The 576716-nt window shown below is 41.7% G+C and overlaps 26 protein-coding genes and 1 long non-coding RNA gene across 78 annotated transcripts; 13 read left to right on the top strand and 14 right to left on the bottom strand.

Moving 5' to 3' along the window:
• Positions 1 to 5903: 5903 nt before the first annotated feature.
• LOC110990589 (uncharacterized) lies at positions 5904 to 16775 on the bottom strand. Of its 2 annotated transcripts, none has more exons than XM_022255663.2 (9): positions 16462 to 16775; positions 12600 to 12790; positions 11935 to 12038; positions 11472 to 11645; positions 10896 to 11039; positions 10336 to 10582; positions 9494 to 9638; positions 8372 to 8777; positions 5904 to 7721 (listed from the first exon to the last, which is right to left on the bottom strand). In XM_022255663.2, exons 1-9 carry the CDS (start codon positions 16523 to 16525, stop codon positions 7637 to 7639), a joined length of 1560 nt encoding a protein of 519 aa, XP_022111355.1. In that variant the 5' UTR covers positions 16526 to 16775; the 3' UTR covers positions 5904 to 7636. The 2 variants fall into 2 exon arrangements, with proteins under 2 accessions (XP_022111355.1, XP_022111356.1); XM_022255664.2 differs by having other exon boundaries at positions 10390 to 10582; positions 16462 to 16774.
• Positions 16776 to 18212: 1437 nt separating this feature from the next.
• Positions 18213 to 22176, top strand: LOC147797202 (uncharacterized). Its single transcript, XM_087144513.1, has 3 exons — positions 18213 to 18442; positions 19659 to 19786; positions 20716 to 22176. The coding sequence occupies exons 1-3, from the start codon at positions 18278 to 18280 to the stop codon at positions 21257 to 21259; spliced, it is 837 nt and encodes a 278-aa protein (XP_087000639.1). The 5' UTR covers positions 18213 to 18277; the 3' UTR covers positions 21260 to 22176.
• Positions 22177 to 23402: 1226 nt separating this feature from the next.
• Positions 23403 to 24044, bottom strand: LOC110990592 (ras-related protein Rap-2b-like). Its single transcript, XM_022255667.2, has one exon. It carries the CDS (start codon positions 24042 to 24044, stop codon positions 23403 to 23405), a length of 642 nt encoding a protein of 213 aa, XP_022111359.2.
• Positions 24045 to 27216: 3172 nt separating this feature from the next.
• LOC110990590 (uncharacterized) lies at positions 27217 to 38606 on the bottom strand. Its single transcript, XM_022255665.2, has 5 exons — positions 37999 to 38606; positions 34292 to 34642; positions 32132 to 33996; positions 31324 to 31653; positions 27217 to 31010 (listed from the first exon to the last, which is right to left on the bottom strand). Exons 1-5 carry the CDS (start codon positions 38318 to 38320, stop codon positions 30576 to 30578), a joined length of 3303 nt encoding a protein of 1100 aa, XP_022111357.2. The 5' UTR covers positions 38321 to 38606; the 3' UTR covers positions 27217 to 30575.
• A 2644-nt stretch (positions 38607 to 41250) lies between these two features.
• Positions 41251 to 64086, bottom strand: LOC110990591 (WD repeat-containing protein 36-like). The gene is made up of 22 exons (XM_022255666.2): positions 63839 to 64086; positions 61729 to 61756; positions 61268 to 61368; positions 60648 to 60765; positions 59671 to 59803; positions 59448 to 59502; positions 57860 to 57992; positions 56681 to 56856; positions 55886 to 56006; positions 55067 to 55216; positions 54146 to 54294; positions 51748 to 51862; positions 51053 to 51218; positions 49883 to 49991; positions 49559 to 49638; positions 48767 to 48874; positions 48183 to 48283; positions 47083 to 47246; positions 46471 to 46590; positions 46014 to 46101; positions 45426 to 45613; positions 41251 to 42162 (listed from the first exon to the last, which is right to left on the bottom strand). The coding sequence occupies exons 1-22, from the start codon at positions 63980 to 63982 to the stop codon at positions 42013 to 42015; spliced, it is 2697 nt and encodes an 898-aa protein (XP_022111358.2). The 5' UTR covers positions 63983 to 64086; the 3' UTR covers positions 41251 to 42012.
• A 21003-nt stretch (positions 64087 to 85089) lies between these two features.
• Positions 85090 to 104031, top strand: LOC110978498 (gamma-butyrobetaine dioxygenase-like). 9 transcript variants are annotated; one of them, XM_087143818.1, is made up of 7 exons: positions 85093 to 85228; positions 87206 to 87609; positions 98026 to 98853; positions 99513 to 99618; positions 100700 to 100902; positions 101304 to 101470; positions 101897 to 104031. In XM_087143818.1, exons 2-7 carry the CDS (start codon positions 87593 to 87595, stop codon positions 102061 to 102063), a joined length of 1488 nt encoding a protein of 495 aa, XP_086999944.1. In that variant the 5' UTR covers positions 85093 to 85228; positions 87206 to 87592; the 3' UTR covers positions 102064 to 104031. The 9 variants fall into 9 exon arrangements, with proteins under 9 accessions (XP_086999947.1, XP_086999941.1, XP_086999944.1 ...); XM_087143819.1 differs by having other exon boundaries at positions 85108 to 85223; XM_087143821.1 differs by lacking the exon at positions 87206 to 87609 and having other exon boundaries at positions 85090 to 85223.
• LOC147797201 (uncharacterized) lies at positions 87616 to 95596 on the top strand. Its single transcript, XM_087143823.1, has one exon. The coding sequence runs from the start codon at positions 87840 to 87842 to the stop codon at positions 88923 to 88925; it is 1086 nt and encodes a 361-aa protein (XP_086999949.1). The 5' UTR covers positions 87616 to 87839; the 3' UTR covers positions 88926 to 95596.
• Positions 104032 to 106968: 2937 nt separating the features above from the next.
• Positions 106969 to 111660, bottom strand: LOC110978525 (gamma-butyrobetaine dioxygenase-like). The gene is made up of 5 exons (XM_087144328.1): positions 111590 to 111660; positions 110185 to 110997; positions 109674 to 109779; positions 107777 to 107979; positions 106969 to 107128 (listed from the first exon to the last, which is right to left on the bottom strand). Exons 2-5 carry the CDS (start codon positions 110985 to 110987, stop codon positions 106969 to 106971), a joined length of 1272 nt encoding a protein of 423 aa, XP_087000454.1. The 5' UTR covers positions 110988 to 110997; positions 111590 to 111660.
• Positions 111661 to 113183: 1523 nt separating this feature from the next.
• Positions 113184 to 142734, bottom strand: LOC110978503 (gamma-butyrobetaine dioxygenase-like). The gene is made up of 6 exons (XM_022233558.2): positions 142580 to 142734; positions 139779 to 140599; positions 139507 to 139612; positions 131407 to 131609; positions 119409 to 119575; positions 113184 to 117403 (listed from the first exon to the last, which is right to left on the bottom strand). The coding sequence occupies exons 2-6, from the start codon at positions 140588 to 140590 to the stop codon at positions 117237 to 117239; spliced, it is 1455 nt and encodes a 484-aa protein (XP_022089250.2). The 5' UTR covers positions 140591 to 140599; positions 142580 to 142734; the 3' UTR covers positions 113184 to 117236.
• Positions 142735 to 148809: 6075 nt separating this feature from the next.
• Positions 148810 to 160749, bottom strand: LOC110978522 (gamma-butyrobetaine dioxygenase-like). Of its 5 annotated transcripts, none has more exons than XM_022233581.2 (7): positions 160175 to 160749; positions 159542 to 159607; positions 155063 to 155892; positions 154770 to 154875; positions 154027 to 154229; positions 152119 to 152285; positions 148810 to 150256 (listed from the first exon to the last, which is right to left on the bottom strand). In XM_022233581.2, the coding sequence occupies exons 3-7, from the start codon at positions 155881 to 155883 to the stop codon at positions 150090 to 150092; spliced, it is 1464 nt and encodes a 487-aa protein (XP_022089273.2). In that variant the 5' UTR covers positions 155884 to 155892; positions 159542 to 159607; positions 160175 to 160749; the 3' UTR covers positions 148810 to 150089. The 5 variants fall into 5 exon arrangements, with proteins under 5 accessions (XP_022089273.2, XP_087000615.1, XP_022089274.2 ...); XM_087144489.1 differs by lacking the exon at positions 159542 to 159607 and adding an exon at positions 159249 to 159498; XM_022233582.2 differs by having other exon boundaries at positions 160492 to 160749.
• A 7153-nt stretch (positions 160750 to 167902) lies between these two features.
• Positions 167903 to 174286, top strand: LOC110978481 (NXPE family member 3-like). Its single transcript, XM_022233507.2, has 4 exons — positions 167903 to 168002; positions 171141 to 171835; positions 172557 to 172624; positions 173499 to 174286. The coding sequence occupies exons 1-4, from the start codon at positions 167922 to 167924 to the stop codon at positions 174284 to 174286; spliced, it is 1632 nt and encodes a 543-aa protein (XP_022089199.2). The 5' UTR covers positions 167903 to 167921.
• A 6442-nt stretch (positions 174287 to 180728) lies between these two features.
• On the top strand, positions 180729 to 189444 carry LOC147797200 (NXPE family member 3-like). The gene is made up of 4 exons (XM_087144064.1): positions 180729 to 180844; positions 183425 to 184099; positions 185767 to 185834; positions 186970 to 189444. Exons 2-4 carry the CDS (start codon positions 183789 to 183791, stop codon positions 187755 to 187757), a joined length of 1167 nt encoding a protein of 388 aa, XP_087000190.1. The 5' UTR covers positions 180729 to 180844; positions 183425 to 183788; the 3' UTR covers positions 187758 to 189444.
• On the bottom strand, positions 184186 to 235545 carry LOC110978502 (uncharacterized). Of its 10 annotated transcripts, none has more exons than XR_015427349.1 (55): positions 235408 to 235545; positions 232479 to 232802; positions 230274 to 230525; positions 228726 to 228860; positions 226593 to 226745; positions 225466 to 225597; positions 225303 to 225359; positions 224165 to 224347; positions 223663 to 223797; positions 222692 to 222985; positions 222337 to 222472; positions 220956 to 221131; positions 220161 to 220454; positions 219805 to 219940; positions 218423 to 218598; positions 217633 to 217923; positions 216397 to 216750; positions 215769 to 216026; positions 215392 to 215526; positions 214523 to 214675; positions 213989 to 214120; positions 213822 to 213878; positions 213092 to 213274; positions 212082 to 212216; positions 211595 to 211885; positions 211257 to 211389; positions 209702 to 209877; positions 208834 to 209115; positions 208457 to 208563; positions 207740 to 207959; positions 206920 to 207022; positions 206291 to 206543; positions 205886 to 205928; positions 205073 to 205184; positions 204687 to 204766; positions 204135 to 204325; positions 203423 to 203510; positions 203254 to 203330; positions 202405 to 202441; positions 202155 to 202252; positions 201334 to 201450; positions 200091 to 200248; positions 199613 to 199748; positions 198658 to 198807; positions 198302 to 198401; positions 197768 to 197844; positions 196719 to 196850; positions 195718 to 195849; positions 195256 to 195410; positions 194822 to 194957; positions 190599 to 193547; positions 189108 to 189162; positions 188137 to 188255; positions 187006 to 187769; positions 184186 to 185963 (listed from the first exon to the last, which is right to left on the bottom strand). XR_015427349.1 is itself a non-coding variant. In XM_087144062.1 (51 exons), the coding sequence occupies exons 1-51, from the start codon at positions 235514 to 235516 to the stop codon at positions 193473 to 193475; spliced, it is 8049 nt and encodes a 2682-aa protein (XP_087000188.1). In that variant the 5' UTR covers positions 235517 to 235545; the 3' UTR covers positions 190374 to 193472. The 10 variants fall into 10 exon arrangements, 2 of the variants coding, with proteins under 2 accessions (XP_087000188.1, XP_087000189.1); XR_015427351.1 differs by having other exon boundaries at positions 188137 to 189162; positions 190599 to 190678; positions 191170 to 193547; XR_015427353.1 differs by lacking the exon at positions 189108 to 189162 and having other exon boundaries at positions 190599 to 190678; positions 191170 to 193547.
• A 2900-nt stretch (positions 235546 to 238445) lies between these two features.
• LOC110978485 (uncharacterized) lies at positions 238446 to 253381 on the bottom strand. Its single transcript, XM_022233519.2, has 6 exons — positions 253133 to 253381; positions 251080 to 251382; positions 246454 to 246507; positions 245534 to 245803; positions 243869 to 244082; positions 238446 to 243314 (listed from the first exon to the last, which is right to left on the bottom strand). The coding sequence occupies exons 1-6, from the start codon at positions 253206 to 253208 to the stop codon at positions 243242 to 243244; spliced, it is 990 nt and encodes a 329-aa protein (XP_022089211.2). The 5' UTR covers positions 253209 to 253381; the 3' UTR covers positions 238446 to 243241.
• Positions 253382 to 257334: 3953 nt separating this feature from the next.
• On the top strand, positions 257335 to 283250 carry LOC110978484 (ferric reductase 1-like). Of its 7 annotated transcripts, none has more exons than XM_087143844.1 (15): positions 257372 to 257488; positions 260990 to 261086; positions 262477 to 262647; positions 266346 to 266531; positions 267521 to 267625; positions 268470 to 268629; positions 269150 to 269263; positions 269887 to 270002; positions 271596 to 271688; positions 272275 to 272378; positions 273103 to 273161; positions 273815 to 273967; positions 274219 to 274301; positions 277370 to 277417; positions 279853 to 283250. In XM_087143844.1, exons 2-15 carry the CDS (start codon positions 261084 to 261086, stop codon positions 279943 to 279945), a joined length of 1488 nt encoding a protein of 495 aa, XP_086999970.1. In that variant the 5' UTR covers positions 257372 to 257488; positions 260990 to 261083; the 3' UTR covers positions 279946 to 283250. The 7 variants fall into 7 exon arrangements, with proteins under 7 accessions (XP_086999972.1, XP_086999969.1, XP_086999971.1 ...); XM_087143847.1 differs by having other exon boundaries at positions 257374 to 257488; positions 262477 to 262581; XM_087143846.1 differs by lacking the exon at positions 260990 to 261086 and having other exon boundaries at positions 257335 to 257488; positions 262477 to 262581.
• On the bottom strand, positions 282915 to 311555 carry osbpl9 (oxysterol binding protein like 9). Of its 6 annotated transcripts, XM_022233508.2 has the most exons (19): positions 311375 to 311555; positions 307650 to 307700; positions 304814 to 304892; positions 304477 to 304553; positions 294158 to 294340; positions 293216 to 293266; positions 292030 to 292062; positions 290230 to 290338; positions 289549 to 289762; positions 289039 to 289157; positions 288497 to 288659; positions 287845 to 288025; positions 287643 to 287727; positions 287154 to 287264; positions 285922 to 286126; positions 285579 to 285657; positions 285333 to 285424; positions 284759 to 284894; positions 282915 to 284133 (listed from the first exon to the last, which is right to left on the bottom strand). In XM_022233508.2, the coding sequence occupies exons 1-19, from the start codon at positions 311498 to 311500 to the stop codon at positions 283834 to 283836; spliced, it is 2394 nt and encodes a 797-aa protein (XP_022089200.2). In that variant the 5' UTR covers positions 311501 to 311555; the 3' UTR covers positions 282915 to 283833. The 6 variants fall into 6 exon arrangements, with proteins under 6 accessions (XP_022089200.2, XP_022089201.2, XP_022089203.2 ...); XM_022233509.2 differs by lacking the exon at positions 292030 to 292062; XM_022233511.2 differs by lacking the exons at positions 307650 to 307700; positions 311375 to 311555 and adding an exon at positions 305543 to 306025.
• Positions 311556 to 311656: 101 nt separating this feature from the next.
• LOC110978512 (DEP domain-containing protein 1A-like) lies at positions 311657 to 327484 on the top strand. Its single transcript, XM_022233569.2, has 10 exons — positions 311657 to 311847; positions 314100 to 314377; positions 315615 to 315896; positions 316489 to 316667; positions 317232 to 317372; positions 319328 to 320842; positions 321812 to 321981; positions 322747 to 322923; positions 323273 to 323458; positions 323741 to 327484. The coding sequence occupies exons 1-10, from the start codon at positions 311800 to 311802 to the stop codon at positions 323882 to 323884; spliced, it is 3120 nt and encodes a 1039-aa protein (XP_022089261.2). The 5' UTR covers positions 311657 to 311799; the 3' UTR covers positions 323885 to 327484.
• A 293-nt stretch (positions 327485 to 327777) lies between these two features.
• On the top strand, positions 327778 to 340807 carry LOC110978500 (uncharacterized). Its single transcript, XM_022233552.2, has 14 exons — positions 327778 to 329347; positions 333130 to 333251; positions 333795 to 333866; positions 334056 to 334307; positions 334652 to 334738; positions 335058 to 335156; positions 335539 to 335643; positions 335883 to 336017; positions 336178 to 336306; positions 336757 to 336962; positions 337340 to 337456; positions 337725 to 338029; positions 338810 to 338975; positions 339883 to 340807. Exons 1-14 carry the CDS (start codon positions 329329 to 329331, stop codon positions 340106 to 340108), a joined length of 2040 nt encoding a protein of 679 aa, XP_022089244.2. The 5' UTR covers positions 327778 to 329328; the 3' UTR covers positions 340109 to 340807.
• A 2064-nt stretch (positions 340808 to 342871) lies between these two features.
• Positions 342872 to 348921, bottom strand: LOC147797199 (uncharacterized). The gene is made up of 4 exons (XR_015427361.1): positions 348625 to 348921; positions 344792 to 344978; positions 344284 to 344332; positions 342872 to 343901 (listed from the first exon to the last, which is right to left on the bottom strand). It is a non-coding gene; the product is annotated as an uncharacterized LOC147797199 (long non-coding RNA).
• A 4724-nt stretch (positions 348922 to 353645) lies between these two features.
• Positions 353646 to 379798, top strand: LOC110978456 (uncharacterized). 5 transcript variants are annotated; one of them, XM_087143851.1, is made up of 16 exons: positions 353646 to 354036; positions 357082 to 357288; positions 358730 to 358840; positions 359583 to 359651; positions 361094 to 361204; positions 361947 to 361991; positions 363434 to 363544; positions 364287 to 364331; positions 365774 to 365884; positions 368248 to 368358; positions 369035 to 369208; positions 370147 to 370374; positions 371526 to 371666; positions 372192 to 372386; positions 372980 to 373270; positions 376037 to 379798. In XM_087143851.1, the coding sequence occupies exons 1-16, from the start codon at positions 354034 to 354036 to the stop codon at positions 376964 to 376966; spliced, it is 2883 nt and encodes a 960-aa protein (XP_086999977.1). In that variant the 5' UTR covers positions 353646 to 354033; the 3' UTR covers positions 376967 to 379798. The 5 variants fall into 5 exon arrangements, with proteins under 5 accessions (XP_086999977.1, XP_086999980.1, XP_086999979.1 ...); XM_087143854.1 differs by lacking the exon at positions 359583 to 359651 and having other exon boundaries at positions 353647 to 354036; XM_087143853.1 differs by lacking the exon at positions 361947 to 361991 and having other exon boundaries at positions 353647 to 354036.
• LOC110978457 (catechol O-methyltransferase-like) lies at positions 378971 to 388552 on the bottom strand. 3 transcript variants are annotated; one of them, XM_087143856.1, is made up of 4 exons: positions 388418 to 388552; positions 385424 to 385637; positions 384464 to 384654; positions 378971 to 381697 (listed from the first exon to the last, which is right to left on the bottom strand). In XM_087143856.1, the coding sequence occupies exons 2-4, from the start codon at positions 385614 to 385616 to the stop codon at positions 381368 to 381370; spliced, it is 714 nt and encodes a 237-aa protein (XP_086999982.1). In that variant the 5' UTR covers positions 385617 to 385637; positions 388418 to 388552; the 3' UTR covers positions 378971 to 381367. The 3 variants fall into 3 exon arrangements, with proteins under 3 accessions (XP_086999982.1, XP_022089168.2, XP_022089167.2); XM_022233476.2 differs by having other exon boundaries at positions 388313 to 388464; XM_022233475.2 differs by lacking the exon at positions 388418 to 388552 and adding an exon at positions 386391 to 386570.
• A 2775-nt stretch (positions 388553 to 391327) lies between these two features.
• On the top strand, positions 391328 to 417700 carry LOC110978501 (uncharacterized). Of its 10 annotated transcripts, none has more exons than XM_087144171.1 (21): positions 391328 to 391369; positions 399889 to 399985; positions 400592 to 400647; positions 400778 to 400860; positions 402634 to 402772; positions 405277 to 405373; positions 405740 to 405801; positions 406347 to 406421; positions 406559 to 406766; positions 407678 to 407763; positions 408135 to 408214; positions 408703 to 408777; positions 409274 to 409382; positions 411420 to 411586; positions 411884 to 412014; positions 412580 to 412636; positions 413068 to 413268; positions 413859 to 414087; positions 414782 to 415412; positions 415665 to 415745; positions 416231 to 417700. In XM_087144171.1, the coding sequence occupies exons 6-21, from the start codon at positions 405318 to 405320 to the stop codon at positions 416332 to 416334; spliced, it is 2352 nt and encodes a 783-aa protein (XP_087000297.1). In that variant the 5' UTR covers positions 391328 to 391369; positions 399889 to 399985; positions 400592 to 400647; positions 400778 to 400860; positions 402634 to 402772; positions 405277 to 405317; the 3' UTR covers positions 416335 to 417700. The 10 variants fall into 10 exon arrangements, with proteins under 10 accessions (XP_087000297.1, XP_087000298.1, XP_087000301.1 ...); XM_087144170.1 differs by lacking the exon at positions 391328 to 391369 and adding an exon at positions 403860 to 403958 and having other exon boundaries at positions 399895 to 400034; XM_087144169.1 differs by lacking the exon at positions 391328 to 391369 and adding an exon at positions 403360 to 403472 and having other exon boundaries at positions 399895 to 400034.
• LOC110978505 (catechol O-methyltransferase-like) lies at positions 394790 to 401299 on the bottom strand. Its single transcript, XM_022233559.2, has 4 exons — positions 400960 to 401299; positions 399832 to 400066; positions 396791 to 396984; positions 394790 to 396092 (listed from the first exon to the last, which is right to left on the bottom strand). The coding sequence occupies exons 2-4, from the start codon at positions 400046 to 400048 to the stop codon at positions 395778 to 395780; spliced, it is 726 nt and encodes a 241-aa protein (XP_022089251.2). The 5' UTR covers positions 400049 to 400066; positions 400960 to 401299; the 3' UTR covers positions 394790 to 395777.
• Positions 417701 to 418714: 1014 nt separating the features above from the next.
• LOC110978493 (endoplasmic reticulum metallopeptidase 1-like) lies at positions 418715 to 464886 on the top strand. Its single transcript, XM_022233538.2, has 13 exons — positions 418715 to 419457; positions 427805 to 428038; positions 439763 to 439909; positions 446498 to 446590; positions 449394 to 449597; positions 450518 to 450750; positions 453017 to 453206; positions 454311 to 454504; positions 455100 to 455252; positions 456026 to 456228; positions 456739 to 456851; positions 457156 to 457331; positions 458176 to 464886. The coding sequence occupies exons 1-13, from the start codon at positions 418866 to 418868 to the stop codon at positions 458341 to 458343; spliced, it is 2700 nt and encodes an 899-aa protein (XP_022089230.2). The 5' UTR covers positions 418715 to 418865; the 3' UTR covers positions 458344 to 464886.
• LOC110978464 (leucine-rich repeat-containing protein 42-like) lies at positions 463309 to 470484 on the bottom strand. 3 transcript variants are annotated; one of them, XM_022233489.2, is made up of 6 exons: positions 470407 to 470484; positions 468893 to 469517; positions 468089 to 468207; positions 467115 to 467206; positions 466453 to 466663; positions 463309 to 465791 (listed from the first exon to the last, which is right to left on the bottom strand). In XM_022233489.2, the coding sequence occupies exons 2-6, from the start codon at positions 469408 to 469410 to the stop codon at positions 465193 to 465195; spliced, it is 1539 nt and encodes a 512-aa protein (XP_022089181.2). In that variant the 5' UTR covers positions 469411 to 469517; positions 470407 to 470484; the 3' UTR covers positions 463309 to 465192. The 3 variants fall into 3 exon arrangements, with proteins under 3 accessions (XP_022089181.2, XP_022089179.2, XP_022089178.2); XM_022233487.2 differs by having other exon boundaries at positions 470197 to 470476; XM_022233486.2 differs by having other exon boundaries at positions 470304 to 470476.
• A 69-nt stretch (positions 470485 to 470553) lies between these two features.
• r3hdm4 (R3H domain containing 4) lies at positions 470554 to 478643 on the top strand. The gene is made up of 7 exons (XM_022233490.2): positions 470554 to 470720; positions 471539 to 471690; positions 472130 to 472248; positions 472832 to 473000; positions 474464 to 474549; positions 475692 to 475833; positions 476802 to 478643. Exons 1-7 carry the CDS (start codon positions 470671 to 470673, stop codon positions 476906 to 476908), a joined length of 825 nt encoding a protein of 274 aa, XP_022089182.2. The 5' UTR covers positions 470554 to 470670; the 3' UTR covers positions 476909 to 478643.
• A 277-nt stretch (positions 478644 to 478920) lies between these two features.
• On the top strand, positions 478921 to 491738 carry LOC110978494 (uncharacterized). 2 transcript variants are annotated; one of them, XM_022233540.2, is made up of 8 exons: positions 478921 to 479032; positions 480882 to 480986; positions 481770 to 481993; positions 483308 to 483508; positions 485106 to 485190; positions 486276 to 486521; positions 487954 to 488265; positions 490203 to 491738. In XM_022233540.2, exons 2-8 carry the CDS (start codon positions 480980 to 480982, stop codon positions 491000 to 491002), a joined length of 1875 nt encoding a protein of 624 aa, XP_022089232.2. In that variant the 5' UTR covers positions 478921 to 479032; positions 480882 to 480979; the 3' UTR covers positions 491003 to 491738. The 2 variants fall into 2 exon arrangements, with proteins under 2 accessions (XP_022089232.2, XP_087000676.1); XM_087144550.1 differs by lacking the exons at positions 478921 to 479032; positions 480882 to 480986 and having other exon boundaries at positions 481859 to 481993; positions 483282 to 483508.
• Positions 491739 to 576716: the final 84978 nt, after the last annotated feature.

Here is a 576716-nt window from a genome sequence, read left to right as displayed (position 1 = left end):
CCTAACCCCAACCCTATAAATAACCCCAACCCTATTCTCAAAACCCAACCCCTAACCGTACCCCTACCCCTAACCCTGTCTGTAACCCTAACCCTTTCCCTAACCCCAACCCTATTATCATAACCCTACCCCTATCCCTAACCCCAACCCTATCCTTAACCCCTTACCACTAACCCTACCCCTAACCCTATCTGCAACCCCAACCCTATTCTAATAACCCTAACCCTATCCCTAACCCCAACCCTTTTATCAGAACCCTAACCCTAACCCCATCCCTAACCCTACCCCTAACCGTATCTGTAACCCTAAGCGTATCCCTAACCCCAACCCTATTATCATAATACTACCCCTAACCCTAACCCTATCAATAACCCCAACCCTATTCTAATAACCCATCCCCAACCATATCCCTATACCTAACCCTAACCCCTAACCGAAACCCTACCCCTAACCCTATATGTAACCCTAACCTTATCCCTCACCCCAACCCTATTATCATAACCCTACCCTAACCCCAACCCTATCCTTAACACTAACCACTAACCCTACCCTTAACCCTAACACTTACTCTAACACTATCCTAGCCCCAACCACAAACCTATGTATCACTAACCCTAACCACAACCCCAATCCTAACCCTTATCCTACCCCTAACCCTATCTGTAACCCTAACCCTATCCATAACCCCAACTCTCTTATCATAAGCCTAACCCTAACTCTATCCCTAACCCTAGCCCTAACCGTATCTCTAACCCTAAGCGTACCCCTAACCCCAACCCTATTATCACAACTCACCCCTAACCCTATCATTAATCCCAACCCTATTCTCATAACCCAACCCCTAACCCTAACCCTAACCCCAACCCTATCCCAAACCTATCCCAAACCTCAACCCTAACTCCTAACCGTAACCCTACCCCTGAACCTATCTGTAACCCTAACCCTAACCCCAACCCTATTATCATAACCCTACCTTTAACCCTCACCCTAACCGTAATCCTACCCCTAACCCTATCTGTAACCCTATCCCTAACCCCAACCCTTTTATAATAAACCCTACCTCTATCCCTAACACAAACGCTATCCTTAACCCTAACCACTAACCCTACCCCTAACACTTACTCTAACACTACCCTAGCCCCTACCACAAACCTCTATATCCCTAACCCTAACTACAACCCCAATCCTAACCCTTACCCTATTCCTAACTCTACCCCTAACCCTATCTGTAACCCTAACCCTATCCCTTACCCCAACCCTCTTATCAGAACCCTAACCCTAACCCTGACCCTATCCCTAACCCTATCCCTAACCGTATCGGTAACCCTAAGCGTACCCCTAACCCCCACCCTATTATCCTAACCCTAGCCCTAACCACAACCCCAACCCTTACCCTCTCCCTCCCCCTAACCCTTAGTCTAAGACTACTCTAGCCCCAACCACAAACCTCTATATCACTAACCCTAACCACAACCCCAACCCTAACCCTTACCCTATCCCTAACCCACCCCTAACCCTATCTCTAACCCTAACCCTATCCCTAACCCCAACCCTATTATCCTAACCCTACCCCTAACCTTAACCACAAACCTATTTATCACTAAACCTTACCCTAACCACAATCCCAACCCTAACCCTTGCCCTATCCCTACCTGTAACCCCAACCCTGTCCCTTAAACCCAACCCTATTATCCTAACCCTAGCCCCAACCCTAACTGGGAAAGCATGGCTGTTGCGCTTGAATATGGGAATCTTCGTTACCGTGAAAACAAAACTGGCATCAATTAAAGCACCCTTTGAAAATAGTGAAACAAAAGTTGAAAGCAAGGTTAATTGAGACAGAAAGGTGCATTTTGAGGGTTTACTTGAAAACAATTTAATTGTAGCTGTCATTGAAATAAAAAGTTGGAAATTCAGATCACAAGATCACGCCATCGTTTATGCCATTTCACATACGTCAGTCTGTGTACAAGCTAGTGTTATGTCAAGGTTTTGATTCTCAAGGCCGGCGGTTGAATAAAAAGGTACATTTTAGACAAATTGTACACGAGTTAAAGAAAAAAAAGAAGATATACGCCAACTTTGTGTTGTGTGTGTACAATCACAACTGTTTTTGCAGGAGTTCATCGTAACTCCAAAGACGCTGTTTCATCATGCCGTTTTCATGCACAGCATCCAGTGCAATACGGAATGGTCAATACTTGCATTTGATATTTTCTTAAGTTTTGAGAAATGGCAGGTAAATTTGGGTGGTGTTCTATTTGAGTTCGAAAAGAGACATATTCTTGACCAAGTAACTTGGGTGACTTTTTTCCCTTGTCCCTTTTTGTAACTGGAATGCTGATATAAGATTTAAGGCCAGTGAGGCTCTAGATATAAATGACAACATGATGTTTCGGTCTTGCCAAAATGAAATGTAACGTGGGTTACGTGGAGATAAAAACAAAACTGAATGGAGTGCGCCGTGATACAGAGGCTGTATACAGTTTTTGGGACGTGATTAGGGTAAAACCAAATCTTTACTGATTCGACATCCAGTGGATTCTCTATCATTTTCTGTTGTTAAAAAATTCAAACGACTATAGGGATTGTTTGTTTGTTTGTTTTGCTTTTGTTTGACCAGTTTTGTGCTTGTATTTGGGGGAGCAGATCTGTTGGCGTGACGCAAGAAGATTAATCCAATACAAGTTGGACATGCATGTCTTTTGTGAGGATTTCTGTTTGAAAATATCACGTGATTCTGCGGTTGAAAGCAAGCGAAATTTTTACTAAATGTTTTTCCATCAATGAAATAAGGAGGCGAGTGTTGCCAGACTGTGCCGCCCCTTGATATGTTTCTCTTGCACCGTCAATACTAGAAATTCACTGTACAGATACGTTGCCGTTTTTTCGATTGAGATCACTAGGCAGAAATGGACCCAAACACACTTGAAATCGGTTTTACCGTCGAACATTTAAGAAATTAAGATTATGAATAAAAAAGTGATCCGTGTATTCAACCCAGAAAAATGCCTTGAGAGTTTTGCGCTCACGAAATAAAATAAAAATAAAAAAATGAATAGGTGAGGGAAAAATGTAAAAGTTATGTGGTGTTGACCAAGCATTCAGGCGCACGGACTCCTGAAATTCGCAAGGAATCGCAGTTACCGGCTTCCATATAGGACTCTTCTGGGATCTCGGGGTTCCCGGCCCACCACACTTCCTCCCTGCCCATCCATTTAACTCTAAAAAGAGTTTGAGCGACCATGCAAGGGAGGAAACGAGACAAGCCCCTAAGCCCTGGCCGCCGAGTCGGCCATACGTCTCGAACCTGTACTAAGGCGCTCACCTGGACTTCGCGGACAGTCCCAGCAGAAGAGCTTATCCCGTGGGCTAAGGTAGTGTTGGTATTTGGCGGGGGTGAATTCGAGTCTCTTATAGCTACCGACTGACAGCAAGCTTTGGGAAAATAAAAGTCACCGGTGGGATTCGAACCCACCGTCTGACGGTGTAATGGCCACGAGCTTAACCATTTGGCAATTTCAGAGAATTGCTGCGGGTCGTTTATATTTACGTAGATAACAAAACCATTAATAACCAAGTTGTACCGCACAGATTTTCGCTCTGCAAAGACTGAGCGATTAAAACGCTACAATAGTGCATCATGTAGCAAAAATTCACAATTGGCCTACATACAAATCTCACTGGCTGCTCTTCCTTGATCAATTTAAATTAATGCGCGCGCATTAATATGGTAACAAAACCATTAAGCACCTCCCTTTCAATAGGCACATCATTTTCTGGCATTTCGTGCAAGACAGATTTGATAGGGTTTCCTGAACGCCATAGTTGGTGGCATATAATTGAAAACTGAAGTCTTTCACTTCCGTTGGAAGGTGTAAGTCTTAGCTTGGGGAGCTGCGTATGAAATTGCAAGATTACGATGCACATATCAAGAGTTGAACTCTTGAAAAACCAGGACAGGCAGCGTCTACTCGGATCGGCAAATCGAGTAATTTTTTTGTAGAATCCTCTCATTTCGTTGTCTGCTCGCGTGCACGCTTCCTCAGTACATTTGATCTTTCATTATAAACAACTCATCAGTGCATTCGACCCAAAAAAACAAGAATGGAAAACAAAATTCTTGACGGGACACATGACATAATTTTATACCGTGTCAGGCCTGTGGTTGGAGCATTTATGATGAACGATTCAAACTCCAAAGCATCAAATCAAACATAGATTAGTAATAGCTATCTAGAGAATTGAATACGAATTCCGAAGAAGTTACAAATTCTAACAACACAGACGTGAGTTGAAGCTCAGTGATAGTATTATAATCGAGCAAGTGCATGAATGTTGAAAATTCGGAACAAAACTTTCTGCAAATATTTGTCCATCGTTGATATTTCCTCTTTATTCAAAAGCCCATCCATTTATGTCACTCAGTGCGCGCAGTGCGCTTCTCAGAAGTTAGCGTGGATGTGTCTTTGAGGACATTTTGCGAAAATGTTGTGAAAATGTCCGCTTTGTATTAATACGTTAGATAACATTCCAGTTTTTCCAGTGCAACGTTTATGGGCGGCCAAAAAGGTCAAAATTAATTTTAACAAAAATAAACAATTACTAGCAAACAGCATTTTCTCATAAAAACTTAAATAGTAAAACGGAAAACAAACACCAAAAACCATTTACGAAACAAATTATTACAAAAAAATTATAACAAAACCAAAAGTGATATGATATTAGAATTAATTTCACCAAAAATAAACAATTTATGGGCAAACAATATTTAAAACATGTAAAAACACAAAACAAACACACAAAAACTCACAAAGGAAATTATTTAAAAATAAGTAGCCAACACTTTGAAAAAAGCCCCAAATTAGTTCCTCAAATGACAACAGTAAATCAAAATAGGAAATAATTGATAAAAAAGAAAACAAATTGTCGAAACCCAAGTTCGCCAACAGATCACTTCAATTCTAACAAGGAAGCTAAACGCAAATCATTAGAAAATTCCTAAACAAATTTGATTGCATCGTGTAATGCTTTATTTTTTGTAAAATTAATTTTGACCCTTTGGGCCGATTTTGACCCTTTTGGCCGCCTGATCTATGGGCAGCCAAAAGGGTTGCAAGTCTTATCAACGCAAGTCAATAGACAAGTTCTCAAACAAACTAACTTGGTTCCATCGTTGGGGGCGTCCTATGCCATGCGCAACGATGTGTTGGTTGCGATTAGGCGATGTCCACGATCGCACGATCTTGAAGCGGTCTGTCGATCTTGTTGGTCAATATTATTTGGCAATAATTTTGACATCAGCTAATTGCCCTTTGTTTTTAGTTAACATATACGGACGATTGTTTCCAAAAGGAGAAGTAAAGTTGGAGAATTAAACCAAATTTGTTTAAGAGTTTTTCTAATGACGACCTTTGGTTTCGACAATTTGTTATTTTTTTTTTTTTTATATATATCAATTTTTCGTATTTGTTTTACTGTTGTCATTTTAGGAATTTTTGGAGGCATATTGTTTTCAAATGTTGGTTATTTATTCTTAAATAATTTCTTTTGGGAATGTTTTGTGTTTTACTATTTACATTTTGATAGGAAGATGTTATTCGCCCGTAATTGTTTATTTTTGGTAAAATAAATTTTAGTGACATATTACTTTTCATGTTTGTTATCAATTTTTTATGATTTGTTTCGTAAATGGCTTTGGGTGCTTGTTTTGTCTTTTATTATTTCATTTTTTAATAAGAAAATGCTGTTTGTTCGTAATTGTTTATTTTTGTTAAAATTAATTTTGGCCTTTTTGGCCGCCCATAAACTTTCACTTCTTGTTTAGCAGAACCATACCCACAAATTTTCTCGAGCTGTGACGAATACCCGAATAAACAAATACTCAACCAAATGATACAGTATCAGGTTCAACATTTCCACCGATTGTATTACACGCACTCAAAAGCCTGTTTGCAAAATTACAGAACAGCCTACGTGAAAACACAGTGCAGTCCTTCATAACTGAGTTAAATAAAACGTTTTGTTCCGCATGCCTCCAAAGAATGCATACGGCAGAGCAACTTTATAGTGTACTGTATTTCACATGAGCCGGCCATACGGAAGATGCGCACACCTTGGCAGCTTGCCAAGGGGTGGGCTTTGAAGGAGGAATCGCCGAGGGCGGAAATGTCTTGCGCATCTGGCTGGCTTCTGCGATAAGAATTTGTGGACCATGGCAGTAAACTAAATTGCCATGGACAAAAAATTGGGTGGGGGGCGCTTGAGACACAAATCAAATTAAAACTTATGTTCTCGTCTAATTGTTACGTTTAACTTTTCATGGGTTAACCGATTACGACAACGACCTCGATACATATCGGGGCCGGGCGGCGTTACCTGTTTCTTGTGTCAACTTATTACTATGAGTCCAGAAATTCCAACTTGACGAATCTGCCAACCGTGTACGGTGTACACAACAATTGGGCTCATCTACCAAAAGTACTAGCAGCCAATCAAATTGCTGGACTTCTTTTTACATCAGATATTCTTTATTATGAACGAGTCGACAAATCTCACTACTTTGATTGGCGGAAATTCCAAGTCTGACTATTTTAATTGGTGGAAATTCCGTATACATGCAAGATCATGTCGTTCATATGCAATTATGAATAACTACATATCACCGATGGAGAACGGTTGGCTCATCTGTCAAGTCTGACCTTCTGACTGGTGACGAATGACATACGTTGACGCAGGATATCGCTGAAAAGCTATCAAATGAGGGCGCCTTAAAAAAAGTTATGCGAGCAACGACCGTGTACTGTGTATGTGAAGGGATGGCTGACATTTATCATTGAGCAACATTTAAGTCTGACTTGATTCAAGTTTACTTTTTTTGTCCAAACTTCTCAGGAGTATAATTCTACGGTGGCCCCACCCTACTGTTTTATAAACCACCGAAAGCCACAATTGGATTCGAGAATTTAAGAGTGTAATTAAAGCGTAATTTGGTCCGCTGAATCTAGGGCCTAAAATAACGGTTACCTCGTATATTTAAGGAATCCATCAAGGCGTCAAATTAAGGTTCTTCATCTCAAGACCATTTTTCATAGGGTTACTATAATATTTAGTGACTATTGTTTAATGGTTTCTAAAAAACACTGTTAAAAGACTTTCTTGTAACTTTGTATAAAACGAAAATCCAGTACTTGAGGTGCCACAGAAAGAGAAGACGTGCTCCTCATGTATGGCTCTACATGTACCAAGGGTCAATGGATTGGGACCTTAGAAATGAAACACCTGAAATTCATTACTACACATGTGGGCCGGCCCTCAAGTAAAGAAATCAACTAAACTATACTTTCCAAGTAAATGAGTCATCATCTAGTGCGGCAGTCGAATACTGTCCCAAGTACTTCGATTACGAACAGTGAGTGGTTGAACACACAGGAATGTCTATGTCACATCAATGTCATGTATTTATCGCTTGTGGCTTACACTGAGGGACAAAGACTCTGTTATTCTCATGTTAAACAACGGTGACGTCATTCAGCCACAATATCGGAACTCTCTAGTGGGATGAAACAATGGGATTTCAAATTTGTATTATTGGGGGAAGAGGACATCATCAGGGCAATCTAAACTATGCACAAATTCACAGCTCTGTCATTGGTTCACCTTCTTCGTTCACAGTGGTCTCAAAACCACGGTTGTCAAGTCCCTGGTCCTCTGCTATCTCCCTGTGTGTCATGAAAAGTGGATCAAATGAAATTGTCAGCAGGAAAGGGATTTTGGGACAACAGTTCAGTTTGTCAGCTTTCGTGCTTTTCACAAATTGAAGAGGAAGTTTGTTTCTATTTCACATGACATGTGGCAGGACATACCACTGCAAGTTCCGAAAATCCAGACATTTTTTCATTTTTCGATTCCCCCATCCCCCCAAACAAATTTAATAATGAATGAAAGAGGTTTCAACGTGCGTGCTGTCAATGCCTACCAACTAATAATATTAAGCGTTTTGCTATTTACCCGTTTACTAAACTATAAATACTGGTACCCTTGGCCTAATGTCTGCCATCTGTCACCTGTGTTTTGTTTTGTTTTGTTTTGCTCTGTTTTTTATTTAAAATGTTGACATCTATACGTTTATGTTTATGATGCGGGGAAATGAACTTAACTGCAGTATCCTATGTTAGCAGTTCGCGAAAGGGTTGATGACTAGTTGTTACGTAAGGAACGTTAGTTATTCTTTCTCCTTGTTTGTGGTTTTTTCGAGGTGACCATCGCATTTCACGCCAGTGATAGGTGATGTACAACCACCCAATACAGAAATGTCATCAGGTGTGATACTGCCTGACTCTTAGGTTTAAAAGAGGAATGATGGACTCACTTTGACTGATCGGCGATGAGGTTTTCCAACTCCCCTACTACCTCGGCTTCTTCTTTTCCTGCCGAGGAGGAGCCCTTGGCAGATGAGTGGGTCGAGGAGGCAATGGAATCTTTCCTCGGAGGAGTTGTGGCAGCATCGGAATCTTTCCTCGGTGGACCGGCGTCTTCCTCCGACTGGTTCGAGGAGGAAGAAGACTCTCTCCTGGATGAGGCTCCTGATGACGCCGCTGGCTCCTCCTGTGGTGGCGGGGGAGGCGGGAGGTCCTCCGAGGCACTGGATGCCGACTCGGACGCTTCGGCTGTAGGAGGAGGGGGAGGGGGCAGGTCCTCCACAGCGTCCGGGGAAACCTCAACCGAAGTGCCAGCAGCCTCGGCACCAGGACCCTCTATCACTTTGGCATCTTCTTCTGTTTCAAGGGAAACAAGGTGGATGCAAGGGAAATAACGGCACTCTATGCAAAGATGAGTGTTACAGTCGTACCATAAACTTAAGCAGCTCCACGCATTAATCTAAGGTGTGGAAACTTATATGTACATTCTGTAGATTTAATTAGATTTATTTGAATAGTTTTCCTCCTCTGTGACAAATGTTGTATCTTGTGTGGGTTGGGGATGGGGGTCACATCCCTGTTCTGTGCAATTTAATTTGTTCATTTTACTTTTTATCTCTCAAGGTTGCAAGCCCCCCTAAAACGCATTAGCCCTGTAGGGGTCCTGTTTGCGTGCTCGGTGACGGACAAAACAAAGAGATTAAATGGCTTCAACACTGGCAACAAATACAGTATCCCACTAAGCGAAATAATTCCACCCCCAGCAAAAAATCCCGACTCTGCCCCTATGTATTTAACCATCGATAAATGGGGTTGAATCTTTTAGAGTAAGAGAAAGGCCTATGGGTAAAACGAAAGTGCTTTGAATTTTTCCTGAATCGACTGGAGGTTTCTTGCCTTCACGTCTTGTATTATGGCCATTGTGCAATAACTTGCGAGCTTCGGAACAGTTCAATGACAGTGCAGAAACATAAGACTAGCTTTCACTGAGAGGCAGTCCGTCTCTGAGCATGACATTTGAAGAGATAAAAAGATCCTCTTTCTTGTCAAGGACAGGGACTGAATTATCTTACTGGTAGCCTGTTCGTAGTCCGGCGGTGCTAAGTCACTGGAATGGGAGCTGCCTTCGTTAGATGAAGACACGTCAGCAGTCACAACAATGGCGTTCAGGGAGCCACACGGTTCCGCATCATTTGGTGAGCTATCTTCTTGCTTCTCCTGTTGACAATAATACAATGCACTTCTTCAGGAATTTCGGAAATTTGTGTAATGCCTGAGCAGTTCCGAGTAAGTCTCAAGGTCTTTTAAATGAGCAGTGGTTCCAATTGTTCAGATGACAAATGCGAGCAATGTCGCCAGATGTTTCAAATTTAGAGAGGCTGGGACATCGGTTTCTCCGCTATGAATTCTGCAAGTGGAAGCCGTGGATGGTCACGAGAATAAAGCCTGAATGAAGGGACCACTGGGATTTTGTAGAGAATTATCCCAATATCGAGCCGTTTTGAAACTATCAATTTGAGGCAGGGGAATGCATGATTGAAAATAAAACGAGAATAGAAGATCGTGAAATGATTGAACGTTGAACTGAGTTGAGTAGACGTGTTATAACTGCTGCAGAAGTTAGTGAAGCCCAAAGAACAATTTTTTTCACATGCACTTATCACATCGACATTAATAGTGACCTTAATACCAGGAAGGTATTAAGGTACTTGCAAATTGTTGTTCAATATTTTGCTGAGTAACACAATTGCCAATTTAAGTACGTACATGTATTTGCAGTATGAAAAGCAAAATCACACCATGATATGGAGGTCAGGAGGTACGTGAAGTGCACTATGATAGCTGTCGCGATATCAGCAAAATGAATTCAGCCTCCGTTGATGAACGAATTACCAACAAGAGCTATTGGCTATACCTCCTTGTGGACCACGGCATAAAGTTCGTGGTCAGTGTCTGCGAGCTTTTTTACCATGGAGGGATTCACGAAGACAGTCTTGGTCTCGGACAGGATATCGGCCTGGTAGACGTTGGTGCTGACGTCCACTTTGGGCTTCTTCAAGGAACTGGCGGGAACAGCTGGTCCAGGCGGCAAAACTTTGTTCTTCTCCTCCGTATTCTCCATATTATTCATCTCCAAATCTTCAAAGGTCATCTTTGTGTCTCTGAAAGGAAAGTGAAACAACAAAGGGGCACCTTTTTACCTAGGATGTCTATATGTCCAGTATTTCCCAATACATTTTGATCTGTTATCGATGATTAGCGAAAAGTTGATCGGCACAACTCAGAGTGCGGGTCACTGTAGGGAAGCACCGTAAAACTGAATAGAAAATTTCTGAATTTTATACTTCTGTTTCTGTTGGTTTGTTTTTGTTTGCTGAGTGTTTAATCTGTTTGTTTTGTAAGATGATTGCTTCTACCTGAACCCTTAAGAAGAATATGGAGAATTCAAAATGCTAGGGAGGGAAAAAAACTTACGTTTTCTTGTTCCGGTAGTGTACACAGCCAACAAACGTGAAGACTATTATGAACAAACCAACTACACATATCAATGCAATTATCCAGGAATCCAGGAGAAGGCCATTCGAGAATGGTTCGAACTCGAGATCGCCCAAATCAAGCCTGCAATTAGAAACGATCAACAGGAAGGTAACCAGAAATTGACACTCCGTCATGTTCCATCTTTTACCTTCTCACAGTTTCGTTTGAGTAACCCGAACCTTGTCGAATGGGGGGGGGGGTAGCCCGGTTGCGCTGCACACTTGCACTTAGGCATAACCATTTGTGTACGAAATAGTAACAGAGATGTAGGCCAATTTGCCTTTATTCATAACAGCCAGTGTGATTTCAGAATTTCCGAAGGATTCATCTCTCTTCAAAAACCCTAAGGCGTCACATTAAGCAGCTCTGAGGACGTCTCCATATATGCAAGCACAATGTAAAAATGCTCAGTGTGCGCAAGTGGTAGTTGCGCACATTCACAGACACGTGACAGTTAACATGTAAAAAAAATGGTGTCTGTAATATTGCCCGAGTAATTCAGATTTTGTTTACCTGTATCCGAGGGAACTTTCAATGGCCTTCCTCTCGGCAGTAAACATGTTTTGCAGCTGGGCGCTAGTCATTGTCAGTTGGGTCGTGGAATACGGACTTTTAATGTAGAAAGACACAAGTGTTCTCCTCGGCTTAGTAGCTGCCTTTTTGCCGTAGACCATGACGTCGCTTGGCCTGTGGATTAACATGCGAAGCAACAGGGGTCAAATTACAACTTGGGTGTTGTATTGCAACATCAGACGTTGTATACGGCAACATCAGGGGTACAACATTAGAAATGCATATTTATCACAGGCAAATTCTCCAAAGGAATTTAACTCTGCCATAGAAACAGTACCACTGTCCCGAAAATTCATTTTAACTCCAACCGCCAACTGCCTTTCTAAATCTTAAAAAGGGCAAATTGCCTTTTACCGAAACACCATAGAAAGAGAGAGACGAGGGAATTTGTGTGTAAACTTACCTTGTGTCCTTGTAGCTTCCGTCGCAATTACCTTTGGTTTTGCAGTATCTGTTGCTGGCTTCGCTCATTGTTGTTTTAAACATTGCCTCGCTATCCGCTCCAAACTGTTGGCCCACCGCAAGAAAATAAGACAGCAGAAATGTATATTTAAAAAACCAAAGTCAAAGAAATTAAAGCATGAAAACCAGCAAGTGAAATTTGAAGAGACATCTGGGACTGATGACCTCATAGTGGTTATACTTCCAAAGTTATTAGAGTCATTCAAGGCATTGCAAATCCCTTTCGTATTTTTTTTTTTTGGGGGAGGCACAATGCCGTTAATTTCTTTGTTGAGAAATATATTTTACAAGCCTGTTGAGAGGCTCGAAGTTCGTCTACTGTTCACACCTTGTCTTATGGAGTTGCTTCTATGTTCCAAAATACTTTCCAGAAAAAAACAAAAATTGACAGACAAACAAAATAACAAGACCCCCTCGGGCAAACACAGGCCTGGATATGTTCCTTAGAGAAACAAGGGTTGCTAAGTATAGAAAAACACCTGGAAAGGTAACAAATGATATTTTTAAAAATTAAACTTGCAAAATAAATACCGGTACTTCAAACCCAATAACAATACTGGTAAGAGAAGTTGTTAATAAATAAAACATTACTTGAAAACCTCATACCGACGAAAATTCAATATCGATTATCAGTTCAACTCCCCCTTCGTCAATGAGCTCTTGGATTGGATCGCCCAGGTCTACAGTTGGAGCAATGGTCGTATCGCCGTCCTTACTATCCCGGAAGCTGGGCGGGTTATTTGGCGGAGGTGGTGGAGGCGGTGGGAGAAATGACTTCTTTGGTGCGGCTGTTGCAGCTGTGAAAAGAGAACACATGATCAAGGGGTGTGGTACTACTCAGCCCAATACCCCGTATTCCTACGGCCACGCCCACATTGCCAGTGGCCACCCAACCACCAACACCTATTTCTCATCCTTTTTTGTCCGCCACCATACATGACAACCCGGGAACTGTAGACCAGATCGAATTTTAAAATTCATACACAATTACAGTACAATTAAAGAGCACCTTTTGGGAAAAATATTTTCTCTGATTTCGTCTGTTGAAATAAATATGGAAGCATCCAAATCGAATGAAGTGTCAGTTGTCAGAGCTCAACTATAACAAGCTTAAAAAAGATTGTTTTTTCTGTTTATATGCCATGATGTGAATTCTGAATGTAGATTGCGTCATTGTTTGGCATGCACAAGGGTTTATCCACTATGAACACATAACAAGGTGAGTTCCCCTCGTTTTCTCTGTTTTCTCAGAATGGCACAATCTACTGTATTAACCAACCGAATTTTGCGGACTGCAAGTTCATATGATTATATACGTGTAAGTCAAATTTACTCGAGAGCGTTCGTTTAGCTATCACGTGATCCTCGTGCCTGCCCTGGTGTCAGATACCACTACCCCGGCTGGCGAGCAGGTCTCTGGAGGCTACCGAATGTAATGACGTCACGGATGGACTGTTCGAGTATGGACATGATGGAACGTGGCGAGGACTTGACCTTTTTCCTAGGAAGCCTTGGCGAATACACTGCAGCATTCGATTAGCCTCATTTCGAGGCTTCCCTTGCGTGTAACACTGGTGTGTTCAGAGAAGCTAATCGAATACACCCTATGTGAATTCGCAGTGCAAACGTTTGATCTGTCGTTACAAAAACACGCTCATCTTCGCTTTTTCACGCCGAGTATGAACTAGCCTTAAAGCTGATTTTTATATTAAAAGTCTACTTTTCGGTCATTTTAAAGAACAGATTTGTCCTTAAAACCGACGAATAAGAACATACCGAGGGCAAAAGTGTCAACTCACATGCCCGTTACGCCCATGTCAAAGTGTTATGCATAGATAATTTGTTCTATCCTTGGGCACTGTTTGAACACCCATCGTCTACGGAGCAGGGGACGGGCTCTGGTTGGAATGGTCGTAAATAATGAAAATTGACCTTTGCTCAAACAGACGTTGCACGCTAATGACGATGCGCAAATGTAGTTATCAAATTCGCACTGAATTTTTTATCAGAATGCAAACATGGACGACGAAGCCTTTAGTACAAAGCCGGATTATGAATTGGCGAACCTATTTTATGTAACTGACATTAATTAAGGGCCACGAGCCAGTAGAGCACGGTATTCCAACAGCGCATGCCCACACTGAAGCACGTCAGAGGTCGTTTGGAAACAGCAGCGCGCGCAATAAGGCGCCTTTCCACATGCACGTCAACACTTGCGCCAAGCGTTGCGTATCCGGCAAATTTGCTCCCGGAGCAATTTTGACGGCCGAACGCAACGCTCACGTAAAGCATGGCTTCCGTATGGTCGTTTGTAACACAGACGGTCCGCAAGACGTCAAGACGCAGACAGTCGCGGAAGAGACGCTGTGCGACATCATTCGCAACGCGCCCAAAACGTACATTATGTCTGTTCTATCACTGTCTCCATAGGGCGGCTCACGGGCATGTTTTGTTCCCGACAAAAGGTACCTTTACGAAAAACCGACCTGGCCCATTGGAAACAATCCTGAATTCCTTGCAGCGGCGAAAGCTGAAATTGATGCATAGGCTTCAGAAATCACTTATCTGATGCAGTGAAGAATAATAAACCAAGCAAGCGTTTATGCAGTTCTACAAAACTGTCCTGACCGCTCAATAAAACACACATCACAATGTGCGTCATTCGCATCATGGAGTTTTAAAGTTACTGTAACATTACGATATATTCAAATTTGAGTGACGGGTTTTGCTCTTACATATTCACAACATGACATTCTTCATTCGACTTGTTTGCGCGGTGGTTTATTTTTTACGGATTAATTAAGAACGCGTTCCCTGATATTCGGCGATGCTTGTCAAAGCCCCGTCCTGTTTGAAAAACAACAACATACTCGTACCAAATTTATGTTTTTTTAAAGAAGGAGAAAGGGGAAGTAGAGGCTACTGAGTACTGGAATTTTAACGAGCGAAAACACAAAAGAGCGACACTCTTACATAAGTTTAGTTTGCAGAGGCACTGGGTGACGGTTCTACTCTTCGAGAATTGTCTGCTGTGGCAGGCGATTTCATCGATGCTGATTTGAGTAGGAATTTTTGCGCGGCATGAATCCGGGGAGGATTCCCCCTGTTTTTAGACAGGAGGATGGGCCGTGTTGCAATCACCTGCCTAGTTGTTTCTTTTGGCAAGCAAAAATGAAACTGATCATAATCACCCCTATACAGTCAATTACGGGACAGAAGCAGTAAAATGGAAACTCATCAGCGTTAGATTACGTGTTTGTTTTTAAGAAGATAGTCGGACGGATTACAGGACAAGATTACCGTGCTGATAACTATCATTAAGATACTTTGCGTAATTTGGATGACTTTTCATCAAGCCAAATTACTGTCAGCCATTTATATTTGGAACGATTTCAGCAGGTAATTATACATTCAGTTCATACGTCCTGCATTTGGCTCATATTATTAGGTTTCATGTACAAAATGGGGAAAAAACAATAACAGGTCCTACAGGGAACAAAACTAACATGAAAAAATGCATGGCTCCTACAAAACCCCAATTTTATTGGGGGTGGTGTTTGAGGGACATCGATGACAACGTCAAATGGTTTTAGTCCCCCCCCCCACCGGTCATGCCCCAATATCCAGCCCCCTAACCCACCTCTCTCGCCGACAGAAGTTTGCGTAAAAAGGTGCGGATAGTGAGCTTCCTTGAGGAGTGGGCACTGGTGAGGGAACTAAATTATTCTTGATGCATGAGCCCCCAAGCCCCCACTCCCTCCCCCGTAAATTGTATTGAAATACCCTCGATGGCCTTCGCAAGCAGTTTCAATCATGCTGTGTAGATTAATGTGCTGACTAATTTCAAACGAATGCAGTAGTGGTTACGGGGGATTACTGGTTTCCAGTGAAGTAGTAGACAAAGCTTTACATAATTATTTCTTGCTTGGATGGTATACGCCGCATCCTGTTTTGGTATCTACATTTCCAGTCCTAGTTATCTGGTGACCTGTAACTTGAACATTGCCGTAGTCTCTGAATGAAATGTTTGATTCAAGTGAAGATTAGTGTATATAGTTTAGAATGAAACACAACCTACTGCATATTCGGGGGTAATTTGGACTCGGAACAGAAATTGATATTGGCCCCTTTGAGACTAGACGTGTTGTCTGCAGTAAAGCCTGCTTCGCGGTTTCAACCTTTGGAGTGTATTTATCGGAGATGGCCTTCGATCTGTGCACTGCCCATTAAGGCTATTGCGCTAGTATAGTGGCGTATAATTCATAATACTAATTACATGCACTCTGTTCTAGCAGAACTGTGTTAGGAGCACCGCGATCAACTCGAACGATATTTCTACCAGTAAATGTTTACCAGTAAAATGTTATTATCAGTGAAGTCAACGATACCTATTTAACCCTAAAATAAATGTAAGGGGAGAACACCTGTGGAAAAATGATTATAATGAAGATGTTGGTTGTAAACTCACCCTGTCCACATGCTCTCTGGCATGAAAAAACCGTTACCATTAAAACCAGCACGAAGGACTTCATCCTGTCAATTTTCGCATTTAGACCTGACCTCGATATCGGCCTAACCACCTTTGTTTGAATCCTCTAACAGGCAAATATTCTGCTCATGCGAACAAAAAGTCCATTCCTTGATATTCCAAAACGGAATGAAGTTGGCGCACGCAGTTCAACGCTGCGCGAAGCGACTCAGCGAAACGTAGCCTACTGGTTTTAAAATAAGGTCGCTGTGAATCTAGTCGATTACGGTTTTGTTACTCTGTTCGATTGCTGGGCCCGAAGTCCGTTTTGTGCGCACCGACCGAGTGCCGTTGGGAGTGGCTTGATGTACTTTGTACTACCGTCGATGATAAGGCTCGGTATACGGATTAACCTGTGTCAGGGTATCTGTTGGCTATTTCGTGGTTGTTACCTCGAAAGGGGGATATTATTCAACCAAAACAAAATATTCGTCGTATCTAAATTTGGCTGGCTACAGAATGTAGCAAATGAGCAAGCAAACAAAAAAATGAATACTGTGCAAACAATATTTTGATTATTTTACTAGGACTTACCCTCACACCAACGCAACGTAGGCCAATATAGTTTACACAGTATTCTTAGTATGGTACAAAAGTTGCAAAAATAACCGCGAGCTTGCTCGTGTACCCTGTCTATGCACTGTTATTAACGCAATACGCGAGTGCACCATATTCGCAAGTGCGTGTTTTTTGTAGTACAACTCATTACAAGGCCGCAGTAAAATTCATCCTTAGCTCACATCGGTGATTTTTTTTTCTGTATTTAATAACTTTTTGAACTATTGCTTTATTGGCCTTTAGTATTTCAGAAATTTTTTATTTTCTTAATTAAGTACACCCGTTTCATGTAATTTAAAACTGAACAACGTTGTATTTATTAATTGGTGTAATTTTACAACTTTATTATCTTAGTATTTCTAGTTTTTAATGTCCTACATGTAAATGTTGCAAAGCACGACGGAGCATCATGATGGAATAAATAAATGTTCAGTGTGCGTGCTTACGGAGCAAAACGATACGCCCATTTTACTGGTGGCGTGTTTAGCTTTTTGTCGTATCGGCTTCGTTGACGCATAGTTTGAGAAAGACGCAGATACGTCACAAACACCTGTACAACTAAGTTTTCCATAGTTTTGTGCACCCGGCAGGCCTTCCTTTTGCACAGTGAGTCGGCGCTTTTATCATGTAACACACAGGCTTTGTAGGGTAAAACCACTCTCCAGTAGAGACCACTCTGTAAAGATGGCAGAAGTATAACGCATTTCTACATGAATTTCAATTTAAATACCTAAACAGATTGTGGGTTAAACGAATATTCAGAGCTGAGCGCATAGTTTTACTACTGTTTGGGGGTATCTTCGGGGAAAGGCGAATTAAAGAAGTTTTTGTGGCTAACCCCCATAGAATTAAAACGAAAAGTAATCTTTTGGCCATGATCTTGCATTTCCAATGAAAAAACATAGGCTAACCTCTTCCCGACATTCAACAGGCGGCGCTATTTCGGTCTGATTTTGCACTGTGTTTTTTATGGGCGCGTATTTGGTGTAGTGCAACCATAATTAATTTATGGAACGGCGCCTTTATGCATCGCTTCCACACGACGCACACGCGCGGTAATTACAAGATGTCATCAGTGACGTCACAGAGATTGCACCTTGACGTCAACTTACGACCCATGGAAAAACATCAGAATCTGGGAAAGCCTGGTTTTAGTCGGTGGCTGCCATTTCTCTTTGACACCAACAGCAAGACTGTCATGTCAGTCAAAAAGAAATCAGAGCGGGGTGGAAATCTTTTGAACCACCCTGATATATGGAGGAGATTGGCCGTGGGCCTGATCCATGAGATATTTGGTGAGAGGCCATCTTACACACCGGTTCTAGTGCTGAGAGAGAAAGGAGAGGAATGCCTCCCTTTGCAGGTAATACTCACATGGAGAAAAAGTCTTGTCTTTTGCTCGAGTCTTCTCAAGGAACTAATACAAAAATATTGCAACATTCTTAAAAATTTCTTATACACTTGAAAATAAAGCATTTGACGCAGGCGCCAGCATATTTACGTGTAGGCTGTTTGTTGGGTACTGCAATACACAAGTTTTCCCCCGAATCAGCACTTCCCGGAAAAGAAGAACTCTTAATTAACCATCATAAGCATGACGACCCAGAATCCTGCATGGCCCGTGAGAGTTTGAACAGTAGTTGGAAAAACGACCAGCGTTCGCTCGTCATCCAACAGGGCGCTGGGAATTAGGGGCTGATGGCTTTGCATTTAGATTGGCTATATATTGTGCAAGACCTACGACCGCGAGGTTATCACTTCCTGTTAGCGAAGGTTATTTAAATTTTTTGGTGCAATGCATTTGGCAGGGGCAAATTGTCGGCTATATTATAGCAACACGGCCTATATAATAACAATCACAGTGTGGCAATTTATCTTCTGACTTAGTAGGCCTATCACCGATCACGTGTCTGTTGGCAACAGGCCCGTTATTTCAAATCATTGGTTATCTTGATCAATTTTGGATGAACGAATAAAGTGTAGTGAGAATATTTTCAGCAGTGAGGAAGAAAAAGAAAAGTATCGAATTGATAACCAATTAATTCAACGTTTTAAGGCCTTCTGTCGATATCCTCATGAAGTTACTCATACCTATGGTAGCCGCAGCCCTTAGTTTATTTCCTAAGTGACCCAATTTTTCTTCGTTTTTTACCACTTGTGTAACGCACACATTGAGCGAGCTGGTGCGCCTGGCAAAATTTACCCACAATGCTCTGCCCCTCGTTAACTGTGACGTATACCCCTTGTGACGTATTTACTTCACTAAAAGCTGTGCAAGGCCGTTAGCCCTTCCCAGCGCCCTCTTTGGGCGCTGGGCAACGAGTGAGCCCAACACAATGCTTTTTGCCATGCCCTTGGGAATGAACACTTCGCTGGATTAGTGTACAGGTGGTGTGGGATGATCAAATTGTGAAATGAGACAACTGTGTAAAGCATAGCTGCGTGGGTTCTTTTCAACGGGAAGTAAAATAGATTTTGAAAACAAATGAATAAATAAGATCATTTTTTGTTGGGAAAAACGGCACTTGCAAAACAAACACCCTGGAATAACAATATGTACTTTTTCTTAACTTTTCCAGGTCTTCACTGAAGAAAAATCGCTAAACTCGGGTACTCTTGTTCAATTAGACCCTACACAAAAACGACTAGTCTCCAAAGCGCATGCCAGAAAATCCGGACCAGTAAGAAATGCCCTACGAGCTATAAGGTCAGCATTTTTACTGAACGCTTAATTCCTTTTCCGTCTAAACATAACGAGCTGTTGCTTAGTGACTTGCTTGTTGGTGGGTACTCTCTAAATCTTAAAGAGTGAAATAAGGGACAAGACGTTTTAGAGTGAAAATCACTCTGAATTTAGACTGAAAAAGGATGAAATTAGCCCCTTTCAGTGGAAAATAGAGTGAAATTTCAATCTTTTGGAATGAAGAAATTTCCCTCCAATTCATCTGGTCTTTAATTTCAACCGGAAGGATTGAATGTTCACTCAAATAGAGTGAATTTTCACTCTTTGGAATTTAGAGAGTATATGCAGTTTGTTTGGTAGTTACTTTTGTATTATTGCTTTTTCGTTTGTACTTGTATGAGTTGCATCATTTTGTGTCATATAATTAGTGTTTTTGAAATCAGAAATGTTAATGCCTTAGAAATAGAAAAGAGGGCTTATGCTATTGTAAAGAATGGATATCGGAAACCGTTTTTAAGGGGTTTTTGATGGCCAAATTTTATAATTTCTGTATGGGAATTTTTCACGGCTTTTCTGAGAGTCTTTTGCGTTTTGCGTTTTTTGCGTTTCATACACACTTGAAAAAAAAAAGAAAATTGAAAAAAATTTAAAAATCACCTTTCTCTAAAATAATTGCTGGGGGGAATAACCCCTGCTTCACCCTTACCTGCCCTTGGTGGCTAGTTCCCCGAACTGGTTCGGTTTGGTTTATGTCCACCATTCGTAATAAGAATACTACGAAGCACAGTTATTTATAGAATGAAGAAGGGTTATGAATGATGGATACCAGGCAGAAAGCAAACTCTTGTACTTGGCCTGGTTCCTGATAAGTCACAATAATATCCATGTGCAACTATGATTACATGGTAGAAAGGAGTTAAAGTGGAAGTTTACTCCTTTCAAACAACGGACAGACAAGCTTTCAGGTGGCAGGACAGAGACCAAGTTTGCACAGAGGATGTCACATTGCGAGAGGAAACATTGCCCCTAAGTGGCCCTAATAGCTTTGAATTCGAGCAAACTTTGCGATGCTGCAAGTCGCCCATTGGTGATGAGAATTCGTCTCAGGGTGTTGGACGACAGACTGTGTTGAAGTTAGGCATCTACGACATCACCACGAGGAGGGTAGATCCACGAAAACTTTTGGGCTGCCGCATGGACCCTACCTGCCCTGTTCCCAAGCTGAGAAAGAAGGGCAGGTTCTTCTTGATTTACGAGACCCACATTGCTGGGCAGATCCAGCTGAGCGTTCGGGTTGTCGCAAAGGCCGGTGCCTGCACGGAGGACGCCGCCGTTTCGACCCGGAGGAACTGCCCCGTGTGTTTCCGCTTCACGGAGGTGCAGTTGGACCGTCAAGGTGTCGTGAGGGACCTTCGATTCGAGGTGAGCCATCAGGAGATTCTGAAGATCGGAAATCAGGCCATTCTTCCAACTATGAAAATATTGATAAATCATTAGGTCAACAATCAATTTTGATTCGTAAGGGGTGTGGCAGGGTTTCCTAGAGAGGGAGTTGATCAGATGGAATAGATGATAAACACCCTCTTCATGTGTGAATTCAGACCGGCTTTTTTATCCATTGAATAACTGCTATCATTTGAAAAAGAACTACGATGCAACTTCAACAAACTGATCATTTTGGTGCATTAGAATATTTAAGACCAAGTACACTTCTACTGAGGGTTTGGTATTTTGAATTTTGTTCCGTATCCATGGAGAAACCACTGTGTTACCATTCTATGTAATTTGTTATAAGGGAGGGTGTCAGACGTTTTTGGTTCCAAGCTTCGCTTTCAGTTTTTAAAACGTGGCTTTAAAAACATTTAAATAAAATTTGTTACAAATTTTTAGTTATTCTTGACTGGCATTTACTTGTTACACACTTTTATTTTGTTTTACAGTCAGGTTCTGAAAATGAAAAATTAAACTCAATTTAAATCAGATTGCCGCCACATGATGGCCACCAGCTTATTTTGTTTCGTTATATTTTCATATAAAGCTTGATTCTTATGTCGTATATAGTCAAATTGAAACGAACGACTGGGGGAGTGCTGTGTCAACTATAGGGAAACCAACATTAAAAAGTCTTAACACGAAGAACGTCATGAGCTATCGCGGGTATCGTGTTATAAATACGAATTAGGCATTATGTCGATAGATCTTCAACGATCAAAGCTCAAACTTGCATAAGCTTTTGTAGAAACAACTAAGAAACCTCTCAATTGGTAAGGAGGCCGTTGCCATGCAAAAGTTTCCCTCATTCATTATTTATTTTTATTTCGTATTTACCTTGGTAAGGTCTCTCAGTGAAGCAGTGTTTTCCAGAGGTGTCCGGCAATTACAATAAAGAGCATTATCATAGGTCAGTTGAATAATGAGAGTTATGTCAGTATAAACAAAAAGGACCGTCCCTTAGCGATGACAAAATAAAAACGTGTCATTAGTTGGGGAGCTGTTGAAAAGACCTGTCATCTGAAGTTGTTGAACAAGTCGAACAGCTCACTTTGACTTGTGATAAAGATTACGAAGAAAACAAAAAAGTTACTTTTGATACGATAATGGTGGCATACTGAGAAAAGGCTTCATAATTTATCTTTCGATACTTATCATGAGCTTGACATTTCAGGTGTTTTCAGCCATGCCTGTGATGGCACCACACTCACACGCGGGTTCTTCCACTTCGGTTGCGTGCGTGTCTTTAAGAGTAAGTTCACCCCAGGCGAACAACCTACGCACAAGCGCAGTCTCATCCCAACGCGGTAACGGCTTCCAAGTTTGAAATTTGACACCACTTGCACATCATTCCTTTTTTGGATGACTGGGCACATCGTTTCTTGTTTCGTTTGGGATCTCCGTGTTTACTTTTGAGTTAAACCGAACTCAAAGGGACGATTTAGACGGTATTATTTCCGGAATAACGTGTCAAGTTGTACCAACCCAGGGCAAACAACTTGGTCAAAGTAGGGCTCAAGTATGCCAGATTCTCTAGGGTCAAGTCGATCGATGCAAACAATGGTGGGTTCCGCAACAGTTCGTGCCAAACAAAATCAAATCATGTTGAAGTGGGCAAGCATTTCATTAACTTACGATTATTTTATTACATGCTAAATACTGTATATGTAAAATTTAGGGTTTTTGTTTTACAATGAACGTAACTCAGCAATTGTACAATTGGGAAAAATATCTATGATTATGAACAAAGGTGAAGACAACATCATCTTGTGCGTTTTAAATAACATATTTATATTTCCTTTCACGAAATTACTACAATTTTTCTGTCAAATACAACATAATTTTTCACAAATGTGACAGTTATTCACTGGCCTGAAAAAGTCAATTAAGTGTATCAACCATACAAAACTACTTTGTATAAGCAAAACAATGGATTTCCTACATAACCACGCTCTAACCCCAATGGAAGGTGAAAAAACCGGACCTCACAATTGGAAGAATTTAGTAGAAACACTGGTGCACCAGGAAGATAAAGGGTAGATATTTTCCAAATTACATATAACAAGAAAAAACTTACAATTGCGCCCAAAAGAATGTTTAGTCTCATGACAAGTTCAAGCTTTTCTGTTTCAGGCTGTCCAATGGTTTGTTACTTTGTTTCTCTCCCACGGCGAAAGCTCTTCCACTTCCTGAGAAACCCTTTATCATCTTTCTTGTTGGAGTTGCCAAGGAGGTCCTCCCGTAAGCTGTTGACCCGGCGGAGGGAGCCCAAGACGACATCGGTGACCAGGGCGAAGACGCTATCGACGCTGTACTTGTTAAGGGAGCAGCACTCACTGTACCTCACCACGTCCATGTAGTCAATGAGGAGTAGCTCGGCCTCAGCGATGCTCATGCCGCTGGGCCGCCTCCGGTCGGCCTTGTTGCCTACGACGAAGATGGGGATTTGCTCGTCGGGCCGCTCCTGGCTGATCTCCTCCAAGATGCGCAGCATCTCGTCGAAGGACTTGGGGTCCTCCAGCGAGTGCACCAGGATGAAGATCTGGCCGGTGGAGATGTAGAGCTTGTGCATGGCTGGGAAGTCGCCGCTGCCGGAGGTGTCGATGATTTCCAGTTGGCACTCACTGCCTCCCTTGGACATCTTCCAGGCGAAGCAGTTCTCCACGGTCGGGTAGTAGATGGGGCTGACCCGCCCCCGGAGGAACATGGAGATGAGTGCTGTTTTTCCGACCCCTGAGGAGCCCATGATCACTAGGCGGCGGGGGGCTGAATCTTTGGCCTGGCCCTTCATCCTGATTGCAGTTTTGGAGGTGCCAACTGCTATCATATCTAACTCTTCTGATACCTCTAACTCTTCCGTTGCCGACGTTTGCGTGTAGCAGGGGACCGGTGCTCAAACAAAGCTGACGGGGGTGAATATCTTGGAGTGAAGCTATTTACAGGAGAATCGTTCGTCGTTGTCCAAAGCGATCTCTTCTGTCAAGCTTTTCAAACTGTCACGATTCTTGTTCAGAACAGCTATAAATAAGAAAATGACTCGGACCTGGGAGGTACCCAGAGATCATTACTGACAACAATAATGAGTGAAGAGCTGTGGCCTGTGCTGTCGCAGTACTTTGCTTTTGAAGTTGTGGAGTTTCGAGAAGCCAAAAGTCGAATCTGATCCGTTTTAATGATGGCCTGTGAATTCCAAATTCCAAGGGCAGCATCAGGAAAAGGTTTCTGTAAAGTCCAACATTATTAATGTTGGAATACAGCATGCACCGTGCAGACGCGGAGGGCGTAAAAGAGGCATGGTCTAAAACGATGATTATTCGTTTCGATTCTGCCTCAGGCTTGTACGTGTATCGGTACCAACAACCGGCACCTCACCCTTAACGACGCTGGAGATTTTAACACAGAGATGGTTGTGGTGGCAGAATATGATATCTCTCAACGTTCTGACTGGGGGACGGACTATTGAATCACACCCCGCACCACTTTTCGTGGTGAGAAAAAAATAAATTTAGAGTAACAGTACACAATTTTTAGGATTTCCCAAAACCAAAATGTATTCAATCGCACTCAAAAAACGGAAAATAATAAGATCCGCAAATACTCACAAAAGAGCTACGTCCATGGTGCTACCGCAAACCTACTTTCTATTAAACAATAAGAAGTCATGAATATGCCATTATGAAGAAAGATTCCGTATAGGAATGTAATACATATTACAGATGTACATCTGTATTATGATGAAAATCCCCACCCCCCGTACTGTGTCATATGGTGATTGCACCCCCACCCCGGTTTTCAGATTTCCATGGCCAGGCAAGCCATCCTCCCCAAATTCCCTATCCCCCCAATTTCCTTCAAAAAGTTACGCCACTGCCAATAGTCAACTACTTCTCGTTAGGTTTTTAAGCCGACTCCAGGCTGCTCGAACCTGGCAACAACGAAGAGAAGTCTAGAGACCTATCAGTACTCTTTACCTGCAGACGCTTCCTTTACGGCGTAAGACAATCATAACTATCCGTTTCTCGATGCATTACTGAGCCATAAACCGCCCCGAGAAGAAGCAGCCATGTTGGTCAGGAGTGTTCAGTTTGTTGGTAGCGATGCGACGCTTGCGTTTCATGGTCGTTCATGAACCAGCAGTTACTACCAAAGAAGCCTCCGTGGCTGGGGGACACGTACCCCCCCCAATTCCCAGTGCCCCCAGGTGCCCTCCCACTAATAAACGGATGAATGGATATTCAACAAGGCTAACAAAAGCTTGCCCCAATCAAACCACACCACTGAAAGCTGATGCCCCCATAAGATGCTGGTGCCCCCCTTATGCCCTTCACTAGTAAATTTCTAACTACACCACTGACTAGGAAAATTGCTCCCTCTCTTGCTTCAGCTCGGAGCTCACAGGAAAGACCATCTTTGCACATTATGAACATCCCTATAAAATGTGAATCCTCATTATCTTGTGTTTGTGATTCCTTTTTGAAAGAGAGGCGGATATTGATTCTTTTTTTAACAGAAATGGTCACAGTGTTCCCAGGGAAGTGACAGAATTGCATTCTCATGAGGAATTCTGTCATTTTCATGGTATGAGAACTATAATTATGAAGGCACGAAGTTACCACATTCAAACTTAGTAGTGTTTCCAGCGAGAGGCAAGGAGTTAACCCCCCCCCCCGGCATATTGTGTACTTTTTTTGAGAAATGAAAAGCGCCAGCACGTTAGAAACATTACTGTCAGCTGTTTTGGGGAGAGGTTTCCTTAATACGTGCACGAAAACATTTGGATGGTCGTTTTTAGAAACAAAGAAATCCCTTCAGCCCCCACCCCCACTTCAAGACCTGCACAGGCCACTGCTTTTAGTGGCTTGCTGGCGTATACGGCTTTTCAATCTAATGACCTATCGCTCACAAAGTGGCTGGTTACTGAGTTATGCACGGATCTGGCAAAAGTGAATCCTTGGTTGAATTTCTTTTAGCAGAGATTCAGTAGGCTTACTTTCGGCAAACATGTGAGGCCTTTGTGCCAAGTGTTAACATTATCTCGAGTTTCGATCACGCGGTGGAGCCACGGTGGATCTTGAACCAAATTTCTGGAAAAGCGATTTTTTTCGGCGGAGGGGTGGGTGGAGACTTTAGTTTAGGGGGGTTTGAACACGTTTTGAAGGAAGGGAGATAGAAAAGTGGAAAGACGCCTTTCGTCATTTTGACACAAAGAACAAAACATGGCTCCTTTTTGCTGGTTGGCCGCCTTAACCCCTAATTCCCCAGTGCGTGGTACTGACTACCAAAACTGAATGAAAAGTAGAACCAACTGCAGGATCTCTCTGGAAACATCGGCTCACACCGTTTTATGAAATAAAGTTAAAATAAAATTGTGGGTGTGTAGTGATGTCACGGAGAAGCACCAGGTGTGTGAACTTCCACACACGCTCGAAACTGAACAATGGTGTACATTCTTGCCAACATTATTTTGTATGCTGAGTTTGTTATGGTTGTACTGTTGCAAGAAGATTGTACACATGTAGGTAATGTGTACAACACATGTAGGGTACCAGTGGAATCCGGGATTTTCACTCCACGTGCAGAAAAATTGTGAGTTTTGCCAAAGAGATAGTCTTTTGCTTCGACATGGCGCCGACATACATGACTCGTTTCTGAAGTTCGTGTCCCTCCCAAGGCCGCTACCATACGGACTTCCTCCAAAGAATCAAAAGGCTGTGCAATACCAAGCTAAGTACCAAGTCTATGATGACGCTAGTTAAAGTACTAAAAATAGATCTCTGCATGAGGAAAAGTAAGCACTGCACGTGCGTTCCACACGCGCATATGGTCTGGCAAATCGTCAAAAGGGTCATTATCTTACCTCAAAGCCAAATTCTTATTTTAAGCCGTTACCAGGTGACGCACCCCAACAGTGCGCATGTCACGTGTACAAGACCTCAAAATTAAGATAAACTCCGCTCCATCTATACAGTTATTTATATGACTGACACACAGATTCTTGTCCTTTAATTGGAGAAACTCACATTAATCATTATCGTTGCCATTCACACCAGGGCTCAAAAAAGCCCATTCGCCAATGGTGAATAGGACTGTATGGGGTCATCCTTCCATCCCGCGCCAATAACTTATGCCAGGTTCACCATTGCCAAATGTAAAGGGCATTATTTAAAAGAGTGACAATTTGCTAAAATTGAAAACAAACAAAACTGGTTCTCAACCCCTATTTGTGTCATTTGGAATCATTTTAAATTCCTTTTTCAAGACGAGGAGGATCTTTATGTCAGCTGTACAAAACAAATATTGAGTTGCTTTGAGTTGTGAAAATGATTAATTTATATATGATTATTGTGAAAATGAGAAAGGATATCGCTCGGTAAAGTCTGTACTTTTCCATTTCACTCAACTTTGCCTCGTGAAATGGAAAAATCCAGATTTTAACTTTGATATTCCTTCCATTCCACTCTGAGCCATTCGATACAGCACAACATCTATTCCATAAATCAGTCAAGAAAATAAGATATCTCGATTACAGGACACGCATTTGGATATATAAATATGACAATAAAAAACAGCAAACACCAGGAGTTCTTACTATTTCAGAATGCAAACTCAACATCCTAAAGTCACGTTTTCTTTCTTGTGCCCACAAAAATATACCTCAGTCTCGAAATAAATCTTTTTTATTTTTAAAATGCTCTGCTCAAAAACGAATATCACATGTCAGGACACGTGCACGCTTTCAGCCAATCACATAACTTCAGTTTTAAATCAAAGCTTTCTGAGGTAAAGGTGAAGAATGAAAACATATTGTTTACCACTGTTTTAAGGGCGTAAAAGCTAACAGATTCACGTTTGAACACAATTAGGTTTGATTTCTGTCATTTCATTCTTCTGAAAGCGAAAGTTGTCGATAAATCATTCTGAATTTTTTCTTCGTCGTAGACACAATAGATAACAGTGTAGAAAACTTAAGTGAGAAGTCAGCCTGTCATTCTCTCAATCCAAATGATAAGTCAACTGAGGCCTTCCTGTCGACAGGATTTGTTAAGTATTTAAAACCGACAGGCGTCCAACATGGATGGGATATTCAACATTATTTTATGTACCGTTAAAATGGGGTGTTTTGGGCATTACTTCAAGGTTTTTGGTGTAAATAATTAACAATATGACAAAACAATATGACATAACAATATGATTAAAATTGAAGAACATTACTAAACTGGATATTTTACTTAAAAAGCCAAATATACAGGGTGACTTTAAAAGGAAACCGATATAATTTTGTTTGTTTCTTGAATGCGATTATTTTTTTGTAAATGGTAACCATCCTAGCTCTGTTATGTCATGACGTCCTCATTTACATGACACCAAGAAATCCAACTTTCAGTCACAGATGACTGCACGAAGTTGTTTAATGGACCAAGTCAAAATGGCTTTGCACCAAATTGCTGTTTTGGTGTTAAATTCATACCGTCCAGAGATGGCTTTTGTCAGAATTACGTACTGTTAGCTGGGATGTCCAAAGTGTATTATACCAATTTAAAAGCGATGAAAACAAGGGAAGAAGTTTTCGTTGAAAGAAATGCGGGGGGGGGGGGCATATTGAAGGTCACTGGGGGTTAAGCTGCAGCAGGAATAAGCCCCTAACTGCGGTTGTCTTTGAATTAATGATTTTGGCAGTGTACGGTAATTACTGCTTTTTTTTTTTTAGAAACGCTTCCCGCTTTGCAAACTGGTGATGCATCCGGTGCAAAGCCATTACTGACACGGTCCATTAAGCCAGTTTGGGCTTAGTCATGTGTGACGGACAAGTTGTTTTCTTGATGTCATAAGAAAGAGGACATCATACTGAAACAGATATTTATCATTTACAAAACTAATCAGTTAAATTCAAGAAACGGATTAATTAATCAGTCGGTTTCCTGTATAGAAACAGGGAACATTTTTCACCTGTTTTCATGCTATAGTTTAAAAGTATTTGAGAAAAAAATTGCCAATTGCCAGTTCATAATTATATTTGGGGCGATGTGTTCTCTATACATGAATACAACTTCAACAAACTAGAGCAGCCGCTATTACGGAAGTTTTAAAAAGGCATATTATGAAGGACCGTCAATTTTCCCTTTTTGTGTTTAAGTTTCGCGCAAGCCTATAGCCACTCTATTTTCGTAGTTTGAACTGCGCATGCGTGTTCTCATAGCACTCTCAGACTTGTAACTTTGTTTTCGACGGCTACCCTGTACAGAGAACTCTCCGATATCCAAAAAATATTGTAAACAATGTAAAAAGTTCAGAGAAATTCAGATACTGATTAGCCTAATTTTCAAATGTACAATAACATAATAATTATTTTAATACATTATTAAAATTGTTTAATTGCACTTTTTAAAATACTCTCTCTTTTTACCCTTTTGTTCGATTTATGCATCTACATTTATTCTGTACACATATAATTATGTAGTATGCAAGTTCCAAGTAATGGACTTGAAACCTGGCAGAAACGCACAATCCAAATCCAGTTACATTTTGTCATAGCTCAAGAGGATTTGTCAAGAACCTCGTTGATTCCAGCGACATATCTGAGATGCCTGCATTGAAAAAGCTTGACGAAGATCAGGGCTGTTTCACAATCAAAAAGGTTTGTACTAACAAAACAGCTGAAATTTTAACTGTTATTATCGGGAGATGTGATGCAACCGTTACACTACCGTATAAACAGTCTGCATTGAGGCTAAATCACGCACTTAACATAACATTTATTTCCAACGTACGCATGGAAATTGCACCGCTGGTGTTATTTTGGAGCCCCTATATTTTATCGTCGTCTTGATTTACACTGAGTTTAATCAAGTTGGCGATGGTTATTCCGAGCATGCCATGTTCTGACCGCTTCAACCCCGAATCCAAACGTTTTGTGGTTTAACTGAAAAACTGAAGGGTACTTTGCACGCAAGAGTGAATGTTTGCCGTCTATCCGGTTCGTACGTGACTTCGTCATACAAGCAGATGCACTGCTGATTGCAGGCTCCCGTTAGACAAACACGGTTGAACAAGTTGTGGGTTAACTGTCGGTTCCATGTCGCCTAACTGTATGTGCAGTGGGCGTGGTTTAAATGAAATGACGTCATACATAATATGAACCGGATAGAGGCTTTGCGTGGTAGCCATCTTGCAGAGCAGTTCTTTGGTCCACAGGGAAGCATCCTTTGTGCAAACCCTGTGGAACAAAAAGCACTGGCCTATAAGATGGCAGCCATGCAAACGCCAAGTATGGGGAGGGGAGGTTCGGGAATGTCTGGTGAAACGTCGCTGGATTCGTCTCAACTTAGCGCGCAGTCTGAGCAAAATTCAGCGATCCCGACACGCTCAGATCCAGGGATCGGTCTGTCTGGTCCCCGCCTTGCTGCGCCTCCGTGTCGCTGTGCACGATCTGCCCGGACGAGGACATGACCAGTACGTTGCCCACGTGCATGCCAAGCTCCTTCCCGTTGCGCACCACCTCGGTTACGTCCTGGTCGTCGTTGAGGATCTGGTCTCCGCAGACGATGTACATGCGGTCGGCACTGAGATTCTTGCGGCGCGCCAGGAGCTGCTTGAGCTGCTGCACAGTGGCCCCTGGCTCCACGTCCAGGCCGATGTCGGTGTTGGTGGCGTGCATCTTGATGACGAGGGAGCAACTGACGAGTAGAACAGTGCCCTCTTCGATGTTGTAATGAGCGAGAGTGCGGTGATCCTCCAGCTGCTTGCCTCTATATGATATCTGGGAACAAAAACCAATAAGAAAAACATTTTCATCAGACTTTGGCTCGGTTAATTTAAGCGATGCAAGGCCCATACTTCTGGTTATCTTTTGATACTTTAGAGCTTTTCCTTACCCTCCATTTTCATTGCCGTGCAAGAAAACTTTACTGTCAAAGGTTATTACTTTGCCTGTATAGAATTTTCATTGAATACGCGCCGATATGCAAGAGACGTTTTCAGCTATGCTTAATGTCTTGGTGTTTCAGCGGATCTCTGGCCAGACACAAACACCCTTCTAGAGACAGGTTTAAAAGCACATTCTGGAGACGCACCTTCATGTTGTCGAGTGGCAGCTTGGTCTTCTCGAAGATGTTAGCTTTGATGTTGGCTATGGTGTTGACTTCGTCGGCTGTGATGGCCAGCTGCTGGTTGCTGGACAGCTGCGCAATCACCGTGAAGCGCAACCTCAGATCCAAGGTGGCGTTCTTGCGGATGGAGTAGAGCTGCAGAGGGGCGTGGTTCTCCAGGAGCACTTCCTTGTAGGCTAGCAGCTGCTGGTGGGGCGGGGTGCCGGTGTACTTGTAGATGCGCGTCTTGGCCAGGGCCACGGTGTCCTCCTGCGAGAACTCGATGGTGTGGGTAGGGCCGTTGCAGCTCCGTACCTAAGTTGAACCCGACAAGTGGCGAAAAACTTGTCAACGTCCGTATTACATCCTGTTTCTTTAAATTCCACTTTTTTTAGGGTAAGTTATCTGGGAAAACTCAAAATTATTTTACATGGACAGTAGTCTATTTATCGGAAAATGTGCGTGTTTCTAGCTAGCTTTCAACAAACGAATTATGTAAAAAACGATTTTTGAACGAGAGGGATTCTTGAAAACTTCATTTCATGTTTTGAAGTACATTCCATTGTATAGCTTCTCGTTTTTGTGTCCTTCCTGACCCAAGTTCTTTGCTCCATCTTTATAAAAAGCTCGAAATTTATCTATTCCTAAAATGGCAACTTGACTCAAGTTCCACATTCAAAAAAGGAAACATAGAATTTAAACCTTTTTACGGGCACCCCAACACTTTTCTGGAAGGGGTTGCGAATTGTTTCAAACTTTTTTCGACTAAAAGAAAGTTGCAGTGAAATTTTACCCTGAGTTTGAGAACGTCTCTTTCCTTTACTTGAGGTGCAGACAGTCTCAGTTCGATCTTTTGTAACCCTCCCGGGCTACTGCTGCTCGGTAGTGTCATGCTATCATCCAGTTGCTGTCCGTTCAGGAAGAGACTCTGCCAGCTGGCAGGTATCCCTTCCTCCGTCTCCAAGATGTTTTTGAAGGCCCCCACCGTCTGCAGCCCCGCAACCTTCATCTCGAAGGACGCCTTGCTGCCGCGTTTGGCGTAGCGGGCTCCCTTGAGCACCACTTCGTAGCCAAAAATCTCCGGCTCTGGGTCGGCGTCCAGCTGGAGGCTAACCTCGCTCGGGGGCACTGATTCGGCCTCGATGCGCTGACCGTCGTTATCATCGCCGGCCTCATCGCCGGCAACCTCCGCCTCCCGGCGCGCTCGCTCGGCCAACAGCATCTGTTTCTTCAGCTCCACCTCGCGGCGCTGCTGTTCCACTTCGATCCAGCTGAGGAGCTCCTCGCGTTTCTTCAGCTCTCCGTCTTTCTTGTCCAGCTCCTCCAACCGATCCGCAATCTCTTCTATTTTTTTCTGAGAGGGATAACTCAGGTGGAAGTACTCAGCCTCCCGGTTGAGTATTTCTTTATCTCGGCGAATCTGCTCCACCTCGATCATCCGCAAGGCGCGCTCCATCCTCTCCTGCGCCTGCAGACGATGGTCCAGGACATCTTGCAGGCTATCCAGCTCTTTCTTCTTGATCATTATTTCCTCTTCTCTTTGGTTGAGCTCCTCTTCTTTGATGTCCGCTTCGGATTTCATGTTACTCATTTCCTGGGATTTGTTCTCTAGCTCCGTCCCCCATTCTCGCAGCTCGGTTTCTGCATCCTGCACCTGTTTCTCTTTCTTGTCAATGCTTCTCTTCTGCTGGTGCAAGTCCTCCTCCTGCTCCTTGACTTGCAGCATCTTCACGTTGAGCCGTTTCTCTTTCTCTCTCAGTTTTTCCTCGCGTTGATTTAGGTTTTCGCCAATGATTTTGACGTCTTCTTCTGCCTGGGCGACGGACTGTTCTTTCTGCTTGAGTTGGGCTGCCGTCTTACGCTGAGATGCCTGCATCAGTTTTATCTGCTCCTCCAGACGAATGGTTTCCATTTCTCTGCGGCGCAAATCGATCTCCTTCTTTTTCAGGGCGCCCTCCTTTCGAGCAACTTCCTCTTCTCTCTCCGAGATCTGCGATTCGTTCATCTCCAGGTTGTTTTCTCTCTCCTTCATCCTCTCTTGGCGGACGTGGTACTCAGCGCTTCGCATGTCTTGTCTTTCTCCTCGACGAGCCGCATCGAAGCCCCTCTTCTCCAGTGAATCTTGCTGACGCCGCTGAAGTTGGTTGCGCTGCTTCTGCTCCTCCTCGCGTCGCCTCAGCTCTGCCTCCTTGGAGGCAAGGTACGTCTCCTTCTGCTCCAGAATGGACATGCGTCTTCGTATTTGGCCTTCCCACTTGCGTTGCTGGTCTTCGAGTTTCTTGCGCTCTGCTTCTGCCTCGGCGAGTCCGGTCTCCAGTAGCTGGCGTGCCTCGGCGGCCTGTTGCCGGGCTGCCTCGGCCTGCGAGACAGCAGCGTCCCGCTCCTCCTCAGACAGACGCAATTGAATTTTTAGCTTCTTGATGGCATTGTTGGCCTCGGCTGTCGCCTGAATGCATCTCTCCAACTGCAGGGACTGCTTCAGGCTGTCGCTTTGCGACTCGGTCAGATCCGACTGGAGATTTGTCAGGGACTTCATGACGTCGTTTGAGGGCCCCACACCAGCTGATTGGGGTGAGCCCCGCAGACTTCCGGGTGAGCCTGGCAGTGACGAGTGTTGGCTTCCAGCGCTGTGCTTACTACGACCTACGCTGGTACTACCTATGAAGAGACAGAAAGGCTACGAATTAAGTAAAAGGTCTCCATTGCTCTAGGGTGTCTAGAGGATTCTGTTGCGGATGTTGATTTTTGTTAGTAAGACAGGCCTATATCGAATTTACTTAATATACCTTCTTCATAGTATTGATACAAATTCAAAGGGGATTAGTGAAACGCGTGGATGCGTAAAATGCCCTTAAAAAGGGGTCCCCTGCTTTGCCTCTGAGGATAAAAAATAAATAGCACAAAAATAATAATTTTACTTTCATACATAAAACTTAAAGAAAGGTTGGCGTACTTTTGTGTGGTGGCACAACGATGTTCTTCAGCTGTTCCCAGAGTTGGTTGGACAGGTGCTGGAATGGTTCCCGTAGAATCTGCACCAGCTCGAAAAAGGGACCGTACTCGTTGATCTGCGGCAGAATGGCCTCAAACAGAATCTGCGCCTTGGCCTCGGCCTCGGGCTCCAGCTCCACCTGCCGCTTGGTGGCGCTAGAGAGTATCATCCGTTTGCCCGTACCGCCAGCCTCCAAGTGTTTGACCAGTCGTGTCGGGTCGGCGGCCACGTCGCTGATGAAACAGTTACGGCAGCTCTTGAACACGTCCGCGTAGCTGTCAGCCCTTGCACTAGATGGTTTCCGTTTGATATCTACACATGGTGAACAAAAAAGTCTTAAGGTCTGTTCATACAACGGCCGGATGTGAAACCAAGGCGAATTTGACGTCCAAAGAGATTTGCATCAAAATTTCGCTTTAAAGTAGCTCGAATATTTGCTCTGATGTCACAAATCGCGTCTGTGTTCACTTTGGCGCTTAGTGAGAAACGACCTTTACTCTCGGAATGATCTGTCCAGATCCCCTCGTAAGCTGCACGAAAAGGCCTGGGATTTACTTAAGTTTAATAGGTAGTGTCGTGTCAATTCCACGGAAAGTGGAAATTTGCCATTCTGTGACAAAGCTTACTTTTACGCATGCATTTGAAGTCAAAAAGAGACTGTTTTACCAATGAACATGGAAGTAAAGGCTGGTTGTACTACTTATCATTTTGAATTCCATTTGCCCCTTTTCATTTATGAATTATGAATGATTAGACCTAAGAGGTTTCTAATGGAGAGTAGTTTCCAATTTTGCGTGCAACCGCTCATTTCCATGTTTTGCATTCCTGGGCAGAACCAATTAACATAATTGGTTTTCAATAAACATCGAATGGTGATCAACGAGAGTGTGCAATATCCGTGGCACAGTGGCCGATCCAATAAGCAGTGGTCACTGAAAGAATTATTTTCATCTCAATCGTCAAAATATCTTGTGTAGACGTCAAATACCGTGTACTCCTTCTCATTAGGTTTAGTGAATATTCTTTGGGTGCAATCCTTAATAAGCTCATTGCTAGAGAGGGTCACCAACTGGGGGTAAGGGTCAGCGACTTGACAGTTGAAACAAAACCTATGGCAATGTGTTAACCGTGAATTTATTCAACAACAGTGACAGAGATTGTTGCAAGTTATTAATTAAAATTAGCAACGTGGACCACTTTGTTGTGAAATAACCAATTTTACTTCAACATCTCCTTCAACGATCACAAAATGTGACTCCATGGATATTTTGTATAAGGAAAGTTACACAACTTAAGATCCGCGCGTCATAAATTCTTGGAAGGGTAATTGTAAATAGCAAATTTCTTCATCGAGAAAGCCCTGCATATAGTGTTATAATGAATCGCCTTGAGGCAAGGGCGGTCGGGGTCAATATCTGTGACTGCAGAGCGGGAGAACTCGACTCCATGGGCTGCGGCAAGATCGTACGCGTGGGAACAAGGCTGAATGGCAAATCACACTTTATGGTCCGACTGAACTAGTGCGCGCTCGATACTATGACGTAGTACGTGTGCGTGGGCCCATGGGCATGCGTGCATCAGACGGCTTTCATCTGTTATCTAAGGGTGTGTGTTTTACTTACGTAATGACTCCTAATAGAATAAAATCGTTAATTTACACTCAACACCACGAAATTCTTACAAAAGCATGCAGCAAAGCTTCAAACCGATCTCTCACCAAACATCTAAACCTCTGTTGCCGGCTTTTCGTCCGCAAAATAACGCGTTTTTGGCTTTCTAAAATCAATCAAGTTTTAGCGCTCCGTCGTTTTCATTTCTCATATTGCATTCGGGATGACCCAAGCTACAGGAAAAGTAAAATGGCATTGCAGATCAATTATATCCAGAAAATGTGCTGACCTCATGAAAGCGGAGGGGAGATGACTGATTACACTAGCCAAAGTATGTTTTGTGCCACTTAATTTATTTTGTCGTGCAAGTGAATTTAACGGTCCAGGATTATTCGAACTTAAAGCATGTCTCCGTTTCGGCGCCCGTAAACCTTAGTTTCAAAAAAATAACGATTGTGCTGGAATTTTTTTTATTTGCATTACCGAAGCTGTTGCACCACAGGTTTGCAAGCTAAGTTGCATGCTTATGACGGTTAATTTTTCCCATTCATCACTGGAGGTCGGAGCAACAGGTTGGAGACCGTAAATACCGCAACATGTCCATCGTCTCTCCGGTCTCCACATTAAAAATAAACAGTACCCGAGGAGAATAAGTGATTTACAGATTTCAGGGGGAAAAAAGATAAGCTTTAATTTCCAAGAAGTTGGGATAGTGTTGCGAGAGCCATGACTGTGATTAATTAACAGGTTACTGTAGATCTATGCTGCCGCATATACGAAAGTACAAATTTGACTTAAAATTAATAGAGCCTGAAAGTATAAGGGCACGCAGTGAGCTTCCGGAACCCTCGCGCAGTCCGCCCATGGTACCAAGGTACCAAGTTGCGGGGTTTGATGTCCTTTTTAATTTTTTTTTTTTTTAGGAGCATGACCTCCGAACCCCTATATAGCCCCATTCCCCAATAATCCTGGGCACGCCCTACTGATACATTATATATGTAGTGTAATGCATCATGCGGTTTTCGATCCAGAGGATAATATGTTCTATGCATGTTGATACTCCGACATGTACACGTATGTATGTGCGCGCACAACCAGGCAGTTGCGTGTAATTTTTTTTTTGAAAGATCAATCAGTTTTCTTTTCTTTCTTTTTTAATTGGTCAGTTTAAACATTCGTATTAAACTGCTCGAGACTGTTTCAGGGGAACAAACTTTAAAATGACACAACTTACTTCCCGAGAAGAATATTTTGTTCAAATTATTTAATTGAAAAGCCCACTTTTTGAGCCAGCACAGTAAAAACAACATAGAAGGAAAAGTGGTATGTTGTAAGACGATTTGCAAAGTTTCTCAGATAATTCGTAAAAAGCCATTTCCACGGGTGTACTTTCTCATAGTTTATTACATTATTTTTCATTTTGTAACTGGAGCTAAACCAGACTATCAAATGAAAAAAAGTCAGTTTGGGGCCATATTTGGAATATTTCTGTTTCAAGTCGGAAATGTGGATATCACATTCAAAAACCAGACTTAATATTACGATTAAGGTATGTAAAAATGATGAAATGCCATTTCCAATTAAACCGAAATGATTCCAGCATCGTTCTTCATTGATTATCCGTGGGAACTCTCACGCGTAGTTAAAAAAAAGAAGACCTCGCTCAATAAGGTCAACTATAACAGTAATGAATTCACAAACGTACCTGTCGTGATGAACCTCAAATTAAACTAAAGATCAATGGGGGATATCAGTGAAGGAGTTCTATTCGCAAACAGCTGTCTTTGTGTTAATCCGTATACGCGTCAAGAGCGACTCTCGGCATATTTAATCCTTAATTACGTCATTGTTGGCTCCCCAAAATATGAAAATTGATAACAAATATATTTTGCTAAAAATTTTCTTTCCTTTATGACATTGTCGAGCATCCATAAACAGTATTTCAATCTTTTGAACTTGTTGGGTTTCCGGATATTTTAAAGACAATCCATCTCAAGGTTTCTTGTTTTTTTGTCTTCGACATTTTTCACTGAGCCCTTGAAATCAACGCGTACTCACCCCCTGCTGTTTTAGTCTTGCGCTTGGGGCCGGCGCTGGGTCGCTCCTCGGGTTTCAACAGTTGCTGTGCCAGCTTGTCGTGTCCTTGCTCTCGGAGTGTTTCACAGAAAGCCTCGTAGTTGCTGGTCTTGGAGATCTTCATCACATCCATAAGCTTGTTGGCCTTGTCCTTGTTCGTCCGCTGCTTCAGGATTAGGTCGCGGATCTCTTCGCTGATGCTGCCCCTCTCGTACAGCTCCCGGGCCACCTTCTCGGCGTCGACCGTCTGGCCCACCTCCTCCTTGAAGGACTCCAGTAACTTTCTGCGAGTCGAACGATCCATCTCCCCGCCAATTTCTGTCTAAGGAATTCCGATCTCTTCAGAAGACACGCCCTTTATACGCTACTCCCAAATGAGACAATTCGGGCGGTTGCGTATACTTTGTCAAAAATAAGGATATTTTGTCTCCGCTAACAGACAAACACCTACAAGCTCCGTCCACTGTGGAACCAGAGAGCAAAATGGTGATGCTGGCCTTTTGTTACCAATTTTTATGCATCTGGTCCCCATGGCAACGTAACCAAGCAGCCCGTTATCATCGCTGTTATTATTTCCCCCGCGGTGGAGGGACTGAACGTCTGGTGGTAGGCAGAACCATCCAATCAATATCAAGGTTGTTGGGTGATGCACAACGTCAGCCGGACGGTCGTTTAATACACGCACTGCACGCACTGCCGTGACTATCTATAAAGCAATCCAACCAAACAATGACCCATTGTGTTTTGGAAGAGCTTCTCCGATTCGTAGAAGCATGGAATATAACGCTGCGTCATTTGTACATTTTAAGAGAATATCAGGTTTAACCGAGGAAGACATCAGTCAACATACACGACCTTTTCATGTGATATTAATATTCAAAAAATATAACAACCACTTCCATACAGCTCCACTCCCTTGGGTTTTCCACGAAGTACAAATTACTCTTAATACAGAAGCCGAAGACCACCATTACATTGTATACTATAGAAAACTATTTTCTCAGCTCCACGAATAGATTGCCAATAATTCATCGCATACCTTGACTCTTCTGTGAGCCGTGCAATATCATGCACATTCCCTTCTACCAAAGACATTGGTATATCCAGCGAGGGGGGGGGGGCGGGGCGCAAGATACCCCTGGAGAAGCTGCCATTTTTTTCGGGATTGATAGCTTCAATACTTCAGGAACAGGATTACTGCCTTTATTTTGGGGTTGACAAGGATTCTTTGACGGTTAAAAATTCCATACCCCGACTCAAAGCTCGATGCCAATGACTTCGCTGCACAAGACTCTCATTAAAATATTTTTCATACAAAAACGTTGCAAAGAAACTTCATCCTTTCATTTTGCATATTCTGGTTAAAACACAGTTAACTTGATGAAGTTCCCGAAGTTCCCGAACCTTCTGGTATACGTAAATTACATGCGGGGATAAATTTCGACACTGAAACTGCGAATGAAAGCTTCATTGCCTGCAAAACAGTTGACTGCACGGTGAACAATGATACCCCACCCCACAGGATGACCAGCGGCGTATCCAGTTTTGGTGGGTGGGTGTGTGTGTGTGTGGGGGGGGGGGCAAATTCAAAAGTGAATGTGGCTTTGGGCTCATTCAATATAATGCTGGGGGTGAAAAAGTTACAAAAGCTTTACAGTCCCTTGATTTAATCATTGGTTCACTTTATTTGCTGGTGATGTTTTCTTCGGGTGTTGGTGCTAATATTTGATAAACAAATATACTAGTTTCTTCCCTTTTCACCTATGAAATATTCTTTGATAAAGAAAAAAAATCGGGGGAGTGTTCCCCCTCCCCCCATACGCCATTGGGGATGACACTTGTTCTGTAGACGGCTGCAAAGGCCCAAACGACAAACTGCAAGTCTACACAATAATGGCCGTTGCCATGGGTAACTATTGTGCATTTCAGAGACAATATTGTCAATAGATCATTTCACTTCCTGTCCTCACATTAATGGCCACGATCCGTATACATGCATAAACGTCTAGCTTAGCTGTGAAAGACATAAACACGCTGTTCCACCCCCTCCCTCGGGACAAATAAGCTAGCACATGCAATATAATTTGTAAGGCGGGGATATTTTTAATTTACAGAGAATCAAGAGAATTACATCCCATATTCGAAAAATTTTCAATAGCCAACCTTCTACTTTTCACTCCAGTCATTTAGAAGTGATTAAGGATCGCGTCTAAACATGGCTATTGGCAGGATTTTTCCGGGGGTGGGGTGGGGTAGGGTGGGGAAACTCGGCAACTGCTCCCGGGGAAACTTCTCAGGGTAGGGGTATAATAGCACTCATCAGCAATGAAGTGATAAACCAACAACAGTGGAAAGGGGTTGATTTCGATTTTTTGGAATTCTTCAAGCAAAATGGTGATTTTTCATTCCCTTTTGGCTCTTTTTTTTCATTCTCTCTCCCATTTATCTCTCGCACTTTTTCAGGGGTGGTGTGTGCTGTTTTATTTTTTTAATTTTATAAAAAACATTACTCTCTGGGGACACACTACGTACTTTCCTAGTGGGCAAATGGTTTTTGAGAGGAGACTAGTCTTCAAGACTTCATGCTTTGTAGAAGCTTCCCCTTTTGGAAAGTGGGACTTTACTTCCCTTTACTTTACGTAAACAAAGGCGACCCACTCTGAGTACGTGACGTCAGCATGCGCGTGTGTGCCTGTTTCCCAATCGCCTGTAGACTTGGCTGAAAGTTCACGACTGGAAAACTGTGTACAAATCCTACAAGTGCCTTTCGCAACGTTTTGAACAATATGCCACTAGGACATCCTAGTGACATAGGACATGAGGGTGTTTACAGACGTGGATACGCATTTCTGGGACAGAATAAAGTGCATAGTTTTAAAAACTCCGAGGACATCCTCAGAGCACAACACTCGTCGTTCAACCTTGATTACACCGTCACATTTCTAGTAATAATCAAGCCTAGGCCCTAATCTTCGGAAAATTTTCTTTCAACATTCAATTTCATATGTCTCCAAATAATTTCTTAGTCATCATAATTTTTTTTAAATAGGGAACAGTATCTTTCTCAAAAGAGATATCCTTGCATGGTGCAAGGTCTGTACCCGAATTACCACTTTCACCATGAAAAGTTTCAAAGCTCATCAGAACCTAGATAAGAACAAATTGAAGGAGCTTCAATCTTCTTTTATTAATAATTAAACAAAAAACAAAAAATCCAAAGTGACAAAATCCAAGTAAAGACATTCTCACATATTTATTGTCTGTGCTGATGAATAATTGATCCGGAACAAAATGTTGGAGGCCATTTTACTTCGCTGGTGGTTGTAATAAGCCACATGAAACATACCATGAATAATGATACTAAGGTGGTTTCCATGACATCCAATGTGTCACCTCTGTACGTAATGGCGAATTCAGTTTATGAAATGTTTCATACATGATACTGTACATCAGAACAGCACTCAGTAAAGTTGATGTGCAACTCTGTTTTCAAGTCGTATTGGCCGGTTGTGGCAATGGCAGGCGCAGTTAAAGAGAGCAACTTCTGCTCTGGATCCAAATGTAATTTTAGGAGAGAGGACCACATTTGAGACTCTTCTTGAAAGATGTTTGGACATAACAAAATATTAGAGAAAGCTGTTTTTGTAGGTAATTTGTTATTATAAGTTACACTTGACGATAAAACAGAGGATCTGCTGAAAAAAATAAACAGCTGACACCAAAGAAGCCCCAAGCATGTCGTTTCAAAAATGGTAGAGGGAACTTACTGAATCACAAACTTGAATTGATGAAAACCAACTACACCTTCCTGCATGTGTTGTGATTTAAAATTGGCTCCCATTTTGTAACTGGAAACTATCTTTCTTGCTCCTGCTGTGGTATTTGTTTTTCTGTTTGAAATCTTAAAAAGTCAAGCATCAGGAGTCATCTCTTCACCCTCCATCCATTGCCTGTGTCTCATCCCATCCGACGCTTCACGCAGCCAGCACAATACCTTCACACAGCCGGGTTCTTCATGTAGGTGATCAAGCACAGGCACTTGTTGAACTGCGCTTGGATGCGTTGCCATGACGACTGCTGCACCACTGCCAGTTGACGCACCTCTTCCGCCAAGTCCTCGTCGTCGGCAATTTCGCTGCCGTGGAGCTGCAATTGAATGGTGTCGGAGGAAAACAAACATCACTGAAGGTTCTTATAGCAATTAACGAGGCTTGAGATTAGTAAGATTTGAAGCTTTGCATGGTAAATGAAACATGAGAAATGAGTTTGCGTCCATGGTGTACCCGCAAACCTATTTCTCAAGTCTTGAGATTATCTGATGGGATCACAACAAGATTCGTGGCAGCAATGAGCCAGTTCAGCCGTTTCAAAAGGGCAAGGTCCTTTGAAAACAAAGTGCACGTGGAAGTCAGCATATAGCAATGGAGATAGGGCAAACTTCCCATGAACATACATTGTACAGCTGTTCCCAAATAACCTCCAATGGCCTTCATCTTGGGCAGGTGCTGTGGACTATGAACTGGCTCATTATTTCCTCAGTCTGATTGTGTAAGCACTGACATGTGAAGATTAACCAGATTAAGAGACTGATGTAGCCTTTGGCTACCGAGTATCCTTTCATTTGGTGCAAAGCAAGTACTTTGTCAATTCCCTTCCAGCACAAACAACACCTTACTGCCAACCAAAGGAAATGAACCAAACAATAAAATTTCCGAACATAATCATAAGTCAACCTTCCAAAATATATATCTAATAAAAAACACTGAAGCAAGCAAGCAAGCAACCTTATGGAATCCTTATCAAGCTAAAACAGCAGCTAGCCAGCCAACTAGCAAGCAGGGTAGCAGCCAATTAACCCAATCAACCAAAATGTCATGACAAGTGAACTTGATACACATCAGAGATTCCCATCAGCAAACCAATTCAGGGAGAAAGGCAGACAAGAAGACAAACGTACAAGCAGCCCATTAATTTGGGCATCGTGTGTCGTCATGACGACGCATCATAAGCCACTTGGCTTGGCTACGCCTCATTTAACTCATTGCTCCTGGTGGAATGCTTAGCAGGCAAGAATAAAAGATAATGAAATTCTATGCTGCGCACACGGCGTAGACATCTTGGGGTGGTCAAAATGACATGAACAGGGAGAAATAGAAAGGGCACCGAAAATAATTCAACATAAAAGCTTAATGCTACGCAGAATGTCGAAAAATGGAACACAAAGTATAGTTTTTAATTTATTGAAATTTAAAAACAATCAAACTGGGACAGACAAATGCAGACACAATTCATATACAGTAAAACAATCCAAATGAGCATTGAACAAAGTGTATCAATTTCTAAATTTTATAGTGCAGAACCCAAACTCTATGAACAACTAATTTGCCATACTGAGTTTTATAAACATGGCCAGAAATTATCCCAGTGATCTGAAACATTTTTGTGAGTTTCACAAACACGAGCAAACATAATCTGAGTTATCTGACATGGGTGTGCAAACACGAACATAAATGTATATTTTCGAGCAGATCTTTTCCAAGTGATCTGAGCTGAGTTTTGCAAACAATGTCAGGCTTTTTCTGAGTACTCGCATGTGGTGAGTTTTGCAAACATGGGCAGGCCTTTGCTGATGATCTGACATGGTGAGTTTTGCAAACATGGGCAGGCCTTTGCTGAAGATCTGACATAGTGAGTTTTGCAAACATGGGCAGGCCTTTGCTGAAGATCTGACATGGTGAGTTTTGCAAACATGGGCAGGCCTTTGCTGAAGATCTGACATAGTGAGTTTTGCAAACATGGGCAGGCCTTTGCTGAAGATCTGACATGGTGAGTTTTGCAAACATGGGCAGGCCTTTGCTGAAGATCTGACATAGTGAGTTTTGCAAACATGGGCAGGCCTTTTCTGATGATCTGACATAGTGAGTTTTGCAAACATGGGCAGGCCTTTTCTGATGATCTGACATAGTGAGTTTTGCAAACATGGGCAAACATTTTATGAGTATTGGTGATTAATTATTAATCCCTTATCTGACCTAAATTTACTAACATGAGCACCTATTCCCAACAGAAATTCAGTTTGTATGCAAACTGTGCAAAATGGTCCAAAAATTCTGCATGGGAAAAAATTCAGTAACATTTCTGTTAAGTCTAGCAGTCAAGCTGCTCCCAGCATTTCAGAAGTTTGAAAGACTAAATTCTACGAGCAAAGCCTTAATGATTTAAATGATATCACATCATAATCCAAAGATCTCAAGTAAATAAACATAAATTCATAGCAAACAAATTCACGCCTGGCATTACCAGAGTGTAATAGCTTGTATAATCCTACATTATTCACGCACGGCGGCAAAGTTGCTATGACAATTTTGAAATCGATGATAGATGAAAGGAGGTCATCTAGTGGTGGTGGTACCTTAGGGAAAGGTGTGTGGGGGGGGGACATTCCTCTCTTTGGAAAGCATGGAGGAGTCAGGGAGGTCCAGAATAAATAATATGTGTATATATGATTACAGTTACAAGTCTTATTCTTGATCGACTTTGACCCAACCTAAGAAAATGAGTCATGAGTTGTCAGGGTCTCTCTTTAGCTGAAAGCCACACACCAGGAAACTCAAAAGGAGCCCCTAACATATTTAGCCCTGTATAACGTCTATTATCATTGGGATGACAGAGTGATACATCCAAACTTGGCTTGCTCTCGCCATGGTAAACTAAAATGAAATTCCTTTAAACTGGCCTAAGGACTAATTACGTTACGTAGGAGCATGCCACAGTCATTCACATGTCCTCTGAAATTTTAGAGTCAGAAAGATTACCTTTGCAAGTCTGTTATTCGTAACTTTGAACATGTACTGTTAATTTTAAGTTTAAAAAGGTTTTGAGAGAGACAAAAAACCCATTCATTTCATCAATTACAAGTCTCTCTTAACTGAACGTTTTCATAAGCAACTTTCATTTATTTTCTATCGGCTACACGTGCGCGCAGAGCCGCGTACATGAAAGCTAATCATGCTGTCAATGCAATGTCTTCAACTGACCAATTTCTAATACGACCAGGAATATAACCACAACATTAACAAAGTTTAAAAATACATTGACATTGTAAACTCACATGTGAGATAGATTACAGATAATTATTTATTTACTACAGATAATAAAACATAGTCCCCAAGATTTTTTTTTGGGGGGGGGACAATTTGACATTTTACTGCCACTGTTCTCACTAATATCTCAATTGTCATTCTCGAAATATTTTATACGAATTTGGTTGTTTATACATGGATGTAAAACATATGCAATTTTCCCAGATCAAATCTCATGCACAGAGCACCACATAACTACAAACCAATGCTCTGCATATGTTCTTCTTTACTCTGGACCTCGTGAAAACAATCAAGTTTCAGACTCACCTTCAAGAAGAGAGTTGTGTAGGCTTGCAGGAGTTCGAAGTCAACGTTATCTTGAAGTCCCTTAATGAGGAAGTGGAGGAACTGCTTCAAGGCCTCGATGGACCCCCCTCCGAGAGGAGCAAGGCTGCGCAGCTCCATGTCAATCTCTGATGGAGACATGGACTTGAGGAGGTTGAGCACCTGGCTGACTGTGGACAAAGGATGTAAGGGTTTCCCTTTTTTAAATCAATCAGTTCGGATTTGGGTTCAATCTTTCCTGCCTATTTCCGAATTTGATTACCTTCTCATTCGGCTTAAGGCAAGGCTGCACTCCTAATTCAATTAGAAAGGATTTTAAAATCACTTTCACATCGTAAATTTATGAAATGTATGTGTCTGGATGTTTTAATCAGGAAAAATTCTGGAAAGAAAACCTTCCGTTCCCCCTTAAAAAAAACAATCAGGATGTAGCTGGTTTGGTGACACACACACAGCATAAAATGGACAGCATGTCTATAGGAAACATTCTACTAGAGTGCACTATTTAAAGGACTTTCAATGTATTTGAAGCTAATCATTTGTGGATAGGAAAAAGAAATAGTTACTCACATTGTTCAGATTCAATGCTCTGCTCAAGAGCTGAGGAGAGACGTGACTGGCGGCCAAAGCTTGGAAGACTCAATGATTTCACCTTGTCCTACCAAAGGGAATGCGAGAAAACCATTTCATTTCTCATGCACCCGTAAAAATGGGAAGGATGTAGAATGCAGAATCGGACCACATTATCAGCATGGCAACCAATCACAATCCCAGATAGGATCTATTTCTGATGAGGTGTCCAATAGGGACACTTCAAAGTTCGCCAGTACTACCACCGTTAGAACTTGACTTGTGGAAACTGCTGTTTGTGGCCAATGTGTCAATGACATTCGTTTGAAAAATGTGGAGATTTTGGATTACTTGAAGAGCCCCAAAGCAAGTGGATTGGAAAAAAAGGACATTTTGGAATTCTGAAATTGTTCCGTGGTACATTTATGAAATGCACCAGGGTTTTCTTAAAACATACCTTGTCTTTGTCGTCACCATCTCCTGGTGCTGCAAACTTGGGCGTCAGGCCGGCTATCGTTGGGAGGAAGAAAGGAGCGGACTTGGGCACTCTTGGTGGTTCCTTGGGTTTGTTCCGTTGCTGCACAAATTACCAAGGAACGTCACAAATGTTGGGTAGTAACCCTTCACAGGTAGAAGCCATTGCCAAACATTTTGTCCACAAATTCCATTACATAACCTGACTCTCATGTAAACCAAGACATGAGGTGTATAGGAACCATACCCCGATGCTTATCGGAGTAGACGTCTCAACATGCCAGCATCGAGAACTAATAGTGTCAACTGGCTGTTTCTTAACTGTTCAGGCTGTGGATTGTGTGTTTGCCGTATAGTTCTTTTTTGCAATTTTAGGTACAAACAAGTTCAGTGGCCTCACTTTTTAACCTGGCTGGGCTCTTTAACTTTGCGAAGAAGGCTAGGGCTGCATCCGAATCTCTTGTCCAGAGCTAGGTCTAGGTCTTCGCTCCATTGCAAATGCGTGGAGACGCGTAGACAATAGACCTAGCCGTAGCTCTGGAAGCCCGTTTCGGACACGGCCTATGTTTCAAAGACAAGAGCGAAGAGTCTTTACCTTGATGAGTTCTAAATTGGTCAGACTCTTCCATCTGGAGTTGGGCAGGAGGGACAGCGTGACCAGTTCGGCCGAGATCTGCTGAGGCGATTTGAACTCGGACACCAGGTCACCAGGCCCCAGGTCAACTGACCGATCCTCGTCAGAATCAATCTCATGTATTTCTGTCCAGCATAAAAAATATTGTTTTTCCTCAAAACTTGAAGTAACATTCTGCAACTGGGTCATTCCATGAGGTTGGGGCCAATTTGTGACGGTGTCCTTTTACCGTCTGTCATGACCTGTAGAGTAGGTCATTTACTTTGTAAAAATAACACACACCTTTGTATTCAGCCTTGCAAGATGTATAACAACGTCAATTTGGAATCCACATGCAGGAAAATAGCTGTTCATTTTTAAGGAACCCATGTAACAATTGACACCGTCACAAATTGCACCCCAACCTCATGGAATGACCCAACTACAGAGCATCTGAAATATGACAGGTTAAAACCTGAACTAAAAAATTGTATTCTGCACGAATCACTGAAAAGACAGGTGAGGACATGGTTTGCAGACTGCCGATTCCTTCAGAAAATAGCTAAAATGAAATCACATTCAGAGAAAAAGAACTAAGAATCAAACAAACCCATCACTCCCAGACTGCAGCTTATCAAAAGGCTGAACATATGGACAGATTCAACAAATATGGCGTGAGCTGGCAAGACAGACACACCAATTTGAATGAACAATTTTCACAGAAGCAAAGACAACTCTGCTGATATTTTTCTTTCATTTTGGATTTGCTCTTTCTCAACCCAATCTGTTCAGAAATTTTTCTCTGAACAAATTCTTATTTGATCAAAACCATGGTTGTTGCATGCCTTACTGTGAAACAAAACCGGTGAATTTTTCCAGGCCACTGTTCTTTGGTTAATGACCTTCAGGAATCGCATTACACACCCAGAACTTTGCACTGACAAACTTTAGGTTCCGAACACCACCAGCACTGCATTCCCACCTACTCAGCCACTGTTATTGAAGCAACTCAATTCCAAAGGTGCTTGGCAAGGACAAATGATAACCCAGGTACAGACCTGAGTGGGTCGAAATAAACTCACCTTCTGGTTCCAAGCTGGTACCCGGCTGGGCCACTGTGCTGGGTTCGTAGGTGTCTGGCAAAGGCCGGATAGGTACATGTGTATACAGGGTTTTATTGGACCTGAAGGACACATAAAGAAAAAAACTTAGAAAAAAGTTTGTACATTATTTTCTAGGTCACTAGTAACTAGATAGTTTAGATAAGACGGTATCAACAGGGTGTTGAGAAAAATGTTATGCTTATTGTTGCTACATTTTTAAATCTTCCTGTTCACTCTGTAGTATAAATTTCCAGAACAAAGTTTGATTTCTTTTTTGCTCAGTACAATTTAACCAACACAAAGCCGTCAGTGACCACTCTGGATGAGGGTTACCGGAAAATGGAAACCGAGAAAAAAGATGGATGAGAGAAAGTTGATGCAATAGTTCCTTATTCACACTGTCCTTGAACCGGAATACATGCTGCAGATGTTGGGAACAAATAAGAAATCAACGTTTGCTAGGAAAGTTGGTTCATGTTACAGTGAAATGGTTTTTCATAGTTAAGGTCACTTTATGCTGTCTGACAGTTAAAGCTACGTCGCATTATGCTCCACAACCTTACCACAAATAAACACCAAGATCATCGACATGGGCAGTAGCGAGAAAGTCGCCGGTAGGGGACAGGGTCAGGCTTGTTGCTGCATCTTCCACAAGAAAGCTATCCAGTAATCTGATTTAAATATCAAGAGAGGTGTGATTTTTGACTTGTCATACAGCTCAGCATGTAGTCTACCCACTACTTACAGTGTAATAACATTCCACTATTTCAAATTTCTTTATAGAACTATTTCAAACAAAGAAACTTGGCTGACACAGCATCTGAGCTGGACTATGCATAAGCTGTGCTAAGCCTTCACCTTAAAGATGACACAATGATAAAGCTCAAATACTACAAGTGCAAATTCTTACAACTGACACTGAGGTTTTCCCAACCCTCAGTTTTTTCCATGTTCGCCTTCTTTGTCTCCAGTTTTGTTTATTAAACCTAACAGTCCTCAATCCTCTGATTCCAATATGATTTTACATACGCCCTTGGGGACTGGTGTTAGATCCTACTCTCGCAGTAAAGAATTGGTCGAATTGTCGATAAACAAGATGCCTAAGCTCTCCATTTGATTCCAACAGTGAACATTTACAAACTGATGGAGGGCTCAAGATGAAGCTGAAAATGGAGACCTACAGATGCCAAGATTTGGCAAGAAAGCCCCCATACATGTGGTTATGGTGGTGGATAGGCACCACAGCAGCCTAAAATGCTTATGCAGAGAGTGGAAGTAGGATACACCTCCCTCAGTTGGTGAAATCCTATCCAACCACTCCTTTTTGGGGGGGGGATGACCAGAGTTTCTCTTACCTGCTCGATGGGAGGTCCCACGTTCGAATGGTTGAGTCCATCGATGACGTCACAAGCCACCTCGCGTCCTGACTGAAAGCCTATAATCAGCAATATGAGTATGAATATTCATGAGTTAATTAACATGAAAAAGGGTGCTACTTCTCTTTTTGTGGAGCATATTATTAATATTTCAACACTTGTTTAGTAAATTTACAACTGCAAATTAGAATAAATTGCAAAAATATCTCTGAACTAATACAAAATCCAAAAGAAATTAAAAGGGTAATACTTGTTACAGGTATGTGTGGAACTCTTCATGTTCACTGCAACAACTCAACTAACCATATCTGTTATTCTATTTAGATGACCTTTGAACCTTCGTACAACTCTTCGGAGATCAGCATCTATGACCACAACCACAAAGTCATCCAAGCTGACCGCAAGCATGGAACTGCAGAACAAGTAATCAAGAAAATACAAGAGGTCAAATGCCAACAGGAGATCGGAAATGAAAATGCATAAGTGAAATCTCAATACACCAGAATTTCCTCCAGCCAACAAACAACCATTTTCTGAGGTAACGTGGGGCTACGTCCAAAAATACAGCTGTTGCTCTCACTGACACCTGACCCAATGAAAACCACTGGCAAGTGGCTGTGGCTACTTTCTATGGGTGTGTGGCTACTTTCCATGGGTGTATGTCTTCCTAGTCACAGTCCATTATTAAGGACGCATGCTGTGAACTTTACATGGGAACGAGTTTTGAGCAGTGTTCTACTCCTCTGAAATGTTAAAAACTATATGACATATCTTTTAAATTACTATCGTTGAAAACAGTGCTTTAAACACTTCAATTTGCCATGCTTTTCCAGGTAAATGAAGGTGCCATTGCTGTGATGTCATCAAGTGCCAGCTTCAGATTTTGGAAACGAAACGGCTGTTCCTTATGTGTACAGTACAGTACTGTCCAAGCGCACTGGCGCAAACGCTTGCCAGTTTATTTCCAACAATTGTGACGTGTACATCACAACTCTCTCCATACACAGCTCTGCAGGCCACTGCAGGTCGATTTTAGGGGTTCAATGTTCAAATTGTTTACCAAATCTTTGCTAACTGAACATACATGAACTTGTGACAAAACTCTGCACACTGCACGACTGTCAAGAAGTGAAACAAAACTGGACCATCAGAATAAACAGAAAAGTATCACAGCCAACCTAGCAAAACTTCTGCTAAACTTAAGCACTCACACAGTTGTAACAGTCTTCAGACTTGGACCACATCCCAACAGTACTCATAGATATGTAAATTGGCATCCAAAAGGGATGAATAGTCATTCAAAGTGGTACAGAAAAAATTGTAAATTAGGTTAAATGGGACGCAAAGGAACATTTCTAAAAGCTGCATTCAAAATGATACTGCATGGGCCCTTTAATACAAGCACAGCCTAAGAGGCTCCCCCCCTCAGGATTTACACTGCTCTAATACACAAAGCCAATCAAAATCTAGCACCTGTCTCGGTGCAGTAAGATCTGATTCACAGGTGCATCTAGCGCCAGACTGTCCAGCTGCTTCCGCAACTTGAACTTCCAGAACTTCAGCTTGGAGTCCAGTGAGCCGGTGATGACCACTTGATTGAGAGCGTCCACGGCAAGGCCCCGGATAGCGCCCTCGTGAGCTGGAAAAAAAGGGACGGCAAAAACTGCAGTTGAAACTTTTTCCCCTTTAGTAGAATCAACTAATGAATTCACATTATTCATTTTAAGCACATTTAAAATCAAAACTAATATGCACCATAGCTTATTTATACAGAATAAATCCCTCAACCATTTGACTCAGTCGTACAAATCATTTTCAACATATCCAGAACCCCAAAACTTAAAGAACACTATTATGACTATGATTATAATTTGTTTCAGAAGGCCTTAAGTACGTTATACTGAAGGCGCAAGCTTAGACAAGTTTTCTGTTCAACGAAATTGAAGACTGGAGTATGGGTTTGTTGTTAAAGCAATGTAGAATAAATGTGGAACAGCGTTAGTGGTAAACTGACATGAATTGTGTACTGTATTGCTCAAATATATTTACACTAACCCCCCTGAATTCACCAGCATTCAAAATCTTTTGTTACAACTTTCTCTTACAATGCTTTACGCAGGCGAAATACAAATTGATTAGAACAATACATGTATTTCATCATAATTTACCTTTTGGGTTGCCAAAGGAACCCCTGTGAATCCCTGATTGGATGTTGTAGGTGTCCACATGACCAGTACTCCAACCAATCACAACAAAGTTACCACATGAAGTGATGTCAATCGCCTTCAAAAACAAAACAGAGTACAATTCAATTATGAAAAAAACTCTCACTATACAAAAACCTTAAAATTTAGAAATGAAAATTTAGGCAAAATTTGTAGTTTAGAATTTTGCGAAGAATGCTTGAGCATAGTTGTTATCAAAGTCATGAACAGTGTATGTGGAAAAATGCCTGCAAGTATTCAAAAGTGCAGAAACATATTTCAGTCATTAAAAATCTTTGAATTTTTGAGAGTGAGAGCTTAATATATTCTATGACTTCTGGGAAGGTTTCAAGGAGCCACAACATGTACACCTCTGTATTGTTCGGAAATCTTATTTTGTGATTCATTAGAGGCAGCAGCATTAAGATTCACAACGTGCCGAAAACAATCTACAGAAGAAAGTAATGAGAGATTCAGCCTCCAATTTTGATGCATTGATCACCTCCAAATGAACGTGTCTAGAAACTATACATTATGCAGTGTTTCAGATTAACTCCTGTTTTTGTCCACAAGGAGAATTTCTAAAGAGGGAAGGCAAGACGATAATGAATCCTTGAAGGACAGTGGTTGTTCAATGGGTCAGTTTCTCTTGTAAATTGTCTCTTGGCTGGTGACTAGAAATGGTATATATGAAGCAAACAAATATCAACAAATACAAGCAGGTCACTGTAATTACGGCACATGAACGGACAAACCAGTTGAACTTTAATAAGTCAACACTGCTGAAGTTTGAGTCATTTGGTATGGATCAGGTCTATGTGGTATAGAGTACCTAAGTGTGACTTCACTGTGAACCAGAGAGTGTATAGAAGGATCCCAATACGACGCTCTTAGCACCGATCTGCACACTTCCTCGTTTGAAAACAAGGCTGCATGTGCCAGCTTCAACTCTTAATACGATCAGACGATTGAAAGTAAGGAGTCAAGAAACAAAATACACAAAGGTATGTTAAATTCAGACTTTTCAGGCTGCAAACTTTTGTGGAAGAGTCTTTCAGGATGACTTGACATGTAAAATCAAAAGAAAAAATAACGGCAATTTACCACGAACAAACGTACCTGCGATGGTCGTGTATCTGCATGTGCAGTGGGCATGGTTTAAACTGAAATGACGTCACAATTACGAACTGGATACTACATGTACCGTGTGGACTTCAAGTGCACACGTGACAAAGATCAACACAGAGAGCCTGCGAATATGCGCAGACGGAGCTAATGTGAAATCCCTCTATTGCAAATGAATAGAGTGTGTTGGTTCATGCGCTGGTTCTCGAACTTATGCCTTTCACACATAATCATGCATGTGACGTATTCACTTCGGTATTCCATTGGGCTGACTTGCACAAGAGTGGTACCAAACCTGACGACATCAAGCATGGAGCAGCACAAGGCACCACAAGCCACTCTGTCACTCCCCACGAGGACTCCTGTCTGATCCCACTCAAACAAAATCCAACACCATCCAATACCCCTACTTGAGGAGAAAAATGTATCCACAAGCGTTGCCAATGGGCCATATGCTCGGGCTTTTATAATCCCTTCACTGGCATCCGAATCACTAGGCAACAGCTGTAACACGCTGGCCTAAAGCCAAATGACAGCGACCACTTGCTAACGCCCTCCACGCAAGCACGAGTTAGTCGCAGTTGCAGCTGGTTGAGTAATTCTGAAAGGTCCATGGAGTGCACGAGCCTGCTTACCAAAGAGACAAAATGGTAACAGATTCCTTATTTGTCAGGACACAGCATGGGTGTTACAAACCGTGAAAAACAACTTGCACTTCAATTGCTCAGTCTAAACATGAAGCATGACCCTGGGGTACAGCAGTGTGACTAGGGTCTAGGCGGCGCCCATGTGTACACATAATTACATCCAAGGGCTCTATTTTGGTAAAATAATGTAGGTCAATTTTGGGGTCATTTGGAGAAAGGGGGTCACAATAAAGCTGAAGGTTTGACCAGTGTTTCTTTAACCCCTTCGCTACGGAGGACTGCTGCTATCGCACCGTTGCGTGAGGATTAGTGCATACCACACATACAGTCTATTCACCATGCAGGTGCTGGTTCAATGGGGCCTGCTGCTGGACAAAGCCCTCCATTCGAGGCATACCTCAGCCCAGCAGTCGCGGTCAAAATAATCCCGCCGTGAAGTGGTTAATTTCCTTGCAGTGAGATGCACCATTTTGCCACATAGAGTCCCACCCTGGGGCGTAACTTGGGAGGTTAAAATAAAATAGAATGGAATTTCCTTTATGCCTGTGAATCAACTCCTGAAACGGTAGAAAGAAAAGAGAAATTCTCACTGTGGCCTCCGCGTCTGTGGCCTGGGCAGCGTGCGTGCAAGTCAGCTTGTGTTTACCCATAGTGCTTTGCTGGTAGTTCCACGTGGTTACCATGGCAGTGCCTTGGTGACAGGCAGCAATGCTATCCCAGTCACTCTCTCGACTTTTTTCTGTTGACCAAAATAACAAATTATCCTTGATGCATGATGCGATATCACAGAAAAGACACAATATCAGATCAGCTCATTTAAACCTTGCTCAACAGCACATTAAAGTTCGACAAAAAGTCAGTTTAACCACTTCCTGCCGGGGACTCTGTAATCGGAGACGTATGGTTCACATGCAAGGCCGGGGTCTCCAAACTCGGACAAAGGAAACAGGGCCCTGTAACAAAAGACTGTACTCCAAACAAAAGACCAGGCTGCTGGGCATTACCAACATTTTTCACTCTCAAAAGTGGTGATAATCCAGCCTTGTTTTGAAACCGTATACCAGGGTTGGGGGCATTGAGAGCAAGCGGATTACCACCGGGGACAAAAGGGCTCCTCCACCGCAGCGATGAGCCACACAGCACCGCTGCACACTAATCTGACCCCTATTGAAAAGAGGTCAGCAGTGCACTGAGGTTCGTGAACAAAAGAAAGTTATATAACACCGCACAATCTGGGCTCTGTTTACAAGGATGCAGGCCTGGCTGAAATACTCGGGCGTCAATGAAGGTCACTTCGTGAGGCTATAAAAGACCATTGAAGGAAATGATGAATTTTTGAAGGATTTTGAAAACGGAAAAAATGATAGTCATGCCAGCCCAGCACCATCAACATTGAAAAATACTCCGGCATGAAGTGGTTAAAGGAATGGACAATGACTACGATGGTCTCGAGAGGAGACCAACGGGCTGGAGAGAAGTTGACTGAGAGACGGGAGAGGAGACTAACCAACCTGCCGCAAACTGGGTGATTGGTGCCATCTTGAATCTTTGCTTGAGCACGCCCTTCCTGCTGCCCAGCTTCTTCTTCAGGTTGGCCTGGCCCAGGTCCTTGTTGTGCTTCTCGTGCATTGTGGAGAAGGATTTTAGGGTACTGTCTTGACCTGCAGCACAAGTGTACTATGTGCAATGTAGGACCTTCCTATCTTGGATATACAGACGTGCCTTTCAATGGGCATTACCAATGGGGGAATGGGCAAAGTGACAGAATAAACCAGGCTGGAGAAGTTCATTTTAGGAGCAAACTTGGAATACCAAGGGGGGGAAATCGTGATGGCAAATGGTTTTTAAGTGCAAACTGGGACAGTGAAAGTTGATCGTGACTGCAAAACCCTGACATTGAAAACAGCTGCTACAAGCATTGAATACATATTGCAAAAATATTGACAACACATGCGGATATCATGAGCGGTGAAATTCTTCAAATGATGGAAGAAATGAGATGACTATCTCACAGTTCTCAACAACAGGTAATGCAATGAATCTGGTACAATTTGGAGTTGGTTAACCCATGCATGTATAGCTAAGTCGGTGGGTAATGTGCTTTCAGAGAATTGTAAAGTGAATGGATGAAGTGAACTTTTCATGTCCCAAACTCTCCACATATAGAGGGCTCTCACAACAAAATGTGACAAGTTCCCGGTCTCTTCGAAATTTTTCAAACTTTTTATCAAGGTTCTTGTTAAAATATGGTAATTTAGCTAGTCCTGTCAACCTTGTTATAATGTGAACTGACTGCATATCAGCATGTTCAACTCAGTGCCAAATCTTACCAGCACTGAGAATGTCCTTTCCTCGTTGACCGTAGAACCTTATCTTAGCAGGGGGTGCACTGTGGCCTGCTCGGAAACGGAGCAAACGCCCACTGCCATCCGACTGATCAAAAATCCACATCTGGATAGAGATAAGAACCGCACAAAACCGACAAATTCAGAAATCTGTCCTTTGCTTTTAATTATTGAATCCATCATTATTTAAGAATTACAGTGCTGGCATGCACATTCAGTTGGAAATTTTTTTTAACAATGTTCTTCCAGCAGGTTTTCACTCTGTCAGTTGGGCCAAGTGTGGATGCTAGTAACATGACTGGCAGAGACTTGTTAATGAACCATGGTGGGACACACTCTACAAGGAGCCATAGCATTTTAACCCCTTCGCTATGGAGGACTGCTACTACAGCACCATTGTATGAGGATTAGTGCATACCACACATACAGTCTATTCACCATGCAGCTGTTGGTTCAACTGGTTCAATGGGGCCTGCTGCTGGACAAAGCCCTCCATTTAGGGCATACCACAGCCCAGCAGTCACGGTCAAAATAACCCCGCATGAAGGGGTTAAAGAGAACAGTGCCAGAAAATGTTCACACATTTATGTACAAATTTTCACTCAGCTCAAAGGCATTACACAATGTGAAAATGGAAAACACCTTGAGTAAACTACATGTTTTCATTCACTGTTACGACAAAGGGGTTCAACAGATATTGAATACCTTCAGTTTTATTACTATATACCCAGAGATATCAGACAGACAGCTTAAGAGGGTTCAAAGAGATTTCCTGCCCACCTTGAGGGCATTGTCAGACGAGTTGGTGACCATGACCGGTTCGGACGAGAGAAACTTCATGCCAGCAACACCTGACTTGTGCGCATCTCTCATCTGTGCTTGAAGGCACTTCTCTTCCAGGTTCCAGAGGGCGATGTGCCCCACAGCGCTGCCAGTTGCCATGATTGGGTGACCATCTGAGAGGCAGAGAGATAAATCTGCATGTGCTAGTGGTTAAAGCTGGTCTGTCCACACTTGCTGATATCATAAACCCAGCATGGACAAATCTCAGTGAAAATGCTCAAGTTCCTCACACTGTGAACGCTCTGAGCTAGTTCTATTGATGCATTCCTTCATGGGTCCTCTTCAAGAAACTATTTTCCTTTTCAGAGAGAGGGGACCACGTGTTGTGAGTCCCACATATTGTCTCAAGTGGCAGCATGAGCTGTGTGGACATCATTTATTCACAGGTCCACGTGAGGAATATCCTTTCAAGATGTCGAAGTGACCGGCCAGGTTGAGAATTGGGAATTGAAAGCCACTACATCATTCATGATCATCCATAAACGAAATCTCTCATCCTTGAGATCACGCCGCACCTCTATTTTGCTACACTGAATACACTAGCCTTTTCTGACCCACTAACAATCTTTCGAACTTGATTATTTAAGTATACAGTGGGTGCATGAACAGTCTCCTTCCACATACATTTCCTACTTGCAAGGTACAAAATGAATGGAATGTTCCCAGTGCCCATGTGAAGACCATGTTGGTGCATTTTAAAATTACAAATACATGTACTCAGTCCTGTAAACACGTAACAATTGGAGGGCACTGTTAAGTAAGATTCAAAGAAAGTCGGCTTAACAAATGGGAATCCTTGTAGTAAGCAAAATTTACTGTTTGCAGAGTGTTGAGAATTTGATGGGATCAGAAGGTTTCTTGGCAAAATACGGTGACAGTTATGTAGGGTTGAGGATGATCTATTACAGGAACAGCCTTCAGCATTTGTGCAACAAACCTGCCTCATTCCACAAAAGATCCAAATGCAGTGTGCTAACTCATGTTATGTTTCTGAGTTCCTGGGAAGTAAGACTGGTCCCCAGTGGTCTTTACCTATCAAAATCATAAGTTTATTCAAGTCATGCTCTTTCTTCAAAAAGAAAGTACACTGTAGGCCTTGGTGACACGAGTCCTTACCCGTCCTGAACGAGATCGCTGTTACTGGGCCCCACTCTTGGGTGAACGTGACGATGGTCTCGTCATACTTCAAGTTATGGACAATGATTCTGCCGTCCTCCAGGCCTACGGCCACCACATCCACCGCCGGAGCCTAAGATAAGATACCCATCAAAAAGAAGCAACCATTCATACTAATGGTCAAATATCACATCACTGCCGAGGATGCATAATTCACTTTCATCTGCTCCGAGCAGAACAAAAGAGGGCATGTTTTTTCGGTATTCGCCGCATAGGCGCGCCAAATATATGTGTGTTTGGCATGGAGCACGCTGAGTACGCGTTACTAATTTATTGCGGCATGTATGGTATTTGCGTACACGCAGAACGCGTGCAAGAACCCACTTGTAATCAACTGTCTTTCTTTCGCAAATTGGGGCTGCACTTCAGCTCGGGGCAGATTGAGGTGTCAACTGCAACTCAGAAGATATGTGGATAAGGCTGCGACCAAATCACTTGGCTGCGACTAGAAATTATAGACAACTCTGGGAACTAGCTGAGGCCATGACCATTACCATGACCATAGAATCCTAAGGAATTTCAGGCAGCTGCCAAGTAATTCCGCCTGATCTCTCAGAAAACACACAAAAAAATCCTGAACCTCCTGATGGATTTTGACAAATTTGGGACAGTATAAAATGGCACAGTGAGCTGAACACGACTCATCAAAACTGCGCCGGTTTGAGGTGCGTTATGTGGGCTTCTTATCTTTTTGATTTGCACCACTAATGGAGTGGGTTTTAAAACTTCAAGCTGAACTGAAAGAGCAATTCTGTGGCCTGAGGCATGCAATGTTTTAGCTGGCCTCCCACAGATGTTTTTGCGCCTGGGTCCCCTATCGCTCCAGGCCTCATTGAACATTGGACCCAGATGTACTGCACCTTTCTCATGCTCCACGTAATATGAACTTTAATTGTCAGTTGCTGTAAAATCAATCTGCTTAAAGATAATGGCAAATGTCCGTTTGTGAACGGAAGCCTTAGTGCTCACATATGGCATGCACGGGACCTATACACATGTACTTCTCCCATTCACGGCCTCCCACAAGTTGAACCCAGCCCAGGCCAATGCTATCAATTTATGTCTAAGCCCAGGCATTGAAACCTCGACTGACCTTAACTTCCTTGGCATTTTGGCATTTCTTTTGCAACGATGCAACTTAAATCCTGCAAAGTCCTCTCACTTCCTCCATGAAAAAATTGACACAACCTGAATCCTCCAGAATCCCTCGTAACTTCTTGATTATGCTCCTTGGAGGTGAGGCCACTGCCTCAGTCCTTCACAATCCTCTGACGACTCCTGTCATTTCGAGGCAGGGCGATGATTTCACATACATGTACGTGTGTGATCTACGTAGACCTGAATTTATTGCCTGGTCTAGCATAAACGACATTTGGTTTTCCCATGACCTTGGCACAATGCATCCTTCAGAATCAGCCACATGTTTGCCACACACAAAAGCCTCAATCTCTTAAAATCTTCCACTTATGCGAGGAGGAGTTTGGAGAACTTGGCAAGGTTCAGATCAAGGGCTGACTCTTTGACTTACCTGCTCCAGGACTGTGACAGAGGAACCCCAGCCAGAAAAACTGTACACAAGCTTGCTGTGGAAGGAAACCAGTAGGACATTTGTGACCATTGCAATGCGTCGTGAGAGTCGATTTCATCAATGTTACACTCTTAGCCTTCAAATGGAAGCCAGCAATTCCTAATTCAGATTATAGAGCATAAGATTCAGACTCCAAGAAGACGAACCCTCTCGTGTTCCTTACTTGGATTTAATGTTCCAGATCTGCATGGTGCCCTGTCTGCTCCCCACAAGGATCTTATTGAGGTAGGTGGTGGGGTGCATGAGCGCTGTCACTTCAAAGACGTGATTATCAAACTGAATCTCCAGATAAATCTCTAAAGAAGTCACAAGAGAAAGAAAATAACGAGACATATTATACACTGCATAATGGTGTGACCACCTGAGGGGTTAACACCCCTGGACTAAATGCAAACAGGTAAACTCAGTTCACCAACTGTTTAACAAAATGTTTTATGATTCTCTGTGTACAGGTCAATGAAGATACATGCAATGCAGATGACTGCAGTCAATCCGGTTGCAGTAGGACCCCGAGGCTACTCTGTAGGCCCGCTAAGCACAGAAATTTGCTTAGCAGAAGAAATACCTGCCCATGCCACGCACTGTAAATATTTCGTATGATTGGTTTCTGGCCGGCTTTTTGCCCATATATTTGCTGCTGAAGCAAACATTCCAAGTTACCACACATCACACATATTTAACAATTCATGATTCCAGAGCCGAATTCTCACTAGTCAAGTATGTATCCCAGGATCTGCGCGTAACTCAAATGTGCCAGCAAGGTAAACTGTTCCTCGGGACTATTATATTTTTACCGAGGGGAACGAACATTGACTGTCCACCCTCAAACCATGTTTTTATACTCAGCAGCTCTGTAAAATGGGACCCCAGAGTGAGGTTCAATTAGCCTAACTGTGGAGTAACTGGGCAGACTGGATTGGCCCAAATGCTGTCTACTGGCCAAGTGGAAATCAACATAGAAATTCTTCTCATAACGCAGTTTTAACCACAGCCACTCAACTTTCAACTCTACATTCATCTGCTTGTGTCTTTCTTCGACGAGCGGATATTACATGTATCAATGCATACGGGCACGATTCCTGAGAGATCAAAAGGTCGTCGATTGGGTGCAAGGTGATTTTTCCCCCTTCTTATTCCCACCTGTTGACTTGATGTCCCATATTTTCAGTAGGCTGTCTTCATCCACCGAGACGAGATGATCTCCAAATGGCAAGAGAAGATGGACATCCTTGCCATGCCCAGAATAAGTGTACAGAACCTGAGTGGTAAAGGTGGACTTGTTTTGATTAGAAATTTGGAGTCCATCTGAGAGTACCATATTCAGAAAAGATGCCATTGGGGGTAAAAACAATAAGAGAAAGTGCCAAAATTATTCTTGTGTGAAGGCCTGGGGCCAATTTCATAGAGCTACTTAAGCACAAAACCTTACCTGATAAATCAGGTAACCGGCCAAAACTCCATGTTAGCATAACAATCAGATAAAGTTTATTAAGCAAAGATTTTTCCAGCTTAAACCATTTTTATGCTTAAGCAGCTCTATGAAATTGGCTCAAGCTGCCTACAACCTCAGCTTTTGTGCAGCTTTGCGATATCACAACGCAGTTTACGATATTTCATAAGTCTGTATAAATTTTATTTCACCAGCACTGTAAAAAAAAAAAATCTTGTCAGAAGAGGAGGCGGCAGACATTTACTCTACTTCTCTAGCCTTGCTTTCTTTTCTACTAAGGTACAATGCATTACAAGGACAATGTAATTACCTGTCTTCCATGGGTGAAAGCCCTCACTATATTCTGACAAGCGGTAAACACAAGAAAGGCATCAGCTGCTACACACCTGATGACGCCGGGATAAGCATTGCCTTATTTAAGAGGATAAATTGAGCAAATAAAAAAGGTAAGAATCCTAAAATTAGGAATCAGTGCGAGAGCTGCCCTGAGGCTTGCGATATCCCTAAATAGGTGATATTCCATGTTTCAGCAACTGAAAAGTGAGATAGGGCAAATACCATGAACCCCAGCGATAGTGACATATAACCTTAGTAATCTAGCCACCACCAGAAAAAAATAAAGACTTCAAAAAGGAATTCTTTATAACACATTTATCAACTTCTAAAGATTTCGTTTGCACAGAAACTTTCTGGCAGATCAGAAGGCTATTCTTCACGTTCTTCACAATTTACATCAATTACACATAGTAACAACGACCAGAGAATACTTACTGACGCTAACAATTCCTAGCTTTGAACACTGGAGAGAGGTGTGGGAAAGACAAAAAGACAGAGAAGAAAATCCATGAAGAGTAACAATCACTCATACATGTAAATGTTTTGGTAACTTGAGAAAATTTGACTGTCACTGTGCATAGGCCTATTGTTTTGTGGGTTCCGGCTACAACAAAAAAACACATCTGGATCTGGATGAATGCTCTGAAAAGCTCCAAATGAGAATCACTCAGAACGGAATTAGGGGGTTGTTCATTCCAGCATGTACATGTACGTGTCATTTTTGGACTCACCTGGATGTACGTGTATGAACATGCAAAAGAAGATAATATATAACATTTGTTGGATATTATTTTAATAAATTCATATTTTAGGGAGAGAGGGTAAGGTTTTGAACACGAACAAAGACTACGTAGCACTTTGATTTGGGAGACTTTTGTTGAATCGATTGATTTGATTTACATGTATGGAGGTCTCATTCAGAAAGTCAATTACTGATTGGTCCAGAATTTCATTTGAATACTGGGAGAATGAGCTTACAATTAGCCTTTTAGAAGCATGGCAGAAACAATAGGAGGGAGCTACTGAAGTGGTTCATTTAGAGCAAACACAAAAGACTTTACCCAAGCCAAATAGTGCCCTCCTATAAGTCAATTCGGTATTTCGCTTGCGCATGCGCCAACTGGCCTTGACGACCCTTTTTTGGATAACAAACCATTCCGCCCCAGAGCAATGCACATGTTCACACCTGGTAGTTTTTTTGACTGGGCGTTAGTGCCCATTCACCTCACTCATTTGAGTGACCACCTAAGGCTTTTCTCTTGCATATTATCACCTCACACTTCAAATATCAAACATGGAGGGAAAAAGCCAAAGAACTTTGACATTTTGCAACAGATCAGATATACATTATTCAGAATGGTATGGATCCAACACAGAACACAAGATCGATCTATTTTAGAGTGAAAAGTTTGAGTGAATTTTGTGCCAGTGGACTACATAGAATTTATTTTAGGCCTTGTTGAAAACATACACTTTTGTTTCAGGCACTAAAATTTGTTGGATCACCTCACACATATCAGTACTCCTGGGGAAACCCTGTGTTCTGGTTTGGATTTTATTTGAAAGTACAAGACGCTCTACGGTGTGCCTGGGCAGTTTTGCGATGTGTATGAAGGATGACTAAAAGAATCCCCTAAATATTTCTTGTAAAAAAAGTCATGTTATCTGCAGAAAGTTGAAAATAAATTAAACCTCAATTATTTGTACGGCAGGTCTATGCTTTACCATACCGCTGGCTACGCCACGTGGGTTTGTTTATCCAATTTCTATCAAACAATTCCTCTTGCACCCAAAACTCTAATCTGTCTTATTGTGTTTGCCATGCCTCTAAAAGACTAATAAGTAATAGGCACAGCATGTAAGAGCTTGACAGTTGCACAGCACTCATCATGACACACTGGACTTGCAAGAGTCTGTGTTTGGTGTTGCTAGGCCTACCAGCCTACACATCCCCCCTTAAAGTGTTTCTTTTTTTTTACAAAAAGTACTTCATAGGTAACCCCCGAACTGTGGGGTCCGACGTCCGCTCGTTCATGAGAGCAGAGCGGATGTCGGACCTCACAGTTCTGGGGGTACCTAATAGGCGAGTACACATGACATACACTGTAGGAAAGAAAGTACTCGGTATGCGGTACATCATCATACATGTGTATTTATTTATCAAGCTGTTGATGCTTTGTCGATGCTGCTTGTATGTATTGACACTTGTTGATGCTTAATAGCATGACTGGCATTTGAGGCCTTGGACCTATGTGTACAAAGGAAAATACAGTGGTTTGGCGTGAGCACGTACGTGAGCAGGCAGATTCTGACCTGAGTAGTACTAGTAGGCCGAACTGCATGGATGATGTAGGCTATTGCCAGATGTAATTATTATTTCTTGAAACAAAATCTTTCTAAAAATTTAAAAAGCTGGGGTGCACATTTGTAAACAAACGCATGTAACATTACACAGGCACCGACTAATCACGGATGTCGGAAATGCAATCATTAGGCTAATCATCATAATGATGAGGCAAGGTCAACCATGTCATTGTTAACTCACGTTGTAAGTGTGGAAGGATTTCCCAACCGCTGTTACCACGTAATGATCTTTATGTCTCTGATGATAACGGATTGCAAGTGGTACATGATTGCAATGAAACCCCAGTGCACGAAAACCAACGAATATCTGGCTCCCAGTCGGCATTTTTGACGCAAAACAGTCACAACAGTTTCAAAGCTTCACCATCACGCGATCAGGCGGGCTTAACCTACACGTAAAAATTTCACATGTATATGTACATGTACAGTGTACATATGTACATGTATATGAACACCAGACGACGAGCACACGAGCACACGTGCACACAAAAATACGCTAATGAGGGCGCTATTCGCTCCCCGCTGGAAAGGTTGTACCCATTTATTCAGTTGGACCTATGTCTGTGGTTGGACCCCTGGATCTATCTGGATCCATAATTATATTATACGTTTTTTAGAATAAAATAAAAGATTCCTCATTAACAACATTACACATGCATGAGAATAGATACTTGTAAGCGGTTTCTGAACTTGGCTGAGTGCCAGTACTATCAAAGCTGTCGGTTATATGTACGTGAATACTTTATTCCTCCCGATTGGGCCACTCCTGGATCTGTTTAATACTTCTGAACCATAAACAATCACTAGATAATCACTACGCTACTGCTTTAATATTGAGATAACTTAGAAGAATGAAACCTAAACACGGTTGGGATCTCTTTTTTGTCCAAAATATAGGAAATTAAGATTATAAATCAGCATAAATCCTTTAGCTCAGTGTATATTCAAATCTAGAAAATTACCACGTGGGTGCTGCGCTCAGAGTAATGAAAAAAAATGTGATGCGGGAAAAATGCAAAGTTATGCGGTGTTAACCAAGCATTCTGGCACACGGACTCCTGAAATTGGCAATTTTCGCAGTTACCGGCTTCCATAATTATAGGACTCTTCTGGGTCTCGGGGATCCCGGCCCACCACACTTCCTCCCTGCCCATCCATTTAAGCCTAAAAAGGGTTCGAGCGACAATGCAAGGGAGGAGTGAGACAAGCCCCTAAGCCCTGGCCGCCGAGTCGGCCATACGTCTCGAACCCCTGGCCGCCGAGTCGGCCATACGTCTCGAACCCCTGGCCGCCGAGTCGGCCATACGTCTCGAACCTGTACTGAGGCGCTCACATGGACTCAGACTTCGCGGAAAGTCCCAACAGAAGAGCTTACCCGGTCGGCTATAAAGGTACTGCTGGTATTTGACGGGGTGAACTTAGCGTCTCTTTTATAGCTACTGACTGACAGCAAGCGTTGGGAAAATAAAAAGCTACTGCTGGGATTCGAACCCTCCGACTAATGATTTGAACATCGCGACCTTAGGCCTAACCATCATTTTGGACATTTTAAAGAAGTTACTTTTCGCTGTTCATATTAAGGAGATATCCAAACCATTAACCTTACTGTATAGAATGTTTCTGTGTAAATACCGCATGACTAAAACGCTACAATGGTACATCACGTAGCAAAATACACATACACAGAAATGATGGTCGTTAACATTAATGTTCTCCCCTGACAGCTTCTCGGTCCTTTTAGTAATTTTTTTTTGGGGGGGGACAAGGCGTTTTCTTTACTTGCACAACAGGACAACCAAAGGTTGAATCAGGACCGCACTAGTTCTGCTAAATAACATATTATGTTATGTGGTAAATGTGATCTGTGGTGTAGTTCTTCAGACACATTGCCCTGCCCTATGAATGGTGTTTGTTTACAGTAAATTTCTTCTCTAAAAAGATGTAGTTGAAAAGTGAGCACTTTTCTTGTCATGTTATAATTTATTTTTAACATGTGGACCTTATAATAAGTTGTATTTTTCAGTTGTGAGAAAGGTTAATGTGAACACATAAGTGCACTTCTTCCTATCAATACTATCTAGCATTGCGGCTTTCCCCCGGGGTAGCATCACTGTTGTGCCCATGAATATGGACGTACGGTAGCATGAACACAAGACGGCAATAAAACACTCTTTAAAAATAGTAAAACAAAGTTGAAAATAAGGTAAACTGAGATAGAAAGGTACTCTTTGAAGGTTTAGATTAAAAGAAATTGATAGCTATCCTTTAAATAAGAAGTTGCAAGTTCAGATTGTCGAAATGTAACTTGATGCAAGGTTGTCACTGAATGTTCCAATTTTATAAATCAGACGATCTCGTCATCGTTCATGCCATTTCACATATGCCAGTCTGAGTACAAGCCAGTGTTTGAGCAAAGGTTTTGATTCTCAAGGCCAAGACTTTAGTGACCCACAAGCCTTAAGTCCAAGGCTTAACTCTGAAGGTTATCGGACTTGGATGAAGAAGCAGAAAAACTTGGTTTAACAATCAAACACGACGAAGAAGTAGAAATAACCGAGACTCCACAAACACTACCGTTACCCGAAAACCTTCGCGAAGATTATGACTATTACGCACATTTAATTGACGTGGCAGATTAAGCCCGAGAAATTATAATCACCTGTATTATAAAAACAGAACCATGTCAAACCAAATTTACATCGTAACCGAAGACTACAAACGTCTTAATGCTCGCAACATAGACACAAACGTTGTATACGGGCCCTTTGACCCGACAGACCCCGTGGTTAAAAAGAGTGACAAACATAAGCAACGCTATTCACCCATTTGGAATAATCACAACGGTCAAGAAAAACGTCTGTTGGTCATGCTTCCAAAAACACTCTGCTACGGCGTCAATCATGGTGTCAAAGAAAAACTTCCGAAAACATCGTTGGCCAAAAAATCTGATTACAACTTCAAAACCTACGATGGGCATACTCAATCACATCAACTTTATGGTTTACAAATACATCGGTACACAAACGGGGATCCCACCAAATACGATTAACGTTTAAAGAGCCTGTTCTAATTTAGACGACTTAGACGAATCGGGCAAAGTTGCATACGTAGTTAAACCTGGTTACACCAACAAGAACCGCATGTGTGCCAAGTTACATAACGCAACTACGCTGTTTGACCATCATGGAAATCAAATAACACAAGATAAACTCGGTAAGTATATCGGTAACTTTGTGACGTGGTTCCTGTGATTTACCTCAAAGACGTGTACTACGGCACACATGGATCGTTACCTTGCGGAGCCAGCGTTAGGTATATAGAAACGAAAAGGTCGTTTTAAAGATTAACAATCTCAATGTCATTTCGGATAAAACAGCATTGCAATCGTTATTGGGATCTGAGAGCGACTCGGAGTAGTTAGTTTATATGTACAAGTTTAACCTTCTGGTTGCGAGGTTTTTCTCTTAATGGTTTTGTTATCTACGTAAATATGAGCGACTCGAAGCAATTCTCTGAAATTGCCAAATGGTTAAGCTCGTGGCTATCAGACCGTCAGACGGTGGGTTCGAATCCTACCGGTGACTTTTATTTTCCCAAAGCTTGCTGTCAGTCGGTAGCTATAAGAGACTCGAATTCACCCCCGCCAAATACCAACACTACCTTAGCCCACGGGATAAGCTCTTCTGCTGGGACTGTCCGCGAAGTCCAGGTGAGCGCCTTAGTACAGGTTCGAGACGTATGGCCGACTCGGCGGCCAGGGCTTAGGGGCTTGTCTCGTTTCCTCCCTTGCATGGTCGCTCAAACTCTTTTTAGAGTTAAATGGATGGGCAGGGAGGAAGTGTGGTGGGCCGGGAACCCCGAGATCCCAGAAGAGTCCTATATGGAAGCCGGTAACTGCGATTCCTTGCGAATTTCAGGAGTCCGTGCGCCTGAATGCTTGGTCAACACCACATAACTTTTACATTTTTCCCTCACCTATTCATTTTTTTATTTTTTTTTATTTCGTGAGCGCAAAACTCTCAAGGCATTTTTCTGGGTTGAATACACGGATCACTTTTTTATTCATAATCTTAATTTCTTAAATGTTCGACAATAAAATCGATTACAACCGTGTTTGGGTCTTTTTTTGCCTAGTGATCTCAATCGAAAAAACAGCAACGTATCTGTATAGTGAATTTTTATTATTGACGGTGCAACAGAAACATATCAAGGGGCGGCACAGTCTGGCAACACCCGTCTCCTTATTTCATTGATGGAAAAACATTCAGTACAATTTCGCTTGCTTTCAACTGCAGAATCACTTGATATTTTCAAACAAAAATCCTCACAAAGACATGCACGTCCCACTTTTATTGGATTAATATTCTTGCGTCACGCCAACAGATCTACTCCCCCAAATACAAGCACAAAACTTGTCAAACAAAAGCAAAACAAACAAACAAACAATCCCTATGGTTGTTTGAATTTTTTAACAACAGAAAATGACAGAGAATCCACTGGATGTCGAATAAGTCAAAATTTTGATTTTACCCTAATCACGTCCCAAACGCTGTATACAGCCTCTATATCACGGCGCACTCCATTCAGTTTTGTTTTTATCTCCACGTAACCTACGTTACATTTAATTTTGGCAAGACCGAAACTTCATGTTGTCATTTATATCTAGAGCCTCACTGGCCTTAAATTTTATATCAATTCGAGTTACAAAAAGGGACAAGGGAAAAAAGTCACCCAAGTTACTTGGTCAAGAATATGTCTCTTTTCGAACTCAAATAGAACACCACCAAAATTTACCTGCCATTTCTCAAAACTTAAGAAAATATCAAATGCAAGTATTGACCATTCCGTATTGCACTGGGTGCTGTGCATGAAAACGGCGTGATGAAACACCGTCTTTGGAGTTACGATTAACTCCTGCAAAAACAGTTGTGATTGTACACACACTACACAAAGTTGGCGTATATCTTCTTTTTTTTCTTTAACTCGTGTACAATTTGTCTAAAATGTACCTTTTTATTCAACCGCCGGCCGTGAGAATCAAAACCTTGACTTAACACTGACTTGTACACAGACTGACGTATGTGAAATGGCATAAATGATGACGTGATCTTGTGATTTATAAATAAAATGTAACTTGGATAAAGATGCAAGATGACTTGTCAAAGAAGATATTAGATTTAGACCATCTGAATTTCCAACTTTTTATTTCAATGACAGCTACAATTAAATTTTTTTCACGTAAACCCTCAAAATGCACCTTTCTGTCTCAGTTAACCTTGCTTTCAACTTTTGTTTCACTGTTTTCAAAGGGTGCTCTAATTGATGCCAATTTGTTTTTCACGGTAACGAAGATTCCCGTATTCAAGCGCAACAGCCATGCTTTCCCAGTTAGGGTTGGGGCTAGGGTTAGAATAATAGGGTTAAGGATAGGGTTGGGGTTACAGATAGGGATAGGGCAAGGGTTAGGGTTGGGATTGTGGTTAGGGTAAGGTTTAGTGATATATAGGTTTGCGGTCAGGGTTAGGGGTAGGGTTAGGATAATAGGGTTGGGGTTAGGGATAGGGTTACAGATAGGGTTAGGGGTGGGGTTAGGGATAGGGTAAGGGTTAGGATTGCGGTTGTGGTTAGGGTTAGTGATATATAGGTTTGTGGTTGGGGCTAGGGTAGTGTTAGAGTAAGGGTTAGGGGTAGAATAAGGGTTAGGATGGGAGTTGTGGTTAGGGTTAGGTTAAGCGATATATAGGTTTGTGGTTAGGGTTAGGGCTAGGGTTAGGATAATAGGGTTGGGGTTAGGAATAGGGTTAGGGCTACAGATAGGGTTAGGGGTAGGGTTAGGGTGAGGGTTAGGATTGGGGTTGTGGTTAGGGTTAGATTTAGTGATATATAGGTTTGTGGCTAGGGTTAGGGCTGGGCTTAGGATAATACGGTTGGAGTTAGGAATAGGGTTAGGGTTAAAGATAGAGTTAGGGGTAGGGGTAGGGTGATGGTTAGGATTGGGGTTGTGGTTAGGGTTAGTGATATATAAGTTTGTGGTTAGGGCTAGGGTTAGGGGTAGGGTGAGGGTAAAAGGTAGGGCAAGGGTTAGGATTGGGGTTGTGGTTAGGGTTAGGTTTAGTGATATATAGGTTTGTGGTTAGCGATAGGGGTAGGGGTAGGATAAGGGTTAGCATGGGAGTTGTGCTTAGGGTTAGGTTAAGGGATATATAGGTTTGTGGTTAGGGTTGGGGCTAGGGTTAGGATAATAGGGTTGGGGTTAGGAATAGGGTTAGGGCTTCAGATAGGGTTAGGGGTAGGGGTAGGATGAGGGTTCGGATGGGGGTTGTGGTTAGGGTTAGGTTTAGCGATATATATGTTTGTGGTTAGGGTTAGGGCTAGGGTTAGGATAATACGGTTGGAGTTAGGAATAGGGTTAGGGTTAAAGATAGAGTTAGGGGTAGGGGTAGGGGTAGGGTGATGGTAAAAGGTAGGGCAAGGGTTAGGATTGGGGTTGTGGTTAGGGTTAGGTTTAGTGATATATAGGTTTGTGGTTAGCGATAGGGGTAAGGGTAGGATAAGGGTTAGCATGGGAGTTGTGCTTAGGGTTAGGTTAAGGGATATATAGGTTTGTGGTTAGGGTTAGGGTTAGGATAATAGGGTTGGATTTAGGAATAGGGTTAGGGTTACAGATAGGGTTAGGGTAGGGGTAGGGTGATGGCTAGGATTGGGGTTGTGGTTAGGGTTAGTGATATATAGGTTTGTGGTTAGGGCTAGGGTTAGGGGTAGGGTGAGGGTTAGGATTGGGTCGTGGTTAGGGCTAGATTTAGTGATATATAGGTTTGTGGTTAGGGTTAGTGGTAGGGGTAGGGTGTGGGTTAAGATCAGGGGTGTGGTTAGGGTTAAGTTTAGTGACATATAGGTTTGTGGTTAGGGTAAGGTCTAGGGTTAGGAAAAAAGGGTTGGGGTTAGGGATATTGTTAGGGTTACATATAGGGTTAGGGATAGGGTTAGGGTACGCGTTAGGATTTGGTTGTGGTTAGGGTTAGTGATATATAGGTTTGTGGTTAGGGTAAGAGACAGTGGGGTGAGGGGCATTCTTGGCGTTAGGGTTAGGATAGTGTGAATGTTTGGTGATTGGGTTAGAGAAAGGGACAGTTTTCGCTATATATCCATATCAACATTTGACACAACTGAAAATACGACAACTCAAGCCAACATATTAAAAATGTGTTATAAAAATGACAGGAACAGTGCTCACTTTTCAAGTAAAGAGGCTTGCTTCACAGGGCAAAGTATCTGAATAACTAAACCATGATTCAGATCCGCCACACAATTGAACATTTTAGTCCTATTTATCAGAACTGTTGGTGTTCCCGATCCACTCCAAACCCCTGGAAAAAGGGCCTACACCATACCATTAAGGTTGCATTCCGCGAATTGATTGTATTTCTGCTTGCGAACTCATTGATGTTTTGTGATCCCAGGGAATTTTTACAATAAAACATGCCATTATCAGGAGGGATCACAGAAACATTTTTATAAATCCCGAATTTTGGATTGGTAGTTTCCAGTTCGGGTTATTTTTTTCACAAAAAGCCCGAAATTGCGGGCCTATTTAGAAAGACAGTCAGAGCTGGGCGAACAGTTTTACTATTTGGGATATATCTTTGGGAAAAGGCGAATAAAAACAAATCGTGGGTAAAACATGTAACATTGAAACGAAAAGTGATCTGCTGGCCATAACCTTGAATTTCCGGTGAAAAAACCGGAGACAAACCTCCTCCAAGAGTAAACAGGCGGCGCTATTTCGCTCTGATTTTTCACTGCTTTCTATGCGTGCACTGACCTAAAGGAAGCCCATTTGAAGACAAGGTAAATTCGACGTTTGCAGCCCCGGTGCAGGCAACCAAAGTCCTCCGGGCCTCTTAACCCTCCTCCCCCCTCCCCGCGACAACTTGAAAACAAAAACAAAAAGAGCAGAGTGTTCTTGGGTCATTCAGCTTTCTATTGATTTTCAATTTTAAGTAGGTTGTTTAACCAATAAAATGTCTAACTATCCACCAAAAACAAATTCACCTCCCCCCAAAAAAGTGAAAGTTCCCAAGTCTGTCATCAGCGGCCATTTTTCAAATGACATCCCTCCAGCTTTTCAGTCTCTTGGAACAGTTTGTCAGTAGCATTTTGCTGTGCTTGGCCCTTGAACGGGAGCCCTTGGGTGTGGAGAGTTCATTCGTGGCCATTCTTCCACAATCACACAATTTCTTGGGCCACACAATCTCCTCTTTTTCAAATAAACTCTAGGGGTACTTTTTCAGCGCATCAATTTGGCGAAGAATTCTTCTTGAATTGGGCAGAGCACCCCTATGGGCGCGTATTTTGGTGTAGTGCAACCTTTTAAGAGTTGAGACATCTTCGGATGGACGTGCAGTCCGGGGACTTTACCACATTGATGCGCGCTCATTAATTTAAATTTATCAAGGAAGAGCTGCCAGTGAGATTTGTGTGTAGGCCAATTGTGCATTTTTGCATTTTAATCGCTCAGTCTTTGCAGAGCGAAATTCTGTGCGGTATAACTTGGTTATTAACGGTTTTGTTATCTACGTAAATATGAACCACCCACAGCAATTCTCTGAAATTGCCAAATGGTTAAGCTCGTGGCTATCAGACCGTCAGACGGTGGGTTCGAATCCCACCGGTGACTTTTATTTTCCCAAAGCTTGCTGTCAGTCGGTAGCTATAAGAGACTCGAATTTACCCCCGTCAAATACCAACAGTACCTTAGCCCACGGGATAAGCTCTTCTGCTGGGACTGTCCGCGAAGTCCAGGTGAGCGCCTTAGTACAGGTTCGAGACGTATGGCCGACTCGGCGGCCAGGGCTTAGGGGCTTGTCTCGTTTCCTCCCTTGCATGGTCGCTCAAACTCTTTTTAGAGTTAAATGGATGGGCAGGGAGGAAGTGTGGTGGGCCGGGAACCCCGAGATCCCAGAAGAGTCCTATATGGAAGCCGGTAACTGCGATTCCTTGCGAATTTCAGGAGTCCGTGCGCCTGAATGCTTGGCCAACACCACATAACTTTTACATTTTTCCCTCACCTATTTATTTTTTTATTTTTTTTTATTTCGTGAGCGCAAAACTCTCAAGGCATTTTTCTGGGTTGAAAACACGGATCACTTTTTTATTCATAATCTTAATTTCTTAAATGTTCGACAATAAAACCGATTTCAACCGTGTTTGGGTCCATTTCTGCTTAGTGATCTCAATCGAAAAAACAGCAACGTATCTGTATAGTGAATTTTTATTATTGACGGTGCAACAGAAACATATCAAGGGGCGGCACAGTCTGGCAACACCCGTCTCCTTATTTCATTGATGGAAAAACATTCAGTACAATTTCGCTTGCTTTCAACTGCAGAATCACTTGATATTTTCAAACAAAAATCCTCACAAAAGACATGCACGTCCCACTTGTATTGGATTAATATTCTTGCGTCACGCCAACAGATCTACTTCCCCAAATACAAGCACAAAACTTGTCAAACAAAAGCAAAACAAACAAACAAACAATCCCTATAGTTGTTTGAATTTTTTAACAACAGAAAATGACAGAGAATCCACTGGATATCGAATAAGTCAAGATTTTGGTTTTACTCTAATCACGTCCCAAACGCTGTATACAGCCTCTGTATCATGGCGCACTCCATTCAGTTTTGTTTTTATCTCCACGTAACCCACGTTACATTTAATTTTGGCAAGACCGAAACTTCATGTTGTCATTTATATCTAGAGCCTCACTGGCCTTAAATTTTATATCAATTCGAGTTACAAAAAGGGACAAGGGAAAAAAGTCACCCAAGTTACTTGGTCAAGAATATGTCTCTTTTCGAACTCAAATAGAACACCACCAAAATTTACCTGCCATTTCTCAAAACTTAAGAAAATATCAAATGCAAGTATTGACCATTCCGTATTGCACTGGGTGCTGTGCATGAAAACGGCATGATGAAACACCGTCTTTGGAGTTACGATTAACTCCTGCAAAAACAGTTGTGATTGTACACACACTACACAAAGTTGGCGTATATCTTCTTTTTTTTCTTTAACTCGTGTACAATTTGTCTAAAATGTACCTTTTTATTCAACCGCCGGCCGTGAGAATCAAAACCTTGATTTAACACTGACTTGTACACAGACTGACGTATGTGAAATGGCATAAATGATGACGTGATCTTGTGATTTATAAATAAAATGTAACTTGGATAAAGATGCAAGATGACTTGTCAAAGAAGATATTAGATTTAGACTATCTGAATTTCCAACTTTTTATTTCAATGACAGCTACAATTAAATTTTTTTCACGTAAACCCTCAAAATGCACCTTTCTGTCTCAGTTAACTTTGCCTTCAACTTTTGTTTCACTGTTTTCAAAGGGTGCTCTAATTGATGCCAGTTTTGCTTTCACGGTAACGAAGATTCCAATATTCAAGTGCAACAGCCATGCTTTCCCAGTTAGGGTTGGGGCTAGGGTTAGGATAATAGGGTTGGGGCTGCAGATAGGGTTAGGGGTAGGGTGATAGTTAGGATTGGGGTTGTGGTTATGGTTAGTGATATATAGGTTTGTGGTTAGTGCTAGGGTTAGGGGTAGGGGTAGGGTGAGGATTAGGATTGGGTCGTGGTTAGGGTTACATTTAGTGATATATAGGTTTGTGGTTAGGGTTAGGGGTAGGGGTAGGGTGTTTGTTCGGATCAGGGGTGTCGTTTATTGTTAGGTTTAGCGATATATAGGTTTGTGGTTAGGGCTAGGGCTGGTGTTAGGATAATAGGGTTGGGGTTAGGAATAGGGTTAGGGTTACAGATAGGATTAGGGGTAGGGTGATGGTTAGGATTGGGGTTGTAGTTAGGGTTAGTGATATATAGGTTTGTGGTTAGGGCTAGGGTTAGGGGTTGGGTGATGGTTAGGATTGGGGTTGTAGTGAGGGTTAGTTATATATAGATTTGTGGTTATGGTTAGGGTTAGGGGTAAGGTGTGGGTGAGGATCAGGGGTGTGGTTAGGGTTAGGGGTAGTGTTATGATAATAGGGTTTGGGTTAGGGTTAGGGTTAGGGATAGTGATAGGTGTAGGATAATGGTTAGGATGGGGGTTGTGGTAGGATAAGTGTTAGGATGGGGGTTGTGGTTAGGGTTAGTGATATGGAGGTTTGTGGTTGGGGCTAGTGTATTGTTAGAGTAAGGGTTAGGACTGGGGTTGTGATTAGGGTAAGTGATATATAGGTTTGTGGTTTGGGCAAGGGTAATGTTAGAGTAAGGGTTATTTGTAGGGTAAGGGTTAGGATTGGGGTTGTGGTTAGGGTTAGGTATAGTGATATATAGGTTAGTGGTTAGGGATAGGGGTAGGGGTATGATAAGGGTTAGGATGGGGGATGTGGTTAGGGTTATGTTTAGCGATATATAGGTTTGTGGTTAGGGTTAGGGCTAGGGTTAGGATAATAGGGTTGGGGTTAGGAATAGGGTTAGGGTTGCAGATAGGGTTAGGGCTAGGGGTAGGGTTAGGATTGGGGTTGTGGTTAGGGTTAGTGATATATAGGTTTGTGGTTGGGGCTAGGGTATTTATAGAGTAAGAGTTAGGGGTAGGGTTAGTATTGGGGTTGTGGTTAGGGTTAGGTTTAGTGATATATAGGTTTGTGGTTAGGGTTAGGGTTAGGGGTAGGATAAGGGTTAGGATGGGGGTTGTGGTTAGGGTTAGGTTTAGCGATATATAGGTTTGCGGTTAGGGTTAGGACTAGGGTTAGGATAATAGGGTTGGGGTAAGGAATAGGGTTAGGGTTTCAGATAGGGTTAGGGGTAGGGGTAGGCTGAGGGTTAGGATTGGGGTTGTGGTTAGGGTAAGGTTTAGTGAAATATAGGTTTGTGGTTAGGGTTAGGGGTAGGGGTAGGGTGTGGGTTAGGATCAGGGGTGTGGTTAGGGTTAGGTTTAGCGATATATAGGTTTGTGGTTAGGGTTAGGCCTAGGGTTAGGATAACAGGGTTGAGGTTAGGAATAGGGTTAGGGTTACTGATAGGGTTAGGGGTAGCGGTTAGGGATAGGATAAGGGTTAGGATTGGGGTTGTGGTTATGGTTATTGATATATAGGTTTGTGGTTGGGGCTAGGGTAGTGTTAGAGAAAAGGTTAGGGGTAGGGTTAGGTTTAGGGTTAGGATAAAAGGGTTGGGGTTAGGAATAGGGTTAGGGTTACAGATAGGGTTAGGGGAAGGGGATATTGCTAGGGCTATGGTTAAGATTGGGGTTGTGGTTAGGGTCAGATTTGGTGATATATAAGTTTGTGGTTAGGGTTAGGGGTGTGGTTAGGGTTAAATTGAGTGATTTATAGGTTTGTGGCTAGGGTAAGGGCTGGAGTTAAGAAAATAGGCTTGGGGTTAGGGATATTGTTAGGGTTACAGATAGGGCTACGGGTAGGGTTAGGGTAAGGGTTAGGATTGGGGTTGTGGTTAGGGTTAGTGATATATAGGTTTGTGGTTGGGGTAAGGGACAGTGGGGGGGAGGGATATTCTTGGCGTTAGGGTTAGGATATTGTGAGTGTTGGTGTTTGGGTTAGAGAAAGGGACAGTTTTCGCTATATATCCACATCAACATTTGACACAACTGAAAATACGACAACTCAAGTCAACATATTAAAATGTGTTATAAAAATGACAGGAACAGTTAAGAATAGGTTTGGGGTTACAGATAGGGATAGGGCAAGGGTTAGGGTTGGGATTGTGGTTAGGGTAAGGTTTAGTGATATATAGGTTTGTTGTTAAGGTTTGGGGTAGGGTTATGATAATAGGGTTGGGGTTAGGGATAGGGTTAGGGTTACAGATAGGGTTAGGGGTGGGGTTAGGGATAGGGTAAGGATTGGGGTTGTGGCTAGGGTTGGTGATATATAGGTTTGTGGTTGGAGCTAGGGTTAGGGGTAGGGTTAGTGGTTAGGATTGGGGTTGTAGTTAGGGTTAGTGATATATAGGTTACTAGGGTTAGGGGTAGGGGTAGGGTGTGGGTTAGGATCAGGGGTGTGGTTAGGGTTAAGTTTAGTGATATATAGGTTTGTGGTTAGGGTAAAGGCTAGGGTTAGGAAAATAGGGTTGGGGTTAGGGATATTGTTAGGGTTACAGATAGGGCTAGGGGGAGGGTTAGGGAAAGGGGAAGGGTTAGGATTGGGGTTGTGGTTAGGGTTAGGGACATTGGGGTGAGGGATATTCTTGGCGTTAGGGTTAGGATAGTGTGAGTGTTGGTGATTGGGTTAGAGAAAGGGAAAGTTTTCGCTAGATATCCACCTCAACATTTGACACAACTGAAAATGCGACAACTCAAGTCAACATATTAAAAATATGTTATAAAAATGACAGGAACAGTGCTCACTTTTCAAGTAAAGAGGCTTGCTTCACAGGGCAAAGTATTGGAATAATTAAACCATGTATCAGATCCACCACACAACTGAACATTTTAGTCCTATTTATCAGAACTGTTGGTGTTCCCCATTCACTCCAAACCCCTGGGAAAAATGGCCTACACCATACCATTAAACTTAACCAAAACCTAACTAAACTTAACCAAAACCTAACTAAACTGACAAGCCAAAAAAAACTAACGCGGTCCCTCCCAGAATCCACGCCAATTCACGAACTTTCTGGTCTTCCGAAGGCACGTAGAAATCAGACAACTTGGGCTCCGGCGGCAATGGCATCAATGGTCAATTCCGAATAAGCGCGCAACGCCTCGTCTACGTATGTAAATTCACGCTGACTCGCGTGTTCTTGCCTCATGCGCTCGTTTAAGAAATCTAACATATGAACTCGCCGAGTTTCCCGGTCTTGTTTTGCTCGTGCCAGTTATTCCAAGGCTAAATCGTGTCGTTTACGTTCCTCGTCTACTCGTTTTTGACTTAAGATGCTGAATAAAAAAATTGGAGCCCGGTAATGCCAATGCGTTTACTATAGCTCCTCCTACCATCATTAAAGCACTTGCCATTATAAAATATGTATTTTAAAACATGGATCAGGAAATTAAAGAGCAGTTGATAGAAATTCAAACGGATCAAATAAACATCGAGGGTATGCTAGGCGACATGCTGATATTGATCACAACTCTGACAAGCTTTTAGAGATCCAAGAGGTACTTGAAGAAATGAGACATCAAACGTTTCACAAGCGGGGTAAATATGTCTTTACGGCAGGTGTATCACTGGTCGCGTTGTCTTTCAAGTTTATGATTTGGAAGTAAACCGGTTAAAATATAAAAACGGATCATGAAATAGTCTATTACAAAACATGAAGAGTCAATACGCAAAGAAATTGTACCCAAGACGCAGGCTAAAAGTTCAACGAGCTATCAAGGGCGAAAGACGCCATTACAAGTGAGAGGACACGTGTATTCTTCTTCTATTTTCTTACACGCTTCTGGGGGAGGTTTTACGCCAATTAATTCATAAAGCTGTTCAATATATGACGATATGTCCATGTTTATAATTACTTATTTGTGTAATCTAAGTTTAAGTTTAACTTTAAGTTTATTTTAAAAAAGCTTCAATTTGTAAACTATGGATAAAGAAAAGGACAAAGAATTTTCAAAGTTGTTTTACAGCCCACAAGGCTATTGGAAGGGTGAAAGTGCCGTGAATCAGTTGCATCAAAAGATGGGTGCAGACAAGTCGGTTATCATAAACTGGTTAAGAAAGCAACCCATCTGGCAAATTTATCTACCCGCCTCCGGGTATACATACCCAGGCCAACGACGTTGCAATCAGAATCGGCCAAACCCAATGAGACGCACCAGATGCATGTGTTGTATATGTGTTGTATAGTCGACATGGCATGAGGAGGCCGAGCAGTTGACGAGTAAAACGGCAGAACAAGCGTTAGAAGCCGTGGAAAGGATTTACAAAAGGTCACCTTTTACTTGGCCTAAATTCGCCATGGTGGATTTGGGATCGGAATTTAAAGGCGAGTTTAAAAGCTTGTGTAAACAAAAGCGTACAGATACAAGTGGGTGAACCCGGAGTCCATCGATCCCAGGGAATCGTCAAACGGTTCAATAGGACGTTGGCCGATTGGTTATCAATACGCACAAGAAATGCTAAGCCCAGATAAACGAAATGTAGAATGGGTAGAACGTCTGTCCCGGGTCGTTAAATCGCTCAACAAAGAAAAAACAAGATTTATTGACACGACCCGCTCACGCTGTTAAATTACACCAAGCGAGACAAACGCCTGCTGCACCCCCGGGGGCTCCCAAATAGAACTTTCCCAAAACGTTTTGGTTAGATATTTGTACTACTCGAGTGAACAAGGTGACACCGTCAGATGGGCAACCGATCCCGTCTGGTCCGTCGACATTTATCAAATCGAGAAGCGCACGAGTCGGATTAAGCGGGTCAATGGCAAAAGGGTAAAAACAGGGCCTACTTTATATTATTTGTTAGACGGACCCAAACGGAGTTTCGTCAGAGAAGAACTTCAAGTAGTACCCGAGTTGAGAGTTTCTTCCTTATTTACACAGTCTGCAGTAAATACCCATTCGTAAATGAGCGATAGATTTATAATGTCCAACGTATCGATGCTATTTGGTAATAGATAACACTTTGTGTCTAAAGGCGACAGACTCAGTTTATTTTGCGTGACGGTAAATAATTGGTATTTGTCTGATCTGAACAGTTGCTGCTTAGAAAAGTGTTGTAGCCGTTCAAACGTTTTTGTAACTCCTTTCGCCTTCTTCAAATTTTGCTTCCGATATCACTTGACCACCAAATTCATCTTTCATTTTGCCGATAACTTTTTTGTTTGTCGGGTCGTATAACTCGTGTTGTAATAGAAGTCGTACATTAACGTTTTGGACAGATCTAACACGCTTACGCCGCAGTAAATAGGTTTATTCAACTTAGTTATTATGCGATACATTTCGGCAAATGCGAGATGGCACTCTTTGAACGGTATAGTCGTTTTATAGAGTGGTTTAGAAGTTAGTTTCTTGAATCGATCGGCGTCTTGTAGGTCTCTTAAGCAGGCGCCCGTTGATGCGGTCTCTTACATTTTGTATTGTTTGCCAATTACCTAATTGTTCATTAATTTGAAGAAGTCTTTCTCGAACTAAGGTTAAGCGAATTTACGTTACCTTTTATCCAAGGTGCCTGTTGAAAAGACATCACTCAGTGGACTGTGTCCAAAGTCGCCACCAGCTTGTCTACGGAGGTAACTCTTTCTCCGTTTTGTATAAAGTCTTTCTGGTAATTAACCAGCCATTCGTTAGGGACTGAGATGTTTTCAGGTGCCAGTGGAAAGTCGTTGTGTAGGTTGTGTAAGTGCTGTGGGTAATCGAGCGTGACTTCGAGCATGTAGCCTTTCGAAGCATACGATGTACTGGGAAGTAAACGTGGTTGTGCCTTTTACCCACTGAAATTTCCTAATGGGTAACGGTTGACTCATGGCCCAACCGTATAAGTTATTCGCATCGAGGTATATAATGTACTACGTCTGAATGTCTGGGTCGTAGTCTTTTAAATCGATATTATTAGCTTTTGCGTCACATTTTGCACCAACGTTAGAGATGCCGCCTCGTTTAACCCGTTCGAAAAAGAGGTGTTTGTTGATGTTTGTCAAAAGCTCCAGTTGAACGCCAGAATGTTTCAACAGCGCATCCCATGATAAACCTGGTGATGTGTAGTAGTTGGCCTGGTCTAAACCGTTATTCTTTTTGTAAACTTTCCAGAAGTTTTCAAATACACACTCCAACAACAAGGTGTTCGTTTCAACATAGAGATCGTGGCAGTCCCCAAGGGTTAGACGGCCAAACGTTTGTCATACATTTTGGGCTCAGGAATGTTCTTCTTCACTTACGGTCTGCTGTTTCAAGGAGCTATAAAAAGCGTCTCGAGTTGGTAGGCCAGTTTCTTTAAATCGGTCAAAGGATTCGATGTGTTTGTATGGGTAAATGCCTTTCCCGAAAAGCAAGTGCGTGTTGTTTGGAAATCTCTCGCGGAGCAGGTTAAAATCGCCGGGAAACAATTTTTGACCAATCGATCGAGTGATGCAACGAGTGATGAAACGAGTCTAGAAACCTAAGTTGACCAAATGAGAACGAAATGTAATTTCGGTGTTTTTGGCAATGACATTGATTTCACTTCCGTTGAACGCACGAGCTCCTTGTATAATTAAATGTGCGTCATATTTCTCTAAATTGTGTAGCACGACCGGAATGGGGTTTGCTTGGGTATGACTTGGAGTTTGGGATTGCAATTGGCACGTGCTGGGCCCCGGTATTTACCTGTCACGTGAAAATGTTCGCGGACATTTCTAAACTTGTTAATGAGTTTCTCACAGCTCATTCAGTTGTACTCTGTGAAACCGCGATCGTTTTTAAACCAAAAGCCGCTTTTTGGTCTTTTGTCTTTGGCTCATCTGGGAATATTAGGACATTGACATTGTGATTGTTTGTTTGAATTAATGTACCTTTCACATATCCAGCAGACGTTGCATTTATCGTGCAGTCTATGTTGCTCGGGTGTCCAAACGAGGGTCTTTGGATCGACAAATGTTTCGTTAATCGTGTGAACTTCTCTAGATAACGATTGTACGAAATGAATGGCTGCGTCTTGGCCTCTGTATGTTTCGCGGCTGGTATACACACCGTCACATCGAACGACTGCGTAAGAGTAGCCGCAGGGCTTGTGGTGTTGTGTTTTGATCGTGTTTAATGGTTCTGGTGGGAGACGCTCTAAAACAGATTCGAAATCCGCGTACATGGCGAACGGAGCGTCTTGTTTATTTTTGTAGTTTTCAAACTTAAGAGTGTGTTGACCCTTTATCCCTTTATCCGTATCCATTCCTTGGCAATATTCTTGGTGTTTGCCGAGTCTTTCTTCCGTTAATTAAAACACCAATATGATTTACCGTTGTGATTGCTGACGTCACCCATTAACCGAGAAAACTTTTAATCCAGCAATAATGACTCGTTTCACCTCGGTTAAAATAAATTAAGTTGATTGGATCGGCTTTGTGTTTAGTTTTGTGAAGTATGTAGACAGTGTCCTTCCCTGTGTAACCAAATATGTTGATTTCTAAGTTGTTTTGTGATTCGGTGAGTGAAATTTGTGAGATAGGTGTTGGAAAGTCCACGTTTATGAAATTTAAACCATCTTCTGTTGTATACGTCGAGGTGCGTTCGTTGTTTATTTTATAATCCGGATTAGTTTCTAACTGATGTTTGACTTTTTTTAATATAATTTTAAAGCAGCTCTCAATGCCCAGCGAATGCACTCCGAGTCATTTCTGTTTTGAACGTTAATGGTCGCTTTCTTGTCTGTCAGTTCTTTAGGCAATGAGATGTAAGTCGCTTCTACAGGTTTATACCTCACCACGTTGACGTAAAATGCGACAACTTTGTAAAATACCCAGCCCGAGCCTCTCTGTTCGTGACCTTCGACGTCTTCTAAATGTTTGGCTGTTTGTTGGTTTAATGCGTTTTTGACTTCTTGTTTAGAAATGACCGTGTTGTTCTTACTGTGGAGGACCGGGCCGGTGGAAGGGGGCGGAGGAAAAGGGGGAGGGAGCAGGCACGCAGGTTCACGAGTATGTACAACCAGAGTTCAGCTCTCTTCCCTCCATTGGGTTTATTGTATGCAATAGTCAGGCCCGAGACTGGGGTTACCTGCAAAGAGTCGGGCAGGCGGACTTGTAAAATAATTTGTTACACAGTATTCATTCAAAAATAAACATGGCTACACAATAAATATTAATGTGCAATAACTGATTCGTGCCACAACATGCATGTACATTTAACTGAATAGGCATGAAGGCAGCGCCGGGTACACGGGTCGGGGACGCAAGCAGTCAGGTCAGCCCCGCACGCTGGCTGACCGACGATCGCACACACACACACACGTACATGTCTCTATTGTCAAAAATCAACGTTAAATCAAAGCTCCGAAGCTACTTTTCTTCGAACTTCAACTAAATTCCAAATTTTCAACCCAACAAAAGCCATCGCCATTCTTATTAAACCTGTCTATGATAAACTGCAGTAAAGGTAGTAGGCCACCGACCCCAAACGTTTCAACAAAACAATGAAACTTACGCTACAAAATGGGAGTAAAAGGAACGACGTGATTACCTGCAAAGAGTCGGGCAGGCGGTGCCAAAACCCGCGTTTTGGGGCGAAATTTATGTGCCCGTGTAGTACAGTCTAACCCTTCAGAAAAACTAAATGTTAATACTAGGCCGCCAAACCTCAGAAATTTACTACAGAAAGAACATCGATAAAAAAATTGACAAATGTTATTACATTTCAAGGTCCTTGGCCCACACTTTCAATTATTAGAGCTTATAATGAACTACACGTACTAAATTAAATATTTTATTGCACAATGTTTTCCGGACAACCAGTTATGAACAGAAACTAAGGACGACAAGGACAGACATGAAACAGATTTAAAAGGTATCATCGGATCCCCTACATTACTCGTAAACGTGAAAATACCGAGTTTAGTTTCAGCTCCGGGCTTTTCCATTTTAAACTTAACCTTGATTGCAGTTTGCAACTTGTAAGAGCCTATCTCTTTATACTCGGTCAACGCTTTATCTCCAATGTACCTTTTGTAAAAACTTAAGAAGTGTATCAAGTCGTCGGCAAAGAAAGAAGGCGTCAGTTCCCGATTTCTGTAGTTATACCTTTAAATCTTCTTATTCTTCGGATGTTTAATGTAAGCTTCAATCGAGGTGTTGAGGTCTTTTCGTCGTACGTTATCCTTTATCCTTTGTACCTGTGGCCGTAAAGGGTATGTCGTTATCTTGGGCTATCTGTAAGAGCTGACTATATGATTGTCGTGTAAGATTTTTAAACTGTTGTTGGCTCGCTCGATTTGTTTGTATTAATTCAGGCTTGGTGTGTTGTTGGCGTTTAGCTGGCGGAGGTAATGGAATGTTAAGTTGTTTGACAAATGCGGATAAACATGATTTTTTAAATCGGTTAAAGCTTGATAATACAGTATCTATTTATTTATAGGTTTTCAAAAGTTTATTTGATTTTTTTCTGGAAGCTTTAGGGGAGAGTTGGGTTTTTCCGGGGGAAAGGCCTGGAGAAGCTTCTTTCTGCTTTTTTGAACCCCGTTTTTTTAAACTGAAAACTTGTAAAAACCGTCAATGAGGTATAGGAAAGGTTTTTGGTGAAGTGGGTTGGAGCCTTGAAAGAGGGGGTGTTTTTGGAGGGTCGATGAGGTATAGGAGGGTGGGGGCGGGATGGGGCTGATCCAGAACTCTCTTTGGCATACTACATGTACTTGGGACGACATCGTCCGGTTCCCCCCCCCCCAAAAAAAACACACACACTTCTACTCGGACGTCTTGTCCAGTTTGCGGTGGTCACGCAGATGACATGCAAGTCAGAGTTGCAATCTCGTGTGGACTCTCTTGTTTTCTTGCCTTCAGAGAAATTGCAGCGACAAGCAAGTTGTATCAAGAAGTAGGGTTTCTGACTGACCTGGCTTCAGCTCGTGATTCTGGGCTCCCGCGTAGACCACCAGTCCTTTTACGTTAATGTAGGAGACCGTGCCTTAGCAAGGGCGACCTCAATGCTTTAATTCTAAACATGAATATGCATATTGTGTAATTGATCAACATAGTTCTCAAAAAATCTGATTTTTGTTATTCCCCGAATGCCTGCCTTATGGTGTTGCTGATTTGAGCGCAAGGTGGCAAGGCCTGTTTGCTGTCTTTTTGAAGCATCGGCCAAATTCTGGTGTGCTGATGGTGAGACATTCTTGCTTTTTGAAATCACTCGAGGAGGACCGAATGTGTTTTCTCCCTGACTTGTGGACTTGTATGATACATCATGGTAGTCTTTCCATGATGTGTTGATAAATTTGTATGTCAGTGCTGCACTGGTACTTTTTTAAGTGTCTGCAAATTTATGCACTGTCGTGTAGTTGAAGTAAACCCAAGTGGTATTTATCATTGCAGATCTCTGTTTTTGTGTACAGTACTCGTGCATCTGATACATAGTTTTGTAACGAGGGTAACTGGGCTGGGCTTGTCTGTCTCATAGTTTTATGTGGATTCATCACTTTTTTCTGCTGTATTTGTATTGAAGAGGGAAAAAGTTTTTATATTAATGTGGTGGACTGGACTATAAAGATCCACCGTAAGATAGTTATCGAATGATTTTGTCCGCCAACAGAGGGCGTGCTTTAACTTTAACGGTGCCCTGATAATGGGGCGACATGATACTAATTTTTAGGGTCGTGATAGGGGATAAATTCTGGGACATTTAGTTGTAATTTGATTATATTTCGATTGTAAACCTCCAATATAATCATAAGTAATATGATTAAGGTGCTCAAAATCTTTATTAAGACTGTTACTCAAAAATTAAGGAGAATGACAATTCTGTACGGCGGGCGTATGTGTAGTAATATTGTAAAGTTTTACTGCCGGGATTAGTTTGCGTCTTGACTTGCCGCCAAAACCTAGCGACATGTAGACGCTTATATTTTCAGCGGATGTCAAATCACCCGGATCCTGGTTTAATCTTCAAAAATATAAGTTGTTGGATCGAGGGGGAGGATCGGTTGGTAAGGTAGATTATGTTGAGTTAATTAAGCGATCTATTGTGGCCTTGAAAAGGGGAAACGAGACACTCTTAAGGGTCTGTGTGGGCCCACGACATGTCGACAAACTTAAATGTAACGTTACATGTACTTATTATGTCTATACAGCCATAGGTATCATGTCAGGGTGCCAGAATGACATGAGTCACAGTTGCTGTCGAAATTTGTATATATATTTTTTCTCTCTCTCTCATTTTCTAATATTTAGTTTCCAGCAATTCCTTTCCTTTCAATTTCCTTCCTTTTTCCCTTCATCACAGATTGGGTAAGTATTACTACATGCATAAGAAATTTCTTTTTTTTTTCAGTGTACGCGGCGTAGGATGTACTGTACAATGCCTATGCACACACACACACAAGTATTCGCATAGCCTGTGCGCTGAAGGATTCAGCGGACCGTGTTTATATGAATGTTTATAAGTTATTTGACTGAAGCTTTTATTTTGGGTCTGTGACTGTTTGGTTTTTGTAACGTAAATCAGTGCCGTGGTCATGTGATGAAAATAAAGAAAATCCCCGCGAGAAAAATAACCCGAGGTGGTTAGACGCAATTGCGCTATGATTTTGAGCAGCTTTTCGCTGATTTGAGACCGGGATCGGTCGAGATTGGCCAGATGTCCAAAGGACCAAAACCCTATCTGACTGTAAGTATGGTCGATTGCATTATTTTTTAGTATTTGAATTTTTATGATGATTTTTCTATTTTAATGCAATTCCCCTTCGATGTACACCATTGGAAACCTGGTCCAAACAAAAGAATATAGTCTGGTGACTTTAAGTTCCGTCATGCTAGTGACATGAGTTAGCCTATCTGTTTCTTGAGATGAGAAACGTGGTTGTAGTTTCATATCGAGTTTACTTATTCATTTACTTAATAATTAACAGAAAGGTGTTGATTCATTTTTACACTTTTGTGTGTTTTTGATGTATTTTAAGAGTATTTGTTGACCGAATGACATCGATATGAACTGATTGAGTTTAGATAATATTTACGCCTTCTTAAAGAGTAATAGTCGTTGTAATATGATTAGGTAGCTATTATTATCTCATATTTAATATTGGTTCGTAGACGGCATTTTAGTCGGTGCTGATGAGCGGGACAGGCATTTCATGAGACAAGCCAGGTCCATGACGATGCAAAGTCTGGTGACGGGGCGCACCGCACAGCACTAAGAACAAGCCGTCTGATTGACGCCGACACAGTACGCCCGACATCGCTGCTCATCGGAGCTGTACGGCAGATCCAGTGAGGCACCGAATGAGAGAGCCGACGCACGGGGATCGCCGGACTCTACAAGAAAGAAACAGGCACACAAACTAAATACCGCGGTGGGCCCAAATGACTGGATAATATTCCGGAATACTTTATTGTTTTTTTTTTCTGTTTTGTTTTGCTGTTATTTCCTTGTTTAGTATTTAGTTACGTTCACAGTAAGGTAGTAGAAGTGAGGAAGGTTCAGTTTGATTAGTTAACTGCTATTGGATATACATTAGAAGTTAATATAATTTTAAGTGACATGCGCAATATTTACGTACCGTATTTGGTTTACCTCTTGATTGTTCGTGGCACATTAGATTGATTAATTGAATGAGTTGAGTTTATTTAGGAATTTCCACCGGTGTATACCAGGCGCACCAGATTGCTGTATATAATTGTAGTTGAGGTTAACTAATTATTTAATTATAAGTTCGATTTCTTTTCGCTTTATTTATTTGATAACAATAAATTTGTACTTTTTTTCCCCCTTAAAACAATATTTTTTTTTCTGATTGAATTTTTCCTGTCCTTGCGAGTGGTTCGGGATCTGCACGCGGGTTTTGCACCTTTTGCCGCGCTTCGCTAAAACCGGGTGCGACAACATGTAATATTGTGTCACATTCAATTGTCAGGAATTTACAATACTGAAGATTTATAGGTTGCAATCATGTATTTTGTCACGTTGTAGGTTTTCTTCTTATACGAGAAAAAGTGCGGATCAGTGAATAAATTAACCAGCCAAGTCAACCCAACCAAGGTGTCATGACCTAATCCTGCAGTACTACCTAAGGATAAACAAAAACACTACAGATTTGGTAACACGGATGGGGTTGAGTGAAACTACCTGGTCGTCGTCATCATCATCCCCGTGGTAGACGAAGGATTCAAGGAGGCAGCAGGATCGAATGCGGGCTTCATGATTGTATTTCCAGGCCTGGTAGCTGGCTGGTGCGTCACAGTGGTGGAGCGGTGCAAGTAGAGGGCCCTACATCTGGAGCTCTTGGATCCTTTGTGGAACTACCAGGACTCAAGCCGTCAGGTCAAGGTGTGCGTGTGTGCCTACCTGAATGACTACATGCTGTTCACCCATAGGTGGGACTATAACTATAGGCTTATGTGCTTTTGGTTTGTTGATGACATAGGCAAGGCTAGGGATCAGTGAAAGTAGTGCACTGCGTATTATTTTATTAAGGGGAAGACCAACCGATCCTGTCGAAGCAACTGAGTTTCAGAGATATATCTGAATTTACATGTAGGTTTGAGCTTGAAATTGTTCCTAGAAGTATAGATTTAATTTAGCTAGTAGCCCATTTGTTGCTTACATGATGCCTGCGTCCGGGGCTGATTTGATTACCCGCTTAGTTGCAGGGCTGACTGATGCATTACGGCAGGATAAACCTAAAACTGTTGTGCAGAGACCATTGAAACTGAGTAAGTTCTATGGCAGGCCTAGCAAGCCGGGGGACCCCACTATTATTGAATGGCTCCAAAATGCGGATTGTTACCTGGAGCAGTGTAATATTCCTAAGGCTGAACAGGCAAAGGTGGTAATCCATCACTTTGCAGGGGTTGCCCGGGATGAAATAAAATGCCATGATGAAAATATCAAGGGTGACTATGAAGAATTGAAGAAACTTCTTCGCCGTCAGTTTGGGGCCGAGCAGTCAGTCCAGTCGCTTCAGAAAGCACTCTTTGAGCGGCAGCAAAAAGAGGATGAAACCCTCATGGACTTTTCTCGTGCGCTTATGCGAATGCATGATAGAATTTTAGAAGTTGCAACTGCGGCAGAGAGAACCGCTTTGAAGGGTTTGCGGGATAGTGTTCTGATTAGTCAGTTTGTGGCAGGTGCAAGGAATCAGGGTGTGAGGCTCGAATTAAGGCGCCTTGAACTGGCCAAACCTGGTCAGAGTTTTGCTGAAATGAGGGATGCAGCCTGTGAGCTTTTCAGGGATCTTAAAGGGAGCCCCCGTGGTTCCCGACGTGGGGCAGGTGTCAACCACTTGGTAGCTGAAAGTGGTACAGATGATGAGCCAGTGGCCACTATCAGTGTTAACCCAGTTGTTAGCGAAGATACCCAGTTGCAGAAGATCCTGCAACAGCAGGAAAAGATTCTTGGGTGCATGCTGGTACAGCAGGAAGCTCTATTTAAGCAACAAGAGCAAATCACAACTCTAATTCAGGCTGTAGCTAGCAGGGGTGAGGTTGGCCCTAGGCCAGGCCAACAAGGTACAGTAGGGCAACAGGGCAAACCAATTCATTGCTTTTATTGTAAGCGCCCAGGTCATGTGAAGCAGGGGTGTAGGTTTCGCATTGCCCATGAAAAGGCTAAGGGCAATACCATGCATGAACAAGCAAAAGGGGAAAACAAGGACAACCAGGCGGTAAACCGGATCTCTCTGCCACTGTAGGCCGAGTGACAGAGAGAGAGTCTGGTAAGGCCTCACCTATCGAGGGGGTTGTAGAGAAGTCTTGTGAGGATATTTTAAGCAGTCTAGTTAGGGAGAGCCCAAAGGCACAGATAACTTTGGCTGGGGTGTCGACCACATGTGTCCTCGATACCGGGGCAGAGACTTCTCTAGTTAGCTCCTCCTTTTATAGGGACCACCTTGCAGGAAAGTTTAGTGAAGTGCAGCCTCTAGGTACATACCTGTGTGTGTATGGGGCAGGAAATAGTGAGGTACCAATCGAGGGGTACATACGTGCTCCATTAGTTGCACACAACCAGACTATTGATGCACACTTCCTAGTGGTGGGGGAATCCCCCAAAGGTGAGGCCGGAAACCACAAGTCTGTGCCAGTGTTATTAGGATGTAATATTTTTCACAAATTTAAGGATGTAGTTCTTGACCCAAAGCAAGCAGATATAGATGCATGGACAACAGCCATTAATTGGTATCGGCTTACTAAACAACCAGTAGCCGAGGGGTCACCTAGGGTAGATAGGCATTGTTGTGAGCCCCAGGGTGTTCGCACAGGTAGAAACCCAGTACATCTGTTACCTAGGGAAGTGCGTAGTATAACTTGTTTTGTCTCACCTTGTTCGAACAGCCTTGATGGACAAACTGTTCTTGTTGAAAGTCTGTCTAGCCATACAGCTGGTGAATGCAATTCAACAGAGCAAGCATCTACTGGTAGTATTGATGGTAATTGTCGTGTATATGATTCATGTACTGTAGTTAGTGGCCAAACTGTAACTGTGTTGGTTGTGAACAGGGGGATGCAAGCACTTGAGCTATCCCCACACACAAAGCTTGCTTATGTCACTGAGGTTTCACCCAGGTCCCATGTTACAGTTGAAACAGGTGCCGATTGCATCAATGTTTCGGTAAACCATCTCCTAACGGAATCTAGGGAAAATTAGGTCATTAACCAGCCTGAAGCTGCCACCTTTGCAGAATCTAGTGAGCCAGATACTTCCCCTCCCTTGATTTGGCCCATGGGTACCACCAAGTCGTGATGGACCCAGACTCAATCAGTAATACGGCATTTAGGGTTCCTTTGGGATTGTTCGAGTATACTAGAATGCCCTTCGGCCTTGTAAATGCACCTGGAACTTTCCAGAGGGTGAGGGAGATGTGTCTCGGCGACATGAATCTATCAGAGCTGTTGATTTACCTAGATGATATTCTAGTCTATTCCCCTACAGTGCAGGAACACGTAGATAGGTTGGACAAGGTCTTTGCTAGATTAGCTGAGTTTGGCCTTAAGATCAAGGGTGCTAAGTGCCAACTGTTCCGTAGCCATGTGTCGTATTTAGGTCATGATGTGGGGGCTGGAGGTGTGTCAGTTGATGAGGATAAGGTTAAGAGAATTAGGGATTAGCCAGTGCCTACAACAGGAGCACATTCGCGCTCTTTCCTTGGCCTGGCCAGTTACTACCGGCGCTTTATACATGGATTTGCAAAAGTTGCAGCACCTTTGCATGCTCTTGTGCCCTCACAGGCTAAGGACAGTGCAAAGTCCAAACATGTGCCATTTTGGTGGACGGCTGATGCTCAGACAGCCTTTGATACCTTAAAGCAGGCTTTGACACAAGCACCGGTTCTTGCATACCCAGATTTCTCTAGGCCATTTGTATTAGAGATAGACGCCTCTCTATAAGGTTTAGGAGCTTGCTTGGCCCAGGATAATGAGGAAGGGGTGAGGTACCCAGTCACATTTGTAAGTCGTGGTTTAAGGGGGGCAGAATCTAGGTACCCAGACTTCAGTTCTTTCAAGTTGAAACTTCTTGCCCTGAAATGGGCTGTGGTAGATAAATTTCGAGATTATCTCCTTGGGGTACCTTTACAGTACTTACTGACAATAACCCCCTCTCCTACCTACAGACAGCCAAGTTAGGCGCATGTGAAACGCGTTGGATAGCACAGCTGGCAGCTTTCACCTTTGATGTGAAATATAGGTCAGGGGCTAGTAAACGCTGCGCTGACGCTTTAAGTCGCTACCCAGGTCATGCCTCAACAGGAGAAGTTGAGGAAATGTTGAAGTGCAAGGTTCACTCTACTAAGGTTCCACTGCAACGAGTCAGTGTGCATAAGGTATCAACTACTCAAGGGGCAGAGTCAGGGCCGTCAAAAGTAACTGGTAAATTAGGTATCTTTCCATCATGGACACCAGAGCAACTGTCTGCCTTGCAAAGGGCTGACCCAGTAGTACAGTGCATCTGGGAGCGATGGGATCAAGGTTGGAAGCCAGGTTTAGATTTTCATGCTGAGCATAGGGAGCCAGCTGAGTTGAAGTTATGGTTCTGGCAGTGGCCCGGATTTCATGTGAAGGACGGTGTTTTGCATAGTCATGTCATTGACCCATTACATGGTGAAATAGCTCAGGTACTGATGCCAAAGTGTCTACAACAGAGGGTATTAGAATGTTGTAATGATGGGTGGGGGCATCAAGGGGTTTTCAAAACTTGTTCCCTCCTGAGGAGACGCGTGTTTTGGCCCAGAATGGCGGCTGCAGTGCGCAGGCATATTGGTCATTGCAAACAATGCGTCATTGCTAAGGCTTCCGAGTCAAGCAATGTGCCGATGAGACATCTATTAGCTTTCTGCCCACTTGAAGTGTTGGCCATAGATTTTGTTAAAGTGGACAGAGGTTCAGGGGGGTATGAGGATGTCCTCATTATGACAAATGTGTATACAAAGTTTGTCAAGGCCTATCCATGTCGGGACCAGCATGCTGTAACCGTTGCGAGAGTTTTGAGGGATCAGTGGTTTTCCAAATTTGGAATACCCTGTCGGTTGCACAGCGACCAAGGAAGAAATTTCGAAGGGGATGTTGTGAAAGAACTGTGCACGTGGCATGGTATGAAAAAGACCAGAACAACTCCATACCGGCCAGAGGGAAATGCTCAGGCCGTGCACTTGAACAGGACCCTGTTTGGACTTATAAAGTCCATGGATGAAAGGGATAGACGGAAATGGCCTGATGTTTTGCAACATCTTGTGTTTGTGTACAATGCTACTCCACATTGTACCACTGGAGTAGCACCCTATCTGCTTATGTTTGGCAGAGAACCAGTGATCCCTCTCGACCAGATGTTAGGTAGAGCTGATAATGACTGGGACCAGGATTTTGTTAGGGAGCAGGGTTCGTTGCTAACTAGGGCTAACGACTTAGTTAAAGAGAGGGTGGCAAAAATGTGGAGCATAGAGGTTTGAGGCACTCCCGTTATAATGTCGATGGAGTCCACCTCAATGAAGCTGGAATGTTGTAGTATGAAAGGACCTTGCAACAGCTGGTGAAGTTCTTTGATTCTCGTATATGGCCATTGATGAAAATATATTTTAGTGGTAAAGACTTTGTTCTGTTTATCATCTGTTTATCATAAAAATAGAAAAAAATGGGTTTTGCAGAGAGGCTGTGCTTTTATTGATTAGATGTGTTAACCTAAAAAAAAATTGTAAACCTAATCATGGAGATTAAAATGCAGAATCGTTCAATCGATCCTCAGGAGCTGATCGAACGAGTAGGGGAGATTGTGGTGGACTGAACTATAAAGATCCACCGTAAGATAGTTATTGAATGATTTTGTCCGCCAACAGAGGGCGTGCTTTAACTTTAACGGTGCCTTGATACATGAGAAAGTATGGCATCCGCAAAAGCCCTCATAAATATTATTGTGCAGTCGCGAAAGACTCTAGTTGATGTGCTCCAAACCATGATTTGTGAAAAATTGCAAGTGAGCCTACCAATATTTTGTGGCCGACCCAAAAATGTAGGGGACCCTTCCCTGGCAGATTGGTTGGACGAGTTTGAATCGTATTGCAGAGAATTTCATTTTGAAGGTGTTGCAAAGGTCACAGCAGTTCTTGACCATTTAGGAGACGTTGCCAGAGAAGAAGTATTTTGTAGTCCTCCAGAATATCGTAGAGATTTGTCTAAGATCATCGGAATTTTGAGTGCAAGATTTGGTTCTCAAGAATCTGTTCATTCTCTCAGAGCAAAGTTTTATGCTCGGAAGCAGCAACCAGATGAATCATTGATGGATTTTGGTCGGACCTTGATGTTCATTTGTAGTTGCATAGAAAAGGTTGCCTCTAATCCTGGTGAAGAAAAAGCTCTTAATCACCTGAGAGACAAAGGTCTGAGAGAGCAGTTTATTGAAGGGGCTCTGGATTCATGTGAGCGATTAGAGTTGCGCAAATTCGGAATAAAATATCCAGACCTCACATTCTATAAATTCCTGGATGTAGCTCTTGAGTTGTTTGGAGAGTTGGGTAGTACAGAAAATTATTCGATTGCTGTTGACCCTTACTTGAATTGTTCTTCTGATGTAGTAGAACAGGGTGGGGACACAAACCTTAAACAAGAACTAAGTAATGGGCTTATTAGAGACATCCCAAAGCCAGTTGATGTTGACAATTCACATCAGTTTTCTGTCTCATGTTGTGCGAAGCAAGATGATATTCAAACTTGTATTCAGTGGCAGTATAACAGAAATGAAGAGGTAAACAGTACCCCAGGTTGAGAAAACTGTATTGTGGGTTTTGAATCTCACGAAAACTTGGTTTCTGCATTGACCGTTAAGGCAGAGGAAAAAGCAGGGAACCCAAGTGACCCTCCTCTGGTGTCAACCGAGGTTGAGGACAGCTTTGAATCTCAAATTGTTGAAAATATAGTCGTACAAAATGAGCTTGGCAATGACACTGAAAGTGATGTAGGTTACAGTTCATCTTCAGATATTGATGGCTTGAGAAAACCTCAAATGTGGCATCTTTCAGTTATCAGTCGATCTCAAATTGGTCGCATAAAATGCAAACATGCACAGAGAGCGTATTGATGGCAATCACATTTCTGCATGGAGTAACTTAACTGACTGAACATGATATGTACCCACAGCGATCAAATCTTTGTAAAATATGGACTAGTCGCTGGCCTAATTATGCTATAACTTAGATGATTTTTTTTTATCTATGGTACATGTCTGAAAAGTCTCAGACCTTGTGTAAAGTTGTTTAATAGTGCTCAACAGTGAGATTTGCCAGCCTTGGCGGGATAGTGCCTTTGTGCAGTCTCCTGGTGAACATTTTAGTTCATGGTTCATATTTGTTGAGGTCAAATGTAGCATGACCTTTTTGTTGATAAATATGTTATTAATGGATGTAGTTCTAGTTCATATTGAGAAGTACTGAGCTTTGCTTTGCATTACACAGAAGCCACTTGTATTTTTACACCACTTACAGCTTCATTACACTGCCCATTCAGGGTTATGATATTCATTTTACCTTTCCAGGCCTAAATGGTATCAAATTGTAACTTTTGAAACAAGTGTTTGTACTGGACTAGAAAGTAAGCCCTGTGGTTCCAATGACCAGACATTGTAAATTGCAATCCTTGCAGTCAGACTCTGAATTGCTTTTGTTTCAGGTGTCATCTGAACTGATGACTGCATTAGTTAACTTTGTTAACTTGATATTTTGAAATTTGTACCGAACTCAATTTTGAGCTTTAAAGTGTTCTGTAATGTTACTTGAAGTTGTTTGATTGCTAGAAATTCTGCAATTATGGTTGGAAAAAAATGGTTAATGAATAATGGGCTGAATTCAATGACACGCTCTTCACTCATGGACCAGAGGTTAAGTTTTTCAAATGTAATGAAACTGTACCACTCGAGGACGAGGGTTCTTAAAGCAGGGAAGATGTAGGGAAGCGTGTTCTAGGGGACACCGTAGTTTATTTGGCATGCCGCCCAGCCCGTTAGAAATGTACAACAAATTCCCGCGAAGGAAGTGCGGTGGGCGTGCAGTGCGAGTAATAATTATAATCCTTTCCAGTGTGGGAACCACAGAGTGAGTATTTTAGGATTAACCTGTTACCATGAAAACTAGCTTTTTGCATGTGACGGAAAGTGTATAGGACTAGAGCTAGTCTAATTTTATTAATGAGTTGCAGTGCACGTACCTGATTGGCTAGTGACTTGGTAACGTGTGTTAGCTAGGCATAGCGTAGCGCGCTGTGTGCACATGGTCGTGCTACCGCAGCGAGCGCTGCGATGCGTGTTGGACTTCGCAGAGTGAAGTTGGTGAGTTGGCACGGAGCTGAGGCATTGTCAGCGCTGTGCGAAGCGTTGCGTTGTGCTGATGCGTTGCAAGTACGTGGTTGTATAGACTGTACGTGGCTGACTAGCGTGTGTAGCTGACGCGTTGCAAGTACAAAGCTGTGAGAGCTGTACGTTGCTGACGCTGGCTCGCATGCACGTTAGGTGAAGCTCGTACGAAGTTGTACAAGTACGTTGTTGACGCGGTGTGCATTGTTGATGCAGTGCATGTAGTGTGCATGGTTTACACAGCGGTGTGCATTGTTTACACAGAGGTGCGTTGCTTATGCAGTGGTGCATTGCTGACGCAGTGTGACTTTGTTGATGCGCTGTGTGTGGTTGATGCACAGTGAATGGCTGATGCGCATGGTGCATAGTTGATGCATTGGCGTATTGCTGCTGCGGCCCTACGCTAAACTAGTGCTCAATCCAATTAAGTAAATACACAGGCAACCAAACCAATCTCCCAATCACTTCACTGTACATTTCATTTGTTGATTTGTGTTGATTATTGTTGAATAAATTGAACGTCCTGTACCGACAGTTCTTCTGTCAAGGATTACTTCCTTTACAGGTTGATTGTGTAATTTAACAGAGACTAATTAACACTCGGTCACAATCGGCGGTATACATGTACTTCCTCCAAAACGGTCCCGCACCCTTTGCCTTGAGGTCGCTCTGTGTGGTCTCTCGTCTGGGGAAAAGCCTTAAGTTGGGAAGATCGACTCTGCCACTAATAGTGCTTGGTTTGATCCCATCAACTCAGGGTAGGCCCGGGGATGCCCGCCACATGCACTATAATAGCTGATTTGCAGTCTTTCCACCTTTGCAATCTATGATTCCATAGTATGTGACCCGATTTGATGATTATTGGGGTCATAGCAGAACGCGGAATGAGTGGTTTTGGAGTGAAAATTCACCGTCTTGATTGTAAAAGTTTCACTTGAAGCGTACATGTACATGTGATATTGTTCACTACACATTGCCCTTAAGCTGTTTGTGGAGCGACTCGTAAGATTTACACTAGTTTCAAGTTCGGGCGGCCTAGCTGTTCTTGACAGAGGTTTCTTGTTGTCGCGCTCAAACGGCGGGAACACGACTCAAGAACACTTTTCTCGGAACAGGATCACACACCACTTCCTCGTCATGGTTTTACAGGAACACACGGAAAAACTCGTGAGACAATGATTTTTGAACAGCTGCAAAAAGTAGAGAGATGGCTTCCAAAGCCATAGAACATGTAGACAATGGGAAGTTTGCAAAATTAACATTAACTATTTTCCGAAACACAGAAATGAATGTTCCTGTTTACATAGAAAAGAATTCAGCCCATCCAAACCTTAATTCTCAAATAACGTACATGGACCCCGCCATGTTGCATGTTGCTTGTGATAATCGGTTATTTGTTCCCGGCGTTCGAGCGGCCGACCCACGAACAACAAATCTAGCTGTTCGTGAACATACGGGAACAAGCCGCCCGAACTCAGCCTAGGGTTTCGATTTTTACTCCACACACTGTTCATTATTAGGTGCCGTCTGGAAGGCCAAGTACACGGTCGCACACCGGCCTGGCATTCGGGGTAATTTTAGGGATTTGGGGGAATTATAGGAATTTTTAGGAATAAAGGATTTGAATTGTAATTAACTGTGATCAAACCTAGAAATTTGAACCCCCAAAGTTGACATGTAAATAAAACCCTGTATAATTGAGACAGTTACATTTGGACTCTTCCTGCCCGTTTTCCTTTGCCTTGGCGTCCTTAAACTAATAATTTAAGCGGACCTCCTTAATAGATGGCCTGTCATTACATTAAGTAATCTTGAAAATAGAGCACCATTCAAACAGCTCCTGCCCAAAGAAACATAGACGTCGCAAAAGCTCCTCTATATGTCTCTATATATATCGCTTTCACTGATTTTTTTAACGAACTGGACCGATTAAAGGACTTGCGATGTGGTCCTCATTTACTAACTGTTTCACAATATATCTTTCTTTCGAAAGAAACAACCAAATTTCGTCTTTAGTTTAGTAGTATTAAAGTGGTTTTCTTAAATCTCTGCTCTGCCGCAGCCCCACGCTTCTGCATGGACTCAAGTTGATCAGGACTTTTGTAGATTGTCTTTAAAGAACACCTTTAACGAAAACACGTTTTCTCTTATTTTTATCTTATACCCAGCAAGAAATGAGACCGAGGGGTACACCCCCAACATGTCCAATTCCTATACACATTCCAGACTACTATTACTTAACACATCCCCCCCAAGATACCTGAAAGGAATTCCCCAGATTCCTACGAGACAATGATCAACACAAAGCAGGGGGGGGTTCTCTCCGTCTCATACCTTGCTGGATATGTATTGTCTGGCTAGGTGCATTGTTTGGCATACGCAAGGGTTTATCTATAAACCACGGACGTACATAAAAAAAACTGACTGTGCAAGGCTGTAGTATGAAATAGAAGCCAACCGTCAGCCATTTACCGAGCCGAATACAAACGCGAGGGTTGGCTCCCTTCTATTGACGCCAGGGAGAACAAAAACGGTCATCGCCGGCAAGGTTTGTATTCGAGCTCCGACCGTGAACCTATTTTTCCTTTGTGTTGATCATTCCTGGTATCTCAGAAATTCTTTTCAGATATCAAGGGAGTTGTGTTAAGTGACAATTGGCTGGAGTGTGTATAGGGATTGAACTTTGGGGGTAGCACTCTGTCCCATTTCGTGCGTGGTAATATTATTTGATTCCACTGTATTCAGTTGGGAGCAGGTATACGGTCATCATAAAAATCTTTCTTTGAGTGAGCTGTACAGCTTATCGGCTCTGTCGATGTTGTCACAGTACAGCTCTCACCTGTGATTTACATTCATAAACCTTAGCACATTTGACATGTGATACTAATCCCAGTTGGAGTGCATGGTGCAATTGGTTTTATTTATTGTACTGTTGCTCTCGTTCTTTCTTTCCTTTTTTATAGATCCTTTCAAGCCAAGATGACCGCCAGATTTGTAGGTTGCGCACTGGGTCAAGATTTCTCGTCAGCGTTGGCACGCAGACGTTCTGGATTAATGGTGTCTGCCATCGTGAATACTCTGAGCAAATCGTCCCAAGCACGCAGAGCACAGCCATGGTTGGTTCCTGAGTCTTCTCGATCACAGACGGCTTTGTGGAAGGCTTCTGCCAAGCCTTACAGCACGCAGTCACCACAGATGTTGGTCACTGTTCCACCGCAGCCACTAACCATGGAAACACCATCCCCTGCCTCCGGCCAGAATGGCTTCAAGACACTAACCAACGTGGAGGTAGACACCGAGAAAAAGCAACTCCTTGTTTCCTGGGAAGGCGGTGCTGCGAGCCAGGCCTTTCCATTCGTCTGGCTTCGGGACAATTGTCACTGTCCAGATTGTTTCCACCCAATTGCCCTGGGCCGCTTACCAAGTGCGCAGGTAGTGAATGTCGACGTTGTTGCTGACTCCGCTGAATTATCTGCCGACGGGACGAAGTTAACTGTCCAATGGGACGACAGTCACAAGAGCCAATTTACGACTGATTGGCTGAGATATTATCGCTTTGATAAATCCCCGGATGACCAGTTGTTCAATCCAAAATTAAGTTTTTTTAGTGCTGACGTCTTCCCCAAGTGCTTTGATTTTGGCGAGTTGCTGGCGGACGACAGGATCCTGTACGGCTGGCTGAGCGAGGTGCTAAAGCGAGGTGTTGCTGTGGTGAAAAATGCTCCCGCAGAAATCGGGCAGCTGCAGAAGATGGGAGAAAGGGTGGCCTTTCTTCGACCAACCCTTTTCGGGTACGTTTTAGACTGATCAATCTCATGACAGATTTAAAGTTGTGCTTGAAATTGTGTGCCATAATGAGGGGGGGAACCAAAGTTAACAAAGTTTAAAATTTCCCGGCCCATTTAAAGAAATGAAAGAGCAGGAAAGTGTGTCTGAGCCGGCACCATCAGACTGTGTCGCCACGCACGTCACACCCCAAAGGGAAAAAGGGGGAGAGAAACAAGAAAAAGAGTGGACCGGTTAAAATCACCTATATATTGCCCGAAAACAACTCGCCAGACTATATACCTTTGTCATGATGTTGCCATGGTTGTCTTGTTCCCTGTAGACCCACTGTCATTCCGAATACAACTTTACACATTGATAAAAGGGAGCGTACTATAGATTCTCCCTGCCTGTGCTGGGTATACATTGCTTTGAATGGTAGAGAAGCAAGATGACTGCTCCATGATTGAGGTCTGTTGACCACCTTTCCTTGAAATGAGCTTTATCCCTTTGCAGGCGACGTCCAGAAGTGTGCCAATATATGACGTGACCTGTACCACTGCTCATCAACTTAATGGGGGTGTCCCCACGTTTCACAGCCAACCCACAACAGTCAATTATTCAACTGGATTATTAAAAACCATTCAGTGGTTGTGAATTGTTCTGTGTGTTCTTTCCCCTGCAGGGTAACCTCTTGTGTGAAGAGCGAACTCAAGCCCAGTAGTCTCTCGTACACATCGGATGGCTTGGCGACACACATCGACTACAATTACTACATGCGGCAGCCAGGGGTAGGCTGATTAAAATAGCCTTTTGACATTTGCGTTGATCCAAAGGGTCCTGCACAATCCCTGAAAATGAAAGCCAGCAGAAAGTTCTTCGAATTCCGTCATTTCATTTCTTTCTGAAAAGGGGAGAAAGGGCCTCTCAGAATTGAGTTCTATATCGGTGGCGTATCATGGGTCGAGGTAAGTGTTATTTACCGGCCCAAATCTTCTGTAACTGGTGTACTTGGCACAAGCGGTCTTCCGTTACAGTATCCTTGGAACTATACTGCCGCAAAAACGTCAGTTATTGCATGGCCGCGAAGAGAATGGGGGGCTGTTAAAAACTGTCTACCTTTTAGCAGAGATTTTAATTGACCTTTTTTGACATTCACCCCATGACCCTGCTACACCAACGAGGACTGTCCAGCCTCTTTAATGCAACAAGATTTTTGGGAAATGGCAAATTAGCCTCGTTTTATATGGGACACTATCATTGGGAATGAAAAGCAATGAAAGCAGATTTAGAATTTGGTTTTGGTCCTAAAGCGATTGTCCAGTTTGATATATAATCGGTAAAAGAATCCTTATTCCACTGAAATGTGATTAGGTAAACCATTTCTGATACAACGACGCTTATAATTAAAAATGGCAACATGATTCCAGACGGCAACGTGCCCCCCCACACACACACACACAACTGCTCAGAACCTCAACTTGTCCTTTTTACAGACTGTGCTCTTGACTCGTCTGAAAACGACTGGGTCTACATTCTTATGTTCCAGTGTAGTCGTGGAATCAGAGATTAGACCCGCGGATTAGACAACATAGACCTACAACGTACTTCTTGGTCTATTTGCGTTTTTTAATGAGAATTATATATTCATTTTGTTCTCACGCCAGTAGATATCTTAACCCTTTTTCCAATTGTTATAGTCTGTCAAGATGAAAAATGTGGTCAAATTTCACGCCTGCATATAATTATACCGACACAAATGATACTTTCATTTCAGATGCCATTTCAGCTGTTGCTGGATAAGTTTGGTGTTTATTCGCTTTGATTCTGTGCATAATCTTTCTTTAAACCATTCTACTCAATGTCTGACAGTTCGGAATGCTGCACTGCATCGAGCAGGCCGAGGGGGAAGGAGGCGAAAGCCTGATATCGGATGGCTTCAAGGTCGCCTTGGATCTCAAGGAAATTGACCCGGAGGCATTCCGTCTCCTGACGACCTACCAGTTTGAATATTCGGAAAAGGGAACAGACTTTTTTGGGCGTTTCTATCTGCACAGCAGGCACCCTGTTATCAGGTGAGCGAGAAAGACGGCGAATTTGGGACAATTTATCCAGACCGAGATGTGAAGTGGGAGGATTCTCTTATATTTGACCACTGTTTACTACCGTACGCCAGAATCGAGCGGTATAACCTTTCCTTCGACTATTCCATTATGCTGCTTGTCTGCGAGATGAAAAAGATCCTCATTCCCGGCCACATCTATGTTCTTCGGACCAACCTTAACTGCAATCCCTGTATAATTCCGCTATATCAAATTCACAATGCGACGCAAGCCTTACAGGGCGGAATATGGTTTAAACTCGATGAAGATAACACTTTTTGCCTAACTAACGATAAAAGGCCCGGAAATCTTTCACCGTAGTTCATGTATCATGGCTACAATTTTCAAGGTTTCCCCAATTATATATTTGGCAGATTGAATGAGCGTGGTGACATCGAGGCCATCTCGATCAGCAATCACACCCGGGACCCCATGCTCCGAGTTCCCGTTGACCAGGTGCTGCCGTTTTACCGTGCCCTCGATATATACTTCAAGATGCTCCAGCAACCGGAAAATCTGCTCAAATACAAAATGCAAAAAGGTATTGGCGATCTTTTGAATATGTCTTTTTGTACATCTGTACCTATAGTATGTGTTAGGGAAAAAGGACCAAGGCCGCGTGTCGGATGGGAAACTTACTTCTGGTACGTTATGGTCATTCTGACAATATAAACCTCTCGTGCTGAAAAGATTGGACTTATGACAGCATTTTGACTGGAAATAATACTTTGTCAGCCTGATGAGAAAGAACAGCTTTTATCTTGTCAAAAAGATAGTAAACTTACAATGGTGATGGGAAGACGAGTCCCACCTGTCTTTTCGAGGAAGAGGAGTTCAGAGCTTGGATTATAACAATGCTTGCCAATACATGTATTTTGAAATCGGTTTGAGTTGCCAAAAAAGAAGATGTTTTGTTTGGGATGAGGTTTAATCATTGTTTTCTCTTTGTTCTGATGTGCCTGTCCAGGAGATATACTTTCGTTCAACAACCGGCGGGTCTTGCACGGACGCAACTCCTTCACCTTGACGGAAAACAGTGTTCGCTGCCTTGAAGCCGGTTACCTGGACTGGGATGAAATTAACTCTCGACTGCGCGTCCTGGCAATGAAGTTGGAAAATCCTGCAAATGAGTGAACAGGCGTGGTATAGAAGTATATACCCCCATCCACTCAGTAATAACATTTTGTAAAGAACTTAGACTGCCTCTGGTGGTGTAGTGAAAACTAACCAACAAGGTGATCCACGGAGCATTCTGCCCTCTCCCCGGCGAAACCTTGGGCCGATAGAATGCTCATTGGATCACTAAGATGTGAAAACAGTATGTGTTTTGTTTTATGTCACCTCTCCCACGGACTCTTGATTGAAACGATGACTGATTAAGTTACTAAATACAATGTGAAAACGGCGTTTAGAGTTAAAACAATTTTTCCCACTTTTTAAACACATTGAGCTCACGACATGGTCATTGAAATGCTTGCAATGTGTTTGAATTCTAACGCTTTTCGGTGGTTTGTGAAAAGCTTTGTGAAATCCGCTGAGCATTTAAAATCACATTTTTAAACGCGCTTCAGAGTGTTAACATGTCGCTGGTCAAATATGTTGAAAAAGAAAAGTGGTCACAAAGAAGTGCTCAGAAATGTGTTTAGACTCTAAGCACCTTTACAGTGTAAATACAATGAAATGCTCTTCTTTAGGAAGACGGAATTTGTTGAAAATTCTCTGGCACTTCTCAAAATTATTATCAATTATTACTATTATCAATTAAGTTCATGAGGGGTTAATTTAATACCACTTGGGACAATGTTGGCTCGCTTGACGAATACCCCGAGTGATACAGCGAAACAAATATGGGTTTATCAGCTGCCGGTGATAGATGCTTTTCAAAGGCAATGGAAGCAAATCAGCTCACCAAAGGCCATCCGGTCAGCTGTTAATCCTTTTCGACATCCGCACCTCATCATGGAATTAGGCTGCTGGCGATTAAGTAATGCATTTTTTCTTTTCAAAGAAGCGTCCTAGAGATAGCCAGCTTTCACTAATGTGGCATTGAAACTGTTGGATTAAGTTATTCACAACAATAATATTTAAAGCCTTATGAGAAAAAAAGTAATTTGGGGCTCCTTCCATACATAAAGTGGTGCATTCAGCTTATTAACAATTGAGGCTGTCATAAAATAATTTCTATAGATAGTAACTGAAATTAGTATTTTCTGGAATCCTTAAGTAGCAATTCAGTCGAAAAATTTTTTTTTTAAAACTTAAGCAAACTTGAGCAATGTTTAACCTTGGTGATAAAATGGTAAAGGGATTTGATAAAATGAAGGTAGCTGGGATAACTTAGACATATGTTAGAATATATTTCAGGTATTCCCCAATAAATGCACTCGTCAAGAGTGACATACAGGCCAAAGCAAACACGTTGGCCAATCACAACGCGCGAAATTTGTCGACCCTTTCCGAACGCGCATTGCGTCGAAAACGCGCACTGTGATTGGTCAACGCGCTGCAAACTCTTGGAGGCGCACAATTGTGAAACGCCCGTATTGGGAGGAGAGGGACAGCCATTCGGAGAAGTTCGACACACACAAAAACACTCAAGTATTTCTATTTTAATCGTCATTTTAATCGCAAAAACCATTATTGTTTTTCCTTTAGAGAATCATGTTTTACTTCTGACGGATAACGACTAAAAATTAAAACAGAGGGTAGGCATGGATGTGAGAAACGCGCCAAATGTTGACCCGCGAAAGGATACGTGGTGGGGGCGGGATAGGGGTTTGCGCTCCTTCCCCGAGGATTATTTTCCTTCTGAAAAAGGAAGATACAATACACACATCTTACACCAGCTCAGATGTACAATGTAGCTGTAAATTCCAGTCTCCGTGGCGCCAGGGGGGGGGCTTTAGCATTACAAGCTGTTTTGGGGGGACGGGGGATTTCTCGTCTTGGAAGTAACACGAAAGTAACACGAAAAAAAGTAAGAGAAAAACTGCCAAGTTTCTTACTTGCCTCTTATCATTACTCTTCCTTTATTTTAAATTTGCGTGTTCAGATGCGTACAACGGACAATAATTGAAATTAAAGCCTTTCATTTATCCAAAACTGTTGATTATACACTCTCTGAGTTATTTCAAACTGCATTAAGAAGTGTTCTCTAACGTTATCCAAATCTGTTCGTATATTAAAATAGATCGATCATGAATTCCGCTGAAATTCTCCGCCAAGAGACAGGTTCATGTACATGTTCGCACAATCAATACAAAAATGATGCTTCCTATCCTCTCAACCTTCACATTATTTGACGTACATTTTTGCTTTAGAATGTAAACTTCACCCCTATTCGCAGGCATAGACGTGATGTCACTCCGAGGTCACCGGCTTGTTGACGTAGCGACTGGCTCACGTTTTTTTATACCCAGCAAGAAATGAGACCGAAGGGTACCACCAACATGCCAATCCCTATACACATTCCAGACTATTGTTACTTAACACATGGGCGGCTGCTATGCAGCAGGATGTAATCACACAAGTGAAAGCCATCGTTGCAAGTTCTTTCGCTTCGCGGCTTCACATTTGACAGAATTCCGAACATGGGTTTCGATGAGCAAGTATGAGGATCATCATTGCTTTGTATTTAAAATCCGTAAATACGAACTCAATAAAACTAGCCGATTTTCAAGGGCATGAAAGTAAGGTTTCACACATTTCTTATGCCTGAGGCGAAAATTCATCGTAGATAAGATGTTATTCTTCGAAATTAGAGAGGATTTAGTTATTAAATATGATTATTTACTTGTAATTTTGGCCCAGAAAATAGGCAATGCTCATCCTCTACCAGTCAGTGCATTCATTATCAGCCGCCATGACTGCCAGTGATCATGTATGACCGCCGTGAGAGCTTTCCGAATAGATGTGCTAGCGTACGCATGATCGGTCAAGATCAAGTGAAACTGGCGAGTCACAGCGGCCGTTTAATCATGCAGCGGAAAAACTCGCATCACGATACCGTACCATGGACGTATATAAAAAAATTGGACTCGCAGTCCCCTTAATCAGCTTATTGAGATCATTGAATTCACTAGCAGTCATTTTACCAATCCGAATACAAAGCTTGCCTGGCAATGCCCGTCTTTTTTCTCCCTGGCGTCAATAGAAGCGAGCCAACTCGCGCATTTGTATTCAGCTCGGTAAAATAGCCGTGTACCATACATTGAAACAGCCATGATGGCTCTGTGTGAAAAAGCATACACATATGCAGCAAGGTATGAGACTGCTTTGTGTTGGTCATTGTCTCGCAGGAATCTCCTGTCAGACATCTTGGGGGATGTGTTAAGTAACAATAGTCTGGAATGTGTATAGGGATTGGCATGTTGGTGGTACCCTTCGGTCTCATTTCTTGCTGGGTATAAAAAAAACGTGAGCCAGTCGCTACGTCAACAAGCCGGTGACCTCGGAGTGACATCACGTCTATGCCTGCGAATAGGGGTGAAGTTTACATTCTAAAGCAAAAATGTACGTCAAATAATGTGAAGGTTGAGAGGATAGGAAGCATCATTTTTGTATTGATTGTGCGAACATGTACATGAACCTGTCTCTTGGCGGAGAATTTCAGCGGAATTCATGATCGATCTATTTTAATATACGAACAGATTTGGATAACGTTAGAGAACACTTCTTAATGCAGTTTGAAATAACTCAGAGAGTGTATAATCAACAGTTTTGGATAAATGAAAGGCTTTAATTTCAATTATTGTCCGTTGTACGCATCTGAACACGCAAATTTAAAATAAAGGAAGAGTAATGATAAGAGGCAAGTAAGAAACTTGGCAGTTTTTCTCTTACTTTTTTTCGTGTTACTTTCGTGTTACTTCCAAGACGAGAAATCCCCCGTCCCCCCAAAACAGCTTGTAATGCTAAAGCCCCCCCCCCTGGCGCCACGGAGACTGGAATTTACAGCTACATTGTACATCTGAGCTGGTGTAAGATGTGTGTATTGTATCTTCCTTTTTCAGAAGGAAAATAATCCTCGGGGAAGGAGCGCAAACCCCTATCCCGCCCCCACCACGTATCCTTTCGCGGGTCAACATTTGGCGCGTTTCTCACATCCATGCCTACCCTCTGTTTTAATTTTTAGTCGTTATCCGTCAGAAGTAAAACATGATTCTCTAAAGGAAAAACAATAATGGTTTTTGCGATTAAAATGACGATTAAAATAGAAATACTTGAGTGTTTTTGTGTGTGTCGAACTTCTCCGAATGGCTGTCCCTCTCCTCCCAATACGGGCGTTTCACAATTGTGCGCCTCCAAGAGTTTGCAGCGCGTTGACCAATCACAGTGCGCGTTTTCGACGCAATGCGCGTTCGGAAAGGGTCGACAAATTTCGCACGTTGTGATTGGCCAACGTGTTTGCTTTGGCCTGTATGTCACTCTTGACGAGTGCATTTATTGGGGAATACCTGAAATATATTCTAAAATATGTCTAAGTTATCCCAGCTACCTTCATTTTATCAAATCCCTTTACCATTTTATCACCAAGGTTAAACATTGCTCAAGTTTGCTTAAGTTTTAAAAAAAAAATTTTTCGACTGAATTGCTACTTAAGGATTCCAGAAAATACTAATTTCAGTTACTATCTATAGAAATTATTTTATGACAGCCTCAATTGTTAATAAGCTGAATGCACCACTTTATGTATGGAAGGAGCCCCAAATTACTTTTTTTCTCATAAGGCTTTAAATATTATTGTTGTGAATAACTTAATCCAACAGTTTCAATGCCACATTAGTGAAAGCTGGCTATCTCTAGGACGCTTCTTTGAAAAGAAAAAATGCATTACTTAATCGTCAGCAGCCTAATTCCATGATGAGGTGCGGATGTCGAAAAGGATTAACAGCTGACCGGATGGCCTTTGGTGAGCTGATTTGCTTCCATTGCCTTTGAAAAGCATCTATCACGGGCAGCTGATAAACCCATATTTGTTTCGCTGTATCACTCGGGGTATTCGTCAAGCGAGCCAACATTGTCCCAAGTGGTATTAAATTAAATGTACTTGAACATATTTTCTGGTTGTTGGAGCATTTTGAAGTATTTCTCAAGGGCGCGGTAAATAGGCAGCACCTGGTCAACGGGAACTCGGAGCATGGGGTCCCGGCTGTGATTACTGATGGCAATTGTCTCGATGTTGCCACGTTCGTTTAACCTGCCAAAGAGGAGAAGCCCACTGAGATCTCCTAGGCCCCCATGCATTACCATAAGTATAGATCACTGAAAGGCTATTGAATGTCAAAAAGTCTACATCAATGGTCCAGATTTTGACCGGGCAAACTGAATGATAATTTTGGCGTTATGACATTGTCCTGCACGCACTGTAAAGAAAAAAAGATACAAAACAAAAACCTGGGCAGTATTTACCAAAAGAAGGACGAATTATCAACTTCCTGTTCTGTCTCCCGGAAAAAGTATCGGAAAGAGGGTGACAGGATATCTGGGCCGGGCGGTCAGTCATTCCGGATATACTGTCCAAGAAGGCGGGTCTGTACGGGAACGGAATCTCCGGTAGCCTTTGCACGGTTATGCCACGGTCCCCGTGCCAACAAAACGAGCAAAGACCACAGGCCACTCGTACTAAGCAGCATTTGTGTGAGCGCCACCAGCATCGAGGGATGGCACATACGCTATGATTGAAGGAACAAGACAGTGCAAGAACAATCCCCTTGTAGCAAGGGAACTTTTGAACAAAAGGACAAGCCGAACAAGCAAAACCTTGTCATGTTTTCCTCAGGTTTGCGGTGGAGGCTTATCTCTCGACGTACATTTTATCATCTGAAAGTAAGAAGAGGACACCCACTTGATAACTGGACGCCTGGTGTGCGTGTTATAACGTCCAAAGCAGTCTATTCCCTTGTCCGAATATTCAAACGAGTAGGTCGTCAGGAGACGAAATGCTTCCGGGTCAATTTCCTTCAGATCCATGGCGACCTTGAAGCCGTCCGAAATGAGGTTTTCGCCTCCTTCCCCTTCGGCCTGCTCGATGCAGTGCAGCATTATGATCTACCAAATAAAACACAACTGCTCCGAGTACATGTATCTTTTTAACTTACAACACATGTACTAGCAGCTACTGCACAAAAGCGCCTATATTTTGCCGAAAAAGAGATGGGCACCCTTTAAATCTGGCAGCATTGCCACGCAATTCAATGGGCACAACATAGATATAGGCACACTAGTCTGAATTCATTCGCCCTTCCAGATTTCAAATTCAAACCTTCGTGCATCCAACGCCCGTAACTTCACTGCTGAATTTTTCAGCAGTTTCCTTCTGCTCCAACAAAGTCTCGTAAGTTCAAAGTAATGCCACCCTGTATGTTTGTAGGGCAGAGTGGTGTCAGAATAGCCCAATCATTTTGTTGCAACATTATACATAAACAAATGAATTGCTGACTTTATCGAATGTGCATGCAGTCACCTATTGCATAGACAGTATTCACGAGTCTGCCATTTTGAACTGAAAGCAGGGTCAACTTTTCATTTCAGGAATATGAGTTTAAAAATCAGGACAGTGTCTATTACAATTTAATTTTCATTTACTGTCAAATAATTCAAAATTTGTGATAAAATGTGTCTAAATGTTCTGAGCCACCTATGAAAATGAAAAAGAGGCTTGAAACCCTAAATAGTCTGGCACCATCCTTTTTATAGAATTAAGTTGAATATGATAGATTTAGGGAATACAAATTTGAATAAAATCTGGTACACTGAGTTCTTTACATTCACGTGAAGACAAGAATTTGAATTCTCCACACTAAAAACACTGTTGTTATACCTCGTGACTCGGGGCAAGCTTTTGCTTAGTTACTTAAGAGACACCTTGCAACAACGACTGTTCATTAATGGAAAGAAGGACACAAAGGAACCAGTCCATTCCAGAAATGGTCGCTATGCAAAAGCTTGCCCGAATCATGATGTATAACAACAATTCAAATTGTTACGTTTATGTGCAATCAAATAACTCAGTGTACCAAATGTCGCAAATGGCTCATTGAAAATAGCTTCCCCGTGAATAAGGTCTATTCCTTTAGCCAGATGTCAAACTGTACTTTCATTTAATCGTCGAACACGTTTTTCCTGGTATGCTTGCCCTTTTCTCGCTTATCTTGACTTTTAGATATCGTCCAATTAAGGGCAAAATCATACTTATAGCGAAAGTGAACGTTAAATTGTAACATCCAATCAAACATTCGTCCTGAGATTTCGCGAAATTTGAGCACACCTTCGCTGTACCGGTGATGTTCGGTGACCTTAATATTGATTCGCTTCCTATTTTACCCATTCCAACTGCGAACTTTAATGTTGGTTCCTTTTTGGCTGACTGTGTGTTTGTGTTCAAAGTTCAATTGATGGTGTGGCATTAGTTTTAGATACTGCACTGTTTCAAGCAAAACAGGCACATGTACACGTATGGTTTAAATGTTGAACTGATTTCAAGCTTACATCTACATGTAACGTGTCAACGATTTGTGATTATTCTAATAAAAATTACATCAATATTACACACTATAATACAGTAATATTAAATTAAGAATTTGACGACTGTGTCCGTGGAGTTTGAAAGGAATAAAGAGTAATGTCACATTTCTATCTGTTCATTTGCCACTGGCTTAAATGGGACAACAGTTACATGTATATTGATTGTACTAACTGTATTCTGAGCTCCCCCACACGAAACGTATACGTGCAACTCTTACCCCGGGTTGCCGCAAGTAGTACGTCAAGTCGTTGTGCAACTTTAAAGCACCAGTTGTGTATCCGATGTTGGTTGTACCATATTTATTCTTGACCTGAAAAGTATTTCTGCAGAGGAAAACACTGCAGCTAGCAACATTCATCTGTAATACCTTTTATATATTTAGGTAAAAATTTTCAAACGCATGTATTTTTCTTGTTGAACGAGATAATACCACAAAGGTGAAAACGCTAATAATCTGTAGCGGTGAATATTGATTCACTGAGAGGTTGTAGTGAATTATAGGAATTTTGTTTGCAGATTTGACTGTTTTTTGAGTGGCTAAGCGTATTACACAGTTGGGTTACACAAGGGACAGAAATGTAACTAAACTTCGTCTGCGTGAATGGATCCTTACGTTTACAATGGCTTAGTAAAAAACACAATGTTGTCGACCTTAAGTCCTATATGGTAACAATCTGGTCCTCTACCTATGTATGGCAAGAAGACTATTTGACAAATCTGGCACGAACCCGAAACATGTTGGTTGAAGATAAGCCACTCGTTCGGCAAGCTTTTGCAACTGACCAACCTCAGCTGGACTTTCTCTTACTACAGCCATCCCACGAATTACCAGCTCCACCAGCCACACGTAGAGGGCCCGGTCGTCTGCAAGCAACTCACCAAAATCTGAGAAATGTGGTGTGGCGCTAGCGCCCCAGAAACTTAACTTGGGATCGAGCAGCTGGTCGTCCCCAGACTCTTCAAAGCGATAGAACCTCAGCCAATCCGTTGAAAATTGGCTCTGGTGGTCGTCATCCCATTGGACACTTAGCTTCCTCCCGTCGGCAGATATTTCAGCGGATTCGGCGGCTACGTCAGCGTTGACTACCTGCGCGCTGGGCAAACGGGACAGGGCAGCTGGATGGAAACATTCTGGACAGTGGCAGTGGTCTCGCAGCCAGACGAATGGAAAGGTCTGACTCTCAGCACCACCTTCCCAGGAAACAAGGAGTTGCTTCTTCTTGATGTCCACCTCCACGTTGGTTAGTATCTTGCAGCCATTCTTGCCAGGGTCAGCTGGTGCCGCTTCACAGGTTAGTGGCTGCGGTGGAACAGTGAAGAATTGTGATGACTGTGTGCAGTAAAGCTTGGCAGAAGCCTTCGACAAAGTCTCCTGCTGGTAAAAAGAGTGACAAAAGAACGGAGGCTGGCCGGCGTTTTCCTTGGGCAGTGTACTCCGCGGGAGATCAAACATGGAAAAGACACGTCTATGTTTGATCTGCACTCGCGAGAAAAACCGAGCCAAAGTCCCGCCTACAAATGTGGAGGCCATCTTGGTTTGGCTGAAAAAAAAATCCAAAATGCATGTAAAGTACACAAGTCAGTTGTGCAATACAAACCGGGCCCATCACCATAGTGTCTGATGTCTGACTGTCCGCTGATGAGTGTTCGGTTGCATAACAAAAGGACAACCGCCAAGTTATACATTAGATGGTCATGCTGGCTTTACAAGCTAGGAAATTCTTGGCACTGAGTAAAATCCCCGAATAGTCAGTGAATCACTATCCTACTGGAACTGCAGTGGGCTCGGAACTAGATACCGCTCACTGAATATGAACCGCGACAGTTCATCACGAGGTCACGAAGTAAGATGTGTTAACAGATCAGTGTTTGAAAATTCAGCGGTGGAGGGACAAAGTAAGATTGGTCTGATATTTAACCACAAAAGAGGGACATGACGTCGGGATATGCGGTCGTAGTTTGTGTCTGTGCCACTAGTTGACTTACCACGGGCTGGCCGCCCTTACAAAATCAAAAGAATAATTCACAAAGTGTTTAAAAATCTCAAGGAACTATTCAAGAACCAACTAATCTGAATACTACTTCTAAAAATAATTTAAAACACCCCCCGTGAATACCAATGGCTGTACAGACCAAGTGCGAAGATCCGGTAAGCTTACGTCATCCAGACAAAATGGATGGGCTACAGGTGGATGGATAAGAACATGGACTAGTCCATCGGCACAAGTAAAAGTCGTACAAACAAATACCAGTCACAATCCCGGCCGGTTCCCTGACTCCAGTTCCAATTGGGAAGTGTTTTGCATACAGTAACGGCCTCTTTTGTAGTTTGTTAGCCAGGCTGAAGGGCACCATTACTTTGACACACGTTTTTCTTTATGCTGTTTCTACTAATGGCGTCTACTCCGTCCCCCATGAAACCAACAAGCCAGCCTATAAGCCTGCGATCCGCCATGAATCGCAACTGCAATGTTCACAAGGAATGAACTCAAAGGGAAGCTGCTATAAACAAACAATTCGCACTGCAAAAAGGACTAAAATCTTAAAATTACACAACGTTACAAAAGACGTAATACTCACACCGTTCGTGCAAAGTTTGCTTGGGCTAGCTGTAGAGGGCGAGTTGCCCGCACGCCCTAACAAAATAGAGGGATCCCAATACGACGCTTTTAGCGTCGATCTGCGCACTTCTGCGTTTGAAAACGAGGCTGTATGTGTCAATGTCAATTCTTAATACGATCAGACGATTGAAAGTAAGGATTCAAGAAACAAATAGGCCTACATAAAAGTATGTTAAATTCAGACTTTTCAGGCTGCAAATTTTTGTGGAAGAGTCTTTCAGGATAACTCGACACGTAAAATCAAGAGGAAAAAAACGACAATTTACCGCGAACTTAAACTACCTGCGATGGTCATGTATCTTGTGCAGTGGGCGTGGTTAAAACTGAAGTGGTGTCACACTTACGAACGGGATACTGCATGTACTGTGTCGACTCCGCGGGCGCGCACAACGACGTTCAACACAGAGAGCCTCGGTTTCGATGCGGACATGCGCAGACGGCGCTAATGTGAAATCCCTTTGTAGTCTGATTCCCAGACCAAAAACTGTACATATGGGAAATTCAAGTGACTACCATGGTTTACTACAGTTTGATCAACATCGCCCGAGCAATGAATGGTTTAGACTTTGATTCGACTATTTTGGAGTCAGGACCTAGAGTGTGGCCGTCCACTGCTGGTTATCGATAACTGATTTAATTTGTCTGTACGAAGGTAACCATTTGCATTATTGTAAGAGATGTCACTCCGATTGCCATGTTTGATGAATAAGAACAAGACCTTCATGGCAAAGTGTAAGTTCACACCAGGCTTAAAGGCACTTGGTCCTCACCATTAGAATTAATATAATCAAAGTTATTAGCAACAATTCTGGCTGCTGTTTTTTGTAGCCTAAAAAGAGTCTTCCTGAAAGTCATTGAGCAGTTGCCCCACACAGAACTGGCATATTCCAGACATGGCTGAATGGTTATTTGTACAAGATATTAAGAAGACCATTGTTAATGACTTGTCTTAGTCGACCAAGGAAATGAATCTTAAGCAGCTGTCTCGTTCATACGTGGGATGGTGATACCCCACGGTGGTGGGGTACGCCTAAATTTTAAGTTAAGGGTATATCGCTCTGGTGACTAAGATACTCCAAATAAAGATCAAAAATTGGCACAAGGAATTATTCTCACTGTATATTAGAGTTTATTTATTGCTATTTGAAATCAAGTTGAGAAATTAAGGACTGCCCCAATATTAAGATTGTGTATCAATCTAGTCAAATCTAATTATATGATATTTTGTACTAAACAACAAAATTACATTCAAACTTTCCCTTTGGTATTAAATGGCAAAACGTTGAATAAAGTAACAAGTACAACATTTTTTGGTATAGATATAAATGAGAACTAATCTTGGAGGAGTCATATAAGTGTAGTCTCGAGTAAAGTATCAAAAGGTATTGGTATAATGAACCGTTTAAAGTCTCTGTATAACTCTGTATAATTCTTTTGTGCTACCGTATTTGAATTATTGTATTTTGACATGAGGAGGTCCTTTATCTAATTGTGACCAATTTTACAACTTACAGAAACGTGCTGTCCGAATAATTTCTCATGCTGGATATTACGACCACACGACCCCATTGTTCTCTAAACATAAAGTGCTAAAGGTATTTGACCTTTATAAATATCAGTAGGTAAATTCATGTATAAATGTATGAATTATAAGCTGCCACTATATTTTAAATCATACTTTAAACTTACCTCAAATGTTCACTAATATCGTACCAGAAGTACCTCTCAAAAGCACTTATATGTTGATGCCAATAGAACTTCATTACACAAAGATAGTCTTGTACAATGCGGTGTCCAATACTGGAATAGCCTAAATGAAATTATAAAAGCAGCAGCCACTTTATCAACATTTGCTCTAAAGTTGAAAAATCTAATAATTTCTGAATACATCACCTGTACCGACTAGAAATGTATGTTGATGCATTGTATTATCTCTCGCCTGTCAATGTTTGTCCGTATGTGTATCATTGCCCAAAACATGTTCATGTCTTGTATTGTCCTATGTTATAATATGTATGTCTGTCAATAGGTTAAGGTACAAAAGCAAATCTATGCTTCACCCTTTATCTAAATGTTGTTCTTCAACGTGTTAATGTGTGTTAATAATAAGACTGAGGAAGTTTACACAATTGTGGACACTAATAAATAGAGTTTGCCAATGATAAAATAATTGGTATGGATTGATTGACCAGTGATGGAGAAAGGAGCTTATGCTGTGATAATTGCAAGAGTAAAACGTATAAGTCATAAGATATGTCAGAGCCAATGGGCAAAGGAATAAGACTAAAATATTAAAAGACAAAAGGATAAAAGGACGCTGTGCAACCTGCTCTCTCTACAGAGTTCAGCTGTGTAAAAACCCCACAAGGAACAATTCAAGGTCATGTAATAGTCGTGAGTGCAACATGAAACAGTCGTTATGCTTCGCGCATGGGTACAAGTCACATGACCAAACTTTCCAAAACTTTCACAACAACGCGACAAACAAAATCAGTCCAAATGACGATTTTTTGACATGACTTGGAGCCCACACTTGGCCCACGCGTACTACGAGACAAATATGTCAATGCAAACAGGCCAGAACCGTGGATAACGATAAACGAATACTAAAGTTGCAAAAGTTTATGACTAGAGTGAACTTTCGTCCTGACAGAACAAACTCTTGCTAGAGAGAGAGGCAGATTGTCACATACGCCACTGCGAAGCACGTACAAGAATACGTTCATGTCTGGTACGAACTAACGGACTAAAACCTGTTGTTGTAGACTAATATTGATAAGGATACGATTAATTTATGATTATTGCCATGAGCAACCACTTGGGCGACTGTACACAGAAAATACAACAATATAAATACAATGTCGGGACTATGTTGAATGGGTAAGAACACTCGGGGGTTTGTGAGAAAGTGCGTGGTGTGGAAACCTGACAGAACCCCAGACTTGAGAAAGTCTGACTACCACGGCTTACAGACATTCCTAATATGAAATTCCCCGGTGAGGTTTTCATCAACTTCAATCCCTAAATTCTTTACTCTGTCAACCTGTTCAAGTTGAGTATTCTGATTTGTCGTTCTTGGGTCGGCCGCTCGAACGCCGGGAACGTACAAATTGGTTATCGTGGGAGTTAGTGACAAGCAACATGGCGGCGTCTATGTCGTAGTAAACTATTCGAGAATTAATGCTTGGACAACTGGGCTGAATTCTTTTCTATTTAAACAGGAACATTCACTTCTGTGTTGTAAAAAATAATAAACCTTAATTTTGTAAAACTTCCTATTGTCTCCAACTTTGTAAACCATCTCTCTATTTTTTGCAACTGTTCAAAAATCAAAATCTCACGATTTTTTCTGTGTGTTCCTGTAAAACCCTGATGAGGAGGTGGTGTGTGATCCTGTTCCGAGAACAGTGTTCTTGAGTTGTGTTCCCGCCGTTCGAGTGCGACAACAAGAAACCCGTGTCGAGAACACGGCGCCCGAACTCGACCTTGATGTACGCCAATGGAAATGTCATTAGGACAAAAGTTTCGCCATTGCGTCTGACCACTTGTTTTCTATTAGAGATGTAGTGTTTAAACCATTTGAGTGCAGTGTCGGACACACCATACTGCTCTAATTTAAAAAGTAACAATTCGTGATCAACGGTATCAAAGATTTCGGCTCTGTGAAGTCTTGGGCGTGGCTCGGACAAGCATAGGTCGGCTTGACATCAGCAGTCGTAAGTTACATTCTGTGCTTGTGAGGCCTGAGAGTAGTTCCACAGTTACTGTCCCACATTCTGAGTGCAACCTGTTCCACAACCTGCAGTCCTTCCTGGAGCCTGATGGTTCTGTGCAGCGTCGTCCTGTCCTATGACAGTCTTTGCTTCTGTGACTTGGACGACGGGTGTTGGTGGAATTCGCCACAGCTGTGACAAAGCATCCTAATCTCCCATAAATTATTGTATTAACTTCCTAATAATTTTTGATAATTTCACTGAGTTGGTGATTTCCATACAAAATGTGTAGTACTCGGTTCTTGATATTTTGTGCACTTGTTTGCACTGTCGCACGTCTTTAAATGTGCCGTTTACTGATTGATGTACTGTTTCACTTTGTTGTATAATTTACGAGTGATATGGTGACACGATTTGGGTATTGGTCGTTAAATTCATGAAAGGTTTCATTTTGCTTGGAAATTGGGAATATTCTACTTTCATGCAACTTTGACTTTCGTGCTGTCACGTACGACTAAATTAAGTATTGAAAAGATTAATTGATAGAATGCTGAATTAGAGGATTGACCTGTTGATCAGAATTTTAGATTGATTTGGAAATTAAGGAAAGTTGAACATGTTGCTGACAACTGTATATGATGTGAATTAATGGATTTGAATTGCTGATATTGATTGAATTGAGCATCTTCCATTGATTGGAGGAGTTGAATAGTATACAATAGAAACTGGTCAGTTTTAACCTTTCGGATTTGTAATTAGCAAGAAGTGATTCACTAATATTTAAATACTCACAGGTCAGGTACCGTGCATTGAACTATTTGAAATATATTTTTAGATAAATCCATATTGTGTATAGTAACTTTGAATAAAATTAGGTTTATATTTTGTACATATTTTAAATTGGTGTGTCGCCGTATTGTTTTTGCAAGAGTCCAGTAAAACTGGTGACAAGATCCATGCTTGAGAATTTCTTCCAGATGAATTCAAATGTTGCAACTTGTTACGAAGGCTGAAATTATTAGCTGTCCCACTGTTTGACATGGCTGTATGTTGTTGTTGTATGCGTTGTAAGTGAAATTGATCCTGCTAGCTCATGAGGCGGGGACTCAGACCGTTTATAGCAGCTCTTGCAGAGTGAAAGCGTTTTTGGCATTGGTGATGTGACACATATGTGTCTAGCAAAGTTGTGATTATGAATCGACATTGCCCGGTCACTTCGTGTTTGTAGCTAAACCCGTACATCTTGTCTAGTGTTCTTTAGTTTTATAAGTAAAATATATGTAGTTCCCTTGTAGACAAGAAACGAAGTGTAGCGATGAGATATTCAACTGGACTGCTAATTTCTTTTGACTTTATATTTTACTGCTGTTTCTTAAATTTGACAATTCCCGTTCCTTTGCGGAATTTCATACGTAAAAGCAGTGTTTTTCCTTAAGACGAGCTGTGTTACTCTTTTGTATGATCTGCAAATTGCATTGCGAGGACGCGCAGGCGAGAATAGATCTCATCCCATTCAAGATAGCCTAATTCAAGGTAGCGGTTATCGTTCTCAGTCATCTGGAAGGAACTGCGACCGTGTAACATCCGCTTGTTGTTGAACGTCAGGATATCTCCTGGGAACACCGGATAAGATATAAAAAGGAAAGGAGACAATGTTATCGCTTTCAGTCTTAGGTATTTGCCAGGAAAGCATTGTTCATCACACCTAGCCACTGACATGACTAGTCCATTTACCTGAGGTCTTTGACAGGTTTAATAGGCCCTCAGAAGAAATTTAATTATGGTTAAGACCAGTTTCCTTGATATCTAACACGCAGTAGACTACGAAGTAGTCTTCAGTCAATGCAAAGATGTATAAGTCTGCTTGAATGCACTTTCGTATGAAAAGAAGTCTTGTTATTTCTTTGTCCCTGAAACATTAACTGGACAAGACATCGTCATGGGGATGTTGTTGCATCGACATCATGCAGACGATAATGACAATACTTTCCACTAAGTTTCAGCAATAACTGGTTGATGGTGTAGTACAGAGCAGCAATTATTTGTTCCCTGAAGAAGCTCTTGAAGTTTTCTGTTTTGGATCTAACGGTGATCGATAAAACTTTTTGACCCCGAACTTCCCCAAATTCGTATGAAGGGTGGCATGCTTGATGACTTACCTTACAAGTTACAAAGTAGATGATTTACTTTTGGCGTGTAAGACTTATTTGCACAATTAAATCTTGAGGCATATAATGCTTTCTAATGTTCTTTTTGCCCTACTTTTTGTTTCGTTATCTCTGCCTTCACGTCGTGAGAAGCCTATTTGTCAATAAGAGTCTTTTTAAACTCGTTTCCCCCTTTTAGTTAATTTGGTCTTTGATATTTTGAACTTTTCATTTTTAAGTGTAGAACACAGATGAAAAGCTTCAGCTTTTGCTGTTTGGGTTTAGGCCTACTTTGGATAAATTAATGCACAGCTTTTTAGAGTTTCCAAAGAGAGGAATCCCTTGTGCGGTGCGAGGCGCACCGCTTCACAACACGGAAATTTGTCGACCATTTCCAAACGCACAACGTTGGGTTGACAGATATCATGCATTGTGATTGGCCAACGCGTTGAACTCTTGGAAGCGCACTATTGTGAAATACCTGTATTAAAGGACTGTTTCATTATTTCAGGCGAACGCGCCTGCGTGCATGAACGCTGTGCTTGCTAGACCTTAGCTAAAAACGTCATTAAAACTAAACAAGAACACCAACTACATCGACATAGTTGATCAGCTGTGGATCGCATGATAAAGTTGAACCTTCCCAATTTGAGCTAGAGTAAGGTCCTGATGAATTTCAGCAGATGCCACGGTCATTTGCCGAGAATGACATCTAACTTACTTGACCCATTTTTGTCAGTTCTTGATCTGTGGTTGCCAAGCACCAAATACGCGCCAAAAGAAAACAGTGCATATAGAAATAGCGCCGCCTGTTGACTCTCGGGAAGAAGTTGGCCTCTGGTTTTTCACTTGAAATTCAAGATTATGGCCACAAGTTCACTTTTTGTTTCAATTTCATCGGGATCAGCCACGCGACTTTTTATTCGCCTTTCCCCGAAGATACCCCCAAATTAATAGTAAAACGATGCACTCAGCTCTGAATGTAGCCACCCGCCTCTATCCACAATAGGGCCACGGGTTGGGGCTTTTTGTGAAAGAAATACCCTGAACTGGAAACTACCAGTCCCAAATTCATGATAGAAATACCTCCATGATCCCTCCTGATTATGGCATGTCTTATTGTAAAAACCCTGTGGGATCACAAAATATCTATCAGCTCGCGCGCAGAAATCCAACGATTTGCTGGAAAGTCCCCTTTTACGGCCGCAAGGTCAAGAAACTCTGGGGAACGAGAGCCGTATTATGACATCATCAAATCAGTAAATTTGTTTGCTGCCATCATCGACGCATTTTTTTTTACTCTCAGCATTCTCGCGGTGGCACTGAACTCTCAAAAGACTATTTTTGTTACAAATACAAAGAAAAGCTGCCGCATTAGTCATTAAATAGATAATAATGACCAGTTCCCTGTTTAATAACGTTTTTCCATAAAAGCAATGTGATTGATCTTTAAATATAGGCAAGTCTGTACCTTTCTGCATTTTGTACTTAAGTACATTTTCCGGTTGCTGGAGCATCTGGCAGTATTTATCAAGGGCGCAGTAAAACGGCAGCACCTGGTCAACGGGAACTCGGAGCATGGGGTCCCGGGTGTGATTGCTGATCGAGATGGCCTCGATGTCACCACGTTCATTTAATCTGTCAGAGAAGAGAGGTCTTATGATATCCGAGGCTCTGTTTCACAACAAACAATGCAATTTCGCCAAATATTTACGGACATTTACACGGTGACACAAAAGTAACTCTGGGAGTCAAGTTTATGCTTCACATTGTTTGACTAAGTCTGCCCTATGACTGGCTTTGCATTGTAATTGCATGACAACAAAGTACATGTAGACCAATGATGGAGACTATAAGGGCACGTCCAAATTAACTGACATTGGTCTAGAACAGTACTTAAGACTGTCACATACTAGAGCTAACTGCTTCGCTCAATTTCATTCGTGATTAATGGTGTAAGCAGATAGCTCTAGTGCATGGTAAATTTTTCCGAAGATTTTGGTCATTCGTGGCAAAAGTCTCCTGAGTGCGGTGAACGAAAGCTACCTGCTTTCAGCTTGCGTGTTCAACGCATGCGTGCTTCTGCCTTGTGACGCAAAAAGGCAAAACGGCTGCGCCCAGTGAACTCGTGTCGTCGGATGCAGCTAATAAGTAAGCAGTCAATATTTGAATAATACGTGTATACCATAGACCCTCATATTACAGAGTGCAGTGGTCCCTGTGGTGAAGCAGATTCGGACGCAGCCTCACTGTCTTGGCAACACTGGACAAGCTCGAATGACGGTTGCTACTGACTATAGTTTGACCTAAGTCGCCTAAACGATGGACGATTAGGACCATCACGGTGAACCAAGCCCTGGGCATAGTCGCACTGCTCGTTGTTACTATTCAATTCAATTTTCAAGAACGCAGGGAACCATTGACATGAACAGAGCTGTGTGCCTGTCTGCGACAATTGATGGAATTACATTCAACACGTTCTTGTACTGGCATGTCTTTCAAGTTTTATTTACTTCTGACTTCTGGTTCAAAGCAGAAGTTCCCACTTCGAATGCCGTAAGAACACTGTGCCGTTTATAGAAGACAGACCCCAAAATTTCTTCTTTACTTCAGTATAAAATGGATGGTCAAAAACTGCAGATCTAGAATGTACTTATTCGTTAATACAGATATCACCTTCTGGGAATAGATCAGAGCTAGGTGGACAGAAAGTCTGTATGCTGATGCTAGCAATCACACGGACGGCGGCCCGCTAAAATGTTATACATTGCATCGTGAACTTTACGACCGCAGTATGGCATGCCCAAAGTTACTAAAAAGGGATAAAGTATGGAGCGTCGACGGTTACACTCCCACCAAATTACTTCCTTTTGCAATTATACTGAAAGTGTAAACAAAGTTAAACTTAAGCCGAAGTAATTTCCAGAATTTAACGCTCAATACTGACAATTTAAGATTACAGTGTCGATAACCACAGTCAAATCTTGACATTCATGGAAAGGAACACGACCTTACGAAAAGTACAACTTTCATCCAAACTTATACAAACCACGCAAATTTGCGAAACATTACATAACAATAAACGTTTGTATGCATGAACTCTGATGGCAGCTGCCGCGCTGGGCTGACCACACATGACGAGCATCTCAGCCACTAGTCTTGACTGACGGTGGTTTCCCTTCAGGCTACTGATGGTGAGTGCTCTAATAGGACAACAACCTTCTGTACTGGTCTCCAGTACTCCGACAGTTTCCTTTCTGGACAACCTTTCTTGTTTAGGTTCTTGGTGCCTACACGGATGAGTACCCTTCTGACCAGGCCATCTACATCAGTCATTACTTCGATCACAGTTGCTGAAGGCCACCTCATCCGTGGAACTTCCTCGTCGACAACGAGGACCACATTTCCTGTTTTGATGTTTCTACGTGGCTTTGACCATTTGCGTCGTTCTTGCAAACCCAGCAAATACTCCTTGCGCCATCGGGACCAGAATTGTTCTAAGAGATACTGGACTCATCTCCAAGCCTTTGTGGTGTACATATCTGTCCGTGTGAACAGTCCTGGGGGTGGAGATGGTGACATTCTCTTCATCGTCAAGAGATGATTTGGCGTTAGTGGTTCGGCCTTTGGGTTGTTCAGGTTGATCAATGACAAAGGACGACTACTGATGATAGTCATGGCCTTGTAGAAGAATGTACGTAAGGCTGAGTCTGTGAGCCTTCCTGGACACAAGTCTACAGTTGCCCTCAAGACACTTCGGACTGTCCGTATCTATCTTTCCCACACCCCACCTGCGTGGCTGGAATGGGGGACATTGAAGATAAACTCACACTGCTCATCAGCTAGGTATGCAGCGACCATTTCTCTCAGCGTTGCTTGAATCTCATTTGCGGCACCAGTGAAGTTACTTCCTTGATCGCATTGTATTTGCTGAACTGCTCCTCTGATGGCAATAAAGCAACGTAATGCATTGATAAATGCACCCGATGACATGTCGTCAAGCATCTCAATATGCACGCCACGGGAGCAAAGACATGTGAAGAGCAAACCATAGCGTTTCACCTCAGAGTGACCCTTCTTGGTGCAGAACGGCCCGAAGCAATCCATACCTACATGTGTGGAGGGTGCAGATGGCTTCGTGCGGTCTGATGGAAGATCCACCATCTCCTGCTCCTCAGGTGGTCTTCGAAGACGTCGACAAGTAACACAGTTCTTCACCAACTGCGCGATGACTCTGGACCCTTTCACAACCCAGTAACCACGTGCTCGAACTTCACTCTGCGCGATACCCTTTCCTTGGTGATGAACCCGTCGATGGAGGTGTCGAATGAGTGCAAGTGTAAAGGCACTGTCCTTTGGAAGAATGACTGGGTGTGCCATGTCATCAGGGAGCTGTTGAAGTCTGCCTCCCACCCCGAGGGTTCCTGCATCATCGACATATGGATCAAGGTCATGGATTCTACTTGTGATCTTCACCGCCTTGCCCTCAGTCAAAGTCTTGATCTCTTCAGAGAATGTTCTCCTTTGCACCAACTGCAAGATGTAGGCCTCTGCTTTCTTCCTCTCTTGCACCACTGACTTTCGTCTGTTACCCTTTACCACCAGTCGGAGTCGGACCAATACCTTTATCATCATGGACCAATCTGAGATCCTTTTCAAGCGCTTCAGCAAATCAAATTCCTTGGGACTGGTGTTGCCTGCAAGGACAGATGGCTTAACCTCGGGATCCCCGAGCTTCAGTTCTGGAGTAACATTTCCAAGTTTGAGATCTTTCTCCCAGAGAAACTCTGGTCCTTGAAACCACCGAGCCTGTTCTACTTCACCGGCACGAAGTCCTCTTGACGCATGATCAGCAGGGTTACGACCTGTCGGCACATAGTGCCACTGAATGGGAGAGGTCCTGTCTCTGATGAGCTGCACTCTATTGGCCACAAAAGTATGAAACCTTCGAGCCTCGTTGTTAAGGTACCCCAATACGACTTGTGAATCTGTCCAGAGGAACTCCTCGGCATCTGGCAGCTCCAGCTCATTCTTTAAAAGCGTGTTCACCTTTGCCGACACCACCGTAGCTGTCAACTCTAATCTTGGTACAGTAACTACCTTGGATGGTGCAACTCTGGACTTTGCAAAGACCAAGCTGCAATGGACATCTCCTTCCCTGTTCACGAGACGTACATATGAACATTGGCCATAGCCTGATGTGCTCGCATCACTGAAATGGAGTTGGACAATAGTGGGTTGGCCGAATTCAGGGGGATGGTAACATCTCGGTATCTGAAGCTTCTCCAACTGTGGCAGCTCTTCAAGCCATCGTTCCCATGCAGGCTGTAGGATCTGAGGGATCGAATCATCCCAACCTATTCCACTGCGGCACATCTCTTGAAGGATTCCTTTTCCTTTTAGTACCACGGGAGCCACAAAACCCAACGGGTCGTGCAACGATGCTACTGTGGAAAGGATGCCACGCCTTGAGCTGGGCTGCTTCTTCTGGGAGATTTTGAAGCAGAGATAGTTAGATGAGACGTTCCACCTTATCCCTAGTGCTCTTTCCACTGGTTCATCAAAGTTTAGGTCCAAGCTAGTGACATCAATGGAGCACTCTGACTTAGGGATGCCTTCCATGACAGCCTTGCTGTTTGATACAAACTTGTGGAGGCGTAGGCCACCCTTCTTACAAAGGTCTATAGCTTCTTTGGCCAACTGGATGGCTTCCTCTGCTGTTGGTGTGCTAGTGATACCGTCGTCTACATAGAAGTTCCTTACAATGAAACTTGAAGCTAAGGGAAAAACCTCCTTGTGTTCCTTTGCTAGGTGCTTCAGACCATAGTTTGCACACCCAGGGGAGGATGCCGCTCCAAAAAGGTGCACTTTCATACGGTAGTCAACTGGTTGGCGAGTTGTGTCGTTGTCTTCCCACCACAGGAAGCGCAGGTAATCCCGGTGATCTTCTCTCACATGAAACTGAAAGAACATTTTTTCTATGTCACACATAACAGCCACTTCATGTAACCTGAATCTTAGCAGGACTCCCACCAAGGCATTTGTAAGGTCGGGGCCTTTCAGGAGATGATCATTCAAACTGGTGCCCCCAAATTTCGCTGAACAGTTGAAAACTACTCTGATCTTGTTCTTGTGGTTGTGATAAACACCATGATGCGGAATGTAGTTTGTTGAATCTGGAGGGCCTTCTCCCGTCGCCCTTTCGGCATACCCTTTGTCAATTACCTCCGTCATGAAGGCCTTGTAGTGTTCCTTGTATCTTTCATCCCGGCTCATTTTCCTCTGGTGGTGGCCGAGTCTCACTGCTGCCAAACGCCTGTTGTTTGGTATCTCCGGCTTTGTCTTGAAAGGCAGTGGCATTTCAAGGTGACCAGAATTGTTCTTGGAAATACCTCCTTCTAGACGATGGATGAATTCAATGTACTCCTGGGTGAGGGATACGTCTTGGCATGGTTTCTCAGGGAAATCAGCCTCCAAGGCCTTTAGTACATGCTTGGGTGTTATTCCAGGCAACTCTTGTGTAGCAACTCTACCACACTGACTGGCGTTGATGCTGGTCTCTGGGTTCGCTGAACCAATGATACTCCAACCTAAGTCTGTCTGAATAGCATATGGTTCCACATCTGTGCCAGTAATAACTTTCCTGGGAATCAATGCTCTGGGACAATTGTATCCGATCAGCAACCCTACTTTACAACTTTGCAGAGCCGGCATTTCTCCAGCAATCTCTTGAGGGTGTGGCCATTTGTCTGCAGTGTCTCTTGTTGGGATGTGATCATTGTCTGCCGGAATAAAATCACGCGTGTAACACTTCAGAATCTTGAGCTGAACAGGAGAAGTCATCCCTCTCACCAACACATCAGAGATCGCGTCACACTCGATGGTGGCTGACGATGTCATTGTGGACAACTGCAGCCTCATAGGCTGTCGCCGCATGCCCAGAGCACCTGCAACATCTTCTAAAACGAAGGAGGCATCACTCTGGGTGTCGAGCAGCGCGTATGTTAATGTCTCCTTCGATGGTGATTGTGCTGAGGATACCCACACAGGGACAATCATAGCGGCGCTGGTGGACTTGCAAAGTGCAACTTGTGAGAGGTAGTAGAAATTTGGTCCATTCTACTTTCCTGGTTAGCCGACTGAGCAGGAATGTTTGCGTCAACAGCACCTGGTCGCCACTCATGTAGGGATGTGGGATGACGCTTACTGCATACTTCACACTTATGCCGTCTCTTGCACTCTTGACTGCAATGTCCCTTGTTGAGGCAACCGAAACAAAGGCCACTCTCTTTCACGAATGCCTTCCGATCACTCACAGACTTGGACTTGTACCGAGTGCAGTCTTGCAGCTGATGATCTGTAGACGCACATAGGCTGCAACGTTTTACAGGTTTGTTGCCAGGTTTGGTATCCTGGGACTTCTTTGGCCGTTGTTTCTTACTCTTGACTGCGAACACTGAGCCCTTCTTACTTGAAACTTTGTCCTTTGTCTTAGAGTCAAACTTTCTTGGTGCCTCATTGATCTTCAAAGCCTCGAGAGAGGAGACGGGATTGTTGGCAATCCGGGCTTCTTTCAACATGAACTGCAAGAATTCCTGAAACTTTGGGTAGGATCCACCTTTCTCGATTTCATCTGTAACTTGCCTGTTCTATCGAGCTGCAAGCCATTCTGGGAGCTTCGCAAGCAGCCTTTGATTTTCCAAGCAATCACTCAGGACTTCCAGGCCTTTAACATAAGGCATTGCATCCTGGTAGGTCTTCAGGAAGTCTGCAAAGCTTTTGCCCTCGCGTCTCTTGAAGCAATCTTTGGCCAGTTGTTCAACTTCTTGAGGAATGCTCTTTGTACTTTAAAGGAATGGCCAAATCTTTGTTTGAGCGTCTCCCATGCACTTGCGTATGCTTCTTCAGAGTTTCCATAGAAGAATCCTTCAATCGCCTGTTTTGCATCACCAGTCACATACTGCTTGAGGTAGTACAGCTTTTCTGTAGGTGGGATTTTTGAGCTGATCAAAGTCTTGAAGCTCCTTTCAAACTCAACTAATTCGAGTGGGTCACCACTGAACGTGCGAGGCACAGGAACTGGAAGTCGGCAGCAATGCATGTTGTCAGCCAGGGCTTGTGCAAACTGTTGGGCGTCGATAGGTGGATGTGACTCAGGATGTCGATCATCAGCAGGTGGGGAAGGTCTGATGTCTGGAGGGGTGGCCTGTTTATTGGCCTTTACAGCTGCAGAGTCATTGTCAGCAGAACCAGAGGGAGACCCAATGAAGGGAGACACTTGCTGATGATTGGGATGATCAATCAGGACCGACTCGGCTGGCACTTGAGACGGTTTGCTCAGTCCAGCATCTAATTTCTCAGGTGGAGAATGTTCATCGATGTTTCAAGCATTTGCTTAGTTCCTACTTCAGAGAGCTCATCAAGTGAAGAGCTGAATACAGATCCTGCATAATCATGTTTCAAACGTTCTCTGGCAATTTGCTTGCAGTCATCTGCATCAAAGGGGCTTCCTATCGATCCCAAAACCTCCTTCAGTGCATTTGAACTGTCTCTGACCATAGCACTGGCTCTGTCCATCCTTTCTCTCACCTCTCTACTAGGTACCTTGTTCTTTCTTAGGTCATCGAAAAGTCGCTTCAGTTCATCTTCACCCGCTTCCAGCATCTCCAAGTGTCGTGTCTTATCTCAGCTTCTTCTCTTTCTGTCTTGATAGCCTGCCTTGCTTCCTTCACTGTTGCTTTCAGGGCACCTTAATTCTTGAAAAAACGGCGCTCTATCTTCACTTGTTGTTCATCTTGCAAGGCAGCCATCTTCTCGGTGGGTTTCCTTTCCCTATAAGACTTCCGCGGATGTGAAGTGGCCATCTCTTGCTATGATCAATGGTGGATGGCTCAAAACATTTGACAAATGGTATAATGCAACATACAATTATTGCAAAGCTTGCCAAATCATTACAAGAGATGCTCACGACCTGAATGTGAATTAACTTGAGTTACGATTGAACATCCAAATTGAGTTTTACACAAATGTTACACCTTGTAAATTAAAGTATACACAACCTGCACATTGCAAAAGAACTGATCGCAACATTATTCCAAAGCAGCAATACCTTCCTCAAAGTGCAACAGTAGATCAACAATCAAAGTTTTCTCCATGAGCTTGTGCATACAAATTCAACAATGCAAAACCTGGAAACATGTATACCTCATGAACATCTTCGACGCAATGAGTATTTCTATAAACAAGATTCACTAACAGCTGTAATTGCAATGAATGATATTACTGTGGCGGGCATCCCCGGGCCTACCCTGAGTTGATGGGATCAAACCAAGCACTAGCAGAGTCGATCTTCCCAACCTAAGGCTTTTCCCCAGACGAGAGACCACACAGAGCAACCTCAAGGCAAAGGGTGCGGGACCGTTTTGGAGGAAATATACCGCCGATTGTGACCGAGTGTTAATTAGTCTCTGTTAAATTACACAATCAACCTGTAAAGAAAGTAATCCTTGACAGGAGAACTGTCGGTACAGGACGTTCAATTTATTCAACAATAATCAACACAAATCAACAAATGAAATGTACAGTGAAGTGATTGGGAGATTGGTTTGGTTGTCTGTGTTTTTACTTAATTGGATTGAGCACTAATTTAGCGTAGGGCCGTAGCAGCAATACGCTAATGCATCAACTATGCACCATGCGCATCAGCCATTCACTGTGCATCAGCCACACACAGCGCATCAACTAAGTCACACTGCGTCAGCAATGCACCACTGCATAAGCAACGCACCTCTGTGTAAACAATGCACACCGCTGTGTAGACCATGCACATTACATGCACTGCATCAACAATGCACACCGCGTCAGCAACGTACACTTGTACAACTTCGTACGAGCTTCACCTAACGTGCATGCGAGCCAGCGTCAGCAACGTACAGCTCTCACAGCTTTGTACTTGCAACGCGTCAGCTACACACACTAGTCAGCCACGTACAGTCTATACAATCACGTACTTGCAACGCATCAGCACCACGCAACGCTTCGCACAGCGCTGACAATGCCTTAGCTCCGTGCCAACTCACCAACTTCACCCTGCGAAGTCCAACACGCAACCACCTATAATGCGATCGCAGCGCTCGCTGCGGTAGCACGACCATGTGCACACAGCGCGCTACGCTATGCCTAGCCAGCACACGTTACCAAGTCACTAGCCAATCAGGTACGTGCACTGCAACTCATTAATAAAGTTAGACTAGCTCTAGTCCCTATACACTTTCCGTCACATTACTTAAAAATTCATCAGTGCAAAAGGACTGCAAGCATGTGTGTATGCCTCACTCACAAGTAATCTTATACACAATGAGTACTTCAAACTTTGAACCAAGTTCACTTAGAATTGTTCTTACAATGGAGAAAATTGCATGAAAATTCAACAATGCGAGAAGGAACTGCGAGAGTGAGTGTACATGTATTACTAATGCACAAGTAGTGTACAATGAGTGAAACTTTAAACTAAATTCACTCGAAACTGTATTTACAATAAATTACAATATTACAATTACAATAAATTACAATATTTACAATGTGATCACGTCAACTCATACAGTTCGCTGTTCCAGTTTATTTGACAGTAGGATACGAGCAGTCAAGTCCCTGCTGGTGTTGACTTCGGCCTGGAGGTCGATGATGTACCCACTGCGAGTGACGCTTGCTTCCTGGTGCTGAGGTGACTTGGGTTCCAACTTGAATCAGGCCAACATGGGTTCCCTTGGGTACAGCATTCCGAGCGCGGGGGTTCAACTGCACTGCAGCCGAGTGACGTTTGCATTGCCGAAAGTTGACTGCGGTCACCTCCCAAACCAGGCCAGGGTCTCTTAGCTTCCAAGTTACATTAGCAGACAAGCGTACTGCCTTAGTAGTGTAGTGTTCTTACTGTGCCTGTCTCCGACAATCGATGGAATTACATTCAACACGTTCTTGTACTGGCATGTCTTTCAAGTTTTATTTACTTCTGACCTCTGGTTCAAAGCAGAAGTTCCCACTTCGAATGCCGTAAGAACACTGTGCCGTTTATAGAAGACAGACCCCAAAATTTCTTCTTTACTTCAGTATAAAATGGATGGTCAAAAACTGCAGATCTAGAATGTACTTATTCGTTAATACAGATATCACCTTCTGAGAATAGATCAGAGCGAGGTGGACAGAAAGTCTGTATGCTGATGCTAGCAATCACATGGACGGCGGCCCGCTAAAATGTTATACATTGCATCGTGAACTTTACAACCGCAGTATGGCATGCCCAAAGTCACTAAAAAGGGATACAGTATGGAGCGTCGACGGTTACCGAGCTGTGCAGGATGTCAGTGGCAATGAACACCATGACAGATTCATCCAACAGCAAAATACATGTAAGGAATAAAGTTTACAAAAAGGTGAACTATAGTCGAGTCCACCACCTCCATTACCGAGTCAGAGTAATACTGGTTCGAATCCAAGTCCAAGTCCAAAAGATCTAAATGCAAGTCCAAGTTCAATTAACCAATCATTGTCACATACATATACCGTAAAAATGAAACGAATAATGTGTGGGCATACACACTGAGTCTCAGTAAAAACAAGTAATGAACGACAACGGGACTGGAATTTCTAAGTGTTTATAGTAGTGGTTTTTCCGGTGGTGCATGGGGGGGTTGGCAATGGGTCCTTGACCCCCCCCTCCATTGTAATTTCTTTTCTTTTCCTACTTTCAGACAAAGTAAACAAGACTCCTGCGGACTCAAGACTTGCAGGGTTTGAGACTCAGTTCGTGCCCATGAGATACCTAGGATTCCGCGAAAGGCCGAGTCTTCGAGTCTTTTGACTTGAGTCCAAGCCCACAAATGTGCCCTCTTGCTGGTACCATGCATGACCCCAGCCCAACTTCCCGAAGCTGGAGACGGGGATGACCTGAGTCCTACAACCCTGCTCAATAGTTTGCCTCTAGACAGCTTTGTGTTTAATCTGCTTAATCCTATTAAGTCTCCTCAAAAGTAATTGGTCACTTTATGTCGGGAGAAAGGTCTCGAGTATTTTTTTCTACGTACCTTTTTCACTCATGGGACTGGATTGTACTAAATGTTAAAGTATAGCTGCAATGAATTTTTTACACAGTTTTCCTGCATCTTTGTACTCTTCTTCGTTGTATGAAAACTACACTCCCGTTTAGTTAAATGCTCTGAAAAGTGCATGTTTTTTAAATAATTAAAATTATCCATGCAACTGGGGGCGCTGTTGCTGTGACATCATCTTGGGAAGACATGGCTCAGTGTATAGATGTTTGGGTTCAAATTGTGAACCCAGAATTGAACAAAAGCGAATCAGCAAAGAAGACAAAACCGAGTCCAGGAAAATCTACAAAAGTTCAGGAATTTTTTGTGTACAAACCAATGCAACATTGAGGCTTCTTCCTGAGATGACATCACAGTTTTGCTTATGAATTTGGAAATTCAACAGCACAAAAACCAAAAAGGCGTTAAAATACCCTGTGAAAAAATGAAACAAAAGTTGAAAATAAGGTTAACTGAGGCACAAAGGTGTATTTTAGAGGTTAGTGATCACAAAAATTGATTGCCGCTACCCTTTAACAATACCACCGTGGCCACAGTGGTCGCATAAATTCCTATGGGTATCTCCAACCTTGTAACAAGTGCACGTGTAAACGCTGCATGCTTGGATATTTAATCTTGAATAAGTAGATCACCATCACAACACTTAATTAACACTCATTACCATCACAACACATAGAGGTCCAGCACGACTGTGACATCACAGGAATAGGTCTACACAGTGAAAGAAGTTTGTTGTTGACCATTAAGAGTCAGATGCATTGACACAGTCAAAAAGATAAATTGGATTTATTCAGAGAGCTAGCTATACATAAAATATATCTCTACTGGGGTTTACTGCGCATGACGAGCCACTCTTGTTTCTGACCGCAATGCAAAACTACACTGGGGTTTTGGTGAGCGGCTCATCAGCATAACAACCAAAGAGGCATGGAAATAACCTTGGAAATAGTGAAACCATTGAAAATAAGGTTTATTGAGGCACAAAGTGCATTTTACAGGTTTGTAATAAACAACGCTGATTGCAGCAACCCTTCAAGCCGAATCCACTCGTTTCGAAAACGCTCATAGTTTACCTTCGGTCTCGTGGTATATGGGACACATTCGCACTACATTACTCCATATTCCACTCGCACTCATGTGATATAATGTCACTGAAGGCTGTCATGCATTATATGCTGAATACAACTAAGGAGGAGGTTCATGTGTAATGCGCGTTCATCGTAATAAAAGTGCAACATCAGAGAAATATTAAGGGACCCCTTATAATCTTGCTCAGACGATGATGTACATATTGAATGAGTTCTCAGCAATGGTCTCTTGAACGCAGTCGATATCCTTCTTCATGCCTGCCTATGTTCACGTTACCTGATAACAGGGTGCCTGCTATGGAGGTACAAACGTCCAAGATAGTCCGCCCCTTTAGCCGAATATTCAAACTGGTAGGTCGTCAGGAGACGAAAGGCTTCTGGGTCTGCTTCTTTTAGATCCATGGCGACCTTGAAGCCATCCGAAATTAGATTTTCGCCTCCTTTACCCTCGGCCTGCTCGATGCAGTGCATCATTGCTAACTGGCAGACGAGAAATAAAGTCAGGAATTAAATTCTTCCAGTGCTTGTAACTGTGACAAGTACAAGATAATTTTGTTTTACTGTCAACACATATATATCAGGCAATGGGAGACTTTACAACGCTGGTGGTGGCAGACATACCGGTCCTTCTTCACAGTATTGCGCGTGCTGAGAACTATGCAGGAGAAATATATATGCAGGCTTGCTCAGAACAATGCGCGCATGCTCAGAACTGATAAAAAGGATTGGTTTGATTGCCGCCGCCAAGCATCTCAAAGTCTCCCGTTTATATTAGAGAGATACAAGTCAACGAAGTCAGTGGGAGTACGGGGTTTGTCCTGTCAGTGGCACCGACTGACAGGAGATATTACACTTTTCTTTTCATTGCCTCTTGAGGTGCCAAGTCCAGACACTAGCTGGGAGTGTAACAACAGTGCTGGCGATGAATCCATTTGAATGCGCCCTCCAAGCATATTCGCAATCGATCCCAGAGTTGGACAAAGGTGTGCCACGAGACTGCAGGGTGCATTCCACCAAATCGTTGTAGTTCTGAGCACAAGCTCATTTATATTTTGTGATCCCAAGGGAATTTTACAAGCCATAATCAGGAAGGATAAAACAAATACTTCTATAAATCCCGAATTTGGGATAGGTAGTTTCCATTTCGGGGTATATCTTTCGCAAAAAGCCAAAAACTGCGGGCCTATTTTAAATAGAGTTGGGCGGCTACATTTAGAGCTGAGCGCATAGTTTTACTACTATTTTGGGGTATCCTCGGGGAAAGGAGAATAAAAAATTCGTGGTTAACTTCCATAAAATTAAAACGAAAAGTGATCCTCTGGCCAAAAGCTTACATATCCAGTGAAAACAGGAGGCTAACCTCTTCCGGAGAGTCAACAGCCGGCGCTATGTTGGTCTGATTTTGCAATGTTTTCTATGAGCGCGTATTTGCTGAAGTGCAACCTGCAAGGACTGTTTAACTAGAGCCCTTGGTACGATGTTGTCTTTGTGACAAACATTAGAACCACGTTTGCGACATGCACGCGAACGTTTCTACATGTATATGGTCACCCAGAACCAGCACTAAGTCTCCATGGCGCAAGGACAAAAAGCCCAAAATATGGAGCCTGTTTTCGGTTTCGGGCAAAAGATAACATTGTTTTAGTTCATTACGCATTCAGCTCCTTCCTCGGTGCTGTCCTGCTGGAAAGACCACTTCTGCCAGTCGCTAAACTTCCCAGCTGCTGCCCCCAGACGACTTTCAACCACATCTCCTGAAGCTGTAGTCTCTGACCCGGACTGCGACCCTCCATCGTTGAGTGAAGCGTGGACTGCTTTCCGAAAGTTGAAATCGGGCCGTTTAGCAGGAGATGATGGCATCTTCTCCGAGTACTTGAAATCTGTTGAGGTGCCCAGAAGCAGAGCTCTTCACAAGATCTTTTGCAACGTGTGGTCCACAGGCATGGTTCCGGCAGACCGGAAGGATGGTGTAATTCTACCTATCTATAAAGGGAAAGGTTCAAGAACGGCCTGCAGTAGTTACCGCCCCATCACCTTGCTTTCGATTCCTAGCAAGGCGTTTGCGCTTATTCTGCTAGGCAGAATTCATCCTCTACTTGTTTCCCTGCAGAGACCACAGCAGTCAGGTCTTACTCCCCGCCGCTCAACGTCTGACGCAATTCTTGTGTCACGTCTACTCGCTGAACTCCATCACGAGTACAACACCCGCTTAATGTCGCCTACGTAGACATCAAGGCTGCTGTCGATTCGGTTGACCGAAACCAGCTTTGGGATATTCTCTCCTCAAAGGGCATTTCAAATACCATTCTGAATCTGATCAAAGCACTCAAACATCAAAGCCAAGGTCAGGATAGGCAATGACTTATGCCCCTCGTTTTCAACCTCCTTAGGAGTCCGGCAGGGTTGTGTGTTAGCCCCCACTCTATTCTTTGCCGCCATGGACTCCATTCTGTCACAGTGTGAGGCATCAATGGGGATCGATGTAGGCGACCATAGGTTTACTGACCTCCTAAACGCTCATGATGCGCTGTTTATTGACGACCCAGCCAGATGGGGGAACATCTTGTAACCTTTGAACGGGAAGCTAGTTACATGAGCCTTAAACACTCTTGAGCTAAGACCAAGGTTCAATCCCTAGGTGGACCTTCGCCTGCCCCGGTTTCCCTTGGCCCCAGTGTCGTAGATCCTGTTGCGTCCTTCTGCTACCTCGGAAGCACTATCACCACGTCAGGTCTATGCAGTACCGAGGTCCTACGCAGCATTGGCATCGCCAGCACGCAACATCATGGGCTAATTAGATGGTCTTTGGCCAGCCTTCCCGTCAAGCTAAGGTTTTATCGAGCTTGTGTGCTTTCTGCACTCCTCTATGGGTCTGAAACCTGGACACTGAGGAAAAGAGATCAAAAGCGTCTCCAGGCCTTCCATATGCAGTGCCAGCGTCGCATACTTGGCGTCCAGTAGTCGGACTTCATTTCAAATGCCACCATATCTCAACGCAAGGGGCTTGGTAACATCGTTTCGGACGTTGCAGGGAGGCGACACACTTTGTTTGGTCATGTCCGGCGCCTCCAAACCCGGCTCCTGCTTGTCTTGACCTCCACGCAGCTGTTCAATTCCATCTTGGCCAGCGACCTACCATCTCGAGGAAGCCCCGCGGCCGTCCCCATCTCACTTGGCTTAAGCAGGTGGCCGACGCTGTGCAGCCGTTTCCAAATGAGTGCCGGTCCCTTGCTCTTGACAGGAGTGTCTGGAGGTCACTACGACTCTCTTGATGGTCATGTGCGGAATGATGATGATTTGTGGATGCGCAATTTAGGACAGAAGCAAGTTGGTATTTAGGGGCAATCCAGGCTAACCTGGGTGCATGAGCAATGCACCCATCTACAGATTTCAGAGTAAAGTTAAATAATGATTTAAGAGAACGCAGTACATGTACCGGTAGAGCGTAAAAATTAATGTTCAAAGTCAAGCACACAAGCAATACAGGTACATGTTACACATGATTACCAACAAATTAGGGGATATCTACAGTGGCAAAATTCAGTAGTTTTGGGGGGAGGTACATGTAAATCTACTTGCTGTTATGCCCTGAAACACTCTGACAATATGCCTTCTTGAGGACAAAGGATTCAGGAATTTAGACATTCTGGCATCACTTTTAAGAAATGCTCTTATAAACAAAACCTTCTTCGTGTCTTCACTTCCTTGACCTGTCATTGACAAGCTGCCAAAAATGAAAAGGAACACAAAAGACATGTTCCTGTACAAATGAAGACAAATGATCACTGGTAGAGTGTGGTGTGGACTCAATGATCACTCATTGAAGTCTTGTGATAACCTTAGAACTTGAGAACAAAGACCACCGCACAACCCTCCTATGTACCCCAGGAAGTGACGCCAATACATGTGCCCAGCGGCCGTTTCATGTGCAAGTGGGGCACCTCACATAAAACAGCCGAGGATACTATGTATTGCAATAAACATTCAATGAAAATGTTATAGGAAGGCAGCATCTTTGAAACATAAAAATATAGGTGTCCTAATACTCAAACATTTATTTATACTAGTAAACACCGTTGAATTTTACCTTTTGTTTATTCATTTATTCATTATGCTTGCTTATTCTCTTATTTATTCAATATTTTATATTTTTTTATTTTTAGCTTTTATTATTTCTTACCTTGCAGCTTTTGATTAATTTTAATGTGAATTACTCATTATGCCAGGCCCATTTGATTGCCATATTTTAATAATAATATTAATTATACAATATAGAACATTAATGCCTGTTTGTAATTTGAATTTTGATATTCATATAATTTTTATTGAAACTAAATTTTTTTTCCTGTGCAATTGTCATAAGTAGTTATGATATTTTTAGCATACGTTGGAAGATCAGGTAGTACTGCATACAACAGTACGTGTTGGGAATGCTACTTTATAGAAACCTACGTCAGATACAACACAAGACACAAAATAATGTTGTTACAAACTGAATATTATTTAATACGGTGCTAAATTAGTGAGATGTATTAGAATCCACCTACTTCGGAATATCTGCAGAAAAACTCTGGAAGGTCTTGCTGTAAACATAAATGATCAAAGAAAACAGACTGGGTTTTTCAACGACACACTTTCATTACCGTATCAGCTAGGTCTATGTGTACGCATAGCATTGGTAGCACCTGTGGGACGGAAGGACTTGGCAGAATAAACGCTTCATGGGAGACTATGGCTTCCCCTAATATCTGAGTAACCGTGGTGGTAGTCTTGGTTTCAGGACGTTAGTGTTTCAGAGCGGACACAGTGCATAGTGCGCCCCCAACGACTCATAATTACACTGTGCGCCAGCTCGCAGTAGAGTAAGTAAAAACTAGTTGTGCAAAGGCGCTCTTCAACAGAAACAAAACAACTATCGATCACTGACGTCTTGGGCCAAGACTACCGTAGTGGCTGAAATGATTTTGTAAGGTTTAACTAGAGTGAGAAATAATGGGTTAATCTGCATAGGACGAATGAAATCAGTTCTGTCAATGTAAGTCTTGAGAGCAGTCACAGGGTCAATGGCTTTATCATCAACGCGAGGCAAATGTACAGTGATTTCAAAGCCTGATTTGATTGAATCATTCTTGATTCCATCTAAAGTTAAAGAAACCGAACCATCAACATTAAAATGAACATCATTTTGCGGTAGTTTGAGCTCTCGAATGCTACCCGTTTTGTCCAGACGCCGTGTACCTTGAAGTCGCCCAGCATAGCTCCGTAGCCAATGTGGCTGGTGTCTGTCGTTAATTGGCCCTCTGTTTTGTTTAGCAAGATCGTGGAACCGTTCCATGATTCAAGTGCTGTTATCCACCACGACAAGTGAGTTACTGCATCCAAAGACCACACTAAACGATCCTCCCACAATAAGCGAGACTGCAATAGTCTGTATACAACCCTGGGCTTCAGTTTACCAGGGAATACTGCCTTACACAAAGAAATACACTGACCGGTCAAACGTGCAAGGAATACGTGTCTTTCTTTAGAGCTCTGGTGATATCTTTGATCACTTTTCTTATTTTACGTTGAAGAACCCTCAGTGTTGGCATTCCATTAATGCCAGTACTGTCAATAACATAACCCAAGTATTCCTGTTCCTTTTCAGGTGTCAAGGATGATGTTTCTTAGTTAATCTTCTACCCAAGGGAATGCATAGTTGAAAGAGTCCATGTAAATCAGTCACAATTCTATCCTCTGAACTTCATATGAGGATATCATCTATAAAGGCCATCAATCGAATACCTTGTCTCAGGTTCTGAAAAGTAACCTAAGTTTTACAGAAATAGTAAGGACAAATGTTTTAGCCATATATGGTAATACATTCCAAGTGTAATATTTAGCACACCAACTAAATCCAAGATAAGGAAGTCATGATGAACAGAAATGTGTTAACGGTTACGATGAAGTCCCCAGGTGTATAAAGAACAGTGTATTGAGGGATTTCACATTAGCGCCGTCTGCGCACATCTGCATCGAAACTGTTGTTGTTTTGTTTTAATGGCGCATTCAGCAACTCAGGCTATTTGCACCAATAACTGGACGTTTATTCATACACTTTATTAATCAGCATCACATTACGGAGTTAGGAAGAAGGTCCAATTTTAGAGGCAGGAGGAAACCGGAGTACCTGGAGAAAACCTGCGAGAGTGAGTATGGACTGGAAACCAAATGCACTTAAAGCCTGGGCGAAGCCGGGACTCGAACCCAGGCCTCATTGGTGCAAAGCGAGGAAAGAACCGCCACGCTAACCCGCTCCCCCCACATCGAAACTGAGGCTCTCTGTGTTGAACTTCCTCGCGCGCACCCGCGGAGTCCACACAGTACATGGAGTATCCGGTTCGTAAGTGTGACGCCACATCAGTTTTAACCACTCCCACAAGACCCACGACCACCGCAGGTACGTTAGTTCGCGGTCAATTGTCGTTATTTTTCTTTTGATTTTACGTGTCGAGTCATCCTGAAAGACTCTTCCACAAACATTTGCAGCCTGAAAAGTCTGAATTTAACATACCGTTATGTATTTTGTGTCTTGACTCCTTACTTTCAATCGTCTGATCGTTTTAAGAATTGAAGCTGACACATACAGCCTCGTTTTCAAACGCGGAAGTGCGCAGATCGACGCTAAAAGCGTCGAATTGGGATCCCTCTATTGGTGCAAGGCGTCTTTTACGTAACTTAGCAAAAGCTTGCCCCGAATAACAAGGTATAGCACTAGTGCATTTACATATACATGTAGTATTGAGAAATCAAATTGTTTTGTTCACGCGAATTCAAAGAACCCAGCGTACCATATTTATTCAAATTTAACTCGCAAAAGGCTTATTCTGCTTCGTATCTTGACAGAGAGAGTTTTTCATAAAGCATCATGCTTTTGAGTGTCATCCGGATCCCCACCACTCGGTTTAACGCACTGAACTCGGTATACGAGCCCCCAAATTGGTCCACCGCACTAGCTTTGGTTTCCATTGCACAACGTTTTGGTCTGCTGCACATGAGCAACGAACCTTTTGAAGTTTTGCCCCATATAGGCTTTGAGACTGGACTGGAATAAAGTGTGAGCACTGATGCAGAGGCCAACTTGAATGGCTCAATGGGCACGTTCAAGGAGACATATTATTTGCTGCTGGGATCTTGTGCAAGAAGCTCAAAGGTCGTGTGTAAAGACGGTGAAGTACAGGACACATGTAACAGTTCGGCGACATTTACAAGAGTGTAGAGTAAGGTACATTAAGCGGGTGGACTTTGGTTTCGCTGGTTCATCAATCTACAAACAGCGTTCGAAACCACATGTTCAATCTCTCACTGGAATCAGCGAAATTGAAGTCTAAGCCGCTCGTTTCGAAAACGCTCATAAAGTGCTCACACAGTCATATTAAAAAGTCAATGGTTACTGTCATGACTATATATTGAAATTATAGGGAACCCGAACATTAGCCTGCCGCACAGCTGCGTGGTAGGCACCGTCGATATCGTACTTTGGCCGACTCCGATATATCGGTTTTTGTATATCGATGTTATCGAGATATCTAATATATTCATTTCTATTTTCAAGGTATAATAACAGGCGTGAATTGTTTACTTATTCTAAGGGTACACTCCAACACAGTAATGGTGTGATCCAATTCACTCTGGCGATATGTTCTGGCGTCTGTATTGCGCACGGCGCCTACATGGGATGGGATACGCACTGCTCTGCATAACGGCATATCATCAGCACGCGGTGCTAGTCTACGTATGTTTGGTTAACAAATAATTATCTGTTTTGGAGGGGAAAAATTATGATATTTTCAACGCAAAGTGTACGCGAATTATTGAGTGCGAGACTGAGATAAGTGACTGAATCTATTCTTCAAATGTCGCCTAATAATTGTTCCGGAGTATAAGATTCAGGGATATTTTTCATTCAGAACCATGTAAGCCGTGGCTAATCGGAAATTATTTTTAAATGAAGTTGGTTTTTCAGTAGCGAAATTTTCGATATATTTTTTAATATCAATTTTTTCGAGGTTTTTGGATATTTTTAATATTTCTCCAAATATTGATCAATATATCGATATTACCAAATAACTAACATCGGCGACATCGATATCTAACCCATATCGATAATATCAGTATACGTATTGATATATCGACGGTGCTTACTGCGTGGAGGGTAACTTTTTACCATGCCAAATTGAGTTTACATAGACACACTCAAGGCAGTTCCATGTCTAAATCTACTTCGTCGTAACCATGGAGCTGGGGGGGGGGGAATTCTATGTATTTTTCGTTGATTGCAAGCTAAATCTGTTAGACCCTTTATTGAGCAATAAAGACTTTGGAAAGCAAGACTTACCCCTGGCTTCCGCATGTAGTACGCGAAGTCTACGTGCAGTGCAAGGGCACCTGATGTGTATCCAACGCTGCTTGGAGTGTGTTTTGTCCTTATGTGACAAGTTTCCCTGTGAGGAAAAACGACGCTAGTCAAACTTCGCATTATTTAATAAAGTTACTAGCTCTTATGTATTGCTTTGGAATACGAGGCAATGCTATAAAGTTTCTTTTTTTTCAATGCAGCAATTCTAGGGAAGTAGGCAAACATGATATTTCTGATTGGTTGAAACATACCCAAAAAGGGTTTGTCGAAGAAAGGCCACCCGACCTGCCAGCTTGTGCACCTGCCGGACTTCCGCAGGGGCGTTTTTTACCACAGCAACACCTCGAGCCAGAACATCGCTCAGCCAGTCGTAAAGGGCCAGGTCGTCTGCCAACAACTCGGGAAAATCGAAGCATTTGGGGAAGGCGTTAGCACCCAAGAAACGTAATTCTGGATTGAGCAACTGGTCATCCGGGGATTCGTCAAAGCGGTAGTATCTCAGCCAATCCGTCATGAATTGGCTTTTATGGTCGTCGTCCCATCGGACAATTAACTTCGTCCCGTCGGAAGATAACTCAGCGGAGTCAGCAACAACGTCAACGTTGACTACCTGGGCGCTTGGTAAGCGGTCCAAGGCAGTAAGGTGGATACATTCTGGACAGTGGCAGTGGTCGCGCAGCCAGATGAATGGAAAGGCCTGGCTTTCAGCGCCACCTTCCCAGGAAACGAGGAGTTGCTTCTTCTCGGTGTTCACCTCCACGTTGGTTAGTATCTTGCAGCCATTCTTGCCAGGGTCAGCGGGTGCCGCTTCGCTGGTTAGTGGCTGCGGTGGAACAGTGATGAACACCTGTGGTGATTGGGTGCAGTGCTTGGCGGAAGCCTTCCAAAAAGCCTCCTGCTGGTCACGAGAGTGACAATAAAATAGTGGCTGGGTAGCGCTTTCCTGGCGCAGTGAATGAAGTGCACTCCGCGTGAGTTCAAACATGGAAATGGCACGTCTATTCGTCGAAATTCGCAAGAAAAACTGAACCGAATAATTGCACCGTGCAAAAGAAGAAGCCATCGTGGAGTGCTGAAAAATACAAAAATAGATGTTCAACAAGTCAATGGAGGAATATAATGCACCCACTGACGATTGTTAATGTTACGTTGCGTTACCGCACAAATATACCACATGTATTATGCATAAAGACAAATGCAGTAAATATTCAGTACAGTTATTTTGACGCATAGCACAACTTGTTTTCATGCATATTATTGTGTGTTGCAACAATACGTGTCAGATCGTAATACTTGTTTTCAGTTGAAACGACAAGAAGGTAGAGGTTTTGCAATTCTTAAGAAATGTTTTCATTGACGTACGGTGCGGCGGTGTATTTTTTTATGTTGTCGTACAAGGCACTCCTTGTCAACAGAGAATGGGAGCGTCACAAAATCATCCACCAACAATATTTTAAGAAATATTGATCACTACCTTATTGTCAAAACAAGCTGTTTAATAAAACCAAGTATAAAGTGGACTGCTAGCAAATGCAGAAAAGTGCTATACATATGTAACTGTTGAGATATGCGTTCTGCCTGGAATGACATCACGCTTTGACTCGTGAATATGGAAATCTTCATTAACATTCAATTCAAAATGTTGAAATATCTCTCTGTTACGGCTGCAAAAGAATCGGGAGGTTTTCGTAACATGTAAATAAAGCCATGCTTCATGTGTTGAATTCATAACATGGAGGAAGGACACAGGAGTTACAACTCTGGCACATCAAAGTGCTCGATAGTCATTGCCGCCCGGTCAGACAAACAATATACATGTAAACATTCCAAATATGCTTGATTACTGCCCGCATCTTAGCCGGACAAGTGGGGCCAGTAACATTGTAGTAATATTTGTGATTTTGTTATTTGCAATTAACTACAACTTATCGCAGTGACCAGGAAATAGAAAGAAAAATATCTAACGTCTGTTGCCGTCATGAATATATTTTTAAAAGATTTTGATACACTTTTCTATCTTTCATGCAATGTTTTGTCACTTCAAAACCTCAATTTTCAAAGTCAAAGGGGTAAGGCTCGCCAACAACATGTTTACCACCACAGGAGAGTTAAGTTTACGAAAAACAAAATGCGCTGTTTTATCATAAGGAGTGATCATCAGATTTCATAAAATAACTTTTTGTGTAAATTCCGCAACGAAAATGATTCAAATAAAACACAAAATCTTACAAACAATTTATTGGCATTTTATTTCCAAAATAAGTCCAGAAGAAAGCGTTCGATAAGGGCAATGACTGCACATGAACACTTAGGGCACGCAGTCTAATACAAGCAACTGCGAAAGCATTAAGTTTGATGTTGTTTTCAGATAATACCAAGCACCAACGATGGTATGAATATTCAAATTCCTATACTTCAATACACACAACGTTTTACGGATGCAGATTACAAGCGAAAAAACTACAGCGATGATCATGATGATGATGAATTAATATGCTTTTCATTTTTATTTTCATCTTATGAATGTTCCCCTCCCTTAAAAACGTGTAATCGCTTTGCCCACGTGCAGTGCCGAAACTCTAGCTGGGATTACATGAACCTTATCGACCTCGGACACAGTTAAAACCATCTATATCGAGTCAAATTGTCGAACCTATATAGCAGAGCCCACGAACGTTGAACATATCACAAGGACAGGACTGCCGTCAGAGCAATGAAAGTCGTCCAAGATACATCCAGGCCCATTCCCAAACCCGAGTTCTCATTCGAAAAACAATGCTGTATGTACAACAGTAATGGCTTCCACTGTACATGTAGTTCGATATGTTGGGTAAATGCGTACATGAATGTGGCGCACATTCCGTCTTTCTACGGCTTTCAGTAATGAGCCCCCGATGAATCCTTACACTAGCCCACGGACCTCTGGTTGGTCATGACCCTCAACAATATTCAGACACTGTTAGCTCAAAATGGAAAGGACTATAAACAGATCAGTTCATTTTTCAAAAACAAACCCCCCTAATATAATCGCAAAATCACAAGTGAAACTCACACGTTCGTTCCGACCTCGCTTTGGTTGTAGAGATTGAGTCCCTCGCAGCCGCTGCGAATAACATGGTTCCTAGATCCGAAAACTGCCACTATAGCCTACGGACCTGTGGTTGGGCTTGTCATCTAGACTAGTCTCCAGACGTACTTTGCACTGCAGTGGGTAATGAATTGTAGACGGATTCCTTCACGTTTATGTAAATGAGGAAATACGCATACATGTATGGGTACTCGGCGGTGTGAAGTTGGTTCCTCGTTCCTCGTTTGACGTTCGACATTCAATGTTGAACAAGTAACTGTTCCATATTCGAACGTCGAATAAGTAACCGTTTGGCATTCCGGGTGCACTCACCTTAATGGCTATGGAGTGCAACATGGACAAAAAACAAACTGTTTCCAATACATGTTGATTTGAAGCTTTGCATGGTGAAGTCATGAGATGTACAGTACACTACCCATACTAAAACTGTCCTTTTTTCATGAAACTATTTCACGGAATCGAAAATACACCAATCCTACAACTGAGTACACTTTTTTATAGTGCCTATCTGCACATTAGTGACCCCGTTGCGTACATTTCAACCAGGGTAAACTTAAGGCAGACATTCCCATAGTGAAAACAGCTGTGACGAAAGTCTTGTCTCGTCGGTAGACTTCTCCGCTTTGAAACTACAGTGGAAAAATGAATGCCTCACACTAGACTTTTCTGGCCACACGTGCACGGGAGCATGAAGGTGTTGGGTCCTGTGGTGGATCGGAGATGCCAAAGGGGGGCGGGGGCATTGTGGCTTCGGGCAGAGAAGACCCGAACGCCTTGGGTGGGTGCAAGGTATGAGTTTCGAGTATATGCGACCCTACTGCTCAGGGGTGGGGGCTGTCTTGGGTGCTAGTAGAGTGGGCGCCATATGTCGCTGAGCTTCAAATGGATGTATTGGGGGGACGCACTTGCATTGTCCCATGTGGTGTTGTGGTTCAAGCAGTGTGCATGTTTGACGACGGCCGACTTGCCATGTTCTCCTCGACGGCCGTGCACACGGTGTTCTTGGAGCCTGGTGGGGAGGTTCCTGCCGGTTTGTCCGATGTATACTTGGCCGCATTCAAGTAGGATGCGATATACATTGTTGGTTGGATGCTTGCCCTTGTCCCACAAGCTCGAGGAAACAATATAATTGTTTCGAGGAGACAGCAAATAATTTTTTTAAAAATTAGTGTTTTTTCCTCTCATAAGGACACGGCCGTCAAAATCCGTCGCCTACTTTTCAGGGTTTGTTTCATCTCGAAGGACCCCATTCCCCCGGGTCTCGAGGAGTCGTCTCCGATTGAGAACAATGACATCAGATACGATGTAATCTCCAGGCAGGGCATGGGATTCGGGTATTTTATTTTGGTTTGAGAAATTCAGTGTAATGTTAGGCATTCACCTGTCCACTCTGGTTTGCAAGCGAAGAAGTCCAGCGAAGAGACACGACTTTCTTCAAAGCCCTTTTGACCGTGGAAAACTGCCTTTGCCCGGTTGAAATGCAGGCAAAGGGGTCACTAAAGTGTAAAGAAAGGCACCAAAAAAAGAACGTTGATGGCTGGGGCGTCTGACTGATTTCGTTTGAGTTGAACAGTTCGGTGAAAACAGGGAGAAGATAACATTAACCTGTATCTCTCTTCTAATATTTACAGTGCCAAAACACAACACACAATCGCCTACACCTCAGGCTTCTTTGACCGGTTACCCGTTTGGCCCCGAAGAACCCTACGCCCAAGGTTCCCTTTGAGGGAGAGAGTTGTTTGTTTATACATTATTGTGAAAAGGCTCGTACAATGTAATTTGCGTACATGTGAATGGAAGTGGACGTTCGCGGTGCGTTTTTTTGAATGTCAAACGGTTACTTATTCAACGTTCGAATATGGAACAGTTATTTGTTCATCGCTGAATGTTGAACGTCAAACGAGGAACGAGAAACTAACTTTGCATCGGTATGGGTACTCCCACAGTGAAATAAGTAAATAGTGGGTAAAACAGTATTATGCTTGTTCCTTGATCGTCCACTTGAACCGGTTACCGGCAATTCGTATGCTGCCTCGTGCTTCACGCAGTCATAGAAATTATAGGAAATTATAGCCGAGAATTCCTTCGTCTCCAATGGGAGCGACATAAGCGTCCCACTGGAAACGTTGCTGTCCGAGGGCCAAGTCGATTGTGGCCACGCCTTGGATAGCAATATGTTCATTGTTTGCGGTCTGCAGTTTCAAGGGCTCGGGGGGGGGCTTAAGATCAGGTCTCTTTTCGTCAGGAATACTGTTGAAAAGATCTGACAAAACTACAGTCACTGCTGCTCCTGCCTCGACTAAGAGTTCGGTCTCTGTACCGTTGATTTGCACCTGCAAAAATGCAGATATGCCCCAGAATGGCTGTCGGGCCATTCTGATTATGTGTTCGGGGGTGGGACCGTTACCAAGCCAGACGGCACGGTCCCAGTTAGTTTTCCGACGGTCTCCTTAGCTACCAGCTCAGGACACTTGTAAGCGAAGTGGCCTGGTTCACCACACTTGAAGCAAGTGGGGTCAGATTTGCTTTTACCATCGTTTCTGTCAGCAGGTTTGGATCCAGCTTTTGGCTTTTCGCCAGACCCGTTTCCTTTGATCAACTTGACTATACCATTTAATCGGCGGTCGAGGTTGTCATAAAACTGCTTCATCTGCTTCTGCGTGACGAACTCCTGCGTTGCCGTCGCTTTGGGTGCTGAAGCCGCTCCCTGATGCTTTTCGGCAGGTTGAACAGCGTGAATGCTCAGCGTAGAAACGGGGAGGACTGGGGCTAGTTAGCAGGACAAGGGTGGCGACGGACACGGGGGTATCTCGCCGGCAATCTGTTCGGACGTAGCGGTGATGGGCCGCTACGACTCTCACTACCACCCTGGGCAGTTCGTACCGCTCTCGCATCGGTCCAAGCTAAACTAGCTGGACATTCATATGGTTACATTTCTTCGCCATAAGAATGGTTACTATCGAACTTCTCTCGGAAAGGGTCCAACCGCCGGACTACGTATACGTTTCGCTCTCGCAACAAGGGTAGGTCAGCCGCACCTGACCGACGATCTAGGGAAATCTGCTCTATTTATAGGATTCTAGAGGCTTAGGAATTAATAAAGTAGGAGTGTCACTGAACAGCTCAACCAATGAGAATCTTCCATCTTAAAGGGTCACATGACTTCCTGCTAGAGTCATGTGTAAGAATCTAAGTGTCGTGTGTAAAAAAAGGAAAATACACAATAAGAAGTCACGTGTACAAAGTATAGAGCCGGGTGTGTGATAGTGCTTACCCGGTCATCTTTGGTGAATGACTGACAGTTATAAAGTATGAGGTTTCTGAATATTAGCATGCAAGGTACGAGAACGAGTAAAACTACTAGGGGGCGCCAGAATTCCAACAACATTTGCGGGTGCGCAACACTATACTAAAATACCGTGAGAATGAGGGCTAAACCACGAAGCCATGCAGTACATGTATTGCAAATTATTTAATGTTTGCGTGACACGTAAGGTAAATGCGAACGATATGATTGGCTCATGGGTTCAAGCATTACAGTTTCAAATTATCACGGTTCAAATATAATCCGAGCTAGCTACCGGTCCATATATCCTATCCATCACTGCGACGGGGACCAGTCAACTAAACATTGCCAAAACGATCGGATGAACGGTTTATGATGAATACAGGCCCTGGACACTGTGGCCCTGTGTAGTGGTTGCACTGTAGGTTATTTATAGTCAATTTCATTAACCTTAAAGATTGCAGGCCAGTAAATAGGCCCAAATTGCCTGCGTGGACTAAATCGCAATTTGTAGGCTGTCAAATTCTCTGCTATTAGAGCATTTCGTATCACATGGACTCGATGGTTTGTAGAGAAATAGTGTGGAATCTACCAGCAGGACTGCCAGCTTGTATTTCTGAAAGTATCAGAAGAAACAGGGTCCTCCAAATCACTCAATTTTGCAATGGAGTGTAGGCATCAATTTTCAAAATAGCGATGGGCCTCGTGACGCTTTTGAGGGGTGACTGTCTTTGGAGAGAAATATCTTCAAAACGCATCGGGTTTTAAAGACAGGGAACTAAACCTACACTACAAAGTTAATCGTATGCAAATTTATACAAGGCTAAAGCACACTCAGTTCAATGAATTTGGTAAAAAAAATTACAAGCTTGTAAATTTAAAACTTGATTTTACAAAAACCAGGTTCTTGAATGACGGCCAGAATGTAATTTAGTGAAGTAGACTGAGAGTACGCTAGGACTACGTTAAGTCTTATGAAGACTACAATGTACTTTGAGTGACGTGCGAAATAAAAAGTAGCCTTGCTTCAAGTCTTACCACCACAAAAAGATGGGTTTATCAGCCCAAGTTGCAATGAATACTGCAGCGGCGTAAATTCGTTATAGCACCCTCTTTTGGTGAAGGTGTGCGATCGACACTCCAGTTCCAGAAATGTCTTTCCTCGTAATGTTAGGGGTGTAGTCCACTAATTCAAGCCCCATTGAAAACAGTGTAAAATCAGCATTGTTCGGGGTCCAGTAACATGCGTACCAACATCCCTGAGGCATCTGAAACAAACGTTAAATTATTTTATGGTCCCTAATCTTCCACTTTCTTTTTAATTTTCAGTGGGTTAACCGATGACATGTTGAGTTATTCCCACCAAACAAAATTACCCCCCGAAAAGGGATTTTTCCGAAGTCTGCTTGTTGCCATTTTTCACGTGACAACCCTTACCTTTCTTGGGCACTTAAGACCATTTTTCCACCGTATTTTTTAGCCATTCTGCTCTCAGATGAAAGTCCAAAGACCCAGGGAGTTGATTCTGGCAAAGATTTACACAATGTCCTTTTTCAAAAGATACTGTGGGGGCACTTTTAATGCTAATGAACCGGCCAGAAATTCTCACTTGAATTAGTGGACGGTTGATCCGCAATACAGGCAGTTTTTCTAGCAAAGTAAACGCTAGGAATGCAACAGTTGCGAACCGCTGACTCTGGACTTGTGTCAATGGCTGCCAGTAAGGAGTAAACACTTTTCTTCTGTGCTTCAAGACAAGCCGTTTTCAAAGAGTCCTGTGTCAGGGTGTTTACACTTTGCATTTTTCTTGTGTAACATTAAAAGTTTAGAAAGGAATGGAAATAAATAAACCCACTGGAGGTGAGCCTGTTAGCTTTTTGATGGAAGAAAACAACCATTGCAATGAATTGATAATATTCAGATATTAAATACTTCGAGTCGTGTAAATAGAATAATATTTATTAATTATTTTTATATATAGCTCTATGACATATGCCAGTCGTCATGCGGCAACTTCGACGAGAATGGCTGTGCGCGTTCCTTGACTTACTCCTGGTTGTAGCCTCGTTCCCCTACGATCTTGCCGCGTCATATTGGTTCCCGCTCCTCACCCAATCTTAGCCCCTGAAATCCCACTATTTGGGCGATATGAATAAGGAACGTTGTAGATGGGTTTACGCACGACGCAGATTTACGTTTGCGTGACTTACAGAATTGTCGGTGGTGTGCTATAAATACACTGTTTCATCTACGCATGCCCGATTGGAGGGGTTATTTTGAGACGTAATAAGGGCTATATGAATTGGTTCATAGAAGTAGCAGTTTTATTTCTTAATATACGTCTTCCAGTTTGGGGGAAATAAAACGAGACAAAAGTTATTTTCATGGTAGGATTAGGTCACTTTCTAAGTAAACGTATTTCGTGATGAGAAAAGGTGAAATAGTGAGCAAAACGGTGATTTTGGTCCAAAACTCTTTTTGAGATGGCACGATTATCTTCTTGACTGGACGCGTTTGCCTAACGACCAAAACTCAACTGATAACTTTCATTTCCAGACTACGTATATCCTCGCGGGCGAAATAATTCAGTTTTCAGGGATTGAAGACCTAGACAAAGTAAAGAGCAGAAGGTGTTAATTTCTGCAACCGAGGTCTATTTGCCATCCGAACACTCGCAGTGCAAAGGCCTCGGTTGCACGTATACACATATGTGAGCTACATGTAACCGTCGCATCTCATGAACCGCCGCATGTCGAATGTAGTGATAGGTGCGGTGTGAAAAAGACTCGTAGGACAGAACCGGAACTGCGTATACGACAGCGAAACGGGAGCAGATCGGCAAAAAAGAACCCAGCGGTGACACTACCTAAGACCAGAGATGAATCACTACAAACTAAAGCGGAAGAAGTACTACATGTATACGTGTGTTTTATTAGCTCAAGAAAGGAACTTCGTCATAAATGTATTAAATTCGCCCAAGGAACAAGGGGTACAATACTGCTTTTCGTCACAAATACACTAGCTCACCATGGCCAGCCAAGTTAGAGCAAATTAATCGGTGCAGGTACAAATAGCTGGTTAGAGAGGCTACTCAATTCTAACGTACAGCAGAAAGCAAGTCGTTTCCAACAATGATAGACCAGTGTGTTTTAATATCGATCGAATTTATTGAGACCAAGGGCTATTTTGTTCAAGGACAGATGGGTCTTTTTGACAAGTTTGCTATAACTTAAACATAGACCACAGAGGAAAAATCCAATATGCATTTTTATATTTTTCTTAGTACTAATAGTCTATGTATATGTGAGTCGAAACGCTCAAGCAATTTACATGTAGGTACATAATACACGTATCTGTAACCTCTACTAAGGAATCAGATGTTACTTTTCATACTAGATGAGATTTGATGTTTTTTTTCGTGATGGGGGTGGCAAGTAATAGGTTTGCGACAGCACCATGCGATTGTACATGGTGAAACAGCATATCTATCAATGAACAACTGATAGATAAATAATATAGTTTTATCATGTTTCAGAGTTAATTAAATTTTACATGTCCAATTCTCAAAGTATAAACACTGTACACTATTAATCAATATCCTAAACACATTAGTTTTTGAAACATGTTTCCAAACTAATAGCATCAAAGTGTTTAGCATTAGAAAAAAGTCTTTAATTAAGCGCGTTCTTGTTTTTCTTGCTCTTCTTGTCTTGTATGCTTGTTTGTTACTGATATTCCGTAAGTTTTACTGTTTCCAAGCTCTTGGATTAACTTACTTTTGAATTAATCCAGCACCAGATTAGTTAAACAGTATCGTTTGTTAGCGTGTTTGAGAGCTAAGTATTATATGTCCAGTTCCACAACAATCAAACACTACACACTATCAACAAATAGAGTAAGTAGATCAGCTTCTAAATATGTCTCCTAACGGCACTTTTAATTTTAACAAAAAGATATGAACCTTTACTTTTTGTTCGATCAAATGAGAACAAATGAAATTCCTCATAAACTTCGAAGACTTTGTAATTTATTTTCATCAGTTGGATAATTGTTTTTATAAACAATAAACAAGGTGTAATAATCAGATATTTAACTGGTGTTCAAATTAGTATTCGTCTCTGAAACTTTTTCGGAGGTCACAAGTACCCGTCCTGGGGTAATAAGTTTTTCCGCTTTATGCGAGCTGTTTTACTTGTTTGTAGGGTTTCCAAACGTCATTGCGAGCGCGCGCAGGCGAGAATAGATCTCATCCCATTCCAGATAGCCTAATTCAAGATGGCGGTTACCGTTCTCAATCAACTTGAAGGAACTGCGACCGTGCAACATCCGCTTGTTGTTGAACGTCAGGATGTCTCCTGGAACCGAAAATGTAAAAGAAAAAATATAAAATATAAAAGAAACCGAAAAGATAAAAATGAATCCGAATCCCATTCAGTAACGATAATATATCACGAATAACCTGCTTTTCACAATCAATTTAGGAAGTTACTATTACAGTGTGTTTGGGAAAACCGAGATTTATTTCTTCCTTTCTTGGACATGGCTAAATATTTTGGAAATTGGCAACCACCATTTATTAACTAATGATGTCCTCTTTCTTATGACACCAAGAAATCCAATTTACTGTCACAAATGACTAAGCACGAAGCAGTTCAATCAACCATGTCAGAACTGGTCTTGCACCAGATAGATGTTTTGGCCGGGTAAAGAAGCTTGGATCTAAACAAGGGTCGTTCAGGCCGACGAAGAACATCAGGGCTTTCCGTGAGCTGCCACAAAGAGACCCACATGGGCTGGGAACTGTCGCAGTTAGATAGGCTGCTGTGAATCTGGTGCAAGACCATTAAATTGGATATCTTGGTGTCATACGAAAGAGGACATCATTAGTTAATAAACAGGGGTTGCGAATTTCCAAAATATTTACGGATGTCCAAGAAATAAAGAAATTAATCTAGGTTTCCTTTTTTTAACACACTATAGCAAGTTCAATTCAATAAGCTTGATAACAATTAACGCCAATTATGCTGATGAAACAACTTAGAATTTGTTATTATTTATAATCTAAATGTTTATGCTATATTAAAAAAAATAAAGGTTTAGAAATCAACATAGTCTGTCTGGTACCACCCCATGTAACATATTTAATACATTGAATAAGATATAAAATTCCGGGAACACAATCACAAATGGCTTCCCCATGTACAGGATCTACCAATTCGGGTCTTTTAAGTTTAACCCCTCACAAAAATGATCATGATGAGGTCCATTTGTCTCGCTTTTAACACGCAGTAGACTTTGAAGCACACTTCAGTCTATCAAAAAAACCCTGCTTAGTCTGCTTAGTAGCGCTTTCATGAAAAAAGAGGTACGCCTGTTATTGCCTTGACCTTGAAATACTAACTGGACAGCGTGGGTGTGAAACTGTTGTAGGGATGCTGTTACATACAACAGTACATCCACATCACGTCGACGATACTAACAAATACATGGCATTTTCCGCACCATCTCAGCAATACATGGTTGAGGGTAGGGGACCTATAGTACAGAGCAGTAGATTTTGTTTTCAAGGTTCTGCGTCTCAGTACGTGAACATGTACCTATGCAGTGTACAACGTTTGAGTCTTTTGGATCTGACGACGATTGGCAGGTGGATCGGTTGGAGGGGGTGACATGTTAAACTACCTGCCGTACGATACCTAGATCATTTATTTTTGGCGTGTAGGAGCTTGTTGCACGGTATTTGCATCAGCAAAACTCCGTTGCTGCGTTATTTGATCTGACGCTTTCTTCCGTTCTTTCCACCCCACTCTGTCTTTCGTTATAATGGTTTTATAACGTATAACTGCCAGTACGAAATACATGTACATGCAAAATGCTATGTGAGCCAGAATGCAAGAGTGCACATAGACCAGTTCACCAAGATAGACCAGTCTTATTTGTGTGTGCGTACGCATAAACGGCAAGTGGAGGCGACAAGCTCGAGCGGCCCATTGAAAATGTACAAGGCGCCACATCTCAACATCATTTTCTCTCACAGCTTCTTCACTTTCCGTCGGCACATGTTTTGCAGATGTTGTCAGCCCGATCAAATCCTGCTTTCTGTGGACACTTTCGTAGGGATTTCAGAAAGCTGGCCAAACCTGTCTCCTCATAATGAGTGTAAAACACCTTAAAAGTACAGTTTAGGAAATGTTTGAATGACAATGTTATTCTGTACCTTTCTGCATTTTGTACTTGAGTACGTTTTCCGGTTGCTGGAGCATCTTGAAGTATTTATCAAGGGCGCGGTAAATAGGCAGCACCTGGTCAACGGGAACTCGGAGCATGGGGTCCCGGCTGTGGTTGCTGAGGATAATGGCCTCGATGTTACCACGTTCGTTAAGCCTGTCAGAGAATAGAATTCTTGAGATATCTCAGACTTTGGCGCACAATAGACAATGTGATTTGGACCAATACTTCCTGGAATTTGCGCGGTAGCCCGAAAGCTAACCTGGGGGTTGATTCTTCCACTGTTTGACTTTGCTTGGTGGAAAGCCAACGGAGTACAGCAATAAAGCACGTATGTTCTCCCTTTCCACTTAGTTTGTGTATAATAGCGCCATGGTTTAAGCGCATGCGCAAAAATTCGGCAAAGTCGTGGTCACTTTCTGTTGCTTGTTAAAATGACGACGCCAGTCAGCAAACGACTACACGTATACCGAAATCAATCTCTGGATATTTTCTGCATTGTGTGAAAGTTTGCTGAATTTATACCAGAGAAATTTAATCAGGCTTCAGATTTCAATTTGGGATGTGTTTCTTGTTAATCATAAGTGGCATTTTGGAGGAAACGGGATGAAAAATGTCTATGTATGTTACATATTGTAAAAAGGGGTATTTTAATTAAACTCGAAAATCTGAACTGTTCTCCAGTTTTTCCACACATGCTGCATATCTTGATTATTGAAAGAGTGTTTGAAAGAGGTTACCCCGTTCTGTATAAGCTATTGCGAATTGTCCTTTGTTAGTTTGATCAATTTCGGCTCTCTGTTGACCGGTCTGTCGTGATTTATGTGTGCACGTTCATGTACTGTAGGCCTACATGTGTAATCCATCAAACTCTATAACCTCTATTATAATATAATGAGCAGCCATTTCCCATAGACCCGTGTGTTACAAATATGTTAACGGCGCTCCGGCGAAGAAAACAGATTTGGGAAGTAGTTCTGCTGTCAGCGGGCAAGTTCAAATCAGCAGTGGGCAAGGTCAAGTGACGATTACTCCAAAACTTTATTTCGACTTAAGTTGCCCAAACGATGAATGGTTTGGACCAATCCATTTTCAAACAGGAACTGGGGCAACGGGTCGTATGAATAAAAACTAGCAAATGCTATGAAGTTCAAGCAAATGCTATGAAGTTCAAGCAAACAGAAAAAGCATTTACTGATAAGTAAAAGCATTAGAATAAGCAATTGTTTGAATTTGTATGAATAAAATGTTTCTTTTACTGTTCAGCATCTGCTTGTACAAATAGTAGCAAATGCTTTATGCTTGTGGCTGACTTCACAGCCATACGGTTTTGCACAATAGAACTTCCATTGTCTGCACGTACAGACACACATAGTGCAGCACAGTGCCGTATCTTGAGACCTCAGCATGGCAGATAAGCACGATGGCAGTAATTTTGATCGCAAAAACCTTGATGAAGAAATTTGCTCTGCCACTCTCAAATCGGTACAACTGCCTGCATCTGGTTTCTTGAGATTCCCTCCGAAAGGCATACAGCTTTTCCTATCGAATGGCATTCATGAACACTGCTATTTTGAACATTAGTAAATGCTCCTCGTTTTCAAGCTTGCCCTGACCCAGTCTTGAAAAATGTCAAGTAAATACTACAATTCTGTAGAACTTACTCATTTTTATTCATACAAAATGAAGCAACTGCTTATTGTCAAGCATGAGCTTAAAGAGTAAAAAATTGCGTTAAAGTAAAAGTGTTTTCTTCATTATTATTCATACAAACACGAGTAGGCCTAAATGCTTCAAAATGGTAGTAAAAGCTAATGCTCCTTTTTCTTCACCACCCATGGTCCATGAAGTACACACAGTCGGAAACCGCCCTCACACTTGCTCAAGTGAAGGTTACCTGATAACAGGGTGTCTGCCGTGTAGGTAGAAACGTCCAAAATGGTCTGTTCCCTTGTCAGAATATTCAAACTGGTAGGTCGTTAGGAGACGGAATGCTTCCGGGTCAATTTCCTTGAGATCCATGGCGACCTTGAAGCCGTCCGAAATGAGGTTTTCGCCACCTTCCCCCTTGGAATGCTCGATGCAGTGCAGCATTACGAACTGTCAGACAAGAAATCTCGACTGAAGCTCTACTATTGTGTGTAACGGCACATATAGTAGCCACTAAAAACGAAACGTTCCTTTCTGTCGAACAAGTTATGAGCAAACTGGCGACAAACCTTTCACAGCTGTCCAATGATGCATTGGCAACTCTTGTTACCCTGGGCTGGGATTTTGCTAAGCAATCTTAAGGGAGTCAGTTTATTATAACCAAGGTTCCTGATGGGAAAACACCTTACTTGTGTATCTGAATACAAACTGATTGGTAGCAAGTCCCAACACGAAAAACAAAATGACACCACGCAGTATATGAACGAAAGGGCAGACGTTCACTTCGAGTTCTCAGCTTGGGGATGGTGTACTCATTATGAGAATATCTCAGCACAAATCGCACTGGCAAGTTAAAAGGAAGTCTCCATTTGTAAATTTTCACCCAAGTAAAATAACTGATGGATAACTAAGAATTTATCGACGATTTCGGGATAAACAGAGCCTTTTGAGTAACAAAGGCTTTGGTAACACATGTAGTGTGAAACTTACCCCTGGCTCATGCATGTAGTAAGCGTAATCAGTGTGCAGTGCAAGCGCACCTGACGTGTAGCCAACGCTGTTTGGATCATCTTTACTCTTTACTTGGCAAGTTACCCTGCAGAGGGAAACGTCGATTCTTGAACTCTGCATCATTTAACAGAGGAGTTAATTGATTCTTTGAGATTGCTTATGAACATTTGAAATTACTGTGTAATGTTTCAAACGTGCTGATTTTGTTCCAACTTATACAGCTTTTCCTGGCAAAGAGCAAATATGAGATTTCGAATTGGTGTGAAACGAACCCGTAAATAGTAGATCGAAGATAGGCCACCCGTCCTGCCAGCTTGTGCAGCTGCCCGAGTTCTGCTGGGGCACTTTTCACCACAGCAATCCCTCGAGCCATCACCTCGTTCAGCCAGCCGTATAGGACTTGGTCGTCCGTTAGCACCTCACCAAAATCAAAGCACTTTGGGAAGACGTCAGCACCCAAGAAAATCATCTCTGGATTGAATAGCTGGTCATCCGGGGATTTATCAAAGCGATAATATCTCAGCCAATCAGTAGTAAATTGGCTCTTGTGACTGTCGTCCCATTGGACAATTAACTTTGTCCCGTCGGAAGATAATTCAGCGGAGTTAGCCACAACGTCGACCTCCACTATCTGCGCGCTTGGTAAGCGGCCCAAAGCAGTAGGGTGGAAACAATCTGGACAGTGACAATTGTCCCGAAGCCAGACGAATGGAAAGGCCTGGCTTTCAGCGCCACCTTCCCAGGAAACAAGGAGTTGCTTCTTCTCGGTGTCTACCTCCACGTTGGTCAGCTTTTTGAAGTCATTCTTGCCAGGGTCAGCGGGTGACGCTGTACTGGTTAGTGGCTGCGGTGGAATAGTGACGAACACCTGTGATGCTTGGGTGCAGTAAAGCTTGGCAGAGGCCTTCCACAAAGCATCCTGCTGGTCACGAGAGTGACAAAAGAACAGTGGCTGGCTGGCATTTTCCTTGCTCAGTGAATGCAGTGTGCTCCGTGTATTTCCGAGACCATTCATGCAAAAGGCATATCTAGGTGTCGACACTCGCGAGAAAAACTGAGCCAAATACGTGCGCCGTAAAAACGAGGAAGCCATCTTGGTGCGCTGTAGAATAAAATAGATACTGTTATTGTCAATCATACAATATTATTCGTCCATTACAATGTGAATGTACATTAACGACTGTTAAATATTACATTACCGGACAAATGTTATAGTTAGGAAACATGCAGTGAATATTCAGCTCAATTTGTTTTCATGCATATTACTGTGTGGGTTGAAAAATCAAAGGGGAAGGACTTCCTAAGGTTGTCTACGATATTTTACGACAGAGGTAGAGGGTGTATTGTAATTGACCTTTTTGTATGCAGCGGTTATAGTTTCTGCGAGTTATGATTCATAACATTACTGGTCGTCTGTATAAAACATAATCAGTAATCATTAAATAATCACCAATAATTACCACAAAGTTGTAACGATCTCGACCACGAAACTATCGCAAACACCACAAATATGAATCCTATTTCTTTTTAATAAATATGAACGCCCACGTCATAAATTAACACCGATGGTATACCCAGCACGATATGCAGTAAAGATGCACAAGCTGTATATCTTAAGGCTATTGTGCCTATGACACCCTGTCAGAAATCTGAAAGGAATGCCAAAGATTCCATCAACACAAAAGAAGACACAAGAATGGGGGAGCCCCCCCCCTTGCTGCATATCATGCGTCATATGACCAATGGGTACCTGGCTATACCACCAAAGCGTGAACGAGTGGCAATCGTAGCTATCCATACTAATGGTGCACAATAAGCCTTTGAGAGTTAATTCAGAATAAAATCTTGTACGTTAAATTATCTGATTGCACATAAACATAAGTTGAATTCCCCAAGACTAAAAACACTGTTGCCATACCTCGTGATTCTGGGCAAGCCTTTGCACAGCAACCATCATCTCTGGAATGGGCTGGTGCCTTATGGTTTGTGCCCTTCTTATCCAGTGAAAAAGGGTATTCTTGAAAGGCATTTCTTACGTAACTAGGCAATCGCTTGCCCGAATCACAAGGTGTAGCAAAAGTGCCTTTACCAGATTTTATTCAAATTTTACTCGCACAAGGCTTTTTAGAAAAAAAGGTGGATGCACGGCCGCCGGAATTTTTTTCCGCGGGAGGGGGAGGGCACTATTAGGGGTAAAACCTTTATTGGCTAAAATAATGAACAAATAGCGAAGGGGTTCAATTTTGAGATTTCTGTTCAAAAGCAAATTGTTGGTTTCTTTTATCCCCTTATACATGTATCTATTTTATAAAAACAATTCTCTTCCTTTCCCATTATTATTCTTCATTTGTATCCCAAGAGGGGACAGCATCCCTCTTGCCCCACTTGCGGCATCATGGGTAGATGGTCTCTGCTCTGCAAGACCCGGGCCACGTCCCAACTTTGACCACCATTTAAATCTGCTTTGGGCACTAGGCCCAACTCTGGACACTCATCCCAATTGTGCCGATACAGTTCAGTATGTCCAACTGTACTTAATAATTGGGCAGAGACACGACAGGCAGCTGCGTGTTCACGTGATCGTGCATACTAGTTCAATATCATGCCTGTAAACAGGAGTGAAAGCTATACAAGTTTGAATTTTGTCTAATGTTAATTCTTCGAAAATTAATGCAATCAATGATTCAACCCTCAAATGAGACAACAGTTTTTAACCTAACGTAAATGCGGGAGCGTGTGACTTTTTGTCACACAAAGAAATACACGTTGGAACACTGTTTATAACTTATAAGTAATTATATCCCTGGAAACTACCTTGTATTCAAGCTTTACATATGTTATTTAAGTCTTTACTTCATTACCGGCCAGAAATAATGAAAAGTAAATTAAAGCAAGCAATGAGAAAATTTAGAAAAAAGGAACATGGTGGCATGTGATTTTCATTTGCTGCATATTGTGGCGAAACAGGGTAGCTGCGCAGACTTGTGTTTAGTCTGGGTCATTAATAATTCGGGCCATCTAATCATGCATTAAACATGCGCGCAGCAACCAATCAGAGGCGCTGGCTGCGTGGGTTGCCGAGACTTCTCAAGATGGCAGCGTGCTAACCAGAGCTCTGTGGAGTTGTGTTGTGTTCTGAGTTTCGAGTGTAAATCTGACGTACGACCGCTGGTGGTTGGGGATCTACCTCAAGTGTACCTGGTGCGATCGGTTAGTGGGGTGCTTGTTCTCAGTTGCCGGAGCTGCCGATTATATCAGATCTCTTTGAAGATTAGGAAATCGTTAGACAGTCTCGTTTATTTAAGAAGTGGTAGATTATAGGGTTAGGGAACCCGTGTGAACCAGTTAATTGGGGAATTAGCGAAGCTTAGACTAGAAGGATTGTGTGCCGTTGTTCCATGCTTGTTGGCATAGCGACGGTTGGTTGCGGTCCTGGTCCGGGAGCTTGCTTAATCCTCGTTGAGGTTTACTGGGTGCAGGTTTCCGTTAGAGTCTGGTGAGGACTATTTTAATCGCCTTCTTAATCAACTTACCTGTGTTATTTCGTAATAACTTGAAGTGGGTGAGGGTTATTTAAGTCACCTTAAACTTTGTTGCAGTTTTGGGAACTGTGTTGCTTCGTAAGGCAGTATAGATTATTGTTATACAAGTCTACACCGTTGTGTTGTACAGTTACGAAGATTGTATTTGCTTGTGTGGTCAAGACTTATTAGTTATAAGCCATCGGTAGATTATTTATTTAGACTTGAGAGTTACCCTGATCACTGTGAGGGTTACCTGGTTATCGTGAGGGTTACCCTGATCACTGTGAGGTTTACCCTGATCACCGTGAGGGTTATTCTGGTGTAGGTTAAGGATAAGGCTGATTAATCACGTTCGTGGTGCAGTTGATCGCGTAGGACTACCTGCCCGTGAGGATAATTTTGTATATAGTTAATTGCTGTTGTATATAACGGATAACTGAGCACTAACACTGAATAAACCATCGTGGGATTTAGCCAGTCCTGTATCACTTATTGACATCTATCGTAATCTTTATTGGCATTGGGATCAATTACCTAATCACAGAGCGGTGGTAAACTTCCACCAAACGAACAGCCCCTAAGGCATAGTCCACCGTTCGTTAACTGATATCCCCCCTTGCGTGTGGATAGCCGCTCATTCTTGCGTAAGGTTAAATAAATATATTTGTGGGCTTAGGCCAGGTCAATTCTATCTCCGCTCAGGCCAGTCTGCTGGTCCGCCACAAAAAGGTGTTAGTTGTCCCGCCACAATATGAACACGCGTGCGTTTTAGTGCGGAATCCAGCACAACGGCTGAAGGGGATTGCTGATCAATTTTTAAAAATACATAAAAGTTAGGAATGAAGGAAAGAGCAAAAACGTCAGAACTACAGTTCAAACAAGTACAAAATATTGCAAATTGACGAAAGCAAATGAACTTCTGAACAACACTTACGATAGCAAGCGAACAAGGCGAAATTGCAGTTACGAAAGCCGAAATCCTGTATTTCAGCTTTCTTAAGGGGGGCACCAACTTTCAGTGGTGTGCTTTTGTTAGCCTTGTTCAATCTCCATTCATCCGGGGTTTTTTGGGGGGGCACCTGGGGGCACGGGGGTACACGTGTTCTCCAGGCCCCCGTGGCTACGGCACTGCCGAAGCGCCCCCGGTGAAGCCTACGTACTCCAGCCTATACGGGCACGTCGCGCTGTCAAAAGGGTGAAAATGGTAAAATTCAAAGTGAGACTCACCCGTGGCTCTAGATGTGGAGTTGCAACCAGCAGCAGCGAATAGTCTAGCTCCTAGCACTAACGTATCTATACACAGTAAATGTTTGAAATGGATATCAACGATTGATCTGGACGAAGACGACAGTCCAGAGTCGAAAACTGTATTTGAGGTCCGTTGCTGACCTCTGCTCCCCTCATGTGTTGTCATGGTTTATGACTCAATTCCTCGGACGGTGGTTAATTTCTGGAGTATTTATCTAATCCTGTTTGTACGTGAGCTAAAAACGATTTCTATTATCCCATTTAAATTATTGGGGAAATCATGAAATTGAAAAGCGATAGAAATTTCATTCCCTGGGAGTAATGTACAGGATTTAAAAAAGAGAGAAACACCTTTAAAACACATCCATGAATGGGAAAAGACACATTTGCACTATACAGCGCACCTTTGCTCCGAACTTAACTGAAGGGCCGAGCCATCTTAAAGTATTTTGGAGAGGATGGGCCTCAGTACTTGTACTTATTTTTCAGTAAAGCATTTCTTATAGGATCGACCACGGTGAATTTTTTCTGATCGGTTTCAATATCCTTTAACACGCCTTTTCCTTTTGCCTCGATTCAGACTTACAAATCTTCGTGACAAAAACATCATACCTTGATTGTTATCCTGCACTTTAAGGAAGATTTCTGTGACAATCTGCTTTCAAGAGGCTCCATTAAATTTAGAGTTCACCGTGACATCCCTGCCCAGACATCGGGCCCGGCCGGTTGCTCACTTAGACGGTTTGACCATGAAAACACCGATTACTATCAAATCCTCTTTCGGTTATTTATTAGCCAAACAAAGCTAAAAGTATCGCTTCATCCCCGGTGCCGTGATTTTCACATCGATATACGCCTATGCAACGATCTTCATGACAAGTCACTTCGCGTTGAATTACTTCAGAAAATCAGTAACAGTTTCAACAAACCTGCGAGTCCACAGCGGTGACGAGGTAAATTAAAAACGTGAACAGATGCTTCAGGCAAGATAAAGGTTGAGATATCTCAACCACAAAGTGTGCCCACCAGCGTGCTATTCCAAAAATTCCCCAATTCAACATGGGGCGGGCTAGACATCCTCCGAAATACCTTCGATTTGTAGGCATTTTTGACGCCGATGGGCCTCCCACATCCTAAAGGTAATGTTAGTACATATAAAAAGCATTCAGGGATGTGCCAGCCAGCTTAGACAGATTGGTCAGTAAAAATAACACTGGACTGTTGTGCGCGTTGCCCTTTGTTTGCCGTTGAAAAGGGGGACGCAAAATGTCGAAACGTTGTGTTCTATTTTTATTCAGCTCCATACATCGTTTCTCTGTTAAATAAATTTGCAGCAAGATATGGGACGGAGAGAACCCCCCTGCCTTTGTGTTGGTCATTGTTTGATCGGAATCTCTGGAATTCTTTACTGACTTCTGGGGGGGTGTGTGTTAGGTAACAATAGTTATATAGTGTGTATATAGGGATTGGGCAGGTAAGGGGGTACCCCTCCGTCCCATATCTTGCCTGGTATACTTAAGCGCTGGATGGAACAGGGCACCCAACAGACTTTAGCCTCTCAATCTTGGTCTGGCACGGCTAACATGTTTCCCCAAAGAAGGCAAGAGTTGGTGTCATACTGCCTCATATTTCTTGAATGTTCCTTTTGTCTGCACTTCACTTGGCCACCTCCCGCGCGAATTCCTATATTTGAGCATAAAAAGTCTAAATAAGTCAAAATCTGGAGATCGAGGTGTCATTAGAGAGGATGCACGTCCCTCTTTCCATTACAACTAAACACATCTGATGTCCAAATTCGTTTTCATTACTGAAAATATCAGAGAAAGAAGGCAAAAGTTGGTGTTACACTGTTCCCCATTTCTTCAATAACTCCTTTGACTAAGTGCAACGGGCCATCCTGCGCCAAGTTGGGTCCCTATGTTTAAACATTTTTTTCACAGTACTCTGCCGAACTGAATAGGCCTGTAGGTTATGTACATCGACAATTGTTTCCCGTAATCCGCAGTGTTTTATGCCTACGTTCACTGTCATCTGTAGAACCGTCAAAGTCGAAAGCAAGCTCGATTTTGGAGATTAATCCAGTGCTCAGAAAACGTACGGAGATTAGTGGAAGCACCATGTGAATCTGTTTTCAATGGGTCCGGCGCTCAAGCTTATTGCCTCTGCCGACCATTTAGGTGCATGCGCACATAAATAAAGCAAATTATTAGCGAACTGTTCTATGATTTCAGCACACAAAAAGCTGGAACGTTGGATATTTCATGTTCCTTAAGTATATTGGGCAAATCCTGCAAAAACGCCTGTAATGTTTACTGGTTTAAGACGGTTACGGATGACAACAAGAAGGAGCCGTACTCGGATTGTTTCGAGCCACATAATAGATGAATCGAGTGACCATGGCTACACCATCACTGATCATTATTTGGCAACTGCCCGCGGCAATATACCAGCGAGATGTTATTAGTTTTGACTCGGGTCACCGCACATTCCCTGGCTATTAATCACACTCCAAGCATAACAACAGTATCGGCCATTTATTGAGAGGGAGTGCTCGGGGTTGATAATGTTTGTCAATGAAACATTTGTTTGTTTTTTGGTAGGGTTTTTTGGTTGTTTTGTTTTGTTTTGTTTTTTGTCTGTTTTTTGTTGGCCATGGTTAGTTTTTATAAAAAGTCACACGTGTCGTTTATTTTGATTTCCAAACGGGGAAAACACAAAACAGCTTTCAAAACATGGAGGCAAATCGTTTAGGTATATGCTTACATATTTACTAGAATCAGATCGAAACTTTTCATCCATTGAAGCACAGTCAATGTTAACTCCAAGAATCTCATCAGTAGTAAAAATGACACGATGGCATTACATAATTGGGATATTCTATTATAATGTTTGTCCCAAAGTTGAAAGGAAAATGTTAACAATTCTACCAGTTACCACTGAAAGCGCTCGTTAGCTGGTTGGGGGAAGCAACGTGGAATGAGTTTTATTGCTCACAATGAGAGGTGAAGGCTGACTGGCTAATATAGCACGAGGGCATGATTTTCCGCGAACGGCATGTGGCTTTATATGATGTTGCTGTTGTTTTTCGTAAAAAAGTCAGATGCAAAAAAAATTATAACAACACGCAGTGGACAGCCACCGTGTTTGATAGTATAATCTGGTTACTATGCCAACGCATATCTTTGACCTCTATTATATCACTGCGCCAGCGTATATAAAAGCCATTGTGCTGTAAACAGAAGCCACTGTTCTTGACAGTCACTCGATACAGACACAATTCCTCCATTGTTTTTGGTAAAGTTTTGTTTTGTATACAATATGGGGGTTCACTTTATATCTGATTTGATCACAGGTGGCAAAATAAAAATGCTATTACAATGCAATTCTATTTCACTAGACGGTTCGCCTTTGTAGTGTCGGTTCTTAATTTTCAGACTCAATCAGGGAACTGCTTTCCAACGACCTGAGATTAAGGCTCCTGTTGACTCTGTTATGGCGGGCCTTGCCGGACCGCCCTGCATGGAAATACCAGATTGGGAGAAGTTTCTGGCATAGTTCTTTGTCGAAAGGCCCTACATGTCTTTGTGAACGTTAACTTCTGTAACGAATTTTATTTAGCTGCCAGATACCGATTACCTACAGAACGACATTCATCGTGCTTTCAACTGCCGTCCAGTTGATCGAAATGTTTGGCACTACATTGTGGATGAATACACGGGTAAAAAAAAAATATCAAGTAGTAACACCTTGAGGCCAAGACTCACTGACGTAGAGCATTTACTAATTCGAGCTGGCAAATTTGTTGTGTTTTTGTCCTTGAGAGACCTTGACCGTTACATACCGTGTAGGTATATGGTATGATAAATTTACACCGGAAGAAATACTCGTTAACTTTTAGCCTTGCTTGTTAGTTTTCGACATTTTAAATGCTAATAAAATGAACGAGCTGGCACCCTGCATCTGTTTAAAAACCTGCCAAGATGGTAATGCTGTGATTTTTTTATGAGCCCATTATGAATAAGTAAACCTTTTTCGAATAATACTGAATTATTCGCGGCTCTTAAAGGGTTCTAATGACGAGGGAATGTCGTACAGCTCAGTGGCGTGGTTTCAAGGTAAGGAACAATACCACCGTCAAGGATGTTACCGCCAGCGGCTGAAAAAAACAAAACACCAGGACTAAAAGCCATTGACGCTGAAGGTGTTACGGGCATCTGCCATGGGCTTGATTTTCAGTGCTGCATGTTTTGGTAAAACAGCTTGTGTATTTTTTGTTCATGTGAGAGTGTCTTTGTGTCGACAGTATTACATGTTCTTCTTTTAAATGATCTTTGCAAATAATACCATTTGGTTTGCCGTGTTTTAGAATGGATGCGTCCACATGTTGTACCCCATGAAGTTAAAATTCTACAATGCTGAACTCTTTGAATACCGTACCAAGGAGCGTGGCGAATTGTTGTTGCTATTTTACATGTCCCGGGTGTTTCACCGCGCATTCACCGACGTCATTTTCTAAACACTGCATACCCAATGTTGTCCGAAGGCTTGTGACAAAAGACCATTAGACATGGTATATACGAAAAAGTATACTCCTCTTGGAAATGTTCCTCGTTACGTCACGATTTTGTATGATGGAAATGTGCTTTTCAGATCAAAAAGTTCAAATTGCGTACGTATGGTTGTTGAAACAACCACAACGTACCCTGCATCTATAGACCACTCTCATTTTGCCTACAACATGTATGGGCGGCCAAAGCTTGCAGAAATGTCACCTTTGCTCAGTTTTCGTGTTATATTAGGAGAGCACTATCTCATAATAGATACTCAAGGGTCTCTCAACTCACTCTGTACAGTAATGTAACAGGTTCCAGATGTTGAACAAGCATTTACTTTTTATCTGGAATCCTCACATAATTTCTGTTATTTTGATGCTAAATTCATGTGAATATTTTATATAACATATGGAAATAAATAAACTAGAATTAACTAAATTAAAGGAAACTGTTTCCCTTCATGGGCAATTTTTTGGCTTGTTTTCAGCAAGAATGGTCACTTAGTAAAACTTATTTAAGGTAAAAAGTTTGGCAAAAGGACTAATTAGTGTGCATAAACAAGCCAAAATGGTCAAGGTTATGTCAGCATGGCCAGGCTACCAATGCAACTGCTTGTTGGCTGCGTCCATTGTAGTCAATGAAGGGCTCTTCACTGATTCAGTCTGTTCTCCTAGACTAGGTACACTCATTTCGTCTGCATTGACGTCGACATTATAATTTGCAGCTGGTCCTTGTTGATTCCATATAATTGATCTGCATGGCCAGATGTACCATATTGATTTTTTTCCTGATGAGCATATCACGTGAAAAACTGTCTCAATGTCGTATCTCGTAAACAGAATGAGAATTACAACCTTGTTGCTCTTACACGACAAAGTCTTGTTCCTAACATTATTCATAATTCAAGAACACTTAAAATATAGTTGTTGAAATATAATTTCAAGAAAACTTAAAATGTAATCGAACATGACACTTTTCCCGTGTGGTACATGTTGTCGCCGCTTTTATGAAGTGATGAAAAGGCACACAGTTTTGGACAATTGAATATTCAAAATTTAATCCTAAGATATCTAGGAGAGATGGAACACAAACTGTGATCGGTCCATCAGAGCCCGTCAAGTTTTAAACCAAGTCTGAAGCACACTGTCAAACATTCTGTAAATTTGCAAAGAATCCTGAGCCCATTGATATTAGGCCTACATCGGCTGTGTGAATGTGCAGAGGCAATCAGCGGATTATATTGTACCTGAACAGCGTTTTAGTTCTGTACATATATTTACGAAATTGTGGAACTCAACTGGAATTGCGCATGTGCTTTGGTTTCTCCACGGTTGTAGTCACGACTGAACGAAAATGTCTGATTTTTCTTCTCGGCTTAATTTTAATTAATAAAGCACTTTATCCACAAAAGTATGACACAATCATCACAAGAAAGTTAAACAAAAGAAAATGGCAAAACCAGCTTCGATGATGTGGGTTTGTGCATTCGGGTGAATATGAAAATTGATCTTAACGTTATATAGAGAAAAAGTGTACATTTACATACACATTGCATCGTTGGATAAATCTGACATAAAGTTAACAGACAACGTAAATTTTGTCAAGGCGGACAGGGCAAAGTATCTCATGGAAAGTGCAACACTCCGGGGAACTCACACCGTTACAATGGGCATGAGCTCTTACCTTACTGTTTGTGTGAAATCTGTCCTCGCTATTAAGGTCTGCAACATCTGCTGCAAAAAAAACATTTCAGTTTGTTTCTATTTAAGCAAAATCATTAAAACTAGTGGAAAGATTCAGAGCAAGTTGCAACAGAAATTATTTTTTTAAGATAATGAATACCAAAATACGTTCTTCATCAAATATAAAAACTCAGTTCTGGAACATCCACAGGGGGAAGGTTTTATCACGTATTTCTAAGTCAAAACTGTTCTCTTTTTTGCAACACGTTTCGGCAACACACATGCAAATAAGCATGCGGTTCCTAATATCAGATACCCTATTCTAACTTCTTAGAAAATCCTCTTTATTTTCATCTTTCAGCAGGAAATTAATTATCCTCTGAACCTTACCGTATCGTTCTTCCCAGTGCTGTTTAGAAGTCTACGTCTGTCATCTACTTGTGTGACATAACATAAATTTCTTCCACCTGGTATTAAGGTCCACAAGCGGAAAAAATTTAAAGGCTAGCCGTTTCATAGCCCCACGGTGTATCCTTTCAAAATTAAGAAGTACGTACTTGGTCATTTCTTGTCAATGAATGACCAATAACCTTTGAAGTTTGCAACCTTCAGAACTAAAAGCGCCGAAAGCTCAAAAGCGGAAAGCAGCTGAAGACGGCAATGCAACCTTTCATTTGTGCAGTGTTAAAAATTCACAAACTTTTTCAATTGGCTAAAATCATTGGTGCATGAATCATGAGTTGGTGCATTTTATTTTTTGGCGTTAAGGCAGAGTGAGAGTCACACGGCTTTTCGAAGAAGCTGCTGGAGTGCGCAAATAACGGGCTAGGCAGCTGAAGTCACATCACCCAAAAAATGTGGCTAGAGAGCCGAAAAATGCCCCAAATAATTCAATATGCTCCAATATCGACATTCAGATAGATTGTGCCAAATTTGAAATAATATCTAATGGCAAAAATGTAAACACATACTGAAACGCCCTTTTGTGGTCGCTGCAGCACGACAAAATGACGTCATGTTATAAATTTGCAACCAACTATCATTACTACCAGATTAATGGCAAGTTGGTCACTGCATGTGGAAGTCAGGATGGAGGACCCAGGGGTCTACCCTGGTCCATCAGAGGTCCCTACATTCGTGAAAAGGGCTAAAACGTGGAAAAACGACTTCTCGGATTTTTAAACTTTCCCCGTAGAGAATTCCTAGGGAATTTCGGTAAATCATACAGGATACCTTCACGATAATTATCAAAACAAGTGAGAGCATTTCTATCCCAATTTGTTCAAGGTCACACAATGCCGGTTGAAAGTGGTCCAGGATCAATATTCATTTTTTCCCCTACAATTTTTCCATCCTTTAAAGAATCCTTCATTCCCTAAAAAGGTAATAATACCGCTTCGAAAAATGCTGGCACTTTCAGTCTGTCAACAGTTGATAACATCCCCCAACTCCACCCCCACAATGGACACACCACTGTATGCATCACCTGAACCCATATGTTGGCTCTGCCTGTTATTTCTCGTCCAATCATCGAGCTACATCGAGAAAAAAAGACAGAGATCGGCCTAATACAAGGCTGCTTGGCTACGTTGCCATGGTGTGTAAAGATGCGTAATTAGCAATAAATGCCAGAATCACCCGTTTTCTCTCTAGCTGGTCTTACTCGAGCCGTGCAAAGGATAGAAGAGGCAGAAATTGATTATCTCTGCACTGTATCGTGGGCGAAACTGCCGTAAGTTTGCAGTTTAAAACCAATTATATTGTCGTCACGCTGCCTGAATTTAATGTTTCTGGCAATCAAACATCACTGCAAAATAAAGTGCAGAACTTTTTAAGTGTTGAAACCAGTCTCCATTAACCTGTCGATAGTGACATGAACCAATCTGCCTACGTCCATTAGCCTGGGGGTCTTGGAACTTTCCTATATTTCAATTTTCAAATGACCCCACATCGAGAAGGATTTGATAGAATGGTCCAGAAATGAAGGACACGAAGATGGAACATCCTCTACTTTACCATTGGAGAGGGAAAACGGGGGCATCGGCGCTTACGGGCGGTGACACACGCAGCGTGGACAGATGGAGTCGTCAACCGCCTGGTCGGCAATCGGTACGCGCAATCCTGATGGTCGCAGTTTTCTTTGCAGTTGGCTCCGTGTTGACCATGATGAGCCATCCTGGGTACTTCAAGGGGAACATTGTAAAGGTAGAAAACAAGTGTTTTGTATTCGTGCTTAGTAGATGTAAATAAGAAGTTGGCAGGATTTTTCCTGTTTGAAAATGTACAAATCGCATCCTTCTTCAGCACTAGAACCAGCATACACCAATAGCATATCACGTGCATTTATTGAAATTGTTGCACGTCAACAAACGGGTGCGCACAGCAACAGAGAATGTTGTGCAAAGTAGATCTTGAAATGAACAGAAAATAAATTGTTGGTTTTTAAGGTATTGAGACCAGCTACCATCCTAGACACAATTGTTGGGACACGTGTCAATAGTCATACCCGCATGCATGCTATGCGCTGTATTCGGTAAGTGAAGAAGAAATGCAATCATTTCAATTATGTCTTTGCGCAGCATTGATAATTCACAAACATTTTATAGACTATTAGCAAAGTGTTCCTTGTACTTCAGCTTGATGCCACTTTAAGTCAACTCAGGCTGCATCCAAATCTCTTGTCGAGAGCTAGGTCTAGGTCTTCGCTCCATTGGGAAATACGTGGAGACGCGTAGACAATAGACCTAGCCGTAGCTCTGGAAGCCCGTTCGGGTACGGCCCTAAGTAGAGGTCTAGAGTCCTTAAATTTTTATTGTCCTATTGACGACACCCAAGGATGTAAAGTTAGCAGTACCTCGCCGCATACACATATACATTCTGACAATCCTGGAAAAACTTGTTGGGACACGTGTCAATAGCCATATCCTTTCCAGGTCCCCCACTCTTCCGGTCAATGTTGTCATGTCGAGCTGGAGCGCAGATTGCGCATTGAGATCCAACATTGAGAAGGGGCCAGGCGGGGGAGGGCCCGGCAAGAAATGGCAGGATTGTCTGAACTGGTTCATAGTTGTGAGTGTGGGTTTGCGTGTGCGTTCCAGCGTTGTTCTTGGAAAGCATAAAATGACAGCCACCGGTTGAATAGAAGGTATATTTTGCTCGAATTGTACAATTAATGAAAAAGGAAGATAATTATCAATATTGTATTGTATGTGTAAAATCACAACCGTTTTGGAGCTGTTCATCGCACACGATGCACCATGATATTTCGGCCCATAACTGCCCAAAATTCATGCGTTTCTGAATTTGAAAGGCCCGTTCTGGTACCGAAACAACTAACAGTTCTATGGGATTTTGTTTTTTCGTCATTCCATAATTAACTTGAAAAATGCAAAAATGATCCACCAAAAGCCCAAAATGAAAAGAAAGGAGAGAATAAAATTCCTTAGTGATGTGCTTTGGCTAATCGTTGTTATTGTGTCATGTATATCGCGCACGCGCGCCGCTTGCTAGTTCAACTGTAGCCTTTTGTCAAGGCCTTCGTGGCTGAGTGTGTGTAACTGCAAAGCCGAGTGGCACAGCCACGAGGCCTTTTCCAAATTGATTTTGATGTTTTTGTGGTGAATTATTCATAAGCTTTCCCATATGCATTATTCATAATGTCATGTAAATATTTGAAGCAGACGAGTCTCCGAAAAAACGGCATCAACTCCAAAGCTTACGCAATGCTTCCATCTGGTTTTTCACGAGGGCAATAAGCGGTGAGATGACAACTATGATGCTTGTTGGTGGGGGATGGCTCTGACGTTGGAGTAACACTAGCAAGTAGCAGTTCATAAAGGCCGAATGGTCAAAGCAAAAATGGCAGTGCTTATAATATGGAGCTCTTAGCATATCCCGTGGGTAGAGACGAAAACGTCTCGCCCGCGTACACTACAGATGCTTTAATAGCCTAACACAGCAACGGTTTAAACTCGGCAAGGTGATGTTTTCCAGCAGCATATTCATAACAACTGTCCAAATACTGCTCAGACAACTCACGGCCCGCCGACACACTTGAAATGCTCGCCATCTTTCGTACACTTTCAGCTTGCATAATAGGTTAATGTGTGCTGACCCCCCTCGCTTGTGATTGGTTGAGATTTTTGTTACGGGGTAGCAAAATTCGAAAACATAAAGAAAAACTTAAGAAATTCCTAACAAGTTGGAAAGGCCTCGTGGCTGCGCCACTCGTGCATGTGGTCTCCGGTACAGCTGCTTTGCAGTTACACATAAACACAGCTGCGAAGGCCTTGACAAAAGGCTAGTTCAACTCAAAAGACCAATTCTGCCGGTTTTGTGAGCAAGTGCGGCATGCATAGTGTGGACCTCTGCGCTATAAGAAGTACACACAGTGTTTGGCCCTCTCTAAAAACAACTGCAGCGACATTTGAGGTTCAGTGTTACCTGTAACAAGATTGAGAAGAAACTTCAAGGAAGTCTTCAAAATCCGGCTCGAAGAAAACAACACCAGCAAATACAAGCAAGGATGTCGGGACCTTAAGGCTTTTGATTTTGTTCTAACCCAACACCATGTTGAATAAGCCCGAAGCCGCATTCGCTTTTGGATCCCACCCCCCCCCCCCCCACACACACACCAAAAGCTAGATACGCCGCTGCTCCAAACTGTTTCTTGAGGTTAACCATATTAATACTCCTTTGATTCACTCGTGTTGAAAACGTTGTACAAATAATCGTATAACTGATTTCATTTCAAATGTTCAGGGGGTGTTTGTGCCGTGGGTTAGTAGTTTTTCGTCACATGCAGAGTAGGACGGTTGATTCTACTATCTACTTCTGATTAACATGAATTTCACAAAGAATTTTTAATCTTCCTATGGGCCTGGAAAAATCCTCGATATAGGGTTGCATAATTGAGTAGCATTTTTTTGTGTGTGTGTAAGAACCCCAGTTTTGACGCCCCTTCAAATGTAATGTCAATACCAACAGAATCACATTCACATCACAGGGAGACATTTTGAAAGATTCCGTTGAAATATTTCGAAGTGGAGAGGGTTTCATTTTTTGGGGGGGTTATACTGTCTGTTGAAAACTGTAATTTCATTCGCCCAGAGCGATCACGTGACTAGGCAATAAAAATGCACATTACCCTCACCCAGGGATATCGCCGAGGGTGCTAGTCCTGGAGTTATATATCATATCCCACACCACACTACCCAATAATTTCACCTCAGAGCTTATAGGGAAAGCCGTTATAAAGCCCTTTCCCTACGTTGTCGGCTTTCTTTTCTTTTGATTACATTTAAAAAAAATGCTTTTATCATCTTTTTACTTTTATGTACTCAGATCGGTTCAATTCGAAAGAAGACACCGCCCTCTCCGGTAGCATTTGATGACGGCTCTAAACCCCCAATTAATTTGACAAATCCGACTGTTGCTTCAAACTCGTTTTTCTACATAAAGGATCCCAAGACTTCTTATAAGACATGTGACGTGCTAGAGCTCTACATCGAAGTCCGCGACGGCCACAATGTGACGAAACAGACAGGCGGTGACCTGTTGTGGCCTCTGATCCGCTCGAATAAGCTGAAAGCGAGCGCCCCGTTTAATCAGCTAACCGACCACGGGAACGGGAGCTACACTGCCCGACTAACACTAACGTGGGCCGGTCAGGTAGTGCCCCAAGTGTCGTTCGTCCACAGCGCGGAGTATGTGGAAGCTTTGCGGGGCGTCATCCAACGCCAGCCCGTCAGGTTCAACTACGTGTCCAAGTTCACCGCGAACGGTACGACTGAGTACACGCCCTGCCACATGGTCAGTGAAATGCCGTTCATTGCAACTAACCCTGAGGTGGCCTACTCCTACCTATCGCCCACTGAAGTCTGTGACTATTCCGATACCAAAGCTGGTACCAACTGGTACTGTCTGAAGCCTGCGACCCTGCCCTGTTCAGCGATCTCTTTGCACAGGGGTGACTGGCGCGCGTCTCATGAATTCTTCAACAAGATCATGACTCCAGACGAAATAGCAGCATGGAAAGTGTACGTAAAATGTGTATCGCCATCCCTGGCCTTAATGAAAATCAGTGACAGTTATAAGCAATCGTCTAATTCACCAACACCGGACACTGGACTTTGCACAGTTTCATTTTTGCGCAGTATGTCACCTGCACCCTAAGGGCCTCAACAATGCAGTACCCTTGTTTCACCCTTAATCTGATTTGAACATTTGTCTCACATCTTCAGGGCATTGTGGGGTTTTTTGTTTATTTTTTGTTTTTTTTGTCGGCTTTTACGGAAATGCATAATTTGGATAGCGTCCTACTTCCTGTTATGACATCACAACAGCAACAGACTTATGTTTCCGGAAGTGTGACCTATTCTTTAATTACTGTAACCAAAAAAAAATCAAAAAGCCTTGTTTCATTTAAAAGTTGCACAAAACATTCAATTGGAAAATTCACATCATAAACCCTTTTCTATTCCGAATATAATAGTACACTAATCAAAGAATTTTACTTTACATCAAGAAACGCTAGTGCATTTCATTTGGTTATTGCCATTTGTTTAAGACCGTAATAACACTAAGGACCTTTTTAAATATTAAGTTCAAGTTTCTACCTTCACTGGTTTCTTCTAACCAATCATATTAACAATTTATTGCAAACCTCGTTTTTCCGAACCCATCGAAGGTTCATTTTCCAGTAGCATATACTGGGTCATACAAACTTTACACGAGTGTTCATTTCACTGATCGTTACAGGGGCATTAAGGATTTCGCCTATCTGTCCAACGCTGGTCCCATCAGAGCAGTATCTGTGGTTCCTCGAGGTATGTTTTCCTGATTTCTTTTTCTTCGTTCCAATTTCCCCATGTGATCTGTAGATCATGGGCCCGGTCAGAACAGTCCGGCAGGAAATTCTGGAGCAAGATCGCTGAGGTCGTGGCCGAAATTATCCGACTGAAAAGGATTTGGAGATCGAGAATCAAAGTGGGGGGGGGGCAACTTGGTGAAGTCATTTTCGTCACGGTCTCCCGCCCCCTAACAGTCGTAACCCACAGAAGACACAATGGGAGTGCCATACAAAATATTGATCATTTGAGTGGAGCAGTAAAGCTAGCCTTCCTTTGTGATCCGTGGAACATTCTACTTTCCTAAGGGAGAGCAGAATGATTCATGGATCACAGGTGGAGGCTAGTTTTAATGACATCACAAGGTACAGCTGTCAGTATTTTGTTCACCTTTCCCCTACAGATGTGGCTTGATTTAATCGATAACTGATAATTAAAAATGTACTTTTGAAAATAACACTTATTGACAATTCACCACCATTTCTTCAAACCTCTTCACGAAATGTTTGAATCCAGCTCTGTAGCGTAAGCACGTATGTGTAACATGCACACCCCCCATGCATATACACGGAATACCCGTTGCTGGGTGTACACTTCTTTGGTTGCTGCCGGTATATGGAACTTTGGGCCAAGAAGACACTAACGAAATGCCACGTGAGTGGCTAGACACGATTTGAATCTGTGAGTTAAGTGTTAAAATAAACGATAGTCTCTGCGCCTGTGCACGTTATAGTTTAACCATACTACTCTAGGCAGCCTTAACTTGACGCCTGTAGGCCTACGTGAGCACGAGTCCATCCATGACCTCCTCTTTAAAAAGCCCAAACTACTTGGGTCATCATTCTATGTTCAGCCCCAGGAATCACGAACGAGCCGTGCCAAAGCTTACCGGAATGCAAACCAGGACTGCCTCCTAAACCCCCATCACTAGCCGCTGGCTATTATTACAGAGACTCTTGGAGGTCTAGAGTGTGCCGAGAGAAGTCGTTCAATATCCCGCAGATCCTTATGTGTCTCCGGAACAAGAGTCTGTACTTTTACGGTGACTCCACGCTCAGGCAGTGGCTGGAATTTTTAGTTGGCAATCTGGGTCCCACCATGAAACTACAGCGGGCGGGTAAATCAGCTAAGGTTATCGGCCCGCTGTACGGCGTCGACACGGTGCATAACATCACGCTGACGTTTCGCCATCACGACTTCCCCATCCGCAACAACTGGCTCAACTTCCACGACGTCAAGTTCACGGTGAACGAACTAGATGGGCTGCCAGGAGGGCCCAGCACGGTAGTGGTGTTGAACTTCTGGGCACACTTCACCACGAACAGCGTGAATTACTTTGCTTCGAGGATGGGGCACATCCAAGCGGCCGTGCGGCGACTGCAGCTGCGCGGACCCAGTCCTAGCCCAGTTTTCTTCAAGTCGGCCAACACCAGAGCCGACGGGTCCAAGGGATTATTCCTGGCCGACGCCTACGTCCACGAGCTTGATCGGGTCATGCGAACAATATTCAGTGGTATGCCGAATGTGACTATTATCGATGCCTGGGACATGACTCTTAGTCACAGATCGGGTTATCGACTACACCCTGTGCGTAGCGTGGTACGAGAAGAAATCAAGATGCTCCTAAATTTTCTCTGCTGAAACCTCACAAGTCTACGAGAGAATTAATTCCAAAGTTAGATCACGTGCTATTCAATGGAACGGCGAACAAGCAGCTGGTGAAATCTCAAATTTTGCTAATGATGCACCAGGCATCGCGCAATATTGACAGAAATCGAACATGTATTTTCATCCGAATTAGGGTGTTAATAGGCCGCAGTTATTTAGTTTGACAATTCGGGCGGTTCAAAATAGCGCCTCCAAGAGTTCGCAACGCGTTGGCCAATCACAAAGCCCGAAATTTGTCAACCCAATGTGCGTTTGGAAAGGTTAGACAGATTTCGGACGTTATGATTGGCCAATGCGTGGCAAACTCTTGAAGGAACACTCTTGTGAATCATCCGTATTGTCATGTAGTTTACCAATTAAAAAGCTCATCATCTGTCCGTCCAGTGGTCACGCCGGCGAGCGGTCTAGCCTTAGAAGGCCGGTGACACCGATCTGTTTTCGCGGAGGTTTACCGCCTACCAGCAGCATAACAGCATCTACGAACGGGGACAATAACGAGGGGACAGATACAATTGAGACAGGACCATACTTCTTTATTCCCAAAGCAAACACCTTAACAAAGGCGATTCGCCTACAATCACCTTCACAAAGGCGCTTCACCTACAAGCACCTTCACCGTCGCTTCACCTGCATTACAATTATTATCGGCAACACACCAAAGTTACTTAAGAAATTACAATGAGTGTGAATTACCGATTCTTTTAAGATTCAAAATGGACAATCATAAAAATTGACTAATTGGCTCTGTCATTAGCGATCAATACGGTAATTTATGTGTCAATTATTTACATTACGATGCAAAACTCACACTCGAGTGCAGGGCTTCTTTCCTGTGCTTAATATAAGTTCTTAATATAAGTGCTTAATATAAGTTCTTAATATAAGTGCTAAATATAAGTTCTCAGAAATACTGGTCTGTGTAACCAACTAATGTGAAGAACAAGGGGACCAGTTACAATTTAATCCTTCACGTTTGGGGGGTTCGATAATTTGGTTTCAGGCTGACTGGTTCAGGGCAAAATTAGCATTATATCTGTTTGGTTCATGAAATTTTGTGCTTTGTGTTTCTCTTTTGTAAATGTTGATTTAGTAAACCAGTCCAGATAAAATGTTAAAGTCGACACATTTTACAAATGCAATGAACTGTAACAAGCTATATTCAGTTGCCGTGTTTCTGGTTAATATTGCAAAGCATGCAAAAACCTGGAGTTATTTGTTACATGCTGCAAAAAATAATGACACAAGGCATGAGAGACACTGTGATTCTCTCATCGACTATATTATATATTTATGTAACAAATCATATGGAACTTTTCATGTCAATTCCTCAATTGGAATTAACAAAATGCTTTTTATTACTTAACGCATTGACTCACCTGCAGTATTTTGCCTCAGGATTTAAGGGGAAAACTATGAGACTTTAAAAAAAAGTGACTTTGTAAACTCCCTAAACGTGAGCCAAGATCTTTTTAAAGTAAGTCTGACTTTTTTTTACCCAAAGCACCGCTGTTTGTTGGTGTGCATTTCCCCTCAGATTTTTTATGCACTGCAGTGCTGGTACTCCGCATCATTGAACCAGGAGCTGTTCTTCAGCATTTACTGTATTCACATTTAGTCTATATTCTTCCCTAATGTCATTAAAAGTCATCGATGTCCTTAAACTGATTATGAAACAACTCTGATATTAGGTGTACTTCCTTTACTAACGTCATTTAAAAGTCAATGATTTCCTTTGAAATGATTAATTAATCAAGAAACAACTCTGATATTTGGTCTACTTCGTTTACTAATGTCATTTCAAGTCACTGATGTCCTGTAAATGATTAAGATACAACTCTGATACTATTAGTTCTGCACTGTGTAATTTACCTACACATGTATGGCTTAAAATTAAACTGAAGACATAATATCTTGAAATGGCCAGTAAAAGTCAAACATTAAGACAGAGGTCTTACTTATCTTATTAAGTAGTCTTTTGGTAATGTAAGAGACTGTGCCTTAGCATGGGCGACCTCACGGTTTTAATTCTAAACATGAATATGCATATCGTGTAGCTGATCTAGAAATCAGCGTCTACACTGCGTCTGGGTTATTTGCGTGTTTGTGGTCAAGTAATTGTTGATTGATGACCTTTGTGCGTCCCACGCGTAAGGATTGTACTTAGTAGACATCCACCAGGAAAATAGGTTCAAAGATTATTTTAGACAACTGACTGAATGCATCAAATGTATTTTAATGTACAATTATCATAACCCCTTGTATTATGTGATTTTAGGTGACGTGTTAATTGAAGCTCGGGTTACTTGTACGATAATTTACTTGGTAAGTAACTCTTTGAGTATGAAGACAGTATAGGAAACTGTCCAAGTCTTTCACTGAGCTGGCCGTGGAGTTTAAGTTTTAGAGGGACACGGAGAGCACGGGTAGGCTATATTTTGATGTTAGTAGCACCCATCGCTACGTCTGTGTAGGCATAGTCCCATGGCGAATTTGTAGTACAGTCTCATTGATCTCCATTATATAGCGTGCGTTCGATTAGCTTAGCCTTAACACTTCAATTCATTCATTTCCTCGGGTCTGGAGTAACCTGCCAACCGTTGTCAAAGATACCCTCACTTTGGATCCATTTAAGCATTTCAATACCTATTTGTGTGACCTCTTTTAGGGTATTTAAGTGACATCCTTTTTACCTCTTGCCATAATCTTATCAATATTGATTTTATTGTATTTTTAAGCTATTATCCTTCCTATTTATAGTTCTATTATTCTTCATACATCGTTTCAATTTTGACATTTTATTGAGATTTCCTTCGATATATCCTTGAGAAATGCAATTAACATCTATAACTCAAACGGACCTTTTTTTCAATTTCACCATTCTTTTCCTTATGCAATATCCCAATTTTTAGGCCACCTATTAGGGATTCTAGTCTCATCGTATTAATGGTTTTGTTTTTCTATACTTATACTACTTTCTTTTTTTCCCCAGTGATTCTCTTGCCATTATAGTTTTCTACCTTTATTGTTTTTTGTTCCAACTTTAAGGATGGATTAATTGGCTTTGGAGCTACAGTGGTTTATTTTCACTTTTATTGATCCTGGCTACCTTAAAGGGGGTTCTTTTGGTTTGTTGTTTGATTTTTTAATATACATGTTCTAGTTTATATAACGGGTTTTGCCCTTACCCAACGTATATATTAATAAACACTGTAAGCTCAGTGCTTGTCCGAAAGCTTGCGAAAAAAGTCACAAGCTTACTTGGGTGGGACTCGAACCCACGACCTTCTGCTTACTAGTGCAGACGTCTTAACCACTCGACCACCGAGCTTGCCGGGGTCGGTTGGCCGGTCCGAGTCAAGTGAAGCAGCCGGTACCGCGAACTATTTTCAAGATGTATTAATGTAAATTAACATCTCCCCAACGTGAAAAATACATCTTGAAAAGAAAAGGATATTGCTGATTGGATAATAATTTATTTGCAAGTGAAAAAGAAGGGTTTTGATTGATCAGAAGTTTTTACACAGATCAGCGGGGAGTATGAACGAGTACATGCAGGTGCAAAAGTATGCTTTCATATGAGTGAAAGGATTGTGTTATACATGTATGAAGAATTTTAGAGCAGAAAATCGGAAAATCGGTTGAGAAAAATCAGACATTCCCTGTACAAACCTAGGGGACATTCCCTGCAATAGCACTCTGGTGGGCACACTTTGTGGATGAGAGCCTGATGATGTTTGCAGATCTCAACCTTTATCTTGTCTGAAGCATCTGTTAACGTTTTTAATTTACCTCGTCACCGCTGTGGACTTGCAGGTTTGTTGAAACTGTTACTGATTTTATGAGGTACTTTAAAGCGAAGTAACTTGTTATGAAGATGGTTGCATAGGCGTATATTGATGTGAATGTGGTGTTTGCTAATTGTTAAGTGCTGTAGTCACATGAGGGCGTTATTCATGTTGTCCATGAATCGCTCGGTACGTTGCCGTGTAGTAATCTTGGTGTTTTGGACATGCTATGCGGACACGAGAGATAGTGCCAGGTTTAATAATGCATTCATTTATAAAATGATAATGGCTTGCTTGTGAGTTACAGATAAATGTAAATGGGTAGATATTTAATAGTCCAGATCGATTAATAGAGGGATTAAGTTGCAATCAGTTAAGCTCCAGTGCCCATGAATATACGTGTAAAGTGGTCGTTCGCGCCACAACCTCGGATTCCTTCCAAAACTTCTAGACAACTTTGTAGTCGTCAGGTTCAGGGCCTGGAATGATCCTGTGGATTTGCTGAATTGTACCAGCAGGGTTTGGGGCCCTAGGCTAGGGGCAGATTGGCTATATCGACTTGTGAGTTACATGTATATAGCGAGTTATATAATGGCTAATATAAGGTCATACAAGTGGCTGTATGTAGTAGGGTGCAAGTTAAATGTCAAATTTGCAATATGGTGTGCACGTACGTGTACCCCAACCTTTGTTATCGTACATGTACAATATATTATGCATGACCTTGGAAATCCACAGCATGTACATGTTACATCGTAAGTTACATGTACCACCAGCAATACTCTTCATTGATCATGGAAATTGGTATTTAATTTAATTTATAGAACCAAAGATTCGTGTTTGTTTAAAATAATAATTTTGTACTGGCAGGTCTTTTCATGAGCAAAGTGGAGATCTCCAATAAACCAAAATTTGAGAGTGACACAGGAACCCCAAAATTTGGCCTCACCGCCTCACTTTCTCTCGTCACCGGGAATTACACTACATGAAAATCACGGCACCGGGGATGAAGTGATACTTTTAGCGCTGCTTGGCTAATAGATAAACGAAAGAGGAATTGACCGTAATCGGTGTTTTCATGGTCAAACTGTGTATAGATACGTTAGTGCTAGGAGCCAGACTATTCGCTGCTGCTGCTGCTGGCAACTCCACATCTAGAGCCACAGGAAAGCTGAAACGAACGGGTGAGTCTCAGTTTGAATTTTATCATTTTCCCCCTTTTGACAGCGCGACATGCCCGTATAGGCTGGAGTACGTAGGGCTTCACCGGGGCGCTTCGGTAGTGCCGTAGCCACGGGGGCCTGGAGAACACGTGCCCCCATAAATTCATGTTCCCCCAGGTGCCCCCCCCCCAAAAAAAACCGAATGAATGGAGATTGAATAAGGCTAACAAAGCTTGCCCCCAAAAGCACACCACTGAAAGTTGGTGCCCCCCATAAGATGCTGGAGCCCCCCTTGTGCCCCCACACTAGTAAAATCCTAGCTACGCCACTGCGCTTCAGTAGAAGAAAAACGGAATGTGTGCAACCGTCATCGTTTGTATCAACGGAGCATATAGCAAATTACAGTTGGATGAATGTGTTATTGTGTACATACAAGTTCTGAATTGTAACTTAGGTCAGGAACCGCTCCTGATTAGTCCTTGGTAATCATGAGTTGCTCAAATTTGCTCTGAAAATTGGGGTATGGGGACTTGTGGTGGGATGACTTGCGCGGCCTAACCGTGACATGAAAACCATTTTTAAGCTCTAACCATGCAATGGAAATATAAAGGTGTGTTATAGCAACTGCATTAATTCTGAAAACTTTAGCTTTGAGATTCCAGTTAGACCTATCCCTTGTATTTAATTCCATCAAAGTTATCGAAAACAAGGAAGTATCAATATACAGCAATCATTGCAAAAACTTTAATAATTGCTATAAAACAATGAAGTCCTAACTAAAACTAATTAATAGAAATACAGCATAATCATGGCTAGCAAACTCTGGTATTTTTGTACATTTCGTTTTCCAACGTTTCACTACTAAACTTCAAAAAGAGTAAACGTCACACAAATTTAAATAACATTGATTCCCTGAGAGCAAACACCAGCTTCCCGACAGGACTTGGAGTATTGGACCTAAGCACTATTTTCAAAGGGATTTTAGTCAGCTGGTAGCCTTGGATTTCTCACAGTTGGTGGGGAAAACATAAAAGATTTGCTGACAAAAGTTTGTGTAAAAATTTCATCCTAGTGAGAAATGGAAACATCCATTGAGTTAAGCCTGAAAGGCCGCGACGGGTTGTGTCCAGCACTGGTGGACGGAAAATGATGCAACAAAAACGACTTGCCTCATAATTATGCATTATATTGTCGTCACGCTGCCTGATTTTAATGTTTCTGGCAATCAAACACCAATGCAAAATAAAGTGCAGAACTTTTTAAGTGTTGAAACCAGTCTCCATTAACCTGTCGATAGTGACATGAACCAATCTGCCTACGTCCATTAGCCTGGGGGTCTTGGAACTTTGAAGGACACGAAGATGAAACATCCTCTACTTTACCATTGGAGAGGGAAAACGGGGGCATCGGCGCTTACGGGCGGTGACACACACAGTGTGGACAGATGGAGTCATCAGCCGCTGTGTAGTGGATTTTATCGGCAATCGGTACGCGCAATCCTGATGGTCGCAGTTTTCTTTGTAGTGGGCTCGGTGTTGATCATGATGAGCCATCCTGGGTACTTCAAGGAGAGCATTGTAAAGGTAGAAAACAAGTGTTTTGTATTCGTGCTTAGTAAATGTAAATAAAAACTTTCCTGCACCAAGTTGGCAGGATTTTTCCTGTTTGAAAATGTACAAATCGCATCCTTCTTCAGCAATAGAACCAGCATGCACCAATGGCATATCATGTGCATCTATTGGCATTGTTGTGCAAAATAGATCTGTAAGTGAAAGGAAAATAAACTGTTCGTTTTTAAGGCATTGAGACCAGCTACCATCCTAAACAAACTTGTTGGGACACGTGTCAATAGCCATACCCTTTCCAGGTCCCCCACTCTTCCGGTCAATGTTGTCATGTCGAGCTGGAGCGCAGATTGCGCATTGAGATCCAACATTGAGAGGGGGCCAGGGGGTGGAGGGCCCGACAAGATTTGGCCAGGATTGTCTGAACTGGTTCATAGTTGTGAGTGTGGGTTTGCGTGTGCGTTCCGGCGTTGTTCTTGGAAAGCATAAAATGACAGCCACCGGTTGAATAGAAGATATTTTTGCACAAATTGTACAAGTAATGAAAAATGAAGATAAATATCAACATTGTATTGTATGTGTAAAATCACAACCGTTTTGGAGGTGTTCATCGTACACGACGCACCATGACATTTCGGCACATAACTGTCCAAAATTCATGCGTTTCTGAATTTGAAAGGCCCGTTCTGGTACCGAAACAACTAACAATTCTGTGGGATTTTTGTTTTTTCGTCATTCCATAATTGACTTGAAAAATGCAACAATGATCCACCAATAGTAGCCTTTTGTCAAGGCCTTCGTGGCTGAGTGTGTGTGTAACTGCAAAGCCGAGTGGCGCAGCCACGAGGCCTTTTCCAACTTGATTTTGAGGGGTTTTTTGGTGAATTATTCATAAGCTTTTTCCACTATGCATTATTCATAAATTTCATGTAAATATTTGAAGCAGAAAGTCTCCGAAATAAACGGCATCACCTCCAAAACTTACGCACTGTTCTCTTCTGGTTTTTCACGAGGGCAATAAGCGGTGAGATGACAACTATGATGCTTGTTGGTGGGGGATGGTTCTGACGTTGGAGTAACACTAGCAAGTAGCAGTTCATAAAGGCCGAATGGTCACAGCAAAAATGGCAGTGCTTATAATATGGAGCTCTTAGCATATCCCGTGGGTAGAGACGAAATCGTCTCGCCCGCGTACACTACAGATGCTTTAATAGCCTAACACAGCAACGGTTTAAACTCGGCAAGGTGATGTTTTCCAGCAGCATATTCATAACAACTGTCCAAATACTGCTCAGACAACTCACGGCCGCCGACACACTTGAAATGCTCGCCATCTTTCGTACACTTTCAGCTTGCATAATAGGTTAATGTGTGCTGACCCCCCTCGCTTATGATTGGTTGAGATTTTTGTTACGGGGTAGCAAAAATCGAAAACATAAAGAAAAACTTAAGAAATTCCTAACAAGTTGGAAAGGCCTCGTGGCTGCGCCACTCGTGCATGTGGTCTCCGGTACAGCTGCTTTGCAGTTACACATAAACACAGCCGCGAAGGCCTTGACAAAAGGCTAGTTCAACTCAAAAGACCAATTCTGCCGGTTTTGTGAGCAAGTGCGGCATGCATAGTGTGGACCTCTGCGCTATAAGAAGTACACACAGTGTTTGGCCCTCTCTAAAAACATCTGCAGCGACATTTGAGGTTCAGTGTTACCTGTAACAAGATTGAGAAGAAACTTCAAGGAAGTCTTCAAAATCCGGCTCGAAGAAAACAACACCAGCAAATAAAAGCAAGGATGTCGGGACCTTAAGGCTTTTGATTTTGTTCTAACCCAACACCATGTTGAATAAGCCCGAAGCCGCATTCGCTTTTGGATCCCACCCCCCCCACACACACACCAAAAGCTAGATACGCCGCTGCTCCAAACTGTTTCTTGAGGTTAACCATATTAATACTCCTTTGATTCACTCGTGTTGAAAACGTTGTACAAATAATCGTATAACTGATTTCATTTCAACTGTTCAGGGGGTGTTTGTGCCGTGGGTTAGTAGTTTTTCGTCACATGCAGAGTAGGACGGTTGATTCTACTATCTACTTCTGATTAACATGAATTTCACAAAGAATTTTTAATCTTCCTATGGGCCTGGAAAAATCCTCGATATAGGGTTGCATAATTGAGTAGCATTTTTTTTTTGTGTAAGAACCCCGGTTTTGACGCCCCTTCAAATTTAATGTCAATACCAACAGAATCACATTCACATCACAGGGAGACATTTTGAAAGATTCCGTTGAAATATTTCGAAGTGGACAGGGTTTCATTTTTGGGGGGGGTTATACTGTCTGTTGAAAACTGTAATTTCATTCGCCCAGAGCGATCACGTGACTAGGCAATAAAAATGCACATTACCCTCACCCAGGGATATCGCCGAGGGTGCTAGTCCTGGAGTTATATATCATATCCCACACCACACTACCCAATAATTTCACCTCAGAGCTTATAGGGAAAGCCGTTATAAAGCCCTTTCCCTACGTTGTCGGCTTTCTTTTCTTTTGATTACATTTTAAAAAATGCTTTTATCATCTTTTTACTTTTATGTACTCAGATCGGTTCAATTCGAAAGAAGACACCGCCCTCTCCGGTAGCATTTGATGACGGCTCTAAACCCCCAATTAATTTGACAAATCCGACTGTTGCTTCAAACTCGTTTTTCTACATAAAGGATCCCAAGACTTCTTATAAGACATGTGACGTGCTAGAGTTCTACATCGAAGTCCGTGACGGCCACAATGTGACGAAAAAGACAGGCGGTGACCTGTTGTGGCCTCTGATCCGCTCGAATAAGCTGAAAGCGAGCGCCCCGTTTAATCAGCTAACCGACCACGGGAACGGGAGCTACACTGCCCGACTAACACTAACGTGGGCCGGTCAGGTAGTGCCCCAAGTGTCGTTCGTCCACAGCGCGGAGTATGTGGAAGCTTTGCGGGGCGTCATCCAACTACGTGTCCAAGTTCACCGCGAACGGTACGACTGAGTACACGCCCTGCCACATGGTCAGTGAAATGCCGTTCATTGCAACTAACCCTGAGGTGGCCTACTCCTACCTATCGCCCACTGAAGTCTGTGACTATTCCGATACCAAAGCTGGTACCAACTGGTACTGTCTGAAGCCTGCGACCCTGCCCTGTTCAGCGATCTCTTTGCACAGGGGTGACTGGCGCGCGTCTCATGAATTCTTCAACAAGATCATGACTCCAGACGAAATAGCAGCATGGAAAGTGTACGTAAAATGTGTATCGCCATCCCTGGCCTTAATGAAAATCAGTGACAGTTATAAGCAATCGTCTAATTCACCAACACCGGACACTGGACTTTGCACAGTTTCATTTTTGCGCAGTATGTCACCTGCACCCTAAGGGCCTCAACAATGCAGTACCCTTGTTTCACCCTTAATCTGATTTGAACATTTGTCTCACATCTTCAGGGCATTGTGGGGTTTTTCGTTTATTTTTTTGGTTTTTTATGTCGGCTTTTACGGAAATGCATAATTTGGATAGTATCCTACTTCCTGTTATGACATCACAACAGCAACAGACTTATGTTTCCGGAAGTGTGACCCATGGAGTAAGGACACAGAAGGAGTTGTAACTCACGCACTTCAAAGCGTCCAATGATGGTCGCCGCCGCGTCTGACGAATAATAGAAAACATTCCAAAAATGCCTTATTGCTGCCTGCATCTTAGCCAGACAAGCCGGGCCAGTAATATCCTGGCAATACTTGTAATTTTTTGCTTGCAATTAAATACAAATTATCGATGTGACCAGGAAATAGAGAGATAAAAATTCCTGATATTAGACCTACTTTTGCCATCATAAATAAACTTTTAAAATTTTGACACACTCTTTCATTATCCATACAAAGTTTGTAATTATAGTCTCCTCCGTCCAATACATCAGTGTTCAAAGACTAAGTACGAATTTGGCTAAGACTGGCCATCAAAATCTTCACTTCTTCTGGAAAGCTCAGTTCATTAGGAACAAAATGCGCTATTTCATTACAGGGAGTGATCGTGAAATCTCATAAAATACGCTTTTGTACAAATGCTATAATAAAAATTATTCAAACAAAACACAAAATCTTCAAAACAGCTTGGCTATTTATTCCAAAAAGAAGTCCAGAAGAAAGCGTTCGATAAGGGCAACAACTGCACATGAACACTTTGGGTACACAGCCTAGTAAAAGCAACTGCGCAAGCACTAAATTTGATGTTGTTGTCGGATCATATCAAGCACCAACGATGGCATGAATATTCAACTTCCTATACTACAGTACACAACGTTTTAGGGATGCAGATTACCAACGAAAAATTGCGGCGACGATCATAGAGTACAAAGAGGGCTTATGGTTGCAAAACAGGTGGTGAGTAGCAGGCGTGCTCTGCGCTCTGGCTATGGACATACTGGGTATGTCAGAAAGCGGTATTTGGCCAGATGTTCTGGCCCGGGCAGTTCAAACTCCTTCTGTGTCCTTCCTCCATGTGTGACCTATTCTTTTTAAGAGCACTTTTAAATTACTGTAACCAAAAAAAATATCAAAAAGCCTTGTTTCATTTAAAAGTTGCACAAAACATTCAATTGTAAAATTCACATCATGAACCCTTTTCTATTCCGAATATAATAGTACACTAATCAAAGAATTTTACTTTACATCAAGAAACGCTAGTGCATTTCATTTGGTTATTGCCATTTGTTTAAGACCGAAATAACACTAAGGACCTTTTTAAATATTAAGTTCAAGTTTCTACCTTCACTGGTTTCTGCTAACCAATCATATTAACAATTTATTGCAAACCTCGTTTTTCCTAACCCATCGAAGGTTCATTTTCCAGTAGCATATACTGGGTTATACAAACTTTACACGAGTGTTCATTTCACTGATCGTTACAGGGGCATTAAGGATTTCGCCTATCTGTCCAACGCTGGTCCCGTCAGAGCAGTATCTGTGGTTCCTCGAGGTATGTTTCCTGATTTCTTTTTCTTCGTTCCAATTTCCCCGTGTGATCTGTAGATTATGGGCCCAGTCAGAACAGTCCGGCAGGGAATTCTGGAGCAAGATCGCCGAGGTCGTGGCAGGAATTATCCGACTGAAAAGGATTTGGAGATCGAGAATCAAAGGGGGAGCAACTTGGTGAAGTCATTTTCGTCACGGTCTCCCGCCCCCTAACAGTCGTAACCCACAGAAGACACAATGGGCAAGGAGTGGCAAACAAAATATTGATCATTTGAATGGAGCAGTAAAGCTAGCTTTGTAAAGCTTTGTGATCCGTGGATCATTCTACTTTCCTAAGGGAGAGCAGAATGCTTCATGGATAGATCACAGGTGGAGGCTGGTTTTAATGACACCATAAGGTAGAGCTGTCAATATTTTGTATACTTTTTCCCCTACGGATGTGGCTTGATTTAATCGATAACTACTGATTAAAATGTACTTTTGAAAATAACACTTATTGACAATTCACCGCCATTACTTCAAACCTCTTCACGAAATGTTTGAACCCAGCTCTGTAGCGGAAGCACGTATGTGTAACATGCACATCCCCCATACATATACACGGAATACCCGTTGCTGGGCGTACAGTTCTTTGGTTGCTGCCGGTATATGGAACTTTGGACCAAGAAGACACTAACGAAATGCCACGTGAGTGGCTCGACACAATCTGAATCTGTGAGTTAAGTGTTAAAATAAACGATAGTCTCTGCGCCTGTGCACGTTATAGTATGACTAGCACTGGAGAACTGGGCTTAAATGTACTAATCAGATAATCGTTAAAATCAAGCAGAATCGGTGGGAGAGATGTTTTAAAACAGTGACTGCTTTACCTCGATATCTTATAAAACTAGCCTCCCTCGGTTTCCCCTCGGTTTCTCCTCGAAAAAGATCTAGAATTCTTCATGTATAAACTCGGAAAGCTTTAGTTTTACCATAAAGTAAGGACACATATAGTTTTACCATAAAGTAAGGACACATATAGTTTAACTATACTACTCTGGGCAGCCTAACTTGACGCCTGTAGGCCTATGTGTGCACGAGTCCATCCATTCCTCCTCTTTAAACAACCCAAACTATTTGGATCATCTTTCTATTTTCAGCCCCAGGAATCACGAACGAGCCGTGCCAAAGCTTACCTGAATGCAAACCAGGACTGCCTCCTAAACCCCCATCACTAGCCGCTGGCTATTATTACAGAGACTCTTGGAGGTCTAGAGTGTGCCGAGAGAAGTCGTTCAAGATCCCGCAGATCCTTATGTGTCTCCGGAACAAGAGTCTGTACTTTTACGGTGACTCCACGCTCAGGCAGTGGCTGGAATTTTTAGTTGGCAATCTGGGTCCCACCATGAAACTACAGCGGGCGGGTAAATCAGCTAAGGTTATCGGCCCGCTGTACGGCGTCGACACGGTGCATAACATCACGCTGACGTTTCGCCATCACGACTTCCCCATCCGCAACAACTGGCTCAACTTCCACGACGTCAAGTTCACGGTGAACGAGCTAGATGCGCTGCCAGGTGGGCCCAGCACGGTAGTGGTGTTGAACTTCTGGGCACACTTCACCACGAACAGCGTGAATTACTTTGCTTCGAGGATGGGGCACATCCAAGCGGCCGTGCGGCGACTGCAGCGGCGCGGACCCAGTCCTAGCCCAGTTTTCTTCAAGTCGGCCAACACCAGAGCCGACGGGTCGAAGGGATTATTCCTGGCCGACGCCTACGTCCACGAGCTTGATCAGGTCATGCGAACAATATTCAGTGGTATGCCGAATGTGACTATTATCGATGCCTGGGACATGACTCTTACTCACAGGTCGGGTTATCGACTACATCCTGTGCGTAGCGTGGTACGAGAAGAAATGAAGATGCTCCTAAATTTTCTCTGCTGAAACCTCACAAGTCTACGAGAGAATTAATTCCAAAGTTAGATCACGAGCTATTCAATGGAACGGCGAACAAGCAGCTGGTGAAATCTCAAATTTTGCTAATGATGCACCAGGCATCGCGCAATATTGACAGAAATCGAACATGTATTTTCATCCGAATTAGAGTGTTAATAGGCCGAGGTTATTTAGTTTGACAATGCGGGCGATTCACAATAGCGCCTCCAAGAGTTCGCAACGCGTTGGCCAATCACAAAGCCCGAAATTTGTCAACCCAATGTGCGTTGGAAAGGTTAGACAGATTTTGGACGTTATGATTGGCCAATGCGTGGCAAACTCTTGAAGGAGCACTCTTGTGAATCATCCGTATTGTCATGTAGTTTACCAATTAAAAAGCTCATCATCTGTCCAGTGGTCACGCCGGCGAGCGGTCTAGCCTTAGAAGGCCGGTGACACCGATCTGTTTTCGCGGAGGTTTACTGCCTACCAGCAGCATAACAGCATCTACGAACGGGGACAATAACGAGGGGACAGACACAGTTGAGACAGGACCATACTTCTTCATTCACAAAGCCAGCCCGTTCACAAAGGCGCTTCACCTACAAGCACCTTCACAAAGGCGCCTCACCTACAAGCACCTTCACCGTCGCTTCACCTACATTACAACTATTATCGGCAACACAGCAAAGTTACTGAAGAAATTACAATGAGTGTGAATTACCGATTCTTTTAAGATTCAAAATGGACAATCATAAAAATTGACTAATTGGCTCTGTGATTAGCGATCAATACGGTAATTTATGTGTCAATTATTTACATTACGATGCAAAACTCGCACTCGAGTGCAGGGCTTCTTTCCTGTGCTTAATATAAGTTCTTAGAAATACTGGTCTGTGTAACCAACTAATGTGAAGAACGAGGGGACCAGTTACAATTTAATCCTTCACGTTTGGGGGATTCGATAATTTGGTTTCAGACTGACTGGTTCAGGTCAAAATTCGCATTATATCTGTTTGGTTCATGATATTTTGGCCTTTGTGTTTCTCTTTTGTAAATGTTGATTTAGTAAACCGGTCCAGATAAAATGTTTAAGTCGACACATTTCACAAATGCAATGAACTGTAACGAGCTATATTCAGAGTTTTCATGTTTCTGGTTAATATTGCAAAGCATGCAAAAACCTAGAGAGTTATTTGTTACATACTGCAAAAATAATGACACAAGGCATGAGAGACTCTATGATTCTCTCATCGACTATATTATATATTTTATGTAAGATATCATATGGAACTTTTCATGTCAGTTCCTCAATCAGAATTAACGAAAAGTTTTTAATTACTTAACGCATTGACTCACCTGCAGTATTTTGCCTCAGGATTTAAACAAATCCTCAAAGGAGCCTCAAAATGCCCTTTCCAATAGGAAAACCAAATTACAAACAAGGTTAATTGGGACACCATGGTGCAGAAAGGCTGCATGAAAACTGCATTACATACATAGACTAACCACTGATCTCTGATATAATAACACGCTTATAACGGTCAGGCGTGCATTATGACTCTAAGATGTATTGTTAACAAACGTTTATGGCGTCAGGTCAAAGGATTCATTTACAGGGTGGAATTATTTTTATCCGTTACATTTGTCGAAACCAAGGACCAAAAACCATAAATCAGCAAGATAACTTTAAAGACTTTCGTTTGTTTAGTGTAGAGTCCTTTTGTACTGCATTATGAGTGGCCGCAACGGTTTAGAACGATGGCGACCATCCCAACAATGCACCGCTGAAATACATTAAGTAAGCGCGCCAAAGGCGAATGGTGTTATTTTGCACAAATTACCTTGACTGCGCCTTGAATCCATCCTTGCAATTGGAAACATAGAGTCAAGGTGGGCAGAAGTCGAACCATTAAAATTCAGGCGCAGAAAAGACATGTGTAAGGAGCGACCTTTTTCAATATATCCACAGATGTCATCCATCCAAACACAGAGAGCAGCAAAATATTCATTTTGCCTCGTAATTGAAGCATACACCACATTGCCGAATTGAAGAAGCCACGGGAACAAAACCACTCAAAAATGTTGGTTTATTTCTTCCAAACATGTAGAATAGTTTCCTGACCGATATATGCCATCCACTTTTCCTCTCCTGCCCATGGGGGAGGGGCCTGAACTCCCAAACGACCCCTTACGATCGCAAGTGCTTCAGTTCCAGGTTTTACGCAAGGGATCGATGGGCTTGCGTATACAATTACACGTCTTAAATTCAACTGTTCAACCTGTTTATAGAAATCGCAACCTAGTCCCCCCCGCCCACCCAAAGCGGGAACAGGAATGCAAGTGTTGTTCTACGCGGTGCATGCTCAGTATTTAAAAACATATCGTCTGTTATACTGAACCTATACGTGGCACTAAAGTATTCTACAAATGAACGCTAAAGTGAACATACGTATACATGTACATATAAACGGCTTTAAAACACACAGAATTCTAATAATGTGACCGGACGTGGGATTCTAGACCGCCCCTGGTAGTGGGGTGGTAGGTCCATCCTCCAGTGATAGAAGATGAGGCACTCTCCCTTGACTGATTCCCCCAAAGAATTCAGTCGGAAACCGGATGTTGATTTAATTGATTGATTTAATTATTATTTGTGGCTTTCATCTCATCAGCTTCTTTCGGTAAACATTTCCCTGTATGCAAAATTGTTGCATAAGTGGTTACAACCAAAGATATTTATTGTACACAAAATACAACACATTTAATACACTTCTACATTTAGTGTACACAATGTTGTAAAAATGTCAAGTTGAAACATTGTATCAACACTTTGTGGTAAATAATTACCCTGGTGTGGTGGCTTAGCAGTGATGTAGCCTAAAGTGGTACAGGAACCCTGTGGCAGGCAAGTTCCCCAAAAGCTTGAGCTAATGCAAACATAATTCACAAAAGTGGCATGATAAATAATATTCGTAACTACAGGGATTATAGAACTGCAGTATGAATACTTGTATAAAATGCACACCGCATAAAATTTAGACAGCGTACTCCATCTTGTAAGTAAGCACACTATGAAAAGCAATGGCAGCGCGACCCACCGATGCGAGTCGTACACAGCCCCAAGCTCCATACACAGCGCGGTGTTGCACACACGAGGCCTACAGTGCACACCACATCCAACGTAAATGTAACGTACGTGCTTTGTGTGTATGCCACACAGCAACCTATCGCAGAAGAATCCCCAACAATATGATCATGAAACCACTCAAAAAGGGAATCAAAATCCCACTATCCTTATGTATAAGATCAACTGACATGCTCTATAATGATCAGCGGTTATGATGGTGATAAGCCCTGTGAGGGTACTTAACCACAAAAAGTACAGAAAGTGAAGAATTTTGGAGCAAAACTGTCTTACCTGGGCATTGCTCGATCAGCAGCGAAATGGCCGCACCCGAGAAAGTTCTCGAACGACCAACGCCCACATGCATGCTGCTAGCAGCATAAGGCACTGTTCATAGCGAGGATCCCGGACATATTGCTCCGCCATTCATAAAAAGTGTAAATGCGGATCATTCCAAACCCAAAGTAAGGTAACGCATTGGAACTTCCCATGGAACACTAGCAAAACAATGTTTACAATTAGTTAATTTATAATTGAATGTCAATTAAGGGGTATAACCTTAATTGGGACATAAATCGTGATTCCAAAAGGACTGTTTGTTATGGTGGATGTTCAGGCTTATGTCACGGAAAGTGTAGAGTGGTTTTCGGGCTGCATAATTAATTAGATAAATAGTTTTCCATGCGATAAATTAGAACTACAAAGTACATGTCACTACAATAATAATACAAACTTTGAAAGGAACACACACGAAACTGTGGCTACGCGCTGGGAACACAGAGGGTAACTTGGAGCTTCCTTAAAATTACTTCTAGGAAACAGAATAATATTTGAGGGAAATAACATTTGGAGGGAATGAAATAATATTTCTGGGAAATAACATATTTTGAGGGGAAAAAATCAAAACCAAACCAACATTTTGTCCCCTTACGGACTCTGTAAATAAACCAATGGTCTGTAGTTTGTGCCAAACGTTTCCCTCGGCTGTTACTCCTTACGCTGTCAGTGACTTTCCAATGAAAGTAGACATCACTTTTGTCCACGCGTGCAAAGTTGTGGTTGGTGACCGACGTCTATTAGTAGGACGTTTGCGGATACGTGCACCAATCAAACTCCTCCAGAAGAGAAACCTAAACCCTTGTTCTGTAAGAAGCAATCCATCCAAACCAATGGACAAGTGTAACACTACCGTAACTCTTTATCCTTAGAAAAGAGATCACGGACTACATGTAGTTCTTATTTAACACTTTCTGACAGAGTGTATACACACAAAGGAATGCTTGTTCGTCGGGAAAATTAACACTTTAGTTTGGAAATTTTTCTTGTCAATCAACTTAATATAATCATTATTATTAATTTGATGCTAACAACGAACATGCACGGTCTGAGTGAGTGTCGCATACATACTGGAATGAACTTGATAGCAAAATTTTAACAAATGCTTAAAAATGGTACCTCTTTTTTACACATACATTGCTTCTGAAAATGGCATTTTTAACTTGTTAACGGTTTCCATGCTCGAATGGTCAGATGGATTTCAGTTGAAAACAAGAAAGCTTTAAGTGGGCTTTCTGGCTGTGAAACATCAATGTTATGTTGTGCACAGTGGCGATTCAATTTGACGCTGTTGAAAGCACAGAGCTGCTGCTACGTGCAAACATTTTCGAAATAAGAATGAAAAGCGGCATTTGCATGCATGAAGAAATGCAAATTGACCAAAATCATTATTAACTCCTGGTCGTGGAGACAATACAAAAGCATTTTGAACCATCTCAATTGTTGGATTCCGTGACGGTGAAACTGAAGTTTGAAGTTGCCATTTCAGGCACAAAACTGGCTAAAATCAGTAACTGTCCCTTGCCCTCAATAGAAACTCATTCCATTCCTGGGTTGAGAAAGAAACAATCAGCGTGAGCCCCAGAGAAAAGGACTGGAGGCAACTGTGCACCAAATCATCTGCACAATTTTTGAGGCCAGGGTACCACACCTTATGTGATGATGCCGCGACTCTCCTATAATGTACTCTTATGATGTTTGAACACCCTGCCATGCATAATGCCACTGATCCACACGGGATTATGCACAAAATATATGCTGGGTACCAGGCAAAATGGAGGGGTTGTTAGCAAATAATTATCCCTCCAACTTGCCATGTTTTGTCAGGTAATTGCTCTGCTCAACAGAGGATTCTGATATCACTGACATCCAATTCCAACATGTGACTATATTTGATAATTAAATGAAATGAACCACGAAGAGTGAAAGATATGCCTTGGTTACATAAAATGATTTTTTTTACAAAACGGCTGACTGAGCTACTGAAGATTATTTAAATGAAGAAAGAGATTCTGAAGAAGATTAATTGATAAATTAACCAGAAACTAGAAGAACTCCTGCTATTTTGTCTGACCATTTAGAATCCTAAGCTGTCACAGACACATCAATTGCATTTTGCTCTGCTCTTCAAATGCAAGGAGTTTGACATTTCAATACTTTAAATAAAGACGGCTCCCTTGTTTTGTACGGGACAATGTGTATGTTGCGGTGTTTGACCCTTACTTAGTCTCCATCTCAGCCGCCATCAAATGATGCACATTCTACCTCAGGTTTTCATAGATGGAGTTGGAGTCCAGGGAAGTCTGGGTCAACTGGTACAACAGCTGGTATTGAGCCTACGGGAGGCAAGGCAGAGAATTTCCTGTTAAACATAACACCAATTTGGAAATTATGCAACCAGTCTGAAGGTTTATCGACCTGTCTGACTGCATCATGCAAAACAAATACAGTTGTGAGAACTTTTTCACTTTGGTAAGAGGGGCTTTGCATGCTTAAGTCTTTTAGAGTTTCTGGATACTTTATGCATCTATGATATCCTCAAAAAATAAAAATAAATTTACGTAGCCTTTTTTTAAAATACCATCTCCAACAGTAAGCAACAGTTCAAACAAAGGAATAACAGTATATGGATTAAATCCACAACTATTGAAACTCAACTCTACAATGTGAACAAGCCATGTCCAGTACCTTTTGTTTGGCTTAATTTTTTTTCACAGTAAGCTTTAAAGAACTTTATCTGAGCACTGGGGGTTAGAGAACAAATATGTTTTATGATATAAACCGCTTGCTGCCGGTTGCAGTTATCAATGTTGATAATGCTGGGGTGGGATATTAATCATTTTTTTCTGTTTTCAAAATTTTAAAAAATTCCTATCTTCATTTACTGGCTTACAAACACGTGAAGGACTGTCTGGTGGACAGACAAAATCTATTGGCGCCCAAGTATTTCAGCCAGGCCTGCAGCCTTGTAAAAAGAGCCTAGATTGTGCGATGTTATGTAACTTTCTTTTGTTCACGAACCTGGCTCAGTGTGCTGCTGACCTCTTTTCAATAGGGGCCAGATTAGCGTGCAGCGGTGCTGTGTGGCTCATCGCTCCGGTGGAGGAGCCCTTTTGTCCCCGGTGGTAATGCACTCGCTCTAAATGCCCCAAACCGTGGTATACTGTTTCAAAACAAGGCTGGATTATCTCCACTTTTGAGAGTGAAAAAATGTCAGTAATGCCCAGCAGCCTGGTCTTTTGTTCCAAGTACGGTCTTTTGTTACAAGGCCCAGTTCCCTTGGTCCAAGTTCGGAGACCCCGGCCACACGTATAAAGCATACATGTCCGTTATCAGAATCCCCAGCAGGAAGTGGTTAAGGTAGGAATTTGGCATTGTTAAAGTACTACACAGTTCACAACCAAATTTCAGCTGAATCTTTGCCAACCTTATTTTCTTTAACAAGATAAATGCAACTGACCATGGGTTAGCACAGGCCAGAGACAACATCAAAGTGCTCCAACTTATCAGCATCTTTTCAGATTTTCATGGTTTAACGCTATCTACGGCAGTCTGAACACACTGCTGATGGGGGTGGGTTATTGTCATAACAGCAACTGCTGAGACTCACCAGTGTCTGAACTAAGCCCGCTCGGGCCACCCGGAGCTTCTTGACCGCTTGGAAGACATCTACAACCTGCTCCTGGCTTACGCTTTCCAGGACGGTCATCAGAGCGCAGAGGGTCCCACTGCAGCCCAGACCATCGCTGTGGCATGAAACAGGAAAGGAGAATTTACATATATCCATTTCCTTGGACAGGCCGTGTCCCAGTGGAATCATGGCACTGTAAGTGTCCTTGGGCAGGACACTATGTCACAATTTTGATTCTCTTTTCCTAAATAACCCCCAAGGATATTACACGTAAGCACAGCTGGGCTGACATGCCATGATGCCAATGGTCAGGCTTAACGAGCAAAGGTAACAATATAGCGGTGAATATTGTACACATGATAAATGCACGTGATGGTCATCATGTCAACAGCAGCTGAACCAAACGAGCTTACATGCAGTGGACCGTAACAGGTTCATCTGGATGATCATCCGTCCAGATCTTGACGGTCTCCAGCACCTTGAGGAGACTGGATGGAGAGTTGGGAACCTCCTTCCCAGAGGGCCAGGCTAAGTATTGTATGTGGCAGATGCTCTGCTCCTTGTCCGACTGCAAGGTTGAGAGAGAGGGAGAGATACGAGGTGAGAAGTTGGGTGGGACTGGTTAGCAGAACTATGCACCCCCTCAGTTTGGAGCTGGGACATTCGTCAAGCCCAGCTCAAAGTTGTGTCCCCTTCATTATAAAAATTCTGTAAATGCAAAGATTTTTCTTCTAGAGTGTATGGTAATTAGAGCCATGTGCAAATGCCCTTTTTAACACACAACAATAAAGTAATACTATTGTTCCTCGCGTGCACTTCTTGTTTTTAACGCTCAAGTTTTTCAGCTGAGCAAAGTGGCATGCTTGAGAGCAAACCTTTTTCTCTGAGCTGCGGATGCCAAACTGCCGGACAATGACTGTGTCACTCTGGTGGTCAATGTTTCTGAATGTAACAGTCAGCCGGCCAAACTGCAGGCTGCCCTCGTCTGGCCAGTACTGGGGAACATTCTAAAAAAACCATAAAAGACTTCAAAGGGGACAAGGAAAATGGAAACTCAAAACATCTCACAAAGTAATGTGAAGCAATTCTGATGTCAACTTATGGGATCTGCACAAGATAGGGTTATGCACTTAGCCAGGCTCCTGCCCAGAGCTGTTTATAGCGTCATGAGTGTCTCAATACGGCCGTTTCACAATAGTGCACCACCAAGAGTTTGCAACGCGCTGGCCAATCGTAACGCATTTGTCGACCATTTCCAAACGCACATTGAGTCCACAAATTTCGCGCACTGTGATTGTCCAACGCATTGCAAACTCTTGGTGGCGCACTATTGTGAAACGGCCGTATTGTTGAAATAAAAAGGGTGAACTATGCGTCAGTGTATGGGGAAAATTAGCACACAATGCCCGCAGAGTGAGCAAGGTCATCCTATAAATTTGGGGTCCAATTGTTTCCCGTCCCTCTTACATCTGGCATATGATTTGTTTATGTTTTGAACTCATTGTTTAATTTCAAAGACTGAATAAGTACTGGAATATTACCCGCCAAACAAATAAAAATAGTTTGAAATCAATTTCAGTGACACATCCCTTGTCAAACATGTCAGATGGTGTACTTGCCAGAGGTAACAGGGACGGAAAAATGTCACAAATTTATAGAATGACCCATCAGCCACTGAAATTGGTGCTACTCTCTCTACATAGAGCTCAGGTCCTGCTACCTCCTCCAGGATTCAATAATAGCATCTCTTCAATGGCACTGTATCTATTGTTGTCTCAGAGTTTGTGAGTGAGCTCCCACTGAACTTTTATCTACCTTTCCACCTTGTTAAGCATTTGCCAGGCTTTGGGCATATGGACAAAAAAAGAACAAGTACCCAGTCACTGTCTACGGAATTCAGCATGACTATGCAGGATGAGTTGTAGTCAAACACCATCCGCCAGATGTCACCCAGCGTGTTGGGCAATGGAGACTGGGTAGCTAGGTAAGCACTCTTTTTATTGTAACCCTGTAAAAATAAGCATGTTGTCCTTTCACATTATTTAAGTCAACCCCTTAATATCAATCGTACCGGATTTTTTATTGTGCCAAGCCTTCACGAGTCGTCATGAACTAATGTCTTGTGGTCAATTTACTACCAACTTTAATAAACAAAAGCCAGATGTACATGTACATCTCTCACAATTTATCCACTTAATTTATAAAAGACAGACAGGCAAAGACAATTAAAATTTCCAACTGACTGAATACAATAAAAAGTACTTATGCACAGACCAACTCCATTCACTGCTGGCTATAAACAACCATCACCGTAAAACCTGTTACCATAATGAGACAGAAACTTCACAGGCGCACCTGTAACGGAGGTCTCTACATGCATACCAAGTTCACAAAGATCAGTTGAAGGACTAGAAAATGGGCAGAATTTGTGTTCCTCGTTTTTGAAACCCCAACCCCTTACAATTAGTCCCTACTGCAGCCACACATTCACAGCATGAACAACCGAATAGTGAGGATCTTGAAAATGAGTCACAAGAGTCACATCACAGCCACTTTTGGGTTTAAGGCCTTTACAAAAGTCTTTGCACAAATGGAAGGCTGCATCTGAATCTCTTGTTTAGAGCTAGGTCTATGTCTTTGCTCGATTGGAAATGAATGGAGACACGCAGACCTAGCCGTAGCTCTGGAAGCCCGTTTCGGACACGGCCTAAAGCAACACAAACCCTCCACCTTTTTTTTTTTAAACTACATAATGCCTATATTCATCAGGATGGCAGAGTGAGAGAGATATATCAGCACAACAGGCTTGAGTTGCTCTTTCTAATGCAAAGTGAAACAAAGTTATAACAAAAAATGGCCTTGTGACTCATTGTCACAAAATAGGACACATTTCCATGATACAGTCTGTGAACAAGATTAACTCACATCCAAAAATACAGCGTTGATGAAGTTGGTGCTGCCCTCCTCCCCAGGGGTCATAAGGTAAGGACGAATCTTGTCAGCTGACACAGAAAATCGCAAAACAAGGCTGCATTAACCCTAAATTACCATTCAAGATCCTCTGTCAAGTCTTGACAGATTTGATACGTCTGAGAAAGGTTGGATACCCTATTTAGATCATGTGTGACGCAGTACATCGAAATCAGGAATAAGTGGCAAATTGACTTTTTGAGATATGTACATGGCCATAAAGAGAATTTCATAAGCTTTCAAATGATACACATTAGAAGTGTGTTGATGGTAGCCTTTCACACATAAACTTCCAAAACATACAGAAACCGCCACATTGATTTTTTCAACATTTACCCACATCCCCACTTTACTCGGCCATTACATAAACCGGCCACAGCGATTTATTGCTGATTACGATGTACCGGGTAACATATATGAATTAAGGCTCAACCATTTGGTGTCTTGGAGCATGCTCAAGCAAAATAAGTGGATCAAAGGTCAAATTACCTGGAATGAAATTTGGGAATCTATTTTTGGCCACGTTAGCAGATTCTAAGCCTCCGCGACATTTATCCTCGGTGTATGTTGCTGTGAAGGTCTCCAACATCTGAATTAGAAAATCCATGCATTTAAAACACATAAACAGAAGTATCTAATGATTTGTAATAATGCCAAATTTGCAGCAATGTTGTTTTGTCCTCATCAGGAAATATGGGTCAAAAAAGGCTTCTACCCAAATAAAGATGGAAATGTGTAAATTTCTCAAAGTTCCCCAATTTCTAAACCACGATTAGAAATTCTGAAAATAATTAAGTAATGAATTGCCAACGAATGCATAGACAGTGTGCGCTTCCACACTTTACTTTGAACTGCTCTTCGATGCCTGTGGTCCCCGTTTTGCGATCTCGTTTCTTGAGTTTGGCGTAGTCTTGCTGGAGTCTGGCCACCGGAATGGCCGTATTTTCCGTCAGACAAGATTCCAGAAGGGCGTCAAAGATGAACTTGTATTGGTCCTGGCAATCAAAGCACAGAGAGATATGTGTCCACTACCGGTCACAAATTTAAACAAGTAACCTAAAATGCCTGGCCCTAAACAGTTTTTGCAAAACAAGCTAACACTGTGATAGCTACGATATAACTAAGGGCAGGGTATGGTGGTCACACAACCAGATATATTCAAGAGCATCTGTTGAAATCCTGTGAAATGAGTATGTCAGATACGTGTTCTCTCATGAGTGAACTAGTTCAATAATTTCAAGGCTTAATAAAGACTTTTATCCTGGGAGAAAATATACGCTGCAATGTGAGAGTCACCCTGACTTGCCCCGACGTTTTTTTACTTTTCTGGTCCCCCACAATAACTCTAATTTCTATGTGTACTCCCTGCAGCTCTGGAACACGTATTCGCATCTTCACAACTCCGGTATACATATGCATGTGCTCCCATCTAATCTCCAGTACATGTATGTTGACAATCACACTGAAGTACAGATGCTGGGTTGAAAACAACACTTACAGAAGAGAAGGAATTTTGGCACACAAGAAATGGTCAAGAGTCCTTTCACAGACTTCAACATAACCAGAATACCCTTTTGTCAAAATATACTTGGTTTCCCAATTTCAATCAAGAGATCAAGACCTCCACCATACTGTCAACTTTCTCAAGCTTCACTATCTTGAACTGTATCGCTTTCTACATTTCAGTATACAGGACTCTACAAAGAACTCGACGGCAATGGCGTCACTACTGTGGAATGAACTCCTGGGTCAAGGGTCACAATGGCGGCGGCAGGGGAGAAGGAAAGAGGGCACACCTACCACAGTCTGCACCATCATGATTCGCTGCTCCCTCATGGCATGGACAAAGTTGAACACCCCAACTTGCCCCTCAGCTTGTGCCTGGGTCAACATGGAGTCCAGGGTGATGAAGGTTCCAGTGCGGCCCACGCCAGCGCTGTTGGTAAGCACACCAAAAGGTAAACAAGCCAGTCTTAGTGCTGAGCCAATGCTTGTTGCAAAGCGGATGCCAGTGAGAGGCTGGAAAGTACGCTTTATCCAATTAGAGGGATATAAAAAACTACAAATATCTCAAATTGCCAACAGGTCAGACCTTGAGGTTTCCTAACAATGGCCCCGATCAGCCATTTTTTTCACCTTAACAGTTTTATAAAACTTGTCACAAAGTATACTGGCATGCACTGTTGACAACATTACACCGAAGTGATTAAACTTCTTCTTGATTTACAAGACCGAAATGATGCAAACATTCCATCAAAGGCCACTTCTTTGTCATCACCTGCAGTGTACGACCATAGGACCGGGCTGGGTAGTCTCAGCCGCCTGAACTCTGCGGACGAACTGAAGCAGCGAGGACGACTCTGGTGGCTTCATGTCTGGCCAGGTGGTGTAGTGGAAGTGATTCAACTCCCGGAACACCCCCTCTGGGTCACTGCACTGTGTTGGACAAGGTATTCACTTGTTAATAAGTGTAAATTCTGTACAATTTATGATCAAATGCGCTGTACTCTGACATACTGAACTATACAATGTGGACAAGCATAAGGCACAGACAGGCATCTCAGGCATTGGCCAAATCACCACCATCTGTCCATGGACCACAGACAGGCATCTCAGGCATTGGCCAAATCACCACCATCTGTCCATGGATCACAGACAGGCATCTAAGGCAGTGGCCAAATCATCACCATCTGTCCATGGACCACAGACAGGCATCTCAGGCATTGGCCAAATCACCACTATCTGTCCATGGATCACAGACAGGCATCTAAGGCAGTGGCCAAATCACCACCATCTATCCATGGATCACAGACAGGCATCTCAGGCATTGGCCAAATCACCACCATCTGTCCATGGATCACAGACAGGGATCGTGAGTGTAGACTTTTGCAAGAGGAAAAATGGAGGTCCTGAGCAGCAACGAACAACTGTACTCAAATAATGGCCTGCAGGCTGAGAATCGAACCCAGGAACAAATTGGTGAGTGGAAAGCACTCCTCTCAAGGAGTCATAGCTTCCAGAAAGTTACCAGATAACTGGCACCATTTTTAAGGCATAATTTTTGAAACCTTGGCTTCATTGTCATCTTTGGCTTGTGGCCTCCAATTTAATCTAGGGCCACTGCCTTTTGGCTCAGTCTGGGTCAATCTTTTGTCCCAGGTACACAAAAGCTTACAATGTGGAGGGAAGCAAGTACGGATGCAGTGTCAGTGGCAGGAATCTAAATAGCTGTCAAGGCTCTCTCATTGCACTGCAATGCACTCATAAGCACTGACCACAGTTTATCAAGTGAGGACAAGATAGGGCAATTACCAACCCGTAGGACGTCAGGACGTCAAAAGCAGCAAGGTTTCCACTATTAACATTTGGGTCCTGGATAGTGCTACGAGAAAAAACCGCTGAAAGGCACCTCAATCGAACCTATGCACAATAAAATGCCCTTGAACCTTTGTAGATGTGACTCTGTGCATGCAAATTCTGGCAATAGGTGGTTATCCGGGGTCAACGGTCTAGGTGCTGACCTTATACAGGTGGAACGTCCTCACGACGTAATTGGTCAAGACCTCCTCTGAGATGTTGGTGACAGTAAAGTCTGCATACTTCTGGGAACTATCCGGCCAGTACTTTTCGCATTTCACCTGGAGCATAAAATAAATAGAGCAACCCAGTCAAAAATGTTGACTCTCCATGACTCAACGGCAAAACACAGCACTGAAACTGAACACACTTTAAGAATTTTGTTATGTCAGGCATTTCAAGTAACACCTTTAGACAATGTCTTCAGCATTACTACGTTCGCTCATTGGGCCCATGGTACATTCTTACAGCCAAGTAGCATGCAATAGCCTACACTGGACTGTAATTGGTGGAGCAAAATAAGGATTCCTACTCACAGTCGCGAGTACAAGCTCACAAGTTGGGCCGAAACCCAAAATCCGAAGTCCCTACCCACAAGAAGTGAGTGCAAGCTCACAGATTAGACTGAAACCCAAATCCGAGAGAAGTACCTATGTGATCTTAGGTTAAGGAGCATATCAAAAGGCAGAACGCTCCTGTGCCCACTGAAACAATCCTTTATGGAACACTGTAAGTTTGCAGTGAGAATTCACTGTGTTTCCAGGAGGAAAGACACCATTTGAAAGTTTGCGTGAACCCATGTGGATTGTTCTTTCCTATGGTACAAACAGCGGGTATTCCTGATCGGAACTAGCAATGCTCTCACTGAAAGGTTCTTTACGCTTACAACATTTCAAAGTACTCATCATTTGCCCTAGGTAGTGATGGCCATTGTAGAAAAAAAAACACATGGTCATGACTTCAAATTGAACTGTTTCCTCCATACCTTTCCGTTCTCGACGAGGTTCGTCAGCATGACTATTATTCCGACCTGTTCCTGCCACAACATACGCCACATGTCAACCACGCTGGCCTTGGTAGGCCCTAAGAGAGAAATTGGTCCTGAATCAAACCGGGGCATTTGTGTGTTCAAAATACGATAAGTCGATTTCAAACAGGAATTTCAAAGATGCGGCAACTAAAAATGGCATGCGAGCCAACTTCACGGGCAAAACAGTTGGCAAGATCCTTGTTACCTTGGCAGGCTATGTACTGTGCTTCCTGCTTGTATCCCTGTGGAACAAGAAAATGAGAGTATCTTGAACTGGCTTCAAATGAGTCAATTCCACTACACTGAACGAAAGCTACGTGGCTTACTCATTCACATGCTAATTTCGGTCTATATTAAGGGAATAAATATGTGCTTGGAACGGCTCAGGAGAATGGACGTGAGTAATGCCCAAGCTGCGGGCGCTTTCAAACGATTTTGTTCCAGAATTTTACTTTCATTTTCCTGAACGTCTCTGTCCATTTTATGGAATATTCCTTGTGCAAGTTGTCCAAAAGAATCTCTTTATATGGCCTTGGCACACGCGTAGCATGCCGTGTGCACACAGACTCTTGACCAATCAGAATCGATTAAACTATCTCGTAACCCAGGTGCCAGTGCGTGATTTATGCAGTGGGCATTTTCACTTCTCAACGGGCATTATCAAATGTTGATATACGGTAAAGTACATGTAGTACGTGGTTGAATAGGGAGACTGTCTGAGGTATTTATTAATTAATCTCATCAAGCCTAAAAACTGTACAAAGGAGACAATGAGAAGCAGTTACTGCTCTAGAGGAGAGCAAAACCTCTGAAGAATGTTGTGGAATGGAGCTGCCTAGGGAATCAAAACCCAATTCACAAGATTTGAACCAGGGCCGCCAAGGTGACAGGCGAGGAAAGTACCAGAATACCAACATGGCTCCCCAATTTGTCTGCTACGGAGACATCCAAATGACCAGCATGAGGCCAAACGTGCAGTATTCCTATTCATCAAACCTTTGAAAGTGCTTCTGACGGTCAAAACGAGGGCAGAGAGGGCGAAGGGGTGACTTACATTGATGTAAGATGCGTTGATGTAATCAGAGTGAGGACTGTCATCCGGGCATCGCAGGACGACGCGGGAGTGGTCATCTGGGAAAGTAAAACAAAATCTTCAATGTGGATCACTGGTCCGGTGCTACAAGATTCATCGTTTTAGACATCCTCACAATGACAACACTTACAGGCCACGATGTTGGTGTATCGGTTCTTCTTCATGTTATGACTTTTCTTGGCCACTGTCCAAGGGTGAAGGGGCGTAACTGGTAATGTCTGTCAATCAAGTGGATTTGAAAAACAGAAATGAAGTGCAAAATCAAATTAAGGGTATTGTTTCTTGAAGTGTGAGAGGCAGATCTCATGAACAAATTGCAATGAATACAAATGGTGTCATTGAAAAATCCGTTTTACAAATGATTTTCACATGGCTGTCAAATCTTCAACAGTCTGAAAGACCATCACAAGTCATCCACTCTTGTGTTTAGTCATCCACTCTTGAGTTGAGTCATCCACTCTTGTGTTGAGTCATCCACTCTTGAGTTGAGTGACAAGCTACGCAAATGAGCTGTGACAAGGTCATTCTGCAGTACTTTGCCCTTATTTATCCCTTGTTACATGTGAACAAAGAAATCATGCTTCAATTTGATTCACTGGACCTCAAATACTGTCAGTGGCTGGTATCTACAGTACAGCAATTTAGCATGAACTGCTTGGATGGGAAAACATCTTTTGGCAAGGTACATGTAACCTACAGATATCACATGCCCATTTTTTCTACCTGGTCCCCCCATCTGCCCTTGAGCTCATAAAGCCTTTTACTGTCTTTGATAGTCACTGTGTAAACACACTCTGAAGACCCTCAATATACCAGTGTCCACCGCGCTTTCTTGGACTGACCTCGTACTCTTGCTGGAATCCGTTCCTGGACTTTTTGCTCTTGATGTGGTTGGCCAGGTTGCTGAGAGCAACAGGGTCTTCCAGATGAGAGTGGGCTGGCTTCTTGTTGGCGGTGGGTCCCAGCTTCTCCTGGGGTCTGGCTGGCGGAGTGTCGCTGTCAGGAGACAGAGGACTGATGTTTTGGTCCTTACCTGTGACACAAAATACCACTGAATAACTGAAGTCAACACTGGTGTTGCATAATTAGGCCACACATTAGTCAAACACACCACTGTGCCTTTCCTACGGGACAAGGCATTCCATTTTCCTTTGTTCCTTTAATACAACTTTTTCCAATGGACTAAGCACTAACATACACATTAGAGGACTGTTTTCCCACAGACAAACGTTCATTGGAATGTGCACAAACCCAAAAGAACCCTTCAAACTTAAAACCTCAACTTTTAAGAAGCAAGTAGCATTCAGATGGGCGGCACTACCTCAGTGTAACTGCTTGCGATTGTGGCGGCTGGATTGGTCGATCTGCAAATGGTGTATTAGCTTGAAGCTTACCGTGGATGGAATGAAGGGAGAGCTCTGACGGAGCTCGGAAAGGTCCATCTTCTTTCCCCACTGACCTCTGGTGACGTTTCCTGATGACCAACAGAGAGTTTTGCATTTTCAATTTTCTCATTGAAATCTTAGGACAGCATGGATTCCTCAGTGAATGAAAATGTTGGTATCATGCAGAGAGCTCAGTTTAGGCCAGCACACCCAGGCAACATGTGCACTTTGCTGGAGGGTTACTGCAAATCTTCGTTTTAATATTTTAATGCAAACAGGTAACCAGCCAAAACAATTTGTAAAGTATATGACGACTGACTGGTTCACAGCTGAGTTTACCAGTAGCTCCAACATGGAAAATTTGTCAAGCTGCATTCAGACAAAACGACACTTACCAAATGACAACAAGAGCCAAAACCAGAGCAACAGCAGCAAGCATGGACATTGCAACAGCGACACCTACAGTGAGGCCAATACCCTGACGTGAAGAAGACAGTCCACCCGCCACTAGATATAAAAAAAGGTCAGAGAGGGTCAACCACGGTACAGTTTCTGCTGTTGTGCTGATGCTAACCAGTAACTTCTCTAATTCGCCGTGTACAATGTATTCAATTTCTTTAGGGCTTAGATGAAGAAAATCTATCAAAATTGACAAACGGTGGCAAACGTGAAGTGTTGCAAAACAAGGGATCCTTTGGTACATTTATTTTAAGGTTAAAAAGTTTAAATTCCTTTTTAGTCCTAACACAAGTCAGGTTGAAGAAGGAAGCCAGCAAAATGCAACAGGATCCAACACATCATCAACGAGAACCCTGTTGAGTGCAAGAGAAAGCACTAAAATGCAACAGTGGATTCTAGAGGTTGCCAGTTCAAATGCCAACCAAATCAGCGTATCTCCACACAATCTGCTGAATGCAATTGAATGCAACACAACTGCATTAAGAATAATGTTGCATGCGATAGAGTGAAACAGAAAATTCAACAAAGTGCAACAAAATCAAGTGGTGGAATGAGTAGCTGCAAGGGATAGGCAGTGGCCTAGAAACGGCGCACAGTTTATCTGCCACTCAGTTCTGACTGCTAATTCCAGCTATGAGCAACAACCTCTGACCACCAGATTCTTGGGTTGTATTCAGCAGGGTTTAATTTGGTCATTTTTCTCATTTCAATTTGAAAGAAATTTGGCGACAGGCAACACCAGGTTGTACCTTGAACCACGAGGGGATCTTCATTCCAAACCACGCTGAATTCCTGCAAAGTACACAAGCACACAAGACACTATTAGAAAAGGAATAACTACACACGGCCGCAAAGCACTAGGGAAGCCACAATTAGAATAAATATGATCAGCAAAATTGTCAACTACGATATCATGTTATAAAGACGACATCTAGCTATAGCTACATGCAGTTGTCCCCACACTGTCTCAGCAAATGAATTTCCAATAAGAAATTCAAAATGTCTAGTAATTTATTTTATGAAATGTGGGCGCACTATTCTCAAAAAATCAGCACGCTATAACATTCTTCTCAGGACCAGAGAGACCATTTATTTTGGCGTAAGCTTCAAGATTTAACTGCTTCTTTGCAGAAAAAGGCTCCTCTAGACTCTACCTTGTCACTAATGCGGCTCACAGCACCAAAATAAATCTCATAAGATGCTCCCTCCTGCAAGCTTGGGTTGAAATAGCCGTCATACTCTCGGTCATCCCCGACGACAAATACATCTGGAAGTCTCCGTGGCAACTCAGCAGCAACGTAGGACGTGGGACTCTCCGTGAAATGTCCAAATTCCAGACCGGACCCAGCGGACCTTCTGTTGGTGTCCACGCCGGCCTTGGTGTTTTTCACTCCAACCTGATAAGAACTGGGAAAAAAAGGGCAAGTGAGTAGTTTCTTGAGATAACTCAAAGAGGGTAATCATTTCAGGAACTCTACTAAGTCTTTAGAGGGTGATGATTTCAAGAATTTCTCAGTGAGATATGCAAGTGAACGAACCAATGGACATAGAAACACAATAAAGACTTTTTTCAAAACGCCATGGTAACTAGTGACAGTTACAGAAATTATTGCTACAGTACATTCTGTTAAGTCAACCACTCTAGTTTCCTGAAGCATTGCAATTCGTATTAAAGTTAAGGCTTCAGCAAGTTCCTTGATTCCATCAGAAAATCCTTCTAAACAACAAGTTTACATTGCTAGGATTAGCTGTGATCAGAAATGGCCAAGTGCGGGAAACTCACGTCACATATTTCGAGGGTGTGGTGCTGGCTAGTTGGATGGTGATAGAGGAAGTGCTAGATTGGCCATTACCAGACAGCGTGGGTTTCTCAGGGGGTGTCATGCCTGCAAGACATGAGGTGTAAATTTAGACAAGAGTGTGGTTATACAGACATACAGCGTATGGAATAGGAGAGCATGTGGGAATGTTTGTGTATCGCACGCCAATTAAAAAGGGATTGTCTGAAATAAGAAGGGGTGACGTTCCTGAAAACTGGCAAAAAAAAATTGCTGGGAAAAATGTCATCGCATCTTTACATTTTGTACAGGTTTGCTCACTGAAATATAAAATCAAATATCTTTTCTGAGCTCCACTGTGAACATATACGGTTACTGTTACGTCAGGAATCATAAGTCAGGTTGGTGTAGTGGCTCTTTCCTCGCCTTCCACCTCTGGGACCCGGGTTTCAAATCCCATCCAGGTCAGCATGTGGATTGCGTTTTCAGTCCCTACCTGACTCAAGGTTTTCCCTGTAATATTTACCCTGGATTTTCCTCCCACCTCGATAACTGAAAATTTCTTCATTGTCTACTTAATTATCACTTCATCCTGTAATTGGTGATAAACGTGCTGTGGATGAACTAAATTAAATAAATAAACTGTGTAAATAGTTTTTGTACACATTCAGTGGGAAATTGGTCCAAACACAATTCGGTCTGACCTCAGTAAGCCTGCAACCAAGATTTGACCTCTGACCAAGCTATGTGATCTATCACTCTACAGTACAGTTTGCTGGAAAGTGCCCTCAAGAATCAAGCCTCAAGCAGGAAGGTCTATGCTACCTGTTGCTGGTGCAGTAAAGGATTCCACCTTCGCTTTCTTTCCAACAACATTGGTGCTGGTGACAATGTAAACCAGGAACTCGTATTCTGTGGATGGTTCCAGGTTGTAGACCGTACTGCTGGTCATCGACTCATCGGGTATCTCTTGGCTCTCATATTTGGAGTCAGCGTCAAAAGTGAAACTGTCATTGTAAGGTCTGGCTACGACCCGTTGATCAATCTGCGGATAATCAAGAATGATCGCTGTGACTGGCAACGGCTCATCTCAACCAAATTTTGTGCATTTCAATTCAGGAAAACCTTGACTGAGTACATAATATGCTCACTTTAATACACTGTTAAGGACGAAAACTGCACAAATATAGAAAAAATCCATGCAGGCGAAACCAATACAGCTGCATTTCAAATTTGACCCTCAGATCTTGGAAGTAGAGAATACAACTTTTGAGACTTCTTTGGAGTTAAAAAAACAAAAATCCTACCACAGATTTAAGTTGAAATAAACACGACTGATGTTAAGATTTTAAAGTGTATAGAAAAGTCTTTGAAAACTACAGAAAACATTAACAATTTCAAAGTGATTTTAATCTCCGAGGTATTTTCAAGTCGTTTCATTAATCTAATGGTATTTATTCCACTGAGCTCACAAAATTGTCTCTATTCAAGACCACCTGTGGTGAACAACTGCAAAGCCCACATTTCTAGATGACTTATTACCTTATATTTAAACACCTTTCCATTGGAAAATAATGGAGGTCTCCATTCTAGCGTGACGCTAGTCTCAGAAACAGTTGACACAGAGAGTGACCCAGGCTCAGATGGAGCTGGATAAAAGAAACAACACTGAAAAGTTCACTCTCTGATTCTCCGTTCAAAATGAAAGTGTTTAGCACCCTCTCTTGTATCTGTCACAATAAACACTCACAACTTGACCATACTGTCTTTTTAGTTAATCAGCCTATACTGCCGTTTTAATCATTTCAAGTGCTAAAACAAGGCACCTGTGACTAGAAAAGTATTTGATGCTCACAGCTTTCAATGAAAAATGAACTACGTGGGCTACTTTCTGTGTTCAGTGATCGCAACCAACTTACCCCCTGTCTGGACTGCGATGGTAGCAACGGGTCCAGAACCAAAGATATTGATGGCAAACACTGTCAGCACGTATGGCGTGAATGGAACAAGGCCCATGAACTCGATGGATGCTTGGGAAATGTTTGCTTGTTCCGTTTGCCGACTTGCAATGCCCGTAAGGTTATAGCGGTAGTGGGTGATATTGCCGTTGCGCTGGCCGCACAGCGGTAAGTCCCATGCGAAGGACAGGGTGTTGAGGGTGAAGTTACTGAGGCTGACATTGCTCGGTGGTCCACTGGGTGCTGGAAACAAAACCGAATTTTGCACAAGGATTTCTCTTTACCGCAACACATATGATCATGTTGTATTCTAAGAGCTGTCTAAAAGTTGCATTAAAAAACCATGTGCTTGCTCATGTGGGACTTAAACTTCTGACTTCCTACTTACGGGCAAAAGCTGGTCCAAAAATTAACATCCCTAACGCGAAGCCAAATTAATATCACTGGCAACCAAATTTCCTGTCTTTTGCCTGTCTTTAACACCTAACCTTTCTTTCACAACCCTAGTTCACAAAAACATTCTACAGCAAACCACTTCTTAAACCAAATAAGCCTGTCGGATCCCATTTTTGCATAAACTATTTTTAAGTGAATGTCAAGAAACTTTCTCAATATATGTACTTATAATATTTCCTGGAAATTTTTTAAGAAGTAATTAGTGAAGTTCCTGCAAATTTTTCTCACACATTCTTGGAAGTAAAATTATGTAGACAGAGGCATAAAGCTTCCAAAATTTGACAAAAGTTAATGATCCTCACTCCAACTTTAATCTATCTGGTCCCCGCCTGCTGATAAATCCACCTTTCCCATCCTCATCATTTGCACCCACCTGTGCCCTGGGTTACGGCTTCATCCCACAATTTCGTTCCTAGTCCGGCGATAGTAGAGGCTGTCACAAACACGCGGTAGATGGAATTCGGGTAGACTCCTGTGATGGTCATCGCTGACAGGGTACCAGTGGGCCACAGTATTCGTGATGGAGATGGGAACCCCTCACACAGGTCTCTGGTTGTGAGTGCACAGTGGATGGAGGAATAAATCAGCATGAGTCTACCTGTGTGGGATGCATGATTGATGCCATGCAACCTACTTCATGACAGCTAAGAGACGACTATGATATGTGGGACCAATTTTCAACAGAATTGACAAAACAGAATAATTATGACTGCAAGAACACTTTGCTTTACATGCACATACCTTGCCTCACCTCAGTGAGACCAATTCTTAATTGGTCGTGCACAAGTCTTTACACAAGATGCGGGACACACGTAGCCGTATGCATACAGTGGCTTCTCTGTGCATATGGCCCACAGCAGGTTAGACCAAACATTAACTCTGTGCAAATACATCTTCTCATTAGAAGTCATCTCAAATCTTATCCAGGACAAGTTGCGGACTAGAGTTACTCCTTAACCAGGAATTCCTCCGCAAGAAGCTGTGCATTTTTATTCCCGGACAAGGTGAGGAGGAATTTCCATTAGCAGGTCAATGTTCCACTGTGAAGAACTGTTCACATACCAGAGGGCTAATTTACAAGATGGTCAGGGTTTATTGCTTCCAGAAACTAACCTTGGATCACTCAACACACTGTGACTTTCTGTGTGTTCAGTTTGAAGACTGAATACGATGGTTGGAAATAAAATTTAACAGACTATGTTCCCTCTTAAAATATTTCTTTACATCACTCACTTGTTAAATAAACAAGTTGTGTTGCCTCTGCCCCATGTTAATACCTCTGCTGTTATATCCATTCGGTTCTAAATTTAATTCTGGATACTGCAAGGTTTTGACATTTGCTGTATATACACGTAGTTGAAGTGCAAGACAGATGCATCCGAGTCATCACCATGAAATAAAATCAGATCTGATGTCTCCCTTTGAAATTGTATTTCAGAAAGAGTAGGAAGTAATGTCAAGCTACAACCATGGAGGTAGGAAAAGCAGTTTCAAAAGCTCCATGTAATCGGTGAGTGATTGAGTCTTCAGTCCTTTGCCTGTGGCTCTTCTGTCCCCAAAATCGCAGGTGTCCTTGAGCTGCCTGCCTGGCAAAAACCGCAAGGGGGGAACGCATAAACAAGTAGTGATCACTTCATTCTGGGTAGATTGCAGGGAAAGTTGTTCAGGAGCCTTTAACATTCAGCTGCAGCACCCGTCCGCAATTTGTTCTTAACTTGTCCCAGCTGCGATTTGAGATGACTCCTTCTTTATGCCCTGCCCTTCTGATGACAAACTCAACATTCTTATTTTTCACAGGCCACGGTTAAAAGTCAGAAAAAATATAACAAGGTTTATGTATTGCCTGTGTATTTTCAAAAAAAGGTCAGTAGTTACCCTCAAGCACAAGAGATCTTGTGTGAGGCCTTTCACACTGAAGTTTGCCTCACCTGTTTATCAGGGCATACTCCACTGTGTATTGGACAGTGCAGTTACCGGTGTTGTTAGGTTTTTGCCAAGTTACTTGGATCTCAGTAGGGACAGGAGTACCAGTGATTGTTAGCTGATTCACCATTTCTGGAACTGAAATGAAGAATGTCAGGGAAACAGGACAAAAAAAAAGTGAGACATTCCTATAAACACTCCCATCACTAGAAAAATTGACAATAAAGTTTAACTGCAAATGAATTATTTGTCAACAGACAAAACATCAACACAAAAATGTTTCAATATGAAATTCATACCAAGGACAATTTTACACCACCTTTTTCTAGTAAAAGGTTCTTACCGACTGCACTTGTTTCAACCTCCATGTCCTCTGTCCATGGTCCGGGGTCCTTGCTGGTCTCAGCCTGTACCTTGAAGGAATATATTGTGCACGGAGTCAGTCCAACAACCACAGCCATCTCTACAGAAACAGACTGGCTATCTACAACCATTGTTCCTGTGCTGTCTTGAACTTCATAGATGTAGCCTGTGATGTCACCACCTCGGCTTCCACAGGGGATGGATTGCCAGTAGAATGTGATTGAATTGCTTGAAATGTTGCTGCCAATGAGTACAGGAGCCACACTTGGAACTAAGATTACAATGAAACCAAAAAAGGACAAATACTGATCAAACCATTGTAGGATCCTAAAAAGGGAAGGCAATAAACACTGTTGTATTCAAATATAATTTTGAAATAAACACAAACATGATGCAAAAATAAACACAAACATGATGCAAAAAACACAGTCAAAAAATTGACTTAATTTTGTGATTACTAAATTCACCTGACTCTCCTGTATGGACATCAATGCTGGTCTCTGGCCCCTGTCCTATCTCATTCCATGCACTGACGTACACAATGTAACTTGAGTATGGTAAGACATCAGATGAAATTATCAAACTGTCGCCATAGTAACTGTCTGGACAAACATATAACAAACACGGTAACTGTCAAAAGCCCAAAATTTCATGCAGTGTCTTAAAGTACAGCATCGTACTAAGTATGGAATAGCTTTGCCAAGATGCTGGTTGCCAACCAAAGTGTCACGTGAAATACATGCATACACATACAGTGCTCTTAACTGGTTTTCTGCTTAGCGTTAAGCTCATCACATCAATTAAGTAAGCAGTACTTTTCGGCTAAGGAGCTTCATGACACTGAGCCCAAAAATGAGACATAAGAGCCAAATCAGAAAGCTACTGGCCGAGTGCTATTTCTTTCCTATTTTTCTTGCCAGTCAAGACTCATGTTGAAATCTTAGCAATGCTACCTGATCATTTAAAATTAACCCTAACCGTTCATAATGCACAAATTTTTATATGACTTCTATACAATTGTTGGGGGCTTAAAATAAATAATAAACGATATTTCTTGCACAACTCACAAAGCTTGGACATTGAGACAATACATGTTAGTTGTAGAGGTCTGCAGTGGCATCATTCAAGGGTATGCCTTTTCGAGCTCATCGAGACAATACATGTCACAGCATTTACAACTCCATTACAGGTAAAGAAACAACTTTAGGGAAAAGCCCATACTATCAAGCCATGCATCATTTGTGAGTCATCCACACCATTTATAAGTCACATTTAAGTGGTTCCTAATGATCTGACCTTATTTTCACTGCAAATAAGAAACCTGGCCTTGCCAATCCTGCTGGAATGAACTTTGACAGGAACAATGGTAAAAAGGTGCTTTGGCATAAAAAAATAAATAAATAAAACTATAAATTTGTACTCTAATGACAGTGAAGTGTTACACCTCAACTCCTGAGAACAAGGTTGTGTGACCTACCTCCTCCAACATCTGTGCAACTGGGCTCAGTGGCCTTACACTTCTCCAGATTGATCAATTCATATTGTACTTGGTAACGCGTAACAGCACATCGGTTGGAGACAAACTTCCACGAAAGGTGGATCTGATTGGCTGAGAGGTTCAGAGGAGTAACATCTTGGAGTTCAGACACTTCAGTTGGAACTTGAAATGGAACATGAGTCAGGAGGTTACCAAGCAGCTGGACCAAAGTTTTTGATCATGTTATTGTACACATTCCGTTGAAAATTGGATGTGTGCACACCGGACTTCACCGTATTCACGCACAATGACATGTCTGCCAAGTAACAGAGCGCTCCCTTTTACATGGACTCCTAATCTAAAAGTTGCATTTAAACCCAGCGTCCCAGTGCTCCTTACAGGGGTAAGGATGGGAGAAGGCAAGATCCTCAACATTCTATAATTTATTGGCACTGACAGCCTTTGCCAAAACCTGGCTGTCCTCATGAAGATGCCAGTCACACTGATACATTTGGGTGCAATTCTTACACAGCAAGTAAGTGTGGAAGTAAGTGTGCCAGCCAATGACAGTATGACATTAAGTTGCACAAAACTTATGAGTTATACCATTCACCTGCAAGAGTGGGCTTGGTAGTGAATGCTGGCACCGATAAAAGTAGCACAATTTGGAAAGCAACTGTTTTTCATGTCACTTGCATCGGCTTATAATTTTACATTTATTGATGTTTACCTTTGCAATGTGTTGAGCAATTTCCGGCCAGACCACCGTGGCCTTCTGGGCAAACATCTAGAAACAAATACAACAAATTATTAGCACTGAGTCATCGACAGAATAGAAACACATTTATTGCTAAGAAATGGCAAATGCTTTTTGCTTTGGGAATTAAAGAGCCTAACCTTGACAGTTAATGCCTTTAAAACCTGAGGCGCAGTTTCCAGGACAACGACCGGTTATTTTGTTGCAGGGGGTATTATCCATACAGTGGCAGGTCTGCAGACAGCTGGCTCCAAAAGACCCATCTGCACAACCTAACAAATGCAGAAATTGAACGATTAAATGCTACAGACTGTAAATGGCACTGTGGAATCTTTAGACCAGAGAGTACACAGGGCATGAAGGGATAGGACAGAGAACCTTCAGGGATAGCAATGTTACCGTTACAAGCTTTTCATGTACCAAGCTTACTGCCAAAGGCTGAACTGGATAGGAGTGAGCCAATTTTGAGAATAAAAGACTTTGGATTGGAAAGGCACTAAGGTCAGATTACAGAAAAAGAATTAAGACTTCAGACAATCACAGTTTTCTAAAAAATTAAGTTTTTGAGGAGAGACGTACTCAGCCAAATATGTTTGGAGCTCAAACAAACAAGCACAGGAACAAACTTAATTTTGATGCTTTTGATCCACCGCACTTACATGCATTCCACTTACCCTCATCACAATCAATACCCTTGTACCCTGAAGCACAAGAGCATCCATAGGGATCAGGCAAACAGAATAACTTTCCTTCGCAGGTTGAGCCCAGCAACTCGGAGGAGCTGCATCGAAAGCTACCGTCTTGGCCAAAGCGGTCAGGACCCAGCACTGATTAATGAATTACAGAAAAATTCCTCCATAAAGTAAACATCAGGCCCATACAGTGAAATGCACTTACATTGAAACTTTTATGGTAACTCGACCGAAAAAAAAAACAGACTCTGTATCATAGAAACAGCAGTAGTTAAAAATATTATCATGACTTTTAAAGTTTTGGACATGTTTCTTTAGTTGACTTTGGTATCCGGCTTGAGCAGGAAGCACCCCCTAATTATTGGTTGACAATAGCTATGTTGGTTAGGAGTGTTCACTTTGTCGGTTGCGATGTGACCGTGACGAGCACATTTCCTAGTCATTCGTGAACCAGCCAAGCTCAGTTCCGACCAAAGGAACCTCCATTGCAAAGAAAATAGTGCCCTGTCATGGTCCAGCTCAAGGCCCATAATGAAATTAAGCTTGTAAATTTGAATGTCTTCAGCCCTTTAGCTGCTTATGATTCAAATGGAATACCATGATTTAAAAACAAGAAAAAAAGAAAGACAGCATTAAATCAAAAGAGATCAAATTAAATAGAATTAAACTCCACTACGTATTAAGACACCCCAAGTTTGACTTTAATAGTTACATTAAAAAATGAGACCTTCGCATATTTCTAGGCACCATCTTATATTGAGCACAAACAATACATTTTCAGAAGCAAGAAGCTTACAAAAAGCTTGCAACATCGTCAATATTGTTTCTAAGCCATTTGAATGAAAACTCACAAATTTCACAGAAGTCGCCACTAAATCCAGGCGGGCAAACACAGACGCCACTCACGGTTTCACAAATACCACCATTGAAACAGACTGGGCAATCTTGGTCACAACACGGCTCGTTCCATATATCTTTTTCACATCCTATACAACAACAAAAAATTGGAAGGCAAAACCATTCCAAAATGGGGGGGGAGAGATAACATAATTTGTTTTTGTACTGGGCTGCAGTTGTTAAGGACAAGAGGTACTTTAGAACCACCAATTTACAGCATTACGATGAAGATGATTAAATCTTTTGAGTACATTTTAGTGAAATTCCTTTGATGGTCTCTTTTTCACTTTTATTATATTAATTAAAGTTATTTAGAAAGTGCAGCTGTTACCTCTTACTATCAATCGCATGAGCGCCTGTTTTCCATCGGCACGCTCACTAGCATAGTGGATTTCATAATCCCCGGTGTTGTCCGATTTGCTGGCTTTGGCTATATTGAAGTACAGCTTGTCTTTAGGGGTGGATATCGGCTGCGATGCATTCTTCCTCCATCGAGTACTGGTTCGGTCTGGGTCTGTTGCACTGACTGCCAGAGTCACATTATCCCCAAGGTTTACTGTCTGACTTGGAGACGATGGCAGAAAGTCAGCTAAAGGGCAAAACAGTGTTGTTGAAGATGAGTGACATGATTGACTCAAGTACTCGAAAGGTGAATAACTCTTTTAGTTTTGAAAAATTTAGAAAATAAGGGGCTGTTTGGCCACTCCCTCTTGAAAACCGAGAGGTTATTGAAAATAGAGCGACTGTTTATTCTCATCCTGGTCAACTTTTTTTTACATCCGCCATGAGTGCCGCCACTATGCAGCACGGGGCCACCCTTTTTGTTTTCATTTCTTGGTCATCGTGACTTGGGGCCCCAAAATTCTGTAAATAAACAGGAAAAAAGTCATTAACATTGTTTAAATTACATATATCGTATATTATATATATTTTTCCATTCTGCTTTCATCATCACCTACCATTTTTGCTCATGATGGCGGTTCCAATACTCAAGGCACTGCCCCCATCTTTCTTGCAAGCAAAAAATCCAATCCTGGTCTTCCCTCCAGTCACTGGCAGTCGAAGAATAGCAATCTCATCTCCCCTTGATGATGGCGGTGTTTCCTCATCATAATCTGAGGGTAACTGCAGCGTTGTTGGTGGGTCAGGAATATCTGGACTAGTGCGTGTGAACGTTGTTCGAGTGAAGGAAAGCGTTGCACTACCATCATGCAGATAAGCGGCGATGTAGGATTCTTCATTGTCAAAATCAATGCGGGGCTTGGTGATGCAAGTGAAATCATCAATTCCACGAGCATCTTGTGCAACACCACCTAGTATGGACACAATATGAGACCAGATGCACATGTTTTTCATTCAAGAATAAAGATTAACCCTCCTATGCTGAAGTCACTCTTTGGGTCATTTGGTAAACACCTCAAAGAAGCACAGCTGTTTTGTGTTGTGCACTGCACCAACTATCCCTCACAGGAATATCAGATTGCACTTTTGTGCTGCCCATCAACTGTGCTTCACTGTTTCATGTGCATAATTGTGAAGTAAACCAAATGCAGTGAAGAGGACTGCACAAAAGACCCTGGGTCATTTTGTGCTGACAACCTACTGTGTACACACTGAACCTGTGCATGTTTGAGTTCCATATAGAAAATACATGCTCACCAGTGACTGTGGTCATTTGTGCACATTTGTGCTGTAAAACCAAAGGAGGGTTAAGGACTGAATAACAAACAACTTTGACAAAATGATGGGGGTTGAGGACATTTGAGTACCTAACGACTCCCTCTATCATCCCCCTTCCCCGGAAACACATACACATACACAAAAGGGGGAAGCTTCCGGGCTTACAGACATGTAGTTAATTCAACTAAATTCAAGAGTTGATTTCCAACAAAACCCTGTTCCTTCTAAGTGATATGCATTCTATCCCTCACAGCAAGCATCTCTTTGCTGACTGTACACCTGTGAGGTAAGAACAGGGCAGCCAATGAACTATATTTCAGGGTCAAAATTTACCCACTGCACCAAAGGGACTCCAATGGGGCAATTGATGCAGACGAAAGTTTGTGAATGAAACCACAAACATCAAATGAGGTTTACATGTAGTTCCTCATCCCCCCCATAATAACACTGCCACAATTCTTGGTATACTATCCACTCAAATGTGAATGTTGCCATTTCTGGGTAAAGGTTCTCACCACGTGCACTTGTTTCCACCTCTAAGCCTTCTGTCCATGATCCTGGGCCCACACTGTTCACAGCCCGTACCCTGAAGGTGTACCTCATGCATGGTGTCAGTCCACTGACCACAGCCGTCTCTGTTTGGACAGACTGCCTATCTCTAATCATTGCTCCTCTGCTGTCTCGCACTTCATAGTCATAGCCTGTGAGGTCACTACCTCTGCTTCCACAGGGGATGGGTTCCCAGTAGAATGTGATTGAATCACTGGAGATACTATGGCCATTTATGACAGGAGCCACAATGGGAGCTAGGAATTTCACAGAGCAAAGTTTTTATCAAAACACCATCACAACATTAAAACATTTGCCAGAGCATCCACAGCTTGGCAATTTTGAAAACTCAGATTTATTTTCTTGAGAAACTTGACAATTGTGGGACAAAAAGTCTCTACTGAAAAGTATACCAAGGTGTGAGTGCAGCCATTTTAGTTTTATCATAAATAAATTCAACACCCAAAGATCTGTCACATAGTTCATCCAAGCCAAGCTCATAGACTGATACATGGATGCTGTACATGCTTAAGAAGTACAAATAATGTTTCCCAAAGCAGAAACTGCAATCACATTTGGCACTTCTTTGAGAATGTTATTCAAATGTACTGGGAACAAAATTACACGAACTGATGCTGAAGGCAGAATTTCATGAATAGCCCTGGAGCCAAGAACTTTTTTCTCAAATTATCTCACCCCCTGATCATCCCTTCCCCTACTGCGAGTCTTCTCCCTTCCCCTGTCATTTGCACCCACCTGTGACCTGTGTTACACCTTCTGCCTCTGCTTCCATTCCTACACCAGCAACTGTAGAGGCTGTCACATAAACACGGTAGGTGGAATGTGGAAAGAGCCCTGTGATGGTCACTGGGGATTGAGTACCAGCTTGCCATGATGTCCGTGATGGAGACTGGGTTTCCTCACACTGGTCCCTGTGTAGGAATTGGCAGGTAATAGAGGTAAAACACTCAACCAGAGACAAAGGGCAGTATTTGCACACACTGTGCAATTATTATACATTGTCCAAGAGACGTTGCCCATGCAGTATGTACAAAACAGGTTTTGATGCTGTGTAGAATGTCTCTGCATTCTCATGGACTAGTGCTGATCTGTAAATTTCCTACATTAAACTGATATTGTCACAAACAGGAACAATCTGTTTCTTGACAGGACTAAGTCTTATTTAGTGCAAACTTACATGTAAATGCCACTCTCAAACACCCAAATCCTAATTTTCATACAGAGGGTCTTGCCCTGACTCCAGTGTATATTCTTAAGACTGTTTTCACGTACTCAGTGCTTGTCTGAAAGCTTGGGACAAAATTTCAAATCCTGTCAATTGTTGCAATGAATGATTGTTGATGTTAAATTCACTTCAAACGTGCACTTGTGTCAAGTATAAAGCAGCTACAGATGTTACTGTCTATTGTACAGGGTAGTCACCGATGTTGCCAGGTTTCTGCCATGAGACACCTTAAAATGGAAATGATGTTTTAGAGAAGAACCGCAACCTGTAAATCATCCGAAATAACAGGTAATTGTTATGCAGAGCGTGTCCACAGGATTTTATTATTATTATTATTATTGGTTTATTTATTTCATATTAGGTGGCCACTTGCAGCCCAAAAGGCTGAACTGCTGCCATGGCAACATTACAATTCAAAGTTCAAAAAACAAATAGTAGATTTAGTAAAAAATAAAATATATATGAAAATGACACTAGAAGTTATTGTAAAACCCATATGAAAACGAAATACATGTACATAAAAACACACACAAATAAAAAATAAATATATATAAATATTTTATTGTAGGGCAGACACAAAAAAACAAAACCATGAACACATCACAAATATTACACTCACACTGAATCAAAGGAAGGGGAGAGGGTGTTGGGGACATGAGAAGGGGAGGGGGGACGGGAGAAAGAGGGAAGTTACAGGGAGGGGTAGGGGAAATCAATGCCAACACAACAGAAAAATACTTGGCAGTAATGTATGGCAGCAGGCTGTATTTGTACCAATTAGTTCTCCACCTGACCGTTGACGGGCTATTCAAATTTTGACCAAAGTATTAACGACTCTACATTACCGACACACAAGACATTTTCAGACTTCAGTTATTTAAGTCTGTCTCACCTGTTTATCAGGGCATATTCCACTGTGTACTGGACAGTGCAGTCACCGGTGTTGGTAGGTTTCTGCCAAGTAATTCGGATCTCAGTCGGATCATCAGGGATACCAGTCACTGATAGCTGATTGACCATTTCTGGAACTAGATTGAAGAATGTTGGAAGATCAGAATAAGACTGGGATGAAGAAAATCATAGCATAGCACTTATCCTCGGCACATTAGAGAACAGCAAAAACTTACAAGAAGAGCAAATTCAAACTACAGCTCTTTAAAAAAAAAAGAAACTACTCAATGCACGTTATGATGATCTCATGTTAAAGCTTTACTCATGACAGTGCCTTTTTGCAGAAAAAGTTCTTACCACGTGCACTTGTTTCCACCTCCACACGCTCTGTCCATGTTCCTAGTAGGCCCACACTGTTCACAGCCCGTACCCTGAAGGTGTACCTCATGCATGGTGTCAGTCCACTGACCACAGCCATCTCTGTTTGGACAGACTGCCTATCTCTAATCGTTGCTCCTCTGCTGTCTCGCACTTTATAGACGTAGCCTGTGAGGTCACTACCTCTGCTTCCACAGGGGATAGGTTCCCAGTAGAATGTGATTGAATCACTGGAGATACTACTGCCATTTATGACTGGAGCCACGATGGTAGCTAGGAATTTCACAAATTAAAGTTTTCATCAAAACACCATCACAACATTAAAACATTTGGCGGAGCATCAGTAGTTTGGCAATTTTGAAAACTCAGATTTATTTTCTTGAGAAAATTGACAATTGTGTGACAAAAAGTTTCAATTGAAAAGCATACCAAGGTGTGAGTGCAGCCATTTTAGTTTAATCATAAATAAATTCAACACCCAAAGATCTGTATCATAGTTCATCCAAGCCAAGCTCATAGACTGATACATGGATGCTGTACATGCTTAAGAAGTACAAATAATGTTTCCCAAAGCAGAAACTGCAATCACATTTGGCACTTCTTTGAGAATGTTATTCAAATGTACTGGGAACAAAATTACACGAACAGATGCTGAAGGCAGAATTTCATGAATAGCCCTGGAGCCAAGAACTTTTTTTTCTCAAATTATCTCATCCCCCGATCATCCCTTTCCCTACTGCGAGTCTTCTCCCTTCCCCTGTCATTTGCACCCACCTGTGACCTGTGTTACACCTTCTGCCTCTGCTTCCATTCCTACACCAGCAACTGTAGAGGCTGTCACATAAACACGGTAGGTGGAATGTGGAAAGAGCCCTGTGATGGTCACTGGGGATTGAGTACCAGCTTGCCATGATGTCCGTGATGGAGACTGGGTTTCCTCACACTGGTCCCTGTGTAGGAATTGGCAGGTAATAGAGGTAAAACACTCAACCAGAGACAAAGGGCAGTATTTGCACACACTGTGCAATTATTATACATTGTCCAAGAGACGTTGCCCATGCAGTATGTACAAAACAGGTTTTGATGCTGTGTAGAATGTCTCTGCATTCTCATGGACTAGTGCTGATCTGTAAATTTCCTACATTAAACTGATATTGTCACAAACAGGAACAATCTGTTTCGTGACAGGACTAAATCTTATTTAGTGCAAACTTACATGTAAATGCCACTCTCAAACACCCAAATCCTAATTTTCATACAGAGGGTCTTGCCCTGACTCCAGTGTATATTCTTAAGACTGTTTTCACGTACTCAGTGCTTGTCTGGGAGCTTGGGACAAAAATTTCAAATCCTGTCAATTGTTGCAATGAATGATTGTTGATGTTAAATTCACTTCAAACGTGCACTTGTGTCAAGTATAAAGCAGCTACAGATGTTACTGTCTATTGTACAGGGTAGTCACCGATGTTGCCAGGTTTCTGCCATGAGACACCTTAAAATGGAAAGGATGTTTTAGAGAGGAACCGCAACCTGTAAATCATCCGAAATAACAAGTAATTGTTACGCATGGCGTGTCCACAGGATTTTTATTATTATTATTATCATTGGTTTATTTATTTCACATTGGGTGGCCACTTGCAGCCAAAAAGGCTGAATTGCTGCCACAGCAACATTACAACTAAAAGTTCAAAAAACAAATAGCAGATTTAGTAAAAATAAAAAATTTATGAAAATGACACTAGAAGTTATTGTAAAACCCATATGAAAACAAAATACATGTACATAAAAACACACAAATAAAAAAATAAATATATATAAATATTTTATTGTAGGGCAGACACAAAAAACAAAGCCAACAATACAACACAAATATTACACTCACACTGAATCAAAGGAAGGGGAGAGGGTGTTGGGGACATGAGAAGGGGAGGGGGGACGGAAGAAAGGGGGAAGTTACAGGGAGGGGTAAGGGAAATCAATGCCAACACAACAGAAAAATACTTGGCAGTAATGTATGGCAGCAGGCTGTATTTGTACCAATTAGTTCTCCACCTGACCGTTGACGGGCTATTCAAATTTTGACCAAAGTATTAACGACTCTACATTGCCGACACACAAGACATTTTCAGACTTCAGTTATTTAAGTCTGTCTCACCTGTTTATCAGGGCATATTCCACTGTGTATTGGACAGTGCAGTCACCGGTGTTGGTAGGTTTCTGCCAAGTAATTCGGATCTCAGTCGGATCATCAGGGATACCAGTCACTGATAGCTGATTGACCATTTCTGGAACTAGATTGAAGAATGTTGGAAGATCAGAATAAGACTGGGATGGAGAAAATCACAGCATAGCACTTATCCTCGGCACATTAGAGAACAGCAAAAACTTACAAGAAGAGCAAATTCAAACTACAGCTCTTTTAAAATAAAGAAACTACTCAATGAACGTTAGGATGATCTCATGTTAAAGCTTTACTCATGACAGTGCTTTTTCTCAGAAAAAGTTCTTACCACGTGCACTTGTTTCCACCTCCATGCCCTCTGTCCATGTTCCTAGTAGGCCCACACTGTTCACAGCCCGTACCCTGAAGGTGTACCTCATGCATGGTGTCAGTCCACTGACCACAACCATCTCTGTTTGGACAGACTGACGGTCTCCAATTCTTGTTCCTGTGCTGTCTTGAACTTCATAGTCATAGCCTGTGATGTCACCACCTCTGCTTCCACAGGGGATGGGTTCCCAGTAGAATGTGATTGAATCGCTTGAAATGCTGCTGCCAGTATATACAGGAGCCACACTTGGAACTAGGATTGACAACAGAAGGGCATGTGATCAAAACATCGTTGTACAGTATCATGTCCCTCCCAAAACCAGCCATTAACACTTTTGAACTAAAATACAACCTTCTCATCAGAAAAAGGCCACAGCTGAAAGACAGGGCTGAAGCTTAAAAACACACATGAATATATGGCGGTGGCCACAGATTTCAAGGTACTGCCAAGTAATTCAGACTGGCAATTAAAATGCCAACATGATGCCCTCAAAAAATATTGATTTTTACAGCATATACTACTAAATCCAGACTAAGATTACACAGAAAAAAAGGCAACAACTCTGTCAAACATCGGATAAAATAAACAGGGTTGAGTTTTGGGCCACTCAGTTTTAGGAGGCAGGTTGACGTGGTTCTTTCTTGACAATTCACCTCTGTCGTTGGGTTGGATTCACGGTTCGGTCTGCAGTTTATATGTGGATTCCATTTTCAGTTCCCACCTCATTCCACGGGTTTCACCCAGAATATACCTCTGGGAGTTTTCCTCCCACCTCTAAAACTGCAACTGCTCCTCACTGTCTCCTCTTAACAGGTTTCCTCAGGCTGGTGAGCTACAATGGCCATCTAGGACACTTTTGAGGAATCCTTATGTTATTTGCCACAAACACTTAATGATAATAAAAATAGTGTCTTAGTGACCCAGCTCACCCGATTCTCCTGTGCGTACATAAAGGGGCATCTCACTCCCAAGTCCAACTTCATTCCAGGCACGAACAAACACAGTGTAACTCGAGTAGGGCCGGACTCCCGATGAAATTGTCAAACTGTCGCCATAGTAACTGTCTGTGATACCAATCAGGTTAACTTGTCTTAAAAAGCCCAAGATTCAATTTGTATCGCCCTTTAGACCTGTGGACCTGTCTTCAAATAATAAATATTTTGCAAAAAGATATCTCTGATTTTTATAAAACTGGTAATGATAAAAAATCATTAGTATGATAAACTCCTGAAAGCTTGACAGCATTAACCTACATTGCTAAGCTAGCAGAGAAATTCTACAGTATCTCCCCCTCCTGCAGTTCTTTTGGGGTGGACCAAGAGTCTGCCAACTCAGAGGGCGGTCAGCTGAGTGCTACAGTTTTATTTTACTGGCCACTGATGAAACAGTGTTCGTATAGTTAACTCTTGAGAACAAGGCTGCATGTCCTACCTCCTCCAACATCTATGCGATTGGGCTCCATGGGCTGACACTGCTCCAGATTGGTCAGTTCATATTGTACTTGGTAACGCGTAACAGCACATCGGTTGGAAACAAACTTCCAGGAGAGGTGGATTTGATTGGCTGAGAGGCTCAACGGAGTAACGTCTTGGAGCTCAGTCACTTCAGCCGGAACTTGGAATGGAGCCCAAATAAAAAAGTTACGGAGCAACTAAAAAAAGTTCCACACCGTATCATTTTGTGCATACATGTATCATGAATTTTCTAAATTGTAAAGCAAATAAATTGACTTTGTATGGCAATCAAAAAGTTATGCAAAGCAAATACAAAATTGATGATTACAAAGTAGAAAAAGGTGGGCGGGGCATTGTGGTGGGTCAGGTGGGGACCACCAAATGTTTTGTACCTGGTCTAAGAACAAAAATATGTACAGCCAGGGGAAGACAAAATTTGGTGAACTTTGTCGTACTCATATTGTAGGCACTTTGGTCATTTGAATTTACTTTATTTTGAGTTGAAAAATTCATGCAAGTAGCCATACAATTCTGCTACATCTTATTACTAGCGATGTGCACGTGATCGGCCCCAGTCGGTAAGCCTGTGCCTGTTTGTAGCAGGCTTCCAGAGCTACGGCTATGTCTAATATAATAGCATCTCTGCATACTTTCAATGGAGCAAAGATCAAGACCTAGCTCACTCTACACCACAGAATTGCACTGTGGTGGGGTCTGGTTTACAGACCATATGATACTGTGTATTTGTCAGTGGAGCCACCCAGAGCAGGAACCAATCTCATGCATGCTGCACGTGAGTTTTCATAGCGAAAACTTTCCACATTGCGTGTGCAGCCTACCTATTTACAATGTACAAGTAAACATGTATGTTTTGTGCATGCGGTGGACAGCGATCACGTTGTGAGATTTTTGTCCTTTTTTGACTTAATCATAATAACAATTTGTAATTGTTTAGGCAACTACATTTTTATATTCTTTGATTTGGAAATCTCCACTGCAAATTGTATCGCAAATTGTATCCATCAACTGTGGCGTAATATTGAAAAACGGATCAAAGAATTGCCCAACCACAATACAAAATGCAATGTGATACACAGGAAATCGCTCACTGTTACCTGTGCATGGAGTTGAGCAATCGTCAGCCAAACCACCATGACCTTCTCGACAACTATCTGAAAACAAACAGAATCACAGATACATGTAAGTCATCGACGAATTGAATAGAATTAAATGCTCAGCAAAAGGCAAATGCTGAGAAGAGAAAACAATTCAACTGACCTTGACAGTTAATGCCTTTGAAACCTAAGGCACAGTTTCCAGGACAACGACCCGTTGTTTTATTGCAGGGGGCATCGTCCATGCAGTGGCAGGTCTGCAGACAGCTGGCTCCAAAAGATCCATCTGGGCAGCCTATAAATTCACAAGTCCAAAGATGCCGTGTCAAAAGCAATAGAAACAGAACACTTTCAACTCAGGACATGACAGCACTGCAGTCGCAATCACCTTATTTATGTATATCTCTTCATGGTTGATCCTTTTTTCTAAAGTGTCGGTCGAACTTTCAAAATATTTTTCTGAATTTTATTTTACATTTCCCAATTACCTTCCTTAATATTTTTTCGTGATTATTGTTTTTACTTTCTAATGTTTAAATGCTTTTACCAATCAGTAAAACACAGAAAGAAAAAACAGGAGAGTGGTGAAGTCAGAGCATGAAAGCACAGGCCAGCGGAGCAACTAAATGGGTACTGGGGTAATGGGAAAAGGGTTAAAATACTTGTGTAGGACACAAGACATATGTTGCAGTGTTCTGCAAGTTCTAAATTAAATGTGTGGCAATTCAAGGTTGATAATTTTATGATAAATTTTGCATTTTAATTGTATATCAATTCTTATTTTTGATGTACAGCGCATTTGAATATTTTCTTCACACAATTTACGCTATATAAATTTATTATTATTAATTTCAGTAAGGATTGATAAAAATACTGGAGACTACAGACTAGTATAATATAGTGACGACTGATAAAAAATATTTAAACAGGCAGGTGGAAAGTGGGGTAGTTCATATCTAGGCACATTAGAGACAGCTTTATTCTAAGACAAAAACTGAAGTTTAATCTTAGGTGTTTGGGGACAGCAACGTATACTAATACATGTTTGCTTTCCCCAAGATGACTCACTACATGTACATGTAAGATGAGATATTCCAAAATTTAATGCTCTGCCAATAATTTTAAACTAGGCAGCCAGACTGTAAAGCTTGGTGGGTCCTTTTTGAACATGGTAAGAAACATGAAAAACTTTGTGGGTCATCAGGCAACTTCTACTGGTTGGAGAACACTGTGTTAGACGGCAGGCAATTACCAGTATAATTGGCTAATTGGTAAGCACTTTCCACTTACCCTGATTACAATCAATACCCCTGTACCCTGAAGCACAAGAGCATCCGTAGGGATCAGGCAAACAGAATAACTTTCCTTCGCAGGTTGAGCCCAGCAACTCGGAGGAGCTGCATCGAAAGCTACCATCTTGGCCAAAGCGGTCAGGGCCCAGCACTGATCAGTGAAAAAAAGAAATCATAAAAATCTGTCTTATGAAATCACAAACAAAACAGTATGTTTTTCATGAACAGCTCAGATTTTACGGTCAGTTTTTTTTCAGGGCAAAGATGCATTTTGACATGTTTAACTACATGTCAAAAGTATCTCTTTTGAGTACTGTCACTTGTAAAATAGAAAAAGGACCACCGATACAACTTCTAACACCAACCATAAGTTTCATAATAACTTTTTTCGAGAAAGCTTTAATTTGCTAATATTTAACATTAATCGATAAATAAATTAGGGCCTACTGTACAAGCAGTAGGGCCAATATCCTGTCATGTCAATAATTAGCTGGAAATATATATCTTCTATAGGCTCATGACATGGGGAGATTTACCATACGTGAATGGAGCAGGAAAAATACTCTTGTGGCAGTTTGCCCTTTTCTTGCATTTTGCTAAGCCAATATCAATGGATACATGTACACGTATGTACATGTAACTTGTAAGTACCCAGTAGGCCTCACACAAGGTCAATGGAGCAAACATTCATGAAGCAAAGGATGTAAATACAATTTAGCTGAACCAGAAAACAGGCACTGTCTTTGCAACTCACAGGTATGCATTACCGTCAAATTTGTCAATTTCAACCTGATGCGTGCGCATGCACCTTTCAAGCTTGCTCTGTAACAAGTGTTTCATAGCTTAGTGTGAATGTAAAATGCATATAGGGTAGCAAGTGACCGCCCCCAAAATGTGCAAATGCGTGCTAAGCCTAGGTCTACAAGATGCAAGTAGATCGTTCACGAATCATAACGGAAAGCGTGGAGTTGCGAAATTTCCTCCCAAAGACCTCATCCGCAAGCGTATGACACAGTATTTAAGGATTCGGGATACAAGGCACTTGAGCTGCAATGACATTTGAGCTGCCTCCACCAGGTAAAACTGTGAGAAAAAAAAGTTTAACAAATTTCGCCATTGCAGGAGAACCTTACCATGTTTATAACCTGGACGTTAGTTGTAATGCAATGTAATGTAGATGATGTCCACTGGGCTAGATGTAGGCATGACATACATGTAGGATTCCTAAGCACCGTACGTCCAGTAGCTGTGATCACATTGAAACTGTATGCTGGATAATACAGCGCTCGGGAATCAGTAATGAGTTTGCATGTGCCGACACGGCATGCTTTTTGTGAATGGTCCGCTAGACCGGCGCACCATGACATTGTCTCTAGGAAATTAACATACAGTTCAAATCGCTATTTGAACAAGATGGCAACACTGCACTTGACAAGGCTGTGAGTAAATGTGAGTAAACAAACTTCCCAAATGTGAGTAAACCATATCATCGTTATGGGGTGGCACGGACATCTGGGACTTTTGCAAAGTGGTGGATAGTAGGCCTAACCGATGAAAACAACAACCATGGAGGTAGTGTGATTCTACCTCCATGCAACAACTAATGCAACATATGCATGCACCAGCCAGTCAGAGGATCGGATTACACAATTATTTCTTTGATCAGTATGTACACAAGCATCCCTTGCAGTTATATTCATTGTTTGCTACCTCCCACTTTGTGAAACTCCAAGATGTCCGCGCCGCCCCTTTGGAATTTCCGATTCTCACTTGATCCTAAGCTGGGTGCATTAATGTTAGACAGTTTAAGGACCAAAAGCCTGTGGAAAGTGCTTCGACCCTATCGCCCGATCATGTGCCCAAAAAGGCGATTTAGGCCTATCTTATTGGCCTGGCCTACGGTAGCCCCGATCTATCCTTAAGGATAGATCGGGAGTGATAGTCCGTGCCACACTAGTAGTAGTGGGGCTCGGCCTACGGTAGGCCCCCCTGGCCCTAGGCGGGGCAGGTTGGCCTGACCTATCGTTCGCAGTAGGACCAGCGAAATGATTTGCCTATAATACACAAGTTTCCACAAAGTAAATCTTACCACAATTCCTTGAAATCCAGACACTGGAAGAAAAATACTTACAGATTTCACAGAAATCACCACTGAATCCGGGCGGGCAAATGCAGACGCCGCTGGCAACTTCACAAACACCGCCATTGAAACAGACTTTGCAAACTTTGTCACAAGAGGGCGTGCTCCATTTATTTTCCTCACATTCTGATGCCAAAAACAAAATTAACAGACGGCAAACAAAACAAATTAAAAATCAACCAATCACATCTGATGGTGTACTATTTACGGCACACATTTCTGCCCCTCTTTCGCCTCTTCCAAGGCGACGCAATTGCACGACGCGACGGAATGACGGCTCCCTTGCGTCGTGCCGTCAAGTCGACCGTCACCGTCTTGCCCGTTTGTAAACAAACGACGCGTCGTGCTATCTTGCGCCCTATCCCTGTTGCTTTTTGTCTGCATAAAAGTCGCTCCTTCCGAGGCCTGTCGCCGCATCGCAACGTCGTACTGCGTCGCATGTCATATCGTGCGTCGGGTCGCGCATTACGTCGCCTGAAGTACGACGCCACGCGTCGTGAGCTGTCGCGCAACATGGTTGCAACGAGGCCAATAAATAGGTCCAAAATTGCCTGCGCGGATTAAATCACGATTTGTAGGCCGTGAAACTATCTGCTATTAGAGCACATCAACTGGGCGTTTTCTTAAAAAGGTGAAAGGCAGGGGAAGACCTGTCAGCTTGTATTTCTGAAAGTATCGGACCAAACTGGGCCCTCCAAATTGCTCTATTTTGGAATGGGGTGTAGGCTTCAATTTCCAAATTGGCGATGGGCCTCCTGACTGTTTTGAGCGGTTTTTTTTTCTGGAGAGAAATATCTTTAAAAGTCATTTGTTAAGCCATTGAAAATGAAAAGAAATTAAAGATGAGGAAATGAGCTTTAATTTGATATGATATTAACAAACATCATCAAATCGGAGTAAGCCTCAGCAGTTTGGCTTCAAGAGCCAACATTGCCACCTATTTTTGCGAAATTTTTCAGCGTTTGGGACGCCATATGATTTTTTTTTTTAAATGACGTCGCACAGTGTCTCTTCCGCGACTGTCTGCGTCTTGACGTCTTGCGAACCGCCTGCGTTACCTATGACCATATGGAGCCAGACTTAACACGCGACGCGACGCACGACACGACATACGACGTGACGCACGACGCTGAGACGGGGGACAGAAGGAGCGACGTTTAGGCAGACAATTTTAATGCAACCAAGAAACGACGTAAGAAAGCACGACGCGACGGACGATGGCACGTACGATGAGACGCGTCGTGTGTACAAACGTAATGGCAAGAAGGCAACTGTGCGACGTGACAGCACGACGCAAGCAAGGGAACCGTCGTGCCGTCACGTGTAGTTGTGTCGCCTTAGAAGAGGCTAGATACAGAGAGGCAGAAATGTGTGTCGTAAATAGCACTCGATATTAAAAATCTATAAGTCATTCCAATTAATCGGTCAATCCTGAAGAGAAATGATTTTTTTTATCTAACCTTTGCCTGGTAAAATTAGCATTAAAAAAAAAACAAATTAAAAGGTTGTTTTGTTTAATGGTTTATCACACGGGTTTACCTCTTACGAACAACCGTATGAGCGCCTGTTGTCCTGCACTGCGCACTTTAGTGAGGTGGATCTCATACGTCCCGCTGTCGGACTCGTCGGCACTGTCTATAACTTTTTCTGGGGTGTCTATCAAGCCAGGCGAGCCCTCTCCATTCTTCCTCCACCGGGTTGCAGTGAAAGATGTATTGGTGGCATTTACCGTCAGAGTCACACTATCGCCATTGTTCACGGTATGACTTGGAAACGTTGGCAGATAGTAGGCTTGGGGGCATAAAGATTAAAAGTGCTTTCAAAGGCAAGTAAAGAACGATTTGAGCGCGCGATTCTGGAGGTTGCCGTAATCAAAATTAAAAATCAAACTCTGGTTTCTCGTTTGAAAGTTTAAAGTAACAAATGTGTTGTTTTCCCGCCACAACCGTCTCCTACTCCACTGCCATTCCCTGTACTCGATTTTGGTATGGCTGAAGGCAAATCTACCACCCACTTTTGTAGTGCCCGGTCTCTCTTTTCAATACAGGCCGTACCTTTTTTTGTTTTACCTTCACCAGCCATGGTCCATATATCAAGACATATAATTTTGATTAGCCTGGACTCGACTGGCAGGTTAGGTTTTTGGGCAGCGCAGCATTTCTTCTCTGGCCCCGGGATAAGAGAGCATCACCTTTGAAGGATGAAGGATTGCCGCACTGCAACACGGTCGCTGCAAGACTGAATGCCTCTATTACAAAACACTGCTTTTGCAAATAATCTGTATATCTGTAAAATATACTTGTATGCTCGTAAACAATTATTAGGGAGGATTTGTGAATCCTATCAGAACAAATATCTAAATTTTACCGTCCGATTTTCTATGGTACTTGCCCTGACTTATGTATGCCAACACTCTCGTTGTACTGCTGGTTGCGAGATACAAAAAAGAAAGAAAAAACGGTGGGAAAACAGACTCGTATTCCTGACCTATGCAAACCGACTGATTTCTGGCCGTCAGGCAAGCAAACGGCGGAGGCCAGTTTGATTTGGATGGACGTCACAGCGGCGTGCAAGTGTGAAGAAATCATGCCACGCTAAACCCTTTACACTTATCGAGTATTCAATCGCTGCTCTTACATTACCACATAAAGTAGAAATTTTATTCTACGTCTTGGGACGCTCAACCAAATAAATCAACATTTTCACAATCATTTCTTGCACAAGTTTGTTTTTTTCCTTTTTCTATTCACGTGAATTTCATCATCAGGATTGGTTCTTGACCTTTTATAGCACGTTTTTGTCAGAATGCAACTATATTATTGGGACTTTTCATTTAACGCCCTTTTTGATTGTAATCAGAGTCACTTGTCCCTCTGGAAATCCGTATCAGGGTTTTGGAAATGATTTGCGCCCGCCCGGAAGAAGGCGTATTCACCATTGAGAGTGTATTGTAAAAATCTTGACGTCGGTAATTAGTTTCCTGCAGTCAGTGGAGATAATTTTTCCAACATTTTAAGTTTCCGTAACATTACATTGATCGCGTGGGTTAACCAAATTAAGCTCCCTTTAATTCGAACTCTACTTAAACTCATTTGTTTTTAATTTTGATTATTTTTTGTTTATATTTATACATGGGGTTACCCGTAACAGAAAGATCCCGCTACATTTCAATGCAACAGTTCTTGTCATTTTGTACGGATTAGTTTATTTCACTTAATCACATGAATCGATTTCTCGATATTGTCCTTGAAATGGGCCTGTTTATAATAGTAACAAAAGAATCTTACTGGTTTGGGGAAGGAAATCATTATTTTCCAATTCACCGGATCACTTTTTCAAGAAAGGTTTCTTTTGATAGACAACCCAGGAAGAACCATCTGATTTGTGAAGTTCTGTGGTTTCATTTACCGGAGGAGCTGCAGTTTCTGTATATTCATTAAAAAATTATGGAATTGAAAAATCTAAGTTGAGGCAAGTTGAGGTGTATAAGTATCGACGACAATGACATCGGAAGAATCGCAGCGGGCACCTTTGTAACAAATAAAATCTTATCCCCATTATACAATTTCCTCTGACAGTCTCAATTTCAATCTCGAATATTTCCGAAATCCATGGGACCATTCATCCTACATTGTAATCAGTGGCTATTTGGTATAAGTTTATCTAAAGTGCTATCCTGTAGTCGAAATTGAATATAATCTTCACGTGTTACAAAAATCTGACAAGTTTTATTTCACTATTTACCATTTCTGCTCATGATGGCGGTTCCAATGCTCACGTCGTCACCCTTCTTGCAAGCAAAAAATCCGATCCTAGTCTTCCCACCATTGCTTGGCAATCGAAGAATGGAGATCTCGTCTCCCTCCAAAGACGAGGCAGGTTCCGGTTGGTTGTGTTGCGGCAACTGTAGTTGTCCAGGGTCATCACCACCAGTACGTGTGAAAGTTGTTCGAGCGAAGGACAGCGTTGCACTCCCACCATGTAGATACGCGACGATGTAGGTGTCTTCATTGTCAAAATCAATGCGGGGCTTGGTGATGCAGGTGAAGTCATCGATAGCTGAAATACCTGAACACAGATAGTTTATCAGAGATTATAGGCTGAATAATTGACTCCAGGGGCAAAGGAGCTTTGGAGATTGGATACCATGACCCTTTCCACCCCAAGAGAAAAAGAAGACCGTCGAAGCCAAGAGTATTCATTTTCCTTTCACTGAACGGCAAAAAAAGTCGGAACAGGGTAAATGGAACCATGAATAGCATAATGTTCGGCCCCTCCGGGCAAAAAAAAAATTGGGGCCACCGCCAGCGACTCGCTGCAGGCATGCTCCAATGTAGCCGGTTGCATAGGGCTGAACTTGGGCACCCGGGGGCACCACAAGAAAAATAAACCGTATATCAACTCAACTGAGATTATTCACAGATTTCAACGGGGGGGGGGGGAACCCGAGGGCACGGGAATCCGGGGGGGGGACGTTCTCGCCATAGTGACGCCACTGAGTATGACGACAGAAGCCTCCAAACATTACGTTAACTGAAAAAATAAAAACCAAGAAAAGTAGCGTAAGATCTGCGTGCGTGCGGTTCGTCGTGTAGTCTTTCTTTGTGCGTCGGTTTGGTGCTTAAACTAGTCTCCTCCAGCTCCTCACTCTTAAGCAACTGTCCGTTTCGCCGCGGGCGCCTTGATTAAAGGCTACCGCAGCTCACAGCGAGGTCTGTTGTATGCGCACTACTCACGCCTTCTAAATTCTAAACCCCACCCAACATTATTCAGTCGAACCCAGTATTTGTTGGATGTAGCCTGTCGCCCGGCTGTTTTATTTTCCGGCTGAATTCAGTTCACAGTCTGATATTCATTTCTGTATTATCAAAATAATTCAGCATGGTCGTATAGTCTGTCTCTGGCATCGACTGTGTTCTTTATGTTTAGCCCGCTTTCCTTTTATACATCCTTTCTCAAATTTACCATGAAAACAAAAATCAAAAATCAAAACTGAATTCCATACATAGATGATTTTTCGACTGTTTCTTCTCCATGTTTAGGGTAAAAAAACCCACAGAGAAGAAATGTATGCCAGCTAAAAGACTCTGGAAAACCTTTGGCAGATCCCGGTACTCTCTCAAATTTAAATGGCTTTAATTAATGCGTCCTGTATTGGCAATTCGCATGACATTCCTGTTGAAATACTTATAATCTGAGTGGCTTTTCATCTGGAAAATAAATCACAAATTACAGCGTATTGTAGTCGCAGAAATCGAGCGACTTCGCGACTTGTATGGGTGGACGAAGGCTAGAATGACCACACCAAGCCCACACACGCCCTCATCTCTCTTACGTCTAATTCAAATTAACCCTATTTTTCATTCTGATCCCTTTAGTTTGAAGCTTGTGAGTCGCTTACTGACAAATTTTTCCTGCTGTACTTATAACTTATTAATAACGCAGGGAAAAAAGATCAAGTGTCACACCATTACGTTTGAGAAAAGTGTCCTTTTATTTGTTAAAATAGTCGTTTGTTGCCTGGTATCCTTTGCAGCAATGTTCACTTCTTATCCACTCACCTAAAATGAGGTATTGTTCGATAAAAGGTATGATGTTGCTAAATGTTTATTGCTGCCTCCTAATGTTGGCGTTGTCGATGAAACGTCGGAACTAACTGAGATTCTAGCAATACAGAAATTGAGTAATCATTTCGAACAAGGGGAAGTTTTACACAAAACGCAAATTATCGTTATGAAAATACTGCAGTTGTCAAAGCAGGAACTTTACAGGGAACATTTTTCTAGAAATATACAAAACTTCCTGTTTCAATTTTATTTTGTCTCTGCTTTGTTGAAAGCAAATGAATTTGAGAAGAAAAGTACCTATGTTTAAAAAAAACACAAACAGAGAAAGGGCAGCCAGTTCTAAAAAAATATTATAGGATTTTATCTCAATTTCAATTTAAAGCGTACAATGTAATACCAGTCCGATTCATTTAAAAACGAACACTCCCGTGACAAACAACACGAAAAACGTGTAACTGGCTTGGCAACAGTGTAACAAATGGAAGTTTCTGGGAATTTGAAAACGCTAATGAACGCAAGGGAAACCCAATAACTTTTACACCAATAGGTACTAACAGTCAGAAGTACGCCAGAAATTCAACTTAAAGTCTGACGAAATTGTGGCTTTAAATGCCCTTGTGTCAATGAGCCGAACACCCCTATTATATACAGGAGTAGTGATCCAATTTTATGCAGATGTGGTAAATTCAGTTTCTCCTTTATGGAAGCGCGTTTGACACTACAGTCGCGCGACTTCTGCACTCTTTTCCAAGGGCTGCCACTGACTTTGTGAAACACCGTCTCCGCTCACCTCCGCCCCGCTCCCATCCCATGTACCCCGCCTGCACTCAATTTTTGTCAGAGCTCCTACCTCAAAAGTACGGAAGCGTATTGCCAGATTTTTTTAACCAGTAAAAGAGTTCTACCTCCCCCCTGATGAGGTGGTAGAAGTTTTGTTTCTAAAATGCCGGTGCTTTCAATTCCTAAAAAGGAGGGGGATCTAGACGTATGGGGGGGGGGGCTTGCTTCCTGCTTTCCCTCTGGAAACACCATTTCCCCTGCCCGTTGTGGAAATTGAAAACTAATGGATATTTCAGTTTCTGGCTCTAAGAATAATAAAGCGTTACCTTGCAGACACCGACTCGCAAGCCAGCATAGAACGACGGCCGCAACCAGGAAGTAAAGGCGAGTAAAATTTGCCATCATGACCGTCAGTCCAGTGGGTCCGCATCGCATGTTGTCTCCGTGCCAAATGGCGCAGGACCAGCAGAGAGAGGCAGTTGGCCTTATTCCTATCCTGATGTAACCCGATAAAAACCCCTTGAGCATAGCATGCGGTCGCATTAGATGTCATCAAACAGTACAATTTTTCACCCTTTGCCCAAGGCGTGGAAGTCACGAGCACTTCGCTTAAAGGAAATCTGACCGATGTTCTTTCCAAAATTACTAATGATCTACAGAGATGAAGCGTATGACGGCTGTTCGCGATACTGACAAGCAAATTGTTTTATACTCTACAGATCTTGTAAGTTGACCACTGCAAAATTTCGATCAAGGACTAAATCATTTCAGGGCAAAGGATCCTCCCCAACCATCTTTTCGTGGAATTGCCCATGCCTATAAACCTCAGACTGGAAAGGACCTATCGCAATGAAATCGAAAGGAAATCGACGGCTGTGTTCGTTTCATTTCAAATCTGACCTCAAGTTCCATTAAATATTAAACTCAACTTCTATTATTCTAGTGAAGAGAAGTCGCCATGGCGCGAAAGAGCTTTATTCAATTAATGAACCATGAAAGTTAATGTTAACATTCCTGAAAGATCGCACCTATCATTTTGGAAACAACTCTGGGGCCTGAAAAATCCAAACGCTAATTTTGGATCAAGAAATAAAAGTACACTTAGCTTCCGGATGGATTTGGCGATTTACAATACAACCAGGATCCCGTTCTCGAGGTACTTTGCGAAAAATGCATTTCAAAATCATTTTTCATTAAGAGTTTTGACATATTGTGGCTTAAATTTTTCGGAATGGTAAAGTCGACATATCGAATGCTAAATTCCAGCTCCGTTTTCGAAAGAAAAAATCATATTGAGCTCATCATTCAAATGGCCCAATTTTTTCACGGTAGATCAATTCCACTACGTGGGCCTTTCCACCAGCCACCCTCCGCCAATTCGTTGGCGCGGGTTCGAGGCCTGGTAGGTGTAAGGTGGTTACTGATTCATTGTTACTGAAAATATATAAATTAGCTAATTTGAATATAATGTAACCATCCAGAATTGTAATGAAAATTAGAAATTAAGAATTGTATAAAATTATGAGGTGTGATTAAAAGATTCTAGTCTGGAACAGCTGCATTTCAACTGCGTAGCATCGACACCATGCGTCCATTTCATGGGCGTAAATCCCAGGGGGATGGGGGTATATACCCCCCCCCTTTGAGGGGCGTGGACTATTGAATCATTCACGCTTACACTTTTACGGTGAGCAAAAATTAAAGCGGATTTTAAAGAATTCTTAAACTCTTAACGACTAAAATGCATTCCATATCACTCAAAAAAGGGAAAACAGTTTTAAAAACTCAAAAATGTGCCATTCTGAATACATGTACATCCATATCATGAACATCGACCTCTGTATAGAGCATAAAGCTATGTTAGATTATATATAGCTCTATGATATAAAGTCATATGGTGCCCCAAACCCCTTTCAAATTTCTGCGCCAGAGCAAGTCACCCCCAAGCTTTGCACATCTCCATACGCTCATTTTCTGGCACAATTTGACGTCACTGATCCATTTCACACTTTTTTAAGGAAAAAGTTATCATAATAAAAAGGCTAAGAACTATGTCGTATCCATGCAGGCCTCGAGAGGGGAAACGGTTACTCAACAGTGCTCATATATAGCCAGCTCTATTCGGTTAATTTGGGACGGCGGTATAAACGGCAGCAACAGACTAATTCCACTGAGCCAATTTGGTGCAGACCAGCATGTCGTGCCCATAGTGAGAAAGATTTATTCATCAACAATATTGGCATCGGTTTGCGAGTGATAATCTCGGGTAACATTACGGGTATCTTCTCAATGTTTTGAGCGATATGTTTCTGTCGTCAGTTTAGGGCGAAATAATAACGTTAATCGTTCAAGCTATTGGCGAGAGATGGAAATTTATGCCCTTTATCAACCAAAAAGATGGCCGAAAAAACTCCAATTTTACCAGGACCCTTTTCAATTCTACTCTGGATCTTCACTGGGACTCAAGATAATACAGGCACTACGGAGTGGATATGAATATATTGATGTAGATTAGTTTACTCTTGTGATTTCCCCAAGATCTAGATCAAGGAAGGAAAGACGCACAATGTCTTATCCGGTCCTTTGGATCCACCATGTTGGAGGGTAGAGAAATGGCAGGTCTGTATCCTGCACTTTAATATTTGTAGATTCATAACTGTCATTATTAAAGTGAACGGGAAACACAACAAAGAACCGATTTTTTAAAATCACTGAAGATAAACCTCTCGCGGACATCCTTTTAAAATTATTCCAGCTTTAGTTCCTTGTTGTTTTCACGCCATTCGGCTTAAAGCTACGATCACAAAATTTGGTGAACTGAATGAACATAAACCCAAATCGCACAGCTTTGAGCTCCGGCCTGTGTACGTTAAATTGTGGAGAAGCAGCCATGCTGTTGGTGGCAATGACTTTTGTGTTGTGTATAAATGACAAATCCAAAGTTTGTTTTTCCGTGTTGTACTCATTTTGCCTCAAATAGACTCTGCCGCATACAGCAGTAAGGGGTAACCTGCCATCTACAGTTACACCTCGTTCCATGTCTCCTGAAATACATGTAGGAGTCTTGTACTCTCCATAGAAGCTTAGGGCTCAGTTAGGACAAGGCTTGTTAACTCGCGTACTTTGACCTCGTGCAGATGCGCTTTATTAATCGGTAGTCCCGGGAAGTTCGAATCACACCGCAGCCATGGACATGGAGACAATTTTTTGTTACATTATAGATCTTTCATCTAAGGAACCAAGTACTTCACATTGGGGGTAACATAATATAGGCAAGGGATGTGTGTGGTGGGCGTGGTTGAGTGTGGGGGAGAGTTAGTAGTCGCTCTGAATGCAAAAAAGGAAAGAACACAACACGCAGATATTTCCAAATTACGTGAATTGTATATTTCATAAACATAACGAGAATGTCCAATATCATCCAAATTATTTGGAAATATTAAAAGGTATTTACATTGCAAATACATGAAATTACAATGAGTGGGTGTGAAAATAAAGTTTCACGTTGTGCATCAATAAACATAATAAGGGTTAATAATGGGTTATTCACCTGTTCTGGACAAAATTAATTATGACTCTAAATGAGTCGACATTATTATTATCTTGAAAAAACATCAAACATTAGCTCGGATATTTACAGAGAAAAACAAATGCGCATCCTATTTTTTTTCTTTGCATTTCCCAGTTCTATACGTCAACATTTACACAACATTACAATGTCTGCATTAAAATAACTGCTACAAGATCACATGTGAGAGAAGGGCGATTCCAGACACTTGAAATGGCTTATCCAGGTCTCGGGATCCGGAGGAGGGTGTTGAGGCATAATGAAACTGTCTCTAAAAACAACTGTCCAATTTTCTGATCCGTGAAAGAATCCTCACCCCAAGAAAAGTGGTCATCCCATGTTTGTAATTTTAAGTCCTAAAACAGGTAACATATCTCAGGCGGGGGGGGGGAACTTGATAACCCAATCATGTGCAGACAAAGTAGCTTACCACGTCACCGGTAACCTGGACAATATTAAAGCCTCCTTTAAAATTCAGAATTTCAGTCTTTTTCAAGGACGCTCTCATTTACCATGGTGATAACAGACGGAAATTTAAGGGGAATAAAACAGGATAAATTGACAGTGAACTGTCAAAGTCAAAACATAGCTTATACGCCCGACACCTGATGCAAGACTGCAAGTGAAATAGGAGCTAACCCCCCCCCAAAAAAGCCAAAGGCCAAATTGGAATTGCATGTACTTGGCTACGGCTTGTAATTACGCACAAGTCTACGGCTATGGCTGCAGTCACTTCCCATAGAGTCATGTGTAATTCCAAGCTGAAGCCAGTCGTTCTGATACGAACCATGTCTATCCTTCAGTTGACGGTCGTTGGTTGACCCTTACCAAGGCGAGGGTGAATCCAGAGCTAAATTGTTTCGGGGGGGGACAAACTTTTTTGGGAGAGCCAAAACAAATGTCAGACTTGTTTACGAAAAAGGAAATGAAATGGTCTCCCAAAATGGCCCTTCTATCACTGTACTTCAAAACCCCCTAAAAAAGTCTGCTCCCTCCAATCTGCCAATGAGCCAAATTTGGCAGATGCTCATTGACGGGTCATTATCATTTTGAGGGTCATGTATGGACAAATTTTGATAGAAACTATTCCCAGGGTGTTTGGTCTATTGGAAACATTTACAACATTAAAGGTACATGTAAAACATGATTGGTTTGCATTTACAAAAAATTAATACATCTTACATCTAAAAATTAACAATGAAGAAAATCAAGGATTAAATACAAAAATAAGAGTGCATTTAACCACTTCTGCATTTGAAAATTTTGCTTCCTTGAAACACTGTGGCTTTAGATGCAGGCGTGGGTAACTGTCAGTTACACTTAATTATACTTCAATAAAACCAACTCATTTAATACACTTTCCAATGTCAAACAGCACAACACGTTTACACGTTCCTCTTTGCAGCCTGCCAAATCCCTGTGTCCCTATAAGCAATGACATTGCTAAATCACACAAAAGACTGGTGACCACAACAGATAGCGCATTCAATGACTACAGAGTTCAGACTATTTCCAAGGACAAGCGCTCACCACTGGCACAGAGAACCGATGCATGCACACGCATAAACCTTTAAACAGTACTCATCAAGCTGAATTCTGTCAACTTTTAGCAGGACTGGTGTCGTGGCTGGAGTACGGTTCTCCATTTTGACTCCCATTAATATTTAACAGGGAATGGCTGTAGTAGTGGCCTCAATAAACACACACTACATTTTCGGCCGTACCCAAGTAAATTGGACACAGTCTGTCTTCATCAACCATACACCGGTAGAGCCATGTCCCATTTGAGCTTCCAGCGCCATGGCTAGGTCTAATGTCAGCAGGTGCCAACGTATGTGCAACCTGCAAATACTTTGACCTCGCTCTAGACACAAGACTCGGGCATGACCTCGACCTCTAACTAATCAATCAACAAGAAGACAAAAATGCCACTGGTCAAGAGTTGCATTTCAATACACATACAAGTACGTGTACTTCTTGACGCACATGTACAGTTGCTCTCCCAAAACAAGCAACATTTTCTCTACAGCACAAGCTGAAGGTGTCAACAACACGTCCTGCATTACAAAAATCCTGGCAAGTTTGACAGCACTTGGGAGAGTCGCTCGCACTCATTTAACCACAGGACTCGGGGCCCTGAAACAATGCACTCCGAATGTAACGACCACTACACTAGATGCATGCACATGTAGCTGTCACACGAGGAGTGCTAAACCACAGAGTATAAAAAGTTGGACGTTGAAAATTTAGGAAAAGGATGATTGCCACCTGGTGATTACAAAAGTGTGTTAATTTTATGTACATTGTGCAAGATTCCTTCAAAGGCCTCAAACTCAACAGCGGCTCTGTCCACCCGGGGCTCGCTTTTATAAGGTCGAGTCACAACTTTCCAGGGGTTGCCAGTGACAGTTGCCAGACACTCCAGAAAGTGCCAAGGTAAAAAATGCAACATTCCAAAATGAGGTAAGAAAGCCTGGAAGCATTCTCCGGAGGTCTTGCATGAAACACAAAACAATGACTTCCAGACGGATAATCTTTCCATAGAAAACACCCAGAAAGAGAAGAATACGACAAATATACATGGCCTCATACAGAGCCCTTTGGCACATTAATTAAGTAGTGTACATGCATTACACAAATGAGATACTCTTCATATCTCTGTCTGCAGACATGGATGCACAACTCACTCAAGCTTACCATGACTGTTGCTAATACATGTAGTCATGTAGGTAATAGTCCACTTGATATTGTATTGTAGAGAGGACGGCACTGAGACAACCTCTTTGGTGTGAAATTTGAGAAGCACTTGAATACATGTACTGCATAGTCATTACAGTGTACGTGTACCGTTACATGTAAGCACGTTTTAGTTGAAACAGGCATGCAGAGAGAGATACATGTACTATAAAGATATGCACATCGCAGGTGATATAATTACCGGTATATTGCAGTCTCAGTGTGGATGCCAGAGCGATGTTGTAGGTCATTCATTTTCGTTTCCCTATTGCACAAAGCATCCAGAGTAAGGTTAGATTGACACTAACGCCAACAGAGACGAGGCTAGAGTGGCACATCCTTGACCTTACAATATAACTTGAGAACAAAGCTCTCATCCCTTGGGGGAGGAGGTTCCTATGGCTCTGTGCACAAGTGCCCTCCTAAAGGGGGTGCAGAAGGCAGACAGGACCAATTAGGGGCCGTCCATAAAGTACGCACGCAGGGAATGCTGACTTTTTAGACCCCCCTCCCCGTACACGTGGTGTACGCAGTGACTCCAACCACCCCCCCACTCTGTACGTATACACGTTCCACATTTCCGAAAGATGCGGTTTACTAATAATGGGCGTTGGCATGGAAGGATAAATGGTGGGGTGGAAAGAGGAGAATACAGTGTTTTTATTTTGACACACAAAAGCTGATTCTGGTAGTTATTTGTATGAGAAAGTGTACTGATATGATGGTGATTCACAGAATGCAAATTTTCGGTTTGCGTACGGTACACAGTGACTTGAACCCCCTCTACATATGTGTACGCAACGGCACCAACTCCCCTCCCCTCTGTACGCATGGTGTATGCAACGGCACCAACTCCCCTCCCCCCTTGTGTTTAAGTACTTTATGGGCGGCCCCTTACTCGGTACCTACCTTGATTGTAAGAGTGGCAATTACTGATCTCTAAATACATACCAAGTACATAGAACATCCAGATCAAGGACTGAATTCTTCAGAAGGTTGCTTAGCCCTACCGCATGATGTAATTTCATCAAGTTTTGAGATTTGACAGTTTGCTGTCATGCTCCAATGCCATTTCGTAAGGACTGATTTTTTTGTTTAGGTAAGTTTTTATTCCAGAAATATTCCAGAAAAACATCTGCGATAAGTTACTGCATTTCACCCTGTGCAACATCAAAAGCCATAGAAGCCATCTTTGGAGGTATAAAAATCAGATGCATTAACTTCATGGCAATGGGCACGCTCACTGTCCAGTCAGCACATGGAGATCAGTGGTAACGATGAAGAGACCAGAAATAGTTTACCCACTTCTCCCAGTTTACATGAGTTAAATAAATGAAAAATAAAATGCATCAAGCACTAAAATACATGTACACAAGTGGGAAGTCACTGCTAGGTACAATGACCTTTCTTGGTCATGCACAGAGCCCATAGGAAGCACAGTTTTCATAAACTCAATGGTATTAAATCAATTTTCTTCGAAATCAGCTGATTTCAGAATGGTGTTGAAGTCCTTGTGAAAAGTACATCCACTGTGTAGCTCAAAGGGGTCATTGGTATTTTTGACCTGTTGACATCATTGCATCAAACAAGTTCTCAGAGCAGCATTCAGATAGTGTTACTGGCTGATCAGCTGTTGTTGTCAACCTGCTGATGGGCTTGATGATTAACTGACGATTCCAACCCATCACTTCAATGACAGACCCAGTTTGTCACTTTACACACTCATTTGAGTTTAATTCTCCAACTTTCCATTAGAGTCTCTATCTTTGGATGAAGAGGACAAACCTTTGGATGAGGATTGTAAAACTTTGAAGCATCTCAAAATTTTAATGCCAACCATGTGAGGTCGCTGGACCTCAAACCATCCTCTGGAACTCCTGCATGGCAGCTTCCTCGTTAGCCTCCTCCTCAGTCTCAACTCTCAACAGTCTGGGAATAAAGAATATGCAAGTCACACTCGAGGATCTGTAGGTCCCCTTGAGTAGAAGACAAGAGGAGTTTGGTGACATACTGTTATCAGGATGACTGAGTTATGACTTCACAGAGTATTTGACACAAGAACCACAGGCCTGCCAAATTCACGAGTGGTTAGAGCCACAACAAAATTGGACCACAACTGGTTATCCTTAATGTATGATCACGAAGTAAACCCATGGGACCAGCCAATATTTTTGACACGATCAATGGATTAGAAAGCCCTATCAAACAATTCAGATACCTCAGACCATTTCAAGCACTTTCAAATCCTTTGCTGTGAAAACTTCATCTGTTGCCTGGTAAAAAGGCATAATTAAGCTACTACTAGCTTTTTGCCATTAAATTGCCAGGGGGGAAATGCCCAAAAGGCCTCCTGCCAGTTGCATGACAATTTTGACTGAGGAGATATGTGAGACCCCACAGACAAGATACCAGCAGACTTGCAATGCACTTCATTAAGCAACACTCCCCCTACCTCTTTCTGGACACAATTCATCAACACCCACCTTTGGGATCGCCTCCTCATGTAGCTCCTGTAGCGCTTGTAGGCCAGCGTGGACATGAGGGAGGAGACTAAGACAATGCTGAAGGCCAGGACCAGGCCCTGGGCCAGGCTGCTGACGTGCAGGCCCCGGTAGTGGGTGGGTTCGGTGACGGGCGGCCGGGTTACAACTGGAAGCATAGGATCTGGACTGACCGAGCAAACTCTTTGCCTTGGATCTGTGGGAGGGGTGGAGAAGATTCCACAAACGATCCCAAGTCAATGTCGCAGAGCTGTTACTCACATGAACTTGCTTAGCTAAGAAAGAAGGTGCTTAGCAGTAACAAATTATAAGCCAAAATGATGTATAACATCATTCGGCTGAGGTGGAAAGCTTGAGGTAGCACCAGGCAAGGATACGATCTCTTTGTGAGTCTGTATGGTTTTGAAAAGAACCGTGAGGAGTTCCTCACGGTTCTTTTCAAAGAGATCGTATCCTTGCATGGTGCTACCGCAAGCTTTCCACCTTAGTTGTCTGTCACCATGAATAGCTTGAAATCACATCATTCGGCTGGTTTACCGCTGATTTTACCTGCCAAACAAATAGTAATAGTTTGAAATCAATTCCAGTGAGATTTCCATGTCAAATAACAAAGGTCAGATTAACAGAGACACAGAAAATGTCACACTTTCCGACTCCTAATTTCTGGAATTACCCATATACATGTTCACCTGCACTCTTTTCATTGAATGGGTCCTTTCATTGAAGCATCCCATCCATAACTTAGTTTCCTAACATTTGCACAATGGGCAGATATAACATAACCAACAGCATACCGGTACCACCTTTTTCAAATAAGAAATATCAGGAACAAACCATATCTTATGCGCACATCTTTACACATTCAGTTTCATGTAACTGCAGCAGAAATGGCCTGAATTGGCAGTGTTTAATCAGTTTAGCCCAATGACATGTAAACACATAGGGGAATTCTGAACAAAGAAGTTCAGAAACAGACGGACGAATCTGTCGCACAAATCTTGCAAAGAAAATTGACCACCAGGCGTCAGCCATTTATAAAGTTCAACTTTGAAAGGGCTGTGGTATCTTAATGGGTCAGTGTCAAGGGTAAAAAATGATCGTGTGTCCGGGTCCTGTTTGTTGTGGAATACCTCACAACTGGTTGAAACTCTAATATTTCAGCCAAAGAACAAGTAGATCATGGGGCCAGTGCAGTGTTCACAACAACAGATTTCTTTTGTCTTTCTGGAGACATCACTCTGGCTGCTGTATGCAATGAGGCATTCAACGAGTCTTCAGAACCCCAGTAGAGAAACCACTTGAGATGACACCAGGGGGCACATATCTTGACAGGTTTAAGTGGGTAAATTTACAGACTACATGTTGGGGTCAATCCAATTAGACTGTGTGTGTGTCCTTGAGCAACAACATGAACGTGAGTATTTTGCCGCATTGATATCCTAATATCTTATAAAATCTAGCTTTCCTCTGCCCTGGGTGAATGACCGAGATTGATAGCTCCATGCTGTGACTGATTTAGCCATTCATTTATGTTAAAGTTGCAACATCCTGCCGTCTATTCCCACAGGAACTGAAATGTTACCGGTATTAGGCATCATTTATTAGATTGACGAGCAACGTTGTCAATAATGCAATGCCTGCACCCACCATCTGTGTTATATTTTACAATTCCTGAGGACTGCAGGTCGTTATTGCTGTCGTTGCATTCCATTTGCACATCGGAGGCGCCCTCCTGCAGAAACAGGGAGCTGTTCATGGGAAGATCCCGGAATGTTTCAGTTCGGTGTCTCGTCTCCGTGGTGCCGACGGGGGTGTAGCGTAGTGTGCAGCTGGTTGGGCCATAGGCCAGGGCACTCCACCACTGAATGACGTGACTGAATTGCCCCTGAGTTCTGTAAATGCATACTGAGATTTGACCTAAAGAACAGAGAAATAAAGTGAAGATGATTAGTAGCTGTTTTTTATCCTTAAAGCAATTAGGGTACTTAACTAGTACTGATTTAGTTGCTTCCTGCGTCGGTGAATCTTGCAAATCTTTTCTTTTTTTCTGTTATTATTTTTCTTTTTTTGCTTTGGTTCCAGAAGCTGAAAACCAAAATGAAGGCCTCCTTTCTATGGAATCAACATCATGCATTTAAAAACCTTGTTCTAAGCACCTTAAAAATTTCACAGAGGGAACTCTATCGGAAGGAGGAGGGACAAACATGAAATATCCGTTGAAGGGCCAATGCTGAAATGTCAAAAGGCCAGCTTCTTCATTACTGTTGAGTATATCTTAAGTCATGCTGGCTGGCCAGGATTTTAAGGATTCCAAGGACATGTACAATCCCAAGCACTCGAATGATTAATGGAAACTGTAGTCAAAACGGAAATGATAAAGAATATACAGCAAAACCTTCAACCATACCCTACTTCATACAAATTTTTATCTCTAAAAAATTTAAGAAAACCGGTCAAAATATTAATGCATTCATCAAAATCAATACTGAGAGAAAAAAACACTGTTGCTGATATTACTGGACATTAGCATTTTTAGTAATGGTATAAAGTCAAATTTCTGGACGCACCATGGCTAAGATTAGAAGGATGGCTATCGGAGCACACTTTCCCAGCAATGGACCCTGTACAAAGACAGAAATACGTGTACAAATAAAATCACTTTCTGTTACAATATGGTGGTGATCTGCAAATGCTGCACACACATGTAGAACTTGAATGTTGTTTAAAGAGGCACTGGACTCTTCATCCTGTGGCTGATCAAATTTACTGCAGAGAAACCAGTCTGACAAGGCCAGTGCAGTACTTCCTAGAATATGTACATACATGTACATGTACATACCAGTACCAGTATATACCAGCATACCAGTATTTTTAACTACCAGCTCCGCCATTGCCAATCTCTCTTCTGAGTTTCCATCCGCTTTGGCTGGCTGACTAAGCCACCCTCATTGCCACACAAGGTGAAGAAATTACCACAACACTGGAAACATGGGTATTACTTAAAAGATTCATTTTGTACCGTTAGCGTTTTTGGGGTGGGGAATTGTCAGTGTTATTCAGGAGAACAACAGTGGCCAAAAAAATATCAGACCACTGGACTTCTCTGCTCCCATAATTACCGGTATTGCAAGTGGCTCCAAACAACAAGACCAAACAATTTCTGCAGTGCAAGCATGAGGTCTCTATCCACAGGTGCTGCACTAATAGATACAAAAAGAGCACTTTCCTAGTTTTAACCCATCTTTTGAATGAAAACTATGAACAATATTCCCATCTTGGTTTTAATTTTCTCTACTTTTTTTCCATGCGCCAGTGCATCAAAAGTTCAGCAAATTTGCTTTCCTCATTAGCAAACTATCATTATCCTCTTCTTCAAATTTCACAAATGTATTTCATTTTCAACAAATTATATTTCAAGTCCCTTATAGGCCTTTTTATCCAAAATGGTTTTATCATTATCTTAAGTTTATTAACAATTTGCTGTTGAATAAACTTCCCTCGATCAAGCTTTTGGGCTGCAACAGGAGAGTGAGATAAACCATTTACATGAACTACCTGTAGCACTGATAATATTACCAACCACATCATTATTAACCCGTAGAATAATGGTTGAATATATTTCATTGCAGTTCGGGATGAATTGCTAACACACATACCTGCATATGTACATGTACTGTATAATGGTAAACCGCCATCTGTAATGAACTTGGTATCAAAGTCAATAACAAATCCCCCTCCCCCACAATAAAACCCTGAAGCTCCAATGGCAATGAACCATACAGGAACTGGGTACGGTTGTACCTGTATATTTACAAGTATTTATTCCAGAGCCAAGTGCAGACAAAGCCACTTGCACCATATGTTTTTGCTCATTTTGAATTTTATGAATTTTTAATGAATGTATATACCAAGCAAGATATGGGACGGAGGGGTACCCCCCCTTACCTGTCCAATCCCTATACACACTCTAGACTATTGTTAACTAACACATCCCCCCCCCCGAAGTCTGTGAAGAATTCCTGAGATTCCGATCAAACAATGACCAACACAAAGGCAGGGGGGTTCTCTCCGTTCTATATCTTGCTTCAAATGTGAATGTAGGTCAAGTTTATACAGTACATGTATACATACATTTACTTGTACAAATGTACAGGCACATGTACCCGGTACATAACATCTCTGCATGGAACATCCAAAGTTGACCCTGATGTCAAGACATGCTTGGTATGCACAGATTCCTCATAGTGATATTTTAAATTTAATTACTCAGATTTTCAGTATTTGACACTTTCCAAATTATGTAAATAGAACACTCCTGAACAAACCACAATCTCTCTCTCTGGTGACGTGCCTCGTTTTTGCAGAGCGGGTCATATTTAACAAAACTGCCACAAACTGCTTGCCAATACGGATCAAACTCCCCCCCCAAAAAAAAACATACACAGAGAAGTATCTTTCTTAAAGATACAAACTAAATTCAAACCCAATTGGCTGGACTCAACCATCCTACACATTCACGCTACACTTTGACAGGCTCAATGTATTCAAATTTTTGTTTCTGTTCCCCAAAAAATACTTTGGCAATTCTTCCAAAATATTGATTATAAAAATCCAAGTCTAGACAGCAAAATATTCCACAGCACAGGGCAAAACAACAATTGAGATGTACATGTATGTGATGCAATGAGACATGACAAGATATGTCCAGGCAGTGAAACATTCTACAACCTGACAACCACTCTTCACATGTAAAAGTTCCTGTCACACATACCTACAAACAACATCATGTAACCAGTAATACAGAGATTTGGTGACAGGCTTTTTTGTCCCTCTTTTCAACAGCCCCTATGCTTATCAGCACAAAAGCTCCCTGACCCTAGGGGAGGATTTCTATCAAGTGATACCGCCTGCCTGAGTGATTGGAATATTTGGACTTATTCAGCTGTTAATAATTCCAATGGATAACAGGGATGGCAGGGGAAAAGTAAATAAATGTGCATGGTTGTTGCAGGGTCAGGAAATGAAACTTCACATTGACTCATGCGCTCTCTTCCTGTAGAAATGACTCGACTGTAACTTACATGTACGTACCTAAGAATTCTCCAAAGGTTTCTGTAATATTTTGTAACATGTTAAGGCAAACAGTTGGGGTTTGTGGTATAGTGTTAAATCTATGAAAACCAAAAAAAATAATAAAACAGGAGCCGTTTACAAAGTACGTGTATTACATGTACATGCATGTAAACATGCAAAATGTCTGCCGGTATGTTTAAGACCCTCCCATGTACACTGTACATGTACGCATTGCATATTCAGTGGTTCTGACCGTCTCATACATGCATAAAACATGCAAGTGATTTTTGAGTGTATCAAAGCTGTTTGTGGTATGTATGGTTCATGTAAAACATTATGTACATATTCTCAGCCTATTTCAAAAAATTATTCATTTACTGCAAGACTCATTCAAATTTGTTTTAAATGGAATGTTCCTTTAAATATCTGCCTTCGAAAGTCTGAAGAAACAGGTACCGGAACCGTCTCTTTGATTTCCTTGTTTCAGTAGTCATTCACGTATTTTGTTTCATCCATTGAGATGTGTCAGAGGCTTGAGTAATATCCGTAAGTTGATCAAGAATTCAATTTTGAGCAACGGTACCAACCAGCAGTTTCAATATGCTTTCATTTCACTGTTTTGATTCATGCACGGTTATTTGCATGGTTGCAACCATCAGTGTGTATGTTCTTGGAAAGAAAAATAAAAAATAAATGCACCGGGAAAAAAATACATGTTAACTTTCGTTTCGGTCACATGCATGTCCTGTACATATGTACTGTACATTTACCGTACATCTACAGGTATCTTTGGCAAAATGATGCATGTAGGGCCTATCTTTATGTGTACTTATGTAAATGGTTTGTACAGGAGAGAAATACAGAAAAAAAAGGGACTGCAAAAGAAAACTAAAACAAAATTATTTTCATGTTAAAATGAGTCAAATTTGTTATTTCTACCCGAAAGTTGTTAATGTTTCATATGGAATACTTTTTGGCTGAAATTTGAGAAGACAAACAACAGGTTCATTGCACATGTGGATGTACATTGCACATGTGGATGTACATTGCACATGTGCATGTACATTGCACATGTGCATGTACGTGTAACTGTACCAGTGCATGTACATGTAGAGAGTAAACATGCTTATGTATACTGTACGCGTGCATGTGTGTACTGCAAAGCAATGTGTAACATACATGTATGCATATGCCTTAGACCTTCTCCCACCAACATGTACATTGTAAATGTGCGTATACAGTATGTAAGGTTTAACGGAATTCCCATATCTGACTCATTCGGTTTTCCATATGCATCAGTAAATTGGCATTGTAAACGCAAACAAAACAATGAAAACAAAGATACAACTGCTACCTGTATTTTCATATTCAACTCACGCCACAGCACAATTAACATAGAATGTTAGACAAATCCCCTGTACACCTGTATGTACAAGGATCTTGATGATTTTTTGTAGGGAGGTACATGTACCATATATGTACATGTAGCTATTCCAGTCTTTATTACTGCACACAGGGCTTGATGCCTCTTGAAAGCTGAAGTGCAGAAAATGTTACCATTTTTATTTTTGCACAATGAAGGATTCTGTCAGATTCAGGAAGGTTCCTTTAAAATCACAGGGACTTGTCTTAGATATAAAATAAAAACTAAATACGACCGCTTGGCCTAAGATGAAATGCCAACCTGCAAGACTCAATTCTTGGAGAATTCCTTTCCTCTAAAGGATAACGACCACTGGCCTGACTGAAGCATTTCTTCCATGACTTTGAGGTATTAGTTGAGGTATCAGACATGTACATGGACATACCAGTTAATGTAAATGACTTTTCACACAATATGCTAGGGAATCAGGCATGCCGATATTCTACATGTACATGTACCACTCAAAATGCTGACAAGTCAGTGGCTATTGCTGTATATGTGGGCCCGATATCTTACCTTTTCCGAAAGTCATAACCTTCAGCTAAAATGCACATAGTGCTGTCTGCAAAATGTCAATATTTATCGTTCATGTTTGTCCTCCTAACATCAAGGAAGGAATTTGTCATGGATAGGATTTTGAGAAGCTGAATATTTCACTACCTTACTGTGCTGGAGATCTTTTTCCCATCTCTCTCACCTGACACAAATGACACTTCACTGGACTGGTAGCTTTCGCTTGAACCAGTCTGTCCTTCGCTGGAAACCACATGCAAACATGTCACTTGGACGACATAAACAACCGATTCTTTCAAGTTCCTCAGCTTAAATGTTCCGGCGGGAGATAATCTTTGCTCAACGGTCGAAAAGGACGGCGTCTCCTGCTTAAAGTGACGCAGGTCGCAGTATGAGACGTAAATATGAGCAGCAATTGTCCAAGTGATGACAGTGACATTGTCTTCTGTGTCCTCCTCCACGCAGACAAACACGCCATCAAAGAAATCTTGAGACAAATATAAAGAAATCAAACAACATGAACTGTAAAATTAACTCAACAATGAAAGCCTAGGACTGGTGCGCACAGTATCTAAAAACAGCACTCCAATTTTTTACATCACAGCCGTCGTCTCATTCAAACAATACACATTAACTATATAAATGTATGTACATGTATGTACCGTAATTGCAGCAATTATGACAGTGAATAATGAGTGTCAAGTGCACTTTAGATTTACACATCAGTCACCTATGATCACCGTCATCACATTTCATTTCCTTCAATTTATTATTTCACAGGCTGCACACGGACAGACGTACATACTATACAGTAACAACGTTACAAACACTACATGGAGATAAAATAATAAACAGAACTGAGCACAGACCTGTCGGATCACTTTAAGCGAACTTAATCACTATGTAATTACTCTCCAACAAATAAAACATAGAAACAATAAACCCCAACAGACAAATAGTTATAAAATTAAAATGAAAACATTCTCTCTCCAAGCCCTACGTGTAGATGAAACTTAAAGAGGCATCTTAATTCTAAGTAGAAATAAATATTAAAAATGGTGTTCACACCACACTAAACATTTTCGACGTTCGAAATGCACTGTGGGTGTGGATGACATACATGCAATGCATTTTATGCACATCCCTATGGCAGAAGTGTACCTGCAAAACGTTAATCTGTTTCCATCTTACTTCATACTCCAATTCAAGCCATCCCCTTCTAACAAAGCGTTGCATTATTGATTTGGGACGAAGACATTCACAAACTTCGATGTTTAAAGGTTGGTAAAGAAGGAAAATTCAAAGAATTCCTTCCAACAATACTACTTTTTGTCACAGACCGTGCTTTGACTAACCATGAATATTAATGTTCTAGTTATTGGCCAATCAAAATTACGACTTGCAGCTCATTCATCCCGCTTTGACCAGTCACGTTCATTTTCAGCCTGTAGAGTGACTAGTGCCCTTAAAAAAGGGCAATTTAGGGTGATTTGTTCTTACAAATATTTGAAAATGTATTTGAAAATGTTTCTTGTATAATCTGACAATACGCATGCATCTGTGAGTTGATGAGCAGATACACAAAAAATATTTAGTAGAAAACTGTAACTTAATTTTTGACTGGTTCACTTCCCCCATAGGGTGGTGCATAAAATACATTGCTTGTTTGTCATCCACACCCATAATGCATTGCGAACATCGAAAAGGTTTATTTAAACTGGGATTGGCCTACGTACTAAGAAGTTACATCATTCTTTCCTCAACTTGCTCATAGGCCTATTTTGTACAATATGTGTAGGATATTTCTATATTTCATGTATATACATGTAAAAAGAACAAATTAGGCCCCTAAAGATTAATGGCAACTTCTTCATGTTCTTGGTAACTTCAGCTCACAGCGAACGGGAAGAGTTCCATACATACGGATGTCAGTAATTATTCCCTGCAGTAACAGTAGTGTAGTGGCCTACTACTGTCGGAAAGCAAAAACATGTCCAGAAAAGTTCAATTTAGAGGGGAAAAAAACCAAGTCGTTTACTTAGGCCCTACTTAGAAAACAGAATTTTTCAGACGGTTTGTGCACAGGGTATTAAGCGGCGTTTGTAGATGGAACTGTTGCCCAGCTTACATTAAAGTAACGTTATTAACAAATTCACAATAAAGAATATCTGTCACGAAACTGGTGCAGCTCAACTGCACTGCCACGATTAAAGGCCTGGCAATCTGTACGTACGTACCTGGGCTGTTCGTTAACACTGAAGAAGAACACATTTCAATTACGAAACCAAAGCAGATTGCTGTCGCTAACAGCATAGTGGTCTTACCACACCATTGGGCCACTAGTCCCACAAGTGGACAGACACATAATAACTGCCGAAATGCAAATATACAGGAAAATTTGAGAGCATATTTCTTCTGTCCGGGAACTCAGCTACAATGTACAGCTGATAGCTATTGTGAGGGCTTGCACCTGCTGGTATACAAACGTATGTTATGTGCGTGCGGAGTGGGGCTAGCTCGCATGTATGCTGCACACGAGCGGATACCAGTAACGTCTTAACAAGCAAGCGCGAGCGCATTCCAAACTTTAAAAAAGAAAACTTAACAGTTGATGGATTTTCTATCACAAAATTCAGTAATTAGTTCTTGAAACCTTTCTTATTGAAATACAGACCTTATTGTTGTATTTACATCATTTTTTATGAAATTAAAAACGTGGAAATTTAGGGGAAGGATCATTATAGCCCCACACATAGGGCTGTAGTGGCTCTCTTTTACAATCTCTTATCTGTGGCGGTGGCGACAGACAAGAGACAAATTGTAAAACTGAGCAGCCCTACGGACGTGGGGCTTAATGAAAAGACTGCGGAGCATCAGTAACTCGCTGGAATTCCCCATGAAAAGAAGAGAATCATAGAGCGGATCCAGAACCAATTTTAAGAGAGGCAGTTTGTTCAGGGGGACTTGTAGATTTCTTTAAGGGGGGGTACGCCACTACACGCCGAATGGCAAAAATGACCGTTACATTTTATGTGTGGTTAAATGCATTGCAAGTACAGAAATATCTTGGAAAATTAAGGCTATGAATAATATCACAAAATGGATGTCACTGGAAATTTCCAGTGCCACTTCTCAGTCGAAGCTAAATTTTGTTGCATCATTTTCTACTGGTTGACAAACTAAGGGTGACCGTCAAAATGCAAAAGAACAATTAAAGAGTGTTTCGAAATCTCAACCCGGGCAGTCTGAGCTTTTGAAAGGGATCAGGTCAACTCGGACCCAAACCAACTCGGACCCATTCCAACTCGGACCCACGCCAACTCGGACCAAATACTAACTCGGATCCATGACCATCTCGGACCCACAACCAGCTCGGACCCACGCCAACTCGGACCCACGCCATTTCGGACCCACCTCGAGTCAACTCGGACCTACTGAGTCTTATGGTTGTATTACACGAAATACGCGCCCGTATACCGAAATAGCGCCGACTCTTGAACCTCGCGAAGAGGTTGGTCTTCATTTTTTCGCTGGAAATTCAAGATTATTTTTTTCCGCTGGAAATTCAAGATTATGGCCAGATCGATCACTTTTCGTTTCAATTTTATGAACTTTTTTATTCGCCTTTTCCCGAAGATACCCCCCTAATAGTAGTAAAAGTATGCGCTCATATGAATGTAGCCGCCTGCCTCTATCCAAAATAGGCCCGCATTGTGGGGCTTTTTGTGAAAGAAATACTCTGAACCGGAAACTATCAATCCCAAATTCGGGATTTATATAAATAATCCTATGATCCCTCGTGATTACGGCACGTCTTATTGTGAAAAATAAGAAACCGTGGGATCAAAAAATATTAATAATGAGCTCCCGAGCAGACATACGACGCTTCAAAACCGTCTCCAAGTTTAAGCCAATGGGAAATATTCCACATTTTTATTTTAAAATGGTTTGAATTGTGTTGTTCGAAATTACCAACCTATTTGCGTTATTTGGACAGTCAGTTTAGGCCTGTATGGATGAATTCCTTCATCTGCCTAAATCTTGCCGGTATTTGGGGGGGTGGGCAAGGTGGAGGTGTAAGACTTGCCAGGCCAAAAAAAATTGGAAAGTGAGGTGGGGGATAACACCTTTACACACTATACAAGTTCAATGTTCGTGACAGTGATGTATATCTGCAGTATCTGTTGTACGTATGGAGCATCTCTTATGTACATCAGAAGGGCCTATCTGTGGCTTTTTATTTCAACAAAAACTTTGGGGAAAGTTAATTCGATTTCTTTTGATCTTGGAGTGCCAAAAAAACTTCGGAGAAAGGGCGTCAATGATTTGGTACTGTCAATCACACTCCAAAAGCTGCTCCCATTGGTTGTCCGAAGCTCCCACTCCCGATCATAGGGTTTCAAGAATGGAAGGTGACAAAATCAGTCTTTGTAGTCAATCACGCCGGTACCTCGGAAGCTGAAACCTGATTAAGATTCCAGATTACAAGCGGCAAAAAAGACATCAAAGGAAATGTGCCTCCATAAAAATACGACGCTCGTTGGTTACTTATCACTTGTTCCAAGACATGACTGATATCAAATCTAGTTTTTAACCACCATGCCAGTTCAAACTCGAAAACGGAGAAATTCTGGGAAGCCTGTGCCACTGTTTCCCTGCATAACGTGTATAGAGGACGTTACAGCTGGGCAGCGTGCAGTTGCAAAGGTGTCATTTACCAAATGCTAAAATGTAAAAGAGGACAAAATAAAATTTTTCAACAAGTTAATCACGCTCCTGGGGTTGGGTCCGAGTTGACTCAGGGGGGTCCGAGTTGGTCGTGGGTCCGGGTTAGTATTGGGGCCGGGGCCGAGTTGGCATGGGTCCAAGTTGGTCGCTGGTCCGTGTTGGCATGGGTCCGACTTGGCATGGGTCCGAGCTGGTTTGGGTCCGAGTTGACTCGAAACCTTTTGAAACGTCTTTGCTGGGTGCGGACATATGGGATCAGGTCAACTCGGACCCAAACCAACTCGGACCCACGCCAACTCGGACCCACGCCGTTTCGGACCCACCTCGAGTCAACTCGGACCCACTGAGTCTTATGGTTGCATTACACCAAATACGCGCCCGTAGACCGAAATAGCGCTGACTCTTGAACCTCGCGAAGAGGTTGGCCTTCATTTTTTCGTTGGAAATTCAAGATTATGGACAGATCGATCACTTTTCGTTTCAATTTTATGAACTTTTTTATTCGTCTTTTCCCGAAGATACCCCCTAATAGTAGTAAAACTATGCGCTCATATGAATGTAGCCGCCTTCCTCTATCCAAAATAGGCCCGCGTTGTGGGGCTTTTTGTGAAAGAAATACTCTGAACCGGAAACTATCAATCCCAAATTCGGGATTTATATAAATAATTCTATGATCCGTCGTGATTATGGCACGTCTTATTGTAGAAAATAACAAACCGTGGGATCACAAAATATTAATAATGAGCTCGCGAGCAGACACACGACGCTTCAAAACCGTCTCCAAGTTTAAGCCAATAGGAAATATTCCACATTTTTTATTTTAAAATGATTTGATTTGTGTTGTTCGAAATTACCAACCTATTTGCGTTATTTGGACAGTCAGTTAAGGCCTGTATGGATGAATTCCTCCATCTTGCCGGTATTGGGGGTGGGGAGAGAATGGGGCAAGGTGGAGGTGTAAGACTTGCCAGGCCAAAAAAAAATTTAAAAGTGGGGTGGAGGATAACACCATTAGACACTGTAAAGGGCCAATGTTCGTGACATTGATGTGTATCTGCAGTATCTGTTGTACGTATGCAGCATCTCTTATTGTACATCAGAAGGGCCTATCTGTGGCATTTTATTGCAACAAAAACTTTGGGGGCTGTTTGGTGAAAGTTCATTCGATTTCTGCTAGTGATTTGGATCTAGAAAACGGAGAGATTCTGGGAAGCCTGTGCCACTGTCTCCCTGCATAACGTGTAGAGAGGACGTTACAGCTTGGCAGCATGCAGTGCAAAAGTGTCATTTACCAAATGCTAAAATGTAAAAGTGGACAAAATAAAAATTTTCAACAAGTTAATCACGCTCCTGGGGTTGGGTCCGAGTTGACGCAGGGTGGGTCCGAGTTGGTCGTGGGTCCGAGTTAGTATTGGGTCCGAGTTGGTTGTGGGTCCGAGTTGGTTGTGGGTCCGAGTTGGTCGTGGGTCCGGGTTAGTACTGTGGCCGACTTGACATGGGTCCGAGTTGGTCGTGGGTCCGAGTTGGCATGGGTCCGAGTTGGCATGGGTCCGAGTTGGTTTGGGTCCGAGTTGACTCGAAACCGGACATATACATTACGGAACATGAAACGTATGTGACAACCACTCAGAAAGTTAAAGAGATCAGCAGAGGTGAGAATGAACGTCCGTCAAACAAGAAGGGCGCCATCATACGGTCAATGGAGCGGACCCGAAAGTTGTGAACGATTTAGCTGTCACTGGCTAGGCTGCATGCGATATGCAGCGGATACTTGTAGTAAAGTCTAGTCGAACGCTATCGATTCACGGAAGTTGGTGGTCGGCGTCACATCAGTGCGTGACAACGTACACATGGTACATGTACAGGTAAGGCCTTAATTTCACAATTATGCTGATTTATGCAAATACCACTCATTGCATCTCTATTGGAATGTATTTCTCCGCTTGCTAACCAGAAATCTGTTGAGATTGTGTAATAAAACCAAATATTCTAGTTGTAGAAGTAGGCCGAGGCGTGATTGGGAGGCGGTGTTGTCAGAAATAGACGTCTTTGGGCTGTCTTTCACTATAGGGTGCACCACTACAAATAAATTCCCATAGACAGCAGTGATAAATCCCCATACTTCACAAATATTTTAAAAATACTCACAACTCTCAAAGGTGTTCAGGCTGCACAGAAAAATGATGTTCCACATGTCCTCTTTCATTTTCCTTTCAATATTTGGGGGGTTGATCAATGAATTTTTGAGAAATTTTCACCAGAAGCAGACCACCCCTAAAATGCAGAAAATGTCCCTGTCCAGAAAAGTAGCCATTTTGAAAAACCCTCCCTCAGCAAAATGGCTCAAATAGTGCCACTTTTAAACCCGATTGCATCCAAATTGCTCAGAATTGGAAGCCCTAAGTCCGGCCCAGAGGTCCAGTCTCATATTTCTTGAATTCCTCAGTTCCATGGCTCTCAGGACCCTCTAATATAGAATATTTTGAGTGTATAACTTTTATTAATGAGCTTGGCGGACATATTTCTGGCCTGATTACCAGGGTGCACCCTTCAGGTTCATGATTTAGCCGGTAGTCTGGTTTCTCTTGTTACATTACTTGCATTACAATGTTAGTGTTACCGCTCCAACTGTAACATCTGTCCCAACTGTAGTTGGGCCGGTTGCAACTAGAGTGTTACAGTTGGGCCGGCCCAACTACAGCAGAGAGGTCCTGTGTGCATGATGTGCCCAGCATGTGCCAAAGTCATGTAGTTTACAAATGTCATGTCAATGGTCATAGGGCTAGATGAACAGGGAAAGTGCCACATTTTAGATGAATTGTATCAAGTGTGAGACACATTGACTTTGATAGTGTTGAGACATCCCTTCAGACATTGGTCAACAACAGTTGGGCCAGCCCAACTGCAGGCTGCAGCACTACAGATGGGACTGTCCCGACTATAGTTGGGACTCATACTATAGTTGGGGCATAACATTAGTATTAATATGTCCACGAGAGACCAGTTTTCGAGGGAATTTAGGCTTTTTCTTTAATTTAAAAAAAAAATTTCTTAACCCCTTGACGACAGGAATTTCTTTCCGAAAGCCGACTCCAAGAATTCCAGCCTGGCTTGGCCACGAAGGCCACCTGCCAAATCGCAGATTCTCAGTTTGTGGCCCTGCGTGGTCTGCACGCTTTGAATTACACAGTGAAAAGGCTCATTGTTTGTTGGCATGCGGCTCTACTCACACTTCCACATTCCCGTTGCCTCTTTTCAAAGTGGGGACTATTGTGAAGCTGGTGATTATGATTCAAATTCAGTGTTTTCATTTCTGGGCTACACACAAAGGCCAACCACCATATATACAAGAGCCAGGGTCTGCCTTCTTACAGCGTGTTCACTCGAGCGTGGGCCGAGAATAATAGCTGAAAAGCGGGCGGAGGATCTCAATTTTTACGGCGGCTCTAGCCGCGTCCCGGCGCGAAGGGGTCAAGTAAGAAGTGTTAAGTTCAAGCCCCGTTGACAGTTCAGGTATCAAGTTGACTTTCTGGGATTTCTCAAAAAAAATTTAAATTATTGTCTTGTCCCATCATGCCCATGGTCTTTCTATCCCTTCATTTAATTTTAGCCAATTCATTTAGGCCTACTAGGCCTAGGCACTAGGTAGGGCCTTTTATTAAGTATTCACAGAGCTCTACTTAGGTGGAGCGTTAGTATTCCTCTTTTTCGAATGTGCAATGAATGAATGTGCATGTCCTACCGTACATGTCAGTGTCCCAGTCTTACTGCTTAATGTGATTCAAACCGTAGCTGAAATCAAATTTCCCACAATCCCAAAGGTCACTTAGAGGTTAAAGGATGTGTTGTGAAGGGTGCACCACTTAAAAAAAAATTCCTGTAGACAGCAGTGATAAATTCCCATATTTCACAAATATTTTAAAAATACTCACAACTTTCACAGGTGTTCAGGCTGCACAGCTAAATGATGTTCCACATGTCCTCTTTCATTTTCCTTTCAATTTTCGGGGGGTTGACCAGTGAATTTTTGAGAAATTCTCACCAGAAGCAGACCACCCCTAAAATGCAGAAAATGTCCCTGTCCAGAAAAGTAGCCATTTTGAAGAACCCTCCCTCGGCAAAATGGCTCAAATAGTGGCACTTTCAAACCCGATTGCATCCAAATTGCTCAGAATTGGAAGCTCTGAGTCCGGCCCAGAGGTCCAGTCTCTTAGGACCCTCTAATATAGAATATTTTGAGTGTATAACTTTTATTAATGAGCTCCGCGGACATATTTCTGGCCTAAATACGAGGGTGCACCCTGAAGTCTGGGTATGGTCAAACCCCTCAAAATAGCAATAAAACAGAATGGTGGTTTTAGAACAAATTCTTAGTCTCCCAAAACAGTAAGAAAACAGGGCGGCAGGATTGCAAACATTTTCAAGGTCTGGAAAAAACACAGTAAGAAAGCAATGTGTAGGAAAACAGGGAAAAACAGGTTTCAATGGAGAAATAGGAACAAAACAGGATCTAACAGACCTGTGTTTTTGCTGAAAACAGGATCAAAACATGTTTTAATTCTGTTTGGGGGCACAAAAACAGAATACCGGTAGAAACATATTTCCAATAGGAATAAAACAGGAATTCCTGCAGAAATTTTGACAAGGGAGTATACATTTGCACATTGGCTAAACAACTTACACTGTTTTTTCCTGACAAATGTTCTATAAACATTCTATAAATGTTCTATAAACATTCTATAAATGTTCTATAAATATGCAGGTACTAGTATTACATTTATAACATTTGCCAGGAAAAATTACTTAAAGCCTTTGGCTGCAAACAGTTGCCTCAAATATCAAAAATTGTGCATAGTCATGGTGAAACCACAAAACGGGTTGATGGTGTTACAAAGCATTGGAATTAATGTCCTCGTACTTGGCACAGTGCCGATTGTTAAACCAAAATACCCCCTCCCCCGTGAAAGTCAATTAACCGCAGGATTAATTTCAAGGCTCTTGAATCAGGTGCTGTACTTTGTTAGTTGGATGTCAATCCCTGGCACGATTGTCACAAATTATGCTATATCATGAGACTTGAATACCCAACATCAATACTCAATCAAGGATTGTACGTTATACATGTAGGTTGATTCAAAATTACATACATGCACATGCAGATCCTGCTAGTACATGTATGGTTGTACTGTATTTAGTCTTTATGTGTTGTCCAATCAAAATGCTGCTCATGATATATTGTAGTCTTTCTGAAGGGCCTTCAAAAGTAATTTAGTATTCAGGTGGACCTTTTATGAAATGGGTTTCAAGGTGCCAGGTTTTACATGTAGTTGACATTTAAAAAGTGGGCCTCTGCGTTTACCTTGAAGCTAACAAACAAGTCGCCTGTTGATGCGTCAGTTTTCCGATTCATCGAGCCCTTTGTATGCAGGTCAGGCATGGGATGGGTGTTGAAGAGTGAGCATGGTGAGTGGCAGAAATCATGCTACCGGTAGCTACATGTACATGTAACTACGCCAACACTGAGTCTAAATACACAAGTGCATGGGTGATTGGCATCACCTACACTTTCCCTTTTAGTTCGGCCAAGGACTCCATCTCCCATCACAATTGCTCATTCTCTGATTCTCATTAACCGCACCCGATGACGCTGTGGTCCAGTTCAGCTCTTCGTTGTTAGTGTTGGCAGTACATGCACCCACTACACTGTACATGTACATGTACATTTTAGGCGAACACCCAGTTTGTTTAACATTTGAGTGGGTTCAAATTGTCTGCGTATTGCATGCCGGTTAGCTGTAAGTACATAGATGTATTGTAAAATGTGATACAATGTACTGTAATGACATAAGAGTTAAAATTCTCCATGTACCAGCACATGCACTGTGCGATATCCCACTGGTCTCATATCAACTACCAATCTGGCTTTCAAATGTATTGTTCAGTATGGGGTTCAAACAGCAATGTGTTAGTGTTACTGAAGTTGGCCATGTACATATACATGTGTACCTGTTCTCATGCACTTTGAAACTTTATAAATAAAAACATGTAATGTAAATACATGTACCTGCACCGGTATCCATGTCACGAGTGCTACCACTGGGCGTGTCAAGTTGTACATGGATATATATTCAGAATCAATGTTAACTACATTGTACAAGTATTTATTTAATAACCCTCCTATGCAAAGATGCATTCTCGACACATTTGTCCTTTCAGTCAAAATCAGTCATGTGACATGATACATGTACATCTACTATACTGGGGAAATGGAAGGAATTTTTGACTGTTTTTGACGGTTACAGCTAAAGGAGGGTTACTGATGTAATGTACATTACCTGTACACCTGCATAGTACCAGCGTGAATATTGAAATGAGAACGCTGACAAAAAGGTGTACATTGTATACATGTACTTTTGTGAATACAGTGTACCTATCCATGTAGTGCGTTTGTACCTGGAACATATTTTAGCAGGTTGGAAAAGAAGGAACAAACTGATTGGAATTTTCACAAACTGGAAATTTCATTGTTCCACAAACACTACATGTACATGTACTTGTGTCAAAGTATGCGGAAAGATGTTAAACATTTCTGTTACATCAGAGCTGTGTATGTACATGTACATTTGTATTTCCCCGTTTGATATACATGTATCTTGTGGAAATGTGATTTGCACCACATGAAATTTTCAATTCACAGAGAAAATTAATGAATTGGAAAAAATGAACTTCTGCCTCTTTGGGTTGAAATGGAATGGAGCTTTTTGAGCAAACCCTCGGATGCTTAACCCACAGTTAGGCCCAATTGGCCTGATGTTGAAATCCAAGTGTAATAATATACTTCTTTCGTGTACAGGGTGGGAATCACGACAGATCCAAAATGAATATTAGAGTGTCCTTCCTCGCCCTGGTCCTTCCTGTGATCCTACTTCAGATGACCTATTTGACCTTCGGCCAAGACGTAAGTAGCTCTACATGTACAAGGCACAAAAGGCACGGTGACAGGACAGGAGATCAAACAGTCGGGGTATGTACCAGATGAGGGATGGTGCTGGGGCAGCCGGGATGACCAAGTGCACAGAAAACCCCCAAGATACACATTGCCTGTTAAAGAATTTCCGAAAATCCAGCAAACCGTCTGATGAAACCAAGTTTTCCTTCGGTCAAATCAGATTGACCAGTCAAATGCTTTCTCACTCTTAAACAACTTTGTTCTGTACATTTGTACAAGTTTTACACATGTCCTTTACTGTTGTGATAATTTTGTCTGTGTCCAACAAGTAACCTTGAACAGAATGAAGACTGTCATTAAAAACTATAGTTTGTGAAAAAGTACCACATTGCTCAAACATATAAACTACATACATGAGCCATATGTAAATGTATGTGCATGTATCATTTGATCATTCTTCAGTTTAATGGCATCAAAATTTATTAAATCCTTTTTCAGTATATGTAACCACCTGTAGAGCTAGAAAAACAGTGACACCTGTCAAAAAGAGGTTAGATGGTGCATGTACATTACATATGCCCACAAAATACAACCAATGTACATGTAACTCATATACCGGGTACGTAGACACTGTTTCCAAATCAGAGGTATTGTGTCCCTTTGAGAATCCAAAATCTAAGCATTTTAACAGAAGCACGGGCACTGCCAGCAATTGGCCAAAGCTGTTGGGGGAAAGACAACAAAGCACTCTGCGGCAAACTGACGGTCCACCAACAGCGGAGGGAGTTCAGTTCTGGGATATCACCACACTAATTCATGATTTTTCATCTCATTCCCTCTTTTTATCTTTGTTTTTTTTCTTTTCTCTTCCTTTTATTGGGTTCTGTTTCTTTTTTCCCCCTTGGGGAGGGGCAAAGAACACCCTCTTAGTCCCTGCAAAGAGAGGTCCCCCAATTTCTGTGCACTTGGTGACACTGGTAAACCCCCGAGTCAGTCTCCACTAATCAGCACGCATGTCATTCAACTCACCCAAGATGCACCGTCGTCACGCACATCGTACCCATGCACCCAAGATGCACCATCGTCATGCACATTGTACCCATGCACCTTGCGGACTATTTGATCTCATGTTCCACATTTCACACTTTGTTTTTATTTGTAAAGAGAATGATGTGTATTAAAATCAGGCTGTATTTTAAATGCATAATAAAGCAGTGGGTCTTTCCGTTAGGAAATGAGATCTAAAACTTGGAACATTGGAAAAGAAAACCAACATATCGGCTGCAGGATTCCAAAGGTGGTTCTGAACCCGAAAGAGATCAACTTGACTTTGGGTATTTTAATAAGTACATCTGTGCAACTTCTTCTGATGACAATCGCAGGTGATCAAAATGCCAAGTTTCTACCCAATTACTGTCTTCAGAATCGCCCCATTACCGGTACCTTTCACCCCCATCATATATCTGGACACATGTACGGTACCGTTACATTATGATCAGGCATGCAACCTTTCCTCAGATCAGCTGATTTCCTCATTTTTCACTTCAAACTCACTGCCATTGAAATCTGAAAACATTGAACAAAGTTTTGTACGTGTACAGATTGGAATTTCCTCTTTTTTGTGTTCATGTTCATGATGCGTATGAAAGATACATGTACATGTACATGCGCTGTAGAAAGAAGGAAAGGTACCGGCAGGTGCACTTGTACAGGTGTTGTACAAAATGTGCACGGGCAGCTATATGTACATGTACATGTACAATAACCTGTACTCTGCATTCAGCATGCAGGAGTATTTTCACGTGTACAGTGTACACATGAATTTACATTCAAGTAAACTGACAGACTGCTTCAATTCACCATACTGTAGAATTTTTAATTACACTTCGGGCATGGGCAAGCTTTTCTTGGAATTGAGCAGATGTTTTACAACTGTCATTTCTAATTTTTTTTTAAATAGTCTGACTCAACAGTACCGATATATATGTATGCCCGTTTTGGCAAAGCCTCATTTTCACAGCACTCACTTCCTTGCTTTTGGTTAATTGTACATTACTTTCTGTTTTATTTTGCTTTTTGTTTCATTAACTTTGATATTGTCATCTAACGAATTAGCACGTCATTTCGTTTGAAAGAAGCTGAGGTCCAGTGACCCTTGAATATTTGATTTCTCATTACACATGTAATCCTAATACTCAGTTTTTCAACTTGTGTTAATGCCTTGGCAACTTACTGTTACATGTATCAGTTTCATTTCCTGATCGAGTTGTTTTGTACTAACCAGGAATAACAATCACATATTTCAGAGCACTGATTGGATATTATATTCTTGTCGTTATAAAATCTTGTAAGTTGTGACTCCCTTGAGGGATGTGGGCCTCACATAAAAATTCCAACTCAACTTTTTCAGAAATTTAAAACTTGCTACCAGTATTGATTATCTGGACATGTACATGTAATGTGGGGTACTGTACAGTGCAGGTCACCTGCAGTGGAAGTGATGTCTGTTTAAATGTATTGCAAGGCCATTTCAAAACTATAATGCACTTGGCCACGGCTGGCAATATACATGTACACACATTAGCCAATGGAAGCCACTGACTACGGATGGCTTCCATGGATGCCTGTGTTACCCTTAGCCACAGCCAGATCATTCAGACACAGCCTGATTGATTTTACAGTTTTGCTCGCAGGCTTCCTAAGTACATGTACACACTGTACATGCATGTACTGTGCAACACTGCAGTATGAACAAAAATCACCTTTTCTCAAATTGGATTCAAAGCCATGTGTCAGGTACATTATCAGTAATATAAGTCATTGGGCTAGTCCTTAATTATCAATGTAGTGGGTTTTTTTACATGAATGTGAAAACTAGAGAAGCATTCAGTTGCACAGTATACATGGACATGTACGTACATGCACACAAATGTATTTACACAATTTTAGGACGCCATCAACAATGAGGGTACTGGTACATGTACGTGTATGTGCGTTGCTCTCTGGTGTAGAATATCCATAACGTGTTGGCCAATCACAGTGTGCAAAATTTGTCGACCTACATGTGGTGCACGTACGTTTGGAAAGGGTTGACAGATTTTGCGCACTGTGATTGGCCAATGCATTGCAAACTCTTGGAGGTGCACTATTATGAATCGACCGTTTTGTGACTTCAGTGATAGACAGTAAGCAGCCGGTACACATGTAATGTATATGTACCAGTCCCTCAAGTTTATTCCTACTGTGAGAACAGAGTTCTTGGACATTTGACTTTGTACCGGTACATAATGTACATGTAAACTACACCACAGCTTCGGTCATCCAGTTAGAGCACCACAAGTTATGATATTCCTTTGTATTAACCTTGGTGTGCCCAAGCTCCTGTTAGGGGCTTTGGCTCAAATCCAACAATTACTGTATGACTGCTGCTGGAACTAAGGTCTGGGACTGTGAAAGCCACTGGCAAACTGCTGTAGCCACTTCCTATAGGCTTGTGTTCATACAGCTGCAGCCAGTTGATTTGGTTTTCGTACCCACCTAGAAACTCTGTTGGCATGGACAGTTGGCATGGTTGGTCACCAACTAGAATGCGGCCATGTTTGTATTACATGTACCTGTTCTTAGTTGTGGTTTGAAATCACGTTACACATGTGCATGTACCCCAGCAAAGAAAAAGGTTACCGGCCAAAGTTCATGACTTGAGACTGGTTCCCTGCCTAATTTTTGCTTAACTCAGTGTTCCCATAACATGTACATGTGCATGTTCCTTGCAGCTGAATGGTTGTGGTCAATTCAAAGGCTGTTTCAATCAGCCCAGCGAGTGTACCGGTGATGACTGCACTGCATATGTGACCTGGGAAACGCTCCCCTCCGGAGAGAGTCGCTTTTCCTTGAGGGCACAAGCCGACGGTTGGGTAGCCGTGGGATTTAGGCCCGCGGACGCCACAGGTAATGGAATGGTAAGTTCGCTGTAGTGACTGGATTTGTCTTTCCAAAGGTGAATGGGCAGGCGGAAAAGGGTAAATGTGTTCTTTCGTTATCAGTATATTGCTTTCTCTCAACTGTGGTGAGACCACAGTTGAGAGAAAGCAGATTTTTGCTTGCTTTTAAGATCTCACCATTATGAGTGTACCACAGGGTTTGCCCTTAACTTTTTTTCTCACTTGCCAGCCAGACCAGCAGTGATGGCTTTTTACTAGTCCGCCAGCATTTTCACTAGTCCGCGTCTTCCCCCCAAATTTCAACATTCTTTTTTGGCACTAATGTTTTGTGCTCCAACATCATGCATACATTTAGCAGTGTGCACTTGGTACTCACTGTTGTTAAGTTGTTGATGAGTAATCATAAATAGCCATGGGACTTATGAATTTCCAGAATATTTATGATAATAACTCTACTCAAGCAAATTAAACACCCAGACAACTACCTGCTGAAAAATGGTTCGTTTTATTCACAATCCAAGAGACAGAAAAAAAATCCATATCACTGTGAACAGTTTATGCACGTGTAAAGTACATGTACATATACGTTCTTTGCTGTACGTGTAGGTACATGTAAACGCACATGTATGTATGCCCAGTGAAATGTATACTATGTACATGTACACGCACAGTGTGTAGGCTTCGAGGCCTCTTCTCTTTGTGATTTGGCATTTTTTTTAATTAATTGCACTTTTGGAACGAAATTACTAGAACAGTACTCAGGGAATATTTTATGAGTATTTCTGTCTTTTAAAACCTTACTCTGTACATGTACAGTGTATAACATTCTGAATCTCCAAAGTCTTTAATTTCTTGTGGCACTTGTTAGTACTTGCTGTCCAGTGTTGGTAAACACCTGCATCCAACCAAGCCAGCCTAATTATCTGACAATAAACCTTGTACCAGGGAGATGGTGGTTCATATATTATACTGTTAGTGTTTCGTTTCTTTTTTGTTTTAATGACAAGATTCCAGCTGATGTGTATGCATGCACCAGTAGAGAACAAGTGAGAAGGTCGATAAATCAGCGTCTCGATGGAAGTCTGAACTCAGTAGCCAGGCTTCCGCCTAATGTAAGGAGATGTTTTGAACCCGTTTATGGCTTTTGCTTTCTGGCCCTGGTGTCTCCTTCTCCACTGACAGTCTTCACTTGTGCAGACTGACGTGACTGAAACTCATGTTCATCGTGTTTTGGACACGGCACCAACAATGCAACTTGCCGTCTCCCCGTTTAATGCTTCTGCATCCTTGCATAGCCATCCTTTCCTCTCCTTCTTTTGCTCTTTTTAAAAACTTGCCACCAGGGTTTTCGGTACCGGACACGTATTCTTTATACGCGTGGCCAGCGTCTTCGAAATCGGACAAGGGGAACTGGGCCCTTGTAACAAAAGACTGTACTCGTAACAAAGGACCAGGCTGCTGGACATTACCAACATTTTTTCACTCTCAATAGTGGAGATAATCCAGCCTTGTTTTGAAACAGTATACCACATGGTGGGATTTAGTGCGAGCGGATTACCACCGGGGTCAAAAGTACTCCACCACTGCAGCGATGAGCCACACAGCACCGCTGCATGCTGATCTGACCCCTATTGAAAAGAGGTCAGCAATGCACTGTGCCAGGTTCATGAACAAAAGAAAATTATGTAATACCACACAATCTGGGCTCTTTTTACAAGGTGGCAGGCCTGGCAGAAATACTCCAGCGTCAATAGATGTCAATAGAAGAAACCAGACAGTCCTTGGTGTGGGTGTAAGTGTCCGGTAAATGAAGGAATTTTTAAGAATTTTGAAAACAGAAAAAAAATGATAATTATCCCATCCCAGCATCATCAACATTGATGATAACTGCCACCGGCGCGAAGTGGTTAATTATCCCCTGAACCACCTGTAACTCTTTTCCGTTTTACTTCACAGGATACCGTGTCCCTACAAAATGCATCCTCTTCCAATGGGGTGATCACTTGTACATTCACAAGGAAGCCCAACTTTGAAGGGGATGAGTCTTTCTACGACATTGGTGGCAACAATCAATACTTTATCTTACTGGCTTACGGCAATAGCATTCAAAGCGATGGTGAGTCTGATCATTGATCTCTGTTTTTGATATTCATACACTGTTGACGTTTAGAATTAATTGAAGAAATGACTTTTTTGACAGGATTCTCTTCTTTTTTTTACTTAACTACAAACTGTAATAATTTGTGTTTCAATGGTTTCCCTAATTTGTTTCATCAAGTTTTTTATTTTGACTATTTAGCGTATTATGAAAAAGAGCAAAAGAAACCTGGACCGTATCTATTATTATGCAAATTAATTTTAGCCAACACACATGTGGGTTTGTGTATTGCAACAAATAGACAAAAGATATAGAGGAAGTACCAACATGAATATTAGCTTTTGCAAATGAAGAATTTAGAGAAGTATGTTATTTTCCAAAGGGTATGAATAATTTTGAGCACAACTGTAGATTAAAAAAACAAACTTTTGAGGATTTATTCCTGGTAAAAACTGAAGACATGAAAGAAAGCAAATCTTTTTCAGCTGATGGAACAATTACGGTAACTTCATGGCACACCTTTTTAAATGGCTTGCAGGAACAATCCAAGGCAATATTCATGCAGAAAGATGGTCGACAGCAGAAGCACGAAATTTGCAAACAGATTTTTCCAGACCTATGGCAGAAGGGGAAGCACTGCCCAAGGCCCATGGTAAGATAACGGCACATGTGCTGGGCCCACCGTTGAATGGCAATATGTTGTTATTTTCAACATCTGAGGGAACCATGGCACCTTAATACAGGCAGGTCACCAAAGTGCGCCTCCAAGAGGTGCAATGCGTTGGCCAATCACAGTGGGCGAAATCTGTCATCCGGATACTTATTTGGAAAAGGTCAACAGATTTCGGGCATTGTGATTGGCCAACACGTTACAAACTCCTGGGGGCATGCTATTGTGAAACGCCGTATTGACAAAAGATCTTTTTAATACAAACATTCCCTTTATTGACTGTTGTACATGCACCTGCTGCTATATTGCATTAAAAACAAGCTCTTTGGTCAAGAGGCCAACACGTGTACACTAGCAAACTGGAGGGTTCAATTTCCACCAGAGTCCTACCTTAGCAAGATGGGAATTTTTCCCCTGTAACCAAGCTAACAGAAAAAATTGGCCTACAGTGCCCAACAAAAATAATTTGTCAAAGTGCCAACCAAACACTTGGCTGTGGTTGGGAATTTTTTTGCGGGGGGGAGTACTTTTAATTGACCAGTAGTTTGTAAATCAGCATCCTTCAAATGACATTTTTCTTGGATCTCTGATTTGTGTGTGGCCAGCGTCTCTGATGGTGATTGCTTGGTTGGGTTTTGCCAGCGTTGGTATCACCATGGCCCGTTTCTTCAAGCCGATGTGGCCCAACTCCAAACTCTTGGGCACTAAAGTCTGGTTTGCAGTGAGTATATATGTGTAGCGAGCGAAGCATGTCCACACAATGCTTGAATAAATCCCTATCATCTTACTGACAAGTCATGAATGTCAAGTGTCACTTCCATTCCACTGGTCACTAAATCCATAGATATTCCAACCTTTGGATGCTCACTGTGTTGGTGGTGTGCATAAGAAATGTTTGAACTTGTAGGGCATTCATAGATTCTCTGCATATACTTACAAAGATTTATTTGGGCATTGTAAAATGTTTCAACGGTCGATTTGTGCTGTACAGTGTAGATGCAAAGAGAAATGTCCATTCAGGAATGTTGAAGTATTCTTACCTGAGTACTGGAGTACTACTTGAGTACCGGAGTACTACTTGAGTACCGTTTTCAGAGTACTTGTGTCTTGTACTCAAATTTCCAAGTATTCGTACTCGAACAACAGTTCTTGTACCGGGTACTCAGGCTGCAAAATACTCGAAATAAAATTGCGCTGGAGCATTGAGGTTCTCGTTCTCGATTAACAGTACTCAATAAAACAATCTTTTAAATCCCGTAAAGGCCATTGAAATACAACGGTACTAGAAAATCAATCCTCACAGACCGACATTCAGTGCAGTCTGACAACACAAGGCCTACACATTGTCATTCGCCATCTTAGTCAATTACAAGTGCGAAACGCCGGTGTATTCCTAGTCTTGGTTCCAAGACCTTTCTGTTTATTCCTTGACATGAACCATCACTAGACGTGGTGGCCGAAAGGTGCACTGTCACTGTCACCGTGTATTGCCTTGTAAAGTACACGTACATATGTACAGATTTGTCCTCATAATTAGAAGTACTCATACAAGTACTTGTACTCGAAAATCAGTTCTTGTACTCAGCTGGTAAAGTACTCAGACTTTCAGGTACTCGGAAATTAAAGTACTCGGCAATATTCTGTACTCGGGGGGAAAAAGTACTCAACTACAACACTGCCATTCGGTGACAGTCAAAATGTTCTATCGTACTCCGCCTTTCCTTACAGGTAGTGTTAAAAAGAGAGGTTGTTAACTTCAATTGAAATTTTTGGATCATTTTTGTTCTAAAAGCGTGCCATAGTTATTGGCAAAAATGACTTTGATGTTGCAAAAGTAGAGTCTATTTCTATGGTATTTCCAGGAATGGGGCTGTTGCTTGGATATCTCCAGGGCTGCTTTTGGTTCTTGCTATTACAAGTGCTGTTGACCTCTTCAAAGTGGGGTCATAACCATTGTGACAGCAAAAGTACTCTTCAAATTGAGGTCACAACCAATATGACAGCAAATAAACTCTGCAAAGTGAGGTCACAACCATTATGACAGCAAAAGTACTCTCAAAAATTGGGTCATAACCGTTATGACAGCAAAAATACTCTACAAAGGGAGGTCACAGCCATTATGACAACAAAAATAGTCAGGCACCTTCCCATTTTAGCAAGGTTGGTAAATACAATGCAGATGAGGAATATGATTTGATAAGGCTGCCATTGGCTATCACTGTTGTCATTGGTTTTGCAGCCATTAGGGTTTCGATTAGCAATATTTCTAAAGCTGGCATTAGTGATCCCAATTTGAAATGTTGGTTTTCTTCAGCTTCACCGGATCTGCATGGTTTCCTGCGTGCTGTGCTTCAGTGTTGCATTCGTCTTGATCTTTGTGCACCTGGAGGGCTTTGTCGAATTATCGGTGAGTTGGATGTCTTGTTTCAGTATTTATGAAATTGTGTTAAACTGTTGATTATTATCCAAGTTGAGAATACATAAGTGAGGTGTCAGGTGGGAAAAAGCTGCATGTAGTTTAATGGGTGACTTTTGTTACAACAAAAGAAGTTCCTCATTTTGCATTACCACAACCTTAGTTTTTCCCTGGTAAAACTTTTGTTGTAGTTATGCACAATGTCTTAAGCTGTGTGTTTTGATGGGAAGTTTAAATGAACCCGTCATCTCCAGCATCTAGATATCATCAAGCACGCTTGGTAAATCAACTCAACGTTTCCTCAAAAGCGTGCCTCATGTACAGGTGCTGTAGGTCACAAGCCTGAAGGAACCTGCAGAGAGGAGACAAGAAGCAGTTACAGTTTTAGAGGTGGGAGGAAGAGCCCAGAGGCGTGTTCTTTTCATGACCCACAAAAGCTTATAGGGTCTGAAAACGTTACAGAGGTGAACGGCAAAGAGAGGACCAATTTGACTGTCCTGGGAGTGTATTGAACAAACTTGTCAGAACAGGCAGGGGATTTATTTTCACAAGGCTTCTCTGCCGTTTCCTTGCACAGGAGACGCTGTCTGTCATCCATGCCATTTGTGGCATTGTAGTGACCGTCTTGGGCATCATCAACCCCATCATGGCTCTCTTCCGACCCCACCCAGGAACGGCCAAGTAAGAATCTCACCCTGGTCACGGATCCGTTGGCTCCCAGCGCAAACCGTAGATGACAGTGTGTGAAATATTGTTTCATCAAAACGGTTTGGACATTTTTTGGCAATGTATCTTGGCATTAGATGGCAAATGAGCAGTGCGTGTATGTTCATAAAGAGTGTATTTGCAAAACAATCAGTTTTCACCATACTAAATGCTTGAAATCAAGCCACCCTTTTTACAGAAGATTTTAAGTGAATAAAGTCATTCACAAAAGTCAAATGGTAAAGCTAACCAAGATGTGGAAACTTGGGGAATCCTGTCCATAAACACCAGTTTCTGTCTTGGACATGATCATCGATGTCAGTGAACCAGTATTGACCAATCAAAATCAGAATTTTAAACTCATTCATCTGGCTTTGATCAAAAATTGTTACTTTTCAGCCTATAGCGATGAATGCCTTTTTTAAAAAGACACACCTGTAGAGGTAAGCTCTCATGAGCTTTTAAACTTTTAGTTTTCACTCTAAAAACTTATGTTGTGAGTCATTCATCTGTGACTTGAGAAAAATAATCAATTTATGTTTGACTGGTTCACTTCTAGATACAATCTTTTTGCCCAAAATGCATGGTTCGTTTGTCATCCAGTCTGACGATGCAATGGGAACTTTGAAAAAGTTTGTGTTGACTGCTCTGCCTCCATTTGAGGTCCCCTAAAAAGTGTCCTGTTTTGACTTGATAACAGCCGACCCATCTTCAACTGGGCACACTGGGGAGTTGGCACTGGAGCACACCTCTTGGCATGTGAGTACTGGAACCAGTAAAAAAAATTTGTCGTCTGAAATTTTTTTGGTAACAGTCTGGTTTTCTTGTCTTTGTTTTTCTCAATGGACATTTTTTTTTCCTTTCTGTCCAGAACACAGCATCCCCTAATCCATGTTCACTTGAGTCTAACATACATGTAGATTTGCAGCAGTATCCATCAGTTTGAGTTTGTCATAACGATTTAGAAGATTTCGTACATTTAAATAGGGGATTCCCAGCATTATGAGGGTTCCTTTTTGACTTTCTTGGTATTCCCTCATGCCCAACTCTCTGCCTCACTGTTAACGAATGACACCTGACTAGGGCTGTGACAAACTGTGTCGTCGTGCTAGTTTTTGGGGCAGCGAAAGAGTGGAAAGGGTTTGTGAGGGCAGGCAGGACGAGGGTTCAGGAAGCCATGGCGTTACTGAGCGTGTGCGCAACAAGCGTAGACCAGTTTCACTTCATGACAAGCACTGCTGATGAATGATCCCTTGAATGGTTCACATTCTGTAGTTTTTCATTGACTCTGAAAGAGATTGGGAACTTGCATTCCTGCAAAATGAGGAAAATACCAAAAACAATGGGAATATTCTTAAAAACGTGGCTATCAAAGGTGTGTTTTCTCTTGTTTGTTTGTTTGATGTGAGCAGTGGCAACCATCTTCATCGGCATTGGCATCAATGGCTCCAGCCTCTTAGACGGGCTTCCAAACTATGTCTTCATCGTTATGGTGGTTTTCATCGTATTCCACATTGTGATGTGGATCCTGTTTGAAATCCAGCGCTGTATGACGGAGAGTCAGGGTAGGTTACCACCTCCATGTCACACTGATTGTGATTGGCATGATGTATCCATTGCCGACTGCTCAGAAATCCCCGAAAAGATTGGCGACCTCCCTTAATGGTACTTTGGCTCCACGTCCAAACCGTAAGTTAAAAAAAATGACCCTGATAACAGTGTTTCTGAACGCTACATTTGTTGATAACTTTTCTGGCACCCCTAAAATCCCATTGGAGACCAGACTAAGGGTTGACCATCACCTCTTCCTCTGTAGGACGTACCAACGATGTCGCGCTGAAGTCATCCGGTGACTCGACTAATCATTTAGCTGTTGATGTGGACTCGGACCCACCAACCGTAAGTGCCACCTTCCTTCCACCCATCCCATGTGCCCCCGGTTTCTTTTGTTACTCCTTCAATGAGACTTTCATTCATTCGCAGTATGGGTTCTGGGAAAGCAGACGAACACTGGCTGTGGAGATCAGCCTTGAATTGAAAAGCAGGGCATCCAAGTCGCTACCTTTTATGCCTTTCCCTCATGTACCTTACAAAGCAGGTGTCCTAAACGGCCCGTGGAATGTCCAAAGGATACCCAGAGTAGTGCTGCAGCCAAACCACTGAACCGAACCAAAAGTCATCGAACATGGCCCTTTCGAACTGAACGGAACCAAAGTGGTTGGTTTGGATGTTCGGCTTTAATATGGCATGGCACTGATAGGACAGGGAATGCACACAAGAAAACTTGATGAAAAAAGCAAACGCAAAGCGAACTGGTGCTCAGTTCATGTGCGTGATGGTTGTAAAAAGCATGTGATGAGAATTCACTTATAATCAACCGAGAACATGCAACGTACGGCATTTCCACTGCATAACAATTCTAAATTCTTTCTACATCCAATTGTGTTCATCTACATGTATATTCAGATTAAGCATTATATTTGTCAATCTCTGATAGCCATGCCCTTACGTTCCATATTAGGCCAATGATGTCATAAATGGCCATGCAAAACAAATGGATTCTGATCATAGTTGGACTCGTGCTCGAAGGCAACTCGGAGGGCTAGGGAATGCTGATTTTGCTAGGCAGCCGCGGCCAGTGAAGTGCTCCAGCACGCAAGAAGATTTGGTTTGCGTGATTGATCGAAGTCGTAGAGTGAATGTGTTGTAATGGAATTTTGCCAGATCTCTAAGTTGTTCGCAACTCTCAAATAACAAAATGGCATCATCCGTTCGAAAAAGACTGATGGAAAATCACCCCTTTGGCCTCGTGGGTGCCATCCTGGGAAGGCATACTGACATGATATCAAGGTTCTTCTTTGACTACATCGAATGCCATAATTTGGTACTATGTTGAATTTGTTTGGGGAAAAAATAACCAAAATACATTTTGCTCAAATCATATTTGATCTTTGCATCCTGTATAAAAGGAGGAAATTCCAATTTGAGCATGCTGTTTTCACATAGCCTGTAATTGTTTTGTTGAGTCAAGTGTGGGCCAAACACGTGCCGCTTTTGGTCAGCAAAACATGGTCAGAAACTGTCACACCTCCGATGGTACTGTAACTTTCTCTGGCATATTAACTCCTAATAGGTAAACAAACTTTGGGGAAACAGTTTAGAAAAGAAAATATATTCAAATCGATGTTGCTCTTGGATTGGGATGGAAAAGAGATTCATTGCGTGTATTTAACGCATCTTTATACACAGAAGTACTACGGCACGTTTGAAGCGAGCTCTTTGATGTCACAATGTGCATTGTACATGTGTGTACAGATGTAGATGCCCGTACCCGAACTGAACCAAAATTCGGCAAAAACGTTCAGAACCGTGTCTGAACCGAACCTGAACCGAATCTTGGCACCTACATGTACTTGCAGCAGTAACCCAGACCCCAGCCTTATCCCTCTTTCCTGCTAAAAAGTCCTTGGCTGCATTACCTGGAAATACTAGGAAACAAGTATAGGTACTAGGTAACAAGTATAGGTACTAGGTAGCAAGTACAGGTACTACGTAACAAGTTGACATCTTTCCTGAAAATGAATGTCAAGTTTCTGAATTGAATTCCAGTCAGAACCTTGTATTAAAATGGTCAAGTTTTCACGATAAGTGTTACTTCAAACTTTCAGTTGCAGGGTCATCAAAGGTATCAAACAAAACTTTCGAAATAAAACTGTGGTTTTTTTAAGCCCCACAGAATTTTTGTGCATTGCTGAAATTCACATCATAATATCTTGACTCTCACTACAGTAAATTTCTTTCCAAGATTTTTTCCCAGGAAAGTGCAGCTTAGCTTAAGCAGTAACAAATCATTCTAAACATGGAATTGATTTATTCTTTTAATTATTTTAATTAGGTTGCAAATATTTCCTTTACACAGTGCACGAAATGCTTTCTATTTACCCAGTACTTTGAATTAGCCCCTTAATGCGAGCTCTCGGGTATCATCAACAAATCTTGTTTTCAGGGAATTTTGTTATTTAGTTCGAATAGCTTTTATTTTTCTAACCCTCCTATGCTCTGATGCATTCTTGACACAGTTGTCATATCAGTCAAAATCAGTCAAATTCCCCATATGTGTCTATGTACTGGGGGAAATCAATTGGAAGGCATTTTTGACTGTTTTTGACAGTTAAAACACTAGTTAATGGAATGTAAACAGTTTATTCAGTGGGATTCTAAGTACATTTGTACAATACATCTTTTTTACATGTACTTCACAAATGTACAACCTTTTATATGCAATTTTTTTTTGCTTTTCCCCCTGCTTTTGCTTTTTGAGATGTTACAAATGAGCTCAAAGACTCAAATCCCGAAGAAAATTAAGTCACAGTGTTCAAATATTGTAACGCTGACCTTCAACTACTTCTGTGTTCCTTTTAATATTTGTATGGGTTGTACTGATGCCCATGTTGTTTGATAACACGAAAGGGTTTTATTCCCTTAGTTGGCTTGAATTTTAAAAATGCATTATTCAGAATTTGATCATCTGCATATTTGGCCTACATGTAGAAGATGGTTGAGATTAATATCTAGAATACTCGGGATTTAAATTTTCGGGCATTTGCTTTTGAGAAAACAGCCTTTTTTTTCTTTAATTGGTGATACATGTAGTTCTGTGTATAGTTCTTTGCCTGCTGACTAATTGACAGACAGCAGCTTGTTTGCTTCTTTAATGAGGAAGATAACGCACACCTTGGCAGCGTCTGTAATCTCTGTTGTCAGAATATCTTTCAAATAAAACTCTTCTCTTTCTATCAGGATATCCCAATAATTTTGGAATATGTTTCTAATTTTCTGAAATGGAAAAGCAAGCTGCATCACCAGCACTGTGTACGAGCCGCTGGTACATTCAGCAACAAATGCAAGGCTCTCAGTTTTGGGGTTTTTTTGTCATTCGTGTTTGTGCAAATTTTTCCCATCTACAGGATGACTTGATGGTGGAAGGTCCCTGTATATCGCAAGTAACTGAAGAGGTCGGGGATTTCAGTTAATATTCATGTATTCATTTATGCGAATGATGCCTTGCATTATGACTGGTCCTTTTAACACCCCTCTGTTTGTGTTTGGTTCATGCATCTTCATCGCCTCATGTTTTGACCCATGAATGCCAGTAGTTTTTTTAAATGAAATGCATTTACCAGTACTTGTTAGCAAAAGTTCCATGACTCAGTTCCTTTGGTCATTGTAGGCCACAAGTTTATATTCAGTTTTGTGGTTTGCTTTTACATGTACATGTAGCATTTTGATAGGGTACAGGGTAGTTTGTTTTAACATGTTTAAGGGGGTCTGGCGATAAATACTCATAGTCATGAAGATGCAACTTTGAAATTCTTTCCTCAGCCAAAATGCTCCCCAGTCTGTTACTCATCACATCCAGAACCTTTCCATATTTCAAACAATCCTTCGTTTTTCCTTTCCAATTCCCTCATCCACAAAAATCCTCCTTTTCAAATTACACACATGTATATGTACCTGGGTTTTAAAGTTCATCGACCTTCTGCAGACAGAGCTGTTTATAGTGAGAGTGGTGCCGGCCTCGGATTTTGGAAGCAAAATGGCTGTTCATTATGTGTACAGGAGAGCGTGTGGCTGTTGCTTACCGAGTGCTCTGGCCCACGCACCTGCCAGTTTATTTCCAACGATGGTGACACATCGCCACTGTCCCTATATACGGCTCTGCCCACAAAAAGAATGCAGCGCCCTCTCGAGGTAGTGCACCGAACAATTGCCTGATTAACTCCTGCACCTGTCCCTGTCCATCCATTCATTTTTTCCCCTTGGGGAAAGCTCTGGGGAACAATACAACGGAAAGAAGCCACTACGTTGATTTTGCCGTTCTTGAACATGTTGAATGCCACCTGCGAACCATGAGTTAAGCAGATCATGTGAAGTGATTCCCTGCATCTTCACGTTCCACCCGCATCATTTGTTGTCATGAAATCATCCGTTGAAAGCAACATGCAAGAACTGAATTTGTGTGTGTGCCATCTCATTCTTGTTTGGGGCACTGCCAAATTGGAAAAACGTGGGAATAAATTAGGTTTTTTACCCTGGGTAAAAAAAGTATTTGTGTAGCCAGATTCCACAAAAAGAGTCTTAGTGCCTTTTTCAGCAAGTCTGAGTTTGTCAATCCAACTGGTAAATTGAGGACTGTCGGGTTAATAAATAGGCCTATTGATCTTCTGCATGTACCGCCCCAACAGTACACATGTAGATGGTCATTGCATAAACATATACTCATGCAGTGTCTTTAACTTTATTGTGATTTGTACTAACGTTCCCCCGCACCATCAACTCTGCTACTTTTAATAGCTTGCCGAGTTTTACGTTTTTTTTTTTAACCCTGTTGCGTCATTTCTTTTAGATGTTAACATTGCTCGGAATGTGACACAGCATTGTAGCTGTGCCTGTATTATGAGGCTGATTGTTACCTATATTCAACAGAGCAAATTCAACGCTACAGTTATGCTTCTTTCATTGAAATGCGTATTTTTTTAAATTGCTTCGATTATGAGTTCAAAAAGTATAAGGATTGCTTCACAGCTTAGTCATTGACTAAAATCTCTAAGTGCATGAATCAATGGACAGAATTAAAGTTATGCAATGAAACAAGGCACAATGGTGCAGTGCCCACAAACTAGCTTGGGGTACCATTTCAACATATCAAGTGCGGTTTTAAAAAAGGGCTTGCTTCATTTCGGGGATGATGAACAGCAAAGATTGCTCTTTTTTAGGCAAGTTCCCAATTTGCACCACACCCTGTCCCAAGTTTTACCCCTGAAAACATTTACGGGCTTAACTTTCATTTTATTATTGGGCGTCTGGATGGACAACACCCACAAGAATTGTATACATGCATTACTAGCCTTTCTAACCGACTGTTAAAGGAAGCATGGCATTACATATGGGACAAATAGTGAACCTTTTCGTGGACTTGCTATTTTGCGTTGTTTCTTGTTTTGCATGGTTTTACTTTCTTCCATGATGTAGCAGCTCAGACATTTTCATCAAGTGTAAGTCCAGCCCCCAGGGACCTATCCCCCCCCTACAGAAATGTCTTCACTAATTTTGAATAGTCTGAAACTTTAATTCGAAACAAAGAGAAAATCAGTTTCTCCAAACAAAAAAAAGATTTCCTCTGCTTTAAGCAACATGGTCTTTTGACCAGGCTTGTATTTCATTGCTTGCTTTGAATGTAGAAAAAAAGACCTTTTTTGTGCAAGGGCCTCATTACCAACTTGTACATCACTTGAAGTTTACAAGCCCGACCTCATAAAGAACCCTACCACTTGTTTTCTCTTTGCTTCACCGTCATCACTGACGTTTCTCACCCTTGGGCTCTCGTCTTTTGTCGGACTTTTGTTCAGCAAGTCTTCCTTTTTTCCCCCTTTGACCTGTTGACTTGCAGGGCTCAACGGCCAAGACCATTCTTCTCTGTGTCTATGCGGTGGGCGTCATCGTCGCTGTCGTCTTCTTTGTCATCAGCTTTGCGATCAATTAGATGAAAAAATGGAAAAAACTCTCCGAAGATGGGAAATGAAACAATGAACTTGCAAAATGCGATCACACAAACATTACGCGTACTACTTACTAGTGGAATGATGGTCCCAACTTGAAAAAGATTCTTAGCCTGTCAAAACTTGGTCGAGTTGGAGATCGCACCTACCGAAACATTTTCCTCGAAATTGAAAATCACGTCACCTGGGCCACATCATCACTGAAAGGTGTGGAGACGGATGTGGCCAGTGTGACTAGAAATTAGTTCTTTGGTAAGAATTACATTGGGCAGTTTTGTATTTTACCATTTTGAGACTTAGCACCCCTCCCCCTTTACTTTTTGGAGAAAAGAACATATTGCATGAGTTCTGATTTGTGTATAAATTGCCATGTTCTCTTTGTATTGTATTTTTCTGTGTGGATTTTCCAATAAGATTTGCGTCAGTGTCCACAAGCTTCTTTGGTAAAAGTGCAGTGAGATATTGTGTCAGTTTTGTGGACTGATTGGTGGTGGGGTTCACCCTAGAAATGTCTTCAGCTGGATTGACCTCAGAAATTCATTTCTGTATGTAGATAAAAATGGTATTTGGTTGTACATATTCAGAATTGGTCTTCCTGCAATAGATGTAAAAAGTAACACAGTTAGTGATCTGAATGTGGGTGATTCCATAAATGAGTGGCCCCATGAACTTTGTAGTCCTTAACATATTTTTTTTACTTGTTACTACCAAAGAGTGAAATATTTGCCAGAGATTTTAGGTGAGTTGAAGCACTTGAACCAAAACTTCTGGTAGCAAAGGGTGAAATGTCAAGCCATTTTCTGAAAGTATGGGTGTCCTAATAACAGATTTGTACGTAAGGGGGCATCAAAGCTGTGCAACATTTTATAATTGTTTCAAAAATGTGTGATTTGGGGCTCTCGTATGCATCATGTACTACCCTGTGTATGAAAATGTGTCCTACATTGTGTTAAAGCAGTAATGCTTTAGAATAGCATTACATTTGAATTTGTGAAGGTTTGTTAGCTGAATTAGATTCAGAGTTTGTAACCCAAATATTTTTCATGTGAAAACAAAACCCACTTTATGGAATCTTCTTGCATGTGAAATTTGTGAAATGCTTCCGAGAAAAAAACAACATTTGGCTTCACAGTCCAAACGTATCACCGTTACTTTATAGCCCACTTAATAAAAGTGTGACATTTTAAAAGCAAGCTTGGAACCATGTTAACATGGGCCATTTCTAGGTTGACTTGTAGTGTCCCCTAAATACATACATAGTTATGCACAAAATTATTTTTTTATGCTAAGCAAGGTATTTTCACAATAAACAAGTGTAATCCTGGAGACAAGTGAAAATAAGTTTGGAATAATATACCTTGCTCAGTATAACAAAGAAATAATAGATTTGGTGTCCCCTTACAAGTAAAACAGTGAATGGACTTTTACGTAGTATTTTGGCTTTTCCGGGATAATACAATGCGATTGTGGCTGCAATTACAGAGGAATTTCATTATCTTTATTTTTACAAGTTTGCACTCCGATTTATGGAATTACCTGTGTTCACGTTTCTTTAAAACTTATTTGAAGGCAAGGATCTTTATGCCTAAATTTAGGTTTAATCTGAACATATGTGTTTGTGGATTTAGTTGTTTTACACTAGGTATGTGAAAATTTTTATTATTACGTGGTTCTTCCAGATGTACAGTGCAATGGGTTGCCATAAGCTGAGAGATCGGAATCAGAAGTAATGGTCAACGCAGGATTTTTCTTGTGTAGCTTTATAACCATTTAAATGAACTGCACATGCGAGCTCAATGCCTCGCTATCAAAAAAAGTTGAGTCTTTGGTTCCGAGATATGTTAGATGCTGCCTTTTGGGGGCCCATAGTCAAGATGTAGCATTTGCACTTCAATGAAACATAGACCCATGCAATTAACAAAAACAGTAAGTACTAGCACTTGTCAACTTCATTTGCAAAGTTTTATATTTTTCTATACAACTAAAAATTATCTGACTTCAAAGTGTTGAAATCAAGTATTAGTGAGCACATTTCAGTGAGGAATTGTTTAAGTATCTTCCAGTTAGTTACGGTGAAGAGTATGTCTTTAATTCAAATAAGCAAATTTACTCAGTGATCTTTGACCTTTTCGTCAATTATAGCACAATAGAGTCAGGCTGCATCTGTATTACTTCACTGTGTCTGCCACTTTCCATAGTCGGGTGTAATATCAAGCCAAAGTGAAGTAATTTGGATACAGTCAGCAAGAGTGACAACAGTTTTTGTAATTGATACATTACAATGACTGTCCACAGCTCCCTGTGCTGTGCTATTGATAAAAAGCAATGCAAATTACCTTAGTAGACTTGTCCCGAGTACCAGTCATTGAGAAGATCACTTAAACTATCAGTGATCAGACCCTGTTGGCTGGAAGACTTGGGGGGAGGCCTTGGGGGGAGGCCTTGGGGGGGGAGGCCTTGACAGACGTGACCCATCATGACAAACTGAGAGTTAAAGTCGCATCCTGCACTTTCCTATTTAGAGGGTTCAAAGTCACTGAAGTGGAGGAATATTTGGGGCTTTGTAACATTGAGAGAGAGTAACCCATCGCCTGGTTAATTCCAAATATTTTGCAGGCAGTGTTCGTGCCTGGTCAGAAATGTTGAAACAATGTTAGAAATAGACACCAAGCAGCCGCAATAACGTCTCGTTGTCACTTAATCCTTTTACCCTCAGCGCTCCGTGTATGCATAATTAGAAAGCTCTTTCTGCTGACTTCAAAAGTACCAGCATTGCAATTTTTTGAAAATTCCAACCTTCAGCTCATTTTGTGGTGACAGGTCACAAAATTAACAGCTAAAACAACCTTTTTTCAAACAATGCCTTTCATCCAAACCTTCACTATACCTGATATTGTACACAGACACTCTGACAAGATTGCAACACGTTATCCTCTGTGCATGACAGTGCAGGTCGGTTTCCAGTATAAATTTGGTTTAATATTTCTACTCTGTATATCTTTAGCGATGTTTGTATACTACATGTTGGAAGAGCAATGTAACAATGATGAACGTGGGCTTTGTATCATAGCTGCAGAAAACATGAGATTGCTGGGTTACCGACAAAAGCTGGTACGGGATCTGTATCACTTGGTACTGATTCAATTTGCCTTGTACTGATTAAATTCTGCTAGATGGCTGTCCAACTGGGCGCAGTGCAACAACAGACCCCAGATGCTTTATTGTCACCTTGCTACAAATATGAATTGACACTTTTCAGATTGTTTTAATAAAGACGACTTTTAGAATAGCCGTGCTGTTTCCTTCGTTGGTCTCTGTCTAAAAAGATTGAAATAAATACAACTCCATCCTGATAACTGATTTCAGTATGTACAACTTAAGTTTACCTGCCCATTTTTCCTCTTTCTTTGCAGGGAGGAAGCAGAGTTGCTCTTCAATTTCTTAGCTTAACTTTAAAACTCGGCTCAAATTCCAAGACCCTTCACTACATGTGATGCCATAATTTAGCATGTGAGGTAATAGTCGTCTCTTTATGGAACAAATGATTTGGTGGTTTTGTACAGACATAACGGGGTAACGCATCGATATACAGCTGTCGGGAAGAGGACTTATTAACGGTGAATGTGTTTTAACAGGAAAGAAACATGCTTATAAAGCACAGTTTTCCAAGTGCAATACAGTGCAGTTTTCTGTGGTTCACATTGCATTTAATAGCAGTTTATTCTGGATTTGGTTTTGAATAACAAGTTCTGTTCTCTACTCATTGTTAAATGCTACTGGTCACTGTTGAAGACAGAAATCGCAAGACAGTGCGCCAAGCTAAAGTCTGCATAGACACAGTTGCCACGACGATCCCCTCCCCCCCTGCTGCATCAGCTCAGGAAGTCCATGAGCTCCTGATTGGCTGTCCTGGTGGCCGCTGTCGTCTTGTTGCCAGCCGGACCATCTCCATGGACCCCCGGAATGTGAGAGTTTGTGAGGTCAGTACTGGCTGACGGCAGGGCCGGTGGTGGTGGTGGTTGCTGCTGCTGCTGCTGCTGCTGTACTGGTAGTGGAATCTGCGGCTGTGGGCGCTGCTGTTGCTGTTTTCGGCCAGCGTCCTCCTGGGCTGCCTTGATGCGTTTCTCCAGAGGGTTGTCAAATATCCAGCTCTCCCCATCCTCGTGGAAGAACTGCACAAATTGGTAGAAGCGCTTCATTTAACACTTCTTAATGCAATACACCATTCCCGAATAACACCTAAAGTACTGCACTTTTGAACTGCATTGTTTGCTCTCCCGCGTACTTGAGGGCAAGTTCTACACCAGAAAGCTCCTGCACTGAAACAGTCTGGTGTCTTTGTGCTAGAAACTGTGAATGATGACCTGGTGCTGGCCATCTCTAATGTACACGTAACAGCAACAGCGACTTTGGTCTGCGGAATTCAAAGGCCCAACATGAGCGTACACAGGAACAAGTCAGTGCACCAGATATTTACTCGACCTTGGCATGCAGTTGGTATATTGAAGTCTCTTGTACAGGGCTCTGTAGAATGTAGGTGAAATTACACAATTTGACGCATCACTCGGAATTTTAGTAGGTGACCTGTTTTTATCAGAATAAAGATTGTTGTGTTTTTTTAGATCACAACATGAGGAGGGCCCGACGTTTCAATCCTAGCAGAATCTTTCTTTAAATCTGTAACCCTTTTACTTTGGAAGAGATGTCAGAACTACCTTTCCCATCCAAGACTTGTACAAGAAACCTTCTTTCTGCCGTGGAAGGCCTTGACCTGTAACCTCTGACCCATGACCTCACCTTTGTCTGCCATTTTTCCCCCTTCTCTTTCCTCTCCTTGGCTTCTCGGCGTTGTCTCTCCTCCAGGAAGTGCTTGCTGGCCGTCGCCTTGTCGATATTGTGTGTCTTGAGGTAGTGAGTTACATCTTTCCACAGTCTGAGAAAAAAAAATCAGGTGTATCAACTCAAACGAAGGAGCTGACTCAAAGATAAATGATCACAAAAATAATGGAAAGATTATTCAGAGGCAGTGTATTTGCACAAAAAAAACCAGGCACTTTGTTTTTAATTCTCATCTTTGGGCCCCCCTCAAAGTACCCTCACCAAACAGACCACAAAAGACACTGCCTATCATCCCTTTAACAGCTGGATTGCTTGGTTGAAAAAACACCAGTAGAGTGTCCCGGGGTCAAAGGTTCAAATCCCACATCAGCGAAAGCCTCGATTCCTTACAGATTTGGACATCGTTTATTCAGTTCCCTTGCCCACAGTCTTTGTGAAGGTGCTCTGATACTGTGGCAGCAGCATACAGGTGTCTGTCTAGCCGAGAGAGTCCTTGTGCGCAGCGCCAGCAGAACGCGACGGCAGGGCTTACCTCTTCGATTCGTACTCTCCTTGCTTCTCCACAGGCATGATCCTCTTCTTGTTGACTTTCATAGTGGTGGTGTCTGCAAACGCCTCCGTTTCCTGGACCGATGCATCGTGAGAAAGATCATGAAACCATGCTACATTTTTGCAAAGTTTCTTTTAAAAGTGACATCATGATATGATTGCACCTTTTCCCCTAAAACGAGAACTGCAGACTCTCCGAGCATTCACCCCCATTTTTAATATTACTTACCCCATTAGCGTGCTTAGCAGTCAAAACACCGTTCCATTCTCCTGTAATAGTCATGAACGGCTTGCGATCTGACACATGCCTGCAAAGACCAAGAAAAGTCTACAAGTCATTCTTTGTCAAATTTTAGCATTTAGTATTCCTCCACATGGTATTTTGAATATTTAAAGGTTAATGTATGACCAAAAGAATGTCAAAAAATGACACTGATCTAATTGGGCCATGAAGCAGGTGTGTTGCCTCTTAACAGGATGGGTAGTTTGGAAAAGTACGAGATTAGCCATGTACAGTGACTAATGGGTTAATTTTCAGAGAGGGGGGTGGATTGTACAGCAAGATAACTCACGCAACCTCTCCCGTGACACGGTGGCGTTTGCCGCCGTAGAAGGGCTTGGTCAGGAAGGTGATGGTGCCAGTGAAGCCCGTCTTGGCACAGCTGATGATGCACTTGCCGCCCATCTCAAACCAGGGCACCGTCAGGATGGAGCGACCATAGCCATTGGGGAACGTCATGATGTACTCCTCCTCGTGCTTGAGGTCTGACACGCAGGCTGCAAAAAGAGGAAGGGGGAACAAGATTGCCCGTTTAACTACTCCTGGATGGTATTATTCCAAACAAATTTGTGCCCTGGCTGAAAATCACTGTCTTAGATGGCCAGCTCCTACCACCACAGTCCTTTGTATTTACAAATGCTGACCCATGGTGGTCTCTTGCTCAAGATTTATACATCATTTGTCATGGCATTCTTACTTGTTTGAAACATTGTGAAACACAACCTTGTGGAATAGTAAATTTCTATGATGACCCTCCGAGGCCCAAGGCTGCTTGAGGGCTCTATATGCTCAACCTCCACAGGTTGTGGCACCTTTGTCTTTGGTTACTGCCAAATAATACGCATGCACATCTTAACGTGTGGCAATACCACAGGTGTAAGTGCCAAGGGAAGTAATTCGATGCACTCAGGTACTTGTGAATACATGTATTAAATGCCTGTGAAGCTACCATGAGTGCTTGTTAAATATTTATATTAATAATAATAACAACACAGTTTTTATATAGCACATCACACCAAGGTCTCGATGCGCTTTACAAGAAACAACAATAAAGAACAATCAATGGAACAAGTACGTTTTGAGAACTGCTTTAAATTCATTTTCGCTATTGATAATTCTGATGTGATGAGGAAGGGAGTTTATGAAGTGGTCAACTACAGCCCTGGTTTAACAATTTCCTTCCTAAGTTAGTTAGATGTGTTTATTCCGAGTACAGTAGATTTCTTAAAGAAGTCCCAGCAGTAATTCGCCATGAATGCTCTATACACATGGATCATCCTGCAGTTTAATATTCAGTCTTAACCGTTTACATGTTGGAATAAATTCAATAATTTCAATTTATTAATTAATTTCATTTTATACACTGGTCCAAAAAACTACAAAACTGCTCGGTCTCACACAAATTGACGCTGATTTTGCTTGTTCTCCAGAAACACTGCAAAACTGGTCCCTCTTCAGTAATTCCTCGAGAGGTCTCTAACGAGGAGTAGCTCAGGCAGTAAAGAGTTTCAGGAATGGACTCACCTTGCCCGACATTCTCAACACCAATTGAAAGACCGAGAAACTTGGACTTGGTCCATATATGGGCATTGATAGACATCTGCTTGTTGTAGTGCTCTGCATAGAAAGCGGAAACTGAAGCAAGAACAAAGGAAAAAAAGAGATCCAGTGTTAATTTTATGCTCTCGTTCTGTTGAAGTGATGAGCTATAAATACTTCCTCTCCAACAAGTTGTTACTTGCCATCAAATTCTCGTAACGATGAAGTCCTCTTTCACATGAAAGCCAAGATTTCTGTAAGTTTGCAAATTCTAGCACCTGAATTTATAGCCAGCCTCAACCAATAAAATATAACCCTCAATCCCTGAAAGAGGCCTAAGGAGCCAGCGATGCCTTCCTGGTTACATGTTGTTACTGATGCATGCAAATTTCATCACTCTCTCCGTAACTAAGTTTTCTGTGCACAGTGCAGTGAATTGAATCAATCTGGAGTCTGGAAAGATTGCATACTCACTCGGAGGATGGTGGGAAACCTGCTCAGCTATAAATGTGACTTGATCTTTGGTTGCCCAGGGAACTGGCCCATCTGTCACTTGTTCCTGAATGGAAAAACAAAAAGTTTTACTTAAATTAGTTCATTGAACCATTATAAAGCTTCCAAGGAAGGATACATCAGTCAGCCACGTAGACAGACAGACAAACAGACAGACACCCACCTCACTGCCGTCTATCTTCCCATTCTCTGGTCCTAGGTCCCACCAGCAACGCATGGTCTCCCCTAGGATGGGGTTGTAGGGCTTCTTGGCAACTGAGCTGTTGCGTCCAGCGTGGAACGCTGTCATGAACCACTTGACGACTTGCACCATGCGATCCTTGGGGCTGTCCAAGTCTGAGATGCTGTAAGTTTTGGAAACAATCGTTTTTTTAAGACTGGCAACAAGTTGTCATGTCCAACAGTGATGATAATGACTGTAATTGGGCAGCCCCAACTTACCCGGCGATACAAGGCACTTATTATTACACCAGCCCACCGGGTCACAAATATTCCCATGTTCGTCTCAGCTCCCTGGGGAGCAACAGCTAATCAAATCAAACAACGGTATCTACATGTACGTGTACCCTCACAGGTACCCATTATAATCCCAGGTGGAATGGCAGAAAAATCAACCCTGAGGTACAGGAAGAAGAAGTCGACAGGCAAAAAGTCGAGTCCAAATGACCTTAAAAAAACACGTCCATCTGACTGGCAAAAACTCAAGTCAAACTGACTGAAGGGACATCATACCAATCTGACAGGCAAAAGCCATGTCTAACTGGCAAAAACTCCACAGCTGGCAGGAGGATAGGGTAGAAACCAATTGTACTCACTTTGCAAAGAGTTCTGGGTGGGCCAGGAAGTCGGCGTACATCTCCAGCAGGGAGCGTCTCTCCAGGATGAAGGTGGGTAGGACCACCTTGGTCAGGTCCATGCCTAGCCGGACCTGAGACAGGAGGTGGGAGATGACACTACCGTGACTCTCACAGTCCAGCACTGTAACACAAAGAAACAACTTGGTCAATGCACTCTGCACACAACTGCCTCCTCAACTTTGCCTACCGCAACCAAAATGATATTCACAAATCCTGTGCAAAGATACAAAGATGAGGCCATGAGGATAGTGCTGGCATGAAGACAGCACAGCCAATTTTCTACAGAATGAGCATAACCCTGGTAGCTTTGCTTAAAACCAATATGCACCCGAGCATGTTCACATGTCAAGCTAAGATGATAATTGGCCCCTCTTTCTCATTGCAACTGCAAACTACCTGACCATGCCTGACTCTAAGTTGTAACCTCATGTATACAGTATCAATATCGGATGAGATTAATAACAAACCGCTTCATTATCCTCCAGCAACACACTACTCACTTTCTTCTTCCGATTCTTCCTCATACATGCTGGGCTGGTGTTCATGGGGTCGAAACTCTTGACCTTGCTCTGCCTCTTCTTCGTCTTCGACTTCGATTGGTGGCCTTCCTTGCGGAGGTCTGCAGAAAGAAAAAAAAAACATTTGTATCAAAGAACAAGACATACATGTATAAGACTGCTTAAACTCATTTGATCCATGGGCAAAAGTGAATTGTTGATTTTATAGATTTGTATTTAACAAAACTGACAGGTGCACCGGCTGGTTTTCTTGACCCTTCTCCTGTGGTTGGAACCTACCAGTACCTTTTGCTAAGGTAAAGTACCTTGCTGGAGGACATACAACAAGGCCATAAGAATGATTTGAACCTTAACCTCTAAATAAAACACTTCCTACTACATGACAAGACAGATCAACACATTCAAGGGGAATGACATCACATCTGTGCACACCCGTTCAAACTTCTGGTTTTTACAGTCTAACAACTTTCCTCAGCCACATCTCGTACCTACCCTAGGTCCAAGTCTGGGAACTCGTCGGCATCATAGAAATCCTCGTCGTCACTGCTGGAGTAGGACAAAGCCGGTATGTGCTCGGTCCTGGGGATCACCTGAGTGGGGAGTGGGGGCGTGGACGGTACAGAGGCATTGTTCTCCTCAAAGCACTCGGTGGCCAACTCAACACTGCTCGATGACACAGGAGTGGATTCCACCTCATGGGTGGAAACTGTTCAAAAACAAAAGAGGCAGAGTTCTTTAGAAACCTCTTCAATAACCAGTCTCTATGAGTGAATACTGAACAAACTGTGTTAGGATGTTTGCACTGTTACACATGGAAGGATCTTACTGTTGTAAAATCAATAGAATAATGTCGATGCACTCATACTTCTAGACACAACTTGCATGAATCCCGAAGTTACAAACTTTAAGAAACTGGCATCCTTAAAGAAAATTTACTGCAAATTTCTAAAAAAACATCAACATTTACATTTAGTTCTTGGTGGGTAATCACCAGGGCCAAGGCTCAGCTTCCCGTACGTAAATTGCTCCAATGTTCAATGGAAAGTTTCGGGGAGAGAAAGAAATCAATCTGCCGGTGCAAACAAGTTCATTTCAGCTGAAATGCCTGTACTTGCGAAATCCCGATTACGTGTAATGGGATCCGTACATGTACACCGTAAACATCCTCCCTACCTTGTGTTTCTAAAGGCACTTGGTTGTCAAGTGGCTCATGGTTCTGGCTATCAGGGTGAGTTGCATCAATCTCATTGGCTAGGAGGCCATTTACTGGGTTGACTGTGTTCTGTGTGCAGACAAGATATGCAAGCATGTTTTAGTTGGTGTCCAATCCCCTTTGAATGGAGCACTGTCTTCACCACCTCACTTTGCAAATCTCAAGGCTGCAAACTGTGACATGAAATCCAGCCGTGGTGGGATCTCTGGGTTCAACATGCGCAACGAAAAGCCAGCTACGAATACATATCTGCAGGTACTTGACACACACCAAAATCCATTTCCGACATGACAGCATGCATACATGTACACATCCATATGTACAACCCAATTGAAATATGGCCGACCCAATTGAAACATGGCCAACTCGATGGACTCCTCATCGGGCCTAAAAACCCGAAGTGGAAAAGGAATGTTCTTCCTGCAGGGACAGGTAAAATTTCTTTGCAGTTTACGTGCACAAGATGTACGTACATGTTTATTCCAAATTAATCAGCCAAAATTTGGGTGGAAAGTTGGCTGATGTTCAGTAAGATGGTATTTTTCAAGAAATGAAAAAACTGCATGTACATCTATGACAATTTTGTAGTGAACGTAAACTTCCTTTCAGTTTCCTTCAGCTTGTAGGGTGCAGTTGCGGGAGCAAGTCCAGTAAATTTGACCATTTTGGGGGGGCTGGCACAAACCCCCAAAACCAAGCAATGACAAATTAGTATCCCCCCCCAAAAAAACTTTACTTTGCCCCTCCCTGTGACATTCTCAATTAACAAGCATGCCTCCACGATGTCCAATGCTACCTAAGCAAGTAGCACGGATGACGCATGCAGTGATGGTCCATGGGATGATACGTACATACAAATCATACATGTAACTTTTGGGTATTATAGAGATGTCGGAGGAAAGAAAACACAACACTCATATGGAATTACTGTCATAATGTGGTTACAATAAAAGATACACATGTCAATGTATCTCTGTGGTAAGTACATGTACATGTACATCTAACTGGCTGGATAAATAATGCACTGATCCACACCATGCTACCCTTAACTCTATGCGATAAAAATGCACAGAGTGACATCCTAAATGAAACAGGCATACCTAAAAAACATACATGTCAAATGTTCTGAAATTCTAGCCTCTTGTCGAAAACTTTGTACGTGGCAAATCCTGGAAAGTTCTCTTCATGTGAAATACTGGTGAACAAAACAGTTTGAGTTTTACACCCAGCACAGGCATGTACATGTAACTTTCCTGTGATCACTGGTGATACACCAGTATCACTTGGGTCTGCAATGCAGTGAAGTGACTTTTCAAAGAGCGAGCGCAAAGGTGCTGAGGCTTGGTAATGGGTGCAGGTTGTTAACACTTGGTAACAGCTGTCCATCAGCATGTGTGGCAGAAACACAAAAATAAACATGTATCTGTGACATTGGGGCCGACACAAATCACTTTTTTCATGCATACATTGCTTCAGCCTGCTCAGGACCGGTTAACTTTTACCGACCTGGTCATAAAATACGCGTACATGTAGCTGTCGACCTTCACAACAATTTCAAAATTCTTCTCCATGGAATCTTGGCCCAAAAGCACTATCTCTGGCGTGTCTGGTCAGGCTATGTAATGGACCGTAACACAAGGCAGTGCAAAATACACACCTGTACAGGGTACATGTTTGCAACGTTTCAACTGGTTTTTAATGCAATGATGCATGCTGTGGCATGACAGAACACCAGGCTTGACGCTGTACAATATACTCACTTTTGGAGCCTTCACAGGCCATATAATGGTGGACTGCGTTGTCCGTGAAAATGAACAAAGAGAGCAGCAATTGAAATCACAAACACAATTCATGGGAGAAACAAGATGGCAGAAATGACACGGGGAAGGAAACTGAAAGTCCAGCCATTGTACTACATGTATATCCCTGACACTTTGCTGGCTCCACGCCCAAGTACATGTACACGGATGCACCTCCTTGGAGGTAACAGAGAGAGCCTGGTCCAAGATGTGTCAGGTTTGTACACATTCAAATGAAAGTTATTCATATTAACACTGTACAGTACGGTAATTGAACAGACAAGTGCATGCGCATAAAGTGTGACCCCAATGAAAGCTCCCCCAACCCGACAACGCCGCGTGCTATTCTCATTCCATTATCACGTTGACATGTCCCCAACATTATTTGAGCACACCTCCATACAGTGCGGGATGCTCTCGGCAGTTCCTGGCAACCTGGGGTTTGGACGGAAAGCCCTCTGTTTTCAAGAAAAGTACAGGTCACACTGCCTCGCACAAGACTTCTCAAGATTTCATAAGTTTTGAAGCATAAATTCCCATTCTAAACAGATTAATCCCTCCCCAAAACATTTGCAAGTAGCACCTTTGGCAATTAATTAGGAAAATTCACACGCACTGAAACTTCAATTTGGTTCCGCTGTAAACCACGGTAAGCAAAGGGAAAACCTTTCAAAATCTATTCACTTTGACAAACATGTAGCAAGATGTTTCTGAAACCAATTTGAAATGAAAACTTTTTTTAACTGCCATGTACATGTGACTTCAATGCACTAAGGTTCAACAAGTGGCTCTTGGAGATAGAGGAAGCCCGTCTCCCTTTTGCCCATCTGTAGTACTCTTTAAAGTTCTAATCTAGTTGACAGCAAAAGGCGCCATACTATTACAAAAATAAAATTGAAACTGACTGCATTTCCTTATTAAAGAAAAAGGCAAAATTTTGGAATGCCACTGAACCAGAACTATGGTACATTTGCATGTTAAGGTAAAAACTGATCCATGGTTTTCATTTACCGAGCAGGCCTTACTAGATACAGCAGCAAAATCTGCAGAATAAAAGACATGAGCGGAAGACACAGCAAGGTGTATGCCAAGTACGTGTACATGATAGTTGCCAAAACTATATCTCAGAAAAATATTTCCAACCTACCTTTGCTAGTTGTAATAACACGATGGCCTGCTTGACAGATTCAATCATAGCCTGTGTGAAGAAGACATGCATAAAGTATTATAATTCTCCGCAATCCCACGGTAGATTTACACAAAAGAGCAGGATATGCCTCAGTAAATTACCAAGCTCGCAGACTGTTTTGCAGAGGCGTTTCATTGTTTGAAAATAATAGAATTTCCTTTCTGGAAAAACCTTGAAATTTTTGGGCAGTTCCCCTCTGAAAGCTGACAGTGTCTGTCTAGTGCAACACTTGATGATTTGGCCATTTCTCTCTTTACCTCCCCACACTGTACACTTTTTTGATACCTTGCCGACATCAGGTTAAGAAAGATGAAAATTCCTTTTCTTTTGTAGAGTTCTATTTCAAGGTTTTCCGTGGGTCAAACTGGCCTTCACTTTTCTGACCACAGTGGACAACAGTGTAAGGACTGACCTGCCATTTTCTAAGTGCACAGCTGCAAGCATATTGTTGTGAACAGTTGACTGGGTTTGCAGTAATTTTCAAGTCATTACCACGAGCATTCAGGGGTTGTGCTTATAAACACGAGTACTACAGACAACTCTCCATGCGCGGAATCAGCATGCTTTTAAAAACCTACAGTATGTACTATTAGAGTGGGAACGGTTGACTTGACATGGGTGAGCCATTTCAAAATCTTACTTCTCTCTGGACAAGACAACTGTCTGAACTGTATAACAGTAATCCATCTAAATCTTCCTCTATCCGTCTAAATGTACAATGTACTTCAACTGTCAAGGGGCATCAGACCCCTTGTATCGTAACAGAGGCTGGGCTCGACATTTATTGATCCTGCAAAATTTTGCAAATCACCTCATGAATTTTGAACGCTTTGTTAAAGGAATAAAAACAAGTCTTTCCCCTGCACCTGCTCATCCGAAGATCAACATGAATCACCTTACCTTGGCCTGGGTCCTGAGTTGTTCATATTTCTGCCTCTCGGCTTCGTCTTCTAATTTTTCAATCCTCTCCTCGAACGCGGTCACCTGGTCGATGAGAATCTGAAGGTAGGCGTCGGACTCAGCCAGCTTCCTGTCAAAGTCCTGGACTGTTGGTTTGGGTCTAGGGCGGGACTTACTACCAAACTGCATTGACAAAAGAACGACAAAACAAAGAACGAAAATAAAAATACATGTAAAAGAAAATCAAATGTACGTTTACCAGTTACGTACAAAAACCAATCCATGACATTTGTTGATCCCACTGAATAGAACAAAATGATAAGCATAAAACTCTACTCCAAGAATGGGTTGATATGGAAGAAACCACTTACAGCTCGACCCTACCGGTACTTCTTCAGGTACCCGTACATGTAGCTATTCTGAAGTAGAACATCTCAAACAATATTATCTAAACATGAAAATTGTACCCAAACCAAACTGTGCCGTCCTTTTGTGTCTTTCATGCGGGTACATGTACATGTTCATGTGCTGGTATACACATATACATTACTCGTGATTGAAAGGGATAAAGGCTCCAAATCACGGAGAAAGGTTGCTTCATTCGCATGCACGTGCAGTCATAGGGATAGATCCATCGAGTCCTTGTGGTACGATGCACATTTCAATTCCTGACACAGTCACGTGCTCTTCCTTCACTTACCACCGACTGGGACCTTATGCACATGCAACAGCCCAAGGAATATGATTGACCCATGCGTGGACAGATTCTGATGCCAAGTATACCGGTGAAAATTTGCAGATCTTGTCCTCCTTAACAAGAACCACACGTATTTCTCATAACACGCACCAAATTCACTGGTAGACAACATTTTGTGCACAACGTATATGACAAAATTGAATGCGTAAAAGTTGAAATGCTTTCCAAGGTTGGTAAACAATGGTATACTCTGCACCTGTTGCAGTATCAACTGGAGATGGATTCAATGAAAATCATTGGAAATGTATCCCCTGATTGCTGTATAACCAATACATGGTACTCGTTCAGTTCACGTCATTCCTGAAATTTGATGTCACAGTACAACATTTCTACATGTATATGGTAATAATCTAATGGGCAAAAGCAAACAATATGATGGGAGTTGGCATGGTTGGGGGTGCCGTGGGCTGGAGGAGGGAAGGCTTACACTGTACATGTACATGTTGTTTCTGCCTAAACCGTCAGATGCAAAGAGACATCATTAAATCTTTGGCATACATCGGGAAACACAGACAGGAATGGACAAAAAGTTTGACACAACTGGATGAGAGAGACACTGTAAAGCATTTTTATTAGACCAGTACTGCATATATCGTACATGCATATGTACATTGCAACTGACTATAAAATCTGAAAAATGTACATTCCAAAATGGAATCACTAAAAGTACCGGTAATCTTTTGCGCTGCTAGTAAAATGATGGACTAAAATCAGGTACAGTAGTATCAGTGGGTCAATGCTAACTGGAGAAATGTGTAAATACATGTACATGTACATGTACATATGCACAAATGTTGTTAAAAACCTCTACGGCGTAAAACTGATTTTCAAAGTATTAGAAAGCAAACAGTTTTGTTCAAAAGCTTGGATTCTGTGTGAATTTACTGGTACATGAATACTGCATTCCGTTGCTCAGTAAATGTACATGTAAATGTAGTATTTAAAGGAACAAATGACAGACCACAAGTGCACTTACCAGTACAGTCTCCCACCATATGTAATTTATCACTGGGAGATATCTTTTTTAACTGACTCAGCACAGCTTACCAGAAAATGTCTTTTTTGTTAGATTTTAATTCAAAGTGGTCATAGAAACCAAGGGATTTAAGAATTGGATTTTGGTCCATCAGCTCCACGTCCAGAGAGACAATATTCTACAGACTCGAGGCACTTTCAACAGGTACATGTACAGTGTACATGAACAGCGTACATGAACATGTGGTGCACTGTGTCTATCTTTACGCATGCTGAAATGTTTGGGTCACCCATCACACACTATTTTCCAATATAATCCGGTTTTCAGGGAGAAATTGTTGGGGGCTCAGAAGTCGCTTGCCAGACTTCCATCCACACAAATGTTTTCTCTTACACGAATATGCACTGAGAAAATTTCAGACCTTTAGATTAAATCCATGTTTGCACTTCAGGTGAACTGTATCACCAAGTTTGGCACACAATCATTCAGACGACAGTTATCTGTAATACTTCAGCACATACATGTACAGGTACATGTACATGGACCCTTCAGCTCCAGTGTGTAAAAGATGCAACCCGCTGAGTTCATCAACTGAATCACTTGCACTAAATGAACAGTACATGTACGTACGTGTATAATTTGAAAGAACAGTGCCATGAAACGACTTGGAAATGATGAGAGTGCGTTTGCACAGAATGGACTTTGTACACATAGCAGTAGGGTACATTTCATCCAGAGTTGCCCACTCAATGCGTGTGAGCATCTGCTAAGGATACAAGTACATCTGCACTGCCCATGGAATTATTGCAATTGGGGCTGGTTACATTTGCTAACTGGTTCACATTCATGTGGTAAGGAGCACGTTGTATGTGCACCACCAAATTTTGTCAGAATGTGCACAAATCTGTCGTCCCTGCAGAAATCTTCATTCAAGAGTTAGCACAAGTCTACATGTACCTGTACTGTACCTCTGAGGGCAAGCTTGTTTGTCACCAGGGAGACGCATTTTTTCCTACAAAAAAATCTGTTCACAGACTTTGGAGGTACACGTGCATGTACATGTGCATGTACATGTATGCACATGTGCATAGAACAGACTCAGCCACACACACACACACACACACATTGATAAAAATTGCCCTAAAATTGCAAGAAAATCAGCCTCCATACTGTACGTGTACATGTACGGCACATACATGTACAGATGGAAAACCCATCACCAAAACGTGTACTGTAATGTACATACCTCAGCCAATCAGTGAAACCTTACATACACTGTACATGTGCGGTAAGTCCACAGCAGACGAGCTGCTCCTCGTTTCATTCGCATATGAACAATAAATGACATTTCCTCAGCTGCTACATGTACCCTAGCAACCCCCCCTCTGCTTTCCATTTCCTGGATCCTTCACATGTCTGAGATAGTCTCATTACCACCGGACGTCATCATCTAATGAATTTCTTCTCCTACCTGTAAATTCCACACAACTAAATTACACCTGTGAGTACCGGTAATTAAAGTACATCTAACCTGGAACTGAAATATTTCCCAAGAAAAACATGAACCTGTCCATGTTTCTGATAAAGGTACATGTATATTATGCAACAAAAAGACCAACGTACAGAGTGCATATACATAGCCAATACATGTACACTGTACCAGTACATACAAGTACACTGTACATGTATTCAAAACAATTCTAAGCAGAAATATTTGGCGACACGTACATGTAGTTTCTAGGATGGACCTCTGGAAACAGTCCTGTGGTTTCTCACATGCAAAGTATTTATTCCTGTTTTTGATAGAACAGGGCAACATCTATGCAAATCATCCAGTTATTGATACTGTCATGTACGATTTGCTTTGCGTTAGTTGCTCTGTGCAAGGACTCAGTCTACGTCAGTCTCATTCCATAAAAATTTATGATCACATTGAGTACAGAAAAGAATGCAGAGGCTACCAGTAACTTAACCTCCACTCCAGTTGCATAGGCTGCATACGAATCTCTTGTCTTGTGCTAGGTCTAGGTCTTCATGCCATTAGAAATGCGTGGAGACGCGTAGACAATAGACCTACATGTAGCCGTACATGTAGCTCTGGAAGCCCGTTTCGGACACGGCCATACATTGTTGAATGAATTCATTACAGAGAAAGTACTGTACATGTACATGAGTCTGGCTGCATTCAATGAATCAAATTGCTCTTCACTGGAAAAAAAGAAAAAAAAAAAGATCCAACTTTCACCACAACAGAATAAACATCAACTTCAAAAACAAACTTGTAAATGAACTTAGACAATGAAGTCCAATCATTAACTTCCTCTGGGGAACTTAATGTTGGCATGTTTGGAAACGTACGTGTAGTTTTATGCGGTTTGTTTCGGACAATTTTATTGACATCCATACATTCCACCTGCTGCAAATCAGAATTCTTGAAAACATGTACCGTATCCCTACAAGCACCTACTGTATCCATCCACTCCAATTCACATGTACATGTACATCCTGTTCTATGCCCAAACTTGCCAACTCCTCCCATAAGCATCAAAATCCTCCAGGTCGTTTTGAAGGATTTTGCATGGCAGCGGAAAATACCGGTACAGCCCAGTCACTAACACTGTACACGGGGTGCAACTGGGATGGAATTTCGGGTGGGGGAGACATCAAGATGCACATGCTTCTCAAGGAAAGGAGCGAAAGCAGGTCTGCGAACTAAATGTACATGTACAGTACCACATGTAGTACATGTGTGGGTTGTGTTGATTTCATGATTTCCAATGGGGGGGGTGCATCCAGGGGGTACTGCCTTCTGCCAAGGGAGAGAGGGGCTGGAATAACATCTACATGATCTACCGTACATGTACCTCTGCATGCACACATGGTGCAAGTTCACTTTTTCACCGTTACAAAAAAGATCAGAACTCACCACTGTCTGTTTGTACCAACTATCAATATTGCCTAGTCTCCTCCTCAAGCTGTTCATGCTGCACGTAAACTATGGGGCCCACACCATCCAGCACAATATAAATGCAGACGTACATGTACAAACACCTTGAAGAGAGACGGGGGGGGATCACAGAGGAATGTGTAACCACTTGTCTGCAATTTTTTTGTATATCTTGTCAAGTCTGAATACTCAAAGGGACCCATATGAACATGTATTATGCAGTAGGCCTACAGGAAGCTGGACTGGTCTTCGGCACATGGAAACCAATACTCAAATTCTGAAATCCTAGCGAAATGTCATTTACAAAGAGTAGGACCGTACAGACAGGTCCTTTTTGTGAGTTATTAGACCATAAACTACATGCATTTCACTGACATACAATACGGGTATTTGGAACAGCCTGTACATGTATTTTCCACTGCTATGATAAAATACTTTCTGGGGATTGATGAATTACATTGACACAGAAGATTTATGGGGGGTTTCTTTTCACAAAAGGCTCTTTCAAGAATCAGTGGAAAAGTCGTCGCATTCTGTGCACAAGCCCCTAACAATAAAGGTGAGCCAAAAAAAGGTCAAAGCACACCCAACATTATTCACTGGAAAGGCAAGATGCCATGGGCAATAACATCCATAACATGCATTCAGGGATGATGTCACGAGTTAAAGCCTCCGGCACAATTTTGGCCCGGAATAAAAGGCCGATAGGGTACCGAAGCAGGTATTTTTGTGCAGATGGAACACGTACCGGTAGTTGACAATTCTGCCAATTTACTGGTACCAATAACAAAATAACACTAATAATAATAACAATAGTCAGTTCTTAGACAGCGCATATTACGGAATGTCTCAGTTATTATCATTATTCCTGCACATTTGGAAACTGGGAACCTGACGACATTTCTAAATGCCCTCAACCGGCCCAAGGGTGAGCTCTTACAAAAGCTTCTGACACTCAATTTTTATGAGGAGTCCAATGTTGCCAGAGATAATATGGATTTGCCCACATGTATGCTCACAAAATGTTTGAAAAAAAGTTTTCTAAAACACAAACAGTAACCTTATGCCTCCATGCTTTGGTCCTGTGGTTAGTTTTTGAAATGCTAGAAAAATATTTAAAAACCCTTCTGTTCTTCAACAAACAAACATATCTATCTTTTTATAACGGGTGATTTTTTGGCAAATAAACCAATTAAAACCATCATTTTGATCAAGGTATGTGTCATTAACAGCCCCTACCAAACTTGCTCGATCTGACTGATCTACGTGTAGATCACACTCTCGCGGCAGGGCCTCGCACAATTTACTCTCCTTGCTGAAAGAATGCCTTCTCCTCAGTAGTTTCTGGGTCAAGCTGGCCTTCCTCTTCCGTGACACCTCCCTGGGCTGTGGCTCTTCTGTCTTGTTCACCATGTTCCCCTGGTTCGTCTTTGGCGTTTGATGTTGCCTCCATGCAGGATACATTGCCAAGTTTACATGTACATGTAAGTACCCAATCAGGATCCTCTCCAAGAGCAAGGCCAAAACGCCCTAGGGCTGGTACTACAGCCAGTTTTAAGCTTACAGTTTTTTCAAAAAGGTCCACGTTTTAAGACGTACATGAGACCAGTGCCTAACTCCATATGCACCAAAAAACTGGGGCACTTTGCCGCGTCCATTTTAGGGTTGAAAGCAGTGCACAAGCTGTATGTTTTCGGAACATTTGATGGAATGAAAGATCAGTCGTTTTACAAATTGCCACCTCTTGGTAACAGGTTGCCAGTGGATCCACAGGCCATGTGCAAGTACTGTACATGTACCAGTGTGGGGAAGTCTTGAAAAAGTTTCTCATGTGGCAGGTCTACCATCACTGCGAACTTCGTCAGTTTGAGCTTCCCATCCAATGAATGAACAACGTCCACAATGACTGAGCAAAAGCTGGAGTCAACAAGTTCTCAGCCAGACACCTGGAAGTTACCAGAGGAGATCAAACCTGGCCAAGATGCCAAATCTCCATACTCTGGCAACATCAATTGATCTGGAAGCCAAATTCCATTCATCAAGTATGGCTCCATGCACACAATCTTAGGCAAACTGTGCCTGTCTACTACCACCTCAAAAGTTGATGATCTCATAAATGCACGACCGCTACAAGAGATAACTCTTCTACTGTGGGGGGGGAGAGGGAGATTAGAGGCAGTGACTGGAACCTAAACATACATGTAATGCTAGCAAAAGCCAATTGATTGTTCTCCATCAGCTTATCAATTTTCAAACAAGCTGAGCACATCTGACAAATTGAATATGCCCAAAATACAGTACCTGGGTACATCCACTTGTGCTAAACTGGTGCCTACCTTTGTTCTGCACTTGGACTTGTGAACTCATTCAGACAGCACAAGCGGTACTCGACCTAAGTGCCAGTTTCTGCCGAGCCCAACTTCCCTTAATCATGCGTACCACTGAGAAACCCTGTACAGAGAATTCTCATATGAATTGTTCCACAGAGCTTCTGAGGTATTCAGAATACATGTACATGTACATTACTCGTACATGGACAGAAAATGGTATCATAGCACTAGCCTCTACTGTGCAGTAATATCAAAAGCCCAACCAAAAAGATTTGGTTGGAGCCCTCCAATACTTGTTTGTACAACTGTTTCTCTGTTTAAAGAAACAGTTGTACATGTAACTCATTATGCAAGTACATACATGTACATGCATGTATATGCATCTACTCATAAATCTTGATTCGGTAAATACAATATCAACCACTCAAAACAGAGCCCTGGTCACAAAGCACTGACACTAACATTAGACGAGACACACCATTTTGGCTCTGACCATGCAGTCATGTAGCTGTCAGCATGTATGTACATGTAGGTACTGGCTCTGTATACCTACAGTATCCTACACCTGTGGGAAAAGCCAATGATTTGGACCAAATGACCACAGTCTTCAGGCTTAGAACAGATGAAAGGGCAACAGAAAGGTGTCTGTCTCAATCCTTTGAAAGGACGGAAACTGCTAACCTGTGCGTACCAGAACTTGCAGATTACACGACAAGAAGTGACTGAACATTAGTGTTTTTGTGTTTTTATCGCTAAACACTTGGGACATGCACAGAAGTTCACCCTTGTATCACAACTACTCTCCTCCGTCTGCTTGTGCATCAGAGTTCCATATACATGTACAGGTACTGCTATTTGTATGATTAATAAGATAGCACTGACAAACTGTGGAGTGAACAAGTGGAACCTAAAACAAGAACCCTGCTGTAATAGCAAACAAGGAAAGGAATGACAGGTGTTTCTGTTTACTGCTTACCAGTAACTAAAATCTTCCACAGCTGGATTCATCTTGAGTTACATGTAGGCTGAAGCCAGGAGTCACATGCACACATATCCATTGGAAGCGGCCGAAGCTGCTAGCCAATAGCGGCACATGTGATTCCCCACCATACGGTAGCTACATACGCTTCACATGAGGTTGGGCCGGTCGTTTTATTTTCTTTTTGGGGGGGAGGGGGTGATTTTTGTTACTTTGTTCTTTTCTTTGATCAAGGTGTGGTCTACCGGTATGTGAGTAGTCAAACCACCTACATGTACCGGTACAAAAAAATTAAATTTGCACCTTCACATGTACCAGCAAAGTACATGTACACATGGGTCTGATATTGTAGCAGCATATACATGCATGCACACTGTAGCACAACTTTTATGTATGCAAGTGGAATGAATACACTGTACATACACTATATATAACATGTACATGTATGCTAGTGACTAGCACATTGAATTGAAGTCATAAAAAGCATTATTATGCAAGCGCAAGATTTTATTACCTTAACTGGATAATATTTATTATCAAGGGACCATGCGTAAGTGTACATACATGTACATGTATGTACTGGTACATGTACATGGGGCATGCTTTTGGAGGTATACATGTACATTTGTTAATCTATACTAAATTAAAACTGCTGCACTAACATGCATTCCTCTGATAATCTCAAGCAGTCTTGAACAAGAAGCAGTGCATGGACATGTAGATTACATGTATTGGTACATGTACATGCCGCTATGTGTATCACCCTTCTCAATATTGTATCATTAGCACTCAAGGTCAGCCAGTGATAAAACAAAGAAATGATGAGCTATTACACAGGTATTTATCAATATCTACACTGAGGCCATATGGCTATGGGGAATACCAGCATGCCCCCTTGAACATGTTGCAAGGTACACGTACCAGTAGCAGCACACGTGCCACTGCTTTTAAGCAAATACATTCCTGAAATCATAAAGTAACCACTGACCTTTATCATTTCAGCAAACTCTGAAGTTTTGTTGAATACAAAAGAGTCATTTAGTATTTTTATACGGGCAGCCTTTACCACTGATTTCATGGCATGTTATTCTTGCCGGAAGCTATCAGTACCTGATCCCTCCCAAATCTTCCTTCTGGAGACACTGTGCACAGGAGGACCAACTCTATGGCTGAGTTTGAGCGGCTTGTTCCCGTTTGTTCACGAACAGCTCCATTTGTTGTTCGTGGGTCGGCCGCTCGAACGCTGGGAACAAACAACCGGTTATCACAAGCAACATAGCGGCGTCCACGTACGTTATTCGAGAGTTAAGGTTTGGATGGGCTGAATTCTTTTCCATATATGAACAGGAACATTCATTTCTGTGTTACAGAAAATAATTAATGTTAATTTTGCAAAACTTCCCATTGTCTACATGATCTATGGCTTTGGAAGCCATCTCTCTACTTTTTGCAGCTGTTCATAAATCAAAATCTCACGAGTTTTTCCGTGTGTTCCTGTAAAACCCTGACCAGGAAGTGGTGTGTGATCCTGTTCCGAGAACAGTGTTCTTGAGTCGTGTTCCCGCCGTTCGAGCGCAAGAACAAGAAACCCGTGTCAAGAACAGGCCGCCCAAACTCGACCTACCAGTACTTGTACGGGTACATGTACGGAACTGGGTCCTCCATTCCTTGATCCTTCAAAATCCTCCAACTCCCCCCAAGTGAAGTTTGAAATTTAAGTGAGAATTAGGTTTAAACGTTCAAACATTACAAGCAAACCAAATAAATACTGCCATCTAGCCCACTTACATAGTAATGGTTGCACTTTTGAAACTTTGGCATGCAGCGAAAGAATAATTGAGTCCCCTAATGTGGCACACTCAAACTGTTTGCCAGACATCTTTGCTGAAAAACCTGAAATTCATTCAATTAAATACTGCTGCTTTAACCTTCGCGACGCACGGTGTTCAACCTTGGTGAACAGTTTCAGTGTCATAAAATTGAGTCCAAAAATTAAAAAAAATTGGCTTCCAGAAACTGGGCACAAATTTAGCGTGTTCCCTTATGTGCCGCTCTTGAACAAATCTTGAAGAAGCCCACGTTAACATTAAATCGGTTCTTCGAAGTTAATAAAATCTAGTAAATCATTATTATATCCACTCACACACCCAACTACATGGACAAGTTTGGAACAAATATTTACAAAATTTTGGGCATGTTTCAAAAGAGTTCATTTTGCACTTTGGAAAAATAATAAAATAACTTTAAAAGCACGTTGAGCAATGGTGCCATGTACATGTACTGTGGTTATTATTACTCTGAAAAGAGAGAGAGAAAATAAATTCTCTTACTCTGGCAGGTTGTGAATGCTTGAGAATTGTTTCCTCCAGTGCTGTGACCCATTGCACCCTCTCGTCTGCATGTTGAGCTGAATGGAAACGTGCAAACAATAATGGAGTCACACAAACTATCAATTTGTGTCTATACCTTAAACTATCACTGACTGCACCCTCTAGAATATTCCAGAATTGGTTGGTACTAGGATGCTAATCTGCATGAACATGTGCACCTGTAAGTCAATAGCTTGTTACGGATGAAGGGGCAGACTACAGGGAGAAATATGGCTATGGCCGTCAATGTATAAATAACCCCTGAAGGTGTACAAGAGGGACACCAGTCCATGGGTACCTTGAAAATGGAAGGTCTTCTGGTCACAGGTGATGGTGAAGGTGGAATCATCCTGGTCATCAATACCTATCAGTGCCCCCTGCAGGAAACAAGAACGCAGTTGTTATTAATCAAGAGCAATCTACAAAACAAGACTTACACATTAATTACCGGTACCTCAGTGTTGATAATTAATGCTAATGATCTCCATTTCAAAGATGTGATCTACACGTTCAATGACGTGTATGCCAAGTCATCGGTAAGTCAGGCCAAGGAACTAAGGCAAGGGATTTATTTGCTACAGTTCATTTGAGGAGCTTGCGACTTGACAGGACGAAAGACTTGTGAATTGGCTTGTGCTTGACTAGTGATGTCTTGACTAAGTTACGGCACAGGTAGACGTAATACATGTAGCCCTATACTGTGGTTCATAGACTGAGACAGAGGTACATGAAGTCCAGTAAATATGAGCCACATTATAGGGCTCATGTATTCGTAAGGTGGAGACGGACATGGATGGGTGTTTTTCTCCACGTTCATCGACACACCTGCAACCAGGAGATGATTTACTTTACCACATGTATAACATGTACACACATGTAAGACATTTCCGCTTTGTTTTACATGTACATGCAGTTCAACAGTACATGTACCGGTACATATGTACATGTACTATGTAGATGCATGAATGTCTAGAACATTCCTCCACTCAAATGGCTGCAACACTATTTTGTTTGGGCACCAACCTACCTCTTGCTCCTCCTCCATCCCATCTGGAATAACTACATAATCCATGTAAAGCTGCTCTCCAGAATCCTCGGCCATTAACTTCCTGTTCCCTAGGACGTTCCTATACACCATGCTAAGCAGTGTCAAGGCTAACTTTGTCTCTTGGCTATATGGCTACACCCTGTGCCATGGACTACTGGTTTGCTTCTAAACCCTCCATGCTTTAGGAAGACAAATCCATTCATCAGACTCTACACCGTGGAGCTCAATGCAGACCTAACAATAGGCACATACATGTAGTAGCCAGCTGCAGAAAGCTAGTGCCTCGTGTACAGTACCGATACAATAGCTGCAGATTGACATTTCACTTAATGACATTGTGATACACCTGCTGTCCTGGTGTACATGATGCACAGTTAGTCAGACAACATGCACAGTGTACATGTATCAGCCCCATGCATAATACATGTAGACGCCTACATGTCCATTGGTTCGCTGCAAAGGGATAAGATATCAAAGGCAGGTAATAATGACTTCTACACGTACATACCGTTACATGTATGCGTGCAGTGGCTGTGAATGCCACAGAAGTGCTGGTAGGCAAAAGACATGTAAATGTACATGTATATACCGGTGCGTGTATTATTCTGACAGTCATTATTAGAAGTGCTCTTATTTCAGGAATGAACGTGTAATCTACATGTACATGGACTGTGTCAACAGCGTGTACAGTGTGCGTGTATGCTCAGCTGAATTTTGTTTTCTGTTTTTTCCTAGTCACCACTGTGCACATGTACCGTATGTACATGTACATGTACCAGCATAAAACAAAAGGCAAATTTTCAACTCGGCCATGAGCCTTCATCTACTTGTATTTACAAGTGTCCAGCACCTACCCCAGCTGGGCATGCAATATACTGTACTGTGAATTCACATACACATGTCCATGTATGAGCACAGCTTGCATTTTTGTGGCCAGCAAACTACTAGTAAATAAGAGTACATGTAGAGTGTTTAGTTCCTCGAGCAGAGATAACAAAGCCTAGGGGATGTGCTTAAAGCCCAGAGAGGGAACAAAGGGGAGGCATGATCTCCATTTGAAGCAAGATATGGGATGGAGAGAACCCCCCCTGCCTTTGTGTTGGTCATTGTTTGATCGGAATCTCAAGAATTCTTTACAGACTTCTGGGGGGGATGTGTTAGGTAACAATAGTCTAGAGTGTGTGTAGGGATTGGACAGGTAAGGGGGGGGGTACCCCTCTGTTGCATATCTTGCCTGGTATAATGATCTCAGCCACAGGAGGACAAAAGGGAAGGATCCTAAGAAGGTCTGAGCCAAAGAGGGTTTAACTGCACTGATGGGATTCTCCACAAGGGAACAAGTCCAGATACATGTAGAGTAAATGTAAGTGTCAAAAGATTTGGAGTGTAACGAAGGTAGTGATCTGAAACAGGTGAAAGGGGGGCGTGGGGTAGGGGCTGACAGTAGCGCTGATAGTAAAACTCTTCCAAATTATCTTCACTATTTGTGTAGACAATATTTAATACCAAATTGACAGGTTTAGCCAAAACTTCTGTTACTGACAGATAGCAGAATAAATTACTTGATGGAAGTAATTATTATCCTTCTGTTTCTAAAAAAATCAGCATGGTTTCAACAGCTAATGAATTTTGAGGGTTTTTTGGCAATCCAATTTACCATGTACTGCAATTTACCACTAACATTCAAAAGGAAACCAAAAAGAGATTCCCCAACCGAAAATTTTGTTCAAAAAAGGTTAAAACCATTGCACATACCAGGGATACCACTACAAGCATTCAATCTTGACCAAGTTGTCCTTTTCCAACTTACTGAAAACAGGGAAAGGTCTAGCATAAAGTGGTATTGAAAAACATACCAGAAATGCAGAACCACATTTAGTGCCTACTTCCAGGCACAACGAAAAGGGTACAGAAACTACGCATTTTTAGGAATTAAGCCATTTTTGACACTTTACAACATTGTTTGCAATTTGAGACTATGAGAAGGCCACCAAACAATCAGCTCTTACAGAGCAAGGTATAAGTAAATACACTGTATATTTCTAATATTAAAAAAAACAATAAACTGTTTTTCATCGATAATTACCCTCAGTCTCACACAGCCTCTTCTTGATCCTCTCATCATCTTCTCCTTTGACTGGGAGGAAAAACAAACAAAACAACACACAGAATTACAAATTGGGAGTTTTCAGCCAGTTTCATGTACAGTGTACAGGGTGTAGTCTGCAAGGGTTGAAACACTAGAGAATGCTGAGAATCAGGATTTTTTGAACGACTCAACTTGAATCCCATTCAAGTCCAGTCATTCAATATTCTAGGGGCCTATTCATCAAACAGCTGAATTGAGCTTCAATTTGGTTAAAAAAAGACAAAAGTGCTCTGATTCTTAATTCACATGAAAGGATAGGTAGGGAAACAGGAAGCAAAACTTTTTTTGCCAGAGCAGTATTTTTTCTTGGCAGCTGTATGAAATTCAGTCCTTTTTGGGGGTGGGGTACATGTATTTTTCTCATTCGCTTTAATTCAGCATGTGAACTACATGTACATGTATGTATGTCATCACAGCAACACAATCCAAATGTATAGTTACTGGCACCTCGGCTGTTCAAGAATAATAGATAACGATACATTACTACACGTTTTCTTCTAAAGTTGCGAGTAAATTCAGCAGCCAATCATGAGACCTTTTTCTGTTGACTAAAAAACTTTCAATAACAATGTTGGATTGTACATGTAATTACATCTCTAACTTGCTTTTCCAACAGCCACAAAACTCTCTTTTTAGACTCCATGTTATAAGGAAGTGAACACGGTGAAGGAGAAAACAGCTTGGAAACCAAATAAGAGTGCACATTTGTTGGAAGGACTGACCCAAAATACAAGTGACCATTTTCAAATGTTACAGTATAGCATGAAGGGAATATAACAAATCCATCAGCGACTGGGTAGAAGACTAGTAGTATACTCGGTTTCTATACTATCGCGGTACTCTATTATCGTGGTATCAAAAATTTTGAGTTTTGCATTGCCAGTGAGTTCCTAATTAAATTATGGCCTAAATTTGAACATTTTCCTTCACTGTGTCAGTCATTACTTACCGTCTATCTCTTTAAAACTTATACTTAACGTCACCCTACCCTTGGATATCTGTTGCTGGGTTCCCACATGTCACTTCCGAAATAGTCAAAGGTGTCCAAGACAGATTTTAAAGGTAAAAGTGTCCCCTTTTTTTTGGAGTCAAAATAGGGGCTTCTGTGCTCCCCTCCGGGACAATAAATAGTGAATAATTACGTTGGCATTAATGTCTCAATTTTTTTTTGCTTTTCTTATACAACTAAAGAATTTTGCAAGGGATATTTAGAATTTCTAACATTAACTTTGAATGACATACATGTAGTTCATGTAGCGCATGGCTAATGACTTGAATGAGACGGTTATAACTTTCGGGGAATTAGAACTCAGAACTCAGACATTTTTAACAAGTGTTTCAGACATCTTTAAAAGAATGAGTCAACCAAGAAAATGAAATTTGCGATACCAGCATGTTTATTATTCCTTCCGCAGACACCAATTTACGTAATAACAATTAAGTTGCTGCTGCATCTAAGATTGGGGTAAAAAAGTTTTGGTGGATACGGACAAAGATTGCAGCCTGTCCACAACTCCCTACAGGCAGTCTCAACAGAAAGTGTTCATGGTGCAACAGCGCGCTCATGTGTGCTGTTACCCAACGGCTGTTGCTTTTCGTTCCTGGCATTCCAGCATAAATAATGAGGAGCCCTGTGATTGGTCACTGTGACCTCCAGCAAGCCGCAACCAACTGCCATTTCAACCAGTGCCGCTAAAAATTACATACACACCCACAGAAAGCAGCTGCAGCCAATTTCCATGTCTTGTGTGTCGATCGCAGCCATAGTCACCTATTTGGTCACGGCTTGTCTTCGTAAGTACACATGTGAACGTGTACACTTTTTGAAAATCAGCATGATTTGGGCCATTTTTTTCTTGGTCACATGTTGGTCACAACATAGTCACAAGATACGGTATGTAAGCTAGATTGTAGGTCAACTCGCCCCCTGGCCGACTTGCCCCTTACCAGCTCACCCCTTACCAACTCGCCCCCTGACCGACTTGCCCCCTAGCCGACTCGCCCCTTACCAACTTGCCCCCTAGCCAACTCGCCCCCTTACCAACTCGCCCCCTGACCGACTCGCCTCCTGACCGACTCGCCCCCTAAGTTTGCCAAGCACGTATGGCCGGCCCATTCACCATTTTTAAAAAAAAAAAATCAGTCAGAGATGGAATCGGTGATTGCTGCCCTTAAAAATAGGTTCTGGGGTTTGCAGCTGGCACTCAAAGTTGAGTTTGTTTAAAGCTTGGTGGATATTCCCTTTGTGTGAAATTGGGGGTAACAATATTTTTTTTATATTGGTAAAACTAATTCAGTATTATCGTGTGTATGGGCCATGGCGCAGCGTTTCCTGTGTATTGTCTATGGGATTTCGTGTGCAAAAACACCAATACCCTACCATATTAATTAACTTTGCGAACTATTTCAGATAAAAAAATGGTACATATTAGGCATAATGCCCGGCGACGCAAACCTACGGAAGTGTTAAGGAGACATGATTTATGACAAAGGGTGTAACGGTCGCTACACACTTTCAGGTTCCGATAACTTCACAGGATGCATCTATTAGTTCACAATTAACACAAAATACTGATTTATTCGGCGAGTACAGTCATCAAGGGTCACATTGTTGATCGGCCACATTGAATTACATATATATCCCAGCATACACTGTCGGTGTCATGACGTCAGGGAAAAACAGTCATGTCATCTGGTGCCCGTTACTTGTAAACAAATTAAGAGCACTCTCAGAGATATTCAATTCCAAAAAAGGAATAAAAATTACGCAAATAAAAAAAAATTAATAATGGGGCGTTAAAAATTGACATTAGTGTACAACGTACCACTATGACTTTATACATCACACAAAAAGCGTATATCCAAGATTCTAAATCAATTTTCGCAGTATAAGTGAGGTCCCAGTCGAGTGAATTAGCAAAAGAACACTTTAACCAACTAACTGGATATCGGGTCACTTCAAGAAGATACAGTCACATACCCAAATATTAATGGGACGGATGGTTCGAAGTTGTTGCTCCTGAGGGTATGTTGGATGTACAAATAACCTAATCAGACAGTGGACGTAGGAAGCGTTTGAATAGATAAGTGATTAGTGGTGATGTCCAAATATCCATCACCGTCTGTGAGTCGTTCGTGTCGCGTCGTTGGTTAGAACCATTGGGCCGGCCATATTTGCTTGACGTTCCTAGGGGGCAAGTTGGTCAGGGGGCGAGTCAGTCAGGGGGGCGAGTCGGCCAGGAGACGAGTTGGTAAGAGGAGAGTCGGTCAGGGGGCGAGTTTACGAGGGGGCAAGTTGGAAAGGGGCGAGTCGGTCAGGGGGCGAGTTGACCTGACACCGTAAGCTACACCTACCAAACACCTACTCTTGGGGGAAACATGGGAAATGGAGCAACATTTCTATCGGTATACAACTACGATAAAATCTCTGTTCGAGCCCTGTTAAACATCACGTAGAGCCTATGGCGAAAAAGGCTCATTTTCTGTGAGGTTCGTGGTAGCGGGGAGGACGTCGGACCCCACAGTTTTTGGGGGTAGGCCCTGGCTTTAATCATGTTAATACTACCAGCACTTAGCGATGGCACGCTGGCTGAGACCAGGGCAAGTTATAACTGTCGGAAAATCGGTCGTCAATTCCGACTCTTCACCTGTTTTTAACTTACCACATAGTAGGACAGAAGCCCTGTCTGGTAATCTAAAACGAACCATCGATATTGCCATCCTTTCATGACATTTGTCCACTTACTTAGTGGACCTTCCATCGAAGTTTTACTAGAAAAAGCAGACATTTTGGCTTTTTACTTTCAACGCACGCCCTAGCCCTAGCCCTGTGCGTAATCAAGAACGGCGCCCTCAAGAGGTGAAGTAGAAATAAGCCAATCAGTTTTTTTCGGCTTTCGGCAAGAAGCTTCAGCCAATCAGAAAGGTGCTTTCCCAAGCGGCGTTTTTGAACGTTAATCAAGATGGCTGCTCTCTGTTGGGATTTTGCTTCGCAAATGTAGGCTGACATTCATGCACTAGGCCTACTTCAACTACTTCAGTACTTGGCTGCATTATTGATTCGGTCGTCTGTCCATGTTTACACAGCATGGAACAGCCTCGTCTGTGTGGCGAGCCGTTCAAGGCAACAAAATTGGTGAGATATAGCAAGATACAAAGCTGTAAAAAGGCTTCTTTTACAAACATGACAATCTAGCTGTGGTCACAACTTGTGGCCAGGTGGCAGTAGTGCACAGTGTTATTGTTAACCAGTTGCGATATGTGAACGGAGTTTTTCTGGACTGGTCTGAATCTGAATCATGATATGGTCGGCGAAGCCTTCACCAGGAAACATCAAACTTCACAGTTTTTCACACCAACTTGGGGACTGGTGCCGTCGGTCGTCCATGACCCAAGTTCTTTTCGCTTGCTACATTTTACCTGCAACAGGCACATACATAGGGCCTAATAATAATGTAGGCCTAGGCCCTAGCGCTATAGCATGCATAGCTAGGCCTATTTGGCATGTTTGATAGAGAGGCTTATAAATTTTTCCAGTTTTTTTTTTTCTATCAGTTCTGTTTCTTATACAGGAAAAAGATAATCGATGACTCGCGGTGTCGTGTTGCTGGTAGTGACATTTCGGCTGCTGGTGCTGCTAGCCTTCATCAGGCAACTGATAAAGGCTAGCAGCACCAGCAGCCGAAACGTCGCTACCAGCAACACGACACCGCGAGTCATCGATTATCTTATTCCTGTATTTGTCATCCACCGCGGTGATTATGTTTATCTCTTCTATTGAGTTCTGTTTCTTTTTTAAGTGATCTGGGAAAGGATGTCAAGATTAAGAAACATTTTGCTAAGTTTGGATTCCGTCGGATGCTGCAAAGCAAAGAAATATTGATGTAAAGCAGGGATATTTTGAGATGTTTTGAGATAATTTTCAGGGGTGTGGAATTCAGCTTTTTATCTAATTTCAGCTTTTTTGTCATATTTGTGTAGCTGTTGACCCGGAATGTCAGCTTTTTTGTTCACCTGGTCTGTACAAAATTGTCAGTAGGCCAATGGGAACTTTTTACATTTCAGCTTTTTGCTAGCTGTTTTAAGCTTTAATTTTAAGTGACCACTCACACCCCTAATTTTTTAAATTTTTTTTGCACACAGAAATGAGTGTGGATTTTTACTAAAAGCTGAAAGTTCACATTTCCATTATTCATGCCTTACATGTATTTCAGTGAATTGAATACTGGCTTTGCTTAAAATTTCAAAAATTTTGAAATCAGAAATTAAATAGAATCTAGAGAGGTCGACTGCAGAATATTCCGTCACCCTGCATGATCAACCTCATATAGCCATAGCCAGGTACAGGTACAATGTACGTGTAGTGAGTGTACCTTGTTTGTGCAAAGTAAAATATTCTGTACACAAGAATGACAGTGGATTTTACTGAAAAGCTTAAACATTTTGTTCTCATGAGAATCTGTTATATGTGTTTCAGTGACTTAAATGCTGGCTTCACTATCACTATAAATTTCAAAACTTTGGTAAGTGCAATTAAATAGAGGCACTGCCATCACTACAGCATGTGGAAAAAGACTCATTTTAATCACCAGCGGTCACAATTGCCTGTTAAGAAAATGAGATCCCAAATGAACAGTGCCTTCGCTCATTTTTTCCTGTACGTACGTGTACATGTAAGCACCCTGTGTCCAGCACCTGTACATGTACATGCCTTCAAACACTGAGTGACTGTCAGGACTGTTACTGTTCATGAGGTCGTGATGCTGTGGGTTTTTGTATGATGCCTACACATAGTTTATAGAGGAATAAACTCCATGTACCGTACATGTACGAATATGCCGCTTGATACCCTGAGCACAAATCCCATGAAACTGATCTGAAAAATTCTGAGTGTGTTAAGGGAATACCTCAATGTTTCCACTTTTCAGTTGGACTTTTTAATACATTTTATTGCTTTCAGATGACCAATACATGTAGGTCACTGCTGGGAACAATTTGTGGGGTCTGTATATGGAATTCATGATTTATTAATTTCAAAAATATCAGATCTTCACACTGCTATCAACCTCCGTGTATCAGCTGGACCATTTTCAGAGTTGGGGGGATTGGAATCTTGTATTCTTGTTTTCATTGTGCTACTGATTCAACACTCTTTAGGAAAAGGAAAAATGTGTAACTTGTCGACATTGCCCATGTACAGTGTACATGGATTATTGACTTCTCAAAATGTAAATAAATTGTAACGTTTATTATCAGAGGTGGGCTCACCAAGCGATTATTCAGAATTTAGTGTTAAAACTGTGTTAAAAATGGTTAAAGTTTGAATAAACATGTGCCGGCATCAGTGTGAAATGTACATTTATTTCCTTCTCTGTTTTTTACCAATAGTGGAATATGATCATTCAGGAGTTTCGTTCGGGAATGCCCCTCAAGCGTCATCGCCGAGGACTGCGCGGACGTTACCATGACAACTGCTTCACGTCCACTGAGGCCATAGACTGGCTGCATGAGTACCTGCAGAATTGCGACAGATTTGGTCCCTGGGTTAGCAGGGCACAGACCATCTCGCTGCTCGAGAAGTTTCTTCACAGTAAGGTCATACAGGGGGTCAAGGGGTCGGCTAAGGGCAGCCCGGGCAAGTTTGAGGACAACGGTGACCTGTACAAGTGAGTGCTGGCATGTACATACATGTAGGTGTACATGTACAATAACCGATTAACCATTCTGATTGCAACGAGGTGCAGCAAGTGGACAGGTCCTGGTGACCTTTGTAGCCCTGGGCATTTTTTGTTGATCATTTCAAACAACAAAAAAGGATTCCTTGTACAATGCACCTGTACTCGTACATGTAGCTCGCAAGCCTGAAGAAGCTGCAGAAAGCCTGTAGAGAGGAGACAAGGAGCGGAACTAGTCTTAGAAGTAGGAGGAAAACTCTGGGCAGAGGAACATTCTTCAGGAGCAAAACCCCCCAAATTGCTTGGGACTGAAAACCTACAGTATACATGTACATGTACCGGTAAATCCACAGTCTCATTAAGCAGTGCTGCTATTGGATCCTGCAGTGACTGCCAGGCTGGAACTCTGAGTCTTGGGATATTCATCCTGTTGGATTGTGTCACACTGTGCCAGACTTCTCTTAGGCAATTCACATGTGTTGTACTTAATAGGAAAAATATATATGTAATATGAAGAACATCAATATCTGCCTTGAACTGTCATCTTGTCACCCATTTGAAAGAAAAAAATAGGCATTAACCTAGTCCAAATAAGCATGATTCACCCAGAACGGATTTTACTGAGCAAAAGGGTAAACCTAATTCTGTGTCAAAATGGGTACTGAAATCTGACCTTTTGCTTCAAAATAGTTGCATCAGATTGTAAATTTCTGTTTAATTTACTCCAATGTTACTCAACACAGGGAGCATGCAATTTCAAATTGAGCCTGGTTGTAGCGTAATTTGGCAACCAGAATTAGACGGCATTGTTCAGGCATTGGATTAGCTGATTTCCTCGTTTTTCACTTCACCACTCATGCCATTGAAAATGGAGAAACACGACATGTACAAAGTCTTGTAAAGATTGGATTGGAATTTCCTCCATTTTTTTGGTCAAAGTCCAAGTTGCATGCCCGACAATTGTGATGGCACAGTGCTTGTGGACAGGTGCACTGTTGTACGTACATGTATGTACCTGTACTGTATGTGCACATTACATGTACATGCATCTCTGACCAGGAGGGGACTGTACCGGCCAAATATACACGTGTGTCAAGCTTCAGGTGGTACCACCATAGTTATGGCATTCCCTTGGATTAATCTACACATCTATGGTACTCGTATTTCGGTGCTGTCAAACATTAACATTACATGCTTTTTCCCTTCTTATTTGAACTTCATTCAACAGATTTGTGCCCGTCTCTCCAATCAAAAAGCTCCGATCTGCACTCAACAGCCGTTCCAACCTCCGGACGAGGACCCCACTGAAGACCATCAGCTCACAGCCTGTTGTGGGCAGGACACTGTCCTACGACAACCCGGCATTCAGCATCCAGGACTCAGACAAGGAGTCTGCCCGGCAGGGGAAGGGGGACAGGGCTGACGGGGGAGTGCCACAGTGCCGTCTAGTCCAGAGACCGCTGTCAACATCACAGAGGGAAGACGTCTGGAAAAGTACCACTCTCAATCGGTAAGGACCAAAGATCTTATGGGGAAGTGGTCTTAACTGCTTAGCCACGAGCCTTTTGATAGTGTTTCCATTCAGAGCACACCAAATTACTGTTAGGATCAATGTCCATGTCATGTTGTTTGGTCAAACAGACTGTTCCTGAGGTACCAAGTGTACATGTATACACATGTAAATGTTTCTCATAGGTGATCACCTGTTCTTGGGCCGAGGAACATGGGTTCCCAATTAAAAAATGGTGGGTGCTCACAGGGGAACATGCTGAGTTTTCCATATTACTACTGGGAAAAAGTTACTTCACAGCACTGAACTGTTTGGTTTTTGGTTGAGATGTGCCAGATACATGTAGGTACATTTCTTTGTTTGGGTCTGAATGACGGACAGTCTGCTGAATTTAGCCAAAGGGTTTTATTAAATGCTTCATCTTGTCGAATATTTTGTTTCACCTAACCTACGGTTAACTTATTGTGCACTGTTAGACAATGCAGGCATAATGCATGCTTCACTCAAAAGATGCAAAACTTGGCCTACATTGTGGAACAAATCAAAGTAGAAGAGATTTTCCTCAGCCACGGTCAAATTCGCCCACCTGCAGGTTACAGAGGCTGCTGTGGCTGACTTCCTTGGAGGGCCTCCTGGACACCAGCCTGATCAACCCCAAGCACATCATCCACAGCTGCACCCACGTCAGCAAGAACGGTGTGGTGTTGGTGCCCAAGGACCAGGATGACCTGCCCAGCTGGGTGCTGTCGGCGATGAAGTGCCTGGCCAACTGTAAGCTCCCTTGTTCCTCAGAGTTTGTCGAAAATCCCCGTAGAATTCCCACAGAATCAACCACAGGAAGTTGTGATGCCACAAATGGACCAGCTTGAACAGTACAATCAGGCCGTGTCCGAATTACTTGGCTGAGGCTTAAAAATTACAAACAACCCTATGGGTAATGGCTGCAGCCATTATCATGGGCTCATGAGTAATGTCAAGCCACAGCCTGAAAGACAGTAACATCCAGTAGATCTACTGTGGGCCATTTTTTTCAAAATAATGGTTTCCTCTCTGTTTAGCTTCATTTCAAGCTCAAGAATTGTCAAATGATCGCTTATGAACCTGAGTGAAAAGACTTGACACTTTGGCTTCATTTACTTGGAAAACTTGAGATGCCTTCACATGTGGATCTTGTTAGAGTCAGGACCAGAGTGAAGTTAGTGCTTGAAACGTTAGACTGTCTGGCTAAAATCTCGCAATGATCACACTGAGTTTATGCCCGTTCCTTGATGTTTTATTTCTTGAAGTCTTTCCAAACCCCATAGTCACCTCTGTTTGCATCCCCTCCAATCTTAGGGCCCAATGGTCCTGATTCTGGACTCCCAAACTACCCGGGCTTTGAGAGAGACGTCTTCAAGACGGTCAGCTCCTACTTCCTGGGTCTAACCCAGCCCCTGCTGACACATCACCTCTATGACATTGTCATTGAGTCATTTGGTGAGTAGCTATACTGAAAGCAGCATGCACCTGCGAACATATCTTTTCAATAAATAGCTCCAAATCTCCAGTACTTGTCATGGATTGCACAATAACGCCAAGATAAATTGGGTTGTAAACTTTGTTTGGTACATGTAGTTGGGGTGGCAGAGATACAGATTGGGTTCACAGATCACTCATCTACGTGTAGATTTATGTTTAAAACCCCCAGCATCAATTTTTAGGCAGTACATACCAATATTAAACAAAAGGCAAGACAATGTTCCATTGAAATATTTACTGTTTGAATGATTCAGTGAAAGATACTGTTAATCTGTATTTAGTAGCTCTTGAAGGTTATGAGTGTGTGTAGTTCTAAAAAGAACCTGTTACTCGGCGTTGCGGACAGTGAGTGCTCTGTCCGTCTTCAGGACTGATACGATCCAACTGTGCTGCTGCTTTTATGCTGTGGGTGATCCGTGAGGCGTGGGAATTGGGATCCAAGCTATCAGGGTACTGGGGCGTGAAGGCGGGAACTGTTCTGTGAGCTGCTGTGGCTGCTTTCTGGCGCACGTCAGTTGGTGTTGGGGTGCTGGAGAGAGTGCCGGGTATAGGGGACCCATCTGGCACCGAAGGTTGGGAGTCTGTTGGTATAGGGGACCCGTTGGACAGGAGGGGGTGCCAAATGTCACTAATGTTGTAGCCGATGTCTTGGGGGACCGTCTTGTTCTTGAAGATTTCAATGGCCTCGCGGATACCTCGGGGGTGCCATTGTTCAATGCTGGCATTGAGATGGGCTCTATGCCATTGATAGCATGGTCTGTTTCATGTGAGTGTTTAACAGTGGATGACTTCTCATAGTCTCCCCGTCATCCATGTGCTCAGTGTTTGTTGAGTCTAGTGGTTAGATCCCTGCCTGTCTCTCCGATCTACACTTGACCGCATTCACCGGGGATCTTGTAGACATCGGGTCTAGACTTGGGGTCTTGTTTGTCCTTGTGTGATTGCAGGAGGTTTCTGATCTTGCTGGGAGCCGTGTGGAACACTCTGGTGCCCCGTCTCTAGAGGATGCGCCGGATTTGGTGGGAAGTGGGACCTATGTATGGGAGGGTGACTGAACTATTGTGTGTGTGGGGTTGACCTAGGGTAGAGGAGACCCATCGGTCGGGGCGTGATGTAGGTTGCTGGGTCTTGACTTGGTTCTTCTTGAATCCGTTCCGCTGGAGTGCCGTGGAGATGTGGTGGAGCTCGTTGTTCAGGTTGCGCTGGTCACACGTTGTATGCCCGGTGTACGAGGGTGGTGTTGACTGAGTTCTTGATTTTGGGGTGGTGAAAGGAGTGGTGATGGAGGTGCCGGTCTCAGAACAGTTCCCGCCTTCACGCCCCATTACCCTGATAGCTTGGATTCAAATTCCCAGCAGCAGCGCAGTTGGATTGCATCAGTCCTGAAGAAGGACAAAGCACTCCCTGTCCGAAACGTCCAGTAACCTGTTCTTTTCAGAACCAGACATACTCAAAAGAGATATTTACCACATGGTGTATCCGCAGACCCTCTACCTTAATCTGTATTACTTTGATACAAGGCTTGTTACTTTCCTACTGTATATTTAAAGAGTTGATATTACCAGATTACAGATGAACATGATAATATCTCATCTTTGAGTAGATTTTTTAACACATGTAGCAGAATCAAATTTAACTTCCCGGCCCAAAATTGTAGATCAAATATTTTGTTTATCTTTTTTATTCCTGCCTGTATATTACGATCTAACTGCATGGTGTGTTCGCTCTAATGTGCCATTTTACCTCAGAATTGAGATTGTGTCCACTTTCTTTTCCATCATTTCTTATCATCTACCATTAAAAACTTATTATCTACCACTGCCTCTATCCTAAGCTTTTTAATTTTCCCCAGTCATGCTAAAATTGACCCTGTTGCTAACTCCCTCTCCACCATCTCACCCTACTGTTAACAGTAACTGCTGAGCGCAGAGACAGGGGTCTTTATCCAGGGGCGGAGTCTCCACCCACCCCTCCTCAGACCATTCACGGGTTGGCCTCCTTTGAATCCGTCGAGAACCTGATGCTCAACATGACTTCAGCAGGCTTGTTTGGTTACTCACCCGAGTTGGCAGGTGCACCAGAACGGAAGTTTGGAACCGGAGGCATCTCGGATGGAAAGGTTCCGGTATGGTCCCAGGAAGATGACATGTCAAAGAGGCTGAAGTTGATGGATGGAAGAAGATGGATTGGGGATGTTAGAGGGATACCTCCCAGTGGCCCTGTATCCCACATGCAGTCAGGTAGTGGGCGTGGTTCCTCAGAGAGTAATGGTCATGCCCTCCATACAACTCGTTCCCCACATTCAAACTGGGGCAATGGTGGTGTGAAACGATCCTCGAGCATGTCAGTCGCAGGTTTCACCAGGCCCAACTCAGATGGCGGTCACCATCGACCTACTCAAGGGATGAGGCGCTGTAGATCAGAGCCCACAACAGGTTGTCACAGCGTTAACCAGGATACAGCCCTGAGGACGGGTAGAGAATCTCATACCAGACCAGCACCGAGAAGAATTGAGCTCCGTCAGCAGCACAATCAAGAAACCACCAGGGAGAATGATAAATCTATTCATCAACAGCCGCAGCAACGATACAGACCACTTTCTGCTCCAGTCCAACAGCAGACTCCAAAGTTCCCATCGGCATCAAATCTCCACATCCCTGAACAACACCAGCAGGAGTTTCCAGGCCTAGTGGGCAAGTCCAGGAAGTTTACCTCACAAATCATAATCAACGAGAAAAGTGGTAGGGCCCCACATGGCATGCACAGACCCTGGACAGGTTTTGCATCCAATCAGACAAACTCTTCTACTGCAGCCAGCAGTAGCATGAAAGACCTAAACTACGGATTCCAACTGTTGCATCCGGAGCAAGCAACCAACAGCAAACGGGGGTTTGGCTCCGTGAACGACATCAGAAATGCCATAAAGGCTGACCCGATGGAATGCCCCACAAAAGAAACCAACACTCGCAACTTGTTTGTCTCCAAGAAGTTCGGCTCGGCAAGTGAGCTGATCCAGAGAATCTTCAAGAAGAAGGGTGGCAGCGGTGAATCCGATGGCCCAAGACAACCCATCTCGCTCGGTCATCAACTCAGAGGCTCCACACCCAATTTGCCCAACCAAGAGACCCGGAATCCTTCATACCCTCTTCCCAATCCCGACAGAGTTACCCCACCAAAGCCCACTGAGGTCACCAGCATCGGTGACAAACAGGAGGAGAGAATCAGCCCGCCTTACCCCCCACCCCTGCGTGCAACCCTCTCATACTCCGACATCACCAGCTCGCGTGACAACAGTGCCAGCCACACACCAGACTCTTGCCCTCAGGTCAACAGACTACGCAGTTCCAGTGCCACAGATATGAGGCCAACGGTCAATGGTCAAAGTTCGGCGGGGAGCAAGAAGATGAAGAGAAGTGACAGCACAACAAGTAAGGTTGACTTGCCTAACATGTCATTGCTTTCTCTGTGTTTCTCTTTTTATATCTAGCAAGACTGAAATAACTTACATGTATATAAAAGGTTAGATACGTGTACAATGTACATGTACAGTAACACGTCGTGGGTTTTTTCAAGTGTGAATAACAATCTGCATGTTGGGTCTCCATTCTAATACTTACTGATACATAAATGATTTTCCATTGTTTATATTCTACTAAAAAACAAAATTGATAAATTGCTTGTTTCAAATATATTTGTGTTAATTGTGTAGCATCTTTGTTTCAAGTGTAGGGAATTCTTTGTGCGTATATTTTTCTAATATACGTGTACGTGTATGTGTGTGTTTGGGGTTTGAGTGGTTTGGAGTATGTTTGTAGAGGGTGGTTTGATTGTTGATTTTGGGTTATGGCTTGGTGTCCTGGTTTCTCAGCTTGGTCATTGCTTGTTTTTATTAGTTGTTTGATTTGTTGGGCTTGATTTATGTTTCATTTGGTTTGCATGGGTAGTGCTTTAGTTTGTTTTATTTGGTGTGCTTTTATGTTTGTTTGTTTTTGGAAGGAGTTTATTTTTCTTGGTTTGTGTTGGTTAATCTTTGTCATATCCCATCAGATCAGTTTCCAAATTTGACTACACAATTAACCACTGAACTACATGTATTTTGATTCATGGGTATACATGTACCATGCATATGTAACGCTCTCTAAGTTTATATAGAAGACCCCTACCTTAACCAAGACAAGCTCTTTGACTTTTGTGCTCCAGTCATCATCAGACTTTTGTCGGAAAAGTCCCCCAAGGGTATCCTGATTGAAGACATCACTCAACTTGAAACTCTCGCATATAAGATCCATTTGACACTGTGTGGAATAATTACTGCATCTCCCTATGAATCTTTTGTGTGGAAGTTGTGCTTTTGATGCCAAGTCCTCTCTCTCTCGCTCTTTGTCTGTCCATCTTAGGCCTGTACCTGAGCGATGACAAGTCCTACACGGAAGAGGCCCTAAGGCTGTGCTGTCTCCTCCTGCCCCCTGTCAACAGACGCAAGCTCCACCTCCTCCTCAAGCTCATGACCCGGATGGAGGCCAATCCCGATCTGGTTTTGAGCAGTCGCAAGACGACCAGGCAGCTTGTAAGTGGGCCCCCTGCCCAAATCAACAATGCCCGGACACAATTTTGCATGGCTTCTAAGCCAGAAAATTTACCTTGCAATGTTTTAAGCCACTTTGGGCAGATGCAGGCCACTAGTCATTTTGCCCCCACACAGCATTCCACCTGCAGGGGTGAGATTTCTCAGCTTTTATTTCCTCACTGACTGCGTACATAGGAGATTTTCACACTTGAGCTTTTTTTATGCCTTTGTTTCAGCTGTTTTCAGCTATTTTTATCACTGGTCATCTCACCCCTGCACCTGGTAACCCGGCTTTTGCTGTTAAATACTCTTCATAGATGTAGCTTAGCCCACGGGATGTGATTTTTTTAGGATTTTTCAGCCCCCTCATTGTAGATTTACCAGCTCCTAGTCAGTTTCCCCGTATGGTTTGTTTGATAGTTCAACCACTGTGGACAAAACCAAGTGCAAGATTTCCATAACCATGCCCATTTGGGGAGAGATTTCATGACCGGTTACCCACAGCTGTTGAAAGCCTTGCAAAGGTCACAGTACCCTGTTAACGCCTCTCTGCTTGACGTGTTGTGGGTTTTCCCCATCCTCACCACTGGACTGTGTTGAACAATTTGTAGGTCTAGAAACTTGGCCCGAGGCTTCTTTAGTGAGCTGCTTTTTTGTCAGATAAGTGGTCCCAAGCTTCATCACTTGCTCCTTGGGACATTTCTCTCACGTTATCTTGACTGTTGTCTGTTTGTCTTGTTATGCTTGACCACATGTAAATCTCAGGTCCTGGAGACATTCAGCCGAGCCATCTTGTGCTCCCAGGAGGAGATTGACTACGACGAGACTCTAGCCTCCCGCATCGTTGAGTACTTGATGGATAACCACGGCAACGTCTTCTCCCAGCCTGGGGAGCTGAAGGCAGACATCCAGGACAGGCTTGTGTACCTTCAACGGGGCCAGGTGAGATTTTAAACCTGTTGTTTTTTCACATCATTTTGTGTGGGATATTAGATTTCTCTGGTTTTCTTAGGTTTTGGTGGTCGTGATGTTATATCACCAAAGTTTGTTTTAGGGTTCAGTTTATGTTAACTTTGCAACCAATCACTCCTTTTACAAACTCTCAACCAGGCATTTTTTTTATCACACCGTTCAGCAAGAGAGTTTCATGTTGTCGTTTTGAAAAAGCTCCTTTATCCTCATGGGCTTGCTTTACATGAAGCGAAACTTTAGTCTACATGTAACTGTGTTGCTCGTTTGAATTTTTGTACCACACAATCTCAGTGTTCTTGTCTTGATCTTCTTTTCCCAGATAAAGTACGTGACAGCAACGGAGACCCAGAACCCTGCAGCGCCCTCCTACTGCAAGAAGCTGAGCCTGCAGGAGTACGAGGCGCAGAAGTTGAGCAACTCGCAGCAGGCCGTAGCCGACCTCTTAGAGGTCATCATCCGCGACCAGAACATGCCGGCCAAAGAAAAGAAAAAAAAACTCAAACAGGTGAGCAGTCATTCACCCAGGCAAAAAAATTGTACCAATTCAAAATACGTTTCATTGTCATGGAGAAAGAAAAATACCTGTAAATTAATATTCAAAATGCAATTATTATGCAAAACAAGTTCGTGTTCGCGCTCCCAGGTAAATTTTTTATACCCCTCGAAAGCTGGACAGTATATGTGCCATTAGTTTCCTGCACAATGTAGACTTTGTGAAAATCCAGGAATGTTCCCAGCAAAACTGCCCAAAGAGTTCAGATTGATCAAACCCTGCTCTCTTTCTCAGTTCCAGAAGACCTACCCCGACATCTACGCCCGGCGGCTGCCCACCACGGCTAGCGAGGCTGAGCTGTTCCCTGAGAAGCCCAAGATCAAGCAGCCTATGACCAACGTCCGTAAGTCCTTCACCAAGCTCAAGTCCCTCAGGTGATCAGCTCAGCTGCTTCCTGGTAGTCAAGGTACATTAGCAGACCTAATGAAATGGACATCTCATCACAGTCTGTCAGTACGTGTTCTTAGTCCACAGATCAAAGTTCAAGGTAGTCCAGAGGGCTTAGTTTTGAAGAATTAGTAATACTGCAGAAAAGATTCACTTTGAGTGTAATTTTTAATCGCAAGCATCTAAAATTGTATTGGCCAGGAACATGCTCTTTAGGAAAACCAATTTTGTACAAATTGCTCTGAATGAGCAAAATGATAAAACTTGCTCCAGATCCTACAAAGCAGCATATTTCTAGACTACCCACTTACATACAGGTACATGCTGACTCTTGGGTCATTCTATAAATTTGGGGTCCATTTTTTGTGTGCCCCTGTCACATCCAGCAAAGAACAAAGAAGTTTTGGAACACAATCTTTACTTTCTAAGAGTGATCAATTCATGCAAAATACCTTCCAAACAAATAAATGCAGCTGAAAGTCAGTTTCAGTGATATTTTGATGTCAATTTCCATAGGTCGGGTGTAACAGGGACACCAAAAACGTCCCAATTTTGGACCCCAGATTTATAATATGACCCACTTCCATGTGTCACATTAGAAAGGCATTTAGCCAAATTGGGGTAATCACCACTTGGAGTCTTTACAGCATATCAATTTGAGTGTTAAACACCCTGTGCTTTAGATTGTACTTGGCAACTTGAGACTTGTTTTGGGATAAAATCAGAGGTGTTTGTTTGATTTTTTTGTAAGGTGTTTTTTATTGTGATGAGGTTTTCAGAACAAGATGAACAGGATTTGTTTTTATACTTGTAGTTTGCAGATTGGGCGCCATTTTAGAGGATTTCCTTTTTATTTAATTCTTGCCAATAGTCAATTTTAATGAAATCAAGCCACATCAAGTGTTATTTTTATCACATTTCAAGCTTTGCATGTTGGGAAGTTGTATACATTGTAAAAACTAATATGCTTAGAATTTGTCATTGGTGTAGTGAAAATGGTTTTGTGAAAACGAGGGAACCCCCAGAATTAAAGGAGCCATGTGGTTCCAACATGGACCAACAGCCTTGCGGCTGTTTTGGGGAAAAAGAGGGTACCAGTCTCAATCAGATCTAAGATCCAGGGATGGTTCCTGGAAGAACCAGAATGTGGTTCTTGGAAGCATTAGCAGATGTGACTCTTCTTAGGATTAAAAGTTGAATCTAAGCCTACTGGAGATGGTAAGAACACAGTGACCAAAAGGTTAAGTGTGCTCTTTTAACTTTGGGTTAGTTTTTGCATTTTTAAAAAAATACATTTTGGACTTTCAACTCAGATGTTTTAGCCAGTAAAAATTTTTAAAAATTCAAAATTAGCAAACAATGATGGATATTATTATGTTGCAGTATCAGAAATAATGCACAGTGGTTGAACAGCAGTGGACGGTGGAGAGGTTTCCAACATGATCTCTCATTGTCTTAGTTGCCAGCGTGCTTGTTTCATCTCTCATCTAATTTTAACTTCACCTGTTTAATTCCACTCAATTTTTCCATACGGTTTTACCGGTACTTATCACCATTCACATCTGGGCAGCTTTCAAATATGTATGTGAATATAATACATGTATTTATTTAACTCACGTGTTATCATTTTTTAAGGAGAGTCGATAGACTTGTAGCTGCTGTAGAGTAAATGAAAAGCATGCACATGTATGGAATTAGTTTAGACGTTTATTTTTGCTATTGTTTGTGTAAATCATGTATATAACACAACATGAGCTCTTCCTTTCACAAGGGGAGAAATAAAGTACAGGTCATAAAGAGTGTTCTGGTTTTTTTTTTTTCTCATGGAATGGCTGAAGCGTGAACCTGTACAAGTACGGTACCTACATGTATTTTGGTGAATGTTTTCTTAGTTGAAAATGATTTTCATTGGTGTCAGTTAATATCGTTGTTTATCATAGACTATTATCCACAGTATTTTTCTTGTTTTCATCGTCAGTGTCCACCAGGAAACTTTGTTTACAGACTATCAATCCTTTCAGAATACATATTGTCCTGACCCAGCCATTTCAAAATTTAGAATGCTGTTGCTCTTGTTATAAAACATTTGCCATCAAGTTTTTTTTTGCAGCTGATGGTTAAGCATTTTGTTCAGCATTACTATCCAAATACAATGTACATGTATGTCATAGAATTACTTGGGAACAGTTGGCCACATACTAGTTTATTAACCCTAACCTTCCCTAACCACACAGAACTGAACACTTGTAAAGTGTGTGAATTTGTGGCGCTGGGTACTGTACCCCTAAACTGCTTGTGCTTTAACATGGGTTCAGGCATACCCAAAATAAACAGAGTCCAACAGTTTATGTGCACAGTTTACCATATGGTGTTGGAATTTGTGTGAATGGGTATGGTTCCTAGTAAATCAATCTGGGGAGTTAGGGTTAACACAATTTGGGGTTTTGTTGGTGTTTTTTTATGTGAACAGCCAGTCTTATTCTTTTATGTTAAAGCAACAGAAATATTATTAAGAAAAAAGTAAGAGCTCGTTTGCATGTGTCAGTACATGTACCTGTGTGTTAGTTCATGGATTTCACACGTGAGGAGGATTTGAGCCAACCGCCTGTTTTGTCAAACAGAACTATAAAGATGTTTTGGGGTTACATGTACTTTTTAGAACTGTGGGCTGTTTGTGGTTTTTGCTCAGAATTAGAAAATATATCATTTCTATTGTCCCCTCTTTACATTCTTAGCGCATGTAGGTCCTAGACAGTAACATTGACTAGAACTCTTGCAAACATTTCTGACTGTAAAGCTGTGAGCTACTTGGTAGGATTTTACCCAGGCTTTAACTTTTCATTCGTGTAATACCTCAGTAAATGTAAAACACAGTAATGACTAATGAGATATTTTTTACCTTTTTTAATATTGTTCATCATGGCTATCAGGTATACACATAATCTTTTATGTACAGGTATTTTACTTTTGTCAGGACGATATATCGGTTTTTTAAACCACTTTTAATAGCAAGGTGGAGATGCTAAAACAGTTCAACGTGCATGTGATTTTGATTATTGTAAATGTAGAAAATGCATTTGTTTTAAACGGAACTTTTAGTCAGGAAACTGGCAATCGGGCCTTGCTTCAAAATTTCAGTAATAAATGGCATATCCTCAATAGTTTCTGGGAAATACATAAATTTATGACTGGAGATTTCACTGGTCTCTGATATTGCTTTCATTTTTCCTTAAATTATTTAAATATTTGGTCACTGATGTTTGTGGTCATTTCCACGTTCTATTTTTAGGATCTAGGTCCCCTTCTGTTGTTATGGGCCTTATGGGTCACACTTTTGATTGTTTCTTTGAGCAAAGTGTTTTACATCGGGTATCAAGGTGGAGCCAGCAACCTTCTTTCACCAAGCAAACCGTAAACACGCAAAGGATAAAGATAACATCCACCATACAGCAACTCTCGTTTGAGTTGTTTATTTACAACAACCATGGCTCCAAAAGTTTTAGTTGGTGTAAATCAACAAGAAAATAAAGTTGTTGGCAGTGATTGTTAAAAGTTTACAGCTTCATCGTACTGAGAAAGTGCTTTTGTGTGTTGGAGTATTTTTTGCAACGGGCTTTACCACTTTTCATTTCTGTACTGCATCAGTGACTTTACATTCATAAAATACCTTAATTTGTGTGACCTCGGCAAAAAGCGTTTTTCAAAGGGAATGCTAAATGCAAATGAATTGTAACTTTGCCGGCGGCGTTGCATGGCAAAAATTTGACCCTTTTCAAAATTATCCATCCTTGTCAAGAGACCTCCACCATGACGCACGTCAGTGCCCATTGGTAACTCCGATCAGAGCCTTGAATTTGGCCGACGCGTAAAAAAAGACAACCGCTAGCGCATTTTGTCTTCATGTGGTCGACCGACGGAAGTCTGCAGAAACATCACCCTTGGTTATTGACGGCTTTACTCAAAATGAACACTTGCCACATTACGATTAATGAAAGATGATGTATACTCGCATTAAGTCTTCAGTGCTGATTTGGTGGTGTGAGAGATAAGTGAGATTTTCATACTTATTAATGTTTTGCTTTCGTATTGGCGGCCAGCAATGGCTTTCCACCCGTTGAGAGAGCAGACCCATCAAACTACCAAAAAGAGGCCAAAAGTTTGGGCACACTTATCTGAATTGACTGAAAAAAAATACGTTTAAATAAAATGCAGTCCGAAAAACACCAATGTTTACCAACGAAGCCTGGATTTGGAATATGGCAAGGACTAGCCCACGGTCCTCGCACAAATCATGCTGTTTAGTCCTACCTCCATTTTTTTCCTTTTTTTTTTATACCGGGCCGGCACTTTACGGTCGATGCAGTGTCCCGTTAAAACCCTGCTGGTTACCCCTAAATCTACACATACATGCACTCTGCATGTACAGCGCATGTTTAGGGTTGTGTTTATTCGGGGACGGCACAACGCCCTCAATCTACTGGTCATCATTGACCACAACAACATCGTGTTTGTATACCGCAATCATAATGAGTCGTGGTTGAGTGGGTCGGTGAGCTGAGGACCACGCAGTATCGATTGGTTGGCAACCGATTGCCCATCCAAACAACCAGTGGTTGGTTCGAGCAAATCCCACTCAATTGATGACGTTTACAAATCGTTGCTGGATCCTTTGACTCAATTGATCCTTAAACTTCACTGAATGGACGGGGGCTGGTTTTCCCGGCAAAGGGGGCGTTAGTCTTTCCAACGAATTTCCTGTTTTAAAGGCACTCGATCTGCTGCTTTTGGACCCACTACGAAGCCACCAGACAGCTCAGTTCAGAGTGTTTGATACGTTGCAGACAATGAATGTGTGGGATGTTTGCGCTTCAGGATAATTCCAGGTTATGACCCAACCAACAACTCTGATAATCCACACTATCCGATTGACTCATCAAACAAATTTTGGGTGTCAGAAGTTCGTGAAGTGTTCAAGTTGATACTGACCATCGTGAGTATTTCGATATCAGTGCACGCAGCCGCGGCACCGGTGGCCTGCGAGACACATCCCCACGTGAGCTCTTGTGCTGCCCCGTTGAAGCCGACACAGCAAAGCTCAACCAACTGACTCCTGGAGATGGAGAAACCTGTTATGCCGCTGACATGTATGCTGGCTTAGTGCATAATACGACATGTACTCATCGTGACATCAGTGGATATACATGTAACTGTTGATCGACATTGTCGTTGTCGAGGGTGTCGATACTATTTTACTACTGGAGGTGATAGCTTGGTCGGATACAATCGAAATCACAAACATCGTGTCGTAATTACTCGGACCTATGCCGGAATAACCTGTGTACAACAGAACGGCTTGAGACTTCCACATCAACATGATGATTTTAAGAAAGCACAGGCGGTTTGTGCTGAGGTAAAAGCGACCAGAATTAATCACCATGACTACCAGCCCAAAAGGTACGCAATATAATACCATTGAAGATTTCAGGTCATCATTATTGTTCATTTAACTATTATTCTTCATTATTGGGAAAAAAACTCCGAGTACCGCCGCACAGGTTCTTACGAAATTATCACAGGTGTAAAGTAGCATGTACATGCATTGTGATATGTCGGCAATTTTGCCACGAAAGATTGAATACGAAGTTGGAATAAGCCTCAGCTTGCAGCTTGTAATAAACGGTATTACAGACGACTTAAGCCTATTCATTAGCAGCGGGTAGATTTGAATTAGTGAGATACATGTCGGGGGCTTGTTAGATTTTTTTTCCGTCACAAGTGAATCTGTACTCATTATTTTTGTCCATACACTATGGCGAATTTTCAAACTCATAACATTATTGTCACTGATTTCCTCATTTTATTGTTTGAGTTCTGCAAGGCAGTTGGTTCCAGCTTATTCTTTGGAGCCGAAAATGGAAGGAAACAATTTTGGAGTTCATGCGGTTCTGTATAGCATGTCTTAAAAATCACGTCAACAAAACACGGGATCCGAATGAAGCTTCATGAACCTCGTCCCGAATTTTCTTTGTAATTATGATTATTTTCTTACAGAATATACGGATCCAGCTCCCCTCTGCGGACTGCCTAAAGGAAATTCATTTGCATGTTAACACACGTTTTGCTTTTAGGCTCTAAATTTAAAGAATGAAGCTTTTAGGCCTTCAATAATAACAAGCTGCGTGGTGTGAATAAAATCAGTTCTTGTATTCGAAATAAATTTCTAAATAATATGCATCTTTTCGTGATATCAAAATGGTAAGTAAAATTCCAGAAAAGCGGTTCACTGGTAATGAATTATGGGTTCGATCAGGCGGGGAGGTGTTTACAAGTACCATACAGACGTTATCCGGTATTTTGGAGTCTCATGAAACTAGACAGTATAGGTGGTACACCCATGCAAATTTTACCATAAACAAAGCTCTTTAAATTATGTTTATAACTACGTGTCTATGACATTTGACAATATTTTACCGTCACCTCATTGTAAATAAAAAAGTGCTCACAGCTTCCATTTTTACGACTACCGTGTGAAAAGAGTGCATGAACATGAATTGAAAGAGTGAAATAAAACTCCGACGTAGCCATTTGCTTCTCGTTGCTAGGCAACCAAGGCTAGGGGATTGAATAAAATTCTGACCCGCTAATTCATGTAATTCTCCGTGATACGACCTTTTAATGGAAACCGCTTCAATGGGGTGTCAAGGAAAGGGAAAAGTGCAAAAGATACACGCCGATCGAAATATTGGTATTTGGCAGGTCAGAATGCTGTGTCTTACATTACTGTTGACACACAATAATGTGGGAAAGGTACATCGGCAGCTTTCTTGCCCGGCCATGATGATGCAGGCCTATGCTTCAGAATGCATCCAGAGTAGAATAGATAGCGTTTGGAGCGAGGGGCTTAACAGTAGGGCATTGTCGCTACAATAATAGGCTCAGGAATTTGCGACATTATAACGAAGGGCGCTTTCAGCGGCTCTATGAGAGCTTCTGCTTTCCCGTAACTAGAAGGCCATTACAATTCACGTCATGGTCAGTCTGCGTCGAGTGAATAGCCGTGCACAAACTGCCATGGGTCATTTAGACCTAGCCCTGGATGCATCTAGGCCTGTATGCTCTGCCGTTTACGGTTACTACGGGAAAAGCACACCTGGGAATCCTTATGAGTGAACGGCTTTGTCACCAAACATCGGTGGCTGATCTAGGTGTTTGAATGAGACAATCTACCTGCTTGCCTCCTACACCAACAACATACTCTTAGTTAACTGAATGTAGTATATTGATCTCTTCCTTTTTTCTCAATCTGAAGCGAGACATGGGACGGAGAGCACCCCCTACCTTTGTCTTGGTAATTTTTGATCGGAATCTCAGGAATTCTTTACAGATATCTAGGAGGATGTGTTTAATAGGTAACAATATTTTAGCGTGTGTATAGGGATTGGACAAGTGTGTGGGGGGGATACCCCTCTGTCCCATATCTTGCTGGGTATATTTATTATCGGTAGATATTTATTATCGGTAAATGGCCGTCCAGTTTCTAGTGATGATACACTTTGAACTGAAGGTCTATAAGTAATTACATGTATCAAATACATATCATTCAAATATAAAATTTTTGCTTCTTTTCAACCCGCAGTTAATATAGAGTAGGCCTATAAATTTGATTTATTCAGAAGAATCTACCAAGAAAGCTTTTTTTAAATTGCTATTGACAAAATACATAATACATAACTTATTCAGGATATTTGCAGGATTTTAAGGGTACAGGCCTAGACCCTAGTTAATTATAATTTCTTGTAACGCTTAATTATTCACACAAAACATACGCCTCTCCACAGATTAATGACCCTAATTAGTAGGTTTTCTCTGGAGTGAATCGGCTGCCAATGAGAAGGCAGGCTTCACCGGAAGGTGTTGTATTTATGGCAGTATTGTGTTGTCATGACAACTGGTTTTGGCGCCATTCGCACAATCATTGTACATGCATGGTTGCTTTCTGATCTGTTCAATGACGTCTGGTTTCAGAAGTGAATGTCAAATAAACCCTTGACGATGAAATACTTGTACACGATTGATATGTATTTGTTGACAATGACATGTAGGCTAGGGTGAAAGTGTTGTTCATCCGTGGTTAAAGGCCTGAGAATCTGAAAGACGTCCGTTGTACTGTGCTGTGGTTAACGATCCGGAATAGCCCCGTGGATGAAAAAAAAAGACGGTGACATGTTTAGTTTCAGATGTAAGAGGGACATCACTTTGTGTGAAAAGATGTCATAGGCCTAAAACCTGTCTACATAAAACAGTGCAAGGTCGGATTCCAACCTGGGTCCTGGCTGGGGATGAAAGGCGAGGAAACTGTAACAGATTCAGGGGGGGGGCAGTTGTGAGACCACCAGGCATCGGCCATTAATAAAAAAAAAATAAGCCGATTCATTAAGCCCCTCTCCATTACAATGTATAAGACCTGCAAAAAGTGTGTGTATGGGTGTGTGTGGAGGGGGGGAGCTATTCCCCTAGTCGTGTGGGGGCGGGCACTGGTCCCCCCCCCCCGTTTCCGCCACCAGGGGACTTGACTTGATTCAGTGGTACAGTCGCCCCAGTCTCCAGCCCAAATACACTGCTAACACTCCAAACAAACTGGATTCATTCCCTTGGCTTCTTGCTCACACATGCAAGTCTTAGTCCTGGACCCCCCCCCCAATCGCATGGAAGACGCAACTCCGCATTTTCAATGATCGGCACTCAGGCCCAATATTTCTTTCTGGCCCTTTGTGTGTACGAATCATAAAACAAGTCAGAACAAAACTAATCCCACTGCACATACATTCACGCCGTCAACATGTACTGCATAATTTAATACCAGCTTTTGATTTTCGAACTTTAGATCAAATTTATGACTTTGATGACCGTGACGCTCTTGTCAAAGCATCGTATAAGTAATCAACTATAAAGTGGCATCCAAATAAAGTAATGTACAGCTACGTGTAGGTCTTGGTCTTTGCCCTTAAGATACACGTAGACAAACTGATAACAGACGTGGCCGTATCTCTGGGCGTCTGTTTTGGACACGGCTTGATATATCAGTTAATTGTGTCTGTAGATTAGGACCTATAAATGCACATTTTTTATGTTGACGTATACAAGTATTTGATCTTACGTTGCATTTTTTAACAGACCGTCAAGAGTATTCAGCTTAATTTTGAAACGCTTGGACAATTTTGTGAACTTTTATTCAGGAAACTCGGACCGGGTTTGCGCCCAATGCGGGAAGAATACCGCCAAGTTCTACAGCCTCCAAGGCAACGACAGGACGCTGTTCTGTTCATCGGAATGTCACCAGGCATTCAACGAAACAAATGTAAGATTCCAAAATTATAGCATGCACCAAAAATCCTCCTCGCATTCCCAAGTATAGGATAAGCGTAACGCCTGTTTGTGCGAGAGTTGGGACCAACTGAAGCATGTTTAGGACTTACATATACCAAGATGAAGTTAATTTCACAGCTATTTCAAAAAGATGTCATCAACGTATTTTAAGGACGACATGTTCGTTGCTGGTTCCATATTGCTCTTCTGGCGGGTTAGTGTGTAAGTTTGCTGCAGATCATTCGCTGATAAACGCCGTAGGGTCCAGTACCCGCCCCTCAAAATTTCTACCGTTTCGTTAAGAATTAGGCCAATTGCCTATTTAAACGCACATTTATGCAGTTTAGAGCCCCGTGACACGACGATATTATTGGGAGACACGTAAGCAGATGTTCGCTGTTTTCCTACTTACCTTTTCCTATAATCCATACTTTACGTGTCTTTGTGTAAGCCAACGAATTAACAGTAAAAATCCTTCCGACCAGCTATTTCTTTTCCATATGAATGTATGTCTCTGGATGTTTTTGCTGTGCAGTCTGATTCGAGCAATCCCCTTCTCATTGAACTGGACGAGAACAGCGGTGAGCACAAAGAAAATGAAACAGAGGTGAGGTAATTGGGTTTACACCATCCCCAGCCATCGCAATGAACTAATTTAAGGGCATGGCTCAGTTTATTAAAAAAAAAGAATCTGCACGGTAATTTATAGGATGGATTAAAAAAACTAATATGCAACCACCTGTGGGAACAATAATACGTGTAGGCTAAGTTATTTTCTTGCCACCGGCAACACTAGGTTAACGAAGTCTTCAGCGCTTGCCATCGTGGGGATGACAACCTCCAGAAGCTGCAAACCCAGTTCCAACTGTACGGCGAAAACCCCAACCAGATGAACGCCAAGGGCCAGACCCTGCTGACCTACGCCATCGCCAAGGGAGACGTCAAGACGCTAGACCTGCTGCTATTGGCCGGCGCCGAAATCGACGCGCATGACGACAACGGCGATACTGCGCTGATGGTTGCCGCACAACTTGAATCTGAAGTGAAGGTAGGTGTTCCACGTGCAAGCTGACAGTTGCGCCGAACAGAATTAAAGAAAGACAGGGGTTGGAATAGTTTCTAGAACAACAAGTTTATCTGCACGTAATTCCTGGGCCCTGTTCGAGATACTTGACTGTACTGCTGGGGATGACTCTCGCGTCTATGTAAGCCGCTATAGACTGTAGCCATATAATTTTTCAGGAGTTACCGTGAATCTTGTTCTGCCGTAGAAAGGTTGCTCAGTGGTGCATAAATGGTTGCTATTTTCTAAACTGTGAACATTTGTTCAAAACATAAATGATTTCAGTGTTCCCTTATCGTTGTCTTTTGTGTTATTCCAATTTCTGGCAGGTTGAGTTCCTTTTAAAGAAAGGAGCACCTACCGACATTACCGACTGGGAAGGGAGAACAGCATTACACAGAACGGAGCAAAACAAGGTAAAACTTAATCACCGATTCTTCTTGTAATTCTCGCCACATTTTATGTACTTATATGTCATTTGAAAGCGCTGGTTATACATTCCAAATCAGTCCAATTTTTATTCTTTGAGTGCAGATGTTTCTACATAGAAATTGTGTCTGTGATCTTTCCTCTTAAATGCGTGAAGGGGATATATAGTGCTGCCTGATTTAAAGTGTAGTTGCTTTCAGTAAATTTCTCTTCTTTCAATGAGTAAAAAGTCGTTCAGTTATTTGCTTTTGACCAGATCCTGACTTCAAGTTGTGATATTCCATATCTCTGTGACCTCTCATTCAGACCATAAAGTGTGCAAAATTGCTAATCGACAAGGATCCTTCGCTGGTTCACAAGACGAACAAGCACAAACAGACTGTATTGCACCTGGTTGCCGGCGAGGTCAGTCGTATACATGTACAACAATATTTTTACTGTGGTTGATTTCTGCCTAAGACCAGTTACTTGCTTTTTCGTTTTGAGATCAGGACAAACTCATTGCAATAGAATGTTGTATTAGACAAAGCAAACTTTCAGATTGTAGCAAAAAACAAACGGTGCACATAGCTCAACATTTCCAAGCAATTTGGGTCAAAGAAAAGGATTTTAAAAGATTGAAAGTTGTTTTTTGTTTCAAGGAGAAAGAAGCAACATTTCAACATTGCAATTTCTAAAGCTAAATCCAGTTTGTAACCTGTTTTATTCAAAAACACCCTGTTTATTTCTCTTTGAGTTTGGTATTTCAGCCGCCAAGTAATTTAAGATTACCTGTTAATCTTTGTAGGGAAATGATGAGCTTATAAAATACCTATTGGACTGCGAGTCTAAGATAAACGAGCTAGACAACTTGGGCCGCACCCCGCTACACTGGGCCATCATCCAAGGAATGGTAGGTATACAAACCACACTCTGTAACGTTGTACTGATATGTCCACGGATTTGGGCTTGTGGAAGATGAACCGCTTCTGAAGTGAACTTACAATGGTTCACCTCTTGTACAAAGAGAATTTGCAAGCAAATCCAATTTGTGCGGTCTCAATCATATCGTACTCTCCTTGTCTTGTTTCGAGACATTATATTGATTCCTCTGATGTTTGGTCAAAATATGTTTATTTTGTTCTGGTGTAGAAAAGCAGCGTGGAGATCCTTCTGGAGAATGGAGGCGGGAAAGCCATCGACGTGCAGGACAAGTTTGGTTTCTATCCGATCCACTGCGCTGTGCAGGTCAACAGACCAGACATTGTACGACTGCTCGTCCACAAGGTAGGACAGGCACCATCTTGGTCACGTTCCTCGAATGCATAAAGAGTATTCGTTTGAAGTAGCCACAGCATGTTCAATAATGGTATCACTGTACCTGCCTAAGTTGGTATGTCAGCCTCATCTAATTACATGTACTGTTTACTGCCGCTTCTTTTGATAGGACTGTCATCTCAGTGCAACAGACTTCGCTGGTAGGACGCCTTTTGTCTATGCTGCCTCCCAGGGTTACCAAGAAATATGTGAAATCTTACTAGAGAAACAAGTGGACATGAACGCATCAGACGGAGATGTAAGCTAATAAATTGTTTCAGCTAGATTTTGTTGGTATACAGCTATAGTGATTATTAGATTCCATCATCATTTTCACCTAAATCTAGTTACATCACTAAAAAATCATCCTAATCTACAGACGTCTCTATAGGCCGATGAACGCATTTTTACTTGACAGGTTGAATGTGGCGACTTTTGGGTAAGGTCATTTGATACGCCGTGATTAGTTTCCAAACAATGACATCGCAGAGGGAGATCTGTCCTCTACAGTGTGTGTTTTCGGCCAGCGCTTCCCGCATTCATGAGGATCGACAGGTCATAACTCCTCTCTGAAAGGACAGTTTGTGTCTTTCGTTTTAAAGACACACATTGTACATGCTGGAAGTGTTGTGCTTTTTTCTTATAGCGTAATTACATACATTAATCATGCAGTACTCAGTGTACCATGCATTCTCTCAACAACCATTAGGGGCTCACAGCATTGCATTTTGCCGCTTCAAGAGGCGACAGCGCCCTCTGCCAGCTGCTCCTCAAGCAGGGTGCAAGTGTGGATCCTACCAACAGGAAACACGAGACGCCTCTTCACCTTGCTACAGCAAGTGAACACAAAGATGTTGTGGGTATCCTCATGCAAAAAGGGTCAAAAGGTGTTTCCATGAAGGATGAGGATGACAGGTATGTTGCTTATTTACAGACAAGTTTTGAGGCAAAGACAGTGAAGAGATACAAATCCACGCTAGGTCCTATATTTTCCATCCTTCAAGGTAAATTTCAGGCTTCTCAAGTTACTCTTCGGTAATTGCGTTGCAGGCCCCCTAATCTTGCACTTTGGGTAATATATCGCGCAAAATGTGATTCTGAACATGAGGTCCAAAAGTGATTGGATGCAATTTGTGCCGTACGATGGGGACTTAGTGATATTTTGGTTTGTTCTCTCTATTCAAAGCCTTTAAATATATATTTAAAACAAACGAGGTGATCTAGCATTTCATTTTTGATTGCTTTGACGAGATGCTCTCAAACTTACTGTTTGCATAATATTTCTGCTGCAGAACGCCTATTCAGCAGGCAGCCGAGAGTGATTATCTAGATATTCTCAAAATCCTAGTCGAGTATGTCGGAACACCATCGCAACAGGACAAAGAAAACAAGGAAAAACCGAATGGCAGGTAAACGTCAGTATGTCATCAAAAGGCGTATCATATATTCATTGATCTAATAAAGTCTAGTAAGAAATTGTCAAATTATGCTTAAAGGTTTTCCGTTCTTTGCACACTTAAAGAGAAGTTTTTAATGGGCGCAGGTTTATGTGAATCAACATTTATTTTCAACAGCACTATTCCAATTTTTTTCAAATGTTTTCCTTAAATTTTTAAAGGTTAGTTTTATAATTTGCTGATTTTTTTTTATCCTTTTCCACCGCTTGTTTTGTCACAGGAAAGACAATGCTGAGCATGTGCTCGACATGCGAGACAGCGAGAACCACACGGCACTATACCTGGCGGCCTCACGCGAGTACAAAGAATGCTGCGAGGTCCTTCTGGGGAAAGGCGCCGCTGTGGACGAGGAGAGCCGACCGCACCTCCTGGCCATGGGACTCATCGAGGAGGCCAAGGAGGAGGCGCCAGAGGCTCCAGCCGAGGTGGCACAGGAGGCCGAGGAAGATGGGAGCACCCTGACGACGAAGGAGAGGTACGCCCCCAGCGTCAGCCCGCCGACAGAGGAACCTCCCATTGAATTGTGTAAGAGCTTGGTGTTGCTGCAACCTTTGTACATGTGCTTGTATAGCGAAGCCCCTGTATTCATCAATCTAGGCCACTTTTATTAACATGCCTGTCTTCTTCACACAGTGCTTGTAATATTCACCTCATTTCGTTTGTTAGATGATAGATGGTTGATTTGAGTGTAACGTTTGGTGGGGAGTAGCCACATAGGCCGCTGCTTACTGCTCGAGTGTTCCAACAGTTTACAAAAATTGAACAGGTTGTAAGGTGTTTCTTTTTTAGTACCGTACTCATCTTGCAAAATGTGCCTGGTTGTATGATTACAGTAAGAACATTTAGCACATATAACCAGAGAGAGCATCTTCTCAGTTCTTAACGCATTGATTATTTTTTTAGCTATTACGTGTGTGGCATTTTGAAGCCTAATTGTCGCCGAATCCATAAATATTCAATTTTCGTAATGTAGGAATTGATCGGGATGTTGAAGTTGCGTCGTAAATTTCTGTTGTTTTGGTGGTTTATTGTTTGTTAAATTCACAGCAATAAGCTAAGGAGTAACTAATTCAATTTTCGATGTTAAAAAAAGTGCACTTTTCAATACACTTAATCCCAGAAGTTTTCATACATTGAAGAAACGTGTAAAGATGTACCTAAAAATGTGTCTGAGAAAAAGTCATCGCCTGTATGCGTTTCTGCCTGACTCGTGCCTATAGGTATAAATTAAATTATTGACAAATACATGTTTACACCCGTATGATTTGTTAAGATAGGCTGATTGCTACATTGTTTGATCGACAGCTCCCGTGACAGACAGGGAGGTAGTGGCCAACACTTCCCGTCACATCCAGGATGATGTCATGTCAACAAAGTCCAGTAAGAGCTTCCGGAAGTCCGGCAGCAAGCTGGACAGTTGGGCCAAATTCATTGAGAAGAAGAAACTCAACAAGGACAACATGATTCAGACGTACGTATACGCCTACATGCCCAGTCATATCAGATGCAGTGGCAAATTAGAATAATGCTTTTAAAAGTGTCTCCTCGGTGATGGCAGAAAAGGAAGCAGACGTGACACACACTTGTGAAGTTATTAAGCATTTCTGGCGAAAGAAACCTAGGATTCCTCGAAAGCACCCTAGGCTCTGTAGCTTGTTTGAAGAAAACTGTGTAGACAGGAGAAGCAGCAACAATTTCAAGGTGGCAGGAAAATCAAGAAGACTATTCTGGGTAAAACTCACCCAATCAGGGAGAGACTGAAACCCCCATTCCACACCTGGACTGAGCTGGGAATCAAACCTGGGCCGCAGAGGTGCATAAATGGCGAGAAAAGAACCCCTACTGCAACCTGACTTTCCAAGGCTATTGTCACCTTATGCTTGCCAAGCAAACAAGAAGACACTATAAGAATTTGTGCGTATTCGGACGAAAAATGTTATCATGCGTTCTTCGTACCATGTACGATCTTTAGTTATACAATATTTTGCCAGTGCGTGTGTGGTGTAGTTAGTGGGTCGTACAGTTCACAGATGTTAAAACATATCATGTTAAAAAGGCAGCGAGCGAATTCAGTGCATAAGGATACGTTGCAAGCCATGAAAATTGAAAACATTAACCCCCTTGCTGGATCATTTTGCAGTATGACAAAGATGGACGATTAAATTGAATCAAGTAACTGTCATGAAATAAGTAGTTTGTCTTCGTTATATGCATGGTGTATTAACATGTCCGGTTGAGGTTTTATGAAGTTTTTGGGGCGCATCTGTCCATTTGGACTGGCATAGCCTCTTCTCCAAATGTAAAAATATAATAAAGCTCCATCTATATTCATTCACTTTGAGCATATTTTTTTTCTCAATCTCTCAAAAAATGAACAGAAAGCGCAGCATACCCAAGTACACAGGCTCTCCCTACCTCATTCCCCAAGTTGACCGCCATGTTTTTAGGAGGTACCTGATTGGTCATCGCACCGCTCACGATATCTACAGTGAAGAGAAGCCGACCAACCATGGGAAAGTTTACTCAAAGAACGCTCAACCGAGAAAATACTCTTACTCGCGAAGTGCAACGTCGGATAAGCCGACCTGGAACGACACTTTTTGAAGCGGTTTCGACTGCATGGGAATTGAGGCATTACTGACTTTGTCAGTTCAAGCTGAAACTATGCATAATGATCTTGCACGAGTACAAAATATGTATTGGTCTTAATCGCATTCTTTCCACTATGCATCCTGTGCATTATTTATGGCTAAAACTTGCCCGAGTGTCGTCATCGGGAAGGTGAATACCTAAGTAGAATATGACTTGTTACATTAAATGCATTTTAAGCCGAATTGTCTTTTTCATGCCGTTCTCTCGTCTTTAATTACAGTATTGTCAATTCACGGTCGGTTCTTTTCTACACAGATTTCGAGGAAATGGGAAAAACTATTTAATGAAAAATATAGAAATGTGGCATTTTGTTGTTTTGTTAAATAAACAGCTGCATTATTTTTATTCAAAACATTTAGAAGCAATGAAGAATTATACTCACGATCTGGACCTCGCATAAAATGGAACCTTGTGAAAACAAAATTTTTTTTACCGACGAACAAATTTTGATGTAACATAGAGATAGTGTTATCCAAAAACCGTAACCATGCATTTAGCTTTCACGAAGGAACATCTATATTTCTTGTTCGAAATACTACTTTGTACATTTTAATCAATTAATCGTGTGAATATAAACATAGAGTAATTCTGTTCATAATTTACATTTAGGTATAGGTCGGCAATAAACTGTTTCACAATATGAGATTTTAATTTTTAGTTTCTTTAGATTGTTTGTTAACTGGGCGTTTACACCCTGTTTCACCTCCGTAAATCCCTAACCCGAGATTACAAAATCGCATTTCCAAGTCTTTTTGCTCCATATATCGTACAGTGTAGAGCCCGAGTATAAGGCGCTGTCGCTTACCACCGGGACCTGCTCTTGCACCCAGTGAGCTTTTCAAATAGGGTGGGTGTCGGTTTAAATATCACTCACAAAGCACCTCAAAAACTGCAGAGCATTTAGGATAACTTTATAGCCGTGAGACGTATACATGTACTTATTTTCAGCCAATTTATTTATTTTCAGGAATAAGAGTGTGTTGCGTTTGTGAAATGTTAATGTTGGTCATAAAGAAACTAACCGTGAACACGACAACGAATATAAGACAAGACGTTGGGTGCGAGGGAGAGCTTAGTATCTGATGTTGCTAAGAACAGGAAAATTTCTATCGATGACATGTATATTTTGCTGTAAGCTCTTGCTAGCCAAGATTACACCTCATTTCGATTTCAACTTGCTCACTCTTTTTAGTGCAGTCGCCGTTCCCGTGGGCAACTGGCAATGTGTCATAGGAAAGCCGACAATAGAGTGACGAGCTCTTAACGTGTCTGCTATTAACCTCCATTCCCGCTCCCAACAGGCACATTCAAAATACTTCCACCTACATCGCCAACCAGCCAAGCAGTTTATACCCTGTCAGATTCCCACCCAATACGCATGTTTTTAATTAAAAACTTGAGACCACAAGTGCCAAACACGAGTTGAAGGACAGGTTATTGTAGGTGTAATTATGCGTGACGGTCGTTGTCCCTTAGTCGTTTCTATCGGCAGTTTAAAATTAGTACACTCTTTTTTTCTCTCAGTCACAGATCAAAATCAATCAACGCTCAAAATGCATAAATAACATACGTTATTCTCTTAATGTGACGAGATACGCAGTGTTCTCGTGTAAATAATTACTGTCGACAGTATCCAATGTCGACGATTTCCCAGCGAAGAGAGTACACAGAGTTTTGCTTCCATTATGCAGGTTCAAGATACATGTACTAATAAACTTCAGTCGTTCGTCCTTTTTTGTTATTTTTGAAAGACCCCAATATTTTTGGCGAACGCATGTTTAAAAATCATGGTTACCATTCATCCTATTTTTCTTTAAAAAATTGCTTTGAATGTTTAAACTTTACACTTCCTTTCGAGCCAGAAATGTTCGTATATAGGAACATCAGTGGTTATTTCTTGCTCCTCTGGGAAACCCAAATCCTAATAGCAACTATTTGTGCTTGTTTACTTGGTTGTTTTATGTTTCAGTACGCAGGTTTTTTTAAACCTTTTACGTTTGTTATTTGAAATGCTCTGTGCACGCCTTTGCGCTAAAGCGCGCCTGAAGTGGTCCCAAGGAATAACCCTCTATTCGTGACAAGGTGAATTGTGCACTGTCCGCCATCAAGATTTTGCCAGTAGGGACCAGAGATTAATCAAGACAAAATACCATCCATTTCAAGGAGATACGATCTATGAATCCAGTCCCGGGTGGGAATTATGGGTTGTTGATGCAATTGCTGTCAGCCACTGTGACAGAAAGCGAAGTGAATCTGCGCGTGGGCCGTCCACACGAACCTGTTTTAATGAAAGAACCAATTGCGTGGGGATTGAACGGGACACTTACGTTACGTTTGACAACTTTCATGATCTGGTCGTGGAGGGGACTGGCCAAGCTTTAGCTGGTAGAGACGATAAACCCACATTACGCATTGGCCACGTGGGAATGTGGTTTATATTTCTTAACACTTCTGTAACAGAACTTGAAAAAGGCTTATGGCAAATTTGAAATGCTTTTTATTTGTCTAGGTTATAATTTGGAATGTTTTCGTAACCAATACAATTCCATAGTAAGCCCGTCTTTGAAATCTAATAATGTGCAATGTTATGTCACCAATTTCCGCCATAAGGGTTTGACTTGCAACACTTTTTAATTCCTGTCAGAATCATTGATTAAATATCTGGTCGGGAGTTTGAACAGACAAAGCTGAAATACACACTTCTTCCCCAAATGCTTGTATTCGTCGTTTGGTTTTAATGCCAACTGTTTAATTGATGCATCGATAAACAATTTTGTTTTATTACAATGACAATTAATATTCAGTTTTGGCTGGTAATATTATTATATAGGCCTGACTGCGTGGCGCCCAGTCACTGCAAGGCCCAAAAGCTGATTGAAAAAAAAGAACACCTGAACTCCAGCGATAAACCCCAAACACTCATTATTAATTAACTGCATTCAAGATAAAGCAAAACATGTCAAGCTTTTCAAGGGCATTTCCTCCTACATGGGAAAAGAAATCTCTAGAGTATTCGAATTTAAAGACTTAAACGGATCTTCGAAATCTCCTAAGTGCACGTATGATTGTTTTCGTTGTGGGTTATTAAAAGTTTGTTGAAGGTTTTTTCTTGTCATTTTACTGTAAAGTAAGCTAAGCCTACTTTTAAAAGGTCGTTTTAAATTTACCGTGAATGCTGCTTCGAGGATATTTTCTTTGAGCAATGGATGGATCGGCTTCAAATTTGGCATTGTACCAAATCTTTTTGGAACAATGGGTTAAATGCAACAAAACAAAAACAGCAAGTTTCACGCATTGAGTATAATTATCACGCAGCCCTCGCACTCAGAGCTTGGATAAAGAAAATAAAACTCACCAAAATGGCAAAGAATGACCCCATTTTAAAACACTCGATATAAATTACTCACGAAATACGATACACACCAGAATAGCTGTGCGCATCTGGTGGAGATCACTCAATGAATTGCAATTATGTTTGCCCTCCTTCGATATTTCATCCGCTTGATTACCCAGTTATTACACCCGAGACAGTCGAAGATTAAAAGAAAATGAACCTTGATGTCTTCTGTTTTGTTAGCCTCCAATGCCACTTTAGAAGCATGTATTTTGGACCCAGAAATAATAATGGAAAAGGGTTCACCGACCACTGATGCTAAAGCGTATTGATGCGTGTCTGCATGATAGCGTCGCGTGGTCGGCTACATGTCGTATAACTGAAGAGATGTTTCCGCACTAAGGTGCCCGTCTGAGAAAATAAAAACCAGAAGCAGGATACATGAGCTTTCATATGAACACAGATATCGCCGGGGTGCGTATAGTGAAGACGTGTTTGCTATAGCCAGGTGGCAATAAAAATATCTAACTGATCAGTGCCGGTAGGTTTCCAGTCTGAAGCTGTCTGCTTGATACAAAGCTTCACTGTAGGCCCTCTCCTGGTTTACTACCAACCGGGAGAAATAAACCTTCTAGCAAAGATTATCAAATTCTTTTCGTCATTTAACTTGTCGTTAAGCTTTTTTCCTTTTTTAATGTACCTTTTCTGTAATAGAATTTTGCCCAATTTACCTTTTTAGAATAAAGTATTCATTAAGAAAAGTGGAGGGGGGAGTGTTCAAAATGTAACTCACATCAACTTGAAGGTTTGACGAATTTTAACCTTGTCCAGTTATCACCGTCCTAGAATAAAATAGAGCAGAGTTTGGGAAAATCACGAAATCACGTTCAATTGATCCCGAAGGATCCACAGCCCACACCTTAAAGACAATAGGCCTAAAAGCCTCAACACTATCCGACTCCTGCTAGAGGGGCGATGGTACAGAGAGAGAGAGAGAGCATCAGGAGGGGGTCAACAGAACGGAAAACAATGTCATCTAAACTGGTCACCATTTCGGTCAATTGTTTCCAAACTGTTTTGGGAACACAAAGTTGAAGTTTGTTGTTTCTGTGGGTCTTTATTTCGGTATAGACAAAAAAGTTTTTATTTTCTTCTTTGATTATAGATTGGTTAAAATTATTTTTTTTTAAGTCATAGCCCCTGGAAGTCTTACGAACACACAAGAAGCAAAGGAAAGCGGCCATCGATGACACCAATTTCTTGCTTAAAATTACCTAACCTGCAATCCACGGTTGACTTACTTGTCCGAGTGCTCCGGCAGTACATATTCCGGCAGACCCTGTTGCCTCCTCTCCGGCCCTGGCAGTCCGAGTCCTTGGTGCACGGAGTCATCTGGTAGTATCGCTCGCATTCCCAACCCAGACAGTAGCGCCGGCCGAAGGTGTTGAATCGGCAGTCCATGTCGGTTTGACAGTACTGGACGTACGGCTGATAAGAAGACAAATATATAAAGTGACCACAAAGGCTTCTGTTTTCAGTTAGGTTAATACACGCATGTTAATGCAACAAAAAGGGTAGAATTGTGCCAGACCACCCCCTGTAACTTGGTATACTTCACTTCCAATATCTCAATGTCCCACCTTGATATTGCTGCGCTTATGAACTTTCCCATGTTGATAAATTTATACTTTCGTATAAATGATTACTTGATTTCCAAAAAAAGAAGCGCCCTGATGTGCTCTCGTTCTTTGGTTTAAGAACATTAAGGAAGCTCGGAAAAAAGGCTTAAGTTAAATCGGAGGCACTGGTTATGGTCCAGGTCCCTGAAATATTGAATTTGCCATCAATATATAGATCGTTTGAATTCCAGATTTAGATCCATGATGATTTGGCTTAGGGCAAAGGGGTGTTTACTATAACATTTCCTGAGAGAAAGTACTGATATTTTGCGGGCATTTGATAAAAGCGAATCAAACGCAAAAGGTTCTTTAAAAAAGGAGGGAAAACGGGGAATGTTACTTAAAAGAAAAGAGCGCCCGGAGTGATCTGGAGCGGCGACACCGCGAGATGGACGTGGTGCAACGCGCAAGCGCATGAAAGATGTTAAGAAATGAAGGCGTGCCCCCAAAGGCGGTTAAAGGCCAGTTATTAGCATTTTTGGGGGACATTTTTTGGGGTATAAGAAATTTGGGAACATTAAAGTAAGTATTTATAGCAATTTAGAAGCATGAGGGTGAATTTGGGGGCTTTTTACATGCTTCTTGAAGGAAAAGAAATGAAATAGTCCCAAACTATCGCCTTTCTCTCTTTTCTTTTCAAGTCAACGAAATCTCCATTTTTTGGGAGGCCGCATGGCCAGCACCCCCCCCCCCCCCGATCCGCTGTATGGTATGGTACTTCATAGATGAATGGATGGCCCATATAGCTGGAATAGTACTTGGTACGCAGTTCTTATTAAAATACGTCAGAAAAAAACCCAAAACAATTTACGTCCCTGACGAAAGATTTCATCAACAGTCATAACTCTCCTTTAATTAACGCACGCCCGAAACCTGCACTCGCCAACTTTAATTACAAAATGAATCGTATGGATTTCAGTTTCAATTTCAAAATGACAATCTTGGAATACGCACACAAACAACAACTATGAACTATGAAACAGGCCGGTTCGCGAGACGAGAGAGTCACGCTCAAACACCAGCGTGCTACGCCCCAATTCATCCTCCCAAGAGAGTCTTTAGAAACAGGTTTATGTGCGGTCAAATTCGTGTGAAGACAAGGTATAAAATTTCTCATCAAAACCAGTTAGCTTTCCTTAGTGGGGCCCACGAATAGTTGAAATGTATACTTCTCTTGAGAAAAAACACGACTTGACCTTCTTTTTACAACCTACTTGACTGCGTATATGGTTTGTCGATCAAAAGCTCAGCTTTACGTTTCGGGCCTTTTTACACATATCATAAACATGTGAGCCGCGTGTAATTCAGCCTTTTAGGTTTCCCAATGCCATTTGGGTACCTTCAAAAATATGTGCTAATTACCTAAAGCGGTTAGATATGAGAATCATAACTATTCATGCAAAACACGCTTTCCTGTTACGACTTCACTTTGCCGAAGAGCGAGAAAAGAAAAAGCCACCAAACCTCACGGTGATTTTTACGATCAGGTGGTGCAGTGTGAAATCTGAACTTGATAAAAAAGTATCCATTGAGTGTACGGTGGACATAACGTAATGCTCAGTACGCGCATCGGGACGCAGGGACTTCATAACAAGGAGACCTCATTTCACATGACATCGGATTGAGAAACTGGGTCATCAGCTTTAAGTCTTCCAAGAGAAGTAAATCATGCATGTACACTGACCAGGTTTTCAGGAGCATTTCATCAATATTGAGCAATTTTCAAATGCCAACACAGAATGGGGGAAGTCAGCTCCGCACCGCACCACAGATGCGCAACACGGTGGTCTTCTTAAACTAGAACTCCCGTTTGAGTTCTTGTTTGGGCACGTGCCTTTGGGAATGGCGGTAAAACAAGTCGGGGGACATGTCCAGTGTTCCACAAAATGACGACGTGACAACTTCTAACTTGTCAACTTAGTATCCCGGTCGAAATCGCGGTATTACGGGCGGTGAATAAAGAATAATGCTCCTCATCGTCGACGTGAGCTAACACAGTAAAGATCACGAACTTTCTTGCCGGCTTATAAATACGATAATGTGTGCTTCAACAAACTGCAGCCACGGAGCCCACTTTTAATTAGGGTGAACCAATTCAAACGAAAAATGACCCGTTGGTATTCTTTTCCACACTGAGGTCCTACTGGTCGGAACTGAGGACGGCAGTCCTGATATGAATTGTTCAGAATAGTGCCATATTTCAGGACAAATTTGTATCAAATATTTTAAAATTGTCGTTTGACCTAAAATGGGTGAAATGAACTCCTTTTTGTTTGTCATGCGAACAGATTTTGACTATTATTTTGTCAGAACACAGCGTGCCTATTTTGAGTGCCAGGTCACGCTCTCCAATCGAAAGTAGCAGTCGCTGTTTGAATTTCACGCCATAAAAATGATAGCCCTTCGGGGAACGATCGACTGTCCCGACTTAGAATTGTCACAGTACTTGTTTATCTCTTCAGTTCGTGTATAGACATTTCATAATCGATGCTCCAGATCGACCTCTGAAAGCCAGAAGTGGAACGATGTTGTTGATGCCACGGGAGGCGTGCAGCGGCGTGCGGTAGCGGTGTATTCTTCGGCCGTCAAATCTTGCAAATTTTGTGGGCGCGTGTTCGCCTGACGGGCAGAACGCATTGATCTGTTGTGGTGCTGTCGCCTGCTACGAGGTGTTAAAACATATAACCCCGAAATAAAAGGAAACGCGATTACTTCATTTGGTGCGCACTTAGCTGGATATTACCAATAAGTGTTTTCTTGAGTGTTTTTAACATCACCTCACGTGAAAACCGTGTCACGGACAAACGAGGAAGTTCACTGTATTTTTGCGAGGAAATTTTTTTTTTCACAATTTCAACTGAACATTTTATCCGCTTTGAAGCAAAGCAATGCTTTACAAGCTATATATGATACACACAGTTCATAGAAAGCTCAACTCGAAATCAGGTAGAAATGAAACAAGTACATGTATATCAGCTCTGAGTTCTAGTATGGTTGTGATTGGATGCTACACACAATGACAGGGACAGCCTTAAGAACACTGAAACAGCCGCAGCAGACGCTGAACACCTTTGGCGTCTACGTATAGGTCTAGGCCCAGAATAAGACCGACGTAAGTGTGCTAAGTGTAAAACCTACACATGTATTTTTGAATCGTGTACCACTATTTGTCCACTTGCATGGGTAAGTTAAAAGTTGGAGGCCACGATTTCTGTAAGGGGCCCGTAGTGGATGGTGTCGATGTTTTATGTATACTAAAAGCTCGCTTTCTACAGATCTGCACGAAGCCAACGCTAGCCTCAAGGGTGAGGCTTCTGTACCCTTCCCCTCCTTAGAGGCGCGTCTTAACAGACATTCAGAAGCCACGTTCAGAATGCCATTCACTTTACTTTTTAAAACCATAATCAGCAGTAAATGGCTATGTGTAAAATATTCTAAATATAAATAAAACTCACCAGAGCTGCTGAAACAACCAGGACATCGGCACACAGCATCAGCGCCAGGCACACGATGACGAGTTTCATCTTGGCCTTGATTCTAGAGAATCGGTCGTCAAAATCTCACGCAACTTTTCCCTTTAAAATTTGCGGGTGGTTTGCCTGTGAGCCGGTGTTTTAACAGAGGTAAGCTGTCACAGTAAGTTGTTGAGTGGTACGGATCATGAGCACCTTCGGCCAGCCTGACGCGTTTTATAATGTTCACGGATTGAAGCGGTCGGAGAAAGGTGATTGGGCGTGAGAAGGGCACGCGCAGTGTGCTGCGTGGAGAGGCGGTCAGCCCTCATGCATGCGTACATGCATGAGGCAACGCCATCAAAGTGACGTCACATTACAAAGTGACGGCATCTCACGAGACAAATATAGGCTTCTCAGCTTGAAAGGACGTGAAGTTACCGAAAACTGAAGCCGCTTACACCAAATGGAGTCCTTGGACTGTATTTCTTCAGCGGCTTATGATTGGGATGTACCCATTCCGGCTGCAGAAAGAACATGGGTTTTCGTTTAAATCTCCTGCATGACGCTACTGAAAATTGGAACAGCACACAACCTAACCCATTTCATCTTTTAAACACGTGTGTTTTATGTCAAAGGCACCGTTGAACTCTTCTTCAATCGATAAACCAAATCATTTGCGTGCTTTGAGCAAGCATTTTATGTCCTTTTGATTTGACTTGCTGGTGCTGACAATAACCTTTCCATACGCGTAAGGGTAAGCCTGTTTGTCCCTTGGTGTGTCTACAGTTGTTCTCCCGGGCCGGTAGGCAGTAGCTACGGAAAACCCGTAGTCCAGTTAGCTGATTTCCCGTTTAATACCTACCTCCCAATTACAGTCTCAAGACTCTCAGTGCCTGACTTTTTACAGGTATACTGCATCGCAACTCCCGCACCTCGGCTTGTGAACTCCGAGTAAAGTCCAGAGTGAAGTCCGCTGATCTGCAGTAATTACAAACACTGGTCATTCTTCTAGTTCGGTATACTCCGAGGAGTCTGCGGGAGGTCAACCAGATACAATAATATTGAGTATACCCCTTTTTTTCTAGGATTTCCTTAGATGGTTTCTTCCGATGTGACCGACCTATGATCCCCACCCGTCGGTAGGTGACCATCCGCGTGAACCAAGAGGCGTCACGACGAATTGCAGGCGCACCGTCGAGACTTTCCAGGTGTTTTAAGTTAAAACACCAGCGGCTGTGTTGTGGTAGGGCATATGTAAACCATAGTCAGTGCATCAGCTAGCCTGGCTTCCTTCCTCCATGGTTGGACATACTACTTCTGAAGTGGTTAACAATTCTTACTCGGCGTGATAATAATGTACAGTGTAGGCCTACTCCGACGTGCACGATAGCAACAGGTCCAGTCAGTACTAGTGGCTTAGCTATTATATTATACCCTTTGGTATTTTCAAATAGTGAGGTTTCTGTTCTCAGTGATGGCTCATCACAATGATTAAACAGATAAAACCTAAACCTAAGTTTTTCTAGCTGTCGAAACGGGAGAATGTTGTCGGTATCGGCCAACTTAGCACCAGCCGTAATTAGAGACAGTACCTCTGTGGCAAACAGGAGTAGTTCTGTACATGTACATGGAATTAAGCGACGCCCTCACAGCGGATTGTGCATTTGACAATTTAAATCATTGGATGAATGGCGCACTAACTGCACACCATAGTTTCTACGAGCGAACTCTTCTCATTCTTTATATCCTCCTCTTCACAGTTCATCTCATTCCCCAAGAGTTTTACTCATGGACCCCGTTTTGCACGGTTCACCGGACCCCTCTGCACCTCACACAAGTCCCCATTCCACTTGCAGTGCGGGTAATTCCCTTCCAAGAACACGGAAATTCTTGAAAGCGTTGCTTAAACCCACGTCACGCAGAGATCTGTTCAATAAACTCACAGTTTGGGCAACCACTCCGCGGGAAGACTCTTTGGTTTGCCTGTATCAAGTCTCAGCAGCCCCCTGGGGCAAGGCGTGCTTGACGGTTATTTAGATTCATTAATAAATAACTTTCAGTTGCGTTGTGATTTTCCCGGTGGGACTGTGGTTTACTGCGCTGGGATTTTCTGGATAAAATATTGATCGACCTTCTTGTGGTCTCTTCTGCTGTTATTTCATTTTATCATCTACCTTTAAAGCGCCTGCGTGCACTTCAGCCTTCATTCAGGCTTTCTGTACCCGCCGTAACAATGCGGGGATTGGCGTTTACTAAAAACAGTGTCATTTTGTGATTTTTGCAACGGGTTGTAGATTGGAGGGGTGCGTTGAAATGGTCAACACTAAAGGATTAGCAGGTGGATTCCACCTTGAAATGGTCAATATAGACTGTGTACAGTCCAAATTCGTCGGCTGCCGTTAAATTGTCTATTATTATACACTGAAAATAGAAACAACAAACTGATGTTTTAAAGTGATTTTACCAGATCCCTTCTCATGCTGTTTGTTGTACAATTTTTTTTACTTGTGAGCACAAGTGGAATTTTGCTGTATCATGTTCAGTCCGAAAGTAGGTCACCACCAGACGATGACTGAACGTACCGGCCCGGAAAACAGGTCCGGAGCAGGGATGAGTAACTTCACCGGACACCTACTACGATTCCCTGTGCGCCTCCATCGAAACCAAATAAATCTACCGGGCAGACATTAAGGCTTTGTTCGACACAGTCTGGTAGGACAAACACGTCAAAAACTAGACAGACAAACTTCGACGGTTAAATTTGCTTGTCACCGTCGTATGATCTGGGCTAGGCTATTCTGCTAGTATGGAGAAGAAATCAAACCAGTCAGCGTTTTATGAGAATGAATATGACAGTTTCGGGTTATTATGTAAAGTTACAACGTTGTAAATGAAAGCCGGCATATCGACCCACATGGTACAAAAGCTAAGGCTCCTTGCAAACGAGGACATCATGCAACATAACTCAGTACGCGTTGTTGGGTTTGTACAGTTGATGTGAAAGACGGAATCTGTGTGACGTAATGCGAAGTTCAAGTTCATTGGCCGATCTGTGGGCATCGGGGGTCAGTGTCCCAGGTCTCCCAAAGGGCCAAGCCAAAATTTCGGATGGTGTGTATATCTTCAGACACGACCTTCAGATTTTTTTTATAACTTTGTCTTACGTCTGTTTTTAAAGACAGTTGTGCATGTGGGGTCTTCCAAATTTGGGTTTCACCTCCCGCCCAAAGTTAATAGTGCCCCCGCGGGCTGTGCGCTCAAAGATTTGGTGCAATGGGTGCTGCAATATCGTGACGTCTCGCTACGTAGACCAGCGCCCTCTGTCGTACTGTAGGCAGAGCATTGGCCCATGGAGCATTCAAGAAACACTATTTTACATTCTTTTACGTTGTTTAATGTGTCACTTAGGAGTTGAATGCTTCTCAGTAGTGTTTACGGAGATGCCTTTCGCGTGTAGATTTCTGGATGCATCACTTTCATTTCTTTGTAGGCCCTCAATTATGCAATGGTCAAATTCGATTGAAGTCCAGGAAAACCACATTCGTAACACTTATGTAACACTCAAAAATGGAGGAAATTAAAGACGACGTAGGGACCTACAATACAAAGTAAAAGACGCTGCAAAAGTTCAAGTATTTTGACAAAACTGCAGTGCCCCCCGCCCTAACTGAGGCTCGTTATGTGAGGCGGAAAAGTGCAGTACGCCCACTGTCGACTCGGAGCTGTTTATCGCCCACCGTTGCCATCAAATACAAGCAATCAAAATCGATTATTCAGGTGGTCAAATGTTGCCCAAACACAGTCCATGCCAAGTTGAAAGATCTGAACTTTGTTTTTCCTTCCATCAGGGAGAAAACAAGACAGCCTTAAGCGCTAGATAAATATCCAGCGATGCTATCTTGTGTTATCTAGGCCCTATACAGATTTGTAAACTGAAGTAGCCTGGAAGTGTCCTTTCTAAAGAAACCGAACTTGAAGGAAGAAACACGACAGAACCTGGGCCTATTTCCTGAAAAAAAAATATATCACTCCAGAAAAACATTTCCACTTAAAACTTGAAAATCAAAACAGACATGGGAAGCGCGGAAACGCACAAAGTGCAATCTTCCAAGTTATGGGCCTGATGTTGCATTCATTGGAGATTACACATCTTTTTTTTTCGACGACAACGCCTCATTTTACGAAGTTTACATGCTCTCAACATTCTGCTTTTGCTCTTTCCATGGAATTAAGTTTTTACATGCTCTCAACATTCTGCTTTTGCTCTTTCCGTGGAATTAAGTTTCGAGGATAAAACTGCAAAAGTCTAATTAACCATGAACAGCAGCGGGGGAAACAAGTGGTTCTTCTGTAGCAAAGGGTGCTGACAGTTCTCCAACCAAGCTCATTAGCATCATAAGTCCCCCCCCCCGTTTCCTTTGAAAAAGGACATTTAGCTTCCCAAATGGCTCGACTGTGTACATCCTTGCCAGGATCAACTCCCTAGTTCTTTGGGCTTCCGTCTGAGGGCAGATCGGATAAAAAAAATACTGTTGAAAAATCCCAAGGACCTGAGAAAGGGGCTTCATTAGGAAGAATGGCTGCGTGCAACTCGGAACTTGATCACTTTTCGGCGGCGGATTTTGTTTTGTGTGAACATTTTAAAAAGTAATTTGTTAACCCCTAAAAATTGAAAAGAAATTGGAAAATTTATTAAAAAAACAATAATTTAATTTTTGTTTGAGAAACCCCAAGGATATTTACTTGCATGCTATTGAGCCCTAAACAATGCTTATTGTACAGGCCTACTGTTTACTGCTTGAGTGGACTGACCCGAAACCAAAATACACAAAAACACATAAACATAACTTGCGTGGTCCCCAGTCGCACTGCCACACGTTCTGATGGGAACTTGGAGCCCCAGACTAGTCTGTAGTGAGTCGACGGAATACATGTTCGGGAAATCCCAATACGACGCAATTTTAGCGTCGATCTGCGCAGTTCTGCGTTTGAAAACGAGGCTGTATGTGTCGGCTTCAATTCTGAATACGATCAGACGATTGAAAGTAAGGAGTTAAGACACAAAATACATAAAGGTATATTAAATTAAGACTTTTCAGGCTGCAAATTTTTGAGGAAGAGTCTTTCAGGATGACTCGACACGTAAAATCAAAAGAAAACATAACGACAATTGACCGCGAACTAACGTACCTGCGATGGTCGTGTATCTTGTGCAGTGGGCGTGGTTTAAACTGAAGTGACGTCACACTTACGAACCGGATATCCATGTACATGTACATGTACCATAGAGCTACAACCCATGTACTGTGTGGACTCCGGCCGGGCAGCGAAGCTCAACACAGAGAGCCTCGGTTTCGATGCAGATATGCGCAGACGGCGCTAATGTGAAATGTCTCTATTGCGATTGGAATGGTTAGTATTAGATGGAGCCCTCCTGGCCTTTACCGTTAAATGTTTTGCTCACCTTTTTATGAAATTTCCAATTCAAGAACAGTCTCAGCTTAAGTTATATATGGATAGAGTGTTTTTGTTGAGAACAGTGTGAAAAGAGAACGCCACTCGGTCGATCGAGATTCTGCTGTAAAGTGTTCATGTTATTTGCCTAGGCCTGGACGTACATGTACATCATGTACATGTACACTCAGGAGGGAGTAGGCCTAGCTAGGCGGGTTTCGAGTCAACTCGGACCCAAACCAACTCGGACCCATACCAACTCGGACCCATGCCAACTCGGACCCACGACCAACTTGGACCCATGCCAACTCGGCCCCAATACTAACTCGGACATGCGACCAACTCGGACCCACAACCAACTCGGACCCAATACTAACTCGGACCCACGACCAACTCGGACCCACCATGAGTCAACTCGGACCCAACCCAAGGAGCGTGATTAACTTGTTGAAAATTTTTATTTTGTCCACTTTTACATTTAAGCATTTTTATTTTGTCCACTTTTACATTTAAGCATTTGGTAAATAACACTTTTGCACTGCATGCTGCCGAGATTTAACGTCCTCTCTAAACGTTATGCAGGGAAACAGTGGCACAGGATTCCCAGAATTTCTCCGTTTTCGAGTTTGAACAGGCATGGTGGTTAAAAACCGTACAGGACTAGATTTGATATTAGTGATGTCTTGGAACAAGTGATAAGTAACCGACAAGCGTCGTATTTTTATGGAGGCACATTTCCTATGATGTCTTATTTGCCGCTTGTAATCTGGAATCTTAATCAGGTATTAGCTGCCGAGGTACTTGCGTGATTAACCATAAAGACTGATTTTGTCACCTTCCATTCTTGAAACCCTATGATCGGGGAGTGGGAGCTTGGGACAACCAATGGGAGCAGCTTTTGGAGTGTGATTGACAGTACCAAATCATTGACGCCCTTTCGCCGAAGTTTCTTTTTTGGCACTCCAGATCACCAGCAGAAATCGAATGAACTTTCACCAAACAGCCCCCAAAGTTTTTGTTGCAATAAAAAGCCACAGATAGGCCTTCTGATGTACATAAGAGATGCTGCATACGTACAACCATACACCAATGTCACGAACATTGACCTTTAATAGTGCCATAATCACGAGGGATCATACTTATTTATATAAATCCCGAATTTAGGATTAATAGTTTCCGGTTCAGAGTATTTCTTTCACAAAACGCCCCACAATGCGGGCCTATTTTGGATAGAGGCAGGCGGCTACATTCATAGGAGCGCATAGTTTTACTACTATTAGGGGGTATCTTCGGGAAAATGCGAAAAAAAAGTTCATAAAATTGAAACGAAAAGTGATCAATCTGGCCATAATCTTGAATTTCAAGTGGAAAAAAAATTATCTTGAATTTCCAGCGAAAAAAATGAAGGCCAACCTCGGAGGTTCAAGAGTCGGCGCTATTTCGGTCTAGTACGGGCGCGTATTTGGTGTAATGCAACCGTAAGACTCAGTGGGTCCGAGTTGACTCGAAGTGGGCCCGAAATGGCGTGGGTCCGAGTTGGCGTGGGTCCGAGTTGGTCCTGGGTCCGAGTTGGCATGGGTCCGAGTTGGAATGGGTCCGAGTTGGTTTGGGTCCGAGTTGACCTGATCCCGCTAGGCGTACAATAAATTTGCGGAAGAGTAGCCCAGGTTGGACATGTTGGCCACTAGTTTTCATTTCATTTATACCGTAACGACTAACCTCCGTAACGTTGTACGGTCAGGGAGTCCACCCGGGATAGCATAAGACTAGGAATAAAGATTGTGCTGAGCAGAGAAACACATACTTGCGCATATGACACAAAATCAGGAAGGTTTAGTTCCAAGTTCTATCTGAAAACATTATGGAGTTCTCTCAAGATATTTGGAAAGACTTTGATATACAGACAACACTTGATGTCAGTGTGCACACACCCATGAGACATGTCTGAAAAACCTATGCTTTCTGAGTACATGTAAATACTTTGGCATTTTTGTGACTAAATTTTACTTTTTTGGGACGTGTTGTCACTTTGTGACAGCAATCGTAACATTTCAAGGGAAAATAATAACTACATATATATATGGAACTCTTTCCAGGAAGTCTTGTAATAGCAGCCAGGTTTTGATGAAATGGGCAGTATTATAACTTAGATACAATGTACACTGTAGGTTGGGAGCGATCAGCCAATCTGCATGATCGACCGAACAGTCTGCATGATTGGTCAATTCTGCATGAAATCCGCAATGTTACTTTCCTTTTACAAACTATCTTTCACAGCTGTGAATTAAAAAGAACAGGCTGATGGCAGACTTATTGACAAATCATGCAGTAAGATTGACCGACATGTTTGAATGCAATACAAATGTCATGAGAACATGTACATAAATTGGTATCAGAAGTCCCAAATTTGTCACTGTTGTTTATTTGTATATCTGCTTTTTCCTTATAAAGCACAAGCAAGGCCCATTTTGTTGCACAGCAAATAAAGTACAGGTTTACTGCTTGAAGTTGTCGTAAGACATGCACAATAAGGGTGGGCCATTTTCACGTTTAAACAATCCGTTCACAGAGTTTTCCCAAATGCTTAAACGGAACCGCCCATTTTAGAGGTTTGACATTCTGAGTGCCGCAATCTGGTGTTCATTTTTATTGCAAACGATGTAAAATGTAATCTAATGTTTGGAACACTTTCTCTTTCGGCTTCCATGTACTTTTGGAGAAAGAAGTGGATTCTAAAACAATAAACATTGCTTGTTTTAAATGCCCCAACATCAATCTACATTTTACATTGGTTGGACCATGTGCATTGTTACCGTATAATTATGCATGTATGAAAACACTAAGTTAGGCAGTGGCAGCCTCTGTAACGTGTTGGCCAAACTTTTAAACTGTATGGGAAAGGTTTCTAAATGTTTTCAAATTAAACGCAAATTCTCACCCTTATTACACACATGTAGATAGGCCAGTTTCTGTGATCAAACCTTGTGTGTGTTAAAAATGCAGGCATCCCCTAATATGCTGCTCTGTTCGCTGGCCATTGTTCTGTTGGGCATGGCTACTACGTTGGTCTCAAGGAGCGAGGGACAAGAAGAAGCCCCTGAATTGGATCCTGTTGGGGAAGAGTTTCCTAGTCAAGGCCACCTTGACCACACAGATATGCTGAACTTTGACCCCGTCAGCAGGACGATGCGGGGTACTGGTGGGATAAATGTAAGTGAAAGCAAAACACACTGGTTGTGTGTACGTGTACCATTGGTGAGTCAGGCATTAAACTTCATCAGCTTGTAAGCATGAGATTGAACGAGAAAGAATTTATTCTCATTGGCCATTTGGAGAGCATTAAGGAGAAATGAAAGACACAATCTACCCCATGCATCGGTTGTGTAACTTTGTAAACAAGCTCAAATTAAAGCAGTCAAAAACTGTGGATTTTACTGTTAAGGGAGCATCTCAAAAGTTGGAAAAGTTTGCGTTCAATTGCACTGCTCCGCTGGAACAAAAGCATTTCATTAGAAGATTCACATGTCAGCAGGAACAGTCTGCGTTTTGCAGATGCATGTAGACCATTATGAGGCAGTTGGAATGCTGCGTTCCCAATGGAATGGCTGGATCATTCCAGAATGAAAACACGGTGTTCTAAATGGACCATTCTCACTCGTGAGATGCTCCTGAACCACTTAATACCGGGTGTAATTTGAAGTTGCATGACGTAAAACAAGAGGATTTTCAAGATTTTCCATTTTCAAAAACTCTTCAAAAAATCATAACTTCATTTACTGGACGTTTACACCCACATGAATGACTGTCTGGTGGCTACTCTAGTCTGACAGACAACATCTATTGACACCCGAGTATTTCAGCCAGGCCTGCTGCCTTGTAAAAAGAGCCCAGATTCTGCGGTGTTATGTAATTTTCTTTTGTTCCTAAAACCGGTGCAGTACACTGCTGGCATCCTTTCAAAAGGGGCCAGATTAGCATGCAGCGGTATTGTATCGCTCAGCACTGGAGTGCTTTTGTCCTTGGTGGTAATCCGCGTACGCTGAATGCCAAAAACAGTGGTGTAATCTTTCAAAACAACGATGGATTTCCTCCACTATCGACAACTGAAAAAAATGTTGGCAATTTCCAGCAGCTCAGTCTTTTGTTCCGAGTATGGTCTTTTGTTACGAGGCCCACAGCTCTTTTGTCCAATTTCGATCTCCCTGGTTTCGTGTATAAAGCCTATGTGCCCGAAACCAGGTACCCCAGCACAAAGTGGTTAAGAGTTGGGGGGGCATTGAGCCCAGGGTTTCCCTCGATGAAGTCTTTTGCTATATTTAAGATTTTGTTCTCATCGAGTTGAAGGGTGGTTTTGTACACCTTGGGCTGTCGGCACGGGGTGACAATAAGCCTGTTTGATATTCGTCATTTTAGAGCAGTAAACGTACGTGATGTTAGGCGCTTTGTACTCAAGACCTTGCCCTCGATTGAGACAGTATGGGACTGGCTCATTCTTGGCTTTTATGTCATGTCATCCAGATTGGTGGGTGCTCTAAGTCCTGGTTTGATATTCACATGTTTGGTGCTCTCTAAATTGTATTATTCAAAGCTGCCTACTTTATGAAAAGCTTAAATTATCCCTGCTGGATGTTTGTGAATGCTCACCTTTCAGAACCCACTTGAGGAATGTCGGACAGATCTGATTCAGTGTCGTCAGAATCTGGCAGATTTCCATGACAAGATACTCATCGATGCGATGTATGATACAAACGAGGCCCACGATGTAAAGAGTCTTGTGTTTTCATTCACGCTCAGTTTGACATATTTATTTCCTGAGTTGCTCTCGTCCTTTAGCCCTAACCCTACATAATACTACAAATTACTACTTGTAATAAAATGAAGTACTGAGCGCTGTCGCTTGTAAAAGGACATGACCTTATTGTTCTCAGTAGCCGTACAATACAATAGATAAGACAATGTACCATACAGTGCTGTGGCACCATGAATGCATGGCTTTATTGTTCTCTGTACAAGTAACAAGGGAAGTAACCTAGCCAGAAGTAGTAATCTGTAGCGCTAGGTCCTTCAGGCTCAGACTATTACTTAGTATTTTGTAGTATTGTGTAGTGTAAGCCAAACAGTATGCTTGGCGGTTAGGGTTAAGGACAGTTTGGTAAAAAGTTGGTCAAATGAACTTAATGAACCGAAGTCAGATTTACTCACATGCACTCCAGTCATTGGTGATTAGATATAGTTCAGTGAACTATTTAGGAATCGTTGTGTGAAGTTTGCTTCAATACGTTGCGCCACATTGGAGTGCAAAAATAAAAAACATCTATCCTTCAGAAGTGAATGCACAGAAACCATGCTGAAGTCCTGTATGAGATAACAAAAGACAGCATTGTGAATTGACACATGTATACTTCACAGAAATTGCGCGGTCATACCCATTTTCCTTAATATGAAAACTCTCGTCAGTCAGATACCTCTGTCAGTGCGTTTCTCTCATCTCGTTCCATTCGCAGAAGGTCAAAAGCTGTAAGAAGGAACTACAAACCTGTCATGACAATTTAGCAGACTGTAAAGTGGTGAAAGTAAGTGAAAGCAAAACACACTGGTTATTTGTACGTGTACCATTGCTGTGTCAGGCATTAAACTTCATCAGCTTTTAAGCATGAGATTGAACGAGAAAGAATTTATTCTCGTTGGCCATTTGGAGAGCATTAAGCAGAAAGGACACAATCTACCCCATGCATCGATTGTGTAACTTTATAAACAAGCTCAAATTAAAGCAGTCAAAAACTGTGGATTTTACTGTTAAGGGAGCATCTCCAGAGTTGGAAAAGTTTGCGTTCAATTGCACTGCTCCGCTGGAACAAAAGCATTTCATTAGAAGATTCACATGTTGGCAGGAACAGTCTGCGTTTTGCAGATGCATGTAGACCATTATGAGGCAGTTGGAATGCTGCGTTCCCAATGGAATGGCTGTATCATTCCAGAATGAAAACACGGTGTTCTAAATGGACCATTCTCACTCATGAGATGCTCCGTAACCACTTAATACCGGGTGTAATTTGAAGTTGCATGACGTAAAACAAGGGGATTTTCAAGATTTTCCATTTTCAAAAACTCTTCAAAAAATCATAACTTCATTTACTGGAGGTTTACACCCACATGAATGACTGTCTGGTGGCTACTCTAATCTGACAGACAACATCTATTGACACCCGAGTATTTCAGCCAGGCCTGCTGCCTTGTAAAAAGAGCCCAGATTCTGCGGTGTTATGTAATTTTCTTTTGTTCCTAAAACCGGTGCAGTACACTGCTGGCATCTTTTCAAAAGGGGCCAGATTAGCATGCAGCGGTATTGTATCGCTCAGCACTGGAGTGCTTTTGTCCTTGGTGGTAATCCGCGTACGCTGAATGCCACAAGCAGTGGTGTAATCTTTCAAAACAACGATGGATTTCCTCCACTATCGACAACTGAAAAAAATGTTGGCAATTTCCAGCAGCTCAGTCTTTTGTTCCGAGTATGGTCTTTTGTTAATACGAGGCCCACAGCTCTTTTGTCCAATTTCGATCTCCCTGGTTTCGTGTATAAAGCCTATGTGCCCGAAACCAGGTACCCCAGCACAAAGCGGTTAAGAGTTGGGGGGGCATTGAGCCCAGGGTTTCCCTCGATGAAGACTTTTGCTGTATTGAAGATTTTGTTCTCATCGAGTTGAAGGGTTGTTTTGTACACCTTGGGCTGTTGGCACGGGGTGACAATGAGCCTGTTCGATATTCGTCATTTTAGAGCAGTAAACGTACGTGATATTAGGCGCTTTGTACTCAAGACCTTGCCCTCAATTGAGACAGTATGGGACTGGCTCATTCTTGGCTTTTATGTCATGTCATCCAGATTGGTAGGTGCACTAAGTCCTGGTTTGATATTCACATGTTTGGTGCTCTCTAAATTGTATTTTATTCAAAGCTGCCTACTTTATGAAAAGCTTAAATTATCCCTGCTGGATGTTTGCGAATGCTCACCTTTCAGAACCCACTTGAGGAATGTCGGACAGATCTGATTCAGTGTCGTCAGAATCTGGCAGATGTCCATGACAAGATACTCACCGATGCGATGTTCGACACAAACGAGGCCCACGATGTAAAGAGTCTTGTGTTTTCATTCACGCTCAGTTTGACATATTTATTTCCTGAGTTGCTGCCGTCCTTTAGCCCTAACCCTACATAATACTACAAATTACTACTTGTAATAAAATGAAGTACTGAGCGCTGTCGCTTGTAAAAGGACATGACCTTATTGTTCTCAGTAGCCGTACAATACAATAGATAAGACAATGTACCATACAGTGCTGTGGCACCATGAATGCATGGCTTTATTGTTCTCTGTACAAGTAACAAGGGAAGTAACCTAGCCAGAAGTAGTAATCTGTAGCGCTAGGTCCTTCAGGCTCAGACTATTACTTAGTATTTTGTAGTATTGTGTAGTGTAAGCCAAACAGTATGCTTGGCGGTTAGGGTTAAGGACAGTTTGGTAAAAAGTTGGTCAAATGAACTTAATGAACCGAAGTCAGATTTACTCACATGCACTCCAGTCATTGGTGATTAGATATAGTTCAGTGAACTATTTAGGAATCGTTGTGTGAAGTTTGCTTCAATACGTTGCGCCACATTGGAGTGCAAAAATAAAAAACATCTATCCTTCAGAAGGGAATGCACAGAAACCATGCTGAAGTCCTGTATGAGATAATAAAAGACAGCATTGTGAATTGACACATGTATACTTCACAGAAATTGCGCGGTCATGCCCATTTTCCTTAATATGAAAACTCTCGTCAGTCAGATACCTCTGTCAGTGCGTTTCTCTCATCTCGTCCCATTCGCAGAAGGTCAAAAGCTGTGAGAAGGAACTACAAACCTGTCATGACTTAGTAAGTGAATGCAAAACACACTGGTTATTTGTACGTGTACCATTGCTGTGTCAGGCATTAAACTTCATCAGCTTTTAAGCATGAGATTGAACGAGAAAGAATTTATTCTCGTTGGCCATTTGGAGAGCATTAAGCAGAAAGGACACAATCTACCCCATGCATCGATTGTGTAACTTTATAAACAAGCTCAAATTGAAGCAGTCAAAAACTGTGGATTTTACTGTTAAGGGAGCATCTCAAAAGTTGGAAAAGTTTGCGCTCAATTGCACTGCTCCGCTGGAACAAAAGCATTTCATTAGAAGATTCACATGTTGGCAGGAACAGTCTGCGTTTTGCAGATGCATGTAGACCATTATGAGGCAGTGGGAATGCTGTGTTCCCAATGGAATGGCTGTATCATTCCAGAATGAAAACACGGTGTTCTAAATGGACCATTCTCACTCATGAGATGCTCCGTAACCACTTAATGCCGGGTGTAATTTGAAGTTGCATGACGTAAAACAAGGGGATTTTCAAGATTTTCCATTTTCAAAAACTCTTCAAAAAATCATAACTTCATTTACTGGACGTTTACACCCACATGAATGACTGTCTGGTGGCTACTCTAATCTGACAGACAACATCTATTGACACCCGAGTATTTCAGCCAGGCCTGCTGCCTTGTAAAAAGAGCCCAGATTCTGCGGTGTTATGTAATTTTCTTTTGTTCCTAAAACCGGTGCAGTACACTGCTGGCATCTTTTCAAAAGGGGCCAGATTAGCATGCAGCGGTATTGTATCGCTCAGCACTGGAGTGCTTTTGTCCTTGGTGGTAATCCGCGTACGCTGAATGCCACAAACAGTGGTGTAATCTTTCAAAACAACGATGGATTTCCTCCACTATCGACAACTGAAAAAAATGTTGGCAATTTCCAGCAGCTCAGTCTTTTGTTCCGAGTATGGTCTTTTGTTAATACGAGGCCCACAGCTCTTTTGTCCAATTTCGATCTCCCTGGTTTCGTGTATAAAGCCTATGTGCCCGAAACCAGGTACCCCAGCACAAAGCGGTTAAGAGTTGGGGGGGCATTGAGCCCAGGGTTTCCCTCGATGAAGACTTTTGCTGTATTGAAGATTTTGTTCTCATCGAGTTGAAGGGTTGTTTTGTACACCTTGGGCTGTTGGCACGGGGTGACAATGAGCCTGTTCGATATTCGTCATTTTAGAGCAGTAAACGTACGTGATATTAGGCGCTTTGTACTCAAGACCTTGCCCTCAATTGAGACAGTATGGGACTGGCTCATTCTTGGCTTTTATGTCATGTCATCCAGATTGGTGGGTGCTCTAAGTCCTGGTTTGATATTCACATGTTTGGTGCTCTCTAAATTGTATTTTATTCAAAGCTGCCTACTTTATGAAAAGCTTAAATTATCCCTGCTGGATGTTTGTGAATGCTCACCTTTCAGAACCCACTTGAGGAATGTCGGACAGATCTGATTCAGTGTCGTCAGAATCTGGCAGATTTCCATGACAAGATACTCATCGATGGGATGTATGATACAAACGAGGCCCACGATGTAAAGAGTCTTGTGTTTTCATTCACGCTCAGTTTGACATATTTATTTCCTGAGTTGCTGTCGTCCTTTAGCCCTAACCCTACATAATACTGCAAATTACTACTTGTAATAAAATGAAGTACTGAGCGCTGTCGCTTGTAAAAGGACATGACCTTATTGTTCTGTGAAGCCATAAGATACAATACATAAGACAATGCACCATACAGTGCTGTGGCACCATGAATGCATGGCTTTATTGTTCTCTGTACGAATAACAAGGGAAGTAACCTAGCCAGAAGTAGTAATCTGTAGCGCTAGGTCCTTCAGGCTCAGACTATTACTTAGTATTTTGTAGTATTGTGTAGTGTAAGCCAAACAGTATGCTTGGCGGTTAGGGTTAAGGACAGTTTGGTAAAAAGTTGGTCAAATGAACTTAATGAACCGAAGTCAGATTTACTCACATGCACTCCAGTCATTGGTGATTAGATATAGTTCAGTGAACTATTTAGGAATCGTTGTGTGAAGTTTGCTTCAATACGTTGCGCCACATTGGAGTGCAAAAATAAAAAACATCTATCCTTCAGAAGGGAATGCACAGAAACCATGCTGAAGTCCTGTATGAGATAATAAAAGACAGTATTGTGAATTGACACATGTATACTTCACAGAAATTGCGCGGTCATACCCATTTTCCTTAATATGAAAACTCTCGTCAGTCAGATACCTCTGTCAGTGCGTTTCTCTCATCTCGTCCCATTCGCAGAAGGTCAAAAGCTGTGAGAAGGAACTACAAACCTGTCATGACTTAGTAAGTGAAAGCAAAACACACTGGTTATTTGTACGTGTACCATTGCTGTGTCAGGCATTAAACTTCATCAGCTTTTAAGCATGAGATTGAACGAGAAAGAATTTATTCTCGTTGGCCATTTGGAGAGCATTAAGCAGAAAGGACACAATCTACCCCATGCATCGATTGTGTAACTTTATAAACAAGCTCAAATTGAAGCAGTCAAAAACTGTGGATTTTACTGTTAAGGGAGCATCTCAAAAGTTGGAAAAGTTTGCGCTCAATTGCACTGCTCCGCTGGAACAAAAGCATTTCATTAGAAGATTCACATGTTGGCAGGAACAGTCTGCGTTTTGCAGATGCATGTAGACCATTATGAGGCAGTGGGAATGCTGTGTTCCCAATGGAATGGCTGTATCATTCCAGAATGAAAACACGGTGTTCTAAATGGACCATTCTCACTCATGAGATGCTCCTTAACCACTTAATGCCGGGTGTAATTTGAAGTTGCATGACGTAAAACAAGGGGATTTTCAAGATTTTCCATTTTCAAAAACTCTTCAAAAAATCATAACTTCATTTACTGGACGTTTACACCCACATGAATGACTGTCTGGTGGCTACTCTAATCTGACAGACAACATCTATTGACACCCGAGTATTTCAGCCAGGCCTGCTGCCTTGTAAAAAGAGCCCAGATTCTGCGGTGTTATGTAATTTTCTTTTGTTCCTAAAACCGGTGCAGTACACTGCTGGCATCTTTTCAAAAGGGGCCAGATTAGCATGCAGCGGTATTGTATCGCTCAGCACTGGAGTGCTTTTGTCCTTGGTGGTAATCCGCGTACGCTGAATGCCACAAGCAGTGGTGTAATCTTTCAAAACAACGATGGATTTCCTCCACTATCGACAACTGAAAAAAATGTTGGCAATTTCCAGCAGCTCAGTCTTTTGTTCCGAGTATGGTCTTTTGTTAATACGAGGCCCACAGCTCTTTTGTCCAATTTCGATCTCCCTGGTTTCGTGTATAAAGCCTATGTGCCCGAAACCAGGTACCCCAGCACAAAGCGGTTAAGAGTTGGGGGGGCATTGAGCCCAGGGTTTCCCTCGATGAAGACTTTTGCTGTATTGAAGATTTTGTTCTCATCGAGTTGAAGGGTTGTTTTGTACACCTTGGGCTGTTGGCACGGGGTGACAATGAGCCTGTTCGATATTCGTCATTTTAGAGCAGTAAACGTACGTGATATTAGGCGCTTTGTACTCAAGACCTTGCCCTCAATTGAGACAGTATGGGACTGGCTCATTCTTGGCTTTTATGTCATGTCATCCAGATTGGTGGGTGCTCTAAGTCCTGGTTTGATATTCACATGTTTGGTGCTCTCTAAATTGTATTTTATTCAAAGCTGCCTACTTTATGAAAAGCTTAAATTATCCCTGCTGGATGTTTGTGAATGCTCACCTTTCAGAACCCACTTGAGGAATGTCGGACAGATCTGATTCAGTGTCGTCAGAATCTGGCAGATTTCCATGACAAGATACTCATCGATGGGATGTATGATACAAACGAGGCCCACGATGTAAAGAGTCTTGTGTTTTCATTCACGCTCAGTTTGACATATTTATTTCCTGAGTTGCTGTCGTCCTTTAGCCCTAACCCTACATAATACTGCAAATTACTACTTGTAATAAAATGAAGTACTGAGCGCTGTCGCTTGTAAAAGGACATGACCTTATTGTTCTGTGAAGCCATAAGATACAATACATAAGACAATGCACCATACAGTGCTGTGGCACCATGAATGCATGGCTTTATTGTTCTCTGTACGAATAACAAGGGAAGTAACCTAGCCAGAAGTAGTAATCTGTAGCGCTAGGTCCTTCAGGCTCAGACTATTACTTAGTATTTTGTAGTATTGTGTAGTGTAAGCCAAACAGTATGCTTGGCGGTTAGGGTTAAGGACAGTTTGGTAAAAAGTTGGTCAAATGAACTTAATGAACCGAAGTCAGATTTACTCACATGCACTCCAGTCATTGGTGATTAGATATAGTTCAGTGAACTATTTAGGAATCGTTGTGTGAAGTTTGCTTCAATACGTTGCGCCACATTGGAGTGCAAAAATAAAAAACATCTATCCTTCAGAAGGGAATGCACAGAAACCATGCTGAAGTCCTGTATGAGATAATAAAAGACAGCATTGTGAATTGACACATGTATACTTCACAGAAATTGCGCGGTCATACCCATTTTCCTTAATATGAAAACTCTCGTCAGTCAGATACCTCTGTCAGTGCGTTTCTCTCATCTCGTCCCATTCGCAGAAGGTCAAAAGCTGTAAGAAGGAACTACAAACCTGTCATGACAATTTAGCAGACTGTAAAGTGGTGAAAGAAAGTGAAAGCAAAACACACTGGTTATTTGTACGTGTACCATTGCTGTGTCAGGCATTAAACTTCATCAGCTTTTAAGCATGAGATTGAACGAGAAAGAATTTATTCTCGTTGGCCATTTGGAGAGCATTAAGCAGAAAGGACACAATCTACCCCATGCATCGATTGTGTAACTTTATAAACAAGCTCAAATTAAAGCAGTCAAAAACTGTGGATTTTACTGTTAAGGGAGCATCTCCAGAGTTGGAAAAGTTTGCGTTCAATTGCACTGCTCCGCTGGAACAAAAGCATTTCATTAGAAGATTCACATGTTGGCAGGAACAGTCTGCGTTTTGCAGATGCATGTAGACCATTATGAGGCAGTTGGAATGCTGCGTTCCCAATGGAATGGCTGGATCATTCCAGAATGAAAACACGGTGTTCTAAATGGACCATTCTCACTCGTGAGATGCTCCTTAACCACTTAATGCCGGGTGTAATTTGAAGTTGCATGACGTAAAACAAGAGGATTTTCAAGATTTTCCATTTTCAAAAACTCTTCAAAAAGTCATAACTTCATTTACTGGACGTTTACACCCACATGAATGACTGTCTGGTGGCTACTCTAATCTGACAGACAACATCTATTGACACCAGAGTATTTCAGCCAGGCCTGCTGCCTTGTAAAAAGAGCCCAGATTCTGCGGTGTTATGTAATTTTCTTTTGTTCCTAAAACCGGTGCAGTACACTGCTGGCATCCTTTCAAAAGGGGCCAGATTAGCATGCAGCGGTATTGTATCGCTCAGCACTGGAGTGCTTTTGTCCTCGGTGGTAATCCGCTTATGCTAAATGCCACAAACAGTGGTGCAGTACACTGCTGGCATCCTTTCAAAAGGGGCCAGATTAGCATGCAGCGGTATTGTATCGCTCAGCACTGGAGTGCTTTTGTCCTCGGTGGTAATCCGCTTATGCTAAATGCCACAAACAGTGGTGTAATCTTTCAAAACAATGACGGATCTCCGCCACTATCGACAACCAAAAAAATGTTGGCAATTTCCAGCAGCTCAGTCTTTTGTTCTGAGTATGGTTGTTACAAGGCCCACAGCTCTTTTGTCTGATTTCGTGCTTTGAGTATAAAGCCTATGTGCCCGAAACCAGGTACCCCAGCACAAAATGGTTAAGAGTTGGGGGGGCATTGAGCCCAGGGTTTCCCTCGATGAAGACTTTTGCTATATTGAAGATTTTGTTCTCATCGAGTTGAAGGGTTGTTTTATACACCTTGGGCTGTCGGCACGGGGTGACAATGAGCCTGTTCGATATTCGTCATTTTAGAGCAGTAAATGTACGTGATGTTAGGTGCTTTGTACTCAAGACCTTGCCCTTGATTGAGACAGTATGGGACTGGCTCATTCTTGGCTTTTATGTCATGTCATCCAGATTGGTGGGTGCTCTAAGTCCTGGTTTGATATTCACATGTTTGGTGCTCTCTAAATTGTATTTTATTCAAAGCTGCCTACTTTATGAAAAGCGTAAATAATCCCTGCTGGATGTTTGTGAATGCTTACCTTTCAGAACCCACTTGAGGAATGTCGGACAGATCTGATTCAGTGTCGTCAGAATCTGGCAGATTTCCATGACAAGATGCTCATCGATGCGATGTACGACACAAACGAGGCCCACGATGTAAAGAGTCTTGTGTTTTCATTCACGCTCAGTTTGTAATAAAATGAAGTACTGAGCGCTGTCGCTTGTAAAAGGACATGACCTTATTCTCAGTAGCCGTACAATACAATAGATAAGACAATGTACCATACAGTGCTGTGGCACTATGAATGCATGGCTTTATTGTTCTCTGTACAAGTAAAAAGGGAAGTAACCTAGCCAGAAGTAGTAATCTGTAGCGCTAGGTCCTTCAGGCTCAGACTATTACTTAGTATTTTGTAGTATTGTGTAGTGTAAGCCAAACAGTATGCTTGGCGGTTAGGGTTAAGGACAGTTTGGTAAAAAGTTGGTCAAATGAACTTAATGAACCGAAGTCAGATTTACTCACATGCACTCCAGTCATTGGTGATTAGATATAGTTCAGTGAACTACATTGTATTTAGGAATCGTTGTGTGAAGTTTGCTTCAATACGTTGCGCCACATTGGAGTGCAAAAATAAAAAACATATGTCCTTCAGAAGGGAATGCACAGAAACCATGCTGAAGTCCTGTATGAGATAACAAAAGACAGTATTGTGAATTGACACATGTATACTTCACAGAAATTGCGCGGTCATACCCATTTTCCTTAATATGAAAACTCTTGTCAGTCAGGTACCTCTGTCAGTGCGTTTCTCTCATCTCGTCCCGTTCGCAGAAGGTCAAAAGCTGTAAGAAGGAACTACAAACCTGTCATGACAATTTAGCAGACTGTAAAGTGGTCTACGACAAACCCGTCAATTCAGAGGACTCCATGGAATCCCCCTGTAAGCTGGAGCAGATGTTCTTCCGCCGGTTTGCCAAACATTTCATCAACCTGCTGATTTCCGAGGTCAGTTTCTCATATTTCCCCGGGTTGCCATCCTTGGACTGACACCCCCCCCCCAAATCAGCACATCTTTGTGTGCACGTGGCATGCATATTGATCGTAATTGGAAGTCAAAGTGAATTCAAAGCTGTGACACTGCATTTTGTCACAAATTGCCACAAACAGTGCTTTGACTAACCGATAGAATGGCAAATAATTGGTAACTAATTGTGGGAACAGTGGCCCACATGTAGGTGTGTGCGTGCCAACAGCAAAGACTATTTCTAATGGTCGTGGTAGCAAGGATTGCTTGTGTGTAAAGCAGTCCCCTCTCTTCACGGCGGTCCTGGGTTTGATTCCCAGCCTGGACCATATGTGAATAGAGTTGTTCAATAGTTCTCTGCTGCGCCACAAGAATTTTTCTGAGGGTTCCCTGTTTTGCCTCCCTCCACAAAAATCAACGCTAAAGATGCCTAGCTGTGGTCCGTGGGTAGGTATGCGTCATTCGGCAGCTGCCTAAGGCGGCCTTAGGGGCCTAGAGCTGGACCAAGAGAGGGCGCTGTTTTCTTAGCAACGCAGGCTCCTGTGGTCTAAACTGAACTTTGCTGGTTTTCGACTAGGAAATGCACGCATTGAAGTCGCATCGCTATCAACAAATTGAACACTCCCAACCAATGCGGCTCTTTCAAACCGATGAGGGAGTGCTTCTGCTTCAGGCGGATAGGCCTTCAATTCAACCATACATGTTGAATTTTTCTATTGCACAGCTCATTCAAGCAAAATTGCATGAAATTTGCACTTTATAAATAAATAAATTACATGTAATTATTAATGGGATGAGAATGAATTCCAACTGGGGACACACAGGGTTCCATAAAGGAGCATTCAAATTGGAACGGGAGCTTTCTGACTTTCCAGACGTTCCTTCTCCGTTTGACTTTCTTCCCATTTTATCTTTTCAGGCTGATGTTGCTGAGGATTCCCCGCTGGTGGCCGAGGTCCGAGTAGAGCTGAGCAGCTACCGCTGGAACAAGCTGCGTCAGTTTGTCCAGCAGAAGGGGAAGGTCAAACTGGTGGACGCCCACGACCTCATGGTGGATATGCTAACGAGCGTCCGCCATGACAACGTCACGGAAAAACCCGGCCTGCTGGAAAGAATGACAGGAATGGACCCAAGGGACATCACATTTGTAAGATTATTATAACAGAAAACGCAGATATCCCCCTCCACCCCCAGGCAGAAAAGGGTCTCGTATCTCATGGGGACCTACTTTGGAATGACAGTTTGCATGTTGATCTCAGGGATGGCATTCCCTCAAATTGTCCTCATGCTCATGTTTCAAGGATTGTAATTTAGAGAGCTAGTCAGAGTAACCAGATAGTCCATCCTGTGTTTCTCAAATATTCGACTGCCATAGCTCGATATTGTGGGAAAACTTGCATATGGAAAATACAGTCAATAGCACCGGTGTTGCTTAAAGTCTGGTGCCCTAAATCACAGTATGAAGTGACTGCATAGAAGTACCACCCTCACTGGCAAAGACAAAGAGAGGCTGGTGGTGACTATTTTCAACAGGAACCTAGAGTGCATGTAAAGACTAAGTACATGTGCGCACCTGCCAACCGAAATTGGCCACATGTATTTGGTGCGGCCGGCACCAGTCAGTGCACATATGCACACTCGCCCACCCTTACATATGTATACTTGTGGGGTGTTTCCTTTGTACTCGTGTTCAAAACTTTCACACAACACGGAAAAAATTCCAAATCACTGCCATTTCAACCAAATTCAGTTTCCTGGGTTGAAATTTCGACCGTATGTCCCTTATATAAAACACTTCAATTTGCGACGGATGAATGGCACATGAAAATTCCTCCCTTTTGAGTAAATTTGAAATGTCTATTTCGTGAAATTCTTGTGGGGTACCACTTAAGTACCCCACAAGGATCCAAACTGGCCTTGTGGGGTACTTTCCATTGTTCCGGTACCCCACAAGGCACCATGTACAAGCGCATGTACTTGTACTTGTTCAGTGGTTGTGGGGACGTGCACTCATCATCACATATACACCAATTTGGTTTGCACTGAAAATGTTGTGGGGACAGACAGTACTGCCCACAATTTGGTCCCAACTTTCCTACTGATGGAAAACTTCCCCATAACACAGTAAGGGCCTACCCAGTGTGTCCCCTCCATAGGGATGTCATTTCAATGTGAAAACATGCCGTGATGATATTATCTTGTTCTTGCAAGCAATGGACAGTGTCCATAGCAAGGGATATACTTTATTCAACGATCATATTGGCTCATCAAATGTTGATATTGTTTTTCTTTTCAAAGTATGCACTACTGTTAATCCTCGGTGTGGTGGTAATCATATATGAGTCCAATACGCAGGCTTCCTGGTGGAAGCAGCTCTGTGCAGTCATGATGCTCATGTTCTTCATCAGCGTGTGCTGGAACTGGGTCTACCTCTACAAGGTAAGGCCCTAGCCGACCTTGAGATTTTGGTGAGGGAGTAGCCTTTGCACCTTTGTCTTCTATCAAGCTTGCGCTTCTAGTCACAGCAAAGAGCTGGGGCCATGACACTTAACTGTAGTTCAAGGTGAGATGTTTGTACTGAGGCACCTGCGGCAAGTTCAAGCAACAAGTTATCCATAGTTTGGTAAATGCCCCTCAATTGACTCACACTGAGTGACGATGGGATTTTGCAAAAAATGGTTGAGATAAGATCCATTGAGTGGGACTGTATCATACTCGCGCTTTGGAAAGGAGCAGTTGACCGAGGGTCGAACTACGAGTACAAGTTACACTTGATCTTGCTCTAGCGTGCATACACAAGTAATGCCAGGTTAAACCTCCCTCTAGTTGACTATTGATCGTTGATTGATTTTTAGCTGTAGGTTTAAATCTTGAATGCAGTCCAAATATGTTTGGGACACTATCCAGCAAGCCAGTGTTTAAGTTTGTTATTCCAAGTGACATCTTTTTCCCCCTTTAATACAGAAAGAGTTGGCAGTCAGGATATCCACAATGCACAAGGGACAAGACATGCCACCTGAGTGTATGCCAGACAAGATGACCTGGTTGGACTCCATTAAGGAGGCCTTGCGGAAGCAGCTGACCTTTAAGAAAGACCCTTGCGATGTTTACCACGAGAATGTGCTGGTGGATCCCATTTACGAGGTGCCACCAACACGGGTAGGTATAACGTGCCACACAGGGAAATTGGATACGGGAAGGGGATATGTCGGTAAAGTGCATGGGGCTACAAATGCAAGAGATGAGTAGGGTCTACGGACAAAATTTAACTGGCCGTATTTGAGAATCAACAGCACATAGGCCAGTTTATAGTCGGTCTTGCCACTGAAACTTAACCTATGATCATCTCTCGTGTGGTCCAGAATTGCATCTAAAGCACTAGCTTCTGGCACTATCCGGTTTGTGACTTCATCACAAAGGTGGATGCGCCACGATTTGCAGGCTCTCATTGGACAATCGCTGAAGTTGCGCGTTAACTTCCGGTTCCCTGTAAACAGCGATCAATGCATGTAACTCTATGTGCCGTGCACATGTGCAGTGGGCGTGGTTTAAACTGAAGTGACGTCATACAAACCGGATTGATTGAAATTTGACATGGTTACTGACCTAACATTTCATGATTTGGGCAGTGGCCTGCCTATGCACTACCCTAATAGTCTCCAGCATCCAGTGACCATCAGCATCTGGTGTTCTCCATAGGGCGATCAATCGTAAACCAGCAAGAAATGCAGTTTTGAACTTCTTATCAACAGGCAATTGTACACACCCTTTCAACTATGTTCATGGAGCCGCTGAAGACCTTAGGCAAGCAGGTGTCCAACTTCCACCGCGAGCTCCTTCAGGATCTGCCCTACGCCGCCTGGCTGCCCGCCTTGCTGACTGTCTACTTATCCCTGGCTGTTGTGTGCGTACTGATGTGCTACTGCCCTCAGCTGGCCCACAGGAGAGACAGAGGGGCTTGGGAGAGAGTTCGCGAGTTGGAAGCTCAGCTGAGAGAGAGAGATGCTGTCAATCACAGACAGGGTAGGCTCGAAGAATTTGAGGTAGGTGTGTCAACAGTTGGGGTCTCCTCAGAATACGTCACAGTAGTGGTGGGATTTTCGATTGTCTGGTTTTAATTCTACTATCCGATTCTGAATTTCAAAACCAGTTATCCAAACAAACAAAAACCGAACAACTAACCTTTACCGCAACAATTGTTGTCTTTGATCGATCCTGGAAAAAGAGGTGTCCACTCAATAGTGAGAACAAAACCTTAACAGATAAGCTGCTTGTAAGCGCAAACATGCTGCTATATCATCACACAACAATCCAATTCAGCCAGTGGGCGCCTGTGATCTGTTGTGCGTATTTATTGACTTGTCACTACGATTGGGATACCTAAGGAGGGCCGAATCCTCCGTCCCGTGTGTCCTAAGTTCTGAATTATCGAATGTCGCAACCACAATTATGGGACTTTTAGAAACCGCTGTAAACAGACCAGCCCAAACAATAACACAACGGATGAACCACAGTGCGACGCCCATCATGTGCAAAATCGATGCATGTGGAGAGCTCTTGCGCAGTTGGATGTTCTAGAGAAATAGGGGGTACAAGCACAAAGCATAGAGAATATGAAAAACGACTGGAAGAAAGACTAGGGGTGTTGCAATTGAGTAATTAGAACTACCCCTCTAGGCAATTGCTACACGCTGTGTATGGCTAGCACCTTGCAATATTGTGGTTTGGTGAAAGTTACATATGTGAAGTCTGCTTAAAATTGTGCCACAGCCAGGAAATAAACATTTGTGAAAAATTCGTAGGAATATGCATATTTTGAGACAAGACATATTACTCGTTGGGCCGGGCTGTGAGCATGATGAGTATGATGTGTGAGCCCACTTTTCGTGCAGGTACAAAATTTGTTTTGTGTATGAAAGTGTTTAGTCTTGCGTTATAAGAACCTTTTGCATGTGAATTATCTTTTTTTAAATCATCCCAATCCTTGTCATGATAAGCACAAATCCAGTGGTATTAAGTGAATTAAGAAATTCACTAGGTCATCTGTGCGTCAGTCGTCATGAACGACGACTCATTAACCACTTCCTGTCAGGGAGCCCGGTTTTGGGCACAGTGTGTTTATACCCAGAGCCGGGGTGCCCGGTTTCGGACAAAAGAGCTGATCTGTGTAACAAAAGACTGTACTCGGAACAAACGTAATGCGGCGCTGTCTTGAAAAAGTATACTATTGTTTTGGGCATAGCGCACCCGCGGATTAGCACCCCTGACAAAAGTGCTCCAGGGCCCCATTGATGAGCAACACAGCACCGCTACTGGCATTCACCCGTAACAAGGAAATTATGCAACACCTCACAATTCTGGGCTCTCTTTTACAGGGCTGCAGCTAGGCCTGGGCTGAATACTCGGGTGTCAATGAAGGTTGTAGAGTAGCTACCAGACAGTCGTTCGTGTGGGTGTAAACAATCAGTAAATGAACACATGAATTTTTGATGAATTTTGGAAACGGAAAATCTTGAAAAGGTCCCGCCATCACATCCCGCTCAAGAGAAATCCACCCAGCAGGTAGTGGTTAAAATTCATGAGATTGGAATTGCAAAAATGGCTGGGCCTAAGGCATTCGTTTCATGGATGGTGCTATATAGGACAAAAGAACCAATTATTTTTCCACATGTACTGGGCCCCATTATTTCACATGAATCTGGTCATGAATGTTTGTCCCAAAAGTCACATTTACCTGAGATTTCTGTCAATGTTACATTGAGTTAAGTGTACGAGTATTGTTGTAAATGTTATAAAATATTATGTTTGCCAAACTATGAATGATGATTTCAATGATAAGAAAAACGTTATTTTAGTGACAATTACATGTACATTTTGACACATCTGAACTATGTAAACTAAACAGACACTGATTTAGTTTTTGTAGAGTGCAAATAATATTTACCTACCAAGTCCACAATTGTAGAACCCGCTCTGGCTGCCGCTAAATGGAAAAACTTCATAATCGTCATGCCATGTGAGTTGTTAATGCTTTGAAAAGGTCAACAAAACCGGATAACTGGATAACCACTTTTTCAAAATTCGGTTAACCAGTTTTGAAAATATCTGATACCTCCCACTGGTAACAACTTGCTCTTAAGTATTCTGAGGAGACCCCAATACCTTAATGGCAGTGCACTTACAGTATGCTGTACACATTCTTAAACATGAGGCGTGCATAGATTTTATTGCAAGTCACCCTAGAAGCCAAAGGGGCATTGAATGTATGTGCATGTTATGCATGTACCTTTACAAGAAGTGGGTAAATGTAACTAGTCAAAATAATCACACAGTTTATACACAGCTTCAAAGAGATGCCTGGTACTGTGGTCTGGGAATAAGTTAAAGATCAACAGAAATAATGTCAGGAAAGCTGAAAGGAACAATTTTTAAGGCCTTTTTCATCAACTTGTAACAGTTTAAATAATGGCATTGTTATACACGACTCAAAAGAATGAAAGGAACAAGAGAACAGTATGTTTTTGTCATGGTCTTCCGTTAAAACAAGAGGCATTAAACTTATGTGACAACACCTGAATGATTTTCACATAACTTTAATGCCTCTTGTTCTAACGGTAGCCCATATAGACCACAACAGAAACATACTGTTCTCTTGTTCCTTTAATTCTTTTGAGTAGTGTATGTTTTATACTGGCACTAAAGCAGTAATTCATGAGATAACTACTTCAGGTTAAAATATTTGCCGATGTGATGCTGTGCAAGAATGAACATTATGCATGTCACCCGTTAATTATCTGGATTTGCTGCAGCCTCGGAGGGAAGACCAAGTCGCACCGCCACCCCCAATGCCAGCTTTGAACCTCATCATCAACAACAGACCAGCGGAAGACATCCTGGCCGGTCAGCCACAGCACCAAATGCGTCCGGAGGAGCCTCTGGCTGTAGAAAGACCGCCTGCCAGGCCGAGGCGGAGGCCACATGTCAGCAGTGAATCGGATGCTGTCCAGGACCATCCACAGCGACAGCCTCTTAACTTGGGCTCGCGCAGCGCAGACAGTGCACCCTATCAAGGTGATGTGTCTGGGGATGATGACTCCTCAGATGAGGCAGATGGTCGCCAGGGGCAGCGTCCCAGAGCCCCTGATGAGAAATACGGGACCAGGAGGACAGAAATTCAGGGACAGCCTGTAGAATGCCCCAACTCGGAGCTGGATTCTATGGAAGAGCGCTCAACTGTTAAGCCGAAACCGAAAGTGCAAGGTCTGTCAGGAACAAAACCGAGGCAAAAAGTCAGGGTGGACAAGATGGCATCGAAGGGCGACAGCCACCCAGACGGTGGAAGATTGGGAAAGAAAGGCACTGCAGGAGGAGCAGGGCCGAAGGCAAAAATCAGGATGGCGAAGCCCAAGCCGGGAGAAGTGCCAGCTGAGAACATGTCGCCTTCAGTCACTCCTGCCTCGTCCACGGACTCAGAGCCATTCTCGGCCTCAGTCCCTGGTCTGGACAGCCCATCAAGTGTGTCGGTCATCGAGGGAGACTCCACCCCTGCCTCTGGGGGCAGTGTGGATGGCGATTCGCACCTCCGGAGTCTAGGGACATCCTTGAGCGGGAGTATTGACATCATCGAGCCCCTGGGTGCTACAGGTGGAGCAGAGGGGGAAAAGAACGAGGAGGGGAACGATTCGGACGAGTTCGAGGTCCTCTCCAGGGAGCAGTGCCAAGATGAACCCATGAAGTGATTTGCTGCAACTTTTAGAAAATCTGTTGGCATCAGACATGCCAGTCCTTTGCTCAAGTATTCCAAATCATACATTTGACTAGTCCACCTTGGATTTCCTCTATATTCACCACGCCCGAGGGAGGCCCAGCAGCTGCCATTGGGGGTCACACACTGAAGGTGCACTCATGTGAACATCACACTCCTTTTGTGGAAATTCCTGTTTATAAATTTAAGAAAACCTTAAGAAAGCCACAATTTACTTCTGGTGTCAATCAGGGTGTTTTCTCTTACCACAACCTCCCAAACCTCTAAAAATGTGTTCGAACCCTATCTTGCATGGGACCCAAACAAATTTGTCCATTGTCTTCATCATGCTTTTTGTAGACTTCTTTAAAGGAGAGCTTTTTTTTTTTTTTACAACCCCAAGAGGGCCCTTGTACTCAGAAACAGTATAGTAACTAAAGCAAAGGCATTGTATTCTCTTGCAGTTTATATCAGGACCATGAGCGGCACCAGGATTTATTTTTTTTTAGGGGGGGTGATCGAAGCACTTATTTTGGAAATGATAAGTCGTAACAGTGGGAAGGAGGCCAGTTAATGCTGCAGATAGGTGATTTTTATCCCCTTTCATCTTTTCCCCTAATTTTTGTTAAGTTTTGTGTCTTTTTCCTCCTTGTTAATATTTCAATTTTTAACCAGGGGGGGGAAGGGAGCAAGTTCCTTTCTGGCTCCCCTCCCCGGCGACATTCATGGCCTGGACCTGTACTTTTGAAAAAAAAAAAAAAACTCTTGAATACAGAAGAACAACTCATATTTTACATATAGTTGTGAAAGAAAGGGACATATGAAATATATTTATGTACGAAATCTTCTTCCTGGGGCAATTTGGTCTTACAGAACTTGACAGAGAAAGTAGAAAAATGTATTATACGTACAAAAGTTTATTTATTAGTAAGCAAAATTTCTTAATGAAAAAAGTGAATGGATCTAAGAATTTCCTATTTTAACTTGCTGATTATGGTGTGTTCCTTGCACGACGTAGAAATTTTGAAGCTTTATGATGTCAATTTTAATTATACTTGCAGCGGTACATATAAGTTATTTTTTTTTATCGTACTGCAAATAGCTGGAACACATAGAATAATTGGTAGAATTGCTTAAGCTTACTGTTCACTTTTAAAAACTGCTGAGCATTAAACCTGACCTTTCCAAGATCCTTCACAATCCGCAGGTTTTTGAAGGATCTTGCAAGATTTTGTTCGCTACTGTTACTTTCTTATGGGGTTACATGCTCCTTATGTGTTGAAGTGAAGAGCGCTTACGTGGGCTCCTCCTTTGCGGTGGCAGAACTTAAGAGTGAAAGTCTTTAAAAGGGTCAGGAGCAGAAACCAGATAATTAGCGATGTAACAAGCTTAATGAGTGATATGGATCCATTCATGATTTCAGTAACTAATGCGGCAGTAATCAATCTGGCAAGGTAGATTCTGTAGTATTCTCGGCAGCTGTGTATACGCACTTGCTGTCAAGGGAAACTGATGTCGACATAAGTGTTCGGGGCATCTTGATTTTCAGTTTCCTGACACAAGGGCAAGTATGAAACCCAGACTAACATCAAGGCACTTTTAATACTGACTTAAATGCTTTCATACTTTAAGCTTTAAACAATAAGGTATGAACCACAGGTTGGAAATCTCGGCAGGCAAGTTTCTGTCATCGCGACACCTGAATGTTATCTGTCTGATAACTGATCAGACTGGTTCCCGTCTTACAGAAGGCCTCTGAATGTAGGGACCCTGTAGTGGATAATGAATCTGGCAGAGTCCTGTTGGGTTTACATTATGTAAATGAAGAAATGATGCCTGCTCAATGCACAAATCAAGCAGGAGCTGAAAGTATATTTTGCTTTTGTTCTTTGTTACCGAAAATAACTTGACCATACCACTGATTTGAAAAAAATTGCCTTAAAATGATTTATCAATGATAATCATTGAAAAATAAATTACCACACTGTGATCAGCAGCCTTAGCAAGGATAGATACTTGTGTTTTATTCACCTCAGAACTAAAATATATTTCATGTTAAAGCATTGCTGTTGGCCTAACAATAATTTCAATATCGGCATCCAAATTGACAGGGCTAATTGCACATGTTAAACCGAAGCTAGCAACCAGTCCCTGTATAATAGGGATGGGGACCGGTCCCATAACTGATTTGCTTGACTGCAGTGTCAACGGTCATGACGGTGCTGGTAGTCTGGTAACCTCACTTGCCAGCAGGTTTGTGGGCAACCACATATGATCTCTTAATTACCAAGTATTTTCATGTACATGCAGAATGTTCAATCATGTCCAAATACTGAGAAATGTGATTTATGGCATTTTTGTATCTCAGACTAGCATATGCGTAGTACAGTGTGTGAATATACATTATTTTTTTCATTTTAAACCAAGCGAGTAAGTTGGATGCTTGAAATGATTTGTTTGCTTATCATTAACTATTACGTAGAACGTGGTGGTGTAGGAATTGGTGTAGACTGTACAGCAGGCTAGAGCATTTTGGAAACAGGTCTGTTCACTTGCATTTGACCAGTAAAAGAGTTCAGAAGTACATGCATATCAGAATGGGTATGCTCATGTTTTACATGGGCCATCAGCCAGTGTGAAGAATAGGAGGGGCTATTTGAGGTGGGTCAATTTGAGTGAATACAAGAGGTTTTTGAAATGGTATCCACCTATGTATTCTGCCTGCCACACTTCAAATTGGCCAAAGGGTGTGGTATATGCTATGCTATATAGTTGAACACAGATAAGAGCACTTGCAATAAAAAGTCATGTTTACTTATAACAAGGATATTTGTACATCTTGAATGTAAGTCTTTGGTTTTCTTTTGTTTTCTGTTACTGGTAAAGGTACATGTGCCTGTTTAACAAGGTGCATTATAACTTGTGAAGTCCCAACAGAGTACCGAAGTAACTACATCACGCGCACAATTAGCGTGTGAAAGGCATTAGCGCAAGAACCAGTGCGTGAGCCAACACGCGCGTACTCCATTCGTTTGCACTGCACTTTCTGGTTCACGGTGACGTCACACTTCGGTACTCTATTGGACCTTGTTTTAAACAGGGTTCTGCTGTATAAGGGGAAAAAAGGCAGAAGTTTCCAGGAGTACAAGGAATCTTTCTCAGCTGGCAGTCTTTAAAACACAGCATCATTTTCTCGTGAAAAAGAAAGAAAAAAAAATAACAACTGGTGTAGGATTTAAAGTGTACTAATTTGGTACACTGTGCACCTGATGCCAAGGGAGTCCTTAAAAACCAATGCCAATGACTGCGCTTTGAGCTAGCATGAAGTATCCACTGGCAAGGCAAGAATTTGTACATATGCATGCTTACAAAATAATATGAATTTCAGTGTCTGTTCGTTTCACACGGATCTGGATCGTGATCATTGATCTCAAAGCTGGCTTGCACTATCCATTAGTCAGGTTCAGGTGTCGGGTACCAACGTTGGACCACTGATCCCAATCCTGACCTGCATGAAATGAACAGAGACTGTCAGTTTTGCACCCACTTGCCTAATGGGTGCATTCAAAATGCAATATTGAACACAAATCTACTGCTACAAGTACATGTAGTAGTCGGCTGCACGGCAGCTGATAATGCAGTGTCTCCAACTGGCTCCATCTTTGGCAACCTCAAGGATCTTAAATGTACGTTAAGGTGTACAAGCCAGATCTACAAGCACCCGGAGTTCACTGCTTAACCACTTTTCAAAATTATGTAATTATCAATAGCAGATAGCATACATGCATTTTATATTCCCTAAAAATCAAACATTTTCTTTAAAACAGAGTTAAAGTGTCATGCAAGAACCAACTAGGCAAATTCATATTTCATTTCAGAGTGGATTTGATTGACATGTTCTGAATAAAAACTAAAATTACTGACATGAACTGGTAATTTATTTCAGGCAGCTTTTACACATGCACTAGTATTTTCTTTAATCTATTGCATACATGCGCATGTATATCTTGAATATAAAACTAGAAAAAAAGTACATTTCAATATCAGTGCTTAAAAAGAGGGCAATCATTAGGCAGGCAGCGGTATATTTATCTGAAACAAAAAAAATGCAATGATCAAGATGTGTGCCCCGCCACCATTAATGAAAATTTAACATAAATTCAGTTTTGCTACTGGAAGCATGTCAGCATTGTTAACAATTATGATTTCTCCAAACGTGATTTTTACATAGAGTGTCTGCACAAAGGTACATGTATTTCCAGCTCGTCACAATGAGTTGTTTTAAGAGTTGATCTAAGTTTTGCTGTAAATTTTTTAATTCCAATCACTCTGGAACAAGCACCAGGACAGCAAAGTTGAAACGTCTACTTGTGCCACGGTGGAGACAACATTAAACCTAGTCATCACCATGGTCACCACCATTGTAGACAGAGATTGCAATGGCATCTTGTATGCCAAGGCCATCCACTTTACAATAGAAGCGCTCTGTGGTAAACTTGTTGCTTCCCTCCACATACTTGATGTAATCGGGACAGCCGGGAAACAGGACGTTGTCGGCCACGATGACGGTCCCCTTGCGAAGGAGATGGAGTTCCTCCAGTCGTTCCAGATCGGGCAAGTACTGGCTGCCAAAGTGATCAATGAATAGGTAGTCCAGCTTGTCCATTGAGTATCTGCTGCATAGCTCTGGGATGACATCTGATGATTTCCCAGTAACGACCGAAACCTGAAAACAGAGACTGCAATTTTAACCCTAAAGGAGCTGGGTTTCCACTTGACTACTGGGCATGTTTTAGCAAAACTAACCAACTTTTTTCAACATTACTTCAATGTTTGTAGTGGAGTCTTGCTGTGATTTCAAATCTATTACCATTAATAACAACATGTACATGTACGTACATGTATAATCAATTTCGTACCGTTTGTTTTACATGTACATGTAGCCATCTACTACTGTTTCAAACAGCTTTACCTGCCTGCTGGGCAAATTTAAGAATGGATTTTATTAGCCAGCAGCAGTTTTTAATAGAATTTGTAAGGTGTGGTAGTGCTGCCGGTACGGTGCCGGTCTGGAGGTGGACCTGGCCGCTGCCCCCCCCCCATCCATCCTTCTACATGTAGGTAAGGCATTAGGGGTTAAGTACATGCACATGAAGCCCGAGTCGAGCAAAAGCCCATCTAATACTGTTTTGTTATCTTCAGCATTCTTGGACTGACGCAAGTCTGCATGTTGATGGACGCAGACTCTGGTTTTTTTTATTTACTGCAAGACTCGACTTGACCCATGTTCACCCCAAAATGACTGTTTGTTTTTTTTAATCCCCAGCACCCCTTCAACATAAAATAATTCAATAAATGGAAACTTAAAGAACATCCTCCACATCGTTACCAGACTTAAGAATGCTTTCCTATCAACATTCTTAAGCCACTAGACAGTATTTATTTTTTCTATTAACTTTTCTTCTCTTTGTAATTTACATGTAGTTTTGAAAAGCATTCAAGAATTTTTACAAACAATTGGAAACAAACATGCTGGTATGTATCGGTCCTCTTTCTGTTCATACTTACAATTACATGTACTTGCAAATACCAAGCACATACGGGTAGCATGTTTTCAAACATACGATATGACATTTGGTTTATTGAAAGACTGGGACTAGATTTTAAGACTTTTAATTCTGACTTTAACTTGGACCTGGACAATGACTTGGACTCCAAAAATGACAGACTCAACAATACTGCCTGACATCCCAACTTAATTTTCACAATCATATCAGAGTCATTACTTTTGCTGTTTGACAGGCAGGTGATGATCCACAGAGACATCCCATCCACATGTATCGTAATATTTTCTCCAGGAACGCAACAGTTTACTCTGAAGCTGGTTTGAAGCTGTCGCTCGGGAGAGCTACACAAGAATAATCATGGCCCGACATGTAGCTACAGGTACCCACGAAGAGATGACATCTCTCATAAACTAATGCTAGACAGCATTCGACTGAAACCGTGTGTCATCTTCCTCGGATACTGGAAGTTGAAAAGCTACATGTACATGTACTTCCTCTAAATTTGCCTCAAATTTCAAAAGTTTGGGGAGCTACATATCCACCTTCAAACCATGTCACATCAACGTGCATACTCTTATCCAAATGCACAGGCTACTAATATATACATGTACCGGTACGTACATGCGCTGCACCTTTCCTTTCAAAAGATGAAAGGGTAGCTGCAATCAATTTATTTTAATAAACTGTACAAACCTTCAAAATGCACCCTTGTGTCTCAGTTAACCTCATTTTCAACTTTTGGTTCACTCTTTCAAAGGGTGTTTTACTGCCTTTTTGGTTTTATGCAAATGAGATTTCCATATTCATGAGCAAAACATGATGCCATCCTAGGAAAAATCCTCAATGCTACATTGATTTGCAAAGAAAGATGTCCCAAATTTGTGTAGATTGTGTTGGACTCAGTTTTCTCTTGTTTACCAATTCTTTGCTCTTTATGTGCATTGTACTGTAATAAGCAACCAATCAATTCCTCTCGGAGAAATTTGTCATCAAGTAAATTCTGGGTTCACAATTTGAACAAAAAAGATTTATGCACCGAAATGCATGTACAGCCGTGTTCCCATTGGATTCTTTTGGTTAACTTACCGCGACCTTCCTGCAGAATTACAAAATTAAATCCAATGGAAACACATGGTTAGCTTACGTTCCTTCAAACTTACTGTGACTGTGATGTAAAACTAACTAGCTGAAAAGGTCGTGGAAGATTTCCATGCAGTCATAGTAAGTTTGCAGGGGCGCTAATAAGGCTAATGGGAACAGTTCCCGTACAATATAGATAGACTGCGACCACGCTAAACCAACAGACTACAAGGCTACGGCTACACAGAGATTGACAGCAGGCATGCGAAAATGGTTGTATGGTTCCCAGTCTCCAGCTCCGTGCACACAGAACAGCAATATGCCGCGCACACACAGTGAAGCGTGCTCAGATAAAGCTATATACACACTGTGTACAAGTGCATCTTGTTCATCTCCACTTAAAAGGTGGCAGATTTGGCCGAATTTGTCAGATTTTGTCATTTTTTGGGTCATATTTGGTGGATTTTGTCACGATTTGTACAGAGCCCACTACATGTACAGTGTGTAGGTATTCAGCTAGTATTACGCAGCAAATAAATATTCCGTTACGGTAAAAAAGTCTACTTCGGTATATGCGGTAGATTGACACGAAGGAATGTCGCAGTAAGTTTCTGCATGGCTGTGGAAGACAAAGTCTGATGAAAACATGGCTTAAGTTGTCCCTAAATGACTTCACAGCATAGAGTTCTACGCGTCACAGCAGCTGCACCCTCAGTTGTCCAGGAAAGCACGAAATTGTTTTAGAAATAGGAATGTAATAGTTTTCAAACATTGGAGAAAAATACAAAGTTGAAGAAAATTGTGTCGAAGAAAAATTCATTGCAGCTGCACTTCTTAAAGTGTACCTGATTTAGACCAGCCATGTCTACCAACTGCTTGGCGATGCTGGCATATTTTTCGTTTATCTCCACTGTGATCAAGCGAGCTCCTTCAGGCAGATGAACTGCTGTGGAAACTGCAGAGTAACCCAAGTAGGTGCCAAGCTCCAAGCAATTCTTGGGTTTCGTTTCCTCAAGTACTGTGCCGATTTTCTCCACTAAAACACAAACATTTTCATTAATTCACAGATAATTTTGCCATGACTTTTTAAATCAAATTTAAGTTGTACTCCATGCATGTTGCATTTAGAGCTGGTAATTTGATATTCATTCTATCTTATTTCAAATGTTTTACCAGCACGCACATGGATTGAAAATGTCCGCGCCCAGGACGATGTCCAATTTATCCGCGTGGAGAATGAGAAGCTTGCCCTGTAGTTTTTATATATAGCTCTATGGCGGCATGTTGGTCTTTACTTATAACTATGGCGTACACATGTACCGCCATGTTAGGTCAAGTGGGTCAGTGAGAAAGCCCTGTGCATTGACCAAAGAGATCCTGGAAGAGGGAGGCAAATACTCCTTGGCATCTTCTCTGATATCGAGCATTGAGTTTTTTTCTGTGATGCCTCGAGATCATTCTGACACACCAACTGTTTAAAGAAAAAGTGTTCTTGTGAAAAAGCCAATTTTTCAAGAGACAGGTCATCCAAAAAAGTCAACTCTTCTGAAGTGTGCTCAAATGCACACGGCTGACACCAAAGAGGCCATGATCTTCCAATGTCTACATGAATTTACCATAAATTACATGGACACGTACTTTGAAATGAAATTTCATCTATGAACTCATAATGAACATCTCTGTAGATACATTGTACATGTTTGCCTCAAGTTTTCCAAGATCAGCTGAGCGATATGATCCAAAAAGCCCTGCTCTTCAAGGTTACATTTGTCCACTGAATGCACACACTGATGGCTGTAACTTACTTTTCCTCCGTTCAATACTGACCATCCACTCTTTCTCATCCTTGAATCTATCCACGGCAGACAGCACACTAGCTGCATCGCCCTCTACTGCTGTGCTCTTCACGAATTCAAGGAGGCGATCTTCAGTTGCATTCCCATATCGTAAGCGACGCCAAGCGTTAGGAATGGATACATATATCATGAACCTCAGCATGTTGCCCAAAATATGTAAATCCTGAGGCACAGGACGAAAAACAGTTCGGAGGAGTTAGATAAAAACTGGTTTAGTTTCATATTTTCCATAACTTACCAATTATAGCAAATAAAACTTTCGGAGCAGATTTTTATGTTTTAAAGAATCGTATTTATATGTATGACCTAAAGGTTACAATACCCTGTGATTATCACCTCTTGACAGATCCCTGGAAACACATATTTGCATATACATGTACACTCTCTGCTATACTAAATTGTTCGCAATTTGATTATAAAGATGAACAAAGAAATTGACTGGAGTGGGATTTGAACCTGCGGCCTCTGGCATACCATACCAATGCTCTACCAGTGTTTATAATTTGTTTGATGAAACTTTGAAAGGAGAATATGACATCACGTATAATAAAACAAAGTGTCTTCAAGATATTTGCAATGCTTAAATATTCACTCTTGCTCTTCAATCACCAGATCTCCAGCCTCCAGATCTTTAAGGAATTTGTCTACTTGTACATATGGGGCAGTGGGGTTTCATCATGTGTGACAATGAACCACAATGGACAACCTCGGAACAAAATTGATGATATGATGTAAATAAACAAACTAAAACAGAACGGGTGAAAAGTGGTATCATTGACCACATCAGATGTTTTCTTTTTAGGAAGGATATCCAAACTTCAGACTTGACTCTTTGAGGTCAGTCTTTGATTGGGGGAAGAATTCCATATACGAAGTTCACTGTAATATCGCGTAATTACTACAAAAGTATCCTTACTTTGATCGCTGAATGAAGACAATTCCAATAGGCATTGAAGAGCTGAACATCATAGGACAGAAATATGGAGCTTTGGGCACACTTTTGGAGCTACACATGGACCAGGTTTACATCGACAGGCGGCCATCTTTCCTTTTGCGGAAGTGACTAGATACTAATCTTTTGCTTCTGAAGAACATGGCGAATGCGCACGACGTGTGCGCATGAACCGAATCATATCCGGAAAGAACCATTAACAGGGGTTGGGCTGCCACAAGCATTGAGGTAATTTTATGCATGAATCCGCAACACGAGGAGTGCAGAGGGCCGTCATCTGTCTGGATGGATCTTCACAGTTCACGAAATGCTGCGCAATGTGCCCTACTGTACATGTACATGTACAATTTTTAAATATTTTTTTAAATAATTTAAAAATAGTGCGTGTTTTGCGACAATTTTTAAGTTGGACAATTTGTTTAGAAGGAAAAAAGGGGCCCAATTTCTTTTACAGACAGTTTGTAAGTTGGACAATTTGTTTAGAAGGAAAAAAGGGGCCCAATTTCTTTTACAGACAGTTTGTAAGTTGGACAATTTGTTTAGAAGGAAAAAAGGGGCAAATTTCTTTTAGAGAGTGCTTGTCAGTTGGAGGAGTTTTTTTCTATATTTATACAGAGGGAAGGGGAAAAGGGAGCTGAAACCTGTCTTTAGATTATTGTGTGGCTATCTGCGCTCTAAAATGTGAGGGGAGGCTTGTACAGGAGAAGAACATCCTTAAGGATTTGATTGAAGTGGTCTACTCCTGCATGTCGGCAGCGCCACATGTATTCGGCCAGGTAGAACCCAAACTGGTCGCTTCCACTGGTGTGGATAGTCACCTCCCTCACCAATTGCGCGTAAGACTCCAATTCTCGCTCATAGTGCATGTATTGCTAATGGTGAAGCAAGACTCCACCTAGCCTGAGTTCTTATACAGCATTGGACTGAAATTCCTTCTTTCGTACGGCCGACTGCATTTCCACTTGTTCTTTCTCTCTTGGTTTACATAATACGACGGAGATAACTCACGTCATACAGTCAATTGTGCTCAGACATGTACCTTACCTAGTTGATTTCCTTTGGCACAACCTACTTATATTAACAACGGAGAGCCACATTTATTTATATTTAAATATTCTAATTTATACAAATATTCGTGAATAATTACATATTCAGTTTCATAAATATTTAATGTTTTTAAATATTCATCTTGACCTCATCGTGACCTCTCCTTAATTCAACCGTAACTTTATATGGAACATATCGACTTCCTCCGGCAACAAGCGCTCGTGTGGCGTGGTCAGTTAGACTGCTGTATTTCTTTACCTAACAGTTCTCTTCATTGCAGGTTCGATTCCCCTTTACGACACAATTTGGATTAAATATATTAAATGTGTATACTAACTGTAATAATCCTTGTACTAATGACAGGAAAACTGTGGAGAAATAAAAGGACGGGATAGTGAATGAAAAAGGAAATGGTAGAGTATATAGTAAGGGAAAAAAAACGGCAAAAGGACTCACTTTTTTGCCGTTTTATTTCGTGGGGCCCCTTCTTTTTAAACCTGTCCCCCTAAGTTACTGAACCCCCTTTCACATCTCTATCCCCCAAAAATAAATGTCGCCCCTTTTTAAATCTGTCCTGGAGAAAAAATTTCTCCCAAAAAGTGAACTTCGCATATGGAATTCTATCCTCACTGTCACTCAGTGTCACTTTTTTGGAGGGAAGTCGGAGGCCATGCAATGATGGAGTCTTCCCAACTGTCTGACTGTCAAAAAGTGTCGTGTTTGCTCTGTTCAAAATAAACTATTCCAGCTTTAAATCACTTCTAAATGTTCACAATCTTTCCTCTTCAAGTCGACATATTTGTAAAAACATACCAATACTAGCCTACTACTAGGCCTACCTCACTTCCTGCAAAAGCAGACTACGCAGACAAAACTCAGAGAACCACAGATAACTGTCGCGCACGCCGCAGTTTCCTATCTGCGCACTGCATGCATGTACGTACCTAGTACCTAGCCCGAGTAAAAACAGACCACGGACAGACAGCACAGTAGTGGAAATCGGTTTACTTCCGGTAGTATCCGCCGACTTTATGTACATTGTCGACTGGATAGGACATCGCGCATAATTTGCGCGGCCGTACAATGGCGGCGCTTCACTCGGAGGGTAATGTGATGCAGTATGCCGGCCGTGCATTTCTGGTCAAGTTTTTAGTGGGATGATGGCCAAGTCCTCGGCCTCCCTCCCGAAAACAAGCCAAAAATAAACAGAAAATGCAAGAATATCATTTCCTGACTAATAAATAATAACTGACCATTTTCTTATTAACTAACCCACTCAAAAGCGATAAAGTTCACCTATTTTGCGGGTATTTGTTTTTAATTCTTTTTTTTGTACACCTATTGTCTAGTACGGTCTCGCTTTAGCAATATTTTGGTTTTATCAGTAAATATGATGTTCAAACTGTCCATGTGTTTTTCCGTCTGGTTTCGATGAGTCAACACTGAAAAATCATCAATAAATGGTTTTAATTTTATACAATTTCCCGGGTAAAATTCTACCAAATAAAATTTATTTATATACCATGGCCTATTGAGTAAATTTTATTGAAAACCGACATGCGGCAGTGTGAGAATCTTTTCTGTGAGCACAAAGTGAGCGCAGCTTTAAATGAGCGACCAAACTAACTTGCTGCCGTTTTTAAAACTGACACTTATTAATCAGCTTAAAAAATTGAGTACACATCCTGACTTAAGCCTAAAAATTTACAATTAACAACAACTTTCCGGGATAAAACGTCTGTTTTAACTGAGAACGAATAATTTTTTACGCAGACAAAGTTTTTAAGTTTCATTGCGTTGACTTTGAATTCCCGGCCTTGCCCCGAAGAAGAATTCTGTCACTCATATCACATCGTCTGACGCACGATTTGGGTCCAGTGCGTCTTTAGATCCGACAAACACAAATCTTGGCTGTCTTGGAGATTTTTCCGGTGAAATCTGGGGAAAATAAACGACAAATTAGTCATGTTTTTTAAACCACTTTTGCCAATAAGTAACGTTTCAGACGGTTCCAACTTCAAGTTCGAAGTAGTGAAGTTTCATATACAAAGCCTGATAGGCTAGATACTCTGTCATAAATTTCTTACGAGGCCTATATAGGCTTAAAGTTAAGCATTTATAAAAAGTAAAACTTGAGAAACTTTCTGAAGCGACTCACGTTTCCTTCTGTTCCTTCTTCCAAACTTGACGTTGATCTGCTGCGTACACCTCAACCATTATTCTTTCCAAATTTACCCACTGCAAGTGCAGAATTCAGTTTTTCTTCAAAATCTGACGACTGAAGCAAAAAAAAAACTAGTACGTCATGTTGTTTGCTTGCGGTGCAAGCAGTCATCGCACGTCGGTGCGTTTTCTAGGGATTAGTAGTTGGGCGCGCTTTATCTTGGTCTTGGGCGTGCACTAGTGCCTAGTGCACTTTTAGGAGTTCTTTGTAGCCTAATGAGGCAGCGCAAAATTTAATTCGTTGCTGGGTACGCCCAACTTCGGCTCTTGATTTGTTGTTATTGTTCGGGCTAGCACTGGACTTGGACTTGTCAGATTGCTGCCGCTGGAGCTAAAAAAAGTAATTGTCACTAGGGAATTCCCATTCTCGGCTGTTTGATTAAACCTACAGTTAGCTCGGGGAATCGACGCGGCTGTTCATCTCCGGGAAGTTTAAGGCGCTGTCTAATTATACACGATTTAATTATGATTATTTTGACGGGTTTTCCCAACAAATTTTAGCGGAGTACGAGACGCCTCCGGGAGGTCCTTCAGCGAGGTGCCTCACTATCTAGTGCGCCTCCGGAGGTCTCCCTCAAATTGGGCGGCGCCTCAAATACAGATTGCCCCCGGGTGAAGTGAAAGCCCGATCACATTTAGTAAGTCAGAGCCTCGACATTAATTCAGCTACCTTCATTCATTGATTAGCATTGTTTATTTGATGTTCAATTAAACATTGTTAATTGTTTCCCGGTGTGTTATTTTTGTGGCGTTTGCTAATTGTTAAGTGCTGTGGTCACATGAGGGAGCTATTCATGTTGTCCATGAGGGTGCACTGAACTAATTCAGGCTCCATTGAAAATAGTGTAAAATCAACCAAGTTTGGAGCCCCATGGCAGGCAACTGAAGTCCCTGAGGCCTCTCAAACAAAAATCAATGTGCTGTTTGGTCCTTCAGATTTCATTTGATTTTCAATTTTTAGTAGGTTAACCAATGAATTTTTTAATTATCCGCCCAAAACAAACTCACCCCCCAAAAAGTGAATGTTGCCAAGCCCTCCCAGCGGCCATTTTTCAAATGACATCCCTCACCTTCCTGGGGCTCTTCTGACTAATTTTCAATCCCATTTTTGTCTGCTTTGCCCCCAGATGGGTGCCCCTGAATCTACAGAGATGATCCTGGGCCATACTGACACAATTCCACCATTTCCTGGCCCAAACAGACCCCTCTTTTCGAAACAATCTCTGGGGGTACTTTTTCTGCGCCTCGGCCCGGCGGAGAATTTTCCTTGAATTGGGACACTGCACCCATGAATCGCTCGGTACGTTGCCGTGTAGTAATCTTGGTGTTTTGGACATGTTATGCGGGCACGAGAGATAGTGCCAGGTTTAATAATGCATTCATTTATAAAATGTTAATGTCTTGGTTATGTGAGTTATAGATAAATGCAAATGGTAGATATTTAATAGTCCAGATCGATTAATAGAGGGATTAAGTTGCAATCAGTTAAGCTCCTGTGCCCATGAATATACGTGTAAATTGGTCGTTCGCGCCACAACCTTGGATTTTTTCCAAAACTTCTAGACAACATTGTAGTCGTCAGGTTCAGGGCCCGAAATGGTCCTGTGGATTTGCTGAATTGTACCAGCAGGGTTTGGGGCCCTAGGCTCGGGGCAGATTGGCTACATCGACTGGTGAGTTACATGTGTATAGCTAATATAAGGTCATAAAAGTGGCTGTATGTAGCAGGGTGCAAGTTGAGTGTCAAATTTACAATGTGATGTGCACGTACGTGTACCTCCACCTTCGTTATTGTACGTGTACAATATATATTATGATTGACCTTGAAAATCGACAGCATGTACTGTACATGTTACATCGTAAGTTACATGTAGCACCAGCAATACTCTTCATTGATCATGGAAATTGGAATTTAATTTCATTTCATTTCATTTCATTTCATTTCATTTCATTTCATTTCATTTCATTTCATTTCATTTCATTTCATTTCATTTCATTTCATTTCATTTCATTTCATTTCATTTCATTTAATTTAATTTAATTTAATTTAATTTAATTTAATTTAATTTAATTTAATTTAATTTAATTTAATTTAATTTAATTTAATTTAATTTAATTTAATTTAATTTAATTTTTGATTTTGATTTAATTTAATTTAAGATTCATGTTTGTTTAAATTAATAATTTTGTACTAGGCCAAGCAGGTCTTTTCATGAGCAAAGTGGAGATCTCCAAAATTTGAGAGTGACACAGGAACCCCAAAATTTGGCCTCACCGCCTCACTTTCTCTCGTCACCGGGAATTACTCTTCATTTTGTTCATCTGTCTCGCCCTTAGACTAGAATATACTTTCCTGGAACGAATGTCCCCGCAAATTACATTCTGCCGCTCGAGTGTAATTTGTTCAAATAAATTTCTAAAATAAGCGTGAGTCGGTGAGAGCCGAGAATCTTCGGTGCTGAGCGAGCCTGCTCCACCGCTACATTTGGTGTCAGAAGTGGGGTGTTAAAGGGCATAAAATTGGACAGAAAATAATTGTATTGGTGTAAATTATTCCCGTAGTACCTCATTTATAGTGAGCGTGCTCGAAAAACCACCTTCAATTGCACCTCTGCTGGAGGACCTTTTGGCTAGCGTGTACTCCCCGTTAAGTTTGTGACCCGTGTCATTAATAAATACCGTAAGAAAGAAAACAATTAGTTGTGTGTCATTCAATATGAGTTGTAATTGCACCTCTCGTAGGCAGCGGAATCAGTCTAGTTGTACATTTAAGTATTTGTGGTTTATGTGTATTAATCCGCTGTGTTGGTACGGCTGGTTGTTAGTTTGCCGTTAACAGGCGAGTGACATAGAGACTTTGCAGTCTCCTTCAGACAACGAGGCAGAAGTACATGTATTTGGTGGCACCAAAGGTAGCGGTAACATAGACGAAGTACATAGTGAGGAAATTGAGTAAACTTATGCAGCGGGTAAAACTGCAAGAAATAGAGCTGCGACGTTCTCCAGATGAGTTATCAAGGAAGCGGCACCAATCTGACAAGTCACGGGCAGTGGACGCGGAGGTTCCACTGGGTTTGTTTGCACAACCGGATGAAGACGATCCGGAAATTTATTTTGGGCGTAACTGCGTCGAGCAGCGTGTCGGACCAGGTTGTCCACACGTTGACTCCCGTTCCAAGGTAAAGAGCCCACGGTAATTGGTGAAGGTCCATGGCCCCTGGATAGGGGGGGGGCAAGGTAACTACATGGATGAACGGGCAGAGGGTTCGAATGGGGCGAGAGGCCACCCCAATATTACACCCGACCGGTTCGATGGGAAAACTCCATTGAAGGATTATCGTCGCCATTTTGAGGCCTGCAGATTGGCCAATGGTTTTACCAAGGCTGAAAATCAGGCCGCAGTATTTTTGGCCGCAAGTTTGAAGGGTATGGCACTGAAGGTGCTTGGAAATTGCAACCAGCACTCAAGTGTAAGGAGTTGTTAGGGTTGCTCGAGGCTCAGTTTGGGCTGGGCCAAATGGCCCAGAATTACCTTATGGAACTAAGGTCGCGACGGCAGGGGTCCCACGAGACCCTGCGAGAACTTGGGCAGGCAGTCAGAGAACTGACAGTTCTTGCTTATCCCGAGTTCGATGAAGAGGGCAGAGATCGCTTAGCTCGAGCCCATTTTAGTGACGCTATCGCTCTTTAGTCAATCAGAGAGGGTATCTTCAGGGCTAGACCGAGAACCCTCGATAAAGCTGTCAGAGCCGCCCTGGCTACAGAAAATTTCGAATGAATGGAGTCTCAAAGAGAAGACCCCAAGAAATTTAAATATTGCCGGGCAAGTGAGAAGAATGACGATCAACTTAGTGAACAGATCCAGCGACTTGTAGCTGCAGGTGTGGGAATATCATATCGCCGATCAGGGGAAGCTTGGAGGATCAGTCAAATCCCCCAGAGAAAGGAATCACCCAATGGAGGTGAACTGCTTTAAGTGTGGAGGTAGAGGGCACATTACAAAGCAGTATCCTTCCTCCGCTGATCGAAGTACCGCGGGGAAGAAATCTCAGCGACACGACCACCAGTCGACTCTAGGGCCCGAGGGAAGACCAGAGAGCATGAATGCGGGTCGAAAGGGTAATTTCCCCGCGTAAAATTAATTGAACCTGACACGACAAATATTGGGCGACAAATGACACGTCGTCAGCCCAAGCAAGGTCTCTATGTAAATGGCTCGGTAAACTACTAATGTAAAAAAATTTTTGGTTGATACAGGTTCTGCAGACACCATTATTTCGGGGTCTGTGTATTGTAGCGTGTCCTGTCTATAGGCTCTGACACTGACAAAGAACTACTCGGTCAGGCTCAAATCTCCGTTCGGGGCCAAACTGCTCTGTTCATTTTGACGAAACCAAAAGGGCTGTCTGACACACAAAGCTCCAGACACGAGGCGTGTAGACGAGACTGCGCAGGCGCGAGGCGGGAAAGCCGCAGGCCGTTCGCATACCAGCGGGGGCACCCAGCTAGTTCCATGCGGGTCCGAGCTGGCGGCCCCACCGGCCGAACCCGCTGGCGCCACAGTATTAACAAATCCCAAAAGAGAAGCGTCCGAATCTCGAGAAAAAGGAAGTTCACGTCCGTCAGGCAAATGGGAGTCCGACGGGCAATATACTAGGTACTGGAACCGGAGATACAAATTGGTCAGACAAGTGTACCAGTGTGTGGAATATTGGGCATGGATTTCCTCGAGCCAGCAAAAGCGATTTTAAACCTCCATTCACAAGTGCTTAACGTTAATGGAGAGAAGATAAGATGTACGGATCAATCGGGGTCCTCTTTGTGTCGCAGGGTAGTTGTCGAAGAAACTACTTCAGTACCTGCAAGTCAAGCCAAGTTTTTGATCTTCAGCTGCGGGCTTTATTTCGGTCTGCCTCCTTGTTTTCTTCTTTTGTTACATTTTCAATGTATTCTGGCTATTTGTGTTTGACCTTTCAAGAACATAGTCTAAATGTAGGGCCTACGTTTAAAATATGCAAAACAGTCGGGAGCTCCTTTATTGTAGACAAAAGTGAAATTGTATAAAAATGAAGCCATCTTACACGTGGTAAAAGTAAGGAAATGGCCGTCTCTTCAGCCAAATATCGACGGGGCTGTACTCAATTTATTCCACTAAGTTGAGGCATTTGCCCCTCACCATTGATATCAAACAAACTGTAAAACAAATTTTCTTCAGGTTCAGAAAGAGATGTAAATGTTACTTATAAGAACCGTTTATTAACCAATTCACCAAAACAGTGCACTCCAGTTGCAAATACTAAATCAGGCATTTTCGTACCCATCCAGCTTGACTTTCATTTTAACTTGTAAGAAAAAGTATAACTCTTTTGTAAATGAACACTGGTTGTCAAATATGATTTCAGATTCGAGCCTTGTCAAAACAATTATTCAAATGCACTTGTAGTGTAACTAAACCCCTAGTTCAAAGATAATAAATTTAATACTGGTAGGTTCTCTCATGCATTTTAAATTATTTGAGGCACCTGCTACAATTAATGTTTTTGACTCCTGAAATTCACAGATAACCGCTGCAGCATCTCAGTTGTAAATCCTCACAAGTGTCAGGTTTCAAAATTTTTACAAGTCTATCGGTGCAGTGCAAATTTCCATTAACCATAAATTTCGTCAGAAGTTGGTGCCAGATATAAGACAACATGGGACAAGTTTTACATAACGTTTTCCATACAACCCAAATAAAACCACGAGTATTCGGCCAGTAAAATATGAGATCCACCACGTTTAAGCAGAAATTATTTTCAGACTAAAACCAAAGCATTAGAATAACATTTGAGTTAGACCTTCAAAAAGAGGCCTAGCTGTAGGCCCACTATTACAAACATTATAGAGACTTTAAGTACGTGCACTGCGTTTCATTTCATGCAATTTGCATGTGCGGTGCTGGAGAAGTGTTAGACTTTTGCTTCACGAACCCCTCGTTTCATTTCACTCTGTACCCTGTCGGAGTTCTTAATACACACTTCAGTTGTAAAAGGTAATTTGAGGACTGGATTACCCATTTCGACGTTTCGGTCCTTGTCATCATTAGTCACCGTTGTATACAGAGATTGCTATGGCGTCTTGCAAGCGCATAAACTGAACGTAGCAGTCGAACCGCTCAGTGGTGAACTCGCCGCTATTCTCCACGTACTGCAAGTAATCAGGGCTGCCAGGATACAGGACATTGTCAGCCACAATGACTGACCCTTTTCGTAGCAGGCCATGTTTCTTGAGCAGCTTCAGGTCGGGCAAGAACAAGCTGTTCCAGTGATCCAGGAACACGTAGTCCAGCTTGTCTACGGAGTACTTGCTGCGCAGCTCCGGGATGATATCTGATGATTTCCCAACAGCGATGGAAATCTGTTGAAACCAGAGGCTCCAATTGTTACTAAAGAGAAATTTCAATGCAACAAATGCCAATACACTTTTGAAAACTCAGGGAATGGTATGGCGACAATACTAAATGCTCCTTAATTTGGCTCCCTACTATACTGAGCAATTTTTCGTTGACCTTACTATGTTTATTGTATAGCGACATTCTATTCTTATCCTAAATTCAGGCTACACATAAAACAGTGTACACTTTCGTCTGTTTTTTAACAAAAAAGTTTAAAGAAACCGTGGCTGGAAGAAACCATTTCTAAAAGTTTCTACTGTGAGTTTAACGTGACATTTGCATTGAACAACTCCAGGTCGGTACATAATTTTTCGTTTGCTCCCAACAACGTACAACCCACTGAGCACATTTGCATATTGATTATGCAAGACGTTCAACGCTTGACTTCAAGATTTTGACCACAAGTACATTGGTAAGCGGTCTTCGGTCGCTGTTAGTAATAAATTACCCAAGAAACATGAAGTTAAATTTTGCTGCAGCATCACAAAGAAGTCATTAATTTAACCATGGAGGAAGCGTCCTTCCTCCATGCTCATGTTGTGAGCACAAAAAGGCAGGAAAAGAAAATAACAGTGCCTTTGCTATCAATCACAGATACTGTGGGATACACGGTGTGCCTTTTAAACGCTTTGGTGTCATCGTTCTTATTGTTAGATGGTACCTGGTTGCTCACACCAGCAAATTCAATGAATTGCTTTGCGAGGCTGGCATTTTTCTTGTCGATTTCCACTGAAATCAGGTGACCTCCTTCAGAGAGATGCCTCGATGTTGCTATGGCTGAATAACCAACGTAGGTTCCAAGTTCCAAACCATTTTGGGGTTTCGTCTTCTTGAGGACTCCATCGATTTTCTGTCCTTTTAAAAATGTGTACGTTATTTCGTTAAAAAGATGTTAATTTCAGGGAACGCTCGGTACTCTTTGGTCCAAGCACGCCAACAACAGAGTAGAGTTTCATCTAAGATTAGATATCTGTGACCAGTCGACCCACTTAGGTTACCTGGTCCCTCCACTTCCCTGTGATATATCTCTTTTCTCTCACATACATGTATTATTACGACTGTAATGCACTCCACTCCATGACATCTTGTTTACATGATATACAAGACATGATATACAAGAGTGGATGGCTGCAAACTTCCTGAAGTTCAACTCCCAAAAAACGAAATTTCTAATTATGTGTTCTCCACAGCTCAGAAATAAATTCCACATTCCAAACATGCAGGTTGGTGATGCCCAGGTAGTACCGTGTTCAGATGCACGTAATCTTGGCGTTTTGTTCGATCAGCACGTGACCTTCGAGAAACACGTCTCACACATTTGTCAAACATCATACGCTCATCTCCGGCGCATCGCTACTATCCGGCGAATGCTTACAAATCAGGCAGCCGAACAGCTCATTCATGCTTTCATAACTTCCAGACTCGACTTCTGCAACAGCTTACTTTCTGGTCTCTCTAATAACACGCTCCATCGCCTTCAACTGGTTCAGAATGCTGCTGCACGCCTGCTAACTGGCCATAAGAAATCCACACACATCACCCCTATTTTTCAAGCCCTTCACTGGCTGCCTATCCAGTATAGAATACAATACAAGATCATTTTGCTCACATTAAAAGCATGAGTCACCTGGTTTCTTCACTGTCTTGCAAATGTAACTCATTATACATTTACTAAAAAAAACCTTGTAGTGATGTTGAATAGAGCGCCCTCTGCCATTGCATCTATTCTTCTACCCGCTTGGCAATTGTGGGCCCCATTGTACCCGTGCTGGTGATGATCTGAATAGACCTGTGTCGCTGCCCTGCATTCAACCCAAATGTGCAGCTTGGTACTGCACCACCCTCCTCTGTTGGGCATGGGGTGACTAGTGGGGATATACGCACACATTCTTTGATTAAATAAGTGCCTAGGAACGCTAAGGATGTGGCAGTTACACGCGTATTATTTGAGCAAATTACAGCCACGGGTATATGTCTCTAGATAGATTGATCTAGAAGAATAAAGAAGTGATATGTACATAACACTATACACTGTACATGCATATCATAGAAAATTTCCTTTTTTTTTTATCTTGCAGCATCTTGACATTTTCAGTTTATAGTACCCGTACTGGCAGATGGTAGCTGTTGGCATTTGCCAGCCTCAGCTTTGTAGTTGGTAGGTTCTTTTAAAAAACTAAATAATACTGGGAGTATGTGTCCCACATCCTTCATGTTCGTTAGTTGGGTTGTTTTCTAAATTATTCATATACCATGCATGAATCTGGTGAAACCATTATCAAAACTGCAAACTAAATGTTGTAATATGTGCGTGTACTTAAGTAACCTTAATATTTGTAAAAGAACGGGTTTCAATGGTTTCATCCTGTAAACATGTTATACAAGTTGAAGGAAGAATTGTACATGTATTTATGAAACTTCTTGTATTATTTTTTCAAGATCTCTTGCAGATCACCTAGTATTGACTGTCGTTTGTTTATTTACTAGAAATACTTTACCTGTAAAAATAATTCAATCTTATTATACATATAACATTCCATACATGGTGGGACAGAAATAAAATATACATATATCTGTGCCAGGATTCTTGTGCCGCCAGGATTCTTGTGCCGCTAGGATTCTTGTGCCGCCAGGATTCTTTTTCCTTTTGGTTATTAGTTTTCCCTTCGGTTACATCTACTTGTCCTCTCTGAGCACAGACTCTTTATCTCATATGCAGCAAGGTATGAGACGAAGAGAACCCCCCCCTGCTTTGTGTTGGTCATTGTCTAGCAGGAATCTGGGGAATTCCTTTCAGACATCTTGGGGGATGTGTTAAGTAACAATAGTCTGGAATGTGTATAGGGGTTTGACATGTTGGGGGGGTACCCCTCGGTCTCATTTCTTGCTGGGTATAGCATATCTTCTCTCGGCCAAATGGTTGAAAATGATACCACTTGATGCCACCTAATCGCATGTGTCCATTGCAACATGTTCCAACATGTTTTAAAGTAAGATCTTGATTTATTTAGGGCTTGTGTTTAAGCGTATCAAACCAGCAAAATGATGTTTAAATTATTTTTGTCGGCACGTCCTCATCTGCAGGACGGAGGGCTCGTTGAAACGTTAGTGGTGATTTATTTCTGTTCAGCTGCTGTCTATCAAAACAAATGGATAGGCCTACTCTGTAATGTGGAGGAGATTATCATTTAGGCAAAGCAAGAAAGGTTGGATCGCTAGAGGTTGTGGAGAAGGGGGTCCCATGACGTGATATGGGTCTGGGTAAGGGAGTTAGGCCCGGGTGCCCCTTTCCCCCTGCTGAAATGTCCAAAGCCTACGGGCCTATGCAAGCCACACAGTCCATTAACTTTCCTTGCCCCCTTGAAAAAAATGTGAACCCTGCAAACCCTCCTCGGAAATTCACGCTATTTACGCAACTGGTATAAAGCCAAGCGGGTCTTTGTCAGTTCTATGAATAGAGAGAGGACAGACGACAGCTCCAATAAACGACAGCTGGAGAGAGGTTTTCAATGATTGGTTTGTGAGTAGCAGCTCCCCTGTATACCAAAACGTTTGGGCCAGAATAGGTAAGGTGGAATGAGGGAATGAAATGAAATGGGGGTGTCAGTGATGGAGGAGACCGGCCAGTGGGACCGTATTGAGACAGAATGATTCTACATGAGCTATGTGGAAGTTTAATCGTATGAATCGTACGTCTCTTACTTTTCTCATATTGAAAGTGCATCATCCACTCTTTTTCTGCCTTGAACTTATCCACAGCTGATAGCACGCTGGCTGCATCGCCCTGTACTGCCGTGCTCTTGACGTATTCCAGGAGGCGCTCCTCGGTCGTGTTACCATGCCTCACGCGACGCAGGTATCCTGGGACGATTACCTTCATAATGTACCTTGTTGCATAACTCCAGGTATTAAGCGCCATAGTCTTCGATTTCTTAAACTGGGAAAGAGAAAAAAATCAGAAGACTCGTGAAATTCGCTCTTCGTCTTTTCAAAGCCTCTTGACTAAATGGGACACGATCGTTTACTCTCCTTATCTGCGGTATAAGAACGGGAAGTAAAAATATCAGAATCGAGGTTGTCTCGCCTGGATTCCTGTTACAAATGGATCTTTTTATTGTTAATTTTTCTAGGTGTTCAGGTAAAAATGAAGTACTCATCTGTCTGTTAATTTGAGTACCACCTTTTTGTTGAGCACACTATACGTAATAGGGTTTTTAGTTTACTTAGGCCTATCAGGGCCAGGATGGAGTAACAATGACGCCTAAGGAAGTGCTACTCGTTAAATGTCGCCAGTTTGGTTGCTTTGTTCTGCTTTGGTACTTGATAATATCCGTAGTATCGGATTATGAGCACAAGATGGAATAAATCGTTGACTTAACTGACTACATTCCCGAGCTCTTCACATTGGCAAAATTAATGAGAAGACAGAAAGTAAGTCATGGCGTTTTTCTTTCTTTGGCAGGGGATCAGTATTACCTCAGCACTGACAGAAAACTCTGCATCTTCAACTCGGACTGAGTAAGCACTTTTCTTGATCGGTCACAGTCATCATCATCTGATCTTTGGTGTTTAAATTGTAATCGGTATGGAAATGAGGGACGTGAACTTTATCTGAGCTTGATATTGATCTGTTACTTTTCGAGTCCAGGTGCCCAAGTCAGGAGCCGTTTCACTGCTTATAGTGGGATTCAGAACGCACGCGCACCAACTTAGTACAAGAGACAGTACAAGGTTAGGATTGAGGTAGCCCCACTAGTGTGGCACGGGAGTGACAGTCCGAGCCACACTTGTGGGGCCAGGATTGAGGGTGACTGTAGATTACACGCCTACCTTGGTTGTGTTTCTACCAGGTACGCCAATTTCAAGAACACAGGAAACCTGTAATAAGCAATTCTTGTCGTTGGTGGTCGGCTGTTGGGTGTCAACCGTGTGTTAAGAATCCCTGAATCCGTCACAACTCCCGTAGAAGGTCGGGCCGTAAATGTGACCCAGGGACCGCACACAAAAATGTATAGTTTGTTCAATTGAATGAACAGGGGCCGCAAATGGCCTTGCATTCGAGGTAGTGAGGAAATTGCATGGTAGGAATTACGAGGTGGTTTTGCTGTAGGGTTAAATGACGTCACTAATTGACGATGTGCAAGTGGCGTGAGTGGACTACAATATTATTGTGTGGGGGACCCGGCCGGGGATTCACATGTCGGGGGGCCGAAACGTATAAGCCGCGCCTTAGGTTGTGCAGTTTTTTAGATTTCAACAGGGGTCGCCAATTAAAGGTGCACGTCCCTCCCCCAAATGCAGTTTGCCCTGCTGCTGCTGAAGTACATCTCACTATGAAGTGCTTTCAAAAGAGAACACCACTTAGAATAAAGCGAACATGAAAGTGAAAAAGAGAAAAGCGGCAAGCGATAAAACGGAAAATCATAACAACGCCTAGACGAAACTCAAAACTTGCTGTAGATGAATATGTATTTCAAGTTTCAAACAAAACTAGCAAAGCAAGCAGCAAATAATTCCTGCACTATGATGGGAAGGAAAAAATGTAAAAAGAAAGAATGAATGAATGGAAGAAGAAGAAAACGAATCGCCATCGAGAAAAGGAACCAACTAGGTTATAATTAAGTTTTGTGCGGTTGACAATATTATTAACCTTTAATACAAAAGTGTTTTTCTTTGAACCGTTGGTTATTGTATTATGAGGCAGACACAACAGAATTAGAAAGGTGCTATTTACCCACTAGTACGCCCTCTTTTGTTTCCGCTTGGCTTCTTTGAGACTAATGCGTTTTCATTGTTTTACCATTCAAAAATGACTCAAGAACTTCAGTTTCATGCAAATTAAGTCAAGGTTGATGGGGAGGAAATTTAAGGGCTGCACAAGGAGCACTGACCATATCATAGACGGACTGTAATACAGTGTTTGTATCATGAGTGCAGTGGGAATAATTTCGTGACGTGAGAGACGGAATGTTCCATATCAAGTCAAACACAGTTCCAGAGGGTTCACCGCGCCGCTCAGATATCAAAATAACAATAATAATGATTATGCACTAAAAGTATAATTATAATTAAAAAACAGATGTCCTACTTCGTGAGTACATCAGTAACATTTCCCCTTTAATTAACCGTCTGTCCGCAACAGTCAGAAATTAGAAAAAAAAAATCTTACAAGCCCTACCCCCTGAGAAAGTGCTTGAGGTAATGTCTTGCGGAACTGCTGACACGCATGAAAAAAATCCCTCCATGTGTTCAAATCTTGAGTCAGGGAAAAAGGATATTCAGTTAATCAGTATGTTGCTAAGTATGCGTGCTTGCGCTTTCTGAATGTGGGTGTATCCTACAAACAAATATGCTTAGTTTTCTTTGACACAAATAAAAAAATATATTGAGCTAAATTAGAAACACTTAAGATTTCGGTGGTGCGCGTCACCAATGGTGCGCTTGTCAGTAACAAATATAACAAAATGTCTTTCTATTCCACTGATCTGCCGAATTCCCCTCCAGGTGCATGTTCTAAGTACTTGTTGGGGGCGTTGAAGACGGCACCCTAAACTTATCTGACGCGGCGACCGCCGCCATGTGGGAACTATTGAGGGCGCCCTTCCATTCTGAACCTAATTATGGCGCATCGGCGCGGGGATCGGTAAGTTTTGAACAGAACGGTAACTTCTCATCTAGGCCTAGGGGCCTCCATGCAGCTCAAGTAGTAGACCAGTAATAGTAAAGTTCACTACCAATTAGGCTATGTTTTTGTTGCAATACACCTTGGTACTATTCTCTTCTTATTTGTATCTTGCTGCCAGCTACTGTCTGAACTCCATCCCTGCAGATAGCCCCACTACTACTACTAGTGTGGCACGGACTCTCACTCCCGCTCCTTCCTTGGCCACACATCCGTATACGCAATTTCGTGTCGGCGTACTGAAAATTTTTGGTGCACCTACTTATCATCTTGGGCGCAATTTTTTGCACACAGAGATGATCCTTAGCCTCTCTGTTTTCTTAGCGCCATTTATTGAATGATTTCACTCACATTGTTCTGGTATATTCCAGTCTTTTGGCCTTCACCCATTCAATCTCACTGGCTCACTCTCACAGACGCTGTCGTTGTTGAACATTACATCACTTGACCCCTCATCGTCTTGACGGCTGCTCCACATCAAGACATATCTAAACTGCCGCCCAAGTTTTGGAAGAGCCCATTGGTACATGTAGTATCTTATCGCTCAGTCCATGTATTAGATATGTCTTGACATGGAACAGCCATTGAGACGATGAGGGGTCAAGTGACGTCATGTTCAACGACTTTGTTTTAAAGATGGCAACTTTGAGAGCCTAGCAAGGTAAAAACTTTCATTATTAAGCGTACTTTCTAGAACTCGAGACGAAAGTACTCTGTCATACTCTGTGTGAGTTTGGTTACATGTAGAGAAGACAAGGTTTAAATTGCGTCGTAACCATGGTAACGCTATGGGGTTTTGAAATCAAATTGTGGCGAAATGGTTTACACATGTGTCAGAAAGCTATTAAATCAAATTTTCCCTGTCAGCAAACCTGCTTGAAATGTAGGCTAGGCCTATGGGGCCTACCCCCTAAAAAGTGGGATAACCAAGTTTCACAGCATGAGACAGAGTAGGCCTATTTTTGAGAAATGAGTGAGATTTTTGCCCACCAATTTCTCACTTCCACCCGTTAATTGTTGCTCCATTCATGCCGTTCGTGTTTATCAGTCTGCACATGCGTCGAACCCACCAATGACCGCGCTTGTTGTTTTCATCGTGGGATCGTCCTGGCTGCTAGTGCTGCTGTGACCTGGAAACACACATCGGGTGAGACTCGCAACATGTGCTGCGCCGTGTCTGTATATCTGGGACAAATACAATCATCATTGCATCCTCCAGCCCGAGTTGATTGTATAGAACATCCCAGATTTGCCTCCAAAGGCAGCACGTTCAACTCTTCTGTGCATGAATCTGTAAACAAATACTTAACACTCCTGGGAAAGTGGACAATGAGTATGGAATTTATTTCTGGCAGCTCAATACTTGATCCTGCATGATCAAACTCGTAGCTGGCTACGAGGTCAACATGTCACACAAATGTCGTACCCACATAACCTGTGTATTTTTGATTGGCAAGGTATTCTGCAGTACATGGACATGTAGGTTACTTTCTCTTCAACGTATGTGCCATCTTGTTCAAGGGACAAAAAAAACACAACTGGGAATGTTGATAGATGTGAGCTCATATTGGAATTTGGAATGAACGCATGATGACTTGGAAGAGCATAAGATTTCAATTGATGTACTGGCTCAGCAATGCGAGCTCTTTTTGACCCGTAAACAAGATAGCACATGTTACAGTTAAGGTGCTCATTTGATGGTGCAGTCTTCCATTGGAAAAAGTATAACTGGTAGCAGTTTGTCATGTTCTGGCATGGGCAGTTTAGTGAAATGGTTTATGTTAATGTGGTTGTAGAACCTTGATTGGCTCCTTTGTCGATGGTGAAGTGATGAATATTGACGTCTATCAGGATTTTCCTGATGTCAGGATAGTTCAGTCGATCTCTTGTTAAATCTGTTAATCCTGAATTTACCATTAAGGTGCTTTTACGTTTAAAAGTTGATACAAAACATAAGGAACAGGCATTTTAAGAGGTGCCAGGGGAAAACACAAATACCTATGCGGCTCACTAAACCTCAAGTGATTATTTCTGGGATATTGCATTTTCTCCCAATATCACACCTGAATAGAAGCAAACAGAAATTTGACGCATGAGCTCAGCATAGCCTTTGCCTAATGCACACATTTGTTAGCTCACACAGTGAGTTGCCACCATTCGCTGCTATGGAAAAACACTGCCATGGAGGACACTGATGTGGACTTCATAGTCTTGGTATTTAAGAGGCATGTTACATGTATGTGACTGTTATTTGTATTAAAATGGAGGGCATATCTAATCCTAGAGGCTTTTAAGAAAAAAAAAGGAATAAAAAAAATATGAAATTTACATATGTGCATGTACCGTACGTACATGTGCATGTTCCAAATGACCTGGACCTTTAAAATTTGTAAAGTCACTTGATGAGAAGTCAAAATATGACAATGAAGTGACAAAGTATAACATTCTAAGTTGTTTATGTGCAGAAACAGGAAGATCTGATATCCATACATCAAGGAAATTTGTCATGGACAAATTGTGGGAGAAAGCAGTGACCAATACTGGCATTCCATATTACATCAAGTAAGTTAAAAATGATGAAACAACCCCTTTTTCACAAATACATTGTATCAACCCTATTCCCTACCCAGGGTTGCCCAACCTGTTTGTTGGGGGGTGATTTAATTTGTACCATGCAAAACAGTCAAGGAAATTTCCCTATTAATTAAAAAATAGGCTGAATATATGCTTTTCCTTCACCATAGTGTTACAAAAACTTGATATTAGTATTTCTTTGAACTGTGCACCAACATGTACATGCATGTCTTTCACACATTTTGACAGAGCATATTCACTTTTGGTAAGATAACATTTACTGATTAGAATATGCCCAAAATTTAACTGCGCTGTTACCGTCATGGAGATTTTTTTGTGTCGTTTTTGCTTTAGCCATATTTCAGAGAGGACACAATGGGACCACCCAGAGTTTGTCAAAGCGTTAAGGATGCTGGGTGAGTTAGGCAGTGATATGGGATTCCTGTTCGTGTATCTTCCATTCATTTTTTTCTGTATTGAATGGTTGGTTGATTGGCCAGAACTAGATCACTGGCATCTATATGTAGATTGAGTCCTAAGAAAGGTGGTAAAATAACATCTATATACAAATGTTACTGTCTGTGAGCCCGTTCAGTATTATAATTGAGTGTGCTTAACACGAAGAGCAGTGCAGGTCGCTCAAGAACATCACAATGCATGCCTGAGGTTGACTCTATGAGCATAGCCCTACACTGACTTGTTCACACTCTTTGAACTAGCTTGGCATCATGCGCTTTGTTTTCAAATTGCCTTTTTTACTTCTTGAAATACTAAAGTGGCCCATTTGTCAAACTGGGTCACAGATATTCCAAATGTTAATGAACAGTTGAAAGCTGCAGGTAATTACATGTAGCTAATTCATTAACAAGCAGCAGTGAGCGTATGTGGTACGGTTGTGCAAGGGTGCTCAGTCCACTTGCTGAGACTATCTCTAACCTTGCCAAAATTCTTCAACTCACAGACGACCTGGGCAGCATCCAGCTTGCAGAGTACAGGGCAGCCATGAAGCTGAGAATGCTGCAAAAACTCCTCAACTGTAAGCATTCCACCCCCCTCTCCCCCGGTACTTTAATATCATTCGTATTCAGTCAAGTTAAAGCTCACATCAGATATTCAGAGGCACACGACAAGGGCAGTTTCGTTCCTGATTTCACCTTTTTTCTTTTTCTTTAGTGGATTTCGTTGACCTGTCAACAATCAATTCAGCTTTTGAGCAGCATGGTTTCCCTTGTCGCAGCGACAGCTTTCTGAGCATTTCTGAGCTGTACAGCATCATCTATGAGGTGTTCCGTATGACGTATTCCCGTAGACACAGTAGCATGGTGAATGTGGAAGCTAGTACAGATGTAGTTGTAAACTGGATATTCAATCTGTATGGCATGTGAGTATGAACCTTTGAAATTCAAAACCCAAGGTTTAATACGAGCGATTCACAATAGTGCACCACCAAGAGTTTGCAACACGTTGCCAATCATAACGCGCGAAATTTGACGACCCTTTCCTAACTCACATTGGGTTCGACAAATTTTACGCATTGTGACTGGCCAACTCGTTGGAAACTCTTGGTGGCACACAATTGTGAAAGGGCCATATTTCATGGCGCTGCTGAGCACATTATTTTATTCTTACAGAGGTTCCGTGTATTTTCATGAAGAACATGTTAGTAAGCACAGCAAAAAGCACGGTTACCTTGAAGGAAAAATGTGCTTAACGTAGTGACAAAACGATGGAAGTCTCTTCATGCATGCGCAACCATAGGCACAACCATGTCAAGCACTGCCATGAAAAAATGCTTACGCTTAGCAAAACTATCTGCTACAGTAAGCCTGACTTTTCTGCTATAATCCAGCCACAGTTGATTTTCATGGGGTTGAAGCCACTTGAGAATTCAAAGAATGTGCTATTTTTGATTTTGGGTGTGTCAGAAATGTTTCATCAAATTCCTACAGGGCCACACCCTAATACATGTGCATCTGATCCTCCAAGGCACGTCGATTACCACAAGGTTCCTCAATATCTGCCTCGGTTTATTAGATGTACATGTATACATGTACTTTCATGGATTAAGATGACTTCAGGTCATGTACTAAGCACTGTGAATATCTCTTATTGTCATCCGGTGTTTAGTCCAATGCACATCATTTTTGAGCCTTTGTTTTCCCAGCAACTTTGTAAGCCTAAGTTTCAGAGTTCTCAGAAAGGTGACATTTGGTGAACGTACATGTCCATGTACATTGTAAATGCACATTTACTTGCTTTCAGAATGTTTGGTACTTTGCTCTGTCGTTTCAGGGGTCGCGCTGGTTGTGTCAAAGTTCTTTCTGCCAAGATATGCACGGTGGCACTCTGTGCAAGCCAACTCACTGAAAAATACCAGTGTAAGTAATTTTTGTCTGAACTTATCGTGATGAGCTGCTTTGTTAAAAGCAAGTTGCCAAGGAAAGGTCATGGTTTCATGACAGTCCACTTGACCTCGGAACCTCTTTCCCTGAGCAATCAGCAAAATGAGCAGGAAGTTTTTCATTGTTTTCACGTCTTCAATTTATTTTCAAATTTTTCTAAGTAGGGGGACGTCTTACGCGTCAGCTTTTTGCTAGCTGTTTTCAGCTTTAATTTTAAGTGGCCACTCACACCCTTAGTGGATTTGAATAAGTACTTAACTTTAAAAACATGCAAGTCATACAGTTGTAAACAGGTTCCCAGATGAGGCAACATTTTGAATAATGGCATGTCTGTTTTGGGTAATTAGACTGGTACCAGCAACTGGCTGACAGAGCAGGGGGCATCAGTCGTCGCAACATGATAACCTTCCTTCAAGATCTCATTAGGGTATGGGTAAAACTGACGCTGCCTTTATATCTAGGATGGCATATTTTTGTATCTTGGACAAGGACTGATAATTCTCAACCTGAACTGTTTTGTAGTTTGGGAAATTTAGTTCAGATTTGTACATTTGTAATTTCATCAATACACTGCAGCCAATTCTATTTTTGAAATAAAAACTAAACAAAAGATTATAACCCTGTCAGTCCTCAGTAATTCCTCTGTTGGAAGGTTGAGGTCTTTGGGATTAATGATATTTTCATCAACGACGTGTTTGGACTAGTTTGACCAGCCAAATCATTGGAGTAGCCCATAAGGGCACAGGGTTTTATATCTTTGTGGTCACTGGAAAGGCTTTTGACAGCTGTGCTCATTGGTTGACTTACACACTTCTTCTGATTATATCTGATTATCGTACAAAATGACCGGACAGGTCCTGCATCAGATTGCTGGAGTAACTCCTACTTTTCCTTCCCTTCCTTATCTCTTTGAAGATAACGGAGCTAATCAATGAAAGTGCTTCTTTAGGTAGAAATGCCGTGGCTGCCGTCAACAGCTGTTTTGCTACGGTGAGTTCACCGATAAACTTCTGTGCGGTAAACTAAGGCCGTAACCGAAGTCTGTATCTGGCAAGAGTACCTGTCCCCATGGAAGTCATTAGACGGAAATTGTAGCCATTTTCAATTAGTGCGTATGACTGCAACCAAAGCCCAGTAATTTGGAGACATTATAAAATCTGGTTTAACTTGTAATCTTTTGTACTGTGAAAATATTACAAAACATCCTCAATTTTTTTCTGTGGTACCTAATTCAAAGTGTTTTTACAAGTGATGTTTTAATTGAACGAATCCTTACAAATGCAGACTCAGGTACATTTTTCACTGAATCAAGAAATATATTGAAATTGTTAGAGAGTATGACTTTTTAAAATCTTTATTCGTTAGACAAATTTGCAGTGGCTGAAAGTTTTTCCAGAACAGGGGACTTAATGTATCTCCTGTCCTTTCGCACACTATTTACCTTAGAGCAAAGATTTGATTTAGCATCATTTGTTGACCGGTCTAGGTAATCGGAACCACTGTCTCCCAGGATCGTTACATGAACTGGCTGATGGCTGAACCACAGACTATAGTGTGGTTACCCACAATGCACCGCTTGGCAGCCTCTGAGAATAGTAAGTCCAAGGATCTGACCAAATTCTCAACCTTTCAAATTATTTCAATTTTTAAATGCTGTTGATTGTTATTAGTGGTATTAATTGCCATATGACATTATGTCATAAAAGACTGTCTCAGGTAAGAACTGAATCACAGTTTATGTTCATAAAAACTCAAAAAGGACTAATAAAAATACGAGAAAGCAGAAAAACCTGTTTGAATACATAAAAAGGCAATGTCACACTTCATTTTTTTTTTATGCTAAATGTAGGAAGGGATTAAAGATGATGAAAATTAAAGAGTTTCAACTCCAAATAACAAACAGTAATCTAGAAAAGCAGATTTTTATAAAACAATCATGGTTTTAACACAGAAAATCAAACCCATGACCTATGGAGTGATCCCAAATACTCCTATTTCCAAGACTGGTAGCGTTGCATACATTAGTAGAATTCCCAACCTTCAAAATTGAGCTGTAGAGACTGTAAGGGTTTTTTCATTGCCTTAAACCACTTCATGCCGGGGGCATTTATAAATGTCGATTCAGCTGGGCCGGGAATTTTTCATTTTTCTCAGTTTTCAACATTCCTTAAAAATTCATATCTTCATTTGCTGGACACTAACAACCAGACAAAGGATTGTCAGGTGGTTACTCTAATCTGACAAACAATATCTATTGACTCCGGAGTATTTCTATACCAGGCAAGATATGGGACGGAGGGGTACCTCCCTTACCTGTCCAATCCCTATACACACTCTAGACTATTGTCACCCAACACTTCCCCCTGAGAAGTCTGTAAAGAATTCCTGAGGTTCTGATCAAACAATGACCAACACAAAAGTGGGGGGGTGCTCTCTGTCCCATATCTTGCTTCAAATGTGTATTGCAGCCAGGCCTGCCGCCTGGTAAAAAGAGCCCCGATTGTGCAGTGTTGCATAATTTTCTTTATTCCTGAAAATGGCACAGTGCGCTGCTGATGTCTTTTCAATAGGGGCCAGATTAGCATGCAGCAATTCTGTGTGGCTCATCACTGCAGCGATGGAACGCTTTATGTCCCCGGTAGTAATCCGCTGGCACTGAATGCCACAAACCATGGTATACTGTTTCAAAACAAGGCTGGATTCTCTCCACTATTGACAGTGAAACTGTGTTGGTAATTCCCAGCAGCCTTGTCTTTTGTTACAAGGCCCAGTTACCTTCGTCTGATTTGGGACACCCCAGCTGTGCATATAAAGATTACGTGCCCCGGCTCCCCGACAGCCAGTGGTTAACAGTTGACCTAAAAAGCAAAGACTGGCCATTTTGAGTTCACAGTTGGTGAAGTCTTGATAAGATATTTTTGAGAACACACGTTAAAATCCTTACCCAGTTTTCGTTATTGAGTTGAAATACAGATGAATCCACTTCACTTTGATGTCTAATTTGTATTTCCAAAGGTACATCAGTTCTCAAGTCCAAGATTCAAATCCTGCCTCTATCAGTTGTTGTTTTGATACCTTATTAGTTTTCAGCCAGCCGAGGCAGTTCTTTCCTGCAGAAGTTGAGATTCAGAGCTGTGACTAACAGACACTTGAGCTCTCATTAAGAGACTCAGAGAGATACTGAGAGGCCTGTGCCATATACATGTTTTTTACTATTTGAATATTCAATTAACCATAAAATATTTGAATATTAAATTTTTTTGATTTGAATATTCATTGTGCAATGCAATGAAATAAACAGGAAAATGCCCAGTTTTATTTGAACCAAATTGCTTTTCTCAAGCTTAATCCAATACAAAAGAAATAGTTCTGGTTACCAACTAACCTTATAGATGTTTTGTAATGATTGGAATACATGCATATCATTCTGTGTGTCAATAAAAATTATTTCTGAAGGGGCTTGTCAGACCAAAAATTCACTGTACAGCCAAATATTTGATCAAATTTAGCTTGAATATTCGAATGATCAAATATTTAATCTGACTCAGCCCTAGTACTGAAGTCAGTCAAATTTCTAGCAGGTATTTTGATGTAGAAACCAGCAGTAGGACAAACTCTTCTCTTCTTTCCAGTGAGACATGAAGTTAAATGCAACATCTGCAAGATGGTCCCCATCATCGGACTCCGCTTCAGGTGCATGAAGTGTCTCAACTATGACATGTGCCAGGATTGCTTCTTTGTCGGCATGGCAACCAAGAAACACAAACTCTCCCACCCAACTCAGGAGTATGTCTTCGGGGTAAGAGCAAAAAGTGATTTTTCTTACCAGTACGCGCTTTATTAAAGGAATCATGATTTACATCATGGAACACATCAGTCTTTGGGATCCATAGAATATTTGGTGTTTAGGATGTTTCCCTTCAATGCTAAATCTTATCAGCATAAATAAGTTCCCCGCCTCATTCTTCACAAGATGACATTCTGTGGGACTACAGCTGTCCTGACAGTGCTAAAGCTGTTCATCACAAAAGTTTCTTGGTGTAATTTGGCTTCTGTTTATAAAATCTGGTAACAATTTTTGTTTTCTGATAATCAGACTTCTTCTAAGGAAGACCTACGAGCCTTTGCCAAGACTATCCGCAACAAGCTGAGTAAGAAACATGGCCGCCGTGCCAAACCCAACTACCTGCCCATAGATGATGGTATCCCAGATTCCTACTCATACAGGTAGACCTTTCAGATGTACTGACTGTTGTATGCAGGCTTTTTGTAAGGGCTATGACTGAGTGGCACTGGGTTGCAGAACACATAAATCTACTGAATAGGAGAAGTATTTTGACACTTGAACACAAAGATGGTTGCTACCAAAAGCTCATCTGATATATTCAATGTGTAAATGGTTTCAGAGCCGTTATGGTTTGGGGCTTGTTTTTTCCATTTAAATTTTACACATTACCATTTGCAATAAATACATGCATACTCTTTGGTTTATGTTTACCTGATCTGCCCAGAATATGTGAAATTATCATTGTTCCTGAATATACAGTAATAAGCACTGCCTCATGTAATAAACAGGAACAATAAAGGAGCCATGTTTGAAGTAAAATTGAATATCAAAACTGAAAATGAACTTTGTCAGAATTTTAATATCAAATAAAGCAGCAACTCGGGTAAATCTGACCCCAACAAAATAATTCCAGCAAAAGAAATATTTGATACAGTTGTAAATAAGAAGAAAACAGTTTCCACATTAATTTGTAAGCGGAAATTATCACCTACATTTTCTCTCCAGGGATCCCTTAGAGCGGAAGGTTGACATGCATGTTCGCCTCGGCCACATTTCGGAGAAGTAAGAGCTCAGGAGTTACTTTCTCCTTATGCTGTAGAGCACATGATTACTAGATAGATTAGCCTCCAAACAGCAAATGGGGACTACCGCTCACAAATAAAGAAAACATCCATTTTTGTTGTTCTGATCGACTTTTGCAGGGTCAAAAAATGTTTGCTTAACATCAAAGGTAAACCTTCCACCTCCAGAAGGAGTAATCACAAAGTGTGAATATTTAGTCACATGCTAATAATAGTAAGTACAAAAGAAATTTTGGACCCAGGTTATTCTGGACCCATCACCTTGCTTGTGAGCAAGGTGAGGAGTGATTGATTCCTACGTTATGGAACCCACGAAGGGGTTTAATTTGTATATATTCAGATTTCAGAGACTTGAAAAGTGGTTTATAAAATTGGTATTGCATTAGTACGGTATTCCATCTTCTACCACAGATTAGCTGCAGTTGAAGACATGAAACTGGCCCGTCCATCCTCTGACACAACTACCCCCTCACCTGATAGTTGGACACGCCCATCTGAAACCTCCCCGGCGTCGGGTAGGTCGTCATCCAGAGGTCAGAAATCCTCGGCAGACCGGTCCAAGGAACACAGAGACCTGGAAGACTTGATAGATGTGCTGGAGCGAGAAAACGAGTGAGTGGGAAGCATACTCCCTTATTGAGTAACCCATTACTCAATTGGTTCTTTTGTTGGAAACTTCCAAAGCCCATCTAGATCGAAATCTATTGTTTAGCGAGGGGTTCCATCTGAAGCAACCATAGTGGGTCTTTGCTGGGTGGGTCAAAAGGCTATTAAGACCAGGAGCTGGATTGGGAGATTTTGAGAAGTTGTAGGAATGGAGAATTGAAAGTATGATTTCCCTCTGTTACCCTGAAGATGAGGATGTATTGCCAACTGCACGATGAGGGGCATAATGGGGGAATTATGCTCTGGTTGATTTTGTAGCTGTCTGTGGAAATAAGTTCAGCTGATCTGAAACATTTTGTAAAATGCACTGAATTTCCAACCAGAAATACTTTCCTTACTGTGCTTGGCTGCACGTTGAAATAAATTTCCAATCATTGAAACTTCCAATTTTGTCCTTGTTATCAGATAAAACAGCTTGCAATGTACTCTAAGTTGGGCAGAAGGACCAAATTCTCCCACCTGCTGTGAATTTTTCTAAAACTGTACGAAATTGCAGTCACCTTGATGCCCATGATTTTTTTTTTTTTTAATTCCAGGGAGCTCATCAATGATATAGAACAGCTGGTCAGGAGGCGAAAGGCAGCAGCTGTTGACAGCGAACCCAGTGATGAAGATGGTGCTGAAAGTAACTATGGAAACGGGTCCAGTGATGATGAGGCATCGGATGCGGAGGGAGAAATGATTCAAGCCAAGCAGGAAGTACTGGAGGAGCAGAACAGACAGTTAGAGATGCAGCTGAGGACGCTGAAGGAGCTTCTCAAACAGGTATCTAGACGAGGACTCAAAATTCTGCCATTAGCAGTGATCTTCTCAAAAGTTCTTACAGTCATCTATTTTCTCCCTCTTTTAACATTTTGTGTTAACCGTTCACTTCAGTCATGCAACTTTTCCTCGGATTAGCTGATTTCCTCACTTCACACTCATGCCATTGAAAATTAGAAATCCCTGTACAATGTCTTGTAAAGGTTGGAATTTCCTTGTTTTGAGTCAAAGTCCAAGTTACATGCCCGTCACCTATGTAGTGTCATTAACACTGGCAGAGAGCTCTTTAAAAAGTTGCCAACTTGCTTTGGTCAGACTCCAACCCAGGACCTCCAGTTTATTGTGCAAATCTCTCAATGTATCATCCACCGAGCTTGTCATGTCAGTTTCCTGGTTCAAATCTGATATAGATTGAGGAAACTTTTGGTCAAATTCATTTCAAATGCTGGTGTGGCTTTGTACCCTCGTGTTGCCAGTTGGTGCCAACTTCATGGCACTGTAGACAAACAGCTTTTCGTAGCGTAATCAGATAATCAGTAGTGTAATGTACATTGCTTTGAGGGGATCTCAGTAAATTTTTCACTCAACATGTAAATTTACTCTGCAGGATCATGAATTTTGTGCCTCCCCTAACATTCAATTTTTTGTCACATTAGTAATTTTTACATTTTTTTTTTCATGTCATTTTGCATTTCAGAAGCAAAGTCCTCCAAAAGCCAGTAAATCCATACACGTGCCAAGCCACCCAGCCCCACCCCCTCATTATCATACTTCACCCATGAGTGGCAGACTTGATCATACAGCTCCACCCAGGCTACCACCTCATCATGCTGTCATCCAATCACAACGCAGCATTGGTATGACTGAAAATGGACATGCTAATGTTATTATTCCTGCAGCGCATAATGCCTCAGTGGTCAACCAGTCAGCAGCAGCTGTGCTAAAAAATGACAAATACAAATCCCTTCCCCTTAGCATGATTAACCAATCACCTTTAGGTGCTGTTAAAAATGACAGAGGAAGTCCCTGCCCACCTGTAAGTTTTGACCAATCAGGAGTTACACCAGGAACAAACACACAACTAGCCAACGAAACCATGACTCCCGGATTGAGTGATAGCACCGTGGCCCGCCCACGGTACCCCAAGAATCAGTCTGCAATGACTCCGGGCACATTTGCATCGAGGAGGCTCCTCCCGACCCACCTGACTGACCAATCAACAGTGATGTTTCCTAACCTGTCTGCATCAAGGGTGTTTCCTCCTGAAGAGGCCGCAATGCATGAGATTTTGCAGAGATTGAACGATGCTTATCCTGTGAATGTACACGGTAACCACAGTGAAAATTATTTCTACATGGTTAAGTCAGTTTATCTACATTCTTATTGAGCTTGACGTCTGCTTCGTTATCCTGGTTCACTGAAAATTTATGTTACTGGAACACTGACACATTCATATCAAAGCTGATTTCCCATTGTATGGCAAAAATACTTCATTTATCAAGCCTGACTTACATGTGCTAATTGCGTTATCAGAGTCTTGGAAATGAAAACAGATGTCTTGTTTTGTATTTCTTTTATAGATGAGCCATCCTCCTCGGAGCTACTGCCACACCCTTCCTACAAGCCACCTCCCACCTTTATGCGAACTAGGCGGCCTCATGGTAATGCCTTCATGAATGAGGAAGTTTACACTGCAACATGATCTATCAGGGTTTGCTCACATGCATGACATGAGAAAAACAGACCAACTGCACCTACCCAAGGCACTGCCCACTTCTTGGCTTGTTCTTCGCTTGGTTCACATTGTATCAAGTCTTGTCATGAGATATGAACCGGAGCAAAAACTCAGCTGAGCTTCACCATTCCCGAGCAGAAGTTATCAGACATACCCCATGTACCTCGTACGTGAATTAAAACAAGTCTTAAACACCAGAAGCACAATATGTTTGGCACACAGCAAGAGGGTGTGTTCATCTTTTGTATCCACGTTTCTTATTTTGTTATGATGGCAAGCTCACACAAGATTCTTGTCTAACTACAGTAATGTTATTGATCACCTTGGCTTGAAACACTTGAAGTCAAACTACATTGTAGTTCCTCGTATGCGGTTACTTCATTGATAACATGTGTCTTTGTTTTATCGCAGGAGCACGTGATAATCCTAAGGACATGATTGATGCAGTAGCCCGCATCGGCGATGCCATGTCAACGCTTGTTGCTAGGGTGACTGACAGACCCTCTGGGATGTAGAGGTCAACCCGATTGGATCAAGGATCAGCCAGTTGCGATGCTTTAGCAATTAAACGCAGCTGTGGATCATGGGGCCCAATTGCAGAAGCTACATTGCACAGTGATATCATGTTGACTGAGATTTTTTCACTTGCTAAGAAGCAAAATTTAGTGAATACGTAGTCCTGTCCACTTCTGCTAATCATTCCAACTTTGAAAACAAACAGTGTCGAAAAGAGTGTATAAAATGGAGAGCTTATTCCCAGGATCACCTCAGTGTGCATTGTCATGACATGAAGTCCATGTAAATGCAAACGTATGATCCAACTCAACAAAATAAGTCACAGGTTATCAGAGACACTTTTGAGTTCTAAGCCTTTACAAGTATCTTGCACAACGTAAACCACTGGGAACTCTCTTTTTTTACCCACATAATGTCCATTTTCATGAGGATACCAAACTTTGTGATACATCAATAATACAAGGAGTCAAATTTGCTCCGTCTAATGCACACCGAAACAACATAATGAAAAATGATCTTTGTTCTGTTTTGCGGGGGGGACGCGGTCCGTGCCCGTGAACGAATCTAATATGCAACACAGTTTTTCAGAAAGAATGTGTGTGGTGATCGTTTCTTGAGATTTGACACCTTGTTTTGAATTTTTGTTGAAACATGCACACTGAAATTACATAAGATTAATAACAGTCTTGGTTTTTCCTAGCAGGCTGAATTCATGGGATTTAAATTTCTGGATAAGATTTTGTTGCTTTCATCTTCATTCTTGTATGAATCTGCTTTGTGTTGGGTATATTTATGACTCTGCAGCAAAATGAATGAATTTTATAAACAGATTTATAAACATTTTACTGAATGGATCCCACAAAACAAACGATGAATGTCAGTATTAGAAGTACCAGAAATTTGATATCATTCCACGAAACTTGGCATTTCTTGACGTCGTTCTTTCTTAACTCAGACTGGAGTTTAGCATTTTTAAAACGAGACTGGTCACAGTTTTTTAAAAGAAAGTTTTCTACGGTGTGTATTTTTTAATCAGTTCTTTTTTATATACATGTACTACAGTTTGCAGAATGGATTTTTGATCGATTCTGTCTTTGGAGAGATATATATTTTTACAACTGATATGAGTTCAGAAGTTGGCCTCATCATTTTTTGATGCTAACATTTGATACAGTTTTATAAATGATTTTACATTCACTTGGGGTTTCCACTTTTGAAGCAAAATGTATGTTTAAGATTCATATTCAGAAAAAAAATGCTTGACGTGTCTCACTGGTGTCGTAAATGCTGTTAAGGCAAGTACATTAAATCACCGAGATAAAATTAAAATGGTCAGCTTGTCTGACCAAACATGAGGAATATGGACAGGTTATGAAGTGTGACTGTATTTTGCCTATTATCCTGTGTGGTTTATTCCAAATCACACACAGCAATGAAACTGGATGATTAAAGGGTAACTTGGTATTAGTCTTAACCTGGATTAATTTATGTTGAATAACGGGTATAATTTCGGGTGGGAAAGTACTTGAGAAATGTGTTGGCGGCAAGACGTGATTGGGAAATGCCAGATATGATTGGGGGCGCTCTGGAGATGCAGGTGAAGCAGAAGCACAAAAGGGTGCTTACATGTATGCTTTCTGACATCGTCCGTCTATTGTATGCAGGTTCATTTAAAAATAAATACCGGTGCTTTGGAAAACTTTGGATGTTGAAATTGGACAAAAAATAAATTTGCGTTTTTGTTGCTGTTTGTTTTTCAACGTGTATATTACTACCACCGAAAGATTCAAACTGATGCTTGTGAGCATTGTGTTCACTGATGTCCAAAGTCCTATTAAAATGAATTTTCTTTGGTGTCAGACATTACTGGTATATGTATGGTATATCTGTGTGTATTTTAGATTAGTGATAATGAGATGCCAAAAGTTCAAACTTCATTGTCTGAACAGCACTTTGCTTTTGATCTTGGGGGCGCGAAACTGTCATCGGCCGGTTATCAGTGGGCGAGGACGGACGAGTAGATTGTAAAGAAACGACCCCCCCCCCCCCAAAAAAGGGGGGGTATGGCTTATATACTGGTTATGGTTTGTGGCTTCTGATCATAAGGTCGGGGTTTGAATCCAGCTGGTGGCAGCATGTGATCTTGGGCAAGTCACCTTACGCATTGAGGAAGCCGAACATATCTACCCAGGAGCAAATGGGTATGCGTGGTTATTTATGTCTGTGGGTAGGACACGATTATGTTTGCGCCGAAATGGCACCATATTCGGCTGCTCTCTAGGAAGCAGAGATGGTCTCAGGAATGTTCAGATGGAAGATTCGTTCAGATGATGGGAGCCCAATGTGATGGTACCTTGGCGCGGCACGCGCACCCGCATTGGGCTTTTAATATATGGGCATTTTGTACCTACTTGACAAGTGTGTGCAATAAGCTGCAGAGAACCACGTGACCTTTTGTGTGCTAATATCAGCTGATCGGGGACACGATGACGTGACGGCACGCATACGGCATTGTACGTGCACACTAGCCATGGAGAATAGCGTCGGAAGGGAAGTTCGACAGCGTAGTATTGGGATCGAAAATCCCCCAAATGCTGCCAAAAATGGCCTCCATAACGGTTCAAAAATCAAAAAGTTGCCGTCCCGCTACCTCTCAGAGGGAATTTTTGGCTTCATTTTGCTCTACCTGGGTTTGCTTTTTCTTGTGGCGTCCTGGAGTTACCACCGGCTCCCGGCTCCGAAGACTGTGGCCGAGCACGGAGGCACGGGGGAGTTTGTGGAGGAGCGCGCCCGGGCGCATATCGCCCAGATCACCAGTCTGGGACCCCGTCCAGGTGGATCGAGAGCAAACGAGATCCACTGCGTCGCGTACCTTATGAAGGTTTTGACAGAGGTCAAGAAAATGGCCGTTCCAGGGGTCCATGAGGTCGAGATCGATATATCCCACCCGGAGGGGTCGTTCACCATGGACATTTGGGGTGGTTTTTCGCCCTACTACAAGAAAATAACTAACATCGTGGTCCGCCTGAGTCCGGCGAAGGAAGTGGTTAGGCAAGGCGAAGGGGCCCACGATCACAGTCTGCTGTTAAACTGCCATTTTGACACAGTAGAGGGGAGCCCTGGTAAGAATTCAGACAAAATTATATTCCAAAAAAATTCTTATCTTAATCGGTTTTGAAAGAATATTGCATCCTCACTAGCTGCTCATGCCTGCACACTACTAGCCCCACTAGTGTGGCACGGACTCTCACCGCCGCTCCATCCTATTGCTCCGGGAGTGAGAGTCCGTGCCACACTAGTGGGGCTAGCACACTACATACATTTTCAAAATCATAGGCTATACCGAAATGGGTCAACTCGTACTCAGTGTAACTCGTACCCTGGTCAACTTGTACCCCGAAACATGCACCCAAGTTAACTCATACCCAGGTCAACTTGCACCTGAGTTAACTCATACCCAGGTGGGCTCGTACCCGAGTCAACTCATACTCACCAGGCCCATTCAGCAGCAAAAAGGTGGAGATTTTGTTGCTCTCATTTATTGAATGCAAACGTATGTATGCATAAAGGGTATGAAGTTCCTTTTACCAGTCGGATTTCGTTGAAAAATCCCCACCGTGTTTTAAGAAGGACATAAATGCCGTCTGACTACAAAAAAAAAAATTTTTCCTTCTCATTCATAAAATAAAATGAATTGTCCAGTTTTCGTTTGTTGGACCGTACTTGCCAATTTTACCATTTTAATGATATAAGACATTTTAGTGTTCCTAGCATCTAGCATTGCCAAAAAGAGAGAAAAACAGGAAAAAGGGGAAGAAAAATTTCGTAATCCATTTGGGGTAAAAAAGGAAGAAAACAATCGTAATTCATTTGGGTCACAATTCCTGTGTGTTTTTGTTGAGGGTATGAGTTGACTAGGGTACGAGTTGACCCAAAATAGTACATACATGTATGTAGCTCATAAAGTGCGAAATCTTTGAGCAGACATGATCCCAGGACTGAGAGTACCACCCTCCATCCCACCTAGACCACAACTGTAATCCCTTTGTTCCACTGGAACTGGTGAGGGTTCCATTCAACTTGCACACTGGTGCCAGCAGATCCATTTTTGTAGTAGGCAGGTGCAGATGTGAATTTATTGGGGAAAGTTTTTTCACCTGCCTGTTTGTCCTCGGTGTTGGTGAATATCTGGCACGCTTAATTGATTCTGCTGAATGAGGCTGGAAGGCTGTGCAGAAGTCTCCAATTGGTAAGATACCATAGAAGTGGTTGAAGTTTACATTGGCTTGTGTTTAATTCTTTATGTGGGCGATTCACAATAGTGCGCCTCCAAGAGTTTGCGATTTGTTGGCCAATCACAATGTGCGAAATCTGTCAACCCAGTGCGCATTTGAAAAAGGTCGACAGATTTCGCACATTGTGATTGGCCAAGGCGTCGCAAACTCTGGGAGGTGTACAATTGTGAATAGCCCGTATTGGTTATGGTCAGAATCCACGAGCATGCTGTTCGGTCCTGTGGGATTTACTAAAAGAAAAAGAGCAGTACGTGAATAGATGAATGAAATCAATTGTAAAAATTGATTTTGTTTTGATGTGTTTTCATTTCTTAGCAAGGGTTCACTTTGATGAGTCATTACAGGATAGCAGTCATCAAATTTCGCAGAGTATATTATGCCTGAGAGCGAATAATGAGCCTCTTTTATGATTTTGTTTGGTGATTTTGATCAAAAAGGTAGAGTCCCATTTTGTGTAAGTATCCCTGAAAACCAGCTTGGTTGTATCCCTCCTTCCTCCATGGTTGTATGTCGCTGCTTTCTGTCACTTTACTTAGAACCTCTAATCCTCGCTAAATGGTCTGAAGACGAGAAAGAAAGTGCAGTCACTGAGATCTGTATTCAGGTTCATACACATGTACTGAACTGTCTGCCTGTGAGCTTTATTCTACCAAAGAGGCAATGAATGCTTTCAGTTTGTGATATACATGTATGTCCTCTCAAGTTACAAGCACTTGTAGAGAATGAGCCAGTTCTGTATTGTAAAGAGGGCCAGTTCATTTGAGTATAAAAGCATCTGAAGTTTGCCAGTCAGTGCCTGTGAGTCTGCATACAGCCATGCTGATAGTGATAAAGCCAACCTCAATATTGTAGTAATGTCTTGAATGATCTACCGGTGCGACATTTGTTCACCTACTGGTAACCCCCCCCTCCCGTGCAAGGCACTCTTGAAATACTGAATTGGTTCAATGATGCACTCATACACAACACTGCCCACTTTACAAGGCTCTCCAATTGAAGAGAAAAGACTGAGCAATTGTGAACCATATTTTGCATGGCACATTCCAGGTCTTGGCAAAGCTCAATTTTTTTCTTGGATGGGGATGGCAGCACCAGGTCCCCTTGTACAGCCTGTTAATAAAAGTATTAAAAGGGGCACTTTGTCTTGAAATGGCCGAAATTTTCATGTACAGTACATAAACAGAACGGGTTAAATGAGATTATTTTTCAAATTTCTGAACTACATGTAATATGTATGTACCGGTACATGTAGAGGAATCCAATCCAGTGGATGACTGTTGACACATGGTTGACAAAAGTCATTTTCACTCAGTAATCAGAATGATTCTTGGTGCTGCTGCTTTCTTTTTTCACATTTAAGAAGGAAGTACTGTACATGTACACATCGTACCCCTTTTGATTTGCTGCATTCAACAACGAATTTTAAAATGCATGTAATTCACTTGTTTAGGATGTGACTAAAAAGTATCATATTTTCCTTTTTTTTTTTTTTGAGCCAACTCCAGCCTTGGGTGCGGGTCTTGTCTGAAGAATGATGTCCCACAGGCAAGCCAAGAAAATGTCCAACCAGTGACCAAAGCAGAAAGATGTTCCTTGCATTACTGGCCCCAGCTTGTACTGTATCAAGTACAGTACAGTACTGTACTGTACTGAACAAAAGAGGGCATGGTTTTTTTTTTGGTACTCACTGCCATGAGGCGGGCAACTACATGCGCGTTTGAAGCGGAGCACGCTGAGTATGCGTAACTAATTTATTCCGGCATGCGTGGTCTTTGCGTACATGCAGAACGCGTGCAAGAACACGCTTTTAACCACCTGTCTTTCTTTCGCTGATTGGGGGCGCATTTCAGCTCGGGGTAGATTATACATGACAGCCATTTGAAGCTTGCGATAATGCAAGTTCTCACCCTAATTAGGCTTCAAAATGTTAGCTCAATGCTTTCATTGTGCTGCATAAATGCACACAGTATACATGGAGAAGTCACAAGTGGGAAGCCAGTTTGCAAGCTGGCAGCACTGGCCATGTTGGTCATGGTTGGCACAGCCTGGGTAAACGTGTGTACATGAACATGTGTTGACTGTAAACTGTGGAGTCATTGAACAAGCTATCAAAGAATACATTACACTTGTACATACAGTGTACTTGGTGGTGTTTCTCATATATATATATTACCAGTAAGTGAGCTCTTTAAACTGTAAAAACCTTAACCATTGTACAAATTTGTACGAATGTGTTTAAAGGACACCTCCTGATACAATCAGTGCTCTAACTGCCCTGATTTTCTGTTTTCAAACTTTCGCCCTTCAAAATTTGTTCCCCTACAGTATAAGCATAAAAACCTCAAATTCTGTGAACAATTACATCATAACCTGTCCAAATAATACTTCATAGCTCACAGTGGTTAATTCTTGGGCAGTGTGCATACATGTAGCCCTTGAATCCCCACCTTTTCCTATACAATGTATATGATGTACACGTACCGGTAAATCATTCCAATGACATGGTTAATTCACATTTGTTGGGCTCAGTAGGAACATGTTAACCTTTCCCACGATTTGAGACTCGTTTCTGAAGTTATTCCTGGTTTACTTTCAGTGGAACTAAAATCACATTGCTGTTTCTTAATCTGCTTCTTTCGGGAGTTGAGTTTCAAATTCGCTTTACTTGTGCAGTTGAAGACAGTGGAAAGCGAAAATGAAATCAATAGGTGACAAGTTGCCCAGACTAACCGAAGTGTATGCGCGCATAAAGTTCAAGAATGTGCTTTGGAGTTTGGTGCCACCGTGGTCATGGAATCTCCTTGCACTAGATGGTAATTAAATTGTTTATACATGTAAAAATTATTTCCATTTTTTGTTTGTTTTGGTGGTTTGGATTGACAGTTTCTATGATATAGGAATGCTACCGTAGTACTGCACATGTAGGCTTCAGTTCCACATGAGCCGTGCAAGGTGGCAGAGATTTGAAGAAATTGTTTTTATATATTGAAAGCTTCTGAAATGCATAATATGCCTGAGTGTAAAATCACATCACCCACATGTATCAGGTCACTGCTAGATGAGGCAGTAACTTAATGTGTTAGTCATCAGGTTTATGGTACCTCGGGGACTGCTCATCGATCTTCATAAGGCTGCTGTAGGAATGAGGTGTGGTTTGGCCTGTCCGTGATACCAGCAAATTGTGTCATTTTATTGGCCTATCTGTGGTAATGAACATTTCATCATTTGAAATCATATTCAGCAACTTCATTGTACATGTACATGTACTGTAGTATGGGTCGGGATGTGTAGGCCTACCATACTGGTACATGTGCATATACCAGCTACATGTACATACATTGTTTCAACATGTGATTCAGCCTGTGCATGTGTCTTGTCTATCATGTACATATACATGTAAGTTGACACTGTTTTGGGGGTCCGAAATTGGCATTTGTTGAAACGCATACATGTACTTTTATTTTGTTCGAGATTTTTAGTTTGACAGTCAAACTTCCCACCACCACCGTGGTCCTCACAATTTTCATGCAATTGATAACTTGAATCATCCAACACCAGTCTTAAAAATTACCCCCCACAGTTACTGCTTCCAGCACCTTTAACCAGCTTGGGGGCAAACATGTACATGTACACGGTGCATGCTTGATGCTTCCTGCAGATGTGTGCACACACCTTATGGATGTGTCAGTTTGAATGGTCGACCCAAAATGACAGCTTTCTGTTTTATTTATTTTCTATACTATAAATATTAACTACCTGCACACAGTGCACAGCGGCATAATATTGCCCTGTACATGTACCAACAACATGTACATGTATGTATGATTAAAAACAAAATAAATCTCGGGGATTAAAATTACATCCCAGGGATTTGAAATATTTTACATGTACCAGTATGCTTCTTTTGTGAAATGTGTTTTAAGTTAGAAAATCATTTACATGTATAAGCACCTTGTCAGTTTCCCTATGTGCCATTAGTTTGTTTTCATAAAATAGAATTTTAATTCACACATTTTGCCGTGTTAAGTGTATGATTGTATTTGTGATGCAAAATAATCGCTGAAAATGATTGAAACTCCAAGCAAACACGGGTGTGCGTTTGTGGCACAGTGGATACTGTTTCTTTTACAAATTTGCCAAAGTCGAACACAGTCTACACCTTGGCTATCTTGCTGATTTTTTTTTTTTATGTCAAGTTCATATTCACCTTTCATTGATGGAGTTGCCTGTGTACATAATAATAATTTAGAATTTACAGTGCGCCCTTTCCACCAAAGTGATCAAAGGCGCATTACACTAAAAACTTATTTAAAACCAATTACACAAAAAACCAGTTTAAATATCCAAACACACATTAACTATTTAAAACCAAAGCAAATTATACAATAGTAGTAGAGAGAAAAAAAGGCCATCATGCCAGTACCCAGACTGGAGTATGGGGATACATCTGTCCTGTCAACGGGGTAACTAACTAAATAAGCCTAAACCTAAAACTTGTTCCTTTAATAATAACATCTGCCTAGTTAGAGCCATTTTTAGACACCAATTTACATTCGTAAATTTACACAGTAAAGTTAATGTATTTCACTTTTCTGTCACTTTATATATTATTCTTCATGCAGTATTATTCATTGTACTAGTAGCCTACGTACACGTGTACATGTATAACATTACACATATGTTGCCAACAACTGAGCTGTATTGCTTTCCAGCAACTAAATGTATGTAATTTGACAGGTCTTTGTAATTCTGCGGTTGATACAATGTAGGAAGGAAGCCAGGAAGACAAACTGGCCTTCATGTACTATGTACAGCAGTACATATATACCGGTACCTGTACATGTACATGGCAGACACGTACTACATGTGAGGGCATGCTGTGCTACATGTGTACATCTTCAAATATGAATTTGAAACATGTATCAAATACATGTACTGGGATTTCACTGCATCTTTCAGTGAAGCAAGCTCAGCAATGAACAGACTAGGCATGTTTGTACTGTACATGTACCAGTAGGTAAATGTACATGTACATACATGTACGTGTACCTGTATTTTTTTTTTCATTCTTTTTTTGATCGTTACAATCTTCACTTCAGCGTCCATGTTGAGGATGTGATTTCTCTGGTCGTTAATTATTGTTGATGCTCATCTCCATTTTATTGAGGACACTTTGTCTCAGTGGGGATACATACATATACATGTAGGTCAGTCGGTGCACTCTGACAAAACCGTTCATGGTTTAGGGATACCGGTACGTGTATGTCGATCTGTATACCCAGCAAGAAATGAGACCAAGGGGTACCCCCCCAACATGTTCAATCCCTATACACATTCCAGACTATTGTTACTTAACACATCCCCCCAAGATGTCTTAAAGGAATTCCCCAGATTCCTGCCAGACAATGACCAACACAAAGCAGGGGGAGTTCTCTCCGTCTCATACCTTGCTGCATATGTCGATCTGCATTATTCATGTTCTTATTGCTGGGCTGTAATACATTTGCACAGTCTATCATTTTGGACACCACTTTTCTTCAATAAGATTGTACCTCTTTGGAAGATGTTCCTGTACATGTGCACAGTTGAATGATTTTGGTTTCCTCAATCCTTGTCACAAAGACTGGCATTTGTTTTGTAAGTACACGTAGTACAGTACAATACATGAACTGCAAGAGTACATGTGCATGAACTGCAAGAATAAAGTCAGTGTATATGTAAAGAAAAATGTTAAATTCAGAGGCACGCGTTCAGGAAATCGTAGACATTGCTGATTACAAGATTTGTGCTGTTTGCTTTGTGTTTTTCCCCCTTCTGCCTGACGAGCCTTGTTATCCAATTAGGCATAATTCTCTGCACATCTGCGTCATGAGGAAACTGAAATTTTACAATCAGTGCCTGAATTCTGAATGATTTAATAGCCATGTCAAGGCAATTAAGGCCTTGCAGCTAGAGAGATGTCTTGTGATACAAGACATAAAGCATCAGATTTCAGCAACTTGGATCCGTTTTCAATTCATGGCAAATTGTCAAATCAAAACCCTGCCTTGTAGACAATTTAGATGAATCCAAGTTCCATCTTCTAAATTCTACCCAATCAAAATGATTTTGTACCATAGGCCATCTCATCGTACATGTCTGTCTCCGTACATGTAAGTCTACTGCACTTCACACTTGGGGAGTCGGGTTGGCGCAGTGGCTCTTTCCTCGCCTTTCACCTCTGCGGTCCAGGTTCGATTCCGGGCTCGGTCCACATGTGGATTGGGTTTTCAGTCCCTACCTGATTCCATGAGTTTTACCCAGAATATTCCTCTGGGGTTTTCCTCCCACGTCTAAAACTGTAACTGCTTCTCATTGTCTCCTCTCTACAGGTTTCTTCAGGCTTACGAGCTATAGTGCCTAGGGCACTTTTGAGGAATCCTTGGTGTCATTACCAGAAATAAATAATAATAATAATAACACCAATGTACAAAAACATCAATTTGCATATATTGCTTGAGGTCCTCCCTATTGGCTCAGCTACATTACACGTACATGTATACATCAGTTCACAAACATTACGGTAGTTTTCATGGGAGATTGGCGTACTGGTAGCTATACGGCAGTTAATTTCACTTGTACCGAACATGTTGGACTTACTTCAGCTGCTTTCTCGAATGACCTTGGAATTAGACTGGCTCATTCTGCCGTGCATTCTGCTGTACTGTATGGTAATGAAAATACGGTACCTACAGTGATGGAAATGATACACAGCACACATACAGTACATGTACCTCAAAGTGATGAGTGTAATGATTAGATCCCAATATTCATTTGCAGGAAGGCGAGGGGAGAATTGCACTTAGGGTACATACAAATTGTGTATGTGCTTCCTATCACAGACAGTTGATCCACGGAAAATTGTCCAATAACAGACCATTATTGAGGAAGGAATTACATGTTTTACTTACATTTACCAGTATGTGACCTAATAAGGAAAATATTATTGACTACCAGTACTTGCCATTGAATCTGTAATGACTATGTTATTCATTCGTGTTTGGCATTTAGTCATTTCTGAAAATAGGAACATTAAAATTTAAAACAGAGGGAATAATGTAGATTGTGATTGTCTATGCTGCATAATGATAAAATTTTGGATAAATAGGCCCATTGTGTGTTTCCTCACCCCCAGGGGCCAGTGATGATGCAGCTAGCTGCGGTGTCATGCTGGAGATACTACAGAACCTGGCCACCTCCCCGTACTCTCTGCGGCACGACATCATCTTCCTCTTCAATGGTGCAGAGGAGAATGTCTTGCAGGCCAGCCATGGCTTCATTACGCAACACCCCTGGCGGAAGAATATCAAGGCCTTTATCAATCTGGACGCAGCCGGAGCTGGTGGCAGGGAGCTCGTCTTCCAGACAGGTAAAAGAAAAACGTTTCCTAGAGAGCTTTGGGGGGCAACAAAAATCATCGTAAATTAACATGGACTTCCAATGATGTGAATATCCCCTCCCTCGTTGCCAAGCAAAATACATACATATAAATATGCGCATACAAGTATTTATTGGGTTATTTTTAAATTCTTTTGAGGTTATGATTTGTTCATTCATGGGTATCTTATTATATTGGCACTTATGGTACTAGATAGCTCATAGCTGGCAGTGGTACAGCGTTCCATTAAACGCCAGCTGTGAATTATCCTGTACAGTTCACTACAAGATAACCTGTAGCCTGCAGTGGTATTGAGTGGAGTGTGTGGCTAATTCTGGTCCGCCCATCACTGTGTATTCGGCAGTCAGGCTTGGCTCTGAGGAGGGAGATGCTGTCAGCCCTTTCTAACTGTATCCACTCTATGCAAGAACAAGAGATGGCGTGTTCCTAGTGTACACATATGTACAATAGCAACTATGGACCACAGTTTCTGTTTGAACATGTTGAATGTACAGTCTGTCTGTGTGTGCTGCGCATGTGTACAAGCAAAGTTTGAAAAATTCACACCCACTTTTCTATTCTTTGTGAGTTAGGGAGTGCTTCAAGTCAGTGTGGAAGGGAAAAAAAGGGTGGCGGTAAATTCCCATTTTGATGTCTTCGTCTGCTTTAGATGGGCTGCCATTTCATGGAGGTTGATCACTGTTGGATTGAGATAGGCAAGGGGAAGTCAGTAGACTTTCAAAAGGACATGAAATCCCGCAAGTCCTCAGTCCTTCACTTTTAAAATATTGAGTTTTGTTAGGGTTGATCGATGGCGAACAACAGGATAGAAACCACTGACCCACGAACCCCTGTCTGATGTCCTCTCCACAATTCCCATATTCTGTATAGCCCCAAGTTATTGGTAGAACCTTTGTATCTTTTTGGAAATATATTTCTGCAAACCTGGTACAAATACATGTATGTATAAATGCTCCAAATAAAACTGTCCAAGAAGTGCTTTTAATTGTTCAAAAAGTTACACTACTTAGACCAATATCAGTGGTACTGATTCATGGCTTCATTCTCTCATCTGCTGTAATGACGAGTCTCTCACAGGTGAGAAGTAAAGACACTTACATTGTATGTAATACGATTTGTACTGTGCACACATGTACCAATAAATTACAGATTTGCCAAATCACTCCTGGATGCATTCTCTGTGAGATACATGTATGGTACGTACATGTACGTGGACGAGCAGTAGGGCATACATGTACATGTATTCCAAGGAAAAAAAAGCTCCCTCTTGTTATAAATGCAGACATGTAGATAGAGCCAGTAGCCATACAATTAGTATTACGCATCAGGTGCAACATTGTACCTTTACATGTACTTGTACATGTATGTCTGTGTCAGTAGATAGGAACAGTTTCAAGATACAGTGTACATGTACATCTCAGATGTCATGCTGTTTATTTTCTTGCAATTTTGTGCTGCTTAAAAACTCATAACTCTGTAAATGTAAAATCAATGACCAGGTACATATTATCCTTCTAGCATATCAGTCCCAAAAAAACAACCCAATCAGAACGGCAGCACAAGCTGACATTCAGGTGTGATGAGGGGATCCACTCAGGATGAAAAGATCAGAAATGTGATCCGACAGTTATTAAAATTGCAGGTGTGTTATTTTAGGCTTGAAAGAGCAGAATGGGGCAGGGATACTGGATACTCCCTCTCGGGGGTTTTGTTTTTCCAGTCTGCACTTTGGCTATGTTTAATGTCAGAGTTTATCCAAATTGATAGACATGTAGTTCTCCTTTGAAAAAGAGGCACGCACTTTTGAGAAGCTTGTTACCTTATCAAAGAGAATAAGAATTAAAAGTTTAGGTTGAAAATATCGGAGATTCATTGAGTTAGTGGTTGCACAGTGTGTCTGTTCTGTGAATTAACCCTGACAAGGGTTACATGTACATGTATGTTAATGACTCCTTGGTGTTAATTGGGGGAGGCAACTTGTTAGAAGAAATCCCTCAGGTTTTATGCCCTTCCCAGCAAGATAACAATGCAGCATCAATATTGACATTGCTTTCATGAACAGTGTACTTGCAGCAGTTTGAGCTTGGTCAGAGTGTTTGTACCTGTACATTTACAGTGTTCACGTTTACTTTGGATACAGGTGCAGATACGTATCTGCACGATTTTCAAGTTGGAAGTACCCGTACATGTACTGGATTTGAATCTTGCCAGAATAATCGTGTGAAGTTTGTCAGGAAATCTCATAGCGATTTATGCCATACACTGCTGAGCCCAAAACCTAGCATTAGAAATGGCAAAAGGGCATCAACACAGAACAACTGTTCATTCAAGTCAGTTCAGAAAGTTTGGGTCACCCGAAATCCTTTTCTTGCAAGACCCAGACTCGATGAGTCTGCAGAGACAAGCCACACTGTAACTTCTTACCCTGAAAGATTCCTGAAGTTCCTGATGGACATGTACATGTACGTGTATGCCTGTCATTCAGTGAGCAGACTTGAGTCAATTGGTTCATTGTCTTAACCTGTGTCGTAGCTGTGATCTCATAATGCACATACTGCTTGTGAACAAACATGACTCATGAGCAAGCGATCTACTAAGTACATGTACATGTATGTCACTCACTGAATTCAAACTTTGGCACACACACACAATCTATACATGTGAAAAAAGCATTTAGCGCAAGAACCAGCATGTAAACCAACATGCGCGTGTACTCAATTCATTTGTACTGTAGGGGGGAGGGTACTTTCTGATTCACAGTGATGTCACACTTCAGTACCCTATACGCATACATGTACATGTACCAGTACACCTGAGCAGCCCTTATATGTACATTTACATTGTATATAGTCAGTACATTACATGCATTGCAGATGTGTACTTTGTACAGTAAATACTACATGTATATTTCAACACTCTTCTGCACTGCTGCAGATTGAAACCATCAGGCCTGAATGTCCTTAACAATAATTCAGGGTGAACAATCATTGAAATGTTGCCTATAGTGAGTCATCAGCCAACAGGATGAATGGATAATGTTGATTAGGTGTTGAGATAACAAATATTTAGGTGTACGTGTACAAGTTTTTGCAACCACAGAAAGGTTCTGTGGTTTTTGCAGAAATGGGAATGGTTCTGCGTTAATTCTCCCTTTTGTTCATGTACATGTAAATCTTGGCTATCTAATAAATTTTTACATTCAAGTCCAGAATGACTACAACAATTTAATCAAGTTGTTCTTAGATTTTGTTGTAATTAATAATTTCATTTATAAATACCGTAATTGTGCATGGCCAGTTAGCCCATCATATGAATAAATTATTTTCAAATTCAGTGGCTGTGAATAGTTACAAAAGGCTCAGTGCATGGAAAATGCACAGCGACGATGAAAAATATTGAGTGGTGGTCTAAAAATGTTCGCATAACTATTCAAGGCTGGAGGCCTTGCGGTCCAATGTCTCTGTTTTTCTTTAAGCTTATCAATCAATGTACTGTACGTGTACATGTAGTACATGTAGATCAAACCCATTTTCAGGGAAACTTGAAACTTACATTGTACATTCTGGACATTACCGGTACAACATCCTTCACTAACTTAAAACACCACACACTTCCCTTTTCAACTAATGAAGTCCACCACAGCACTATGATAATAAAACTTTTGTTAAAACCATGTGTTTGCTTGGGTTTGAATGAAGATCGCTGACTTGTAACTTAACATAGAAATGACCATATCCAGTGTTAGAAACGCTTATCCATTACCATCTACCGGTATGTACACGCAGTATAATAATTGTGCAGGTTCAACATTCTTCTTTCAACCCCCTGTGTGGTGCTTACTTCCAAAGTTTCCGCATGTCTTTGTTTCTAAGTCTTCTGCAGTGACTTTCATGTGCTGAAAAAATAGATACAGTCATGTACCTGCACCTTGATTTAAAATCCCGTAAACTTGATGCTCGGAAGAAGGCAAGTGGAGCCCCTAATATAGAGTGATACACATCAAGCAAGTCAGTATCTCTTTTATAGAGGTGTTGGCTCTGAAAAGAACCATTTAGCTTATATCAACTTTGGGTGTTAATACCTGGATGGGCATCCTTTCCTCTCCACTGCCTGCTCACAACCTTCTGCAGGTGGTCTATGTACATACTTTGTACGTAGTTCTTGGATCGGTATTGTGCTTCAGAATTCTGGGGTAAGCCTTCCAAGGGGGTTCTTGAGCTGATCCACAAGTTTTCGGTGGGGTTGAGGTCTGGAGATGCAGCAAATTTATAAACGAATTTATCCCTTTGGCTTTCATAAACTCAACTGTGGCTTTGCTAGTGTGCTTCAGACCAGTGTCTTGTTAAAACCTGTATCCGTTGGGGAACAGAGACTCTACAAATGGCAAAAGAGTGTTTTTCAGGATTTCTTGGCCATGATTTTCTCGAAAATAAGCACTTGTGTAACTCTTTGCTTTCATATCCCCCCCAAACATGAACCTTATACGGATGTTTTGCCTTTTGTTTCAGTTTTCTTGCATGGCCAATTTTTCTGAATGTGAGTTCGCTGTGGGACTCCATTTAGATCGAACAGTCATCAGTAAAAATTACATTGTCAAAAGTCTCATTCTGAGCCAATGCAGCTCTGCAGAATTTGAGCCTTGACTGTCTATTGGGGACGCGAATCAGTTGGCAATACTTGGTATCTGTAATGACCCATTAGAGTTTTTTGTCACCCTCTTGACTGTTGAGAGGGAGACCTCAACCCCTTCATCAATTACTGTACTGTCGCTTGTTCTAAATGTCTTGGGCAGTTACTCATGACTCATCCTCCTGAAGATAAAGGGATTCTATGAGGTTGAGATGCTGCGTTGGAAGTCTTGAGCTTTGCCCAGGCCTTCGCCTGTCGGCCAATCTTCCCTTCTCCTTGTGTCACTGGAGAAAGCGCCGAACTGTTCTTGTCTCTGTCTTGAAACCGTCATTGAAAAGTTTTCAGTGAATGGCCGCCAGGGAGTGTCTATTTTTATCAAGACAGACGACTTGATATTTGACTTGTAGAGGCTGTCACGACATGATGATGTATTAAGTTGCTTGCAAAAGTGCAAGGAAGCCAATTTACCATTTGCTATCTTCCTGTCCAATGCCTAGTTAGCGCAGCTTAGAATTTGTTGCGTAGCAACTACAGGTGTTGACTTTGTTCATCCGATCACAGTGTTACCGCTATCGCTACAGACTCAGAACGTTAACAAATTTCCATTGGTTAAAAAGGTCCAATTCATTAGCTTTAATCACCTTCTCATGGCTTAGCGGCCCATGTATATGTATAACTCTATTCCTGAAAAAGGTAATATTGGTTGCCGTTTTGATGTCTTAAGTCTTTTCTCAGTCAATCTGTGACAAAGGCACCCACATGTACATGTATATGTAGCGTACACATGTCTGGTGCTAACTTGTACCCAAATATACATATTTATTTTGACTAACATTGCCTCTGTAAAGGTTGAGTGTGTAATGTTTTTGTTAATTGAAACAGCTGTGAAGTATATGGCTACACACACCGAGACTATCCTTGCTCGATTTGTCAGAACAACTGTCACATTATTAAAATGCATTATTATGCAAAGATTTGGCTTTTCTCTTGCTTTTGCAATATTTGTGTTTTACATGTGCACACAGTACCATGTAGATCCGTCAAATTTGTTCAAACAGTGTACATGTGTAGTATGGACAAATGACGCATTGCATAACCATTAAGTTTCGCATTGGAGAAATTCCTCCCAGCTTTCACTTCTGTTCTTGTACTGGTACGTGTATATGCAACAGAATGAACATGGCAAAGTTTTTTCAATTCTTTCAATAATCATTTTAACATCAAACTTCCACATGTCACAACGTCAGGGACTAGGCGTCTCAAACTAAATCATGCTAAGCATTCCAGGTGTAGTTCTGTACGCCCCCCCACTATGAAGGTACCGGTACATGTGCAGCTAAAAGTAGACTCGGTCTGGAAGTTAGCTTGATCATCCTTTACACCAGGGAATTCTGAACGCTGTGTAATACAATACATTAATCTAAGTGAGACGCAAGTGTATGCAATGCAATACCGGTAACTGCCAAAATATATTCAGGTAAGGGGATGCATTCAGTGAAGAGGAAATCGATGCGAAACTTTAGCAGATTTAAAGCGTGGATGTAGCTGGTTTATGGTTTTGCACTTGATTTTGTACCAATGATTAGCTCGCGTTCGTAAGTTCTTAAATTGTGTTTAGAATCCTGATTTTCGATGGGCAACTGACAAGCAACCCCAAGGCTCAGTAAAATAGTGGCAACCATGCAATTTAAAATGGCAGTTCAGAATGCAATAACATGCATAAGGGTATCAACTAATATAACCCATTTAGACCCTCTCCCCCACCGTGTCCGGGACGGCCAATGTCCGAAGCCTACATGTATTCCACATATCAAAAGAAGCTGGTTGAAGCCCATCGTTAGCATAAAATTCTCGGATGACAATACGCAAATTTATGCGGAGCAAATATCAAGTCAAGTTCATGTAGGCCTAATATACTACATGTACCTGTATATCCCAATAGGTTCATTTTTGAGAAAAAAGTGCCTTACATGGCTTTGGAGGTAAATTCAAAAAGATTCACAGATCTGCTGGAAAAACAATATGATGCAAATTATTCCTCGCAATTTTTGAGAAAATGCAGTTCTTCATATGCATTTAAACATTGTAGTTGCAGATTAATATATACATGTATTTTTGAAGCAACGGATACGGGTAACACCCCAAAACTTGTTTTGAAATGTTTTCAGGAAATCTACTGTAACTTAAGGTAAAATTTAGGCAGGCGACAAAAAAGCGGCTGAATAAAGTGAATGGGGATGAGGTCAGCTTCCCAGACCCTCTAACCCCAATCGCCTATAAGGATTGTTATTGGGCTGGATGACAACCTCGACAGATGATCATGTGACCACCTCAAGTAACACTCAGAAAATTATTTCATACAGGAGTATCAAGGAAATGTTTTGTGAACATTGGAAAAAGAATCAGTAACCTTTTACTTCCAGTATTTTTTGTTTCTATGGGTATCCATGCATATTTGTTTTGAATCACCCACTTGCAACATGAGAACAAAAATGGGTAAACTACTAAACTTGCTGTAGAACTTCCCTATAAAAACAGCCGGCCCGGCATGTCCAAGTTCATGTCAGCGCAGGTAACATTAAACGTAAAGGGTACATGTAAATTCAAGATAATTTCATCATGTGTATTTCTTTAAAAGTGTGAAACAATTCAATGTATATCATGATTCTGTTATCAAGTTCGTGATACTTTTACTAGTTTCAAAATTTCCATTCTGCACACTGGCCCATAAGCATTTTACATTTGTGATAGTGATTTTTCATGCGTTGTTTCCATCTTTTTCAGGTCTTGCATTTTTGCACGTTCCATAAATTGATATAACCCTCCCCCGTTCCTCAACGTTGAAACGAGGGCCCTCACTCGTTAAAGGAACTACATGTATCAGCACCTGTATACACGTGCATTCATCCAGTCAAGAGAAGCTCATGAATGAAAACTTGATGTACTGTGTAGTGTTCCAGTGATTGAAGAAAATGTGCACGTACGTTGAGATCCCTTTTGGTTTGAGGACACTGGTTAGAACTGAACTTGTAGTTCTCAACAGGTGTTAAATACTGGTACATGTACGGTATGCATAACATGTGCATGTACATGCTGTATACAGGCCAAATTACTGGTAATTGATCCATCATGCTCCCTTTACATTAAGGTGATCGAGCACAACATGTGGTTTAGTGGCTTAAGATAATCGGACCAGAAAAGGGCAAAGAAATTTTCATGAGAAATTTACAATGTACATACTCTGCATGTATGCCTGGATTTTATCATGGTCAAGATTCAGGAAATTGAAAAATCATGTTGTGCAAATGGCTGGAGATAAATGCGGCTGTTTTGCAAATAATAAGCTTAGCCACAGTATACAGTACATGCAATCACATTAAATGGAAAGGTCAGGATTTTCATGGCTTTGTTAAAACTGGAGGGAATCTGGCAGTGGTCAGCCTGTAAGCGTCTCGTGAATGACTTGTTTCCTTTCAATAAATTATGTACACTTAGTGGGAAATCATAATTACATGTGTCATGCATCCTTATGACATCCAGGGACGAATTAATAAAAACTGGCAAGCAGAAACTGATGCTCTGTTTGAAAACAGACAGAACAAGCAAAAGTATTAGCTTGAGAAAAGCAGGATATTATGCACAGGAAACTACATGTAGGCACTGCACTATTGACTAATTCCTGGTCTTGGTTGCCCTGTCAGTTTGTCAAATTGCGCTCCCTGTACCCAATTTTGTACTCGTATTTTAACAGTTACCAACCAATATGCCGTTCAATGTTCTTGGGGTTTGTTTCAGGTTTATGGCTGATTAATGCTCAGCACATGCATTTCCTAAGCAGGTTTTCCCAGCTTTGTACATTTTGTAGCTTTCAGAAATGGGGCCTGATTATCTGATGAATTTTGTTTCCTGAAGTACATGTAGATGTACATGTATGTTATACATGAAAACTGTGGCGCAGTAAAAATAGCCAACAACCCGAACAATCCCCAACAAGCTAAACTCTAACACCAGGTTTTGTTGGCATCTGTCAGGATGAGTACTACACTAGTAAACTGACTGTGTGTTTCATGGGATTAATTTAAAGGAGTCTGTTTATATGCACAGTTTACTACAAATATGTGGTTGGTGGGAACTGCAAGGACGAGGAAGGTTCCTGCAATAGTTAATCACACTATAGGGTTATTTTATTCGAAATGGGCCAGAAACAATATTCAGCAGATCAGTTTTGCTTTAATTAATAATTTAAAAAATCCCCAAATAAGAATTTGCTTGTGCTTAGCAATCACGTTTGTGCATTCAGAGCTCAACAGAATTTAGCTTGTATGTACCGGTAGCATTGCTCATCCTGTTATAAAATCATCCGAGAAACTACATGTATTTCCTGATCCAGATTCAATTTGTCAAGGATTATGCTGTCTGTAACATCGACTGCCCTGACTGTTAAATTCTTCCTTGCCTCATTCAGGTTGTATACATGGAATGTACATGGTTCCTGTTTTCAAGCACTGTGCTCTAGCACTCTACAGAGGCATTGTATTTTTGCAAACATGTTCTTCAGGTGCACTGCTTCCCACCTCTAATGCCTAGCTCTATGAATAATTCACATGTGCACTCACTACGCACGGTACCCCCCTTTCCAAGAGATGAGCGGGGCCGACGGCTCATGCATTTCACCCGCGGTTTTGCATGACACACCGCCTCATGAATCATTCTCATCATCTTCCTCCACGTGGCTAATTCTTGCGCTGTGCGCTGCTCCCCGAGTGTGCCACAACTGTGAGGCTGTGTGTGCTCAATCAATTCATGAATTCTGTCTCTCCTTACCTCCCTCCCCCATCATTATTTTGGTCTCCGTCTCCAGTTCGGAATGTACATGTATATGAATGGTTTCAACATCAAATTCACCTGCTTGCATACACGCAAAGCTGCAGGTCTTTGCATTTTTGGATAATTTGGAGTCCAAAAGATACATGTACACTGCAATGTTTGTGTCGCATTTTGAACATTTTTTGTCTCTGAAGACAGTTTGCGTAGGTTTGAGCAAACTGCAACCATGGGGTACAAATATCGCACCAAATGCATCTCTGCAATTTTACAGTAAACAAAAAGATAAATTTGTCATACTTCATGATGCTTACATGCATATGAGTGTACCAAGGTGAAAAGCTCATTTGGGCATTCTTGTTTTGCTGCTGTTAAGTACACAGCATCTGGATGTGCACAGAAGGTCTTTTTTTATGGCATGTATGGAATTCTCCCAAGGGTCTGTCAGCTTAATACAAATACATGTATCAAGCTTGAAATAATAGAGTTTTTAATTGAACTAGACATACATGTAAGTATTACTGTGTGCTGACAGACCCTTGAAGGTGTTGCAAGCATGCAAGAAAGACCCAGACCTTCATGTATTTTGTCAGCTTGTGAGCCGTGTCCTATGCAGTGTGTTACGAGGACACCATGCCAGTGCAAATGCAAACTTGTGATGTGAAGTCAAAAAAATTGTGGTGCAAATTCACAAAATTGAACACAATTCAACTCGGGTGAACTTCGCTGTTAGTTTTTGATTGATTTCTAATTTGCTCTGTCTTCACATTCTGATTTAAGTACGGTATACCATTAGCAAGTTTGGCTTTTTGAACAGGATATCCAGCTGGCATCACACTTATAGCGTACGTGCCATACTGTCAGGCGTTTGGTGTGAAGCCTGGTCAAAAATTCATGCAGCAGTTAATGCACCGTATTTGCCGTCAGTTTACATGTACATGTATGCTTTAGGAGTTGTTTCTGTAGTGGATTTTACATGTATGTCACAAAACACTTTCTGCTGTCTGAAGTACATGTGTACAATGTATGCGCATGTACAAGAACGTGCTCTTTTTTCATATACGTTATGTACATGTACTTATATACTGGTCAGGCTGGTACATGTATTTTACACATACATGTACATGAACAAAAACAACTTGAACAATTTGAACATAGGTTAATTGAAGGATGGTAGTAATAAAAAATGCATTCCATAGCAAAGACCCTATGAAGCACTGTAATAGAACAGACTGGCAGTGTTTAGATGAGGTGTTACTCTCTGACACATCACAAAAAGACATTGGACCGTGATGTGATTTCTAAAACAGCTCAACACTGCTTTTGATCAATATCAAACAACCCAACCATTGGCCCACTGAACAAAGCCCAGTTTGTCAAGTCAACATGTTACATATTAAACAGGACGATTGGGGCAGGCTTGGCCCCCCCCCAACTTGGACTGCTTGCCTTGCAGTTCGCAGACAATAATGTTGACTTGATCATCAGCTGAACCAAAGTGAAGGTTTCCCACCCAACTTACTGTACCATGGTTAGGAAATATCCGGAGTGCTCCTTCGCAAGTACCCACTCCTCCAATGAGATTAAGAGGTGCCAAGAAATTGGTCTTTCGCCAAGGATTCATTACCATAGCAACATAGTGACCTCCGATCACTCCGTGAACTACATGTAGGTGCTCCCAATTGGCGGTAATTACCAAGAATAATGTATTTTCTTGTGAATGCAATGAAATGAATTAATCAGAGCACATGTATCTGCTCTGAGCAGAAACAAGTGATAGCAACAATGGCCCTACTGTATGTATTTGGTGTGAGACGCACTGAGCTCATGGGACAGATTTGTTTTGGAATGTTCACATACAGTACATGTACATGTACACTGTACATGTACCGTACATACAATGTACATGTACACTCTTCATGTGTACGCTGAGTGCATGCACGAGCCTGGTTGACAAACTTCTCTCCAGTCTGTCTCTTCTGTGGCGGTGAGGGTGCAGTTCAACTTGGCAGGTACTGGCATGCACAATTCTGGATGACCATTACCTGTACTTGTGTCCCGGACTAGCTGCATCATACAATGTATGTACCGGTGCATGGCGTATTATTAAGCAAGGGCCGGACTGTGCAACAAATGTATAATTTCCTGACATACATGTACATGTAGGGTATGTGTAGTAGGTTAAAAGTCAGGAAAAAAGGTTTTCTGAATGCAAAATGTTTTTGTTTGATATTTCCCCAGGACCCGACCATCCATGGCTGCTGAGGGCCTATGCGCAGCATGCTGTGCACCCCTTTGCCACTGTCATCGGACAGGATGTCTTCCAGGCTGAGCTGATCCCCTCTGACACTGACTTCAGGATCTTCCGGGACTTTGGTAACATCCCAGGTATGATCAGATGGTTGATATCAGTGCCTGTCTATTCCTGAACCTCCTTTGTGTAAATTGCAAATATCTCCTTGCTGGTTATGAGTACATGTACTGTACATGTACATATCAAGTTTTATAAATTAACAAGTAAAGAGTTGTACCATTGGTTTGAATACCTTAATGCCGATTGCACAAGTTTCTTTGTCCTCATGTTTGAGCTTAAAGTTTAGAAAGTCTTAGTTTTAATACATGTTAGCGGTATATGATAGCAATTTTAACTGCTTCATGCTGGATGACGTGTACACTTATGTGGATTTCCTGTGCCATGACATGGAGAATGTTTAAACACATTCCAGCAAATTCTATGCATACATGTATATTGAACATGTAGTGCCATATGGCATCTGTGTTGTCCCCACACTTGAGTGATTTCTGCTGAGTAAATGTATACATGTACATGTATGTAGGCTCAAACTAATCTGTGGAGGTTGAACATTTCCGAAATCATCAAGTGCCATGGCTGGACATTGTACCAAAAAGTGCGCGAAATAGAAATGCTGCACAAATTGTTTTGAACACGTGACCGCAGTGGGTCAGCATTTGTAAAGTCCACCTTAGTGAAGGACTGTGGTTATGGTGACTCTTGTCATTTTAACATGTTGACTGCCACGCATGATTTCAAAGGGGCATTGCCATTTGTCAAGCATAATACAGGCATATTTAATAGGCATCTTTCACATGTCTATTTGAACAATCATGTTACAGTCAGTGCACATGTACCCGGTATGTCCTCCACACTTCGAGCAGCCTACGTGTATTGGTTGTGTTCTTCAGTGATGCCAGCTAGTGTGTTCAATTGACATTACAATAGCCTTTCATTTCCGATGAGTACACTCGTACACTCGTAGTGGCCGAATCCGGTACACCTGTGACTTCAAGTATACTAATGTACACGTGCATGTACAGGTAGTTGGCAGTCAGTGTGTTGAAAGTTGGTGTTTTGGGCCAAAAATACACGTAATACCATGCCCAAGTTGTTACTCTGTCAGGGATATTTTGGACATGTGAAAATTATGGAGAAAATATTTCCAAATTTTTTCATGTTTTTAATTCTTGGGGAAAAATTACTCTTAGGTCAATTACATACATGTGCACAAGGAGTTGTACCGGTATAATGGCTGAAGGCACATGAAATAAGGTGTTCATTTGCCAAAGACCCTAATTTTCATAATTAAGTTTCCCTCAAGCACAGTACGAGTATTAATTAAAGTATCCTGGTACATGTAATATGTAGCACATACATGTACATGTACATGTACATGTATGCACGTAATGAGCATGTCCTTTACACGCAAAATAGTATTGATAAAGCCTTTAGGAAAAGCATCAAAATCTTCTGTACAAATGTATGTCACTATATACTGGTACACATGTACTTACTAGAATTGTTTTCTGAAGAACAAAATGTATTTGAGTAGACGTGTTATAGTCATGGTCCGGTACACTTTCGTGCATCAGTGTGAAATGTGTTTTATAATCTAGTAAGTGTTTCAGTGCGAAGCAGTGGGTTTAAATGTATATGTAAAAAAAAAAAGGGACTTTGATTGTTCCTTGTCCAGGTCCTATAAGTCAGTGACTGATATCAGTATCTTCAAAGTATTAGTTCCTAATACACATGTACTTATAATCACTTGAACTTTGGTTGTCCAGGGCAGGAAAATGATAAGGAATGCATTGACAAAAGTAATGCATTGTTCTAGAAGTACCGGCACCGTACATGTATGTGTACTGTACATGTACATGTATACATATGTATGTTCCCATGCATGTTTGTTCATGTAGTGCGATCATGTATTGCAGCGTGCATTATCGGATCAGTATCACAGTATTACCCACTTCACATAAGTATCACTTTATGCTTGTACAGTGTACAACACATGTACACGATGTTGTAGTCACACCACAGAGTTTAGGGGAAAAAAGTCCCAAGTTGAAGAATACTACTCCTTAAGTAGTAGTTCAGTTAATAGGGATCACTGATACTTATACCAGTAGTTAGTGAAATTGGTTTTCCCCCTTTAAATTCCACAGAAGACAACATGTCTTTGTACTGGTAGTTTACATGTAGTTTGTTCCATTTGGTCAGTATACCGCTAATATCCCCTTATGGGTCTGTGCACATTTCTCCCATAGTTGGTAAAACTACCAGTGCAAAAAATATTTTTGAGCAGGAGCATTTCTGTACCCCTTCAAAGAATTTACACTGTCCATTAATTCCATTGTAAACCCTTAGATATTAGAATGTGATTCAGGCATGCAACCTTTCCTCGGATCAGCTGATTCTCCTTATTTTTCACTTCACGCTCATGCCAAATGTTGAAAATTGATAAGCTGTATACATGTACAAATCTTGTAAAGATTGGAATTTCCTCATTTTTGTCAAAGTCCAAACTTGTGGTGCACCTCTTGATTGATGTTGGTTCTGTTTGTACATGTATTTCTAATTACCCATGTGTCTTTAAATACATGTACATGTACCTTTAGCCTTAACCCTGCTTAGCATTGAACCGTCTTTGCAGTAAACTAGTGTTGATTCTCCATATTGTATCAATAGTGCTAACCAATCTCAGCAGAGCTATTAAGTACTGGTACTTGTACTTGTATTCAATATACCTTACATGTAGCGGAATTTGTACTTATGTAAATAACATGTTGCAGAAATTCTGCTGGTAGAAGGAAGTTGGATTTGCAACAAGCTGTGAAACTAGTAATGCAGGGGAACTTTCTTCTTCATTGTCACAATGGAAACGTTGTTTCCCAAGCAATTATCACTATCAACAGGAAATGAAGCCTCTCAGTTGGTGCCTGGAACTGGGAAAACTTATTACTAGTGTCAGCCCTGTGAAAATAAATATACCCAGGGGTTCAGTGTGTTTGGGCACCTCAGGGGTCAACATTAATGGTGGTCGGCTGGGGGGGGGCCAAAAAAAATTTATCAGGCCAATGCATTGTCCCAAAACGATGGCCCGGCAGGACAGTGGTTATTTTAGGAACATTGCCACATTTTCAAAACTTTCATCACATTTTACGAAGTCGTGTCTCAAATCACTGATGCAGTACTTTGAGTTCACATAGCTGGGCTTGTGTGCCACACGCACGCGTACATGTAGCAGTGCATCATTCTATTCACTACACGGTCGTGCATACAGCTCATACATGTGCAGCAGGCGCCTACCCTGGTATGTTGGCTGGTACATGTATCATTTTGTAACAATGCCAGTTGAACGTTATTTCCCACGGACACCAATGAAACCTTTACAGGTCATGTCGCGTCGAGTCCAATCATTAAGTACAAGCAATATAACCACGAATTAAATTTGTGAACACAAAAAAATACATATATAGACAACAGATCAAGTTCTGGGAGTAAACTTGTAGAAATCTTCCAGCGACATCATTTTTTTTTCATGTGCAACTGTAGAGTTGCATGTGTGTATCGTGAATTGTACAGTGCTATTTTGACTGGGATGCATGGATTGGTTGCCGCGTTACCATCGTGCCTTCTTTGGCAGTGGTGCGGCAAACAGGAACCAGTGAAGCCTTGCACTTCTCCACTGGCCCTGCAGGCCACTAGGAGATTGAAGGTAATTTCAACCCCTGCACCTACATGTACCTGTATTAATTAATTACGGTCTATTTTAAAAACTAATCAAACAAGTCTAGAGACTAACAGTGTCTAATTTACAATACAAAAGTTTAGAGTATAATAAAATGAAGATTATATCCAAAGGAAACAAGGGGATATTATAAGAATAAGACGGATTGAAAAGTACCATACAATAGATAAAATATTGAAAGGTAAGCAATAACACCAAATAAGAAAACTGAAACACAAAAATTATAGACAAGTACCGGTAGCAGCATTCAGTTGTTTAGCCATGAATGAAATCAGAGATTGCTTATAAGTCCTTGAACGGAGAATATTGAGCAGTTGGGATGGTCTAAGATTGCAACCAGAAATATTTTGACGATCGAGTTGGGGGAGAAATGAACGATTTCTTTCAGATTCTAATAAAGACCTCCCAAATTGCATAATTAGCAGCAAGTGTCTGGACATTGTAATTATTCAGAAGATTGACATACCGGTAGGGCAACAGATTAGGATTAGCTACAGTATTACTAGTACTGTACATGTAGGCAGGCTGCTCATTTCTGCACAGTTCAATCCTAAGGGACTGAGCCTTGGAAATACCAGGCGACCAGATAACTGCCCAGAACTCCATGGTAGGGAGAATATACATTTTATAAATGGAAACCAAATCCTGAACAGCAAGTCCATTTTTCTTTAGTCGACTCAAAATACAAAGCTGTCTAGAGGCATTCGTGATGATACACCACGCCTGCTGGTCCCATCTGAGGTCATTTTGAATTGTAACACCAAGGAGTTTCATCAATGGGACAATCTGAAATTGACTCCCATAAGTGGTTAACCTAGGAGGAGGGGGAGAAGGACGAAGAATGGAAATTTGCATTGATTTACGCTTACTAGGATTGGGTTTCATATCGTCAAATAGACACCAATCACCAAGAGAGTCAATCTACAACGTAGATTGCCCTCTCCTAGGAATGATCTCAAGAATTGTAAGGTCATCCACATATTTCCAACAGTTGTCTAATGTACATGTAGCATCATTACCAAGTGAAAGGAAAATAATAGGACCAAGCTTATTACCTTGTGGTACACCACAAGTAAGACAAACTTCACTTGATTAAGCTCCACAATAACGAACAGTTTGGGATCGATTCAAAACCACAAATCGGGGGGGGGGGATACATTTAAAATTGATCAATCAACACCAAGGTGAACAAGCTTATCGATAACAGCGTGGTTCACATGGTCGAAAGCCTTGCTAAAGTTGATTGAGCACAAATTCACAAACTTTCCAGATTTATCAAGATCCTTGTGAATAGTATCAAGCGTGTTAATTAAATAATGATCAATAGAACATCTTTTCAAACTGCCAAATTGTCACAGGTCAGTACGCTCCGGAATATCTTCAAGGACCCATTCAGCAAAAAACCTTCAAAAATTTGAGCAAAAATATGCGTAGTCGAAAATGGGTGAAGTTGATCAAGATTAATAACAGGAGTAACGTTTGGAATGACACAAACAGATACCTTCTTCAAGACGGAAGGAAACAAACCCAAACCAAGGCAGGTATTAAAAATATGAGTCAAGGAAAAAGAAATCTCATAAGCAAATTCCTTCAAAAGTTGAATTGGGCAGCCATCGGGATGAACCGACTTAGAATTATTCAATTTCAACAATCATTTGTAAACTTGGTGGTGTAAAACTGTGGTGGTGGAGATGCAGGAGGCAAGTAAGGTGTAACCAAATTCAAATCAAGAAGAGGTAAAACTGAAGCAAATCCTGGCAAAGTGCAAATTAAGATCATTAGCAATAACCACAGGAGGTTTATCACAATTCAAACAGTTACCAACTTTCAACCAGATATACTGTTTGTAGATGACAAATCTGTCTGTGCCATTTGCCAGCTCTGTCTTCTTCAAAAGGTTATTCTTGCATTAACCCTAACCCCCTAGGCTCCTGCACTAGAAAGCATACTGAACCTCACAAAATCCAACAGGTTCATGTACTTGTCTATGTACTTGTACATGCAGGGTAGTGTACCAAACCTGATAAACTCCAACAGAATGAGCCCGTTGGAGTTTGAGTGATATGGTATGGATGGGTCTATGCAGTATAGGATGACTTGCATTGAACAGTACCAAACCTGACAAAATCAAGCATAGTCCAACAATTGGTATAGCAAGTCAGACACTGCACACAATGACTCCTGTGTGTCCCAACTCACACAGAATCCAACACCATCTCCCTGGGCCTTTCATCCCAAGTCTCACAAAATTCAACAGCAGGTTCCTAAGGTACGGTACCAAACCTGCCAAAACCTGCTGTTGGAGTATGGCAGGTTTTGGGCAGTTAGGGTTAATAAAAATTCTGTTTAGCTGGTGGAATCATTCTCCAGAGTTTATTTCGTAACTGCTTGTAACTACCATTTTGTTTAAATGCAATGGCGCGCTCCAGTAATGGCCTTTTAATCTCATTGCTCATCCAAGGTTTATCATTACTTCGCCGTTTAACCATAACAAGTTTGAAGTGTTGCTTACATTGATAACCAATAAACTCTATTGTGTTTGGTTTATTTGAATGTATTGTATGTAGGCCTACATGCAGTACAGATTGTACAGTCCCTATAAGATAATAGGAACGTGTTGCTCTTCCATTGTCCCGGCCAAATGACATGTACCGGAATTACATGTACATGCACATGTATCCAACACGGAGCATGCATGGTGAACCTTTGTAGGAAAGACCCCTTTTTCTATAAATACCAGTAAAATGTACATGTAGTTTAAAAGTGATTGTGCACTTGATTGACCGCTTTTTATATTGGTCTGATTGCATACGTGTACTGGTATACATATCTTGCCTGTACATGTATGCAGGTCAACTCTTTATACTTACTTTATGAGTTACATTGTAGACCTGCTTTTTACCAGTTTGTTTTCATGCATGCTTTTTAGGTGTTGATATAGCTTATGTGAGCAACGGCTATGTCTACCACACCAAGTACGATAACCTGGACTCCATCCCTCCAGGCTGCATACAGCGATCTGGTAAGTACCGGTATGCTGCGGTAGGTACTGTATTCTGAAGAAGGGTGTATGGTGTTGATCATCTTGTTTGTTGTGCCAAGCCCATCCACCGTGTGAATTCTCATAAACTGACTGTGTCTAAAATCCTGGCTGTGGCTAGCACAGTGGCAGTGGCAGCGCTAGACCTCGGCAGCTGCGGGTGCAAGTGTGGGACAAGGCAGAATGGCATGGGTGCAAATAGTCCTTCATTTTTCCAGGGTTATGATGCGGAATCGTAAACTGAAAAGGTTGATCACCCTGTCGTAATATGTTACAAAATTTTTGTGGGTGCAAATGTTGGTGCAAGCAGCTTTCCAGTGGGTGCATTGACACCCACATGACACCACGTAGCACTACCACTGGTAGTGCGATACTTGTGACTGGAGTAGCTGCGGGCTAGAAGCTGTATCCACTTCTTATAACTACATGTAGATCTGAACCAGTAGAAACCAACAGAGGGTACAGTTTTCCTAGCAGTGGAGGCTCCTTTGGTGGGATCTTTACTTTGCTAGTTCACAAACAACTACAAAATGTACTTGTTATGGTCATGTGGCTACCAACAAGACTAACCCTCCCCACCAACAGGGCTTTTTTCAACCGATGAGGGAGTGTTTCTGCTCAAAGCGGATTGGCTAAGGCCAGACATTCAAAATATTGGTGGCTTTATCTGTTTATTAAGCAAAACCAGAAGAGGAACTGACCAGAGTCTTGTGAAGTTTGGATCCGTTAATGAAACTTCTGCAGAGTGGGATTCGAACCTTCATAGTGCATGTACCCTGTCTGTGCTCTTCTGTTGAAAATCTCAAAGTACAGTCAAACCACATACATGTGGGGACTATCTCCATTTTATCCTCATTCTGCATGCAGTGGTTGGGTCCAGGGATCATGAACTCCAGATGTTAGGAGTGTATTTCTCACAAATTTCTAAAACTTCCTTTTCAAATCACCAAGAAACCTCAAAGGGAACAGAAGTTTCTTCTTAAAACCCATTTTTGGTTGAACAAAGAAAACTGACCAGAGCAAGAGTTTTGATCTTGAGTTCAGCACCCGCACGCCACCAAGTTTTCAATGGACATTTAAAAAGAAGATTCTAGAGACTGTTAAAAGCTGCTTAGCATTGCTGTAAATATCATTATTTACATGTATATCCAGTGTCCTGTAACCAAGGCTGGTTGACAGTCACAGTTCCATGTTCTGTCTTTGTGGAGATCACCACGGTACCTAATCATCACATTAAAAAAAAAAATCATTATCAGCATCATTATCATCTCCATCAGTGCCTGTATCCCTGGATACCCTCATGCTGCATCGATTGCTCCCCACTGTCTCTGTGCAGCCCCCCATCCATCTGTCATCACAGGCTTCATTTGTTTTTTCTCACTAGAGCTGGCCAGGCAAATGAGGCATAGACAGCTCTCTTTATTCCTGGCCAAACCACTTTATTGCCTGTGAACTACATACCAGGAGCATTTTCAGGATTTCACAATCAAAGCTGTTGGGATGGAAGGAGAATTTCCAGTGGAACAGAGATGTAATGTCTGAACCTAAAGGGATGTCATTAGAACAATTGCTTGTGAGATTGGGATAAGTGGGATTTGATCTGTGCTGGTTCACAGAGCCACTTCATGATTGATTACTGTGTTTTATTCTGTAAAATATGTCTGGAAACGTGACTAGAAACTGTCCTGTAGTGTTGGTACCGGTAATTTATTGGCCACTGTCTGAAACTAGGTGGCGCTTTTCAAAGTGGATGGTGAGGAGAATACTATCTGACTACTTGTGGCAGTGTGGATTGTACAGTAGTTTGAGAAATACTGGTATCAACAGCAAGGACTTGGACAAATTTGTCAGAAAGGGATCACATGCCCTTCTCTCTCCTCTGATGCAAAGGCAGATCCAAAACAATTTTTTTCGGGGAGGGGGCAAATTCTTTTGGGGGCCCAAAAAATCTTGAAATTCCTACCTGGTGCGTGTACATGTATGTGGAACCTTTATGGCCTTTCTTAAGGATAGGGCCAATTATTAGGGGCATTTTATGTGCTTTTGAAAGGAAGGGCAGTGAAATAGTACCCTCCCCCCAAAAAATTTTTCCAAAAGCAATTTCTGGGGTGTGCCATATCTCTCATACTCCCATCCTCACACCTCCCCCATCTATCCACAAATACTTTGAAGACACCCAAGAGTCTCTTAGTTTGCCTTCCATTTTGCTGGGATTGATTGTTGATGGTTGGGTGGAATTTATTGAGTGATACATACATGTACATGTAGGTAGTAGATTGGGCAGTGGGTGGAACGGGTAGGGTTGGGTAGTGTTGGGATGGGATTGGGTAAGTGGGGGTTTTGGTTAGCCAGTTGGTGGGTGTCTGGGTCGGTTGATGAGAAGATTGATTGGTTGGTGGGTTACTGTTTAGCGGTAGTTGGTGATTGGTTGATAGTCTATTGGTTTAGTTGGTGATGGTTGCTTGTTGGCACTATTGTTGAAAAGAAACTGAAAACCATCCATACCTTGTGGAGTATATAGACGAATCTAGCGATGTGTAATCAGACAAATACTAGTATGGTGGCCCCATCATTGATGGAAAGCAGTGTGTTGAATTTTGTTTAGAAGGATTGTCATGGAACAGTGGCTTTATAAAATATTGATCACAACATTTACCACCATTGGCAGAGGTCACTGTAAATAATCAGTGACACCATCACCATGGTCACTGGATTCATCTATAGGGACCAGCCTATAACCTCTTACAGAAATAGAACACTCTTCATGTTGTCTTTCCCACTACAGGGGACAACATCCAAGCCCTAGCCACACACCTGGCCAACTCCTCCACCTTGCACAACGGCATCGAGCAGGACCGTCATGGAAAAATGGTCTTCTTTGACCTGCTGGGCCTGGTCATGGTGGCCTACCCAGCCAGGGTGGGCGTAATCCTCAACTCGGTGGTGGTAGGGGCGGTGTTTCTCAGCACGTTGTGCCGGCGCAGGCAAGGTGGGTCAATCAGAATGGGCCATTTGGGAAAAAAAGAGTGATGAAAGGGGAGATGTGGACTTTGATGAATGCAGCCATCCAGCACAGACCTGTCTAATACCGAGTGCCATTTTGTATGGGCTGCCAAAATAGGCTGAAAGTTTACCCTTACCGTAGTTTGTTACAACCTTTGCCTCAGAATGCACGTTTTGCTTCATCTGTGTTGAAGTGGGACACATTTTCATATTTTATATTATGAGACTGTATCATTTTTTAGAGTTCGAATATTTGCATGGGTTTTTCTAACACTTGGTGAATTATTCTTTTTTATTCTGATGGCTAGCCATATAGTTTTGCCAGCCTCCGGTTTGCAGAAACTGCACTTGTGACAAACCTGCACATGTAGCAGAAGAAAGTTTAAGCTCTACAGTACAACCTATGCATTCTATGTCACATCTCCAGTAACACTATTGCAAGCCACCACCTTTAATGGCAGCACATATGAAGGATATTTCTCTGGCCCATTGCAGAGAAGAGCCACAACCTTAGACAACTAATGTCATGTATATGTATGGCCCATTTTGGACAATGCCTGGCATTAAAGATCATGGATTGAAGAGGTTTATTGTAAATGTGTAGTCAAAAGATGCACATGTATTTTTATGACTTGTTGCCAGCTTCTTGCCTTTTTTTTTCGGAATGAGTGTTCACGTGATTGTTCCATCCCCTATGTTCTGACAGACATATGGGGGTCATACAGTTACGTAGGTGCACATGTGTCTATATTACATCTACATGTACAACCATATGTTCAGAGAATTCATGACAGGTAGCTTCTAGAACAAACTCAAAATACTGTGTAGTATTTTAAATTCAATTTAAAAATGTGTTTTGTTGTTTTAAACAGCTGATATTCGGTTATTCGCTTCTGCTCCGTTTAGATTTTCCCAGTCACCAGATATACGTGTCTAAGGTGCTTCGCGCTGTGGGTGTCATCTTCGTGTCCTACCTGGCCATCCTGCTCACCATAGTCTTTGTTATCCTCCTACTCACCCTCACCAAGTCCGAGATGTCCTGGTATGCCAATCCAGCCCTCATCGGCGGCCTGTACTGGGCCCCCAGCTTCTACATCATCACAGTGGTGCACCGGTGGCTGGGCGGCAAGCTGCATACGGTGAGTGAATTCAGTATTAGAGTTTAAGAATTATATTAGATTATTGCTTAATGTACATGTACATGTGTACATAGTTAACCACGTCTTTGAATGGGAGGCCTTGTCCTCCTAAGATTGCTCCTAAACATAATTGGATGCCTTCCCTGTGATGAGATTATCATGCTAAAAAACCATTGTCTAGCTGCTCTCAGAGTTAAGTACCGGTAAGTGCTTGGAAATGTCCGAAACAGATGACGGACACTAAGATGTGTCTGAGTGGAATGTGAATGCAGATTCATCAATGCATTTTTGGTTACTTTCCAGTGACTTGTCTGCTTAAGGTCACTTTTCCTTTAGTTTACTTACTCTGTTAAAACACGGATCAAGCACCGGTACCTTCTTACATTCATAAATTTTGAAATTTGCCTTGGTTGGTTTGGACTGGCTGCTATGGTAATGAACATCAAAAGGACAAGGATTTTACCCTTACTTTCAATGATTTACTGTTGTTGTTTTTACAGGTAGACTAACATAGCCCCCAAGTTCTCTACAAGAAACAAAAAACGGATTTGCTACACATACATGTACACATGCACGTCAATATACTGTAACACACTGTATTTCAGCACAAGGTTTTTGAATTTTTTTATGCTTTGTACAATTGAAATGTGACAGATTTTTCCTGCTTCAATAAAAAAACAAAACTGATGGTCAGAAACTGTCACTGTTATGCTTGATTGTATATTTTTCCAGAGCCTTTTCCTGAATTTTGGGTCAAAGGATCTAGGCCTTTTGAAAAAAACTGTGCATTGGTGGAGCAAGGGGCCACACATATGGTATTTGGGCTTTCTTCCCTTCCAAAGTCAGTTCCATGTGTGTAGTAGCTGCATCTCACCTACGTGTATGTGCGTGCTCTTGTGAAAGGGTCACATGGAAGCCATTGTGACAAATGGGTTAGTTCCGCTACCCCCAATCAGTCACTAATGGTAAACCACAGCTGTTTATTGATCATATAAATAATTACTCTTCTTGTACATGTACACACTTGTTTAGATATAGTGTTATGCATTTAGAAATGCAGCCTTTGAGAGGGTGGTGTTGTTTCAGGGTCGAAACATCTGCTGTCAAAAATAATGATTTGAAGGTTTGCATGGCCATTAGCAAAATGGTGAGGGTTTGCAGTAGCTCCTTTTGAAGTCTCTGTTAAAAGTGAGTGGAGTTTTGGAGAGGACCAGTGAAGGCAACATTTTGAGACAGCTTGTCCATCCATTGTCCACAAAAATCTTTGTTACTGATCAGTGAGCACAACGTATGCTCTCTGAAGCATTGAGTACACCATTTCATTTCAGAACCTCGCTCACTCCTAAAAGAGATTTCACATTGGGCTTCCGCAGACCTTTGTCACATCTGCATTGTGCCTTGTCATTTCAGTACAAACAATTGTTGGATCCAGAAGTATACTTTTGAACTGTCGCTGGAGTCGGTATTGTTGTAAATCCCCCCAAAGACAGCACCCTATTAAAGTGGCAGTCTTTTTATGTGTACACTCTTCACCCTTGATGCAGGGCAGTTTGAAGAGGTAATCATCTTGTCTCCTCTCGAAAAAAGACTCTTTGCTTTGCTTTCTCTGCTTTCTGTGATCACCTCCCGTTTTTGGCTCAAGGGTCGTTTTATGGGGAATTTTCTTGAGCACTTTTCTTGTGTGCAGAGTTAAGAAAGAGTAGCAGAACACACAGTGTTAAGAGTGCAGTGCAGATTCTCGTGTACGGACAGTCTAACCGGAAAAGTATTGTGGTGGCTTTAATATTTGTTCATAAGCCTTCTATCTAACTTTGCAATGAGGGTGAAAGTGAAATTTTGAATTTCTCAAATTATACTTCGATGCTGTATGATACTACATGTAGAATGAGCTTGCAAAAAGAAAGGAAAAATTATTGGAAGTTTCATGTACATGTAGCTGGTCCTTAAAATAAAGCCAAGCAGTGCTCAATTTGTAGGCCTTCCAAAACTGAATTCAAAGACCCAACACCAATTTTATACGGCTGCCAAGCACAGAGGACAGGGCACTAGCCCAACATGTCTGTGATGTGCATTGCTTTCGACTGGTACTCACCCAGTTTTTGCTAAATAACATTTAAATTTGCTTAGTAATGTTTTCTGTTATTAATGGCAGCTCTGGATCCCGAGCTTGAGACACAGGATTTCTTTCCTGCTCAATGTCACAGACACGTCAGCAATTCACCAAAGCTGCCAATAAATTGCCATTGGTATTTTTGACCTTGCTCAGGTGGACAGCAAGGCCAACCCTTGGATTCTGGAGGGTGTGTTCTTTGATGCCAACCTCCTGATGTGGTCGATGGTGATTGCTGTGCTAACGCTGAAGGGGATCGGCTCGGCTTATATGCCCATGCTGAGCGTCATGTTTGCCCTGCTGGGGCGCAACATCATGTGGAAAGGGATGAAGACACTGAGGGAAGGTGGGTGAGCCCTTGAAAAGAAATCATGGGTTGCCGAGGATTTTATCGCCATGCTCCAACTCTGGATTTGGATTTTACTCCCTATTAAATTTGGGCACAGACACCTCGCCAGTGCAAGTGCATGTAAGCCATATGACAAAAGATCAGTGGTATGTCCAGGTCTTGGGTTTTTCTCACAAATAACTGTCCAAGTTTGTTTTATCCGTAAAAAGATAACTTAACCCCCAGCCCCATATGTTGGTAGTACTACTTCCAGAATGCTTGGTGTCCCTGAGTTCGGAAAATGAAATAGAAATCCAGTCTGACTTTTGTCTGCATCTACCATGTCTACATGCAAGCTGATTCAATCAAAAGTCACTCAATTTATCAGTCAGTGAGGCCGTTTGAAAAATGGGATTACAGACGAGCAATGGCGGTGTAAGTACATGTACATGTGCATGTATGTCGTCACATATTTGTTGCCAGGAAAGCCAAGACCTACAGTGTAGCTCTAGACACCAGCTCCAGGTGCAGCCCTATTGCTGGTGGAATTGATGGTACATGTATCTTTGCATTTGTGGCCAAGGGGACTACACCGTGACGTACACGTACGTGGCCTCTTCAGAAGTGCAGTACTTGATGGAGCACCTGCAGCAACTTGTATATAGAGTACCGAAGTGAATACGTCACGCGCACAATTAGTGTGTAAAAGGCATGAGCGCGAAAACCAGCGTGTGAACCAACACGCGCGCGTACTCCATTCGTTTGCACTGCACTTTCTGACGTCACACTTCGGTACTCTATTACAGTAACAGTTTGTGCATGGGTGTTGTAAAGACTACATGCACGCACCCAATGGAATAAGTTCACAAGCTTGTACATTGTGCTGCAGTATCACTAAAAGAACTCGGACACATTGTATCTTCTTGTTGAGCAACAGGTAGAAAAGGGGGACTTATCCTGTGTAAAACTCAGTTTAGATTGAAATAACAAATAGGAAGCAGAGCCAACCCATGCCCAGCGTATTGTTAGTGTCTAGACTCCAATACATGCCTGCAGTAAATATCCCATTGCGAGGAGAACCTTCATGAGTACATGTACATGATTACTTGCTTTCATTGACAGGTACAAAGACCATGCTGGTCCTGACAGCCTATATCTGTATGACGATAGTTCCATTGACTATAATGCTGTACCTCATGTTTCTGGGTTACGGGATCTTCCTACCCATTATGGGCCGGTCAGGCAACCTCATCACACCGGAGCTGTTTGTCGGCTTCTTGACATTTATCGTGGTTGCTTTGGCAACCAATTACTTGGTAAGGTTGAGAAGTCTTTATGCATTGTGCATGTATTTTTATTTTCTTTTTGTAAAAAAATGAAGGTATTCAACTGTTTTTGATGATCAGAACTCGGAGCCAATCTGAGAAAGTGTTTTATCTTGCTAGATTTTCACTGCCATACATGTACATAGACCAGTGTTCTGGCCACTGAGTTTGACACTACTTTTGTTCAAATTTGTCAGTTGGGTGTTTGTGTGAAAATCTGGCCATTGCAAAAAATCAAAACCTTAAAAAGGGGACAACGTTCAAATACATGTTTGTTGCATGGAGAGCTACTTCGAACTTTTGGACGGGGAAAAAAAGGTCCTGCAAGGTGTGCCTGCAAAATTTGATTCACCGCTCAGTTATTTTCTGACTGTGGATAACAATCAGCTTCATCTTATTTATTTGAAAAAGTGAAGTACGCTGGGCTAATTATGACAAAAGTACATAGTCTATTGTTTCTTTTGCACTGAGTTCAGTTTTGGTTGTCAACAGTTCATGGCGGCTAGTCGGCTGGCAGGTGTTGTAGACTTAACCGAAGTTACTGAAAGAGCTCCACACAGTTTGTGTTCCCCTTGTAATGCTGCAGGTGTGCCTGATCCATGTTTGCCGCTCCCTGAAGTACACCCAGGCATTTCTGCTCCTGGTCTTCGCAGCAAGTCTGGCAGCAGTCGTCAGCCGTGTTGCATTCCCCTACTCTGGTGACCCAGCAAGACCTGCACCCAAGAGGATCTTGCTGGAGGTGAGACACGATACACTGATTTTTCACCAAGTGCACAAGCCTTATGCCACAAATTTATGTGACATCGCTGCACAGTATACTGTCGATTTCATGAAAATTTTGTTTAGCTTTTGCAACCTTTAGTTATTTTAAACATTTTGGACAAAGACAATCGCAGCTTTTACAACAACTTCCTTTGCAGTATTACGGCAGTCCGTAACCAGTCATTGAATTAGATCCTCTCGCAATTTAAAAAAAAGTGTTTTCTTTGTCAGAATTGGGCAGCCAATCTCAAAATTCTTTCACAGCCAAATATGTTTTTCATCACTTCCTCGAAACAAAGTGCTTCATTTCTTGGATAAAACTTGATAACTTTGGCAATAATGAGCTTTACAAAAACATGATCAGTTTGTAAAATAGGCCATTTCCTGTTTGTTTGACACATCTTATCCCACCTAATATGTTTGCCTAAGTTAGGTCGTAATACTGCGTGTGCTCGGTGACACGGGGACTGGCTCTCTGTGGTGGAAAGTCATCTCAAATGCTTATGGCTGTGGCAGCTTTGCATTGCAGAGCACTTGGCTGTTAATTTGCAAGCAACTGCTGGATCTGAAATTTAAATGTTAAACTTACTAATCACTCAATGTGAGCATTATTGCTGGATACTTTATCCATCTTGCAAAACTGCCCAAAACCTTAAGTTGGATATTTAAAAGATTTTGTAAGGCATAATGTAAGTCAGCATACAGTTGTTAGTTCTTCTCTTGACGTTCTATGTATCTGCTTTTCACCAGCATGTAACCAGGACCAAGCACGATCAGTCCGGCGCTGCTGTGGACCATGACACTTACTTATCTGTTTTGCCATTAGACTACCTGGGTGTCAGACACATGGAGTCTTACATCCCAGCCCTCAAAGATGCTCCCATTGCAGAGTGTAGGAAGGACATGCCCTACTGTGGGTATCCTTACTACCTACCACTGCTGCATGTCTTTAGGTAAAGTCCTTTTAAAAAATTGTCCGTGAGAGTTAAAGAGCCTGGCATATTGGCATTGGGAAACATGCTTCCCAGTTTGGAAAAGCTTAAAACATTTAAGCTCAGTATCACAGAGCTCAGCAAAAACTGTCGCTTAGCCAATTTTCATGCTCAGCAATATTAGACGAGCCATTTGCAAACAGCTTATATTAATTAGCATTTTGTTTGGGAACTTGTTTTGCTTAATGAATTGTTTCTTCACAAAGCAGATTTGTGTGTCTGTTCCGTAACATTGTACCCAGGTGTTTCAATACACAGGAACAGTCCAGTTCAAGAGCATTTCAAGTTTTTTAGACTTTTCCTTCACGACACTAGTTCTTGTTTCTAAACAGGCCAGTTTTATGGTGACCCCCCAAAAATACAGACAATTCCATACAGAGATATTAGCTTTTAACAAAATTATGTTGATAATAAAAGATAACTTGTAACAGTACAGGATGTGACCTTCCTTATTTTACTTGTCTTCCCTAGACACCAGTGGATCCTCCCAGGTGGTGAGCCAGACATAGATGTGGAGACAACCTTTCACCTCAACTCCCGTGCGAAGAAAGCAGACCATCAGAATCTGACGTTCACCGTTTCTGGTAAGTTGGTGAACTTGCCACAAACACCAAACCATTGAGGGTATTTACACATTCAAAACTTTCCAGCTTTTCATGGGAAATTTGTGGATTGAAGGCAGATAAACCTTAATGAAGCTTCTGTTGTTTGATTTTTGCCTTCGACAAAAATATTTGCTGAAGTGTCCTCGGTAGAATTGCAAATTTGTGTTGTTGAGGGTGATTGGTCTGCGCTTAGCATAACATATGGTGCTACTTGAAAAATATTCTGACTTTTTACTGGAAAAAGATTATGGAGGTTGACACTGATTTTCCTTCCACTTGACAGGTCCAAGCCATGTGAACGTGTTTATCTCCTTGAGGGAAGGGGTGGAGATGGCACGTTGGTCCTTAAGCAAGGAGAAACCATTGAAGACACATGATGGCACCGGGGGATGGGTGTACTTTATCTGCTATGGGGGAGGGGAGCCCCAAGATCACTGGCAGTTCTGGTTGGATCTGAAGGTACACGTTCAGTGTTTTGGGTGGTGGGGGGAACACTCTAGGCTAGCAGGCAGAGTGGGGAGAGACCCAGGGCGGCTACAGGGGAGGGGAGCCCCAAGATCGTTAGCAAGTCTGGCTAGATTTGAAGGTGCCATGGCATGAACATTTGGGGTGGGGGCAGTATGCATGGTAGGAAGATAGGGTGAAGCAGGAAGGTAGAGATTAATGGGGTGACCCAAGATGACATTTGGTGCTGGGTCCAATGCAGGCCAAAGTTCATGGCCGGTTTGGAGCTAGACCTGAGACCTGTTGACAGAGGGGAAGTAGGTCATGTAGATTAAAGGTCAGTGGTCAAAGAAGGAAAGATGATGAATTGAAAGCAGGGTTTAAAGACCAGGGCTCAATTTCATGGTACTGCTTAACATTTAGCAGAAAAGTTGTGTTTACTGTAGCGGAAAATTTTGCTAACCGTAAGCACAATTTCATGGTGGTGCTTGGTGTGGTTGTGCACGCATAGAGATTTCTATTGTTTTGTCACTGCCTACAAGCAAATGTTGCCATTTGCTGTGCTTACTGCATATGGTCTTCATGAAATACACAGATCCTCTGTTAGCATAAAATTGTGTGCTTAGCGGTGCCATGAAATTGGGCACAGTTGCTGTATTCAGGAAGGGTTATGGTTATTTGATATTGCACATATTTTGCCTTGTTCTGTGCCATTTTTATGAGCCAAAAAATCTAGAACACATCAATACCATTCCCACTGACAAGCGTCTGTTCCAGTTACACAGACAAAATGGCTAAATTTTGTCACTCCTGTGGTGCATTTTACTTCATTTTGTTTACTTGTCTCTGCAATGCCCAGGTCCCTGACAGTTTCAGCAACACTGATCCGGTGGTTGACATTGGGGTGGCAGGGCTTCACTACACGGACTTCAAGAAGAGCCCAGAGATCCTAGAGTTTCTTCGGCAAGAACCTGACTGGGTCTACAGTATCCCCTTCCTGGGGGCCTACGATTCCTGGGTCTTCTGAAGTCACTCTCTGTTGATCAGCCTTGCAAACAAAAATGTCTGAAAATTCTCCTGTAGTTGTTAAATTAAGGGAATTGCTTGTTTTTATTTAATGTTTTATTTTACAGTAGGTACCGTGGCTGAGACTGCTTGCATGAAGCCATGCCAAGGTTAGGGGGTTAATTCTGTAGAGATACCAGGCTCGTGATCTTGGCTAAACATAGGGATTTTCGCTGAGCAAAAATGAGATACAAGCTTAAGTGTCTTGTGGTGCGTATTGCCCTGTCTAGTTTCTAGCTTATGTTGGCGTAGTTTGGTAGCTTAAAAGTTACCAACTTAGAAAAATAGAGCACTGGTTATGCTAAACATTGAGTGTTGATTCATTTCCCGCTTAATTCTCTTACCAATATTTTCTTATATTTTCTGCTTCTTGGCAGCCCTGTAGCTCTCTTTTCCTTGAGAGTATCCATAATAAAGTCCATTGGTGCTGTTTAAAATGATATCATTAAAGAATTTACATGTAAAAAACTTGTTTTAAGGATATCTTCTTGATGAAATTATTAGTTTTAACTTTACTAGCCCTGTATTTATGGTGTGTGCTCCTCTGCACTTGCAGGATAAGTGCAGAGAAAAAGTATCCATTTTGATGTTATTTTGTGCGCATTGAGAGTTGTACAATGCATAGAAAAGCCAATTTTGGGCATGGGTGAGGTTTTTTTTTTAAAATTACTGCAAAGTGTTCTCCTCTAGTTTGTAATGTATGTATGATCTGTTACATGCATCGAGGAGTCCCGGTACCACAGTAACTGTGATAAATCATAGCTGGGCTGACTTGAGTGCTTGCTTGTCAACATATCTTGTTGATTAAGCCCCAGCCAGCTATAAAGGCTGGTGTCCCAGTTATCAATAGCTATTCGCATCACCTTTTACAGTGGGGAGCCCGGGCCCACACATAAGTTTGCCTCCAGATAGTTCCGTCTTGACTGTCAGAGTGCAGAGGTCAAGTGCCTCATAAGTCAACTACTTGTAAGCAAATGGCAGTTCATAAAAACTGGGTTAAGCATTTTAAGCCTTGTATTGTTGAGGCTGTAGACAAGAGGACACCCTTTTCAACACACATGCTGGAAAGCTAAAGGAGGAAAATATAGGTCACGCTGGTATTCATGCTGATCAGTACTGTGATCATAGCTGGTACACAGCACCCTACATTGTTAGTAACCAAACTCAGATTTTCAAAGTTGTGTTATACCCTAAATGGTGCACCATCCAATAAGGTTGTAGATAATTGAATTGCTGCAAAAGATGGTCACTATAAGTAGCAATCCTGCTGTAAATTCCCAATATCGATTTGATTTGTAGAATAGGTGCTTGTAGTTTTTTAAAGAGAGAGGCAATATTCTATTGAAATTTTGAGGCAGAGGAAATGATATGCTCAATTTAGGTTTTGTTTAGTGCGCTAACCTTACATACCTAGTGTGGACTTGTGAACAAAAGATATCCACACGATGCAGGAAAGGAAGACGTTCTGTGGACTTACACACGTCCACGGGACGTTTCCCCTTCTCTGAAAAAGAAGGTTAGAGGCTTTTTGGGGGTAGGGGTCATCTGTTATAAAAGGAAGAGGAATAGTCAAGGAAACCTTGTACAAAAAGCCAGCTGAAAATCGTGTTCCCAGTTCAAGAAGAATGAGTATTTTCACTGAGTTTTTTTAATTGCACGAAAAGAATGTCCACAGTAGTTATGTAAGGTTGGGTACACGAGTGTGTGAATAGGATCAGTTGAGTATTTCTCACAGGGCCAGGTTTGTGATTGTTGGCATTATTTGTAGAATCCAAACCTGTCGTTGTCACATTTTCTAAATGTTCCCCATGAAGGTGAACTATTGCAAGATGTGTATAATAACTCTATAAAACCTTTATAAACCAAATGAATCCAAACATGGAAATGTTTGGGTTGTGGTTGTTGCTTCTGTGATAAGGCATGCAATTAGTAAAGGGTTCTGTGAATACTTTTGACCAAACATCTTTCACGTTATACATTATATAATAGCCAGAAACAAAGTTGAATGTTTAATTTATTATATCAGCTATGTTGCTTTTGTTCCTTAACTTTTTATGTTTGCATTCTGAAACAACCAAGGGGGGATCTAGAACTACCAAAAACATTGGGGGAAGGGGAATTGATTTTTCGGGGGAGGGTAAAAAATGTGGATTTTTTTTGTGTGTGACCTTTCATGGATTTTTGAGGGTGATATTTCATGTTGGGGGACTTATGCAACCGAGGGGGAATCTAGAACTACCAAAAACATTAGGGGAAGGGGAGGCTAAAAAATGTGGAAAATTTGTGCGTGTGACCTTTCATAGATTTTTGAGGGTGATATTTCATTTTGGGGGACTTTTGCACGCTTTTGGGAGGATAATGAAAAAGTTAAAAAAACTGCCTTGCTCTCAACAGACCTTTTTCACCCATGTGACAATACCACCACCATGTTGACCACCTTGGCCATGGGGATCACATATATTCCTACAGGTGGCTTCAACTACGTGCAAGCACACGTGCGAACACTGCGTGCTTGACTAGTTTATCTTGAATAGGTAGATTACCATCACAACACTATGCACTCATTACCATCACAACCCATTGTAGGTCCTGCACGATCGTGACATCACCGGAAAAAAGGTCTGGTACGTTTCCAAAAGGGGAGGAGGCATGGCCCCCTTTGGTCCACCCTTGATAACAACAGCCAAGTGTGAGCAGGGTGGGAAATGTGTATAATGTTTGTTATTCAGGAGAAAAGTTTATTGTATTTCGTTTTTCTGTTGCGGTTTTAGGATTAGAAGCTGTGGTATATTGTTCTGTGTTACAGTTGTCCCTTTTGAATAAGTAAAATTGTACATTGATGCGATATTGCTGTTTGGTCGCTATTTGTATCGTAGAGATTTGATCGGGAAAGTGGTTTTTGACCCTCAGTGATGTTGGCTTTGCTGACAGCAGTGCATAGTGTGTTGGGGTTTTGCTTCTTTCGATGTTCAGACATTTTTGTGGAAAAGCTGAACTTCATTTGAAGCAAGACAGAGGCCAGAAAATGGATTGAATTTTGGGGGGGGGATTCTTCCGAAAAAAAAATTGATCAAGCTGTTGCAGTGAAAATTGGAAATGGGGCAGAATGTTTGTCAAGAATATGCTAAATGTGCAATTTATAGATGTTAAATTGGAACAGTAATGATTGTGACAGTATTTATATGCACAAACTTTTTTGAAAATACACCTAATTACAAAAGTTTTAATCTAGTAGATTATACAGTAATTGTGAACAAAGTAGCAAAATTACATTGTTGAATTTTTAGTGCTCACTGAAATTGAACCAAATGTTTTTAAGAACATACATGTATTGTGACTTATACACTGCATGGACTGCATGCAGTCAGCTCAAAGAATTGTAAATGTAACGACTGGTATTATTGTGTAGGTGTCAAACGATGCAGTTGTGGGCCCTGTGTGAGAGAGGTCATTTTGCTGGCTTGCAATGAAATGCCTTTGAGTTGACACACACCACCTGCACATACTTATTCTTCACTAATGTAGTCAAGTCCATGACAAGTCCCTGCAAGTCATCTTTGGAAAAAATCCCTGCAAGTCCATCACAGTCTTCCCAGTCTTAAGCCAAGTCATGAGCTGTTGAAATTAACCACTACGGCAGCATTCATTCCGCTGTTGCCGTTCACCCCGTTCTGTGTAATTATGAAGCATTTCTGATAATGAAGCCAGGATACCTCACAAAAGGAACCGTCGATCCCAAGCTTGAAGAAACCTGTAGGGAGGAGACGATGAAAAGTAATAACAGCTGTTGAGATGGGAGAAAATACCCCAGAAGAAAATTCTGGGTAAAACCCACTGAATCAGGCAGGGACTGAAAAGTGATTGACGTGACTACGACGCTGTTGTTCATTCCAGCATGAGTCGGTACACTTCAGTCTAGAAATGTAGTGACAGATCTGGTTTTATGTGGGCACCACATACCTGCTGCTTCATTTGACTCGGACCGGCCAGCCGACCCCGGCAAGCTCGGTGGTCGAGTGGTTAAGACGTCTGCACTAGTAAGCAGGAGGTCGTGGGTTCGAGTCCCACCCGAGTAAGCTTGTGAGGTTTTTTTCGCAAGCTCTCGGACAAGCACTGAGCATACAGTGCTTATTAATATACGTTGGGTAAGGGCAAACCCGTTATATATAATTAACATCTCCCCAACGCAAAAATATATCTTGAAAATAGTTCGCGGTACCCGCTGCTTCATTTGACTCGGACCGGCCAGCCGACCCCGGCAAGCTCGGTGGTCGAATGGTTAAGACGTCTGCACTAGTAAGCAGGAGGTCGTGGGTTCGAGTCCCACCCGAGTAAGCTTGTGAGGTTTTTTCGCAAGCTCTCGGACAAGCACTGAGCATACAGTGTTTATTAATATACGTTGGGTAAGGGCAAACCCGTTATATATAACCACATACACGGTTGCAGAAAAAAGCTGCCAGAGCCCCTTTTACTGTCAACATTCAAAGGTTGCTTGTGCGTGAGACTCGTAGATTTAGGTGTTTTTGTTTTGTTTCCTTGTTTACCAAACCAAGTTTGCCGTTAGAATGATCTTTTGGGTCAAGTAATATTGCCAATGTGGAAGACTGGGTCCTTTAAACAACTCATTCCATATCTTGCCTCCTACGTGACCCTTTGGATGAATTAACTGCAGGCTTGTTGAGGTTTTTGTACAAGTATTAACCGTATATTGGCAATCTGTCCCTAAAAGGTAAAGCAAAATATGAAAATACTGCTTCAAACTGAATAAACAATTCTCACAACTTTTCCGATTGGGAAAACCTTCAAAAGAGTGGGTTGTAAGTTAACCCTAACACTCCTCAGTCCTCCAACAGGTGAAGGATTGAGGAGGGTTAGGGTTAAAGAATGTAAACAGGGTGTTGACACGGCAAGATAATACAGGCAGAACTTGAATTTGGAACTCTTGTCTTTATTTCCGATACGTTACTTCCTTGAAGTTTTTTCTTTCTTGAAAAAGCAGATGTGACTTTGTTTCAGTATTTATTACATAAATACTTATACACAAGTGCTTTGTTTAGACGTTTTATGTTAATGAATTTTTCATGATGTAAAATGTGTGATAAAAAGCCAAAATTTGAGTGAGGGGGGCTATACTTTAGAAATTAGAACCAAACACCATGTGGTAAAAGGCTAAGCGTCCGCAAAAATTCCAGCATGTGGTCGTGGCATGTTGGGAAAGCCCTTAGTAACGGTGGCAAGTATCGGGTTAGCTAATGAACATAGTAATTATACTTCTTCTTTTTTCTACAGTGCCTATAGGTACAGTGCTTCCGCTGTAACTCCTTGACCGCACAATGATCGCATGCTTGGACTCCAGTATTGTAGTAAAGACCATCAGATGACCAGAAACAAAACTAGACACAAGACCCTTCACAAGTAGCGGGGCTAACTGTGACAATAGAATGCTTTTGTTTTAGTTCATTTGAATAGCACCTCTGTGCTGATGATGCTACACTTTGTGTACATGTATGCTTTCCTGTGGTGCTCAGTAAGCCGTGGGCCCCCATTAACTAAGTAGGAAAGTGCACATGTAAACAAAGACTGATGTCATCAGTGCATAGGCCTTTTTAGGCTGGAGGTCTGAGCTGCTGGTCTTGTGATGGTCCTACAGTGTAAGGGGTCTCAATTATAACATAGCTGGATTGAGTAGCAAGCACAATACCAAAGGCAGTTTTTATGTTTCAGGAAGTGTATGTACATGTATGAGATAGTTGTGTCACCTGTTTGCACTAGTCACAGAAGGCTGTGTACACAGTAGGTCAGCCTTGTTGATGGCACACCATGTGCACGACTAATTGTCAGTGAAATGTGCATAACCAGCAGCATCTTTCTGCAGAAATGATGCTAAAGTGACCGTCAGTGGCGGTAATGTTTCTTGTACATGTACTTTTTAATTAATGCATAGCTATGCAAGGAGTTTATTCAAGACGTTTTAGAAGTTGAACCAGAGTGAAGATGGATTCATACTAGCTACTCAGAGAATGAAGTAACTTTGCCAGTGTTCAGGAATTTTGCTGCGTTTTTACATTCCCATGTAATGTGAATCCTAAACTAAATAGATTTGCGGTAGCACCATGGGTATATCTCTATTTTGAGTATGTGGGGCTCTGAAAAGAACTGGTGGTACTCAACGTTCAGGACAGTATGCTCTGTCCATCGTCAGGAGACTTTCTCCGTGGTGCTACCGCAAACCTATCTAGTTTACTTGCTACCTCCAACATGAAAAGCTTCAAACCTCATTGTGAATCCTGTTTAATTCTGCCTACTGAGTGCGGATGTCATACAACTCAAAATTTGACACAATTTTGAAGACCCTCCTTCAAACCCATACTCAAGCAGCACTTTTGGAGGTCAGGATCGTTTTTATAACTGTCTATTATTCTATGCACACAATGATGTAGATGTCATCATGTGGATGATACTGGATATTGATGAAATAAAAAGTTTCATGTTGCTGGTAGAGAAATAGTTACTGCTGTGGTAATTGTGTGCGACTGAGTTGTACTACACTGTAGCTCATGACCAGCTAACCCCATTCTTCACTGTGCATTGCATTCCAGAATGCAGTGGCTGTGGAATTGCTGGCTTGGTCACCGAAAATATTCTTTCTACAGTTAGGGATGCTCTGCAAACCAACTCCACGTCTGAATTACTGTTGCTCCTTGTAGTCAAGTGAGCAAGTTCAGTACAATTTGTGATGTCCGTGTCTGCTGCTACATGCACTTTTCATCAATAGTCTTTAGGTTCGAAAATGACCTTTGACCCTTCAAGATCAAATGACTTCATCCTCGGACTGTCGATTGGAGATCTGTTGACAAGAAACAGATTTTTTCTTTGGTCTTGGCTTGACACATTTGACATCGTCGACTTGTGGATCCTGTGGAATGTCAGAAAATCCTCTGGATACCTTGGAGCAGAGTTTAATCCTCTTCTTTGGTGGTGGTTTTCCAATCCTCGTCGGCTCATGTTTGAGGATTGGTTTACCTCCGCTGGCATTTGGCTCATCAAAGTCCGAGTCAAAAGAGCTCCAGTGCTCTTGTTTGCTTGCGGGTTTGTTCTTGTGAAATTTATGCTTTGCACTGATGGAGTACTGTCCAATTAATGCCTCCTCTATTTTGCTCAGGTACGAATTAACATCCTTTGATGATTGGTTATCTTCACCTGTTTGTTGGCGTGGCACACACTTCTTTGACCGTCTCTCAACTGCGTTGCTGACCTCTGACATGGAGACCTCATTTTCTACTGGGTCACTAGTTGGTTGGCTGCCCAGGGCGGTGGCTGCAACAAGTCGAACAATTGGGAAGACTGGACGTGTAGTTTCGGACAAAGAACTCCTGGAAACATTCTCAAGCCGTTTAAGAGCTCTTCCATCTGTTGAAAAGACAGAACATGTCTTAAAAGTGAAGACAGGAACTTATTCAATACAACAAAAGTACCTTAACCATTACCCTGCTGAGTCCTGTAAGTTCCAAGAGCAAAACACCAAAAAACCAAGGAAGAAAGATATTGTTGACCCAAGCAAAGAGATTGAGTTTGAGCTTTCAGATTCAGCAGGATCCACACTTCTGTACATTTTGATTGATATTGGACACTGTTGAATACAGTTGGGTTCTTTCATGATACTTAGAGCAGGGTTAATGCGCCTTGAGCTTTACCAAGAGAGGGTGCAATTTTCTAAGAAATGGAGGCTCCTTTGGTCAGAACGGAACTTCGCTGGTTCAAAAATAACTAATGAAAAGCATGTGTTACAGTCGCATCACTGCCAACAAAATGATGCATTCCTGACCAATATGACTCTTTTCAGCCAATAAGGTGCTTCTACTCGAGGCGAAAATAATTGATTTTGTCAATCTGTCGGGATAAAAATTGTGGATTTGAAAGAGGGCCAAACGTGTTGATTCCGGCAGAATCTTGTCGTGGGCAAACATTTTGAAGGGATCAAATATTGAAGTGAAATTTACTTTGGTGACAATTTTCCAAAAAGGCTATGTTTTATTCTAAGTGGAGTCCAAATGACCAACTTATTGCTCACAGAAATGAATTGCTTTGGATGCCCCTGGAGCGCGGTCCTTGCTAGCCATGGTCTTGGCTCTCTGCATCAGAGCAGTGCTGGATACTATCCACTCTGCCACTAAAGGGAAGGCCCATCCAACGGTTTTGACAGGCAGATGGAATGGCGAAGCATCTGACGAGGCACCGATTTCCAGTCTCAGTTTGGATTTCAGCATGTCCAGGCCACGTGACTGAAAGATGGCAGATGTCAAATGTGATAACCGAAACCCCAAGTCTCCAAGTATTTCCTCATCAATGTAAGCAAACTCTAGCCTCAAAAATTCTCCACAACTCAGCCTTTTTAAAATAATTGTGACAGACTTGAAAACAGTCCTTACCCTTTACAAAGAATAATCTTTCAGAAGCCATACAAATGCAGTAGAGCTGGAATCATGAATTAAATACAGTCTGTACGGTTTTGATTTGCATATATAATCTAAGGTGTTTTTAGTGATTTTTCGCTACAACTTGTGCTTCAATACAGTTGTTGCCTCAACCTCTGCCTTAGCTTTAATGAGGATAACTTTTCAAGCATAGTTTTCTGAAGCTCCAACTGTGCATAAAAAGAGTGATAAAACTGATGCGCTGTTACCAATTTCTAACTCAGCTGTGTTATTCACACCGCGTCCCAATGAAACTTACGGTGATGCTGCAGCCAGACAGATCAATCGCTTGGAGAGATGAGAAAGCAGTCAGGTACAACTTGGCAGACTTGTCACCGATCAAGTTGTTACCTGCACCAAAGGAAAAATATCGCTCACCACCGGGGACGGTTGACACATATCTACTGAGTGATCTACTGCAATAGGCCGATGCTTTAAGCCCCACTTCATGGTCTTCCAACCAATCACAGCTGTGATTGACAACATATGTCTGGCATGCGTGCATGTTTATATACGTGCAGCTGGAACAGTAACTTACCGTATGGAATCAGAGAGAAGCATGTGTTAACTGCCCATGTGTACATTTGGTGGGGCAACTGGGTCAATATATTGAGTGGACAACTTTTTTTTAAGTCAAGGGCTTGCCTTTGCAAGTTTTCTAAGGAGAAATTCTGTAAAGCCAAGTTGGATTATCAACAAATACAGGAACGTTTTCATTGCACACTCCTGACGGTCCCTATAAATGGGGGAAAGCACTGCGTTGGGTACCGTAAGGAAGGATTATCATGAAACAGTGGCTCTGTACAATAGTTACCACAATGCATACCACCATTGGCGGGGCAGCACCGCAAATGACTACGGATAGCATTACCACAGTCACTCAATTATAAGACAAGCACGCACTGATGCTGTATGTTTTGTTTGCCATATATCCGCTTCATTCTGACCTCAGCCAATCAAAGTAACGGGAATGACCACACACATATACAGCAGCCAATGAGATTGCAGAAGGCCTCTCCATCAAGGTCAGCTCACCCGTCTAGTATCTTGTCAATATGAGTGGCATGCATGTTCAACTTGAAGAATCCTTGAAACGTCAATCATTGATTCTCAATTTTGCAACTGTTGATATACAAATAAAGCTTTACCAGCTTCAGACTTTCTTTAACCAAGAATATTCTGTTCATCTCAAGAGGCTAATGTGGGGGTCTTTGAGTTAATTTTGTTCTTCACCCGACAGATCCAGGATTCTCAGATTTCTTGGCCCTTTTCCCATTACTCGTAGTGGAGATGTCAACCTCTGCATACCAACATCTGTCAGACGGTTGTTTGCCAGTCCGAGTCTTTTCAAACTGTCAACAAAAAAAAGAGGGCGAAAATGATGACCTTGTGTTTGATTAAATTTCTGCTGAAATATTGTACTCAACAGAGCACAAATGGTTGCAGTAAACAAAACCAGCTCCCCCCAAATATTTGAAATCTGGTCTTTAACACTTCAAGGAACCACCAACTTCCATGGTTTGAAAAAGCTTGACATTATTGCATTCAGTGAAGTATAATTGGTGGCTGACGTGTACTCTAAAATTAATTTTGATTTGAAAAGTGAACAAAAATTGTAGCTTTCTGAATGTGTTGAATTCACTAAGCCATGTAGACTTAGTTTTAGCAGGTTGATTTGAAAAATTGAAGGGAACACGGGTTAACAATGGACGGATTGCACCAGCTAAATCACTTGACCTACATAATGGGTATCAACCCCACAGCAATGTGTGTTTTGAACGTTGTTTACAAACAACACAGCCAAGTTACGGTATAGTACCCAGCACATCAGTAGTCTGAGTACGATACGTACCGTCGGCTTTATTTTCGGCATATGATACTTTTGAAACACTTTGCTTTTGGAGGACGAATACGTCACGAAACTTAGCAGGTGCAATCAGTCTATTTCAGTGTGAAATTTGAAGAGAACCAACTTGAAGTCAGTCTCCACATAATGGATTTCATTCAATCATTTTATACCGGTAAGCTATTCTTCACCTGTGACAGTTTGCTATGGTTGGGAGAATTTCATGGTCATCTCCTAGGCTACAACCTCCGACCTCCAATTCAGACAAATACTGGAAGACCGCTAGACAGTTGCTATGCTGGTTGACAGCCAGATGATGTCCACTAAGATTGATGCTCTGTAGAATGGCATCTCCATAGGCATCACTGAACAGCCTCAATGCCTGAAGGCCAAGGTTGCCATGGCGATGAGATGCTTCAAACAGCTGCCGACCCACGACCTCTGGAAACCCAACCAGTGAGTCCACTAGTCCGATGTTCAGTGTGACAAAGTCCAGTGTTATGTCGAAGAGTTTACGTGGGGAGTTTTCCAAACCGTCTGTAGAGTTGGCCTGTATCACAAGATTGGTAGTCTGGCCTGGTTTGCAGAGCGACCGGGCACAAGAGCCCATGCCAGGTGGAGAGCGAAGCTTTCCATTTTCTCGAACGTAGTATGGTCCAGGGTCATTGAACTGTTGAACAACTTCGGCGGGAAATGCCTCAAAGGACATGATGGCAAATTAGCAACTATCTGCAAATTTGGCACTGGTAAATTTAAATCATCAGCTCGCTCTCGGATGGATGAAAACCTTCCTCAACTTCACCACGGTGACATTACCTATTTAAGGGAACAAGATCGATTCCAACTTTTTTTCGGCAATTTATCAAATGAAAATAGCACCTTTTGATTTGGAATTTTATGAATCTTTGCATCCAAGTTTTGCACAGCAACCTGTCTCATCATTTAATGGGCCACCATAGAACAATGGAACTCTTTGTTCCTTCCAACTTCTGGAAGCACAAAACCCATAGTTCTTGGGGTAAGGCCACTGCACCGGGACTTTGACATCTTAAACTTAATTAACATGCATAACAAAAACCAATGGCAGAGGTTAACTTGTAATAATACCAAAGACATACATGTATGTATTAAGTAGAAATAAAGAATGTAGAAGCCTATAGGCCTAGGCCCTATTGCCTTTTGAACATTCAAAAATGACCACTGAAGGGTGGGCAGAGTAGTGGTCTAGGCTGTCACAACTTGGAAAAACTGCACCACTCCGTCATATTCTGTCACACAGAGTATGACAGAGTAGTGACTTTGAGTTCTCAAAGTAGGCTGTCGCCTGATCTTATCCCAATGTTTAAAAAGGCGATTTGTAAAGTCCAAGTTACTCGGACTAGTAACATGCCACATGCCATGGAACTCTTTCCAAAAAGGAATTTTGGCTTTCTTAAAAATGGGTCAACATTACAACTTTTGAGTTTTCTATCGAGTGTCCCATGAGTGTCCTCACCCATAGATGTTGGACACTCCTATATTTTGTGTACGAGATGTAGGGAAGGTGTTGGCCTCATGTACATGTAGAACTCGATCCTTCTCTTAAACGTTACGTCTCACTACCTGATCCGAATTAACCGCCTTCTGGAATGATACGTGTACATGATGCACATGACGTACGACCACAGACCTGGAGGAGATCTGGTCTGTGGTACGACCGACCTACCTCCCGTCACGATGCACTGGCATGCACGTCACATGCACACTCAGCACACCTGACTTCCACTCGTCTAACGATTTTGTTTGTGTTCATTCTATAAATAGCCACCACTTGGTACCTACACGACAAATACACGCCAACACCGTGAACGGACATAGGGCACCGCGCCAAATGATGGCTATTTGACAGGTTGAATGATCCCAGCCCCAGGTTGTTGCTGCGGAGAAGTGCTCGTTTTATCTGCGTTTTGATCGAATATAAGCAACTAAAATGGGTGTGACGAAAGATGAAGAAGAAAACGTCCCTCCTGAAGGATCCGAGTAAGCAGTTTTGATCGTAAAGGCCTTTTGACAGTGAAAAAGGAGCTCCATGAACATCACCCGGCTTTTCCGGATATTTTATGTCCGGATGTTTTCCTACCTCGATGTACTGATCACATTGCATACAGTACTGTACTGTGGCGAGGACGTGCCTTCCGTGTATTGAATCAATGAATTGCACAAGGGATGGACAATTTTGACCTGTTTATTTACTTTTGATTTGGAAGTTGCCCTGCGTCCTTTTTCTTCATGTAGACCAGCAACGTAATTAATAATTCTTTTTTTTTAATGATCATGCTGATCTGATGCAAAAATCCTATTTACGAAGTTAGGGAGGCTATTAAATTTTTCTTTTTGGGGGGGGGGTTATTTTTGAATTGATCTTGGAGAGGATATCATAAAAACTATTTTGATATAAATTTGAATTTCATCGGACTCTGTAAAGCAAAGAAAAATTGATTTGAAGATATTTTGTACACATAATGCAGAGCAAACTGATTATTTTGTACACAAAATGAGTGTGGATTTTAACTGAAAGCTTTAACATTCATAGGCCTACTTTTGTAAAATCTTTATCTTATTTGATACTAGACACATTATAATAATTTTGATTTAAATTTTGAGAGGATGGTTACTAAAATTTTTGCTAGCCCACCTGGCTAGCTCTGAGTAATTTTCTCTGGAGTTTTTATGTCGGGCTGGGACTATTTCAGGGCCTGTAATAAACTTTCCCATGAAACGTTGGCATTTTACATGATACATATACCAGAATGCGAAGTGTCAAGATGTTTTGGTGATTATGTATTTTTGGTTGTTAGGTTCATTGTGCCTGAAAATGTTGAACCCAAGCCTCCTAGGTCGCCACGGAAACCAAAGCATAGACTGAGTCGTCACTGCTGTCCAACTCTCTCTCCCAAATCGGCTGGTCACAAGACAGGTGGCCACAAACGCACCCAGCGATATGAAAACAGTAGGTACATGTATCTATTTCGGGTGAAATCAATCAATTGATCTGTGCAATGGCTCAATCGCCGCATGACCAATCAATCTTGAAGCATAAGTTCTCAATCCTTGTGTCATCTGTCAATGTGGAAGATTGTTTTTAAGAAAGGGAAATAAAGGCTGAAATTTCTTATTGGCTTGACCGATATTTCAGTCTGATCGGCCAGTTGTGCTGAGCAACCAATCGTGGCCAACATCCATATTGTTTGATCTGTTGTGGTTGGATGATGATTGTCTCAAATACAGAGAAGGATACACTTCCATCAACCTCCTCCATGATGTTTAATAGTCTTGACATTTTTATACTTTTCTCATCACTTGCTCTCTCCATCAACAGTTCTTCCTTTTCTGTGCTGTATGGATTTCAATAACTACACGTGTGTACATGTATGCTTCTGTTATGACAGCTTGTTTCCTACTGAGCCTGGTCGATGAAACTGACTTTGGGGAGGTGTCAATAAACGACTTTGTGGAGTCCAGCCAGTCAGTCTTTGAGCAGTTGCTTTCTGACCGGGATAGTCTGGAGGTAAGCATAGCCAATCCCAGAGGAGGTGCAATAGAAAGGGAAATAAACTAGGCCTGTGATAAAAGATCAGTTAATATTAAGAGGAAATTTGTACTTGGATAGTCTTAAACGTGCTTTAAGACCAGCTTAGGAAAATGAACTCGAGAGGGCATAATCAGCATTCAGTCTCCTGAGTTGGTCTTAAACATTAGTTTTAGACTGGCCAAGCACATATTTATTCCCATTCATAAATACTTTTTTTAGTCAGAAAGCCAGAAGAAGTCAATGTAAGAGGGATTTCCAACAATTTTGTTCAGAATTTTACATTCAATTTCCTGAACATCCCCGTCCATTTTATGGTATATTCCTTGTGCAAGTTGTCCAAAAGAATCTCCTTCTATGGACTTGGCACGTGTGTTGTGAACCACTCGCACATAGACTCTTGACCAATCAGAATTTATTAAACTGTCTTGTATCCAGCGTGTGATTTATGCAGCGGGCATTATCACTTCTCATCGGGCATTATCAAATGTTAATACAAGGTCAAGTTGCATGTTGTTGAATAGGGAGACTGTGTGAGGTAACCTTGCAATTATCCAATCAGATATGGAACGACTTCATGAATCGTCCAGAGGAGGAACAGGAGGTCTTCCTGCGGGAGGTGGCCACCAAAGAGACACTGAGGAAGGAGACAGGAAAAAAACAGGAGGCGGGAGCCTCAGAGGATGCTGCCGACAAGAACGTTGACAACAAGAGTGATGACAAGCGAACAGGTACTTGTTGACCTCCAGTAGATTTGTGTATTTCAGCATTTGGGAACGGGGTACCAGATCACTGTGTGCTGGGGAAGCTGTGAGAAACGGCAGTTTTTAACCATCATGAGGGATCTTCCCATTATCGGGGTCTTCTTGACCATTATAGACCTCCCATCCCTCCTGATTTTGGTGGGAAAATTCTGCTTTTCACTTTGTTTCCGCCATTCCGATTTTGCCCCCTAAAATTTCTGCCAAATCGCAATTTTGACTCGCCTATCATTTACCAGAAAATGCCGTAAGCTGGTGCATGCACTGTACCGCAAACCGCTACGTCCATGGCAGCACCCTCATTCGACATGCACTTGCCACGAGTTGGACGTGATCACTTGATAAAACACCCTCTATGGACGAGTTACATTGAAACTAACACTGTATGTGTCGTGCGGCACCCGGTTTCACTCGAAACAATGGCTAAGAATGTTTGGATCATAGGCCCTGCTGTGAAATTGTCCACAATCATGTCAAGTGTGCAATCACCATGCGGTGAATTTCGCTCTGAATTTGCGCTGAATTTTGCAGCGACTTAACACATTTAGGAGATGAAAAATTATTGCAGATGATGTAACCTTTTGTTGAAATCAAAATTTTATGGAATCTGTGAGTACGTGCAATACTGTACATCATCACGGACTCGACTTTTGTACAATACACCAATGATTTTTCCTTGTTCATGGTAGTACAGAGAATATTCCGGTTTTTTATGAAAAGTTCCAAATTTTGGAGGAAAGTATTCTGAATTCTTGATAGCCAATATTGGGAGGCCTGCCTTTGCATAGTTGGGCTAGTCCGTAGTTGTGCTCACAGAAGCTTTATTCCAGAAGGCATTCACGGAATGGAATATTTTTCATTCTGCTTTTGGGCATCTGGATGGGGAAAAGCTTCAAAAATTTTTCAATGCCACTCTTTGTGATGTTGTCTAACTGAAGAAAACACCCATTACCTATCGGACAAAATGGCCACCTTTTTGTGGACTTCCCTTACATGCTCAGATTAGTCCCCCCCCCAAATTTTGTCATGTATTACCTTGGTGAAGTGCCAAGACCCACTGTGTAAGTTACATGTAGTTCTGTTGTGTAAAATGCTAGCATGATAAGCATGCCCATTTGCCAAACATGAGTTCTGCTTAGAAAAACGTTCATAAATCACACCACCATGAATAATCAAGTACAGCAGTTTTCTGAACTTTGAGTCTCTTTCCTTGCTAATTATTTAATTTTGATTCATGTTAATACTTTGCAAGACTACAAAATGCTCAGCATTTTTGGGGGGGGGGTAAAATCAGCCAAACTTGAACTGCTAAATGATTTCAAGACCCAGAATTCAGTTTACTCTTTGAAATGGGTGATGTGAGAAATAGATATTGTTTGTCCCGCATAAAATGAAACAAAATGTTTTGCATACATTTGTGTTTTTGTTGTCAGTGCACCCAGCACACACTCCAGAGGAGAGTTTCCAAAGGATCAGCCGCCGATTGCGCACTGTGCTACGCAGGAAACACCTTCCGAGGGTCAGTTCAAACCATTAAGAAAGTCCCTTGGTATTAAAAGTAGCATGTTCTTATTGCCATACCCTGGACAGATCCACACTTTTTCGAGCACGTGTGCCAGGCGGAACCTACTGTTCGAACAGTCTGCTGGACCACATGTGCCAGGCTGAACCTACTGTCGGAACAGTCTGCTGGAGGAAGCCGATTTGCTGAAGTGCGAAACATGACAGTTTCCAACTAAGGGGAAGTTCAATCAGCGGCAGTTTGTTATTAAACCACTGGTCACTTTTCTGTGATGCACAATATCTAATGCATAGGTTACCGGTCAAAATCGACCATTGGTTGAGTATTTGTCGCTGATCCAACTTGCCCTAAGCAAGTTGGTACTTGTTAACGTGTCTCAAGTGGCTCTTCAGTACGTACATGAAGGCTACATGCACATGTGGATGTCTGTGGTACCTACCCACACACTACACTCAACATGGACATCCACACTAATAGAATCAGACATTTTCCTTTTTACTCTCACGTTAAACCTTAATTAAATTCGAGACTACTTTAAATGAACATTTGAAGTGCATATTTTTGCTAATTAACTCATTTAAAATTTTAACGACTTAACTATAATATTGTGCAATTTTGTTCGAATGGGGAGAGTGTGGCACAGACCTCTTCACCAATGATGCATACCCAATGAAAAGAGTTTTATATAGGCCATTCCTGTGGACCCTTCCAATGGAACGGTTCAGTGGAACAGTCTCCATTCCAACAGGCACACAGACCAGAGACAACTGACTGGGGATCGGGCTAGATTTAGGTCAACAAACTTTTGTACATTACCCATCAACGTGTTCACGGACTTCACCTGTCATCCTTTCTGGTGTCTGTTCACATTTCATGTACATGTATCGAGGACTTCAGACTATGTGTATTGGGCCTGTCAATGGATTCATGTACACTCTCACTTTTCAGTGTAAAACTGTACTGCTTTTGTTCACACATGAAGGTACTACAGAAAATTAATGGAACAGTGATTATTCCGTACATAAACCACTGAGGTTTATGTGGAAAACGCATAGTACGTCTTGAAGAAATCTAAGTTCTTAACACCTTAATGGCCACATTATTTATTTATGACATCAATCATACTTTGTCACGTGTAGGGTATGTTGCAGAATCATGAAGAGGACCTGGTGCCCTGGTTCACCGATGACCCGGGGGCGGTCTTCATCTCCCACATCACCTGCAGTTTTGATCGGCTGCTCCTGCATGCTGTGTGTCAATACCTGGATTTACAGTCCACCAGTAAGTTTGGCAGGGCCGTTTGACAAAATGTGATGGGATCCCACAAAATGAGTCATAAGGCTGTTTTACTTCTGGAGAGTTTGTTTTAAGTTGTATTAGAAAGAGCGAACTGGGGCGCTTTATTTTTATGTGTCACTCAGTCTGGCATCATGACAAAACTGGATATTGGATGTTGAAAATGGTGAAGGTTCCAACTGATTTGTAATACACAAGTTTCTTTTAAAAGCAATAACTTAAAGGTGCTTTGGTAACTTGCGACTCTTTTGTTGAGTGAGTCACATTTTTATGATGTTCTACACCTAATTGGGCCCAGTATCCAAACCACTCTCAGTTTTGTCTGTTAAAAATGGGTATTAATGAAAAAGATGGACATTGGATGGTGAAACTTGTGAGGGTTCCAACTGATTTACAATACGCAAGTTTCTTTTAAAAACAATAACTTAAAGTTGCTCTGGTAATTTGCGACTCATTTTGTTGGGCGAGTCACATTTTTATGATGTTCTACACCTAATTGGGCCCAGTATCCAAACTAATCCGAGTTTTCTCTGTTAAAAATGTGTACTATTTAAAAACTTGGAAAAAAGTTCATCTGACATTTAGAAACATGATTATTTTTGCTTTGAATCAGCGGTTGATATTTAACAGAGCGGAGGATTTGATTCCGAGTCCTAGTTAAACAACTTTTTAAATTAATCCATACGCACATATTACCAGAGACCATACTCAAATTCACATTGTTTTAACAATCCTACCAGTGTCACAAATCATAGAAGTAGATCTCACAGTTACTCAGAGAAGTTATCATAGAACGCAGAAATATTGTTTTCATTTTGATTTACTTGATGGCAAATGTACTCAGCACTGCCACACATTCAGATGCTATTAAAAAGATTCTTTCCCCAAGATCGTGTACTTAAGTAGGCTGACCCAAGCTTTTCCCCCTATATTTTGTTCCAACAACAAAACAGGTTATGACTGTGATGGCCGTCGACAGACCAAAGTCGAGAACAGCCAGGATTACTTTAGTCCTCCGCCGTTACTTCTGTCGCAGTATCTGGACACTCTCCACAGCTAGCAGGGAAAAAAGAAACAATCAGGGTCCTGTACAATTCAGGATTAACTAAGGGTTAAGGGAAATAAACATTTAAATTGTGCTCACCAGAAGATGTTCTAGTCGCTGACTTATCGACCCGACTGGGCCTTCATCAGAGGCTGATAATTCAGCCATTAGTACGTCTTCTGGTGAGTATTTCCCTTAGTCTCGTTACCAGTGCCACACATTCTTATTTGCTTCTTGTATTGAATGAGGTTGCTCTGTAGTCTGTGTGTTACATGTTTACACCAGTGTTTCTGTAATGTCTCCGTTGTGGTGGTAAAAACTGTGTGAAGATGTGGGAAGATGCACCAATACATGTAGTGAGTTCTTCGAATGTAATGTTTAGATTCTGGAAAGTAGTTGGTTAGTAGTAGGAGAAAAGTTCCACAAACTTCAAATGTGAAGACTGCAATATCCTTAATCCCTTATCTTTAATCTTTGATTTTCCACCGACTCCCATTTGAGAATCCTTGAATTTGTGAATTGCTAATCCCTTGAATCTAGGAAAGTCCTCAAACTTCCATTTGAAAATCATTTACTTTCCTGAGCCCCTCACTCATAAAATCTAAGAAAGTTCTCAGACTTCCATGAGAGGGTCATATGTTGGCCTGAGTTTCAAATGTTTGAAAACAGTATAAAGTGTAATATTAAATTCTTACCTTTTCAATAAGTATCCAGGCTTCAATTCAGGAATAAAGTCCATGTTGTAAATATCCTGAAAAACGTTTGACTAATAAATCCTACCAAAGCTATCCAATTTGGACTTTGAAATGAAATGCAAGAGTTGCAAATGATAACCGTCTGACATACATGTGATGTGACCAGCATTAGAAGTGCGTGTACATGTGGTGGTGCCTATGTTGGTAATGAGTATTCTAATTGATTATAGTTATAAAGTTATAGTTATAACAAATTTTTATTTTGTGGTTGTGGATAAACATTTGTCCTTGAAAAGTATTGTCTTTGCCAGGTTTCGGTTAATTACAAACCAATTTACAAGTGAACTCAAGCTAGGTTACTGGATCACACACATTTGAAGTAGCTAGGTATGAATTATGAGAGAGGAATGCCTTTGTTAATGTTCATTTTACTAGCATGTAGCTTGGCTAGGAACTGAATGACTTGAGATTGGCTTGTGATGGAATGTGTTAGAACTTTGAGTCACCCTATACATACATGCACCTGCAACTTACTGTGTGTTACAAACATGTATTAATGTACTTGTATCGCTGTTACCTGTAGATGATTGTCTCTGATCAGCTTGTCGGTGTGTTCCTTGTTGGCTGATACTGCTTGGGAGAGGAAGTAGAAATTCTTTAAGTGTTGCAAATTAATGTTTGCCATCGTCACACTGGCCAATCCAAGTAGCCTTTATGTGTCCTGATTGGTCAGTGGTCAGAACTACCTCAGTAGGTACACAAGGACGTATTGCTCCATTCCTTAATTACACCTGAATTATCGAATTTATACACAATGAACTTTGATGTCCTTGATGAACTTTGATTTTACCTCTCTGGCACATTAGACAACTGAATCACATGATTAATGGATTTTTGCTTTTTAATTTTGTAATACTAACGTAATAATGTTTTAGATTGTTACAAAATGACTATACTAATTGAATTATATGAAGTACAGCCACAAGTTTGAAACCCAGCTTTGCAAAAGTAGGAGTTGATGAAGTGATAATAAATTCCACAAATAATAAAAAGAATTTGAATTTACTCGTTTTTTAATCTGATAATTCATACAGTTTACTTCCACCTCATCTAAGCAGATCGAACGATTTATAAAGATGTCAAAATTTCATTTTGTTTACGGGGTGCCTAGATCTAAAGTTGTAGGCCATTGTATTTGCCAGTCTGGCTGTAGCCATTAGCAGCCCAACTTTTTCCTCTAGACTAGTCGCATGGAACAGTCGTAGATGGGCAGTTAATAATAGACGGGTACCCTCGTGAGGCCAGTTGTTCTTGTGGCACATCATATTCCGTCGTCTGGGATTCTGCTGGTATAGACTTCCACATTATTTTGTTGTGGAAATAGGCAAAGTTAGGTGATCGTGGATGGAAAGCACAGAGAAAGTGATACTGGGATAATGTTCAGGTAGTTATAAGTAGTTATAAAGGCCTGGTCCAGCCCTGGCCCTGTACTTTTGAAAATTGGGAAACATTGATATTGCGTAGAGTGGAAGGAAATATTGTCGCATCCTGACTCCACTTCAGCGGCTGTGTTGTGTGTGTGTAACGTTAGCCATCATCTTAGCAGGCTAGGTCTAGGCCCTCGTGTGTATGATCATGCGCGATGTACAGGGTGTCCCAGAAAAAAAAATAAAACCCTGAGTAATGGGGTTTATGTGCCCAAACCGTGAGATATGATTATATTCAGATAGTGTATAAGGATCTCCAAAAAGTAGAAGCAGTATTCTTTCTAACGATACCTTGATTGATGGTATCCCTCCTGTCATGCATGACTGAACACCATTGTCTTGAAAATGGGGCATCTAAACTCAGTTGTAACACTTTGGATGCTAGCCGGACTAGCAGTAATGGTTTTTTACCAGTCCACCAGCATTTTCACTAATCCGCAACTCTACTCAAGCAAATTAAACACACAAAGTGGTTACCTGCTGAAAATGGTTTGTTTTATTCACAATGCAAGAGACAGAAAACAAATCCATATCATTATGAACTGTTTATGTACATGTAAAGTACATGTAGGCCTACATGTACGTTCTTTGTAGTACGTACATGTACACGCACATGTACGCCCGTCGACTATGTCTTGTTACAGTCAAGCTACTCAATCTCCCGCGGTCCACCTGATACTTAAAGTACCGTAAAATATGTAGCACACAAATGTTCTTTTGACTTTGTATAAGGCATTCCTAGCCCTAGTCGCAGTAGTATGTACAGTCTATTGTTGGTTAGGGTTTGACGAGCATGTAAGGCTGGGTGTGAGATCATTCACAACACACACGCTATACTCCTACCACGGGGTCAGCTGGAGGCTTTTTAATTGTGAACAAATCAGTCTGACCTTATTTTCTTTATTTCTGTCGTGCCCATGTTCAGTTATTTTTTGGTGGATTTGGCGCACCTAACAGTACATACATTGTACATGTATTGTTCATGTTCGTTCTTGACTATGTCCAGTACCCGTAGCGCACGAACCAAACACGACATCACAACCGCCACAGCGTTCATGTAAGAACTACCTGTGACCAGTCAGAAAAACCAGTATTGCAAATTCGTAGCACACGTAATGTATACACACACCATACACACAGGGCACGTCATGTGCATGGGATGCATATCCATGAACTTACATGTACCTCTGCGATGCAGTGCATAAAAGCATGTGCTGATTTAGATCTTGTCTCAGGACCAATGTCAAGTCATAGCATTGTTGAGATGGGCCATACACAGTAGTCATTAAACAGCCGACAATAAAGTGCGATAGCATGGGCATTCCGGAGTAGAAGTTTCAGACGATTAACGATTTCAAATACTTGCAGCAGCTAGAGGGCATGCATCCATATCAACTATTTTGCCACATATTTCAGAATATTGTTTTATTAGACCCCCTGACTACCCAGACGAGGGCCTTCACTAGACCGTACGGTTTTTATTCAAATTCGGCTAACAAACCATTGTTCAGGTCAAACCCTGATTTTACACAGAACCTGGAGGAAACAATATAGCCTCACTTTGTGATAAATGTGTCACTTGTAATTTACTCCGTTTTCCAGTCTTTTGCCCTCCACCAAGAGAACAAGAGCAGGAATGTCAATGATTGTGCAGTGTCTCCGTACATTGATTAATCCAGCAAGGAATAACTTCAAGGATTTTTGGCCTCAATCCTAAATGCAGCAACAATTTAGATGTTCATCTCATGACTTACATGTAATTTGGTATTTGTACAAGCAATGAAACTATTTTTTTTCCACTTCCAGGAGGAGGTATGGAGACCTACGTGTACAAACCTGCTATAACCAGTGAGGCTTTACAATCAGAAAAGTGGGACTGACTTTCAGCAGAAACCTCAAGAGCCATGGAAAGTATGTAGAATTCAGAAATGGATATCTAGGGTTCCAGTTAGTTGTCCCACTGGCAAATGTTTAGAAACTTTTGTTGTAATCCTGTACAATCGGTGAGAAAAAAAAAACATTTGCACTGCTCGACACTGCATCCTTGGTCACAAAAATTGCAAATTTACATGTAAGTAAATCAGCTAGAAACTTGGTTCTCTGCAATGAGTATTGTATTATTTTATTGTCATATTTTTAAAATGTTTTCCACATAGTGGAAGTGTGAACCTGAGTTCTTCCACATCCTTGCACTTAAAAAGATGTAAAATTTTGATCGATGCACTTTTGATTGTTCGTACCATGATTTGACAGCCTGAATTTGAAACTTTAAGTCAGGTCAAATTACAGGTCTGTTCAGTGTGATAAGGGTTTAACGGTGACAAGGAATGCTGGGGGGGGTCCATGTGAATAGTGACTTGACTCCTCACTGGATGATTGTCAGTGGCATGGGATGGACTTATACTTATTATTCATTATTTTTGGTAATGACACCAAAGATTCCTCAAAAGCGCATTTAGGCTTGCAAGCCTGAAGAAACCTGTAGAGAGGAGACAAGGGGTAAGAGTTACAGTTTTAGGGGTGGGAGGAAAACCCCAGAGGAATATTCTGGGTAAAACCCACAGAATCGGGTTGGGACTGAAAACCCAACCCACATGTGGAGCAAACCAGGAATTGAACCCCGGGCCATGGAGTAGCCATAACCATAACCATGACTTGCACCACTGTTTTCATTCCCTTGTACTGTACATGTAGCTAAGGCAATGCTACCAGACTCGACGCAATCAGAAGCTATACCCCAGACCTCGTCCGCCGCTTCCAATCAACCCTTTTCAACAAAAGATGACTCATCAGGGAGTAGTGGCAAAGTGAAGAAGAGCGATAGCTTCAAGAAAAAGAAAAAACGGAAGTCGGAGGAGTGGACTACCAAGAGCTCCAAGAAGAAGAAGCTTGGCAAAGAAAAGTCTCACAAGGAGCAGGTAGTTGACTACCATTTCATGTCTGGCTGAAAATGTCAACTTTTTTTTCTGGTTTTTTTTTTTTTGGTAGGATCCAAATCAAGCCATAGTTTTTCTAAAAAAGTAAAGATAAGTAGAAGCGAATTGTCTACCCAACTTGTAGACCCCCTCGTTGGTAAAGATGAGACAGGTTGCCGGGAATAGGTTCATTTACTTGGTACATGTATTTGCCTGGCATGCACACGGAGACTGTATAATTCTACAGAAAGTGATTGGACATGCTCAGTGCGTCTGTGGCAAAAGTGCACAAGCCTTTGCTCGCACATTGTGAGTTCCATCCAGAATGAGCATCAGTGATAAAAAAAGCCCATCTCTTGTTCCTGCAAGGAACAAATAGATCAATCCCACTGCGTTCCCTCGAATGATTCAAAATCATCACTAAAAAGCTCAGTTTACAGTTTTTTCACCAAAGTGTTGCAAATTTTTGAAAGGAAAATGAGCATTTCAGTCTCTGTAAAACAGTCTGGTACATGTACTTTCACACTCACCACTGCACAAGAGTCGGGGGACAAGATTTGAAACTGGTCATCTTTATAATCTACCTCGAGTTGAAGTACGCCCTCACCAGCAAGAAAGAGACAGGCTGGTGAGAATATTTCCAAATGGGCCAGTGATTGTGGATGCGCTAAAATAAAAACAAGATGACCATATAGACAATGAGAAATGTATCGTGTGTGCTCAGTGCATTCCACACCAAATGCGCATGAACCAGTGCGTGCATATGATTAGCTCCCACCAAAGGGCCATCATTGCTATGTCGAAACACGCCCTCTCTCATTCCCGCTCAAATAAGGAATATTGACTTACATGTAAATGGTCCCTGGATCCAGTTCATTTTGGAGATTTTGGTCACGTTAGCTTCAGTGGTGTAATTATGGGGACTGGCACTCTCGGCAGAAGTTTGTGTCCCCTTGGCTATGTACAGGCCAAGAGACTTTTTCCTTCAGTGTACTGTCCCCTTGAAAAAAGTGTGCACCCTTGGTTACCACCTCCCCCTTAGAAATTGCACCCTAGTTATGCTACTGGTTCATGTTAAAGTGTCTAGGTTCATTGAGAAAGATTTCACTGTCTAAACATATGAATCCTTCAAAATCTCCCACTGTACGCGAAACTAATGGCATGTACAGTGTACTTTGTACTTTTGCCACAAGTCCCCTTGTGAAATATCTTTCTTAATCTCAACTTTCCTCTGAGACCACCCATAAGATTTGTAAGGACCGTGGAAGGTTGGGTTTAATGTAACGTACAGCTACCTTTTAAAATGTTTTCATCAAGAAATCGTCCAAGAAATCCAAGAAAGGCCACCCAGCAGCCAAGAAGGCAGAGCCAGAGGAGCAAGACTCAGACCTGGACCTGGAGAACGGCCTGAAGCCCATCCGAGACTACGTCAAGGACCGGGAGGACATGCTGGGGCAGATGTTTAAGTGTGTCCTGAAGGCTGACAAGCTGCGGGCCATGCTGCCAGATATACTCAAGGTGACTCTCAGCCCACACTGAGGCTACTTACTACTTAAGGGTTGGCAGGTGGAACCTCTGTACACTTCTTAACTATCAAATTCATGACGGAGCCAGTCTGATAGACTTGGCGTTTGGCACTGTCAGGCAAATTTTTACGTGTGTGGATATTCTGTCTGCCCAGAAAATGGACCCTATAGCCTAATGATTTGCACAGCCCTTGCTGGCACAACCTTTTTAAGTGCACTCTTGTTCTAGATTGAGGTGACATGCTGAAGAAGTTTAATATGCTCACCCACGTCCTCAAAATTATCTTGAGAATCTCAGTTAGATCACCCCTCATTCTGTGTTCCAGTGTTGCGAGGCCAAGAGACTCTCGTCTTTCTGAATATGCAGGATTGATCAGTGCTGGTGCTAACCTAGTTGTCCTTCATTGTACCTATTTCCCAAAATATCAATACAGATTCCAAACTTGCATACTGTTCTTTATGTTCCGTCCAGCATATGTCTTGTAGAGGATACCTGGGGACTCTTGAGGAATGTGGCTAAAGGAACACTTAATTAACCTCAGAGACTTCATAGTATCATAGCTCAGGACTTCAAAAGGCAGTGTTGGCATTGACTGGCCGTGGCCAGGAGTAACACATATGTTTATTGGAAGTGGCTGCAGCCACCAGCTAGTGGCTTCTATAGGCACATATATTATTTTTAGCTCCAGCCTTGACTTCCTGGTGTAGCTTGAAGTTTCAAAGTGTAGGAGAAAACCTACTGAAGGAATAGAGCAACCTCAACTCACTTTGTGGCCAGCAGACTCTTTGAGCCCTATGCAGTTGGTTACAGGCAAATGAAACCTAGTCCTGGGTAACTTTCACACTGGAACTCTCCTGAAGGGCCACAGAGTGCCATCTACTCTTCTTTGTCCTGGGTTTTACAGACATCCTCAGGACTTTTTCACCTGAAGATGAAACAGAATGATATAAATATAAGACTGTCACATATTGTACGTCCAACTTCTTGAAAAGATGATTTATTGTGCAGTATTAACCCTAACCCTACATAATACTACAAATTACTACTTGTAATAAAATGTAGTACTGAGCGCTGTCGCTCGTAAAAGGACATGACCTTATTGTTCTGTGAAGCCATAAGATACAATGCATAAGACAATGCACCATACAGTGCTGTGGCACTATGAATGCATGGCTTCATTGTTCTCTGTACAAGTAACAAGGGAAGTAACCTAGCCAGAAGTAGTAATCTGTATCGCTAGGTCCTTCAGGCTCAGACTATTACTTAGTATTTTGTAGTACTGTGTAGTGTAAGCCAAACAATATGCTTGGCGGTTAGGGTTAAGAAAGGGTTTGACTTGTAGCATTCTGTGTGTGTATCAGTCTTTTTTCTTGTATGGCATATTGTCAACATCTTTAATTTTAATTAATTTTGAGTTTTTTTAACCAAGTATAGCCATCCTCCTTCCCTGTTCCCCTACCCCCAACAACACATCAGACAATGATCCACATATTTTCTGCAAGGTGTGTTAAATGCTTGAATCTGTGTTTGATATATTTCCCTGTGCTTGGAAAATGGGAAGCTTTAAAGGTATTTCTGGCACTTGCAGGACGTGAAAGTGGAAGAACTGCAGCACCTGTGTCTTCTTCAGTTGGAAGGGATGTCCAAATCTCGCATCATGTCCATCTTAGCAGGTAGGTCAACTACACAGCAGGTAACTGGTGTTGTCAGATCAGTTTCATTTAAAAATAGCTTTGAAAGATGTTTCTTTATTTCAATTTCGTACAATTCATTTCATTTTCATGTATTATTAATTTCAACACCTTGAGCAATACCTAGCTTGGAAGCCAAAATTGAGCTTGTTAACCCCTTCGCGCCGGGACGCGAATAGAGCCGTCGTAAAAATTGAGATCCTCAGCCCGCTTTTCAGCTATTATTCTCGGCCCACGCTCGAGCGAACACGATGAAAGAAGGCAGACCCAGGCTCTTGTATATATGGTGATTGGCCTTGTATATTGTATAGTGTATATATGGTGTAGCCCAGAAATGAAAAGACCGAATTTGCATCATAATCACCAGCTTCACAATAGTCCCCACTATGAAAAGAGGCAAAGGGAATGTGGAAGGGTGAGTAGAGCCGCATGCCACTGAACAATCAGCCATTTCACCGTGTAATTTTAAGCAGGGCCACAAACAAAGAATTTGCAGTTTGGCAGGTGGCCTTTGTGGCCAAGTGAGGCTGGAATTCTTGGAGTCAGATTTCGGAACAAATTTCCCGTCGTCAAGGGGTTAATAAAAAAAAGTCTCACATTCTCATTCTGGAACGAAATCAGTACATAAATCTTGTTCGAAGTCAAAATGGCTAGGCTGCTTAGCCCTGAATTAATTAAAACCAGTGGTCAAATTTAGTTGGATGTTAGTTGTGTAAGGTTAAAACAGTATAACAGTATGCTGATCAGATATATAAATCTAAAATAAGAACTTGTCAATAATACCATACAGAATGGGCTTTATTTTCTAGCTCGGAATTCCCAGTAACCTATCATTAGAATCCATTCTAATCAAGCCTACATGTTCATGTCGATCCTCCACAAATCCAAAAGAAGGTTTAAGCATTTTGATGCTTGAAAAAAAGGTAGCTGCACCTGGAAATTTCTCCAGGATGCGTAAACTGATTTGAAATTAAAGTGCTTTTATTTTTTTCTGTGTATGGGACAGGTACAGTTTCTCCACAAAGTGAAATTGGTGGCCTATTGATAGATGTCTCTTTGAAATGCAGGGGAAGAGATGCAGTCTTCCTCTAATGAGGAAGAGTCTGACTTGGACCTTGAGAAGAACAGCTCCAAGATCGAGAACGCAGACGACAACCTCATCAACAGCGAGGTGGTAGACTCAACATCCAGCTTGCCTCAAGCCACGCTGCCTGTAGGGGATGTAGAGGAGGTTATGTCATTGGATGAGGCAGAGGAGGAACTGGCTGGAGAGGAGATTGTCAGGGGAGACAGTGGTGCAAAGGACCATGCAGGTACTTTCTGTTTTATCCCTAATCCTGTGAGACGCGGCATAATCCATCAGCATGATCACTTTGATGCACTTGGCAATCAACAGCAGCCAAATAAACTGGCCATGTTAAGATACTGGGAGCTAGTTCAACAATGCCACTATTGGATCTTGTGGTGACTGGCAAGCACAGGCTGTATGGCCTTTGGGAGAGTCGACCTGTTGGATCTTGTTACACTGGGCAGACAATCCACTTTGACAAATGATGCAGACTGATGCGTGTGGCAGGCTTTCTAGCCAAGTACCCTTGGAGGGTTTGGGTTAACGGAATTGTTTTTGAGGGAGTTCAGTTTGGTATGGCTTTTCTGCTGCTTGTCATGTACCAAGTATTTATGTGTGGAACATGCTCTACTGTTTCAGCCCGCTACAGCCTACAAGTTTGAAATGTTTTTGGTATTGAATCTCTTGCAAATTTTTTTAACTGTGGGGGAAACACGGCTGTTGTAATTGGCCCAGTTAACATTTTTTGGGTGTCATAATCTGGTACCATTTGGTAGCAATTTCAAACCGCTTTTTTTCATTGAGGACACGTCCAGTTACATGTAGCTAGTGGAATAACTGAAATTGTCCAAGGGAAAGTCAGTTTTGGTTATTTACAAAACCTGCTCATGTTTCCAAAACTCAAGAATCACATGGATCAGACACAGAACTCTGTGTGTGATAATTTTGGTCAATTCACTCAAGTCGAGTTCCAGTCCATATAATTTGTCATTTTGACTTGAGTCTCAGTCTGAGTCATGAAAAATTCAGACTCAAGCTAGACTGCATGCCAACCAACTGCTCTGATTTAATTGGAACCTTTCCAATTTTTTTAATTCTCAAAATTGGAACATTTCAATTTTCAGAAGAAAAGCAACAGTCAGGAAACCTTCTTGCACACCGTAGAATGTTCAGGAAGTTTGCTTCTTCCCAATAAGCTTGTCAAAACAAGTGCCAAGTACTAAGTGCCAAGTATCCCAAGAATACGGTGACACGAAAGAACATAAACAATAGTGAATCACAGTAAATGCTCTCCCTAGGATCGAGTTTGAAATCATTGCTTCACTGGCACACAGTGATATGCAACTTGATTCATTACTGCACATTCATTGCCCAGGCCTTACATGCTTGTCTTCACGTCCAGTTGCATGTCCATTCACTAAAAAAACAGCCCTATGGATCTACGCACATATGTTTTTGCTGTCTTGTTCCCAGACCAAAGGATCCCGACTGTACCTGTCACGCATTCAATGATCGAGAGTGAACGAGTATTGTAAAGATATTGCAGCAATTAGTGAGACAACAAGGCCCTTCTATTATGCCTGCACTTTGGGTTTTATTTTCCAAGTTTTCAATGTTGGCAGGAATGGGACGGTAGCCATACAACTGTCATTCACCAGTGCTGAATTTACAAACAGGAAAGGCAGAAGAGGATGACGTAGTCAGCCAAGATGGCAGCTCGCAGGACGCTGATGGTGAGACCCACCAAAGATACTGTGATGAGGATGCAGATGTGGAGGATGACGATGACGACGGCGAGGATGATCCGATCAGACGCTCCGACGAAGACAGTGAGGTGGACTCCGTCGTGGAGGAAAGCTTCGAGGAGGACCAGGAGGAGAAAGCAGAGGAGGTGGCAGTCGGGAAAGTCAAGAAGTTCCGCCGCATCAAGATTGTGCGGGCCGAGGGGGAGGAGTGCGAGGAAGGGGAGATAACTAGTGATGAAGTGGGTGAGTTTAGCTATCTGGCAATTCGGAGAGACCTGCATGGGTGTTAACAAGTGTAACTACCTGTCAGAAAAATGGCGCTCGTCCCCAAGAATCCCGCATAGTGCCCTGTGCACAGGAAGTTTCAAAATTACTCGCGTTTGCATAGAATGCCATGACTTTGGGGCAGGACATCTCATACATTTGCCTCTTGACTCTGTCTGCCATAGCAGAGAGCTCAGGCACACAGGCATATGTAGCAATTGTTTGCATGCATATGGCATGAAGAAGATGCAATTTAACTTTTTCATCTAATTGGAACAAATTAACGGTTTCTTGACATGTGGCTGGTTTATGGCAACAATAGTCTTCAACTGCCTGCTGGTGCTGTCTTGAAGTCCTTGTACATGTAAGGTTTGCATTCTCAAACTGACTACTTTTTCAACGGTTAACTTCAGGAAATGTGGCATAGCGTTGTACTATGTCTTAATACCCTACACCACAAATTTGTGGCATAGCCACAAAGTGCGATAAGACTGTGCCGAATATCCGAATATTTGATCGATTATCGAATATTCAAATGTTATTTTCCGATTTGGAATAATCAATTGTAAAATTCATGAAAATGAAGGGAGAATTTTCTTTTGTTTTTAATGAGAAAAATTGCATGATAGAGGCTTGTTTCAAGCAGATTTAAATGACAAGCGACAGAAATTGTACAATGACTCAAAAAGTGAATTATTCATTAAAAAATTTGAAAAGAACTAACATTTCCAACAGGGCAGAGATTAATGTTCGTCGCTTAAATCTTGCTAAATCGTGGCTGGATGTACTCGTACACATGACAAGCTAATATAGTGATTATAATGTACAATTGTGTGCATTATTGCAACTGATTTTGTATTTGTGGTTTAATCATCAAGAATCTGCCTGTCGGTAAGACCGAATATTCGGATACTCAATCGAATTGAAGGTCGAATATTCGAATAGTGAATTATTCAAATAGACTCAGCCCTACAGTGTGATTACAGTCAATGTCAAGAAAAATGCTCAGGTCTGCAGTGTTTTATATTAAATTATGTTAAAATGTCTTGGGCAAGGACGATCGCATCATTTATGGTGGCTGCTCCATCACAGTATTACAGCAGCCATTAGACAGTCATTGAACTACTCTGCCCACCATTTTGAAAATGTTTCATTTTGCCTTTGTCTGACCTTTGGAAGCATGAAGTTTCCACAAAGCCAATGTTTCACTCGCCCCAAAACAAAATTTTGCATTTCTGATATGAACCTTGAATAATGATTATCCTTATAGCAAACATGATTAATGAGTAGAATTGTCCATTTCTAATTACTTCGGCTCAACTTACACAATCTAAATGATTAATTTACACCATAATGGGCATGCTGGTTTAATAGTATAAGCAAGCATCAACAAAGTGTTCAGAAATTAGAAATACAAGCATTGTCATGCATCACTAAAATGTTTACAATATCAATAAAATATTCTATTCAGTGCATTTCATTCAAAATGATATCTGAATGTGGGATTTTGAGCAACCAGGAGAGAAAAAAAAGGTGCCGCTTGCGAAGTCAAACTTAGTGATACATTAAAGCCAAAAAATCAAGTTGCTCTTTCCAATACAAATGAAAACTCAAAAAGTGGCTCTGGCAACTTAAGACTCATTTTCACAGAGTGGGTCACACATGTGTATTAGCACTACCACCATAATTAGTCGCACAAGTCATGGACTTATGCAAGATTATTTTTCATGACGTGTCATAATTTTAATTACAATTACGCAACAACGTATGGGATAAGAAGGTATGCCCTTACTTGAATATTCATTAAATCAGCTGCAGGAGAGGAATTCAGTTGATTTTATTTGTTTGCAATAAAACTGTTTCGCTGTGTAAATTTCAATTTAAGATTTCTCCTTTTATGTCATTTTCTTGTTTAGAAACTGATGAGGAAAGTGTTCTATCCAGACAAGAAGCTGAAGAAGTCATGCAGAAACCAGAAAATGACTTTGTGGATGCCACATCCCCGAATATACACGCTTGGGCTGACGCAGAGGAGGGTGATGCCACTCAGGAGTCCCCTGAGTCTGCCAGAGTTCCCCAAGGTTGTCACGGTGATACTAGGGAGTGCCCGCCAAACCCAGGTAACCATGGAAACAATGACGACGACAACTGTGAAAATGTTTCAGTTGACGCTGACGGTGATACCAGTCCTCACATTGTTGTTGATGTCAATAGTACTAAGAGTGCCGCGGATGCCAGTCAGGATGTTACTGTTGGTGCAGTTGTGAACAAAATCTTGTCTAGTCGCGGAGAGGCTAACGCAGCCCCCAGCACTAGAATAAAGGAAGACATTGAGAATGAAAGCCTCATTGTCTTTGCCAAAGGCAACTGGGAAATGGAGTCAGAGGAGAATGTTGGGCAAAATTCAGACAAGGAATGTCGTGTCGATCATGGCATTGGCGAGGTAAATACAGAGGATGATGACGATGTTGACTGTAGCAAGAAAATCAAGGATAATGCCAGCAAGTCTGAAAACAGCGAGGACGATTCGAACAGGGATACAGTTGAAAACATCAAAAGAGTGCCCCAAACTGCACCGCCAGCCATGCAGGCCCAGGGGGCACCAGCAAAGCCATCTGGACGGAAAGTTTCTCAGGAACTGGAAGTGCTTGAGTTAGAACTTCGTGCCAGGGCCATTCGGTCACTCATGAAGCGGTATGGGAAAGATGTTGGTTGAAGCTGCCTTCAGGGCAGATGGAAACATTCCCAAAATGTTTACTTACTTGGCAGTTTGCTTGAGAGCAAAGTGTGTGCTAGCTCAAGGTCTAACCATGGACTAGTGCTGTGTACTTGAGCTAGCTATCTAACCCAGTCAACTCCCAGTTTTTGGATGAACAACATGGGAAGAATAAGCCACATTTTTACAGATCAAAAAAGTGTAAGAAAGAAACTTAGCTGTTGTTGAGCCGTGTTTATAAAAGTACTGAGTCTTGCCGTGACCTTTTGCCATGTGCGGTGGAAATGCCATGTAACTCATACATTATACTTTGTATTCACCTAAAATCCATCTGGTTGACTGTAATTCTGGTGTAGTGCCCTCTGTTGTCAATATGAAATTATGCTTGCTGCTGGTGCATTGCATGGGTGTCATTTCTGAAATCTTGGTTTTGTTGCCAGCTTTGACTTTATCTCCAGCCTGCATGTGCGACCATTTGAAACTCGAAACATTGGGTCAGAAGTGAAGGGGGAGGTAGTAGAGGAAATTGACAGATTTTAGAAAAAAAAATGGATAGATTTGGAACTAGGACCTGTAGAGAGTCGATGGCCCAAATTTGTAAAGACAAAGCCTGAAGCTAAGGGTGGCAGTGAAGTCAAGTTTGAGGCATTGCACAGTTGACTTGTTCAGTCCACTCGGTAAATTGATGAAGTCCTTCAAGTCACTGAATAAATCTATTGTGTTCTGAAATGTCAAACGTGTATTGACTGTTCTACTTGGAGGGGGGGTTAAGCGATGATTCCATCAAATGTTACCCACTCCATGATGTTCAGAATTTTTTCCATTTTGCCATTTCATGTGCCAAGCGGTTTCCCTCGGAGTTTCTTTTTGGTGAAGTGAATTGGAAGATCTGCAGTGGCATAAGTAACTCAGAAATAAGAGAAGGAACTGTGATCAAACCAATTTAGTGTACCCCTCTAGAAAATGAGGGCCCATATACCACTGAACACTAGGAGTAATGACCCATTAACAGAATGAGCATCCGTTAAAAATAATATAGCAAATCCAGGTAAAGGAATAAGTAATTCCACTTTCCAAGTCGAAAAAGCTCAGTATGATCACAAATCTTTACCAAGCTTTGATTACCAAAAATGATGTCAACATGTGTGAATGGTCCGGGAATTTCTTTTTTTATTTGCGTGACTTTTTTGTGCCTAGCCGTATTTTGCATATCGTTTGGCAGTTTCTTTGGATGCTGTCCCTTCCGTCCAGGTAATTCAAAGCCTCAGTCTGATGATGTGAGAATAAACACTTCACCCTGTACTGCCCTGTGGCAGGGTCGCTGGCCCCCTAACTCCGGCACCTCGGACCTCAAGATTTGAGCAGAGTGCCCAGATTAGACAAGAGTTTGAGCCGGCGTGGAATATTCAACAGCCTTAAACGGCGCGTCTGGGGAATATTCACAAACGGGGGTGCTTGTCAGTGAGTTTGCATCACCCCTCTCTTCTCTCTGTCTCTCTCTGTCTCCCCCCCAGGGGTGGAGATCTGTCATAGAAGTCTTTGGTGGCTGGTCATGAATTGTTAGGGGAGGTTTTGTGGATTGGAGCAGGGGATGAATTTTGAGCAGGCCTGGGTTGTTGTTGCAAGAACATGTGTGAGTGTCCATTGGAAAAAGAAGTTCTGACTTTATTTCTTTAGAGCTGCCTGTGGTGAGGATTTGATGCGTGGTTATTTGACCCTGATGGGAGAGAATCCAGGCCCTGGTTTTATTTCTGAAAAGAACAGTGCCAAAGCTAAACTTCCAGTTGCATGTCACGTTTACGTGGATTTTTTTCATTTTAATAGAACTTGCCTGATGTACTTACGTCAGTGTGTAAAATTTATTTGGGAAAGAAAAACGGTGAAAGTTTTGGCTGTACATTTACATGTAAGTGTCATACTTTATTAGAAATCTCCTGTATCCACCAATAAAATACAAGTTTCAATACGGGCGATTAGTTTGCAATGCGTTGACCAATCACAGGGCGCAAAATCTGTCAAACCTTTCTAATGTACATGGATTTGGTCCACAGATTTCATGAACTGTGATTGGTCAACATGTTACAAACTCTAGGAGGCGCACTATTGTGAAACGCCCGTACTGTAGAAACATAAAATAGCCACCTTTTTTTACATTGTGTGAAGCTGTGGTTTTTTCCCAGAAAGAGAGATGGTCACATGCCAGATTAACTCTCTGTTCTTTCACTCTTAACATTACAATTTAGCTTGTATTAGAAATTCCTACACCACCTGTTATTTCATGTGTGTTTTTGAATATAATTTCACGTAAAAGCGAGGTGGTCCAAATGAAAATAACCCCATTGGAAAGCCAACCTGGCTGAGTTGATCGGAGGCTCTGCTTCTTTTCATTGCTCTTCAAGGCAATAACACCTTTGTATGATTAAATTAGTCCCATCGTTTGGATCATTGGACTCGGATTTCATCTCGGGAAGGTGTCTTTATTACCCCAGACTGAATGTAATAAGCCCCTTATGTTTCCCGTCAGTGAGCATGATGAAACATTTGGGCATTGCTGAAGATAATTACGTGCCCGAGCTACTTTTTTATCTCAGAGCTGTTCGTCATTTCATTTCTTGTATTCAAGAAATGGCACGTCATTTTGTTCGAACACGGAAGCACTATGTTGCATCTTAACTACATGTATCAGGTGTCCTGGTCACATTAAATGTCAAAAAAGTAGTTCCCCCTCAGTGGGTGGGGCTAAAATAAAATATAATCACCCACAGCGACAGGGAAATGAGTGTATGTTTAGCGTACTGGACAACAAGTGGTGCTCGCCTCGGGAAAAAAATCAGGATTCCAATTGGCTGTGGCTTGTCATGTGATTCACAATGTGGATGGTGCCATTTGAATACATAATGAAGTCTGCTTGTCAGTCACTGGCATCGGTGTCATCTTCAGTAGCTGAGAAAAGAAAGAGACGAGAATAGTCTGAGACCGTCCTCCTGCTGTCTTGAGTTGGAGCCAGCTTTCCGTCGTGGGCTGTCATGCCCTTGGATGAGAGCAAAGGGGAGGGGAGAGCCAAATGTTACCCGTAAATTGCCAAGTTTATGTACACTGTCGGCTTGTCCTAGAAATGTTCATTTTGTCTTTCTAAAATGGAAACAACTGTCGAATCCTTAATGTTTCTTTGTGCCAAGATGGCCTTTTTTTTTCTCCTTGTTTTCTTTTCTCTCTTTTATTCCCACTGAGCTATGTCCACACAACTGCGGCCCAGAAATGTCTTCCGTCGCAGGTTCCAATTTCCCCAGCGAAAATGCACGACATTAATTCAAGAGTATTGGATGTCCTTGTATCAACTCACGGCAAGGTGTATTATGTTATCAAATGATTAGGAAGGAAGAAGTAGCCTGGGATGATGCCACTGCCTCCCTCCTCCCAATGCCGCGGCATTAACAGTGAGACTCGCCCCTGCTAGCAGGTGTCCTGTGCAGGTGCAACGTGGCATTTCGTTGCCTTATCCTCCCCTTTTCATATCTTCCAGTCGTCTTGTTTTATTACTTGGTCCATTTCTGTTCTGTCTTTCTCTGTCAGGATTATTTCAGAGGGAAATTACTTCTGTACTCGGAGCAACCATTTCTTATTGGTCCAGCAAATGAATCGTACATTTGGCTCTGCCTCGATGAAATTTTCTGAAGTCTAAATAATATGTCATCTTGAACTTATTAGATGGCACCTTGTGGATGTCAGTGCAAATATTTGATGGAGGATTCAAGTTAAAATGATTGCTGGAGAGAAAGAATTACCTGTAGAATCCCACAGGATCTGAAGAGTGCCTCCGAGTTATATAATAACATGCAAAATTGTTGCAATCAGATACATGTTGCAGTAATCATGTTTCTCCCCAAAGACGCTGTGATCTTGGTCCAACTTTTGGTGGAGCAGAGTTGAGTGCGTTTTAGGTCAGTAGGGTTATTTTAGTGGCGTCTTGCAAATGGGAAAGGGCTTTAGACCTTTTCAAATGAATTTGCACGCGAGACTGTAGTTTTCCTGTTCAGTGTTGGCTAACATGCCAAGGAGTGCCAGGTCAGTGATGGAGTGAAGCATGGTCATGCTACCCACTGAGAAAGGTTTGTGTTTGAAATTTCTCATCTGCAGAAGTGAGGCGAGAGCCTGCCAGTACCTCAGTAGTTGTTGAGATTAGTTTTTAGGGCATATGCAACATATGAAATACATGTACATGTACTTGCATTAATTAGTCACAACTTGCAGAGATGCTGGTGTATAGGAACACCTGTGTAGATCCAGCCATAGAGAAACTGTCAAATGATTGCAATATTTCTGCTGAAAGTTTGAAAGAATGCTTAAAAAACATCTTCACAGTGTGTAGTTCACTAGATGTCTGCAGTGTGCTCATACGTGTAGGCCGCCATCACTTCTTGATTATGATACCTTCGGAAAACCTACGCACCGGTAGCAGTTGTTGATACCTGCCCAGGACAGGCCATCAGAAAGTAACCTGTAGAATGTAATACAGTTTTTATGCTGCCCAGGGATCTGGAAAATAAGGCTATCCTTCTTTTTTTTTTTTTCATTTAAAACCTGGTGGTGTGTTGGAGTGAAATTTGCACAAGTGATTCACAGCCGAGGGCAGGCCGGTCAGGTTGATGGTTTTAAGAAAACTGTCGTGGTCTCAGGCAAGGGGGGTACAACTGAGCAAGGGAGCCATGGCGGCTGCTAAGTCAGCTTTGCACTGGGGCTGCTGACTACCCACATGAGTCACATGTTCTCATGTACCATTCAAGTCGGAGTGGGGGGGGTTGATGTCTCAAACTGATTGCACTCCCGCGCAGGTGGATGCAGACTGACACTTTACCGGGGTGGACCCGGGGACGTTGTTCTAAACGCGACACATCGCGAGCTGACACACTGCATTGCTTGCAGGTGATCTGACATTTTGGTTAGTGGAGGTCATCGAACGTTGTATATCTATCCCCAAAATGTGATATTTCAGTCACCTTGTATCTGTTTCTTAGAAGGTTTCTTTTAAAGGGCTGTGATTTTTAAACTTGCACAAAGTGGCTCATTTGTTTAGCATTTAACATTCATTTACTGTTGATCACGTTAAGTTTGTGAAAAGAATTATGAGATTAGAGATGGTGATATAATTGGCAGCAGAATGGGGCTCGTTTGTTACTGGGAAATGTGTTTTTAGTATTTTCAAGACCAAAGCTAATTTGTGAGGTCATCTATATTTAACCTCTTTGTCAGCACTATGTTTGATTTTACTCTGATTTTGGGAGATCAACATTTTTTCGTTGCCCCACATTTTAGTTAGAAAGGACTTCCTTGCTGTGCTGCTGTTCCATAGGAAACACATTCTAGTTAGAAAGGACTTCCTTGCTGTGTTGCTGTTCCATAGGAAACCCATTCTAGTTAGAAAGGACTTCCTTGCTGTGTTACTGTTCCATAGGAAACCCATTCTAGTTAGAAAGGACTTCCTTGCTGTGTTGCTGTTCCATAGGAAACCCATTCTAGTTAGAAAGGACTTCCTTGCTGTGTTGCTGTTCCATAGGAAACCCATTCTAGTTAGAAAGGACTTCCTTGCTGTGTTGCTGTTCCATAGGAAACCCATTCTAGTTAGAAAGGACTTCCTTGCTGTGTTGCTGTTCCATGGGAAACACATTCTAGTTAGAAAGGACTTCCTTGCTGTGTTGCTGTTCCATGGGAAACACATTCTAGTTAGAAAGGACTTCCTTGCTGTGTTGCTGTTCCATAGGAAACACATTCTAGTTAGAAAGGACTTCCTTGCTGTGTTGCTGTTCCATGGGAAACACATTCTAGTTAGAAAGGACTTCCTTGCTGTGTTGCTGTTCCATGGGAAACCCATTCTAGTCAGAAAGGACTTCCTTGCTGTGTTGCTGTTCCATGGGAAACACATTCTAGTCAGAAAGGACTTCCTTGCTGTGTTGCTGTTCCATGGGAAATACATTCTAGTCAGAAAGGACTTCCTTGCTGTGTTGCTGTTCCATGGGAAATACATTCTAGTCAGAAAGGACTTCCTTGCTGTGTTGCTGTTCCATGGGAAACCCATTCTAATTAGAAAGGACTTCCTTGCTGTGTTGCTGTTCCATGGGAAACACATTCTAGTTAGAAAAGACTTCCTTGCTGTGTTGCAGTTCCATGGGAAACCCCTGCCCTACACAACGGAAAAAAAACAGCCTTCATAAAGTACACCTTTGTATTAATTTCAACCATATTAACACGTGCATCAAATCTTTTCAAGTAAGAAATGTTATTGATTTGTCCTTATCTGATACCACATAATCTTCCTCGACTGTTAATGACGGTAAACTTGATTTTGCAAAATGCTTTCTTCCAGTACTAAATTTTTCTCAATCGTGCATTTCACCCAAGATACCCAGTTGTGATATGCAGGAATTCTGATAAGCTGATACAGAAATAACCTGAGACTCATCTGATGTGGCATCTTTAAGAGCTGTGAAGGAATACCTGTTGAAGCAATGACAATCTAACATGCCATGAAATTGTGATTTCCTCACTTTAAGAAAATACTCCCTTATTACTGTACACCAGATTTTCACAATATACATGTACATTGTAGTCACTAGGTATGAACTGTCCATTAGCACAAGGGCAAGACGGAAATTCTGTGAACTGGCCCTGTCCATCGTTCCATAGTGCACAATTGCAAAGGGATATCTACATTTGCCAAACACATGCACAATCTTAATCAGCACTGCGCTGTAAAATCCATAAATACTTCAAACAAGAAAAAATGTCTACTTTGACAAAGCGTGTGTGACACTTTGTAAAGAAACGAATTTTGCAAGTCAAAAAGAATTAAACAGAATGTAGTTCAAATAAGCATTTAATTTCCCTTACTTGGCTGTATCTTTCCCCATGGTATCTCTTGTCAAATCCGATCACTTGCAGTTTTTGATAAATACAATTTAGCACTAAGTCACAGGTGAATCTCAACTTCCCCCTCCCTTTTCCCCTTAGGGAAAAAGCATGACTCAAAACCTGTTGTATCTATTAACTGTTGACTGAACTTAAAATAATATCCACTTCCATTCACGGCTGACAACGAGCCTTCCACTCCAGTGCTTCACAGCAGCCATATCAAAGCTCATTTTCCTTTTCTTTTTTCAGGGAAGGGAATCAGTGAATTGGAATTGTGTTCGCTCCACGGGGCCCGACAGGGTTTTTTGTCCATTTAACAGGGCGCTGGAATTGTCACTCGCGAACATCCAAACAAACACAGGCGCACTGACTCTTTCCGACGGTAATGGACGGTCAGGATTAAGAGGAGAAAAAAAAATGGGTGATGCTCATGCATTGGTTTTGTGGTGTTCCACCAGTGAGTCGAGTGTAGCCGTAGGCAGTGTAGGTAGCTCGATTGTTTGCACAATTTACATCAAAACCAGAGCGTCACTTTTGTGGCCGTATCGGGGCTAATTAGGCCCATGGTATCGTTGACTTCTTACATTTTAATGTACCGGCAAGTATGTGCATACTCAATGCAGGCTTGTAACTTTTCTGGCTTCCGAGTTTTTTTCTTTCCAAATTTTTTTCCGTGGTAGATGGATTCATCAGGTAGAGAGGCAATGCATATATGAATTTTGATCAGTTCCACAAATGAGTTCCAAATGTGTGTCTTCATTTCTGCAGAAATGATGAAACTTGGAAATGGATCGGGGTTGACTGGGTTGAATATGGATGTGTGGGTCAGTGGTGATTGAAGTCAAAGAAATCTGCATTGTGTCACGATTCTTCCTTAGATAAATGTGTTTTCCTGTTGTATAATCGGAAAGTAATACTCAAAACAGGTAACCAATTCCCTGGTTCTCTGTTGAACGAAGCATAGAAACCTAGACAGATTCCCTTTCCTCAAGAATTCTTTCTTTTTCCTGCCATTTTGCAATCCTTACAGTAAGACCATGCTCCAGTTTCTTACTCTGTGAAGCCAACAAAGAAATTCAGTGAGGAAACGTTGTGAGTGAAAAAAAATTAATCACTAGTCTGTCCTTATTTTTTACTTGTGGAGAAAACAGATCGAGCCACATTGGCCCCAAGTGACGTAGATACAGGGAGACTTATAATCTCCGTAATTCATCTTTTTTTGGTGGTTTTATTTTTAACCGCTAGAGACAGTGAGCTGGGATCGAAATCAGACTTGAGCTGTTCAAACCCCTGCCAGACAACAGACAAGATGTAATCACCGTAATCACGTCGATTACGTCCCTCTCCAAAATGAGTCGCACAAGGATGAACCTCTCCCTCCCCCCAAAAGGACCAAAACAAAATTTGAGACTAGCAGAAACAGGGTTTAAGAAAAGAGCAAAGATCGTGTCTCGATCAGTCAATAATTGAGACAGGCCAGTGGTAGACGAACTCTGTTTGCTCTTATCCGGCCGATATTAAGAAACAGAAGGGTGTCGTTGTATGGCAGACACTTGTTAGACGTGGGGTGAAGACATGGCAAAAGAAGGGGGGGTAGATAAAAGCCCTCATCAATAAGACCTGGAGACATTGGTGTTTAGAGATTTATAATGCGTCATCAGTCGGGAACCAGTGTGGTTTGTGGTGAGATATTCATCACGCAGGCCTGCACTGAGTGCTAGCTGAATTACATGTATAATTGCAAGCTGTACTCGATTTGCCTGTAGAAAAGTGCATGACAAAACAGCTGTGGTACATTTCATTTGATTGGTTGAAGCAGACACTACAAAAACCTATCCTAAATTTTCAAAAGGGAATTCGTGTTTGATAGGGGAGTTAATTTTTCGTTGGTCGTTTCTGTATTTTGTTTTTAAGTAATTTTAGTAGTATTTCTTTGTATGCAGACCATGCAATACAAATTTTGATTTTTTATTATTATTATTATTATCATCACGATGAAAGTGGTCTTTGCCGGTTCATGCTAATATTGAAAAATACAACTTGTTTAATCAAAATATTAATTAATACTCGTTGAATTTTGATGGAAATTAACAGATCAGGTCACAGTAATGAAATTTCGATGAACAAATCCCTTACAGTCTCTTCAGTGGAGATTACAATGCTTGACACGGTTTGATTTAGGATTTAAAAAAACATTTTGAATCTAAGACGACAGTCCTCACATCAAACTTCTGTCTCTGTTAAATTGGTGTTTTGGAGACATCTCTTCCCCCGGTTGTTGTTGAAAAAAAATGTGTATACTCCTACTCATTTTTCAAGATCATGATGTTTCTTCTTTTTTGAAGAGCTTTTTTATAACTTCAAACTGTTAAACAGTCTTTCACATGTTGACAAATTTGATTTGTTCGAACCACAAAAACATCTAAAAGTAGCCAGTCATACATGTATCTACGCCAACGGTTTTAAACTAATTCCCCAGAAAAATGGCTGAGAGACGTGTATCTGACCGATTTTAATCGTGGTTCATATTCTACCCCCCCTTACCCACCATCCTGTATCAATTTAGAGGTAGCCATATTCATCAACCCTCTGTTACTTTGACCAAATGAACTGGCATTACTCTTAAGGGAGGGGGATGTTGGAGATAATGAAATTCAGCTGCAGACTGGGGCTCAGATTACATTCCCAGACTGGTGTCTTGCTCAGCTGTCGTCAGCTGACTGGAGTTGGGCCGGCTGTTTGCCCCAAACTGCTGTCTCTTTCTCCGGAATGAAGGGGGAAAGTGATTAAAAGGGAATGGTGCATTTGCTTCCCAATGCTCCTGTAACAAAGATTTTGATCCATGGGCAGCTTGGACACTTTGTTGGTAAATCTGTCTTCTGTTTTGATAGTCAAGATGTTTGACACATTGCTGGTAACAGAGCAGTATGTGAGGGATGCTAAAACGGTTTCCCCTTGGGTGCTGATGAGCATGAGGTGGCCATAAAAGTTGACAATGTCAAACTGACCATGGCAAATATACATATTGCCGATCACGCTGACAGGGTCTGAAGTAGTTTCTCCATTCGCCCTATGCACACTGCCGCCATAGGCATGCAGAGCCTCAATCTGGCAGCTTTACACAGTCAGTGTACCGGTATCCGGTTCAGTGATTCCCTTGTATGTTGCTTATGTAATTTTACACATGCTGCGTAAGTTCTTATACCATGCAATTGGACATAGGGATTCTGACGCGATTTATTCTTGATCTATTTCTTCCAACTGAAGTGGTTTTATATTTTGTGGCTTTCTTTGTCAGTCAGAACCATTCCATTCTCTCCTATGCCGTTTTCTTCAATGTAACAGTTTTTCACTTGTTGTTGCAGTAGTGCTTTCCTGCTTCTTAGCTTTGAATCCTACCCAGGTGTCTGAGGTGTGGTTTTTCAATCCAAGCTAGTGCTTACTGCTTGGGTTTATTCCCAACAATAATTTCTCCCAACTCTTTTTTTGCTTCTTTGTTGTTTTTTCTTCATTATCATCTTTCCAGGTTTCTCTAGGCTTCTGAACTACAGTGCTTGTGGACTTTTACAAAACATTTGATTTCATCCCTGTCAGAAAGAATTCGCATGGCCACAATTAAATGATGTTGCTGTAAAATCCCCAAGCAACGGATAGAAAAGCTAACCACATTCAACTTCATTCAGCTTTAATTCAATATTCGCTTTGACTGAACACAATTGATAACCCGGTGTGATGGAACACGTAAACAAATGTTAAACACAGGAAGAAAAACATAATACAGAAACCACAGGGAGGAGTCTTCATTTTGGAAGGAAGGTTTGTGTCTCCTCCCCTAAGAGATATCCAAGACTGGAAGGCCACATTAAAGTGCTTATTAATATAAGATCCGGTTGCCTTGCTAAGTACAGCCACGTGTAACAGAAATCTTGGGATGGGAGCCATGCCGTGAAATGCGATGATGTTTGCGATTTACTTTAATGACGAGGCCATCATGCGTGACTTTATCTCCGGTCCAATTTCAGATAATGACTGCAATTTACAATTTTTTTTCTTTCCTGTTTTTTTACTCTCCCTGTCTCGTTCTCACAGCATGCATTAATAAATCATGGCAGAAACCACAGGTTTTGTTTCCGTTGAACAGAATTCATCTCTGTGTGTTCCCAGATTGTTTTAAAGGCTAACATTAAGCTAGGAATTGGAGTGACCAAACATTGAGGACATAACACAAACAGTAAAAGGTTTTGCATGTAATTACGGCAGAGTTATCTTTAACCTTAACAGTTTTCAATCCTCCACAAATAAAACAGAGATTCATCAAAATGCAGTTTTCATGTAATGGAAAGAAAAATAACATTTCCATCCCTGATTTTTACTTCTACTATTTGTGAGAACCTCTTTCAATCTAATACAGAAGGAGGCCTCTTCATCAATATGTTATTTCATTTCACTTTATCCTGTGCAGTTTATCTTCCATGTGCTTCTGATGTCGCCCTTCCGCCTTCTGTTTTGTCTGTTTTTCCTTTTGGTATGTGCTCTCGGGGTCCTGTCTGTCAGTTGGTGGGTCCACTTGTCATGTGGTCTCCTGGCTACATGACCAGATTTCCTCCACTTTTTGATTCTATATTATTCTTTATTATAGTACAGCACTGTTAAAATGGACATAATAAGACTGATGATAATGATTGAAGGCTACATGTAAGAGGAATGTAAATGTTACTCGTGAAGAAACGGTGATCAACGGGCAGTTCATATTATGGCACATTTACACCAGCCGCAGTTTACGTACATTGGCAGTGGTTATATGCCAATTTTGAATTCATTTGATCACGACAAATGTAAGGATCTGAAAGGATCTCTCAAAGATCAAGTTTGATCTCAAAGAAATGAATGAAAATGGACTATACGTACATGTACATGGATTGACAGATCAGCTATTGTGATATACGGTAAGTCGCAGGAATCTTTGTTCAATATTTTCCTGAGTTTCAAATCATTTTCAGAAATGCTTCCTTGACATTATGTGCCTGCCACATTTTTACATTACCAAGTTGGAACATGTTTGACATGTACACGTTCCATCTTGAGTCAGCATATCATACTACATGTATACTTTGAAATCAAATTTATACCAAGACACAACTTTATTGTCGGTAGTCTGCTGCACTGGCTAAAGTGTAAGTGTTGCTTTACCAATATATATATACCACTGGGTCTGGCACCTTGTTTTGTATTGATTGCAATATGAGCTCCAAGATGGTCTGTAGAAGTTTCCTCAACCTGTTTGCAGACAATGTTTGGAAATGCTCTTTGTCAGTTCATCTGTTTGTTACCACATGTGCCTTGTTTTTTTCCTTCACACCAGTGACAGCAGGACTCTTTCCCAGAATGGGGAGGAATTGTCAAGTCCTTGGGTCTTCAAAATGTGCACCTTCCCCCACCCATCCATTGATGGTAATGCTTCGCATCCCTGCTGCATCCTGTTCAGATCCTGCTGGGGTCAATGTTTCAATGAGGTTTTCATGGTTCGGTTGCCTGGAGAAGAAAGGTTTGCCTTCCCGCTTTATGAAAAAGTTGGTTGCTATCTTCTTACAGAGGGGCTGCTGGGTGCAGCAAAGTGACCAAAAAAATTCCTCTGCAAAGACATTTTCCAAATGAAACTGAACAATTGTCATGCATTTCACTGCCCCCATCCAAAGCAGGTTGAGGAAAAGCACAGCCAAATGTGTCACTTTCGCCTCATTCCTGGCTGCCTCGTTCAGCTTTTTACTGCTCTGTCCCTCTTTAACTACAGAAAGTAACCAAAGCATCAGTTGTGAAATACTCCCTTCAGGTCATTTCCAGAAAGCACTCATTTCAGGTCGAGAGGAGGGGAGAATATGGGGTCTTGGGCTGTCCCAACACTAAATCACGCTATCTTAGCCTTGTAAATAATGATCAAGCACAGCATAGTTATTCTCAATAGTAATGGCCTTCCGTTATTTGTATTCACTCCACTGTTGTTCCAGTATCTAAAGAGACCCCCTAAATCAGCGTTCTGATAATTAACAAGGCCCCCCACACTTCTCCCTGTATCCCTTGCATCCTGTTATTTACAACTTCTGGACTTGGAGAGACTGTACAAAATAAACGACCGTAAGTCAACCTTTTGGGGCCGTTTCCGACAGATCTAGTTCTTCCAGCTGTAATTTGGAGCTTTGGACTTTGTCATAAACACTCTTCCACTGCCAGCAAATTGGAATTTCTAATTGTTAGAGAGGGAAGAGGGTGAAGCAAATAGTAAGGGGAAGAAACTAACACGCCAAACGTAAAATCTTCCATGTTTTCAATCCAGAAACTACAAGTACTGTATATTTTCACTTGTGCCAGCAGAATATCATGTGAGGAGAAATATTTTGATATTTTATTTTGTCTTTTTGGGCAAGAAAAGTGGATAGTGTGGGATTTGATTTATCAGTGCTGCAGTGTATGCTAATGCTCTGGCAGTTCACTGATAGCACAGTTATGTCTCTGCCCGTGGAAAAACACTCCCATTAGACTTTAGTGGCTCATCTTTTGTAATAAAGTGCCCTGTCTCTGCCACTGACATCTCATATTTCTGTCCTGTGTGCCATTGCAACTGACTGTCTTCTCTATTTCTTGTCCTGCAATTGCATTTGTATAAAGTCAGCAACTTCCAAATGTAAATTCCCCAGCTCATGAAGATGACATAAATTTGCATATCTCAGATAGATTAAGAGCTGAGGGGACTGTTGCAGCCAAGACTGGTTTGGTAACAATGGTTAAAACTGCCCCCCTCCCACTGTTCATGAGATTGGATGTCAGCTAGAGAGTGGGAATTGGATTCCATCAGCCCATCAGCCATGAATGCAATCCCGCCAATGACCAGGTTAATCATCAGCATTTAAGTGCCAATCTTTTGGCTGACATGGGTTTGCAGGAGGCTCAATTAAGCGCACTGTCTATGAATTTCCAAAATGTAAAGGCAGAACTTCAAACGAGTGAGAAGGAATGACCAAAAAAAACCCAGCCAAACAGCCAAACAAAAATAAAAGATATAAGCAAAAATCTCTGGAAATATGGAAACCCGGAAACAGTATTCACATACACCAGCAACAGATGCATCAGATATAGGAACAGTTGTTATTATTATTTTTTTCTGGTAATGACACCAAGGATTCCTCAAAAGCACCTTAGGGACTGTAGCAAGTTGGTAACAGATAAACAGTAGCATAAGTATTGTTGGCATTCTCAACCAACACAAGCATATGTGTAAGGTCACAATACTGGCCAACTTTTATGATGCAAAAAATGAACTTTAATTTATCAGATGATGTAACCATTTTCAAGCTATGTTTGCTTGAGATTATAGTTGTACATGTATTTGAGAGATAACCAACACAAGCATATATGCATGTAGCTGTATTGTTCCTACTGGCTACGGAACATGGCAAATTTGCAGCGCCCTCATTTCTATCCCCAGCCGAATGGCAAGCTCTCCGCCCCGAGCTGAAGTGCACCCCCAATCGGCAAAAAGAAAGACAGGTGGTTACAAGCGGGTTCTTGCACGGGTTCTTGCACGGGTTCTTGGGCGCGTTCTGCGTGTACACAAAGACCATACATGCTGGAGTAAATTAGTTACACCAACTCAGCGTGCTTCGCGTCAAACGCGCATATACCAAAAAAAAGGCCCTCTTTTGTTCTGCTCGGAGCGGATTGCACAAGCAAAAGCAGTTTACAGCAGTGATAGAGGAATCTGCTGCAACAATCCACAATGACATGCTGCGGCAGCAAAAATAACAGCAGCAGCACCATGCACAGAGGCACCTGCAGTTTCATCGACTGAGCACCAAACAACAGCAATGCCACCATGAGATCAGTAAATTCATAGTAGTAGTAATAATAATCTGGTGAGATATGTTCAGTGGTAGTATCAGCAGTAACAATACACCTTGCCTATAGCAGCAATATTGAATCACTTAAAAAAAGTGCCCTTGAATAAACATACCCAAATCATTTTGTTACATCATTGTTGCACATTAGTAGAGTACTGATTAATGCATGCTTTACCAATATACATTTTTTTAATGTCAATATTCGGTCTTAAGTTCCCATCCTTTTTAATGTGGAAGCAGTATATACATTTTCATCTGACTTAAAAAAAAAGGAAAACTCAAATATGCCTTTCTTGAGAAAGTACATGTAATTCCATAGCTTATTTGTTGTTACAGTGGCTGCAGACCAAGCCATTTGATACGAATTTGTGCCGTTTTTCATTAAATTGCGGCTTTTTGAATTGAATCCTCTCATGGTATGTGGTGATTGTAATATCTAGTTGCTTTAAATATCTGCCCTCCAGCTATTCCAGTGCAGTGAGCTCGGGATATAATTATGCTTAAAAGCTGGCCAAATTGTGCTGTTAATCTGCAGTCTCAAATTAAAAAAAAAAGGTTTACTGGCCTTTGAAGGCTTTGGTTTTTTTTGGGGGGGGTGTATTGGACAAGTTGCATTTTACAGTAGAAATGAAGTCAGTGTTAAAATTTCAGTCCCAATTTTTTTTTAATAGAATGCAGTGGAAATTTTTTCAAAACTGCATATTTTCAAACCCAGGTGATGAATCCATAATTTTTTTGGGATATGCTTAGCAATACCCAGTGCATGCTTTGGGTTTTATGCAACTTTCATGAAGTAATATTAGTCTTGTCATGTACTTTGCCTGGAGAAAATTGAGATGTAGTCATTTATGTGTCCATAATTACAATTGCAGACCAACTACATTGTTGGCGAAAGAAAATACCTCGAAACAAACTGCATGTACATGTAATATATTTCTGTCTTGCACCAACAGTGCTCAGACTGTGTTCTTGGTAATGAATAATTTTCACTATGCTGAACCAGTGGATCCCACATGCCCTTTCAACAGCCCTTATCCTTGGCACATGGTCCTAAGCTCCTCTCAGTGGACAATGCATAGAGTGGATAGCTTTTTTCTCTGTCAACACCTCCATGCTTTCGTGATTCTTGATACCTTATTGCTAAAGCACCCCTAGAAAGTGCATTGCACTCACATGCTTCCCCACATCTGTAGGGCCACCCCAGCTTTGCTGCGCCATCTTTGGCCTTTACCCCCTAGTTCATACCCCCCCATTGAATTTTGCTGGCATGCACCCATTAGCACCCCCTCAGTGTAATCCCGTTTGCTCTTCCCTCGTTACTTGTGATGTACCTCCCAAAGCCTTACAGCACTGAATCAGTCATGACCGGTCGCAACCTCCACAAATGCAAGGGGGAGCTGTATACCCGTTGGTCTAGCCTGACAGTGTCTCTGTGGTATCGATTCCTGGGTGGTAGTTTGTTCCCCCCTTCCCCTCAAGGGCCTCAGTGTCCCTACCCCCTGGAGGTGATCCCCAGAGAGTTGCTTTAAAGGGCAGCTGTACTATGGTTTTCCAATGAATCTGAGGCCCCAAAAAGAATGCCACACTTGTTTGATTGTGGTTCAGTTTTTTTTTTTAAAGTATACATTCCAATTTTAACAAATAAAAAATAATTAGTGTCTTAGGCTTGGTGTAAAGATTCCAAAATGTAAACATCCTGTCATTATCCCAAGTTGGCCATTGAACATTATAGCCTTAAATATACCAAATAAAATTATCTTCTTATTTCAGTTTGCATTTTATTCCTTGCAAAGATGAATAAAAACTGTGATTTTTGTTGCAGAAATGTTTCCAGAGGAGTCTGTTTGTTTGCATTTGTTGGTTTTGGATGAAGCTGTAAATGGCCATGTCGCACATTAGACTGAGTATTTCATTTAAGTGAAGTGAGACGTTAATCAAGAGCAAAATATTAAAAACCGAGGAAGTTCCGTTTTACCAACTTCACTTCCTTAAAATAATATTGGAGTGATGGGCCCTAGCCACCTCCAGACATGGGTGGGATCCGAACCGAAGCCAAGCCAGGCCATGCCATTTTCATGCTATGCATGTTCACGTTTACTAAAACTACAAATATCAAAACTCATACATTGACCTTGGGGCATGTTAACCCAAGTCCAACCAAGATGTCCCACCATGCTAAATGTAACCTTGGCCTGGGCTGAATGTCCAAATGTATCTGTCATTTGAGAGTGATCCAAGGCCAGCATTTTGTGAGAAAAAAAAAGAGGCATCATAATCCAACCTCACATATACATGTACCTTAGGAAATCTTGAGTGCGATTTAAACCTGATTCACAGTAACGATATCCGGCCGGGTGGTGAACCCATTAATTGGACTCCAATTTGCTATGAACAAAAATAGGTACCCCAAACCACCACACACATTATACTTTATTTATGCAAATTGATTGCTTTGCCTGAGAATCACAGCCCCCAGTAGTAAATTCTGGGAATTTCTCTGTGTCCTGGGGCTTTTAGTGTAATAGCGTAAATTTTCCTGTGGTTCAAGGTGTGCTGAGAGTTTCTCATTTGTCATCAAAGGAACACACTTTAATATTGGGTTTTCAGTCTTAGGATTTGGAAGAAGTGTGCTACAAGAACTTGGTCAGTTTTTGTTTGATGACCTACTAAAATAGGCCTTACCCCCCCCCCCCAGCTTTTAGCAATTCTTTTCATTTTAGGAAAAAAAAAGGAAGAGCGGAAATTTGAGGGGGGGATCAGGAGAACTGATTTCATGAAGTTTCTATGCAGAAATTTTGTTCAGCATCTGTGTAAAACTTAGACAAGAAAGAATTTCATTCAATATAGTGGCTGTAACGTTTTCCATTTGCATTAAAAAATTTTCCCTTTTCCAAAATAACTAGGGAATGGGAATATTTTGATAGACTTCATTCCCATAAGTGTAACTCTCTTAAAGCAGTTACAATCAATTTTGCTGTCTGTATGCCACACAGACACACAAAATTGGAAATTATCTGCATGGTGCTTTTTCTTTGAAAAGTCTCTTTAAAATGATTATTACTCACAGGTAAAATGGATTAGATTTTTTATCGTGTAAATTAAGCGTGAACCCTTGCCCATACTTTGCCTTACACAGTCCATTTTCCAATTGCAGTATCCAAGCCTGTGTCCTAGGAAAAAAAAGCCCCCCCCAACAAAAAAGATAGTGCTAAAAACACCTCTTCCACCCAGACGTGATAAATGAAAATTGATTGCCCCACAAGAAGGGAGAATAATTCTGTGTCGCGTGTTCCCGCAGGCAATATGTTGCGTGTCTGCTTCTCTTCCCGTTGCCCACACACCGCACTGCCCCCACCGGTAACTTGCTGCCGGCTACCAATCAAAATGGCAAGTTATAATTACAGTGAGCTTCGGATTCATGCAAGATGTAGCAGCCTCTTCTTTTTGCTGTCTTTTCACCACCATCACCAACCACCAACCACCAATTCTTCCCCCCCCCCACCCTGTGGGGAATTACAGCCCTAACCCCAGGGACTCACCTGCCAATCATTATGACAGCTGCCCCACCCCTGTGGGGATTTCATTTGCATTTTTTTTCTTGTAGTGGTGTGGACACAGCTATTTTGTGCGGGGCAGCATGTTTATTCTTTCAGGTGCCTATGAGGCCATGATGGTTAATTTGAAATTAGAAAAACCCATGTTAACCCCTTTGCTCTTTGTTCCAGTGATACGAAAGATGGATAAAAAAGTCTTGTATCACAAAGCCACATGCTTAAAGTTAATTTCAGTTTTGGTTATCAAAAGTACCAGCTGTAGAGAAATGTTTCACTGGATTATATCTATGGTTTCAGAACTATAAATCTTAATATTGCTCTGTGGTTATTTCATTTATAGAAGAACAGCAACCAAAATGTTAAGCAGTGTTTTTCTGTCCAGAAATTTAATGTAAAATAAATTTCTGGAATGCAATAACACATTGGCTCTTTTTACTCAAGAAAATTTTCCTTATCTAAGACAGATAATTCAACATTTATTCCCAAGGTGTTCTTTTTGTGCTGAAATTCTTAGCTAATAATATCAGATGTATTTTGCTAGTAAAATGAGAAAAAAAATTACTTCACTTAAATACGTGCACCCTGTGGGCTCCAACCACTTTCCACCAAGCACAGATTAAGAAAGAGGTTTTCATAACAGCTCCTGGAAAAGAAATGTGCTTTGTTGAAGCATACTCCCCCAAGGCAATTTTCCCCTTTTTAAAAGATTGGATAGCAGAGCATCTGCCCTTTTCTCTTCATTCTCATCCCGTGCTGGAACACAGTTTTTGCACAATGTTATCGGGGTAGAGTGGTCAGCCGGGTACTCCGGGTGAAGAGGCCACGACTGAAAAAAGAAACTAAAACCATAACATATCCCTGGCACCAACTTGTGGAAAGAGTGGGGGGAAAGGGACAGCCCTGAGTGTCTGGTAGGGGAATTCTTGGATGGGATGTCGGCAATAACTTTGGTAATAACTTGTGGCTTTTTGTTGATGTTGGCGGGATTTCATGGATTCTGTCTTTTGTAGGGGGCACCCTTGTTTGCCTCTTTGGAGAATCAAACTTACATCCAGGGATAACTTTATTGAGTGGCTGTGTGTGTTTTTCCAGGGTTCCAACCTTCGACAGTCAGAAGAGATTGTTTTCTGGCTTAATAAAAACAGTACTTTTCTGGATATTGATGCCTCATCTTCAGAAAGATTTTTTTTCTTGGGCATGATACAGACCTATCAGTGTCATTCAATTATCGGAGATAAGGGTTCATTTCAACACCAGCAGATTTGTAATCTATTGTGGGGGGGGATGCCTAGGTAAGATGGGTTTCGTGATCAGTGGTCTGGTGCCATTGATCTGGTGGGTCATGGGGTCACGGGGGTTGAGGGGAGAATTTGATCCCCCATCACGCTTGTCTCATCATCCACCAGTCACAGCCTGTCATAGGAATTCCATCCAAAATTGCCCTTTTTCTTATTTTCTTTGTAGGAGAGGCCCTGTGAACCCCAAAATTAATTACTGTGCCAGTTTTCTCCTGCATTGCATTGGGAGCAAATGTAATAAAGAATCTCATGTTTTGGACTGTCAGCATGTCATCGTGCTCTGCTGGCATCTTCAATACTTGGCATCAATTCAAACTCTGTGCTCTTGATGTAGGTCATTTTTTCCCTTCCTTTGAGATTAACCTGATACCTTAACTGTCACTCTGTCAACACCAGTCAGTGGCATTTCTGATGCTCGACATTGATAAAAATTTTGCTCTTTTTTAAGTCATCTTTCCTACTGTTGACAGTGCCGACTAGAACGTGGTTGCTGGTTGTATTGATGTTTAAAAGTGGAAATGAGGTCACAGCTGTCATGGATCTTTCCAGACCAAAGACCTTGCAGTTATTGCCTGCAATTGGAACTAACAGCCAAAGTTTGCAAAGAGTTCACACTTGGTTGCTGGCATGTTTTGTCTCAAAGTACACACTTACCACATATTAAACCACATGTTAAACAGGGAAATATTTCGTTGACTGTTTATTGAGATAGTTATCATTTTGATAGACGTTGTTAGAGTTTAACACTTTGAGAATTACTGTTTTGGTCAGGTACTGATGTGGCCACAGCTTGCTAACCACTGGTAGATAAAAACTGTGACTGTGACATAGCAAGAGAAAGACCTACATCTTGCTTGTGTGGCTGATTGTCTGAGGCCAGGAAAGTCATTCCTTGTGATTTTCAACCCCTCCCCCTTTTTCTCCCATTCACTATTTCTCCCTTTTCTTTCTTTTTTTTCCCCCAAGAGGGGAGGACAAGCATGCTCCCCTTGCCCCCTCCTTGTGACACACGTGGCCAGGACCAACCACGGACGTATATAAAAAAAAACCTGGACTTGCAACGCCTTTGTATGAAAAAGAAGCCAACCAGTGGCCATTTTACCGAGCCAAATACAAAGGCGTGGGTTGGCTCCCTACTATTGACGTCAGGAAGAACAAAGGCGGGCATTACCAGGAAAGCTTTGTATTCGGCTCGGTAAAATGGCTGCCAGTGGATTCAATGACTCTATAAGTTGATTAAGGGCATTGCGAGTCCAGATTTTATTATACACGTCCCTGGGACCAACAAGTTTTTAAGATAAGAACTGTTGATGCAGGATAAAAACTGATGAATGACCCACCCACCAAGAAATAGCTGTCCGTTGGTTGTTTAAAATCTGGCAGTGTCAAGCGCGATAATAAACTGAAGAGTGAGATAAAAAAAAGGTTCAGAGTCTTTAAACTGTGATAAATTGATGAGCTGGTTATCGGCTGAATCTCGTTTTCATCCTGCCCACTTGAACTCGTGTGTTGAGTAAATGACAGAACCTTCATTAAGACGGATTATTTAAGAAAAGAAATTATACTGTCACTGATGAAAAAGAAAGATTTGACTGACAACTTTGCATCATTCAGCTCTTTTACAAACCCTGAAGGTGACAGCTGAAAATGATTCATAGGCAGTTTGTTCTTTTTTTATATATTTACTCTTAATCTGTGCTCATTCTGTCTTCCAAAAATTAACTCCCCGTCATTTTTCACTGGTTGATATTTGCACAGTCCTTAAAATTTCCTTTGATATTTACTCACTTAATGTATCTTGTTAGCCTGTATGTCAAGTGCTGCTGTAGCTGATGATGTTTATCTTGGAAGATGTGATTGGACCGTCTCATCTTGATGATGACAAGGGGCATACTGGCTGATGGAATTACTTTGAGATTTACATTGGTCCTCACTGGGATGTCTGCTCTGGTAAATACTTGTGAAAAAATGTTGAGAGTAATTTGTGTTCTACTCCTGAGAACAGTGTGAGCACACTTACTCAACACTGATGATTTGCTGGGTTGTCATCAGGAAGGTGGGGGGGATTCTGTCTAATAAAGTAGTGGGAGACTAAAAAAAAACATACAGGGGTCAACTCTTAAAGATACCAATATGCAGCAAAGTTTGAATGCAAACTTCAAATTCTCCAAATGTTAATGGTTTGTGTTTGCTTTTAACTTAGTTGTTATGTGTTTGTGTTAGTCCAAACATCTTTGTTGAAATGCCCTTCATTCCCTTCCAGCATTTGTTTCCCGAACAAGTCATCTTGCCAATTCACACGGGCCCTCTGTCTGATGTTTTCTTTCGTCTTCTTTGATGAGGCACCTACAGGTACATTGTAGCAATACCTACTTGCCCCTCCCACACACACATACACAGAGCAACAATGTGGTCAGTTCCAATGGCACAGGGCAATCAAATATCTAAATCTGTCATTATTCCTGTCAAATCTGTATGTAAACGCAATCTCCTGTATTGTCGCTCTCCCTGGGGTCTCTCCGTGTGTTTCCAGATGAAGATGGTTTACTGTCCATATCCCAGAGAGATTTTTGTGTGTGTGTCTCTCCAGCAGAATGTGCAACATGATGAAATGAATTCCCGAAAAAAAATACTAGGAGGTATAAAAAAGGCTCCCCCTTAAACCCCCCCCATATGAAAAATTGAGAGCAAAAGCAATTTTTATATTCCTGCAAAAAAGCTTTTTAGAGGGATCCATGGACAAAGGTGTTGATCCTTTGTAATTGGTTATGAATAACCAATGAGGCTGTTGAAATCTTATGTAAATCTTCCTCTAAGAACAGTCAAAGATTTGCCCTGTTGGCTTTGGAGCAGTGTGAGAACACATTTCCTTCCATGAGTGTGAAAGCTTTAGCCTGGTCGTCACGTCACATGATGAGAGCCAGTTACCCTGGAGCTAGTCTGCAAACTTCCTTTTCATTCTTTGATTTCTCAAAGTCTTTTTGCAGGCGTGTTTTTAGGTCGTAGTAGGTTATGTTAATCATAAAAAACCCTATACTTTTTTTTGGTACTAAACTTTATTTTGCAGCTGGAGTTCTTGTAGATTACTTTCTTTTATTTATTTATCGAGGTGTTATCACTCTGGTATATCTGTGACATTTTAAGATGTTTCCCAGTGTGGTTTGGATAACAAGCAATATCAAAAAGGACAAACTTACAACGGTCCATATGGACACTTGGTTAAAGATGTCAGGGTAATCACTACAGTTGTATTTGGCCATCAGTTTTAAGTCTTGTGCCATTACAGATATAAGTTTCCCTAGTCTGTCATTCTTTTTAACAAGTGACATTGTCCTCTGGTTGTACTGAAACCGATTTTCTTTGCTTATTTCATGATGAGGGAGGTTTGTTTGGAGGGAGTTGTTGTGATGTGTTGTGCTGACCCACGGGTATTACCTTTTCCTGAGCTTCAGAAAAAAAATAGAATGCTCACTGGTTCACCTTGTATGGGTAGTTTCAAAACACCCTGAGATGAAGCAGTCAACATTGGTAAGTCCCACAGATTCTGCTTGATTTAAGCAATAACTGATTTATTTGATTTTAATACATATAAAGTATATCTATTTCAATTAGAAATTTGTTGAAGATTTACTAGCACTTTTTAAACATCCTCTTGATGAAATGTTTGAAGCCAGCTCTTTGGTGCAAGCACATTGCATTGCATACAATGTGCACACCATATATACATTTTCACACTGTGCCAGTGGTCCAGTACTTTGGGTGCTATTGGGTATTGTTCGCTTGGGCCATGAAAAGTAAGACAGCAAATATAGCAGAAGTCATGTGACAACCTTTCGGCCCATGAAGATACAGAGCCTGTAGGTGAGGTGTCATAATTAGAGATATGTGTATACATCTGCGTCACATTGTAGATGGTAACTTTTTTGAGGGGAGTAAAAAGTTTCTGTATGAGGTATATGTAATATCTGGGTTTACTCTTTGATGACACTACCAATATAGTCCCTGGTGTTCATTACCATTATCCGGATCAGAAAGAAAAAGATGAGGAAAAGGTAAAGGCTAGTACCGTCAAATTTGACATTTGGGACGAATGAACTGCTTCAGACTGTGTTCATCTTTGAATATTCAAAACTTTGAAAGCTAATTCTTATCCTAATCAACTTTTGCATGTTGTCATTTTCCTTTTGTTTTCGGTTACTGTAATCTCAATTTCTCATTCACTGGAGTTGTGAACTGGATTTTGGTCAGACAGTCCAAAATGGGGGCGTGTGTTTTGAATTTGGCTTCAGGCCATTTTTAAGACTTCACATCACGTAGTCTTACTTTTTTAACCATCTCGTGCATAAAGCCTGCCCTTTACAGATCTACCATTTCTAAACAGTTCTGCATTTAGCCCACTACCTGCTTGCAGGTCGAACTGGCAAACACCATTCAAATATCAGAGGTGCAAATTTAAAAGTCAGATGCCAAACCACCTCCCCCACCAAAAAAAAGAAAAAAAAAAGAATTAAGGATATAAAGCCTTGGTAAGAAAAGAAAGAAATATGAATATTTATAAACAGTGTTCTTCATCACCATCTTCTTCCTTGTCTTGTGCATCGTTATCCTCATTGCAGTGGACATTTGTCTTGTTCCTCCTGGCGGATCATGACAAGGCATTTCTGGCAACGGTGCCGCTTTCACACTTCCAGCGGGCCATTTGGCACCGTCATAAATATTTCATATTTTCTGCAACTCGACTCCGCTGAAAGCCCAGGACTTGGGCCGCAGGATGATGTGGCCACGCGTGCATAGACTTCATCAAAAGTTGTTGTCGTGCACGGACCCCCTCTTTTTCTCTGCCTGTATGTATGCGTATGTGTGTTTTCGTCTTTATTTTTGGATCATATTGATCTGCTGTGTCTTGCATTTGGCCATGATCAGAAGAGCCTCACTGCAGAACATAAGATCTATGAATTACCGATTTCAGAATTGCCCATAGACAAAGTGCAGGCAAAGTTATTTTAATATGGACTGAATAGTACACTTCATGCCAATGCACTGTCTGATAGTTTGCTCAAAATCATAGTTTGTAAAGCTGAAAATTTCAAGTAATGGTCTATTATATCCATGTCACCAAGAACAGGAATTGAATAGGAATGAAAAGAGGGGAGTTAAGAATAGTGTGCCAATAGTACTAGTGTCCATTTTTCAAAAATCTTGGAAAAGTTGTTTTACTATATACATTGATTAAATGCTCTATAATAGAATATGAATTATTATAGTAGAAATATGATTAGGAACAGGATCATCAGTGGGCATCGCCTTAACATAGAGGACAGTCACCACAGCCAAGGAGATTTTCCAGTCCTCTGGGTTCTTTCTTTTGTTTAGCATGGTCCTCTGTGGGGAGTGCCTGAGCTTAGGCTATGGCCATGGTTATAGGAAAAATGCCTTGCCCTCAATGGTAAAGTAAAACATAACTGTGGCACTTAATGGCACAGAGTACATGTATGTATATGCATCACTAGTGTTGGTGCAGACCTGAACCCTGGGGATGGTGTAGGGGGTGTTGCATACAAGGCTCGGCCCAGTATTTTTCATTGTAACACCTGAGGGGGTACAAGTGTGCAAAGCTCTTGGGAAGGGTGATTCCATGCCCATGCCAGAGAGGGGTGTGAAGAAGAATTAGGGATATAGGCAGAGATGTTCACACATGATGGCTGTTTGGTCCCTTCAACAAAAAAAGGGGCAATTGAAGTAGAAAGTTCTACCCAAGGAAACAGGTTTTTTGATCCTGTCTGGATTTAAAGATGCCAAGTTTGGAAGAAGTAAGACTTTTGAAGACACATTTTGAGGATTTGAGCATTATGAACCCAGGGGTTTTGCACGAGTTAGTTTTGCTGGGAACCCAAATCTTCAACTCTGTAAGAAAGCTTTCAAGGATCATCAGTCACCATGTAAAGAAGTAGTAGAAGGGCTGAACCCTCAGTCCAGTAAAATCCTTCAAAATCTATCAACGAATTACGAAGAATCTGGAAACATTACAGTCAGTGAGTAGAAATTCTCGATGAGTGGCACCTTGTGCTTGTTCTTATCAGAAATAGAACATTCCTAAGTGTCTTTAGCGTACACTAAATTGTCATTGCAAGTTTAAAGGGAAATTAGCAGCGATGGGCTACTGGCTTTTATTTTCCTTGAGTGGATGCCATTTGAAAGTCATGCATTCCAAAACTTTACCTGTCAACTCTAATTATTCCTCTTCGGCCTTTGTAGTTAGTTTCCCAATTTTGTGAGCATTGCAGCTTGGTGTAATTTGAACTGTGACGTGGGCTACAGTACCTTTCTCACTTCTAACGACTGGCACACATCACACAGGATATGCATGGCACCTTACAGAGACTTCCCCTCCCCTCACACACACACATACACTCGGTATTCTGGGCCAGAGACGAAGCCCCAAACGGAAGCATTCATGGATTATTAACCAAGCTTCAGCCATTCATCATGGGGCAACGTTGTGACAACGAGCCAAGGTGACAACCCCCCCAACTACCACATCCAAGACAGCAGTATCATATGCTATTGGTCTCTGGCCCCTGCGACTGGCCCGAGAGCTCTGCGCAAAAGGCCATGTTAAAAAGATTTTCAGATTCTTCTCTGAAGTCTGTGTCAAAATGTGTCGTTTTGTCACTGTCAACGCTTGGCCAAAGGAACTTTTTGAGTATTTATCTAGATTCTCTCTGCCTCCATTTTCAACAGAAAAACAAATAAACAATTGTTCCTTCTAACAAAATAAACAAATTAACATAATCAATCCATTTTATATGCATATTTCCTATTATTTGTTGTACAAAAAAGCACAAAAGCATATCAGAAATTAAATCTCTGTTCTACAAACTCGCGGCTTTAGTTTCTACAGGTGCTTTTATATTTTCTTTTGAGGGGAAAAATAAAGCCAGTGATAGATTGAAAAAAGGGGATTGAACAAACTGGAAACCTGAGCCTTTTTTGTTCTGGTCAGATCGTTGGAATGTACATGTTTATAGCATGCATGGCTGACAGACGTATGCCAAATGCAACTGCGGTAAAGTCACGGCCGATTTGGACTCGGTGTTATTTGTGTAGATGCTGCTCAGCTGTAGGGGCCAACTGGCCAGGCTCCGGTCACACCTAATTGGCATTGATAAGAATTCCAACACTCCCCCCCCTAAAAAAGAAGTAAAACCCTTGGTATGCATGAAACTATACATTCTCTGGCCTGAGTCAGTCATGTGTGGAATGTATTGAGTAAATGGGATGTTGCATTTGATGGTTGAGATTGGCCTAGCTAGCGATCATTGCTTGTCCTTTGTTATATACTTCTGTTTGTGGGAACAGCTTTGAGCCTGAAATGGAGATGATTTTGTCATCGTAAGTTAGGAGTATTGCATGCGCAAAAGGATTCACTCTTATTGAACAAGAGCCTGCTTCTCCATAGATGGGTGCCTTGCCTTGCACGCAAAGGATAAGCTGCATTGATTGGAGTCCATGGGAACCGACTCTCCTTTGATAAACTCCTATCCTGAAGAATCTTCTTTGAATTTCCAAACATACATGTACAGTCTATACTGAGTTTGTGCAAGTTTACTAGAAGCATTAGTCAGGCAAACTGAACATAGTGAAGTCTTTAAGGTATTATGTTTGCAGAGACTGAGTTTCTACCTTCAGTCAAAGGCCGTGTCTTCCAGAAACGGGCTTCCAGAAACGGGCTTCCAGAGCTAGGGCTAGGTCTATTGTCTACGCATCTCCGCACATTTCAAATGGAGGGAAGACCTAGACCTAGCTCAAGACAACAGATTCGGATGCAGCCAGTTTGTTTCTTGACTGGATTTTGAAGATGGCCTTAAAAGTACTGTATGATTATATCCAACTCACTTTCACTTTTAGAAATGATCTGGAAGCTTTGAATAAGTAGTGGAAAATTTTCACAAAACTCAATCTCCCCTACCAAGAAAAAAATGCTATTAAGAAATTCAAGATGGATTCCAAACACACACAGCTTTGTCTGTTTAAAGCTGTGCCAAATGAGGACGCTTTTGTTTTGGGGTACCGGTACATCTGGTAGTGTTATCAACTCTGTTGACACTACATCACAACGTTCAACAACCATTTGCAGAATCATTGACATCTTAATACTTAGAACCACTCTCCTTTATTTCCCTACATGATTTTTAACCACTCTGTGCCGGGGTGCCCGGTACCGGAGACGTTGGCTTTATATGCATAGCCGGGGTGCCCGAAATGGGACAAAGGAGCTGGGCCTTGTAACAAAAGACCGTGTATACTTGGAACAAAAGACCGAACTACTGGGAATTGCCATTGTTTTTCTGTTGGCATTAGCGGAAGTAATCTGTCATTGTTTTGAAATGGTATACCACTGTTTGCGGCATTAGGTGCCTGCGGATTATCAGCAGGGACAAAGTGTTCCAGCACTCCAGTGATGAGCGATACAATACCGTTGCATGCTAATCTGGCCGCATTTGAAAAGACACCACTGCCATTCAGCAATGCATTGGACCAGTTTCGGAAACAAAGGAAATTATGCAACACTGCACAATCTGGGCTCTCTTCACTGGGCGGCAGGCCTGGCAGCAAAACTTGGGCGTCAATGGAGGTTGCCTGTCAGATTAAAGTAGCCATCAGACAGTCATTCATGTGGGTGTAAACATCCAGTAGACGAAGTTATGAATTTTTGAAGAATTTTGAAAACCGAAAACCTTGAAAATCGCCGGGGAACTCGTCCCGCATATGCAAATTCCACCAAGCAGGAAGTGGTTAAGGCCATGTTGAAGAGTTCAATTTCATCTCGACTCAATATTTGATGGTCATTTTATGGATTCACCTGTTCCCATAAGGTTCTGTTCATCACCATAAACAGAATGTGACCCATCATAGAATCCAGTTGATTGATTTTTCTCCTTTTATTTATTCATTTATTTATTCATTTTTTTCAAACTATAGATGTCTAAACTGGCATAGAGATGATACCTCTAAATGACTGAAATGCATTCTTTTGCCAAGATATAAGTTACCAAATAAAATGGGAAAACCTGCTGTTGTGTGCTTGAAGTGTGGGCACCAAGTAACCTGTTGAAGTTAAAGCAAGTGTACGAGGATGTCTGCAAAAGAAACGTTACCCCTTAAGTCAAGGAGAAAGAAAAGGTATTCATGAAAAATTGCTCTCAACGTGTCAGTTCAGTCTTACCCAAAAGAATTCTCATCAACAACCTTTGGACTTAAATGAGAAATGAAGCACCTTTTAAAGCCTTTATTTCGTTCATCTGAAAAGCTTAAAATCTGCAGGGGTGCCCAGTTGCATAATTTGCAACTGGTTCCTGACATTGGTCATTAGGTAGTTTCTGAGGCACGGCCCTACATACCTTATGGTGGAAATTTGGGCGAATGAGTGAGGATTGCCAGATTTGGTTTTGCTTGCTGTTTGTGCTGAAAGTTTCAGGGCATTTGGAGTTTATCTACTGAATTTATCCAGAGTAACTTTCCTTCCCTTCTTGGTGTTTTGTTTTGTCCCTTTCTTTTTGAAGATTCAGTTTACATTTTGAACTATTATCGCTAAAGGTTAACAGGTGAAGTAAATTATAGTGTGCTTGGGGCTTCTTTTGATTGATATGATCGTTACTGTATAGTTAATAAATTTATTCCAAAATTTTGCAACTTTTTTACCCGTGCTTCTTTTTTTCTCCTGAGCCAGCAATACTCGTATAAAATGTGGGCTAATGAAACAGTATACCATTAAAAGGAGGGGAAAAAAAGGAGAGAAATATCATGCATATCTGGTGCCGGAGACCCTGCGTCCTAATTTATTGATGGGGTTGTTAGTGTATACGGAGCCATTTTATTATGATTAATGGGCTATCCGGTGGATCTCATTTCACCCAGTGATGAGGTGCGCGGTCTGACTAATGAGCTGACTTGAGTCGTGACTAGATTCTTGCGGATGAAAAAAGAGGAGACGGTGCAAGAATCAGTAGCGTTGCAATCCGTCCCCCCTCCCCACTTCTTCATTTCTCTCCACCCCCAGCAACCCTCCAAATGGATGAGAAAGATTATGCCCATTCCCTTGACCAAAATTGCACCAATGTTGGGGTGTAGATCATCATTAGAGTTATTAGTTATCTAGATCAGTACCCTTTTAAATTTTCTTCTTTTTTTTTTCTTAGAGGTCATTTCGGGTAAACTCTTGACTTTGCTATTTTGGGATTGGGAAAATAGTTTTTTGGTCTTTTTGACTGATGAAGATTTCAGGACTAAAAAACATTCGTCATTGCTCTAGATTGTTCTAAATGTTCTAGAGAAATTTGTGAAAAATTATGGAAGTTCTCCATTTTTTTACCGAACGCACTCATAATTCAAAAGAGATCTAAGTCCCTTCTGTTTGATCAAGTTTGTTGGAAACTTGAAAGAGTTAATTGTAAACTTCTAGTAAACTTGTTTTGGTTTTCTTTTGAGGGAACTTTCATCACTTGTTCACTTTCAAAATTTAATTAAAAAACCAGAAATAGAAAATTTTTAAAAAGTCAAAGCGTTTTGCTTCTACATTTAGTTCAAAAAAGAGAGAAAGAGCCGGGATGCTTAAAACAACATCCATATAAGGACAGGGTCCCATCTCTTAAACTCAAGATGGGGGTATTAAGTTTGAAACAGAAGCCGTTGTTTTCAGGAGTGGACCATAATTGATGATAGTCGCTCTCGAGCCCAGCGCCAGCCGAGGGGAAATTGCGTTAGGTTCTCTAGTAGAAATGTCAACATGTCAGCCCACGCTGCAAATTAGTGTTTGAAGTGGTGACAAGCCAAGGGGGAAAGGAGGGGCAGGCAAGACATGACGATGATACTATCAACTCAAAAACAAGATGGTCACAAGTTGCCATGGCAACACTGTCAGGACAGTAATTATGGGGCAATTCAGCTGGCGAAGTTGCCAAAAAAGGAGTATTTTATATGGTGGTTTATTTCAATTCCTGTCTTTTTTCTCCCTCCTTTTTTTTTTTTTTACTTTTTGGTATACCTTTTTGCCTCTGGGGCCGCAGGGGCAAATTCTTCAGTTCTCTAGGCGATTTTGGAAACTGATCCTGCAGTGTCGTATTTCCTTCAGTACATGAATTAATTCATCGCTGGCGGCAACGACCAGCGGAGATGATACTCTGGGTCTTTTCCAAGAAATTATCATGACGCTGTCCTGTGTTTAGTGGCCTTAACCACAAATGTCTTGGAGTCATTGGAGAACCTCTCCTGCCCTCTCCCTTATTGTCTGAAACCCCACAGAAGTAGCTAAAATGAACAGCTCTCTGTAAGTCTCGCCAATGGTTTCAGGGTAGTGTTAGATCATTTGGAAGGGCAGAAAGGAAGAGAAATTAATCAACAGAATTCTTTTCCCCAAATTATTTTTTTTTAATTCTCATTGTTTGTTTGGACTCTGGTGTCCTGGTTCAAATTTCATTCATCTGTTTTGGAATAAAAGCAGATCCAACTTGATTGTTTATGCCTCCTTGCCTCAGAATTGATATTCCCTGGTCTTTTTGTGTGATGGGTAATAGAAAGAAAAACAACAGAATGATGTGGTTAAAGAAAATCGTGACTTTTTTCTGTCAAGTTACCAGCAAATGTTCTTTCTTCATTTTGGGTCTGATGAGTTCTTGACTTCCTCTTGTTGTAACTTTGTAACATTGTGTCATTGACAGTACCAAGAGGAGGAGGGTAGCACGCCCTCCATATATCTTGGCAATTTTTTTTCTCTGTTAATGAGCCAATTTGGTATTCCAACAGCGCATGCCCAAAATGAAGGTCTGTCCTATCAGCGCCGCTCTATGTGGACTCTTGCACATCCTTTGTTCCCTAATGACCTTGCCTTTTTGAAGTATTGAACTGGCTCACTGAATATGACAAGTACATCTTTTCAGTGGGTACAGCAAAAGATTTTTAAGCCATTGGGTGCAGAAAAATTCTCACTTCCCCATTCCAAACCCTATGTATGCAGCTGGTTATGAATCTGGAGGCTTAGTTAAGATGTATTACTAGCAGTGCTTCAGATTGCTCTAGCTTATGTTGGAAGTCATCGTCATTGTTATGCACACCTGTTTGAAGCTGTGGTGCTTTGCATTTCTCCGTATTGAGCACATTATTTGGGGACCATCCTTTTCTATTAGTTTCATGAGTATACAACGAGTACCCTTTTCCCGTATCCCATCCTTGAGAGGACAGACTTACAAGGAAAATATGATTTCTCTTCTGCTGGGAAGCATATTATCAGCATTTTCAATTTTTTTTTAAGAATAAATGACCTCTAACCCTCCCCTCAGTGTACAGTTTGTATGCTTGTGAAAAAGATGAAAAAAGTAGGTGGCCCCTACTTGCCATGCCAGAACTTTCCCATCCCCACCCAAAAAAAGTGATGTGTGATATCTAGCCATACATGGAATCTGTCAGCACAAGTTTGAGAAAGAAATCAGAGAGTTTGTTAAATCTGTTTTTATTACTGTCCTCTTTCATTTTAACAAACCCCTAGACCACAACGTTGCCTCCTCTTTTGTCCAGAACCATTTATCATCTGCGAGACACTTGTCATTCCTTGTGGGGGGGGGCCTTGGGTGGCCATCTTATTTATGAGGGAACTGGATATCTTTGAGATTTATGCTCCATTGTTGCAACAGTAAATCTTCTGCAATTGAAAGTATGATCAACTTCCCATATTTCCCTTTTATTTAAATTCCCCTGGCCATTTTCACAATTGGTTGCAATGGACCATCCTGTTGATCGGACAGTGATTGATGAGTGACTCTTAAAATCCTAATATCTCCCTGGTTTTGGCCTTTTACCAGTTTATTGCTATACGCTTACATGTACATGCATTCAGTTGTGGGAAATGTTAAAGTTGCCATTGTAACAGATTTGTTGACAGGCCCAAGTTCACTTTGTGAACCTGTTTTAAGATCAGGTAAAGCCATTCTGTCAGGTCAACATGACAAAAATTAAGTTAACCAAATTTACTGCATGTTTACATGAATGCATGTACATATAAGTACAGTACTGCAAAGTGTGTTGGTCAATAAAAAAATGTCACCTTTGGGGCTGAAGCATGATCCACAATGAAAGAATTCAGCCAGAATCTGATAACAACCGAGAGAGCTGAAGATGAAAATTGCGGCATCGAATATCCACAGACAATTCCACAGACAACACACTAAAGGTACTTATTATATAAGGTCAGGGAATCAAAATAGAAATGGCTCAGGCATGTAGTGAGAATTCAGGACAATAAATGTACATTGAAGCAGACACAGAGGAGGTAATGCTTTCAAAAGATCTTGCAGAATTTTGGGGTTGGAGTCATAGAACTAGTCCTGTATTTCTTTGGCCTCAATGTTTTCCTCCAAAAGAGTAAAACTTCATGGGCTACACAAGCCCTATGTTGATGTTTCTTTTTGTGCAGAACCATACAAATGTTTTGAGCAGCACGCTGTAGTTTGTAAGACTCATAGTGGTGGGAAAATTTGTATCAAATGATATTATTTGCTGGCCTCATTCTCAGAGTAGACAAATAAATGTTGTTTCTTGAAAGGATCTGCAATGGGCTAAAGAGGGATCCCAATACGATGCCTTTAGCATCGATCTGCGCACTTCCTCATTTGAAAATGAGGCTGTACGTGTCAGTTTCAATTCTTAATACGATCAGACAATTGAAAGTAAGGAGTCAAGACACGAAGTGCATAAAGTTATGTCAAATTCAGACTTTTCAGGCTGCAAATTTTTGTGGAATAGTCTTTCAGGATGACTCGACACATAAAATCGAAGAAAAAATAACCACAATTTACCGGGAACTAACGTACTTGCGATGGTCGTGTATCTGCATGTGCAGTGGGCCTGGTTTACTGAAGTGGCGTCACACTTATGAACCGGATACTGGATGTACTGTGCCAACTCCATGGGTGCGCATGACGAAGTTCAACACAGAGAGCCCTCGGTTTCGATGCGGATATGCGCAGACGGCGCTGATGTGAAGTCCCTCTATGGGTTTATATAAACCAGATTCCTTGCTCGTGATGGTTTTGATATCAAAGCAAATATCTGATGTTAATAAACAAATCTCCAGAAGGTATTAATCAGTGATGATGTTACAGTTGGCTTTGCATTTGAAATGTATATCTGTAGTAAGAGAAGAACAGGCAAGCAGGTGTTGCATAATGGAGGGTGAATTGTTGTTTCCTGTACACCTGTACTGGACTAGCTAGTTTGCACACAGTTCGCGCTGAACTTTTTTCTTTATTCATTCATGTAGATGTAGCCATTTCTTTATATCTCTTCTAGTATTTCTGAACTAATCTGAAGATTTAGATTGGTTGGCTTTCAGTTGTCTTCTTAAAACAAAACCCTGCAAGTTTTAGTCATGTAACTTGTCGAACTTCTGAAACTTCAGTCTGCCTTGGTTTTTCATCATCGCAGGTTGTCTTTCCTCTAAAGTTTGTACCAGTGGACGATAAAATCGGACAAGGTTTCCTTTTTTTCCTTTGTACAAAATGTCAGAATCTTCCATCTGTTTCCCGCTGATCAGAATTCCGGAAGTTATCCATCTACTACAGTGGGGACCAGTAGGATGCAGAATGTCTGGAAGGAAGATGTGGCAGACTCAAGCTGGAGACAGATCTTCAGATGATGTGAATTATTAATTTCAGATGCTACGATGCACTCTAGCAATTCTGCTGAGACATCTTTAGGATGGAGCCCGACTGTGTTTTTGAGATTGGGGTAACTTTTTTTTGAGGGGGGGGTTAAAATTCAACAGTTAAAGTTTAGCATTACCACTCAGAGTCTGGAATTTATTTTTTCACTTGGAAGCAGGAGTCCTTCCCAAGGAAGTGTCTTCTTCTAATAGGCTTGTCATGCACAGGCAAACTTTTAAGGGTTCATTCATTCATAAGCTGATGTACACCTTGTTATTCAGGAACAGTTTCACTGGAAGAATTTTGAACAATTATGGGGCTTTTTTTATTTTAAACCATTGACTGGGTCTTTAAAACTGCAGTGGATGCACCCAAGTCTGACAGGGAAGTGATGTGAACAACTGAAGGTAATACCAGTTTAACATTTTTAAAAAAGGAATTTATTGTTAATTGAAAAGTCTTGAATAAAAAAATCAATATTTAGGAGAAAGGCTGTTCATGCAAATTTATAGGTCACGTCAGCAGTTTAAGGTAGGTCTGAGCATGGTCTGAGGGGGTCCAAGGGAAGAGATTGAGATTGATTCTCTCCTCTATTTTGTCCAAGACAAAGAAACCCTGTGTATTATCCATCTGCTTTTGGAGTAGTGCAGTAGCCTTTTGTTATTACAGTCCCTCTCTGTCTTTGTTTTTAGTTGACACTGACTAGTTTCAGACGATTGAAAGCCTTCCATTCCAACAATAAGGAATGGGCCGGCACGGGTCATAAAGTCTGCCAGGCAGTTTAATATCGGGAGGTGTATCAAACTAGAAATCTCTGGTTTCCTCTTGTGCCGGTGTGTTTACAAGCAATCAAAGTCGACGATAACGTCGCCATAATTGCTCCTCATTCCAAATGAGACCACCCCATCATCCCCCCCGACTGTCATAACTCACCCCAGCCACATATTAGCGATTGCGCAGTTTCTCACCAGTTTCAATTCCATCGAGCTGTCCCTCCCAATCCCTTTCCCTCCCCAACCACCACCACCTCTGCTCTTAAACTCCTCAGCTCGTTCCTTCCAGCCAGGGATGTTTGCCGAGAGAGAGTCATAACCTTCCTCAAATGGTCCTCCAGTCTTCTGCCCCATGTTTGCCTCCACATTTTGATGCATTCTGAAGTGCACTGTGATGTGGCGATGGCAGACAGTATTGGTCCTCGGGCCCCACAGAAACAAACAGACGGCTGTGCGTCGCCTCCTTCGAGGCAGCATTACCAAGGCTTGGTTGGGTAACTCACCACTAAGTACCAGGGATTTAAAAGGCCATTTTGGGAGATTAATTTCTACTTTTTTAGTCACTGATACCCTCTTTGCAGAGCTTAGCAGTGTAAATACAAGAGCATGGTGCACAATCTCAATGAGACAGGAGGAAATGCTAGACTAAGTTCAAATCGATTAGCTCTGAGGTCCCTCTTTTTTTCCTCCTCCACCTCTAGTCCCAGTGTTTTACCAAAACAGAGTGCAAACTTCTTGATTGAGGTACATGCTTCCCAACTTGAAGACTTATTCTTCCCTAAAAGAGCTTGTACAGTTGAGTTGATTGCTATTTTTCAAGGGCACAGACCACAGCTGTGGACATGACTCTCCTTCCCCCCCTCCCCCCATGTAGTGTCTGTGTCCTTGGGCAAGCACACTTTATTGAATGCTTAATTCCATAAAGGAGCAAAATGGCTTTATATATTAGGCAGAGTTACTTGTGACTCTATGTGAATACTTGTAGCACCTAACGACAACTTTTGAGTTAGCAATGGAGCTTGGGTATTCCTCACTGGCATGATAAACAAGTTTTATTTTAATGGAACTTTTTGGTGCTTTATTTACCATTATTTTTTTTGATAAGCACCATTTGTTATTGTTAACCTCAAAGATTTTTTAAAGCGCCTTCTGGTTGACTGAGTCATTTGTTATGATATTAAGTAAAAAAAAATACATTAAGATTTGCATAATTTGACATCATAGTCCTTCAAATGTTTAAGTGTAAACTGAAAATAGAGTTTATAATTCTGTAGGGACAAAATACTTACCATCGTTTACTGATGAGGAAGAAAAGGGTCAAGTGACCTGTTGGAGGAAATTAATTTGCTTGTGCTTTGCTATTGGCATTTAACAGGCTGAGAGAGGGCTCCCTACTAGGAGACCATATTTTTTCACTTGAAAGTCAGGATTTCTGTTTCTGCCTTTCCATTCGTGTAACATAGCTTCTGGCTGAATTACGTCATGCTGTATCATTGGTGGTGAGCAATGACTATTTTTGTCTCCTCTGCTGTCCATTCCATTGTTCTGTGATTAATGCCCCTGTAATACCTTGCCAATCTTGTTCTCTTGTGTCTTGATTAAAACTGAGTGAACCATGTGATTAAGACTTCTAAGATTCATTTCACTCCAAGCAAATTTGACAAACGGTGATCCAAAACCTGAAAGGTGTCATATTGTTTATTTTGCACTTGCTCATGTTTATTAATTTCACTATTTTCAACACCAATCAGTAATTATTTGTCAAATACCACATTACTACAACCATAGTTATTCTTGGGATTGTTTCTTTTTCTTTATTCCAGCAGAATTTTATAGAACTGCTCCATCAAGGGTTCTTTTATCACTGACATTAATCACCGAGGTATGGTTGACACTATATACTGGACTGTAGCTTGTCATGTTCATTTTTAAAAATGTTTGGAGCAGGCAACATCTTAAAGGCTAGTCTGTACTTTGCACGGAAGGGTTTTTCATCAGATCAAATGTTTGTGCTGTGAATTTGCGAAACTGGAACACATTTCCAGTCAAGCGAATTTCACCACAAATTCACTTCACTTTCACATCCAACTGAGGTGTGAACTGGTAGTAAGGAAGTATAGCATAGTAAGTCATCCTTGTTGATTGCAATGGATGCACAAAGCAGGCCCTATCCTTGCATGCAATTTGTAATATGGCTGTAGTATCTCTTTGGAACAGTAACTATTACAACAAATGTCAGTGCAGAGAATGACATGGACATTTAAGCATCTGCTCCGGTCCATGTTTTTCCCTAATGTGTGCAAACTAGAAATTGGTTTAATTGTAGGAATGAATGTGATTACTAAGGGAATAAATATTTGTGCTTGGCGTAATCATTCGCTCAAGCCTGCTCAGAAGAGTGGATGCTGATAGTGACCCAAACCAAAAGGGAGGGACATCATCATCATCCATTCTCCAAAGCCAGGAGTGGCCAAGTACAAATTCATTCCTATTCATGAATACGTTTTGTCACAAGTTTAAAAAAAATATAAATGTCCAGCAATTTTCTTCAAAAATTTTACTTTTCAGAAACCCCTCTAGTCCTGTAGCCACATTGTAGCATGTAGGAGTAGTCATTAACAATCTCATTACATGAACATTGACAAAATGCATACTGCATGAGGTGGTGCAAAGCCATCTGTTGCTTTATCAACCATTTATAAATACCTGGGACAGTTTTCCTATGTCTGTTGATTGAAATGCATCACATGACCATGTATTAATTGATTCCATTTGGTCAAGACTCTGTGTGCGTGCGGCATGCAGAACTTGCCACACATTCACCAAGTCTATATAAGGAGATTTGTGTGGACTACTTGCATATAAAATATACGATCAAATGGGGAAATGAAAGTAAAATTCTTGAACAAAGTCCTTGGAAATTTATTGTACATTGGTTTTCTTTGACTCTGTCTAAAATGGTATTTATGAATGGGAATAAGTATGTGCACAGTCGGTCTTAAGTAATGCTCAAATTCAAGTTTTAAACTAATATTTAAGAGCAGCTCAGGAGAATGAATGCGACTAATGCCCGAGCCACAGCATGTTTAAACCCGGCCAAGCACATATTTATTTCCTAATTGAAGGCCGGCCAAGTGGTGGGCTCTCAACTAATAGGAATGGCTAAACTGCCGTAGTTATTCATGAATAACTCTTTAAATGGACACAGTTAAGGTTTATTCTCATATATCTTTGGATTGGTCAGAAGTATCAATTTTGTGTTGAATGGATTTTTTGTTATCATCCCATTGGCAAAGTTTTAATTAAGAAAAAGGGCTGTGGTGCCCCATTTTCTTCTTCAATTTTCAGTGTTTGCCTGAAATTTCATCTTCAAGTGTACACAGATGCTCTGGCCCCAAAATTGGAACAGACCTGACATGTTTCATATCGAATTTATGAGAGAGCAGGAAAAAAAAAAAAGAGTCAAAATTAGGTGCTCTGATGTAGGGTTGAAGATGATCGACACACAGCCAACTACGCAGTCAGGTATTAACCAAATAAATCCCCGAGCCCCTCTAATACAATTACAGTATTTGACTACTTGTCTGTAGCAGTACATGTCCACCAGCGTGGAATTTACACAGCGGGATCCTGTGACTGGAGAAAATTTGGAAGGGGAAGGAGGGAGACGTGGGAAAGCCAAGGATACAGACGTTGGGCAAACTGAAGGGCGGCCTCAGGTCGAGGAGCTGTGATCCCATTGTTCCCTCGGTCCCTCTCCTGTTTTCTGCTTCTGGGCCCTGCCCCAAGAAGCAAAAATTATATCCACTCGTAGCTATCCTTTGGGACCTGTCCTTAACGGAAAATGATAATGCTGGTCTTTGTCCTGACCAAAATTTAGCTTGAATGCTGAAAATATGTTAAACAGTTGACTGAGAGGGGTAGTTAATCTTTACACCACGTCAGAGTGACTTGTTACAGTAAAAGCCAGTTACAAGTGTCACAGATCCAGCTCATCTGTTGTAATATCCTGATGAACCTATGTGTCCATTCAAGTGAACAAAAAGACTGAACATGACGTTGAGACGAAACAACTGATAAATTTATCTTCTGCATACAGACTCAAAGAAAAGTTTGATCAAATTTTTTTCTATTGCTTTCTTTTCCATTCCTCCAGACAAATAGTTTCTCTCTGTACAGATAAGCAGACTGTCAGATCAGCTTCATTTTTGGAGCGTATATTGTTCATTGAATAGTAAAATAATCTGTTTCTGATTTAATTGTGCAGAATTTAAGGAAAGTATTCAAAGCAGCATTCAGAAGCAAACATATAAACAAAAAACAAATGTGGTCAAGAGTGGTCAAGAATTTTTAGGCTTTACTTTGTTCCTTTGTTGAGCTACTGTTGACCTGAGGGGTTTTCTTCTCAACCCTTCCCGTAACTTCATTTTATTCCCCTCTCTTTCTGCCCTAAAAAAACATCATTCTCTCAAACACTCATCCAATAGAAGGCACTTTGCATTTGGCCACTAACCACTGCCGGTCCATGAATGAATGCATGAATGAAGATGTTGCTATAGCATAAACTTTGCAGAGCACCCTGAAACAACACGGTGTGATGTACCCATGTTTCTACCCTGCGCATTCGCAGTCTGTTCAGCCCCCCTCTGTTTGTGTGTTCATACCCATTTGGAGTTAACCCCCCCCCCTCCGTGATACAGGGTGTTGATTGGTTAATTTACAGTTGAGGAAGTTTTGCCAATCAATATTCGGATGAGGTTTTTGCTGAGTTCTTGCCCATGTTTCTCTGGTTAGAGATGAACAAGTGTTTTTGCAGTCAAAGCAGTATCCACACAAATGGAAGGAAATACAGATTCAGTACACCCTTTGGTTTTTCTTATGCAACACAGTGAAAGGTTATTCATACCAAAATTGATGTGTTTGTTGCCAATTTTTGTTTCCTTACTTATTTAAGTACTTGATTAAAAGGTATGGACTATTATGCTGAAGTTTCAGTTTTAAAAATGTTGTGGCTGTTCCCCCATTTTTTTATCTTGCTTATAATGCTTTGTTGCAGATTTTTTTGGCTAATTCAGTACCTGATTAAAACTGTTGTTTTTGACGTGTCAGGCTTTTTGCTGTTGTTACCATAATTATTGTTACAAATCCTTTGTCAGAAATGCAAGATGGATTTCTAATGTACCCACAAAATTGCTGGAAAAAAAATTCTTGTTCAATGTAGTGATAATTGATAATCTTGCTATTTCACACAGCATTCCCAACACCAAGACCCAGTCCGGCTGAGTACATGCACATACTAATATAAAACTCATTAGACCAAACTAAGTTAATCTTCCGATCTCGAACAAGTAGATTTACTTCTCATTGTTTTGCCATACTTAAATTCTTTGTGAACAGCAGAAGAGAAAGAGCTGGAGAAAAGAAAAAGACATACAACCGTCCTGAAACTGGCCTTTAAGGGCTACACTTTCCCCCACTATTTCAGCAATAATTGCTCAACAAATCCAATTTGCACCAGAACGGCACTGCACTTAATGAAACAATTCTATTTTTGGTCGGCCATCCCGCTGCAATTGGTGATGAGGGAAGGGAAGGGGGTGGTGGGAGAATTCTTCATGCTTCTGTGAGCAGTCTGAAAGGAAGGGAAGTACTATTTTGTCCGAGTCTTGTGTAAATTGCTTTGTTAGAGGCACGTTTATTGAAAAACTGAGAGAAACATTGCAATCAGTGGAGTGAATGGAAATGAAATGGCTGGCTAATGCACTTGCTATCACGTAATTTTAGAAAAAAAATGGAACAATTTGTTTTTGTTCTTTTAAGTGGTGACACAAGTTCAGAGATGTTGACTGATGGTGCACAATTTTTTGTTATTGTTGATTTCAAAAACTTTCTACTTTTCTCAGCAAGTTGTTACTACGAAAAATTAAACTGAAAACTTGTGTGCCACACCTTGCATCATAAGGAAGAGTGCCTGCTCAAATATGGTACGAGTAAAGTACTTTCTAAATCCAATTATGTTGTGAGCACAAGAAAGCGTGTGTGAAATGCATCATGCTGGTATCTGGGTTTCACGCATGGTGGTTACAGGAGGCAACACTTTTTCCATATGTTATTTGGGCAGATTTTGTTTGCAGCATTTAGATTTTTGTTTTACAATTTGCTCCAGTTTATTACATAATGTTGGCATTCTGCCTAAATGTTGTCCAAACTAACTAGCGCATTCTTATTTTGACGTTCCAAACAGTGCATTATACAGACTGGTTGTCAATGAAAGAAAAGTCTCCCGGCAGCTGAATGAAAGCTTGTTTTAGGTTCATTGCATCCATCTGGCTTTGCAATTAAACCCAATTTGTTTCACTTGTCAGAGTTTGATTTTGGCAGTCTTCGATAGACCTCAGTGATTAGGCTGATCAGTAGAAAGTTGTTGCTGCCAAAGGGCTCTGACCTTTGGCATAATGGGACATAATGGATATTTGATGAAGAAGTATTAGATTTCACGAAGGCATCTTTTTGTACTTTTTTCTTTTTGTATCACCACCGTTACATCCCATGATTGGATTGTCAGAGATCGTGAAGAAATGATGAGAGTTGAGAACTAACAAAATACCCACTCACTTTGAGAACTTCTGTGTGATAAAACGACAGATTGTTGCTTACAAGGAAAATATGGACTTGTGAGACCCAAAGTCTTACCTTTTCATTTTCCATGGGAAAGAAATAAATTCCTATACTTGGTCTGCGATACTCCAGTGCTCCCTGCTTCTCACAAACCTACCTGTAGCATTCTTCAATATGAAGAACGCAAATAATATAATTAACTCGCATGGCATGCATCTGCTATACACGCTGTGAGGTTTTCTCTTGTTATCCCCCCGGTATTACACAACCTTAATGGATGGCATTTGTCGTGGATTTGACGGCTTCGACTGAAATTGAATGGAAATTGGATTGCTAGTTGTTGATTTGATCGTGCTTGCCAGATGTACCATTAAAAAAGAAAAAAAAATGGTGCTTTTCGCTCAACAAGTTTGGCATCATGGGGAGAGATTTAAAGTTTGGTTGATGGTTGAATCATATCACCGTCTTTGTGCTCAACTGAATGTTTTCCTCATATTTAGGTGACTTTAATTGGCTGTATTTTTGTGGTAAACAGTTTGTAAATGAGACAAGGAAGCAGGTTTATAAACAGCTCAGTGTTTTTTCTTCATCAAGACAAAATGTCGAGATATTTCTTAGCAAGTTAGAAAGGAAAGCCTGAATATTTTGTGAATTGTAAAAAAAAAATGAAATTTTGAGAGGTCAAATGAGTGACATGAAAATCTGTAGATTCGTTCACCTTGGAACATCACTAAAATAGACCCCTTATGACTGGTACTCTGCAGTAGTTCCTGTAACCTCTGCACTGGTTCCTGTAACATGGCAAGGAACCATAAAAAAATGTGAAGTGCAGTCCCCCTGTTATGCTTGCAATGTTGAAGGCCTTACTCCATTCTGTTCAGTTTTGTTTATCTATTAATTAAGAGGTTAGCTTCTGAGAAAGAACAAGTTGGTTGAAAGTTTAACTTTCAACCCTGAAATGGTTTAAGCCCCAAAGATTGTTAGTGCCCGTTGTTATATTGATTAGTACTTTGAAAAGGGTAATTGTAAGTACCCCTACAAAAGGGTAAAATCAGTTGGAGGTTTAGAAAAACCTCCAAATCCTTTGGATTTCTTCAAATACCTTCATGGGAGAGTCCCTTAATGTAAATATTTGCACCCCTGCAAGTTAGTCAGTATCCTGAAGAGTTGGTCCTGCCTATCTCTTCTCCTCCATTTCCTGTCCCAACCCTAACACTTGTACCTACCTCCCTAGTAGTGGCCCTTTGTAACTGCCTTACCTGTTGATGAATTTCGGTAGGTAGGAAGGAGATTGGAGTTGTCAATTGCTACATCAGTTTTTAATATAAAGTACAACCGAGCCATATCCTGCCTTACCCATTTTTACCTGGTAAACAGTACTCTTCAAATGACCCCAAAAAAAATCCCTGTCCACAAATGTCCTAGCCAATCAAAGAGAAAACAAGAGAGAAAGGGCAGACACTCCACTTTAATTAAATTGTATCCATCGACTGTCTCTTTTCTAGAGACCCATCCAAACAAAGGCTAAGCTAATCAGGCAGTTCATCAATAACCTGAGCATCATCAGATGAAACTCCTACATTAAGAAAAATATGGCAGGACAATCTCCGTAAAGTTTTTTCCTTTTCTTTGTATCTTTTTTTTTTCTTGTCCAATCAGATTAAGAGGCACTTGGTTGCCTAGCCTGCAATTAGTCCACTTTTGTGGCACAGTCTGTAGATTAACTAGTTGATGTGTTTGTTCATTTTGGTCAGGTGTTTTCCTTGTGTGTGTTGACTTAACTGCCCATCAATGGATCCATGTATGCAGTGACTATGAGATAATTTGTTTTGTGGTTTTGGTGTTGTCCTTTGGGTGTTTTTTTGGGGGGCAGAAAGTTGTTTAGGGGACGATGCTGTTTTGGCTAAGTGTTTAGTGTGTGCTCACTGTGAATTCAGTCTTCCACACAACCACTTTCCAAGGAAGTTTGGTTTGGAAAGCATAAGTCAACCTGGGTGTTGAGGTACTGAAATTGCAGTGGCTCTTTTCTTGATGAGCTTTAATTTGACACAGTTTTGCTAACAAGAAGAAATGTAGCGAGTGTGGATGCTCCATACGGTGTCTTTCTTTTAGCATTTTAGCAAAAACAGGCCTGCATCCTTTTTTTTAAATTCAGGGCTGTGTATTCATTCCTAAAGCTTTTAGAATAAAAAAATACATGTTATTGATCTCAATGAAGATAATGCTATTTTAAGAGGGTGACGAAACTAAGCACCCTTCTATCAAGTGTGTGAGAAAAACACCCCTGCGGAGATGTTGCATTCAACTTGAGGATGAACAACTTTTATCCACTTTTTCCCCCGTTTTCTCCTCCTTGCTGCTAAATCAGAGAATTGACATCATGGGGCTTGTCTAAAGGGGGAATATATTCTCCCATTTGCCTGAGTCTTTATCCTGCATTTGTGCTGTCCATCCCGCTGGCCATTTTCTCTCCCCCTCTCGCCCCACGACAGACCGAAGTAGCTCCCTTAACAGCCCGGAGGATTGTCCATGACAGACAGGCATTGATTTTTTTTCCCTTTTTCTCTCCTCTCCCGCTGCACAATCTGGCCAGTTTGGCCTTCAGTACCATCCCATTCAAGTCTTTGTTTCTTCAGATATTGATTAGTAGGTCCCAGAAAAGAAAGGAAAAAACGCTAGCCGATTACCTCCCCTCCTGTTCAACCAATCACGGTGCCCAACAAAGACAGGTGGCGGGAGCTACGCGGCTTAAATGGAAAGCCTGATTGTGGGGTAACGGACAGGGAGTGAAATGTTTGGGGACTTGGAGACAATGTACAGTAGCAGTTCCTTTCCAGGGTTGACTGTAACATTCTGTAGTGTATCGATCTGTTGTCCAAGATACTAGTTATTCTGTTAAATCCACGTGTTAGAATTTTTTTCCCTGTGAAGTCTGTCTTTGCTTAATGTGTACAGTAACATCTGTGATGCTTTAGACACAAGTTTACCTGTAGAAAATGTTGCTTATAATGCTTTTTGCCTGTGCTTTGGTTTGATTGTGCCCAGGTTTGTTTTCTCTTTGAGAAAATCTGTTTAAAAAGTTGTGCTTTTGGATAATTAAATACCAAATTAACTTCGGTCCATTTTTCTTTTCTTTCCTTTTTTCCCCTGTAAGTATGTTTGATCATTAGAAAAAGTAAAAAATCAAACAAACAAAACTGTTGCACTGCTTGTCTATAGTGGTGTGATGATATCAACTGGTACACAGGATGGGAATTATTTACAGTAAAACAGATGAAGGTGTTAAAGTAGTTTTTCACAGAACAAAATCTTTAGCAGGTGTAACTTTTTTGGGGGGCTGCGAAATGTTTATATCTTTCAAGTCCGTTTTGCCGTTCTCTTCTTTTTACCATTGAAACAGAATTATTTTGGTGTTCATCTGTGTTTATCAGTTACCGTCAACAACTGTCAACCTCATATCATCTTGTAAACTTGTCTGTGTGTTCATTCATTTGCCCAATTCATATGTACATAGCTGATCATTAGAAATAACGCTTCATCTATTTGTCTGCTTCTCCATCCCAAAGGCTTGCACTGGTCCTACACACAAGATATACTTGAAAATTTCTCCTCCACATCCTAGTCTTATTTCACGCCAATTACCAGCATTTCCAAACACCACAAATTATGACTTCTTTTTCTGGTGACTGTCCTGCCTTTCATCCAAGGCTCCCTCTCTTTAATAGCAAAGGGGAAAAGACGAGGAAAGGACGAGAGAGCCGATTACTCGCTGCTGAGTTCTGCCGGTCGCAAATCTCTCCTCATCAATTAGAGGACATCCCCACTGAACCATCCTAAGGAAAAAAATTCCTGCTTTCAGAGTATGAACCGGGCCAATATTAAACAGTAACGGTAAATATGCCAAGAAAGAAGGACACACAGACAGAAAGGGGAAAGGGGGGAGTGAGAGAGTGAAAGAAATCTTCTGTCAGAAACTGGTACGGGATTCTTTATTGGCTGTCGGTGGTTGCAACTTGCTAAACGGTGGGAATGGAGAGGCTTCCTCTTGTGGGATGCGAGCCAGCCTGACATTTACTCATGGCGGTAGGGTTTCAGAACCCCTCACTCCTTAGGTCATATTGTCAGTAGGGCATTTAATTACCCTTGATTACTGATCAAGTTGCAGCTTTTATCTGAAACTTCCAGACGAGGTTATTCGTTTCTTTTATTACTTGTCTTGTTACTTAACCATCTGTTGCTTTCTTTCTCTCACTCTCTCTCTCTCTCTCTTGGACAATGATTGGACGCTGAGTAAGTTAGGACCCTGTAATGAGACCTGGTCATTGGTGTTTTGTTTCAGAGAGGCAAATTGACAAAGAACAAGTTGATCTGATTAATGAAATAGGTTGTATTTAATACAGTGTGTATATTTATTTTGTTTAAACAGCAAATATGAAACTTGAATGGGCACCAAAATTTGCTTCTAGAATTTTGGACCTTCTTTCGTGGCATTATTTGTTTTAACATGTCCATAGCAATTAGTACATAGTTTGTTTACTTTTGGAAGCTGTGTTTGTTTTAAGTGCATTGTTGTCCTCCTCCAAAATTAATGGTGGGGTATTCCTCATATTCTATTTTGGGCTTTTTACTTTTCTACATGGTGTTTCAAAACAAAAAGAGAAGAAAAGTCAGATGTTTCACAGATTGAAAAATATAGTGCAATCAGTTGGATATTGTGCACTACAGCCAAGGGCCTGTTTTCATGCTTCCCATGTTTTGGAAGAAAATTCTTCTGATCAATTTTAGTTGGATGCAATGCCAATTAAGGTAGTTTATACATTTAACTGGAAAAATAAATTCTCACCAGATTAAGATGCAGCCATGGATGAAAACTGTCTCCTAAGAGATGAGCCTTCAAGATTGTTACTACGTCTGTTCATCTCTCGTCGTTGCCAGGGCATTTTTCAAGACACTTTTCCCCAACGGGCTTGACAACAATTGCTGTCTGCTTTGGAAGTTTGATCCCAACTACCACCCCCCCCCACACACACACACTGCTTGGTTTCCTCATGTGAGGACGACATCACTTCAGCCAGCAATCAGCTTGTCTCCATTGTTGAGAGGTGTGATGAGCCCCGTCTGAAAAAAAATCCAATTCTGGCTGCTTCTCCTCGTCCTGATTGTCAGGCGACGAGCACCGGCTATTATTGGAGCATGATTGGCTGTCTACTGGGACAATGGGAGTGCTGTCAGATGTGCCTGGCTTTGGCTCAAACTTAACAAGAAAGTAGACGATTAGTGATGGGAAAATAAAAAAAAGGAATCCTTGCTGAGCGCAGGAGTCAGACACTCTCTGTGGCCATAGTTCTCTCCTTTGGTTGTAGTTCTCTCTTTTGTTCCATTTGTTTAGTGCATGCTGATTGACAAGGGAATAGAGGGATGCAATTGTGTATGGAAAGTTGTAAGATGATGCAGTAGTCCAGTGTTGTTATTGCTTTAAGTTTCTGATCCTCTGTTTGAGTTAAAAACTGAATAAAATCCTGACTTCAAGTGTTGAAATTCCAGGTGTTTTTGTTGCATTTACAAAGGTGATGAAATTAGACCAAACAAACTGGAGTACAGCGTCTGGTTTGTCACTTGACTGTGCATAAGTCATACAAACCGCATGTGAAAAATTAGAAATTAAGTTTGTTGATATTTCAAGGAGTCTCCACCCATCACAGTGCATCAAAAGTAGTAGTTTTGGGTTTGTTGATAGATGTTACTCGGTGTCCACACAACAAAGAGGTAACAAATCCTACTGTATGCAGTCGGAATGCATTTTTTCCCAAACGTCCATCGTTAGTATAGTGGGAGTTTAGGCAAGGTTTCAACAGCGATTCCGCCTTAACAAATACCATCACCAACAGATAGTTAAATTTTTATTCACTCCTAACTGTAAAATGATTTGGCTTCAAAATCAAACTCAAAGTACAGGTTATTTGTACATGGTATTCCACAGTTAAGCATCTTGGATTTTGTTTTTCCAATTCCAGACCCCAAGTTGGTTTCTGCACAGATTGTTTTGGGTGCACTTTGATATCTTTCCTGAGTTTTCAAAGCAGAAGTTGAAACACCTGTTTTGTTTCACAAGGAGTACATTTCTTGCATTTGCACTATTCATTCTTTTTACAGACAGTTACATTCAAAATATTTGATGTGACCCACCTTCTGTCAGCTTGAAATAACAGTACAGTGAGCCCAGAGAAATCTTTGGATTTAACCCAGATCCATTGCCACGTGATTTCGTCATCTGCACTTTCCATTGATTCTTCTTTCATTTTTTTTTCTCTCTCAAGATTCTTCCATTTTCCCTGTGGTCTGATGTCCCATCTTCCATTTCCTGAAGGCAGTCAGCTCTGATATTCTCTCTTTGTTTCTCTCCTTGACCTTATCCAACTCTGCTTTCAGATTTTTTTCCTTCAATCTTTCCCAAAGGCAGGGGCGAAAGGAGGAATTGGATTCTCTCTGAGGAGATGAGACCGTGAATTCTGTAAAGGCCCCGTGTGCCTCTGTGGATTGTGTGGGTTACCTGCTTCGGTACTTTCTGATGAGCAGAGGGCTCACGTCATGACACATGAAACATAATTATGAACACCGTCACAAGTGGTTTCAGCTGTGGTAGGCCAGAATGTTATTCTTGTAAGGCTAGTTCACCTAGGGCCTATCCTTCCTGGCTGTCCAAGTGTGGCTTTTTTTTTTCAAATAATTTTATTTATTTATTTATTTAATTCTTTGCATTTGACGACAATATTTATGTGTTTGCCTTTGCTTTTTTTAATGTGTATTCAGCTAATGAAGAAACCAGTGCATGCTTACTTGCAAGTATCAAGGAGTATTTTAATGCGCACGTGCACAACCATGCTCATTAACATAATGTCGTGTGTGTGTAGCCTATATATGAATGCATTACACTTTTTTTCTCCCGACTTGGCTTGCTCATTTGGTGAATTCTTCCATTATGCTGTGGAGGTCATTACCAAATACAGTTTAGCAAAAGTCAGTGCCTAGACCACCCCAAGTTGAGTTTTTGTTGTTGTGTGGGGAGGTTCCTGAACATTGGAACTTGTCTTTGGATTCAAAATTGCCTGGTTTGGTAGATTAATCATGGACATCCGAAGCAACTGTGTTCCAGCTGACTGCTTGAAAAGATGGTTAATCTTGTGAATCCCCATGGTTAAATGAAAGTGCATCAGTGATGTGTTTTTGATGGTTTGTGGGGATTAAATTACTTCAAACAGGATTACTGTGTTGCAAAATTGAATTACCTGAGATTGTGTCACATTGTAAATTTAGATTGATGCACAATCTCACTTTGTGTCAATTGCAAGAACATCATAGGCCTATTTGGGTTAAGTTAATTTTTCACAGGCACTGCTTAGGCCAAGCACATTTGCTTATGATAGCCTGCACCCACTTCATAATAGAAAGGGCCTTTTTTTTAATTGAGGCAAAACTGTCAGCAACTAAAGGTTAATCGTGAAATACAGCTTTCTGACAAATTAGACAAATTACTCTGAAACACAGAACAGCACCATTAATGCTGAAACAAAACTCATAAAAGGTGTCATGACAATACAAGTTTTAGAAAATAAAAATAACAAAAATGCCAACACCTTAGATCACAAAAGACAATGCAAGAGCAGCAAGTATGCTGTTGCTGCAATGAAGTCATGATTTTCAAGATTTAGTTGCATCAGTGAGATTTTAATTACGGGGTATTTTGCCTTTACACCGACGTAGATGCATAAACACTCTACTCAGGTGCTTGTCCGAGAGCTTATGAAAAAATTCACAAGCTTAGTTGGATGGGAATCAAACCCACAACCTCCCACTTACTAGTGCAGACATCTTAACCACTTGATGGCTGAGCATGCTGGGTCGACTAGCTGGTCTGAGTCAGATGTTGCAGCAGGCACTGCAAACTATTTTCAAGTTGTACTTTGTGTCCGGGAGATGTTAATTTTAATTTCGGGGATTTTGTGGCCCATACATCGACGTATATGCATAAACACTGTATACTATGTGCATGAATTGAAGATGCACATGTGCTGTCAGCATATATTAGTCCGATCACTTCATGTGTCTCTCAAACAAGTCACTGTAAATCATAGGGTCCTTGCCTTGCTAAACTGTGGCCCAGATAATGATACATGATGACATTTTGAGTCAGTGGCAACAACATTTCATCTCCCGATACTATAAGGAGCCCTTTGTCATCGGTTCACCATATTACCAGGTGATATAATTGCTTGAAAAATGTCTGTGAAGTTTCCCAGAAGTGTCCTTACTCAGATCTTCCAGTGATTGGACTCTTAGAAGAGTCTGTAATCACACTCATGTTTTACCTTCTAGGAAGAGACAAGCTTAAAGAATTACAGTGTTGCTGTGGCTGGGCATTACATGTATATGATCCACAAAACAATTCACTTTAATGCTCATAAAAGGCTTTTCCCTTGGAAACTGAGCTTGTACTTTATTCAAGTAGTTTGTTCTACATCTGACTCAGACGACCAGCTGACCCTGGCAAGCTTGGTGCTCGAGTGGTTAAGACATCTGCACTTGTAAGCAAGAGGTCATGGGTTCAAGTCCCACTGGAGTAAGCTTGTGAATTTCATAAGCTGTTGTACAAACACTGACTAAATTGTGTTATGAATATATGTCAGTATGAGGGCAAAATCTGTTATGAAAATTAACATCTCCCCATCATGAAGTACATCTTGAAACCTCCACTTCTGACTCTCATAAATAGGCGCATGGCAAACTCTACTAAACAAGTTGAGACATTGTGTAATTGTACATGTACAATATGCACAGAAAATAAGTTTTGCGAGTTCAGTTGGGACATCAAGTTTTAATTTAGCATGAGCTGTCGATAAGAATATATTATAATTTCATCTTCCAAATATTTGGTGTCACCATTTATAAGGAGTCATACACAATCTGTGTTGGAATATTTCAGCAAAATATGTACCGTATACCAGTGAATGTGTGCACTTGTCCATTGCCCTTTTGTTGACCCTCCTCAGACTCGAAAGTTGATCGCCTCGTCTCAGCTGTTGGCCCACAAGGATGCAGTATCCCCTCCCCACACCCTTTGCCATTTGAACTAGACTCCCCTGGTGCCCGATTGAGCCATGAGCGAATATCCCCAGTGAAACCTTGCATGGCAACAGTTTGGAGTTTCCCTTTCTTCCCCCTACCCCATCCTTCCTTGCAGAAGGTTTGGACACTGCAGGAATGCCTTGATGAGCAGTAGCAGACACACAGCTCATCTCACAGGATATTAAAGTCACATCCCTCCACCGGCTATGTTCTTGGCTTTGACAATAATCTACAAAAGCAATCTTAAATGAAGGGAAAAAGAGACATATACACACACATGCAGATGTGTAGTGTGGGTAAAAAAAGAGGGGAGATGAGCGAATGAGAGAACAGTCATGCGAGTGTCGTCAGGAGAGAGTTGATATAAGTGAAGTAGAAAAAAAGGGGAGAAAAATTGGAGAAAGCCTTCGAGCTGAAATGCAGATCGGCAAAATTACTAGTGATGAACAGAGTCAAGCACCTGTTTATATATGTTTTTTTTTTCAAGTTGGGCCTTCCTAATAAGACCACAACCTGTTTCCTGTCGCTCACCAATGTTGACGGAGCGTTGACATTATTACAGTCAGGGAAAGAAAAACACATAGTAGTGCCCCCAACTCATTTTTTTTCCTTTTGCTGGAGCAATGGACCTGCTAGTCATAAGGTAGCTGGCAATTTCTCTTCACCTGGGCTGAATAATGGAAAGTGATGAAACAAGTAATTTTCAGTCTCCTTTTTTCAGCTTGAGAAAAATGTGGTGGATGGTATGTACACTGTCTAGCTTTTTGTCATTAATTTTCAGAGATTTTACTCCAGTGATGTGAAAACATTTCTAAATTTCAAGAGACTGAAACTTGGAGGTGGAGCATGCTGTACGGATTGTCTTTCATATATGTCAATTTGCAAATGGAGTGACTAATCTGTCCTGAACTTTAGAGCTTTTGTACATATCTAGCCATCAGTTAATTACCAATTTATAGTCCATCTGTTTGGAGTTCACATAGAAAGGAAGGGACTCCCCCCCAAAAAATTGCCAGATTACCTAATATTTATTTATTAAGGTCAAGCTTTTAAATTAACACTCATGAAAGCTATTGGAGAAGTATTTGCTGGATGTGGGGCACTGACATTATCTTCTGCATCGGGTGATGGGGTCTGTTGTGAATTTGATCCTGAGATTAAATGCTGGGCTTTGTGACTGTAAGATTGGAAGTGGTCTTGCCGTGATTGCTGACAACAAACTGGAAAATGAAGCTGACCTACACATATTGATTAGATCCTGTTGAGTGTTTTAATCGGGAGTGGATAGGTGTATTGCAGGAAATCATCTGACAAGGAGGATTTCAGATTTTTTAAGTTTGCAGTTTTCTACTTACACCTAATGGAATTGCAACCATTTCACAGAGACTGTGTGCAGCACTCACAGCAGGGAGTATAAACTTAATACTTCAGATGAAGCCTTTGCCTTGAATAGAGATGTTAAAAGATCAAACTCTCCTCTCACACACAAACATTAATAAGTACATGTATGTGCCATGGAGTACACTTAAGGTGGGCATGCGCTGAGCATAAAGTTGTCACCACTGTGCATTTGGTAGAAGTTTGAGCATCACCAGCATGTTGGTTCAAATCCAGCACAAAAGTTTTTACCCTCCTGTCTTTGAGCAACATACTTCGTTGAAGTGACAACGTGTGTTTCGATGACCATCCAAATCTAAACAAGGGGCATTGCTCTAAAGCAGGAACAGTTCTCTCCCAGGAGCAAACTTTGCAATCCTCAAAAGCAAAACTGGTGATTGTGTTTGCGTAAAAGATGGCCCACAGCATAATTGTTAAAAGAATGCCACCACCTAATGATGTACACACTCCCTACAGGGAGCAGGAGGTGCCAAAATTGATTACTGCGCCGCATCAGGGGTTATGATTATTTTAAACAGTGTTGATTCTTGGTTTGAGGTGCATACTTAAATCCCTGATGGTCTTTTCAAGTATTAATATTCCTGCCTCAATGAGTTGTAACAGACAGAGTTGCAGATGTGTCTTTCTGCAAAACACAATTAGATTCCAATTAGAAATTGGTCATATAAGTAAAACAAATACTTCTGTTGAACTCATGAATCTGCACTGTTGAAAGAGTTTTGAAATATATTGGTGATTTCTTTTGTCTGTGCCAAGTTGACCCTTTTTTCTTTGTGCATTTTGTGGGTGAATTAAACTGTTGATATACAGCTTACAAAACTTTTAAAGTATCTTGTTAATCATATGAAAAGTACCAGGTAATTTAACCTTTAAATGGGCAAGCATTGTGTAGGCTTGTGTAATCCTTTGAAAGAAATTATCCCTAACTTTCATCAGTTGCCCTTTCAACAGAGTCCTTGGTACAAATAATAATTCCTGTAAAAATGTCTGACACAAGAGGAGAGAAGCAAACGTCAAGCGTGGAGATGGGGCTTGTCCCTGCAGAAACAGTTGCAGGTTTATGAGAGCAGTTTCACGTTTGTCTCCTACCGGCACTGACACCCTATAAAAACAGTGCGTCGCAATCCCATCAGGCCCTGGGGTTGTTTGCCCACAATTGAAATCAATCTGCAGCCGCTCCTGTCCAGACCGGTATTAAATTCATGTAAGCAGCTCTTTCCCTGTCACTGAATGAGGGCCCTTTTTCTCTCCCTTTCTTCTTTTTCACTTTCATTTTAATTGAGCCATTAAGACGTGCTCCTGTCTTGATCTCACGCTCCCAGCCTTTCTTAAGGGGGGATATAAATGGACTTGAAGGCATGTTAATGGATGCTTTAATCCAATGCCGAGTTTGCAGTTTAGCCGCAAATTGCCCCAACCTCACTGGCAGTTCACTTTTGATGCTCATTTATGACTGAATCAGTGCTGTAGTTGAGACCATCACAAGACCAGACACAAGACCATCACAAGACCAGTCACAAGACCATCACAAGACCAGACACAAGACCATCACAAGACTAGTCACAAGACCAGTCACAAGTAATAATGTGAACAATGACAAAGGAATGCTTTTGTTGTGTTTCATCTAAATAGCTTGTAACTGGAATTCAGACTGGAGGTCTTGTGTGGTCTGGTCTTAAGTGGTCTCGACTACAATACTAGACTGAATCATGGTGCATTCCGTGGTCTCAAAAGAGCCATACTAGACCAGCATTGTCATAATGTCATTGTCATGTTCTGTGGAGTGACAGTGTATGCCATGTAGTGGATTGGTGCATAGTTGTGAAATGATGTGATCTCATGTTTACATAATCCAAAGTCATAGGAAACTGACTTGAATCCTACAGGCACTTGAGTTTCTACCTGTTAGTCTGTGCACTGTCATCAGCGTAGGCCCCAAAACCGCGTTTACGTACCGATGTTTAAAGTAGTAGGTTTTATATGGTGTCTTCCATGGTTGAGATAACTCCTCAAGGCAATAAGGCTGTTGCATGAATACTTCCTTACCTTTTACTTTTCACCTTTGTGAGTCAGATTCACTTCCTACCAAAGCTAGACTAATTATTCGTGCTGATCCTGCCTAATTCTGAAGGCGCACCTGGAGTAGTATTCTAGGTTTTTCTTTCCACATCTAGATCTGGTCATTTCTAATAAATTTTCTTTAAGTTTCTTCCGGATTCCAAGCAGTAGTGGCCTATGTGTTTTTGAGGAATCCTTGGTATAATTACCAACCAAAAACAATTAAAAATTTTGAAACCCACCATAACTACGTAGTTCTTTTGGAATTCATCAGTATTGGTATCAGGTATTCCTACTACTAGGATGTGAGTTGTATGCATGTTGGGAAAGGATTAGTTTGTGAGGATTGTAACTGGATATGCAGAACCAGGTTGGGGTCATATTAGTCTTTACAGACGTTTTGGAAAAACTCTGGCATGCCAACACACAAGGGTAATAAACTCCAGTGTGGCTGATGACTGGCCAATCGTCCTGGACCAATCAGCATGTCCAGCACGGCCAGCCAACGCAATCTATTTGTCAGCCCGTTGGCTAATGTATTGGCAAGTTGATGAAAACCGACCGCAGGGGCTCGATAAAAAACAAAGATGTCATCAGCGGTCTGGACGAGAAAGGGATATGGGGGGGGGGCTAGGAGAGAAGGGAGCAAGACAAGACTGGTAATTTGCCAGACAAGACGCAGAAAAGAGGTCGCTGACAGGGTAGGCTTGTTTTTCGGGGGGGGGGGGGAGATATGTATTCAACCTATTGTTCATTTGTGTGTGTGGCACAGTTTCATTTTGATGCTGCAATTTTAAGACAGCTGCATTCACCGGAACCTGTTCAACAAGGAGTAGTAGTCATGATGATGAACTTCATCTTATCATTCTGATAAACTTAATGTCATGAACACTTTGTGTACTAAAAAAAATATGCAAAATAGAAGAAAACTGATCGAGTCTGTTATGTAATTAGCTCAGGATTGATATCTGGCTGTTGCCCACATTTTGAAACACAGCAATAGTATTTTCAAGAATAAAAATGGGGTTGTTTCATGCAGTATACAGTGAGGCCTAGTCATATAACTCAAACCCATGGGTTGAATTAAAGCCAGGGCTTAAATTCATTGCATAGGTGTGACACAACATTTTAAAATAAAAGCCCTTTTTATGAACAGAATTAGCAGTCAGTACAGACAGACCCAAGTACTAAAATACCCATTCATACATGAGCAGAAGCAGATTTTGTCTATGAAATATGCTGAAGGTGAGCATCGTGTTTTACCGAGTATTAAGCATTTTCACAGAAGTTGGTCCCCAGTGAGATCAAGGATGGAAACCAAGAAAACGACCAACAGTACAGATTCCTTTGTGCATCACATGCCTATTAAGTATTTTCACATCACAAAAATACATCATATACTTCACTGACTGTAGACTTGATTCAAGTCGGGATATTCTGGGACGTCTGCTTTTATGCTTTGGATATGGAGGCTTCATGTCATTACTTGCTTTGCTCCCTTTTGTATCCACTTATTACCGTGAGTTCAGAAATCCTGACTTGACGAATCTGGAATCTGCCAGCTGATTGTACACAGGGAATCAGCTTGTCTACCAAAACAGGTAGCAGCCAATCAAATTGCTGGACTTGTTTTTATATCGTTCATATCTCTATTACAATGAACGAGTCAAGAAGTCTGACTACTTTGATTGGTGGAAATGCCAAATCCGGCTACTTTGATTGGTGGAAATGCCAAGTCCGGCTACTTTGATTGGTGGAAATGCCAAGTCTGACTACTTTGATTGGTGGAAATGCCAAGTCTGACTACTTTAATTGGTGGAAATGCCAAGTACGGCTACTTTGATTGGTGGAAATGCCAAGTCCGGCTACTTTGATTGGTGGAAATGCCAAGTCCGGCTACTTTAATCGGTGGAAATTCTGTAAACATTATGCAAGATCACGATGATGATTAACTGCATATTACAGATGGGGGAACTGATTGGCTTATCTGTCAAGTGGGACTCTACTGAATGGTGACACACGTTGTACAATCTTTGACATTGATGCTGGATATCGCAGAAAAGCTATCAAATGAGGGCGATTTATGAGAAGTTATATAAGCAGCTGAGTGCGACGACCATGTACTGTACGTGATGTACAGGGATGGCTAACTTGGGAAGAGCAACATAAGTCCGACTTGATTCAAGTCTACATTGACTGATGTTGAGCATGCTGCACTAGCTGTGTGTGATGACCTGTGCCTGCTTTGGTGGAATACAAGAAATCTCAGTCTGCAAACTCTGCATACTAACTCCAAATTGGTTTTTATCCACAGACAGGAAGATGGAAAGTTTTTCTGTGAGCCTGTATCTGTAGCTGCTATCCCATTTCATGCCTCCATCCCATTACCGGTATTTGCTTAATTTGTGGCATTGTTTAGATGACATGCCAATAAGATGTCACAGTTGTTCAGATAGCTCAAAGAAGAGTTGCTGGTGGCTGGTTCTAACCTGGATATTGATTTATCATGCTCTTTGATGTTTCAGGCATTGGACACTGGCAATGTGAACATGAATCTTGTTGGTTTAAGGATGGGTTCTTCAGAAAGGTTATTTGTCATATTTTGGACTATTTACATTTTAAGTGTTTAGACCAGCATGGTGAAGAGTGAGTCATCAACATGGATCTGTCTGTTTTAGGGTATTTGATACATTTTTTCTCAAGTCAGTCAAATAGCATCTGTTTTCAATCAAACAGCTTGATGATCAAGTGGAGCATGTTGTATAAATTATGCTTGCGTCAAAAAAAAATTGTCATTGGAACTTGTCATCACCTTGAAAAATACCATCCATGAATTACCCACCTGGCTTATGCACACTACCTGAATTAACCAATTCAGTGTCCTCCATAAAAAAAATATGGCTGTGTTATGACCCCCCCTTTGGTCGTCATGTTGATTTCCTCCACCATTCAGCGAGGTGCAAATCTCAGCTGCTTCTGCTCACGCCCATTGCACTAATTAAATAGGGGCACAGTCACCGGCGGGGGCCTTCGTCTGTCCATCGGTTCGTACCTCGTTGACAGGGCTCCTTCACGCCTCAGTGAACTGCCGTTGTTGCCACAGCGGGAGCAATAGGAGGTTGTTAGGTACCAGGAGGCAGCAGCCACTGGCGGAGATAACGTAGTCTCGCGGCAGAGCATGGTGTTGACCTTGAGGATGGCCCGTATTTGTGAATTGGAGAGAACCTGAGAATCAGCTGAACTCTGGGATGGGGGGGGAGGGGAATTGGACTGAATAAACATGTGGAGCAAACCGGCAAGCAAGAAAGCTCATCCAGTTATCAGGGTGCCCTGCTTGATCAGGCTCATAAAACAGTTCCTACAGCCTTACAACTGACCTTGAATTTGGCCATGTTTGAAACTGAAATTGAATGAGCAGAATTTAGGCCTAGAGAAGAGAAGATCCCCAACAGGTTGCTTGAGTTTATAATTCCTAGTCACACTCTTTCTCTTGAAGGAAAACACTTAAATGTTTGAACATTCCACTGTCCATTCTCACATAGTTAATCAAATATTTCAAACAAGAACTCTCAGATTTTGCCTATGATAGCTGTAAAATATGTCACATCTGAATTACTTGAATTTATTGAATTTAATAGAGAAATATGGAAAGTTTTGCTCAATAAGGGTTCATTTTTAGAAAAAGACATATTTTTCTCTATTCACCATCTTTTTAAAATGTTCCATTGCTTAACAGTAACATATTTCTTGACTATTTATGTCTCAAGTTACCATTGACCCAGTGGAAAAGATCAAAGCAAACCTACAACTGGACTTGTGCATTCCCCGTGATGCTCCTTCCGTGCATAAATCAACTTTCTGGCTCCAGTCTATTTCTGTGATCCAATTTCTTTTTTTTTTTTAAATTCAGACAGCCTTGATGTTTAGATGTGTGCCCGCAATCTGCTTTACACCTATCATGATGAGGGTTCCCTATGCATGTGCACATCAAAGGAATGAGTGAATGCTGTGCACACCGGCCGCATTTGCCCTCTCTGATTAGCATTCTGCACCAGGCATACATCCCTAGCCCTGGCCCTAGTCTTCTCCCCCCCCCTCTGCGTCTGTAATTACAGCACGACGTGGCCCACTTCCAACCCGAAAAAAGAGATGTCAAGTAGTTGGCGCACTGGCCTGGAGCATACTGGAGTGGGTCTCATTGCGCGCCCATTATGTGCGGCACGTACTTGAGTGCCGGGCCAAATTGCCAGTGAAGTGGGCCAGAATCAAGAACGAGGGGTGGGGAAGAAAAAGAGAGAGAAAGCACATGACCAAGACGACAACAGTGATGTGTGGTGCATAGGGCTGGCCTGCCTCGCAGGGGCCCCGGAAAGACAAACCGCCCCTCCCCGGAGCAACACGCCCAATGTCGTTGTTATATACATTGTTATTATCATCAGTGTCATCAGTGATGGAGCAGATACACAGATAGTGGAGCAACTTTTCCATCCTCTGCCCTGAAAAAAAAAAAACAGTTCAGTCAAGACCCAAGACACTGCTCTGGGACACCTTGCTAATTTACAAGTTGATGTGCTGCATATTAGGCCCACGGTAATCACCGTGGAGAGTGCCAGAAATGCTCGCCTTTCATCCTCAGGGGGACGTTGTCTGGCCATTGTGAAGGAGGCAGAGGCAATTAACACAGACCTTAACAAAGACGTTGCCAACCTCTTCAGTGATGAAGAGGATTGACAAGAAAAAGAGGAATGACCCAAACTGAAATTTTTGACCACCACAAGGGTACTCCTTCAGAGTAGTTAAAACTGAATAATTGGGAGCACCAAAAAGAGACTTTTTTACTACTTGTCTTAATCTTTTTGGTATCAAAAGTATGTAGGCCTAGTTCCTGTCTTCTTTATTCTTCAGATAATCTTTGTGAAACCAGATGGAAGGAAAAAACACGAATTACATTTTTCTTTTGGAGTACAAATTATTTTGGAAAGCCCAAGTTAAAACAATGCTTATTGTTACATGAACTCAAGGAATCATCAGCAAGACAGTACAGCATTAGATGTTTAGAGGTATCCATTCTTGAAGAAGTTTGTGAAATTCCTACAGAGAACTGTTGAGTATGATACAAAACTGCCAAATATAAGTAAATAAGGCTGAGTTGGCTAACTTGAGTTATCTGAAAGAAAAAGAGCCCTGGAATGTCTTTGCAGAGTATTTCTATTTGACAAAATGGAAAAGCTACCCCATTTTAAAGTCACTTTATGCAATACTTTCTGTCTGTATCAAATTCATTTTATTCTCAGAAAATCCCATTCAAAGCTTGCACGTTCATGACATTTTCTAGAACAACTGATCAACTCTTTCATGGATAGCCTCTTATTATGTATTCCTTTTCAAGTTGTCCCCTTCTCTAGATGCAAAGAAAAAGCTTGTTAGAGTTCAATGACATTTTCCCTGATAATTGGCTTTGTTATAAGATAAATGTCTCCTGAATACTCTCTGCATTTCATTGGTACTTGGGGGTGAATGGCACTGCATTCAGGGAATCCACAACCAACAATGAAGATTTGAATCGGAATCCCAAAAAATAAATAAATGCCAGTTGTGAACAGGTGCTGATGTAGTGTCTTCTGAGGAGAAATCTGTGCATAGGTAACCAGTTTTTATGTTTTACTTTTGAAAGCGGTGCAGCAGTTTTGTGGCGTTTGCCAATGTTATAAATATAAATCTCAGTCACCTAGTAAGTGTATTGAAAAGAAATGTACAAATTAATTTTTCAAAATAAACTTACATAATGCTAAAAACTTGATGTAATCATCAGAAATTAATATCACATATTTTCACCCCTGTTTCAAAAAACATCCTGAACCTAAATTCTAAAATTTGCAGTTTTTAATCTCATAGAATCTCTTTTGTGGGTATGGTTTATCAAGACTGATGAACCCTAACAGTCCCAAATCCTCCAATTTTAATACAATTTTACATACACCCTAGGGGGTTAGGGTTAACAGGGAAATGGATAATGGTGTTCAAAATGGTCGCAGAAGTATGTTATTGGATCTGCACAAAGAGAAATGTAATGTTTCAGTTACTTTCCCCCATCAATATGTCTGTGCTGTGTCTACATAGACTGTTGCTGATTCCCTATAGTCACTTGTAGTTGTGTTGCATCCTTGGCTTAAGCCCAATTTGATTATTTTATCCCATGGAAGAAGTGAAGTCATGTGATTCTGATCTCCCGGGCTGCAACGTGCCGCTTCTGGTGTACATAATGCATCATTGCCTCTTCTCTCTTTCCTCGCATATTTACATTCCAAAACGTTCCATCTTTTTCCCTCTCCCCCCACCTTGCCATTGTCACTTTGATGTGTTTACTTCAGAATGAAATGCGCTCTTCTCCATGAGAAGGAAATAACCCAATGATCTCTCTATGTAGAGGCAATGTTGCCCAGTCAGGTGCAAGATATGCGCAGTTTAATTCGCAAATGGAATTTGTTTCCAAGGAGCTTTCCTTAACTCCCTCTCACTTCTTTTTCTTCTCTTTTTTTTTTATAAGCTCTCGCTGTTTGCTGGCCGAGCATGGTACAGCAGCCATTTGCTTTCAGATGGCTGGACATTGCACCGAGACTGCCAGGTTTGGTAATAATCTATGTCGGAGATCGCAGTGGTGTGTCTAAATGCCCGATGTTCTGTGCTGGTCCAGTCCTGCGATGGCTATGATGACCTTAGCTGCTGCACTTATCGTTATTGATTGGATGGCCCTCCGAATATGGGGCAAAAGAAGCATGCCAGTGAGACAGAGAGAGAGAGATTGGGAGATGAAGAATATCAGATCAAGGCAGCAGAAGAATAAGACAGAGAAGGGCCAAAAAAAGAAGGGGAGATGCAAGGCATTGCTGACTTGGATGACAGACATAAAGGGAATCTGAGGGTCAGAAATGAGATACATGGAGAGGAAAACGAATGAAGAAATGGGATTGAGCCATCTTTCAGAGCCAGACAGGTGCAATTCGCGATGGGATCGAGGGCTTCATCTTGCCAACTCTCTAATTCTGTGGAAAGATTTAATCTGCTCAAGTCCTTTTTGTGCCTTCTCATACAGGTGGGGCACCCAGCTTTGGTGTGGGAGATAGCCTAAGATGATTTTCTCTTTATATAATTGAATCAACTCGAGAGAAAACTGCCTTCATCCCTCGGAAATAGAGTAAATCTGGCAGTTGACTGGATTTTCAGGATACACTCTGTGTAAAACCTTTCTGTGCATGCCTACCTGTACCCTTGTTCTGTGAAATATTCTAGGCCAGTTTTGTGTCTTAAAGAAAGATACAAAACTTGTGTGTTAAGATGGAATTGATTGAAATATATGCATATCTAACTTAGGACTGCTTAAACCCCATTACACTCATACAGGATGTTACTACATCCTCAAAAAATGGAGAAAGCATGACCAGTTGTGGTGAGATCTTGTACATTGTAATAAGAACTCAGTGGAAACTGATACCATCGTGATAGGGTCTTCATGGACCGGGAGGTCGTTCCCAAATTTTGAGTGGCTTGGTAGTGGCTTCAAATCTCAGTGGCAGCATATTAAGAACCTATAAATACGGCATGCATGTAGTCTTGGCATATCAGAATTGTAGTAGGATCTTTATAGATGTGGTACAAGTGCAGTTTGATCGGGAAGAATTTTATGCCGTTCCCACCATAAGAGAGAACTGACGGGGTCACTGTTTGAGCTAATACATATACAAAATGCTCCGAAACATGACAGCACGTTGTAGTAGGCATACTGCACAGGTTTATTCTGCAACAACAACGTATTTCCATCATACTGTGATCTTTAAGGTCTTTAGTACAGTTGCATCGGAGTCTTTTACATCGTGGAACAATCAATTTAATTGTGCCAAATTAAGACAGTAATGCGAACTACAAACATATGCCGGCAATGCAGCAATAACCTAGTGTGATCAGGAAAGAATAATTTTGTGCCTGATTTTGCTAGTTTCATCCCATCCTAGCCTCATTTCAATAAACAAAGCGGGGTCCTCCTGGTCATAGAGTGTAACAGGGGCATTAAGGAGCACTGACATTTTGTGTGGAGGATTTATTCCAAAATGAGTTACCTGGATGTGACTTGAAGCTTTGCACAGAAACGGAGAGGCTGCAGTGTAAAAAAAAAAACTTTTCCCCAAAGTAGCATTTCTTCAGAGAAGAGATTTGTCATAGTGCTTTTCACAACCTCATCCTGTGTAGGTTGTATCTTTATTTCTGTAAATATTTAAAGGAGTATTTGCTTGTTTTACATTTGGCTTGCTCTTTTTTGCCTACTTAATAAATGACCAATAATCGTCAGTTAGTTATTTTTCTTACTTGAATAGTTGCACAGATATTAAAATTTTGGGGGGTTATATAGTGTTTGAAACATTCGGAAAAATTAAATTTGATTGTCAACTTGGCCCTGTGGTATGCAGGTAAATTTTCTTTCCTTTTCTGGTGCTTGTTTTGTCCAAGCCTTTAATGGGATGTAAATGTGTTCCATGTTTGGACCCTAAAAACTATCATTTATGACCCAACTCTGTCAGAAACAGCATTTGCAGCATCTTGAAAGTTGGAAATAAAGTGCTTATTGATCCCAGGAGGCAAAGTGGGAAATATCGGGGAGGAATATGGCCGTCCGTGGCACTTCAAACCGTTTGGTTATTCACATCGAGTTCTACCCATCTAATGGAATGGGGTGGGAATCGATGGACATGTATGTATCTGCTCTGATGCGCAGGCTGGCCTCGTATCCCCGTCTGTGAGCTCATCTTCAGCTGTGCCCTGATTGATGGCTCAACAAGAAACTAGCCAAATCCAGTCACAAATTTCTTGACATTCAGTATTTTATCATCTTTTTTTTTCACTGACTGCCCCTGCCCCTGTGATTGTTCAGTTGTACAGTATATCTGTCACCTTGACACTCCTTGAAGCAGAAACGGTTTCCAAGGGCCTGAATGCAAAACTGGTTCTAGGACTACATGCACATGCACTGAATGCGTGTGTATGTGCCAATTACAGGTGTGTGGGTCAGTTTTTCATTACATTTGTGTAAGACAACTGGTGGGCTGCAGGTTATTTGATGCAGGTAAAAATGCATGACTAAGACTGACGTTGCAACATGTTGTCAAGCCATCCATACTCCATGGTGATAACGCAAAATACACACACCATGTGCATGTAACATACCCCATGATGTGGCTTGTATCTGCTTTTACTGTAGGCCAAAGGATCGAGTGCTTTTCTTCATCTTTGGAGGGAAAATGTGATCAATTTCTCATGTTTTGAAATCATTCACGCTGAAGATGTATTTCAGAGCTCTTTCAGTTCAAAAGTTTTTTAAAACTTTGAGTCAATTTTTGACAATTGTAGAGCTACAACCAACCTTTAGGCCCCCATCGACAGTTATAAAATGGCTCTTACACAAGTGAAACTAAAAAATTTGTTTGCTGTTTCTGTTTCACTTTTGTTCCACAGTTGTCTATTTAAATTATTTTAATAATGGCAACTGGTGACTTTGCATTCTCAGGCATCTGTAGATTTTTTTTATTGTGTCCAAAAACATGTAAGATCAAAGTGATTTTAAACCAGCTGAAGATTCATCAGTGGAGTGAGGATCTCATTCACATGAGAAAAACCCCTATTTTATAACAATTGTAATGTAGGATATTTCTCATACTTGTTACTGAGTTGGATGCATAATGTGTCGTTGTGGGGATGTGTACCTCATTTGAGGGGACAGGCATCCCCAATTACAAAACAATGGGACAAATAAATGACCTGAGATAATGCATCGCGGCTGTCTCCCCGATGCCCATCAACCCACATGCGTTGGTTCTCCTGTCTTCTCAGGTATAAAACTGCTGGTTTTTCCATTACTGCATGTGGTCTGGTCAAATTCAGTGCTTCTGAAATGTGAACTGGTACACTGGTAGTCTGAGACTTGGGGGAAGGATGGGAATGTGGGAAGCTGATTCTGAGACTGAGACAGTAGCATATCGTACTAATGAAAAGCCTCTTTTATATCCCTGTGATCACTGTGTAGCTCCTCTGCTGCCCTCGCACGCCCCAATCATCGCAACCTTGTGTAAATAACGGACGAGGAGATCCGTAGGATTGAATCTGTGGTTGCTTCCCGGGATTCGGGGGGGGGATGTTCAAATGTAGACTGTACACTGAAAATATCCGGTGCTCAAAAAAACTAGGCTGATTGATAGCGTATGGCATTTCATATAAATATATAAATGTGTGTCCGTGTTTCTGAGTGTCTTCAGGCGACCAGACGGGGTATAGACATGGCAAATCTGGAGGGGATTTTTATATTGGTTTGTCTGGATCCAGCAACGAGATGTTATTTTGCCCTGGAGAGATATTAAGGTGCATGCATTACATGCATGTTACTTGGGGCATTTTTTTGTTTTTGTTTCTCTTACTGAATTAAAAATAAGTGATTTATCTGTCTTGCCAGTCCACTTTGGAAGAAGAAAAAAATGAAAAGCCAGAGTCAGCTTGAAGGATTTTATTCAAATTGGGTCATACACCTCCAGAGGCTATTGTCAGATTTATTTTCACGCAGTAATTGTCCTGTTAAGTATTGTAAAACTTGTCCCTGTCCTTACAAGACCTCTGGGATGTGTTTGAAAATATGCATGCATTCATGTGTTTTGGCTAAGGCTGAATCAGAGGCATCTGTGAATTTTGTTGTAAATGTAAGCTTAACTTCAACCCAAACATGTCAGGACTTACCAGAATTTTACAAAAGTACAAAATGAAGGTTCCTGAATCCAACTGCTGGTAGATTTCATAGCATACATATACAAAGAATCAAAACAAAATCACCCATTGTTGAATTTCTTTATGTAGGAAGTTGTGTATTGTTGCAAATCAACGTTGTCCATTGATTGGTACCTTATGCACGCTCTCAGCTTCATGTGCATGCATTGCAGAATGCGTTGAGCACATATGTCCAGTTCCTGCAGAGTGTACAGATTTTGATCCAGCCCAATTGAAGAATTTCTCATCAGCAAGTCTCTGATATTCCAGGAATGAGACGCCCTTATACCTTGATGTTGGTGAGAAGCAATCATCTGGGTGCATACTTCACAGAGCTACTGAACCATCAAGCAGTGCACAATAACAGAAAAGTTTCAATTCTTGCTTTACTGTAAGAACATCACAGGAATGTTGATAACTGTTTATAGACATAAACAAACAGTAATCATTTACATTTAATCATGGGAACTTTAGAGATTTCTATTTCTTTTTTTTTTCATATAGAATGTGTGCACAACTTCGAGAAATAGATTTTTTTTCTCATTTAGAAAGGATGCGAGTAAAGATTTTTTGATATTCACATATTTCAATATTCTGAGTGAATTTGTGTGTCTTCTGTCACACTTGAACAGTGGAGGACCCATTGTTAATTTGAAAACACGATACAGTTTGTTTCCATTGGGCTGTTGAAAGTGGTCTCCTCAAGGCAGTAGCATGGTGGTACGTAGCAGTGTAACTACTCCAGATAAGAAGTCTTTGGCTTGAATCTTACATTAGTTATATTGTGCTTCCCCCAAACAAGCTTTGGGGAACTGCAAGTTAAAGATTTCACCCCTTGCAAATAGGATATTCCCTGTGCTGTGTCCCTGAAAACCTTTTTGCCACAGGTGAGCAGAAGATAGTGCGAACTTGAGTATTATGATAACAGCATATCGGTGGACCCCGGAGGAATCGGGGTGAAATTAAAAACATGAGCCAAACTATGAATTTCCCCTGCAACTGGTTGTGACAAACAGTGTTTCAAATCTAACCTTTCAATACAATTTTTTTTCTCTCTCTTGGTGCAATTGACTGCATCTGTTCACAGGCATCCTTTCCATCCGTAAGCTATTAAATGCATGCAACAATAACATCTTTCTCTCTCCCGGGTGACAGCTACAAACGGAAATGAGTTGACGGCAAGTCGAGTTGTTTGAATTACATTTCCCGCTTACAATTCAAACATCCCTGGGACAGAGAATGAGGTGAGTGGAAGAGGAAAAGAGAGAGAGGGGATGGGTAACTTCACTGTTTCCCCGCTTCACTCGGGGGCCCAGAAATGGAGAACCTTCTGACAATTGCATATCGCTCGGAAACCAAATGCGCCGGTATCCGCCACCAGTGCACGCAGCCGAATTTGATACCGCTCGGTTAAAAACCGCACATGCATTAACCATCCTTTTAAGCACTCCAGCGTGGGTTCTAATGACGATGCAATTGGCAGGAAATGGGGGAGCACACATTCATGCGCCCTGCTATCATCCAGCCGTGACTCCTCTATGATACAACTCATCTGTATTTGTTCCTATTTGTTTATTCGTTCTTCCCCCATTTCCCTTTTCTCACTTGCTTGCTTGCCTGCTTGCATTTAAGAGGATACAGTACTGGACTAGATGCAATCATTTTTGTTCTACAGTCAAGGAAAAGAAATCACAGGTAATTTTTCTACAGGGTGTTTGAAAACAGTAAAGTTACAGGTGCCATCACTGATGTAACATAGATAGTCCCACAGCAAGATGAATGAAATCTAATCATCAGTCTCCATTTCCACATCGAATTTAAGAATTTTTTTCAAAGTCATGTCCAGATGTAACACTCTGTAATGTTCTGTTCACAGAATTTGATTCCCTCTATATTTACAAGGATCATCTGTGTTTTAGTGAGCTGTTATGGGTTCACAAATTGATGTATTAGGGAAGACACTCAAGATTGGATTTATGATTTTTTTCTAACCGGCACAGTATTTGTTATAACTTTGTTTTGATGATAATTGCATCAATACGACGGTAATTTGATGGCTAATGAATTTTTTTAACACTGGTGTTGTTTCTGAAACCATGAATTGAGCTCGAGGATGTTGTGAGGTGATAGCTGCATTTAGAAAAGTGTAACATTTTGTACAGAGTAGATATCTAGTGAAACCTCACAGATCATTGAAAATCAGCAGCCTCAAAGCTGTGCACCAGCTCAAAGATCATGAGCAGTTACAGAGATAAAAGAAATCTCAACAACTGGAGCAACTCAAAGACTTATGCATTCAACCCTGCACTATAAATGAAGCATAATTTTAATACCCAAACCATATACATGTACACATACACCCAAATCACATACCACATAATTCAACTAAGTACCTTTTATACAAAATACTAGTAATATCTCTCACTATTGACTTTGCAGAAGCACATTTATTGACTCAAATTAGTCCTAGTTCCTATTTCAAAAAGTCACATACAGCACCAGATATTAGCAACATCTTATACCAGTGAATTAATGTCCTTAATGACACTATTAGTGTAATGCTGGTTGCTTGATCAAACCTGCAGAATTCCACCACGTCACAGGCTGAATTCAAAAGAAAGGACACTTCTAGCGCTGTCCACCTACCCTGACCTACAGCCTGACATTTTGTGATTGTAGGCTCAACTTTTTGTTGCTGGATTTCATCCTCCCCCCTCGCCTTGCATCCCTCAGTGCCACCTGCCTTCCCTGAGGCACTGCTTTAGAATAATCTAAAGTGATTATTTACACGTACAATTAAGAAATAAAAATTAATGTAAATGCATGTCACCTGCAATCTGTCAAACGATCGCTCACACAGCTGGTCTCTGTGCCGAGCTCTTTTGTGCACACCAGGTCAGCTATTTGGGTTACCTTAAAACTTTCAAGGCACAAATGCTTGGGGATATTCAAATGTTGCCCGCTAGTGGTACACAAAGTCTCATAAGGTTTTCAGTGACTCCTATGCCTGTTATTATCCAGGAGTTTTATCTTATCCAACTGCACAGGGCACATTTTTATGGTAAAAAAGACAAAAAAATCAAAATTAAAAAATGAAATAAGAGGAAAACAGAGTGTCAAAAGTATATTTTGTTGCTACTAGTATCTTCTTTCAGAGTGTCACTGTAAATTTATTGGAATATATTTAATGACAATGTCTCCCTTAGAACAAATGAAGTTCACAGGGAACACATGATATTCTCACCCCCAAGATCATATTAAACAAAGGAAATGCAAACCTTCATTTAGAGGGATCCCAATACGATGCTGTTCGTGTCGATCTGTGCACTTCCGCGTTTGAAAATGAGGCTGTATGTGTCAGCTTTAATTATTAATTCGATCAGACGATTGAAAGTAAGGAGTCAAGACACAAATTACACAAAGGTATGTTAAATTCAGACTTTTCAGGCTGCAAATTTTTGTGGAAGAGTCTCTCAGGACGACTCGACACGTAAAATTAAAAGAAAAAATAATGACAATTGACCGCAAACTAACGTACCTCTGATGGTCGTGTATCTTGTGCAGTGGGCGTGGTTTAAACTGAAGTGGCGTCACACTTACGAACCGGATACTCCACGTACTGTGTGGACTCCGCGGGTGCACGCAACGAAGTCCAACACAGAGAGCCTCAGTTTTGATGCAGATATGCGCAGACAGCGCTAATGTGAAATCCCTCTATTGAAATTGTTGACGATTGTAAATGCAACACTAGATAAATCTGTTCTTCAACTTTTGAGAAATATCAGTTTTACAAGTATATGTGGCCCATTACTTTGTTTACAAATAGACACTATGGATTCTGCCACAGATGGAATTTCACCAAATGTTAATTCAAAGAAAATGGACTTTGTTCAGTGAAAAATGATTCAGACGGATGGGTTTTTCCATTTTTGTGACATTTGTGACTTTCAGCTGTTTAATCTTAACTTTATGATACAGAAGTTTCAAGTCATAACTTGGGCACAAAGTACTGGTAACATCTCTCAGAATGTTTTTATTAATTTCACAAGTGTGGGGTCATTGAAGCTAGTTCCCAAGGAAGACAAGAGGCATTGCTATTAGTCTGTGTCATGAGGCCGGGAAAAGGTTAACATGAGCCAAAACCAGAATAATTTCTGTACAATTGCACCTCCCCAAGTAGCAGCCCAGTCAACAAGCCCCCCTCCCATTGTCGTTCATCGATAGCGTGGTATTGCCCCCACAGTCTAGTATCCAGCGATCATGGCGATTGCTGCAGAGCTCGGTTTTCATAGCCCCGGGTCTCGCTGTGCGCTCTAACGTGCCCGGTGCATTCCAACAACATGTGCTCCTTGAACTGGCAAGCCAATGGAAAATTTAATTTTAAGAACATGTGCACGAGTATCTAGTAAGCCGATAGGCAGAATAAATGTACATGAGATGGCTAACAAACACACATAGATTTGTATACACGTATATGTGCGTGTGGCCTTGTTTTTTCCTTTTTTTTCTGGTCAAAGACGAATGCCGCACCAAACTTAAACACACTTGTCATCTGTGTCAATATGCATCCCCATCTGAACTGTGTGCAGATCTTACGGTGGAGTTGGGCACATGGTTGGGGATACTAAACACAGGACTGGTCCACCAGGCAACAAAAAAAAAAAAATGAAAGGACAGAAATGATCCCCGAAAATTGCATCAGCACATTTGACAACAGGATCGGAAATAGATCAGGAAGACCTGACTAAAGACCCGAGGTTAAAAGCTTCTCAACTCCATCGATTTTGCTGCCTGTATGCCATAATCCCCCATATAGCTTTGACTGATCCAAACGGAGCATGGTAAACCTTTTGAGCAAGGTTGACTTTGGTCTCTGTATAAAGATCCTGAAACAAACAGAGACATTTTAGAAATCTGTAGTAATGGTGCACTGATATATAAGGTGAAGAAACAACCGTTTGCAGTTGTTGTTGTTTTAGCCAGGAGGGGACTTGTGCCTTTCATCTGTATAGATTCGTGAAACATAGGACACATTTGCTTACACCTCCAGTCTGCTAACATGATCCTTCCCAGTACTTTATAGATTGTCCCGGCCTGTCCGGTCTCAGCTTTCCAGAAATATTCAACGATGGCCTGGCCGCTCGGAAGAATGCGCAAAAAAAAAAAAGAGGATGCACAGTCTGCCCACCATCACCGCTTCTGTTCAATGTCGCTTCTTTTATAAAGCAAGGGAGCCGGGAACTAGAACACAAGGTGAGTGTGATTGTGAACTCTCTGGTGATCGATCTGTCTGAACGCGACACTGATTCGGATAGGACAGCCCACGGCATGAAGTCTTACTCCTGCATATAATTATATACACTGCAGTCGCCCCCCCACCATCACACATACCCAAAGAGAAAAATTGTATTAGACAGGCAGTCTTCATATAATAAACTCTGTACATGATTTCAACTGTAGTTTAACCGAAAATGACAATTTCTGTAAAGTATTACCCATTTGTAGGCATAATTAAATGATGATACTAATCCCAAATGTGTGACTGTTTCGTTCCGTTTGAAGTCACTTTGGTACCTTGCCCAGAATGCTCTGGGTTTTATGTGCTCAAATGATGTAGGCAAAAATGAAAGGGTGCAGTGGAGGTGACTGAAGCCCAAGCCCCAATTTCAGGCAGCTACTAAGGAGAAGATAATGCTTAGCAAATGTAAGCCTATCCCAAAATCAACAGGGAACCAGTTACAGATTTTTGAAGGTATGGGGCATGTTGGCTGGTGACCAGGTTTTGCCGAATACACCTTTTCTTTGCCTAGCAATTTCCTGTGTTCTTGGCTGGCAGTGTAAGGTCTGTGATGCTGAATCAAGCATAGGTTACTTTCTGTTGGGTGCAACAAAATAGTCTCAAATCTTGAATTGGATTTAATGACGAATCCCTGTGTGTGGAATATTAGCATCTGTTCTGTTGTGCTCTGTCTTTACTGCACCTAAACTAAACTCGTAATGTATGTGTGTACAATGTATTTGACTGCTTTTGTTGTTGCATGTGCTCAGAGGTTTCACCTGTATTTTTTATGCAGGTTGTGAATCATATAAATGTGTGAGTTGCTGGACAGAATCATTGCATACCTTTTATTTTTGTTCACAAATGTATGGTTACCTAAAGGAGCTGAGGGGAATTTATCTTTTTGTAAATGATAAATGAAAGAATGAACTTGGTGTGAACCTGAAGCCAAATAATTATTTTTGTGTGTGTGTGCCAACACTGAAGTGCTTCGTGCTTGAATCGGTCGATTTTTACTTGTTCAAAGCAATAGTTACCTTCCTAGATTTTTATATAGTGGGCCAATTTTTTATTTCCCCAGGATATTGAAATATCCAAATCAAGACAAACATTGGCGCATCGTGGGCAAACTTGTCCAGAACACCAGTGCCAACAGCAGTCCAGAGTGGGACACAAAGAAATCTTTGTGTGCCAACTCGTCAGCAATTAATTAAACCTGCTCTAATCAGCATTGATCCTTGTTTGGCAGAGTGAGGCTTGAGTTGTAATTACCTGGGGAATGAGTGGACGATAAATATACATTCAGGGATTGTCAATAATGCTGTCCAGAGGAAAAACCTGACGAGTATTATGTGGGGAAATATGCAGACAACTGGAATGAGGAAATTGGAATGTGGAAAATGTTATGCCTGACATGTAGCTCATGTACAAATTAAAAATAGTATTAAATATACATGTTCATCAATATTGTGTTAAATGCAAGCATAGGAATTCACTATGTCTTTTTACTTCTTTTTTTTTTTATAATTTGTTGTATATTGAAATAAATCTATTCAGCAGCCTGCCGCCCATTTGCTCTCTGTATCACATTACCAAAATGAAGCTGAACTGAAAATATATAGAATTATTCACTCGTTTACAATGAGAAAACTCAATCGGGTAGCAAGGTTTGCCAGTAGAGCCTCACTATCAGCTCAGTCATGCTAAGAACTGAAAAAAATGGCACGAGTTGGTTTATTCATTGTTTGGGGGCCATTTACTAGCTACACTAGCATCAAACCTGCAGCAGATCCCATGCCATTTTCAAGGGCAAGGCCACATTAGAACTCCTCCTCAATCTGCCAGTGATGCTCACTAGTTTAGATGAGGCATGCTAACTATCAGTCTCATTGGGTGTTTATGTTTACAACTTGTTTCACCTTGTAGTCGGTGCATCCACAGGCAAGGATGTGTCTTCACAAGTGGTGACCTGGAGGTCATAGTCGTATTCCCAAAGCCATATCCATGATGCACATGCAATAGATTTTAGAACCTTGTGTGCATTAGAAAGAGGGTCCGTGGAAATATCAACTGTTGGAAATGAAGAATGACCTTGGACTGCCAAACTTAAACGACTTAGATTGTCAACAGCACAGCCAGTGTGACAGCTCTCAAGTTAGTTTCTATTTTATTTAGTAGGCTCTTGAAAGAGTAAATAGCACTAATTCACTTGGGGAGAACAAATGTCCTTTCATTCTAAAAAGCGCTGTTAAAGCTTATAGTAATCCTATCTACAGATATGTTGCAGTAACATATTGAAAAAAATGCATTAAAAAGCATCTGGTTGGTATGTAAGTCCTCCTTCAACCGTCTTATTTCAGATCCCCCTCCCCAATTTGTACATATAGATACCATACACGTGCACGGCAAAGTTGTAAACTTGTCCAGCAGTGTATCTAGGTTGGTCAAAATACACAAATACAAAGGGACAGCGAGAGAGGGCCATGGCCCTGAATGTTTCATTGTATTCTTGTATTTTAATGAACCAGTGGATCTGCCCCGTAAGTTCATCACAAGTCAAATCGCAAGTCGGTCTCAAGTAACAGAGACTGAACAGCGACAAAAGACTGCAGTAAGCACAGGCCATTTTGAGTGCCATGTAACTTGACTTGAGAGTGGATGCCTTGTGAGTACATGTACTTGTGATAGATTTTTTTCACAACACCAGTGCAAGAGCTCTTCCTATGTACCCAAAATTGTTGGCAAAAATGTATTCAGCCCACTCTCAACCCAACATGATCATGTTGGGTTTGCTGTTTAAAGGTGCGTTTGCTTGTTCCTTTAATTTTCTGGGGCCATTACATGGAACAGAATACGTGTTCATGAAAATTAACCAAATGGGAGGGGACTTGTAAACAATCATGAAATACATGATTAAATCTTCCTTTTCCATTTTGTCTTCGGAAATGGGCCTAAATACATACATGTATTTTGGTGTCGGAATGTCTTGACTGTGATGACAGACTTGATGTTCTTGGCCCAAAATGAAACATACTCGCAGGTAAATGGACTTCTTGCATTTCTTGCAAGTTTTTGGTGGGATGACCTTTCAGAATCCAAACAGTTCATAATGCCATTTTGACATCTGGAAGGGAAAGTGATGAAGCCTTTGGAACTTCTCTATTTGCTCAAGCCCAATAGAATTGAATGAGGTCTTCTACTGTAATTGAATTCAATAGGTTTGTTGACTTAGAATTTACAGTATACACTCTGGCTGTCAAGAGGCAGCTATGTAATATTAGCATACGGAATTGTACTTTGCGAGTCAGGTGCATCAAAGCTATGGATGGTTGAGAACAACTGAGACGAAATGCTATGCTGTCAAACCAGAGTGAAGGGCCAAATGAAAATACCAGAATAAGATTCCATTGTGTACATAGATACTGTCTGTGAATTCCTTATAATGGGCCATACTTGCTTCGGGGCAGTCGGAATATTTGCCGTGTCACTTTGGATTATACGGAAGTGAGCATTTTCCCTGTGAGCCGCCAGTGCAAAACGGAAAGTGCAAAGTTCCCATTCCGTCTCAGCTGTCACCCATTTGCAAAAACTGACGGACATTTGAACTGGCATGATCAGCATACCAAACCAATCATGGCCATTATTAGTTCAGCTCACTCTTTTTCTTGTCCCTTTTCCTACGATGCCGAAGGAGATGCAGTTCTCGGTGGCATTGATGTAAGACCATAGGAGCCAAAGTTACATCTATTAATGTGACAAGTCCTAGACATTAGCTGTCTCCCTCATGGTATTGGTGTAAAGTTCTGGCAATGTGTTATTTTCCTTGGGCCTCATCGTCCTCGTGCCATCATCAGTCACCGACGTCACCCCCCCCCCCACACACACACGCATACATCTACCTGTAAACTCTGATGAGACAAGCTGGGCTCCTCCATCAAGCCTGTCTCTTTCCCCTTTCTTCCCCAGGGAGATAAGGGCAAGAAGTCCCATTCAAAGATGGACAAAGACCAAGGTCTGAAATTGGGCTCATTATAAACACCCCATTTGAGCCGTTGCTGCGCATGCACAACACCTGAAGCCCCAGATCGCATTATACTGTCACAATTTGTCCCCACATATTGTCATGTTGTTGGGGTGGTACGTGTAAAAAAAAAAAAGAGTCAACTGCAGTGTGGTGCAGACTACCAAATTAGGGGGAGCCATGAGAGATGGCAGAATGGAGTACCTCTCAGAGATGGCTTGTTGTGCAAGTCAACCAAGCTGTTGTGGGGAGGTCAACAGTTTACTTTGTGTTATTTCCCCCACGACAAATGTGATTGGCTTATTAAGATGGTGTGTTGAAACCCAGGGCCCTGCAGGGAAAGTTTCTTCATCAGCCCCAAGTCGGGAGATGCATCCCCATTGCAACTCAATACAAGAAGCCATAATCAGATAACACTCCCCTGCAAGGCACAGACAGTTTTTCTGTCTAAATCTCCTTTTAACGCTCAGATATTTTCCGTAGTATCAATTCCTCACATCCTTGGGATACACAACTGGTGATGAATGCAGAGGCATCTGTCGTGTGATGATTCTTTTTTTTTTTTTTTTTTTTACATTTTAAAAATTTTGTCAGGCTGAAATTCCATCTTATTAAATGAAATGAAATCTGCCATCTTTGTCTCCAAGATGACTATATGTGTCCAAATCAATTACTGAGGATGGGTGTTAAATGTCTGAGATTGAAAATGTCTCTCTTAGTGTTGGTTGTGACTAATGCTAGGTCGTTTGTGTGCGACTTTCAATTTTTCAATGTTCTTTAAACAATACTTTTAAATTTTGTCCTACTCTTTCAGCTTTGAATATTCATTTGGTACATGATTACAATATTGGTTCTTACATATGAAACATTTGCTGTCGTGTGGTTTACATTAAGTAAAGTATGACACAATTTAGTATGTGTAGTACAATTTAGTACATTTTTCGTGGCACCATGATGAACTCACTCTGTAGTGTAAGGGGAAATGGTTGAGAAATGAAGCATTACCTTCTTTTTTTGGGGGGGGGGATTGCTAACCCGCACATAGGAAGAATCCATCATTTCCAACATGTTACCATTTGGTGTCATGTACAAGTGTATGTTCATTCTCTGTGTCTTATAATTAATGGCCCATGAATTGCAGCATATAATGTGAATGTTCCTGCATGAGCGGCTAGTCCACTGTACATTGCATCTGTTGGGCACAAGGGAATTTCAATAAACTTGCACCGGTAGAAAAGTGCAGTTGGACCATGTATCCTTCATTTAATGATGGAATTATTCATTTCCTTCACAGTGCTTATCACTGTTGGTTCACATTTTGAAGGGCCAATTTCAACACTTTAACAGGCGACTGAAGAAGTTAAATGTTGGGGGTCATAAATGTAAAGAAATTCTTGGTATTTTTTAATGGGAGATAATTTCAATACGCTGCCCTGCACACACATTTCCTGACTACAAATGCAGAAAAAGTTTGGCAAATTGATTTCTCAAAATATAATTCATTTGATTTCTCCTGCCAGGATGAAATTCCTAGATGAGTTTTGCTCAGCCTTTTCGTCTTCTAAGGAATACACTTGTACTAGTAGCTTCTTAAAATCTGGCCAGGATTTAATGTCATGGGGCTTGATAAATACTCCTGAAGCTTGATTAAAGTGGAGAAAATGGAATGCCATATTCAAATATGTGTCGATTCTGAACTCCTAATTTGCAGCTTGACAGATCATCTGTGGTCAGTGACATCACGAACAGCAATACTCTCTCCCGCCTATATATAGATCCTTTGACAATTTGACCTCAAATACCTCCTTATGATTCCCAAGCGACCACTGCCAAGAGACCAAAGAGTGACCATCAGAAGGAGCCTTGCCTCCACACCAAAGCAGTTATTGACAGCCTAATGAGCCCCGAGTTCAGGGCACTATCATTGCGACCAATCAGCAACTACGTTTTCTTATTTATCTTCCTACTGATAAACACTTCTCCTGCAATCAACGCTTTTACGCAATGTTGGGGTCACGTTGCACTATTGCCCATCATGTTATAATCTTGGATAGAGTAATAACAAGTTGATGAGAATTTAACAACATTACAAACCATTTTGGGCCTCCATCTTTAGCACACTTTAGATTGTATTTCATTATCCCACCTGCTAAGCCTTGGCCAAAAATACAGTTCAGAGTGCCCAGGTGTTGGTACATTGCAGAGAGCGAAATACCTGGTTGACTTGAGTTTTCACTCTTAAGTTCAAGATTGCATGCAAATGTTTGTTTACAGAACCTTTGCCACCCTATATGGAAACAGGAGTGAGGTGTCAAAAAAGTACGTTAACCAACCAGTCAAGATTGCTTACAAAATAAGACTGCACATTTGGCAGAACAAATCTGATGAGCTTCTGCACTTCTTGTATAGGTGGAATCTGGTTCCTTGTTTGCTGTCAGAAGGTTTGTACTTTGATATTCCCGAAGAAAAAATAAAAAGATGTGTAAAACCCATCTATTCTGAAAGACCAAGTGTAAGCATAAACATTCTGTACTTTTTGAAAAGAAGGCTGGTCGTGTCTGTAGATTGGTGAGGGAATAGCAACAACTTTTGTATAGTTACTGCGCAGGAAGTGATATTGTGAAGATAAAGTAATTAAAACCTCCATGTATTGTGATATACTGGGGAATCAGGGAGGGAATTCTCAGTGAGGGGTGGCATTACGCTGCTTTCTTGCCCACCCCTGACTGTGCCCTTGGTCTGGTCCAGAGTGAGAAATATGTGCTGTGCATAGGTAGATGCACTTCTTTTGAAGCCAATAAACAAGTGAAAAGAAAATAGGGAAAGCCAGGGAAAAATTACAAAATTACATTTTCCTTCTGTTAGAGTTGTCAAACTCTTAATTTCCAGCTTTAATTCGCATCCTGTCAAAAATAGCATTGAGCTGATTTATTTTCTATAATCAACTCATTTCAGAAATGCCTCAACCACACATCCTTGTAACCCCTGTGTAAATACGCAGTCATAAATTGCTCTTGCTCAAAGCTTGAAAAGATTCAAGGCCAGAACACGAACAAGACTCCTGAATGTGAGTGCAGCCCCCTCCCCATTACCTGCATATATTGTTTTTGTCTGTTCACAAAAGCGATGAAACACCTTGATAGAGTGGCTGTGCACACCTGATTGCATTTTCTCCACCACTCCATTCGTGGTATGATGTAATTAATGTAAGAATATATATACTTTGTCAAATATCAAGTGCTAACTGAGTGGGCGAGGGGGGGGGGCATTAGATGACAGTGAATTGACAAATGCACGCAATGCTGGCATTTAACCAGACACTCTTGGTTGGAAATTGCAACAGTTTATTTACGGAGGGATTTGCCTTTTTCCTGCTTTTTGAAGGTGTGAATATGAGGTGGGAATTTTTGCTATTGTGACGAGCTGTTCACAAGAGCTCTTAGATTCAAAAAGCTACTGTGTGGAATGGATATTTAGCCTTAGCAATTTAAAAACTTCTTTTTTTTCACCAGAGTAACAGGTCCAAACTCTCTATGATATTTTTAGCTCAAATTCTTTACAAGAGGTTTTTCCAACATGTTTGCAAACGAGCTTATTAGAAGTTAGCCATCTTTATTTTGATCATTAAAGGTAAAGCATTGGATCAGCTAACTTGTTACATTTGTTTCAATACTGATTGGAGTGACCTGAAAATTACAGTTTCCAGCAGCTTTTAAATAGTTTTATTTTTTACACGGACAAACAAGAGAGCAATCAATGTTTGTGATTTGTTCAGACCACAGTAGCAGAGATGTTTTAATTTTGTTACAGTTCCAAAATCACAGCCAGTTTCATGATAGTTGAGAAGGAAAAGTCACCTGTTTAGAATTATAAACTAAACAAAAAGAGTTTTGAGTGAGCCGAATGGCTTCTTGAAACTTCGTTCTGGATAAGCAGGATTTTGTTAAGTGATGGGAAAAGACCAATTTTTCTACTAAACCTAATCCCCTTAACTGTGGTCTCTCTTGGTACTGACGATGTGACAGTGTGGAACTGTAGATTCCTGTAATGTATTTGTGTCATTTTGGGGGATGGAGGAGATTCAAAGAAGTCTTCATTGCCTATATCCAGGGAAGATCTGTCTGTATTGTATCATTTGGTAACAAGGGTACATCAGCATTTACTACTTTCAACAAATTTGAAGGAATACACAATTATTGCAGTGGTTTGTTGGGAGACTAACGTTCCCCCCTCTGAAATCTAAGTGCAAAGAAATTTTGTGACACATTAATGGATTGGGTCAGATTTATCTTGTGGCTGCAGAATCTTGTAATGTCAAATTTTATACTGGCTAGCTATCACACTGACAGCATATCATCTTGTTTTCCTCTTGTTTAATATGAAGGAGCTGGTTCCCATGCATTTTTCACTGATGTAATGGTGCATAGCGTGGCCCTGTGCAGTGAAGCTTTCATCTTGTCAAGTGTTTTGTTAACATTTACATGAATTTTTATTGGATGCTGATTGCATGCTGCTGAGTCATTACTCAACATCCGAAGTTTCTTTGACCGTCCCCAATATTCACGTTTTCTTTCGTGATGTAGCCAAGTTGGTTTTCCTTGATATCCTGGTGCTACGTTATTACTATTTGCATTGTGTAGTGTGCGTATGTGCTCCTTTCCTGGTCTTTAAGGCAACATTTTTTATCTAGTTTCTGATACACCTGCTGTTGTTTATTTATGTTAACAGCGTGTTTATCGTGAGTTCAGTTCAGGTGTATATTTATATGAAACTGTGAACCATGCTGACATACAGTAAAAAGCTGAAATCACTTTTGTTCAGTTTTCAATAAATTCAATTCAAGTGTTGATTTTCAAATGGATTATTTAAAAGTTTAAAACAGAATTCACCTTTATTTTTTTCTGCTGTATATGTTTTTTTGATCAAGAAAGGATGGGGTTCTTGATAGATAGTCAAGCGGTAATATGTTTTATACAAAGCCAGCAACAGGTTCTGTATGAGGGACTTTTACTGGTTGTCTTGAAATGTATGGCCATAATTTACCCGCAGATATTGATGGGCACCAGGAAAGCATATTTAAGTAGTATCTGTTTTACGGAAATTCCACACAAATCCCAGGATTCAACCCAAGAAACTTCTGGATATCAGATTTCGGACATGTTTGTCCTAAAACATTTCTAAAGAAAATTCAAAATTCCCACACACAGTTCCCCAATGTTAATACCTATTAAGTGTTGAGGGATGACACGTGATGGCTATCATTTTGAGCAAAAGGCAATGTGTCATCATAACCATAGCCTTAAAAAAGGGAAAACACTATACTTTCGAGGCACACCTAAACCTAAGACAAACCTAAGAGACCCTCAAAGGATTTTTTAAGGAGGCCCCTATTATGTATCCGGTTCACCTCAAAACTAAGGATAAATAAAACAGCTTCTACACTAATGGTTTAGCAAGCAGGAGCTGCAGGAAAAAAATCCATATAAGAGAACGTACCTCCTACACAAAAGTGCATGTAGCTACTCTGCAATGTCATTGCATGGGAGGTTCACGGAGGGCAAGACAGGTGGTAAACATGCAGTCAACAAAGGCAGGAGTAGAGAAAAAAGGAAGATGTGCATCCTCTCTGGCTTTTTTTCCCACTTCAACTGACCCCGTTACATGATCCTCCCATTGACATAACAACCAATTACAAATGTTTGACCAGCAGGGCCTGGCCACACAGCAGCCACTCTGGCCCAGAAGAAAAAAAAATTACTGGGAGGTCGGGTTGGATGAGGAAGGGGGGGGGGAGTTCAAAAGCCAGGCCATACACTCTTTGCAACTGTGTGCACAGTAATAAAAAGCTGCGCCTCGCTTCCTTTTTTTCTCCCTTGGGATTTTCCAGCTTCATCCAAATCCATTGTGTTTGAGCTGGACTGACGGAAGACACGGAAGGTAATTTGCCCGCTGTGTTTTGTGGATTTACTCTGCCTCGGAAGTGGATAATCGTTTTCCGTATCACATGACCTCTCGATAATCTCAGTGACCTGAATATCACGTTGGATGCATGGCTTTGTTATTTTGGCCCAGCGATCAGGGGCAGATCAGAACCCACCTTTGACAAACTGGGTCACAGCCTAAGCATCCAACCAGCTTTTCGGGTGGGAAGAAGTATAAGCTGTTACTGAATGTTGGTAGTGGGTAGTCATTTGTGATGGGTGGATTTTTTTCTGGGGACAAATTGATGTTCAGAAAGAGATGGAGCCAAGTATACAAGTTCAGTGCTCCGTTTTTATTTATGCTTCCAACAAAGAAAGGCACTTTTTCACCAAAAGCCCCTTCATGTTTCTTCCCAGAACACCTAAGCAAGTAATATGAATGAAAAGAAACACTTTTTAACTCTTTGTACCACAGTGGAGTGAATAGTGGAGGGCTGTTAGCCTCTGGCTTTCTGAGCCAGCACCAGTCCCAACTCTCATCAAGACCCAAGTTTTCAGAGTGTGCTCACAGGCAGTTAAGTGTCTTTGCTTCATGCAGTCTCTCAGTGGGAGACATGGCTGGTTTTCCATCCATTTCTGGTAACATTCAAATGTGCCCCACTTGTCTCCTGTACACCTTACATATACATGTCATCCTTCCCACCCCCTTTATAAACATTGCAGTGCTATGGTCTCCTGGGCCAAACATGGAACTCCAGGGAACCCTAATTATAATAAGTGTGCCAGGCGTGTGCCAGCCCTGTGCCAGGGGCATGCTTGGTATCATGTCAACCTTGCTCCTGTGAAAACCTAGCCCCCCCCCTAGACAGCAGTAAAGTGAGTCTTTTGTTCCTTGAAAGCCAGTGACCGTAGGGAATATTTTTGTTCCATGCAACAAGGTGGAGCCATTTGGTAGGGGCATTGTAAAGTGCAAATTAACCCATTTGGACTATAGTAGTAAACTCGTTGGCTTCAATGTTGTGAGCTGACTTGATAATTTATCACCATTTTTTGAAAATTGTGTAGGCTTTCCCTCTGTAAGCTTTATACTTGGGTCATTCCAGTTAATAAAGATACTGGTAAGTCATGCATGAAATTGTATGTTGGAGAGTTGGGCCAATAAATACATTACATACCCGTATTGTGAAGACAATATCATTGCCATGGATGTCACAAGAATTTCTTCCAGGGAATACTTTCCGGGGGGGGGGGGGGAAGCACCCTATCGGCTGAAAAACTGATTAGCAATTAAAAGTCAGAGTGGGTCACTCTTTAGATTTTTTTATCAACTTGCTAGTTTCCAGCCTCTTACATTTTTCTCTTTTTCTTTTCTTTCACTTTTCCCCCTTTATGTCCTTTTGAAATGGTTTCAATATTCTTCTAGGATGGAGACAGCTAAGATTGTATCTGAAAAAGATTCTACCATCAGTCATGTTATGGCCAAGTCTGACCCACAAAGCCTGTGAATTTTCTCACAAGTTGTCTGTTGAAAGCGGTGCTTATAACACGATATTGGTACATTGCTGTACACTTGCTTCAAACAAGTAAAAAAGAAAACAAAATAAAAATATAGTCATTTCTGACTCTGGATCTATTTTTCAAGGCATTCATATTCAGGTTGAAGAGAAGGATTTGTACTTCAGCTTTTTTGTCACATGTTCTTTTTTTTTTTTACTCCCACAGTGGACCAAAGTCCCAAAATGACCAGCCTCAAAACATGATAACCTGTAGCCAAACTGGGAGACAAATCCCAACTTTTGAGAAATGGTGAGATAGTAGACAATACTTGTACAACAAACCAACACTTACTGTTGTTTATTATTTAATTTTACTTAACACCAATAACCAGTGTTAGTCATGGGTCATGTTATGGTGAAATGGCTTTTAAAGTGTTAGGGTGAGGATGGGTGTGACATGAATTTATCCACCTTGGACAGAAGCACCCTTCTTCCGTTGAAAAGAGCCATGCTGGTCACTGGGAGGTGCTCATTTAGTAGGTAGCAATGCAACCGTAATATATGCATTTGTAGTCATATGTGAACCAGCGAAGTGCAGTTCCTACCAAAGGCACCTGCGTTACTGGAAAAATTGCACCCTCTCTTGGTCCAGGTTTAGGCCCATAAGCAGTCTGGAAATGTTTTAGCCTGAATCTTTTGCTGCTTTGATGGTCACATGTGGCAAAAAATCTGGGTTGAAATGTACAGTTTTAACATTTGGTTGGAAGAAATTCTTAAGAGAGCTGAATGAATCAGTTTTCTTCCCAACTTGTACCTATTCTGAGTGGGAATAAGAGAGGATAGGTTTCTTTACAGGGCAATGACAGTTCTTTGGTGGGAACTCACTTTGTGAACATACAGGTTTAAAGCACATGTCGTGGGCTTGCTGTGAGTACACACATTCAGTGTTATGTTGGAATGGGTGGACTTTATATGTTGGTTGGGTGCACACATAGCCCAGGTGAAAAAAAATTCCCACCAGTCTGTTCTTCCTTTACCGGTGATGAGGGTGCACTTCAACTCAGGGCAGATTCCCCAGTCACTCAACTGTGTCTTGTATGGTTGCCAAGTTGCAAATGATCAGGCATTATAAAATAAGGGGAAAAGCCTAAATGAACATGTTTTGACTCCAGAGATTTCCCTTCAACACAAACAGGCAGTGCTGTCACGACCACTCTTCGTCCATTGGTGTGTCGTTGCCTGCACCGGGCTGCGGTCATGCACTTCGGGCCTGAGAAGTTGGCACAGAGCCAGGGAGAGACGACCGCATTTCCACGAAGATGTCTCATGAGAGACAGGTTGCGCTTTGAGGTACATTCGCAATCGTCAGATGCCATGTGAGGACATGAATGTTGAAGAAGTACAAGGGTAAATTTGCTTAAATTTTACCAACTTGATGGAAAAAGAGAAAATCAATTCTGCTGCCCTGAAGTCTCTCACAAGATACTAGACTTTATTCAAGGCTGATGCTTTGAGATACACTCGATACATAGTATCAGAACAAAAAAATGAAAAAAGATATTCCCTTGTGAAATACGTTCTATCTTGGGCTGTTATAGTAAGTCAAAACATCCTTTGTGGAAAATGTTGCTCACAAAGAAATCCGTAGAATATTCTGCATTTATTTTGTCATGCTATATTACTTTGCATATTGTTTTTATTATCTCTTTTTTTCCCCTTTTAATTTGATCTTTGATTAATGTCAGTGGATAGAGAAGATTTCAAACTTCTTGACAAAAGGGATTTTTGTTGTAATGTATATTAGATGGTCTTTTTCCTCAAATTGTGTGGGGAATGTTTCACATAGCTGTTGAAAGAGGGCAATGTTTTTTACTGCCTGATGAGAGCAAACTGGGTCTTTTCTATGCAAAACTGACCTCAATTCCGTGACTTTGGGTAATAATTACTAATATGAAGAAGTGTTTCTCACCCCTTGCTGATGTGCTATCTGTGTTACAGGCCAAGCAAACAAATAATTATGTTGCTGGTGAAACAAGTCATTTTGTCTTTCCTTGTCAAATTTTTCATTCTCTTACCTTTTTGCTTCTGATATCTTCATGTTTATTTTTTTCCTTCCTTGGGAAGTATTTTTTAACATACATAAACCCACGGGATCAAACTTGTGCTCATAACAAGTTGAATAAAAATTGAATTGACTTTTTTTCTTATTCTGAAAACAGGTGTCTACCTTTTGATTCATACTTCCTTCCATATCAATAGATATACAGATAAATGTCAATGCAGTTAAATCTCAAACCCTGCTTACTTCATATGAGACCAAAGCAGTCTTGTCATCATTATTTGCTCCTTTCTATTAACAGGAAATAACAGTTTGCCCAATAATGGACCTTCCGAATTGGAGTAGGTGCAGTGCCCTGGGAAGGCCAAACAACTCAGCGGTGGGGCATGGTAGCCAACCAGACAGAAAGGATGATTCTCCATGAAAACCACAACAGCTGAACTCAGGTAAGTCATATCTTATTCTTCTTTTTATTGTATATTTTTAAAGGTAGCGTAATCCATTGTTGCTTCCAAAGTCATACAGGTACAATTTCATCACCAGGTATGTGCCCCCCAACAAAAAATTGCTTTGTCAATTTAATTGCTAAGAATACAGCAGGTTAGATTTCTTCCTTTGCACTTATTCATGGCAAGCATGCAAAATACATTGTAATAAATGAATAAGCTTGAGTTACTCAAGGTGCCTAACTTAGTCAAAAGGTCGTGCAAAATGAAATTTGTGGCAGGAATTTGAACTGTCAAAAACAGCAGATATCCACATTCGGCCTTCATTTAAGATAACTTACTTAACTTGAATCAATTTTTCTTGCATGCAGTGATTTTTGTCTGAACTATTTACAATGGTATCTACTTTTTTTGCATTGTTCAAATAAGTTACCAAGTTGTAGGAAAAGTGTGGCCCCCACTTTTTCAACTTGGGGAGGGGGAAATGACCCCCCCCCACTTTGGCAGGTCCTTCAATGGCCAATGCATAATGGTCTCACAAATCTCCATCCTTGAAAACTGTTTCACTGTCGTTAAGGTCAGTATTACTCCTGGTGTGGTTTTTGTACTTTTGAGGTGTAAACTTCACAGTCAGATGTTTCACAAAGTTGGCATAACAGCACAGGCCCCATTTAATTCAAACTTGCCATAGTGAATTAAAAAAACAAAACTGGAACATTTATTTTGTGAGTATTCTTGTTTTTCATCTCTCTGTGCATGCACTTCCCCCACCCCTCCCTTGTGACTAATGCCAAAAACTGAATACAGCGCCATCTGAGTGGCTGCATTCTATCCCCACTGCGCCTTGAAATGACGGTGAAATATTCATTATTTTGATGTCATGGTGCATCATGTCAATGCTTTGACAAGGTTTTGACAACTGCACACATTTTTTTTCTTTTTCTATGAATTAAAACAAGACTGCTGCTATTTCCGTTAAACTTGAGCACACAGTAGTTGGAGATATGTAAATATTGTCCTGTGAGAATAGGCAGTATGGTTCTATGCTTTTATGCCTACACATAAATTTGTCTAAATGTGTATTCATATGGGACAAGCTGAATCTGAATTTTTCACTTACTCACGAATATTCAAAGGACTTGTTGACTAAGCTGTTTGTTTTTCTCTTTCAAACAACTTAAATAAATTGTATTTTGTGGACATAGTAAGCTCATATTGGGATCCCCTGTTGGAATACCGATACTTATCAGAGATGTTATCACTGAGTCAAAATCTACAACTTTTACTGTAAAATTAAAACAATGTGAAGTCGTCACAAATTTTTTTACAGATTATGGTATGTTTGAATAATTTTATACAACAGTTGTCTTGCTGAAATTT

Source organism: Acanthaster planci, linkage group LG12, assembly GCF_054643075.1.
Source record: "Acanthaster planci isolate LZ-2023a linkage group LG12, COTS_SCS, whole genome shotgun sequence".
Taxonomy (NCBI): Eukaryota; Metazoa; Echinodermata; class Asteroidea; order Valvatida; family Acanthasteridae; genus Acanthaster; species Acanthaster planci.
This window is presented reverse-complemented; position numbering and strand designations above follow the sequence as displayed.

Excerpts from the sequence above, each read along its gene's own strand:
- LOC110990589 (XM_022255663.2), bottom strand. The coding sequence starts at position 16,525 with ATGAAGTCCTTCGTGCTGGTTTTAATGGTAACGGTTTTTTCATGCCAG. Across the intron at positions 11,646-11,934 it reads GGAAGCTACAAGGACACAAG|GCCAAGCGACGTCATGGTCT; the intron begins GTAAGTTTACAC and ends GTTAATCCACAG. Across the intron at positions 11,040-11,471 it reads GAAAGTTCCCTCGGATACAG|GCTTGATTTGGGCGATCTCG; the intron begins GTAAACAAAATC and ends TTCTAATTGCAG.
- LOC147797202 (XM_087144513.1), top strand. The coding sequence starts at position 18,278 with ATGTCAGTCAAAAAGAAATCAGAGCGGGGTGGAAATCTTTTGAACCAC. Across the intron at positions 18,443-19,658 it reads AGGAATGCCTCCCTTTGCAG|GTCTTCACTGAAGAAAAATC; the intron begins GTAATACTCACA and ends TAACTTTTCCAG. Across the intron at positions 19,787-20,715 it reads AATGCCCTACGAGCTATAAG|ACAAGCTTTCAGGTGGCAGG; the intron begins GTCAGCATTTTT and ends AACAACGGACAG.
- LOC110990592 (XM_022255667.2), bottom strand. The coding sequence starts at position 24,044 with ATGAAGGGCCAGGCCAAAGATTCAGCCCCCCGCCGCCTAGTGATCATG.
- LOC110990590 (XM_022255665.2), bottom strand. The coding sequence starts at position 38,320 with ATGGATCGTTCGACTCGCAGAAAGTTACTGGAGTCCTTCAAGGAGGAG. Across the intron at positions 34,643-37,998 it reads CAAGACTAAAACAGCAGGGG|ATATCAAACGGAAACCATCT; the intron begins GTGAGTACGCGT and ends CACCATGTGTAG. Across the intron at positions 31,011-31,323 it reads TGCCACTCGACAACATGAAG|ATATCATATAGAGGCAAGCA; the intron begins GTGCGTCTCCAG and ends TTTTGTTCCCAG.
- LOC110990591 (XM_022255666.2), bottom strand. The coding sequence starts at position 63,982 with ATGCCGACTGGGAGCCAGATATTCGTTGGTTTTCGTGCACTGGGGTTT. Across the intron at positions 61,369-61,728 it reads GCTAGGAATTGTTAGCGTCA|GCAATGCTTATCCCGGCGTC; the intron begins GTAAGTATTCTC and ends CTCTTAAATAAG. Across the intron at positions 46,591-47,082 it reads CCAATTTAGAACTCATCAAG|CAACGGAACAAACCCAAGGA; the intron begins GTAAAGACTCTT and ends TAATTTGTGCAG.
- LOC110978498 (XM_087143815.1), top strand. The coding sequence starts at position 85,152 with ATGTCAAATCACCCGGATCCTGGTTTAATCTTCAAAAATATAAGTTGT. Across the intron at positions 98,854-99,512 it reads CTTCGACCAACCCTTTTCGG|GGTAACCTCTTGTGTGAAGA; the intron begins GTACGTTTTAGA and ends TTTCCCCTGCAG. Across the intron at positions 99,619-100,699 it reads ACTACATGCGGCAGCCAGGG|TTCGGAATGCTGCACTGCAT; the intron begins GTAGGCTGATTA and ends AATGTCTGACAG.
- LOC147797201 (XM_087143823.1), top strand. The coding sequence starts at position 87,840 with ATGATGCCTGCGTCCGGGGCTGATTTGATTACCCGCTTAGTTGCAGGG.
- LOC110978525 (XM_087144328.1), bottom strand. The coding sequence starts at position 110,987 with ATGGCCTCCACATTTGTAGGCGGGACTTTGGCTCGGTTTTTCTCGCGA. Across the intron at positions 107,980-109,673 it reads ACTACTTGCGGCAACCCGGG|ATCATAATGCTGCACTGCAT; the intron begins GTAAGAGTTGCA and ends TTTATTTGGTAG. Across the intron at positions 107,129-107,776 it reads ACCAGGCGTCCAGTTATCAA|GTTAAACGAACGTGGCAACA; the intron begins GTGGGTGTCCTC and ends CCTCTTTGGCAG.
- LOC110978503 (XM_022233558.2), bottom strand. The coding sequence starts at position 140,590 with ATGGCTTCTTCTTTTGCACGGTGCAATTATTCGGTTCAGTTTTTCTTG. Across the intron at positions 131,610-139,506 it reads ACTACATGCGGAAGCCAGGG|TTAGCAATGATGCACTGCAT; the intron begins GTAAGTCTTGCT and ends CTCGTCTGCCAG. Across the intron at positions 119,576-131,406 it reads AGCAGGCACCCTGTTATCAG|ATTAAATGAACGTGGTGACA; the intron begins GTAACGTGAACA and ends CTTCTCTGACAG.
- LOC110978522 (XM_022233580.2), bottom strand. The coding sequence starts at position 156,747 with ATGATGGTTGCTGTGCAAAGGCTTGCCCAGAATCACGAG. Across the intron at positions 155,893-156,708 it reads GGCTTGCCCAGAATCACGAG|CGCACCAAGATGGCTTCCTC; the intron begins GTATGGCAACAG and ends TTTATTCTACAG. Across the intron at positions 154,230-154,769 it reads ACTACATGCATGAGCCAGGG|TTCGTAATGCTGCACTGCAT; the intron begins GTAAGTTTCACA and ends CTTGTCTGACAG.
- LOC110978481 (XM_022233507.2), top strand. The coding sequence starts at position 167,922 with ATGGTCGCAGTTTTCTTTGCAGTTGGCTCCGTGTTGACCATGATGAGC. Across the intron at positions 168,003-171,140 it reads TCAAGGGGAACATTGTAAAG|ATCGGTTCAATTCGAAAGAA; the intron begins GTAGAAAACAAG and ends TTATGTACTCAG. Across the intron at positions 172,625-173,498 it reads AGTATCTGTGGTTCCTCGAG|CCCCAGGAATCACGAACGAG; the intron begins GTATGTTTTCCT and ends TTCTATGTTCAG.
- LOC147797200 (XM_087144064.1), top strand. The coding sequence starts at position 183,789 with ATGTGGAAGCTTTGCGGGGCGTCATCCAACTACGTGTCCAAGTTCACC. Across the intron at positions 184,100-185,766 it reads GAAATAGCAGCATGGAAAGT|GGGCATTAAGGATTTCGCCT; the intron begins GTACGTAAAATG and ends TGATCGTTACAG. Across the intron at positions 185,835-186,969 it reads AGTATCTGTGGTTCCTCGAG|CCCCAGGAATCACGAACGAG; the intron begins GTATGTTTCCTG and ends TTCTATTTTCAG.
- LOC110978502 (XM_087144062.1), bottom strand. The coding sequence starts at position 235,516 with ATGCGATGCGGACCCACTGGACTGACGGTCATGATGGCAAATTTTACT. Across the intron at positions 216,027-216,396 it reads CGCCATCATGAGCAAAAATG|CTGACTTTCTGCCATCGTCT; the intron begins GTAGGTGATGAT and ends TTTGCCCTTTAG. Across the intron at positions 193,548-194,821 it reads CGGGCTTAGTTCAGACACTG|GCTCAATACCAGCTGTTGTA; the intron begins GTGAGTCTCAGC and ends TGCCTCCCGTAG.
- LOC110978485 (XM_022233519.2), bottom strand. The coding sequence starts at position 253,208 with ATGCTGTTAGCGACAGCAATCTGCTTTGGTTTCGTAATTGAAATGTGT. Across the intron at positions 246,508-251,079 it reads TGAAGTGTCATTTGTGTCAG|GGTCCATTGCTGGGAAAGTG; the intron begins GTGAGAGAGATG and ends GTCTTTGTACAG. Across the intron at positions 243,315-243,868 it reads ATGAGGAGGCGATCCCAAAG|ACTGTTGAGAGTTGAGACTG; the intron begins GTGGGTGTTGAT and ends CTTTATTCCCAG.
- LOC110978484 (XM_087143843.1), top strand. Across the intron at positions 262,648-266,345 it reads CAGGAGATCAAACAGTCGGG|CTGAATGGTTGTGGTCAATT; the intron begins GTATGTACCAGA and ends TGTTCCTTGCAG. Across the intron at positions 274,302-277,369 it reads TGGACTCGGACCCACCAACC|GATGACTTGATGGTGGAAGG; the intron begins GTAAGTGCCACC and ends TCCCATCTACAG.
- osbpl9 (XM_022233508.2), bottom strand. The coding sequence starts at position 311,500 with ATGTCTGCTTTTTCTAGTAAAACTTCGATGGAAGGTCCACTAAGTAAG. Across the intron at positions 285,425-285,578 it reads CTGCTAAGCACGCTAATGGG|GAAACGGAGGCGTTTGCAGA; the intron begins GTAAGTAATATT and ends GCATCGGTCCAG. Across the intron at positions 284,895-285,332 it reads GGAGAGTACGAATCGAAGAG|ACTGTGGAAAGATGTAACTC; the intron begins GTAAGCCCTGCC and ends TTTTTTTCTCAG.
- LOC110978512 (XM_022233569.2), top strand. The coding sequence starts at position 311,800 with ATGGAACAGCCTCGTCTGTGTGGCGAGCCGTTCAAGGCAACAAAATTG. Across the intron at positions 311,848-314,099 it reads CGTTCAAGGCAACAAAATTG|TGGAATATGATCATTCAGGA; the intron begins GTGAGATATAGC and ends TTTTACCAATAG. Across the intron at positions 322,924-323,272 it reads TGTACCTTCAACGGGGCCAG|ATAAAGTACGTGACAGCAAC; the intron begins GTGAGATTTTAA and ends TTCTTTTCCCAG.
- LOC110978500 (XM_022233552.2), top strand. Across the intron at positions 333,867-334,055 it reads ACAAAGAAAATGAAACAGAG|GTTAACGAAGTCTTCAGCGC; the intron begins GTGAGGTAATTG and ends CGGCAACACTAG. Across the intron at positions 334,739-335,057 it reads ACAGAACGGAGCAAAACAAG|ACCATAAAGTGTGCAAAATT; the intron begins GTAAAACTTAAT and ends CCTCTCATTCAG.
- LOC110978456 (XM_087143851.1), top strand. Across the intron at positions 361,205-361,946 it reads ACACAAACGAGGCCCACGAT|AAGGTCAAAAGCTGTGAGAA; the intron begins GTAAAGAGTCTT and ends TCCCATTCGCAG. Across the intron at positions 372,387-372,979 it reads ACGAGGTGCCACCAACACGG|GCAATTGTACACACCCTTTC; the intron begins GTAGGTATAACG and ends TCTTATCAACAG.
- LOC110978457 (XM_087143856.1), bottom strand. The coding sequence starts at position 385,616 with ATGCTGAGGTTCATGATATATGTATCCATTCCTAACGCTTGGCGTCGC. Across the intron at positions 384,655-385,423 it reads CAGTATTGAACGGAGGAAAA|TGGAGAAAATCGGCACAGTA; the intron begins GTAAGTTACAGC and ends TTTGTGTTTTAG. Across the intron at positions 381,698-384,463 it reads ACATGGCTGGTCTAAATCAG|GTTTCGGTCGTTACTGGGAA; the intron begins GTACACTTTAAG and ends CTCTGTTTTCAG.
- LOC110978505 (XM_022233559.2), bottom strand. The coding sequence starts at position 400,048 with ATGGCGCTTAATACCTGGAGTTATGCAACAAGGTACATTATGAAGGTA. Across the intron at positions 396,985-399,831 it reads GCACTTTCAATATGAGAAAA|GACAGAAAATCGATGGAGTC; the intron begins GTAAGAGACGTA and ends CATTTTTAAAAG. Across the intron at positions 396,093-396,790 it reads TTGCTGGTGTGAGCAACCAG|ATTTCCATCGCTGTTGGGAA; the intron begins GTACCATCTAAC and ends TGGTTTCAACAG.
- LOC110978501 (XM_087144175.1), top strand. The coding sequence starts at position 405,318 with ATGGACAAATTGTGGGAGAAAGCAGTGACCAATACTGGCATTCCATAT. Across the intron at positions 412,637-413,067 it reads CTCGGCCACATTTCGGAGAA|ATTAGCTGCAGTTGAAGACA; the intron begins GTAAGAGCTCAG and ends CTTCTACCACAG. Across the intron at positions 415,746-416,230 it reads GCGAACTAGGCGGCCTCATG|GAGCACGTGATAATCCTAAG; the intron begins GTAATGCCTTCA and ends GTTTTATCGCAG.
- LOC110978493 (XM_022233538.2), top strand. The coding sequence starts at position 418,866 with ATGGAGAATAGCGTCGGAAGGGAAGTTCGACAGCGTAGTATTGGGATC. Across the intron at positions 439,910-446,497 it reads GGACTTTGGTAACATCCCAG|GTGTTGATATAGCTTATGTG; the intron begins GTATGATCAGAT and ends CATGCTTTTTAG. Across the intron at positions 450,751-453,016 it reads TGGGCGGCAAGCTGCATACG|GTGGACAGCAAGGCCAACCC; the intron begins GTGAGTGAATTC and ends GACCTTGCTCAG.
- LOC110978464 (XM_022233489.2), bottom strand. The coding sequence starts at position 469,410 with ATGTCCTTTGAGGCATTTCCCGCCGAAGTTGTTCAACAGTTCAATGAC. Across the intron at positions 466,664-467,114 it reads TGTCTGGCTGCAGCATCACC|TCACGTGGCCTGGACATGCT; the intron begins GTAAGTTTCATT and ends GCCATCTTTCAG. Across the intron at positions 465,792-466,452 it reads ATCCAAAGCAATTCATTTCT|ATGGAAGAGCTCTTAAACGG; the intron begins GTGAGCAATAAG and ends TCTTTTCAACAG.
- r3hdm4 (XM_022233490.2), top strand. The coding sequence starts at position 470,671 with ATGGGTGTGACGAAAGATGAAGAAGAAAACGTCCCTCCTGAAGGATCC. Across the intron at positions 470,721-471,538 it reads GTCCCTCCTGAAGGATCCGA|GTTCATTGTGCCTGAAAATG; the intron begins GTAAGCAGTTTT and ends TTTGGTTGTTAG. Across the intron at positions 474,550-475,691 it reads GCAGGAAACACCTTCCGAGG|GGTATGTTGCAGAATCATGA; the intron begins GTCAGTTCAAAC and ends TGTCACGTGTAG.
- LOC110978494 (XM_022233540.2), top strand. Across the intron at positions 483,509-485,105 it reads TGCTGCCAGATATACTCAAG|GACGTGAAAGTGGAAGAACT; the intron begins GTGACTCTCAGC and ends TGGCACTTGCAG. Across the intron at positions 486,522-487,953 it reads TGGTGCAAAGGACCATGCAG|GAAAGGCAGAAGAGGATGAC; the intron begins GTACTTTCTGTT and ends ATTTACAAACAG.